General features: G+C 36.7%; 1 protein-coding gene and 2 long non-coding RNA genes across 29 annotated transcripts in view; 1 reads left to right on the plus strand and 2 right to left on the minus strand.

The window, feature by feature from the left end:
- Positions 1–9510, plus strand: part of SOX6 (SRY-box transcription factor 6) — a 380857-nt gene extending 371347 nt beyond the window's left edge. For all 22 annotated transcript variants that reach the window (XM_072039305.1, XM_072039316.1, XM_021273352.4 and 19 more), the window contains 2 exons: positions 1303–1519; positions 9174–9510. In XM_072039305.1, coding sequence (XP_071895406.1) covers positions 1303–1519; positions 9174–9477 — 521 coding nt within the window. In that variant the 3' untranslated portion in view covers positions 9478–9510. The remainder of the gene's footprint in view (positions 1–1302; positions 1520–9173) is intronic.
- Positions 9511–17429: 7919 nt separating this feature from the next.
- LOC110352978 (uncharacterized) lies at positions 17430–20182 on the minus strand. The gene is made up of 2 exons (XR_002402860.4): positions 19018–20182; positions 17430–18722 (listed from the first exon to the last, which is right to left on the minus strand). It is a non-coding gene; the product is annotated as an uncharacterized lncRNA (long non-coding RNA).
- Positions 20183–54890: 34708 nt separating this feature from the next.
- On the minus strand, positions 54891–423400 carry LOC106017560 (uncharacterized). Of its 6 annotated transcripts, none has more exons than XR_011809860.1 (9): positions 406631–406893; positions 402116–402238; positions 364851–364921; positions 247610–247746; positions 195321–195418; positions 154447–154586; positions 95980–96054; positions 70774–70890; positions 54891–60246 (listed from the first exon to the last, which is right to left on the minus strand). It is a non-coding gene; the product is annotated as an uncharacterized lncRNA (long non-coding RNA). The 6 variants fall into 6 exon arrangements; XR_011809856.1 differs by having other exon boundaries at positions 54891–63812; XR_011809858.1 differs by having other exon boundaries at positions 63653–70890.
- Between the last annotated feature and the right edge of the window lie 36314 nt (positions 423401–459714).

Consider the following 459714-nt stretch of genomic DNA (forward strand, 5'->3'; position numbering starts at 1 on the left):
ACAACTTTTCCATTTGTTGATGTATGAAAAATCTTGGTAAAAGAATAGCTTCCACCCACGTTTACCACAGCTGTAATCATTTTATCCATCTAAAAGACACCAAAAAGCTACTTTCTGAGTTTCTTATCCCCTGAAAAAAAAAAAACAAAAAACAAAACAACAACAAAAAAAACCTTCTCTATTCAAGTGTTTAGATAGTTCCTTATAAACAATATGAGAGTTGTGAATACTTTTTCCTCTTCCTGTGTACACTGTATTAATTCTTTTACTTTTTTATTGGTACAGCTTTCAATGAAAGTTTACAGTACCTGAAGTGGGATAGAGAATTACAAATGTGCTTTCCTTTCTTTTTCTTTTCTTTTCCCTTCTTTTTCTTTTCCCTTCTCCTCTCCTCTCCTCTCCTCTCCTCTCCTCTCCTCTCCTCTCCTCTCCTCTCCTCTCCTCTCCTCTCCTCTCCTCTCCTCTCCTCTCCTCTCCTCTCCTCTCCTCTCCTCTCCTCTCCTCTCCTCTCCTCTCCTCTCCTCTCCTCTCCTCTCCTCTCCTCTCCTCTCCTCTCCTCTCCTCTCCTCTCCTCTCCTCTCCTCTCCTCTCCTCTCCTCTCCTCTCATTAAGAAATTTAAATGCAACTTTCTCAGTACAGTGTTGTGCATTTACTACATGAGGTCAGAAGATAATGTACATAATAGTATTTTAAATATGCGAAGGTGCCAATATTATGCCAAGCTTGTATCAAAAGATTAGTAAATTTAAGACACCAGGGACACAAGAGATTTTTCATAATTATATTGAATCTATGAAGTTTTGATATTTTAGCCTGCTAATTAGCAAAATATTAGTTTCTATTAGTAGGAGGATATAATCCCCATCTTCATGAAGCTATTGAAGATTTAACACTAAAAATATTGTTTTAAACCTTACTTAACCATTATATTGTATGTGCTAATACAAAGCTAAGAGCTAGTCATAGATTAATGCTCATATTATTAAAGAAATAAATAATGAAGTCTTTTTTGTTGCATGAGGCTGAGATTTTGATATGTAACTATTGATTTTAAGTACATCTATTTAATAGAGAGAGATTTACATACATTAGGCTTGCAGCAATATCTGAAAGTCAAGGCTCTTTTAAGATGTCTCAAGTTGTACATCCAAATACAAGTGCTGGCTGATGTAAATTCAAATCAGCTTATTTAATTAACTTGTTTAAAATTTGTTTATTATGGCAAGAAGGTGTGTTGAAATGCATTTATGTAAAACCAAACCTGTTTCACTTGAGCACTCACTGATGGTTTGTATTAATAGGATCTCGCTGGAAGTCCATGTCAAATCAAGAGAAACAACCTTATTATGAAGAGCAGGCACGGCTAAGTAAAATCCACCTAGAAAAGTATCCTAATTACAAATACAAACCTCGACCAAAACGTACCTGCATTGTTGATGGAAAGAAATTGCGTATTGGTGAATACAAACAACTGATGAGGTCTCGAAGACAGGAGATGAGGCAGTTTTTTACCGTAGGGTGAGTACTATTGTTCTAATTGTTTTCAGTGCACCACAAAGCAAGACCAGGCTCTTTGAAAACAAATTGACTTATCTATTAAAGTCACTTACCAATGGCGTTTAGAAGGTAAGGATCTAAATCTATAAAATCTTATTATAAACATAAGATATATCACAGAGGATGGAACTATCAGCTGACCACTGAATGCTGATTTTGAGACTATGGAATTCTTCAAAGTCAAAAGAAGTTGTTTCCCATTAGCCTGAAAGGTTTGAATCATGTTTCTTGTAAGCTAGTGGTATGCTATTCCATTCTGGGTTAGTAATGAGCATTTCCTAAATTAAGACAAGAGCAAAAAGGAAACCACAAAAAATTATTCCAGTGTAGAATAAGGAGTCAGAAGAGGTGGAAAATGGTAAAAGGTACAGAAGTAATAATGGTCAGATTAGGAACACACATGGTATCATTACATAAAGGTATGAGGATTTTTGTTACATATAGGACCGTGGCAAACAATCTTTTTTAAAAACACATTGTTTAGGATGAGAGTTTCAAGTAGTGCATAGATTGACTGGATAGGTATACAACGTGGAAAATATAGCTCAGAAAGATCCTGTGTGTTTTTTAACAGTATTAACTCTATTCTTCAGGAGAGAAGGCAGAACTGTTTCATAAGACAGACTAAAGGTAGCAAAAGTCTAGTGAAACAACTGCACCATAACTGATTTCTCTCTCTCTCTTTTTTTTTTTCTTTTTTTTTTTTTTTGTGTGTGTGGTTTTTATGTTTTGTTTTAATGAATTCATCTGTGATGCTCAACGCTCTAACAATGTTTCTGGTGGTTTACAGAGAGTCTAAAAGCTGTCTCCACTGCCAGCCCTTCCAAATTCACAATGTTCTGCTTATTTCTCTAATCACAATACTCTCCTTTTGTTGGGTACTTTACTACCAGATAATTGACCTTGACGTCGATTATGTGCCCTCACTTTTGGCTTGGGATGCAGAACTCCTGTTGCAGTCAATTATTTTGTGGTACAGCCTGCAACAATGTGGGCTCTTTCTTCAATCAGTAAATAGAAGTGTTTTTGATATATTGAAATAACCTTCCAGTCTACAATTTTAACATTGTTTTTTGTTCTTTGCTCTAAGGGAAATTGTTTACTAATAGGCTTCCATCAAAATTGTACTTAGAACCCTAAATAGGAATCTGAATTTATACAGAACATAACAAATTATATTCAGATTGAAGAAATGAAACACTAGTTTATGTCTTCCAAAGCAGATTGACAGACCAAGTCATATCTGTACAAGAAATGCAAAAGAAATGCCAAAACAGCAGTCTGGAAAAACTGAGAATTGTTTGCTAATTCAAAACAGTATTAAGTAGTACCATTTCACGTATCAGGACTGATGGCTAATATGGAGGTGAGTGTGGAGGACAGATTCAATAAAGTTCTAAAGCAAGTCCCTACACAAGAGTGATACTGTGAATTTTCCAAAACAAAAACAAAACAAAACTAACAAAACAAACAAACAAACATAATAAAATCTAATGAAAACAAAACTGCTGGTGCAACCAGAATTTAACATCTTCCTTATATATCAAAATCTTTGCACGCGTACTGTGTTGCAAAGAACTATACTGGAAACAATGTTTTTTAGATTTGAAAGTAATGATAAAAGGTGTTTGAAGTCTGTGTTTGATAAAGGTGAAATGAGATCCATGTTGCAGTTCAGAATAGTTATAAATGTTGATAGTGGGAAAACACACTATGATTTCTAGAAATATTTTCATGCTTTTTTGTGACTTCTCACTAAATTTCTTTTTACCTTAAAGAAACAAATTAAAACAAAATTACTGGAAGATTTGCTTTTTGAACTGAAACATAAAACTTATATGTCATCATTTATTTCAGAATAGTTCACTGAATACTAAGAAGTAGCATTTCATCTGAAGCAGATTAAGTGAAATAAAGTAATTGGGCCCATCAACTTCTTAAACTTACTTTTTCTTGTGTTTACCTTTATATATCACATAAAGCATCAGTTGGAATAGTTTTCCTAGCTGACCTTGTGCACCCATCATTTTTCCACTCTTTTGATGGAACAAACAACATAAACCTTCCTTCAGAACTGTAGCTGTGGGAGCTGAGATGCAGTTTCCTTTTCAGAATGAAATGGGAGACAAATATGTTTTTTAGGATTGAATATACTTTACATTTACAGGAAATATTTCAGCATACAATAGAGAATAAAAGTACGAAATAGACTGTAATGAAATGTGCCAAGTGCTTCATGCTACTTGAAGTCCTACTAGTCCTCCCCCCCTCCCTCCCTCCCTCTTTCTTTTTCTCTTTCTTTCTAGAACATATTGATTAAGGTGGGAGTGGGTATGCTAAAATGGCAAAAACTTATCCTCACAGAATAAAAAACAGGTCAGATGTGAAGAGAAAGATAGAAAGACAGACAGGTATCTAGAAGAATCTACAAATAGCAACAAAAAGTAATTTTTCTTATTTGTGTTTGGTGTTCTCTTACACCAAATGTACATATACTGCTGTAGTAATCCAGTAAGGGCTAATTTCTATCAGATCCCTATGGGTGAACCATTGGCTAGCATACAATAATCCTCCCGTGTGTATAATTAATACACCCCCACAAACAAACAAGAAAAGAGTTTTATGCTGCTTAAACTTTTAAGATGCAAAAAGCTCATGCTGCTGACTTCAGTGAGCCACATTCTTTGATAAATATTTGTAAGATGCAGAAAAATTGTTTAGTGATTCTCAGTATACAAAGCAGATAAACTTTAAAATAAAGTAGAGAAATAAGGTAATGAATAGCAAGGCTCTGGTCACATTTTTTTGAATAAAAACTCTTCCAGAGAATTGAGTGAGAGTGGAGATTTCTTGGAACAAATTGGGCGGGAAATTCATGCTTTGGAGACAGACCAGCAAAACTCTATGTGCTGTCAAATATTTTAAGTAACGGAGAGGAATTGAACACGTGCATAGGCCTTCTATTGCATCCCTACATGAATGAATTTTTTTCCAAATTAGGAAGACAATAAACTTAAATAATTCATATTTATGTGACTTACAATTTATGGTCCATTGTAATTTTTCTAACAAATAATTAAATGTAAAGAAATGGAACATATGTAAGCCTTAAATTCAGACATTTTAAGTCACGAGTTTGTCTTTTGTTGCCTTGTCTTATGAAAAATAATTAATTTCTCAGTCATTTTTAATCTAGTTCATTTTAAATAGGAGTACATGATATATGCATTTCTCTGCAAAATGATGTAAGCAATAACATTTTTGTGTGTTTTACCAGTGTAAGATGTTTAGAATAAAGCCTTTATAGTGTTTATAACTACTGTACACATATGTAGTCTGAATGTTGCTAGACTACAGCTTTGAATAAAGCTGTAATATTATATTCCTGTAGCTTGAACTTAAAGTAAGTACACAATGGGTACTTTTGTGAGATTTACTGTTATTTCATTCCTTACAGAGATGTAAGTTTCAAGGTTGTGTAGCATAGAAGCATTTTCTTTAATGCAATCGATTTTGCTTCAGTCATTTAAACAGCTGTCAGAAAATAGTTGGGAAGGGATCAGAAAATGATGGTAATTTGCCAATTTAAATGTTTAGCTAGTGTTGCAAAATTCAAAAGCAGAATTTTCTCTTAATGCCACAAACTTGTGAGCGGGTCAATTGATCCAAAAATTTTCATGTTACCTTCTCTCTTACACTTACCTAACTATTTTGGGCCAGATCCTTTTTATCTGGGCCCAGATCTATGGCCCCAGACTGGATGGACATGTTAGATGGACACGTCTCTCTGCTGGCAGAGCAGAGAGGCAGGAGACCTGTAGTAATTGGCCATCAGAGGATTTCCTTGGCAAAGAGGAGATGATGGAGACAGGAGTGGTTTGAAGCCAGGGTATGTAACCATGCATCACCATTGCTCACAGATCTGAAGAGATAGGAAGATTACTGTTGGGTTTTGGAAATCTCAGCCGAGCAGAAAACATCCTTGAGCGGACACTGTAACGATGTGCAACTGAGCTGAGCTGTAACCTGTAGCTCTCAGTAAAGCTTGTTTTTATGTCCTCTCTCCAAGATCCTCTGAAAGACAAAACTCCGCCTAGATTCAAGGATTAAACATGTGGATTTTAATGTTATTAAATATACTACAAAAGTGAATGTCTTTAAGAACTACAAAAAAAAAAAATGGCCAGAGTAATAAATTAGAAACTCCAACTCTCCTTTTCAAGAAGGAGTGTGGTTAGACTAAAAATATATGCTCTTTGACTTCTGTGCCCTGACAAACCCTGTAGAACTTAATTAACAAAAATGACAACACTCATCTCTAGTAACATATATAATCCATATCGTTTTTTGTACCTTAAATATGGCTTTCTGGGATGTAATGCAGTGACTTAAGCAGAATTTACATTGACAACGTGATCACCCCTAAATGATAAAGGCTCAAGTTAGAGGTAGGTGCCCAGTTACTGGGCATGTGCGGTAGCCCATGGTTAAGTGCTTGCAAGTGTTCACTAGCAAGTGAGTTCAAGTTTGACATACTTCCCATTTAGGCGGTACAGTTAACACTTGTTTACAGTTCTATAGTGAGATAGAATAATTTCAAGTTCACGGTTATTACCCACTCCGCAGCAGGCATGCATTCTGCATTTGATTTTTGTTTAACATGCTAAAAAGAGCTGTGTTGATGAATGACAAATTCAGTACGCCTTCAACTTTCCTGTTATACCAATCAAGTTCTCTACCAGTTAGATTCACTCTATCATTTGTCATATATTTAGTGCAGTCTTAATTAAAAGGCAGCTCTGTAAATTCTGCTTCATTATGTTAAGATGACCTGCTCCCTTTGAACTTTGAAATAGGTCATACTTAGACAAATGTACCCCATCCCATTGAAATGTGGATATGCAAAACAAGTTTTTCTCACTTGATAAACGTTTATAACTTGATAAACATTGATAAAGAATATATCAATTTCCTAACTCAGTGTAAAGCTTAATTCTGACAACTTATGTATATAAAGACAGTTCACAACCCTGTATTAAACATTATTTTTTCCTTCTTACTACTTATAAAAAAAACATTCTATTGAAAAAAAAAAAGGGGGGGGGGTGGACTTGTTTAATAAGGGGGAGGGGAACTAGGGTTCTGATCCACAGTATCATCTATAACAAAGAGCAGCTTGCACTCGATCATTCTTGAGTATATTCTACGTCTCTAATCCGAAGTGTTGTAAAACCAACTTTTCTCAAAACATCTTTTAGCATTGATCCTGTGGTGTTCTTTGATGAACACCTAAGGATTTCTTCTTTTGCAAATGTATCTACTCTAAGAATTATCAAAACAACTAGCATTTGTTGGACAGACAGATTGAAGAAAATTAAGTGTATGTGGCTCAGGGACAAATATGTAGAATTTTTCTGTTACTATGTGTGGTTTCTTTTTCCTTTGCTTTGTGGAAACAGTCACTAATGTGAAAAATTTCTGGGTCTCAAAGTTTGTGGAGGAGGTACCTGTAGGTTTTTAACAGTAGTAGTTTATATGCCTGACAACATGCAATCTTAAAACAGAAATGTTCCCATGTGAGGTAGGTGTTCAATTTTATGGATAAAGTTTTGAAAGATGTTTGCAGCAAATCACTTGCAAGCAAACGCATTGGCTGAAAATTGTTTTCACAGAACATTTATCAGACCATTTAAAAAGTGAAAATTTAGTGAAAAATCCCTAGCTGTTTGTAAATCATCTGCAAATCATCATTTGCAAACAGGAGTATAATGACTGTGTCAAATGAATTACCACGATGTTTTTGCTCACTGCTAGCCAGGTGTACCATACTTATACAACAGATGTTTGAATTTCTCAAGCTGTGCAGAGGCTTTAAGAGGCAGGCTAGCAGTAGCAGCAATGAAGGTAATACATAATGCTATTTGAATATTCTCTTAAACAAACTGTTCAAGATTTGACTGTCTCTATTGGTTTCTAAACTTTGGTTTCCCAGTAACTCTGTGATATTTACCAAAACTGAAATTTGGTCAATCAATGATAAAGACCTAACATTTAGGGTTTTGTAAATAAAATGTATATTATTTGTGTCTTGATTTAGCTATTGATTAAGGATTTGTGAGAGGCTGGTTTATGCAAAGCGTATTTTTATCTCCTTTTAAATTTTAGCATAGAGTAACACAGTGATCAAGAAGCAAGAGATTTGTTAGACTATTGTAACACATCTGATGCTGTTTCTCTTGATGAAATTGTAAAATACAGAGATCTCTAATACTCGGTCAATATTGCTCTAAAGAAGGTTGGGAGACATTGAAATATAAGATGAAAATAGACATGTACGTCCAATAATCAGTCAATAGTAAAACAGAAATTTCCAGAGCACTGGAGTATTTCTGGTACTGGAATTTGTCATGTCTAAAGTATGACATTGATTCTCTTCCTCTGGACAAGTTACATTCCTTCTTTTTCTCTCACCTTTACTAAAGGTAATGGTCCAAAAATAACAAGAGAATATTTGGAGGTGTCTTTTAAAATAGGAACTGTGTTATTAATTAATCCAGATGTAAAAAGTTGATTTAATTCATGGCCAATAAAGGCTTGACCATGTAAGGAGTTCAGCAACCTGACCTTTACTCAGCAAAGCAGTTGAATATATGTACATCATTGTAAAAAGAGACATTGCATCATTTTTAACAGTTGAACTATGTACATGCTATAATCAAGCTTCTGTTGAATTTCTTGACTGTCAGTCAAATCTAGCCTGTTCTAGTCAAATCGTGGTATGGATCCAGCACGTTAAAAACATTACAGACAAACAAACAAACAAAAAAGAACATTATATGGTACAAAGTTCTACATCAGCAGCTAAGATGTACCAAAAGCGGAGGCAGTGCACCCTTAATTGAGTGAAAGTTAATCAGATCTGCCATGGGATCCTCAGGAATGTTTTGGTTTCTGCAGACTGTTCATTACCATACAAAAAAGAGCACTTGTTCTTTTTCTGAAGTACTTGGCTTCAAAAACTCAGTCCCAAATCCCAAAGAACAAATGTCCGTTCTGATCATGGATTTGAATAAAAATCAAAAGCCAGAAATAAAATATCAAAAGTATTTCTAAGTGATGTAGGAGTCTATCTAGCACTTAAATAGTAAATTACATCCTTACAGATAGAAAGACAATGTTACTTAGTCACCTGTGTGCCATTTAGGCACTTACAAATAATCTAAGGTCCCATCATAACAGACACAAAACAAAAGCTCTTGTCAGGAGTTTGGAGGATGTAGATTTTGAACGCCAGATGTTTGTTGCAGCAGTTAGGTATCACACGGGCATCACAAGTCTTTTGAGGATCTCTGTCCAAGTGCTACTTTGCAGTATGGTTTAAATAAACACACAAAATACATGAACAAATCAAATTCTGGTAGTTACTAAACAGTTTACTCTCCAGTTGCACCTGGGGGGAGCTCAGGTGAAGCAATACCACACAGGACCAGACTGTGAACCCCAGAGGAATGCATGCAGCCCTTGTAGGAAACCACCTCCTTTGAGTTGGACTTGCAAAAAGGCATCACTCCTCCAAACAGAGGTAATCACGTTCCCATCTTGCTTTTCCTTCCAGACAACAACCTCAAATTCCAATCACCACGGGAACGGGGGTTGTCTATCCTGGTGCTATTACCATGGCAACTACCACACCATCACCTCAGATGACATCGGATTGCTCGAGCACCTCTGCCAGCCCTGAGCCCAGCATCCCCGTCATTCAGAGCACTTATGGTATGAAGACGGACAGCGGAAGCCTTGCTGGAAATGAAATGATAAATGGAGAGGATGAAATAGAAATGTACGAGGACTATGAGGATGATCCCAAATCAGACTATAGTAGCGAAAATGAAGCCCATGAGGCAGTCAGTGCCAACTGAGGAGTGTTCACAGAATTAAAGTACTCAGACTCACTTGGGTTTTTTTTTGGAATTTTTTTTTTTTGAACAAAAAGTTCTTAAAGAGCCTGCATGCATGTGTGGCTCCTACAGTTACATCAGCAGAATGGTCTTAAATGTTTCTTAACGTGTGAGACAGATTGTTTCCCTAATTTTTCATGAACTTTTTTGTTTTGTTTTGTTTTTGTTTTATTTTTTTTAATTTAGATGAAGACATATATTAAATATCAGACATCAGGACTTGAAAAGTTATATGAATCGATAGCTGTCTTACAAGTCTTACCTTTTGTCTTTTACCTTTTGGATGCTGATAAAGGTTTAAGTTACTGTTTTAGATGGGGGTTATACATTCTCACTCAGGTATGCTGTGCCAGCCTACAGGTTGTGAATGTGTTTTTATTCTGGATTATTTTAGAAAACAAAATTGCAGTTTTCATATTGTGAAACAGAACAAGTCCGCAAGTGTGCACATCTGTGCATCATAGCTCATCTTTAAAAAATCGTCTCTGAATTCCATTTTTTTCCATATGTATAGCTGAACTTCTGATGTGCCAAACTTTTCATAACTTTTGAATCTTAACATTTAAAAAAAAAAAGTCTTAAAGGAGACACTGTAAAGTCTTAGACAATCCTTTGGCATCTTAAAAATATATATATATAAAACCTAATTTTTTTTCCAGAAAATGGTAAAGTACTCAGGAATCTGGAGACAGGATATTCTTAAGTAGTGAACATGGTTGCCATAGTGCATGTGCCCAATTGCTTTTGCCTCTTGATGCCATTAGTGTGAAATTTTAAGTAAGCACAAAAGAGCGATCACCAGCTATGGACAGGCCTGCCTTAGCAGTGTGAGGCCACCTCTGACTACATTCTTTACCCCTTTGCTTTTAACCCTTGCATTCAGTCTTAACACATTTTCTCTTAAATAATTTATTCATTCCAGAATGTCAAGGGTCCAAATACTTAATATTTATTTTTAAAAGTACTGTTGGTGGCATTACACTTAAAATTCCTTATTGATACTTTTAAGAGTGCTTTCTTTCTCTTCCCCTAAATTACACAGGTATATGAAAATAAAAGTGCACCTGCTACTAAAATAAACATGACATTTATGAATGAGATATTCAGTTGTTTCCATAACACTATATGTTCAAGGAGCACTTGTAAACACTCAGCCTTTTATAATGCAAAATAGAGTACTTATATATGTACATACAGTACAAATACTCCTAAACTTTGTGTTTATAGTTATAAACCTCTATACTTAGAAGGACAGCAAAGGCATATGTAAAATCCAAATTGCACGTAGAGTCCACCATGATGAATTTTTCGGGCCTGTAGAATCCTGCAGTGAATCATGGCTCCATATCTCACGTTCCTATTGTCACCTGAAGGAACTATCTGCTACCTTGAGTATTTATGCAGTGATTTATATGTGAGACTCCTAGTGGGAGGGGAAAGCCACAAAAATATCTGGCTTGCAAAGCTGGGCATAAGGTACATCAAATATATTTATTAAATATTAGTCATGTGGAAATGCGAGCCAGATCTTATTGCACGTTTTTCAAGTGTTTTGGGATCTTTGGATGTAAGGTGCTACACAAACTAAATTTTTTAAAATTTGTATTACTACTGGAAACAATGCAATTGCTAGAGAAAATTCTGGGAAATGTACAAGAGAGAGATTGAAAGGCTGAGAGTTTGTTAATGTTCAGAAATGTCTAAGAAATCGCCTTTATTTTTTTCCCTCACATTTTGCTCATGTTCATAAATACACCGCTGTATGTAATATGCAGATCAAGTGGGCCTAGTGAATACATGTGCTAAAACTCCTCATCTCCCTCAGCTTTTAGTTTGAATTGGATATGTTCAGCAGGTCGATGATAAATTCAGACTCAGGCTGAGAGGTATGAGTGGGCCTAGAGCAGCTCTTCTTGAAATCTATGGGAATCTTCCCACAGAGCCAAACGGGCTTCGTTTAAGGCCCAGACAATGAAGGAAGTAATGCTGGTCATCCTCATGCTGTTGTACTATCTTGCAGAAGTTCATGTGAGGTGCAAGGAGAAGATGCTGTATCGGGAGCTGTCTGTTTCTTCATAGCCCCAGTAATACCTCTTAGAGCAGAGCGAGCCATTGTTGCCCCTGCAGAGATCACATTTAGATGTGCGAAAAGAACCCCCAAAACAAAGAAGATTGTTCAGTTTACAGAACAATTGATAAAGATAATGACATAGAAACACAATGGTCAGGTTCTCTGACCATTTTGTAATTTGGAGCAAGATGCTATATTTTAAATATTTATTTAAATGTGTTCTGAGTCCATGTCTAACAAGCAATAAACTGGTCTAGCCAAGACTTTAAAGGCATATGCTGTGTCGTTAGCTGGTGAGCGCCCTCTTTAAGCTGGCTAAGGTACTGATAGAAAGTGGTTTTTGTTCTTACAGTTGCTTGGTAATTTGAACTGTTTCTAATACATTCAGCTCAGATTGGGGGGAGGGTATCATTATTTCCTTAAAAAGAAAAAAAAAAAAAGGCTATTTATTAATGTCTTACATAATTCTTCTGTTAGAAGTATCTCTCCCTCCCCCCATGTCACTTTTTCTCTCCTGCTCTTTTTTTTTTTTTTTTTTTTGGTTTTGTTGCATCAGTAGAATGCTGTATTGCTAGCATTGTATTTTATGTAATTATTTTTTTGCACAAAGGCAAACATTTAGATTAGTTGGTTAATTTTTTTAAATTTTATGACCATGCCAAAATAATATTCTGCAGGCTTGTGGAGAACAAAGGACTGTTCTTTAGGACTGAAACTTGATTTTGCTTGTAGTACAAAAAAACACACACTCACAGATGTTGTTTCGTAAGTGTTATAAGCACTGGATATAAATGGTATTTTTTATCACTTCTGACTAATGTGAAACTGTTGTACGAAAACTACATGAACAAAAGTCATCTGTTTCGACTCGTGTGGGCCTGCCTCACAGTTGCCGGATTTGAGTCATTTTTTATGTCTTGTTATTTCATTTATTTATGCAAAATACATGTATGTATGAACACTTTGTTTTAGCTCCAGCCCTGCCTCAGTGCTGATGCTCTCTATGTTAAAGCCACATTCTCGAAAATGACTGGCTGTTCAGGAATCGCCAGCTGGTAAAATTGCATTTATTGGCTGGGGAAGTGGGAGGAACATATTTGAATCTGAATTGTGCATATGAGCATTTTATTCTATTTATTAGCCGACATTGGCTCTAAAATGTCAGTAGAAATCAAGGAAGGACAATCATAAGGATAAAAAACACCATTTTTACTTTATTAATCGGAGCTCAAAACAAAGTTTTTGATGAAATTACCATCTCATTTTAGAATTTTTTTAAATTGTGTAAATATAACATAGGAAATAGAATTTTATTTTTTGTTCATGGATACTTAGTGAAGTATAAGTTATGTATTTACTTTTGTTCTATATCAGTGTATGTTGGTCCATATTAAATGCTGACAAGTCACTGTACCTCATGTAGATGCTGAATTTCCACCCGCAGTGTGAGCGCAGTATTGTGGACCTGTAGCTGGGACAGCAAGTTGCCTCACTTGTGCTCTCACTGTTTTTTGATAGCATATCCCACAAACACAGAATACTTTTTCCTTTCTTAGAAAGTTGATACATTAAACATGCCAAGTTTCTGATACAGCTGATAGGAAACAACAGTTTGTTTTCTGAATCCAAGTAAAACTGATTTAATATTTTAATTCTTAACAAGAATGGCATTTGAAAGTCAAAAGCATATTCCTGGAAAGATTGTCATGACTAAGATGGTCCTTGCAATGCAATCAAGACTTTGTAATATCAAACCTTTATTTTCTACGTTAATTAAATCATACTACTGTCATATTAGGCTGTAATACTGGGCAAAAAAGTTCCCACGAAACACAAAGAGGACATATAGAGTTGCTTTTTAACTGTTGTGTTTGAGCCCCCCTTAATAACACTGACTGAAAAAAATACCAACTCCATTCAGGTAATGCAAAAATATAGTAATACTATTTTCTCTGTGAACAAACAGTTTATTTAATTAACAGATACAATATATAGTCTTTTTGGAAAATTAGCAAATACTTATTTTCAAGAGAAGTACACTCCTGAAATAGTCTGATACCAGCTAGAGTAGTTCACTTCATGTTTGATAAAAACAGGGCTCAGGTTTATGTGGAGAAATGACTCAGATGACACGGCCCAGTTCTGGTCGGCACGTGTGCTTGGGCGTCACCATTTAGTTTGTGCAACCGCCTGCTGGGAATACAGAGGATCACAAAGTGCTCCTAAATCAGTGTACTCAGGTGCAGCGTGAGGCAGGGGGAGGGCAAAAATGGGATTGCTCCAGGTTGGGAACGCAAAGCAAACAACGGCATTGCAAAGTGTACAGCAGTCAGCTGAGGACAGTTACTGCTCCGAGCATAAACACAACCACCTCCCAGTGCCATCTGAACCATGGTCCTCTCGTGGGGTTGGCTTTCCGGATTCAGTTTTTGGTCATATCAATGACGTGGCATTTCAAAAATCATTTCCTAGCAAAACATACTAGGGGATTAACACTCCCACCCTCCCCCAGCAAAACACTTACCTACCTGATCACTTTTAAGCACGTTAGTACTTCTGTGGTGGTCACGAGGACCAGGAAAGTGTTGGTGTTCAGCGGGGTAATCTTTGCTGAACTGGTCCACAGTGCAAACAACTGCGCTGGAGATGCGGCCAGCAGGACGTATGATAGAGTTCTTCGTGTTTTTACGAGACGCTGATGAATGGGCTTGGACCCTCTGAGTTTTGCATGCTTTTTTAAGATTCAAGTTGGCACTTAAGCATGTTCTTTTAAAAGAATAATGTTATATGACCTCATCTGATCTTTTAGAAAACACTTAACTTTTTTGCTTTAAAAAACAACTTCCCCCGAACCAATTTTTAAATAACCCATTAATATATGTGATTTTTTCTCAAATCAAACTACATTTTTGATATACTGTAATGTACTACTACAGAAGGAAAAAAAAAAGATATATGTTTATGCAAATACATTTCATTTTAATCCATCGCCCTTTTTTAAGTACCAGATTTGTTGGAAATGGTGACAAAGAAGTATTCTGAGATTTCACACGCTGGGTAAAAAGGGGGTGGGGTGGGGTGAACCAGGCTAAAGGAAAACTTATCAAATTGGTATTTATGGCAATATGAAAGCTATAAAGCAACTTAGTGACATGGCTTGCTTTGTAATTTCCGCTTTCTAAAAACCACAAGTGAGGTCCTTGGTGCTCTTGGAGTATGGGGAATGTGCAAATATTTAACTGTTTGTATGCTGCACATTGCAGACCTGCTAGTGTGCATTCTCCGTTTGTCTTCCTTTGTCATTTGTTTTTTGCTTTCTAGAAAGCAACGTTTTTTTTTATTGTACCCTTCTTCAGCTTGTAGCAAACTAGAATGCTTAGCATTTATGTTCATTCATTATTGTATTTCCCATGTACAAATTTTTTTTATTACATTAAGACAAGCTTATAAGCTGTTACTACATAACTTATCTTACTGTAACTCTTATTTCCTGACATTGTAATTTGTTTGTGATGTATATTGTGAGATTGTACTCTATGTTAATTTAATCAGCACAATTCACTGACATGCTGGACTGACATGCTAGCTGCTGTTTCAAATTGTAAAGTTTGTGTAGAGCTGTTGGGACAACTGAGACTCTCTTGTCAAGGTACTATGCTTTGATTCCTATAGCAACACTGTGGGTGCAGCTCTTGATGGTGAGGGCTGCTTGTTGGGCACCCACTGGCTAATTTAACAGGCAGGTTTTCTTTGTAGAAATTCTATATACAATGCAGGTACCTACCTGGGCCCATGGCCGGTAATTATTTGGGCGTGTAGAGGAAAAACTAGTGTCTATTGCTGCTTTGAATATGTTTTAAAGTCTGAAAATGTAAATAGTTTATCAAAAAAATCTTGTACAGTCCAGTGTAAAGTTTTTAAATGAACTTAAAAGGTTGCCATCACATCTCACACTCTCCTCTAGATACAGGAAGAAAAAAAAAATGAGAAAGAAAAAAGTTTGCTAAGGATATTGAGTGAAAAAAAAAATCTGTTCTCAACAACAACAAAAAAGAGAATAGTTATTCTTAGCTCTGCTTCATTGCATAAACAGACTTCTTGAATTTTGTTGTGCAGTATTGACGTGAGGTAAATTAAATATTAAATAATCTTTCAGTGGTACTTTTAAAAGTCTTCTCCTCCTCTGCCTCAGTTATTAATGGAAAAGACAAAATTGAAAGACACTGTCCATATACAGTATGTTCTGGTGTACGTTGGCACCTTACCTACATGTTTCGGGTGGGGGGGATATTTTTTTTTTTTTTTTTTTTTTTGCACAAGGTGCTTTCCTGATATGTTAAACATGTCATCTTTGGGTGATTCAGTATATGCCATGACAGGGGTTTAGACCCCTCAGGGGAGTGTCTATAAGACTGCCTATTTATGCTCATTTACCTCAAGACTGTCCTCTCTACCCTTAATCTATTCACCATCACTCCATCTTTTGTACTGCTGTTGACACTTACAAATTAAAGATAAATTTTGTTTTATGAGATGTGTGTGTGACTTCTTCTATGCATCCTTTATTGTTCCCTTAAGTTCGCATTAAAGATTGAATATGATGAGCTGATGGAAAGGAAAATGCGACTAGGCCCATTCAGCTAGTCTCCTTTAAGTTCAGCAACTGAAATCTTTCAGCTCTTAGGTTTTCCCCATGCCTTTATATTGTACAAAGGCATTTATCAGCCTCTGACATCCATTAACACCATATGCTGCGAAAGACATGCATGATAACCAACTTAATTTGATAATATTCACTGGGCACCACTGGTTTTGTAAGCAGAAAGTGCTGTTGGTAGCAACATAATCTCAGTAGGATTTTTATTGAGTAGAAATGAGACAAAACTGTTCTCATGTTCCCTCTTTCTTTGCCTTCCCTTTTTCCCCCGCGTATAACATTAAACAAACTAACCAAACTTGACAACAAAAAAACCCTGTAGTTGCCATATTGCCATGTCTGTAAACTGCTACCATTTGTGTATTATGATTGGCTTTTGACATTGTAATTAGTCATGGTTCTCATAGAAAAAGAATAAATTGTGTTGAAGTATACTGTACTATAATGTAACAGAACATTTTGATTGTGCATTACATCAGATTTCAGTCTAGTTTCAGCCATTACACAAACCACCCTGAAACATCTAAGTGGGAAAGAATCCTTACTTCCCCGGAGAGAGCATCATACATGAACTTATTAAAAATGACATACTGCATTATAAATCTGTGTGATGAAATACTTCAGGGTCAAAAGTGGATGGAATGAAGTTGCTGACCAATGTGTTATAATGAATAAATACATAAATATTGACTTGTGCATTTTAAGCTTTGGTTTCTGGTAAGCAGTCAACTAGTTACTCAGTCGAACTGCAACACTAAAGTGCTCTTGAGGGGAAGGCAGCAAAAAATCTGTATTTCTACTAGTTATTATGGAGCAATTTGCACAAGGTGGCAATATCCATGCTGTGTATTTGAAAAGCAGAATTATGGCACTGGACAGCAGTCAGTCCAGCTGAACCTACTAGAGTCAAAGGCAGCTGGAGAAGAAGCACCGTATCATTGTGCCTGGATTTTATTTTGATACTGTAGGCCTGATAGAGGGTCCAATCCTCTGCTATGTATTATATTGCTCCACTGAAGTCAACTTATGCCATCCCCAATTTAGCTTTTTCTCTGTTTTTTCTCCCCCTGCCTTACTTCACTATTTGTCTCCTTTCATTGCTGGAATCCGCAGCTGTGAGTAATGATCAGTCGTCTGGGAAACACCGACTGTGTTCTCCATCAGCTGGGTTGTTACATAGGCGCAATGAAAAGTGAGCTGAGGAATGGCATGCAACGAGTCACTGCTTCCTATAGCAGTAAGAGACAAAATGATTATTTGACAGCTCTAGATGTCAGTCTAAAAAAATACAATCAATTGTACCACACAGGCTGGTGTGCCGTGTCCAGTGTGCAATAGTCTTCTGGTGAAGGTAGCATTGGAGGCCACAGGTGCCCAAGGAGCAGCCTGCCCTTGTGCTGGCACCATGCGGTCTCCTTCCCTCTGAGCGCCTTTGCCATGCCGGGTTCCATGCACCACCCTCGTTAGCAATCCAAAGGGCACGCTGAGGATTCAGGAACATTGCTAACACCATGGTGTGTGCATCAGGTCACCATGAGAGAAAGCTATCACAGTGCCGGCCGAATAATGACAAGGAATCTCAGACCTCAGAGATACACATCAGTTATTCCAGCCGCTGCAGGAAAGCCACGGGACTTCTCTGGCACCGCACAAGTGACAGCGTGCAGCCGAGATGAGAACCGAGGTGCTCCTACTGCCCGGGTCCGTTCTCCTTCCTTCAGACACGGTTCTCCCTCCAGCTGAGCACCCAGACACAGCCTTGGAGCACAACCTCTACTCGCCAGCTGCAGCCACAGCTTCCTCAGGCACCCTTGAGGCTCGCAGCAGCTTGGGGGCTTCAGGACTGCGATGCTGGGCACGGGAGCCTGTCCCCCCGCTGGCTGCCGGGGCTGGGGTTCTGCTGTGGCAATTATTTGCTACTGCAGCAGCCTGACAGCTCGCACAGGATGGGAGTGGGGGGAAACAGTAATTGATTTATTTCTTTAATATATGGTTTACAATAGAAAATATGAGCTCCAGGTTGTGTCTCCAAGCAGTTAATGACCAGCTGGGTTAAGGGCCTTCAAATAGTGCCATTGGTCATTAGCTGCCAGGAAGTATCCTTCCTGTCATCTATTATTGCTTAATTGTATCAAGACCCACTACAGTGAAGGACTGTTAAATCTGCAGATTAATTGGAATCTGACCCTTAGTCATTTTAATAATATCAAGGCCGCTGCAGGTTAGCGTTTGGGTTCTTGACATGACAGTCCATAACAAATTTCTTCAGAGCTGTTCTGCTTTATATTAATGCCTAGTAGATGATTGACACAGTAAAACTTAATTGCCCTGTAGAAATCACTGTGGTCAGTTGTATTATGAACTACTTAGGGCCACTTTAATTTACTTTGACACTGCAGACTTTAAAAGCTTCTCTACTTCTATTAAAACCTACTGAGAGGTCTGGTTGCTGTTGTAGCTCATCAGGAAAGGATCACTCTGCAACAGCAAAAGGTAATTATTAGAGCTTTAAATAATTCTCAAATAGGCAAATTACAAAAGAAATGCATATTGATTATTGGGGTGTTTTTTGCTATGCTTCTGGTTAATTAGTTACTAGCAGGGCATGTAAAGAAGCCAACGCATCATTTTAAATTAGTTTTCAAAAATAGGATGCATGCTCAGAACCTGTAAGCGTGACATGCAGTCAGCCCCCTGACTTTTGCATCACCTCTGCAACATCCAGCTTTAATTTTCTGCATGCAGTGCCTCACACAGAAGACACACAACTAACCTCCTTTTTAAGTCAAGCTGCACAGGGTTGTATTTGGAAATCGGGAAACAAAAATATTATGCTGTGATACACAATCACATAGCAGGACCCTAGTACCATGCAAGCAGCAAATGGAAAGGTATCTCTGCCTCCAAGACCCCCCCACTGGCTACTAACATCTTTATAGCTGCTCTATGCTCACAGCTAATTAGTCACAAGTAACATGTGACTGCAAACACAGCAACTGTCCCACCAGGTGAGATCGGTAGCCCACCTAGCCCAGTAGTTTGGTGTTCCAGGGTGGCAACAGGGTGGCCAACTGAAGCATCTCAGCCTGGCCATTGTTTCTGGCTTGCCCTCTTCTCTCCTTCAGCATCCAGGCATCATGCTGGGCTGCTGAGGGGTAAACCACACTTAGTGGGGAGCACAGGGGGGTGTCTGGGCAAGTAAAGTGACTGTGGGTAAATCAGCAACTAGGTTTGCAGGCTGTCCTAGCAGCGATGGGCCTTGCTGAGGAGTTTTGCAACAGTTCTTAGTTTTTTTTTTTTTTTTTTTTTTGTTTGTTTGTTTGTTTGTTTTTTGTTTTTTAAATGGAGAGCCAAGGCAGTCAGCCTATGTACAGCTGAACCGCCAAGTCCGTCAGGTTAGCTAAAATATTTAGGATGCGAAATTTCTCCCATTTTTGGTAAGACCTGGTTAGACCAACATGCTTATTTCAGAAAATCTGGGGATCAAGGATCTTAATGATCAAATTACTCAATCACAATGAAAGATTTGTTATTCAAACATCAGGAAATCCACCCTTGATGCAAGACTTCAGTCAATTCCCCCTGAATAGCTGCAGCTGCTGGAAAACCAAAAGGGTAAGTGCTATGGAGGCAAAAAAAGAAATCAACCCAAACCACCCAGAACGAAACACTCACTGCCTGCCGCATGTTGAGAGGTCGTGCAGGAATAAAGGCTTTTGGGTGCAAACCACAGTACTCCAGCAGAGTGACTGTAGAGTGCAGCCAGCTCTGAGCTCTAGCAAGTACAAGGCAGGCTGGAAAAGCAGGGGAGAGGTTTGGTAATGGATAACGGTAATGGCCAGCCCCATGCACGTGCCCCAGGCAGGCTCAGCCCAGGACCATTATTAACGGTTGGCTGACTGCCTCTCTCGTGGCTGAGGGGATGGAGGCGCTGGGCTCAACCGTCCCATCCCAGCACCCTGCCAGCACCCCCAGAGTGTTTTTTTCCCTCAGGTTTTGTAGCTGAGGAATCTGCCTGAAATCTCTCTGCCCGCCATCAGCACAGCCCCAGGCTGCAGGTGGTGCGTGACACCTGTGCCTACCCATAGGGCTGTGCTGCACAGGTGGCTCTTGTTGGCTGATGTAAAGGCTCACATGGGCTGGGGGCCCCCACCTGGTGTGGATTTCTGATCTGGGAGAACAAAGCAGGATGAGGAAAGGCTGCGGTTAGGTAAGAGGGTGAAGGGTGGTGGTTTTGTGCTGTTCTCTACTGTCCTTCTTGCAGCCAGGGTAGGAACAAAGGCAGAGGTTTGAGCATGTTCCTTTCTTCAGTGTTTTCTGGAGCTCAATGGCAAAATCAGAAGAGGAATTCTAGTGTAATGGAGCAGCCTCGGTAGGTGCCCCAAGCAGGGTGTTCAAAAAACTGCTAATGTTGTGATGAACAATATGTAAGGACTCATTGGCAATGTCTTTTGATAATTTGTGCAAAGAGAGCAAGAACAGGGTTGCAAAAATACATTGGTCACCACTTCATGGTAAGGAAGAGACTTAATTACTTAAGTCTCTTAATTACTATGGAAGAGAACTAATTACTTAACATATCTCATTGCTCTTTTGTTTTTCAGACAATGGGTTGCTTCTTTGAAGCTCTGAGCACATCCTTCTCTCAGTGGAGCCCTAGGAAATGGGCAGTCAGTGTGGAGCTTGGCTGTAAGTACACCATTTTTTTTGAGGATGCAATTTTAGGATTCATGTTAGATGCTGTGCGCCTCAGACAGTGATTCATAAAGCCACCTTCCTTGAGTTAATCCCTCCCTAAAAATCTTTAGACTGATCATGCTTAAAGACAGTACATACTTATTTTACTATGTTCTGATTTTTATATTGCACAATGCTTGTGATTGAATTGCAAACTAAATAAATCAGGTAGTATGCAATCTTAAGATGCTTATAGGAATCCCAGGTTGTGGGGGACTTCAAATTGGTTCAGTTATTTATTCAGTTTTTAAAGGGATGAAATAATAGATTTCCACAACAATAAGAGCATGCATGGAAGCTGTCTGCCATTCCCTTATTCCCCAAACTTCAAAAACAATGACGTTCTGAAATGAACTTAAAGAGCTCTGAAATAAAGAGAAGAAAAATCTTATTCTTTTTCTCTTTTGAAAGCGTTATTCCCATGTGAAGGATAAAAGTAAACATTAAGTAGCTCTAAAGAGAAATATAAAATCTGCTACATCTTCTCAAAGGTATGTGCAAAACAAGCATCTTAGCTATATTTGGAATTTAATCATATCCAAAGCACCTAAAAGCTTTAAAACTTTGTCTTGATATTTGCTTATCTGCTCTCATACACTTGCTTTTAATGTCTGAATGCTTAAAATTCAGGCATCAGCAATCATACCTTCTGTCTCTCCTCATTTGCCTCCAACAGCTTAACCTGCAATTTGTTGTAAGGATTGAACCTTTAAGTAAAGCAGGATCAGACCTTAATTTGATCTGCTATTTATTCGTTGTGTTAATTGTAGCCACAGGGTTGTATTAAGAAAGTCAAAAAGTACCACTTGTAACTACAAAGTGGTTCTCACCTTTTAAATGGAAAACCACTCATTTTCTATTAAAAAAAAAAAAAAAGAAGAAACAAAGGGGGTGTAAGCTAAATAAAGAAGGCAGAAGGTTTTCTGCTTTTCCATTTTAAATGTAATTAATATCGGGACCAAAATGTAGTTGTCTAGGTACAAGCCTGTTCATAGCTTGTACTACAGCTGGTGGGAGCAGATGCCTGATTTCTCACACTTGTTTGTTTGTTTTAAACTGCACATGGGGTTCTCGTTAGGTTAATGGATGTTGGGATTCTTATCTCATATTAATCAAGAATTTCATCAGCATGTATTTCTGTATAGTGTATTTTTCTTATGTTTTTTTTTTTTTTTTGTCCTAATACAAGAAAGATAATGGTAAGTTACAATACAAATGACTGAAAAACAAAACTGAAAATCTCAAAAATTCCAGTCCTACAACAGTCACCACATTGGTAAATTTCTGCTGATCCTGGAAGATTCTGAATGAAAGATCTGTGTTGTGTCTTGCAGTACCTGCTGCAAAATGGGGCACAAAGCTTGAGAACGGTAAACTTAAAACTGAAAAATCCCACCTTAATTCTCTTTCAGGGCAGACTTAGAAATTGAGGTATTCAAATGCCACCAAAATGTAATGGGCTTAGAAGACCCAACTCTGTTAGGCGCCTTTGAAAATCCCAGTCTTAAGATGTTTGATTATTTTGGGAAATGAACAACAAATACATTCAGTTCTCAACTTCTGGGAGTGGCTTTCCTTTACTTGCAATGTTTCTGCCTCCTGTCACAGAGCACAAAACTGTACTGTGTGCTGAGGTCTGTGGCTGCTCAATGACTTCAGAGTGTCACCTTCAGCCTCATGCTTCCTACATTGCAAAAGCAACAAAAACTGGTAAATAATTAGTATATCAATAAAGGCTTGATGCTACACACTCACAGTGAAATGCGACAGAATACCAAAAATGGGAACGCTTTCTTTTTTCTTTTTCATAAAATGTCACTCTTATCTGTGATTCCTTTTATAGTTTCTTTAAAGATAAACACACCAGCTGATCAGTAGATAGTGTGACTGCTAGAGATGTATCAGGATGAGGACTATTGCTGCTTCTGTCCTCCCACCTGTTAAACGTTGTTTTAGCAGGACTCCACCTTGCATTGCAATGAAGATGGGAATTTTTAGGGCTCTTTATTGTTCTTGTCTCATTCCTAGTTCTAGGTTTTCATTATGAAAACATTGACTGGAATGTTCTGGGGGATGAGTGAGAGAGTGGTTTGGGTCCAAGTCTAGCACCTTGACTTTCCCAAGCAGTGAATGATGGCAAGGATCCTGTCAGTAGTGATTACGAGCAGCATAGTCTTGACTTCCTCTTGCTGTTTCTGGGGTTAGCTTCTTAGTATTGGACTGGCACTACAGACCTAGTATGTTAAAATACAGGTAAGCTCAAGATGTCCTTGGCCCGTTATGCTGACAAAGAGCTCTACAAAAAGAACTGCCTCCCACCCCCATCTGTGTGTGTGTGCTGCCCAGGTGGATGTGAGTGAGGAAGGCAGCACCTGGGGAGTAGAAAGGTTGCTCCATGTGCCTTGAATTTTTGTTTATCCAAGAACCTCCTCTGCTGGAAGACTCCACTCACCCATATCAGAGGGTCACACACAAATACTAAGATGTGTCACCCCACCTCTATAGAAAAAGAGGTAGTGAACTGTGATTTCTGTTTATGTGCGAGGAGGGCTTACATCCGCAAATCTAGAAGGCCTTAATACAAGCACTGCAGAACCTTGCATTATTTCTGAAGCTTGTGGTGTCCCAGGTGAGTTCTATGTCCTGAGTTTGCCCAGTTTATTAGGTATGCTTTGTTAGATGTGCTTTGTATGAAGAAAAGTTATGTAACCTGTTAATATTCTGTCAACCTGATTATTAGAGGTTTTTCTTCCTCCAGTAAACTGGTTTATTTGGTGATCTTGTTCTGCTTCCTTTACAATAGAGCATAATGACATCTGTATCTGTTACTACTCTTTACTTACTAGAAATAAATATGAAAGTAGGGTTTCTTCAAAGTCTTGAAGCGTTTCAAAGTAATTCAGAGCCGAACTTACCCAGCTAAATGCTCCTGTGATTTTTAAATGTGAATGTAATAGTGCTTCTACCATGAGTTTTAGTGGTGAAGGTCAACAAAACTCATAATCAAACCCAGGGGAAATTTGCCTTTGTTATGTGGAAATTTTCCAGTACAGATGTCAGTGTTGGATGGAGTTTGGTGACTAATGACCTCTGAAAACATCCTTTCTGTAGGTTAATGAGCTTAAAAATTATGCGTGTAACGTAAGTTAGAAAAAGAATTTGGTTTGTTCATGTGAGTTGTGAATACTTGCAAGAAAATTTGTGGCTTGTATTCTTCATGTCCAGCTGCCAACTGGACTGGTACTGGTGGCTCTTTTATGGCTAGAAAACAAAGCCTGGGCCACTAATTGCAGCCATGCCAAAATCGCTGCAACACCTGAAATTTGGTAGAAATTCTGAATGGGAACTATGCCCCGAAATGCTGATCCTGACCTGCTGGATGCGTTGTGCAGTTACTTTGCTAGTGCACTGTCTTCCACCCATTCCTTCTCCAGCTGTCATGGTCTTTGGGGTTATGACAAGCCTGTGTATGGCAACTTACGTAAAGTCTAGAGAGACATAGGTGCAGCTAGATTTCCATGTGCCATTGTTACAGGAGAGTAGGTTTTCTGGCATTGAAGCATCCATAAAAAATAAGATTGAGAAAATTGCAAGGGTGTAGGTGACAGCCCACAATAAGTGATCCTGGAAGCCTCTAAGGTTACTTTGACTTGGCCGTTTTGGTTTGTGTGCTGTGAATCTGTAGGATGTTTGAGATAATCACACCTTCCTCATGGTGTCTTGTGCCAAATCGGTATCTTCTGAAGATCTTTGACTCGTCATTGGAATTGTCTTTGGCTTGGAACGTCTTTCCATGCAGAAGGCAATGGAGTTCTTCCTGCTACAGGGTAAGGAGATGCTATTGATACAATTTTATGCTAGTGGCAGCTACAGCAGTACATGATTACTCTGTTTCTCCACTGTGTGTGAAGGTTTCCTAGGCTGAGCAGCAAGTGGAGAGGAGGACTGCAGTTACCATTAGCTTTTATACAAGACTGGATGAAGGGATACATCAGGAATATGTAGTTCCAGGCCCCTGCTGTCAATAGCCAGATGTTAATAACTGTTTTCTACTGTGCTGAATTCTGTACCCCTTCCTGTTGGCCAAGGAAGGCACTGGCATCAAGGATGTGCTATGTCTAGTACTTGCTTTTGAAACTAAGTGCTGAGAAGCCTGTCTGGCACTGTTTTGTATAATACGCTGTTCAGGCTACAGTCAACACAATGTCTGTGTTGTACTTAAGATCCTTGAAAGCATATGTGTGGGTTTTCTTTTTAAATAGCACCTACAGGTATATGCTTTGCTATTTCTGGAGCCATGCTTCTATGTCAGGACATAGAACAGTGCTGCGCTATACAATACAGTGTTGTTTTCTGTATGACAGTGTGGGGTAATTCTTACTCCCCTGCATATGGTTGAGCTGATTGCCTGATTAGAGATCAGAAAGGTATTTTTGGCAAGGGTGTAACAGCAGAAATTTGAAGAAAGTGTGTCTTCTGAGACTGGGGTTTAGCTGAACTCTAACTGTGCTTTATCGGGCTTTTTGGACCTTGTTCTGGCAATGTATTTATTTCTCCAAAAAGGAGAAGAAAAAAGCTTTTATGATGTCCTATATTCTGAGTCACTGTGGTACGAAGGAAGGAGTCTCCACCCGCTGCTGCCCATATATAGAATTTGGGGTCACATTGACATGAAATTACAGTGTGTTAATGAATTGAGTGATGATTAAGAGACACGACTGCGAAGAGGATGCAGACAAAAATTAACGGTTATTTCTCTACTCTGCCTACCCTCTCTATTCCTCACTCAGGTCTGCTGAATGGTTCCATTTGGACTGATGGTTTTTAATGCTTATAGCCCAAAGGTGTCTTTTTGTTTTTTATTCTTTTTTTTTTTTTTCTCCTTAAAGAAGAAAATTGGTTCCGTGTGTTCTGTACATTAAATTTCCTTAACATTTTTTCAACATCCATAAAATTACAGATCTCTAGAGGGAATGAAATACCACATTGCACATTGTAATACCGCACCCAATTGCTTGCTGCTCCTCTCTGCTGCCAAACCTTCCAAAAATCATAACATAGCACTAATACACTTACAGGCACTGGTTTTCCATGCTTGATACAAAGTAAAAATATAACTGAGTAACCAGACATAAAAATAAGTGATGTCAGTTTGTGGTGGATAAATGCAATTCCGGGAAATAAAACTTTGTGCCTTTGCCTTGAGTGTACTGCCTAGAGAGTCAGGGTGGAGGAGAGACTTGATGTGTGAGGACTAATTTTAGCAGTGCCATCCCGTGTGTGACTGGGGAACTACACTGTAGGTTGTAGACAGTGAACTAGCACCCACAAAAATTGAGAAGATGCTATTAAATTTGATAGTTGAAGCAGATTTTTATGAGGATAGTAAATAGCACCTACTATAAACCAAAAGACAGAAAAGATGAGATTCCTAGGTAATAATCACTCTGTGCTGCAAACTTGAAGCACAAAATTGTGTTTGGATACATGAATGCTGGCAAACCAATGAGAAGGACATCAGAACTTTTTCCATAAATGTGTTTTTCACTTTTTACTTGATTTGAATTTCTAAAGTGTAATGCCTTTTTTGAGCCCTACTTGTGGGGCCAACCACGCAAACCCTTTTTCTCTGTTGCTCTAGCACAGTGGAAACATGGTATATTGTATGCTCTGCTCTCTTCCTGACAAGCTGCCCCCAAGGAGGGTGGGATGTGGTTGTGGAGCTTGTCTCCAGCTACATCTGAGGTGAAATGCTGCTCAGTGCACTGAAATGTTGTGCTTTGTGGCTCAGCAAGATGGATCCCAGCTCTGCTCTGAATAAGCCACTTACTCTGTTATTGCACCCTTCCCCCATATTATTCATATTGTTTTTTCCACTCCCATTTATTTATTTTTCTTCATAACCTTTTCCTATTCTCAAGCTCTCTTCCCTTCCATGCCAGCTTCTCATTCTGCATTTGCCTCTCACTGGCAGTACTGAGCTCCACAGGCTCAGGACTTCTTTATGATCCAGGCCTTTGTTTTTTCTTGTCTGTTCTGCTTTTCCCCATTTCTCATCCTTTCCTTCTGTTATTTCCTCTCTCCACCTTTACTTGGCATGGCATGTCAAGTTGGTTTAGCTGGGAGTGTGTGTAGGACATTGGAGAAAACCAGAGGAAAGTAAGGGAAAGAATTCTCTAAATGGTTTAAAAAGGGACCTGTGTTTCCAGTACATTTAATTTAAAAAATAAAAAAAAGGCAGTGAGTACGGAAGTAAAGTATTGAGAACACTGTTGTTCCGGTGAGCTCCTGTTCATTTTGAATCCTGTCAGCAGGGAAGCTTGCTACAATAATGAGAAATCATTAGCTGCCTTGTTTTATATCCATTGAATATGACCCAATTTTTACAGGAAAATCTGTTGGGACTTCTCCCTTCTCCGCCTTCCCCTTGCCACAAAAACAATTTGGAGAAGGGATGGGATACCAAATATTTAAGAAGCCATTTAAAAAGTCCTTCTTTGTTCTTTTCATCAACTCTCTCCCTGTCTTCTTGCCAGCATGTGCAGTAAGTTCCTGTCCCTGAGAGTTTGCACCAAAACCACAGTTTGAACCAGGCTGTGCATAATGGGCGTCTCTGTTAGTTCCCGCCAACTGAAGCTCCCAGCAGTAGATGGAAAATTAGACATACACCACTGCACAATAAATCTTATTGTAATTCACCCAGCTAGCATCACCACGAACAGGCCTTGAAAAATGTGTCGTGTGTGCTTGAAATCATACTTGTGCTCCTGCCATTAAGGAACGAAAAAAAAAACCCTCGTAAAAAAAAAAAAGTTTCATTTACTTTTTTGTTATAAAATACTTTTTACTGGTGCCAGCTGGAAGGAAAATGACCCAGTTAGATCTCAAAATTATGATGTAGCTTTAAGTGCTATGTTTAGATTAACTGCCAAAATGTTAGTATAAAGTGGTAGGTGTTTGTGCTGCAGATAATAACTAATGTACTGTTGGTCAAGATAGGCCACTGTTCTGTTATTATTGTATGGATCTTATGACTAAACATTGGAGCAAGCCTAGTGGAACAACAATATTTTACTGTGCCTGGAATACTAGCTTGTCAGAGCTTAATTGGAGTGCCAAGAATCTAATGAATCAGATGGGGAAGACGTCTTTTTTGTGTGTGTGTGTGCTGATATTTCTGATTTGTATTCCTTACTGTAAAGTGAACTGTATTTGTTGTAGGTGTTTCCTGGTATGTATTGTCTTAAATACACTCAGACCCCTCTGGCTGTCAAATGATTATGGTCTTCCAAAGACACTGAAAACAGTTTTTTCTCCTGATGTTTGGGAGATCGAGTTAAATGTGTTGTATATTTTAAAGGACCAAGCTTACAAGGAAAAATCAAGGTTAAAAGCACTTCAGAACTCAAGTTGTGCTGATGTGTATGACCTTTGGGCCTAGAATTAGCTATTTTTACTCTGTTGATATAAAACATTAACCTCAGTCAAATGTTTCTTGCAAGAAATGAAAACAAAACTGTGATGTTTAAATACACAATCTAGATGTACCTACACCAGTCACCATGAAAAAGTCAACATTTGCTAACAGACACCACATGGTGGATTCTGTGGTACTGCAGTTATTTTTTTGAATAGGAGGGGAAGTACCTGTGGGAGAAGAAACATCTGAAATATCTTGGGTCTGCATGAGCTCCTAACCTGCCTTCTGTTGTCATCAGTCTGTTCTTATTTTCCCAGCCCCTTCCAGTCCCCCAGTGTCCTGTACCCCAGGCAATCACCATTAGATATTATTCAGTAATGTTAGGTACCTGTCTTCTTGCCCCTGCTTATAACTCCTGTGTTACTACAGTGTATAAAAACTCAGTAAATTAGTCATATAAGTCATTATCATGATTGTTACACTTTTTTTTTTTTAATATGAGAGATGAGGTTTAACTGAAACAGGAAATACATCTGTGTTACTGAGCCTAGTTCTGCCATTCCCATCCCCAGCCTAGGACAGTTGAGTCTCAAGTATGGTCCAGATCCGCTGTACTTTCATGTGGGCCTGGACTGGTGTCCCTGAACCTGTCCTATTAGGAAAAGTTATGATGGGGATTGATTTCAATTCCTTTAGAAATCCTTGGTGTGTTAGATCATGGGAACGGACTCAAGCCAGTGTTGTGAAACAATGAACAGGATGGGTGTCTAAGTGTGCTCTCACAGGGGGTAGATGAGGGAACAAGAAGAGGAAAAATAAATTTGTGATTAAGGTCTTAAGCTTGGACTTAGGAGACCTGGCTTCAGTTTCTCCCTTATGCTTAGAGAATGGGCGTACTGGAGTAAAGCTGCCTTTTAAATGCAAGATGAGCAGAATGAATTTGTTTTCCATTTCATGGGTTCTCAGAGAGTCACATTCTTTTATGACTTTGATGCCGGGATTTTGCCACATAAATACTACTTAAATAATAATACAGACACTTTTGAAGATATTTTTATCAGATGCTACTTACACTTAATTTGAGGCATGGTGTTGCCTTTTTCTGACGGTGCCAGTGAATAAAGAAGCTTATGCTGAGGTCAGTGTAACATTTGGGCTTCCTTTTTGATAGCTGATAGGACTTCCACATAAAACTTTGGACTGTTTTTTGGCAGAAGGGGGTCCTGAATAACTTGTAGCTCAGCTAATCCTGAATTAAGGGATGGATATGCTTTTTCCACCTTGCCTAGAGAAGCAGCAGGTTTCTCAGGGGACATGCGAATAGCAGTGCTGACTAGTAACTTGATGAGAATTGCTGTTTTCCAAAGCTTTGTTTTGGAAACCATTTTAAAGGAAAAGGGTATTACCAGCAATATAACCAGGTTAAAACATATGTTCAGAAGGTGCATTAAACTTGCACGTTTTTTTCAGAATTAACTTTCAAGTGATTGTGTTATCTGTGTAAAATCCAGTACAGAAGTTCTGCAGCTATGGTGCACAGTAGAGAGAGGTGATTGACAGGTTAATATTTATGCTATGCTTCAACCGGAGTCAATAAGATTACTTGCTGTTTTAATGTCTGTGGTTTCAGGAACAGACGGGAATAACTGAGGATGTTTCAAACAGTTGTATATGTCAAATAATTGTATTACATTGATCTTGTTATGCTAATGTTTTTCTGAACATTCAAAATGACCAAAAACTTATGCAAAATTCTGTCTGCCAAATTAAAAGAACAGTGGGACTCTTCCTAAAGTTGTATTACTGCGTATTTGGAAGGAGTATATATGAATACAACATAGAATAAAACAAATGTAAGTGTAAAAAAAAATAAAATATACAGGTTAAAACTCCTTATCTTTATTCATAGCTACTGAGATGTCTGTCCTGTGGAGTACTTATGGGTATATTTTGCATTGCTGGAGTACCAACACTATTCGAGGTAACATTTTTTGAATTGGGAATGCTGTGGACAGTGGCATTTTGAATTTACCAAGACACTTAATATTTATCTAATGTGTTTTCCTAATCACCCCAATGTAATATTAAATACACTTCAAGTCTTATTGCAAGTTCTCCTGTTTAAATTCATAAAGTAAAAACTAAGCATCTTAGCCTTTACCGTACCAGGAAGTGATCAGTGGAATGTTTTAGAAAGCAAGCACTGTTTAAGATAATTTGCTACTCTAATTAGTGTTCAAAAAGAAAATACTTTTAATTAAAAATATAGATGCTAAAAATGACGTTGCTCTTTTTCAAACCAAGGTGTTTAAAATAGTACTTTGGAAATATGAAAGTTCTTCCTACTTTGAGAGATGTGGCAGAAATACTTACATAGGTATACAGCAATGACTGACAGGGACAATGTCACCTAAACAGCACGGGATTGAATGGTCAGAGTAAAATGGTGTAAAGGTTTTGAGGCATTTTTTTCTACAGGGGCTTATAGCCAAAGTGGATCTAAAGCAGTCTTTAATGGACCAGCATGGGACTTCTAAATATGCCTTTGAACTATTTCTAGAAACATGATAGAATGTGTTTGGTTCAGAATTGCAGCCTGGCAAACTGTAATAGAAAGTATTCATCCTGAAGGTTAACCTTTAGATGTCCCGGTTTGGTACTGAAGTCCTGTCTACCAAACTGTGAAGCACTATATCCTCCCTGTTTCCACTGACATAGCCTGCCACAACTGGCTAGGAATTGATGCTGGCATACTTCTATCACTACGTTGGGTTTTTGGGTACATGACTTAAATGTTTGTCCAGTCCTAACCGAGGAGTAACTTAACGGTTGAGATTTTGTCGATATTTGTTGTGTTAGGAGCTTTGAGATGAAACAATTAAAATTCCATGCTGCTTGGTATTTGCTTGTTTTTCTTTGTAATGAGAGTCCTTTTTAGGAATTTAAAAGATTAATTTTTGTTGTTGTTGTCACCTGCTATGTAAGTGGTTATGTCAGTACTTCATTTGTCTGTCAATTGTGGTAGTTTGATACCATAGTTTTTCTCAGTGTTGCAGAGGTTGCCAGGCCAAAACCTTGACTATTAATAGCTCTAGGTTTGTTGAGATGGGAATGGCATCCAGTCCTGTCGAGAAACAGCTGAGCATCTGGGAGTTTGACATACGTACCTATTTTTCTTTTCCTTAGTGACTGTGTAGTATTTAAAAGGCAGCATGTGGGATAAGAATGATATGAGTACAGGTACCGCAGTTGGTAAGATTCATGCTCTGATAAATGCTATGTATTCTGCGGAACTCCACTGTAGACAACAAGCAATGTCTCCATTGACTGCAACAGTCTTAATCTGAACCACAAATAACAACACTGTGAACTCATCTCATGCATTCACTGCATATAGGATGACCATGGGGAAAAAGATCACTAATGAAATACTGTATGGAATGATAGCTACAGAAAACTACACCTGTAACTGAATTTCTTTATAGTCTAAGGAGAAAACACGTAGTAACATTGTACTGAAGGTAAATTTATTTCTTAATTACATCCAAGTTTGTCTTTATTTCTGGGCAACATAGACATAGTAGTCCAAACCTGTTTGAGCAGTCCTCAGCTTTAGGATTATTTAAAAGCAAAAGTTGGTTCATATCTGAAATTGCCTCCAGATCTTAACTGCATAGAGTTAACTCATTTCTTGCTCTCATGTTTAGCTTGCTAGCATGTAAATTGTAAAGATAACTTGCATTAATTGCTGGTGTGGTGGTTATCTTCAGATATTCCCCCTAATTTCTATGGAAAAATGAAGTTATGTTTGGGATGGCCAATGATACTATATCAGGTGTCCTTAAAATCAATTACTTATAATTTGATTTGTCTATGCACTGCCTGTGGATGAGTAAGGTGACCATCATGCCACCAGAAGCTGCCTGCCTGCCTGACTGCTCCAGCTACTGGAGGTGTGAAACTTTACAGACTTAATCTGGCATTTTACAAAGCTAGGAGGGTGCTGACCAAAATGAGTGTTTTAATTGTTCTTTTACAGACTTAACAGCCTGCTTTCATCTCCTGTTCTGCCTTTTACTTAGACATATACTGGTGATTCCATTGGGTCCTACCATTAGTTTCAGTTCTAGGTGATGCATGTTGTCACGAGTTGCACGCTGTGCTGATTAAGCTGCATACTTCACTAATCAAGCTGCAAAGTTAAGTAGGTGAAATTTAATACACTCTACTAATCAAGGTGCATTCTTCATTGAGCAAGCTGAATATTTTAAGTGTAGAGTTTTTATGTACTCTAGTAACTGACTTGGAGGCCTCTTTTGCCTACGTGCATGGTTAGCAAAAAGCCACCACTAGCTATTCCATTACTGACAATGGAAGGAATGTGAGCTTTCACTTTGATACTTGCTCCAGTGGAGCTTAGTGAAGAAGTAATCAAAATTAGCTCCGGTAAGCAAATGACGCTGTTTCACTTTGGTAAGTCTCATTGGATTACACTGGAACACATTCCATTCCTACCATAGTGCTTCCTACCAATAGCAAGGGTGTGTGTATTCTGTATGACTTTTGCACCTCGATTTGCTCTGCAGATTTTTCATAAGGTGACTGATCTTTTAAAGATCTCTGATTATGATTTGTCCTTTTTCAAATAATCTTAATTCAATTTTAATTCTCTTACGTGCTTCTCAGTCGCATCTCTTCAAACTAACTGACAAAGGTAGAAGAATGCTCTTTTGGTCTCTTTCTTCCTTGCCAATAAGAAGCAGAATGTATTGAGAAATGCTCAAAACCACAGAGGAAAAAACAGTTGCTGCAGAGAGATTGGAAGCAGTGTTATTGAGCAGTAAGACTGAACACATTACACGGGACCAGCATATCAAAAACCCAACACATTCTAACTGTGCTATGGATTAATGGTAAAGTACAATTAGGAAGACTAAGTTTTTTTTAAGGAGGGTTAGACGAAGCATACAGGTAAGAATTGATGCTGAAGGTGAAAGAGGAAAGATTGAATAGGAAAAACTTCAGTAATTACATGAATTCCTATGCTGTGTCGGCATGTGATAATATGTTTTCGTTGTCTGGCCTTGATGGTCTTCTGGGTCTGATCAATCTGCAAATTCTTCCTCTGTTTGCAAAATGGTGATGAGCTCATTAGCTTGTATGGCAGGGAAGAGCTGATTCCTTGGGTCTGAGTCCAGCTGCCACCACCTCCTATGTTTGCTTCACTCTGGGTTTTAACACAGGGACACCTGTGCTCAGTGGTATGCAGTGGGATTGTTTGCTGAGGAAAGATTTTGGTCTGTGTTTCAGTAGCTTAAAAAATGGCACAAAGAGCAATGTTGCCTCTCTGAAAAAATGTCCGTGATAGCTGCTGTCCATATGGAATCATAGTGAGTGAAGTGAAATGCCCAGCCAAAATAAAGGCTTCCTGAATTTAAAAGGGAAAAAAGGAACTGAGGTTGGTGTGAAAACAGACTTTCTTACAGGGAACTTCAGTGTAGAGTGCTATAGAAAATAACCAGTTCTAACAGAAAGGTTGGGTGCTTGAATTTCCATTCTTCAGAAATGTCTTGCTTTGTGCAGTCTGCGTGGAGTGCAGCCCACTCAGCTTTAATTCACCAGCATGTTTTTTATCACTGTGTTTGTGCCTGCTATTTTTGACTTGTATCCTTTGAATCTGACCACTGGTGTAGTTTCAATCACTGATGGCTTTAAGATTAGTAAGTTGGTGTTGTTTTTGTTTTTTTTTTCTGGTTGCTCTTTGTGGAGCAATGACTGTCACAAGGGGTATAGGGCTGTCATACTCTGGCTTAGAATGATTACTGTACGTAACTTCTTGTCGCCTTTTATTTAGGCTTTATCCTTTTGTTGGAGTGCATGGGGAGAGAAATAAAGGATATGTGCTTGTAAAGGTATAACACCAGCTTCTAAATACCTTGTTAATGTCTGTTGTCAGACTGCTGATTTTTCCGAGCTATCAACATACTACTTTCCATATAGACAAAAGACTGTGGCTCTTCTGTTAACTTGAATGATCTAGATGTCCTCCAGCCTTACAGTGATTCTGTAAGAAGCTGTTTTACACTTAAAACAAATACATAGCATAAATTATTAAAACTAAAGTGGAATTCTCAATAATAAACAGTGTAGTGCAGAGCAGTGACTGTGGTATATTTTTTTGGCTTTGTTCACCAACTGATTTGTCCAAATTAGGATTCCACATTAGTGATCAGTTATACCAGAACTTTAAATTTTTGAGTGGTGAGCAATGCCAAATGCAATGTGCTACTAGCTCTGTATATCAGGGATTTTTTGTTGGTTTGTATAGCACAGGTGTACACAGTAGGGAATCTGATCCAAAACCAAGTTCTTGGATATTCAGCTATTGCTACAAGTGACCAATTGCATAGGAAAGCTAGACATACTGAACTTGCTGAGTCTTGCTGTTTCTCTTTTGATGTAGGAATTTGTTGTGTGGAGTTTTGTTTATATGGCCCAAAATGCCTGTGGGAATTTTTCCTTGAAAGTTATTGAAGGTAAATTTAGATTCTTAGGATGCTTCACGCACACAAACTGCAAGGGATGAAAATGTCCATTATGTACCACACAGTGTCAGTGTAAAGCCTTGAAGAATAAGTAAACTGCAAGATGTAAATTCCACTCAGTAGTGTGCAAGCTGATTACGGCTCAACATTTACATAGGCTCTTTAATTAAGAGTAAAGGTCAATAGGTTAAATAAGTAACTTAATCAGAGAATTATGCAGAAGTGCCACAAATCAAACACATTATACGGCTCTTGAGATCGATATGGTATGCAAATCGATCAGTAAAGTATATACTGTATGACTTCAAGTACTGAAACATGCAGCATGATTTTGCAAACACAATAGTTAATAGAGTTTGTATCAATTGACAGCCCAGCAAATTTTTTTTGTAATCTTTTTAATCAGTTTGACTTTGTCATGCATAGTATCTGATTCCCAGGTAGCTGTTTTACCTTGAGTGCTGTGCAAAGCTGATGTTTGGGTAAGGAAGTAAAAGAGAGGGTTAAAAGCACGCATGCTGTATAGTTGCCAAAGTTGTGTAAGGGGCAAGGAAAGACAAAAAGGCTTCTTTAATAAATTAGGGTGTAGGCCCTCCAAACTATCAAAGGAGCAGGGTCCAGATTCTCTTCTCTGCGGTGGTTTGCTTGGTACTGGGGAAGAGAAGGAGTCTGTTTTTATGGTTCCTACATTCTCATAGCTCATCTGTGCCAACCCTGGCTGCTCCATAGGATAGAGGACTGCTGTCTCTTGTGAGAGCTGAGGTGAGCCAAAGGGCGGTATGTTCCAACCACAAGCCTTCCCTGTCCCTGTTTGTTTGACAGGGCATGAGTGGTTAGGACCAGATGTTCAGCATGTGGGGGTGAATATAACTCCTGGCACCTCAGTGGACCTCTCCCTGGATCCAGCCACCTTCCTTTTCTTCGGGGCTTGCTTTGCTATTTGTTGGAGTCTTATTGTTCTGCCCCTGTTCCCAAATAGGTGACTGCTGTATGTGAGAGCTCAAACCACTGTTATTATCGATGCCATGGTGCCGGAGGAGGGTGGTGCAACAGTTTTGAGGGTCGTCTGGGTTCAGAAGAAACTATGCTGTTCTGAAAGCCTCTTAAAGATTGGAATGCATTCTAGATATTTGCAAGTGCTAGCTTTTTCAACTTGTGAGAATGATTTTTATTATCTGATAGGATGCAATAGGTTATTAGTGCATACCAGTACATTATCAAGTCAGAAAGGCATTGAGATCAAAAGTTCTGCACCTCTTCAGATCAACAGGAGATGCAGGGATTCAGCAATTATGGAAGAAAAAAAAAAAGGCATGGGAATAATTTGCCTGTCTTTACAGCAAATATGAAAATGCAGATTGCATTAGGTTGGAACTGTGTTTACACGATGTTGCTTTCTGACCTCTTGTACGTAGTTTCTGAAAGTAGGTACAGTTGTTACAGGAGTAAGGCAGATGGAAATCCCCTCCCATAATCACAGTGTGATGGGCTACTTGGCAAAAAAGCTAGGATTTCCTGTCCATAAGCACAAATGCAAAAGTCACTGGTACTTAGCAGTGAAAGTGACTCCCTAGTGCCAAGTGGTATTCTATTGTGCCTCTCTTCCCCCCCCCCCCCCCCCCCCCCCCCCTTCTACAAAAGTAGTGAAAAAGAAAAAGCCATGGCTGATTGTATTTCAAATGGCTGTAGTATTGCAAAGGCCCATCATATGAGTAGCTAACTCTGTAATGCATTATTACTGAGGAAGAATATTGGAGGTATTTTTTGTTTTCCCTAATTTATGGAAGTGACATGTTTATGTTTGTCTTTCTGTCATTTTGTCTGTTTCTGTTCTTTCAGTGTTACTTTTGTTTCCAGATGGTGATTATTATGTAGCTACTGTTTATTCTTTATTTTGTTTAAGTAGCTTGACCAGTCTGAATATTTTCTCTATTTTGGCAGGTTCACACTTATCTTTTTCTAGAAATATGATCTTTAAATTTATTTTTAGTTGTAGGATACTGTGTATGTCTTTACATTAAGGTTTCTGCTTAGTAAGTAACTCTGTTATCCCACTGTACTGCTACTGTTGTTTTTGCTGTGGGGTAAGGCTGTATCATTACAGAACTTTTAGTGTGTTTTCATATATCCCAGCCTCTGCGTTTTGAACAAAGCCTTTTCATTTTTTATGCAAAGGTTCAGAATTCCAACACACATCTCTGCTTGCAATCATCTTCTGCAACAGTGGATGGCTTCAATATGTAGGAGTTTGCAAATGCTTATTAGATCTCAACAACTGTACTGTGGCTTGCTAGAAATGTCCACAAACACCACTCATGATCTAGCCTTGTTAACTTGGATGTTTTCTATTTACCAGATAAAGTTTAAAAAAAAAAAAAAATTGTCCTGACTTTCTTCAGTCAGAAAGAAGAGAGTACAGAAAGTATGGGGGGGAGGGGGGGTGAATGAACAGTTCCAAATTACACATGGTAATGAAGTCTTAAGAAATTAATGGAATAGGCTATGTTCAATATATATATATCCAATGTCCTAGCTAAAATGGATTTTAACTTAAAAGGGGGAGAGAGGCAAAAAAAAAAAATCCACAAAACCCTCAAGTACCTATAGCTGTGAAACCAGTGCAGCGCTGAATTTGGTTTGCTAAACCATGGCTGGAATAATGGCTGAATGCTTTCACCATGGCCTATTGTATGTATTCTTGGTGCATTTCTGTCAACATTCAAACCATTTTGTGTGTATGAGTGAACTGCAATTGCACCTTTGCAGGCATTGTATACATAGTGTTGTTTCAGGAAGTATTGTGAAGAACTTGGGTGGGCAAAACAGGCTCTACCATCAGCTGCTACTCCCTCACTTACTGCTTTTCTGAAATTCTCATCATTTCTGGAGGTAAGAAGTGAAGAATTCTTTTTATCCTTGCCATCTCTCTCCCTTTTTACTTTGTCTGTGAATATCTCTAAATGAGATCTGAATGTGAATCCTAGAAAGGATAAAGCGGTAGGTAGAAATTCATCAATATATTTAAAGGCTCATGATTTCTAGTTCAATATCTGAGTCTGATAATGGTCTACCTTAAGATTTCTAAATGTTCATGTTTGGCAGTACTAGAGTCTACAGATATGTTTAAAAAAAAAAAATGTTCCTCCCATGTCTAGCTGCCTGCATATTAAGACACTGGCAAAATGTCTGAGATCATATCTAACAGCACACTCTTGTGACTTGCTACCCAGTCTTGCTTCACTCAAAGATGGGTGTGTGTTCTTCACATCTCTTCTAGCAGATCTGCTCATTAAGAAACTGATTTTCAAGCTTAAAACAGAACTCAAAAGTAGGTAGTTTTATCAAGTTCTGTATTGTTTTGTTGCTTACATTTGGTAGAGTTCAAGTAGTGTTTGGAATTGGCTGGAATGACTTACATATATATATATATATATATGTACAGTAATGGACTTAATCCAAATCTACTCATAGGAGTCACATTCAGAAACTTTCTCCTTCCTCCTCTTCTTCATATAAAAGCTTCTTCGTAAATTGTTTTTTAGTCATATATGTGTTGCCAGACTATTGCCTTGGTTAGTTAAGAAGGATGAGGGAGGAGACCACCACTTGGACATCTTAGCTTATGATGTTTGTTGCTCTGAGGACCCCAGAAATTGACTAATGGAGGAGTAAACTATTCAGGGTTCCTTCTCTTCGCATGTGCACATGCTTGTACAGCTAGTGAGTTTGCACCTGTGGTGTTTATTCACATAAAATAACTTCATTCTTCAACCACTTCAGTTTCTCTAGTTGGTTCTTAACATGCAAATATTTTTGTTTATTGCATAGCCACATTTTAAAGTTATAATATTCTGGCCTTGCTGGAGGTTCCATAGAATTAATTACTTTGTCTTTCGTTATTAATAGAAGGTAGAATCAATAAGTCTCTGACATTTAGTCTACATAAAATTTTATTAGAAAGGTCTGTCTGGAAGGAGCTGCCTCTTTGAGCTGAAAATGTTCTATTTAAAAGGTTGTAGTGGGATGATAAGTAAAACTAATATTTTAATGTGACATCTATATTGTGTAACTAGCGTAACTCATGTTTCTGTTACTAATGTAAATTTTAAGTCCAGCAGAAGACCACAAGTGTGTTGCATTATGTAAATGATGTATAGGGTTCATATTGTCAAGGAAAAAAATGAAATGGATATTGAGTTGTTAGCCCCAAGGCAAGGATTACCAGCTGCCCTTCAGTTCCATAAAGTAGTCACTAACAGGAGCAGTTTCTATGATTCTCAGCACTACTGTCACTTAACTCTTCCAGCGTATGAATCCTTTATTGAATAGAAATGAAAATACTAAATCAATTTTTCAAAGCCTTTTTTCTTTTTTAAAAATAAAATGAAAGTACTTGTGTAAGTCTGTGGGTTTTTGTTTTGTTTTATGGTTATTAAACCAATACACTGTAGGCTATTTAGTCACATTAGTAACTGAAAAATGCAATAGGAACATGAATATGTTGTCACAGCTGATCTGTAATACTTCAGGTGTGTAAGATACTGTGTATCTCATTATTATTTAGCCCCCTGAGGTATACTGAGGTCTTCACAGAAGACACAATCGTTGATAAATAGCAAGTGATAATCATCTCAAGCTCTGGTCCCGCAATTTGCTATAGGAGCAGTACTTCCATCTGTGCTGAGCCTTATCTGCTTCAAGGTTTCAGTCATATAAAGAGCTCTCTGCAGGAGGATGCCTGGCTTCAATAGTTCGTTGTTCTCAGATAGATCCCTATCTTGGTAGAGCTTCTTCCGCACCCAGGGCCTGTGACCGAGCTACAACACAATTGACGAACATTGTTCTGTAAAGGGATGTGGGAGTTTCTGCAGGGAGGTGGGCACATGCACATTCTAGTAGTTGTTTGTGCATCCTCCCTCTCTGCAATGGAGGAGTATTTTGTCACAATAAGCTTGAGTTCCATTTTTTGAAGAAATACTGTGTACTGTGTTTAATGAGGACCCATGTAATCAGGACACCTGCGTTCCCAGTATGTTGCCCAGGGAACCAATTTAGCCTAATGACAGTGAATGACATTTACTGCTGCTTAAACCACTGCTTAATTTAAACAATAGTGCATTAGCAATATTTAACTTAATGGGGATGTATTGGGCTTATGCCAGTGGGTTAAGTAATGTTTAACTAGGTGTTAAATAGGTAATAATAGAATAACACTTTGATATAGTGCCAATACATAGTACCTGAGAATCTGTAAGCGGTAAGGTATTGTATCTTACACTGTGTCTTTTGAAAGGAAGGAGTAGTTTTCCACATTTTCCAGAGAGGCACAGAAATGTTGAATCTGTCAGTTTGTCCTCAGGTTAACATCTAGACCGTGATATATTAATACGGCCTGTGGGTGCAGTTGTGAGTACAGTATGCCTGTTCCTCCATAGGTTGTGCCTGACATAGATTTTTGCCCCCTTACTTAAATACTGTATCTTCAATGTGTTGGATGAAAATCCTCCCTCTTTCAATTAAAAAAAAAAAAAAAAGATGTGAAAGAAATGCTCCTGAAGATGGTATAAATACACAACATGGCTCTGCTCTCCACAGTGAGATCCAGCTGAACACTTTCAAATGTTCATATAATGTTCTATCATGAGAAGAATGATTGGGCATTGTTTACTTTCAAACATAAGAATACAGAGTCCAATGACAACAGCAGACCCCAGGTTGATAAGGGAAGCGTGTTTAGAAGTTAGAGACGATTTATCACTTTCCCATTGTGATCCCCAGATATAGCTGTACCACATACACCATTGTAAAAAATTATCTATTATAACAAGAAGTTGAAGTAACACTATTCACATCTAGGTACCTGCAAAATTCTAGACTGTTTTATACTGGAGACCTGGATTTGTCAGAGATCTGTCTGTAACTCCTGCTGTAAGCTTCTCTGCATGTGTGGTTTAATTGCCTGTATACCAAGGATTCAAGGCCCAGTGTAGCTATTTAATATGGACTGTGGTTGCTGAAGACGACCTGTAATAAAATCTGTACTGACATAAGGTTAAAAAACCACAGGCAGACACACAGGATCCCTGTGAGAAGGTCGTAAGTAGTTTAAGTGTTCCAGAGGATAAAAAGCCAGCAAGGGAATGCGTAGGGCCCTCATGGGAAAAGAAGGGGAGGCTGGCTGGGGCATGCTGGGCAGAGGCTGGGTTGGTGGGGCTGGTAGAAGCTGGCACCACAGCTGTGCTGAGGACACCTTGCAGGAGCTGGGGAGGCAGGTCCTTGACAATAAAGACTCTGCAGCTGCCTTACTGGGGTGGTGAGCAGCGATGCTTACCTTCATAGCATGTTAAATTCTAGCTATGTTTGGTGCACGCAAACCAACAAATAATTGCATTATATTTCTCAGTTACATAGGCTCTGCTTGCAGGGCCTCTTCATGCCTGGTTAACAATGCTCAAACATATGATACTGGCTTCAAAACATCATCCATTAGACTCATTCAATTCAAACCTGGTTTATCTATGCAGGGTTATCCTAGCTGTGTAAAACCTTTTACATGAATGTGAGCATTTGTGCGAAGATGACTTGAGTTCCAGTCTTGTTTTACTCAGATTGACTCTTTAGTGCCTCTATAAATGTTACTGTTATTAGATTACTACGTCAGTACAGTAATTCAATGGAATTAGGGATCTCCCCATACTGGTAGTCTTTTTCTTTCTACTGATATTAATCCAATGGTCTTTGAAGCTAGTATCCTGCCAAAATGATGATCAGAAGTGATTTGGATGCTGCATCTTCTGTATAGTTGTGATATGAATGACATATAATATGGTAAATATGCCATGCTTGCACATGTAATATTTATACCATATATAAAAGCAAATGCGTACATGAAAATGCATAACTACAGAAATGCAAATTAAAATATATATGTACTTAAAATTTTATGTTTTCACCAAGAATATGCATGTGCTAAACTTTTGCAATGTTGAAATATAGCCAACCAGAAATATTTTAGCAACTGTTCTAACTGGCTGCTTGACTGTTAGTAATCTGGCTGGAATGTTACTGCTGGAGTTTTGTAGCATTTCAAATGGAGATAAAGTCTCTGCAGGTATTTACAGTGAAACAGTTAGGATTTGGACTATTTTTTCATAGGAATTATTAAATGAGAGATGCTATAAGGAATTTTCCAAAGCCTTTGCAATGAAGGTATTTATTGTGGTGTAGGAGCTGCTAAGAGAAATGTCGTATGAGGAAAGATCTGAGAGATGAGAAATGGTATTATGTACCTTCAGTGGAAGCCAAGTGTGCCTGAAAACTCGACCTTACTATATTTGTCATATTTTAATGTCACCCCCCTCCCTCCATGATAACATGTGAGAATGGGAGGAGTTGTATCACTTGTTTCATGCTGATTTTAGGTTATTTTCCTTTTTTTGTTGTCTCCATAAATAATCTATACAGGTAGTTCATAACTTACAAATGGTGGCTTCTTGTGTCAGCTAAAGTGTGTTTTCTTGCACTTTAAAGAGTAAATCAATAAGGCATTTTGCCAAGCTTAGTTGTTGTCTTCTACAAAAAAAAAAAAAAGAGCCTTGTGGTGGTGGCAGGCAATATTTAGTCTCGGTGAAAGGACTGACTTTTCCTGGGCAAGAATCCCCTTGTCTTCAGTGAGGGGAACCTGAATTTCCAGACTTTGAAAATGTATTTACATCAAGTTCTGTCTCTGCCCAAGTAAACAGGGTCTGTATAGAGAAACCTGTAGGAACTCAGCAGAAAAAGGATTCCTTCTTTTGAAGGTTCAAGGCCTGTCAGACAATAGCTGCTTCAACAGTTTGTCATCTAGGGTACCATGCTTCTTAAACGAGAGGATAACGGTTGGAACCATAGTTCTTGCAGTGCTGGATCCAAGCCCATTCTCTGTGGTTTCTGTCAAATCAATTCACTAGAATTCACGAGTGGCTGGCAGAGAGTCCACGTTCTTCCACTGGAGGCAGATGCTTCCATTGGTGCTGCGATGCTTATGCACAACTTACAGACAGAAGTCTGGGCAAGAACAGTTACTGCACTCAAACATGACTGGTTCAAATATAGAAGGAGCAGGTTTTAATCTGCATGCAACGTGAAGTTTATTAATGCCTATTTGACATAAATGTACCTAAAGTAAAGGCCAGTTAAGGCCAACTGGGTTGGATTTCTGGTAATTGAAGAGGGTATGAAGACATCAGTAACACCTTTTGATTAAAGTGATGCAGCTACCTCTAGGGGAAAGCAGGCTGTGTTATGGTCCTGACTGAACTTGATGCAAGCATCTGTAGCCTGTTTTTCTGTAGATAGACACACAATGTTTAATATCTATTGACACATATGCATATATAGTACACTTTATATGTATCATGTTTAATATGACTCATGTATGTTAATACTGATAAATGTGGGATATATTTGTATAAAAATATGATGCATAAATATGCATATGTACAGAAATACAAATGAAAACATGTATGTACTTAAAATTGTTTTTCACCAGGAGTGTAAGCACATTATCCTCTTGCAATGTATATATATATATATATATATATATAACACAAAATATATGTAATGTAAGTATTTATGAACAATTGACAGGTCATTTTTTGTATTTGTTCATGAAAATCTTTACAACAAAAATTGTTTACAAACAAAATAGGAAATCTTTGAGGATTACTTTCTCCTTAGATAACTCAAAGCAGGTTTGTTGAAAGCAATAACGCTAGGCACATTAGCGAACTTATTTGCAGTCTGCATGAGTGTATGTAATGGTACTGAATGCAGTTATTCCCTTACCCATTAAAAGGGTTTCTGGGTTTGACCAGAAATAGAACATCTTATCATTCTCCAAAAGTTGTGTTAACTTTCCAATTTAAGGCTGGCATGTGAGGAGTTTGGGCAGGTAAGTTTGCTATGTCAAATCATACATCAGAGCTCAATGAGGTTAAGGGAGTTTGGAGTCACTCACCACACTACTGACAGGTATACTTATGATTTCATAAAACCTTTCAAAACCTTTCTTTTGCTTTTGGATGAAAAGGCTGGATAGTACTGTGGCTGACCTGGTTAACTGATAGTATCGTTGCTGGGGCACAGATCTCAATGGTTACTATGGTAGAGGGTTTTAGATCTTTTGTATTTTCTTTTCATAGTATTTATTGTGAAAATTATTTGCATGTAGTGAAAGAAGGAAAGACCCTTCATATTACAGTATATTATTTAATAAGCCATAGCTTGTTTATGACTTAGGAGAATGTGGGCTCTACAAAATGAACAAGAAGACTTCCATTGCCAGTACAGGACTTTGTGTTGAGGCCTTTGTACTATTTTATAACAGGAAGAGGAGTTCACACATATTAAGCTGTAGTTATAGAGAATATGTATGGGTCCACATAAGAGAGCTATAAGACAGTGTCAGGTTTGTGCTAGTAACAGGAGCAAGCAGAAAGGAGCTGAGTGGAGAAGAGAACAGACGTAGTTAAGCAATGGGATCCCGTTCTTTTATCCTTCTTGGAGCAAAGAGTCAAGAAAGAAAAGACAAAAATGAATAAGGGGCTGCTGTTTGCTCCATTTATGCTAGGTATATTTGTAAACATGCACGGTAATATCCCGGATCTTAACAGGGAGAAGAAAGGCTGTTGGCCTGTCTCAGCTTAGTGAGGTACTAGGAAATGCCTTCTTCCTGGCATAACTTCTTTCCTGGTATCTTAGACTAGCAAGCATTTTTTTCAAACAATTTATAGGCAATTTAAGATGGAAGGTGAAACACTCTTGTTATTCAATGACAGCACATAGAAATTCCTTCTGTTGTCACATGCCACAGATAACTCCTGGTCTTCTACATATATTTCTGGAGTTCATTCAGCCCTGAATCTGTAGACATAAAAACAATGCTTGTTGCCTCTGTTTTGCAGTCATGTCTGCAGCATCACAGCTTCCACTGAAAAATAAATTAACTGAAAAAGTTAAGAAAGAAATCCTAATGTTTACCATAAATACTGAAATCAGAAACCCACCCCTTTAAGGAAATATTTCTTAATTTGTGATTAAAAATCCAGGTAGTTACTGCTGGTTTCAAGCATACCTAATTGAAGATAATGTTAAGGAACAAAATGTCAATGAACATTTAAATCTAAAATCAGCCTAAGACTGTGAGCAGAATCCCTCCCTCCCCACCCTCCTGGAATGCCTGAGAAGAGCAGTCGTGTTCTGGGTCTTGATGCCAGAACTGTATTCAGTTTCCAGGGTCAGTTTGTTCTAGGATGGGATGACCCTGTTTGTTGCATCTGGTCTGCTTTGGGGGTCCCATGGGGCTTTCATCAAACTTTTTGCTCCTTTTTGTTCACTTTTTTTGCCATCGTGACCTTGCCATTCACTCTTTATCTATTCCCTTTGCTTTTCTGTACTAGCTCTCTCTCCTTTGTGTTGCTTTTAAATTTCTTAATTGTGTAGTTTTTTTATATTTTGATACTTGCATCCTTTTTTTATTTAAATCAATAATAATTGGACAGTTACTTTTGGCTCGTGTGGGGAAGATTCTGATGAAAACTTTAAATGAAAAAATACAGTAAAACAAAATGTGAACTTAAATAAAACACCAAAATGCTCTACAAAGGAACTGGAAGAGTCTCAGTTGTCTCAGTGAAGTGACCACTGCAACAGTGACACCTGGGATGTGGTTTCAGGTTCTTACAAGTATCATCATTACACAGTGTCTGTGATTTTTATGAACACCTACCCATTTTTGTGGCTTGTCTTGAGAGCAGCTTGCTCTAGGCCTTAGTAAGTTCATTTTTGCTAAACATTGAAATGTATTTAGCACATGAATACCTACAACAAATGTGTGTCATTTGTTAGGGTTATTTCAGTTGTTTTCCTTCTCTGCTCCACTTGGCTCCAAGCTGCTGAGAGGAATACAGACATCTCCACCTGTACCATGTCTTTTTTCCCCATTGCCAGGGCAGACTTCTTGGACTGTTCTGCTAAATATTTTTACAAAAATAACTGTTTTAGGGATGATAAGGATTTAGTCTTGCCAGGTTCATTTTTGTCCACCCCTTTCCTCACACTTTATTTTTAGGAAGCCTTGGAAGGGATGCATGACAATAGAGATATATAAATAAGCATTTCAAACCCAGGCCTCATCCAATTTTTTTCTGAAGTCAGTGAAATTTTTTCCCTCCCCACCAGTAGGTTTTGGACTGAGATGAAGAGGAGGAAAGAAAATTAATTCAACTAGTTTTTTTTTTTTTTTAAACACCAAGCATATCTGTTTTAATGTAGATCAGATATTTTTCTGATAGGTTCAGGGGTTTGCAAGGGAGTATGTGCACAGGGGACTAATCCAACTAACATACGAAGATTGCCTCATCTACAAATAAACCCTGACAGAAGAGAGGAAAAAATAATGGACAGTAGAAAGAGGGATGAAGTTGATTTTTCCTTATACCATATATTCATTTGCTTCTTGAAAAGCTGAACTTAAGGGAACTTACAGCTGGTATTCATAGTGGAGATTTTTTTGGTTAACAAGATTGACGTTTTAATAAACTGATCTTAATTAACAGTACTTTGAAATTCTGAGTAGTACGCACCCTATCTCAAAACACTAGAACCAGTGGCTTTTTAAATAATTTGCTGCTTGTGGGTGATCTCTTTTTGAAACAAACCCAGACCCTCCAGTCACAATTTATTTTTTATTTCAAAAATGATTTTTACTAGCAAATTTTGCTTTGGTTCAAGAGAATTATAAATCATTATTACACAGCCAGACACTTCAAACATTTTGTAAGAGCTTTGTGCCCAATGAAGCATCAAAGGCAGTGCTGAAATTCATGATTACAGCATGGGTGCACGTCCATTCATTAATACATTAAAGTTCGGGACTCTAATGTTATTAATAGGATTTCCAGATTGTCATGCATTTCTCCCTTAGAAAAGGTGGCTCTTCCTGCCAGACAAAGCAAAAGGATAGTTATTTAATAAAGCCAATTTATAAAAACTTTTTTTGGTAGGCATGTTAGGGCTGTAGAACTTAGAATGAGATTTCTTGGGGGCTTTTCTGCTGTTATTTATTCACCGAAGACAGGCTTATCTTTTGTGTCCCTTCCTTCTCCCACACAGTATTTGTCGTCTTCTCTCTTTTCCTATGCAGATGACAGGCAATTATCAATATATACTTTTTCTAACCCCCTTCATTTCTGATGCTAAATTGTACTGGGGGATCATAAATCTTTGTCTGTCACTCTAATAAGCTCTGAAGAATGGGGAGATGTAATATGGAACAATATGCTTCTCAATGTACTTCAAATGTAAGATAGCTCTGTATTCGGATCTCTTGCATTAAACACCGCACAAATCCATAGTAAGAGTCCCTGTCCTTCAGCATTTACAACCTATGTAAATGACACGAAGAACAGAATAAATGAACTGCTGCCCATTTTTTTTATTTTTTTTTTTTTTTACAGCTGGGGACCTAAGACTCAGAAAGATTAAGTGATTTGTTTAAATCATGCATCATCTGTGCCAGAACTGAGAAATTACTCTCTTCTGTAATCTCACCTGCTTATTTATTTCTTTTCAAAGTAAATGTCCATAAGTGTGAAAAGTAAGAACTGATGGGCCCTGAAATAAGCATGCTCTTAACCTGTTTTGAGTTTTGTGAAATTCCTTGCTAGCTTCTTTTTGGAGTTTTCAGTGGTTTGTGGGATTTGAGTCTATGTAATAGCAGATATGTTAGTTTTATGCCAACACAAAACTGTTATCAGTGACTTTCCTGGGGATCTGGGCACAGTTCTGAAAGTTAGGAGGTGCTATCTCATCACAGCTCAGCATTATCCTTTTGCAGTACTGCTTAATAGGTGCAGGTATTTTCAAAACTAACTTTTCCCTGGTAGCAGGAGCTTCCCTGTGCTTAAAGAGAGGATGTTTCTTTTAAGTTTCAGTTAGTTACCTTCTTTTACCTTCTTTTCCTTTTTGCTTTTGACTAACATCCAAAATGTATTTCCAGGTCTGTTCCTTTCCTGGCCATCCTGTTGCGTAACTACTTCTATCTTTCTGGCAAACCTCAGTAGCTGCTGCAGCTCTGTCCTTTATAAGGAGCAAACGTTGTACGTATAGCTTCCTTTTTTTTCCAAACTATTTAATAGCTGTGTAAGTAGGAGAGAGAAAGGATGGTGCAGAAAGTCAACCAACTTTTTGAATTAGGTGTGTCCATTGTGATCTCCTGCCTACCCTCCTTACTGTGGGGGTGTTACCTACTGTGGGCTCAGAAGCTGTACATCCGTGTGAGTGGGGCCCTCATCCTGTGCCGTGCTAAGGGGCTGCTCCTTGGGAGAGTGGGCATCCCAGCTAAGGCACTCCACTGTGCTAACATGGCTGCCTGACTGCCGGGCAACTCAGACTTTAGGAAAAAAAAATCTTAGGTCCTGGAGGATGCTCCAGGAGCGTTTGTTCTGGAGGCCCTTTTAGACCACCAGAATGCTGAACCTGGAACATTGCAATCCTCCTGCAGGAGAAAAGGCAGTAGCTGGGAAAAGCTGTGACCAGAAATTATTGTGCCAGAACAAATGCTCAATGTGATCGACAAGTTGGAGGTGAAAAGCTTTGGCAGATACAAGGTTGGTTGAAGTTTGTTTTAGCAAGGAGAGAACTCAGGAGATTATGTTTAATAGTGGGTTGTTTCTCTTTTTAAGCATATTTTTCATGTGTATAAGGTGACTAGAGCTGCTTGTTAAGGTAATGAGAGAAGTGGCTTGAAATGTTTGTTGTATTCCTGATACCCTCTTCCTCTCTTGTAGAGCCAGCAGAAGGGGCACTATTTAGACCTCTGCGCTCGATTTCTGAGGCAGTTGTCTGCAAATTAGGGAAAAGCCTGTTACAAAACTATTGCTTAGTAATTCCTGAACATATGCTTTATGCTAACTGAAATATGAAATGAATTCTAATACTCCTCAAGTCCTACAGGAGGCTTGAAATTTACTTGCAGGGTAAGAGGCTTTGATCCACACATTTTCATAAGTATTCATAAAGAGGCAGAATTAGAAACACCCCTTTATTCCGTTTTTCATGTATGCTGGTTTTAAAATACACTTGAAGCTGTGGAATTGATTGAACTTTCAATGAAGCTACTTTGCTGAGATAGGCTAGACTAAAATGCAGGGTATGTCAGGAAGCAAAAACATCCCACAATGCTATACCCCTCCAACCTCAGCTGGAGCAGACCTAATGGGGGATGTTGAGATTTAGACTCCATAATTGCTTTCCTAAACTGCCTAGATAAGTGCGGAAGCTTTCACGTAAGCATTTCAGTGGCCTGGGAATAGCCTCTGAATTGGAAGTGGCCTTGGAATAGTCTCTTCCAGCTAATCTGCACGTGGACAAGGGACTGACTCAACAGGTTTCCAGCCTGTGTGGAATTTATACATCTTCAGAGAGGTGATAGCATAAGACCTCACTCACTGATTGTGTTTTATGATTATTTAACATTAGCTTTTCATACATGCAAAGAAGATGGAAAGCCAAGGCTTTAACTCTGTTACAAATTCTTCCTACAGATAGAATAACAAAGCCTGTACCTGTGGAACAGATGTTCTTAATCTTGTGTGAGATATCAGATTCTTCAAATTTTTTTCTTCCCTATTCAGTTTACAGAACTAGTCAAAAGTATTTGAAAAATGATCACCTAAAATACATCATACCTTTTCAGCTAGCTCTATTTCTAATCTGCATAACTTAATGTGAACACTAGTCATTATTGGAAATAGTTCAAATCTTGGAGTAGTTTTAAGTTCAAATCTTGGAGTAGTTTTAAGTCTAGTACCTAGATTCAAGGAGATTTTGAATCTCAAGGGAAAACATACATGGAAAGAAGGAAGGAATGTCATAAAGACAAAGGAAGTCTGACCACATCAACGTAGAATGTGGCTGACTTGGTTTCTTAAAATAGAATGAATGGGCTATTGTATCTCTAAATTTCTCCCTCAAATATTCTGTGTTTACTGTGCTGGACATCTGGTATTTTCTCATCCTTCTGATATTATTTCTGGGATTAATATCAGTTATATTAACCTGATGCAATAAAATATGGTGTTTTTCAGAATGTTAGTATCTTCTATTTGAGTTTCTTAGTGCTTTGCCAGAAACTCTGGTGACACTCTGTAGATCATTTAGCTTCTTAATGCACCAGTTCTTTTCTGATAGATGGAAGGAATACTCTCTAAATCTCTAGGTTTATTGTGGAGATTGATATGATAGAAACTAAATACCAAAATGCTGAGGGTCAGGCAGGTACTTTGAATAGGACTTTCCTCAGGAATTGTTTCCATTTTCCCGTCTCTGTCTTTCTATGTAGAGGGAAAATAAGACACTGTTTAATGTCACATGTAGCTAATCCATAGCACAGGCAGTGACCCAGCTGATTTCAGCTTGGTTTCATTCTTTCAGGGTCTCTTACCTTTCCATTTCCAGAAGCACAGCAGACTCTCTTGTTTACTTGTTTTCTTTTATTTTGCTTTTTGTCTGAACCAATGAAATATTTAAACACACAAAAAATGTTTATTGGAGGCAAACAGCACCGTAGCTGTGTTTAAAAAAAGAATTACACAAAACAACTGTGAGCAAATGTTACTCCCAGGTGTTTCCATGATGCCAGCCATAAAAGGTGGAAAAGTGTTCATTATAAACTACCGGTTCTGTCAAGATCAAGGAAGATTCTTAGAGAGCAGCACAAAAGGCAAAATAAGAGGATCTCTTCCTCTGTTACAGATAGTTCTACGTATACATATGTATGTGCTGTGCATGTATGTTTGTGCATATGCATGTGTAGGTTTATGTGCAGTCTATGTAAATCAATAGTGCTATCATCTTCTGTTGAAAAGATTCACAAAAGTGTGCTCTTTGAAATGAGAGTATCAAAAGGATTCTTCTTTCTGTTGTGAGATTCCTAGAATAAAACAACTTTAGGAAGAATTTGACCAACCCACCCAAGATAGTGGCCATTGGAACATGCAGCTTTTAATTTCCACTGGGTATACCAAGCTTTTAGTTACTACTCAGGTTCTATTTCTCAAATATGTGATAAAGTATGTGTGTGAGTGCATTGTGGAGGGGCCGGGAAATACTTTCTCCCTCTACCCCCATGAAATTCACTGTGTCATCACTAAGGTGTGCTTGGAAACAGCTGCCGGAGTTAATGGTCAGGGCCACTAAATAACAAGTACTTGCTGTGAGGGCATTTGATTTTATACCCTTCAGCTCTGACCAGACCGTCTTTAATCCTCATCCATTCCAAGGCCTAACAGAGCAGGAATTCATATGAGACAAGGCAGTATTTTCTAGTTTCCTTAACAGGCAGGCTTTGTCTTCACCATTAGAAGTCAAAGTGACTGTCTGGAGTTTTGGAAAACTAGCTTGCCCAGTTCTTGCCACATCAGTCTGCCTCACACTAGCTATCCTGAAAAAGAATAAGCTGTCCTGAAAAAGAATAAGCTGTCTTGTATTTATCACTAAATAATACCTTGTAGATGTGAAGACTCCAGAGGGTTGGTAGGTAAGGGGCAAGATGCTGTGGAGGTGAGATAGCTGGCATTAGAAAAGGATGGGATAAAAGGTCCCGCTTTGGAGATGCGGCAGGGCTGGAGTAGGAGAGGTAAGGGGCTAAAGCAGGAGACAATGTTTGAGTAGCTAGTTCTAAGGGGCTGGGAGTTGTGGCACGGGGGGGCAGTCAAGGGACACACTGAATAGATCCCTAAGGCATGAGGCTGGTAAATTAACTTTCTTAAAGAATAATTTAGGACTTAAGCTTTTTTTACTCACTACGAAACAGTAAAATGAAACCTGTAAGAATGGTTTTTAAATTTGCCATATTTATTTCCAAGAAACTTAATTTCTGTGTTCTGTTTCTCCATCTGCAATTTGAAGGAGGAGTCATGCACTGGGTGGATTAGGGTATTGCTATCAGTTACACAGTCAAGTCAGTGGAGTGGGCTCCAATATTGTCTGGTGTATTTTGATGTAGTATGCAAAGTGTTATAAATGCTAAGTTTGTATGAAAATAAATGTTGTCTTTCTCTTGGAATCCATGCTACTCTTAGCTTCTTTTTGAGGTGTGTGGCAAGTGCAGTTCCTTGATGGGCTTGCTTCAGTGTCAAGACAAACTTCGATTCATGCCCTGGCATTGTTGTGTCTATGCATTGCTGTGTGTGACTGTGCTGTAACCTGGACTGGGGAACTGCCCTCAGTTAGAGAAACAAGATGAGTGTCCCATCAGCTCCCCACCCCAGCTGCTAGAAGCCAGATCTTCTCAATGGAGTCATTTACTAAGCAGTTGTAGTGGTGGCATTGGTAAGGTGATCGCCTTTAACTGAGGGTAAGGGAACAGAGCTTTACTTCACTGTACTGTACTTTACTTTTGTCATCTCGAAAGCAAATGTGATACAGAACAATTTCCTCAGTGCCACATAGAGGCAGCATGCTTGGTGATCTTGTGTGTTTTAGTACCAGACTAGCTCCAGATGCTTTTGCTAATGAGAATGGTGTTTAAAAGCAGGAAGCCTGATTCCTCTGTGCCTTACTTAGATGTTTTCACATGGGCCACAAAGTGGTTGCACAGCAGTGCCATTCTTATCTGAACTAAAAAAAGAATAGGCTTCCCAGTAAGTGTCACAGAACATCATGTTCCTAAAAGCTTCCTAAGATTAAAAAGGCAGAAAAAAAAGTCTAATCTTGCAATAAGGAAAGTATTTGTGAGAACCTAGCTAAATCTCCACCTTACAATCTTCAGCTTATATTGTTTGCCTTACAATACACTATATGGTACACCTCATCATTTCTAGGCTCTTTGTTACTCAGTGCAGTAATTCACGGATACTTGTTCTCATTCAGAATTCAGTAGTTCCAGTCATGTAATTTGGCTTTCGCAGGCTAAGGAGTTTCTTCTAACTGCTTGTGTATGCTTCTAACCCACGGCAATTCTAAGGTAAAAGGTTTTCATTTAGAACATCATGATTCAAGCTAACAACTGTTTTAAAGTAATCTACCTTCCTTTGCAATTGCAATGAATCAGAAGTATGTTGTAGTCAGTTGATGCAGTTCAGCTAGTAAATGGGATTTTGTTAAGTCATGGTAACTCTGTAGCTTGCAGTCGTCTGTCTCAGCACTAGTTTGGCACTTGGACACTCTTTCTGCTTTGCTTCCCCTCATCGGGTCTTGGGAACAATCACTCCCTGCAAAGGAGCACTCAGTTAAGAAATGTTTAAAGAAAGGAGTTTCTAGGCTTGATTTCAGACAGTTACACTATTTATCAGTGTTGGACATTTCAATAGAGAAGAGCTAGCTGCCTGGCAGCATAGTGTAGTAACAGCACAATTCAAACAGATGATTATTACAGTTAAAGTGTTATGATAGCATTTGTGAAAATGTAACCAACCCATCATGGAACATGCAGAATTGAAGTGAACAGTTGCTCTGGCAGGAGAGACTAGTGATCATAAATCATCTCACAACCTAAGTATAGACAAAGCTGAGGATCTGAAAAGCAGCCCAAGTGCATGTGGGAGTCTTCGCTTTCCCTTTCTGCTCTCCTGTCACCTTCTCCATTATTGGCTGCTGTGGAGGTAGAATTCTTCCTCTGGGTTTGTTGTGACAACATCTTAGAGAGTTTACAAAATGATTTTTGGTGTGAATCTTGTCACCTTGCTTGAAAATTTTCTTGCCTCTTTATAATGCTCTGTAGGGTAATGTAAACTATATTTGAGAAGTTCTCACTTTGGAGAACATGTGCCTGAAGGGGTATGTAAATGAAGGAGAAGGGGGGGAAAAAAAAGGAAAAAAAAATAAAGGCACAGCAGCCTGACCGGTGTTGGTGAGTGGGGGAGTCTGCATTACTTTCTTAAATAGTCTTTAGAAATGTCCTGGGAGCTGCTGAACACTGGCAAATGTGTCATTAATGGTGGCATGCAGCAGCAAACAGAATTTCTACAAGCCAATTCATTGCAATTATTCTGTCTAATTTTACTACACTTCAGTGGCTGAAGAAGGAACTAAAAGGAACTTTTGAGACAAGGCAAGTTTTCTCAGTCATCGTAGTTCTATGGGGAATGATGGCACTAAAAAGCAGTTGAGTTGTTCTTGTTTGTACCTCTGCTGTCATTAAGAGATTTTTTGCAATTTTCCCATATACCTGAGCCACCAAGCACTGTTTGAGGCTCTTCTACTGTGGAGACAAACTGCTGTGGATACATAATCTCACATTCTGACTCCATGTCCTAGGTGCTTTGAAGGAAGGTTTTCATCCATAACAATGTGGGAGTCTAAGGAGGAATTTGCATCTCTTTATTTCAGTTAAAAGAGCTGGGGGAGGCATTTGAGAGAATGAAAAGCAGTTAAAAGCAGTAGAAAGCAGTTACTTTGTGAAGGGGCACTGGTAGTTCTGCAAGGAGGACCTAGTGAATACATATTGTAATTATCTTTGAGCAAAACTACAGATACAGTATAAATAGACATTTTTTTTTTTTCCCCATAAGAAATTGGCCAACATAACTTGCAACTCTGCTTGGCAAAGGAGACAGTAATATACTGTTAGAGGAAATGGAAACCCTAGAAGGACTATGATGGTTTAAAATTTATGAAAACCAAAATTCCAAAAGGTTCACTAGGACTAGATCTTATTTTCTGACCTGCATGAGAGTGGGTTGACTTGTACGGTAGTACTTAACTTTCATCTACTTTATTCTTGTTATTCTGTAAAATAAGTCCCTTAAATAAAATCAGAATTCATAGCAATAAAATAGATTGGGAGCTTTTCATCTGTTCACTACAACATACATAAAGTCAACACCTGCCTGTGAAGTTCTGTTTGCAGGTATATCATAGAAGGAAGTTGGACAATGTTATAAGTGAAGTCTCAAGAAAATCTGAATTTAGTAATATTTATAAAAGGAATATTTATAAAAAGCAAGTAAACAGCGCTGGGTGCACGGGGAGTCTATGCTCTACCAACACGCACACATGAACATCGAACCTTCTATCTATACAGAACATTGCTTTTACATACTGAACCCAAGTATGCCTATACATATGTACAATCAGAAAAGGTAACAAACAGTCCTTTAAGTTCTATGACTTAACAGTCTCCATTTTCCATTCCTTTTGAACAATGTCTTGCTTTAAGTTGTCAAGCAATTCGGCCTTCGGGCCTTATGTATCCCATTCTTCCCAGATCAAAGAAAAGCATATCCATCTCCTTTTCAAGGCCAATAGGCCTGGGTCAAAAGGCACATCCAGGTCACCAGGAGGCGGAACAGCAAAAGCCTTCGATGGCTGTAGCAGCAGAGGGGCCAAAGGCATAGCAGTTGGATCAGTAAAGGAGCCTGCAGCTCCCTCACTGTCTGGCAAACCACACATTTCTGACTGTGGTCCCACATGGCTCTTTTAGGCCTCAGAGACTGCTCGCCAGGTGCCGAGCAATCCCGCTGCTACCTTGTCATTTTTAGTTGCAGAGTCCCACACCTTGACCTCAGTTTGGTCCCGTATTTCAGGCTCGTAAACTGTCTGATTGTTAATAAAGAGAACTAGCTGTAAAGTTACCAGGACAGTCTTTGTTCCTAAGGATGTATGATTCCTCATAATGCACAGCTGCTTACCAGCGAGGGGCAGCTGTGTGCTGGGTCTGTTTCTCTCAGCTTGAGCTTCTTCCCAGCTCTGGTGTGCCATTTCCAGCGACTTTCTGTACGAGCTTCTCTGAGCAGTTTGCTGAGTTTGGCTGAGCCTATCTTCAGGAAGCGATCAATGTGCCTGTTCCCATCCTGCTCTTTGTTCTGCTAGCCTGTTCCTTTTCATTCCATCTTTCTACTTCTTTATTGATGACATAATTTCATCGTGTTGCCTTTTTTTTTTTTTTATCTTGAGGGCAGGCTCCCCTCTTATACACTTCTCCCCATAGCAGTCCTTTTCAAAACAACTTTTCATTGGTCAAACAACTTTGCCCAGTAACAGCAAACACCCAGCAACTTCCATGCCTTAATGGCTGGAGAACAAGAAACCCCAGACTGCATGGAGTCTCCTGAATCACCCTTCTTTGTTCCCGCTAAACTCTTTTACATTCCTGATGGCCTCAGTGTTTAGAGTCTTGTTTTGAACTGAAGAATGCTGTATGAGACTACACCTGCATTTTTGGACATACATTTTTTGAGCTGTGGACATACCTGTAGCCTTTCTCCTGCAGCTGGTGGGCAATAGATATCTTTATTCTAAGAGATGTATGTTACAGGCCACGTCCCAGGGCTGAAACTTGTACAGCCATCCCATGTTTACAAACAAAATAAATGAGCTCAATTTAATTATTAGTAATTCTTCTGCACATTCCCCAAATTCTTGTTCTTGTCTAGTATATCAGAAGGGTCATCTCAGCCATAACTTTCTGTCTGTTTGAAGTCTCCATTGTGTTTCATTTACTTTGCTTCAGTCTACCTAAAGTCAAGTAGTCAGGATTTTCTTAGCATTCCGGGCACAATACTCTGGGAACTTGCATGAAGTGGAAAGACTTAATTGGTACCTGTAGACAGAATAACTTTATAGAAGGTAAAATCTTGTAGCAGAAGAATTTTTTATCTGGGACACTTTTCATCTTGATCCTTTTTCTTTGCCATGTAAGTTCCACTTTTAAGTACAAACTGAGTACCTCATATCTAGATGTAAGCAAATAGGCCACTTTTAACACAATTACTTAATTAGTTTAACACAACTAATCAGTTAATTAGTTGTGTTGTTATTTGTTCAGTGTATTTCTAGACTCATATTCTTTAAGAGAAGGAGAGAAGCAAATGATAATGGAGCATCTCCAGAGAAACACAGTGCATTTTCAGTGCTGGCATTGCCTTTGCAAATCCCTGCAAAACCTGGTTTTGGGGAGGTAGTAGGTAGCTCAGAAGTACTCGTTTCCTCCTGCAAGTTCACTGATAATGCTGTGCTGAATTTTATAGTTGTCTAGCAGAGTAAATGTATCAGAATGAAGAGGAGGGGAGTAAATAACACTTGGTGGTGTACTCCTCCACACCAGAAGTAGTTTTCTTGTGGTAGATCGTACCATCCAAAAATCTCACTGCAAAACTGTTTCTGCCTTGCATGTGTATACGCATCTTTTAGAAGATCTAAAGCAGTGTATTGATGCTGCATTTCTGTGTTGCTGTCCTGCTTCCTCTACTTTTCCACCCCCCAATCTCTTAGAAATTCTCAGCGTTTCCCAGGATATGCATCAAGTTTTTAGACTGTGAGATTTACCTTAAACCCTTAAATATTAGGAAGAGTAGAAGATAGCATTGTTATAAAGGACAGAAGGAAGGAATTTTTTTTTTTGGTCTGTGTGTGGAACTATGTGGGACTGCTCATTTGCACTATAATTTTCTCAGAGTGAAACATATTGCTGCTTTCATGACCAAGTATATGGACCTAGCTATCTTATCTTTCATACAGGCAAGCACAAAGCTTTTCTTTTTATTAAGAAAAAGAGAGCTGAAGATGCACAAGTGACTGGGTAAAAATTAAATAACTCCTGGGAAACAAAATGTATAGTTAAAAATAAATTCATTGTGAAAAGTTTTCCAAAAGGATCCTTTCAAGTTTATGGCAGAGAATGAATCTGTATCCTAAAAAAGAATAAAGTCAGCAATTGTATGCACTTTTCATGACTCTCATGTAAAACCTGGCAAACAGATTATTTGTTGGCTTAGTAGATTAGACATGAGGGCTTCTGTAAATTAAAAACAAAAGCAGCTTTGGAATGTATTTCACTGTCTCAGTTGGAAAACAAAGATCTCTTTTCTCCCCGCCCGCCCCTTCTTTTCCTTAGGATAATTAAAAATAAAAAAGTGTGTAGAGCAATATAAATAAAACAAGGGCTGGGATGAAAAAAAAAAAAAAGAAAATCTTCCTTCAAAGAGATGTCAGCAATCATAGTTTTCATTTATCTGTGCCAAGAAATGTGCTTATATGTAGGTCTGAATGTAGTTTATTCTTGACTATTTATGGAAGTTACGCTCTTAGAGACCTTAATATGTAATAAAAAAAAAAGGGGGGGGGAGGAGGGAGAGGAATTCTTAATTACAATCTGTTTTAAATGATGCTTAACTTTAAAAGCTTTAAAATACCCCTCTGAGCATTACACAGTGTTCTAGTATCTTTTTTTTTTTTTTATCAATTCTTACCGGTACAAATACATCAGAGTTTATGCTCTAATCATATAGGATTTTGTTGTAATTCACTTCAAGAAAGTGCGAATAAATTCTTCATGAAGAAAAATATGTTACTTTGAATTTCTGGAAAAAAAAAAATTTGGCTACACAACTGCTCTTCAAGTTTGGAACCTAAAAGAGAGCACAGTCTGTAGTAAAGAACACAGAATATGTTCAAGATATAGTTCAATGAAAAATCATTCAAGAAAGAGGAAAACTTGTGCCATTGCATACAATTATTTACTTTTCTACAAAGTGAAAAAAATTGTAAATTGTTATAACTCTCAATACACATATTCTGATGAGGAGCTACAGAATAACTCCTTAAAGAGTTACTTGCCTAAGTCACGCATATTTCTGATTGTACAGAATACTTCTGTCAATGTTTATTCTGCCCCTTTTATTTTGCAATAGCTTCTTCCTGTGATTCTCCATCACTTTACCTCTGTTCTCATATTTAGTTTTGGGCCAAGTCTTGACAGACTTGGGTTGATAGGAGGATGGCAAATCAAAGGAAATGTAAGGTACCCTGGGTGCAGTCTGCTCAATCATTAAAGCAGCTCAACACTACAGTTCTTTTTCTGAAATGCAGAATTTCCACTGGTGCCCCATTCTACTGGGCTATGTTTAGCTTGTGAAGGGGATGGAGAAGAAAGAATTAGCTGAAGAGTGCTACTGTTCCCTAGAAGCTATTATCTGGTGTAGGTAATCCTAGCCCATGTTTCCATGTTAGAAGCAGTGGTGACAGGGCACGTGTGTTTTCCTTAATTGTCTTTGAGAAGATGCTTCTGCTGGACATCAATCACTGTGCACTACTGTACTGCCTTCTTTACTTTTCTGGTGGTTTGGAGAATTTCCTTGTAGTTTTCAAGATGATCCAGATGAGTTTGAGACTCATTTACTGCTTGTGAAAAGTGGGATGCGAAAGTAGAAAATACTGTCCTCAAAAGGCATGTGGAAACCTTATGAACACAAATGAGCGGTTTGCTGGCATCTATACAGGTTTTATATGTGGCACCATTCATTCCTATTGCTCTTTTAGGACTCTTATAGAGAGTGCAACAAAATATCAAGATTTTAGTATGTATGAGAAATGCAGAATCAGTTTTTGAATCTGCAGTTGGGAAATATCATAGGCAATTTTGGCTAATAATTATCTGGCCAGCTATCAGGCATGTTCTGTTCAAGACTGATTCTCAAGGATTTTCTTGATTTTGATTGAATGTTTTTTATCAGTGAACACTACCGTCTTTATGTAGAAACTAATATTCATTTCCAGTTCTGGGCCAACTGGCAAATCCAAATCCAAATATTACTAATTGGCCACTCATAAGCTTTTCTAGCAATTAATTCAGTTATAAATGATTCAGACCTTTCTGTAACCAAAATAAGATCCGTGCTTGGTTTATTTTTCACAGAACTATTTCATGCTAGACAAAGATGTGTAATAAACCATTACTGAGGGGAGGAGAATCAGATGGTTTATTTGACAGTCCTTGCTACCTCTGCTGCAGTTTGGCAGACAGATAAAATGTAACCTTTCTTGTAAAGCAGTTTATAGATTTTTATACAAACACAAAAAATACAGTTCTTTCTCCATTTCAAACTTTTGCATGGAACATTCTTATGGTTTAACTCCACTGGGCAGATAAGCACCACACAGCCCCTTTCTCGCTCCGTTTCAGCAGGATGGAGAGGGTAAAGGTAAAAGTGAGAAAATTTGTGGGCAGAGCTGAAGACAGTTTAATAGGTAAAGCAAAAGCTGTGCATGCAAGTAAAGCAAAATAAGGAATTTGTTCACTACTTCCTATTGGTACACAGATGTTTAGCCACATCCAGGAAAGCAGAACTTCATCATTCATAATGGCTACTTAGGAAGATAAATGCCATAGCTCTGATCATGCACCCTTTCGTTCTTCTTTTCCCCGGCTTTTATTGCTGAAAATGGTGTCCACGTGTTATGGGACATCCCTTTGGTCATCCAGGGTCATCTGTCTTGGCTGTGTCTCCTTCCAAATTCTTGTGCCTCCTCATCCTCCTCACTGGCAAGACAGTGTGAGAAACAGAAAATATCTTGGCTCTGTGTAAGCACTGGTCAGCAACAACTAAAATGTCAGTGTGTTAACAACACTGTTTTCATCACAGATCCAAAACATAGCACCGTAACAGCTGCTATTAAGAAAATTAACTCTATCCCTTATCCCAGTACAAACTAACACATATTCTGTCAGCAATGTGGAAACTCAAAGAAAGTATGAAGGAAGGCTGCCTGGGGAAGTTGTAAGTTTCTAATCCTGACCATTGGTACAGTGATGAACCAAATATTTAATGAAAATCAGTTATTTCACATAAAATTATGCACCTATTTTGTACATTGATAGTATTTTTGCAGACAAATATTTTGTGATCTAAAGCACTGAAATGAGTGGTTGCAAGCAATTATGCATGCATTTCTTCATGTGTTTCTACATGGTGATATGTGAAACAGGGCCTCTAATGAAACTCTTTCAATGTGGATCCCAAGGCATTCTTTCTAAACACTGAGGTATTTCATCCTGGTATTCCAGCTGGATTTACAAGTGATTACATTTGCTTGTCTAAACTGCCCTGCAGTTGCTGTTGGCACACTGTTCTTTCTCTTTACCAGTTTTAAACTGTTCTCTGTTGCATTAGACAGCTGCATTCCAGCTTTATGACATCTACATTTTGGGGATGGTTAGGCTCTGATCCATACAAGGACCATCAGTTCCTTTTTGGTGTCTGAATGATACTTGATACCTATTTGGCTTCTGTTCCAAAATTCCTGTGTAGTCTCTGTAGCATTGTATCATTGGTCGCTATTTGTTCCTGCTCTTTATTATAGTTCACAGAAGCTGAATGGAAATCACAGCCCATTAATGCTAGGATCATAATAGGCACGTATTGGTTTGCTTATAAATTTCTAACTGTGGTCTCTTGCTCCCTCTCCTTAAAGGAAAAGGGGGCGAACATATAAAAAAGGCTCCTGGCTTGGGGGGAGATCACTCACTAGTTACTATCACAAGCAGACAGCATAGGGAAGTTCATCAAGTTTATTGCCTATTGCTAGTAACAGACAGAGCAGTGAGAAACTAAAAGAAAAAAAAAAATAAAAGGAAAAAAACCTTCCCCCAATTGGTGCAGAGGAACGGGGAATGGGGGTTGTGATCAGTCCATGGTGCTTCATCTCTGCTGCTCCTTCACAGCTACTCTCTGCTCCACCAGGGGCTCCTCCACGGGCTGCATGGAGATCTGCTCCACGTGGGATCCATGGGCTGCAGGGGGACAGCCTGCTGCACCAGGGGCATCTCCACAGGCCACAGGGGAACTGCTGCTGAGTGCCTGGAGCACCTTCTGCACTGATCTTGGTGGCCGCAGGGCTGGTTCTCATGTTTTCTCACTCCTCTCTCTCACAACTACCATTTTGCAGCAGATATTTTTCCCCCCCCCCTTCTGTCTCCTCTCCCAGGGGCCCGACCAACGTCACTCATGGCTCAGCTAGGGCCAGTGGTGGATCCCTTTTGGAGCTTGCAGGAGCTGGCTCTGATCTGACATGGGGCAGCTGCTGGGCTCTGCTCACAGAGCCCACCTGTGCAGCTCCCCTGCTACCAAAACCTTGTCATTGTAAAAAGGCACAGAATTACAACAACAAAAGTAAAGATTCCCATTTCCTGTTTTCTTTAGCCATGCTTCTGTCAGGAATAGCGTAACCAGCAGGACCAGGGAGGTGATCATCCCCTTATATTCTGCTCAAGGCCTCACCTCGAGTACTGTTTTCACTTCTGGGCCGCTCACTACAAGAAGGACACCAAGCTCCTGGAGCATGTCCAGAGAAAGGCTATGAAGTAGGTGAGGAGCCTGGAACACAAGTCCTGTGAGGAGCGGCTGAGGGAACTGGTTATTTATAGTCTGGAGAAGAGGTGGCTCAGGGCAGTCCTTATTGCTCTCTACAACTCCCTGAAAGGAAGGGGGCGGGAGCTGGGTGTCAGCCTCTTCTCACAGATTGCTAGCAGTAGGACTAGAAGGAATGGGCTCAAGTTCTGCCAGGGGAGGTTTAGGTGGGAAATGAGAAGACATTTATTCTTAGAAAGAGCAGTCAGGCATTGAAACGGGTTGCCCGGGGAGATGGTAGCATCACTGTCCCTGGGGGTGTTTAAGGAAGGGTTGGACCTGGTGCTTAGGGACATGGTTTAGTGGGTGATATTGGTGGTAGGGTGATGGTTGGACCAGATGTTCTTGGAGGTCCTTTCCACCCTTAATGATTCTATGATTCTTGCTGTATTTTTGATAAAGGTGTAGCACAACTTCAAGGGCTTGCCCATATCAGTCATTAACAAAAGAGGAATTACTCTATATCTAAATGGCAAGGAATATGCTTGGGTGCTCTGTTTGCATCTGTGAGAATTTCAGAACCCTCAGACTTCTGGTTGCTATTCTAAACAACATAAGAGACATTGAGTGGTTTACAGGTATAGCAGATAAAAACAAAGGGGAAATGTCTCAGCGCATCTGTTCCTCTCAGTACACTTTTCTGATCAACCCAGAACATCTCTTGTTATCCTACATCCTCTGTGTAATTTTGCCTCACTCCTCTTTTCTGTGGCTGAAGAAGAAAAGCAGCTTCTAACAAACAGGTTTAATCTTCCAAGGTGCCAAACAGTATGGCCTTATGCAGTGAAGTGTATATATGGTTGACCTGAGGAACGTGAATAGATTTCCTGATTTCAAAGGTCTTTCCCCAAGCTTCAAGATTCTGTACATTAGGGATGATAATATAAGCTAAGGGTCAGGGATGTATGTTCCCTTGTACAATAATTCATTTCCTCTCAGCTGTGAATGAGGCAAGTGGACAAATGTGCATAGTGTAGGGAGACTAGACATGGAAGGAGAGACAGGCTTAGTTCTTTTGCTGTAAGTGGCCTGCTCATTACTGTCATTAAATAGAGCTAACTTGGTAGTAAACCAGCAGTAGGCACAGGTTTCTGTGCCTTACATATCTTCCACATTCAGTGAGCCCATGAGGCCTTGGATCTCACTCTTGCTGTTTCTTTAGTGAGATTATTTAGTCTTGTGTGTCATTAATAACTTAATATCAGCTGGTTTTACTGCTTATTGTCTCTTGTATACCTTTTATGTTTTGAAGTTCTTCTATTAGGAAGATTACTGTAAACAAAGATTAGCAGACTGAGGACAAGGTGCTGTACTATGTGATTGAGAAGTGAGAGTTCTGCATGGTGTTTTATTTCATTGTGTTGTGTTTTCCCCATGTAATAGCCTGGAAGATAAAAGGGTACTGCGGAAGCAGAATTGACTTCACAAGGCTTGGTGTGGATATGCTGCAGTACCCAGGTGTATATCCGGGTTAAACCAGTGTGAAAACCAAATCAAGACTACGTGCTGTAAATATACAGATAAATCATTGTCACTTACCTTCCTTGTATTTAATTATTTCAAGGATCTTTGCAGGATCAGCTTATCCAATTTATGTCTGTTTCAGAGCTTCTGCTGTCAAGCCTTATTTTGTTTACTAAATTCTCTGAGACAGAATGCCTAGGTCTGATACAGTAGAAATGAGTGTTGATGCATATCTCTGCACAGACGGTTAAAAAAAAAAGTCATTTTTGAGGGTAATAAATTATTATGTCTACCCACAGTTGTGAAATCCCCCTGGAAAATTTGAGAGGAAAATGTTACTGCAATTGTAGAAATCTCAGTAGCTTGACTAGACTGTTTGCTTCTCTTTGGAAATGCTAACAGATAGTAGAGCAGACTATGGACTAATGTCTTGCCAAGGGCTTTTCTTCATGCCAAAACTATTTTTTTCCCAAGATAAAAATCTTTAAAAGCTTTTCAGTGCAACAAACTTATTTTTCTCTTCAGAATTGCATAACTGAACCATTTGTGTTTGTCCAGAAATAGTGAAAGAGATGAGATCTCAAGATACAGCTTAGTTTCAGGTTAGAGAGAATGTTTATGGCTTTATAGTAAGTTTCTACCTCATGAGTGTTTGAAAAGTAAATGCTGGCATAACCCTAACTACCACAGAACAGCAACGTTACAAATCCCTGTGTAGCTCCCCACTGTGCCTTTATTATTGGTCTTTTCACAGATTAAAACAAAATAAAACACAACTGTTTCTAGATTTAGGATTAATCTTTATGGTAACTTTTGCTCACTTACCCAGATTTATAGTGTTCTGTTTAAATTTTTTATATATATATATGTTTTGTTTTTTTTTTCTACAAAGCACAAACATAACCTCCTTAGCTCATAGGTAAAAGCTTTAGCACAGTTTTGTACCTCTTATTTAAACATCATTTTATGGGCTGAACTCTTAAATCCTCATTGTCTGAACTGTCAGGATGGTCCAGGTGATTAGCAAGCTGCTTAGATTGAAAAGTGGCCTATTTTAGGTATACTGGTTCTCTGCCAACATTTTTTTTTTTTTTTTTTTTGGGGGGGAGGGGGGGATGGGAGGAATGGGGGGTGGCCAGGGGGTTGTCTTCATTATTTTGTAAAGGAGGGACCACAGCATTTTACTCTGGCGATTAATGTTATGTCAAATTGCACACAACTGCCCAAATCTTTTGGAATTGATTATTAATAGAGTTTTGGAACAAATAACACCGAGTTAATTAGTGCATCTGTAATCAGCAAATAATCAACTCTATTCATCTATAACAAACATCTTTGCCTGATCACACTGTAATGTAAAGTAAAAGTGGAAACAATTGTATACTAACACAACTGGCATGAGCTCTATTTTTGCATGCATTCAGTACTCGGTGTGATCTTTTTTACTTGCTTCATATGTTTCATCATGTTTCATCATCTGTCTACAAGGCTTGTTGGGTACACAGTCTACTGTAACCTTTACTGCTGTGGCAGAACATCTATAAATCAACAGTGGGTTTATTGATCTGAATCATGGCTCACATCTTTGTCTCATAAATCAGCATATCTCTATTAACCTTATTCATGTGGCTGCATCTTTTGGTGTTTCATGTTCTTATCTGTATGTATTTCTGACATATGAAAATATTTAAATAAATTACATGGTCTGGTATCACAGAACATGTACCAAAATACTGCCTATGTCTCAGGTTCTGTGTAAGATATCCAGGTGCCATGGATGTGTGTTAGCTGGAATCTCTCATAACGAACACAAAGGGTTCTAACAATTGTACACAGATAATTCTTTTTGGTGGTGACTAAAACTCAAAAGTTTCAGAGCTATGATTGTACAGCCAGCCCCTGCTGAGGAACCTTGTAAAACATTATTATAAGAATGACAGCATTAATTTAAGGCTAAGCATCTATCTAACCTAGCATCCTTCAGCCAGCAGTGGTAATAAGCATTAACACAGAATAAAACAAGACGAATACATATTTATAACCCAGCTTTCTCTTAGTCTCATAATACCTGAGCTTCATGTTGTTTGTTTGCCTTTAAAGAAACACAGTGCAAGTTAAACAAAGTGCTGCTATGTTCTTGCCTGGAAAGCATTCAAATGGCCTACCATCCATTGTATGAAGAACCACGTTTTTTTTCTTTTGCCCTTTGTTTTTCTAGCTTTGGTAGTCTCTCATACTAGTATTAGGACAAAGTGAACAAATGATTCTTATCCACTTTTCCATACCACTCGTGAAGTTTATCATACTACCTTTTAGGCTCTTTTGTCTTTTCTTCCTGAAGAGTTCTGATCTATTCAGTCCTTTTCAATACGGAAGGAACTATTTCCAGTTCTAAATTATCTTTTTTGAGATGGGAGTCAAACAGCACACCATAATTGAGGAATAAGTAAATAATAGGTTTATATGGTGGAGTAATGATGCTTACAGTCTGGTTAGTTGTCTTTTACTGATGATACACAGAACAGCAGAAAAACTTTGGTTGGAGGGGACATAAAGAATCATCAAGTCTATACGCCTGCTTGAGGCTGAGCTAACTTCAAAATTTGACTCAGTTGTTCAGGGTCTTATCCAGCTAAGTTGTGAAAATTGCCTGAGATGGAGATTCCAGATACTCTGGGTGCCTGTTCCAGTGCTTAACTGCAGCCAGTACAATTTCCAACATTAATTTCCATTATTGCAATTTAATACTATTGCCTCTTATTCTTTTGCTTTGGGAAGACTTTGTCTCCATCTTCTTTGACCTCCTTTTATGTAATGGAAGACTGCAATTGGATGCCACCCTAGCCTTCTCTTCCGGCTAAATAAATCCTGTTCCCTCTGCCTCAAATATCATTTGCTCCAGCTCCCAACCATCTTACGGGCCTTCTTCTGGACTCAGGAGTTTGTTAATCTCTAATACTGGAGTGTCAAAAACTGGGCATACTACTCTTAAGTGTAGCCTCTCAAGTGCTTCCTTAACCTTCCTTTGATCTACTCACCACACTCCTTCTGATGCAGAGTGGTAGGTGGTTGACCTTGTTTTCCACAAAGACCCATTTAAACTTGAACCCTGTGTCCTTTCCTGCAGAGTTGCAGAATGGTCAAATGGTTCCCAGCCTGTATTTTTGCATGGGTATTTCTTCAAGATTTTGCATTGTCTTTCAATGTCATGAGGCTCGCATTGGCTCATTCGTTAAGCTTTTTGACAGTATATTGAAAGTAGTAGGTCATTCTGGCTAGGTCAAAATAATGTAGTAAATCTTTAGAGGGCTGATTCAATCCAGGAGCTGGAGGAAAAAAATAGCAAACTGTTCTTCATTCTGATTTGAGAATGCTAGAATGTTTGGAAATGCTGGAAAAAAACAATCTGACATTTCTGTGTTCAAAATCCCTTTTTTAAAAAATTGTATTATGACTTTTAATGTTTGTAGGAAATGAAAACTAGTCAGAATTATAAAAAGCTTCTTTAAAATTGCAAGTCTTGTCAATCTCTAAAATTTACTATTTATGGTAAGTAAATTTGGAAAAAAAATCCAATGAGTACCTGGGGAAAGACAATAACATGATCTCATGTAAGGCACAAAGGGTATAATGATATTAATGCAATTACTATCACTCTCCATATAAAACTTGTCATCAGGGCCATCTCATTATTTGGGATATGAGTGTTAAACATGATAAACAAGGTCAATCTGGATAACTTGTTTAGGTAGTCTTTTTTTTTTTAACATGATCAGGTTGTTTTTCTATTAAGCATCAAGAAAGAAATTATCAAGGCTATGAATCTCGCTGTCCGTTGTTTCATTTTTTTTTTTTTTTTTTTTTTTTTTTTTAGAAAAATACTTAGGGATTTATTTCAGGTTTCTGTGGGTTAAATTTTAGATGAGATCTGACATGGGTTGCGTTTGTGAAAGCTGGTGGAAGGAAACTTGAATCCGTGTTGGATCCGTGTTGGATCACCCAGTTATTTTTATAAGCTTCTAAAATTCTGCATATCTTCTCTTGTAAACAAGTATTGAACAAGCCTTGAATCCTGGATTTTATAGGTGAATTGCTACTGAGCAATGTCTTCAGTATCACAGAATGCAGCATTAGCTAGTTCTGGCTTTCAGTCAACCAGCAGAGGAGTAAGCTTTGCACTGAGGTGCAACTGTAAAACATTTATAATTAGTTAACTACCTGCTTACTTTCTTGATTTTGTTGTTATTTTCTTTAAATTGTATTGGGAGAATGCCAAAACATCTGTAAAGTTTTATTTGAACTTGAAAATCTTTATTACTCTGGTGTCAAGGACCTTCTGTACTCACTTTTCTCCAGCACTCAAGCCACTGAGCACTAGTCACGTGAATCCTGATAGAAAGCAAATGTTAACTTTTCATGCTTGAGTACCTACTGACAGCTAACATTGAAGTTGTAAGCACATGTATTTGCACTGGAAGTGGTATCTGCTTTATGAGAAAGAACACTGTGAGGTCCTAAGGTAGTGCTTAACATGGTAAGGTAGTGTTCTTCAGATCTTCTTGCCAGAAATATAAGAATGGATACTATTAAATAAGATTTGAAATGCCCCTTTTATGTCATGACTACTTACATATATAGTGTGATGACCATGATTGTGACAGAAAATCACAGTCTAATACATGCAGTGTTCTCTGTGTATACATATAATACGTATGAAATATGAATGAAAAAAAAGAGACAGTTTCCCTAAAGCCTTTTTGCCAAACTTCCAGCACAGAAGCTGTTAACATAATCTCTGTCAACTGGAATAGCCTTTTACCGGTCTGAGAACTAGGCCCTCTTATCCCTGTGTTCTGTTCCAAGTAGAGCCTATTCTGAAACTGTGACTTAGACCAGATCTTGCTTATTCTACTCTAGTTTATGGGAATTCAGTTCAGCACCCCCTGAAATAACAAAACCTGCATCTTTGCAGAAAGTCCAGAGATTCTGTCACGGTGGAAAACTACTGTAATTTGTTTTCAACATGACACCCACCATCTCCCAGCTGAATAGCCTGACTGCTTTAAACAATCACAGCAAACTCTCAAAATATACATTTTAGTAAGATTTCTCTTTTCCCATGTAAGATGTTTTTATTTCTGTTTTTACCACCAGGGCACTAGTTGTCATTACTGACAGGGGCTAAATACTTTTCTAGTCAGTTTGTTCACTGGATTTTTAGTTTTGCACAGGGGTTACTACAGATTCTTGACACACTGCATTAAGGTTTGGCATTCAGTGTTGATTCATGGTAAATCTTACAAGTCTTCTTAGACAGATTGATGACAGCACACTTGCTTTCTGCTATGGTGCTTACTATTGTTTTTTCATGTTCATGCTCTACCTTTCTGAAGAAGAGGATTTTCCATCTTTGACTTCAAACTTCAAAGCTTAATGGTTTAAAAATAGCATAGACTTACCAAATTCCTATAAGTTTTGCTCTTTTTATCTGGAGTTCAGTGCCTAGATTTTCATCTAATGAACTAGCTTCTCAGTTAAGAAGAGACTTATTTGTTAAGAAGATTCTCAAAATGGATGAGGTGAATCTTTCCTTTTGTGAAGTGAGTTATATTTTAGCTTTCATGTCTTTTGCAGTCATATATTTGTACTTTTCTTAGTCATAGTTACTCTAATATATTAGTGTGACCTGGTATTTCTTTATTTGATATACTTTGTCCAATTTACTTATAATCTTGAGGAATCATTCTGTGCAAATTTCATCAGCTTTCTAATTAAGTATAATATAGCTGAATCTGCTAACTTTGTCTATTGCAAAAAAAAAAAGTGTATATTAAAAATATAAAAATAGTATGTAAAAATAGTATATATGGGAAAAGTGTTGTGAAAGTGGTTTTGGTTGACATTTGGAACATTCTGGATTTTCAGCACAACTGGAGAAAGTAGGATCTTTGTAAATAACATAATAATTTGGGAATGGCATAAGATCCTACGTGTATGTACAACACAGAATTAATATGTTTTATTTCACATTAAGTGTTTAAATGTTTGAATATACTCTTATTTTAACTAAGCTAACAAAAACAAAGTTGTAACAGGATTCATCTTTGTATACATGATGCTATGCTGTCCTCAAGTAAAAAACAAACAAACAAAGAAACACTTTTCTGTATTCTTAGCAGCTGAAACATTATACATGGCACTTAGAATGTCCCAGAATGTGCTGACTTGAGCACAGTTATGTGATGTGATGGCTGTAGGTGTAAGAAAATCCCTGAGACATTGAGATACGTACACAAAACAACCAGAGAACTGCTGTGGTTATGACACATTTGCTGGACAGTGTTGTTCTTTGTGATATTGGCAGTCTAAGCTTCTCTTCTCTGAATCACAAAGAGGAGCTTGCTCTGTTGGCAGGTGACAATCAAGAAGACAAAAGATTTTGTGGTGTTTTCTCATTGTTTGCAGTAAAGCTGTTTCCTGTTAGCTTGCAATTGTTTTTTTTTTCATAATGTCTTGCAGAATGTAATTTATGGATGTGTATCAAATATTCCTACAATAATGTAATGTAATATATCCTATTTAGAGCAGGATTTATGAAGTTAGAACTGATAACAATTAGAAGGAAGTAGCATAATATGGAGGTAAAGGCAAAATAAACAGAGAATAACAGTATAGAAATGGAAACCACCTTAACCAAAATGGAAATAAGATTGGAAAAGCTGGATATGCTTAGACTGGGAGAACTAGATGTGCTTCACAGGAGAACATTGAAAGAAATAAAGCTGCAAGTTGATTTTCAAGGGTTTGTAATACACCTGTGAATGGCTGCAAATGATTGGAGAATAACAAACATAGTGTCTGTATTTAAGATGGTGGTGAAGCTTTGGAGTATGTACAGACCTCTAAGTCTACTCATGCATGAATTTTTAAAGAAAGGTTAGTTAACAATATTAATTGAAATGGGATGGCAACAGACTAGTCTTATGTCCTTCTTTGATAATTACACTAAGTTCCTAAAATATAAAAATACATCTAATTGTACTGGAATTAGTAAAGTTTTTTATGTGGTACAAAATGGAGAACCATTACAGAAATGTGACTATGCGTCATAATTGTGAGATGAGTAGACACCATGTGAAATAATAGAAAATACCAAGTCGTAGGAAAGCCAGAACTACCAGTATGGGTAACCTTACCTCACGCATTCTTTGGACAGTAGGCTCCTTTCCACCCATGTGCAGCCACAGCTCATCAGTGATTCGGGTCCATAAACTTTGTCAGGAGGCAGATTTCCCAACAGTCAACACTTCGTTCTAATTTGGTGTAACAAAGAACATGAAAAGCTAGTTGAATTTCCAGTTTGCTTTGTCTGTCACTCTGTAGCTGAAGGGTCTTCACAGGGGACACAACTGGATAGCTGGAAGACTGATTTCTTCTCTCTTTCTACCACCACTGTCCACTTGACAGCAGGTGCTCAGTTGGAGATGAAGGAGGGGAGAGACCTCAGATCTCTTGAGCTTTCTGGGAACATGTTCCCGTTTTCTGGGAACACAGTTCCAGTCACCTGTGCCTTAGTTGCCAGGGAAGCAAATTCCAGGCATGCAGTCCATAAAGAAGCAGACCAGGACATGACTCCCAGAACATTCCTGCTGTTTATTTCTAGGGTATTCTCAGTCCAGATACATAGTTCGTGTTGCATCCTGAGAAAATGGGGTTTTGTACTAGGCTACATATTGGGAAATTTGTGTTTGATTGCTAACATGAAAAATATGGAGAGATTATTTCTGATTTCAGTAATGGTTTATCAGAATATCATTTATGTGCATTACACAGCTATCATATACCTCGTAAACATACCTTGTAGTCTCTTCAGATCACCAGTGTGGTGCAAAAGGGTAAGAGTGCTAGCCCAAGTCTGCCATTTTTATTCTTTTTCTTTCTTTCCAGACCAATGCCACAAAGGCATTTTGCATACATGCTGTTGTAATAGTTTCACAGATAATTCCACAGAATTTGCTTTGGTGTGTCTAAAAGCTTAGTGACTAAAGGCTTTTCTAGCTGTCACTCAACTAACACTGGGACCACGTGTCAGTAGTTTTTCATGCATGTAACTGTTACAAACACAGCTGCCCTCAACATATCTGTTGGATCATGGCCTTATTATGTAGCCATTTTCTAACTACTGTCAAATTTCGTACTTTCACAGTGGCACTAAGGTTGCTGTTGTCATTTTTTGATGGAATACAGCCCTGTCTTTGGATTTAAAACTGTAGAGAAAAAAAAAGTCTACTGCTGCATGTAAAATATTGCTTCCTAAATCCAAGTGTAGCCAAGTGGACTGTTAAGATATTTAGAAGGTTCTTAAATTATTTCCACTTAACAAATACGTTTATGTATTCCATTTTGGTAACTTCTTAGGTTAATACAAAATTACTTTCCTGGCTTGACGTTGACATAAATGTTCTTTTTTTTTTTTTTTTTCCTTCTTTTTACAGAGGACAGTTAATTTTGTTGCTTGATATTTAGAACAGATACTAGCTTTGAATAGAACATTGTTTCCCAGCCAGATCAGTAGCTACCTCATGTTTTTTTTTCAGTGTTAGCTCAGGACTGGCAAGAATACAGCAGTAAAAGAAATAAAAGTTAGTATGTTCAGAGATATAGATTTATTCAAATAGCAAACATTGTTAATTTCTTTTTTTATAAGACTTCTCCTCGCTCTCCAATAACTATTTGTAGATGTCAGCCTCTAACCTTATTTTAATGAGAATGGCAGCTCTAAATCCCTTCCGATCTCTTTTATTTCTTAATGGTTCTAATTGAGGATGTTCCTAGTGTGTATTAAGCTCACTTGGAGATGTTTAATCAACTGATCTCAAAGAGTCCAAGTCTAATGTTGCCTGCTATCACTTTGGCTCTTCTGCATTTATAGGGTCAACCTGTGTTAGTAAGTCTGCTATTTGCACTAATTCAAACCAAGAAAGTTCTAAATTCAGACTTTTTCCTACAAGACTAGAGAATTTCCTTAATTTCATTTTGTTGAATCCTATCTAAGAGAAGAACAAAAGGAGCAAATATGTCATTTACATATTCATTTAACATGAATGAGACAAATACCTTGATTTCTTTGTTCCCTTTCATATATTTCTTTCTGAAAATTTTAGCATTTTTTTTTTTTTTTTTTTTTTTCCTTCTCTTTTTATCCTTGTTTAAGCTGCCAGGCCAAATGAGGAAACAATTACAGGATGTTGGCTTTAAAAGTGTCTGGCTTTGCCAAATAAGTTTATCTTTTTTTTTTCATTGTGGCTTAAAACATGCTAAATTCAAAGCCAAGTTACTAACCTAAAACTCATGGCAACTTTATTTATTTATTTATTTTTTATTTTTTGCTTTGGGCTTACAATAAACTTGGATAGTTTTTCCACAGTTCCTTTGCCAGTGATTAGTTTGGAAGATAGTATGTTTTGAATTTGCTGAGAGATCTACTGCTCTTAGCTTAGTTTTAGTACTTTTAAAAAGCAATCAATAATGCCCGTTTTGTAATAAGCAAAATTTATGAACTGACAAGCAAAATGTAATTATAGTGGGTATTCCATACAAGAAAAAAGAGGTGATCTTAAAGCCATCTCAGCATTCTGTTTGCACTCATTTTCATTCATATAAATGATTAAGTGGTTATGTGCTGAAACATTTCTCTCTCAAGGCTTAACATGAGTCTGGAAAAGTTGTTGCCAAAGATTTCTATAATGAAGTCAATGACCATTTGCATTAACTTTTCATTGTTACATACAGACTAAAGTTTTCACGGTATTATTTTTATGAGTAAATCCCTAGCTCAGCAGCAACTTTGACACCTTTTATTTTTGATCTGTGGGGACTGTACTCCAAAGATATGTACATTCATGACAAAAGTGGAGCCTCTATCAAAAACTGGGTGAGTTTTGCAATTAATGAAACTGTTTCCTTCTGCCTTTCCTGTGCTGAGAAATGTCTCCTTCCTGAGTGAACCACTATAAGAACATTCCAAAAATAAGATACAGTGAAGAAGAAAAAGAAAATAAAAGATTTTCCTGGTTTTAAATGTTTTTTTCTTATAGGGCCGGATCCAAAACTCAGTGAGGTTTGTGAAAAAACACCCACTGAGTTTAGTAGGCATTGGAAAAATCTCAAAAATAGAGATGTTAATTTAGTTTCCATTTAGATCCAGGTCAAAGCTATGCTTTGTCTATTCTATTTAGCAATGCATTGAAATAATATGAAGTTAAATAAACATTCTGTCTTTTAATAATCAGAAAATACAGTGAATACAGTGAATTTTAGTACAAATTAAGCGGTTCAGGCAGTTAAGGTAAAGCCTATCTAGTTCTGAAATGGACACATTTTGACACAGATCCTAGCTGTTCTTTATACTTTGCTTTTTGCTTGTATTTCTGCATCACCAGTTTTGGCTGTGCAGACTCTTACTAAAGGATGCCCTATTCTAGGTATTAAAAGCAAACAAACAAGCAAACCCAAACCTAAATCACCACCAACAACTACACCCTTGAAGTCTTTGACTCTTAATGTCTTAGTGTATTTAAAGAAATTTGCATTTAACAGTGTTGGTCAAATCATCAGATGGGACCGCCAGCTGTGCCCAATATGTAATGTTAGTCTTTAAACTTGTATGAAGTATTGCTACAGCAGCAACAATTCCATAACTGCAGACACAGAGGACGTTACTTGCAGTGCTGACATGTTTATACCTAAGGTCAGAATAAATTAATTTGCCAGGCCTAAGACTGGAGTAAGTGAAAACCTGCAAGTCTGTAGGACTTACTGGAAAATGTGGATCAACACTTTTAGAGGATAAAAACCCTCACTATTGCCTTTTTCAGTAATAAACTCAAATTGGGAGATTTGTGCATGATCCATAAAAGTCCAGTGACCTTTGTGAGGCAGTATATGGGTGAAGAGATAGTTGGCAAAAATCTTTTCTTAGGACTGGGGCCTAAGACTTACTGTTGGAGAGGATGCAAGGAGAAGATGAAAGGAGAAATCTAAGCCTGCTCTCAGATATGTTTCTCCATGCAGCAAAGTAGCACAATGATATCTATTGTTATGCTAGATGCAAATTCCAGCTACAAACATTACATCAGTTTTCTTACAGGATAAAAAAAAGAAGCCTTCCAGATACCCATATTTCATTTGTGGGAAGTAAAATAATGGTGCTGTTAGCTACTGGGTAGAAGATAATTTATATACTGTGTGTGAAACATTTTTCATTAAATCAGGCCTAGAAGATACTTATGTGGATTTGACTTGTGAGATTAGCAAATAGCCTATATTTTATAGGCTTATTTCATATCAGAGAATGTTATCAATGTTTTCATAACTAGTCGGCAACCAAGTGGATTAGCTGAAATTGGTACTAGTCACCAGATCTCATGTTAAGATTGTTGAGCTTTTTTTTGTGAATAAAAAGAAAAAAAGGACAGAGCTGATCCCTGACTTCACTCACGGTTCAACAGGCTTATCTTGAGTTTGGAGGAGAAAGGTACAAATCAGGGTTCCGTTTCTTGATGAAATGTTATCGCAAGCTGACCAGTATGCCAGCCTCAGTTCAGTAGAAAAGCTTGCTGATTTAAGCCCTGTACATTTATCCATATATTAACATGGACTGCAAATCTAATTGACTAAGACTGTGATGATGGTCTGGATATATGAGCCTTCCTCTCCTTATAGTGGATGTCTGACAAGACACTCGGTTGATCTTCAAAACAGACTAACTGGCAACTCTGCAAACCTTATTTTCTTGTCACAAAAATGATAAATATTTGGAATCCTCCCTATTTTAAACCACTGGGAATTATCCATGCACTTACCTGCTTTTAGTCTCTAGGTGCTCCCCGGGATGTGAACCAAGATAGATCCTACAGTGAAGCTGCAAAGTTTCTGAAGGAGTCACTGTCACTGTCTTGCTCACTCTGTTTGCATAGGGTTAATGCAGAAGGACTCACAGAATCATAGAATAGATTGGGTTGGAAGGGACCGTAAAGATCATCTAGTCCCAATCCCACTGCCATGGGAAGGGATGCCACCCACTAGATCAGGTTGCACAGGGCCTCATCCAACCTGGTCTTGAAACACGTGGACTCTAGCACATGGAAGTTATCCTGAGATACGATAACTTAAGTGCAGCCTCTTTTCAGGCTATGAAAACTCTTTGTGTCAGTGCCAGGAGAGTGATAGGAATAATTGTAATGGACAATTAAGAAATGCAAGACAGACCCACAAATAAGTGTTCACGCTAGAAATTGTTTTGTTTGGTAGAAAGGGGAGGGTAATCAATGTTTCCAGTGAACCCATTTTCCACTCTGTAAATCTGAATTTTGTTCTTTGTGTCTTGAAGCCCATATTTTCTCAGTTAAAAACCTCTGTTTGGTTCTGTATTACTGAGCTTTGTAACATGACTGCAATTAGAAGACACTTAACTGAGGCAGAGGAAACAGTATGCCATTGAAACCTTTTCTTAAGAAAAAAAAAAAAAAAAGGACAATTTTCAACATTTAGGTGATTAGAACCTGTCATTTCATGTTGTTGTTTTCAGGCTGACACAGATGACAGGACAAAGGAGCATACATGGAAATAAAATGAAAATTCAGAACAGATGTCAGGACACATTTTTCATGCTGAATGTGCAGAGTGGCCAACCAGGTAAGGCAAAAGCATTTTCCCATTTAGGAAATAATTAGATGGACCATCATGGACAAAATGGCTTTATCAATTTCCTTTTTCTTTAATTTTCTTACACTCATATTATACTCAAGTTGCTGTTCACTTTTATCTGACTGGAAGCTTCATCATCATCTGGACGTGAATCTAGTCCTTATAGAAATGAATTAACTATTAACTGCTAAGTGAACTAGATATTCTGTCAATATTATATCATGCTGTTATGTTCAAGGTCTAGCAGTGCATCCATTTTGAAGTTCAGAGCGTGTCTGAAAGTTTTTATCACACTTACAAAATGGAGTATAAGAGAAAATCAGAGTGACAGAAGACATTCTGTTTTTATTATCTTGACAAATCTAATTATTTTTAAATGATAAAAATGTTATACAAGAATTAATTTAGGAGATAACTTAGGAAAAAAAAAAAGAACAAACAAAAAAATGAAATGGAGAAAATCAAAACCAAAACAACAACAAAAAGGTGAATGTGATTCTGGGATCTTTGCTTTAGCTGAGGCTTTAGTCCCAAATCTGGTATAGACTTCGTATGTAATCTTGCTACTAGTCTTTTACAATGCCGTGCCTTATCCTTCATGTTCAGAAATACAATAATTTTATTTTCTCAGGTGAATGTGTATGTGAAACTGTAATTATTTGGGGCACTAACATTTGACCTCCACAGGTCATTTCCATAAAGTATTGGTCTATTACAAGTTCGTATGTTAAATCAATTTGAGAGTGATCGATAATCCCCACTGAAGACAATGTGAAGACCAAAACCTAAAAACTCAGTCTTTGGTTTGTAATACATTTTTCTGTGAACTGTTAAGTCTTGCTGAGTGACTACAACAGTAGGCCATGTTTCCACGGTAATGATTTCCACCATGTAAAAAGCAGAGCTGTGTGCGTGCTTCCCACCCTGAGCTCCTATAGTTTCAATGCTAAATGGTGTCAACAGTATTCTCAATGTAAAGCCATTTATGTGATAACTAAACAAAATAATTTGATTTGCATAATTGTGGAAATTGCTCAGTGAGGTTGCATCTGGCTTGCTCCTTACATATGGATTCCAGCATTACTAATAAAAATTGAAAATGTCTTAATTAACAATTACTAATATAGACATGCCTAATTATGGATATTTAATAAAGCTAACAGTGGTGAAAGATAATAGTATTGAGAAGCATTGTTCACTGAAGTTGTTGCACTGAAGAGAAAGATATTTTCAATATTTTGAGGATTTCAGCCTTCGATCAAATAAAATGCCTGAGGAAATAAGGCTAATTTTTAATGAGGCAATGTCAGTCACAAAACAGCAAGTACAATTTTGGTGATTTTGGAATTGGTACAGAACTTTCTTAAGGTACACTGAATTTAAGGATGATATTTTGCCCTTATACCTGGCTTTTCTCCCACTGTAACGCCGTCAGCACTACTTCATTGTGCACACAGTGATGTGAATTAATGCCAGAATAACAATTTTGAACTGGAATTTCCTGGCTATTTGCTGATGTGTGTTACTATGATACCCTGTTTTCCAAGATTAATTCTTTAGTGTGGTAAGCGAAAGAAAGGTGTCCAACAATTCAAATGTGGGTGTATCCTTGTGTCAGCAGAGCTTCCCCATCTAAAAAATTTAGTCACCCATGACTAAATATAAAATTGAAGTTTTTCTGAAATAAAATCATTTTGTGCTGGAATTTTCTGGACTTCAAACATGCATGTGTGTATAAACTTAATACTACTTTATATAAGGGGTGTGTGTTCATGTGAAAGATTGGTATAAGTATATACATGTATGTGAGCCTTTCTTCTGAATATCAGCTTTTTTTGATATGCCTTTTTTATGGGTGGAAGACTTAATGGTACCCTTGTGGTGGCTGAGGTCATTAAAAATGTGCTCAATAACATTAACAATGACCACTACTGTATGACCATAGAAGGAAAGGGCTACAACTTTATTCCTAAATCATAAATGTCTAGTATTATATTGGAAGAAGTAAGAACAAAATTGTGCAAATACAATTACCGAGTCCTGGTTTCCTCTCACATCAAATTTACATGGAATCTATCACAATTCTTCCTAATATATTATGGTTAAGGACAAATTCTGTATGCTCTATTGTTATGCGCCATAAGAAATGTGAATAGAAAGCCAAATTCTTCAGTGCACAATAGATGTTTCACCAACAGTTGAACTGGGCTCTGCAGCCAGTTTTGCAGGGAGAATGCATTGCTCCATTTTCCCCTCCCTTCATGCATACGTAACAGGAAAAAGAAATGACTAGTACCATGTATTTGCACCACATGTATACATACAGTCTTAAAAATTACATTGCATTGCTTTGAAATTCCTTAGAGAATTTCATGCTGCTGTAGGGAGAGAAAAACCTATCATTTTTTTTCATGTCTGCACTACTGAAAATGCCCATTTCTTGCTCTGTCCTGCTCAAGACTTTCTCCCCTGTGCCGTCACACTCAAGGCTATTCTTCACCCACCTTGCACAAGTTTGAGATCGTTAGTAATAACAGATTTGAAATAAGATTCAGCACTCCAGGTATTTGAACCTGAATACCAATAGCATGAGTTTAGAATTGCACATTTTTACTTAAATGGTTTATTTGCATTCCTTTCCAGATGCTTTCTTCATTCTGCAATATTTAATTGACTTTTAATCATGTTTTGAAAGCTGTTTTTGTAACCATGAGGCTATGAACTTTATATTCTTCTTAAAAAAAAAAAAAAAAAGAATTCATATGAAATATGATCAAGAAATTACACTTTTAAAGGAAAGGATTAGGAGGATTCATCTAAATTAGGGGGATTCATCTAAATTGACTAATAAAATACTCTTAATTGGGCTGTACAGTGGAGACAGAAGTATCTCCAGCAAGTTTTACATTTCACAGCAATGTGGACTGAATAGAACATTAGCAGGATCTAAGCAATCTATTTAGTTGTGGACATCTACAGTTAGGTCACAGTATGTCTTCCCAGAAGTTGTGAAGATTTATATACAAGTAAAATTGAGATCTGGCAATGTTGTTTACTAAAATGAATTGTAAACTGTATTTGCACGTGGTGTTTTCAATTTACAGCTTATATTCTTTGGGCTAGAAATTCTCAGTATTTTAACTTTTCTGATTCAGTTTGGGAAAAGGCATTATTCTTAAGCTAAAATAGTACGTTTAGCTTTCCTATTGTCCTTACTATGAATGCATGGTACTACAGTAGAATGCAAAAAGGTTCTGTTTAGTTGTGCTTAGCTCAATTTAGCAAAAAAGTTTCTGGTTTTGATATGCACATTTGTCAAAATCTCGACCAGACAAGAGTCTGCAAATGTCATAGAATAGCTGTAATACTAATGACTTTTTTTTTTGTATTCTTAATGCAATAATATATCATATGAGTATACAACAGATACCAAGATCTTGTAAAATCAAATAACAAAAAACCTATCAAATCAAGTACCAGGAATTTAGCTTAGTGGTATAATTTAATTTGCAGTCAGTAAGCAGGGAAGCCATTTCAAAACAATGTTTCTGTAATATTAGGGAAGACAAAATATCCCCTTAATATGCATGTGGCTACCTTTAAGATACAAAGTCTGTGGACTTGTGTAGCTAAGGTTAATTTCCTGGATATATATTTGTAGGCACAGGGGTATTAATTTGGCAATAATCCATACTGCAGAAGAAAACCTACTGTGGAGGAGAAGGGGCTTGGTGAGAAGGAAAAATTGCATTACATTCAGCATGCAATTGCAAGGCCAATTGTTGAATATTTAAGACTATTTAATTGACTATTTAGAGACTATTTAGAAGACTGACTAGAAAATGAGGGCCACATGAAAATCCATGTCCTGTCATAGATAATTTGTTGGTTTCGCAGGGAATCTAGCATTTCTACACATCACTTTTTCTGTCTCCAAGGGAATGGTCAGGTTAAATTTGTAAATGTATTTCCAAATTCTCAGAGGAAAGGTGCTACATGTGAGTATTATTAGTAATAAGATCACTATGTTGTGTCAATGGGCATAGTGGCATCCTGGAAAATAGTTCTCATATCATTATTAGCCATGACGATTCCAAGAGGAAATGTTAAGTACAATACTACAAAATGGAGTTCTTTTGGGCATATTCTCTTTATTTTTATGGGCTACTGAAAGTAATAACTGCCCCTTTTAGAATGTAAGGCATTATTTCCTTTTCAGTTCCCAGCGCTGAAAACACTGAATGCAAAAAAGTGATTGTGTGGATCATTTCTCTTTTCTTCCACATAATTTGTTAATGTATACAGCAATGGAGAATTTTAAGAGATTCCTTTCATAAAACGTAAGAACAAATTATCTTCATTCAGTCCAATTTATACGTGAGAAGAACTGACTCAAAACAGTCCTGTGATCAATGCTGCTATGACTACCTTAAATATATTCACTGAATATTATCTCTACAGAAAACAGCCATGTAGGATTAATTGTTATGAGTTTTTTTTTTAATTGATTTTTAAAGGTTACAATTTTTAAATGATACTGTCATGTAAATGTAGTGTGAAGGTTTAAGTGCAAATCACTCTAAGGTAACTTTTTTTTTTTAAGAGCGGACTAATGCAGTATTATGTTTTATAGAGCAATAAAATTATGTACTAAAATTATGCTCATAAATGTAAGCAAATGTAAACCAAGCTATTAGTTATGTTTTCTCAGATAAAAGTGATTAGCATAGCTATCAAACTCTTCTCCCATTTGAATAACAGAATTATGTCTGAAATCTAAAGCTTGTTTGCAAAAGCTGAGTCTTAAAAAGAAATGTAAATCCAGCTATCAATGTTGTATTTGAAAGTGAATGCAGTGGCCTGCCCATCATTCTGCTAACAACTAAGAGCAGAGGAACATGACCCAAATTGCAGCTAAACATATCAATATGAAATGTGCCTCAAACACTATTTAAGAAATCATTCTTAGCATTTTATCATGATCTCCTTACTGCTGATCAGACTTACTTAAAAACTATTGTGGTTTGTTTAAACATAAGAATGATGAAAGAGTCGTTTAGCAACAGTCGCCGAGAGACAAAGTTTCATGTATAATTCATGAAGTATGTGGTCATCTACTAGCAAGTTAATTTCCATCTGACAGCTATACTTCTAGTAGTGCCCTCTCAGGAAGGCAATGGTATATAATTAAAATCGGAACAGAACAAATTAATACTGGTTACTTCATAAAGAATGTCAAAGCTTGACTATTGTTTACCTGTCTTTATAGGATTGAAACAGGTATTTTGACAATTTGTATACAGATTAATCTGTTTTCTTGACCCTGTATTCAATTGTTTTCTTACTGCCTAGGAACTGTTGTTAAAATTGCTCCTGGAAAATCCAGTAGTTAAAAATAACAACAACAGCAAAACACACACACAAAACAAAACAGAACAAACAAATAAACAACAACAGAAGGTCAAAGGAAACATTTAGTATTTTAGATGCAAACCACTTCTCAGACAAGTGCAGTATTCTCTTTGCATCCTTCCCACCTCCCTCCCTTACCCTGTTAAGTTAATCAGTCGTTTGGCACATTTAATGGGTGTTTGCCACACTGAGAGACTGTGGATGACCAACTCTGGTATCATAAAGGATTTCTTCTTATTCTTTGCAATACAATTATTACAATAAGAAATAAATAAGTATTATGAGGGTTTACAAGCGGTCATGGAATGAAGGACACTGCAGGAAAGGTTTACACATGATCTTACCGAACAGGATGTTTTTAATGTTTCTAACAACGTTTTGCACTTACATACAATGAGAGGGTGCTGGCAACTTCCAGAGAAAGTCTTAAGATGTTAGCATACGCTAAAGTTTGTCACTGCCTTCCATCTCCCCTCCCTACGCTACTTTGCGGGGCTTTTGGGGCTTTTGTGTGTTTTTGTAATACTTGATGGAAAGTTAGACTTCTGTTGTGATACAAGAACATTTTCTCTATAATGGCACAACATCAGTTATCTATCACATGTATTTCAGTTTATTCCATCCCTCCATGTTCTCTTTTTGGAGAAACTGAAGATGCAATGTATACAAAATGTGCAATATCAGGTTCTTGTACAGCATAAAGATAGTGACAGTAGTCAGTAATGCAGGTCAAGACAATTTACAGAGAAATAAAATTTAATTTGAAGAATCTGAAAAGATGTTTAATATTAAACCTATTCAGACAATAAATGTACACACAACACGGGTGGTGTATGTGATATTATAATGTTGCATTGCTTAAGTAAATTGATGTGTATGAGTATTTCATAAAGGTAAGACTGCTAAGTCAAACAGAGATTTACAAATATTGAGCCTCAGGTAATGTGAACGAAGATTAGTCTAGTACAGTGGCATTTATTAGTAGGTAAAGCAGTTAGTACTGTCCATTCACAGTCTCTTAGTTCTTAGTAATGAATTAACAAAGCTCTTCTTCCACACTTCCTATGGTCACATTTTAGAAAGGTTTCCATGTCAAAAGACTGTACATAGAAAAATACCCATAGAACCTTATCCTCTTTTCCTCTCACGTCTCAGAAGGTCTATAGGATAACACTTGACCTTTCATTTTACCTCTGTAATACGTGTTTTGCTTATAGCTCTGTCCTTCTGTCATGCTTTTCTTACCTGAATTTACTACATGAATGACATTTTGCTATGGCTATAATCACGAACTAATGATTACAGATACTATTTTGGGTATTAGGCAGCCGTAGTTAAAAGAAAAGAATCAGAAAGTTTCAGTTGGAAGGGCTCTATTAAGATCATCTAGTCCACACCCTGTCTCTCCCTTTCCTCTCAAAGCAGGGCCAGCTTTGAAATTAGATCAAGTGGTGCTGCAGCTCTCATCCAGCCAAGTTTTGAAGGAAGAGTTCTGAGGAAACTGATAGTAAAAATTACTTGTCATTTTTTTTTTTTTTTTGGTTTTATGCCTGCCACAAATTGTCTAAAATTAGCTGATGGTAGAGTACTGGATTAGATAGCTCAAACAATTCCTTCAGTTTTGAGGCTTTTAAGAGGAAAATGACTTTGCAGTATCAGTGCTGGGATGTGTTGAATGCTGTTTTGCATGGTATTCTTTCCTTTTCACAGTTCTTTCAATGGGAATTTGTTTTCTGAATTCAAAGGACGGGCTGGTTATGGGGCAGGGAAGAACTGAGTTCTGAAAAATGTGGTAGGTACAAAAAGAGTAATTAGAACTGGCCAGATGTAGCATAAAGTAAACTGTAAACTAAAATGATAGAGAATGTACAGATACAGGGAAAATTTCCGGGTTTAATGAGAGTAAAAAATGAATGAAGACTGCTTGAGGGTGAGAACGTCAACAGTGAGATTAATGGTGAGCAGTGGCAGCAGCTGTCACGTCAATACAGTATTAAGTTTGAAAATGTTTTAAGCATAAAAATTCTATAAGGAGAAACATTCCATGTGGTTAAATTGAGGTTCTTACTATCTGTAATTTTGTAAGACCCACTGGACAACAATTACATCAAGTAAATATTTTCAGATGGCCAAAATGTAAGACATGATGTTACATGTGCTGAAAAAATCTGTCATGCTGCAGTGTTTAACACAAGCTGAAAGAACAGTATAAACTGCCAGTAAATATAAATGAAATGAAAACAAACACTGCAGTGCATGACTTCCTGTGGGATTTGATATTAATCCCCACTTATGAGGAATAGTCTGTACAACATATTTTCCCTAGGGGACTTGTGAGTTATCCAGCTAATCCTTTTTCAAGGCATATGATTTGTATCCGGCAAGAAATCACACAGAATTTTTTCAACCAGCTCCAAATATATAATATTGATAATGAAGTCTGTGTAGGTGGATTTGTGTGTGGGGGGGAAAAAAACAAACAAACAAAAAAAAACAATACACACCTTGGAAAACAATGTGTCTGTTTCGTTATGCTTTGGTCTGCACTATAACTTTCAGATAAAGGTGTGGTTTTTGAGCGGGTTGGGAGGGACCTCGAAAGATCATTGGGTCCACCCCCCCTGCCAAAGCAGGTTCTAAACATCTGATTTTTTTCTTTTAAGTTCTGTTTGGATTCAATTCCTCTCCTTTATGTTTTCAATCATTTTCCTGTTACTACATATGTATTTATTGGATGTAAATCACAGATTAATCGTCCTAATGGTTTTTAGTCTTTTTGTTCTCTCTGTGATGGTTTTGGAGTCTCTTGTGCTTAACAGCATAGCTTTTTTCAGATTCTTCTGTCTGATATGTTCTCAATTCACATCCTAGTGACAGCATCTGTACCCTCCCTGTCCCCTGGAAGGTAAAAGAAGAAAACCTCTCCCTTTGTTTCGATCACAGGTAGAAGGTTGTTTGCAGGATGTCATATCAGAGGATCCTTAAAGACACTCTGGATTAGCACCTTCACAATCTTTTTTAAAGTCTAACCACTCTATTGGATCAAGACTAGACACTTTAAAAGTTATATGTTCCTTTTCCATTTAAATAGAATGTTACTGAATTGCAACTAAAACTAACTTAATTCTGTTAGTATGAATACTAAAACTGTTAGATGGACATTTATGAAGGAAATTATTTCTGTCCCAGTGAGAAAAAATGTGGAGAAGGCCACTGTTCTAAGGGCTTGCTGCCAAAAAGTAGATCAGAAGTGTTTGGATGAAGTATTAGCTGGGGTTCAGTGCTTTCACAAAGTCTAAGGTGGGAGAATGGCCTGTGTTAGCTATTATATCATTTCCTAAGCTAAGCCTGGATGTACTACTATAAGGCATTGTACATTTGTAGTTTGTGAAAAATACCTCATTTACTTCTTATGTTTGGAGACTGAAATAGAAAAATGCCTAATGTTGCATAGTTGTTACTCCTGGTAGTAACATGTATGTGGTACAACGGCAGCAAATATTGCAAAGGATTAATCTTGGCCTGAGATTACATGTATGCTAAGTATAGTAATTACATGGTTCAGCTGTTTATTCTAAGAGTTCAAATTTGTTATATTGCTGCTCATTTAAATAGGCATAACAAGGTGGAAAGGATCTAGGGATATTTAAAGTTTTTCCAAAATGATCTTTCTTTAAGCATGTTTTCCTGTGTAGCTGGTGTCTCTTTAGTTCCAATGAGATGAGAACACTTGGAATAAAATCTTTCTTTGCTGATGGAACATAGGCTGATTTTGTCTTTTTATTTGAAAAAATCAGATTACCATTTTTTTCTTTATTGAATGGTTTTGACAGAGTAAGCATAGATACATAGTGCTGAACAACTTCAGAAAGGATGAGCACCTTGCTCTCAGATGAATACAAAGGCACTTGTGATCTTTTGTGAATCACTTGGGAATGTAGAGATTTTAACTCTTATAGTAGTTTGTTGCAGTTGTTAGTTGCTTAGAGTAATATTCTTGGCTTTTAAAAAAACTTGCTTTGTGTTTGAGTGAGTTGAACTTCATATCTGTTAGTTTCCATGTGTATGTGAAAAATGACACTGGGTCTTGTATCTTTGACTTACTGTATAAGGGTATAGCTTCTTTATTTGGTTTCTGCAGTGCTGAAAAGAGATTTTTTTTACCTTGTAGCCTCTGATTTTCTTTTATATATATATATATATATTTTTTTTTTTTGTATACGTTCTACCAGTGGCAGAGTTTCAGATCCTGAAGCCAGTGGCTTCCCAAGTTAATTCTGGGAATATTCAAGAGAAGCTGTAGATTTTATAAACCTCATTTTCTAATTCTGTTCATAAGGCTTTCGACTGTAATAGCTTTGGCTGTCCCAGTTTTGGGACTTTTAGCTTGATATTTGCTGAGTCGAGAGAAGTACTATTTGCCTGGTCCTTTCTGCTGTTGCATACAATAGTCAGTTCTTCATAGTAATGTCAGTTATTTATTGTCCATGTTTTCCAAAATGGACTTGAAACAACACAGAGATGATCCTGACTTCCTGTTGTTAAATAGGTCAAGTTTTTACTGGGAGCAAAATCCATTTACATTACTTATCAAGCTTCTGTTAACTTGGGTAGACCATGAGCTCAATGTCAGGCCTGTAAGATGTTTCAAGCCTTTAGCAGTTCTGTAAACTTAAGATTCATATTTGGCTCAGGATGTCCATAAATTTAATAAAAAACAGGAAAGAATGTGTATGTCTACCAGTCAGGTTACTATTAGTTGATGGGTTTATTCCCTGACTGCTGGAAATGGAGTGTCATGAAATGCTCTTTGTCTCAGTCCAGGCACTTTCCTTGTATGTTAGACTTTGTTGTAGAAATATCTCAATTTCTATAAGTCATCTTTTACATGTTCTGGTGAAGAAGGACAAGACAAGGAAGTAAAAAGAAGGGCATTCACTATCAATTTTGCATAGTAAACTGCTTCTTGGAGGATTCCAACCTGGAAATTCTGTTGCAGGTAATGAGTTAATCAGTGTAATTTGCAATGTTATTTGCTTTTCCAAGTACATACAGTACTTAGCTAAGAAATGTTTCTTATATATCATGCATTGAAGTCTCAATCCCAGATACTTTTAAAACACTCAATTCTTCGGATGATTTCATAACCTATACAACAGTCAGAATGTCTAGAAGGAGAATCCATTTGTTCTCCACACACCATCTCTCTAACAAAATAGAAACCAGTGGATGAAAACTCTGAGAATATGAAATTCTTGCTAATATGAAGTTGGATTCATAGGATGGTTAACTTGCTGAACACCAGGAACATAAGAAATGCCAAGACTGTTTCCTCTCTTATACCATATAGTCTGTCTCTTTTACTCTTTTACCATATACTCTATCAAAAAAATCAGGGAGCACCTTTTCAATGCTTAAACTTTTGTTATCAATAGATAATCTTATATGATTCTAAGGACATTTTGTGCTCAAAGGTAGGGCTGCCAAATACAAGCTGAAAAAGGGAATGGCCTCTCTGGTATGCTGCCCACCATACACAAATTAAATTACTTAGAAATAAGTATTAAATTTGTAGTGTCAGTTTTTTGACACTGATTTGACTGCAAATGGACAAGTTCACTCCTATGTAACTGTAAGTTTCAGGAGCCTGAGCTATACTTAAAAATGAACTCAACGTACAGTTCCCTAAGGTACAGCTATTGTCATAATCTTTCCCTACTTCATCGGTAGAAACTTGAGCTAAGTAAAGTGTTTATTGTGTGTAAGCCACATAATAAGCACTCACATGTATGGAAGCTACCTATTAGACCCAAATTTAAGAAGCCATATGGGTAATGGATTGTAAAGCAGAAAGCTCTGTACCTCTGCCTAGTCCCAGTGTGTATTTAAATTCTAAAGCTGCAGAGTTGTCTGTTGGCACAGCTTTGTCAAAGTAATGCTGACCACTCTAGTGGAATCCTAACAAATTGAAATCATCTGGATGCACTGACAGAAGCCAAAAGCTGACTTTATATTGCTTTTTCCAACTGAGCAACCAGACCACAACACTGGACCATGTGGGTGGCCTCACCCACTTGCATATATGACACTTCTGGAAGTGAAATGGCTATGAAATCACTAACTGATTTACCCTCTGTATAAAACAGCCAGTTTGTCTTAGTGACTTAAAAGGCTCTGATGAGCCATCTTTATGGCTAAGATTCTCAAAACCAAGATGAGGAAAATTTGACAATTGTACAATTACCTACTTCATGTACAAAGCTTAAGCACTGAAAAACTTAGCTTACAGTTGGATACAGTCTGTGTATAGAGATGGTTTGTGTTTACTTCTTAAAGACTAACTAGCGTACTTGAATTGTGTTTTCCAGAAAAGCAATAATTATTCTGTGTAAAAATTATTTGAGGAATTAGGGTAATCAATTAGATGAGCCTAGTAAATTTCACTTCATAGATTTTCAGGCTGTGTAATGATTTCTGTCACAAAGAGAGGACTAAAGACAAATATCGTTAGTATAAATACAGGACCTTTAAATTTATGTTAAGGCCACTGGAAATGGAATTTGTCCCATTGTCTTAGCTTATTGCTTAAAACCTAAAGAAGAAATTATTTAAAGAATACCTGACAGTTGAAAGAGCATGATTCTGTAGTTGACTGAAAGGTACACAAAATGGTCTCAGAATTCATCAGGAAATTGATCTTGCCTGGTCCCGGAGCTCTGATAGTTTGGGTAAAAATGGAAACTAGATCTTGCCAAACAAAAGCCTGTGGTGCCTGAACGCCTTCTAATGAGAAGGAATGAAATCCTGGTTTCTCTGAATTCAGTAACAAAACTCCCATTGAGTTAAACAGGGAATGGGTGGGGGGGGGGGTGAAGGTGGTGGGAGGGTAGTGATATGGGTTCACCAAGAGTATTTAGCACATGCTTTGAAGAATATATGATGAGTAAGAGCAGCAATTCATCCTGAGTGTTTTTTGAAGGTAACTGTTGTGAGGGGGATGAAATGTTGGTGTTACAAGTAGTGGATAAAATTGAAAATAGATTCCTTCTTCCTGAGCAATTCTAACTAACTTTATATTATAATAACATGGAAGGACTCCAGTGGGGTATGGGAATCTTGAAAGCACTGAGTGAGCATACAGTAGTATGATGTAAAATCTTGAAATCTTGTGTGGTTTTTTTTGTTTGTTTGTTTTTTGTTTTGTTTTGTTTTTTTGTTCTTCATAAGCACCTCATATTATAAATTGCCAAATCTGTGGTATCATTTCTGTTCATCTGTTGACAATGCATTTTTTGGATGCTTGCATTCATGGTTTGAGCTTCTTTCTAATACCTTTTCTACATTATTTGTCCTTTGAAAGTTGATGTTGTCATGCACTTGTCCTGCTTCTGTTGGTATTTATTGTATATATGTGTAACAAGAAGTTGAAGGATACCAGATGCAGCCAGTAACAGCAAAAAGAGGAGGAAAAGGCAGGGTAAAAAGAACTTTTCCACCCTAATAGAAGAATTAAATCATGACTGCCTCAGAAGAGAATTGTTTCTTTCAGTAGCAGTCTAAACTCTGGATTATAGAGCAGCCAAGACATATCCCCAGAAACACAGTGAATGAGCATTGAACAGTGCTATATTTCCTTTATGAAAAACATTCTTCAAAAAGTGTGCATAAACAAGACGCACACATGTTCAACTAAACTATTTTTTGGCTGTCTTGAAGTATTTGTTAACTCATTTGGATTTTTGAATGCATGTAACCTTTTAATTTCCATACTTCTTGAGCTGTAGGCAGGTTTTGATTTTTCTTTCTCAATCATCTGTGCTTCATGGATTTTCAGAATTAGCCTATACAGTAGTTCAGTGGTTGCCATTACGATCTGAATGTGTGATAACTATTCTTGCAATATTCGGATAACTTTGTTAAAAGCTGAATTTTAACAAGATACTGTACATTAATGTGTATGTTAAATCTTGATTAGTATTAGCAATGATAAACTTTTAACATTGTCAGGAGTGAGATTATGACTACAATTAACTTTGCAGCCCTTTACATGCTTAATACCAGCATTAAATTTCCTTGTTTTCTATTGAAAAAATGGGCACAGTTGTGAGTGATTTTTTGTGAAAAGATCATTTCTACATATGAAGAAACTAAGCATCTCTTATTAACTATTGTCACTTGAAGAAGATAATGCTTCATCCTGGGGAATAATCTGGAAGGTGACTGAATTCAGGGAGAACTTTATTTCTACTTTGTTTTGATGAACGCTTTTTAAGGACCTGCCACTTCATCTTTCTCCAAAACCTAGTATTTGCCAGATGTCAACAGCAGCAGCAGGCAAGTATTCAGGAAACGTAGAGCCTGTTCCCAGAACTGCTGGTCATCAGCTTGGTCAGATTCCTTCACTGATTCTATTTTTGGATTTCTTGCTATCCTTTGCTTTCTTTGCCTTGCCAGTTAAATTTCTTCAGATTGGAGTTGCTTTCTAATATGTTTTAAGAAAGTATACATTACAGTTGGGTCCCAGCCACTGTTTGGGCCTTAAAACTTCACTGTTTCAAGTCTTTATTCCTCAAAGTGCTTTGCACGTGTATTTTCAGGAAGAGAATAATAGTGGAAATGAGACCGTTGCGCCTCCATCATGACTCCTTTGCTGTTTTCAAAGTCCTTCTGGAAGATATTGGAAATGTAGTCATGGGGTATATTTCAAGGAATCCCAAGTTAAACAAGGAGAAGCTCTATGAAACCTTTCAATATTGTATACCAATTAAAAAGACATTTGGCTGAGGCTGATCTTCAGTTGCTGAGGTCTGTTTTTAAGTACCTAATCTGTTTTTTTGAAATTTTCCTATTAGAAGCAGTTGTCTAGTTTCAGGGTGCTGCTATGCTTACACAGAAATGCCCATTTTTGATTCTGTTCAGTAATAAATTACAAATTTATTATTTTACACAAAATAACCAGTCTTAAATATTTGGTATCTAAGACACATTCTTGGACACAGTAGTGTAAATTCTGTCAATCTCATAGAATTTATTATGCATATTAATAGTTAGACTTCCTTCCTTGTATTCCAGGTGTGGCAGTTCAAGGTATTAAGCATATTCACTAAAAGACTTCAAGAAGAATAAAAGGATGTTTTCTTGGTTATGGGACAGGACCGTTGTCCTTTACCATAGCAATTTTTTATGTATCTCAGTCAAGTGATGCATTTAGGGAGTTACTTCATTGTCTGTCTTTTCTTTTGGATGACCTAGCTGGAGATACAATGCTTTCATTTGCTGAAGTATATATAGTTGCAACTGATTGATCCATAGAGCTAAATAGTCTGAAGCAGGTACTTTGGACCTGAGATTTAGAACCAAAAGAAAGTAGATGTCTTTAATTCATGTGCCGTTCCTATCTGTAAGAGCTGTTAATATTCCCTTAACACATGGATATGTATTAAGGTAAAACCCCAGGATGTTATAATATGTATTACCAAAAGTCACAGAGGACTTAGTAATTCTGTTTTCAAAACTGGGCTTGGACACTACTTTATAAAGTCAGAGACAGTACACTGAACAATAAAGAGAAAAAGTTTTGAACAGCTGCTACACTAGTATTCCTTTGTATTCTTAGATGCAGGATCTCGTAGAAAATTGACAGATTTTAAGTAAGGAGACTGAATTAAGTTTATTCAGGCAACCTTCATTTTTTTTTTTATTTCTACCTTTGAGGTCTTGAATTTATACTCCTCGTAACATCGCTTTTTTAACAGTTACTTTATATATAATACCCAATAAGAAATTCTATACTTCTGATTATTGTGTTTGCAAAGCATACAATGCATATATATATAATTTATATATATATATATTTGTATATAAATGCACTTTGAATATTTGCAAAGTATACAATGCATGTGCATTCCTGAAGAAATAGACCAGGTATATTTGAGATAATCGAGATTATTTGTTGTTAAAGATTTCTTTTTTCTGTTGCTGACTATATATTCAGTTTGCCAAGGGAATTTATAGAAGTAGAAAAGAATGTCAAAGCCTGAAGTGGCAATTCCAAGTAATGATAGCTGTTTCTAATGTACTATGCTTTTTCTGCTGTACTGTACTGTTATTGATACAACTGAATGTCTGTCCAAATCTCTGTGGATTCAGTGATGCCTCAGGCAATTTTGTATCTCAAATGCAACAATCTGCCACACATACAGCCAAAAAGTTTGAGAACCTGCTCTAAATATCTCTGAGGTTGCAAATTCATGATCCAGGGCCATATGCTGTTGTAAGTTTCAGCATGCTGATGCAGAAGAGTTCAAACGTCCTGCACCTCATTGGCAGTAAACAGTAGACAAAGAGTGACCTGACTGAGGTGACTGCTTAGGGATTAGTGGCCCTACAGATGGTATGATGGAGAGCAATCAGAGGTTCTAGATTCATTGCAGCAGTGGCCAAGAGAGAAAAGTTGTATTCTGCTGACTTCTCCTAAATTTGTTTAAATAGGATAGTTAGTGACATGAAGGTAAATGAAATTACGAATGCAATATTATTGGTACAAGATGAAACTGATATAAATTAGTCATGAATACGTGTAGACTGAAAGTCCTGAAAGAACTCTGAAGAGGAAGCAAAGGTGTTTTAAAATCATGGAAGGGATTTTATGAGAGTGCAACACTTCATCAAAAGTATTTTGCTCTCTTGTTTCATTTAAAAAGCATGACTGTGTAGTCACTATACGCCTTGTTTTGCATTATTTTATAAGTAGCCTATTGATATTCTTGTTTGTCTATAAATGTCTGGGGGAAATATGGAGAATGTTTCATGTGATGGCTGTTCTTATACTCCAGAATAACTAATCGTTTGTGTTTATGTACATTATGGCATTCTGCGTAATGAAATCAGAAACAAGTATTTGATAAATATTTCCATGCAAACTAATATCTTGCCTAGCTCCTGTTTTTATGGTCAGGTTAAGGAAGTTCTATGGGTAGGAATAAATATCTTAAACTGAAATTAAAATAATTCTACACTTGTTTCTGACTTCAAAACAGCGATAACAGAATTTTGTTTCTTGAAAAAGCATTTCTTTTGCTCACACACAGCAAAGCAAACATAGACAGAATAGATGCTCTAATACTGGTCCCCATGTCACTGCTGGTGGTTTCATATTGGCTAAATATGACTAATTTCAGTAGAGCTATTTCCAACTGATTTATAGTGACAGAAGAACAGAACCTGCTCTGTACAGGATTGTAGATACAACCAATACCAAGAAAAAGGATACCACAACATAGAAATTAGATGTCTCCATCTAATAGAAATTAGGCTTCATCTAATAGAATTTAGAGATAGATAATCCAGAATTGCAATGCAGTTCCTGAAAGCTCTTCTCTTTACCTTGTTTCAGGTTTCCTTTTCACTCCATGCAGTAACTCTCCACAATATCGACTGAGACCTATTTGTCCATGTGTGTTCCTAGCATGTCAAACACAGCTACCGTTTTCAAGAGGAGCACTAGGAGTGTGCAGGTCAGTGCATCTTTAGAGTTTTTCAACAAACTGCACTATGGATACAACTTAATAGCTATAGGCAGTTTTCTTAAGCACTTTGATAATATATGACTAAAGAGGTATTCTGGCAATTTTGCTTTTGTTTCTATTTAACTGCAGAAAAAAAAAAAAAAAGGGAAAGAAAAAAATGTTTTGCTGAATTGCATGACCTCATGGGCCGTATTTCATGTTCCTCATTGAAATGTGGTTAAAATAATCTTGTATTTAACCAGATCCAAACCTTCAAACAGCAGCATTTTTTTTTTAATGTCAACTTAAAAGACAGACCATTTCATTTTTTCTTTGGCTGCATCCATCAAATACTTACATACACAAAACATTCATCATTAATTAATACGAGCACTGTAATTCATATAAAACAATTATAGCATTTAGAGGCTTTAGAGGAGCTATTATTGCTGCCTTAGCCCTTTTAAAAAATATATTCCCCGAAGGACAAACTGCAATCCATTAATATGTATGTATTATTACTTTTTTGTAACTCCAAGACTGCTGATGTCTGTGAATATGGAAGCATTTATAGGTTATAGACGGTCTGTTAGTTGACTTGCAGTTCTAAGTGCAGTATTTTCTAAAACCTAAAAAGCAGTATTAATTACCCTCTGTCTGTAGTAAAGAATGTAATATTTTTTCTTCTGGAGATTTCACATTTCCTGTGATGCTGCAATAGCAACATTTGTTAGGTTATTTGGAGTAATTGGCAACATAGGGATAGAAATTTCTGGTTGACTGTTTATTGCACAAATTAATAAAAATCATTCATCTTACATCAGTCTAGCCTTTAAGCAGCTTTCATACTTTTTTAGAATCTCAGTTCTGGGAGATACATTCCAGCAGAAGTTTACCCTCTTGTTGCATTGCAAGTGAAGGGCAGAATCTTTATGTGCAAAGGCTCATAACAGGAAAAGTTGAGCTAATTCAATAATGTATATACTCCTCCCCACCTAAAACAAGGTATTTTTCATTTACTTTCTCTTTTATACTTTTTTCAGCATTATTCCAATGTATCTTGTGTTCTAGCTGTTTAATGGGGTTGATATAAAAGGTTTGTTATGCACGTCTGGAACTGCAGGGAAATGATTGGCTCCTTTTAAAGATATTAAGTGTAGTCAGTTTGGTTTTTATAAATGAAGTAAAAGAACTACTTAAAAAATTTTCAATTCTTCTCCATGATCAGTCTATTGTCACATGCATTTGGCATTCATTATATGCTAGCCCCAGGCGCCTCCAGTCTTGTACTCAGGCCAGCAGTAATTTGGTTTATAGAGATCATATGGCAGGGAAACAGACCTTGAAAGACAGAACTCTAAGAAGCATATTTGATGAATTTCCTATGATTTGAGTCTGGGTTTATTCTTTCCTGTTGTGGAGCAGACACCCTACAGCACACGCGCTGAGGCCCGATGCGCCTGAGCAAGGGGCCAATTAAATGACAATATGCGCACTGTTTTTTCGCACATCTCGGGTTGCATTTCCTATCAGAAAAAGGGAAGGCATGATGGTAGGGGGAGGAGAGGAAGAAAAAGGGGGGTCTTGTAAAGGATCCAAATATGGGCAGGAAACCACACAGAGTGAAGGTTGCCTTTGTCATTAGCAATTAATGTAACCGCGAATACTGGAAAAAAAAAAAAATGCTGCGGCTGCTAGTGGCACTGGCGTAGCCAGAGCAGCATGTCTTCTGTCTGCCCTTCTTCCCAGCAAGGCTGGCATCCGGGTGCAGCCAGCTCCAAGGCCTCTGCTGTTCCAGCAGATGAACCAGCAGTTTCTTAACCCTTATAGCCAGACAGATTCCAGTCCTTATTTGAACGTGCCTAACAGGTTGTGCAAGTGTCAGGACTGGATCTCTGATCTTTCCGTGGCCAAATGTTTTCATATTGTCAGCCTTACTATTGCTCAGCCCATTGAGCGTTGTCAATCTCTTGATATGTGTGCTAGAGTCCCTTGCAGCTTTACGGGCTGTAGTGTGACCTCATGCTCTTGGATGCTGTGGGAAATATCTTCACATATGTCACTGAATGACAAACTAGACTTCAGCTGAGTGGGACTAAGCTGGTGAGGTTGGATTTTGAAACCCTTTCTTACATTCAGCAACATTTTCATCACTGGTATCATCAATGGGATGCTGTAAGGTACTAACCTCAATGAGTGAACAGATGTAAGCGTAGCCAAAAGCATGCAGTTACGCTTCCCTCTCAGGAATCCCTGGCCATTTTGGGTCTTTTCACCCAAGTGTTAGCACAGGCACACGTGCATGCATATAGGGAAAAGTTCACTCTGGGGTTTAAGGCCCTAATTTCTTTGATGGTGTCCAGAGACTATTCAGCTCCTTCTGGGGTTTTTAAAATTGATTTTAATTCCTTTTTCCCTCCTCACTTCTCCTTCCCTTTCTCTTTCTATTCTCTCTCTGCCCTCTTCCCCCCCCCCCCCTCATCTTTTTGTAGTAGTTTATAAACGCCACTTTTCATTAATGTGACCAAAATGTCATCAAGTAGTTTAATGCTCTTTAATGTCCTTGTATCGTTTACGTTTTTTGAACAGCGTGGAAATGAATCCCATCTGTGGGTTTGCTAACATCAAAAAAGTTTGACAGGCTATTTAGACGTGCTACTTCACATTGCATTAGCGTGTACAATGTCAGGGAGGCAGGAGCCAGAGTGAGGCCATACCATGCCACCTCACTCCTGACCCCTCCTATAACTGCTCAGAAAGCGACAGATCACTTACCTCAGAAAATCAAAGTCAATTGTGAAGTATTGTGGCCTGGACAGGAGCCCAGAGGCCTCAGGAAAAGTGTGAAGCCTAAATGAAAAAAAAAAAAAGGCAAAATCATTCCTTTAAAAAAAAAAAAAAAAAGAAGAAAGGAAAAGAAAAAAATCAAACCCATTCTTTCTTCCCTGCTAGAGCAGGGAATGTCATCTGGTTACATTGTTCAGTTGAGGGGGTTGGGGTATTATTGTTTATTTGTTTTTGAATAGTGGACATCTGAAAAATAATGTTCCTAAAATAAGATATACTGTGTCATCTTGTTATTAAGGCCTATTCCTGCTCTCGGAAGGGCTTATCGTGCTTTTTTTTCAACACTTAGACTTTATAAAGTGATATGTAAAGCTTATGTGTAAAGTACCCTATGCAAGTTAATATATATAAGGAAACTATAATTTCATATATTGTCAATCCATATTTGAGTTAATGTCTCATAAACAAAGCTCATGGATTTAACTCATTCTTTAGTATGTGATGGGTGTATTTTAAATTTATCTGGCTTCGTGCCATGAGAGTCCCTTTTTAAGGCATTTACTGTAAAAAGAGATGGGGCTTTTCATTTCAGGAAAACAAAAGCTTCTGTTCTTCCTGAGACACAGGGAACAGCAGAGAGTGCATTTTAACTGTTAATCATTATAGATAAATGGATAATAATTTCTACCTCTGAGTGCTCTAGGATTTACTTGCGAGTTTTTAAACCCTCCCACATAGTGCATTTGCATACACAAATATGATTTAATTTTAAGAAGGAATGTAAATAAATAACCTTGTATAGTGGCATCAAGTTTTCAAAGCCAAGGTAATATTTTATAAGCATAAAATAAAAATGCCTTTAAGGCAATTACTGTGAGTGCACCAGGTCTTTAGTCTTTAAGAACAGGGTTTGTGAGAGGTAACATACAATTCTGTTGCTTGTTGTATTGTGCTGAAAGGTGAAACAAAGTACAAAAACAGTAAATAATAAACCTTATTTTACTTTTAAATTGGTAGCATCAGGATAATTTCACTAAAGCCGGATGAAATCGGCACCATTTCATGCCCTGGTCTAAGTACTGTTTACATGGAGTCAAGATACAAAGATAATGAAGGAAACAATCAAGATTTCATTTGAATTCAGTTAGCAAACACGTGTATTCAAGCTGCAATTCTAATCGTTTGAACTTTTGGTCTTTACACTAGATGTGAATAAGGAGGATAGACTCTTACATTTTTTTCCCCAAAAATGTCAAGCAAAAGAAACATATGGATTTTTCTTAAACATTTCGTAGGAGACATGGAAACAAATCCTTAAGTTTATATTAGAAGCATTTTCCAAGTATCAAAATTGAATATTTTCACTAATGATGACACACATTCTCTTATCCTTTTAAAATCTGAAATAGAGTTTCATGTGTGTTCAATACAGGAAGAGTAAACCAGGTACTCACAAAGCTGTAGTTCTAAAAGAAAGCTGTGAGGCTTCATTGGAAAAGTAGCACACAAATTATGGATTACTATTAGAGTGAGAATTTGTCTTCTTTACGAGCATATATGCACATGCACAGAACTTGTTTAGGGAGAGAGAACAGATTCCTCTAAAAAAATATCCTGGCCATGAAGAAAACTCAAAAGTTGCCATGTAAGCAAAGCTACAGTGCAAGAGCTTAGTGTTGAAGTTGTTCTTAATCACGGTTAGAATGAAGGAAGGGCTTGTGTCTTTCCAAATGTGCTATCAGAACTTTGGAATAATTTAGTTGGGTACTTGCACCTATGTGGGGCAGTAGATGCAAGACCTGACACAGTATGCTGCTTACTTCAAGCTACGTGTGATATTGTACTGGGCCTCACTCACCATTGCTTTGCTTTCTGTTGTTAATTACACCACCTCTAGTGGATATGAAGTGATACCCTCTTGAATACGATGGGGGTTGCAGCCATTAATACTCAGTAAGATCAGAAGGGGTGTTAAATATGTCATTTACTGTGGGCTACATGACAGATCCAGCCTCAAGGTGGGCTTAATTATACCTGAATGGCTTGCTTTAAACCCAGCAAGCCTGGGGATTCTGCAGCAATCATTTATTCAGGTACTAGCCTATCCTTGCTACCGGAGGATTGTGTTCCCTAATGTCCATACTAAAACTTCTTCAGTGCAATTGAAGCCTGCCATTTTGTACCTATAGTGGACAAGAACAAATCATTAGTCCCTACTTTGGAGCCATCTTTTATATATAAGAGTGTGTGTATATATATATATATATATGCATATATATATATATATAAAAATATGAATATTGCCTTCATACCTTCCCCTCACTCTTGTTTTATGTAGACTAAATAATTCTAGTGCTTTAAGTCTTTCTTCACAGACTGTGTTTTCCAGTTCACTCTTGTTTTCCAGGGGGCTAGTGTAGGCAGCTTTCTAATAAAATGTCATGCCCCACTCCACCCAGTTGTGGCAAAACCACATTGTGAAGTGTAGAAATTCTTATGTGACTTTCTGGTGATGGTCTTGTTTATACTTATTCCTGTGTACCGTTTGTTTGTTTGTTTTTCCTTTTGTCCCCAAGAGTGGCACTGCTGACTAAACTTCTGTTTGTGACCCATGACACCTACTTTTTCAATAATTTCTGGGAAAAAATTGCTGCCTCTGGATCTTTTCCAACAGGATTTTAGAACATCAGGTGTTCCCATTTCATATGTTTATTTTTGTGTCATTTTGAATTCTTATTCTGATGCCTGCAGCCTCTCCTAGTTAGTTGGCAGTTGCAAATTTAGTGCATGCTAATTCATTACTAAGGTCATCTTCTTTGTGCTGCGTACAAAACTTTCTAGATTTTCCTGTAATTTCTTCTCTCTGATTTCTTAGAAAGCACTGTCATAGAATTTATGTATTTATTTGTTTATTTTGCAACACAGCACTTTCTTAGCTTGTGTTGTGTTTGGGCCTTAGATAACCAGAGTTGATATGTAAGATCTCAGACTACGTTGGTAGTTTAAAAAAAAAAAAAAAAAAGTTGCAAGGACCTCAAGTAGGTAATAATGAAGATTTTCTGTTTCTGAATTTAAAATGGGATTACACTGGTCATAGGCTACACAGATGAAAATGAGCTATTTACGAAGTTGTATAACTCAGGAGATGAGGCATTTGACTGCATTTTTTTAAATTTTTGTATATGAAACTGAATTGTAAGTGCTAACCTTTGCAATCTATCTGGATTATGTATCTATGAAGATAACAAAAGAGAAAAAGCTTCTATAAAAGTTGGAACATTTTTTTTTCCCCATCATATAACATTTTTATGGAAATGAAGGAAAATAGTATTGTTTTGTAGCATTATTAAACATAACTTTTTGTGATGAATAGGCTTGATGAGACTTGAATGTTTTAGAGAACAGTTAAATTTGCAGATGAAAATGCTCTTCTCATTTAAAGTTTTAAAAATATTCAGTAAGATGACTATTTATTGAAAGGCATTCATTTTTCTAGAGAACATTTGTTTAATCAAAAGCTTCTCATTAGAAAAAGGTTTTGTTGAAACATTCTTGACCAGCTATAATCATGCACAAGGGTTCTACTGCCACAGAGTGCTTGATACTTAAGCCCAGTTCAATTCTATCAAAAATGAAAATGTGAAGACAGGAAGACAACAGATGTATCTTCTTCTTTGCTCTTAGGCTACTGATGGGAGCTTGGTCTCTTGTAAAATCTACAGCAGATTCAGAATAGTTGTACAGGCAAATTAATCTGTACTGGATTAAGAATTAAGAGACTAATGGGAGGGGGCTTTTGAAGTCCAGAAGCATGTTGTCTATATCTCTGATATATGACAAATTTTGAGATGTTAGTGGCAGATGAAAGGGGGATGGGAAAATTGTTTTAAAACCAGTGAAAGCCTAGTAGTACCATCAATAGTACAGGGGAGTGGCAAGAAAGTGGGCATGAAAAACAAGAAACAAGCTCTCCATAGGCTTGTTTCTGAGAACACAAATTGCTTTTGCTTGTGTCAAATGACAATTTTCTTTTTGGTGCAGGATGCAGTTTTTATACCTGTAGTGAATATTTTCATTGAACATGGAATTATTTTTTCTCTTAAACTCTAGCCATAACTCTCTGTTCAGCCAGGCTGGTGGTCTTCTGCACCGGCTTGTCTTTGGGCACATGGGGACAGACCACTCCTGAGCCTTTAAGATTTCCTTCTTGAAGAGTGCCCAGCCTTACTGGACTCCTCTGCCCTTCAGAACTGCCTCCCAAGGGACTCTGCCAACCAGTGTCCTGAACAGCTCAGAGTCTGCCCTCTGGAAGTCCAAGACAGCAGATTTACTGATCCCCCTCCTGACTTCACCAAGAGTAGAGAACTCTACCATTTCTTGGTCACTCTGCCCAAGACAGCTCCCACCACCACAGTGTCTCCTACCAGTCCTCTGTTTGTGAACAGAAGGTCTAGCAGGGCACCTCTCCAGTAGGCCCACTAACCAGCTGCAGCAGGAAACTAAACAGGTTTCCTGATATGTAATGAAATACTGAAATGTATTTCATTACAGAAAATTGTTGAGGAAGAATAGTGTTTTTCATTGTTTTTTCTGCATAATAGTGAATGTGTTTTTGAATATCTCCATTTTACACTTGTCAGTTCTTTTTTCCTTTTTGTTTGTTTCTTTTTTTTTTTTGGCCACAACACCTAAGCATATGATTTATTCCATTTTCATGCACTTATAAAAATATTATGCTAGGTGTGAATGCCCAGTAAAATATATAACGATCAGATTATTTACATGAACTGTAACCCTAGAATAATCAGGATTTATTATGTGAATGAAGAGGTCAGCAACTGCCAGTTTGACCTCAATTCTTTGAACAATGTTGCTTGATGAAAAACCTTGGTTATAAAGCTTGTTAGGCGGCTGATGTGGTAGTAGTTATAACAAGGACAAGACAAGGAGGGCTTGAAGGGTATGTAAATTAAATGCAAGCATGCAGCCCTGTCATCTGCTGTTCCTAACATTTCAGCATAAAAAATAAAAAAAAAAAAGTGCAGTTACTCCATATAGTGTTACAATGTTGCTCCTATTTTGTAAGGTGTGTCTGGTTTTATATATATATATTTATACATATATATATGTGTGTGTGTATATATATATATATACATCAATTAAGCTGTCATGTATCCATATCAAGACATTTGCTTGACAGATAATATAGGGTCAGGCTTGAATATTACTTGCAGCACACTTCACATTTCTGGAAAGTAAAATACAAGTGAAACAATTGGTGAATGATAAGGCAGCTTGGGGCATAAAAGGAGTGGTATTTAATGTCCTATGAGGACATTAAATAGAATAACCTAGTTAAGATGTTTAATCTTTCATGCTTAATAAGGGATTGATTTCACTCCAGTAACATTCTGAGGACTCTCTATTTTATAACAGGGCAAATGAATCAGTGTGGAAAGCAGAACCCCTTCCTCCTTACTAAGACACTAGAGCTTGAGGTAAATTCGGATTTTAAAATGTGATCTATTCTTGTATACTTGGGAGAGCAGATAATCTTTTTTTTTTCTTTTTTTTTTCTTTTTTTTTTTCTTTTTTTTTTTTCTGTGAGGAAATACGAAATGTAATCATTTGTGACATTGTTTTAACAGTACAGTATCTTTCATATTATTTTACACTTTAACTTATCTTCTTTGCTTTAAACTAATTAATTTATATTTATGTAATACTTAATGCTTAATATTCAAGCCTATCATGACATTTGCTTGATAAGCTGAGACAGGTATGAATGGTGGTGATAGAAGCCCATTTCAAAATTACGTTTTTGGCAAATAAAATACACAGAAATAAATAAAAGAAACACAGGCCTAAATGGTGTTATATAGAACATAAAGTCCAGTTCCTCCCCTCTACCTCACAGTTGCAGATGGATATGCAATAAGCACTTGTCTGGAAGTTTCATACAATGCTGTCTTGACACTTGTGTGCCACAAGAATGCCTGTTAGTGCTCTACCAAATAGTTGAGATTACAGTAAAAGATCAAAAGATTTTTAATTCATATATGCATTCACATGCACCATTAAAAGAAAGTAAATCATAAATATCTCTTTAAATCTCTCTCACACGCACTCTCTACAGTTGTAGAAGATTGCTGAGGCAAAATTTCACAATGTTCATAAATGGAACGAAGTACATGTAGAAGATCAGAGATGTATAACATTTTATCTGCATTTATTTTATATAAAGGTCTCATAACACAGAAGTGTCACAGATAGGTAGATTCTTAGATGATCCTGAACACGGTAGTACTTAAAGCTCATAGCAGTCCTGAATGGACAAAAAGCTATTGAAACTCAACATACATTACTGGAGTACTCACAGAAGAAACAACTTTTAGCCCAGCTAATAAAATACTTCATTCTGATGCAAATAAAATGCCTACTGAATTGTATAAAGAAACACCATTGTCTAAGAAGTTCAACAGTATCTTAAAAGGAATTAGATTCATATTGAAAGATACCCTTGAAGTCTTTTAAAATGCATTGGTGCTTATTTTGAGTTATATACTCTAATAAAGCTGTCATCATTCTGGCTTCCCTTTTTAGCAAAACTTTAAGAATCCCTGTGAACTGGTTTGAATTCATTTTGGTTGGAGATTCTCTCTCAATCTCAGCAGGGGTAGTAGGCTATGATTCATAACATACGCTTTAGTTGGAGTCTCCTATTCCTATTTGGACTTGTCAGTTTACCTGAATAGTTTTCTTTCTTGTAAAATGCCATAAAAAGTCACTTGATTTACTGAATTCTTGACAGCATTCCATGGTTAGTATTAGGTTTCCTCTCTAAAACACAAATGTAGTTGTAAAATTGACTGTAGAAGAATTTGCTTATTGTGAACAGCAATGTCTAAGGCACAAAGAGAGCATCAGGAAATGCTCCCCTGAAGCTCAGAGCATTTGATCTGAACTGTACTTTGGTAAGAGGTAGTATGTCTTATTCCTTATCCTCCCTACTCGGGACCCACTGGCTATTCATCTTGAAATCAATGCCAAGAATCCCATTGACTTCAAGGAAAATTAGTCTGGCCCACATTTTATGAAAGAAGCTAACATGCATAGCAGAAACTTGGCCAAATTCTCTATGCTTTAGTAAGGTAAAATTTCCAGTAATTAAATGGGTCCTTCTTCCTGAAAGTTGATAAATCCAAACATCACCACAAATCTCTGCACTTTCAAGAACTGAAATGTCTGTCTTCCCCTTCATTTGTGGCTATTTCCAATGGATAAGACTGTCTCTGAAACTCAGTGATTTATTTCACTTTAGACCACAGCATTTCTGTTTCTCTTAGACCTGTGACTATACAATATGATAGGATTTCAACAGACTTTTCTTTTCCAGTGGTTTCTTTTTTCTTTACTTTTTTTTTTTTTTTAAGAGAGGAAAAAAAGAAGACTACGCATCGCTGTATTACAGAAATAATTACAGCTGCATTATTGAAACTGTAATTTTACTAGCCTTGTGCTACCAGAATGTTAACACTGCTCTAAAAATGTACAGAGATATACATCTGCGCTTGAGTTTAACTGCTTGGAAAACTTTGGAATAAATATGAGGATTTTTTCCCCCCTTCAGGAGCATGATGTGAGTGCTGTTACAGTACTAGTTTTGTTTAAATACAAGACCTGTACTGTAAGCCTTTGGTGGCTGAAAGGTAAATTACATTCATGCAAAACAAAACTGATGAACTACTGAAAGCTGTAGCTGCTGAAATAAATTCCTGTGTGCTAAATTTATGGGAACTATGCACTGTGTACACCACAGTACATTCACTTGCAGATTCAACTTTCAAATGACTTTCATTATGAAAGTAAGTAGCAATATTGTGAGAACAAGGTCCACCAGTGATGAGTAGAAAGGCATAATTTTGTTGTTGGAAATACTGATGCTCATCAGCATATGTTAAACCTTGTGTGGATCAAGGAGCATTGCTTGTGTATTTATTTTCATTTACTTTTCATTGCTGACACGGAGGTAGTAGCAGGGCCTAAAGGCTCAGTTTATGAGGTACCCTACTGTATTAATTTATTTGATGTTGAAATTCAGGGCCTCCAGTGCCAAGGGTTCCTCCTACAGGCTGGCTTTGCTTTGTCTTTTATGAATGTACTTGTTTTCTCGGTGCTGTAACTGCAGTGTCTCCTGTTGCTGTTCTACATGTTTTTATATTTTACAATGACCAGCTTACTGAAAAGGAGAGTAAAGGATGAATATTGTCTTCCTTTCTTTGTACAACATTCTGCAGAGTATAAAATTTTGATACCTAGATAACAGAACAGAAAGATGGTCATTTTATATCTACTCTAGGTTTATGCTAAGTTGTGTAACTGTCTAGCATAAAAGTGTTTAGTATTGATACTTAAGTGTATTTGTTGTACTTCTCACTACAAATCATAGGAAAGACAGCAAGTGTTGGTCTTCTACATGCCACCCAATTCATATAATTGTCTCGTATGCCATTTCCTGTTGCATATTCTAAAATCAGGGAGTCCTTAACAGCTGACAAAGAAACCATGTGTTAAGATGTTATTGTTGAAGAGCAGATAATTCAGACGTGATGTTTGGCATAATTAACTGAAAAAATATATAGACTCTGGGACAGTCAAGACAAGCTTAAATTTGGATCTCTAATCCCTGTTAGGCATAAGGAGGTTCTCCTTACTGATCCACACCCACTAAATGAGCACAATCATTCTTAGTAACACTGCCAGCCCACCAAAAACATTTTTTTTTGATTATTTTTAAAGTTTAATGACAAATCCTTTCTCTTCTTCACATTAAAAAATAAAGGATGTGCTGGAGTCCCATTAAGGGACTGCTTTAGAGCCTGGTTCTCTGAGGCACTTACATTGTTTAAATTTTAATTTCTCATCTGAAATTTTTATTGAAAACACTACTTATAAATAACAACAACAAAAAAATTCTTATAGTCTTTGGCTTTTACTCTTGCAAAACCTTCTAAGCTTTTTACCTGTGAATTCTCTGCCAATTCCCAGAGGCATGTTTTTCCCTTCTTTTGGCCTCCTCTAGTCAGTGCTACAATACTGTGGGAAAGCACTCTACTTAATGTCCTCCCATGATATTTTGACTAGGAATAGAATATATGAAAAGATATGTGACTACATTCACCTTTGGTGTAATGCCATGGAAGATATTTCAAATGGCAGTCAATGAGGTAACATCACATAAATTTGGCTCACACAACACACTGTTTAGAAACGGGAAATTTGTTATGTAGATGCAAAGCAGGGAGAATGGCCTGCAAACAGCACTTTATGAGTCTCCACCCCTCTTCTTGTTGCAAAGTATGATTTTCTTCATAACTATAAATGATTTGCTAAGTAATTTCTTGGTGTGTGGTTTATTCATTGCAAATGTCTAGCCTGTAAAAATGGATGTTTGAGCTGTTTTGCGTAAAGAAATGGGGCAGACATTTCAATCCTGTTTCCTAACTGGATAAAAAAAATCTCAGAACCAAGTTTTTAATGTGAATAAGATACTGCTCAATACAGTGTTACATATAAGTGTAAGGGTGCCTTGAAGGCTACTGTTTCTGGTGTTAGTTGTATCAAACTCCAAGTTCTATGAGTAGGTGAATATTCCCATTGCTTAACTAGTCTGCTATAACGTTTATGAAAATCTCACCAAGAGAACATGAACAAAGCCAAAATAAAATCAGCTACAATATGTATATTGTTAAGGAAAAATTCCTTCCCTTTTAGACTTCATGTTCTGAGTGGCTAGGAAGAATGAATTTATTATTCTCATCTTTGTTTTGCAAAGCTCTTTGAAATCAAAGTTAGATTTACACTCCATAAAGTAGGATTTAAACACAAATTTCATATTGATTTATTGTTAAAGATGAGTTTAGCTGAATGAGGTGAGAGCCTGCCAAAGAACTGGATGCATCTCTCTTAATTCCTCTTCAGATACCTTAATGAAAGCTAGCTCTGATTCTAGCACTCTTCATCAACGGATCTCAAGCCAATGGCGCGACTGTGGCTGCTTTCTGTAGTTGGATGGAGAGGTGTATTGCATATGTAGCATTGCCCCGAAAATACTGTGTTAGAAATAGGTTTCAGGTCTCCTGATTGCTACCTGATAACTCATTCTATAATAAAGACACAGGAGGTGGACCACAGACATTTCTTTTGATCTCTGCTTGCACACTCTTGCTTATTTCTAGTGCCCAAATTTGATGCTGTGAATGAGGAAAAATAAATTGTTTAAGTTATTTCACATGAAGCATGAACCTGCAGTATTCCCCTCTGTTCTTACACAGGGGGTTCTCTAGCCTCAGGGCTTTTAAAATTGCTTTATTTAAGAAACAAATACTAAAACTTATTTGCAAAGGCTTCTTAATTCCTGTTGTTGGTTCAACGCCCTCCACAGTTTAGATACATTTATGGATTTGTTGTCTTGCAAGGAGTCTTTAGAGAATCTGCAGTAAGGAGGGGTAGATTCCTTTCAACAGATACCCTCCTGGATCATAGAATCATTAAGGTTAGAAAAGACCTCCAAGATCATCTGGTCCAACCATTCCCCTACCACCATTATCGCCCACCAAACCATGTCCCTAAGCACCACTTTCCTTATACAACCCCAGGGACTGTGACTGCACCACCTCCCTGGGCAACCCATTCCAATGCCTGACTACTCTTTCTAAGAAAAAATGACTCCCAATTTACAATCTAAACCTCCCCTGGTACAACTTGAGATGTTTGACTTTTTTTTTTTTTTTTTCCCCTTAATTAATTTTAAAAAGGGACCTCTATTAGAGAGATTTTCATGGTTTGTTCTGAAATCTGCAGATGACTGTCTTGCTCATGTTCTTCTATTATGTGACACTGCTTGGTATTGTTTTCATGAATACAGGTAGAATAAGAATTCTTATTGCATTGAAACACCTTATTGTATAATGCTTAGACACTAGGTTAATTTTCACAGGCACTGGGCTGTTCATGAACAGCTCTAAGGAATGTTGCAGTCACAGGGTCAGATTAACATCAAAAAGAGTGAAAGTTACCAAATTAATACAGACTCAAATAAATCTTTGTCATTTTTTCTTTTATGTTTTCAGGTCTAGCACCTGAACGACGTATCACGAACCTGCAACTATCAGTGACACTTAGCACTTGCAATTGCAGGGAAATACATTGTATTTGTTTAAGGATCCCTGAGTGGGCCAACTGCAGGTATGTCCTTGAATTTTGTATGTGGAAGGTAAGTAGGATCAGTGAAAGACTGATCTGGAAGTGGCTGAGACCGTGGTGATCACATGGGCACTGTGCTTTGTGGGCTTTCAATCTGTACATCATCACATTATGACAATGAATATCTATCACATTTTAATAATTTGTCACTTCCTATCTACAGGGGAATACTTCCAAATTAAGCAATGGACTTATTTTGAAACTAGGCATGTATTAGCTGTCTTTGAAAGAACTGTGCTAATGGACAGTACCAATCTCTTGGAAAGGAGCAGAAATGCAGAGATAATCTAGGTTATTACATCTTGATGTTATTTTAGGACTATACCACTATCTATTTTCAGCATATATATATATTAATAAATAAATAAATAAATAAAAACTGTGATGCTCTACTTTTCACTGACCTGTATCCTCTGCTTCTGTTCACTCTAATTGGCACTTACAGGTTTGGGCCCTTACAACTGCCATGAGAATGAATTAATTTGATGTGTTTTAAGCTCATGGTCTTATCACAGTTTAATTACAAGAATAAATTAATTTTGAATATTTTTCTGTCCTTAAAAATATACCTTACTTTAAGAACCAAAAAGGGGTGATCATTCCATTCTCATTATGTCCCCGGGATTGCCATGAGAAATAAAATAATTAATATCCGTGCTTATTCTGTATCATTAGTCTTTGTCCAAAGAATGGATTAATGAGAATATTCAATGAGAATCAGAACATCCTGGCATTCACTTCTGTGAAAACTCATTCTTGTGTCAGAGACTGTAATGAGGACTGAAGGATGAGTACAATTAATTCACAGCAACCTTAAGGTTGTAGTGAGAACAGAAAAGGTACATCATTCCAGACTGATGACCAAGATCATAAGAGAAGATGAAGAATGAGTAAGAGATTGAAGTAAAAACATTTTAAATCTGCATTTTAAAGCCTTTGATAGACAGTGTGCCATTTAAAATCCATGTTAGTTTTTATTGACTACAGTTTTCATTCCATTAGTGGGCTTTTTTCACCTTTCCTTCCCAGATGTTTCTTCAGAACTAAGCAGGTACTTATCAAACTGATTTTTCCCTTTCCCAGGTAAGAGGTTGGCAAGAAACAAAAGAAGACTAAATTACTTTTTTGTATTTCATAACAAAGGCTAAGAAACAACACCATGGAACAAAATGGCCTTTAGAGTAATTTCCTTGGTATCCATGGGCTTGAAACAAACACAGTGATTTTGGCTCAGTATTATATTTCTTCGGTATTCTTTGCTGCAGTGATTAAACGATATCCTACTGACAGGGGTGCTCATTTTCTGAACTACTTACAGTACAAAATAAAACAGCAGCTCACATCAACATGGAGTGTTTGGGTGGGCACAAAGGACATGAACATAGGAAGACAAGAAGATCATACAGCTGATTAGTTCAATGTTTATGTTAGGCCTCGTGTCGTGTGTTGCAGGTATTATGTTTGTTGTGGAGCAGTGTCCTCACAGTTGCGTAAGTGTTGCTGGCTTTAAGTGACAGTTACTGATATAAAATAATACACGGTAGCAAGAAATTAAATGAGTGTGTCTCCTTGAAAAATGCTTAAAAAGGGTGCTTTGCTTTTAATGAATTATTAGCATTGCTTAGTTTCTGTAGGCTTAACAGAATTATTATAACAGCATGCCCACTCCATTATATTTTACGTAGTGTCAGGTTTTCCATTATTAAACCCCGTATTTTTACTCTTAGTTTGCTTGGTAATGTGGCCATAAAAATTGACTCCAGCCATGAACTTGCCAGGAAAAGATCTCAGCTTAGCAGAGTTGTTTTTTTTTTTTTTTTGTTTGTTTGTTTTTAAATAATTCTTAAATACCTCAGCTGTTTGATGGTTTGCAGGGGGAATGGAAGCCAGGGCTAACTCTTCAGAGAGAGCTCTAGTGATGAGAGCATGGTCTTCTTACAGAACACTGTGGCTTATGCCATTTATTTCCTGTCACAGAAATGCTGCTAGAAGTTAAGTGGGGAAACTTGTAGTGAGCAACTTGACAAAGAAAGAGAGGCTTCATACCCTTAATGCCTGATTCAATACTAGAATATATCAGTTCTTCTTTGTGGCTCCTTATATGTGAGTCAGAGCTGAAATTAAATTGAAGTTGAAGGTATAAGAGAAAAAAAAGTACTAGAAAAAAAAAAAGACAGTAGGGCGATAGTGGCTAAATATTAAGAATGTAGCATCCAGTGACAGGATGGGAGGCAGTGAACACAAATTGAAATACAAGAAATTGCACTTACTTAAATACATGAAGCAACATTCAGACTGGTGGTCAAACACTGTAACAGGTTGCCCAGAGAGGCTGTAGAGTCTTAACACTTGGAAGCATTCAAAACCCAAGTGGATGTGGCCCTTGGAACCATGCTTTAAGCAGGTTCATCTCCAAAGGTGCCTCAGCTATTCTGTGCATCTATGAATAATAATAGTAACAAAATGACAGGGAACAAGATTGAGACTTGTGAATGCGTTCTCTCCTTTACATTGCTTGCTGCCTGGTGCAACAGCCTCAGTGAGGGAAAAGGTGTGTGTGGTCAAGCAAGTGGGAGAGGACTGAGCTCAGTTTTGAATCCTACTGATAGAACTCTTAGTGTTGAATATTGCCCTGAGCTGAGTAAGTGGGTTTCCAGAGGGCCACGGTTTAATGCATTCTTTACTGAAATAGTGCTCTTCATGCAGCAGTGCTTATTCTTTCATATTATTCCAGGTACCAAGAAACTAACATCATGCAGAGCCACCAGTCAACATGATGTCAGGTTGCTGAACAGTATTCTCTTTTTGCAACTCAAGGCCTACTTAGTCAGTGGTAGAGAGGCTTAAAACTTGACATTTTGCCAGCATGTTGGCACTCTGAACCAGGAGCTTTACAAAGATCTGTACCTTGACAGCAGCCTAACATGGAAACCTAATTATCTTATGAAGAAAACAAGCCCTGTAAGAAATACTACTCATGCTAGAGATGTATTTAAGAAACTGAACATACTGGCTTATTCTTCAACAGCAGGCCCCCTTGGGGAACCAGACACACAGTGCAGGGGAGGCCAGCCTGCATTCAAAGGCTTGAGAATTTTTTACTACCCCAACAAAATAAGAGAAGAGGTGAACCGTGATGTCACTGCAATCACTGAAAGAGATGGCTCCGGCTATTGAAAATCCCACCTCTGTAACACTTATTACTGGCAGAGAGTAGTGGATGAAAGTAGTCCCTGAGCAATCCTTTGTCCCAAGTCCTTCCTCACTTGCCCAGCTGCAGGTGTTCAGAACATCCTGCAAAACAGCTAGTTGGGCTTAACGATTACCCACCTATTTTCTACAACAGGAGTTCATAAAGGCTCCTGGGAGGTCAGGTCAGTCAGAACATCTTTGGGGCAGTGAAATAGGTTAAATTCCCCAAATGATCCCTGAAGATATATAGTGTCATGGTGTTTAAAACCCCACTGTGCCTGTCTCTAGTGCAAAAACTAGAGCCTTTGAAATTGGGACCCCAGTCCTTACAGAAATAAACCACAGTGCAAGATAACCTTAGAAAACTGTTCCTCTGACCACAACAGAACTAGTGAGTACATTTTGACACAACCGCTTTCTATTTGATTCACCTACATTTTACAAATAAAACTACTGATAAAGCCTCGCTCCCCACACCCCAATTTTTTCTGAAACTCTGTAGTAACACACACAGAGACTGTTGCAAGTAAGGCTTTGTGTGTGCACGCATGCGTGGACACATTAAACTGATACATTTAATTAATGAAGACACCTTGGGGCTTAGGTCTCATCTTGAAATCACAGTATAAAAAATTAAATGCATGTGTAATGTGTGAACAGTTGCCACTGAAATCTGTAACCCATAAAACATCAGCTCTATTCCTACTTAAGAAAGTGTTTTAAATAATTACATAATATTACTGTGATAATACAGTAATAGTGCTATAGTTGCAGCATGACTTTGGAAAAAATAAAGGAGGAGATGTATGTCTTCTTTTTTACTCTGAAGTATGCAGTATCCTTCTCTCGTTGTTTTCCTTGCATGCATACATGAGAAGTTTGTTAAAGTGAGACCAGTTGCACTGTGAGCATGTGCAGTGACTAGAAAAAAAAAGTTGAAAAGTACTTGGGGCATCTGTGCTCTACTTTAAAATATGTACAATTATAAATAGTAATTGACATAGCTAAAAGAAGGCATATTTCAGAAGGTTATCACAGAGGGAATCACATTTGCTTTGTACTACAACAAAGCTTTTTCAGGTGCTTTGGCACCTGGGAGAATTCACATCATGTAGAGAATCCAAAGCTCTCTGTGCACTACAAAGACTAAGTACCATAGAGTAGTATTTGTAAAGATTGATACTTGCATGTGGGAATAAGTAGTGGAACTTGGAGGAAATTGGCCAGAGCATGAAATGTAAAATGATGAGGATGATGATAACACACCTTTATTCCTAGCCCTTAAGTCAGGAGTTCCTAACTGCTGGATTTCACCTGAAGTTAGATACTTCAACTGGAATACAATTTTCTTAGAAAGGCAATGAGGGAACCCTGTTTCCTTATTTGCCAAGAGAAGGCTTTCATTCAGTTTTGCGGAAGTATTTTTTAAGCAAGGGAAAACTGGTGTCTGGTTATGTTTTCTAAATCCCTGACAAAACACCCTAAAAGTGCGGGCAACAGAGTGCACATTCTGTATTTTCTTTAGCTCATTCATTATGTAGTGTGTAGTAAAAATTGCATCTTCACTGTACCATAGTTACCTCGTGGTATATGGAACCAGCTTGTGTGGCAAAATTTGCAATTTTGTCACCAGTGAGTAGGCTGATGATTAGAACAACTTTCAGCTGCTATGCTACTTTCAAGTAGGGAAAACCAAGTGCAGTTTTGGATTGCTCGGGCTGCGTATTTGCCAAGGAAAAAGGTCTCTACCATGCTTTTCTCCCTCCATGGTGTTAATCACATTTTCTTCCATTGTGTGTATGTATATAGATAGAATCACAAAGTGGTTTGGGTTGGAAGGGACCTTTAAAGATCAAATGGGCAGGGGTGTCTTTCCCTAGATCAGGTTGCTCAAAGCCCCATCCCATGTGATTTTGAATACTTCCAATGATATGGCAACTACCACTTCTCTGGGAAATCTGTTTCAATGTCCTACCACACTCAAGATAAAAAAAAAATAATCTTTCTTATATCTGATCTAAATCTACTCTCTTTCAACGTAAAACCATTACCCTTTGTTCAGTTACAACAGGTCCTGGGGAAAAGTTCTCCATCTTTTTTTATAAGCCTCCGATACGTACTGAAATGTTGCAATAGTGTCTGTGGAACTTTCTCCAGGCTGAACAACCCCAACTCTCTCAACTTTTCTTCAAAGGAGATGTGTTCCTCCGCTCATTTTCATGGCTCTCCTCTGGACCATTCTATTAGGTCCATGTCTTTCTTGCACTAGAGACACTAGGGTTGGATGGGGTATTCCAGATGGGGTCTTGCAAGAGTGGAGAATCACATCCCTTGACCTGTTGCCCACACTTCAGCCTAGGGTATGTGTTGCCCACACACACAGCCTAGTGTATGATTGGCTTTCTGGGCTGCAACTGCACATTGCCAGCTCATACCCAATTTTACATCCTATACATCCAACAGTATACCCCAGTCCTTCTCTGCAGGGCTACTCTAAATCAGTTCATCATCCAGACTGTACTGATAATGGGAATTGCCCCAACTTAGGTGCAGAACCTAGGTTGCTTACGGATTGACACTGGAACGCAGGAAGTCACTTATTAAAATTATAGAATCATAGAATCATAGAATATCCTGAGTTGGAAGGGACCCTTAAGGATCATCAAGTCCAACTCTTGACACCGCACAGGTCTACCCAAAAGTTCAGACCATGTGACTAAGTGCACAGTCCAATCTCTTCTTAAATTCAGACAGGCTCGGTGCAGTGACCACTTCCCTGGGGAGCCTGTTCCAGTGTGCAACCACCCTCTCTGTGAAGAACTTCCTCCTGATGTCAAGCCTAAATTTCCCCTGCCTCAGCTTAACCCCATTTCCGCGGGTCCTGTCGCTGGTGTTAATGGAGAAAAGGTCTCCTGCCTCTCGACACCCCCTTACGAGGAAGTTGTAGACTGTGATGAGGTCTCCCCTCAGCCTCCTCTTCTCCAGGCTGAACAGGCCCAGTGCCCTCAGCCATTCCTCGTACGTCTTCCCCTCCAGGCCTTTCACCATCTTCGTAGCCCTCCTCTGGACACTCTCCAACAGTTTCATGTCCTTTTTATACTGTGGTGCCCAGAACTGCACACAGTACTCGAGGTGAGGCCGCACCAGCGCAGAGTAGAGCGGGACAATCACCTCCCTCGACCTACTAGCGATGCCGTGCTTGATGCACCCCAGGACACGGTTGGCCCTCCTGGCTGCCAGGGCACACTGCTGGCTCATATTCAGCTTGCTGTCTACCACGACCCCCAGATCCCTCTCTTCTAGGCTGCTCTCCAGCGTCTCATCGCCCAGTCTGTACGTGCAGCCAGGGTTTCTCCGTCCCAGGTGCAGGACCCGGCACTTGCTCTTATTGAACTTCATGCGGTTGGCGATCGCCCAGCTCTCCAACCTATCCAGATCCCTCTGCAAGGCCTTTCCACCCTCAACAGAGTCCACAACTCCTCCAAGTTTGGTGTCATCAGCAAACTTGCTCAAAATACCTTCTATTCCTACATCCAGATCGTTTATAAAAATATTGAAAAGTACCGGCCCTAAAATGGAGCCTTGAGGGACCCCACTAGTGACCGCCCGCCAGCCTGACACAGCGCCATTCACCATAACCCTCTGGGCCCTGCCCGTTAGCTAATTGCTCACCCATCGTATGATGTTTTTATTTAGCTGTATGGTGGACATTTTGTCCAGTAGGATCCTATGGGAAACCGTGTCAAAAGCCTTGCTGAAGTCCAAAAAAATCACATCAGCTGGTTTCCCTTGGTCCACCATACGGGTGATCTTATCATAAAAGGAAATCAGGTTAGTTAGGCAGGACCTACCCTTCACAAACCCATGCTGGCTGGGACCAATGACTGCTTTGTCCCCCAGGTGCGCCTCAATAAGTTCGAGAACCATCTTCTCCATGATTTTACCAGGCACTGATGTGAGACTGACAGGCCTGTAATTGCTAGGGTCTTCTTTCTGACCCTTCTTGAAAATCGGCACATTTGCCAGCTTCCAGTCTACCGGGACCTCTCCAGATTCCCAGGATCGTTGAAAAATAATTGAGAGAGGTTCCGCGATGACGTCCGCCAGCTCTTTCAGCACCCGGGGATGAATCCCATCCGGACCCATGGACTTGTAGGGATCCAGGTGGAGTAGCAAATCCCGCACACGTTCAGGGTCGGTTGGGAGTTTGTCATCCCCACCGTCCCGGTCCTCCAGCTCAGGGCACCCTGGGTCCCGAAGCCCATCATCGGCATTGAAGACAGAGGCAAAGAAGGCGTTAAGCGTCTCTGCTTTGCCTATGTAATTGTCTGTGAGAAGACCTTCCCTATCAAGGAGCGGCCCTATGTATTCTTTAGTTCTCCTTTTTCCATTCACATATCTAAAAAAACCCTTTTTATTTTCTCTCACAGACAAAGCCAGCTTCAACTCTAGGTGTGCTTTAGCCACACGAATTTTCTTCCTACAAACACGAACAGCATCCCTGTATTCTTTCCAGGACACCTGGCCCTCCTTCCAGTAGCGAAACACTCTCTGTTTCCGCCTAATCTCCATTAGAATGTTCCTGGTCAGCCACGCCGGCCTCCTGCCCCGCCTGCCTGACTTGCGATATTTAGGAATTGCCTGATCTTGTGCTTCTAGGAGGCATCGCTTAAAGAATAACCAGCACTGGTGGACATCGAGGCCTTCAAGAGCAGTTTCCCAGGGGACCTTGCTGACTAGTTCCCTGAGCAGCCTGAAGTCCGCTTTCCCCATATCTAGGGATGAGGTTTTGGTGGCACTTTTCCTTCTGTCACCGTAAATTTTGAACTCAACCACTTCATGTTCGCTATGACCAAGGCGGCCACCAATCACCACATCTCCCACCAGACCCTCTCTGTTTTCTAGCAACAGGTCTAGGAGGGCACCTTTCCTAGTTGGCTCCGTTAGCACCTGCACCAAGAAGTTATCATCTAGGTGCTTCATGAACCTCCTGGACTTGCTCGTGTCAGCCGTGTGGCACTCCCAGTTAACGTCTGGCAAATTTCCTTCCAAAGAAGGAAATTTACCTTGTTTGTAATCTGATAAAGTGAAATAATTGCCATCATAGCTGAGTTTTCCATGTGGTTTAGATACTATTTAGTGCTGTTCTAGTTCTATCCTAGGAAATGAACACAAAGAAGTGTGTAGTTAAAAACAAACAAACACCATGCAGTGTTACTCTTAAAGAAATTCCAAAAAATCTGTGAGAGACACTTTTTTTGATATAACAATAAATTATATGAGTGCGAGCTCTGAGTCTGAATGCATGTGCTAGTTCCACATTGTTCTTTAAAAATCCTTCCCATCATATTTACAAATGACATCCCAGGCATTTCTGACAGAAGTATGGATATCTGAAAAGTGGTCTGAGGAAAACGGTATTGCATGCAAATACCCGTTCCAGTGCCCTTCTGCCCTGGGCTTATTAAGGAAAATTAATAACTTATTTTGTGGAAGGAGAAATATTTTCTACCATCAATTTTCATTGTAGTTTATTGCATTTTCTTCAGTTAGTGGCATTCTGGTGAGTAGGCTGAAAATCTTGCTTTTTAAAAAGTGAATAGTAACTAATATAGGTGAATAGTAACAGGAACTCATTTTTTTTCAAAGTTTTTGGAAGGGTGAATGCTCATACAAACAAATATTTTGGCACAATCTTCAGTGTGAGCACATGAAAATACCAGTTAATACTATCAAAATGTGACATCTAGTTGTTTCTGTTTCTGACAGAGCCTGCCTGTTCTGCAGCTGTTCCTTATTACACAAGCTGACTTGAAGCTAAGTGTAAACATGAGAAGAACAGAATAGTGGTACTATCTTACCTGCTCATTTGATTTTCCAAGTTCCACATATCAACCCTTGCAGTGAGTATAAGTCTTTCTAGTACAAATCTAGCCCAAGAGCAATCCAAGGTAACACTAGCCCTAATAATAGACATAGCAGGCTGATGTTAGTCACAGAAGTCATAAACTATCAGGCGTCTGCTGTTATTGACTGTGGTCATATTGTATGCTAAAACCCATTCAAAATCTTAAATATAAATCTTTCCAAATGTACAAATACATTATTGCCGGAAGTAAAGGGAGAGAGGGAGAGGTGATTAGTTTGTCATCAAAGTTCTTTAAGAATAAGAATTTCTAATGAGAAATTATTACATGCCAATTTACCTTCTTGTGAAGATTTTTATATGGAATTTTGAAGGGCATAAGTTCCCCCCTCTTATCTTGTGATGTAAAACAAAACACCATAGCTCTAGGTGAGAATTAAGTGTTGCCCACAACCCCAACAGCTGGACCATACAAGTGTTGATCCTTATTAGATGAAAATATATAGAACAGTTACCCATGAAGTGGCATTATTTATCACCCTGAAAGTGCATCAGCACCAATTCCTAAGCTTATCAGGCCATGCCACCTGGATGAGAACTATCCTGTTCTTCACATTCACCTGCTCAAAACCCACACTACAGATAGAAATTACTGGGAGTCTTTAGGATAAAATATTAGAAACTCTTGCCTGAGGAAGCAGGAGATATGATGAGCAGGAGGGGGTACCTTGAATGGTTCTTCAGTACAATCTTCGATGTGCAAGTCTGTGGTCTTCAAGACAATATACAGTTCAATATTCTGAAAAGCTAGGTGAAGAACAATTTCCTTTTTCTTTGTTGAAATGAAGATCCTCTGAACTAGTGGCTTACAAAATAAGGGGGAAATGTCTGTACCTTCACAGGCATCACATAATTTTGGAGGTTTCTTCAAATGAACTATTTCTAAAATGATACAGTTCTGGTTCTTACTTTGTAAATCCTCTTCAAAACCACTATCAATGTCAATCAAAGAGCATTCAAATCAAGCTGAAAGTGATCTCAGTTTGCGGTTCTGAGATGTCCATAGTAATTCCAAGTACTGGTCTGTTGGTCTGTTTTTTACTTTACTGTTTCAGTTTGCATTAGGCTAAATGGATGTTTTAGGTATTGTGCTAAGGAGGCAGACACTGGAACTTTAAAATTCCTTTTCTTTCTTTCTGGGAAGACAACATCAAGCTGTGTACTCCAAAATTTTTGAAAAAAATAATGGACAAAGTGATGAAGGGGAAGTTTTTGTTATTCTTAAGAGAAAATTAGATGTGGCTAATGATGTTTCCAGTGGTATCTAGTGATCCAGATGAGACTGGGATTTCATAATTCTGTACACTGATTGTGTATATACTAAGAGACAGTTCCTACTCAGATAGAATCTAAGCAGAGAATAAGACAAAAGGAGAGTGAAACACGATACTAGCCTGAATAATAGCCTGAATTTTAGGACTAAAAATCTCTCAGCAGATTAAGCATGTATCAGACCTGGGAACTGAACTCCACCCAGTGGCTCAGTGTCAAGGCCAACAGCTCTAAATTTAAGAGAAGGAATCTTATGGGTAACCTTCCAGAGCATCAAGTAAGTATCGGATTATAATTCCAACTTTACATTTCTTACCTAAACCAACCCAGAAAACCAAACCTCTTGAGGGTCTCTCAACACTTTTAATGCAGCCATCAGTACATATTCCAAACAGCATGTGTATGCAACAGACAATAGCGATTGTTGTGGGTGGCAAAACACACAGTGGGTTGCAGTAGCAGGGATTTCATCCTGTATCTTTTTAATATAATACATGGCTCAGATTTCAAAAACTACAATTAGAGTGTAAAATATGACTTTGATTAATATTTTCATCCAATCTAATGCCTTAATTTTTTTCCATTGTTTCATTTTAAACAATAGTATGCAAAAGATTCTGATGTTATGTCAGCTGAAGCTTAGCAACCGCTATTATTGATTATAGCCTTAATGGAAACTTCTCAGCAGTTTACAGTATTTTGTTAGGGTATTTGAAGAGACCTAAAGTACAAAAGAAGCAAAGCTAGGTTTGGCAAAGAGCCTTTCTTTTGTCTCTGAAACTTTCTGCAGTAAATTTAGAACAGAAGAGCATTTCTCTGGAGTAAAAATATATGTATTTCTGGCTACAAGTGTATGTTTGCTGCTTCACTATTTTAGAATTAGATGATGGACTTATTTAGTAGATATTGGATAGTAAAAAGTAAACCCCATAATTTAAAACGTTCCACATTACCACATTCCAAGAAAAACATAGACCAGTGAACAAAACCAGCAGTATTGTAATAAGAAAACAACTAGGTGCATTTTTTCCAAAACCTAAACCCAGAAATCGAAATGTATGAGTTACTGGCTAAAAATGCCATTTTCATGTCTCTGCTTCCTCATAAACTGAAAACAAAACAAAACAAAAAACCAACAACAACAACCTAGACTAGAGAAAAATAAAAAAATAAGATCTAAGACTCCAGGTCAAAGCTTAGATCACCACTGTAATTTTATGATAATCCTTTTTGAATCTTAATGTTGCTTTTTAAATTTTATAAACATGCTTTTTTATAGGAGATTTATCATTAGAGCAATTTTGTTTTGTTTTATTTTGATGTAAAAGTAAGATATTTCTGGCGGTGTTTTTTAAGGAATTGTAGTAGTTACAGTGACCAAAGGATTTCTATCATTGTATTTCCTGCACTGGCTTTGTTACTGAGTCTAGGAAAGGGGTCACTCTTGATGTGAGCTACAGAAAACCACTGACATGTAACATGCCTCCATTTCAGCAGGATACGTGAGTCTCTCATTACTTGACATCCATTTCTGATCGTTTCCCATTTCTAAGTATTGATTGTAAGTTATGACTATGCAGTGAAGTGCTTATACTTATGTTCAACTTTAAGCACATGCTAAAATTCCAGTCTAATTCTCTAAAACACTAGCTTAATTTGAGTTTTACTGAATCATAACTGCAGTGGTTTGAAGTGAGAATGGAAGACAGTGGGAAGATTAAAGGAAGAGAACACTTCAGACAGATTTCTTGAATCCATGCTCTTCAGAAGAGTGCTGAAGTAGTTTTGCTTTGGCTTTCTGAACGGTTTTGCAGAGCAAGAGAAAATTTGTACCAGTTCAAGAAAATATGATGGACATACCTTTGCAGGTATTTGTTCAAAATAAAGAAGGTTCCTGAAAATGGAACCAGAAAAAAATCATTATGAGAAAGGTAGGGCATAAACAGTGTAGGTGTAGGGAAGCTGAGATGTGATTTCCTCATCCTGTTAGATGTGAGTATGCTGCTTTGTGTAGTTTACCCTTTGTTGAACTTTCAAGGAAAGATTTTTAATCTGAGGGGAGGATTGGAGATGGATGGATTACAGATATGGATCTCAATAGAATAAGGTATGTCGCAGTCAAGGATTCGGCTGCCTCCACTAGGCTCTACTACTGCCTTCGTGTCTTTGGGAGGAAAACTTTTAACTCTGTGCAAAATCATGCACAAATGACTTACAAGGACTTACAAGGACTTAAATCCTGTAGAAGTCTCATGCCTCTAAATAACTAAACCACCAGGTGTTTTCTGAAGAGCAATTTCTTTTATGTCTAATCTTTCTTGCTTTATGCATGTGGAAGGAATAGAATAAGAGGACTGAAATGCTACTCACTTGTTTGAACATCTATATGAAAATTCTGGTATGTGATGGTCTCTAATATTTCAGTTACTTCCCAGTGATAGCACTGTTCCAGACTTCATATTTATTTATCTTCCAATAGCACACAATATCACTTGGGGGCAGAATATTATTTTTAAATACAATTAATTTAGGTGGAGTGAGGACAAAGAGGATTCCTGGATGCTGGATATGCTCAGCTGTTTGAGCTCTTGATGTTTGTGGATAGCCAAATATTAATCAGAAGGATATAACATGTAAAATAAAAGTACAATCAACTTTGTGATTACATCTTTTATCTCCCTCTTGAAAGCTAGGCAAAAGGCAGGCTCTTAACTATGCTCAGTGTTTTGTATAACTCCATGACGGACCAGAAAATAGCACCAAAATGTGGTGTGTCAAATGCATCTCCCTTAGGAGGCTCAGTGTGACTACTCCATTATGTGCCCTGACCTTCATTGCCTGAAGGACAAGTTGTGTTCTTGAATGTGTTTCTTTCGACCTTTGCTTTGCCCATTTTTCTGCAAGCGTGCCATAAGCAACTGTTGAAATAACTAGGATTATTTTATTCTGTGATGTGCAGAGAGAACACAGAGCTTTTATTAAACGAATAGAAGTACATTTAATGAATTATAGCCCTTTAAGCTAAGGAATATTGCTTGGTGAATTATACCTTCATATATAGAAAATACAAGATCTGATTCCAATTTAAGCCACAGATTTCTTATGTAATAATTGGATTAATCACTAAAACACTTATTATTTAAGCTTGTAATGTGATGTAAGGTTAAAGCGATGCTTTTAAACAGCTTTTGAATCTGTACACCATGTTATCATCTTCACCTGAACATCTACAGACACTTCAGACACTTACCCTGTATATTGGGCTGTAGGGCACTGCTGTGAGCTTTTTGGTATTGGAACTTACCTTTAAGAACATGTAGTATTTATTCAATAAGGTGGTTGGCCCATATGAAAAGTAGGTCACATTTACTGTGATGGACAAGGACAGTTCTTGGAGTCTGAGTTTTTAAACGGGGTACCTAACATCTTAAGGACTGTTAGGAGTTTTAAACAACTTTTTATCTAAAGAAAGTCCATATGTACATTAGGAATATTATCAGTGTTCAGCACCACTGGCTGGCATACATTAAAAAAAAAGTCAATTCATACTTACAGGTTTACTGAATTATTGTTTTTTTCCAATTTTTTCTCTTCTAACCTTTACCCTCTTCTCATCTTTTCTGTTTTCACCTTAATTTATATGTGCTTCATTTGCCTTCCCTTCCTCATTTTCTTTTCACTGGCTTGAAAGCAGAAGATGGAACAGGGTAGGTTGTTTCATTTTGAAGCAAGGTTTTTAATATCTGATGTTCACTTTTTTTGAAATTAGGCAAAATTTGTAACAGCCAAAAAATGGAAGCATCTTTAAATCAGCAGGTTTTTGTTATAAGGACTGCATCTGCAGTTGATATCCTGCTAAGTGATATGATTTTTCAATGCAGTTGATTGGAAAATTGAAGTGTAAAGCACACCCACCAAAAGGCTTAAGGCCCTTGTGCAGTATAAAGTCATTTTGAATTATGTTATAATGAAAAACTACCCTCTAAAGAGACAAAGAAATTCAATTTATGGAGTCCAAATGGGGGGAAAGCCTACAGGAGAAAATTATTAAAAAAAAAAAAAAAAAAAAAAACTGAAGCCAACAAAATACATTTCTGTTTTTGGCCAAAGAAACTCTTTTGCTCATTGTATTACAACTTAACAAAAGAAGAAGCTGGGTTATTGCCTGAATGATAAATCCTTTGTGAGGCGTTGAAGCTCACTGCACATTATTCCTGCTTTTCCCCTCACTTAACTGTGCTGTGGTTTTATGAGTTACAAGCAAAATGTGCACCTCAAGTCAAGCACTCTTAAAAAAACAGCAATATAATCTATTTAGAGAAGGCCTGCAGCATTTTTCAGAACAAGTGCATCATTTTAAATTTTTTTCCATGGGGAATTATTTATAAAAATATGTATCTTTTGGGATTTGTACCAGGATATTTCTTAATTATTGCTGACATGTCGCCCATAACACCATGGGCTCCCTCAAAGGGCAGGAAAAAAGAATGTCTTCCTTAATCACCAAGTATAAACCAAATAAATTTAGCAACTACCTCGTGCTATTGAAGCAACAAATTGATGCCTTCAGAGTTCCCTAATGACTTAAATATTAAAAAAAAAAAAAAAAAACAGGAAAAAAAAACCCTGCATGTTGCCAGGATGGGAACATCAGCTTTTGGGGGGAACTTTTTAGAGCTACCCACTGGCTCAGAGACCTGCAACTCATAAATGACCAAAGATTGTCAAGTCAATCAGCAGAAGCATTGGAATTGTCAAACTAGCTGAAGTGAATTGGAGGTATAATAAATAAAGCCTTCAAGGAATCATGATCGGGGTCCAGTTCTGCACATATTTAATACCTAGAATAGCAATTAATAGCCATTGATTTGTGTTGATTTTTTTTCAGATCTGAATAAACCCAATACACAAAAGAAGTTTTCTGGCATGAGTCTACATTTTTATACATTTGTACTATGATAGCTTTGTGGACACCCAGTGTAACCCAGTGGACACTAAGGTTACATTGTGCTATTTGCTTCATATATTTTTAAACACATAACCATTCCAGGTATACCCTTACTATTAAAGCTGTAGTTAGTTAAGAAAGGCAAAAAATATGACCATGTGCTTCACTTACTATGTATCAAAGCCATCCATCAATACCAGCTCACTTGAATTTTGTCTCTGATTCAAGTTTTATTTTTTGTGGAAGTGATTGGAACCAAATGAGTTACCTAACAAATGCTTCTCACAATGGTAGATGCAGCCATTATGGATTTATTTATTATTTTACTGTGGAGAATATTTATATTATTACAGGATTGGACATTCATTTCCAGTTGAATTATTAAAGTTATATGAGACATGTACCTGACTAGGTCCAATGACCCTTGCATATAGGAATTTACTAAGAGGGAGATACTTGAAATCACTATCAAATTATATACAAGCACTCATGGTTGCACATACTAGTAGGAAATTTGTTCCATGCTTTTACTTCTGTAATTATTTTGTAGTGAATGTAAGAAAAATTAAAGGAATAAAAATTTGTATATCTTTTATGTATGTACTTGTACAGAGACTTACATAAAACAATTATAATCAGTGTGATTATATTAATCCATGATATAAATCCATATTTACTCTTGTACTTTGCTTTAAAGGATTTTTTTTTCTTTTTAATTAGCCAGTACTTCAGAGAAGAGATTAAGTAGGCTGAATGTGTGCACTGTCCTGCTGATATCTCTAATTTTTGCAGCTCAAACTTGTTAATGTTAATGTATGGATGAAAACACAGATTAAGACAGCATAAAATTCCTCTGTATATGTTTGACCCTTCTTGTTTTTGCCTTACCAGTTTCTAGGTGTTGATTAAATAATGTATTTTTTCAGATATGTTCTTTGGAGTGGACCTTAAAGAACTTTAGGGATAGTTTCAAAAAGTTACATACATAATTTCAGCTTCAAAACTCTTCTCAAAAATCTCTGTTTAGCTGCCTGCTAACCCTACAGCCAATTAAGGTTCATAGCTACCAGATAGCTGTCCAGTGAAGTTTCTAAACATATACTGTTAAAATGTTCAGTAATACAGTTACTGTTAAGTAAGGCCTGACAAGACTAAAACCTAAGATACCTTCCTCACTCTCTTTTCCTTTTGATAAGATGAATTAGGTATTAGAATATCCAGCACTTTTTATTGATATCCAACCAATAAAAACAATCAAAAACATACTAATTTGCACATGGGAGGAAGGTGCTTTTGTGATTCTGGGTGTTTGTCTGATGTGGTAGGCTTCTAAATAACCTTGCAAATTCGATAGCTTGCTTCTGAGGATCTCAAACAATGTTAGACACCACCAAGAGACAATGTGAACATGACTGCAAAATTCTTCTCAGATTGCACAATAGTTTGATTTCAGGGTTATGAATTGAATTTGGAAGTTTGAGTTCTAGTTTTCTTTTTCAGGCAATGTGTGTACAGTTTATTCACAAAACAATCATACATACTAAAGAAAAACCACAACAGTATTTTAAACTTTTTTACAAAAAAAAGAAAATAACCTTGTGTCCTCTCTGGAAGACATTTTCTTTTCTTTCTCTCCTTCTCGTTATTAAAGAAGCAACAACTCACAACTGCAAAGTAATTCAAGCCCTTTCTAACACAATAAAAGACAAAAGTAGAAAAAGAGATGTGTTTATCTAACTTTAAATTCTTTCTATTGAATCATAAAACATCACTGTGTCTCATAATGACTCAGAAGTTTGACCAACTTTTAAAACTTTGACTGTCAAAATAGTGTCACCACAGACACCACTGAACTCAAAAGCCTGAACCATTACTAAAAAGTAATTTGAATTAAGAAAACTCACATCTATTACTGAATGCACAATTCTATAGCATATCTTATAAAGTGTCCTGGGCTGTGTTTAAAACAACAGCTGCTCAATAACCAGACCCCAGATCTGTTGGACAGTGATAACAATTGTGTTTTGTCTTATTTGAGCTGACAAGTACAGCCATCACCCACAGAAATGGTGCAGCAAGATAAATAAGCCATCCTTTCAAAACACTGTATAATGCTTAAAGGTTCTTAAGGCAGTGGAAGAAAAAATGTTAGTGCTATTCAGTATTTACGTTCATCTCTAAATTAGCCCATCCAATCTAAAAAAAAAAAAAAAAAAAAAAACAAACACAAAAAAAAACCAGATTTTTATTTTTCTGCAGTCTTTCTACATGCTCTTCAGTGTTACCTATTTTTGTCTAATCTTTTTGTAAATTCACTGTCCTAGTAATTTAATCTCCCACTTGATATCTTGATTTGACAAATTCTTTGTTCACTTCAGTTGTATCTCACTTTTCATTCAAGTACATATGTTTCTAATTAAACAACCTTGTTACATGTTGTCCTGAAACAGATCAGCTGTCCCCTGTGATCCATTCTGGGAATCTTAAGCACCAGCCTTAGGCAGGAATTCTCATTCCTTTACCAGCTTTAGTTGTTCTATTTTTTTTTTCCTAAAAAACATCCTATCTAAACATATTTAATGAAACAAATAATCCTAGAGCCTGTAAAAGGTGCCAGGGCTTATGCTACTGTTTTATATCTTGCAAGGATGTTAGGCCCACTGCCAATGTTAATGCAGTCCATATAAGAAATCTAAAAACCTCTCAGATGATTTAGGCATCCTACCAACAAATACTCAGCCATTCTGTGCTACTTTTTCACTGGGAAAAAGTTTTTGTTTTCTTTTCTTTTCTTTTTTTTTTTAAACTTGTCATTGGTGACTTGAGATTTTTGGTTACAGTGACGCTTCACTAAGGTGGTTACCTGAAGCTGTATTGTTGCCACCTAACTTGCAGTGATTACTACTGAAAAGCTGAAGATCTAATGACAGTCAGAACACCATGTACTTTCTAGAATATGCCACAGTAATTTCCTTTCCTAAGCATGTGGAAATAAACAGACACAACTACTAACTGTTGGCAAATGTCATATGCTGTATTATTTGCAGACAAACTAAAAATAAGTAATGAGCAGTCCATAGGAGGTACTGGTTTTCCTTGCATTGTTACTGGTTTGAAACACCTTATCAGCTTACATACATATATATATATTTATGAAGAATTGAAAATGATGCTAACATTACCACCAAAATACATAGGAAGCAGTGAATTCTGATTTTTTGAAGCTGATAGATTCAAGATGAACAGTAGCTTCTACTGATTTTTAGAATATATAGAAGTAGACATTCTAATTGAAAAATACAAATGGATGGTAACAAATATGAGACAGTCGCTGGTCTGATATCCCTGTTTAGCCTACTACTAGTTCAAATTAGCTACCACACAAAAGTTTTGTTTTTTTTTTTTTAACCTTTCTTTTTTTTTTTTCTTTTTTTTTTTTTTAACAGGAATATCATAGCCTAAACCGTGAAAACACTAAAGAAAGCCAGTCATGGTGTTACAAGCAATTTCATAAGTTTTTCCTCAAATCCTCTTAATGCCAGAGGTGCCCACAAGCTATATGAACTTTCATGATCTACATCATCACCCAAACAACTTTAAAATCTGTTGCCTTTTTTAGATAATGAACACACTAAAAAAAAAAGTTTGTTTTTCTCTGGGTGTCCATTATGGAATCTGTTGCTGTTATCCAATACAACACCTGGGTATAATTTACTTTTGGCTTATCTGGCAGTTTACCGGAATAGAATTTAGACTTACGCATTCTTAAAAGGTGTTGGAAAATAGTTAATGTGAAAGTAATCCTGTAAGTAGAAAGTGTTTGATGTTTTGTCTGAGTTGTGAAGTGCATTTATATGGTAACTGATCAATGGTATAACTTCATACCAGTTCATATCAAAGTGATTTAAATCACAGAGAATGTAATGTGCATTTATACTGCTCTACCCAACCTGTGGGACTCCAACCACTGCTACTGGCCTGGATTGTTCACAGGACAGCAAAATACCACCAGATCATCAATAGTTGCAGTGTTTACCCAGCTATCACCTTAATGGGATAGCACAGAGATTTGGTGAACACTCTGCCCAATCACATAACTGATGTTCCAGTCCTACTCTATCACTGGAGAGATAGTGCCCAGCTATGTTGAATGTTGCACTATGTTGTACTGAGCAGTGTAATGGCTTTGAGTTCTACCGTGTCTTCTAGTAAACGCTGAAAATGTCACTTGTGCATTTCCACAATGACAGCACTATGTTACAGTAACAGTGGTTTAATTTTAACAGATTTTTTAACAGATTTGTATGCGTTTTGCAGGAAAGAATTTACTTTGTTTCTTGCCTGAAAGAATTGACTGTGTCCATGTTAAGACTGGAGTCAGGAGTTGTGAATGGGGTGTTGATGAGTAAGTACATACCAACATCCGCTTGTCCTTCTGTAAATCTAGTCTACAAGTCGGTGCTGTACATGCAGAGCACAACAAAGCTCTTTGGCAGTCTTAAAAACTCTACTCAAAGAGGACTGTGCCAAAAGTGGTGAAAAGCAAGTGCTTTTGCAAGACAATGCGGTCAGTACTTTAGCCACACAGAATCATTTGGGTTGGAAAAGACCTCTAAGATCACAAAGCACACAGATGTACTTTGCTTCCTAGAGTTTCTTTGCCTCCTAGAACTGACCAATGGTATAAATTCATACCAATTCATATCAAACAGATTTAAAACACAGAGAATGTAATGTGCTTCTGGTTGGCACATTCATGGCTGACATGAAGTGCAGCCCTATGAGCCATAAAGAATAATTACCATTTGATTTTTAAGGGCCAAGGCTCAGAAGGTCAAGAGAAAGACTGGCCCATGACTTCTAATTAGCAATGATGGAAAAGATCTGTCCCACTCAAGGCAAGAGATTTAGAAGTTAATTCAACAGAAATACATTATGTTTCTGAATACTAGTGAATAAATATGCCAAAGTATTAGTAAAGCACATTTTGAAAAGACACCCATATGTCTGAAATGAAAATATGTTTATATTTAAAAGATGCTGTAAAACATTTTTGTTTTGTAAAACACACTTCTTATAAAAGGAATATGGCATATAAACACAAACACATACATACACACACATCTGCACATGCATACTTCCCAAACCCATAAGATGTCTGTTTGAAAGATGTCATTTCTTTCAGTGACTTCAAGTTTCTTCAAGGCAGAAAACTATGGAAGATACAATATAGCTGAACATCTGTCTTGTCATGTAGGCAGATATTAGGATTAAATTAACTAGAAATGAATAGAATGATATATGACAGGGTGCAGATGTCCCAGCCACAGTGTGATAATTTCATTGCAAAACTATGTAATGAATTCCATATATTACAGAAATACAAATATACCACTTTAGGTAATTGTGATGAAAAGGTATAATATGGAATGGATAAACAGATGGTGTACCCAAAGGCATTTTTCGTTCACTATTGCTCTTTAGTCATTTTGAAATAACTTTATTTGGTTTACTTTGAGTCTATTATAACATCCTTTCTTTTATTTATATTTTTTTTTTCTTGTAGTTCTTCTGAATCTGGATTGCATGAGGAGCATTAAGGACCATTCTGCACGTCTGCTTTCCTGATAGATTGGTTAGCTCCCATTTTATTTTATATGCTGTACATTGCTATGCTGCATCTAAAGCCAACATTTCCGTGACTTCAGAACAAATTGGATTGATTCTAGAAGCCTTTTGGCTTTATGTAGTTTCTAAATTGGCACATGCTGCATCTGTGCTACTTGAATTAACAGAACTGTTCATATTTTACCACAGATTATTGGCAAATTTTCCTTTATTACTTGCAAATGGGTACTTTGGATAGCATGTGAGATTCAGTCAAGTCCTATCCATTTCTAACAGGTATATTAAAACATGATTATATGAGGCTATATTTTATGATATAAATGATGATTTGACCATCCTGAAAAAGAAAATACCTTTTTTTATATCTGGCAACAGGTGTTTTTAAGTGCTGTATATAGTTAAATGTACAACAGGACTTTACATTACTGTTCTTATTTGGAGTGTGTAGTCAGCCCTTGACCCCCATTTCTGTCCAAAGCCGAACTGCAGGGAGACCAATAACGGGCTACATGTAGAAACTTCATACCTACAAACTGTACCCATATATGACTGTGCTTTCAAACCATGCATATGTACTTGGAGGCTGGACTGAGGCCCGTACCAAAATGCAAACTTACAGTTCTGCCGTTAGCTGTAGATTATTTAGCTAGTATCACATCAACCTAGGAAGTAATAGCAAAACATTTTCAAATGGTGTGATTAAAAAAAAATCTAAAGTAAACTATTATTTTTTTTTCAGTGTTATTTTCTTGATTCTTATTCTAGTATCATAGCAATAATATCTGTAGCATTGGTGTTCACTTGCAATAAAACAGCTTCTGAGGTTATGTGATGCTTCAGCTTCAATTCAGCATTTAATCACCCGCAGAAGATATTTATTGCCTTGCATTCTCTTATGCCATGAACATTACCTCTTAATTATTAACCATTAACTCTAATCTTATGTCTATCTTTTAAGAAAAAAAATCTTTAGTAATAGAAACAAAACATGGGTGTGTTAATTTTATTTCTTTTCTAAAGCAAATCGATGACTAAATACGGCAGTATTTTTGTTAGCAGCAGGACAAATACATGCAAGTACCCCACACATTTCAGTCACTGCTGCAGTGGTTGGTTTTATTGCTAGTTTTAATCGCTTTAATTCAATACAGTTTATATAGTGGTTTGATGAAGGTGCTAGTATCAAGTTCAAGTTCCAGTACATTAAAATGTTAACACACTGGTTACTTAATTTTGACTTAGAATCTCTCCTCATTTCAGTTTCAATGTTGTGGTTATTTTTTTCTATTTCTTAAGCTTTCAAATGAAGTTAATCTACTTAGAGGCATATGTTTTTAAATATGGAGATAGCACAGTTCATTTTCTCATGATGAAAGGCATATTTTAGATAATCATTTTTTTCCAAACAGATGCCCAGTTTATCTCACTTAAATCAACTGTTTCTGACTGGACCAATTCCTGGATGAGTTAATTGAGCATGGCTAAACCCAAAATGCTGGCCTAATCAAGGAAATAGGAAGAGGTGATGACTATGAAGATTCTCAGCTTTCAGTAAAGGTGTTTAGTTGTTTACTTATATTCTCACAACAGAAGGAATGTAACAAACGCAGCCCACTGGAAATAATTCTGGATAATCTCACTCCATTACTTTCGGTGAAATTGAGTCTGCTCGCTCTACCCTAGTGAACCAGCATCTCAGGGAAACACGAAAGTAATATTCATGCAATACAAAATGACAGAAGGAAAGGCAGACCGAAAGCTGTATGTCTTTAGCGTTCAATTTATATTAGTAGTCCACCATTATTGCAAAAACCTCCCAATGCCTATATTCAGCACAAGAAATCCGTGTTATTGGGAATGCTGTTCATTAATACCAAGCAAATGCCCTGCTGTCTTTGCACACATCGCAGCTGTTCACTTGTTCATTTTTCAGACTTGGAAATATCAGTTTGGAGAATGCTGATGTCTTGTTTGACTTTTTATTTTCCTCCTCCTATGGAGTCCTCTTTTGAGAAGCACATACTAAAAGAAAATCAGATTCTTGGATATCTTAGCTATAAAAGAGGGTAAGTTTCTAGTCTCAGTGCTTTGAATATTCTCATCTCACACTTTCTGTGATATAGTTCATAGGCAGACTGCCCATGGGACCATGCATGGAAATCTATCATCATTGCAGTCTTTGTACATATATATATATATATAAAAAGGTAAGATGGCCTCTGGAGCAGGAACTGTATGATGACTATTTTGGCTAATAATTTTGTACACATGTGTAATTATAAAACTGTTGAATTTTGCATTTTAGTATATCTAACTAAGATGATAATAGCTGATTCAGTTATTTCAAGTTACCCATTTTTTTTCCTGAGGTCTTTATTTCCTAAATTGCACATTTGAATTTGGCATTAATTTGAAGTAACTAAAAGGTGTGTCTTGTTCCAGATCTTTTACTAGAGTGACCACCGTTCTGGACAATATCCACCTGCAAGCTAGTAATTTCAGTAGAAATTAACCAGTATCATTGCTGATGTGTCAACGGCAGTGCAGCTGTAGTTAATTTGTACAATATAAGGAAAAAATTTGGTTCTTCTCTAATGAAATAACCAAGTCACGACATTCCAAACTGTTCTGATGCCTGTGACCAAAATGAGAAAATGACAAACCTCTAGCTCAATTAATAGACACAAACACACTTAGAACCTTTGAATGGATCTTTTTGGTCTCCTGCTGGAGGGCTCTGTGATTGCTACATGACACATAATATTATTCCTATCGCTCATCTATTTTGATTTTGCATTTGAAGCACAGTCATAGAGTGATTAGCTATAAAAGTTCACACCTTTCCTTTGCAGTAGCAGGCCTATTGTCAAAAAAAAGTTCAGACTACAGAAGTCAAGCAACTGTCAGCATCTGATAGCTGCTGAAAGTGCAATTTACCTGGGATTATCATAATTTCACCATGCTGTGAAATTTTGATCTGTCTGAAGGTGAGAACTCCATCACTTTGACGTGTTAATATTCAGTTTTTAAAAAAGATATTGTTTTTCTTTCAGAAAATAAAAGTGATGTGAACACTAGCAGTCTATTACTTGTAGACAAGTTAACATAAGCAATACAGCATGTTTCTTTAGAAGAAAAATCTCAAAAACTTCGTTATTTCACAGACCTGCTATGGAGCAAGTACTTCCACTATGGAATGGTTCTGCTGATAGAGAAGTATGTGAACAGATGCATGTCTACAGTGTGCTGGATGGTTTTGAACTACACAAACTGGTATTCTTCCTGTCCACTACCCTCAATTTGTAATTTTGGACTTTCAGCAGATTTTTATTTTTTTTCTTAATTTTAATTTTTAACAAATTACTGAAAAAAAAATAATTAAGAAACAGAAATCCCCAGCCCATTATCCCCACCCCAAAACCCCAGCACTTGTATAAGCAGACATGCAAGGAATGGGCTTACAGCTCATCCAGTCCAGATTGTTGAACAAGGCAGTTCTACTGGGTAAGGAATCAGTAAAGACTTGGCAGATAGGAAGAAGAAAAAAAAAGAGTAATTCTAGGAGATGAGGTTATCAATTAAACAAATTAATGGAATCACACCCCACATGAATCATAGATAATATGCTTATGAACATTTATTCATGTGCAAAGGCAAAAAAAACACTTTTTATTTATTTTTTTTTTTTCTAGTTTGTTATAGCTTGCAGAGACTAAAATATCTGAGCACGCTCCTGAGGCTAATGATAAAAATACTAATAAACCTAGAGGTTTTGTTTTTGAATTTTGCTAATTTCCTGTGTGATTATTTATTATCAGTACTTACTTTCTTGATATTAATGAAGATGAGCTACAAAGTCGACTTGTCACCATGAATGAAAGTAGCACAGCTAGGCCTTAAAAGTGAATTTCTTCTGAACTGTTCCTGAATTAGACTGGTCAGGCTGTTGTATGTTAGCTGCTATTTCTATATATTACTAGTCTGGATGTCTTAATGATCTGCAGCCCGATAATAGTTTTGACTCTGTTCATAGATAATTCATGACTACAAAAAATAGGCAGCAATCATCAAAAGCTTTTGGCAGTGAATTCTTCATACAGCTATACATGATGGTTGTTTGCCTGTGCATAGATGGCAAGTGAGTCCTATTGCTCTGTGAACAAATGAAAACTCCCAAATGAGGAAGGGGTAGGGCACATATTGTTCAAAAGAAAGCATACTTTTCAGTGGTTACTCTAAGTGGTGGTACTCAGAAATAAATATTATCTCAGCTCTATCTGGGTGCTTACAGTAATGAAGACCTAAGACAGGGCTACTGACTGCAATAATATGATTGATTACAGATAAGCACAAAATATATATTTTTGCAATTCTGAAGAAAATGTAATAGTACTATAGTTACCACATTTCTTCATTTCTTCTTTCTCTTCCCCACCCCATTCCCTCCAAATATTCAATCATAAACTTCACACACTTTTTTTTTCAATGAAAACGTTGATGAAATCAGGAAGTTGTCACGCCGTGTATCCCCCCCCCCAAAAAAAAAACAAAAAAACCCCACAACTAAAAAAAAAACAACAAACAAACAAAACAAAATCAGTATTCATTAAATAGCACTGTATGACAACCAGACAGTTTGCATGTTAATCCTTCAATCCTCATTACTGTTGTAGGGTCACCAAGTTTACTATGATAATTTCAATTATTAATTTCATATATAAACTCAAGTCAGAGCAACTGGCTTGTAGTATCTACCCCATATGGCCTGGCTTAGCTGTTATAGGCATTAGTATCTTTGTTGGCTAGCTGTGAGATGAGAGCCCTTTTTCTCCTTAAGAGAGATGTTGCCATACTCTCCAGTAGGATTTGTGGGTGCTCAATAACTCTAAAAAGGTCACTGAATAGTTAATATGCTATTAAAGCCATGGATACATACTTTACCTTTTTCATCAATACAGCAAGGCAGATTTTCTTCTCAATTACTGTATTATAGCAAATTTTGCAGTCATGCTGTGTGTCATTTTGGCAAAACGATAGTAGTAGTGTATGGATGTTTAAACTTTATTTTTGCATCCTTGATTTATTTATGCAAGTGAGCTATCTTTCATGAATTTTAATCTAAAGACTGGGTTTACAAAATACCAGCACATCTGCAATCACCAATAAGGCTGAAGCAACACTATGAAAGGAGCTAATGTCGAATATTTGTAAGCTCTGTTGAGTTTGTGTCTCATCTGAGGCATTGTTGCATAAAATGCATTTCATGTTTTGAGGAAAAAATATGACTAGTCTTTAGTTATTTTTAAGGCAGACTAGGGGGACCATTGGGAATAGTGTGATTTCTAAGTTTTCTGGTAGGAATGCTTCCCAGTATAAGTGGTGAAATGCATACCTATGAGTCTTTATTCATTTAACACATGCAGTTCTCTAAGAAAGAAAAGACTTATCCTATAGTGAAAACATTGATTATATGTAGAGCTAATCACAGATGGCATTTAAATAGTTTGTATGTAAAATTACTTTCGTCTAATGGCACAGTAGTTCAGTTAGCTATATGGCAGATTTACTGGTATTCTGGACACTGAAGAATTATTAAGCTGAAAAAAAAGAATGAAGCAGAGCAGTGACTACATTCTAAGCTTTGCAGTAAATAGATACTCGCAGTTCAGGAGCTAGCTTTAGTTTGGAATGAGTAATTGTGTTTCAGTAGGTGTGTTTATCTTTTTTTTTTTTAAGTACATAGACTGACAGAGGCATAAAAGACCTTCAGTTGAGCCATTAGGTAATTAGGCCTGATCCATGTCAGTGCTATCAAAAGAAGTCTTTCAGCTCATTTTAGGGAGACTTGGATGAGGATCTTAGGATCAGTATCTGAGCTGTGTTTATACAGTAGCTTCCATGTTGTGTGTTTAGTGAAAGGCCTAAGTACACTTCCAGGCGCTTCAAAAATAGTAATTGCTGCACAGAGAGAGAGAGATCACCCTATGGTCAATGATAAAATGTTATTGTAAACAATATTGATACCCTAATGTTACTCAAATTAAAATTCCACTGAGATTAACTGAAATTGCATGGGTCTTTCTTAAAATTTTCCACCCTGGCATCATATTGCTGTGACAAGATAGGAGAAGCTCCCTAACTCTGATGTTTGTTTTTGTTGGTGGTGGTGTTTTTTATTTGAGTTAGTAGAGCTAAGAAGATTTTTCTCCCCCCCTGCAAATACAAAACCTGTACCTGTCTGAAGGCTGTTGAGTTGCTGAGAAATTATGCATCTCTGTGCAAAGGACAAAAATGGAAGGGGCCCATGGGGTAACAGCACCACCACTGAGATCTCCCTTTCATATTAGATTCTTAAAAAATAGATTGCTTGGCTTGCTGCAAAACCAGGGATAAATTCTGAGTAAGGTTTCAGACAGGTCCATCAACACAGATATGCCCCAGGCAAAATGAATGAAGGAAATGACCTACCTTGTATTCACTCATATATCTATGATTTAGTGAGAATGAACTAACTCCTTGAATGAACTAACAATCTCCTTGATTCTTGAAAGAGCAGGAGACATCAGAAACCCAGATGTAAATAGATGATAAATTGAATGTGGACAGTAAGAGGAAATGGAAATTATTCTAGTTAGAAGGAACACAGCTTTTCTGTCAGGTATATGGTGATAAAGAAGAACAAGATGATATAAACAATAACATCCAGAAGCTAGACATGCTGTTTGGTAACAGTGTCCCCTTTAAGACAAGAAAACAGGAGAACAGAGTGAAAAATGATGTAAGAATGGAGCATGGAGTTTGGCGAGACAGGGAGGATAGTGTAGGCAGACTGTCTATTTACTCTGCAGTGATCTTGTAAATTCTAAATATGACATCATAGGAATGAATTACCTGGTTCCTTCCAGCCTGATTTTTCTGTTCTGTTAAAAAAATTTATCATGGTAGAAGTTCTAGAGACAAGAATGCAAGACTCTCCTTCTGTTTCCAGCTTTCCCTGAGTGACCAACACAGTGTGTATTTTCCTCTTCAATTTTCAGGTTCTTTTTGAACCTGTAAACTTCTTCCATTGCAGCAGTAGCTGGTAACGTTTGGGTACAGCTGTCCCTGCTGCGGCAGCAAGCATTAGAAGCCCTTACTCTAATTCTACAGTACCGCTGGGAGCTCAGGGTTCAGGAAAACCACAACAGAATCTGAACAAAACAGCTAGCTCTGAAATGGGAGTGAGATTAAAGATACACCAATGCTACCTGTAATACTAGTAAAACTAGTAGCAGTAGTAAAGATATAACTGTTGAACAATAAGGACACACAAAAGCAGTGGAGTAAAAATGATTCCAGCAAACCATGATCAGTGATAGTCTCACTCTAAAAGTCATTCTAGTCAAGAAATCCAGAACTCTGACTTTTATAAAGACTCCTCTAAGAGCCTGAACTAGTGGTATTCAAACGAGCATTATGTAAGGAAAATCATAACAAGGTTGTGAATTCTAGCACAATTGCAGCTATGGCTGTACCTGAAATATATTTTGCCGTGCAGTTCTGTAGTATTTCAGTAACTTGAAACACATTTTCCAATATACTGCTAATAATCAGTTAATTTAAGCTGAATTCAGAGAGCAAACCCAGAGACTATTCAGTATAGGGGCTCATTCACTCTTCCCACTACCTGTAAACCTGGTGTGTGTTCTTCTCCCATGTATTTTCTCCAGAGAACTATGAAATTTGACTCAGCCTTTTTTATGGTAAAAAAGCTAGAAAAAAGATTTATTTTTTCTTTTTTATTGCAATACACTTCACGTATATCTTTGAGGTCCCTGCACTTCTACCATCACTGCTAGCTTGTAGTAGGCAGCAAAGAAAGGGAGCCAGGAAAGTGGCAGATGCCCATGATCCCTCATTCTATATAATCTTAAAAATGTGCCCTCTTGGCCGTGCAACTGGGACCACACTGCTTGCCCATTCACCCTGTTGCCTCTTAGGATGCTTGCAAGTCCAACAGCGAGGACTTGTAAGCTGGGGAAGTAAGACAGTAGTCTGGAAAGAGCTATGACGAGGAAGCTGTGACAGTAGTGTGGCTTTATAAGCTAATGCATCCTCTCTAAAAAAGTAATTAGTATCTTTTGGCCCAGGCTATCTCTAGGAGCTGGCCACGTGGAACAAAACAAGGCCATTAGAATAACCTGTCTCCAAACTGCTCTCACAGTCTTCCTATGCCAACTCTGGAAATGATGCAGGCAGTAAAGCTAGGAACAGCTATAGAGAATGCTCTGACTTTACTTTCTTTTGCTGATGGATTATAATGAGGGAAGATGGGAAAAAGATTGTGTTATGATGAAAACAACAAAGGTAAAATACTGAAGTACATGCATGACTCAGTGAGGACAATTGTTTATATTCTAAATAATTTCCTGCAATATTGACACGAGGTGCTTCTATTTTTTTTCACTAAAAGTTATGTAAAATCATGTAACCTGTTGCACATGACTTGCTTCTGCCCTTGGGCTAACTCACATACTTTCTCTGTGAACAGGATTCAAGTTTCATTCCCTAGAATATGCATAACTTGCAAACAAGCTGAGACAGAGGCTGTTCTGGCTTTGGCTCATTATATATGTGTGTGCACTTTCATGTGTAAATACATACATTTGTCTTGCACACATATATGTATAAAAGGATTCAAACACTAATGTTGGGAGAAGCAATAAGAAACTTTTAAACAGAGAAGGGGGAGCATCCAAAAAGCATGTTTTAATGCAGACTTTATTCAACAGGTCACTGCAAACCACCTAGCATGCAAATAAAAGATGGTGATTTGATACATACTCCTGGTTCCCTGGCAAAATGCCAATTTGTGACACGGCACCAAAAAATGAGGAACAAGATTAAATATATCATCACTATTTTGTTGTTGTTTTTAGAAGAATAGCATCAACAGCTTTTGAGAACAGGAGGTTGTTTTTCTACTGTGAACCACAGAATCAATTTTGGAAATAATTCTGATAGCAGTAATTTCACTAAGAAATATGAAATTACATCAGCTTCTGTAGAATAAATGTTAACTGAAAAGAGATTATAAACTGTAGTTTATATCTATTTAATCTAGTGTTACTACCTTTATTCTTCATTTAACTAGCAATGCGTAATAGGCACAGGCCCTATACATACACCCTCACATTACGTAACTTGAACAATGCAGATATAATAATGATATATCAGATAGAAATAATTTTTAAACATGTGCATGTATATGAGTATACTCATATATATGCCTATGGGCAGACACATACATGTATACCCACCCGCACACCCACCCCTGCATGTTAATGTGCAGACACACCTGTCAGGTAGCACACTTGTATAGCCATAATAAACATATTATTCTGTCGACTTCAGCTATAAGAAATTTTACTTTGGTCAAGTCTATTAATTTTTACACATCCATACAGTATGTATACATTTCACACTAGCAGTGAAGCTGTTAGCTTCAACAACATGGAGCTGCAACAGGGGAGGTTCAGGCTGGGTGTTAGGAAAAGGTCCTTCACAGAGAGGATGGTCTGAACAGGCTCCCCAGGGCAGTGGTAACAGTACTGAACGTGCCAGAGCTTGAGACATGTTTAGAAAACACTCTCAGACACATGGTCCGATTTTTGGGTGGTCCTATGTGGACCCAGGGTTTGGACTCAGCGATCCTTGTGGGTCCCTTCCAACTTAGGATATTCTATTCTATGAAGACTACTGAAAGTTGTAAGCATCATCAGTGACTGAGAGCCTCAAGAAACACCTCCACAATTATCTTCATGTTACCTTCATTACAAATGTCTTTGCTCCTGAGAGAGATGCCAAAGAATTAAACCAGCCTAAAGAGGGCTGTTCAGCAATGACCTTTAGATAGGAACAGAGAGAGTTGCTATTGTATTCTTTCTTTAAAAAGAAAGAAAACATTTTAGCTTGTACTCCAAGAAGTCCCAATGCCTTTAAGCCACTGGTGATTAATATAAATAAATAAATATCAGAAAATATTTTGTGTTTGGATTCTTGCCTTCACCAGGTTTAGGCTTACTTTCACTCTGTTTCCCGGTTGATAAGTAGGAGAAAATGCCAGCAGTCCAGAAGCAGCAGCAGCTGCAGCAACAAAAAGGTCATGAAAAGTAAGTGCTATGCAAATAAAGGAAATAAAACAAACAGATCATTTAAAGCATAAAAGAAATAGAAGAAACGACCATAAATCAACATCCTTGGGAAAGAAAATTAAAATAAAGGGCAGTTTGAAACAAATCAAAATGTCATCAAAACAAAACAAAAAAAAAAAAAAAAGGCAAAACATAACTAATAAAATGAACAGTAATCGGAAGAAACTGCAAATAAATGAAACTAACAACACCAACAGGTGGAAGAAGCTGTTTTCATTTGCCTTAAAGAACACTTATTTTTTATTTTTATAATTTTTATTTTATTTTATACAAAAGACTGAGTGAAAGCTGAAGCTCTTAGATTTCCCCAAAAGATGGGAATGCTGTTGGACCACTAACCTCACCTTGTGAAGCCATAACAAGAATAGACAAACCCATTTCAAAGTTTTATCCTAACGCATTTGAATTTTCACAGTCTAGATGCAAAGTCGATGCCTGTCTCCTTCATTTCTCTAGTAGGCTACAAAATGAAAAAGAAACACACCAGTCCCACACATTCCACCCTCAAAACCACAAAGTGTTGATTTTAGCACCTCAGAACCTGACAACCAACAAAATCTTTGCATGTTCCTTTGTGAGGGGAAATCAGATTTCAGGTCTGGATGCAGAAGGGAGCTCAGGGCAGAGTGGGCTCTGGGAGCTGTGCACAGCTCAGCTGCCTCTAGGAAGCCCGTGGGGTGCAGGATGGAACACAGGGTTCTGTGGGATAGCCCCTGGGATTGTAACAGAAGCACCATGAAGGGTGCAGGGACAGGAGAAAAGAATCAGCTCATATATGACTGAGTAGGTAGCATTTCACTTGTAACTAGACACCAGTTCCTACAGAGGAGGTCACTGAGTGAATGTGGTGTTTTATTAGTTATGACAAGTGAATGACAAAGAAAACAGCTGTGGCCAAGATTTGTGAAATAAGCTTAAACTAGTAACAGGCCAAAGAAAGGGCCGTGGGCTGGGTGATACACAGGTGGAGGAGAGGGGCTGCTGGTGTGATGGATCTCTCGGTAGTGGCCTAACTCAAACAGCAACGTTCACCAGACAGCAAAGTTGCGTTTGATGTGCTGCCGGCAGCCACCTCAGCACCTGTGTGCTGCCAGCCAGGGGCTGGCCTGCGTGTGGGGGCTACAGGCCCTGCCCCATGGCTGGTGGGGGGCAGCAAGCAGGGCCTGCAGCTCTGGTGAGCTGCCGACTGGAAGTGCCACTGCTGCACCCGCTCTCTGGGCCAAGCTTATAACCCTATCATAGCAGTGTAAAAGACTCAAGCAACGGAGACTCAGGCCTACTTTTCCCCTGAAGTGCTGCTCTGGAGGCCTTTATCTTAACAGCAGAAATGGATGAATAAAGTAGCTGAATAATACGTGCTCATGAAGCCTACTAGAAACCTGATGTCCTGCTTCAGCTGTTTATTTTTCTCTTTTTTTTTTTTTTTCCTTTTCTTTATATACATATATATATTTGTTGTTAAACAGTCCCTAAACCCACGCTGTGCAGTAATTTATATAAATATTCACAGGCAACTCTACACTCAGTATATATAATTTTATTGTTTTGACTTAAAAGTCGCAAGACTGAAATAAAAATGCACGGGTGGCACTTTGCCATACTGCCCCTAGAGAACAAGAGGCTGTCAGCCTGAGCTCCGTGCCAACAGGTTGCTGTGTACTAGACTAAACTGTACAGCAATAAGTCTACACAGCCGAGCTTTGCTGAAAGATGTGATCACACCTCCTAATGTGACTCCATGGCTCTGTTACTTACAGCTAAATTACATTATTATGACTTCATTGTTGAATCCCAATTCTCCTAATTATAGCCTAGAGATCTATTATTTGATTTTGTAACACCAAGTGCTTCTTTTCTAAATCATGTAATCTCTTGTAGCTTATTAATGTCAGGTTTGTGCACACGCAGGGACTTGGTTGTTTGCCAGGCAGAATCAAATTTTCAAATTTTCACTGTGTTATGTTGCAGGGGTTTGCTTGTTACAATCTAATTATATTGGCACTGAAAGCAAATTTATATTATAAAGCACTTTAACTCTTTCACTGAAACGTATTTGCATATGTAAGTGTCTTGCCATTGGTCTATTAGCTTTTTCATTGGGAATTTTTTATGGGATTGTGTGGAAAAGAATAATAATTCTGAAACCATTAACTATTTATTTTCCTTTGAAAATGTGAATGTGTTGTTTTAAAGTGATGTTTTTTGTAATAAATCCATGAGTTAAATGCAAGTAGGTGCCACACATGAAACTGTCTTTAAGCCTTATAATGACAAAACTGGAAAATATAAATTTATTGTTTTATTAAATGACATAAATTTTAAAATGCCATTTGAAATTGAGACCCTATTTCCCCAGTATAAAAACTGTCTGGCAGGTGGTTTTGGTTTTATTTACATTATTCCCAATAATGTCGTGTCTATGTGGTTACAAGTAGAGTATTTTATAGAGTGAGCAAGTTTAGATTTAAAGTCCCAATTCAATGAATGTCATTAGCTTTGGCTGATCAGAGAGTGAGTGAGAGCGAGTGAGTGGGAGACTACAATTTGCAATGGCTGCATTCTCCTTGTTGTATGAGGATGGAAGTCATCAGTGTTTTCAAGCTCTCTAAACTACTTGGCTGTGTAGCGCAGCATGAAGGCTGCAAGGGCCGTGCCCTGGTCTGCTCTTCCCATATCATAAACGAAAGGATAATGTTACACTTTCTCCCTTCTCTGGTGTAGCTGTGAGTGGCTCCTGAAAGGACTGGGTCTAAACCATTCCACTCTCCTGGTAGCTTCCAGCCAACAGGCTTCTATTTCTCTTGCGTCAGTTGAATGATGGTGTAGCTGCTGGGTAAGTCACACAAGCACCAGTTTGGTGATTTTTTTTTTCTCATTCATCCCCTTCACCAGTCCCCACCAATATTCCATCAGGTGACTGATACGGACTTATTAGCTCTGCACTCCATTGCAAGAGACAAGGCAAAGTGCAGCTGGGGCAGGTAGAGAAAGAGAGGGAAGAGCAGGGCTGTCGCTCTCAGCAAGAGCCTGAAGCTATACTGGATGAGGTATGACATTAAACAATCCTAAATTCCACTCAAATTGCCTGTCTCCTCCAACAACTAAGACAGATAAGAAGCTAGCCTATGATGAGCACTCCCTTCCCTGCTTCTCATACCGAGAGGAGAGAAAAGGAACCGATGTTCAGGCATTTTGTTGGTTCTACATTACAGTGAAATTTCTACCATACAGAACAAAATGCTTCTGTCTACTATATGATTTCTCTCTCTGCCATCAGCAAAGCAAGAGAGAGAATCAACATTTAGAGACAAGCTCTAGGGCTGAGTTCTTTGGGGAAAAGTCTGTCATTCAGTATATATTTATAATGGGCTTAGCAGAATGGGGCACCACCTATTGGGCTGTACTGGGACAGATGTGTATATACTAATGTGAATATAGAATCATAATGGAAAAAACATATAGACACAGTTGCCACTAGAAGTTAATGGATTGCAAGATTTACCGCCAAGAGAACAGAATCTGCCCCTAAGGGCCTGGATGTTTAGTCCACAGAATTCAACAGTACTCTTTCCTTTGACTTTGGCTGACTCTATCCCTGTATGCTCCAGGTAGTTTATGTGTGGTATCATAGATAATATTCTTTGAGGACTCTCACCAAGTACTGACTATGATATATGAAATAGGGATGACACATTTCTCAGGAGTAGTTAATGAGTGTTGTATTACTGCTTTATTTCTCCTTTATAGCAAGAATCCTACTCTCCATTTTCTTTCCAGGTGAACATCAAAAGATACTGATACAGTATATTGGAAATTTTGCTAGTAAGCTCATCCTCCTGTCTTTTAAAGATGATCCCAATCTTTAGTTCTATGCTCCTTCTTAGATTTTCTATTTATTTATCCAGTCCATGGTCACCAGACCAAATAGCAGTTGACATCTGTTTATGCAGTTAGTGCTCCTTACTGAATCAAATCCAATGTCAGTTCTACTCAGTGAATAATAAAGTGTAGCTTTCAATGCCTATTAAAAACACCCCATTGGTGGGCTTCCCTGCTGAAGAAATGCGTAAAGTCTGCAGCCGGATTTGATGGGTTGGTTTATAGGTGGATCACCTTATACTGTATGTAAATACTTTTAATATTTTCAAGGATTATCATCTCCATTCCAAGTAAGCATCTGGAAGGAGAGGTGCAGGAACTTTTTCTATATAGAAAGGGGTTTTTCCTTATATTTTAATTCTGCAAAAATATCCAGGATCACTGGCAAAACTGGCATGTATCAACTGAATGATTAGAATAAAAAGAGATTTCTATGAGAAAGTAAGATACTAAGGGGAAAACTGTTATCAAGATACAGTGGAACAAATGTGCATTATGTGTATTAAACAGCAAATGTTAAATTTACTACAGTTACAGGAATTCTGAACTCTTTAAACTGATCCCTTTTAAATCCAGGCATTCTATTAAGGTTTATCTGAACCAGCTAAAATGAGGAGGATATTGCACTTCTAATTGCAATGCAAGTTGCATAAAGCTCTTCTAAGTTTCTCACACTGTAGATTTGTGTGTATAAACAGTACTGTATTACCAAGCAACATAAGCACTATGAAATTTGAAAGAACAACTCTTGTGTCTTTTGTGGCATAAGTATGAGAGATTTGACTGAGCAAAGCAATAGTCCATGATAAAGAAGCGATGAAAAGCAATTACACAGCAAATTACCCTTCTGTAAGGACGTACAGTAAGAAATACTGATCTGTGGCCACTTAATGCAATTTGCAGCAAATCATTGATCAAATGTATGGATACATCTGAGGGTCTCTCCTACTGTGTTGCTGAAGTACCACATTCAATAGTTTTATGTAGCTGTCCAACAAGGAGATGAGGTTTTAACCCAAACAATCTCCTGAGCTTAGATTTTCCTTGGGGTAGATTCATGGGATTGTGACCAAATAACAGATTATGGTATTTCTTGATTACACAGTCATGGAGCAATCATTTGCCATCTTTGCCTGTCTAGTTTCTCTTCCTAAAAATGTCACATCATAATAGAATATTTTGAAACAAATTCAGTGAAACTGATGGAGAAATTGCCATGACATTTTGGATTCTGAACTTCGTATCAGTATCAATCATACTGGCTGCTAACACACCGCTTTTCTTTTACTACAGATATTAATGAACTCAATTTCTTCTTCATTTTTTTTTTTTCTTTTCTTCTCCGTGAGGTGTATATGCCTCCTAGTCTAAGGATATACACTGATACACTTACTTTTTAGAAGTAGCATTAGCAGAGGCTACAGCTTGCTGATGAAACTGCAGATGTTTGACAAACCTTTGAATAGAACTAAGGTCTATTATATAAGAGCTGTGGTTTCATTGTCGCCCTTCTTAACATTTATAAATATGTATTGCATTTCTTTCCGTTAATATTATGTCTCAAAACTGTGCTATTTCAGCTGGATTTAATGCATATGCACATGTGTGTTCATGTATTATTATTTTTTTCCTGGGGAATGTGTTTAATACATAATCAATTATTAAAAAGGAGTGAGCGGGTGTGTGAAGAAATTGAACGTAAAAGGAGACACCCAATTTTTGTTGGCTGCATGACTCATTAATGAACCTTACTCAGTGCTGCTATTGTGCTGAGTGCCTCATAATGAAATATACAGGGTTAATAGCTGCAGTGCAATGGATTTAAGTAAAACCACAGCAGGTGTGTGCCTTAACGAGGTGTTAATGGGGAGACAGGTGCATGTAAATATGGAGTACTAGGGCACAGGAATGGCCGGGAGAGGGTAGAGTAGTGTGACCACTACGTGCTCTAACAGGAGTTACAGAGTCATTTAGGAGCTGATTGTTCTGTGGTCTTTGATACTGACAAGTTAGACCTGAAAGACTTCATCTATAATAAAACATTCCTAACTCAGTTCATTTGGATTGCACACACAGGGATGCATAAGAAGGTCACAGCTCAAGCTGTGCTGTACAGAAAACATTTATATGAAGTTTCTTGAAAGCAAACAAACAAAAAACAAAAACCCAAACCAAACCAAACCAAACAGATATCGATAGCCAAGGTCCCTAAACTCTTGAGTGAGCAAGCAATCAGGCAAATCAGGCAACCTCAACTATCTAGCTTCGTTGCCAGGAAGACGCAAACCTTTCCAGATAAATCCATGTCAAAGTAGGAACTGATTCACATGATCTCAAATGCTAAGTAATAGCATTTTTGGGGGTGCATAATAGCTGAAAGTATAGGAAGCAAATTTCAGGGGTGGCCATACCACAGCGGTTCCAGAACTGGTGGCTGTGCAGGACAAGCTCTTCTTTCCTGAATTTAGAAAGTTGAAAGCCTCCCTCCAGAAAACCAGATTGTTAGTATTTCATGCTAAAATTGTCTATGAACTCTCATATTCCTACCCTAGGGTACCAGTCTCTTACTATCTTTTTTATTTAGTTTTGGAAACTATAATAAGAAAGTGTTATTGTTGATGGTATTGTCATTCTCACATGTTAGCAACTATGGCTGTAAGGGTAGTAGCTCACATGGCAAAACTTCTGTCCAACACTGGCACAAATATCACTTTATATTTCTCCTGAATAACTTATGGTGGAACCATCTATTAAAACCTTATTTTGATTCTAGAGTTAAAGGCTTTCTTTTCCACAATAAAATAAAAAGTAAAGCTCTGATTCTGGGAAATAATGGTCCCCAGACGTATGTTTCCCAGATTCTGTGAAATGCCATCCTGTTGTCTATTCTGCTCTGTGGTACATACTAGCCATCTTTTTGTCAAATCAGAGATTCCTTTTCAAGATGTATGATGAATAAAATCCTTAGTGGAAAAAAATGTTTTTATTAACACTTTCCTATTATTACTCTTTATATTTCTGACAGTTTCATCTTCTTAGTTGTAAAACAGGAGTATATGATAAGTCGGCTCCAAACGTCATCCTCAGGGTATTTCTTTAGGCACCTGACATGAGCGCCATTAGCTCAGATTACTCAATTACCTGCTGGCATTCTGAAGGTGCCTAAAGAAATAATATGAATACATTGCTGGAATTTGCATTAAATGTGAATGGGTAGTAAAAAAAAATAAAAAATGGATGCTTTGACCTCTTTGTGGTTTGTATTAAAAAAGAGCTAACGAGGATCTCTTATGTTAGAACAGCTGCATGCTTTTAAAAGCTTCTAAAAGTTATTTACTTTTAAAAATGTCTTTATTTATAACTTTTCATGGTAGAAAATTAAAATAGTCCATTTCTATTAAATTGCATTGGAAAAATATTAAACTTGAGAAGCAGAAAGTTTAAAGACAGTTTGAATATCATGGAAAAAAGGGAAAAAGATGTTAACCTCTTGCTTGTTACTCTCTACAAGGTAATCTTTTCAGTTGTTCCTTTTTTAAATTTATTTTATAAGGAAAGCTGACAGGCACTTTGGACAACTTATCATGACACTATGTGCCATAAATGCAACACAGTGTTTCATAAATATGACAAAGTACTTCCAAAACAACTGTTGACTTTTAAAGGCATCCGACTTCTTTAGAAGTAGAATATTTACTCTAAGTGCAGATTGTTGAGATTCTCAGCTAATTTGCTACCTGTGCATCTTTAATGTGTTTGTGAATTCATATGAAGTTCATAATTGTAAATGTCTATGAGATTACTGTGTTTTAAACCAGGCTTGACAGCACAATAGAACCCAATAAAAGAAACCATCAGTTGTATGTCTGCTTGTACAGAAGGACATGAATGCAAACAAGATAAAAGATAATTGACAAAGAAACAGAAATATAAAAACCGTGCATATATTTCTGTACTGTGTCCTCTCCACATCACCTTCTTATGAGTCAAACATAAAAAGACTATTGTTACAATAACTGTGGCTCTCATGAAAACAGAATCATTTAGAAGTTAAGCTAAAATAAACCAGCTTCCCATCAGATTGCTACAGTAAATAATCTCAAAAGATGCCATATACTTAAATCTTCCTATGTGCCTAAAAATGATTCCCACTATAAACCATTGGTGTTACATACAGATATTCTTATACTATCATATTGTTGAAATAAATTTCACTTCCAGCATGATGAGCATCTGCAAATTCAGTTTGTTTCTCAGTAGATTGAAAAAAATGCTAACTGAACCCAGCATTACACTGAAAGAGCTCAAGGGATCTTTCTGAATTTAGACACTATCAACTTAATGGCCTCAACAGAAGCATCCCACTGTACTTGTCTGTCATTATCATGATATTCCAAAGGATGCACAGGTAGCATGGTTAGATGAATTTTTTTCATGTGGAAACAAACTATAGCAAAATGAAACTGTGCCTGATTATGGAAATGTAATCACCGCTACAGATGACAACTAAAGAAATGTAAGATCCTTCTGTTTCCATTTAGCCAAAAGTTATTGTCTGTATTATCCAGATATGGCCAAATATAAGATACTACCCTCTAGTAAAACCTCTGGCATCTAGAAACAGAAGTTTCACTGTATTACAATTGCTATCGTCAACTTCAGCTATCATCATAGGAAGAATTTAAACACCTACTTCCTGAAGCACTCATGAAGGCTGCTCTTTTAACTGAGCTTGCTTAAGAAATTGCTATTTCCCTCTTCACTCCATGCTTCCTTGCCACATCACTGGTGTTGTATGAACTACTATGGATAACTGAACCTGAGCACATTAAATTTAGCTGTGTTTATAAAATCTTTATTGAATGATTGCCAGAAGTGACCATCAGAATAAACAGAGAAGGAGAATGCCTTGAGGTACGGATGATAATACCAGGGCTTTACCCTCAACCACAGCAGTGTTCCACAAACTGTCTGCTGTGAAAATCCAGGCAGTTCATCTGAAGGCACTGACTTATTAGGAATTTTTTAAACAAGGCTTGAAATAAGGTGATGGTAAAAGTCCATCTATCACTAAAAATGCAGTGACTCCTAGAGTGAAATATGAGCCATGGGAGACAAAAAAGAGCAACAGGGCAACATGATGAATATGCTTATACACAAAAGCAAAAAGTAATAGGGAATAGACCAAAGTCTTACAGCGTAATGAAATAGTCACTTAACTGGTGAGTTGGAGGCCGGTGAACACAATACAGGGTGACAATACTGATCTAGAATAATACAGTTGCACACAGGAGAAGCAAGGAAGAATAAAAAGCATTTCAATAAATGCCAAGAATTAGTACGCTTTTCCTGCAGTTCTAGAATTAGAGAAGAACAGACATATATCTCTGGATAAAGACAAAACAGAAAAAGAACATGCAAAACTTCACGGTGAATTTGGAATATTTAATCTGAAGAAGGTCAATAACACATCAATAACACAGGGAGAACTATAGAAATGGATGGGCAATAGGGGATAGAGATACATATTAATCACCCAAATATGTGTGGCAAAACAGCAGGGCACAAGCAAGTGATTCTGGTTTGTACTATGCACACGTTTCAGAAGATGGAGAAAGGTTCCAGAGAAGCAATTTAGACTAGATTCCAACCAGTGAGGAGTGCCTAGTCAAAAATCTTAAAATGGATGTAATGGTAAATCTGACGAGTTCAGGAAAAAAAGGTTATGAAAATAAAATTAATAGGACGGCTGTTTTAGGAAACTAGCAAGCAAACAAAAAAAGCAGACCAACTCAGGGATCTGGTAATAGACTCTCGTGAAGAAATTGCATGGTATGGAGAACTTCAGAGAAAGTGGCAGTTATGACATTAAAAATTAAAGACACAGTAGTTGTCTGGCTCAAAGGAGAAGAAACAGAGAAACTGTAACAAAGCAATATGGAAGACTCAGGAACTTTTTAGCATGAGTCAAAAGAAAATAAAAACTAACACAATGGCAACAGTGATAGATGAAGATGGATAATAAGAAATAACCTGGTACACAATGTTCTGATCAATAAGATTGAGGTGCAAAATAATTTATCGGTATCAAAAGAAATAGACAATTCTACGCTCTATCTTCATCATAAAAGTTATTTGCAAAACCAATTGTAATTGAGAGAGAAGCGTAGCATCTGCAAGGGGAAAAGCATGAATTGAAGTGTTTAGATGAGTTAGATGCACTTCTGCCAGCAGGGCCTGCTAGAAAACTCACTTTCAAGTATTTTTACAGTGAGTCAAGGCAATCTCTGAACCAGAAGTGATCATTTTCAAGCATATGGGAAGGCTGGAGGAAATTCTACATAGCTGGAGAAGGCAAACACGGTAACTGTCTTTAAAAGAGGGGGAAAGAAGACTTCAAGTAGACTGGTTTTTAGAAAGGCACTTGTCTCAAAAAGTCCGGAAAGCATAATGCGTCCCAAACTAAATACAAAAATCATTGTTCATTTGCACCTTAAAACTTCTGGATACATGGCAATTTTCTCTCAGCACATTCACAGATGTAATTGTCTAGATTGGTACATTACTATTTGCAAGAATGGTGACCAGCACAACTTAAGAAGCTTGACATGTATTTCCTATCAGTTTGATAAGCCTGGTCCTTATGGCAGATCTAGGAGCCTGGGATTACAGCAGGAGAGCGTGCATGGCCCTTCATCACAGAATCTGAGTCAAGCTGGCACAAGATGATTAACTTTGAGTCTCAGATTGTTTTTATTTTTACATATTTATTTTTCCCTGCCACAAGATACAAACTAGTATGTTTAGTTAGAAAAACATGTTTAATTGTACTCTGTGTAAATTCCCATTTAGAAAGAAAATGTTTTTCAAATAAAGTTCTTTAAATGTTTTGTGAGCCATCTGGACTTTTTTTTTCTTTTTTTTTTTTCTTTTTTTTTTTTTTTTTTATATAAAGGATCTGAAAGGAATTTAGAATCCCAGACTCCTTGTGGTTCTCACATCATCATAAAAAGGCAGCGTATTAGAACGTGTTTGCTGCTGGGAACTGACACTTCACAATTATTAAGGAAGTAAAATATCTCCTACTAAGTACAGATTTGATTCTCTAGTAGCCAGTTTTGCCCAAGGGCCTTTCTCAAGATGACTGTGAAGTGTATGCAAGGAGGGGAAGAGTTCTGAGGGACTGATTCCTCCTCTAGTCACCCAATATCAAGGCTGACCACATTCCTTCCAGTATAGTTTATGTCAGGCTGTATATGCAACAGTCACACTGGGCAGTGGTGACAGACAGGCTTCACTTTCTCCTCATCACCATCAAGACAAATGAAGCATAAGGGAAAAGCTCATACACACAGCACGTTCTTCGTTAAGCTGACTATATTCTCCACAATCTTAAGACGACTTATAAATACAGTATGATTTAGTTTCCTAATTTTATCATCAATCTCAAAATTTATTTGTTGCTTACTTGGAAGATCTGATTTTTAGAGTCGTGTGATAACATAACTTCTTGTTAAAAAGAAAATAAAATAAAAAAAAAAAAGAGAGAGAGCATGTTTTAAACCCCTTAACTTCCAAAGAGAACCTGGAAATCATAAACTTACAAGGAGTAAAAACAAAGAAGACAAAACCAACGGTTTTCTTTTGTTTATAATTTTGTTCAATAATTTGGAGTTACTCTTGCAATTTTTGATGAGCTAGGTCAACTAAAGTATTCTCTTGGACTTTTACTGGAATGCTCTTCTTTTATTCTCTGTGGTTTGAAAATCACAGCTGTTATGAAAAAAGAAAAAAAAAAGTCTAGTCCAGGGCTATAAAAAACCAGAGTCCCAACAGTTTTCAGATGCACTTAAAGAGTTAGGTGCCCACCTCCCATAGAAGGTCAATGGCAGCCAGGTGTTTAACTCATGTAAGCTCTTTTTCAAATCTCACCTGAAATCTGTTATTTTCAGGTAAGTGTCTTACTTGTTGAACTAAAGGACCAGAATTGACTCTTGCGCAGTAGGCTTCTTATAATTACTCACAATGGGAGACTCTACTCACAGCTGACTCTGGGAGGCATTTCTGAGTCTCTGATTTCTAACATTCTTCACTTTCTCACCACACGGTATGAACAGACTGCCTTATTTTGCTGACACTTTATGTTTTCCCCCTAACACCCACCTACGTAACATCTATGTTGAGCATTTACATTTACACTAATAGCCCCTGAGAATCAATTACCATAAGAAGATCGGTTCCTTTACACTTCAACTGATGAATCAGTCATAGGTTAAAACAAGAGGAGGTAAAAAGCCAGCATGTCTGGACTGATTTTTTAAAAACCCTTTAGTTAAAAATACTCTGGATAGAGGTTTGGATTTTTTTTATTATTTATTTATTTATTTATTTATTTTTTGTCTGTTGTATGCATGTTTGATTTTATTTCACCTGCTTTCAAATATTCTTTCATAAACGTATTGAGCAAAACAACCCACTCAGGACTAGATGCATTTTTTATGCACTCCAGTAGTGTTTTGAATTCTCATGCAACAGAATGCAGTCTGTTTGATTGGCACACCCTGGTGGAAGAAAGTATGTCAGCAAGCTGATGCCCAGCTGAAACTGGCTCCAGGCCTGAACTGGCTTTGCAAAGATGGCAGTATGGGGAGTATAAAAATAATCTTCCCAGGTCCCAGACGCCTGTGAGTACTCACAAGCCTTGAGCAGAGTTCTGCCACAGAGGCACTGCCCATCCCTCACAGACAGGGATTTCTGGTCCCTGTGAGCACACTCCCCTCTTTCTGAAAAGCTTTCGGTGATGAAGTTCTGTAAAGATGAGTCCTTTCTACTCCCTTCCAGAGCTTCTGCAGAAGTATGATAAAGCCCAAAGCACCTTACCCAGATTTCTAGAATGGATATTAAATGGCCAAAGTTAACCAATAACTGATTTATAACTGATTCTTTGAAACCTCTTCAAACTGTTGTTTAGAAATGCCTTCTCTTCCTTACAGCTGATCAAACTGACAGCAATATGTTGTTTATTAAAAAAGGCATTTATTTCCCACCAAGTAATCTACATTTTGGTCCATTTGTGGCATTTTTTATATTGGTCTGAGAGTTCTAATGCTAAATTACCATATCAAAATCTGCAGAGCAGTCTGCAGGCAGGAATCAAGAGAGAACCTCTCTTGGGAATGGGTGGCTCTCCAGTGGCCTTTTCTCCACTGTGTGGTTTTCTACAACAAAGGCAAGGCTGAGCCCCAATTTTTTTCATGTAAGTGGTACCTTTCCACAAGAAAAATTACAGATGAACTGTTATCACATCCTCCTGGGAGCAAAGAACTCTGTTCAGAAAGTACTGCAAAGTACCTTGCTATTCATTGACAGTACGGCTCTTCTGAACAAACACTGCCTTTCTAACCTATGATTATATCACTTATATACAATGGTGAAAGAAGCACTGAATGAGCAAAGATAGATATTAACAAATATTGGCAAAATGCTTCCTGAGCACAGACAAAATTAACAAGAAGTCATGTGAAAAACAATTTAAACACCAATCTCAAAGCACTTAAGCTCTTACTAATTCTGAAGTTCACAGTGAGGAATTTATAAAACTACCTAATTATCAAAGGATTTTTTTTTTGAGGAAATACATTTAAATTTAATTAAACATCCTGAAAAAATAATTTGTAGAAGACAAATATTTTAAAGTTAATGCAAACCAACATTGATATGTACAGTTTCCATCTGAGAAGTGTAAAAACCATATGACTGTAGTTCATAGTTACAGTCTCACAGCAATTTCCAAATTATAGCTCCTTATTTTAGACGTGAAAAGACTTCATTTTCAAACCACTTGTCTATTCTCTTTTGCACTGCTACCAGTATTAAAAAAAATAAAATAAAAAAAATAGAAAATGAGAGGATTCATGGTCAACTGTTAGCCTCAGTTTCATGCATATGAGCCTGGTATACTGATAACGTATAGAAGATATATGAATCAAGTGCCTTATTTCAGTGCAACCACAGTTAAACAGAATTTGAGAAATATCTGAGTCACCAAAGTCAGTAACATCTTTGCCTCTGAAAGCACTTGTGGGGCACATCTGCTACGACAGAAGATTACATTTTTATATAAATGCTTTTTGAAATGGGACCAGAATTCAAATAACCCAAATGAAGCAGGGAAACAACCTAACATGAATGAATATTTTGCAGAGCCAAAAGTTTATGACAGCAAGAACCAAACGGCAACTATAAACAGGCTTTCAGACAGCACCATGCGCAGCATTGAGACAGTGTAGGTGTGGCTGGTTTGTTACTTAAGAAACTTTGCAATGCACAGTGTCATCACAGTTTCCTGACAGCTTTCCTGTATTGGTGGAGTACTCTGGGCAGCAGTGTTGTGCTTAGGGACTCATGGAAAAGGTGTATCACTGCAGTTCTGCCCCATTAAGTGAAAGCCTACTTCTAAATCTGTCAGAAGAGAGGACGTGCTATGTTCCTACACAGTGATACAGCAAGATGTTATCCTTCTCTTTGCTGCTAAGTAGCACAGTATTTCAGTTGCAAACACTCAAATAAAGAAACCAATATTGTACTTTTCCTGTTAACTCAATTCTCAAGAGAAAAAGCTTTTGATATTTGTATTTCCACAATAAGCAAACCCTCATATACCTGCCTTTGTCTGGTACCAACAACAGTCTTAATTTGTTCCAGACAAATATCAACTATGTCCCCCCTTGTAAGGATTTAGGCCTCCCCAAATTGCTGTTTTCTCTAACATTCCATGGGCACAGTCCAATATCCATAGAGTCAATTGGACTCAGTTAAGTGTGTTTTGGCTGGGGTCCTGCCTGCCCAGGTTATTTGGCATTCATTGTTAGTAAAATTACATCTCTGCTGTGATTGATGCTTGTACCCAATCTTCCCTTTGCAAAATTATTCATTAATCTTTCCAGTACTTATTTATAGGTATCTTTCGCCTTTCTCATATTGTACATTGAATTAGCTCACATTTAGTGATCACACATGGACATAGCTCACTTGATGTCCTGGTAACACATTAAACTGAAGTAACTTGACCATGTAGCTGAGCCTTGACTTTTTACATGGTTACTCTGTAATTTTATCTTTTCAAAGTTTTGCTTTGTTATGATCATTTGTTTGCTGTGTAGGTCTACTTTTCTTTGACCCCAGCACTCAAAAATGTCTTAGGCAAAAACAAGCAAATTTTGTCTTCAGGGACATTAATTTCCTAGTTTTTCACAAAATACAAGATTAATTTTGGTCCACTTACTGCTTCTTAACCATTCTGTTGAAACCCATATTTAAGGTAATATAGAGTATTTAAAAGTAATAGATAAATGGGAAAACAACACTAAAGCAGTCTAAGTTCTTCTAAGTGGAGTTTAGGAATGGTACAGAACAAATAGAGAAAATATCATATATGTAAATCATTTGTGAAATCGAGTTAAAATTAATGACAAACAAAATTGAGTTCCTTTTGTGGTCGATTTCCATTTAGCTGCACCCAACAATAAAATAGTTATCAAAGAAAGCTACCAATTAGATTTTAATTCAAAACATTTCCAGAAAACAGTTCCCAAATCTCAATTGATATCTCTCCAACAACCTCCTAATTGCAGCAAGTTGGTGGTAAAGAAAAAAAAATGCTTTAAATGAAAAAGATGTATTCCGTCTGCTGGAGGATGCAGTATCCTTTTCTTAATTATTCCCAGAATTTCCCCTATGCATGAGCTTCCGCTGAAGATTATATATAGACAGATAGATGTGTATGTGTGCGTGTCTGTGTGTTTGCACATGCACAGGGATATATGCTGAAAGAGAAAGGAAACATAACTGTATCTAAACCTAAGAAATTTATCTACTATTCTAACTATTTCATGAAATGTACTGTTGGTCAAGGGTTAAAAAGACTACTGAGTTTCAGAATCGAGGAATTTCTTTCATCTCAAGTTTTTTTCAAGTAGGATGTTTTATTGGAAGGAAATATATAATCATGGAGCTTTAAGATCATCAGGAATTCAGAATTACCTGGTCTCTATAGTATCTGCCTGATCTCAAAACCTTCCTCTATCCCACCACAGAATAAAATGTCATCTTGTTTGGCAACAGGATCAAAAGTTTATTCTTTCTCCACTCACCTGCATGATGTAGAGACAGACTTTCACATGATTCTGTCTTCATCTGATGTGAGACAGTACTCTTCTGAATCCACTCAGCCTAGTCCTTGCTGTTTTCCTCTGTGCATGATTGAAGCTTGTTGGCAGCCATCTACACAGTCCTAAAAATCAAGAAAGATGACACTGTGACAACTGAAGCCTGTTCTGCATAGTAAGAATGTGATCCACATGACAGAAGATGGAATAAGTTAAAAAATATTAAGCTGTATGTTTTAACAGGAAACTTTCAAGTAGATTACCACTGATGTCTTTCAGACCTTCAAAATCATCACTGCTATATCTATGAAACAGTACAGATATCCAACCATCTTCCATGCTGAAAGCCCAAAGCACTTTTTTTTCATTTCAGGTAAATAGGCAACAGGCAGCTGCGTACCTTTAGCTTTCCTGTTTGGAAACCCTCTCAAAGTCCTCTAAGATATGAAGCTTTCTGAACCCGATTATAAAACTTCATCTGGCAAATGTGGTTATACTGCATATTCCAGACTGTGTAGTAGACTTTCACTTGAGCTACCAGAGAAAAGGGATAAGCAAACTGAAGATGAGGCAAAGGTTGTAAGAGGACAGTACTGAGCATCCTTTGCAAGGAAGGCCCAGAAGTAGAAATTAGTGTTCAAGGAACATAACAGACATTTGTTAGCTGGTAGAATTCTAAAAGCAGTTTTTTTTTTACACTGTTCATGAAGGCTTTTAAACAATATCAGGCAATGTACCCCCTGGCATTCCTCTCACATAAGACTGGTTCCATTTATGTTTTCAGCAGCTATAGTTTCAGGGAGACCAAGGCTACTGTAGTGGTCCTAATGAGAATGATCTGGTGTTGCTAGAACTTATGGCAGAGGCTAAACTAACCTTAGCACTCAGGATGTATGAGAAAAAAAATGGCTGTGCAGATCCCCCTAGCTCTTTGGGCCAAGACTGCACAGAGGCTTACACCTGGTGTACATGTGGGTTTAAAGGATACTAATATGATCAGATCTTGCATAACATATCTGAAAGAGCACCTGAGGGAAGTTTGAGCCACTATATGTTAGTAGATGAAAGAATTATCTGGGAAGTATAGCATTAAATAAATGTACTTTGGGCATATTGCCTTTACAACAATATACCTGCTCTACTTGTGTCATAAATTTAATCAGTATGAAAATGTCATGGTTTTCTCCAAAACGCATTCACAGAGAATCTGGCGCCTTCAGAACGCATTATATTAACTCAGATTTAGTATAAATATGTGTGCCAATGACAGACCATCTTTGTTTTCTTACTTTGTTTTGCCAATTTATTTTTATTTTTCATAATTAGGAAAGGCCTCTTTAGTCATGCAAAAAAGCAATCATGTGAAAGAACCTTTTTTCCTTTTGTATTTGTTTTCAGAAAAAAAAATCAAGAGAGGAGATCTACAGTCTCTAGCAGACTAATGGAAGAGAATCAAGTGATGTCAGGACATTCTCTAGCACAACAGATTCAATCATTGTATCTGTTCAAAGAAGTTGTAATGCTCTTTTATGTTATGTTCTACCTCCCTGATTTCCTGCATCTTTTACTTGTTCAGATTTGTCCAAAGAAGAGTGCAGATGAATTCTCTTCCATGCGAAAATCAGTTAAACCAGTAGCAAAGGAGCAAAGTTTGTCTCTGCCTTGCAACATCTGCAAAAGCTGCTTTAACAAGGGATACTTGATCCCATTCTAGAGGTAAGGTCGGCACTTAAAGTCCTGGGTTACTTCAGTTTGAATGTTACAATCAGAACTGCCTTTGGTTTTTCAGTAAATGTGATAGATAAGGAGTCAAAGAAACACTTGTGACCTGCTCAGGACAGAAGGATGTTACTTCTCAGTGGAAACAGAAGTATCTGCTATTGTCACAGGCACACATAAAACAAATGAGAGGTGGAGCTCTCTCTAGCAAATACTTTGCATCTTTCGTCAGAGAAGTGTGGGCTGAGTAATTGCTCTGACAAAGACCAGCATCTCTAAGATCAAGATTACAACACATACCAACAGGCGAGAGAGGAAAATATCACAGCTAAAGACCAAACAAAAAAAAATCACTTGTAGCTCTGATTATCAGTAAGCCAGAGAACTACTCCCTGGAAAGCTGCTGAGGGGCACTGTCCCACCCCCATACTATTACATTATATCTACAAGAAAGACACGGAAGTCACACACCAGTACCCACAGACACACACATATGCTGACTTCATTAAAATCATATTGTGCTTTTTGCTGTCAGTTTTTTAACTGTAGAAAAGTGTCCTCTCCCGGATGTTTTCTCCCCCCATTTCCCTTTTTAAGATGCTTAGGACTCTGCCTCCTTCTTCCTGTGGGTAATTGAAAAAAAAAAAAACAACCACAAAAAAGGTCATCGTTCAATCTCTGCTTTGTCTCCTACTATAATAAAATGATCTTCTTTTATATCACACTTTTATATACTTGACAACTATGCTTGACAGTTAGTAATAAAACTCAAGTCATAATCTGCTTTCAGTTAGAAAAGTCATCTTGAAACCCTTTGGTATTCTTGTCAAAAATAATAATTGCTCATTGTCAACATTAACCCCCTTGAGTCTGCAGATCCATCATTCCCATTGCTCAAGTTAACCACCATTACTGCCTACAAAAGTCTGCTGCTGAGGTAATGGACGGAACACTGTTGTTGTTATATCTTACTAGATTCTCTTTCGATAATACTAATAGTTCAAAACAAATTCATTAAAACCTTTTGTTGCAATAAAAAGATGGTCTTTGACTAAATTAAAATAATTCACTAAAACCTGTTTTTGTTAATAAATGCCAAATGTACCTTTAATAAAAGAAAACTATATATATTTTTTTAACATTTTTAACCATAAAGTCAAATTTGAATGTTGCACCACATACATAATTTAGGGCAAATGGGAGAATGGTTGAGATAATCTTTCACAAACTTTTCCATAGAACTTTCCTTGGCAAAAACATCTTAGGTGGTAATTTCTTCAGCTAGGTGTTGTAGGATATCTGTGCTACATGCAGAAAGTTGGAGACATGATGGAAAAGTCTAGTTTGCTTTAAGAAGATATCTTTTTGGAAAACAACAACAACAACAAAACTTTTCAATTAAAAATGAATTAACGAAGCAGTTAGAAATCTAGTTAGATCACCATTTGGATAGGTAAGAAAATAAAATGCGTTTCAAGGTGGAAATTCTGGCACCATTTTAAAAAACAAATGTTATTAATGCTACCTCCACAGAACAACCCAAAAAGATAGTAATTCCATAAAAGAAAAACAAACATGCCAAACTATAAAAGGCCCTCACCAAATTTCAGTCCATCAATTACAGTACAATTTGCTTCCTCATGATTCCATTTCCTTTATACTGGGTAAATGAAAGGGAAAAGGTAGCTGCTGCTGCCCATGCACTTTCATTAGGACCCAAGAAGCAGCTGACTGTAGGAAATATATTTTTCTTAGAGTCGTTTGAGACTTCATGATTTGTCTTGCTACCTATTTCAAACACATCTTGTAGTGTACAGTTACTAGTCATATTTATGGTACTAAATATAAAAACAGCTATCAGGGCTGGGGAACACTGGAATGGGTTACTTAGTGGCTAGGTAGAATCATTCTTGTCCAAATGTTTCTAAGGAAAGGTTGGGCAAATAATAAATACGGAGAGTTGAGCTGTGTATGAACCTACTTCAGTTCAGTGAATTGGACTAAGACTTCTTCTGGTCTCTGAGATTTCAATACTTCTGTGGTTATTGCTGAAATCCATATTGTTCCATCAGTATCCCTGTCTCCCCCCAAAGCCAGGTTCAGGTGGCCACACTCTCATTAATAAAGATTGCACATATTCATGGATGTAATACAGATGCTTTTTCTCTTTATACTTTCAGAAAACGAGCTGCAGGAGTGTCAAAATATTGAAAAATATTCAGTACACAACATCTGCAAAAGGACTAGGTCCAACAACAGCTCTTAGAAAAGCTCTCTGAACTTGAGCTGATGCACAAATAGGTTATGCACCTAAACACAATGTGTATTAAAACTGAACACTATGTTATGTCACGTGAACTACAGGCATTTTACTACAGGCATCTTCAAGCAGCTTCAGGTATCTCTGTGCCTCTTCTACCTCCTACTACGACATCATATCACTCTTCTGTGAATTGGCAATCATAATGAAATCCTCCAGAGATGAACAAATAGTGTAAGCCAACCTCCCAAAATACCAAATGCAAAATTCTGAATGAATTAATATTTAATCATACTTACCTAAGTGAATGTCAAAAACGTATATGTGTAAATACCTACAAAACTGTATTGGTGTTAGTCACTGAGCATATTACTCTCCTATTAGTCTTATTGGCTTTGAGTAAGAAAGAGAGTGAAAGTTAAAAGTTAATGTTGGTTTTGGATCACCAGGAAATGAACTATAACTCTCTTGAACAGTATAAATCATTTTTGCCTAATTATGCTAATGCCTCTAAGGAAATGTGAAGCTCAGTCCATCTGTCAGTCAGAATATTCCGAATCCACACCATTTGCTCCTTTTTAACTGTTTCCTAAGTAGGCTTTTCTATATCCTGTTAGCACTGTATGCATTTCTGCATTGTTTAGCCTTCTCTTTGGATAAATGTGGCACTGTAGGACAATGTAAAATTCTTTGTGCAAGATATTACAATGCATATGGTAACATATAATATTAATTCTAAATGTGGTTATAATTCCACACTGTAATTAGTCCAAAAATATATGTGCTTAGCACAAAAGTGTGAGATTCATAATGGAAATCACAATACTCTTCAATTGTTACTGACCCTCAATAACTATTAAAATATGAGAACTTGATTGGGATTAACATATGAAATTAAATGTTCTGTCTATAATGCTACCAGTGGCACACATAGATCATATTAGTATATTTTGTGTGGTTAGCTTGTATTTTTCTAGCAGAAGTGTCAGAGCAGTGAAAAACACAGTAATTTTGTTGATGACAAACAGTAATCCAAATCTGACGACATCTTAAATGTATCAACAGTTGTTAAAGATGCAGGGTTATTTTATTCTTTCATTGAATATAACAGCAGAAACCTGATCTGAGATGGTGCATTTTAAAACCTCACTTTGATCAAAACAACGTTGCCTCTGAATCAGGTTTGTTGCACCTAGACCATGTATTTTAATCTAGAGAGATATAGAGAGAATTTTAAATGATGATCTCATCAACCCGTTGACTTTACCATGTCCACTGTATCTCCTAAAAATAGTAGGGAGATTTTCTTTTATGTCCACATATGATGCATGAATTTCAACTACTGTGAGCAAAATGACAAGGTGCAGAGTCACACAGTAGCTATGCATGCTTTCTGACCTTGAGGGCATGAAGCAGTGCTGGTCCTGATGCTATCAGACAACTCAACACACAGTACTGCCTATACTAAAAAAATCCTGCACATTCAGGATTTTGTCCACACGCTGTAGTGTGGACAAAAACCTGTCTAACACAGCCAGCTGTACTTGTTTTTTGTGGCTCATCTGACTCATTCCTGTTTGGTTAGAATAAAGGGAGCGATAATCTGTCATTGTTCTTCACATGCTTCAGAAGCTTTTAAGCTTCCAAGTAAGATGTATCATTTTAGTGCTCAATAGATTGTCCAAAAGACTGTGAGTGCACATCGCTGTAATTAAATCACTCTTACACAACGAGTACAGAAATACCACAATATCGTCCTTGGGCAAAACAGATTTCCCACAGCACAATGTTCTCTAATTTGTTGGAAGGGGAAAATAATAATTCTGTGAATGCTAACAGCTAATACTACTATTTGCAAACATTTCAGTCCTCCTGCCTCTGCTATTCTGGGCAAGCAGAGGATTTTTAAGCTTTGTAACTCAAAAGCAGTGTTGGCTGTGGGTGGGATTATTGGTAAACTATTGGCATTACATTGCTTGTAAGGGAAAGGCTGCTGCAGCCTTCACTTCACTTTCTATACCTGTGCAGTTTTCTCTCTTCTGTAAAAAAAGAAACTTGTTGGAATTGCCCTCCCACGGGAAGGTTCTGTGGCTGTGATCCAGCTACCTGCCGGCTAGCCTTTACAATTGACATGCATCATTTTGGTTATTTAAAGATCTGGTCAGCATTAATAGAATTTGACAGGGCAGCTGATCTACAGATTGACTCCCAGGTATGATTAGCTCATGAACTAATGACAGTCAGGAGACCTGCTACCCTGGATACGAGTAGTGGCTTTATTTTATGTCTATATTGTGTTATGTAAAATGCCAGGATTCTAGCTTAAAGGACTGAGCTAAAGCACTGACTTCAGTTTTAAGGAAGCCAGAAACCTTTATATACAGATATTTGCAAAGCTCTTTGCACTGTCTGGAAATACAGAGTAGGTTTAGCTGTACATGAATACATAAACAAAGTTTCCCTCTTCCTTTTTGTGAGGTACTTCTGGCCTGTAAAAATAACAGCTGGAGGTTGTCTTTCACTAGTTGGGGTTCACCACTACTCTGATGAATTACACTACCAGCTGTTCAACAGGTACATTTCTATGTTGCTCCAACTATTTCCTCAATACCTCTTCCGAGGCACCAGTGTAATGTAGTGAAATATGTAATTACAAAGTACCACTCTCTCTAAGGTTGATTTCCAGGGCTTGGGGAGTTTTGTATAAGGTCAGTTACAGATTTTGAGGACATGAAATAGTTATCTTGTTAATCTTACATTCATATTCCAAACATCACAAAAAAGGGCTGTTGCAGCTGCCAAAAAAGTGTAAATTTAGGTGGGCTAAATTAATGGTTTTAATGTACAGTGGTGTTTTTTTTTTTCTTTTTTCTCCTTAATTTTCTGTTTGCTTAGAAGTGGACAGACTAGACACTGTCTTCAGAAGGAACGTCAGAATCACAAAATAGCTTAGAAAACATCAAGACTTGTACTGAGTCTAGCCAAAGGCAAAGTGCCCCAAAAAGAAACTCAAAGAAAGCTGTATTCAGCTACAAAAACACATTCAATCCACTTCACAGAGCATTTAGTGTTGATTTAGTTAGTGCAAATGTGATATTTGCGTCAAATTCTTGTATCTTTAGAGCAGGTAAGAAAAAGGTCAGCCAGGCAGGATTCCCTTACATTATTTTTTTTTTTTCTTAAGGAAGGCTGCATGTACACTATTTTTGTGGAAATAACAGGAAAAAATGAAGTTAGATACTGAAATGATATACAGAATGTCAAGATAAATCTGTACTTGCCTAGGCAATGAATGACTTCAAGTTACTGCAACAACTTACTGCAATTCCAGACAGAGTCCATATTACCATATGTCTGGACCTGGTTAGAGCTTTCGCTTGATTTCTGAACCAAGATCCATCAAACCTTAACGTCGTATGCTCTCCAACCCATACTGCTTATGAATGAGATCTTTCTTATGTTGTTGTTCCTGCTGTTGTTGTGTGCTGACTGCACAGCCCCTTTCCCACCCTCCCATCATGAAAGGTTTTCATCTTTACCTAGGTGAGGGCAAGGGAACTGCTTGCATTTAACCTGTGCTGAACTTTAATAAAGAGCAAGGTTTGTGAGATGTGCTGCTATGCTACATTTTTGCTTTATTCACCTATTATTCTTGCATTTACTTTTAAATATGTAAAGAATTTCTTTGGGGACAGTCTTGAACATAAGCTTGAGGCTTATTATATCTTCTTTCTCTTTTCTGTGTTACTAATAAGTGAGATTGGATAGGCACTGAATTAAATAAAAACATTTATTATTCTCATAATGATACCATGTAGCTAGCCTCTGCAGAAAGATTTAGAAATGCTTAATTTTTCAAAGTGGCTTAAAATGGGAGCCCGCCAGTCCAAGTAAAGGACTTACTTGTTGCCATGTTAATGTTACAGGCATGTGATAAATCAAAAAAAAAAAAAAAAAAAAAAAAGGCCTACTAATATTTTGACTATAGGGGAAAACAGGGATTTCACTGCATCTCTCTGTCTAGCTGGAGGGAGAAAGGCTGGGATGAAAAAAAAAAAGAATTGGTATTGGCCATGCTCACCAGTAGGCTGAGATCATATCTTATGTAGATAATACCTGACCTTCCAGCGTGTATGTGTATATGAGGAGGATCCAAAAAAAACACCAAGACACCAATAATATGAATTTGACACAAATATTTGCTACACTCAGTGTGCTCCCTGATTCCACATTTGCTTCTACAGCTATCAGTTCTGACCCAAAATTAATACACACTGAAAGGTTTTATAAATAATACAGATATATTTTTAACAAAAATATTCATGGTGTCAGAATAATTCTTGTTAGCCATACAAAGTGTATGATTCCAATGACATTTAGAGGAATTATTAAAATATTTTGACTTTGGTGAAATTTGAGGATTTCACATTAGCCTGCTATTTTTAAAACTTCAGGTTATTGCAAGAACCACTTTGTAACAGGCAGGTCTGTCACCCACCAGGGTGCTGATTTTAGGTGTTTTATTACTTCACCTTACACCTGTGACAAAAATCTTGGACACATGGGTTCGGTAGAAATAGTATCTGTGTAGAAATGGAAAAAGTCTTTCTCCCTAAGGATTTTCTTACCTGAATAGTGCCATAATGGAATTACCAATCTTCCTATTTCCAAAATGCTACTTTGTAATCTTTGCAGCGCTGTGTTTTCTTATTTAATTTCCACTGACTCAATTAAGGGCAAGCTATCGACACATATAGTTTATTGCACAACAAAACTACCTACATATATATGAAGAGTTTTCAGAACTTCAGATCACTGAGGAGAATCTAGTCTAATCACAAAAGCTGGCGGTAGCACTTATATGTAAAAACACATGGGAATCAGATGAGTTTTGATTGTTTGTTTGTTTGTTTTTCCCTTGCTGAGTTACCATGCAGTAACTAAGAGCAATAAACTTTCACGACCCTCATCAAGAAAATTTAAACTAAAGCATATTACCTGTTTTTTCTTTACTATAAACTCAAAGTATGCAGCCTACTACAAGATACCTAGTTGAACTGCAGTATCTTGGAGTATCACCCCTGTATTATTTAAGCAACCTGTAGGTTAAGGGTAGTCATAAAGGTTTATAACAGAACTCATGAAAAATATTTAATTAAACTAGGTTTTATGTATCAAAAGAATAGTCTTAAGTAAATATATATATATATATATATTTTTTTTTTCAAAAACATTCATCAAAGACAATTTTCTCAAAACTATCCAGCCAGACCTGGGTAATGTTCAGTAAACAATTTATTATTATTATTATTATGACCACCCTCCCCTAAGATTTTTGGGATTTGTTTCCAAGCAAAATAACAACCAAATGAGTTATTACTTTTCTACTACAGCTTCACAGGAAGAGGATGTTCCCTGTCTAATTTAGCTCATTCATCCTAGAAAGGCAGTAGCCAACTACATACCCTTTCAATTTTGTCTTTCACAGCTCTTTATATTAAGGCAGAGAGCTAGGTGTAACTCTAGCTGTTACCAAACTTTTATCTAATTGTGGATGGAAGAGAGCCTAGGTTGTGTTTTTGAAGAGTGTTAGAGTAGTGTATGACCTCATACAACATGAGGTCAGATCTCTAGCTAGCATTAACTAATAACAATTCTGCTCAAGTCCCTGCTGCTGTTTTGATCCAGGATGTCTGAGGACCCCACCTTGTTGGTCCTCATGGAAAGATGTTTTCCAATCTCTGTCAATACTGGGCAACTCTTTCCTGAAATTTAGAACCAGAAATAACTGGTTTCCATATAACTTGGTTTCCAGAAATAACTTGGATTCCACTTTGTGATAAGTGTTGGCACATGTCAACTTTCTAATGGCAACTGCTGTATGTAGAAATGGCCCTGAGGAGCTTCAAGCAGCCAGAGAAAGTAACTTTTTTTTCATGGCAGAGAAAGAAAGAAGCACCATCAGCACAGTCTGCTCATGCTGCTGCTGTTTCTGATGCTGACACTTTTGATGTCCTAAAAGCTGTTGCCATTGCATCCTTCTCTGTTGATGCCACTGCACATCCTTGGGATGTGAGCCAAACAGCACTTTCTTTGTAGTCTCCTGCCAAGATGTGGAGAAAGATAATTTTAACCCCCTATACTCTCTGAAAATACAGAACCACTGGCTCAAGTTGAGAAGAAATTTCTGTAGAACTCGCAACAAGCAAGGAGAGCACTGATAAAAACATCACGGGAAAAGTAGTAAGATTAATTTAGCTGAAAAGCCCTTGTTCTGCAGTGGGAAAACAAAAACATTGCTTTTCAATTAAGCTGCTGAATGTGTTATCACATCTCTTTAAAATACTTTCACTTCTTTGTTGCATGCCTAGCTTCCTTCCTTACAAATTACTACTGTATATTCACCTGCTTAAGCTAGACATAACAGTAATTTCCATATTATACTTTTTTTTGCAGAAAGTAAGTTGAGGAATTTAGGGTTTTGGCTTTGTGAAACCTCATTGGTAGGATTTCTTTTTTTTTTTTTTTTCTTTTTTGGCAAGCCAAAATCAAACATGGAATTCATGCTAAGGTACTCGTTTTGACTGACTCATTGAAACTAGGACTAGTGGGTTTTGGTGGAATGTTCCATTTCTGACTCATCTCTAATTTTTCTCAGTACAGTCTGAACTTGTGCATCTTTCAGCCTCTCTCCATATTCTAACCCCATTCATTTATGGCCAAATTCTTTTACCCTGTCAGCAGTGTAATACTTGTACTGACTGCCAAAGCACTATTTATTGAACATTGTACTATTTAATGGAAGTGAGGTTGTTTGATTCTCAGGCTGTTACATGTAAAAATCAAACACATTTTAAAATTATATTTGTTTGGACAGGTTTATAAAACACAAAAGCCAGAAACACGGTGATTTTCAAAAGTCTAGAAGTAGCAGTAAAGGTTGGAAAAGATTTGTAAGGATCTGGCATGGAAAACGATGAGTAAATGAAGGTCAAGCCCATTGCCAGAAACAACAGCAACAATAATTTTAGAAATTCCTTTGTTTCAGACTCTGTTGACTATTCTACCAGCACCACTACCCTTAAGTGGGAGTACCATTTCCTTCCTTCTTTCCTTCTTTCCTTCCTTCCTTTCTCTTTCTTTTCCTTCCTTTCTCTTTCTTTTCCTTCCTGTCTCTTTCTTTCTTTCTCTCTCTCTCTCTCTCTCTTCCTTTTTCCCATTTTATCTTCCTTAAGGATTTAAATGAATCTCGACAATCTTAATCTTTTCTAAGTTAAAAAGGATCTGGTTATAACACCAGGAGACATAATATTTTCAAGATCTTATTTTCCCAACTGGGGACTTTGGAGGCAAACTGACTAGGCTTCGAGTTTGCTTGAAGAGCTTGAAGTGGAAACAGAATATCTGCACTCACACAGCTCTTCCATCTGCTTTGAAATTTCTTTTTTAAGTTTAGCTATCTTATTATGTTAAGTGAATGGCTCACAAAAATTCTGTTAAAAGGTTTAGTGGCCAAATGTAGTTTTAAAATCTGGATTTAAATGTGGAAATTCAGTTAATTTTTTTTCTTTCTTTTCTTTTTTTTTCTTCTTTTTAATCTCTTAAACCATATGAAGCAATTGTTTATAATTTAAAGCAAGCAAAACAGCTTTGAAATACTGAAATCCTTATAGTTTGCTTCTCATTATACTGGTCAGTAAAGTCATGGTGAAATTAATGTATCTGTCAGAGAGGAATAATTTCTAAATTGCTGTTCTTTATCAGTGCATAATTTTATACATCACAAAACAAAATGCAATAAATATCCTTTTTGCTGACATGACTTCAGGCAAACTCTTAAAACACTACTTTTGAAACACTGTACACTGGCCTTTGAACACCAGCAGAGAAATTTGAAATCACTGAAATTCATGGAAAGAGCAGCATTTGGTCTGAATTACATCTCTAGTAAGATTGAAATACTGAAGAAAAAGTACTTAAAAAAACTCAGTTGTTTTAATTATTGAAAAAATCTACTGAAAGAGCACTGAACAGATACTTTGAATATGTAATTGAACTTAGTGCCCCAAATAAAAAAAGAAAGGCACTGGGGCTGTTAACATCAAAGCTCATATTCACAATCTAGGCCTTGCAACTGATAAGCTCCTTCTGGATAAAATAAAAATAAAATTAAATTACAAATAAAGATTGGAAAAATCTCCATATTTCAGTGTCATTTGAGTAAAACTGACATGATAAAAGCCAATACGTGAAGAAAGAAAAGGCATTTTCCAGCTCCCAGCAATATTGTACATATCATAAAAAATCTTAAGTAATAAACTTCATTAAACAGTAAATTAAGTATTTCTTAAGCAGGTAAAAATAAGTGTTGGTTTTTTTTTTTTCTTTTTTCTATAGACTCTATTGAAATGTTGCTGCCATAGTACCAAAGCAAGTAAGCAACAGTTATATGGAAAACTACACTATTTGGATAGGTGTTTCTTTGCTGTTCCAAACCCAAATGGTTAACAAAAAAGCCATTTATTTTTTCTAGCAGATGATTTACATTAGTTTTGGGGTTTTATAAAATAATTAATTTTAATGATGATCCACAGAGGACTTCTACTAGCCAAATGATATGTTAAGAATGACTAGAAAGTATTTGCTTGAAAAACATTAATGTTTTTTAGAAAATTTAGAAATTTTGAGAGCAATTTTTGTATTAGACATACAAGAGAAATCTTCTAAGCCCTCCAGCCTTGCCAGAGATACTTAGATGGGCTTTGCCATTCTCAGTGTTTTTGTGGAAATTGATAGTCACTTTCTAACATAAAATGTTTCATATAAGTATAAATGTATATTACAAAATATTTTATAAAACATGTATTAGAAATGCATACATACTTCCTCATATAAATATTCAATTCTCTTATAGACAGATTGATGAATCCATCTCAGATGTGACCTAGATTAAAAATAAACCTGACAGATAATTTAATTTTAGCCTGGATTATTTTAGTGGTTCATGTTTGTGGCACTGTCCTGCAAACAGTTGTACCAGCCCACTGGGAAGGCTGCAAGCTGTACTGGCTGTGGATCCAGGCAGACACCTCTTACAGTGGCTTGCATACGAAAGCCAGTATCATGTAGATCTGCAGTTTCAAGGATACAGATGTAATGCCGATTTCTTGATTCTTTTAAAAGATAGTTTTATATTAGTATTTGTGTGCAATTAAGGAACACCATATTTAGAGATGTTTGTAAGATCATATATATTGCATGAGTGAGCTGGAAATTCTCGACCTCTCACCCTACTCATTTTTGTGCACAAATAACCACAAACTGACCTGACGCAAGCTACTTTAAAATAAATAAATAAATAAATAAATAAAAATGTGATATTCTATAATTATTGCTAGTAGCTCAGGTTAAGTTAACTGAAAGACACACACACACTGTGTTGAGGGAAAAAGCCCTCTAGGACTTTAAGTCAATAAAACAAACTGTGTAACCTGAAATAGGGCTACACATGCACACATACACAAAACAGTACAGAGTAAACCAGCTTCAGTGTTGCTAATAGAATTGTAACTAAAAGAAGTGAATTCCTCTCATCTTTGCAAATACACTTTGGATCATTTTCATTATGAAAAAAAAAAAATCAGAAGGAAGACAATAAACCAGTTAGGCCACTGGACACAGGCACACATGAGAAAGCTTATCCTCACCAAGGACAGTTTTACATTACTTCACAAAAATCATTAAAGCAAAAGCAAGCATCAAAAGCTAGGAGATACTAGAAATAAGGTTGTCTGTGCAATCCTCAGCTGTCTGAGGTACTTTGTAATATACTAGTTTAGTTGCACTACTTATCCCTTTCTATTGGATTCAGGCATTCTTCTTCCTTTTACTTTTCCTGGCTGCTTTGATGTCAGAAAGCACCTGAGAGCACACAAGCGGCCACCCCTTTTCTACTCATTTCTGTGACTGCCACACAGTAAACTCTGGCATGCTAGAGCAAAGAAAGTCCTCTTTAGGTGCTGCACTACTTCTCCTGAAGCATGTTCAAACCAATTGTGAGACTCGGTCAACTCGCTGCTGGATGCATATGAAGTCTTAAAATCTAATGTATTTGGCACAAGTTCTATGTAGAGGGCAAAAGACATTTACCAAAACAACTGTCAATTCAACAGTCCAGATTTAAAGCACAGCAACCTTGATCACATGGAAATAGCTGTAAGAAAATTTAGCCCTGAAAAATATGCTTTCCTAAGTATTTGTTGGCAATAATTTAAACAATGAAAAATAGATCAGTCTGAGGCAGATTTTAACCAACTAAAACGTCTGCCAAAGTAGTTAAAGTATTTCAACTACATATACCACCTATTATGCACAAAATGGACAAATCCCCAGGTACAGAAAGGTATCCCTGAAATGTATGGTCAAAGAACCATGCGGTCTTTCAGGGGGCAGGATCTGAAGAATAAGTCATGAATACACAACTTCCTTGATCTCTGAACAACCAAAAGTCAAGCTGAGTGCATGGCCACAGTCTCCTGTCAACTATGCCCAAGATCATTTCCTGTCTGCACATCCAGCAAATAAATATTCTTCTATATGTCTTGCTGTAAGGCACACAGATCATAATGTGTTTTTGTTTGCTTGTTTGTTTTTTCACAGTTACCAGAAAATTGTCTCAGTTATCATTTTTAATTACCGATTATCTGTGATAATATATCTGTAGTTTTGTGATAGAATCATGTAATGTGAGGAATGCAACTGTTTACAAGCAATGTTTAAATGATATTTCATTGCCTAACAAGTGCGTTTCATTCTCCATCATTTTGTGGAGGCCTATGGTTTTCTGAGACTTGACTGTAGACAGTCTTGTCTTCTGTTTCTTACAAAATATGTTTTGATCTTAAAATCAAAAATATTTTACCCATCAGCTAATCTTTCTGAGGACAAACGCAGAGTATTTCTGATATTGGCTGAAAACAAAGCTCTCTTTATTTCAGTGCAAGTTTTGCCAAAGACTTTAGTAGCATTGTGAAAGTGATGAAACAAACTCCATATATTTAAAATGAACTGCTGGAGGGATATATATATATATATTTATATAGGATATATATATATATTATTTTTTTTATAAGAATAAAAAAAGCACAGTCAAATGGTAGTCCAGTCAACTCCCATTACTGATTCAACAAAAGTTTAAAGTATATAATATATATATAATATATATCTGTGTCTCAAAGCTTGTGCCAATTTTCTGTGGGCTCACAGTCATGTTTCCCATATCTTACTACCACTTTTCAAAGTCTTTGTGTTCTCATGCTATGTGAGAGATCTTGTGAATCTGAGAGAAAATGATTTCTCACAAGGTATATAAAATACAAAAAATACATTGGGAAAGATACAATTTTAAAAATAGTAATTTGAGCACACAATTTTTTTCAGATAGATTTTTTTTCTTTGAGAAAAATTAAGCATGTAGTTTCTACTCCTTTCTAAATTAGTTTTCTTAATATACCATAAATCTTTCCTATTCAATAAAATGTAAGTATGGTTGAAACTTGACATCATTAATATTTTTGCCAATTGGTGCATGAAAAATTTTTGATCAGGATCCGATCCAGCTTCCATTAACTTCACAGACAGCTGGACTGCATGCTAAATATGCAATATGAAAAACAGAATATCATTTCAGGTATAAATGTAATTTAGGTATACATAAATTTAGGTGTAAATAAATGTATAAATTAGGTATTAGAAAACAGATAACTACATATGCCATAGAAGAGATGTGTGCACTACCTGCAATAAACCAGACATGCACCACACAGACAGGTGGACATGGCATGGTGTAGTAACACTGGTGAGTAGGGAAGACAGCCATCTCTAAGACTTCTGTAACTGCACATACCAGACGTTCAAAAGATCCCATACATTTATGGAGGCAATAGTGGCAACAAAGCACCAATATCTAGAGTGCTGTAAATGAAAAAATTAGCAGGGCCTAGTGCTCTAGCACCTTTCTCCTCAGTCTCGTCCTGAGACACCTTCCTCTACAGTGCCACTGCTCTGGATTATGTTAGCTGAGCACAGGACACCTGATGAAACCCTAAGCAAGGTGATTAGCAATGTCATCTTTGCCAGGGATTTCACTTCTCTCGTAGAGCCAGTCTACCCACATTTCCCCTGTACTCCATCAGTTTGTGATTTTACTCATATTTTCATATCAAATACTCGGTTTTGATCTGGAATGGATTAAGAAAATCAAGAGTATTGCAGAGCTACAGAGGGTAAGTAATATAAAAATTGTATAATTAAAGTATAACAAAATATGCTAACGTGCTGTGTAAGCATTGTTTCTGACTCTAGTTCCAATTATTTTTTTTGTTTTCCCCTTAAACGAAGAAGATAACTCAAACACTGAGATACCTATTTACATTTTAGAACAAACAGTTTAAAAAGTATTATACACAGATGTCTAAATATTTTGAAAGTATCTGTTTATTGAAGCAACATGAAACTACCTGTTTAAATTTGGAGAATTTTATTTAAAATCTGCATGTGGAACTGAAATTGCTTGTTAGTTGATACACTGTGGCAAATGAGGCTTATTTCCAGAGTATAACAAGTGCTTAGTTTTCTGGTTGAATTGGGAAAAGCAATACATTTGAATTTTCATTAGACTGCTCCATTTTTACAAAAATGATTCATTGTATAAAAACAGTAGTAAGTGGCTTACTCTCTGTCTTTGTCAACAGACAACTGGCAAATTGCTGGCTGCATAATATTTCTGTTAGACTACTTGTGTATGGAAATCTGACTGCTTTGCAAGCAATTTAATCAACAGTGTAAATAACCTGTGTAAAATAACCAACAGTGTAAATGCCTTTAAATAATCAAGGCTCTTTAATGTACATAAAATAGGCTTTTGTACCTACAATAGACTTGATCTTTATAACCCACGTTTCTTTCTTACCTATTATACCACATTGTGCTCTATGGTAATCAATGCATATAGAAGCTTGCTTCTCAAACCTACTCTTTAGTAGGTATAATTTTTCACCTACAGAGAATCGTGTCCACAATTTCACACTACTAATAAATTGCCAGGAAAAATAAGATAGGATTACAGATATAAAACCTGGAAGCTTGCACTGAAAATTGAACTGTGGTGCATAAATAAAAGTCAATTTACAACAAGAAAAGTCAGTTAATTTGCTAATGCTCGGGATAGACATAACCTTATTTTTAGGCAATGGAATTTCTCTGGGTTTTACAACGTGAAAGAAGTTTGATAACATCAAAATTCAGATGCAGCATAATGTACTTCCAGTTTTTCCCATGTTAATATGGCTATCAGAAAAGAAGTACTGAATATGTGCATGATTTACTTAATTACACAAACACAGGAATATTTCCCTATGTTCCCTGCCAAATGACATCAAACAGTGAGAGGAAAATGAACTGAAGGCCTACCAGGCAGGTAGAAGAAAGACCTTAAAATACTGTTTTAACATTAAAACTATGGCCAGGGAGCAAATGAAAGTGGGTGCAAATATAACTGATGCCCACATAGAGGTTTCTTTAGATTGTCAAAATAATATAAAATTTGAGTATTAAGCTCATTTTGCGTTAAAACATCCATAGCTATTTCATTTGATTATGTTTTTATCATATGCATTTTTAAAGTTTTGTTTTAAAATCTAAGAAAAAAGTATTTTCAGCTTTTGATTACTTTTTCAACATGACAGAAGTTGTACTCCAGGATAACCTAACTCAGTCATGTACTTTAGAGATAGTCAGAAGCAGCTTTTACTAAAAAGAGAATGATCCAATTTGGATAGGTTTAAAAAAAAAAGCATTGAAAGAAATAAACCTTAGTTTTACGCAACCTGAGCAGTGGAGCACAGTAAAGAGAATGAGAAAGCTAAAAAAATAAAATAAATCATTAGATTCATTACAAGTAAATAAGTTACATGAAAGAAAAAACGTTAACAAAACCGCTTGGCTTCCTAATGTACAATATGATCAAGTACATGCTTTGTTCAAGGTGTGAAAAACTACTTAACCTGTAACCAACTTATTTTTGATACCTTTTGATTTTATCTTCACCACACTTTCTATTCGTGAGCACCTGCCAGCAGATAGTTTTGTGCCAAAGTCAGGGGTCAGACAGAAGCTAGTTTTAAATTTTTTGTGAAACTGCAATTCTTTCAATTGTGTTTTGGAAATGGATGATCATTAAAGAAACTGAATAGCTAGAGCATCCCATTGCATTTTCATCTTTGCATTTGCAGTGTGTTTGGTGTGTTTCTTCTCCCCTCCAAAAAACAAACCAGAACAGAACAGAAAAACAAAGAAAAGACTAAACCAAACCAAAGCAAATAACCCCCCAACAACAAACAAGCAAACAAACAAAAACCTCAAAACTAAACAACCACAAGAAAGAGTGAGGCCCAATAAATTTTAAATCTATTAACCTCATACAGATTCAAAATTCATTGTGGTTCACCTGAAGTGCCTGAATATTGGTGCTACCAATTCCTTATGAATTACTGAGGGCAAAATAAACCAAAATTACCATTAAGATTATTCAAAGGTTGTTTTAAGAGTTTCCAACTATACTCTTACCAATCTTCAGTAGGTGAAAGAGTCTCTACTCCAGATGGTCTTTCTGTTTACAATACTTTAAGTAAAAATTTTACAACAGAGAATAAAGGCACACAACAGATACTTATATCTGCCTACAAATACTTTCAGGCATTTCAAACAGGACAATATTAAGCTCTTTTGCATTTCCATCATGGATTGTACCATGATTAGAACATAAAACATCTTTGCATATAGTCAACTTTCAGTACAATCAGTATAGAACATTTCATTTATTGATACTATGGTCACTACGTTTTTTTCAAAGTAGATTACCAACACTTACATTTATCTTCATAATCTTTACTATTAGTCATCCAGTGCTGCTTATGTCAGAAAGAACCTTTCTTCATGTAATTCAGTCTTGTAGCAATCATAGCATTTGCCTGTTGTACACTACTTCTCCAAAATTCATTCACTACATAGCACCAGAAACTTATCTGAGAAATATAATGGAAGGGTAGTCTGAGTAGCTCTAGAGAAAATGACATTCTCAGTTGAACTGGATTCATCTCATCTATATTTAGACATCCACATTAAATACGTCCATTTCTGAGCTAAGGTTTCTAGATTTTCTCGAGAAACAAACCTATATAGGGTGTAGATCACCTCACCTGTTATTTGCTGTCCCTTCGGATGAAATTAACCACCGTCTGAAAATCCTTATTTTTCTTCCACTGACTATGAATTGCATCTAAATGTGTGCTTCAGAGGTAAATGTCTATGTTGTTGCATCCTAAAGTAAAATTCATTCTAACTGCAAATTTTTATCTACATTACATGACCATCCTTTACAACCGCTAATGGGAACTGCACCACAGTAGCTCCTAGCAAATAAACCAGTGTAGCTATGGAGAAAAAAATGTGCAATCTGCCCTCACATTGAGCACTTCCTCTTTCATGAGCAGCCCCTTTCTTGGAATGGAAATTTTGAAGGTGTAATACGCTATTCATCATAAGAGAACAGTAATATTTGAATTGGACTCATAAAGAACAGATGTAAACAAGAGACAAAGCACCTTTCTTGTAGGTGTTAGGACCTCTCTCATTATTTAATAACTGCATTTAATTTTAAATTACTGTGTGAGAAAGGCCTATTTGATTTTTAAATCTGTACTAGATTATTTGATTTAAATACACATTTTAGTATGATCATTGCTAGCACATAACTTCAAAAGAGTTACTATTAAAAATGCAAGCAGGCAATTTGGAACTTTGTATTTAATATGTAGTAATCTGTACTCTTGCTACTTCCCAAAAGTTACAGCTTCGACTTAAACCCTCAAAAAAAGTAATAGAGAAAATGTTTGTTTAAGGTTGACTCTGTCAGAGTAATGTTGGAGTTCCTTTCTTCTCCTAGTGATGCATCCTGACCCTTTATCTGGTCTTCCAACATAAAAATGAGACTGTTGCTGAGACATATGGCAGTTAAACAAACAGTTAATTTTCTGTTATGCTTTAAGGTAGATGCATCCCCTTCTGTAATCTCAATTAGAAGCTCTAATTAAAGGCAAATTCGTGTGTATCCTATTGAGACTTCTACAGGGCTCAGAAATAAAGAGCTCATTGTGATGTTTGTCTGAAGACTGCATACACACACAAGTTTATGGGTGGAGCTTAACAAGCTAGAATAAAAATTATTTTGTTTTAAAGAAAATAGAATATTATCTTCTAGGATCTTGTCCAAGGCTTAGGCTGGTAGCATTAGGGTTAGCCATACCTAGTTAAAGAAGGATGAAGACCCTTGCTAATAATACCAGATATGGTATGTAGCATTTGCATGCTTCTGAAAAAGACTGGAGGGGAAGGTGGGAAAAGAGAGCTGCAGAACAATTTAAAGGATGAAATAAATCTAAATTTTTCTTACTTGGCAAATACCTCAGGAAGAGAATGTGCTTTATCCTTCTTCCATCTCAGTTTCTGTTCAGTCTCTATTCTGTGTCTATCCCCTGCATAAATATTGTCCATGAATAAACAATTTGCACAGCAAACTACTGTCGAAGAGTCAAGAGTGCAGAGCAGCTACATTTTTTTCTGACCAATGACAAATGGTTTAGAGCTCAGTTTGAGTAATAATCTTCCATTTTAGATGTGGTGCTCTATTTTTGTCCTTAATTAGAGAACTGTAAAGACTGTGCCCTATTGCTTTCCATATTTTGTTGGTTTTGCATAGTAAAAGGCAACATTATAATAAAACAACAGCAAAACCCATACAAAACATACTGCAAAATACAAAATATACGACAATATGACATCCTGCTTCTAACTATATTATAAAGTACTTCTCTATTAGTATTTATATTTTATGTGAATACTGGGTTAAAAATATTTTGGTTTGGAGAACCAGGTATTAGCTACCTGAATCTAGTAAATCACATATCACCTACATTTTTTTTCAACTGCAAGGTTTTACAGTAGTTGGATGGTTTATCTTTTTCACATCTCATATTAATCCTTATTACTTGCTTCAAAACTTAAGAGATGTTTCCTCCATTAACTTAAATGTTTACAGATCAAATTTAAAGCTTGTTACTCATCTTTTGAGAGGCTGAGGAGAAGCAAACCCAGCAGAACTCAGAATCAAACTTCACAACAGGAGAAGGAACTGTATCCTAAGTAGAAGTACTTTAAATCTTCTTTCCATTACAGTAAATGATGCTCCATACAGAAAAAGAGGATACATTTTACTAGACAGATTTTCCTTTCTAGTAGGAAGATAATGCTATAGAATAAGGGTAACAACCCTCACTTCTCTACCAACTCATTTAATTCAATGGAATTTAGATATGTACTTATAACAATGGTAAAGGTATTTTTTGGAAAGTTAAGAAGACATTACTGCTGGACATGCAAGAAGTAATGAAACACTCTGGAGGTGATCAACGCACCTTTAAATGCTAACAGAACACTCACATTTTAGAATAAGTGGAAAAGAAATAGAAAAAAAGACTTTTGTATCTAATAGGTATCACGATCAACAACTGAAATGTGTCCTTTGTAAGCCAGTGAGCTTCAGTTTCTGTCATATCACAGACATACAAAATACTTCACCTGGTACATTCTAAGAATTACTTAATAGTGCAGGTATAATTTAAGAGCAATAAACAGTACTTCCTATCTTGCAAGTTTCATAATAAATCTCAAGGTTTTCTGAAAGCATTAGTGTGATGCTGATGACACCAGACCCCAATGAACACAATGATATCATATGTTATTGGTTACCAGGAAGATTAAGATTAAAAAATGCAATATAAGCACAGACACCCTGTTTAGATGTATGCTCAAACAGGGATTTATGTATGCTCAAACAGGGATTTAACCCAAAGCCTTCAGCCAAAAACCCAAAGCGTGCAGAAGCTCTGCCTTTTACAATGTTGCTGTGGAATAAAATCAAGTGCAAATTTCCCATTCAAACCTAAATATTATAAAAAACAGGAGGGCTAAACATAATTTTTTGATTTTTTTTTCTTTTGCTTACTACATAATTGATAACTCAGGAATGGGGAAAAATAAAACCAACAATAACAAACAAACTCTTCCCCATGTTCTATTCATCCCTGAGTCAGTACTTGTGCTCTCACATAGCTCTTCAAATTCATGTTTCAATGAATCTAGTGAAAATTTTGAGTCAGATCCTCTGCGAGTGCAAAATGAAAGAGCTGCACTGCTTCACTTAAGGTGTTTGGAGACAGATTAACAGTGTATGAGAAGTTTGGAATCTATAAGAATTAAGAAATGAAGAATATTTGGCAAAATCTGCACATGGTGAAAGAACCCAGTAAGTCTCTGTGACCAGACCCTTAGGTATTATCCCATTTATCTATGTACAGAAGATAAACACTTATATAAACACTTTTATAAGATCTACTAAGTCTTTTCTGATGCAGTGTTATATAGGACTTCCCCTGATTTCCAGCTTCCAGGTGGTTTTATTAGGTGATCTGGCAATTCGTATCAAACAACTGTTCAGACAGCTTCTGTGCAGAATAAGTAGATCCTATGCAGAACAAATATCAAGAGTAGCTTTTTGGCTGGTGACTGAACCAAGCAGGGATTTGTATAGGAAGGAATAAACAAATATTTTCACAAAGCCTGAAATCTTTGATCAGAGAGGAAGGAAGATTTTTCTGTTTCAGAGCTGGGGATAACTACAAAAGAGAAAGTTGGCATTGGGATGAAATCAGACCAATGTCAAACTTCTCTTTTCCCTCATGAGCTCATTCAGTATTGAGGAAGTATAAACAAAAAACTGCATAAATACTGTGTTTCCAATGACTTTTAAATGAAAACAACATGTAATATGGTGAGATGCCATTAAGAATAAGGATTACGTATTTTGGGGAATCCCAATTAAGCTAAGTTTGAATGCATTTGTCCTTGTACTTAATGCAATTTATAAAGATTCTCTGGATATAATAGGATCTCTACATGACACATGGTTGACCAACCTCCTTGCAATTGCTTCTACTCAGCCACTGGGCAAGATACATTTAGTTTGGTACCTGAGATCTTCCACAGTAGCATACAGTGTACTTTAGGAAATGACAATAGGAATGATTGCCCTTGTTCTTGCAGTTCCAGACTTCAGCCTCTGGCTGAAATATTAGGAAAGGTATGAAATGACAGTCACAGATTTGTTGAAACATCCTGCAAATTCAGCTGTAAAACAATTATGGAAGTCGAATACTAATTTACCTAACTGAAAATTATGGTCAGCATCAAAATTTGAAACAGTCTTTGTGATAGGACTGAAAATAGACCATGCTGAAAGAAGTGGTGTTGTAATTGAAATCTTGTTAAATGTAGAACAAGGTGCTTTTTCAATTCTGTTTTCTGGCCCTCATCTTTACAAGAGTCTGAAAGACTGCCTCTACCTAACATCCTGCTGGGCTCCTATACCTTGCCTACATTGTTTCATTATATGGCTAGATAATTGAGCAGTTTTTGAATAAACAGAAGTACTGCTGACAGTGTTGGAGTTTCTGCCATAGAATGAAAGCAAGTAACTTTGAAATAAGTTATCTTTAAAAGGAACAACTGTATGACTTTCTTTTTTTTAAGTACTATATTCACATTGGGGTTAATGCAATGATCTCACTTGGAAAGGTTTTTATTTCAGCATCAGAAACATGGAATTACACTGTAATTACTTGGAATTAATTAAAAAAAACACAAAACAAAACAAAAAAAACAAACAATAACAACAAAAAATGGGGGGTGGGCAATGGGAGGGTGGACTTAGAAGTCAAAAGACAGAAAGACAATATTGCAAACATGAGACACAAGAAAAGGACAAAACACCTGTCTTGAGTTCTCAGCATATGAAAGATACAAATAACTGAGAAGTATGTGAAGAAATTAAAAATATAAAGATGGAACATGCTTTGGCATGTACATGTGAACCCGTGGATAAAAACATATATAGAATATGAATGAATTCTTCCCTTCTCAAGTCACGACTGTGATACTGGTAACAGAGGAGAAGCATAATGAAGTGACTGTAGAACAGCTGAGTAAATACTTCAGCCTGGAGTTGGGGTTCAGTACTTAAACAATATTAAACTGTCCTTTGAAAATCAGCTTCATAAATTGAGACTGTACTCCATCACCATTACAAAAATTTATAATGGCTCCACTCCTCCACAGCATGTGGCTTCTCCCTGCCTTGTTTCACACTCTCCGTGTGCCTGAACAAGCCTGTTTCAGGTTGAAAAATCATTCAGCCAAGAAAAAAAAAGAATGTAATTTTAAATTGTTTCCATCATGTGGCTCTTCCTAGAGTCACAGAAAAAGGAAACGCTAGCATAAAGAAGTTAATATGAGGATGGTATCAATGGACATTTAATAACACTTCTGTTGACAGCAGTGCCAGTAATGCCGGCTTAAAATTCTCTTCAAATAATGACTTGAATGACTAGAACAATTTCTTGACAATCAAAATCAATGAAATACGGAAACTCAGACTTTGGATGTAGACAGTAACAGAATAACTTTAAGACTAGTGTTTCACAGATCCCTTAAGCTTCTTGGTCCTTCATTATAAAGCTTTCACAGACTTGTGTAGTATAGTGGCACACAGCTGTCTCAAGTTGCAAATGGAAGAAAATAAGTAGCAGCTTAGAGTCTATCAGAAATACACATAGAACAGTGAAACTGTTTACTATCAGTACTCTGTCTAGTACAAGAAGAATAATGTAAATAAAAGAGGTTTAAAATATTTTTTTTCTTTTACGTAGAAAAGGAGAAAGATACATGGAAGCTCAGAATAGTCAAAAATCAGGATGCTTTTGACAGGAACTTTTGTAGGAAATATGGCAGTTACTTATGGCTTGCTTATCTCTCAATTGGAAATTGTTTCCAATATTGGTCATTCATTGTGTATCCAATCATTTTACTGAGCATGAGATGTATGAGTGGCATACTTAGGTCACCTACTATTTCAGGATATGAGACTGCTCTTTTGAAGTCAGTTGGACTGTGGCCACTAACTCTACCTCCACAAGAAAAACCTAACAAATTCTCACTGATTTTACAGAACAAATATCACATGTGATTTGCACTTAATATCAGCGTTCATTTTCTCTCCATCTCTTCCTCTTGTGAAATGCCTTCAAACAGAGATTAAAGGAGGCAAATCTCTTCTATTAGAGATCTCCTATCACTTGTCTGCCCTAGCCCATTCAGGAAGTGTTCTTAATCTTCTGAAACACTTGTTTAAATAAAATTGTTTCTCTTGAAGTTTCTCCCAGGCTGTGTTGGGATTTATAGTGAAATTCCTCTTGGCAGTAACCAGGGCCGCATACTGACCTTGGTTAGACCATGTATGCCACATATCTGAAAAAAATTTGAGGACAAAACAAATGGTGATGGCAAGAACCCACATACAGATTTTATTTTTTCCATCCAGAGAAAAAAGAACAGTATCAGTGTTGGCCTCCTGAGCCCAGTCAATCAGTCCTCACATAACCCTCAAAGACATTTTTATCTTCTGGAGAAAAAGTGGTTTGTAGTTTACTATGGTATGTCAGGTTATCCCAAAACCAAATCCCAGACATTTATGGGAAGGGGATTATATTGCTATGATTATTCCTCACCTAATTTCAGTAGTTTATAACTACATAATATTGCAATGCAATAAAAGATACCTCCAAAGTTTAGTGACACAGGGTTTGTCATTTAGTATTCAGATGTATGACCTAGGTATCAGATTAACAGGCACTTAGACAATTTTGGTTGTCAGTAAATTCCTATTCATAATATTTAACACTTGCATAATTTTTGTGAAAAGTCAGAGCCACGATTACGTCATGGGCAACAGAACTCAATACTGCTTAAGACAAACTAAAAAACAGACTTAGTATTCCCTCTCACACACTTTAAAATTATATTCTTTAGGTCTGATTAACAAGAAAACTTTCACAATAGCAGCATAATATACCTACTTCATTTTTCTTTCTTTTCCTAAGCATGACAGAGAGTCAGGTACAGGAAGGTCTAACATAAAACATGAGCATATGAATAAAAAGATAACTGAGGCAGTATGGAGAACACTTCTCCACCCTTACATATGTGTAGACAGTATCTGTTCTTTTGATCCCTGAGCAGATCAGGAAAAATACACTTATTTATTTATTTATAGTCTTTCAGATACTGCCCAGCCCTTCAAATACTGATGGTTAAGTGCTCCAGGAATATTCTATTTGTTTAGTTTTATAAAACAAGTGTTTACCATAATGGAATATTCTTTTCACCTTTCTTCCATCATCCAAAGAAATAACTGAAAACACTCCTTTTAAAATAGTTTTAAAATAGTTTTTTAGCATTAAACATTTTGAAAATAAATTTTGGAAACATATCAGAAACTTAAGCTATAAAGACAAAGTGGATTTCTTACACTGACATTTTTCAAAACTCATGAATTTTGTACTTAATTGCATCTTCACTGTCACTAGTTACTTACCCAACTGTAGAGGGGTAGTATCGAATGGAATTTTGGGGGTGGGAAGGTGAGGCAGACAGAACATACTTAGGTAACAATGGGTTTAATAAGAGTGTGAAGAATAGGCATTTGTCTCCATGAGAATTATAACCAAAAATAATGATTTCAGCTGTCCACCATACTGTGACATTGAAAAGGTCTGAGGGACTGGTGGGGTGGCCAGTCCATTTCATGGCTACCACTGATGCTGGGGTTCCTTGCACATGCTATATACCCATCTCCTCAAAAGTTAATATTAAGCACAACTCCCCCAACCTGATCTAAACTACTTCTTAAAAACTCAGATATGTCCATCAGAGTTTGCCTGAGCAAAGGGAGGAACATCTTAGAGAAGAGAATAGTGGTCCTTAGATGATAACAAACAGAACACAAGAAATGTGAGGAGAATAGTTTCTAAATAGTGGAAAGGGAAAGGAAAGAGATGATATGTATTGCAAAACAAACAAACATACAAAAACAAACAAGAAAAAAGTAGAAAGTTCATAACAAAATATTTTTTATCCCCCAAGAATGGTATTACTTAACAAATCTTTGGAAATTTTTTCTTTAGACTTCGATTTCTAGATTTGATTGAAACACTGTTGCAGTATGAGATGAGTAGATTGTTCAGCAAGAGGAGTTTACATTAATAAACCCTTTTAGCCCTATCACAGTCATGTACATAGCTGTCTGTCTGTCTAGAACAAAAATTGATGACATTATGAAAAGAACCCAAATAATTTTCTGAAGAAGGAAATTCTTTCTATGATCCCTATGGGACAAGAAGCATCTTTAGCTGTATACATGTAACAGGATTTTGGTTCCAAACTTATCTGACATTACTGCATATCCTCAGCACTGCTGATTCTGTCACAAAAAAAAAAAAAATAAAAAAAAAAAATCACATATATTCTGTGATATATGTGATAATTATTATAGTTCTTAGTTAATAGTTCTGCTTTTATTAAATGCTTCCTATAAAGTTATTCCATCTTATCAGCTACCTTAATAACTAATAATCATCTCCATGCTTGGAAGCATTTACTGTTTTATGTATTGTTTATATATATTCTCAATCACTTTCTATGAATTAGAGAAAAGTCAATTACTTCCTCTTCCCTTGCTTTTTTCCCCGCAGTTATTTAGAAGTCCAGTTCATATATTGTGTCCTACTTTGATAAGAAAGAAATACTATTGATATTTTTTATTTCAGTTTGATAAAAAGCATGTTTGTTTTTGTTCATAGATTTAAAGCCCCAAAATGGACCAGTACCGTAAATAAAACATGCAATCTCATTTTAAAAATTTATTACAAGGAATTTTGTTTATGATTTCATGTTCTCCAGTAATAATTAATTGGAGGTCTTCACTGGTCCCCACAGACTAACTATCATTCAAAATGCACTAAAGGATGATCAACACACAGCAGCACATCTTCAGCAGTGAAAGTAACCATATGTATTTTTGCTACCAGTTTAACATAAATTTTAAAACAAGTCATTTTACAGTGTGTGTTTTGCAAACACTGCCAAGAAAACAGCTAATCTACCACTTTTGAAGAGTTTGAAGTTTTTTGCTTTAGATACAATCTAGGTACTATTTAGATACAAACATTAATATATACTTGAATGACATACTTTGCACTTTTATAGCATCTTTCATAGGGACCTCTGGAAAAGCCTTAATTCTGTTAATTGATTAATTAACAATAATTATTAATAACAAAATATTTAAAATAATTACATTTCTTATTCTGTGTGAGTTTGACAATATTTGAAGCAACAATAGAATACAAGCAAAACTATCAGCACAACAGTTTTATCTCCACCGAATATACAAGAAATTTATTCAGCAAATACACAACCACCACATACTTTCATCCCTCACATTAAATCCCAACATCTCAGAGCAAGGATAGACCTGCCAACACATCCTAATTAAATACCAGTGATCTCCTAGTACGAGGCGATTGTATTATGCCCTCTTCAGCAGGAATGTTCCTGCATTTAGAAGATTATGGACCTTATGAAACTTGGGAAGCACAATACACACTGAGGACTATGATGTACTCACAAATAAGAACTCACTTTGACTATCACACATCATCTATATGCTTATTAATAATTTGAAAAATCTTACTGAAAAATAGAACCCAAACTATCTTAGCATCCTGAGACTCTCTCTTTAGAAGTGAACTATTAATTAATTGAAACAATTATCCTTCCATGAAACTGTATGTTTAACTTTTCATTTCATTATCTCCTATTTTTTGAATTTCCCTGAACTTGGAAAATTATTGAACTTCCCTGAACCAGTCATATAATTCTGTATAAAATTTGTAGATATCAAATCACGTCTTTACTGGCTTGCCTAAAACTTAATTTGGAAATTGTTGATGGATGAAAAACTGAATATGAGCCAACAATATGCGTTTGAAGCCCAGAAAGCCAAGAATATCTTGGGCTGCATCAAAAGAAGTATGTACAGCAGGTCGAAGGAGGTGATTCTCCTCCTCTACTCTGCTCTTGTGAGAAACCATATGGAATACTGTGTTCAGTTCTGGGGTACCCAGCCATAAGAAAGACATGGACAGTAACAGCACAAAGGGTAATTGTTTTAAACTAAAAAAGGTAGATTTATATCAGACATTCTTTAAGAATTCTTTAAAGAAATTCTTCACTATGAGGGCTGTGGAACAAGTTGCCCAGAGAAGCTCTGGACGCCCCATTCCTGGAGGTGTTCAAGGCCAGGCTGGATGGGGCTTTGAACAACCTGATCTAGTGAGAGGTGTCCCTGCCTATGGCAGGGGGTTGGAACTAGATGATCTTTAATGTCTCTTCCAACTCAAACCATTCCATGATTCTGTGATCACTGAGATTTAGTCATGACCAAAGATACTATATGGAGAGCATATGTTTACATCAAAGTCATCTGATTGTGAAGCCTTTGTACGTTTGTAGTACATATGGTGTATCACTAAAGGGTCAGGAAGTTCTTGCACAGATTAAATAACACAGTCTGAAGATGAGCATTTCACTGCTGTAACTAGCTTGCCTACCTGAGTAAAACAAAGATTCAGCAGACAATTTGATGCACTGACAAGAAAGAAAATGAGGTAAAAAGCAGTAAAACATAGGGCACTAGTCTAAAAAGCTCTATATCTTTGGAATATCCTTAATTAGATCACTGAAGGGAGCACTCATCATAGAGCCTTTAATGACCAACTTGTGGAGCAAACTACTACAATTTATTCATGTTAACCACAGTTTTAAACACATGGCATTTACATAACCAATATTAACTGTATTTCCACTGAAGTGCCAACATGAGGAAAACATGTTTTCCTAATGAAACAGTCTAAGAATCCATTGCCATTTTGCTACTGCTTATTAATAATTGTTTTAAACAAACAATCCAAAGACCCTTCCATTATTGCTTGGCTTCATCTTGCAATGTACATAACCCCAAAGATTTCTTAAAGATGGATGTTGTTCATTGATTTAAACAAGACATCTGATTAGTTCAGTATTAGGTAATTTAACCCACTTCAGAAATATAAGTTTCTTCCCAGTATAATGTGCACCTGCCTGGAGCTCCTACCAGGACATCACATTCCATTAATTCCTTATTTTTTATGCTTATACACTTTAAAAGGTAAGCTTTTAGTTGCTAATACTAACACCTCTGAATTATCCCACTAAGAAAAAAGATGCAGCATAACGTGTTTGTATATTCAGTGTCCATTATATGACAATGCCTTTCATGTACATCTTGTGTACTGTGAATTTAAACTGTGTGTTTATGAATGAAAAACTGCCATCTTTGTATGCCTGGCCTATCATTTTAAAACTTATTAATTCTCGTTAGTATCAAACCTTTCTTTAAACCAAGTTTCTCATTAAATAGAAGCAGAAAACTGAGTCATTGACAAATCTATAATTTATCATACTAAAATTAAATGCTTAATACATTATGTAACTTACTGGATAATTTAGTGACTATTGTACAAGATAATAGTGGATTTTTAACATATATGCACCTTTAGAATTAAAACAAATCCTGTAAAACTTAAGGATATCCTGCATGGAGTATATCAACTCTGCTCAGCAATAGATTTTGCTCATTAATGACTAATTACACTCCATTTTAAGAACTCACATAATTTAATTATTTAAGAATCTTGCAATATGTTCACTACAAAGCAGCAATATTCGTAATTCCAATTTTGCATTATCTTTGAAGTGTATGCAGTTAAAAAATATATTACAGTGAAATAAATGAAAATGTATTGCCAAGAAATCTCTACTCACCCCAATCCAAAAAAAACATTTTCCCTCATTAATTTTATTTAGCCTTTCTGCTGCCTGCAGACATGCAGTCAATGTCCAACAAGAAACTATGGATTATAGATGTACATCATGTAGTCTGTCTATTCACTGTGAGATAACAGAATACTTCAATAAGATGAATCTTAAAAATGCATGCACAAATATTAAAAACTCAATTTTCTCATTTCACTTTTGCTGTGCATATGTACGCAAAAACAGTTTTATTAGATTCATTTGCCTTTTTTAATGTTCTGATTTTTTTTTTTTTTTTATACTTGGAATAGACATACAGAAATTTTCTCTTTCTTGTTTTTAGTAATTTTACCTGGCAAGTGATACAATATTGAAGTATCTAGCAGGCTGTCTGAAGACCTCTGTAGGCTATTTTAGGGGTAAGAAAGATGCCGTATTATTCTGCAACATCAAAAGTGAAAAATGCACTGTTCTAGTGATTGACAATGCAGCTAGCATTTTATACAATATTAATCTAAAGTATAGACAGAGTGGCAGCCATTCACTTACTTTTCAAAATGTTAACCACATAATTGTACTTTCTTACACAACAGGAGGGATTCCTGAGGGCATCTTTCCATTTAAAAGTATTTCAATGGATTTAGATGCTTCTGCTTACTCCCTAATGGAAGTCATGCAGGTCACAAAACCATAAAACAGAATTTGGGACTTTAAGTTTAGAGAGGTCCACACACAGCAGAGGAGGTTAGCTACATACTTTTTTTCAGTTCAATAGAAATTTCCACCAACCATGCCACCAAGATCTATGTACTTTTAACCTAAACACCCATATGTATGATCTTTTTTTTTTTTAGTTAAGAGATGCCTTTGCTCTGATCCTTGGAGTTTCTCCCCCTGCGTCTATCAAATATCAAAATGGGAAAAGCTGCCCACATTCCTAATAATTTTTACCTGTTTAACCAGAACAATATTATCTTGTGCTAGAAAAGAGGACATGTCTTCAGACATAAAGGAAAAGACAAATCCACACTACTTTTCCTATCCTGTAATCTTTCCTGCAACAGAACAGCCAGTGATACACAGGATCAATTGACCACTCACACTTTTGGCCAAATATGTAGTGACATATCGAGAATTTACAAAGCTTATTTTAACTTTTATTGGTCATGACTGCCATGCAGATAAGAGAAATGCCATTTCCTTTTGAAGGATATCCAGAATGCATCCTCTATAGCAATGTTTACTCCGTTAACATATTGGCTTCACAAATAACTATTTGCTTATGTTAAGCCCAAGTAGCGCCAATGAGCATGTAGTATCTTGCTGAAGTTGCAGCCAAACTTGTTTCCATTTAAATATAAAAATAAAATAGGCATATATTGAATGGGAGACAGAGATGAATATTTTGGGCATGATTTCCCAGTGATGTTGGCCATAAATGTATCCAGAAATCAAAATGCAGTAAAGAAAGCTAACCTTTGTAAAAAGATCTATCAGTCCTGCTTTTCCACATGTGCCTGTGCTTGCGTCTTATTCCCATATTGCAACAAAGCACTAGCTGCCTCATGAGTCCTTTACTTTAAAGTCTTCACTGTTAAATGACCCTACTCTGAAATAATCGTGTCTATTATATGTAACTTTAAATACTGTCTTTTTAAGTCATGAGTATATCACTTAAATGCCTTTTAAAAAATGTTTATTGCACTGTGCAGATGCATTCATCTTTTCTGCCAATCCCTTACTATCAAATCCTTTTACTGTTCTTTGTCGTTAAACCAAATATAGTGCTACATTGTCTGTCCCTACACACATTACTGCTGGATAAAGCCCTTAGTTCCCTAGACTAAATCTGTGCTGTTCTCTTCCCCGGTTTCTCAATGCTATCTCATTGCAACAGCTCACATTGAAAGCACGTTATTCCCACACCCACCAACACAGCTCTTGGGATAAGAACCACACCATTGATACAGTGTGTATTCTTTTCCATAGGTTCCCACCAGCATGTCGCTAACAATTTCCTGGGCCTTATCAAAAAAAAAAAAAAAAAAAAAAGAAAAAAAAGAGGAAGAAAGGGGAAAGAGCCTTTGAAAAGTGGAAACAAAGAATCAGACTCCATTGTTCTACTTTCACTGCCATAATCTGTGTTTTCCATCATCCTACATGTAGAGACTATAAACATCACTTAATACAGATACCCCAATCAACAATTTACTGTGGACAGTTATTGTTCAGTATCTCTAATCTTTGATCTTAGTCGTGGTTTTCAAATCATCCTTTTCATTTCCTTTCAGCAGCCTGAATTGAGTTGAACCCCATCCCCCTGCCTCCCCCCAAAACCTTTTCCTTTGCCTGTCAGCATGAGAAACAACTGAGTCAGTTTCAAACTTTGGACTTGATTCATGCAAGCGAAACATACAGATCACATGAGTTAGCTACGGAAATTACTCAGAAACAAAGTGTGGAGCATGCCACTTTGATTAAGTGTACAACTGGGATCCCTTACTTCTCAGCATGAGGCTTTTCCCCTGAGCAAAACTGAGGGCTTGTCAACCACACAAGAAAAATACTGGTAATACTGGTAAAGGAAAACCAAAAAAAAAAAAAAAAAGATGATCTTGGCTCTTTTGCAGAAAATTATTTTTAAAAATAAAAATAAAAAGGGGGAAAGGGGGCCTTTTCTTTTCTTTTTTCTTTTTTTTTTTTTTCTTCTTCTTCTTTTCTCTCTCTCTCTCTCTTTTTTTTTTTTTTTTTTTTGAGAAAAGACCTCCTATTAAACATAAGTTCACCCCAGGGGATATTTTGTGGTTCAGTCATCCTTTACAGGCCCTAATTTATTTCATTATTCAATACATTGGTCACACTTAGAACTGAAGTGATATAAAGCAGTAATAACATGCACAGTAGTCCTCTAAGAAACACTGGCCTTTCTTACAAAAACAGTAGTAGGCAATGTGTTTAAGACCAATAATGTCAGTTCTGTTCCTGAGACTGACACTGACTTGCTGTGTAAACATGGCAAGGCAATTTAACCCCCTATGCCTACATTTTCTCATCTACGAACCTCCCTATTAATACATAACAACAACTTGTTTATACAGTTCTTATGAGGGCTATTTAATATATGAGGGATGCTCTGAGATAAAGTGACTGTGATAATGAGCTTCTCCTGTCATGATGTCTGGCCATTCTGCAAGGGAAGTGTACATTTAGACTGGAATATTCAGATAGTTGTATCTCACCATTGAAATCCTAAGTCCTGTAACTGTCAAAATATCTACTGGAACTGTATTAATATGAGAACAACAACAACAAAAAACTTATTTTTATCTTTAAAAATTTGAACTAAAAACATGAATAAATGCTAGATTTTTCAAACAGCAATGGAACTTTTGAATACCAAAATTCTCATACAATTAATGCTCTTTACTTCTTTTGGTAGTTTTGGGAAATCTTCCCCAACAAATTGTTTAAAATAGGTAGGAAAAAAAATACAAATGGTGTTTCTTCTCATAAACTTGTTTTATCATATTTTTTGTGTAGCTCTTCCACTCAGATATAGAGGTGTACACACACACCCTAAACACAGGAATAACTTCTGAACTGTTGGTTGTCCATAATGCCTTAAACTATTTGCTGTTTAGTGTCAATGAGATTTAACAGTCAATGAGTTATGGAGTCAAATGTGTTCTTTTTGTTCAGAGGTATGAAATGTCCGGTGGAAGATGCTAACACCTTGCTAACTTTGTCTTGTGTTTCCACTTTCCTTGACACTATTTTTGAAGGGAAGCCTTAATATTACATCAGGAAGTCAAATGGCACCATTGTTGAAAGGGAATAGGAGATAGGTTTAATGGGGGAAAGATCCAAAATAAAGTTTCTGTTGCTTTCTCTGCATTATATGCTAAAATTTCAAGAAAGACGAGGGAGAATGAAAATGACTCAGATGTAGCTATGATTCCCGTGGACTGCTCTTACCCTACAGAGCAAAGGGTGATAAAAGAAAATTTGTTTCCCATGTTTCAAGCTGGTACAGGAGTACTGAAACCTTTATGTGGCTACTAAGCTCAATCAAATTTAAAAATTACTGAAGACTTTGTCAAAATGTCACAATTGGAAGCTTGGGCAAAATTAATGAACACATTTCAAAATGTATATTTTCACATATCCATAAGGATAGTTCAATTCGGAAAGGTACTCAGCAGTTGCCACCGCGATCTTCAAGTGCTGTCCTGAATGTTCCCCAGCTGTTACAGCCTGTTTTACTGACGGATGTTTAGAAACTTTAGCTAACTGAGCTGGACGAGCTTGTTCCCTCTAAATAAAAATCCATGCTGAGTATCACTTTGATAAAGTTTAGTCCCAGTTCAGACGCACCAGTGCTTTTACATATAAATTGTTTATATTTCTTTGGCAGAAGCCTTATCTAGGTGTAAAAAGTATTAAGTATGCATATAAAGCATGACATTATTATACCAGTAATATAAGGCTGAATAAAAACACATAGTGTAAGAAGGCTTCTGCAGTACTTTTACACTCCATTTCCAATAACAGAATCATCTAAATCTGTTAATTGAAAAACATTATAAAATCCCCACTCAATTCCATATATGTGTTTTGTGTTTGTACGTAACTTCAAACTGAGAATGAAATGATTCATTTGTCTTTGAATCTCAGAGTGACTCATAACAATCACAAGTCACACACTATTGCATATGTATATATTTCCCCATAGCCAAGCTTCTCAACTGTTAAAAGTACAGGCACAGAACTGTACATGCTAGGACATGTGAGCAAAAATAGCATGTTTAGTGGGTCACATAATAGGTGTGCATGTACATGCGTTAAGCAACACAGTCAAGGGTGCTTGTGTGTATGTGTATGCACACTTGTGTGTGTACACGAGTTAGATCAAGTGAGAGGAGAGGACATAGGGTGTAAGGCTACTGAGGAACAAACTTTCTTGCCAGACTTTGTTCTGTGTGCATCTTCCTAGGAGAAACATCCCCCACAGCAGCAGGGCACTGATACCCATGTCTTGCTGGATGTTACATGTAACATGCTCTTAACTGGCACTGACAAATGGATTCTGCAGACACACAGAAATCACCAAGTTTTTCAGGAAGTGTACGTGAGATTGGTGCCAAGAGAAGGAGTGCAAGCCAGAGGACAAGTGAGTGAGTCTCACACTAGAAGCGCGGGACCTGGTGTGCCTATATGGCAGCTGTATGCTGAGCTGGTGCAAACTACTTCTGCGCAGATCATTTCATTTTTCTAAAGATACTGCCCACACATTTCTGTGTCTTCTTCCTGTATTTTCTGCTCTATGTGTTAAACCAAAGTCAGTTTCTGTGCCTTCTCTGATGCAGCAACTAAACTTTCTGTTTAGAAGGATTTTTTAAATCCATCTCTTGCATCTGAGCATTGCTCACTGATCCCTCCCCAGCTCAAAACGCAACATTAGGCTTGAATATTCTTTTCGTTAATTCTGTGCATAATGTGTATTAAGTAAAGCTTACTCTTTTCAGACAGTCATTTTCCTTCCAGCAACACAGAAAATAATGACAGAAAATGCCCTGCTTTAGATGGCTCTTGTAACAAAATATTTCTATAAATGTAACCTATGCAAGCTACAACTTAAAAAACAGCAAAGGCTGCAAAGACTTACTCGTCACTAAACAAATATTTTTAATGTTCAAGTCAACTTGAACACTGAGAAAAAAAAAAAAGCAAACCACACTGAATAATTAATGATTCTAACAATACTCCGTGCCATACTTGGCAATGCTATAATCATTGAAAAAAAATAAAAAACAGATGGAGAAAACCTTAAGAGCATTTCAATTTAGTAAATTGAAGACTAGACTGGACATACAATGCGAACATATTTCAAAGCTAAGTGAAATTTGTAAAGAAATATTACTGAAAGCAAAATTAAGCTCTTGCAATCAAAAATGCTGAATAACAAACAAACTGTGCATTAAAATTCCTGTAGCAAAGGTGACATATGGCAAAACTATAGCTTTACAGCTGGTCCTCTAGGCCCATCAACAAGCATACTCCAGAAATTACAGCGGCAAGCCTCTCAGCTTCCATTTGTTTTATGTGAAGATGCTATGCCCCTGGAATACAGGGCAAAGACACTAGTCACTCCCTTACTTTTTGTATGTGTGTTTTCAGAGGCAGAAGCCTGGCAGAATCTACTTTCACTTCCACACAGACAAATATGTTTAAGGCAGCACTGTGATTGCTTGGATTGCATGCAAACCCAGTGTGCAAAGGGATGTCGCTAAAGTTGCCAAGGTGGGCAACTCAGAGAGCAGGAATTAGAAACAACCACATCTTAGGTAATATTTACTTGACACATTTAGTTGCAACATCTCTGGCCATATAAGGATAAAAATACGCAGAGCTCTATGCTACTGAACCTAAATTGTGTCTGATATAACACTCAGTCATTTGATGCCAACTGTGGGGCACTAATGTATACTATTGCATTGTAAAATGTCAACATATCTTTATAGAAAAGGGAGAGAAAGAGTAGGGTTGAACCACATGTGAAAGTTCAACTTCTGTATTTTGGAACCTTTTGGCCCTGCAGTTACAAATGATGTGTGGATTTCACTAATGATCTACCCTATCATTAACCTAAGGACTGTCTTTCAAGTAAATTCAGGGTGCCTCGAACTGTTCATCAACAGACTTCAGAAGTATTTCGACAGGACTGCCATTGGTTTTCTACCTTTGGAAAATCAAGGTGACATATGCACAATATCATGGTCACTGTAGGAAGTCCAAACAGTTAGGTTCAGACACAAGAAGAAAACAGCTGAAATTGTTTGGCAATTTTCCGAGTCATTACATGAATATTTGAGTAATTGGATGTATGCTTCACGAGTTGCACATGATCAAAATGAGAAGAACTCATCTGATCTGACATTTTTACCATGCTTAATTTACACCAGCATTTTCCATAAGGAGCCACTGGCAAGATTATTTTAGGCCCCAATCATAGAGGTAGAACCATTGTTCACAGCTCCCCCTTACATGTTTCAAGCTTTTTGTGACTTCCTGCAACTAGATGGCTGTGTTTCAGCTGAAAGTCACTAGCCAGTGCATTTATAGCTAGTGAAATGTGTTCAATGAGTACAGCTTTTCCAAGACATGCTATTTCCTCAACCCAAAGCCATTCTTATTCACTTTGTGCTTTTCCTGACACCTTGTCCAACTGTCCTCATCTTTTATCCCCTTCTTATTTATTTCATTTTCAGGGAATCCTTATGTCTTAGATTACAGTGTTATAAGGCAATTGAAAGGGGGAGCAGAATTAGTTCATTTTATGAAGAGTTTCTCTCAATGTTAAAACAGTGGGAATGGCTAAAATACTAAAGCGCTAGATTTATGCTAAATAATTGTACATTAATTTACAATGTTCTATAATGTGATGAAATGGTGTGAAACTAAACTTCCTGATTCAACTCTACTTAATCCAAAAAAGATTTACAAGAATGAAAATGACACCCTATACTTAATTAATTTGAAGTGTTCTGTGCTTAAAAAGCCACAATTAAAAAAAGAAAAGAAGGGGGGGGGACGGGGATGCGGAATTTTTTTTTGATCAGAATACTTAACAGACTCCATAAAGATAAAACATGAGCAAGGTGAAAACCAGTTATGTCTGGAAGCAATAGCTATAGCAGCATATCCACTTCTGAACATAGGAGGAATTTAAAAATTAAAATACGTTGGTATTTGTTACTGTCATAAATGCTGTTGAACTACCCAGTATTTAAATTAATAATTTAAATGTTTGCCTAATGAACTGGACTTGATTACATTACGGCATTCTCAATTTATTCTGACAGATCATCTCCTGAATTAGAATACAGAACCAAAATGGTTTATGGATTCCTGGTCAAAGTGTTTACTGAGTGAATATTTTTTCAACAATTAAAAATAGCTCTGTTCTAAAGCAAAACTGCTTAAAAAGCAATGAGTGAAAAACTTAGGAAAAAAGAAATGTAATAACAAGCAACTTCAGAAAATTCCCCTCTTTACCATCATGTGAGCTCGAAACTGGCAGGGAAAGTAAGTGGCAACAAGAAGTGACAAGTAGTGGAAGAGACATGCTAACTTTGGCAGCTATTAAAAGCAAGTTAAGAGGTTAGAATTGGCTGATATATAACCCTTCATAAAATCATACAGGAAGAAAACTGGAAGCTATGAAAAAAATAGGAAAAAAGAATAAGCTGTAGATCCCTGTCATGCTACTAAGAAATCAATGTACAGCTTTGTTTCAAACCAATAACACAGCGAGACAAAGTGAGCCTCAGCACTGTACCTAAATCTTTATTATTTTATTAGGCTATTCAATCTGTTCTTCACTGCACTGAACTGGGCAGCTTGTTTCTTAGGTGGTTTAAGTATTGGACTAAACACCTTACACTAAAGTGAGGTTTCACTTCACTTCAGAGCAGTTTACAAAAAAAAATCACAAGACCTTGAAAATGCCATGCAGGTCTTTGATTTTATAAAGAAATGAAAAATTTTCACTGATCAGAAATGAATTTTCATAATGTATGTTAACACTGTTTCCATCCTGTTGTCTGTTTTATCTATATAACAGTGTGTTTTTGATCAATCTCTCTCCTTTAAACATTACGTTTTTTTGTTGTTGTTGTTTTTTTTTTTTAAACACATTTAAACATCAAACATGCATACTAGGACTGGGGTGAGGGAAAATTACAAATGGAAAGCAAGGAGATGAGCAACAATTACTCATTAGCCACATTAGTGTTAGGAATGAACAAGCCAGTGCCATGATTGTAGCTAGGAAGGCAATAGTTTTGATTTGAATAGGATAGTTTTGATTTTCAGGAAAATTATTTTTTAAAATAATTCTCCAAATATTTTAGATGCAGGGAGGGTAGCAGTAGGACATAAGTATGCAAATCTAAAATAATGCATAGAGAAAATAATTGCATGAAGAGAAGTCAACCTCATCTCTTGTCTTAACAGTATTTTTTCCCAAGCTTTGTATTTTTTTTCTGTGCTTTTCAGAGGGAACAGCATCCTTATACCTCTGTTAAGAGTTCACAAACTTATGCAACTGTTCACATTAAGTCAAAACAATGAGTTCTCATTAATTCCATCTTCATGATAGTTGGGATCATTAAAAAGAAAAAAGAGGAAAAAAAAGATTACATTCCGATTTTATCCTTTGTGAACTTTTAGGAGAAAAGGAAAAATGGCGCTAATATTGAGCCACAGCTGTCTTTCCACTACCAGACAAGTAGCCATGTATTCTCATACACATTTAAAAACTGAGATTGCGTAGGGAGGTGGGGAAGTATGCTGGAGAACTTTCTGTACAAGAACATGCCACCTCCTACTCACATATTCTGTATCATTCATCATTCCCAGCTCTGAGCTTATTGTGGGTTTGCAAAAAGGAAGCTTTTCTCATCATTATTAATTTTTCTAGATGTTTTCATCTGCATATTTCTGTGTCCTTGAGAAAGAATTCACTCAGAGCACATCTCTGTCAATACCATGCTGTCAATCTGGATAACTATCATTCAGGATCTGCTAAACTGGTGATGGCTACTCAAATATTTCACTACTGCAAGACACAGTAACGACCATTTCATGGAGACAGAGATTAGGCCAAATTTGGCTCTGGTTGCATTTTATCTCACTGGGGAACCTGACACATGGTGTCTTATCTCTGGCAGACCAAGAAAGCACAGCAGAAAGGCACTGAGAAAGAGATTTGGGTACTGAAAATTCCACCGAGATTTCTAAGCGTCAGAGCGGAAGAGTTTCAAAGCATAAAAGGTGCAAAACATTTGTGACTTGCATGAGGCCAATTCATAATTTTTAGGCACTCCCTTACCATTTCTGGGATATTCTCAGGCTTTAACTCTTTCTGCTTGTTAGTGTGTGCGCAAATTAAGTTTACCTTGCCATTAATTCGAGTCTGGAACAGATGTTCTTCTGATGTTCATAGACACTGCAAGCACAATTCATGTGTCTTGAAGAGCTTTTATCTGCAATCATCTGTACAAGCAGAAAGATGGTCGTGGGTTAGCAATAGAACCAAAATTACTTTTCATAGTATAATTTATTTACATTAATTATTAAAAACATATATAATCAATTATGATACATTTTTCCTTGAAAGAACTAAACTACACTGTGTTAAACAGCATCAACTTTTGTCTTCTCCATTACTTGTATTTTGACATATCTCAATATTATACTCAATTCTTTAACTTGCAGCCCAATTCATCACTACAGTATTTTACAAAATCTTCCTAATCACCTCGGAAAGAGTGGATTTTTTTGAACAGTGATTTTTTGGAAATTTTACACAGTGATCAATCTGAGAGAAAAGCAACAGCAAAGAAACAAAAACAAACAAACAAACAAACAAAAACACAACGCTTAACACATAGGGAGAAATGGTTCAGTTAACATTTATTTTAAAGTTAAGAGCTACTTCTGAATGACAAAATTTGTAGCTATTACTGAATGCTGTACAATGATTTTTATTTCCCCCCCTAAGAAACATAATAATTTGGAGACATGTGCGACATTTTCTATGAAAAAATGAGGAACTCTTGGATGCTTAAAAATAGTAACTTCCAGATTTTAAAAATTGCTAAAATTGCTCACAGCAAGAGCAGTCATTTAAGGATTTGTAATGCAGAAACTTCAATGGTAAATCATATGAATAGAAACTAAATATGCATCACTGATAGGTGACCTTTTACTTATAGCAAACAAACAAACAATAAAGAAGTTTAATCAGACAACAAGAATTCAATGTTTTTAAAAGTATAAGAAAAGCCATAAATAGCAACAGAGAAAATGGAAAATCTGGATAATTTTTATAGAGAACTTTGACATGTCTTGGGAACTATTGTTCAGCATGAGTGGAGATTTATCACAGAAATGTTTACTATTCAGTTTGCAAGAGGCCAATGCAGTGTTTATTGCATCCTAATGTAGAAAGGTATCAAGGAATAGGACATGCACATGCGCACATACAGATAATGCATGATTTCAACCTTATGTTAGCACAATTTCATTGCGAGCACTCATTTTATCAGCATAGAACTAGATTAAAGCAAAAGTAAACCAAGAAAGTAATACACCAACCACAGTTTAATACTGTCAATTATTTCCTTTTAGCTTAAACGAAAAATGGGGGTATTTTTTAATGAAAGTACTGTTACTTTGTGGGTCTAACTTTGGAGTCTTTCCTTTACCAAAATACAAAATAAAAGATACCTATTGCTTGCAGGAGTTGACCTTTATTTCTCAATTTCTGGCATATTTTCCACATTAAAAATAAATAAATAAACATTCTAAACAACTCATTATTATTGGTTTTTATCAAAATATTCCTCCTATTTTTAATTGTACAGATAGCTAGCTGATGAATAACTACCATTAGGAGATTACAATAATCTCATTACTACTGAGTCAATGGCAAAACTCCAGCTGACTTTAAATGAGTCAGCATTTTGCCTGTTCCTGCTGATTTGCTGATATCTATTTCTAACACAAACTATTCATTCACACAACAGATAACATCTATTAATCACCGGCTAATCATAAAGGTATGATTAGAGAATTAACATCAACAGCACAACTATTTTATTTAGTTTAATGTTTTCTTACTACTTAACTATACGAATTCTTTGGAGAGAGTTTTGCCACATAATCAAACTAAAAAAAATGCTGTACAGTTTCAATTAGAGTTTTACTTTTGTTAGTTCCAAAGTCCAAGTCCAGCAGTATGTATGACCAGTTTTTTTTTTTAAAACACTGTGTATTCGTTAGCTTCCAGCTCCACACTTAGAAATGCTGGAGATTAAAACAGGAAACAAAACAAAACAAGAGCTTCTTCTAACTACTGGTGAACTCAAGGTATTTGAGATGTGAACTGATGGATGCCCAGCACTTCTAAGAGTCTCAGTCTTTGCATGTGGAGCTCAAAAAAACACTGGCATGGGTTGGTGAAATTTTGTGAATCATTGTGAGTGCTGATTGAGCACTTTTGATAGAAATCAACCAACCCAGGTTTTCAGATAAGCAAGAAACAAGAATCAATAAGAAACTAGGCTTAGAGTGTCAAAAATCTTTGACAGATTTTTTTTTTTCATCCAACTTCATATTCTCTGTACACTCAAGCTCCTATGTTTTAGGTGTGCAAGGAATGCAAAATCAGAGCTCTGCTGTATTCTTTCCTATTTATCCTCCCACAATCAACCTACTGATATTCTGCACTGCCATCATGGTGCTTAAACCCTCTCTCATCCCCCTGTTTTCCATTTCAACAATGACAGAGCTATTTCAAAAGCCAACTCAACATTGAAAGTTAATACAAACAATTTACAAAGACATAGTAAAACTGAAACGTCTGTTTTCTTCTTTTGTTTGTAAACTGCGTTCAGTATATTCTCTTAAAGACACATTGCAGAACCAAAACTTCTCCTTAGTTTAAGCTTTCAATTTAGTTTTCTTTTGTGGACTCCCCATCATACTTAGTTACAGAAATGTATGCTGCACTTGTATCTTCATTTGACTTGATTATCAGTTTAATTTATTTTCATAGCACTTTGCAAAAGCTTCTGCTTAGGCATGACAATTTAGAAATTCTATTTGACAGTTCCTTTCTGTTTGATATATGCATAACTCAAAAGTAGCAAATACTTGGCCATTTTCTAAGCTTCCCTTAAAAATATGATGGCATCAAAACTGTATATTCTTGTATATTCTTCACTACCCACTGCCACCTACTGCAGAATTAGGAGCAATGCAAATAGACCTACTTTTGAGAAACTGAAGTTGAATTGTAAATATAAACCAAAATGCTTAGTGTATAATCTATGCAGATATATGCAGCCATATATATGCATTATGGACTTTTTTAGACCTGAATGGAGTAGAATGGTAAGAATAACGAATGGTTAAGCAGTGTTAACTTAAATGTAAAAGCTAATTTTTTGCTCTGAACAGGTGGCACTTTTTTCCATACATAATTAGTTGTACTGGTTCTAAAACATTTGTATAAATTATTGGGTTTTGTTTTATGTTTATTTTTCAATTTAAAAATCCTTTGAAGTAGTCACCCTTTCTGTGCTTCTTTAGAATTTAATGCATTTGATCTCTAAAATGTAATTGCAAATGTGAAACTACCCCAGCTGAGAGAGAGCGGTACAGCTGCTCAGCCATGTCTCTTCAGCAGCTGAATTACTTTCTAGGACTTAATGTCAAACAGCAGAGGTTACTTTGGCCCCACATACATGTAATTTTAGGTTTATTTTATGTACTCCAAGAAACTAAAACCAAATTTGCTGAGAGTTAAACAGACAGCAATTTTAAATGCATTTTTAGGTTGTCAGTGTTCCAACTTTTTGCTTTCTGAACTGTATCAGTGCAATTAGCATATCTGTCTATTGTAATAAGGAAAGCTTATTTCTCTTATAATTTTTTTGGGGGGGAAGCGAAATGATTTAAAATGAAAACTTAAATTTTGTGGCAAAACGGGTATCCCTAGACTTCAAACCTACAATCTATATTATGTCCAATATTTTCTTACTCTTCAAAAACATGACAAATTATTTCATTTCCAAGTCAGTACTTTTCTGTAGGAGGTGTATTCTGTCAGATAGAAGGACATAAAAGATTTCTGTTTCTAGGCTCTGCGCTGAAATACATAGCCATTTTGACTTTTTGTAAATGGCTTTGTTTTTAACTGCTTCTCCAGCATAGAAATTTTAAAGGAGATTTTATCTTGCATGTTTAAGAAAATGATACGTCTTATTGCTCATAACAGAGTATAGTGATTGTCAATCACATGAAGAGTACCTACATTAAAGCTGCTTCTTGTGTTTAATGACTAATGACTACATCACCAGTATCTCAGGTAAGAAATTGCTGTAGACCATAGCCTCTGACTACAATTTTTTTTTTTTAATCCTTAAATGTGGAAGATAAACTATTTGCTTGCTTACATAAACAACTAGGTCTTTAAATGATACTTGAAGGGATGGAAAGGATACGTTACAAATACCCTTTTTTAATGTTCGTGATTTTATGCTTGTTATGGCTACAGACTCCTACAGGTTAAGAATAATAAAAACATGTATTATATTAAAGATTTAAAAATTATTATCTATAAATTCCAGTTGCAATTTCCTCTCAAACTGAGATTTTTGGTTGGACACAAGAAAAAGGAATTATTTGCATGGTATCATGCATGAGACTACAGTTTTAACTATCAGAATTCTAAGTATGTGGCAGGTACACACTTTTGAGTAAAGAGGTTTTGAACATAAATGTTTCTTCTATTCAACAAAGCAGAACTAGTAAAGACTATTTAATAGATTTGAGTGAGTAATGTTAAGACTACAGTAACTTGAAAGAAACAAGAACATGTACACTAAAGCTTAGTCCCATTGGGCTCAATGAAAACTTTCCTCTTAACATCAAAGAAATCAGGATTTGGCCTTTATGTCAACATTAACCCCTGTGCCTTAGCTTTCCCACTGGACTTTGCACAAAGCAGTAGGTCTGCTGAATGCATGTGGTAACAGTATACATCTTTGTGCTCAACACATCAGAAAATTGTAACTTTTACCTAATTGTAAGGTAATGACCTTGCATAAAGCTGGATTATTTTTTGTTATTGGGGGCATCAAAATAGTCTTGCTTTATATTTTGTATTATTAATTTATCATATTTTTCACAACACTTCATGTAAAGCAGCATATAATGAGCAATACTGAGTCCAAATTCACACAAATACATGATTTACATACTCAGATTCACAAATTTGCCATCAGGAAGAGTGATGGGTTCCCTTCTCTTTCTGGTTAATATCAATGGTAAAGGGTTATACATTCCACATAAACATTCTTGGGGTTGCTCGCTATTCTATTGTCCTTTTTGTGAAATATGACTAGAATGGCCAGACCTCAAGACAATCTCCCTCCTTGTCCTTTCTTTTCACAGTCTTCCACCAGCCACAAGCCCCAGTCCAGATGCTAAGACTTGGCCTGCCCTGGAGACTTTGGCCTGTTCCCAGTGTCCTAACAACCTTTTCACTCCATCTCTTTGATTGTTTTATACAGTGTTGTGGTAACAAAATAACTCCTAAAATAAAGCAAAGCAGCTTGGGATGAAGACTGTTTCTGTGGTGGAGCGCAATTACTGAAGAATTCTTATCCTTACACCTGGAATGGAGCTACTCCAAAGGTACACCTGTGTGAATTACACCTTTCTGAAGATCACAGCAGCTTTTTTGTCTGCTCACTATCAGTAAAAGTAAAATATGATGACTAATTGTTCTTGTGCAGGTTGTTGCCATTGACTAAGCCAAACATTTTACTCATCCTCAATGGTCAATCAGTGGTTGCAAAGACCTAGGGAAACTCACAGAACACCTTTACAAGTGTGGATCAAGGATTCTATCCCTTCCTTTTTAATTTTTCCCTGATGCCATGATTGTTCAGTAGCTCTTAAACCAGCCAATAAGATTCAGATGTATTTCTCATTCCAATGAATATCTACTGTCTGTGGCATACATTTCTGCCAAGTTTGGCTACTTAGTTTATCCATTTCTTCAAACAAATTTCATCTCAGAAAAAAATTACTATACTCTCTCAAAGCTGAACGAATTTTAACAAGTTTGTCTTTTAAATAAAATCTGAATGTGTGTTTTACTGCTTTATAATCATCTATAAATGTTAAAAAAAAAAAAGAAAAAAGAGAGAAGACTTAGAGGGAAGAAAGCCTTATTACATACCAGTTTAATTTAGATTCAAATGAAATAAATTTTGAATTTACAGTAACAACAAGTCTGCATAAGTTTAGCAGAGTTGTTTGAGGATCAAGATAATTACACTATACAGGATAACATGAAATATAATGTGCTGGCATCCTATGTCTATTCAGCTAATCTTCATCCCTTGACAGATGTTCAAACACAGTATTTTCATAAACTGACTTAAAAAAATGTCAATTCACTTAATAGATATAAACAGTATGATAAAGAACTCAAAGCATATATATACGACCATATTAAATCATATTCCATGCAAAATATCCTTATGAATGCAGTACAGTCTCGAATGTTTGTGGATTATACTCACAGGAGATGTTAACTAAGTTAAAGATCCAAGCACAGAGGCAGCAAAACAAAATATTTTATGAAACAAGCTAATAGAAACTACAGTGTCATCTCTAATAACCAAATAACAATGAGTTTCATTACATTTACTCTTGGATCCTTGCTTCCAAAGGCTTTGGCAATCAAACTGAATTTACCTACCACATCATTTTGAGGACTTAATTTTGTATACAACCTTACAGCTCTGGGAAGGAATCTGCTACTGTACATTACCAGGGTATACTATTATTTTGGTGTCTACATTTCAAATAACAGAACAGCAGCTGCTATTCCAGTTGATCCTCTAACACGGAATATCTAGGAATGGTAAAACAGACAATAGGCTTGTCTCCTGGACTTGTCTATGTGAGGCACATACAGAAAGCTGCCTCCTGCACTGCAAGAGAGAAATACATCTTACGTCTCATCTGATGAGCAACTGAGAAGCTGAGCTCAGGTGAAATTGTTTGACAAACATTTTGGACACTTTTACCAAAAAATTATAGTTGAATTCCTATTTCTGAAGTATTGCTTTTCATGCAAAATGCTCTGTTGATCCTAGTTTGTAACTTCAGATATCTTAGTTCTTTCATCTCTCATCTTGGAAGTCATTCTGTTTTTTGTTTTTCTTCTCTATGACAAGGTTAACTGTAGCACCTTATTTAAACAAACAATGCATTTTTCACATTGTTTAACAAGACAAATGTTATTTTAAAAGCATGCACCCAGTTCTGTAGGTGACATATGCTTGAGTATGAAATGCAGTGGTAGGAAACAAAAAAAAGACTTATTACCACTTTTTTTTTTTTTTTTTGCATTTAACATTAATAATCATTAATTTTATTTTAAATTGGCTTTAGCATGGCTCTTGTCACTACATATATACTCAAGCATTCTGAAGGCTGCAGTAATTTCCTTCTGAATTTTTGAAGTTTGCACAGGCTGATGTAGCCATTTTGGTAACCGTGGATCACATTTCAGGGTTGCCTCTTTCTTCTTTGAACACCCCACCAGAGGCTTAATAATAGAGTAACTGAAATTACCAGTCAGAAATTGATTTCTGAAAGTGCAAAGTGAACATAGAACTTTGTACTCCTCATGACCAGGCCATATCATAGCTTACTGCATTTTTCTCGGGAGTTAACTCCCTATAAATAACATTCTGCTTCATGAATTGTGCTACTTGCAATGCCCTGTTCCTTTCCTTCCTCCACTTCAAACTTTGTGCATAATCCTAGACTGACCTGTGCATGAGTTATTTTTTTTTTCTCTCTAGTCTGAAGTTACTGTCATCCATTTATGAGGACTCATTTTAAAAATTTACATCTTCCTCATGACTAAAATTGAGCAAATTCATACAAAATTCCAGACATGTAATTCAGCCAGACATGTAATCAGCCTGCAATAACGGCATTGCCAGAATTTGTCCTCCACTACTGACTGCAACCTAACAAGGATTATTCAATTGCTGCTAAACTAAGGTTTAGATTGAGAACCACAAAATAATTTAAGATGATATCTTCTACCAATTTAATTGGAAAAGAGACACCAAAACAGCTTAAGACCTAAATACCTATGAAGATATGCAGTCAGGTTCCTGAACTGAAATAGAACCTCTTGTTTTAAACTGAGGTAAGCTTCTAAGCAACAAACATAGGGAAAATTTCAAGGATGATTCTGAGTCACGGGCAAGAATTAAGAAGAGATTGGACTGTGCGCTTAGTCACATGGTCTGAACTTTTGGGTAGACCTATGCGGTGTCAAGAGTTGGACTTGATGATCCTTAAGGGTCCCTTCCAACTCAGGATATTCTATGATTCTATGATTCTATAATTAACAAAATTCAGTTACAGCCTAGACATTTTTCTAAGATATGGAGAAAAATTTCTCAGGAACTAAATAGCATAACCCTTGTTTCTGCTGCATATTAATTTTCTTCTTCAATTAGAGAAGAAAGCTTTCCATGTCATAACCTTATAGGAAAATACTACCCATCATTGGTTTAAATCAGTGAAGACTGTTACATATAAATTGTTTGTACACATAAAGACTCAGTTCAGCATCTGTGTAGTTGAATTTCAGGTACGAAATGGAGACAAGATTAGAAAAGGGCAATTAATGTGAGCATAACAGGTAAGCAAGGGCCACTAAATGCTAAAAAAAAAAAAAATAACAACAAAGCAAACCACAAAAACCCAAAACATCTTAGTCTCTGCCACACTGTTGTGGATTTGATCTGATTATCTTTTTAGACTTAATGTAATTATCCAAAAAAAATACTTAATATTACATACCGAATATCTGCTCATCTTAAAAAGGATTTTTCTCAATGGAAATCTGATAATTTTAAAAAGGATTTTTCTCAACAGTCTATGTTAATAATATAGTGGATTTTTTTTTGGTTTTGTTTTTGTTTTTTCCTTGTAAAGCTCTTGTGGTTATTAGATTAAAGTATTTACTATAGCAATACTGAAAGATGCATTTCATGATAACATGAAAAAATAAAAGAAAAGATCTGAGCCATTAAAAAGGCATATAGTTTAGTTCAGGAAAATCAGAAAACTTCTAAAAACTCTTGGATCTACTTTTCATTCTCCAATGAACAGAACACAAATATGCACAGAAGCTCATCTTTAAAGCACTCCCATGTTTGCTCTTTGCCCTAAAATCCACAGTTCCAGTCACCTGTTCACCAAATACTTAGTGTAGCTATTCAAAATATCCCTGCCCTTCCATGTGAGCATCCTGTCTGCTTGTACTGTGGCAGTGGACCAGAGAGTGTGCTTTACTGAGACCTGAGCTTGATGTAAAGTGTTTCTGATCTCAGTTGTTCTAATCAGGTGATAATCTTTTAACAGATGTGAGACTATTTCCCCCAGCTAAAGGATAAAACTAGGTTTAGCTATTTATTGTGGCCAGCTCTAAAAGGAGCTGTCTGCAGAATGAATAATAACAACAATGAAAACTGTAGTTGTTCTTACTTTCCCTTTGAATATTTGTTTACTAAAACACATACCTGAGGGACATGGCATGTTTTTAAAAAGTTGCTTTTCTCAGATGAAAGGGCTAGAGAACTGAAACTAACTCGCAGCTTGCAATCATCATTCATACTGGAATATAAATGTATGGTTGGTGGCTGGCAGTGCTATGCAGTTCAAAATTCAAAACTACAGTAGACTGAGTTGACAATGAAGTAAACATTTCCTGACAACTAAAATCTATAACACCGATGAAGTGCATGTATGGTTGCAACTTACAGAAATAAATGCATTACTTCAGAAACCTTACACAGTTTCTACTAAAACACATTATCAGAGAAGCTACTAGAAAAGCATGGGCCTCATCAGCAAGGCCGTTACACGTTCAGTTTGCCAGTGGATCTTCTTCTGGAGGCAGGTTCAAGCAAACTTGCTTGTTTTCATACTGTTAGTCCTAATTAAAACCTGAAATGCAGAGAACAACTTGAAGGGAAAACGAACGGGGGGAGTGGAGGGAGAACAGGCCTAGTGCTTTCAGAGTTTGGATTGATTTGTACAAATCTCATGGTACCTTTGTAAAGGATTTCTTGCCACTTTCAACCTTCTAGCATGCATATCAGGAGAGACTGAGAAGCCAGCTGGCAGTATGGTGTTCAGGGGTAATTACCGGTCAGGAATCAGTGGCAGCCCTAACAGCCAGCTGTTGATTAAAGACAAAACTCAAGCCCTATACAGAGAGTCTGTGAAAGAACTGTAAGACACTCCAGCTCAAGCCCCAAAAAATTTAACCACGCATTTTTAATGCCAGATATTACCACAGCCATCTCTTGTAAGGCAAACCTCAGACTTTCCAAAAAGATTTTATTTTCTATCAAACTGGCATAAGAACCAACCAGAAATACTTCATAAGTAGTAATATGCACTGAAGCGCATTCCAGACACTGATTGTCAGTATACATACAGAAAACATTTTAATCACAGAATCGTCTAGGTTGGAAGAGACCTCTAAGATCACCTAGTCCAACCTCTGACCTAACACTAACCAGTCCTCCACTAAACCATATCACTAAGCACTACATCTAAACGTCTTTTAAAGACCTCCAGGGATGGTGACTCAACCACTTCCCTGGGCAGCCCGTTCCAATGCCTCATAACCCTCTCAGTAAAGAGGTTTTTCCTAATATCCAACTTAAACCTCCCCTGGTGGTTTTTCCTAATATCCAACTTAAACCTCCCCTGGTGCAACTTCAGCCCATTCTCCCTCATCCTGTTTCCAGGCACGTGGGAGAACAGGCCAACCCCCACCTCACTACAGCCTCCTTTATTGTACCTGTACAGAGCGATAAGGTCGCCCCTGAGCCTCCTCTTCTCCAGGCTGAACAATCCCAGTTCCCTCAGCCACTCCTCGTAGGACTTTTTCTCCAGACCCCTCACCAGCCTCGTTGCCCTTCTCTGGCATCTCTCAAGCACCTCGATGTCCTTCTTGTAGCAAGGGGCCCAAAACTGAACACAGTACTCAAGGTGAGCCTCAGCAGAGCCAAGTACAACCAATACTCCAAGTACAACCAATACTCCCAGGTCCTTCTCTGCCTGGCAGCTCTCCAACCACTCATCTCCCAGCCTGTAGTTCTGCTTGGGGTTGTTTTGCCACAGGTGCAGGACCCGGCACTTGGCCTTGTTGAACTTCATACAGTTGGCCTCAGCCCATCAGTCCAGCCTATCCAGATCCTCCTGCAGAGCCTTCCTACCCTTGAGCAGATCGACACACGCATCTAGGTTGGTGTCATCTGCAAACTTACTGAGGGTGTACTTGATCCCATCATCCAAATCATCAGTAAAGATATTAAAGAGGACTGGCCCCAATTTTAATTTACAGGTTCTTTAATTTGCAGGCTCTTATAAAAGATTTAGGAATCAACCACACATAGTAACAGCAAGGTATACAGGCTGTTTACCGGTCCAGGGATAAAACCATGCATCTGTAACTGATGGACACAAGAACATTCTGCTGAAAACTATATATTAAAGTTTTATGTGCATGAAGCCTGAGAAAGAGGGATAAAACACTGCATTAATGTTATAGATTAACTTGACAAGACAGCTGATCCCATTGTGCTCACATTAAGTGAATACAAGGTTCACTGAGTGTTAATGCAGAGAAGGAATAATTTTCTGCAGAGACTGCTCAGATAAATTCTGGTCAAAGTATTATTACCCTTGTATGTAAAAGTAATCTTCAAAAATTGTGTAAAAATTATATTTTCAATTTTCTTTCCTTTTTTTTTTTTTTTTTTTTTCTGACACTGATCAGATTAACTGGTGTTTAAAGTCTGCTTATATAGGCATTTTAGTGATACTTAATACCATTGCACAGCTAGGAAGTCAAAAGCAGAAAAGAAAATCGTCACAGGTGAGACAAACTAAACGACAGCCTCCAGGGGATCTGGGTACAAGGGTTCACTAAAGAACCAGCAAGATGAGAGATTTTACACTGCTTAATTGTTTGACATGCACATGCTCACTTGCTTACTGTCCCAACCTTATGTTTACTAGTTCTCAATTTCTCCTCCCAGCTGAGAGAGCCCTGCTTGTCCAGGAAAACTGGGCAGAAAGTCATGCTTGTTTGTACTGTGCAGCCACAGAGTTACCAAGGGTAGGTGTTAGTGGCCTGGATCCCTAGACACGCCCCATCTCTAAGATCACCAGGGTCTTCCCACACTTTGCATCTTTCTTCTGGCTGACATCTTCACCTTTTTTTTTTTTTTTTTTCCAGACCACTTTTCCCTTTCAGGATTCTTTCTCTAATGACACCAGACCTTCATTCCACGACCCTAAGCCCCCAGTTTTCCCAGTCTAAATAGCCTATCTGCAAAACCACAGCATATTAGGTGGCACAGCCACCTTTTTAGTGTCAAGTCACTTTGTTAACTGAAGAGTTTGGGACTTCAATTTCAGCCGAACACATACTCAATTATCTGCCACCTATTAGCATTCAAAGTTTAAGCTTTTTATTTTTTTCTTTCTCATAACAATAATATGACTAAATAAACTAGTAAAATAATCATGTGTATTACCAGTAACATTTTAACAGCATACTTGAGAAAATTTCTCTTTCCTACAATGTAGTTACCTGGATTTGTAATAAAATATTGTTTTTATAAAAGGATGGGCTTTTCACCTAAACCCAAAATTCATTATACTGTGTTACTTTTCAGAATTTGTTTTCCATCACAATGAGAAAATAACAAAAATCATCAGTAAAATTAGTTAAGTAAATTAAGTGAGTATAAAACTTTTGAATAGGTCAAACAATAAAGAAAATTCTGACTTTTTTTAGCACATTCTTTTGGTGTTGTCATACACTTATTCACAGAGACACTTTCATAGTAACAATGATGTAAATTAGGTCTTTTTGGATTATCGTCATCTCTTTTGGATATTGAACACGCTTATGCTTAATTTTTTTTGTGTACTCAATCCAACAAGATTACATATGATTGTGCAGTTAGGATTGAGCTGTTTTTGTGGTTACTAATTTATTTTTTTACTAATGCTCCCTCTTGATATTTTGAGAATACAACAGGGAAAAAAAAATCACATACATTTAGAGACAACAAATACTAAAAAAAATAATAATTATAAAATTCTTTCTAAAATTGTTTTCCTGTTATTTTAGTGAGAGTTTGGCATAATTGTGAAGCCTAGAAATTAAAACTGCACTGGAAAGATACAAGAAGAAATTGGGATTTTGAAACTGTAGAGAAGTTAGATTTTAACTCAAACCTGTTTACTGTTCCACTGTTTGTGCTAATTTACAGGGCAATATATTTTCCATAAACTCAACATTAAGTTTTCCCTAAACTTTCCCTGTGGTCAGATCCATGAGTAGTATACTCTGACGAATTGTGCGTAGCCTAACAATGCAAAGTTGTAACACAATTGGATTTCATGGACTTTTCAGGACTGTACTGTAAGCTGACTGCTACTTAAAGAAACAGCATGACCACACTAATAGGTCCCCAGGGTATCTAGTTTTACCCAAGGACTGGGCTAGCTCCAGAAGGGACAGTTCTAAGCAAATCTAAGATTTCATTAGAGTCTAGACAGTAAGTCAGCAATACTGAAGAAGAAAAATGAATGCACTAAACTTGCTTTCTAAAAATGCCTCATTTACTGTAGTGTTGTACTGGCCAGCATGGTACATGTTCCACTTAACTGTGCATGACTTTTGTCATTTTGTGACACAATCTCAACACCCATTCAGTACTTTTGGATATTATATATTGGTCATGTTTTTGTGACCAGACGCTACAAGGACTGGAGGAAAACCAAAAAAAGACTGAAGGAAAGCAAGTGTCATTCCCATCTGCAAGAAGAGCAAGAAGGACCGAGGGAACTACAGTCCAGCAAGACTCACCTTGATCCCTGTCAAGGTTATGGAGCAGATAATCCTGGAAAGCTGGGCACGAGGACAAGAAAATCTTCAGCATGGATTCATGCATGACCAGCTTGATAGCTGTCTATGACAAAAAGACTGGCCTGCTAGATGAGGGGACAGTATCCCATAATACAGAGAAAAGTTGCTGAAACATGGGCTGGATAAGTAGACAGTGACATAAGCTGAAAACTAGCTGAATTGCCATGCCCAGACGGTGGTAATCAGTGGCACAAGTTTAGTTGGGAACCAATAACCAGTAGTGTGCCACAGGGTCAACACCAAGTCCAATCCTATGCAACATCTTCATTAATGATTGGGATGACAGGGCTCAGCAGCACACCCTCAGCAAGTTTGCTCATGAGACAAAAACGGGAGGAGTGGTTAATATACCAGATGGTTGTGCTGCTATCCTGAGGGACCTTGACAGGCTGGAGAAGTGGGTTGACAGGAACCTCACAGAGCTCCACAACCTGTGGAGGAGCAACTACAGGCACCAGTATACACTGGCTGTCATGCAGCTAAAAAGCAGCTCTGCAGAAAGGATCTGGTAATCATGGTGGGCAACAAGCTGAACACAGGCTAGAACTGTGTCCTTGAAGCAAAGAATACTAATGGTATCCTAGGGTGCATTATAAGGAGTATTGCTAGCAGGTTGAGGGAGGTGATTCTTCCCCTCTATTCAGCACTGGCAAGGTAACACCTGGATTAATGTGTCCAGTTCTGGGCTTTTCAGTACAAGAGAAACATGGGTGTACTGGTGAAAGTCCAACGAAGGGCCACAGAGATTATTAAGGGGCTGGAACATTTCTCACATGATGAGAAGCTGAGAAATCTGGGACTGTGTACACTGGAGAAGAGAAGGCTCAGGGGAGAATCTTAACAATGCATATAAAATCCTGAAGGGAAGGTGCAGAGAGGATAGGCTCTTTTCAGTGGTGCCCAGTAACAGGACAAGAGTCTATAGGTGCAAACTGAAACATAGGAGGGTCCATTTGTACATAAGGATACAATTTTCTGTTGTGAGAGTGCCCAAGCACTGGCACAGGTTGCCCAGAGGAGTTGTAGAGTCTCCATCCTTGGAGATACTCAAAAGCCACCTGGATGTGGTCCTGGAAAACTGGCTGTAGGTGTTCCTGCTTGAGCAGAAGAGCTGAACCAAATGACTTCCAAAGGTTCCTTCCAACCTCAACCATTCTGTGATTCCGTGAATGTGTGAGAAAATAAATGAAAACTAATATTGTCATCCTATTGGACACAAAAGGTGAAAATTAAAGTCACCAAGCTCATAGAAATTCACAGATATTTGAGCTATTATAGAGGAAATTCTATATTAGGTTCAATCGAGAACTTTAATTTGAAAGCAAAGATAACATACTGGCCTGAGGCAAAGGATAGTTCAGTTCTGACCCTCAGCAACATGTTTATAGATATAATACTAGATGAAACTTTTAATCATTTAATGTTTCCTTACTGCTTCTTACACACAAAATATAAACAGCAATTCACTGTGTCAGAGGACAATTAGGCTTCATCTTGCATCAATAACTATTTTTATATACATACGCCATACACTTGATCTACTTGAACAGGAGTAGGATAACATCCATTTTGACAATGTAAAAAGTCATGAATATATATGAAATCATCAAGCAGTACAGTGCAGAAGACCACAGAAAATCTAGCAACAACAGTAAAACTCATCTCTCCTTACAAACCAAAATACAGATCCCATTATATTTTTATGTCAAAGACTCGCTACTGGTTTCTCAGTAGTAGCAAAATATTTTTTGATATACAGAACTTGAGGTATTTTTTTTAAAAAGTAGTTCATTCAGTATACACTGATCCAAAATATGAAATTGTGACTTTTTTTTTTGTCTGGCTTGTTGCTCTCTGGTTTTGTATGTCTTTCAGTGGAAATACATTGTATATTTTAATGATGAAAATAATTACTTTTAGTCCACTTCTGGGTTCACAGTATAGCATCACAGTTGTACTGGTACAAAAGAAAGAGAAAGAGAAACGGAATATGTTGTTATCCATGGAAGCTGCTTAATCTGTGACTCTTGACCAAAAAAAAAAAAAAAAAAAAAGTTATGTTCAGGACCCTATAGGTCAAAGTCTGGAAGTACCTATTTCTCTTCTCTGACTATGCTTACACCCAAGAGTGATTAAACCTAATTTATTCAGAGTTCAATATTTAAAGTAGCCATGGTTTAGGTGCTTAGCATTTCCATGAAGAATGTCCAGAATAGTGCTTGCTAAAGAGTTAGGGGTGTTGGGAACAGCATTTCGTTTGCTGCTTTCTGCTCCTGTTTCTCTTGCAATAACCTGTTTGTGTCATTGAGGCAGAAGCACAAAAGAAGCATTTAGGACAAAAAGCAATAAAGCTGTGACATTCTTCCCTACCTTGAGCGGTCTACTTTATGTATCATGGAGTCTTATTTCTATGCAGAATTCAGGTATAATGGATACAAAATCTTAAGAAACTAAAATAATTCCTTCTCAAAGGGGAAATGCCAGTGGGCTCACTAGAAGAGTATTCCAAGAATTTCACATGCAAATGTAAGCAATTTTTCTAGAAAGTAAGGCTGCTGCCAGTTCTCACCTGCACCATGTAACCAGGGTGAAAGAGTGTTTCTAACGCTCCCTTCTTTGAATGTGACTTTGCAGGCTAGGCAAAGACACACCAAGCAGAAACCACAATGGTCTCATCATTAAAGAGGAGGAGGAAACAAGCTGCCATAACCTTTTTATCTGCAGCTACTTATGCTCCCTAGTAGCAGACAACATCTTTCGTTTCATATGGTCAGTTCCATTTCCCTTATTAAAATCTACAGAATAATAAAAAAGATGTGTGGAAAAGAATAGGCACAGAACTTCATGTATAAAAGTATTTGAACGTAAATGAACAAACTCAAGATATATGTTGGATAAAGGTCAAAAATGTGAAGAGAAATGATTTGACATTCATAATAACATAGAATCATAGAATTCTTCAGCCTGGAGAAGAGAAGGCTGCAGGGAGACCTTATAACAACCAGTACATAAAGGGGGCCTACAGGAAAGCTGGGGAAACTTTGTTGGGGAGTGCAGTGATAAGACTAGGAATAATAGCTTTAAACTAAAAACAAAACAAAACAAACAAACAAACAACAAAAAAAAAAAAAACAAGCAAAAAAAAAAACAGATTTATATTAGATATAAGGAAGAAATTTTTTACTCTGTGTGTGGTGAGGCCCTGGAACAGGTTTCCCAGAGAAGCTCTGGATACCCCATCTCTGGAAGTATTCAAGGCCAGGTTGGAGGCCTTTCAACCCAAGCCATTCTATGATTCTCTAAGTATTCTAAACATTAATTATAAATGTGAAAAGGAGGACATCAGCATCACTGGATTCACTTTAAAAAGAAAGAGCAAGCTCTGATCAATTCACTGAAAGAATGATAGATTGTAAGTCACCTATTCTCAGCGAAGATCATACATCATAGACTAACAGAACAACTTGGTTTGGAAGAGACCTTAAAGATCCTAATCCCCCTGCCATGGATGGGGATACCACCCACTAGATCAGGTTGCTCAGGGCCTTGTCCAACCTGGCCTCGAAGACCTCCAGGGATGGGGCATCCACAGCTTCTCTGGGCAAAGATGAAATCTACAAATCTCAAGAGAACTGAAATAATCTGTAAGCCTGTTAGTAACTATTTTACTGACTTGGGGCCCAAAAAAATACAATTTATTTGACGCTCCATGTTTACATTCAATTGTTGCAATTTATTACATTAGTCATTTTTAAACCATGAGTTTTAATTTATAGCATTAATTGTTTATTTAGCCATGCGTTTCAATTATGATATGCCAGCCTTTCTCACTCAGTGTGGGAATACAGGCTGTCTGGCTGTTCTCAAGACATATTTGTGACTTTGGTCAAAGTCAGAGCATTTTATTTTAGATGCCAACACCACTCAGTCATTAAATTAATTTTTAAAAAGTCAGGGCTTTCACTACTGAGATGTAACGATAATTGAGTATAAGGAAGTAGCAGCTTTTGTAATTAAAATATGGAAGGCATCTGCATAAAATGGTAAATTTGCTGCTGCTGTGAGACTCCACTGATTCTGGTGGAGCTATGACTCAAGACACCATCAAAACATTTGGCCTAAAATCTTCATCCTAATTCAATTGTATTTCATTAAACAGAAAAACATTTCAACCTTCCAGGTCACTCTTACAGAGAATTGATGATGGTCTGTGCTTAATTATAGAATAGTCTGACATAAACTGATATCAAATCATTGTATGTCTCTGTTAACTAATGAGATTGAGCAGATACATTTACTTCTCTCTCGATTTTAGTCAGATGTTGGAATGAATTTTTGAAGGAACTGCTAAAGTAAATAAAAGCAAAGAGTTGACTGATAAGGCCATCACTGAAGAAAACCTTTAGGAGTATCAGTGCCAGACTGGGTGGGACATCACTTGCAATTCTTACCCATATTTGGCGTAATAGCTAATCCTTTCCCTCTCTTTGAAAAATTAAGCCCTTATCAATCTACCATGAATTTAATTGAGAAAGGAAAAGGACTTGGTACTATGCAAAGACATAACCTTGTGAAATAGAGATCTTCAGATATAGACATTCACCTGTCAGCAGTGGCAGGGGCTAATTTAGTATGTTCAGTGATTGCTTTTTCTAATTCTAGATTGTTTCAGTTATGTCTTGAGATAAGTGCTAGAACTCTACAGCTTGTGTCATTGCTGCTGTGTTGCTTCAGCAATTCACCAGAATTAACTTGTAGCTAATTATATATATGTAATAGCATCATATATATATATATATATATATATAATAGCATCATTTCTTTGCTTCTGAACAAAAAATGAATGTACTGCACAGTAGCACACTCTCCTATGTATTATGTATTGTGATCTTCCTTTTTTTACGCTGGAGTTCATCTCACTATTTATATTTGAACACTTTGCACCTTGGCATAGTTTTATACAGCAAAATTTAATAGAAATAAATCCATTATAAAGTTTTGGAGTTTTTGTTTGTTTGTTTTTAGTTTGGTTGTTTTTTTTCATCCATAGGAAACAAATATTTTAATAGAAAAGTAACCATGAAAACAGTTTTATTTCCAGAAACATCTGAGAGAAAACGTGTTTATCAGCCCTAGTGTATATTTATAAGTTAAAATAATTAAAATACATTATCAATTAAAGAAACAGATGTAGATGTGGGAAAGGAGTGTAGCATATGTTTAGAATTATGCGAGCATGTTCCTATTTGTGAAAGATACTTTGTCAACATTTTTTCAAATGTAAAGCCAGCATTTCATCCACAATTATTAAATGTGGCACAGTCAGAAAAAGTTACTAGGCAAAAGTCTTATTCGGTAGATCTGTTCTCCATATGTAGTCAGTCCAAATGTACTCACTTAAGTGATAAAAATAAATTGTCACCATTTTTTACTCCTGTTAGCTCTGCGCAACCAAATACAGCAAAAAGGAAGTGAGCTGTATTCTATTTTAACTCATGCACCACCAACAGATGATGTAGTTGTTGAATCTGTATTATTGATGATACCATACAAGCCAGAAAGAACACAGCTTGACTGTGCAGGAAGGCACGATGCAAAGGATGTGGTTTAATCAGGCCGTGGCGTTATTAACTCATCTGGCAACATTACCCAGCAATATGTTATACAGGGCAGGTCATCATTCTTTCCTTGATTGTTCTAACCTATTTTGAAGGTTGTTGTCAACTTTCCTCCTTCCAGACTAATTCCAGATGTTGTTGGGTCTTCTCCTCACATTTACCCTCTCAGGTGTTACCTGCTCTGATGCCATATTTTGAACCCAACCGCCTGGCCTAACTGACTGAGGCCTTTTAAAAATCAGACAGCTTCCAGCACTCAGTCACCCTCACAGTTAAAAAGTGCTTCCTGATATTCAGATGGACTCTCCCGTGTTTCAATTTGTGCCTGTTACCTCTTGTATTACTGTGCACCACTGGAAATAGCCTTGCTCTGGCACAGGTTTTCTTGAGAAGCTGAGGAGTCACTGTCCTAGGAGATATTAAAAAGCTATCTCGACATGGTCCTTTCTGTTCTAGGTGATCATACTTGAAAAGAGGGGTTGGACCATAAAACCTCCAGAGGTCCCTTTCAACCTAAGCCATTCTGTGATTCACAGTTGCAAACATGAATTGGATGTTAAGTGGCAAAATGAGTGCATTTCACAGGTGATCAAAGGATAATACATACATTGCCTCACAGAGAATCTGCCATTCTCATTTTCATGTTTTATCCTTTCCAGTATTGTTGCTTTGCCTAGCATCTGAGAAACTCAAAATTCACACATTCTCATAGCCATTAGGTCCTAAGGAATTGCTAATCCTTTGTACAGATAAAGGAATGCAATTGGCAACTACTTGAGTATCCTGTTGTTATAACTAGCAGCTAGCCTGAAGTAATTTGGCTCAATTAAAGAAAAACAAAAAAAAATAAATCAGAAGTTAGATCTTCTGAATTCCAGTTCTGTCTCAACCTCAAAGCCTTATTTGTTATAGTTGGTAACGATTTTTTCTCCTTTCTGCTGACTATTTACACATAAATACTCTGTATTCTGTTTATATATGAAGAAAATACTATGGGCACTAGTTTAATATTTGAAACTGGTACCTAGAAGCCAACCTTATACACCACATTGCTGTTTTTCTCATGATATATATAAAAACACAGAAGCTACAATATACTTCCACATGGTCAGATTGTTTAACTCCCTGTATTTTCAATGAGGTACATTTAAAAGAGAAGGATGCCTGGCACCACATGCATAATTTTGATTAATAGACAAAACAGTCTCATCTAAAGTATGCTCACTTTATTAAGAAGAGTAATCTAATCTTAGCCTTTATTCTGTTAAATCAGTCATGTGTGACCCATTACTAACCCACTAACATGGAATGTAACTTGAGAGCCAAAGAATTATTCCCACCATATTGCTTATCAGAGAACTGGAAAATAGGTATATACTGTATTTTCTTGTTTAATCATTTTAGGTGGTGATTTATTAACAAAGACACTATATTTGTTCATCTCTCTCAGTCTCTGTCTTCATCTGTTAATTTTAATTATTTTCACTCTATGTTTGCATCATTCACATACCCTATTTGTGTACATATACACAAAAATAGCACAGAAATATAAAAACTTAGTGACTCTCTGAGCAAAGGTATGATATTGGAGGGAAGCCTTGCATTGTTTTCATATGCAAAGCTGAGAAGTGAACATTTTATGTTTTATTGTTAAACAGTCAGTTATCCTGAATTATTGGATAATTTGTCTGAGGCCAACTGAAGTTGTTATAAGAACAGAAGAGCTTGTGATAAGTGTTCTAGATTTCTAGTTTTACTGTGCAAGGAAAAGAGAAACCTAGTCTTGCTAAAAATGGCATTTGCCATTAGAAATTAGAAAGTACTTTGAGATAACCTTAGAAGAGATGTGTAGAATAAAGTATTATAGTTAGAATGGGAAATTGTACTGGTTCTTAGGGAATTACAGAACTGCTATTGTATTTTAGGCTTCCTTTGCGAATTTATTGGTCTAATGTCTGGAAAAAAAGTGCAGATGAATACTCTGGGACAGATATTTAAAACTGTCATTTAGAATGTGCTCTTCAATCCGTAGAAGAGAGATGCTATAGAAAACCCAATTATGACTAATCCAAGTGAAAAATACAAGTACTTATTATTTTTTCAAAACCATATTTAAGAATTTTACCATTGACTCCTCCACTTTCTCCGTCTCTCAAACCATTTAAAAGACATTAATTTGTTTTTGAAGTGTTAGTAGCTTCATCCATGAATTTAGAAATTGCTTTTGATCAGCAACACTGTTTCTTATGAGGAGATACCACGGATCTTCAATTTCTTAAACAGATTTTCACAGAATCACACAGAATCACAGAATCTCTAGGTTGGAAGAGACCTCAAGATCATCGAGTCCAACCTCTGACCTAACACTAACAGTCCCCACTAAACCATATCCCTAAGTTCTACATCTAAACGTCTTTTGAAGACTTCCAGGGATGGTGACTCAACCACCTCCCTGGGCAGCCTGTTCCAATGTCTAACAACCCTTTCAGTAAAGAAATTCTTCCTAACATCTAACCTAAAACTCCCCTGACGCAACTTTAGCCCATTCCCCCTCGTCCTGTCACCAGGCACATGGGAGAACAGGCCAACCCCCATCTCGCTAGAGCCTCCTTTAATATTTTACCACTAAACATCCAGTTTGTATAGAATAAAAGACAGTAAAAATGATTCTCCTAAATGATAACTGTGAATGGATATTCACCAAATCAAACTGAAATGTTTCTCCCTAAATAGGATTTATCTGAAATACTAGTTAAAGAAAAGGTATTCTAACGCAGTATAGCTTATGGAATGCAAGAATCTAAACCAGTATTCACTTCCACCTCCAAGAATGCTACTATGCAGTATAAGTGAAATAAACAGGTTTCTTTGGTTCTTAGAAAGCATAAAAAGAGATGCATTTTATGTTGTAGCGGAATCTTTTTAGCTGTTCTAATCATTAGAGCTATAAGAGACTCAGTTATTTATTCAAAACAACTTAAAGCAACTCTAAAGGTCCCAGTGTGATGTTTTCACTTCTAATTTTCATAAAATGTTGATAAGAGTGGAATCAAACTAGTTAGTTATCAGTCTTGACATTGGCATAATGTGACTGGAAATGTACTATTTGTAATTACTTGAAAGGAAACAAATTACCTTTAAGAGGAAAACCATAGGTAGAAATTGCAGAAATTAGATGTGTTAGGCTGCTCTTATAAAAAAAAAAAAAGTACACATTATTTAACTCGCAGCCTATGAGAAAGAATATGTAAATAAAACAAGGGCAAAAGTAGTATTAGAAGCATGGACTTGATGACCGAGCAGATACTTTTCATCTATAATTTCTATGAAATATGCCAACAGTAAATGACCTTTTTATGGGATTCGTTCCAAGCCTGAGTTCTTGGAAACACAGCAGCAGATGAGGAAGTGACTAATTCTGAACTTTCACTTAAAAACCCTCAAAACCAGAGCTTTGGATTTTAAACTTAGAAACAAAGCTTGTACAAAAAATCTCATAGAAAATCTTAGGTCGCGGATTATTAAGCATATGCATGCTTTCAGTTGACCCTAATCAGTATAGTTAAACTCTAAGCATGTATGTTGATAGGATTGAGATCCTGTGTAAGCACTATAGTAACTGAAAACATACTAAGGTCTGAACTTAAATCTTTTACGAAAATAAACAGCCATTTTGCTGGCCCAGGACAAACGCAATTTTATACAATGCTTTTCCTGGCTGTCTGAAATATTTTTTTGCCTTCCCCCCCCCTCCTTCCCCCCAAGTGCTACTATCCACTTAGCTTATCATAAGATGAGCGCAGAGGATGTTTACTGAAGCGGCAACATCTCAGTCAAGTCAGAGCTGCTACCATGTTTTATACCAGGAGAAAAACCTGCACCACGAATCACTTTCAATAAATTCCAGTCAGTTACCACGCATCTCTAGACTCCAAAGCCAAAAAGGATCACATTGGCAGTTTCATCTGACATCTTTATAAATGAAGAGTAGAATTTTCTCCAAAGTGGAATTAAAATGAATCATTTAGAAATCCAAAGGAGTGGGTTTACTAGCTCCTTTGGTTAACTGTTTTGGTGAACAACCATCATCATTAGAATACTGGGATTTAAATCTAGGCAAAAAACACTGGGACTTCAGTCGATAGACAAGAGATGAAATTCAATCTAACAATCCTGAACCAAGATAGCTACTCTACAAAGTATGGTGCCTTCAGTGCTTTTTTTTTTTTTATTTTTTACCAAGTGGAACAGAAAATGCATAGGAGAGTGTAGGACAAGCTCATTGGATATTTTACTGGATGATAGAAAGGAGGGACCAATACAGCAGCTAAATACAAATGCAGCTAAATACAGCAGTTGTCTTCTAGTCATAACCATCACACTGCTCCAGCAATACACTGGTGATAACAGTACTGCACAGACAGTTTTCATAGGGTAGAAAAGTGTGGAGTTGATGTCATATCGCTCACCTCCCTGTGATGAATTGTTCACTGTGACACTGTTTTTCACCACACATTTCACAAAGTAAAACCAATATATGACCCTTTGCTTTTACTATATGACAAACTGCGACTCAAGAGGACTTGAACTGTGAAACTGTCTCTATTCTATCTCTTATACTTGGCTTATTAATTGGAAAACTAGGTCATTTCAAATCTAAGAAATGAATAAAAAAATAACCATAGCAACATCATAGTCCCAGGACACTTACAAGCAACCAGTTCTTTCTCCATCTAAAAATACAACTGGCCTGCCTTTCATCTCTCTGAGGGACAAAGGGACAAAAATATTGCATTATTCTTACTTTCTTGGTATTTCTGTTTTTGCAGTCTATGGGCCCTGACCCAGACTTCCCCATGGCATTAGTCAGCGAAATTAAGTTTCACTGCCCTTGCAATCTAGAAAGCCAAAAGCATAAAGAAAGGACCATCACCCAGCAGCAACATGCTGTGAAACAGGAAATTCAAAGCCAAATTTCCTCAACCCTGGGCCTGTGCCTAAGCTACAAGGAAGACCTCATCAAGGCAGAAAAAGGTTTAATTAGCTGATAATACTGATCCGCTCACAACAGAACTTATTTCTTTATATAACGTTACTGAGGTGTTCTCATGATGCAGAAGGAACTCTCACGACGTGTTAATTTCAACGCAAGACAACCAGGGCAAAACCCTTTCAGACACAAACTGAAATCCTCTAAATATCAGATTTCCATTTCAGCATTTGGACAACATTAAATACATGCATGAACACATTCATATTTACAGATGGTATGAGTGCTCCTGATAAAAAAGGAGACTAAAATGATCTCTTATCAAAAGTTATTTTGAAGTGCGTGAATGGCCAAGTACCTCTATTAGCATCATGTCAAACTTTGATATTTCTTTTCAGGAAAGTGACCGCTGTCCGGTGACGTTATTTACCTGCATTGTCTATCTAGTCTGGGCAAATCCAGTGGCTACACCAAGCTATTCGAGTTTCTTACTTTCTGATGATAAGGAAGATTCCTTTGTAATGACCAAATTGTCCAAACTTTAATCACTATACCTATTGTTTCTGAGCTTAGTAAGATTTAACATCTGATTGAATGTGTTCACTCATAATCTGCACAGGGAAAACAACATTTTAGCTCCTCAACTGTAATCAGCCGCTAACTGAAAGGAAATTAATTTTTAAAGTTGCATGACATCTTCCAGCTAGGCAGTATAACAAAGGCAGTTTACAGCTGCTGTGGGCTAGATACTCCAGACAGTCTCCAAATAGCCACCTCAAGAGTGGACTTGCTTTTTTTTTTTTTTTATTTGTAGAAATAGACAGCACAAGTATTCCTGTAAAAGTGTGTACATTTTACCAGGCTAATGATTTTACTTTCCAAAAAGAAAAATCAAGGAAAACACGGGCATATCTATGTCTTGAAATTAAGCCCAAAAGGTTGGGCCTAACAGCACTCCTTAACAATGAAATGCCAACAGTGTCTCATGTTCCCACAAGTTAGTCAGCGTCTAGTTAGGCTGCTTGTGCAGACCTACCTGCATTAATACGTTGAATGCTACAGAAGAAAATCATCCATTGTGCTAAAAACAGTGAATTGTCATGGAACAATTTAATCTCATTTATGAGACTAAATTCCTCATTTTATGACTAGCAGTTCCTCATTTTATGACTAGCATTCTCATCCACATTAAAAAAAAAAAAAAAGCTAATCCGGGGAATCCCTCAGTCTGTAGTTATCTGCCTGGAATAAACACAAGACAAAGATATAAAAACTAGAAATAGCAATAATGATGCTATTGCAGATGTTCTGTTCCAGATTAGGTCCTAGAACCAAATACATATCATGTTGAATCTGTGCATATTATTACTATGTATATGTACTGTACACATATGACATCCTTCAACTAGGATGTGATGTGAAAATTGTTGTGGGAACAAAACCAAAACTATTTGCAATTTAGCTGCAGTAAAAACTACATTACAGCCTGAACCGTAAGAATTACTCATGGATATTTCATTGTGTCTTATTATTTAAAGTAGTCAAAATATTTTCAATTTCTGAGAAACAGATTTTGAAAAGGCTGTTTTATCAAAGCTAGACTGCAGACATGCATTTGGTTTAACAAGAAAGTTTTATGTGACAACAAGTGAGAAACGGGTCAGATATCCCAGTCCACTAAAAAACCTTTCTACTTTACTCAATTCCATTTGTGCAAAAAGAACTTCAAGAGATTTGTTTTCATTCCAGCAAAGAAGATAAATTCTGAAAGTTCAGATGTTGCGATAAAAATAGATTTTCATCATCTGGTCAGATATAATTTCTTGCCTTTTGAATCCTTTTCAGCGGCAATTGAAAACAAAAATGTTCATAATTACATGTAAATGTCTCCCCCCACATCCTAGGCCTTCTCTCTGAGGTTTAAAAGAAGAAAACTTAGGGGTGTATTCCTGCTAACCAAGATTCATATGGCTTATACTGCATGACTTCCTGATTTTTTTAGAATGGGAAAATTGGTTGAGACAGTGCCCATAAACATACCATTTCTGAATGAGTGAGTTTCATATTTGAGTTTCATATTTGAGTAGGTTTCTTGAGCAAAAATGATGGCTGATATCCTAAGGAGCTGCTGTCCTTGTGAAGAAAAGACATATATATATAAAATATTCAAAACTGAAGTTCATAAGTGTTTCAAGCAGAGGAAGGATCCACATAACGTTAAATCTATGGAGATGTTAACAATAGTGTAGCTTTCCCTCTGAAATGCATATTAACTTTTATGTCATGGTTTGATGACACAGGGAGTTCAGTAGCAATACTGGTTTAAAGCCTCTGGGCTCTTCCTCTGACTCTTTACAAAGTTTGCCACCAGCCTCACTGTGGTGAGAATTCGTGGAGCTGTGCTGTGAGTGAATCATAGAGTCTGGAAAAATAATGCTCGACCATCTATCTTCCCCTACTTCCCTCACTTAAACTCACAGTTCACAGCCAACACAAGGACTACATGACGGAAGAAGGCAAAAAAGGATGGTATGATGGTATGAGATGAAGAACAGCATGAAGGACAAAAGTAATTTTCTTAGCTGTCCACTAGAGACTGGAGGAGGCAGAGATTCAACCAGCACTACTGGGCACTCAAACACAATAAGCACCATCTTACTTATTCCAAGCACTGGCCCTTGGATCAGCCCTTGAAGAAGCTGTTTTTTCCACACAGAAAGCTCTTTTTGTGAGGAACAACCTCTAACACCTAAGTTTTAAAACTGAACATGCCCATTTGAGCTTACAGCAGAAGGTGAGGATGAGTGAAGAAGTAACAAGACATTGGAATAAGGGAAGAGAGGACAAGAGACTGGGTGATCAGAGATTTCATTGATTCTGTATTTTTCCTTTCAGCTTATATTCTGCCATATGGAATGGTTCATCTTTTACTGAAACATCTTTGTTGACACATTTTAACAAGCTCATGAGTAGACAGCAGTCATACCTAGGAACAGTGTCTCAGCCAGATACAGCTGTACAAATTACTATGATAATAATCTGAACCATAATGGATACATAAAGATATCTGCAGTTTTTTATTTAGTGAGGCTGTCTCAAAAGGGTGCCGTATAAAAAGGTGTATTCTGGCCTGAAAAACTGAAAGTGTCATGCTTTTTGAATATTGTTATAACATGCAATGAATTCTCAAATTAGAGATATGAAATAATAATAATAATAAACCAGTTACACATCTTTCATGAAGACTTTTGTGGTGGACTTGGGAAACTGCTGTGTTAAAAGATCAATAGAGATCTGTTGAGGCCCTTTTTGAGAAGAAAGTTGCAATCCACCTTTGGGTTTTGTATGAGCCTAGACTCAGACAGCTTAGAGCCAAATTCCATGTTCTGAAGCTAGGAAAATTTATACCAACCTATCTGGACACAGCAGGTATAAACTCAGCTGTGGCTGCCTTCAGCCATATTCTTGGTGCACGCTGCAGTGAAGGCATTGCAGGAAATGGTCATGGGGTTATAGCCACAGAAGTACAGATTAAGTCTTCTCTACAGTTTCTGTGTGGAAGAATCACACAAAAATGATCCATGTATATTTGCAGCTAAAGGTTCAAATGAGTTTAACTTAAGGATGCATTTTTTTTTCTTCTTCTTAGACAGTCAATAACAAGTGGAATAAATATTATGGAACTGTCAGGAATCACCTATACTGTGTATACTGGCTACAATTTTACTTGGAGAAAAAAAAAAAAGGAAGTCATTTTGCAAGAGAGTGTCGTTACTACAGAAAGTTTTCTTTTAATTAAAAGTAACTGGCAGCAACTTCAAAGAAGGATAATTATACACAGAGCTATCTGTCAGGAGAACACTACTTATTGGCACACACTGGAAAAAAAAAACCTAAGAACAAAGATAGGCAACTATTATATGTTTCAGAGGGAGGGGTTGTTTTTGTTTTCTTATTTAAGCTGTACACAAATTCTACTTGAAGAGGAAATCTTGAACTGACCACAACATCCACTTACTGAGAACAAAACAAAAAGGTCTAAAAGACAGAACAAAGTATCCATCTTAAATTATAATTTGTAATAGTGAATCCTCTAAGTTTTTTACTACAAACCAATTGTTCTACAATCAGAAATTGAACACTACCTTTATTGTAGATATGCTTCTTCATATCTAAGAGGCAGATTAGTTCCGTCTTTAAATGGAAAAAATAAGCTGTCTGATAATGGAACTGTGAGTAGGACTTATAGGATGCAGTTGAAGGCAGTCATATTAAAGAAGAAAAAAGAAAAAGTTTACTTCGTAGGAACATTTACAGAAGATAACATATATGCCGGGTGATTTATTGCATATGTAAAAAGACCTATTTGTTAAATATGAATGTTAGTCTTAAGAGCTTTCACTTGTCTTGGGCTCTCCTATCTTTCAAAAGATTCTTTCTAGCAAAAAGACAAAGAAAGATGTTTTGACATAAGTGACCTAGCTCATAAATGCTTTAATTAAAGGAATATGATAAATTTAGAACAGTTAGCACACAGAAGCTTAGATTGTTTTATCTCTTGTCCTAAAACGCATTTCTGTAAATACAAAGGTTTTAGTGAGGAAAACACAGCCTGTGTATTTTATTTACTTTGTGTGTTTGACATCTGTTTGGTTTCACTAGATATTCTCTGTATAGCATGGTACAAGTGTGCCCTCCATTTACCTTTTGGTAAAGCCAACAGAGAGAAATGAGAGAAGGCTTTTTTTTTTTTTTCTAAGTAGAAAAATTATCATAAATTGGCAAAACAAGGCACACAGTCTAAAGGGCAAAGAGAGAGTACCTGCTAGTTCTTTTAATGAAGTTGACAGTATACTTTTCATGCTGCAGTAAATTTCAACTAAGATAATGAAACTATTTTTTCTTCCAGCCAGTCTATGAGAAAAATACAGACTAGACTGCTGAAGAATAGTGTCCAGAAACATTTTGTTACCCTTGACCTTGTCTGAAAGCTTAGTTTCCAGAAACCCCTTGTCTTCTGAGAACTTCGTAGCAAAAATGCATTAACAATGAGTTCTGGTCTGTATCATCTTGCAATACCACTCATCTTGCGCAGAAATTAAAACAAAAATGCTTACTTGCATAATCCACAATGCCATTTCCTTTTTGTTCCCATGGTCTTTGGTCTTGGCTAACATGCTTATCAAAAAAACATTGGAATGTCACCAGTTTAGCATAAAATAAGTAATAGAGACTCCTAGAAGAAAATAAAAGACTTTCCAGTTCTCCCATGGTTATTTAACGAGTTATTTAAAAACTGTGTTTTAAGAAATCAACCAACTGAAATCATAACCATCAAATTAACAAGGTGAGGGCTGGAGAAAAGGAGAGGTTTCTTGACAATATTTCACTGCAGGTAAATTTGGCCTCCCAAACTATTTTCTCCTATGATACTTGCTAGAATATGTTCCAAATAAAAGTTCTCTGCAGCCCCAGCCATCAACTACAATCATTTCCATCGGAACATATTCCCTGACCTAAGAGCCTGATCCAGAGCCTTCAACAGCAAGTCTGCTTATAATGGTCAGCCCTATCTTTTGCCACAGACTCCAAACAGTGTTCTTTCAAGGGTAAGGATAAAGTGGAGGCAACAAGCTAATATAAGCAGAACAGTACTCCTCTACTCAGTTCCTTTGTCTGAATGTACTCTCATCCTGAAATCCTTGCTGCCTCCACCACTCCCCCCATCACCAAAGATGACACATCCCTTGGATATTCATCTTTGAAACATAGGCACTATTCTGTTAAGAACACGAAGTTCTCCTAGGAAACTACATTACACACCTTGATCTAATGCGTTTTTTTTCCAAAATGAAAACAAGGAGTCCAAGACACTCCAAAGAATACACTTAAAGAATGGACATTGAAGCAGTCTGCCCTAAACATGCTTTATTGAAGCATGTGCTTTGCTGCTCTACTGGCCTGTCCCAAGGTTAATGTTGATTGTGTGATTTGAACATTAGTGAAGAGAGAGCATTCTTACCCTGCATCCATATTATTGAACTCTAAATGGAGCAATTCTGGATTCTGCTGCTATGGAAGTTGAGGATGTAGTTAGACTTTTCCCCACCCTCAGAGTCCATTCCAGTGTAGCACTTATATCATCCTGTCCAGTAAGGCAGATTTTTCTGGCCTATATTTAAGCAATAAGACATGACAGATTGCTTTTTTTGAAGTGCATTTTCAGAAGATTATTATATGCCTTGGGTGGTGTTATAAGGCAAGAAACCCAAGACATTCCTTTAAGTGTCTCTTTGCTATTATGAAATGGAACTTACAAATCAAAAAAGATGAAGAGAGAGTCAGACTCCTGCACTTAAAGGGCATTATTGACATGGCTATGACATCATTGACAGCCAGTCATGAAGCTCTATGTTCAGACTTTTAAACCCTTTCCATAATTCAAAATAAAAGTAGAGTTTTGCCTTCAAACCTTACATCAACATTGTAGTGATTATCTGCAAAGGACTCTGCCTAATTAATTTTCAAATCTTCTTGTATTCAGATTCATTGATAAAAGTAAGGCTTTGATTATTTTCCCTTTAATATCGTGAAGCAATCAGAGCTGTAATACGATTAAATAAGAGCAGTCTCTACACTCAGAGCTTGATCTGTAGTGGGTCAACTACAATTAAATACCAGGGTAAGAGAATGAGGCATTTAGCAGAGCTTTTGTTGACTCTTCTCAAGACTTGAGCTCACTTTCTGACCTACAAAATCACTGCTAAAAAAACTATCAAGCAGGTTGTTAGACTAATGAATGAATTAATACATATCTGAGCAGCAAAATAAAAGGGAATTTTTTTACCCGTTATTTATTAAAAAAAAAAAAAAGTTGAATTTTCTTTTGCTTACCTGTTTAGCTACATATGCTACTAATCACAGTTGTGTTGTTTTCCAGATACTGTGACTACAAAAGAAAAGCAAGATGCTTTTTTTCTTTTTGTCACTTTTATTCATTAGCAACAATGCATCAAAAGTAAGAGATCCTGAATATAACAAGTTAATTAATTAAATGAAATTATTTGCCTGACAAATTAGAATCTGGGATGCAACACTATCAACATCCACAGATCTGTACCCAGATGGCCTTCTAGCCTTAGTATATCCTAAAAACAGGCGTAGGTTTGTATTATTTGCTCTGTGGAATCAGACCAAAAAAAAAAAAAAATTGCTTCTAATCATGTGTTCTAGTTAATAAATACTCCCATGTAGTTCTCTCACTGCCCTATCTTTCATTAGGAAAGGTCAAATTAAACTGCTCTTTTTGGTTTGTGACATGTAATTTTTCCATTGATATAACCTAAAATTAGGTTTGTAGTCTTCAACCTCATTTAACCAAAACAAACTATACTACAACAAGCCAGTATTTCCATCAGGACTCCCAGCCATTATGTAGGACTCAGCCCACCACAGAGTTAGGCCACGGCAAGTGCTGGCCACAGATATTCTATAAGTTCAGCTTCCACAGAACCCAGCACCACTGTGACTGAAAAAAGTCTTCCTACAGTTAGTAACACTGGCTCTGACATCTGTGAAACCTGCCCTTAGGATGGACATTTGACGTCCTGTTACCAAAAGTAATTGATATAGCTTTACAAAAGTGGTAGCTTAATTTCTTACTATGTTTAAGAAATGTGAGAACATAGAACAACTTGTGACGTTTTGAACTGTACACATACTTTTCTTGAGGAATATAACATTACAAATTCAGCTTATATAGAGCTTTCAGTAAAGCATTAGTGGAGGAGGAGGTGTTTGAAATTCTACATTTCAAAATACAGTATCTGATCTATCTATAGACAGTCCAGAATGCCTGCTAATTTTCAGCTGTCAAAATACTGAAAGGAACGATCTCTTCACCCCTCACAAGTGAGTTCTCAAAGTTATTTCAAGATTTTGTTTTATTTTTTAAAGAAGAAAACTAAAGTTCAAAAACAATTTATGAATTTCTATATTGCTCTAAAATACGTTCATCGCTCTTGAAATTTTGTCACCAATTCAACAGATAACAATCAAACAAAAATCTAAGCAAGTTAAACAAGAGCACTGGTAATTACCTGAAGCATATTTAAACTTTTGAAGTGCTTCAAAAAATTTCTATTACTGTTGTATCTTAACTATTGCCTTCTACAGAACCCAGAAACTAAAGACTTCTCAAAAACTTCAGGAGTTATTACTTATTGATTCTATAACTAAATCTCCCAAGATCTTCCTGTACTAACTGTCTCATTGAACTCAAACTTAGATTAGCTGAACCTAAGATGATTTGGCTTAACCAAAAAACCAACAACTAGCAAACAAAAAACAGCTATGAAAAATTACAGGTCTACAAATATTTTAAAGGGAAGAAGTAATAAATGTAAAATAAATAAATAAATAAAAATAACGTAAGGAGAAGGAGCAATATGGAACAACCAGTAAAACGGTAACAAAGAATGAGACAAAATTAAGACAGGTTTCCTGGATTTTCTACTTCCCCCCCCCAAAACAAAACAAAACAAAACAACACTTTAGGTGTCTCACAACTATATCCTATATAAGAGGGACTTGTATGTTTATTTCTTTAAACAGATATCAAAACCCAGAAGAGATGATCCTGTGCCATATAAAATTACACAGGGTCCAAAAGGATCCCCACCATAATATTCTTCACTCACAGTTTGGTCAGAGAAAGTATATCAGATACTCCTGAATGTAACCAGTCTACGGTTTGCAAAACAAAAGAAAACAATCAGCATGGCTTTGTAAAATGTTCTCATTATCTCACCATTTTGCACAGGATAGTGTGTTTCAGATTCAGTGTGAATTCTGAGACACTGGACCTTGGTATTTTATGCCCAGAGTATAATACACATTATGCACAGTGTTGAGCATCTATTAACATAAAGCTACATACATCAGTTACTACTCGGGTATCTAGGATGTGGATTGATCAGAGTCTTGCTCTTACTTACTTCTTTTCAGACATGAATTTAATGCATTTTCCAAAAAATTTTATTCTACGTGAATAGTATTTAAAGACATCACTGTAACACACATTGTGCATACAAAATAAGAGTCTTAATAGTCTGCAGTACAACGCTTATTAATACTATTTCAGAATTCTGCAACAAATGGGTTTTAATCTTATTTTTAATGTTTCATTAACAGCTGTGGCATGTTTTAGGTGAATTTTATTCCTTAACAGAATACATTACCTTTACCTTGGACAATGCGATGAAGAATTTATTTTTCAGGTTTTTTTACTTGGATGAGAACCAGTGTTCCTATATGAGAGCACTGAGTAATCATGTGCAAAATAGGACCACCCAACATCTGTCTATATTCACTTGGAAGAGTTTTATATTCCTCTGCTATAGGACTTGCAGGAAATTTATGCCGAATACATGGGTGGGGTGGGAGAGAATCCTTCCTCTTTGCTTAATCACATTCAGGGCTGAGCGATGATCCATTTTGTCTGGTTCTCTCCATTACTCTTTCTAAAATTAACTCACATCTGACATTATAACATATGTTAAATATTATGTAAGTGGTCTGTTCTATATTTGGTTTATTCAGTCATAAATCCTGGCATGCATACTAAAAAAAAAAAAAAAAAAAAGTAGCACTGTGGAGAAAAAAAAAACTTTTGCAGACAAAATCGTGTTCGTAAAAGTTGGACTCCCCCACACACCCCAAGTACATAAAAGGAGCTGAAATAATCCACTGTATGAAAGCTAACAAGATTTTATCCGCTAGGGAAAATATTTTGCAGGTGAATATGTTCATTTACTTTGTGGAAATGGAATTTTCACAGTCCAGGGGAGCTTAAGAGCAACAGCTAGATATGCTGAAATAGGTTTCAACCTGGCAAAGCCAAGGTGTCCATAACCATGTGAAAGTGACACATAATGGCTAGAACAAAGGGCTAGGAGCTCCATTCTTACCATTCTTAATGTTCTTGGTTTTCTACTGTTTGGCTGGGGATTCCAAGCGCTCTCTGTAACTTGAAATTATTAACAAACTGTAAACCATGTAAAGGCTTGGCCAGTACTAAACCTTGACTGGTTTTCTGAACCACCAGTCAGTCATCCTGATTTCCCAGCATATTTGTCACAACTGAAATTTCCCTGAAAGCCATGCACCGTTTTGTATAAAATTTCCAATACTGTCTTACACCAGTATTAACTGTCTCATTCAATTTCATTTAGCTGAAATAAAATACAGAGGCACTGAATTATACATAGTACACCATTTTAATTTTAAGGCCACTGACCTCTTCTTTATACCCATTATTTTGAACCAGTAAGTAGCTGAAGAATTTCATACCACAATTGCCTGCATAACTGTAGGGAATTAGGCTTCAACATCTACAACATGGTTTGGGGGTAAGAGATAGCTGATAAGTATATCTTCATATTCACTCCTTAGTTCCCATTTTCTGAAACTAGCTTGACAGCACAAGACGCACACCAAGTTCAATCCTGAAAGAATTTTCTTACTGGTGTGTCCCCCAAAGGACAAATGTAGACTCTTACACAGTTAGGAGACTGCAGCAACACAAAAGTTATGACTGTCAAAGAAACTGAAATCAGCTAACAGTGAGGCGCATAAATATCTTCAGTAGAGGTGTTAGACTGACCAGTCCTTTCACCTCAGGAGTTTCCAGATGCACGTACAACTCAGAAAGTGGGGTATTGTCTGACAAGGGGCTTTTGCCTATGCTGCTCTCAACCAAGTGCCAATTACAGAAACACCAGCTATTCAGTTCTGGAAATCTTTCCTCCCAGCAGCTCAAAAGGCCTCGTTTCACAGAAAGGTGTAATTGACATTTCCTTGTACCAGCTCCAGAAAACAGCATATATATATATTTCTCTGATATTAACGTCAAATCTGTGTTGGTAGAGTAAAGCCTTTCTCCAGTGGTTTCTGATGGTATAGGGGACTGATTCAGGACCATGGAGCCCCCACACTATGGCAACAAGGGCAGAATACAGATCTGTCACTGAAACTTTAGCACATTATTAACAAGCTGTAAAACATACAGAAGTATAGCTCTGTACCACTTAATTCTTCCTATCAGAAGTCATAAACAGAAAGAGCTATTTTAAAAAGCTGAACAAAACAACAGGTAAACAAGATTTTTAATGCAGTGACAGTTATCCAAAAATCTACATTTTTATCTCCTTTATATCAAATTATTTCATAGCCATAATTATATCCTAATTATAATGTTTATTTCTGAATAGAACTAAGTTCAAGCCACATATAATTACTTCTCTCATTGGTCATTGGTGCTTAAGAAACCAACTTTATAGCATTTAAAGCCACAATGAGATTTTCACGTGCCAATATATTCATACAGATACATACCAAAGCACAGTCACAGAAGAGCACTAAAAGGCTTAGTCTGACTCACATAATAGAGCAGCACATTGTGAGTGCCTGACTACTAAGAAAGGATATCTATATTCAGTTGCAGCTGAGTTGCTGAATGGATGGTTCGTATTCCAAACTGATTCTATCAGTTTTAACCATTATAAAATATATAGAAAATGCTGTCGTTGTTTGGAATGAGAAATATTTTGCATTCATGTTAGTAGAATACGACATACGATGGTCTAACATGATGCTCAGAGCAGTGGAGATCAGATTTTAGTCAGCACAGGCTGTAGGAATGGGAGCTGAACATGTAATGGCCTGCTTTATCTTTCTTGACAGACAGCTGGGCCTTCTACAATTGTTATTTTCCTACTAGCACATAGACACTTCAAATACAGCATATGTAGATTTCCCAGCACTGGTGCAGCAGGTTTTTATGAATTGACATCGCTTAGACTATTGCACAAGAACTAAATCTACTCCATAGTTACTGCTGAAGCTAGCTTTCCATTCCCTGGTTACCCCACAATCAGCCGGAGCCGCTTGCACAGGTCTGTTTTCTTGAGTGTGCAAGAATGCTCACAGTTATTAACTGACCTAACACTGATCTAGGCTGTGCTGCAGCCTAGTGGGCTAAGGCGGAGAGAATGGAGCTAACTATCACAGCAGGAGAACAGACATTAGAGAGACAATACTGGAAAAATAATTTGAAGACCAAGAGTCTAAAAGAAAAAGAAAAAAAAAAAAAAGATACCAGGAGAAAGGAAAAAGGAAACTTTAGTTGAAAATAATTTTGCTGCCATAAGAAAACTCCTGTAGCAACTTATCAACACATTTCACAATGTCAGAAAGACTAGGCATTCCAGTCATAAACATAACAATATCCTTCTGGCCCGACAACACAGCACATTATGGGAAAAAAAATAAAGCTCTCAAAAACTTGTAACTTCAAATGCATAGGAAAATATTTCTCTTAAAGCCCCTCAACACACTTTTAATGCACGGTACATACAGTAACAGGGAGAATCCAGAATATTTCCATTACAGAACAAATGAAAGGAACCAAATTAAGACTGGGTGGGTAGTATAAGTAGGGTGGAGTGACAACGATGAAGGATTAGACATGGAAAAAGGAAGTTGACTAGATCCTTAAACAGTTCACATCCAGATGCTTCATTATTTAAATTTCTCACAAAGGTGTGGAAAGTTTTTAGAAAAAATGCAATTTTTTGAAGGAGCAGGATGTAGCAGAGAGCAGGAGGAGGAGGAGAAGCAGTACTTAGGGGAATGTCACCTGAAACTCATTTTTAGCCTTCGAATCTTTTCATTAAAATTGCTTCCCCCACCTCAGCAGGCAATTAAACATATTTGAACACAGACAACGTGCAAATACACACAGAAGACTGTAGAAAGCTGCAGGTCACAGGTGTCATTCCAAAGCACCAGAAGGACCTTACTAAGAGTTCTGTGAGCAAGGTAACAGTGTTGAGAAGCAAAATCATGACTCATTTGTTAGCTGTCACATTCAAAACAACAAAGCCTCCACAGCCACAACAACATAGGATTATAAAAGCACACACGCACAAAAACAACAACAAAAAACATTACGGTTTAATCCACTCCAATGTTTTAGCTGAAACTTCTTTCTGCTGATTTCAGTTGTTACTCCATTTATTAGCTACCCACTTTGAGACACAGTGGGCATTGAACCTGTTTGCCTAAGGCTTCCTCTACACACAAAATGTGTATTGCCTAGTGATTCCGATGTAATAACATGGTGCAAACCCTTCTTCCTCCACATACAGACATACTTCTCCTGTACATATGTACAAATGCTTTTACCAGCCTAGTTTTACATGGGAATGAAAACCTTCTTGTCCGTGGTCTAACTGTATTCACAAGTATGAATTATTTCAGCTACTAAAGAAAACCAATCTGACTGTAATCCTAAAAAGCTACAGGAGAATACAGTGCATAAAGACCACCTTAGTCTACGTGAAAATAAATATAAGTATCTTAAGTCACCAAAACTTCATTTTCCAGCAAAAGGATTAAAAATAAACAATAAGTAATTGTGCTGAAAAAGAACACAGGAAAATCTTAAGACCCATTGTAACTGATTTGTTTACAGAAATCTCCTCAGAAGGAATCATTTCATAGTCAAAAGTCAAAGCACAACTCTAAAGAGATGAATAATGACAATAGTTACGAAATGGGAAATTGCAGATTTCATGAACACACACACAGGAAAAAATATCATATTATGCAGTATTAGCAATGTTCTATTTGGGTAACATATCTCAAAAATCTAATACGATACACAGATGGAACTGTGACTGACAATAGCTCAATACAGTCTTCAGCTAAGTCCAGCAGTCCAGAAAAATATGCAAGCCACATTTTTGCATTTCTCAATTATAATTTCTACCTAATTATTACCTTCTTGGCAGATTTCCTGTTTTCACTTGCACATGATTCTTAGAGTATTGGATTCCTATAACGCAGCATAGCACACATCTTTTCATGTTTGATCTCCCATTCATTCATACAGGAGAGGTTGACTGAAAACAGGATCAAAGATTTCTCAACTTCTTTCCTTTTCTGTTTTCCCTGATGACAATTCCACGCTAGTGGTTCTCTTTTATTGGGCAACAAATTAATTCATGTTAGTCAATACCTGATCTGAATTTGTGTGGCTAATTAGCAGAATGTCTACAGGCATAGAACAAACTAAGCAACGCATTTTTGTTTTCCAAGAATGCTAAAATTCAGGTAAACTTGAGACAAATCACACTCTCAAAGGCAAAGGGATGTGATGTAAATTCATTCTTTTAAATCCTACCCACTGGTATCTGTTGGCATTATTAAAATAAGCTTCATATGCAATAATCACAGAAAATACCAAGTTGAAAGGCACCCACAAGGATCATCAACTCTCACTCCTGAACCCACACAAGAGCATCCAATAATCAAACCATATTTCTGGGAGCATCATCCAAATGCTTCTGAGCTCTTGAAGGCTCAGTGCCGTGACCACTTCCCCGGGGAGCTTGTCCCAGTGCCCGACCACCCTCTCAGTGAAGAACCTTCTCCTAACGTTCAGCCTGACCTTCTCATGTCCCAGCTCCATGCCATTCCCTTGGGTCCTGACACTGTCCCCAGAGAGCAGAGCTCAGCGCCTACCCCTCCGCTCCTTGTGAGGGAGCTGCAGGCCGCCATGAGGCCTCCCCTTGGCCTGCTCTGCTCTGGGCTGAGTAATCTGAATGACCTCAGCTGCCTCTTGTGTGTCTTCCACTCTAGACCCTTCACCATCTTTGCAGCCCTCCTTTGGAAACTCTCTAATAGTTTTACGTCCTTCTTATGTTGTGGCACCCAACTGCACACAATCCGTGAGGTGAGGCCTCAACAGCACAGAGGAGAGCGGAACAGTCCCTTCCCTGGACCAGCTAGCAGTGCTGTGCCTGGTGCACCCCAGGGTACAGCTGGCCCTCATGGCTGCCAGGGCATGCTGCTGGCTCATATTCAACTTGCCATCTACCAGATCCCTTTCCACAGGGCTATTCTCCAGCCTCTGGCTCTCCCATTTGTACGTCTACCCAAGGTGTCCCTGGCTCAGGTGAAGAATGCAGCACTTGCTCTTACTAAATTTCATATGGTTGGTGATTGCCCAGCCCTCTAACTTGTCAAGATCTCTCTGCAAGGTCTCTGTACACCAAGGTATTCAACAGTTGCTCCTAATTTGGTATCATCTACAAACTTAGCATGTGTTCGACCAGATCATTTATAAAAGCATTGAAGAGCACAGGACCTAAAATTGAGTCCTGGAGAAACCCCACTCATGACTGACTGGCTGCCAGCCTGATGCAACCTCATTTACCACAACCTTTTGAGACCAACCTAGCAGCCATTTGTTCACCAATCATATTATGTACCCACCTAGCTGTATATTGGACATTTTGTTCAGAAGGATACTATGAGAGACAATATTGAAAGATTTGCTAAAATAAATAAGTAAAACAAATCTACTGGCTTCCCTTGATCAACTAGATGGGTAACCGTGTCATAAAATAAATTAAGTGATGGTGATAGTTTTCACTAATTCTGTACTGTTTTGTTCTACTTGGCATGCAAAATATGAATGTTAAATGAAGATGGTGGTAAGTGGTTGTTTTATAGTTCTGCAGTCTGTGTTTACTTTTACAGACTTATGCACTCATAATTAAGCTGCAGAAAACCATGGATTTACTGTCTCAGTTAGTAAGCCAGAATATGGAAAACTGATTTGGTTCTGGTCATTTTTCAATAAAGAGAGGTGGTTCTGAATGACTCTTAGAACACAAACAGCTTTGACAGATATTATGCAAGCATAAATAGTCACTGTAAACTGACTCAGATTTAAAGTAAGAATCAGGAAAACTATCGTGGATGTACCTGCTAACACATTTTTAAAAGAGATCACAAGAAAAGCTGCATAGGTTTTAAGGTCCTTTTCAATAGTAACACCGACATCCTTACTGAGCTATAGGATCATGACTATTGGTTGCTTGCTTTCAGCTTTTCTTATGTTTTTCAATGACTAGCATAGTCCTGTAACACTTACCTATCTTGTTCATAACCATACTATTGCTACAAATAGCAAAATATTAAAGAAAAAGAGGGGGAGGGGGGTTAGAAACGTGAATAAAATGCAAACGACATAAAATAATAAATCAAAGACCTAAGCTCTGACATTTGGATTTCTGGTGGTCCATATGTTTTACATATTATGAAACCATCATCATAAACAATTCTTGCTAAAGAATACAATTCACATTCTTCCTAAACCATCCTATCTCATTTGTTTACAGTTTCCTTCTCAAAAGCTTCATTAAATTGAAGACAGCATGAGCAAGTTGAAACAATTCATAAGGAAAAAAAGATCTCTATTAAATAATGTCAACTTCAAAGGCAACAATAAGTAATCTCCTGCAAAGGGAAGGCTGTGAAAGCATCTTTTGAGCTGGTTAAAAACTGGCAATTATCAATTTCATTTTGACATGAATGAGAGGGAGGAATGTTCTGTACATGCTTTAATCTTCTAACATATATTTTATAACAAAATAAAAATTCAAACCACCTTAAGATATTTTCACCGAACATTTAACTAAGTCTGTACTAGCACAAGTAACTACATCACTGAAAGGCATTATGCCTAATGTTTTCTTTATCCTTTAGTTTTTATAGTCCTGTTGGTTTTGGTAGCAATGATCAAGTATTTACCCAAAGAAAAGATATCAGCTGGGCAGCCTTCTCCAAGGCTCAGTATGAGGCGCAGTTGCAAAAGATGTTGTTATGGGAGAGCCAACACTTAGTCAATGGCAGACCTCTTTCCAAAGGGCTCCAGCAATCAAGAGAAATACAGTGGGATACAGAAGTCAGGAGTCTACGTGTAAGATCAAAAGAGGGTAGCACTTGGCTTACTTGGCCCTTTATACACAGTGAAACCACCAGATCAGAAAGCATCAGCCTTTTGCACCAATTAAAGTTTACCAGTGTGCATGTGCAACTCTTCTGTTCATATCACAAAGGGAAAATTCTAGTGCATTGCCCTTCTTTGTCATTATAAGGCCCACTCCTCTTTTAACAATGCAGTCATGACATATCAGCTATAGTAGTTTATTATTCACAAGATGCTCTATTGTAGCAGATTGATCTAGCAAAAAGTCTTTCTGAAAATCTGATGGGATTGCTTCAGAAATTCAGATGTTATCCCAGACACACTTAGCCTATTGGAAATTTAGAGATGGTTTAAGAAAATATGGACACGGATGGGCTCTAAGGTCCCTCCCATTCCAAACTGTTCTGATTCTATGATGTAATCATCTGTCTCTCTCCCTCCTTTTTTTTTTTCCTTTTTTTTTTTTTTTTTTTTTTTGTGAATCTGGAAATGCTTGCAGAAGGAAAAGAACAACCACTTGGCCAATTTGTACCGCAGCTTACAGTGTAGTAGGTGTGTGTATACACATGCCACACATTGTGTGGGGAGGTCAGTCTGAGAAATATATGAATGATCCACAAGCTCTTCTTAATTCAGAAGCTGCTCCGCGATATAAAAACATGATTAACATGACTTAAAAACCTGGTTTTATTTAAATCTGTGACCATTAAGTGATCTAGGTCAAGAATCAGCAGCCACTCAAGGTTGCTTTATAAACATTCATTTTTCAACCATTTTGTCTTTAACTCCCTCTATATAATTACCTCCTTATTTCTATGCACACTAATTGATTCTCTAAGGATCTACATTCCTATTTTATTTTTATCGCATATGCAAGATAAAATGGAAAAATAAAACAAATTCTTAGGTTTTTTCCTAAACCTCCACTTCCTCCTGTATTCAGTGCTACTGTTTTCACAGTTCCAATTACCATTTATAGGTATTATTTTTATTACTATTTCCAGATATTTATATCTTGCAAAGGTTACATGAAGTCGCCTTTCTGTTCTCCACATTAGCCACTTGTGGATCAGGAAGAAATCATTTTAAAAAAACAACACTAAAGACAGCAAAAATGTACTACAGTAGTCACAACATATGGATGACATATCAAATGTTGGCAGGCTTAGAGTAAATAATGATTTTTATTTATTTACTTTAGGTAGCAGCTATCAGATTAAGAGAGTTATTGTCTTCTATTTCCCATGAAGATAGGGAGCGTAAAGTAACTGGATCCTTTAAGCAACAAATTCATCAGTGCCCCCACTTGTTACCAACTCTGATATGTCTAGAACAGACTCCCATTCTCATTTTATTATTATTTATTTTGTGCATAGAGTTTTGTACCTCCTTTACACTGACATAGGCATTTAGGGTAGGTGTAATACTGTGGAAAATATTGATATCACTGAGCTACGTGGCTTATACCAGAAAACAAGTGAAAAATAGGTTAAAGATGGACAAAGATCCACAGTACATACATGTAGCTCTATGCACTCTTAGTTTGAATAAAGACATTTCAGAAATGGACGAAAATGTCTTACAGTATTTATCTATAGTACAGCAGAAGCATTTCAGACTTCCACACTGCTTGGCCAACATGTCTGTTTCTCACTTAGGAGACTAGGAAAGTTCCATCTCTTGGGCTATTTAATCCTCAGCTTCTTTGCCAAGATCGCCGGCAAAGCTATCAATTATCACATCACAAAAAGAGAGCGAACAACCATCCTGCAGGAACTGGCATAAAACCATCAACTCCTTTCACATACCTCTTCATAGCTCTCAGATGGTAGTAGTTTTGGGTTGCTACTGAATAAAATATTTAAAGTACTCGTTTTTTGAGGAAAAAAGAAGAACAAAAAACATTAAAAATGATGTCACAAGGTCTTACAACAAGTCTTACTGAAGCCTATTCCATGACATTATCCAAAGGTCTGATGGTTCCCATATTTAGACATATCAGATTCTCTTGTTGGTGTGGTATCTCAATCCTTCATACTCATTTTTAGGTGGGAGCCCAATGGGTCAGTGCCAGCAAGCTTGCTAATGCTTGTTCACCGGAATCCGTAGTGCTGGCAAACATTTCACTGCAACTCTACTTAAGGGTCTCAAGTGTATTTCAGCACACTCAGGGTATTAGAGCTTTATATCATTTGAAAGAATCCTTTATTTTTAGTGCTAAATCAACAAAGCTGTTAGTGTCATTTTCAGTCAGACTGTCATCTACTGGGAATTCAAAATTACACTCAGCTGCAAACTATTGACACTCCTCTTAACAAAAAAATGTTTTTAATAAATCTTTACATTAGCCTATGAGATTAAAAAAAATCTTTACCATGAAATATACAAGTGTATAAGTGTTTTATGAAAGTTTTATTAACTTTACAAAAGAAGAATTGGCAGTGAACCATGAACATCCTGTACTCCTAACACGTGGTTATAAATTACACGTTCTTTCCAATAACATCTGAAAAAGAGACTGTAATTTAAATTTCAAAACCACTTGGCATACCTACTATATAGTGCTGACATGAAGTACAGGGAGGATCTGGAGAGACTCAAACAAAGAGTGAAAATATAAAGACATCCTTAGCTAAAAAGCTGCTGATGAATACAATTCCTTTCCAGCTGGACAGGGATCAAGTACTTGCTTGTCATATCATTCAATGCACTGTTCAATCAGGGATTCTTCCTTTCAACAGAAAGAAAACTTAAGTGCTGCTAATCATCCCTTGTAGAACTTTATCTTGCAGATACCTTCTTTATGTCAGGATTTCTCAATGACCATTGCCAACAGTAGAAGGATCAAAGTTGTTATTAAACAAAAATGCAAACATGCCTTCACTGATGGGGAAAAGCAGTTATCTTGTATTCTTGCATACAAGATTTGCAGCTACTAGCAGCTTAATGATATTTAGTGAGAAGCAGAAAAATAAGAATAAAAAAAATAATAAAAAACAACACACATGAAGACTATCAATAGAAAACACTTCTACTTTCCATTTCTAAATGAATATTTAGAACCAATATAAGACAACTTGCTTATTTGGATTTCCAGTAAGATATGTCACTTCATCCATTTAAAGTATGTAATTTAAAATCATAAAATATTCAAAACTGATGTTTTTCAAATAGACCTACTGTTTTTCATAACACAAACTATTCTCTGAAATGGTGTAGTACTTTCAAGTCTTATAAATGCCTTTAATAGACAATATATGTTTAGAAGAAAGGTAAATTATTATTATTTTTTTTTTTCTAAGCAGATTGGGTAAGTAACCTCACGCAACTCATCCTCACAATGCTGTCTGGATAAAACTGGTTTTTCTGCCTTCCAGCAGTACGCAAAAACCTGGAGAGAAGTTAGCTGCCAGTGGCTTGAATGGAACGCAAGCCTAAGAAGAGAAAGCCAAGCCGCAAATAATCATGCAACATTCAGAATTCTTAAAGACCAGTCCTTAGCATAATGAAAACAAAAGAGTACTCAGAGAAGAGCAAGTGAGAAGAAAAACAAACAAATAAAAAAATACCAGCTATACAAGAAGTTGAGACAAAAAACTATACACCACTGATGCATAGTTCTTGTGATTAAAATATGTAACAAGATCAACAACATTTTGTAACAGCAGATTTACCAATTTTGCTGAAATTGTAGTAATAAGTAATTGCATGTCTACTTTTGTAAAGGAAAGCAAAAAAAAAAAAAAAAAGATCCAAAATGGTGGGTAAAAAGGACTTCATTTAGAAAACTTAGAACAGCTGTAGCAGGCAACTGTGTCTGAGTAGGATACAGTTACACTTTCTGCAGCCCCATGGTGTGAAGCACTATGTTCTGAGAAATGTGAAACATCATCTGACATTTGAGAAAGTGTTAGGAGACAAAACTCGTTCACTGGACAGTCTGGCTCAGGTAGAAAAACAAATTATTCCTGAGAATTCTTTTGGGAAAAGTGATCAGCGTGTAGTAGCACCCGCCCAGAAGACCTAATCCTTGCTATGGTGCATCAGAAACTATGTTGAGAGCTGTGCCAAAATTCTAATTCATACCTTGGATTTACAACAGCCTGAATAGTAGCTACTGAAAAAACCTGGACAGCAACTGAAAATACTTCATGGGCATTTATTTTTTTTTTTTTCCTAAGCCTGTGTAAGGCTATGGACTTGCAATCCATAGAAAACTCAGAAATATTATTCCTAGCTGACTAGATTCTAATGAGGTAGAAAACTGAAGTGTAATCATCAAAACAGGTCTTGATGTTTATAGCCCAGCCAATAACTGAAATTCATATGCATTACTTATTCTGGAGAAGAAAAAAAACAAACAAACAAACAAAAAAAAAAAAACAGTTCAATTTCAAAGCAGTGTTAGAAATCCATGTTAATGAAAGTTGAAGAGGACTGCATTTTAGTCTGTAATAAATATTTTGTTCAACTTCAAAATACTTTAAATCTGAAACAAAATAATAATTCTGAAGTCTTAAAAGTAGTTTAAAACCAATGTCCATGTTTTTAAAATACTACAACAGACCCAGATCTTTCAAAGAGAACAATAAAATGTTTTGCATAAAAAATATTTTGACTTGATTATTGTTTTGCTAAATGTTTCATAAAATTATCAGGATGGCAAATTTTCATTTACACAAAAGTCTTAGGAACTTGTGATCTCTTTCTCAAATACTCTCATTAAGGCAAGATTTACAGACTGAATATTCAGAAAAAGTGATTCACAGAAGTTGACCTAGTAACAGAAATAGGTTATTCATTTTTTTACACTGAGTTAGAGGTAAAATAGAAATAAAACTGGATGTTAGTGTTGTTTTGATATAGCACCAAAATAATTTGTAATACTGAAAGAAGCATGTTTTCTCTATTTTTATTCAAACATACAGCTTAAAAAAAAAAAGTTGGAATTTTCTCAGGGTACAATTCCTCTAGATTGCTAGTTGCAATGGTAACTGCATTGTTCACCAGTAGTCTGATGACATGGTTTCCCAATGCAAAGCTGATGGCCACAAAACCAACTGAAATGACACCTATGCACAACAGTTGTTATACAACTGTTCCACTTCTGAGTTGTGGTGGTAAAGCTTTCTGTGGACTACTGTGACGTGGTTCAGGAATTCATCTAGATTAGAAAGGGAATGAAAAACAAGGTACTGCAGTAATTGAGAAGAAGGAAGCACTGCTGAAGGTAAATAATTGTACCATGGCTTCAGTCTGTCTGTCATTGTAGCTTTCTCTTTTTAAATCTGTCAAGAACTGCACTGAAACAATCAACACAGTTCAGTGTCTAGAGAGCTTTCATTAGAGAGCAATGACATTTAGGCTCTGCTAAGCTTCAAGGTAACAATTTGCAACTGCTTAAAGATGACACAACATATCAACTTTAATCTTTATTCCTATGATACTTACCACTTTATTTACCCTCACTGGTAATTTTTAAAGAAAAAAAAAAAACAGAATAAAATGGAATAAAACAAAACAAAGCATAACAGTAACGCGTGATCTGAAATCTTTTCAACAAAAAGGGTTTTTATTTTTCAGATGCTAAAAAAAATCTATCCTTGACTTAAGACCTAGGAACCCTTGACCAAATAAATTAATTTTTCCAGTTCTGAATAAGTGATGCTCTCTACAAAGTAGAACTTGCCCTTCTATGAAATGTGTTAAAGGAAAATGTCATCCATACAGTGAGAATGTTGAATTACAAGGGCATGATGTTAATCATAGCAGATATCAGTGCTATGGCATAACAAAAAATAAAAGAAGCAAAGACAAGGAGAAACATGTACCACAACTTAAAAATAGAACTCCTATTCTTACAGCAGGATGACACTAATGTATTAGATGCAAAGAACTTCTGGTAAGTGAAGTCTAACAGTTATTATATAAAACACTATATGGAGTGCTACAAAAGCAAGTTGCTTAGTATAAAAACGAAACCCTATTAGAAATCTGTGGCAGAATGACTACTTTTATAAACAGGCCAGAAAGAACAGCCCTAGCTTGAAACATTTGCATAATCCCACTATATTCAGTTGTGTGTCCTGTAGATGAATGATGATTATAGTAATTGCACTATGTGTTGCTTACACTATCCTTTGACACTGGCAAATAACTGGCATGTAACACAATACTATTTAATGTCTTCAGGGCTCACATTTTAAGAATAGGGGAGGAAGGAAATAAAATGTTCCTGATGCCCTGATGCTACGAACAAGATACAAGTAGGGGGAAAAAAAAAAAAAAAAAAAAAGGAAGCATTATTTATGGCTTGGTGACCTGACTAACAGCTCTACAGCTGGAAATTTAAAAAGAAGAAAAATATCATTGTAGTATTTTTACTTAGAATTCAGGATTTTATTTCAGGTGTTAACTATCAACATCTACAGATAATTCTGTCCTCATTTACATGAAACTTACCTTATGAGATAAAAATCTCATAAAACTTAGCCTCACAGTAAAGGGAAAAGGGAAGTATGAGATATGGTCATAAAAGTCCTTAAGAAAATGCAAGGACTAGAGGGTGTCTATGATCTTTGGTTTCAAATTCAACTCTCAGCAAGAATTCTATCTCAGAGGAAATAATAGATAAATGACAATGGTGTAGCAGTATAAAAAAGCATGATGTCATTACAAAGTTTTGAACCCAGATGATCCAGAAACTTTCTAGCTGTGGAAAATATAATAATAATTTAAATAATCACCATGTTGTATCTCAGAGTAATGACTTCTTCTTTAGAGATATACATTTTATATGTGAACTGAAAGACTGAAAATGATGTGAAAGGAATGACAAGAATCACCTCACAATATGGTTATGAAAACACGGCACAGAAAATTCATGGATACAGAAAATAGAGAATTTACAGTACCACAAGATAAGCTCACTTCCTAAACAACAACTGACTACTATTTATAAGAAATGGATAAGTAAGATTCTTGGGTGGAAATTCCTTATCATGCAAGTTCACAAAAAAGCTGTTAGTGGAAATATTTCCACCTTAGTGGAAATATTCCAAGCATGATTCTTTGCCATTCCTTATTTCTATCTGTCTACGAGGGAAGTGTGACCTGGACTTCACCACGCAAATGGCAGTATCCATGCAATGGATAATTTCAAACTTATAAAATTCTGAAAAAGATTTATATTCCATCTACAAGTAATTTGGGTTAGAAAGTTTTACCACTATGGCCTATAGGGTTCTGAGATGTCATTGACCTGAGAAAAATAATTGTTTCAGAATCCTTGAAGGAAAGACTAAACCTTGGTAGTTTAGAAGTAGGCAACGTTTGTGTTCCAAAAGGAAAATAGGTAAAGAGGGAAACAAGTCAGCTACAGCTGTTGTAAGTGGCCTGACAAAGCTGCTGCATAAACATGCAAGCAAATAGTCTGAAGACTGTTCATGATCATTCTGTAAGGTTAGTCGAGCTCATAACAGTTTCTTGTAGGAAACTGGTTAGCACCTCATGTATCAAAGACTTTTAGCAGCTCTAAAGTACTTGTTCTAAGTAGTAGATCACTCCTAGGTTTCAAAAGGTTGGGAATAAAATCCTACACTTCTACAGCACAAAGTGATAAAAACAAGGATATTTGAAGACACCTCTACCTATTTATGTTTCTGTGTAACTGATTTTATGAGATTATGATAGTAATAAAAATTACCAACCTGAAATTCCAGGCAAGGCTGTACTAGCAAAGCAAATCACAGGCTAAGATTTATTACTCCTGACTATTTTAACACAAATTAATTAAAATTATTTATAGAAGTTCAGTTTTGCTTCCAAGATACTTTTTATTTGTGATCACAATTATGGAGTCACACAGAAAAAAAATCTAACATCTGTTATATACTATCACACAAATACTAGATCTGCTAAAGTTCTGAATAAGCAAGATTTTTTTTTTCAAAGCACTGAGAATAGTTCTTAATATAAAATAGAGAACAATAATATTGTAATTACAACCTCTTCTGATCAGTTAACTGTTTCAGGCTTTCTTTTGTCAACTTTACAATCCATGGTAGGAGCTTTTTATACTATTTTGTCTTACCATCTCTCTTCCAGCTGTACCTAGCATTGTTTAGGCTCCTATCTTGAATATTCACTGCAGCTGTCAGAAGTATTTTTTTCCTTCCTTGTTCTTTCCAGGTGTTTTAAAACATTTTTTGAAAGATACTATTTTTATTTTCAGAACATCAAGAATTTGTAATTTTTTTTGTAATGTTCTATCTCTTCCTCATTTCCTCTGTTTATCCTAATCTTTCCATCTATTATTTCAATAGTAACTCTTGAGCACTCTTGCATATCTGACAGTGCTGAACATTAATAACAGAGTTTTACAAATGTTTTGTATTTCAGCTCAGAAGTACACAGGTCCTTGACATCTATCATATCAAAAGACCAACATTCATCAACAATAAAGGAAAATTTTTCACACAGTTCCACTCTTTTCTTTGCAGAGCAACTCAAAAGACAATGAAGGGAGGAGACAAAACACTCTAAACAAAAGGCAAGTGTGACTGATATGGTTACTTCAAAAATACAGCGATAAAACTTTAAAGCAATTCAGAAATATTCTCGAAGTGTACAGGTAGCTTTGAACCTTAGTGAAAACACTGATCCTGGAACAAAATTCTGTTCTCCCACAGTTTTACTAGAGTAATTTTATTTCAGATGTATTTTGCATATGACATGGAGTAGGTTTTATTCAGTTGAGAATTTTTTGAGTATCATTTAAAAGTAAAATACAAAAATTATTTTTTTTACTACTGTAAAAAATAAAAATGTAATAATACTATGACTAACACTATCAGCTTCTCTTCTCCCTAACCTTAACAAGTTTATACAATTTAACCAAGAATAATCAAACTACTATTTATGTTTATTATAGATCAGATTAATGGTGTTGATTCTACCATATTATTAAAGTATAAGGAATTTTAACCTCATCAGCAAACCCATGTGAGCCACAGTTTGTATTTTATATTCTAGTTCCAGAAAGCTTAGTATACAGAACATCACAAAAGCTGCAACTAACTAGAAGAGTGGGACATTCATTTTAGGAAAGAAAATGTCCATTAAGTTAGAGAGGGGAAACAAACCAAACAAACAAAAACATCAAATAAACCACCAGGCTTGAAAACATTTCTTCTAATGAGAAATATCTGCTACTAATAGGTCTGGAATAGAAACAAAAATGTTTCATCTTGTTTCCCATTATTATCTGGAAACAAACTAGGTTCAGAGCCTAGATAACATTGCCTATGATTTGAGTCAAAAAAAATAAATGAGTTTTATCTTGTTTATGTCTCCTGCTACCATGAGGCTCTTCTGTTCTTGACAGTGTCAGAAAAGGCAAATATGCAGGGCAAGATGTGTCTCAAATCCTACTAAAATTACTATTGGAAGAGTGGAAAACACAGAGAGGAAGATGGTTAAGAAATAAACAGCAAAAGTACTAAATTAAAGCTTAAGGGGATTTTATGTAAGATGTAATCAGCAATTAGTATTTGCAGCTGTACAAATGGTTTGGTACCAGTAGACAAGTGAAACATCTTGATTTTATGTTAATTTTTCTTTGCAAATCTCTGTGCTTTTTTCATAACATTGTGTCATTACTTTAGAAGGTTTTGATTAAACCTGTTTCAATGCATTTTCTCTGTATAAAATGATCTACAAATAATAATTGTTTTAAATTTGCAACGTATTTGCATGTGGTCAAATTCTGAAAATGCATTATTGTGTTCAACACAGCCTCAAGTTTGAACCCAGTGTGTTGAACACAAGTATTTATTGAAGATAAAGAACTTCTGTAATACAATGATTCAGCAACTTAAAATTGAAAAGGCAGATCAATAGTTTCTTAAAGTACTGTTGTTTTTTTCCTTGTAAACAAAAAAATCTGAATTGGGAACTGCTCCAGTAGTAGCTCTACACTTAGAAATACCAGAGACATTTTACATTAAAAATATACCAACTAAGTTTAGACATGCAAGCTTACCAGTAGGAAAAGGGGGTTTTATGTATTCAGTAGTGTGAAATTAGCACTTCAATTTTTTTCTAAGAATTATAAATATAATTGAAAAAGACCTTCCTAAAAACTGCTAGGAATATTGCCAGCTCAAAAGAGTAGCCACTGTTATTAATCTATCTCCTTTTTGAACAGAAAATGTTATTTAATTTTGTTAACTTGCCATTGTTCTTCTTATCAAGGTACAGTTATACTGATAGAAAGGGGAAACAGAAGATCTACATTATATATATGTATGTATGTATGTATTTACCCCCCACTCTTTTATGACATTTACAACAGATTCCTCAGGAGAATATAAAAGAAAATGAGGGAAATATGTAATAAATGAAACAGCATTTTTACTTTAAGTAGGAAGGCAGTCTGAATATGCTTCTGAATATTTGAAGAAGTCTATAGCATACCCCACTGATAAATACTCATTGCTTCAAGAAATCAAATGAATTCTCAAGTCCTCCTGTAAGTTTGCTTTAGTGACCTCTGGAATAAATGCCCTCTCAGAGTGCTTCATCTAACATACCAGTTTCCACTAGCTCCAAAGGAAGAAAAGAATACTTTCCTCAATACTTCCATCATACTATTTTCTAAGATAACAGTACAACTTTGAAATAGAGGGTGTGATGAATTCATTTATTTATTTGCAAAACCTTGAAGCGAGGTCTCAACTGGCAAAAATCATATACTATTTCTTTCCATTAATTCAAACTTGCAAGCAAATCGGTGAAGAAATGTAGAGAGAGAGAAAAAGGCATTAAAAACTTGAAGTAAAACACCCTCTTGTCTTACTTGTGCTGCAAGCTTTAATTCCTGTAGATAGTATTCCCAAAGCCTGCTGGCCAGGGCAACTGACATATGCAGTGTTCTGCAGATGTAGCTGCAGTAACACAGCTGGACATAATGCTCTATGCATCTGGCGCACAGATGTTTGATTGTGTCCTTGGTAGCTAGCCAGATTTTGAATGATCCATTTAGTTCTTGGAGTGAAATTGAAAGAGCAAGAGAACAGTCCACTGGTAGCAGTAATAATCCACATTTCTCTAACTACCTTAACCACTTTCTATATTAGGCTGAGCCACAGTCATTTTCTCTTACCTTTTCAAAATTCAGGATCCGGAAGAGACAACTGAGTTGGAATCAAACAGGCAAAAATCAAAGCTCTGCTGAAGTTCTCTGCTATCCCAGAACTCTTGTTTTCAGCCACTTTTCAATAAGAGCTTGATCCAAAACTCCTTGGGAACAATGAAAAAAAAAAAAATGAGCTTTAGAACCAACCTTGAAGAAAGTCTGAAATGATTACTCAAGCTGAGCAATCTTTGCAGTGCTACCACCACTAAATTCTGTCAGACACAATTCATCTTTCTTTAAAACGTATGCTCATCTCACCATGCAAATTACCAACATTTTACCAAATTCTTCAAAACGGATCATATTTTGATTTCATGCTGTTTTTACCTACATGATATCATTGGGTTTTGTAGTGAGCTAAACACAGCATTCCAGAAATGTGTAGCCACATTAGAACATAAGGAATACTTCTAATCTTTTTGATAAAAGCCATGGTTCTCAATCTTTGAACAGAATTCAAAATCATGTACAATTTTACACCAAGAAGGAGTAAACATACTTTAAAGAGATACACCTGTCTTTCTGGAAAATTTGTGTGTCTCTTAACATCCATTCTTTATGAACTCAGCAAGGCACCTTATCCATGTGACAATGTTACCACTCCAGTTGCAACTATAGTTCATTTATTAAATAATTAGAATGGTAATGGATATAATAATAATATAATGCTAAAAGATATGTATTTTAAAAGATAGGCACATTGAGAGGAAATTCAAAGTGTAAAATCAAAAAGATGCATTCTCCTGAGAATAAAAGTTATTGCTGCACTATCATTATCAAAAGCACTAAGACAATAAATATATATATATTTCTCATAAGCATGTTATTTTTTATTTACCATACTACAAATACTGGGAAAACAGACATTTCTGGACAACACTGATTTCAAAAATATAATTTTGGAAAATAATCGTATTAAATATTTTAAACTATATTTTATTAATACAGCTGGTCTTCTTCCTTACTCCGTAAGCAGTACCAGGATCACTAGTGATATAACAATTACCCTGTTGTTACAAGTTTTTTTCAAGCCTTTGTTTTCTCTTTATATCACATTTCATTGTGTCAAACAAGACAGAAATAAAAGAAACACCATCAAAAAACCTACTCAATAACTAAGTCCTAATGTGAGCTCCATACATTCATGGCTCACCTTGAACACTGCTTCCATTCCTGGCTATTCAGCTACATTGACCAAAAAGAAGAGAAATTTTGTACCTGAAGCAATACAGCTCACACATCTGACCTGTCTTTACTACTTTACTTCATGACCTGTGTGCTGACAGTTGAATGATTAAATTTCGAGTGATCTTGATTTAAAAGACTAGGTGTAGAACTTATCAATATGAGATATATCAGTTTTGATATTCATTCAGCCGTCAGACTTTACAAGCAGCTGAAGAGCATTGTGGTGGTGACTTAAATCCATAAAGTTATATATTTAACAGTCAGGAAAGCAATCCAGATGGGTGCACTGATAAACATACAAGGGGAGTGGGAGTTTGTGCAGAGGCAAATCTTTTCCTTTCCTTCTTGAGAACGTAGGACTGTAGTAATAAACTTATAATTTATTTGAATATATTAAAAACAAACACACAAAAAAAACCTTCAGGCTTTAGGTTAGGTTCTGAAGAAAACATTCCGCCTCTCACAATAAAACTGAACAGATAATTCCATTTGTGCTTCTTTGGTGGCTCTTGCTTAGGTTGCATCATCTAATTCAAACAAATATCTACAGTACAAACTATGAGATACAACATATAAACAAGTGACGACAAGAAAGCTGCAGTAGCACATCAGCAATTTAAATAACCCCCAAGTTTTACCTAACTAATTTGCAAAGATGAAAACTGAAATGTTTTATATACTTCCAGAGTGAGAACTGGCCCCACTGAAACATGCCATTATTTTAACCAGAAAAAGAATTTCACTGCACTAGCAATATAACCCAGTCCACTCGTGGTGCAGAATTCCAGACAATTTTTGCTTTCACCTGTTGCCTACTATTTTGTATTTTTAGTTTACACAAATATTTACATCACAGGTTGTCAACAAGAAAAATTAAAAGTTTCCATACCAGGACAGTATATGCAGGATTTGTTAGTTTGGAAAAAGAGATAGTTGATGATAGAGGTCTATAGAAAAAAGAATTACGTGGAGTACGAGGAGCAAACTATTATTTTCTATTTTATAAAATACGGGAATGAAGGAACGCCCCCAGGAAATAACGGGGATAGCAGATTTAAATTAAGTCAGAACACTTTTCCATGCAGTATATAATCATACTGTGAAACTCATTGCCATCTGAGGTTGTAGAGGTCAAAAGAAGAAACATTCAAAAATGGATTTAACAAGTTCATGGAGTATTAGTAGGTCAGGCAGTACTTCTGGCTCAGGTGTTCCTCGATCACTGATCCTTTTTTTTTGTAGGATTCCACTGTTGGCTGCTCTTGGAGACAGAAGAATGATTAGACAGCCATGAACATAATGCTTTATGGGATTTCTTAGATAATGGTAGAAAGTTATAGGTATATTTTTGATTATTGTTGTCATTTCCTCGGAAGACCAAGAAACCTTTCCCTTTTAGACATAACAAATGCCTAAGAAAAAGAGGATGCCCTGAGAGTATTTCACATTATATATATGTGTGTATATATATTTATATATGTATACGTATATACATATATGTATGTACGTATACATATATATACACACACACATACATTTATAGAACATGATATTGAAAAAATAGTAACAAAAACTTCCTGTAAGTTTTGTCCCACCCCCTCTGCACAAAATATGTCCAATTACTCTAAAATGAGCAACAGCACATTGTTGCAGTCTCCAGATCATTTGAGAGCTTTTCTTTTAAAGGTATGGGAAACCTACCAAAAAACAAAAACAAACAGATTTTCAATCAATACTCTTAACATTCTGGAAGTCTAGAGCATGGAAAGGAAACATCAACTGAATTGTGCTGGAAAATCAGATCTTTTGATTTTCACCATCCACAGTGAACAATACTGACACACAGTAAAAAAAAAAAAAAAAAAAAAAAAAAAAACAGGCCTTTTTTTTTTTAAAAAAAAAAAAAAAAAAAAAGTACAAACCTGTGAAACAAGACCTTCCTCATCTCCCTACCACAAATATGTTCACCAAAAAATAAAAAAGCAACAAAACCAAACAGAAAACTACCCAGCCCCCAAACTCTAATCAAAAAACAGTTTCATTGGAGGTTTTGCCTGAAAATTATAAAATACAATACACCTGATTACTTATTTCTTAGACTGACAAATCCTTAGAGGGGAATGTATTTTGAACTTCTGAAGGTGAAAAGCATTAACTTTTCAGGATTACCTTTGGAGCAGTTCACAAAATATAAGAATAGTGATAGCTAATAATAAATATATGTAAAATATTTTAAATTGCTTGAGAAATCTTGATTTGTATTATTATATAAAACATTTTTGTTAATACTAAACTCCAGCATCATTTAATCATTAGCACTGTATTTTTATGTTGAAGACAAGAAGATTCTATTATACATATTTTAATCTATTATTATAGCATTTAACTACACGATAACCTCTTATGTTTACTAATAGAGGCCATATTGCAGTCTCTGACTTCAGATAGGTCAGCAGATGCTTTTTCAATTTCAGAACACACACTCTTCAAAACATTTCTACATCAAGAATTTAATTCAGATGCTTCTTTACTCCCTGAAACTGTGCCCCATCATGAGCATATATATTCTGTCCTGTAATATTGAAGCATAAGTACTTCAGTCATTTGATACTTTCTTCTTCCATTGATAGCATATCAAATGATATCATGACAGATGTGCCTGAAGCACTAGAAATGTCTTTATTACATCTGCATGTAATCAGTATGGGGAGTAGAAAACATATTTCTCATTCAATACATCAAACATCCAGAAACTGAGGGACAGATGAAGAGCATGGATTTGGTGTGTCTTCTTGCTGTGCCTTTTTTAACCTGTTTGCATTTGAAATCTATGTTATTAGCTTACAGCTGTGTATTGAAGTTGTTCGGCTTTGTTGATTAACAGACTTGAAAACACTGTTGGATGCTCTTAAGATCTCTAGTGAACTTGAGCCTGTGTAAATATATCCTTCTATGTAGGAAGAATATTAGAACTTTTTAAAATAAGTATTTGCTTAATACAGTTATGCATTTGTTTTCTAATTCCCATAGAAGTCTCCAAAATATTTCTGCTTCCTTTGAATTAGCATTTTAGTGTTTTCCAAATTTTTCTTTGAGAGTAGAAACAGGATACTAACTCCTTTCTATTTCCACTCTTTCAGTGGAGTTACTCCAAGGAGCTGTAAGAAGAGTGCAATTGGTGCACAGTGGATTTGGCTCATTTTTTCAACATGTAATCACAATTTCAATACATTTTCATAATTTAAATCTTTAAAATCAGGTTCTTCACTGGCATCCCCTAAACACGCCAGTTGTCTCTAATTTCCTGGTTTTGTTATAACAGTTTTTGTCAGGTACCTTTGAGGCAAGTCTGAAACAGGTTTAACAGAAACGTATAACAATTAGTTAATTACATCTATTTACATTTGCTCTTTAAAAAATGCCTACCATGACAAAACACAACTTGATGACAATTTTTCAGTTAAATTCAGGTTAAATTTCAGTTCTTGCTTCTTATCTTCTTTTATTCTTTGTGGTTCTAGCTTTTTTGTTTTTTATTTTTATTATTTTTTTTTTTTTAAGAAAAAGTCCAAACCATTTTCAAGACAGATTAACAAGTCATCTAAATTCATCAGGCTAACTCAGAACTAGATCTAGAGTGCATAAATATTAAAAAGAAAAAAGTTAGATCCAAAACCAGATTTGGCTATCAAGTTGACACCCCAGTGCCTAAATCCTAGGCCATTTAGTTCCTGTCAACTGTTGCCAAGTGCCTGCGGAGTCAAAAGTCCCTATAATGCCACCACCGTGGCTCTAAATAAGGCCTGTTACTGAGCATATTTATTCTGCCTACACTGTGGCTGTAACGTCTAGGTCTTGTAAGAATTCACCAAGTGGATATTCATCTAGCTACTTGGTTTGTGGGCTTTACTATGTTGGCATTCTCAGAGACTGTCTGTGGTTTTGTAAAGTATATGTAGAGTATTAACTGTACCTGAACAAAGCAGTGTGGTGAATACTTCCTCAGAACATAGGAAACATAGGGTTTCTAAATCAATTACATTCCTATCTCAGAGAATGTAGCTTTATAGTACAAGTCACTGCAGACTGCTCAGACTATGAAGGTACAGTTTACATGATACTTAAATTTCTGATAATTTCTGATTTCCAGTTTTCAATATTAATAGGTGAAAGAAAGAACACTCCATAGTACACTGGTTGGGACAGTAATATTGTACAGGCAGAAGCAGCATGGGTTACATTTTCTGTAATATATCCAAGTATTTTATATTAAATATTCACCAAAGCAGCAGCTAGAGATTCACTCACCTGTCTACACACTAATATCCCACCCACTGGGTCATAAAGTTCCTTCTTGTTTACCTTTTCAGTCCAGTGAATATTTAATTATTTCATGGAAACAGAACATATTCCTCCTTTATAAGCAGATACTTAGGACACTCACATGGGAGTTGCAAAGTTAAACTCTGGCTGGAAGAGGGATATGCACCGCAGCATCACACACATCTCATGTCAGTGCTTCAGCCTGTCCAACCAAATGCTCCCCAAAATTAAAAATGAAATATTTAAGTCTATAAATACTGGGCTAGGGAAAAATGGAAATATTTTTCTAACGAAGAAACAATGCTTTCTCTCTAAAACCCTAGCCAACAAAAAAATGAGAAAGATTATGACATCTAAGAGATAGTTAAATACAAAATAGGCACCAGAGGATACATGAAAAATAAATAGAAGTAATACAGGGTCTTCTAAAATTCAACTACAGGTCCAACTGGAAAACACTCAGGTTCTAGAATACGGAACTAGCCACCCTGAGCTTGTGTGAGTGCATTTGACTGAAATCAGCCATGAGCTGCACTTTGTAACACTAAACTTGCTTATATTGCAGATTAAGGCTAAAGTTAAGAGTTTATGTACACCACAGCCCCAAAATGAACAAGACATTCACCTCTATGGACAACTACTCACAGTTTTCTTGATCAGAAGTTCCAACTATAAGAACTATTTTGGCATTACAGACTCTATCCCTAACCCTATCCTTCCCTAATGGTTGTGAACTGCATGATGTCTGCAACTTAATGAATGGATTTTCATATCCATTGATAACCACTCACACTTTATGACTCTGGATGCTGCTGAAGTTGTCAACAGTACATGCACAGAGTCTGCAGTCTTGCTGAGCTCTAACTACTTAACTAAACTTAACTAAAAATAAAAAATAAAAAATAAAAAATTTCATGCTCTGGCATTTGAAAAAATAAGTGAAAAGTTGTACCTGTTGATGAAGCTTGTTTAGTTTGCCTTCAAAAATTCAAATGTGCCCTTAACCCTCCCTAACTTTAATCCTCTCCACTACCTTCCTAACGGGAATGAAAGAAATCACTGCACTACAATTATGTTTCAGATATGCATATCTGACATCAAGACATCAATTTATTTAATAGAACTCTTCAAATTACTGCAGTAACTCATCTCTGTTCTTTCACTAACAAACGTAAGTTCTATTCTCAAAACTCAGCCTAAGCATCTGCAAAAAAATAACAATGAAGGTTGCAAAAAAATGTTAAAATAAGTTATTTGAATCTTGCTATCTATACACAGTCATACTGAGACACTGCTGAATAATGAGTCCATGTTCTGTAGCCCCAGGCTTTCTTAACCTGAGTCCTTACTGCCAGTTGCAGTCCTTAAATAATTACTAGGCACATCTCTATTCTTTATGAGAGGTTCAAAACCCCTCCTATAACTACCACTGTAACCTGCCAGATCCTCTAAAATACAAATCCCCAAACCCCGTCTTCAACCATGAAGGCATGAGAGAGGGCAATGATCAGGAGATGGTAAGTCCTAAAAGATCAGTGGTTCCACTAGAAAGTAGAACACTGACTTCTATTTTAAGGGCATGTTTACCCTGACCATTTCTCATGAAGATAGACTATTTTGCTCTGTTATCAGCTTGCTTCAAATATGCCTGACACTACATTTGATTAGATAGCCTGGAATTTTTAAGTCCTTTTGAAAAGAAGGATATGAATCTACCCAAAAGAAAACTCATCATCTCTTTTTATAAGTAGTTCTAAAGCTGTTTCAGTGAATTGGCATATCTGACTCAGTTCTTGTATTACATAACTGTGTCCAACACCCTCCCAGTGTGTAGTTACTATAGCTAAGTGTAAAGAGGATCAAATACAGTATAAAACAGACTAGCAGAATGAACTGTACGCTCCATACCAAAATTCAACGTATTATGATACTACCCAGGGGACCCAAATAGACAGTCTAGTGACCAAATCTTTCAGAAATAGACAAGAACCCACAATCCTCCCACTCGCATCACTAATTTTAAACAGACTAGCTAGACAAAGGGTGACAAAAGAAAGCAATACATGTAAGATTAACAGATAGAGTATGGAAACAGAAAGAGACTTATTCAAATGCATCTGTTAAGTTAGTAGCCAAACCTGAGAGTGGATCCATATTTCTTAAGTCTGTGTTTATAATAGAGATGAAATCTAGTTTGATCCAGAAGATGTAACCTAACAACTCTATTGTCCTGTTGCGTTCAGTCAGACTTCACCATCTGTAGTCTGAACAAGGCAGGAGCTAACAAGGGAACTTGGAGTTAAGAGCGCACAGTTCTCTTTCTTTTTTTTCCATAACTGGGAATCAAATTCTGATAACATTGAGAGTTAAGAAAATATTTCTCAGCTCATACTGCAGTTTACTTCACTATAATGGAAGGGAGGAGGTAATCTATAGCTCTGGTCTCAAAGGGGAAGTCATAGCTGTTAGCTGCAACTTCATAGCCAAAACTAAGCAAAACCACAGGACTGCATTCCTCCCTTATGCCTATGGGAGGCAATAGCTAACAACATCCCTTTCCCAGATGTGATGTGAATTTGCCACTTCAGCAATGAAGAAAAGGAGATATGTGCATTTGGCTTTGATTTCAGTGGAGAAGTGGCACCTAATGGCTCAGAAGCAATTAAGAGCATCTCTCAGACGTGACTCTTGGCTGCAGCTCAGCAGCTGTTCAAAGAGTAAAACTGAGCTGAATGAAGTGGACAAAGTTACCACTCACCCTGGGGCTTATGCAGGTAAAAGCTACAATCAGAGCTTTATTAATATGAATACGTGACAAGTTATAGAGTGCAAACCCAGGCTCTGTTGTGTTTAACAAACAGCATAAATAGACTTTAAATCTCAGGTTAGTACCTTAACCAGTTTCCTGCTGCCACATGAATACCTTGCAACACTGGTTACCAATCCCTAAAGAAATTCAGTGTGCCAACTTCATTATTTATCAATGAATCAAAGGCGTTCAGCACCTTACAGGACTTGTGATTGGTAAGAAAGCTTTAGACTCTTTTTGTTATCATGACAAATTAGACTCTACAAAATTACAAAGAAGAAAACAGACCATCAGTCATTCAGTAATTATATAGTAACTTCAAGGCCATTTAGTTACTGTGGGATAAGCGATAGAATGGTTAATAATTTAACCAATTACCATTCATTATAATAGCCAGGTTGGCTTTTGATGATCCACAAGGGTCTCACCTGCCTCTTCACATACACAACATTTAGTGTTTCCATAGTAATGTTGTTCACACCTCTCCAGTTCAACTTCTGTCAGTCTTCAAGTGTAAGCTCCTATTTCTGGAACTATCAAGAAAAAAACTTACAAAATAGGTACAAATTATATAATGGCCCGGCAAATGCCATTTTTATGGCACTTTTCAACTCTGATGCGTATTATTGCCTTATCCATGGTTCCAAAACTTGTTTTCAATGCACTAATTTGACTGAAACATTTACAATACAAATAAGGAGGCATAGCTTTGCTGGCCACAAGACAGAAATCTATTGTGCCTACATTGTGGTGCATTAGAATGACTGAACAAGAATGTTTGCAATGTTACATATCAGCTAACCTGAGCATAATGAGTGTGAGCTTTTTTTTTTTTTAAATAGCTACAGTCATTATAGTCACATCTGGTGGATAAACATCTGCTTTCCTATAGAAAACAGCAGTTGAATTGCATTCAGAATTCTTAGAGTGAATCTATTAATCCTGACATAATACAGAAGTTGTGTTTTGTTCTTAGGAACACAGAAAAAAAAAAAAAAAAGGAAAGAACGTCCGAAATAAAGTATTTGTACCCAAGTACACTGACTCTTTCTATTGACTTTGATGGGCTTAGTATTACACGCACCCAAGAAGAGACTTGTGAGAGATACGCTACAGGCTTGGGACAGAGTGGCTGGAAAGCTGTGCAGAGGAAAAGGATCTGGGGTGCTTGCCTGAACATGAGCTGTCAGCATACCCAGGTGGACAAGTAGCCCAACGTCATCCTGGCTTGAATCAGGAATAGTGTAGCCACCGTGGAAGTGATTGTCCCCCTGTACTCTGCTCTGGTAAAGTAAGGCTGGAAATGGAGTATAGTGTTCAGTTTTGGGCTCCTCACCATAAGAAAGGCATGTTCTGAAGCATGTCCAGAGAAGGGCTACAAAGCTGGTGAAGGGCCTGGAACACAAGTCCTATGAGGAGTGGCTGAGGAACTGGTGATGTTTAGTCTGGAGAACAGGAGGCTCAGGGGAGATGTTATTGCTTTCTATAACTTCCCGAAAGGAAGGTGTGGGGAGCTGGGGGTCAACCTCTTCTATCAGATAACTACTGATACGACTACAGGAAATGGCCTCAAGTTGTGTCAGAGGAGGTTTAGGTTGGAAATGAGGAGACATTTCTTCTCAGAAAGAGTAGGCAGGCATTGGAACGGGTTGCCCAGAGATGGGGTAGAGTCGCCATCCCGGGGGGTGTTCAAGGAAAGGTTGGATGTGCTGCTTAAGGACATGGTTTGGTGGGTGAGTAGTACGGTGATGGTTGGACCAGATGATCTTGGAGGTCTGTTCCAACCTTAATGAATCTATGACCATGCCAAGGCGAAGCCGGATGCTTGAGTTTCCTGCGAAGGAATACAGCTTCTACAAGCTAGTAAAAATACCTCAAGAACAATCAGAACATCTTACATCATTCTTCATATTTGTGTTACACACCACAGCTATTTTGTGATCTTTTGTCTTCAAGATGCCTCAAGAGGCACTGTGGACCTTTACTCACTGTATTCTTTTGTCTGTTCTGATCCAAATTCTTGTAAATTCAGTTCATGCAATCCCTCCAATTTGTATGTGTTGCACAGTATCTTACCTACAAAGTTTAGAACAGCAGCTTGTACTGGAAAACAGTTCTGATACTCAGTAAAGAGCTAAAGCTGGAAAGAAGGCAGTTTGAAAGGGGACTAGTGAATGTGAAGAGAAAGCTGGGAAACAAAACCTTTAACACAGAACAGCACAGGATTTCTCCCCACAAACTTATTTTGGCTTAAGAGATGCTAACAGGTGGCAGATATGTGACTGCGTGGTCATCAGTCAGACCAAAACTTTTCCTAGAGTTCTTTAAATGAAGTGTCTCTCAGAGGAACTACAGAAAGTAATTATGATAGGTACTTAAGCAAATGGACTGTTAATAACCAGATAGAGGTGATAAGCCTCCCAGGCCAGCTGGAGACCTGATAGCAAAATGGAAAAAGAGGAAGGAACAGAGTAGTAGAATAGCTTTTAGTATGAAAAAGAATTCTGTAAAATATTGGCTGATACAGTTTCTACCAAAAATACTGTCATCAACAAGCAATCTCATTGATGATTGTCGGTAGGCTATCTACAGTCTCCTATTTCTAACTTGCTGGCTGAAATAATACATAACTCATTTGTTTTGTTATCCTAGAATGAATGATTAAATTATTTTTAAAGTTGATGCATGGTCTAACTTTCTTTCAAAAATACCTTCTGTTCTCCACAGTATAGCTCTATTCTTTGAAGGACTGTAATTGCCATCAAAGGATATTTACCCAACACACCTTGTGGTGATTTCTCTAATGGAAAAAGGCTTGGAAATATTAAATGTGGAAACACTGGGAAACTTTTTCAGTGCAATCCTTAACAGCAGTGGAGAGGGAAATGTAATGAGATCATAAGATCCAGGCTCACATCATGAAATAGCAAAAATTGGAACTATACTACTACATTGTCTGGACAGTTCTAATGAATTACAAGAACATCCAAGGACTGAATAGGGAATATAAAAATAATTATAATATTTCTTCTTTGTACATGTTACTCTGGACAATGTGATGAAGATTTTGTGGTTCAGTTTCTATTATTATTCAGACTGAGAGAAGTGGGAAACAAAACCAAAAAACCTAACCCTCTCCAACCTCTGACTACAGGAACCTACAGAAGCACCTACTACTGTTCATTGGGCATCCCATAGACAAACTAGAGACCTCAAACACCTTTTTGCACAAAGAAGGCTCCTTCTGTGCTCATTCTGAAGTAGCTAGCTGCAGTCCATGTAAGCCTTCATAACATACTGGCTTCAGACAGTCAGTTCTGCTGTCAACCTGCCAAAACACATTTGAGTAATGCAAAATACTCTACTAACTACTCAACTAAACTACTCAACTACTCTACTAAACTCAAGAAGAGTAAATACAAGTCGAAGCCCACTGTATGAACTTCCAGTTAGTTTTATCTATGTATCTAGTTTCTGCATTTATGCTCCTTACTTATTCTTTTTTTTCATGTCTCACTTTACATTCCATACCCTACTCAGAATGAAACAGATTCCTTTTAAAAAGCTCAGTGTTTCATTCTGCAAGATAATTCAAGGATTAATATATTATTTAGTTACTTTTAATTCTCTTCTTCTCTGTAAGACATAACTGTTACTGAAAGAGCAATTACAAAGCAGTGTTGCTTATTACTGTTGCTCAATTCAATCGCATCCAATGCACATTCTAAGTGGTTTCAGAACAGTAAAATTTATGCAAATACACAATTGGAAGATTGTCAAGATTGTGACCTTATTTTGAATTTCCAGGTCTGCCTCTTACATTAATGCTCTAATATTTGTACACTGCAACATGTAGCATCGTTGATGATTAACTCCCTTTACCTTCAGTTCCTCAATATACAGAGGAAAAACTACATTCAGATATTACTACAGTTAAAAAGTAAACCACTCAAAGATAGAAATGTACAGTACTAAAATATGTTGATTAATAGAAAAGACCAATAGAAATGTTTAATGCTATTGAAACTTTTTTCCCCCTTTTTAAAATTGTCTTTTCTTGAACAGAGTTAAACTCTTTCAGCTGATACTATCAAAACATATTCAACCTGATGCAGGCAACCAATATGCTGAACTGCAAATGAAGAGGCAAATCAAAACTTTTCAAAATTTTAAGCTCCCAAAACATTATCCCATAACAAAGTGTTAGACAGACTTTTGAACAGTCAGAAGTACCAAACAATACAGAAAGATATTCTTTAACCAAGAAAGTAAAATAGTAAGAGAAACACAGATACACAAATTTTCCTTTGATTATCACTGCAGTTTTGAAGTACCTGTTAGAATTATATAGGGTATGGTAAGGTTAATTCCATTAAAAGCAACAAGCAAACAAGAAACATCTAACACTTCTGGACACCATTATTGTTTTTAAATGTTAAGAACAATTCAACTAGTTCCAGCTTTTCCTACATTGTGTATGGGGCTGACTGACACAATGCAACCACAATATGTCACTTTGGAGATGAAGGGATAAAGCTTCTGCCCCCTCATTAAATATGAGTACATATACGTGAATACAGTAGACCAACATCCTTAGAAAGATTACTACAAAACGTTCTAGATCACAACAGCTTGGCGTATGAAGTTGAAGGTCAGAATACCTCCTTTGATATCCAAGTTGAAGAATCAAGATAACAATTTTTAATAATCTATGAATTTCCACATTGCCTACATAATAGGAAAAATAAGGCTGAAAGGGATCACTGGAGGTCATCTGCAAGCAGAGCCAACTTCAAAGTCTCATGGGCTTTACTGGTGTGGGGTTGTTCTGCCCTAGATAGAAGACTTCCATTTGCCTTTTGCAAATTTCAGTAAGGCTTTTGTCAGCCCCTTTCTCCAGCCCAGTAAGGTTCCTCTAAATGGCAGCATTTACTTTCATCATAGCAATCACTCCCTTTAATTTCAGGTCAGCCATGAACTTGACAAGAACACATTCCAGCTGGCTGCGCAGGTTACTGATGAGGTTACTAAAAAGTATCACGCCCCATTATCAGCCCAGATGAAAGCCACCCAGAACCAGCACCAATTAAAACTGAACTGCTGCCCACTAACATTTTACCCTGCCAATCCACAGCAGTTCCTGTCTCTCAGATATGGCTATAAGGATACTGCACAAAAACACGTCAAAAACTTTGATACCATAGTAAGTGATGCACAGTGCTCTTCTGATTTTCTGCAGATTTAATCATCATCTCAGAGAAGGCAGCAAGGTTGGTCAGAAATTACTTACCCCCTGATAAGTCTACAGACTGTTACTAAACACCTTCTTGTCTTCCTTGTGCTTAGCTTCCATAAATACTTTTGGTTTTATTTTCCAGTTTAACCAGCCTCTTGTTTCTCAAATCTTTTTTCTTGCCTGTTTTTGAAAATAAGTCTAAGTCTTGGCTTTCATAATTACATTCCCAAGTCTGCAGGCAGGTTTCTCTTTCACCATCTCTCTCTCTGCTTCCACCTCTCACACACTTCCTTTTTAAATTTCAGCCTGATCAGGAGTTGACTGTTCAATTAAGATGGCTTTCTGCCACACCTGCTGATTTTCCTGTCCACAGGAATAGGCCATTAACGTGCTTTGAGGTGGTTACTCCTGACAATCATTCAAATTCTCTGCCCTGAAGAACAGCCTTGCCTGGGACCTCACATTTCAGTACCTCAAATAAGCTGAAGCACTGGTGAAATACAGGGCTTATTCTGCTAAGTACCTTCGTCACTTCCCTCAGGGTCTTACATTCCACCGTTTCCTGGCTACTGCAGCAGACTGCCACTGACTATATCTCAACTTGTTGTTTATTCATGAGTAGCAACCTAACAGAGCACCTCACCTAGTCAGCCTTCCCAGAAGCTGCATGCAAAAAATTATCCTGTGCATAATTCACTATTTTTCACTTTCTATCTTCCTTTGGACAGTGCTAAGAAAAAAGCTCCTCATTTTGAAAAGAAGTTATTTTGTCAAAACCAGACAGTGCATTTCATATGTACCATAATTTTTTTTTTCCTCCCCCCTTTAATATTGTCAACAAATAAATCTCTGGCTTTCCAGGGAAACATTTCATGAATAAACCTTATTCTTTGGTTTTATTTGCATTTTGAATTGCAGGTGCATTACTTCTTGTTTCCCTCCGAGGTTAGTTCAAAAACTAGTACCTTCAATGGGGCTTACTAGCAGCACAGTAGTAAGTGTCTTTGTCTCTCCCCTCCTCAGGATCTTGGTATAAATGAAATTACAGCTAGAAATGATTTGATGACTCTGACAGAATATTAGTTGTGAAAAAAAATCATTGTTTTATAAATCCAAAAGCAAAAATTAATAAATGTTACTATATACATGGAATGGTTATTGAGGCTTTTTAACGAATTTGCTTGAGCCAAAACATTGCTTTACTGAAGTTAAGTAGTATTAATTCTGTACTGACTACTAAGAAGACTCGAGCATAAACAAGCACACATATGGAAAAGGATCAGGTTTAAGACATCTAAATAAGTGTTCTGATTTCAAATGTATATCGCCTGAAACTCACTTAAGACCTGATCAAGCAACGAGCATCATACCTTAATGTAGACCACACAAGTTCTGTCAAATGACTGAGAAAGTTTAAAATTCACATCTATGACTTTTCAGGGTAAGTCACTGTCAGCACCTTTTTAATTATGTTTTTAGCCAGATTTTGGGGACTGATTTATGATAATCAGACTCTAAATGTTAACCCTGCCTCTAATCCCACCTCTTATATCTTTATATTTTTGCCTTTTCTAGTATGTCTTCTGTTCTAACATTTACAGAGATTTTTTTTCCAAGAAATACAAATTGTTTAACTCAGATTTTAAACAACCAAGTCATAGAAAAAAAGAAAATTGGTCAAAAAACAGTAAATTTGATATGAATCACAGAATCACAGAATTTCTAGGTTGGAAGAGACCTCAAGATTGAGTCCAACCTCTGACCTAACACTAACAGTCCCCACTAAACCATATCCGTAAGCTCTACATCTAAACGTCTTTTAAAGACTTCCAGGGATGGTGACTCCACCACCTCCCTGGGCAGCCTGTTCCAGTGCCTAACAACCCTTTTGGTAAAGAAGTTCTTCCTAACATCCAATCTAAAACTCCCCTGGCGCAACTTAAGCCCATTCCCCCTCAACCTGTCACCAGGCACGTGGGAGAACAGACCAACCCCCACCTCGCTACAGCCTCCTTTGAGGTACCTGTAGAGAGCGATAAGGTCGCCCCTGAGCCTCCTCTTCTCCAGGCTGAACAAGCTCAGCTCCCTCAGCCGCTCCTCGTAGGACTTGTTGTCCAGGCCCCTCACCAGCTTTGTCGCCCTTCTCTGGACCCGCTCAAGCACCTCGATGTCCTTCTTGTAGCGAGGGGCCCAAAACTGAACACAGTACTCGAGGTGCGGCCTCACCAAAGCCAAGTACAGGGGGACGATCACCTCCCTAGCCTTGCTGGTCACACTGTTTCTTATGCAAGCCAGGATGCTGTTGGCCTTCTTGGCCACCTGAGCACACTGCTGGCTCATATTCAGCCGCCTATCAACCATCACTCCCAGGTTCTTCTCTGCCAGGCAGCTCTCCAACCACTCATCTCCCAGCCTGTAGCTCTGCTTGGAGTTATTGTGCCCTAGGTGCAGGACCCGGCACCTGGTCTTGTTGAACTTCATGCAGTTGACCTCAGCCCATCGGTGCAGCCCATCCAGATCCTCCTGCAGAGCTTTCCTACCCTCAAGCAGATCGACACACGCACCTAACTTGGTGTCATCTGCAAACTTCCTGAGGGTGCACTCAATGCCCTCATCCAGATCATCGATGAAGATATTAAAGAGGACCATCCCCAGCACCGAGCCCTGGGGGACGCCACTAGTGACTGGCCTCCAACTGGACTTGACTCCATTTACTACGACTCTTTGGGCCTGGCTATCCAGCCAGTTTCTAACCCAACAAAGCGTGCGCCAGTCCAAGCCAAGAGCAGCCAGTTTCTTGAGGAGAATGCTGTGGGAGATGGTGTCAAAAGCCTTGCTGAAGTCAAGGTAGACGACATCCACAGCCTTTCCCTCATCCACCCAGCGCGTCACTTTGTCATAGAAGGAGATCAGGTTCGTCAAGCAGGACCTACCTTTCATAAACCCATGCTGACAAGTGCTGCATGATGACTCTCAAGAGGATCTGCTCCATGAGCTTCCCTGGTACTGAGGACAAACTGACAGGCCTATAGTTTCCCGGGTCTGCCCTCCGGCCCTTCTTGTAGATGGGCGTCACGTTTGCTAGCCGCCAGTCAACTGGGACCTCCCCCGACAGCCAGGACTGCTGATAAATGATGGATAGGGGCTTGGCCAGCTCCTCTGCCAGTTCTCTCAGTACCCTTGGGTGGATCCCATCTGGCCCCATTGACTTGTGCACATCCAAGTGCCATACCAGGTCACCAACCATTTCTTCATGGATGGTGAGGGCCACATCCTGCTCCCCATCCCCTTCCACCAGCTCAGGGTACTGGGTATCCAGAGAACAACCGGTATTGCTGCTAAAGACTGAGGCAAAGAAGGCATTGAGCACCTCCGCCTTTTCCTCATCTCTTGTAACTAAGTTTCCCCCTGCATCCAGTAGAGGATGGAGATTCTCCCTAGTCCTCCTTTTTGTGTTGATGTATTTATAAAAACGTTTTTTGTTATCTTTAACAGCAGTAGCCAGATGGAGCTCCAGATGAGCTTTGGCCTTCCTAATCTTGTCCCTGCACAGCCTCGCAACATCGTTATAGTCCTCCCTAGTGGCCTGCCCACTTTTCCAAAGATTATAAACCCTCTTTTTTCTCCTAAGCTCAAGCCACAATTCTCTGTTGAGCCAGGCTAGTCTTCTTCCCCGCCAGCTCATCTTTGGGCATGTGGGGACAGACCGTTCCTGAGCCATTAAGATTTCCCTCTTGAAGAGCGCCCAGCCTTCCTGGACTCCTCTGCCCTTCAGAACCGCCTCCCAAGGGACTCTACCAACCAGTGTCCTGAGCAGCTCAAAGTCAGCCCTCCGGAAGTCCAATACAGCAGTTTACTGGTCCCCTTCCTGGCCTTGCCAAGAATAGTGAACTCCACCATTTTGTGGTCACTCTGCCCAAGACAGCTCCCGACAATCACGTCCTCCACCAGTCCTTCTCTGTTTGTGAAGAGAAGGTCTAGCGGGGTGCCACCCCTGGTAGGCTCACTAACCAGCTGCGCCAGGAAGCTATCTTCCACGCTCTCCAGAAACCTCCTAGACTGCTTTCTCTGGGCTGTATTGTGCTTCCAGGATATGTCAGGGAAGTTGAAGTCCCCCACAAGAACAAGCGCTGAAGATTTCGCAACTTCTGTCAGCTGCCTGTAGAACTCCTCATCCGTCTCCTCATCCTGGTTCAGCGGTCTATAACAGACCCCGACCAGGACACTAGCCTTGTTGGCCTCGCCGGTCCTAACCCAAAGGGACTCAACCTTGTCATTCCCAGCCTCTAGTTCTACAACATCGAAAGACTCTCTAATATAGAGAGCCACACCACCACCCTTTCTGTGCTGCCTGTCTCTTCTGAAGAGCTTATAGCCAGGCATTGCAGCACTCCAGTCATGAGATTGGTCCCACCACGTCTCCGTGATGGCAACCAAGTCATAGCCTGCCTGCTGCACGATGGCTTCCGGCTCCTCCTGTTTGTTACCCATGCTGTGTGCATTAGTGTAGATGCACTTCAACTGGGCCATTGCCTTATCCCCCGGCCTTGCTACTGTTCCCTCTGGCACAGCTCCAACAATCCTTGCTTCAGCCCCATCCCCCTTCATACCTAGTTTAAAGCCCTCTCAATGAGCCCTGCCAACTCCTGGCCCAGGATCTGTTTTCCCCTAAAAGATAGGGACCCGTTTGAAGCCATCAGGCTGGGTGCCATGTAATATGCTCCAAAAGTTTATGACCTTTCTGTCCTCCTCAAACCCCAATGGACTTTCTTTCCATTTAAAGGGGAAGAGGCAAATGAAAAAATAAATCATCGTTACACAAGCTGTTTCATCGGTTTTTGGAGTGGACTGAGCTAACAGACTTTGCCATTCAGTAATGATGTTCCCAGAGGTCAGTACTTCTGACACTGCCTTGGTGAACTATCTAATCATTCTGTGCTTTCTGATGTAAAACCACATAGCTGCTTGTGGGAAAACTTAGTCAGATGTTCTAGAATTGTTCTTCCAGGGTATTGTAGATCACTTTGAAAAGTAAAAGCCTGAAAATGCTAGATAATTTCAGAGGCTCAGCACTGGTCTGCTAATATGCCAGGAAGAATGAGCAATTATGATTTTCATCTAAGCAACATATGCTGTTTGCTGTCCTGTTCTGAACAGCTGTAGGTTAGATGCTGTTAAGATTAGGCCCCTTCTCTCCTCCATATTTCAAAATTCAAATTAAACTAAAATAACAGCACCTGCTGAACAAAAACACTATTTCAAAATGTGTACTTGCACACAATTACTATGAAGAGGCTGGCCACCATTGTTACCAGTCTATTCTTTCTGAATGGAAATGGCAGAGAAGTTTTAGATGCAGCTGCAGCTCTTCAATTGTATAACTAGTGCTGGCCCCAAGCCAACCCTCAAGAACTCAAGTGGCACCAAAAGATACTATATTGATTTGCAATCGAACATAATAGGCCATCAGCTTAATTATTACTGAAGTGACAAGGTTCTGGATATTTCATATTTATATTTCTGAGGCCTGTGAAAGATGAATGTAAATCTTTTAAATGCCTGCATTTGCATATCTTCAGAAGGGTTGAGTGCTCTTACTGTATTCATAGCCTGTGAAAGACCAAAAGGACTGGCTATTCAACTCAGGTTGCTAGATCATACAGTCACTTACTTGCATAAGTAAACAAGGCTATAAAACTAAACACATTCCTACAGGAAAATATCCCCAGATCTCTCCTAGACATCAAAAAAAAAAAAAAAAGAAAAAAAGTATTTGATCACTAGTATTATCCTCATTGATCTTTTCCTTTCCCTGCTCTCTGAAAGAAGAGACTGTGACTGTTTGACTGTAAGGCACTGAATCAGCATCATCTAGCACTGTGAGCATTTCCCCAAAATAACTGTTGTACCAAGTTATTTCTTCCCACTGAGTATCACCACAGCTTTATGGCAAAAGCTCTGCAAACAGGACTAAACTGTTTGAAGAGTATATGCTAGGAAGAAGCCAGACCAGTTACTACCAGAGCATGAGACCAAGGCCTAGGATTCCAGTCCCGTCACTGTTCAGGTCTGTCACCCTAGGTTGTCAGCTAGCCTTTTCCTAATGATAAGCTTTTTTGGTTTTGTTAGGAGTATGCATCATTGTGCTCAGATCCCATAATGCTTAATAACACTTTTCTGATTCTAAGTAAGATAGGTTGTTTTCAAGAACCACTTTTACTTTAACGATCCTACAGTCAGTTACCATTTCTCTATCTTCCTTACAGGTTTCTTCATAGGTCACATTTTCACTGAGCTCAACCAGTGACCAAGCACTGGTTTTCTCCCATATTCCTAGCATATGAATTTCAGCTGTCCTCAAAATGTTCTCTTTTCTTACTATTGGTGTTTGCTGTAAATTGCTTTCCACATTTTGAATGTGGGTAGCTGAAAAAGTAATAGTTTCTTCAATTCCTTCGGAGATATAAGATGCAGCTGAAAGCATAGTTATGAATATAAAAAAAATATTTTTTTCTCCCACCCTGAAAAAACAAAAGACATGATGCTGTGTTCATCCTTTATCTCTTGTTAGTAACACAATTCTCAGAGAATTTAGACTTGTATGCTCAGGTATTAATGCCCTCTACTGGAAGGAATATTCCTGAACTGCTGAGAAGAATGATTTTCTAATATTATCCATTTGAAAACTTCTAAGCACTTTGTAAGGACAAGGCCTACTCTTAAACAGATGGCTGACAACCAAGCTGTGTCTCTTTGCATACCTTGTTTGATTACTTCCTCCTAGAGGCATTACAGGAAAGACAGGTCACATCACACTTGCAATCACCGTTTGTTATCGAAAGCATTTAAAACAAATGAAGATGAATTCTCAAATGTGATGCAAGCAAGCAACATTATATGAACAATCTTGTCGTCATGCAAAAATGCATGAGCACAAGCAAGGTATTCCTGTGAATAAGCTTCTATGAAGAGGGACTCAGATATGGAATTAGTTTGAAAAGTTGTATAGCTTTGCCTTGGTACTTTGTGTCTAGCCATCTAAAAAAAATGCTATACACTGTAAAGTATGTGGTTTCCAACTCCTGGAAACAGTACTGTGTTTATATCCTAAAGATGCCAATCATGTTGCACGTTCATGAGAAAGACTACTGCAAGAACAGAAATCACCACGCTGATTAAGCTTGTTCTGAGTCAGGATTGGAGTGCATAGCTAGAAAAAAATGGGGGGTTTGTATTTCTTTGGCAATAGAAGTAATGACTTATTAAATTTACGCATCGAAATATTAATAGAGGATACAGATGTAATTTCACTCATTTATCTTGAAAGCAGAACAATTTCCTAACTGGAAGCATTCCTCGTGTCCTGTTATTTTCCTGAAGGTCATGAAAAAAAAATAGTATTTTGGAATGTGAGAGCTTTTTGACATACAACTGAAAAACACTAGAAGAAGAGAAAGAACAGAGACATTAGTAGAAAGGAGACTCAGAACACAGACCTATTGTGGAAAAATAGCTTTTCAAATTTGGAAGCAAATTCCTACAATTTCATTTGCACACCCACTTGTTTCAGACTTAACTAAATGAAGTATTTTAAACCTGATGCCAAAAAAAGCTGCAGAGAATAGACTGTTCAACTACGTCAAAGGGTCAATCAGACCTACCACAACAAGCACTGAGAACGCTTGTGTGGGATGCTAGCTGTGATCAGCAAGGAATTGATCGTTAAAAGACTTCTGCTAGCACAATTCCTGTGAAGTAGCCTGGTCTAAAACCAGATAGATAATGATCACACACATTACGGTAGTGTAAAGGGAGGAGAGCTGTATAGCCACCACCTGCACAAGCAATTTTGAAATGAAAGGATGTGAGGATGAAAATTGGGCAATTGTTACTAAGTAGCTCAGAATCCAGCTGAGGTTTTTGTTGTTGTTAACAGGAACAACAAAAGCTCACTTAAAATACAGATGGAAAGTATCCAGAAACCATTGAGAAATTATTGATATTAGTTATCTATCCAGTAGGGCCTAATGAGTCATTGTATGTAAAACATGAAATATGACTGATTTCTAATTATAGAACAATAATTGCCTTGAGTAGCACACACACACACACAAAAAAAAAACACACTTAAAAAGCACATACCTACAGTGTGATCACTAAGATTATTTGTTCACTATTTCTCTATTCTCTATTTCTATATAACAGCTGGAATTACGTATAGCTCAGCGCAGTTCATCTACAACGTTTTAGAGTTGTTTTATAACATCAAAAAAATCTCAATCAATATTACTTTGGTGATTTACAATTAAAATATTCACATTTCAAGAATGCAATGAGACTTAAAGATGTTTCTCCTTAAGAAATCAAAAGATGAACTTTGAAAACTGATGTAATGGTTAGAAAAGTTTAAATGTTTTTAATATAAAATCTAAAAGTAAATGGGACATCTCTTAAAGAGCTAATACCATTACTTATCTATCAAAATAGAAAATACAGCCACATTTGATGATCTACTCAAATCTACATAAAATAATATTTTATAATTTATGTAAAAATCATTGGACAGGAGTTAATAGATTGGATGAGACTCCCCAGTATTAAATATCTTGCATAAGAACTCCTATCAGTGCATAGTGAATAGAAAGGGAGAGCAAATTAGGAGGCGTAATCCTTCCACAAGTTTTGTTACAACAGATTTAAATTGCTGCATTGTAAAGAACTGAAAATGATAGGATGTAATGTATTATTACAGAGTTATATCAGTGAAAACAAAGTAGAACAAATTTACATTTTTTGATTGATCATACAGAGTACGTTCATTCTATCTTCAAACTCTGCAGCTTCTGAAACTGGTAGCATCTTTCATCAAATGACCTAAAATACTATGCATCCTCAAAAGCCAAATATGTCCAAGGTATGTTGCTCCGTGGAATAAAAAAAAAAAAAAAAAGTAATTACATTTTTGTAACACGGCCACTGAATTGCACAAATTTTATATGCTGAAATGAATGAAACATAATAAAATTAACTAACATCATAATATGTAGATGTACTTGTAAATGAGAGAAACCAATTGGATGTTACCTTCCCAGTTCTCTCATCCTGCATAAAACACCACCTCCTCAGTGAATGAAGAAAGTCAGCATGCAATATATGATACAGAAGACTGAAGAATGAAAGTTCTTCAACCACCCCTCCAGGATAAAGTATAATTGGGCAATAGGAGCTAATGTGCCACCACTCTTAATCTTTCCTGAGAGAGGAAGGAGTAATGGGTTTTCTTTAACTACCCTCTCGAGTACTGCACCAAAGACCAAAATTATTCCTAAGTTTTTAAAGTATGTACTTAATCTCTTGGGAAACGTGTCTACAGAGGGATGATAATGTAGAATTATAGGTGTACACCAATACACTTAGTTTATAGATCATTCTTAAAGTTATTAAACTTCATATAAAGCTTGTATCCAAATTACAACTTGAACAAACAATGACATGTTAGATCTCTTCTTCTAGTTCAGGCAGATAAAGTATATATGAGGAGTGCATCTGAAGTAATTAATATACAGCAGCAGAAATTCCATTTTCCTTTTTGTTGAAAATACATGCATTTTCAACAAAAGACTAAATGTGCAAAATAATCTGCTGTCACTGTACATAAACGCTGCATGTACAGGGAGTCTTCCCTTGAAAATACTATTCTGAATCAAAACACATCTAAACATGTCTGACATCACATATGACATCAGCCTTCAAAAAAACCTGTGGGGGAAGGATTCAGGTTTCTTTTGATATCCTGATTATTCCTGTCCATCTGAATTGATCAGAATTCTTCAATCCACCTGGAATCAAAGTCCTGGCTCCACTGACGTTTTATTTTGAATCACAGCTTCATGAAAATATGGTGACTAAACGTGTTGTAAGTTCACAGCTTTCTCAATATTCTCAAACTTTTTTCCTCAGCTACGATACCACAGAACAACTCTGGCTTAAGATGTCTTGGCATAAATGAGGGAGTAAATTGAGAAAGGATGTTCTGCCCTCTTCAGATTTTTCACATAAAAGTAACAGTTGGAAACTGCACAGCAAAGAAGACAGCACCACTACATGCCATGAAAGATAAAGCCATTGAGGGCTGCTCTTAAGTTTGGTAGTTTGTAATGGTCTGCAGAGGGATTGGAGATTTCTGGAAAGCAAAGAACTGTGGATAAACCTTGTCATGATTCTCAGCTTGTTCCCTGCACTTGTCCTGACAAGATGAGCTAGGACATACTGAGCAGTTCCATGCACATAGCAGCTAGGTTTCTCTTTGTGGGAGCAACTACTTAAAACTTAGATGGAGAAAAAGTATTTTATCTACATTAATTAAAACAGGAAAGATAATTAAGCTCAATATATGTACAAATATTTAGAAAGAAGATGTAGGCTAGGGATGAGATGTGCTGCATATCGTATTCTGTTTCAGAAATGACATCTTCAATATCTTTATCTGAATCTCCAAATTAGGAATATAGGGACTCTTTAAAAATATCTTGGAGATAGAGATTCTCTATGTGCAAAGTGTTCTAGTTTTACTGATTTCTACCAACTTCAGACTTACTGGTTAAGCTGGTTTTCCTTACAAACCTATCACTAAGTGAACAAAAAGTGCTAATTTGTAAAAGGTATTTTAAGAGTGAACAGCTTTAAATTCAGCACTTGCAAAAGTACACCGAAAATAAGTCAAATAGCAACACAAAGTAGAAAGGACAAGTATGCAAGCAGGCAGAAGAGTAAGAGAAAAACAGTATAGGATTTTTTCCACCCTATTTCTGGACCAATTGCTACTGTAGCTTTCTAATCTTTTTTCTCTCTCTTTTTTTTTTTAAAAAAAACAAACAAAAACAAAACAAAAAAACCGCTTTAAATATTTGACATTTGCCCTGCAAACAGATTGCCTGTTACAATGTATTATGGTGGTATGGTGTTTGTACAATAGAATTACAAGGAAAAAAAAAAAAAAAAGGTTTGGATGCATCAGGACCTTGTGATTAACAGAAACCCCAACAAAAGACCAAACAGAAAATAATTTTTTATGGTCCTCTTCATAGCTACCTGTGATAACTTTGCATATCTATAGTAACTCTTAGCATTCATTCTTTCCACTTAGGAAAAGGAGAAGGTATCCTTTCTGGAAAAATTCTGACAATTTTTCATCATTGTACAAAATTACATAATGTCTCTACTGATGTTGGCAAGTGTAAAAACTAATACACAGAGGTAAATTGCCCAAATTCACCTTATCTGACATGTGAAGAGTAGTCAGTGTTAAGTTTTGCAGAGATTCAAATACATGGGAATGAATACCTTGATCAAAAACAAAAAACAAACAAACAACAACAACGCAACAACAACAACAAAAAAAAAACACAACACCCAACCAAAAAAAAAAAGAAAAGAAAAGAAAAAGCATTTTCTGGATAACATCCCCCCCGTCTTTAAATAAACAGCACAGAAAATAGATCATGTATCACTGCCTTTTAATTTCCTCTCTCTCTAATGCTTTTTTAGCTGTCTTGTGGTTGACTAGAGCAGAGACCAGGCAGCAACATTCTAATCATCTGAATGTATATTTTTCTCAGATGTCAAAAATCATTGAAAAATGTCAGGAAAAGAAAAAGAAAAATTGTGCAAGACAATAACTAGTCAAAAAGAATTCTAAACAGCAGTCTGCAATAATAGGAGTCTTTGTAGATAGATGTCTGTGACTGGATGAGATGTAACACAGTAGTAATTGCCTCTGTAAAAGACAAAACAATATAACAGCATTGTCCACCTAAGCAAACGCATACTTGGATGAATAAAGAGTAAGTCAAATCAACTATTAACAGAAGGTAATTTAACAACCTTCAAAAAAGATAAATCTCTAGAACGATATCCATACAGATTTGGGATGTTAACATGCCAGTGAGAAGAGAATAAAGCTTATTGAATGTCTTGCAGCTTACTGTTTTTAAATATAATATTTAGATTCAAATAGCTGCTCAGATACTGTACAGAACATAGTTTTAACACAATTTAAAATGCAAAGACTAACAAAAAATCAAATCAATTTATCAAGGGTTCATGAATCTCAGCTATTTTTTGAGGGAAATGGAAAATGACACAGAACATCTACATGAACAATTAAAAAAAAGCACAGCTGTGTTGGAACATAATTCATGGATTCCACATCCAAATAAGCCTGACAGTTCAAGTTACTGGAACTTTACCATCCACTTCATTTTTCCATTTTCACAATGATGTACCCACTCCCTGTTTTGTATGAATTCAGAGACATTAATAGTAGAGCAAAATCCAACATACCAGAGTGAGTCCTCAGAATTTAGTCAGCCTAGTTGTGAATACTCCCACGGTACAGGCATGACTAATTATCATGTTCACTAGTTCTGTAATGTGCACAAATCAAAGTTTTGGCAATACCCTGGCAGCTTAAGAAAAAAAAAAAAAAGCAACAAACACTTGGCTTGTCATGTGGCAGGTCATGTTGCATTCTCTGTCATAGGAGAACGTTACCACTCATCACATGATGCATCTACCAACTTTGAGGAAATTTTGTGCTAAAGATGCAATCCTGACTGAAGTCAACAGAATTGAAAGAGAAAATCCAGACTTCTGCAAGCACAACTTTCCTAAAGGGCAATGTTCTTCATTCTCACAGTACTTAAGTTGCTGGAATACATTTGAAGAAGAGCAACAAAGCTGATGAATTGACTAGAAAACAAAACACACGAGGAGCAGCTGTAGGAAGTGGGGTTGTTTAGCCTGGAAAAAAGGATGCTGCAGGGAGACTCCTGGCTCTCTGCAACTACCTGAAAGGACGTCGCAGCAAGATGGGTACTGGTCTCCTTTCTCAGGTGAGAAATGATAGAACATCAAGAAATGGCCTCCAGTTTTGCCAGCACGGGTGTTGACTGTGTATCAAGAATTTCTTCAAAGAAAGGGTGGTTAGGCAGTGGAACAGGTTGTGCAGGGAAGGGGTGGATTTGCCATCCCTGAAGGTATTTAAGAGATGTGTGGAAGTGGCACTTAGGGGCATAGGTTAGTGGTGGACTTGTGTTAGGTTGATTTGAGAAGGTTAATTTGCTGTGCTTCTCAGATCGTTGGCTAGAGTAAAACACCGCTTAAGTCAAATAGGCTATCCTCATCTGTCTTCAAGAGTTGGTCTTTATATTCTTGTATTTCTCAGAACGTTTTTCCTCAGCTGCTGTAAGGTTTTATCTGCTTTTTGTTAAACAAGCTACAGAACAAATACCCATGCTATGACTAAAACTTCAAGCTTAGCTTTGCAACGAACATACAAATGCTTAACATTCAAATTACTGAACCTTCTACAAACAATTTCATGCCTCATTTTCCAGCTCTGAGTTGCTACAATGGATATCTTCACAAAACATGTAGTAAACCTCCAGTGTTAAGTATTCATTATATACAGTCTCCTTCTAAATTTCTTTGACCATCACAATGTTTCTTTGATGTCCCAGCATTTTTACATTTCAAAGACTAAGATAACAATGTGATTTTAAAAAGTCTGGAGGGGAATAAAAACAAAATACACATCTGTAGTGTGTAGCAAAGAAACTGCATTTTCTAAGACAGTTTCAGTACACTGGTTCAATTGTCCTGACTTTTTTGATTTGTACTGGAAGGTTTTTTTGTTTTGTTTTTAAATGGAGTGAAACAGGTCATGGAAATCCCTGCTATTAAAAGTGAAACAGCAATGTTATCATAAAACATCAGTTGTTTTGTTGCTTCTTAATTTTATTTTGGTTTGCTTTGTTTATTTTTTTTTAAATCAATAGGATTGTGACAATATAAAGAAATTACTCACTTCACTTTCAATCCTCCACAGGCATGATGATGAAAGGAATTCTGGTCACACATGGGAGCCTCTTTTTTAGCATACAGTACATAAATGGACTTTACATGGCTGGACTGAAGCCCTCAAGCAAGAAGAGAACAACTGGGAATTGGAAAGATGTGGATACTAATATTGTTCAAAGAAATGTATATATCTTCACTGTGTAGAAATCCACATACATGCATGTTGCATAACGTCTGTGTGACAGATTTGCTTAAAAATTAGGATCTCTAAAAACAGACAGCAATCTTCCATACTGATGTGCAGTTCATTTGTGTGGCTGATTTCCATACAATGGTAGTAAAATAGGTCATATCGGTGACAAAAAATATGCCAAATTATATACTTTATAGTTTGTTAGCACCTTGCTATCTAGTCATGGTCAGTTAATATTCTTGCTTCTTCACTAGCAGATTCCAGAGTTGGAGACATGTAAGTATATGAAAGGCCATATAAAATGCATACATTTGACAATTTAAGAAAAAGCATGTTATTTTAATTACAGATGCTGAAAGAATACAAATCCCAAACTGTCACGTTATTAGTGTGATGATTTTGCCTGCTCAAAATGAATAAATCCATACTCACAAAACACTGTTAGGCCAGTAGCATATTCAATAATCAGATGCTAGATACATGGTGCCAGACAGGTATCATCTTCCAGGTTTTATAATCTAAGGAATTATGATATGTAGTTTTACACATGGCTGATGTTAAGAGGTATTTGACTAGATACATGAGGGGAAAGGCCAAAATACCCTACGTGGCATATCTTAAAACTCTAGAATTATCTTCTAACTAAAATCTTCTAAACCAGTCAAGCAAAGACACACAATATCATTGCTTTTAAAAGCACACTGTAATAAAGTTTGTGTATTTACAGAGATACCATCATGATAAGTTTCTCAACTTCTCCCTGGTTAGCAGTGCATTTAATCTCACAACACTTCATTATATACCTTTTCTTCAACAAGCAGAAAATTAGTTTTTGCTCTCACTCACAGAACCACAGAATTGCTAAGGTTGGAAGGAACCTATGGAGGCCATCTGTTCCAGACCCCCGCCAAGTGACTCCTGTCACTTAAACCAATAAAAAGGTAAACATCAAAGTGAAAAGAATGAATCTGAAGCATCTTTAGATTTCATGCAAGATTTTTTAAAAAAAAAAAAAGACACTTTTTCTCCCTGTTTTAGTTCTTGGTCCTGTTCCATGTCCATCACTCATATTTTGCCACTCCAAGAGCTATGCTAGATCAAGATGCAAATGTTCTAATTCTCCATGCTATGAAAGAAACTGAAACATATATGGATTTATTGATTCAGTTCAGCAAGATCCAGTTACAGTATGATGCTGGTAAGAGAACCTCTCTTTTCAGTTTTAAATCTAAAGACTTAACCCCAAAGCATACTAGTTTCTCCATGATTAAAATGTCCATGGAACTGGACTAATTCTGTAGCAGTACCATGCCAGGGGGATGCAAAACAGGGTCCAGAATTTTAAGATTTTGAGCCAGAGATTCACTCCCTCAGATCCTATGAAATTTGAGCTGAAGACATAATTTAATCTACCAGAACTACATTATGATGACTTCTTGTGGAATCTTGTTTTTTATGTCTATTTCCATTCCCCCATAATTTAAAATAAGGTCTCTTAGGTTAGAAGTCATATTTCATCTTACTGTTTTTTAGTAAAGGCTCTATAGTATCAGGAAAGATTTTCTCTGTACCCCGGGGAAAAGGGGCGTGGTAAGAAGAGGGGCATGTGCTGTATCTAGAATTGATATTCATTTAAGAATGTTGTGACTTTCTCTCTGAAAAATAAAATATTCAGAAATATGTAATTCTAAAATCATACCTTTTCATAGACTTTTTAATCTAATGTAACTCTCTGGAAAGCACTGGAGCCTGAATAATACTTTTAGCAGAAGAAACATAGTTTTAGGCTCTTCCTTCTGGATAGCTCATTTAAATACTAATCTGTATAATCTTCTCACACAGTACCCATTACCTTCAAAAAAAAAAAACACACAAAGCAAACAGAAAAAAAAAGCAAAAAACCAACCAACCAAACAACAACAACAAAAAAAAAACAAGCCCTGAATATTTTTTTCTGATGTCTGTGAGGAAAATGTGTCATTGAGAGGGAGAAAAAATGCATCAGAATTCTCATATTAATTACCTATTAAAACCAGAATTTGGTCCTTTTCATACACAATGTGTATGTTTCTCATGTTGTTTATATCAGAGGAGTATGAAACAGTACATCCACTTAAAACTGTTAGAAATGTTTTTTAAATGTTTTATGTTTGGTAATGTAATTTGAGAATGTTCAGTCTATGAGTTAATTTGTCTATACATTAATTTGTGTTTGATTTATAATATAATATATTAGACTTTCACTTGTGGGCTGCTTGTCTACTGGCAGAAAAACAATATTTTGAGGAAGAACTCCAGAAGATAATACTAATGGCATCAGCAGAGCTAAAGTTTAAGATTTGGAACACTTTTAAAAATTAAATTTGTTTACATGGAAAAACTATATTGGAAGAATGCATCAATCAACAAACAACTCCCAAGATTTCTTTCTGTATCAGTATGTTCCTAGGTGTATTTTACTCAGTGAGGTAGTATACTGCATAGGTACCTGCCTGCACATTGAGAAACTTTTAGAGGAAAACAGTTTGTCTTTACCCTACAATTCAAATAAGCATTTTAATAATAGATTGCAAGTAAAGACACCAGGGAAAAAATGCAAGAGAAGAAATTTGATCAAAGTTTTATTGTGACAAATACTAAAGACAAAAAAGTAGGTATATAACTCAAAGCAATATTCCAAGAGAATAGCTTGTACCAACAATTCTACATTTCTAATGCAAATTATCTCACTCCATAAAGATAGCATCATGGTAGTTCTGTGTAGTAAACTCTTTTCCTTTGAATGTTCATCAGTTTTTGAATGGTTATGGACAGTGTTTCACTTCTGAATTTCTGAACTCCCAGAAACTCTGATGGGAGGTAAGAATAATCAGAGTACAAGATCACTAGGATGCATCTATTCATGGACTTGTTTATGGTTCATAACAAATTAAATTTGATCAAAGGGACATTTTCCTTCTTTTTTCCTGAGTATATTGATATACCAAAAATTCACTTAAAAAAAAAAAACAGCTTCAACACTAGGCTGAGTCAGAACTAGAGACTCAGTTCAAGCTAGGGAATTTATCTGTTACTATTATAGAACTCCTACTTAAGGGGCTTGTGACCTGATGTAACAATTACCTTAAAGACACCTTAACACACCAAAAAACAACACTCATTAACCTTTACACATTTCAAAACATGATAAAAATCCAGAGTCATTTAAATGGTTAACTTATTTATGGTGTTTTTCCTGATTCCCTCATTTGGTGCTATATAAGTCAATACACAGCTGATTACTCTGGCACCAGGTACAAGAAGGGCATACTTCAATAAACCAATAGCACACCTATCAATTTCTTGGTTTGGTAATCATCCTCCTCATTAACAATGGATTAAAATTCGATAACACACAGTATTTTGAGGCATAAGATTTGAGGTCCCTAAAAACAACACAAGCCAACCCAACCCTCCCGAGCACCAAAGCAGCCTGAGAAGTGTAGTATAAGAAACATGTTCCTCATTTCCAACTCTACATAAATATTCCACTCCTAAAACAGTCTGAAGAACTACACATTCAACACCCTCTTCAATCTTTCACTCTGTATGTTGATATTTGCTAGATGTCCTGACTTCGAGTTGGCAGAAGACATTGAAGGTCACAAAAATGACCAAATTAAAATAAACTTACAAAGTTAAACCCTTTTCACCTAGACAGCTCTCTCAACAGCTGCCTCACAATACGAGGGAGCTGCACCTCTTTATTGGTGATTTTCAAAGCAGACAGAGACAGAGATGTTTCTCCAATGAGGAACAAATCTGTCAGTCACATAGTTCAAACAAATTTCAACATAAACAAATGGAAAGCCAAGTACTGTGCATTAGTGTATGCCCTACTCAGTGGCATATCCCAGTATGACCATTTGAGGTCTCTCCATGGATTTAATGATTGTATTTGACTGCAAATCCAACTTTGTTTGAAAGGCTGGTCCTTTCCTTGACATTTTTATTTTTAAAGCTTTTGTCTTGGACTAGAGCACCTAGGAGATATCCTTTGTAGAATTTTTTGACAATAAGAGCTTGTCCGTGCATTCCCTTTGACCCTTTAAAAGTGTTCTTCCTCAACAAACTTGCAATTTTGACTATCTAAAGGGGCGATTTTTGTTTAAAAAAATAATAATCCATGCTTCAGAACATTAATATTGAGCTGCATATGATAAATTGACATTACCAGGACTTAAATTGTCTGGAACTCTATCTTGGTGGTGGTGGTTAGGGATTTCTTCTTTAGAGGATACAAGGGCTTCCTTGCTTCTACAAAGTGATCATAAAGAACTGCTAAAATTATTCATTACTTTTTGTCAAGGTAATGAATTTGCAGATGATGCCAAGTTAGGTGCATGCATCAATCATCAATCTGCTCAAGGGTAGGAAGGCTCCACAGGAGGATCTGGATAGGCTGAGACTAACTGTATGAAGTTCAACAAGGCCAAGCGCCGGGTCCTCCACCTGGGGCACAACAACCCCAAGCAGAGCTACGAGCCGGGAGATGAGTGGTTAGAAAGCTGCCTGGCAGAGAACAGCGTGGGAGTATTGGTTGATAGTCAGCTGAATATGAGCCAGCAGTGTGCTCAGGTGGCCAAGAAGGCCAACAGCATCCTGGCTTGCATAAGAAACCATGTGGCCAGCAGGACTAGGGAGGTGATTGTCCCCGTGTACTCGGCTCTGGTGAGGCCACACCTCAAGTACTGTGCTCAGTTCAGTTTTTCACGTCCTCACTACAAGGACATGGAGGTACTTGAGCGAGTCCAGAGAAGGGTGATGAAGCTGGTGAGGGGTCTGGAGAACAAGTCCTACGAGGAGCGGCTGAGGGAGCTGGGATTGTTCAGCCTGGAGAAAAGACAACTTAGGGGTGACCTTATTGCTCTCTACAGGTACCTCAAAGGAGGCTGTAGCGATGTGGGGGTTGGTCTATTCTCCCACATGCCTGGTGACAGGATGAGGGGGAATGGGTTAAAGTGGTGCCAGGAAAGGTTTAGGTTGGCTATTAGGGAGAACTTCTTTACCAAAAGGGTTGTTATGCATTGGAACAGGCTGCCCAGGGAAGTGGTGGAGTCACCATCCCTTGAAGTCTTTAAAAGACATTTAGATGTAGTGCTTAGGGATATGGTTTAGTGGAGGACTGGTTAGTGTTAGATGAGAGGTTGGACTAGGTGATCTTAGAGGTCTCTTCCAACCTAGATGATTCTATGATTCTGTGCTAGACAAGCCCTATTGATTATTGTTATGCGTAGGAAATCCCTTGGACTTAAAGGTGACTCCGAAATAAAAATTATTTTCATCTTTTTACAGCAAGTACTCAGTTTGAGATATAAGCACTAAACTTTCCATTAAGTAGCATCTATTCATGATTCCTTTAATGATGCATAAGGTTGCATTTTCCACATTTATCTAAACTATAGATAGCTGCACTTCAGCTGACAAGTCATTCTGTTAGGAAACAGAAAACCACACCAAGTTTTAATGGTCTTATGCTGGATTTCTGACTCTAAGACCTGCTTCCCTGTCACCTCCCAACAACCCACAAGTGATGAAGATGTTCAAATGCTTGAAACAAGATCCTCTTAAATATCTTTCTCTCCATAGCCTTCTCACAACATATCAACATTGTTAACAGGTGCTTTCTGTACAATTTGAATAGAATTCTCAAAAAAAAAAAAAAAAAGGAATCATGTCTGAACTTCTTTAATCATTTCACTGGCACATTCACCCAGCTCAACTTGTTAACTGTACTGTAAGTCAACTTTGATATACTTCCTATGTTAAGAAATCCAAACAGCAAGTTTTAATGAACGTTGCAGACAGATCTTGTGGAACCTACAATAGAAGCATGCACTGAATTGCATTGCCAGTCCTTAAACTTGAGTCAGAATTGGTGACATATTCTTAGTCTAGTCTCTGTTTCCTGCAGAAAACACTGACATTTCTTTCTCCTGTCCTGAAACAAATGGACTGTTTAGTACCAACAGATGAAAACCATAAATGCTTTAAAAGGGTGGAATATATTGGGAATGTAAATCTGTTGGAAAAAAAAAAATCCTCTCAGTGGAGTTTAATTCATGACTTCATAGGTACAGTCTGCTAAATATATGCAGACCCTAAAAAAATGCAGGTTTATTTTCTTCTCAGGAATTTGAGCCCATTCTTCCACCCACTCACACACGATTAATTTGAATTAAGATTTTTTTTTTATTAATTTGTACAACCTGTAGTTTTTCCTTCTCATTCCACTTAGGGTTTTGGTACATAAATCCATTCTAAATGTTTTCACAGCTGCTCAGACGGTGTTGATTCTTAGTGTCAACTCATTCACTCAACTTAACATAATCATTCCCTTTTAATGAAACAGTTAACAGGAGACTGACAACTATCATTTTGCTGATGGGGTCCAATAGCTAGAAGAGTGAAAGGTGACAGTGGTGTAATTACCAGGCCTGACATACTTTGTTCACTTTTTTCCCACCTTTTTAGGCAGATGAGGCAGTACTGTGCAATGTCAACAATCAAAATGGAAATGCAGGCAGTGTGAAGACCCGGGTGAGTAATTACCAGGGGCTGCAGACCTGTGACTACTCCTAGTGTGGCAGGGCTGACAAGGTGCAGATTGTTTTTTTATCCCCTAGTGTGAATCTGCCTATCTTGCTGTTGATAGATCCAGGTGGTAGTATTAATTAATACACCAGCAGGAGCTAGTTCAGCTCTTGACAATGCATTATCTTCAAAAAAGAAAAGGCAGACTGTTGTTGAGGAAAAAGTCATTCCTTTTGACTTTTTTTTTTTATTATTATTAAGGTTGAAAAATATAGTACATCTTGAGGAGTTTATCAGCTTGAGAAGAAAGAACAAGAGATGGCTTATAGAAATTGAGTAAAACTAGATCTGTAAGCATCTTTGAAAGTTGGAGGTAAGCAGGTTGGAGGTAATTTTGTGTAACAAAATTACACTCACATGCCAAATCCACTTTAGGTAGATAATATTAAATTGTTCAGCTGACTAGTCCTGTATGCAAGTATGAAGCTTGTCTTGTTCTGTTTAAATTTTTGTATCTATGAACTTCACATCATTGGTTTCCTGACGTTTGATCTGCAAATATATTCCAGTGGCAAACGTTGATGATTACTGCTACTGAACAGCAAGTAACTGTAATGCAGGCTTTGATTGCAGGTATACTTAGCACTCTATGTTATCTAAATGTATAGTAACAGCTGACAGTGTTCTAACCACCTAAAACTATTAGTTGTACTATCACTTAGACCATTTGTTATTTTACATTCAAAGTTTACATAGGAGTATATGTAACTATATAGATTTTATGCCAATTGGATGAGTGACTCTTGTACCAAGACTACTTTTTGTGTGATTATTTGTAGAGCCACTATTGAAAACAGGATTTAGGTCTACCATTTTTAGCAAAAAAAAAAAAAAAAAAAAAAAAAAAAAGGTAGACCTGTAGCAAATCAAAGGCATTTTATGTAACGGACACAGGCAACTCTTCCCTTATAGCTGGGGTACAAGCTTAAGTTGTCATCAATTTAAATGCTCATACAAGCTCCGTTCTCTCTGCTCTAACAGTAGCTTACTCCTGGGAACACTTAGTAACCAGTTTCAGCTAACACGATTCAAGTTGGAAAAACTTATTTAAGCTATTTAAAACATCTCCATTCACTCTTACTTCAATGGTCACGTAATGCTGGCAAGGTGATGAATGCAATGCTGATGACAAACTTCAGAAACATACTTAAGGTGCAGTTAAAAAGACAACACAGCTATGATCTTAAATATGTAAAGTTGTTTTCAAAATCAGGTCACCATCTACTAAGATGCAGTGTGCTTCAGAAAAATGTACATCTTAAGTAAAAACTACTCATATGAAGTTATTTCATCAGTACCATACTTGTAAAGTGAAGTATGGAATTTTAAATTGTTTTTAAATCACATCTGAATAATCTTTTTGCATTCAAATTTCAATGTCCAAGTCAAAAACTTCAAATGTATTAAAAAAAAAAAGCTGTTGAAAATGTTGAAATTTCAAACCTGAAAAATACTACACATAGATCAGTATATACACACCTACAAATGCACACCTTAAGATGATCTTGTGCAAGAACTCACCAAAACCATAAAACAATAACACATACACCCAAGTGGTATTAACCAAAACTGACGTACAAATTTACTGCTGCTATGTCACGTATGCAAAAGTAATCTTATTGCAATAACACACAGAATTAAACTCCATCCCTCAAACTTTTACACTCTATTGAAAGGAAATAATAGTGTTAAAGAAAAGCTAATCCTGTGATCTTTTCACATTTGGCTGCAGATGTTATGCCATTTTCAAGAGAAATATTTGCCTTCCTTCTTACTCACTCAAATAGTTACTGGGCTAGACACACTGCAGTCTTCTTGAATAAAATAAAATACCCTGTTTAATTGAATGCCTGACACTCAGGATTGAACTGCTGAGACAAGCCTGCACACGCATTAGTCAGAAGCAATATTAAAAATAGACTCTACCAGATAGCAGAATAGCAACATACAACAACAAAAGCTGATAATCACTACTGAGAACTTCTGATGATGGATGTGAAAGCATACTGGAAAAAAAATGCAAATGAAATCTATGCAGGAATGCAAAGAAAGAAATAATTTTACACCTACAGGCTATAATAAGATCTCTGATTGTTGGTATCACACCTGTAGACCTCTGAACTAGTATGGTAGAAATACAGGGCCATGACTCATTTACTGTAATAAACAGGTTGCTGACTGATGAGAAACAAAGTAATTTGTACCTCCTTCTACTTAAAACTTCAGTGACATGAAGGGCAGGTAGGCCTTTGCTCTGAGACGGCGGTGTAGTTACTTATGAGTTGGTGACTGTCCACAAACTTGATTTCAACTGAAAAGCTACATTTGCATGGCTACTCTGGATATTTTCCTACACAGATTTTCCTTTGTGTCTTGAAACACCTAGAATAAAAGTATGATTTACCACCATCTTTATTATCATTCGTTCCCTGAACTTAGGGTAAAAAGACACTTAGCAGATTAATTAGGCCCAAAATATTATGGGTGTGAGGAATATACATCAGTAAGCAACAAGCAATGTAAGAAAATTAAAGTCTCTTATCAGTTACACAGACTTGTGAACAAGTATAACCTATTTTACAGACTTTCAGACTTAGCCCTACCCCAGGGTAAATGATAGCAGAAGTAGTTGCTTTAATTCATCATTTGTTATTCAAACTGTAGTTATAACAACAACTGTGAAAAGTTTATTAGACATTTTACTTATCAACTTTCCTGGGTGTTACTTGTATACAGCAATCTCTACTCAGCTACCCTTAGTCATTTCTTGTACCCTTACTAAGGCTAATTAAGGGTATGATCATTGTAGAAAGATAAAATGAGGACTGAGTGCAATCTGTGGTTTACAAACAAGACAGTGCTAACAGCTTCTTCTCTGTACCTTAGCCATCATTTTTCTGTCCTACACATTTCACAATAAATGTGAAATTATACAAGCCACCTAATCTTCCAATAGAAGAGACAGAACTATTGTGCTGTGGGCAAGAATACATGTGTAGGCATTAACTTTGAATGCCTAATGTTCGTTAGCCCACAGAAACTTATCCATGTTAAATGATTCTTTCCACACCCTTCACAAGAGCATCCATCTCTAATGCCCTACTTTCAATTTGTTGTTAGAAATCAAGTAGACAGGTACCTACTTTAAAGCTTATTTTGGCAGTCCATGCAAAGCTATCGTTTCTAAGAACTGCACCACAGAAGTGGTGAAACCATATCGATATCAAGTCTGGCAATTTTGACTCTGATTTACACTCTTTAAAATTACTTTCCAGGAAAGGGATGACTTCCTTTTTTTCTTTTTTTTTTTTGAGATGGGAAACATTTTTCTGCACTACATGACACCTATTTTGCTGGTTTTGACATGAAACCAAAACAATGTTTTCTGCAGCTCTGTTAAAATATGACTTCCTTGGACCCAGCCAAATTGTTTAGTTAGAGGTTCAACTACACATTTTCCTAGCCCTAATACGGATTTAAACAGCACCAACTGCAGGATGAGCAGAATCTAGTTGCCTAAGTTCAGTGTTCACCAGGGTTGGGGAACCACCACAGAACAAAACCCTCTCAAGTCTGGAATGGCTAAGTTTCAAAAAACCATTGCTCTCTGATTTGAGAACACTAGGCTCCGCTTCTCTCACCCACTTCTTGCCTGAGGGATCTAGAAAACTAGGCCTGACTGAAGAGTACAACAGAGCAAATGTCCTCTGAGGTGCCTAATAAAACTGAAAAGGATACCCAGAAAACACATTTGCTGTTAGTATTTTCCTTCCACAACACTAATGAAACTTGAAATTTTGAGTCCTACTCTGATTCTTTCCTATGCACTACATAGAGGAAAAAAAAAAAAAAACAACAAAAAACACTATATATTTATCAGAAGGTTCAAGACTGGGGAGCAAGACACCTGAGTCTTAGCATTGTATTGAGCTTAAAATTAACATCTTAGTAAGTTGGGTTTAAATTATTCATGTAAAAATATAACTTGAATAAGTACATTATAAGCTAACAGGGACTTAATGAGCTTCAGTAATCAATGCCAGGAAATCACTCTGAGAATCCCAAATGAAAAATACACTAGCCTAAATGATAGCAATTGGAGACCTCATAGAAACCTCAGAAGGCATTCATAATGTGACAGGGAAAACCTAGATATAGGGGAGAACGACAGAAAAAACACTGGAAAGAACACTTTTTGGACAAAGTTATCCAAAGATGACCACTAAAATAGGTTAAGGCTAAATTGTGGGTATTACTATTCTTTACACAAGTCTAGTTGTTCAGTTTTTACATCTTCACCGCACCTGGGAGTCTGTAGGAAAGATTCTGACATCCTTTTTGAAAACTTGGATACTGATACGAATTAAACCTATATCTTGCTTTGAGCAAGGGAGAAATCATCCCCCACCAAACTGTTTCTGATGCATCATCATTAGAGTGCACAAACCAGTATAAATCATGATTTATTAGAACTTCTCTGAAATCTGTATTTGCAAAAAGTCTTCAGACTTCACACTCAACTTTCTGATGTAAATGTCAAGTACAAGCTGCAAACATGAAAGACGAAAACAATTTAAAGCATTATGTTAAAGTCAGAAGAAGTTGTCAATGCGAATAACATTCTGGTCACAGTTTCATTTATGCAGTCTTAAAAGTACAGTAATAATGGATTTTTTAACAGTAGAATAAAATTAAATTACTAAGAGACTATGAGTATGTATCACATGATTCAGTAAAACTGTAATTTATGTTCAAGCAAACCTGTCAATCCAAAATATTAGTATAAATATTTCACCCACACTTAATGGATTTTCTTAAATCCTTGTCTCCATACTTCGCTATTCATCTGCACAAAATTCTTCTGAACTGCCAGCACTGTTTGAGAGCTATTATGATTTGTTGATAATCAACTGACTATGAGAAGTGGCAAATAAGGAGACTGCCTAGGCTCAAGCAGGCTCATTCTACTCACAATTTCCTTTCTCCCCTTGAATTTATTTTACAAATACCTTAGAATACAAAAAGACTATATTTCTGTTCCATGTATGTTAACATTAATTACCCACATGTTAGTACCTTCACACAATGACAAAATTACTACCTTGAATATGTTCAAAGAAATTTCTCCTTAAAATATCCCTTAACGAAGCATACTTACCAAATAGCCTAGGATTTAATTTCTGTAAAACTAACACATTTTTCAGCAAAATTGACAAATTATACTCTGACACACACAGTTTTTATGTTGTATATTACATAATAAGTTGTAACTGTTGCACAGTATCATGCAAAATTGAATCACTTTCTCTAAAGAAAAACATAATACAATAGCTGGTGTACATTACTCATCTCTTAATTAGATGCTAATTAATGACTCACTGGCTTTAATCATATCAGTCTGGTAATACTATTTATGCCACACAGAATAATGATCTACTTTACAAGAAATCAACGTGGCACATGTTGACATAGGAACGCATCCAGCCGTAATTCACTCTGTGTAAATATATCCACCCATACTTGGATACTGAACAATTTAGAAAAGAGACATTAACTTAGTTGACGAGCAGAGAGAGAAAGGGAGAAGCTAAGGAATGAAAACAAAGCAAAGTACATTTTTTCCAAAATCTTATTGAACTGTGAGAATGCTAAGTACTTATCAATATATTTTACACTCAAATCATAACTTTATATTTTTTTCATGCTGGTAGTGTTAAAAAGACAGATTCATACATTTAATTTTTATGAAATGTGTTCAAGTACTACAGCAAAAATTATACAGTATATGTATTCTACGCTAGATAACTGACTATAAATGAGGATTTTGAAATTATCATTGTAGTGCAGGGATAACATTTCTAAAAGATCACAGAATATTTCAACTGTACCAAGAGCATAACAAACTTAGAACATCAGGAGGAATCGGGTACAAAGTAATTTTAGCTCTAAAATAACCTATGTTTATCTTAGTTGAGGTTCTGGTTCTAATTATTATTATTGTTTTTAAATGCCCAATAGGTTGTTACTACAGATGTGGTAGCATTTCAGAATGCATACATAAAACCAGAGTTTTTCATTTTGAGTTACAAGTTCACTGTTTTTCTTTGCACAAGGCCTTTGTAAGTATTCATTGCTTATGATACTTCCTGTGGTTTATTTTTGTTATCTAACTTACTCTTGAATATATTCAGAAATTTATTTGAACACTAATTTATAATTTATTTATATAAACATCTTGGTTTATCTTGCAAATAAAATATTAAGAAAAAGACAAGAAGGATCTTTAAAAATCTGCATTCCTAAAATCATTGTGGGTATCATTGTCTATGCTCAATAATGGTCTCACCTGACACTAAGGCCAAGTGATATTTTGAGGGAGTTATGGAAACTAAACCACCAGGAAACATGGGCTATGTTTAAAGAAGTTAAGAAAAAAACTCCTAGCTGTTTAGGAGTATGATTTATTAAACATCAACAGAACTCCTTCTTCCCCGTCATTAAAACATGGTTGAATATCCTATTGTTCCTAATTCTTATAAAAAGGTAGAGCAACAAAAAATATTTTCACCTCTCCTCCCTCAGCTAGCTACAGCTTCCTAGTGATTTAGAACAAATGACATAATTGAGCTAATCAATATAATAATGTAATTTTCACTGTCTTTCTTCTTTTGCAATTGCAATTACAATCATTCATTTAAATGTAGTAAAATGTTACCTCTGCAAAACAAGATTTACTTTTTCCTCACATACTCATGCATGTCTCCAAGTTTCAAGCGATAAACTGAGTTTTAGGCATCATCACTGCTGAAGTCATAATCAGAAGTCATAATTCAGAAGTTACTATGTTGAAAATAGTTTAATGACTGAGTTCCTTGTTTTTACAGGGATCTAAACCACTGAAGGCAGCTTGAATTCTGTCAGAAGAATCCACAGTTTACAGTAAAATAAATTGACCCTTTCTGTTCTTTGTACGCTCCTTGCACAAGTACTTCCCTCTTAATTAGTATATTTATTTCCTATTTGATGGCTGCTCTCTTCTTTGATAAATAGGAACTTTAGAGATTTACCATGAAAGACAGCTGCTTCCAGTATTGGAATGCTACCAATTAACCACTTACACTATTCCTTACTTGGTTTTATCACTCTATTTCTGTTTCATTGTTTTCATTGGATTTTAAATATCAAAATAATAATAAATGAAAAAAATAGACCAACTGAAATTTTGTATTATTTTTCCAGCATTCTGTCCTAAAGGATAAAATGAAATTAGCAGGATTTTGCATAAGCTGAGCATACTTTTTTTTTTTTATGTGATTGAAATATTAGGTCATTCATTCCTAACATTTATAAACATTAGGAACTCTGCAATTTCAGGCTTCTGGGGTAAAAAAATAAAATTTCAGTCACCTTAAAATAAATACTTCTCAATTAAAAATATTGAAGATATTTGTGAATGCAAGCGCACAAGAAGAGAGACTTGGAAGCAGTCTTTTTCACTCACTAGTTCCATTAATTCAGCAGAAAAAAGTTACATTGCAGTGGTATGGGGAACTGATGTTAGGCAAGACGCTAAATGCACAGATGACATAAAACTATCTGTCATAAATACCAAACTGCAAGGTCTTCAAAGTCTCGTTTGGGTTTCTAGCATTTTACAAAGTTACAATACTCTGCAAATTTAATCTGTCCAGTATGCCTGAAGAGAAAATAAAAAAAAAAAAAAAGTGTTCTCTTCATTGTGATAAAAACAACAGGAAGCTTTACTGCTGTAGATGTATCAAGTGAGCGCTGAAGAATTAAAGTTTTCCCTCCTAAAAAAGAATGGGTGCTTTTATATAATTATGACGCAGCATACATAATGTTTTCTTATCTGCTTATGTTGGGTTAGTTCTTACTGCATTATGCTATATTCCTTAACATACCTTAATACATAAAGTGCCTCAGTGATTCACTTTAAAGCAGTGGGCAATTTTAGCTGACTGCCTACACCAGACTTCAATAGAAAAAAACATTTGTCTTTCCTAGTTACGACGCTGGACGAACTGCAAATTTTGAAAGCGCTACTACCAGCCATCTTTAGCTATTGGGTACACTCTTATTTAATTGTCAGTGCAAAGCAGCATAGACTTTATCACCATTAAAAGTAATTTTAGCACTACATACACAGGACCCATTGCCATGCAAATGAATGGACAGTCAACTGCTCACATATTTGCTTCATAACCAAAATCTTAAGTAATTTTTAGTTTTGAAAAACCACAGTAATCACAAACTGTTATATGAAAATACACTTCACATATTAAAATGGGATATTAGAAAATAGTGATGTGTGAGTCATTGTTTTTAATTTCCCTTTCCACTGAAACAGAGAACATAACTGGACTCCAGGAATATGTATTTTTAGATAGACAACTGACTTATGTAGATACACTATATACATTCCCAACAATTTGACCGTGGTTAAAGGGTATTTATATTCTGATGTGGTTAAAATTGAACATGTCAACACTAATGCATTTTTCTAGGAGAATCACTACTTTCACCATAATTTCCATGGAAAATTTGTGTGCACATGCAGTAATAGACACATTTATAACATCAAAAGGATTCAATTTTCTTTTCAATCATACTACAGTATGAATAGCTTTTCCTATTGAATTTAACAATAAGGCACATTACCACAGTCTAAAGGATGGGGTACTTCTGCTTGCTCATATGAAAATATGTCAAACAATATATAATATATCTCACAATAGTTCTGGGTTAACTGCTCCTTTATATAGGTTTCTTTCTCATACATTTGTGTCAGCAGATTTTTATTATTAAGTTTGTAAAATCAGCAGCATTTCAAACTCTGCTTAACTCTCCACAACATTAACAGATTATTTAAATATTTGAAGGTATTGACTGACTTTGTATGAAGAAATCAACAGAAAATCCATACTTAGATGTATAAATTTGTTTTTCTAACACTGATAGTCAGTTTACCCAAGCACATACATCATTGTCTCTGTCACTGCAACATAGCTGTGCTATACCCATGAGGGAGAAAGGGAAGATTTTATGTATGAATCGTCTCAATCCTGCATGCCTTATGCGCAGCAAGAAAGAGTATTAAAAACAGAACAAAAATAACCAAAAGAACATACTGAGCCCTAAAATAAATTGTTTGAATTACACATCTATTTTGCTGTCATGAAAGAGGATTCTTTCAAAACCTTCTCCAGTCAAGGAAAAGATTTAGCCTTGAGAGTACAACTCTTAAAATCCGAACTGCCACAAAACATTATATTGTGCATCAAGAGGTTTTACATGTTCTTGCAAGACCGCATGTTTCTCTAGTAATCAAAGCTAGTAATTGGTGCATTTAATATTCCTGTTTAGGCTTTATTTATTTTTAAGCCATATGAGACAGGACATGGAATAGGACTGTAAATTGCTTAGAAATAAGGCCTCTTACACAGGTGTTAATCATGACAAACAGGTGATTAATATTTAGAAATTGGAGAGCTAAGGAACACATCTTAGCCAAAAAAAATAAGAGGAGAACCAGTGTCCTGATCACAATTCCTCTTTCCATTTCCCTGTATAAGAATAAAAAGCTGACCTGTGTACTATCTGCTGTCTATATCACTGCTGCATTCCTAGCTCTGTTCTAATGGGATTAAGCCAAGCAAAACTGTCAAAAGGCTTGCAACAGCTTGCAGCTGTGAAAAATCCCAAAATTCAGGCATTTAGACAGTTATTCATCTTTATGAACCACAGGATTCTGTGGGATTTTTCGTGCCTGTTTGAAATCATTTTTCAGGCAGTATGAGATCCTTCTTCTGTAGCTTTTTCAGACTGCTATTATCACCTTCCTATAAAGCGGTGACGTTTGACATGAATCTCTTAGCCAAAACCAAATTCCCTTACAGTTAGCCTAGGATATAATAATCTCTCCTAGTCTCTCACCCTGCTTGGAGACTTCAGTTCTATCACTGAACTCTTCCAGTTTTACACTAGGGTAAATCTGATTGAGACGATGGTGAATTGTGCACTTGAATCTTGGGTTGAAAAGGACCTTTGAAAGACCTTTGAGATCTCTTGCAGATATTACTTTTTATTATGGAAAAAGATGTGAACACTTTTTTCCAACAACTACAGAAATGCTGGTGCAATTCTATATTCTCTTCATTCTCAGTGACCCATTTCTTACTACTGTCCTACTAGAATGTTTGTGCATCCACCATATTACAACGTCTTCTTTCACTCCCATGTATCTCAAGATATCATTACAAGCTTTGCACCTTTTGCCAATCATTACTAGAAGGGTGGGTGCAAGCTTGGGGGTAGATCACTATAACATTAAGTCCCTGAACAAATGTTTGCAGACTTAAGGCCTAAGTTGTCTTTGGAGAGAATAACATAAAAAATAATCCCTAAGCGAATGTTTAAATAATTTAAAATATTATTGGCAAGAATGACAGTGGAATAAATTTTTTTGGAAATTAATAATGTGGTTTCCCTAGCAATTTGGAAGGGTGAAATCATACTATTATTGTTGTTACACTTCTGGTTTTGAGATGTGTACAAGCACAATGAAAGGGGCTGTACAATCCTTCAAAAAGTAGATTAGATACTATTTAAATCTTCTAGAGATGTAAAGACTTTGGAAAATGCTCATATATTACTGCTCAGGTAAAGACAACAGTAGAGAACCAATATGAAACTTATATCTTACCAGTACCACACTGAAGAGTCAATAGCTAAAAACCATGGTATAAAAACAAAATAATGCAATAACATTTCCCTGTGCCTGTGTCCCTTTTGTTTGCAGATACTGATGATCAACTTTACAGAGTGAAAAGTTGTTTGTGTTATCTTTAATCCCAAAGGAATTTTTCTTTCGATTTTTTTTTTTATTATTATTATTACAAACTACAATTCCATTTGGATGGAGTTTAGAGTTAACTAAGGAAAATGAACTGCAGTCAACCAATCTCGTAAGATTTTGCACCATATAAGATTCCTTTCTCATTTGTTACTAGAATACAAGAATACCTTCAGTAAATCATCCTCCAAAATAACAGTACTATAACCACTTTTATTGATTATGTGACTGATAACTAAGCATCAATTAGTTATTACACTCTGCCAAGATGATCCTCCAAAAGAGCTGCGTACTCTTTGAAGAGGAAGAAAGAGACCAATAAGGAATTTTGATCATCTGCCAAGCACAGGTCTTCACAACTGTTAAATCCAAAAAAATGTATTCCCCTGTCATTCTTGGCAATAACATTTTAAATTATTTAACCATTCACTTAGGGATTATTTTTTGTGTTATTCTCTCCAAAGACAACATAGGCCTTAAGTCTACAAACATTTGTTTGGGGACATAAATGCAAACATAACAGTATTTTCACTACTGAATTTAGATAAATCACCGCACTGTATGAAATCAGACATATAAATAATGCTTGCATAGTCTGACATCTTAACTCTGTCTCTTTTTATGTACAAGTCCTTTTATATAAAGTCCTATTAAACAGCAAAAGACAGAGATCAACAAGGAGAAGGGAATGGGGAGGGTCTATGTCTTGCCTCCAAACAATTGCATTTACTTCATGTGGAATTGTTAGTGCAGCAGTATTCAGGAACTGTCAATATAGAATACAGATAGGTGACTGCCCACTGTGCAAATCTTGATCTCCTCTAGCTGCAACAAAATAATGACGCTTCACATAGAATTGGCAGACCTGCTTCCTGACGAAGAGGCAAGAGTCAGGAGTATATACATGGGGAGAGAAAGAAGGGCAGAAAGGCAGGAAAACAACTGTTCATCCAAGCTCCCATGAACATACTAAGTGAAGGGTTATTTAGAGACTTTATGCTCCAAAAAAAAAAAAAAAAAATTAAAAAAAATCTGAAGCTCTAAGAAAATAAATTCAGTTTAATGAGACCCTGCAGCAGTCAAAATGCTAAAAATTTTTCTTCAGTTGAAATAAAATACTTCCTGTATCAGATATTTGACAGTGAATGATATTAATCTCCAACTTAACCATCTGTTTTTCCTTGGCTAAAAACAAGGTCACGCTCTCCTGTGTGGATTATGGAGATGATGCAAGCATGCACGTGTACTGGGTCTGGCTGGGATGTTAACTTTCCCTGCAGCAGCCCATACAGTGCTGTGCTCTGCACTTGTAGCTAAAACAGCAGTATTATCACACCAGTGTTGTGTCTGCTGCTGAGTAGTGCTGGCACAGCATCAGGACTCTCTTTAACCCTCCTAGGGGCTAGGCAAAAAAGCAAGAAGAGAAACATCACCAGGGCGACTGACCTAAACCAACCAAAGGGATATTCTATACCATATGATGTCACATTCAGGAATAAAAGGTGGAAAGAGGAAGAAGAGTGGAAGGGGTGGGCTCTCATTGTGAAAACATCGGTCCTCCTCTGAGACTATGTGCATTGAGGCCCTGTTTCAAGGACATGGTCAAGCATCGCTCATTTATGGGAAGTAGAGAGTAATTTCTTTCCTCTCACTTCCACATAGCCTTTATTTGTTTTGTTTATTTTTTCCCTTTTTCCCCTTTCCCTTTTTTCCCCCCTTTCATTAAGTTGTCTAGTTAATAATAATCTTTCCTTAATAACTATTATTTCCTTTTAATTAAATTATCCTTGTCTCAACCTGTGAGTTGTTCTTTACTTTATTTCTTCCCCTCCTCATCTAAGGAGGGGGAGTGAAAGAGCAGTTCTGGTGTTTAGCTGCCTTGCATGGTAAAACCACCACAGCATGTGTATAGTGTTCTTGCTTTGTGTATCTTTCTGTCCTTGAAATAGATCTTTCACCTTAGATTGTGTCCCTCTATGAAAAGTAGAGTAGGGACATAGTCTAGTATATGAGGGGTTTTCTTGTCTTATTTGCATGGAACTCTAAAAAGAAATAGGAAAAAATAAAATTATTTAAATGCATAAGAAAATTTTATTTTCAAAAAGACAGTCATCTTATGGAAAACTAGAAGGAATTAATAGAAAAAAAAATTACAGTTGAGTGGAGCAAGAGGGTTGAGAGACTTATTTGCTTTGAAAGTTCCACTGCAGAGGCATCAGAAAGCTCTGTTTTTAATTTGGAAGTTCTTACAGTATAATCCTAGAAAAGGCCAGTTGCTAGCTGCTGACTCCGCAAGACTCCCCTCACACTACTGGTCAGAGAGTGATCAATGAAAATTGACAAATGACACTGAATGCAGAGTCAGCCCTACAGAGGTTTAGTTTAGTGAAATTTGCACACAGAAGAGTCAAAGCCAGAAAAACAGAAATAAAAACCACTGACACAGTCCTCTATGCAGTAGGAAGGAAAGATCAGAACATGAAGGCAGCAAAGGACACAAAGGGGCAAATGGATGGGTGGAGAAGTTCAAAGCATTTTATTGTCTATAGTTTATGGACTGTTAAAACTATTGAAGCACATGATGACTAGGTTTAGCGCTGAGAGAGGGATTAAGAGGATGGAGGGATAAAACGAAGTATGAAGAGTAAAACTGCTTGCTTGTGGAGTTCTCCTCAAAGGAGTGGTTAAGACAAAGGACATAACAGAGATTCCCCCTGGACAGTTGAGCTGGAAACAGTTTTCTCAAACTTTAAAGCTGGTGGGAGCAGAAGATCTGAGTTCAGACTTTCCCTAAGTGCTGGATACAGAACTTGAACCCAACATTCTCTAAGAATTGAGAGAAATGAGCCCAGTTCTATCCTAGAACTTTGTGCTGATTAACTGAATTTATTTATCAATTTAGGAACCAGAGCTGCTGGTACCGAGGCTGCTAGACTAGACATGACAGAGAAAAAGGAACATCATCATGATTAATCATGGTATCAGTGCTTTGTTTCTCATTACAATATGCAACATACACCAACAAAATCAACAATCTTGCATTTTTACCCTTCTATTCCAAGTAATATTTTCCCCCCTACATTTCATTTAATTATAAAATACTCTGTTGCTCTTTTAATACTTTCTACCTCACCAACTTTTAAAATTTATCCTATCACAGTATGGTACAAATAAAAATCTTAATGTTTCTGCCACCTACTTTTAATACACTTTCATATATGTATATGTATATAAATACAAACTCCAGGTGAGCTATACCCTCTATCATGCTCTGTTTCTCACGTTTGTAGTGGGTTCTGTATGAAGTGCCTACAAAACCACTTAAAACCTATACTGTCTAGTTCTTCCAGTAACTTAGTCTAGAGTACCAGAGATCTCTTTAACATTCATTAGGAAACCACAAGTCTTAAATCTTCTCACATAAAAAATATGTAAAAATTACATAAGGAGATTTTTGGACAATGTAGTTACTAAGTCCCAAGAAACATCTCCTCCAATACTTCAAAAAAAAAAAACAAAAACAAACAACTTCCACAACAGAGCAAAATCTCTTCTCTTTCCATAAAAGAGAGTATTCTGTTCTGCAGAGAGATAACAACTGAAGACAACAAAGACCACTATCTCTCTATATTCCAAGACAACTGAAATTTTAAGTGTGAGAAGACTTTTTTCAGGTAAGCATCCTGTCAATCCCTGAAATGACATTTCCTTACGCCATCCCTTTTATGAGCAATCTCACGCTTTCCTGAGAAGGGCAAAAGCCAGTTTAGTTAGAAAGACACCTAATTTTAAGGAATTACTTCAGTTCAAGTCAGTTTCCACAGCACATAGCTTCACACTCCCCAATACAGCAAACCAAGTTCTTTACCCTGCCTCTAGTGGGCTTTCAGCTCAGCATCATTGTAACTAAGACAGACAGACAGGTCCATCCTAAATAGGTTTTGATGACTAAAAATAATCCTACCACCAAGACTTTTTGTTGTTGTTTTGAAACACAGTTGGCAACACAACTGCAGCATGGTTTTTGATGTTTAGAACAGAAATTTTCAAAAAACAAACCCTAAAGTTTGGGTTGATTGTACTTTCAACCTTATACTATCATTTGTAAAGTGGCCTGTACATTACAAAGAAGGTTTTGAGAAAGAAGTATTGGCACTATCTTTGCAATTTATCTCCTTTTAGGTAAAATATATTTTTGAAAGTAAACCTTAGAAGCTTCTAGAAGCTGCAGACAATGTTTTGGAATTTTAAGTCTTTTAAACTAAGATAACAAATATCAAAAGAAACAGATTGTTGGAACAGATGGAAAGCTTAAATATTTATTTTATACGATATCTTAATCATTCAGCCAGTTACAAAACATTATACCTAGTCTGTTTCTGCCACTGTCCTAGACTGAACAAAATGGAAAACAATATGACAGTGATAGCAACAACAATCTGCTCTTTGAAAGTATACAGAGTACAGTGAAGGAACACAAGTTAGTCAGATGGTAACATCAAGGAAGGTCATAAATGGTTTGTGCTGTGATGACACATTTGAATAGTAACATATTCCAAAGATAGACATCAAAATGGCAAAGTGGCAACCAACAATCCATAAAACAACAAGATGTGATTTGTAGTGCTCTGTGCCAACTTCCGTTTATGATAGCTAGTCTTATGGTCTTGTTCAGACTCTCCTAACACTAGTGCAGCAGCTGAGAAAACTACTTTCAAAGTGGCTTAAGAGCAACAATAAAAAACATTTGTTTTTCAGGATACATTAGCATGTTTGATACAGAGAGAAAAATGATCAGTATTAAGAATTTTCTAATAAGAGATACGTAGAGACTATTCCCCTTGCTAGCTCCACTGTTTTTCCTTAAAACTGTGATGCATGTTGAAATTACAAGATAAGGTGAGATTGAAAATAAATAAATAAAAGATTCACCACACTCTAAACTGTCTGTTCAGAACCCAGGCTTATTAGCAAGGCAACTAAGGAGTTGACTTCAAGCGTTCCGCTCTTCCAATTCTACCCCACTAGGAAAAAGAGTTATCTTAGTCTCATTTTTTCATCGTTCCTTACAGATTTAAAAAAGAAAGATAGAACAAAATATTCAAGAGATTGCACACATGGAAAATTTTCACTAGAGTGAAAAAAAAAATACAATCACTATAATATAATTTACGTAGCTCACTGTGGCTGTTTGTAACTCTTCCCTGTTTTGAAGGTAGTTTTCGTTCCATAACCCAAGACTCATGAGATGGTTTTATTTAAAAAAGGCGAAAAAGTCTTCTAAAATCAAGAAAAAAGTCTGGATACTTACACTGAAGATTGTGTGAAGAAATGTGTATTAAGTTGTGTCCCCAGCAATGTCGAGTCATTGCACTTGATTTTATTAGTGTTCAGTCTCAGGTTGATATGTTTCTGATTAATGAAGCATCTGTTCTGCATCACAAAACAACTGAAGGATACCCTTTTAATGTCAATGAATTGTGTCCAAGAGTTAATTACTATGTGACCTTTGATCATGCTCTTGTTTTAGGACTATAAGTACTCATGTTAAACTTGAAGAAATTTAAAAGTGAGAGAGTGTATTTCACTGAAATTTCACCCATGGCATATTTCGCACTAATACAATACCGTACATTTAAGGGTCTGAGGAAGGAGAAAAATCAAATCACAATGTTTCATCATAACTCTAACATACATGCACATAAGACAGCGAGATCCTACAAAAACTCCATGATGCCAAGATTCAAGGAAGGCTCTGCCGACCAGCTCTTCTATGACCACAACAATCAAAGGAGAGTAAAATAAAGGAATCTTACCACCCAACCCACATAGGATTTTGTCACTGCAGAGAAGCCTAAGTACAGATATAATGGTTAATGAAGTCTGCAAAAGGATAATCCTTCCATATGCAAGGTCTGTCTCTGATTCTAAGTTTCTGAGCTTCGATAACCCAAAGTTGGTCTTAAAAGCTCACAAACAACGTGCAGCCTGCCATGGGCTGTGTTTCCATGGAACTCAGACAGAGCTACATGTCCTTCCTAGGAATACAAAACAACATTGAGACTATAACGCTCAAAAAAGTACATACCAGGAAAAACAATAGAATTTTGTTTTTCCCAGAATAAGCAACAAGATATGTTCTCAGTAAAGCCCTCTTTCTAAGGATATTTGATTGTTGTGCTAGAACTAGGAACATACACATCATCAAGATTGAGCAAGCTTGAAGTGGAGCCTAGCTGAGCTGCAAACATTACAAAAGTTCTCCAGTTCAAGAACTAACATTGCTTAGTTTTGAACTAAACAAATCTTTTGTTATCTCCCAGTACAAAACCCTTTGCAAAACACTTCCCAGAATTTGAAATACCACAGTTGATATATATATTTTTTAAAACAACTTGTTCCTAATGGAACTTGAAACATAAACAATGCCGTTTTGCAATCTGTTACAGTATTCTCTCCTGCAACTGTTCAGCACGTTTCAGCTGATAATACTGGAGAATATGAGGAAAACAGTGAATCTTAGCTTTGAATAACAATGACACAAAATGCAAAACACATAGTAGATTTACTCTGGTAACATTCTCATAAATTTAGAGAGTAATCTACATGTACCAACTCTCAATAGCATTTGATAGAGTACTGAATTAATAGTGTTATCTTAGTGGGGATAATACAGTCTCAGTGCTTACCTACCGATTTTATTCCCCACTTACTCCCTCCCAGCTTATCTATCCATAAAATAGTAACACCATGTGCAGAGCTTTTTTGTAGTTTAGCCATATTTCTGTCAATTGCAGAAGCTTACCTACCACTGCAGAAATCTTACCTAGCAAATAAGTACAGCAAAAACTGTTTTAAACCCTAGGTCAACAAAATATCTATGTCATTGCGCCTCAGCCAGCCCATTCATCACAGCTCTAGCATCATGAGCAGATGGAAAGGATGGGGGTAGAGGACACCAGGGAAAGCAGGGAAATACAATCATGCAAGATACGTGCATGGCATCCTTTGGACTTCTGTTGCCAAAATTCAGGCATAGCCTCAGATTTACCCTTCATCTTGGGGATCACGGGCACAAAGATGAATTTGTAGTTAGTTGCGAAAGGAGGTAGCGTCACATTATTATTACTCTTAATACATGTATATTATACAAAACTGAGAATGTATAAAACAAATGGTTTAACTCCTTGTGCTTCTTTGCTCTGCTACTTTGACATCTTAGAGTAGGATGGTTTGGAAATACTGTAATAAATTGAATGAGACCAATAAATATCCCATGTTTAAATACCACCTGGCCCAATTGTTCTACTTGCACCTAACACACAGAAGTATACTGCTTCTGTTGTTCAGAAACTCATCCAGAAAATAATCTTGGGATAAACAAAGATACAGAAATTCACGTGAAGAACATTAAGTGGTGTTTAATGAGGATATAGTTTACTACTTTCATATATGTCCCTCACTTGGTTTGAAAGCTAGGTCACATTTTCATTACCCATATAACTACAAGCTGCTATCCAGAAGATTTTCAGTGTTCTTGGGGTCAAACCTCAGAAATAATTCTTTTCTTTCTAGTACATTCCACAGTTACAGTTATTCTTCTGTTTATAGTCTGAACCACTCTGTGCTTGTCAACATTTCTATTTCTTTTTAATAGCACAAAGCATAGGTAAAAGTCCTGAGGAGTGACTTAAAAAACTGGGAACAAGGACCGTGGCACAAAGAAGTCCACATGTTCATGGTGTTCATTCTGTTCTACAAAATGCAATGCAAGTGTCCACTCTTCCTTATTTAAAATCACAGCTTTGACTCCTTTTGTCACTCTTGTTTGGTTCACTGTCATCATCCCTGCAAGAGTTTGGCAACCAGAATCTGACAGAAACTGACAGTAATGCAGTCATCCTTTGCTTTTCTTACAGCGGCAGCTGTCAGAAGCTATACCACATTAAGCCAAAGTACTAGTCATCACGAAGCTTTTCCAACATTAAAATTTAAGAATATACCTTTGGAGAGTTTAAAGTAAGTTAGAATTGTCATTCATGATAGATAGAGAGATGGATGGATAAACGAATGGATGAGTAAGACAGAGAACAAGTGTTACAATGTTACATGAACAGGCCATTTAGAAAATCCAGCTTTTGCACTCCTGTTCTACAAGTTCCAGAAACACTGCTAGCATTTCACAGCATAGCATTCCAGGCATCATGCATTGATCATACTAATAATGTTAAGGAATTTTCTTGGCTTCTCAGTAGGTGTCAGATTAAAATTCTGATTTTAACACTTCAGAAATACCCCTACCATCCATGCGAGTGTTATTATACAATGTCTTGTCTTCTGACATTGATTCTGAGACTTGTAATTTTCAGGCCACCTATGCTCTGTACAGGCCACTGTCTCTCTCATAGAGATCTATCAAAATCTGAATTTATAAACATGACCACTTGCAGGTACACATACCTTTCTAAGTGCTAGCTGGAAACAGAACTATGCAACCCGAAAAAGGCAACAAAATTTAGCTGCATAATAATAAAAAAAAAGCCAGTGGAAGGGAGAGGAAAAGAAGGGCGAGGCTTCCAGTTGTGCAAATATATTTTTTTCTACAAAATTCCATCTAGCAGCCTATATATAAAAACAAAAAGCTAAAGAAATTCCATCCACCCAGACTAAAATATAACCATAAGGAAGAAAAAAAAAAAAAGACCAAAATTAGAATAATAATAAAAGGAAGGATAGCAAATAACATAGAGTAACTATCAATATTCACATCATTTATAATACTTAGTATCCACTGTTTATGCAACTGCAGAATGGATATAATGGAAAACAAAATCTGGTCTAATGTGAACATTAAAATACATATGTTTCCATAGAATGTGTATCCTAGAGGCAGGAGTAGCTTATACCTACAGGACGTCTCATTAATATGTAACATAATAGATAAGAAATGATATTTAGTGAAAGAGTTTAATTAAGTTTCCTTGTTCCACAACCCTTGGCCTTTCACTGAGCAGCTGAGAAAGGTCAATCACTGCTAAATTTGAGGATGTGAGTTTCTTAAAAATAGCAAACAAACAAAAACACAAGCTACCCACACCTGAATTAACACCACAAGACAGTTCTAATACTTCACTAAACACAGGAATGTGATTCAGTGAGATCCTATGAGCTACTACCATATGCTTGGTTTTGAGAGAATTAGTGCCACAGAATTAACAGAATTTTCATCACATTGGTACATTTTATGTAGTTTTGTGTCCCAGAATATTATTCTGCTCCTGTAGAATAAAGCAAGGGACAAAATCCAGTCACACAAAGTTAATCCTAAAAAACCTGCTTTTAACCCAAGCACTTCGGGGTACCCAGTAAATCCATTTATCCCAGTGGAGAGGTAAAGTCAGCCAGTGAAAGCTTTGGGGGAAATCCACTTAATGTGAGGTAGATTGAGACAACCAAGCAGTTCAAAACAACGCACGTACTTTTACTGAAGGAATGCTCAGAGGCGTTCCCACACAAAAGCCATTTTTAATTACCTGATAAATTCCAGGTTAGTTCAAGGAGTTACAACTTTCCACAGAGCCACTAACGTGTTAAAAATCCACTAAGGTGAAGAAAACTCATCACGTACTTCGAAAACCTTGACTTAAAGGTCGAGGATCCTCAGCTAGGATGAGGAGGGAAGTCTTAAATTTCAACCCTTTTCCCCCCGCCCTCAGGCACTAACTTTGTTTAACGCCTTATCCCTTACCTGCTCGGCGCCCAGCTCGGGATCAGTAGGGATCAGTAGGAGAGGCGAAGCAGCATCGGGAGGGAGCCCTGTCCCTCTGCTGGCCGACAGGCAGCCGAGCACTATAACCCACCCCGACCCCAGCCGCTACCTGCGGGGCCGCCGGGGTGCTAGGAGGCCCAGGAGGCCTCGCAGCCCTCCCTTTCCCGCCCTGAGGGGCCCAGGTGCCGCTGGTTTTCTCAAGTGTGGCCAGGTGGCTGTGGCCGGGTCACCCCTTGCGCTGCCAGGTGCAGCACATTGCAGTAAGCAGGTCGTTTGCTCCTGGCTGATGGTGCAGATTTTCTGTCCTGAACTCTCACACGCTGCCCCTGCATATATGTATTTAAAAAAAAAAAATGCTGTCATGGTTTCAGACCTTAGACACAGAAGCTGGAAGGGAACGTGCTCCTGCATTGCTAGCTGCGTGCATGCAGCATGCCGGCCTCTGCTGGGGCCCTCTCCCTGCACATAACCCCGAGGAAAGCAGCACACAAAATCAGACACAGCATCCACCACAGCCAGGTTTTACTGTCAGTCTTCATTCTGATATCCTGATTCTCTGCAATCACCTCTGGATTACACCGCTGCTGAGGAGAATTAATACGGCACCTGGGCTCTGCCAATCGTAATTAAGCCAGGGCCAGCTTCTTCTTGTTTAGTTATTAGGTTCAGGAGTAGGGTAGGACCCTGCAAAGCAGGAGCCCCAACGCACCTGTGCAAAGGACAGGTCATGCAGAGCCACACGTTTCCCATATGTAAAAAGTATTGCAAAGAGCAAAGGAATAAACCACTTTTTCCATGGCCATTCTAGGTGAAGTATGTGTCACTGGGTGTAAACTGCAGCAAAAGGGCATTGGGTTAGCCATTAGTGAAAAGTTTCTAGGCAATAAGGGCAAAAATAGAGACTACAACAGTCGCACCGCGAGGCAGCCTATCAAATACTGCATCCAGCTTGTGCTAGGATTGCAGACTTAGCTCCATGACCCCTGGAAACCCTTTCAGCTCTGGTTTTTATGTTCCCATAGGATTATGTCAACTATACCAAGTTTAGGAGCCCCTCTTTTTACAAATGAAAAAATGACAGCATTGTATAAAAGTTTGCAGCCCTGCTTTTGAGACCCATCCTTAAAAAAAAAAAAAAAAACTTTCATAATGTTGCATCTACTGAGAAAGAATTAGACATGAATTTAAATATTTTTTAGTGCAATTAATTCTGAAACAGTTGGGACTACATTTGAACTACTCAGAAATAATAATTTCTCATACATACCAACATTCCCTCTGAATGATTCAGCTGACACTTGTAGAAACAGCTATTAGCTCAGTATAAATAGCACCACTTTTTGGCATTTTACACAATGCTCTGCATTCCAGCTTCTAGAAATTTCCTACAGTTTCTGGATAGCTGTTTTTGCTTATACATAGTTTCTCTCTGCCTAGCTCTTGAAAGCTATTAGGGGGATATCTTCTAATACAGGCAGCATAGAAAAAGCAGAATGTGTTTTTAAAAGGAGAAAATGATTTGAACTACGTAGAACATGAGGTTTTGTCTTTAGGAAAGTATTTTGATAGTGGATAACCTACTTCTAAAAGCTCCGCCATGTAAGCTACAATTTCCTTTTTTTTTTTTTTCCTAAACTTATTCTGTTCTATTAAAAGTACAGCTTTGTGCTGTGGTGTGCTCTACAGTATCCATGCATATCAAGAAATGGTGACAAGATATAGAGGGACAGCAAGACTATTAAATATCCATCATGCCACTCTGGATCAGGCTTAATGCAATCAGAAACACATGACTACATCAACTTATCTCCTTTGATCAAATGTGATTAAGTAAGTCATTAATTTTCAAGACAAATAAAAAATGCAAGATCATTCTATTATAAATGTAAATGCCTGTCTTCTTAAATGATTTTTCTAAAGGAAGCCCTTCTAATACAGAACTTTGTATACTTCAGAGAACAGTTGTTTTAACATTGGTTTTAATTTTAATGAAACATTATGTATTTGTATGCATGTCTTCTTTCCTTTTTTCTCACACTGCTCATGTTGTCAAGCAAAATTTGTGCATCAGCTTGATCAAGATAATTTCATTATACCATTGTTACCATTATGACTTGGGCAATTAGTAGTTTATAAGAATAAATTTATAGCAATCAGTGATTGAGGCACATTTGCAGTAGTCAGGGTGTAATAAAGCCCAATCAATTTCTTTCATTTAATATGTAGGCTGTGACCCTAGTTTTGATGAGAACTCTTAGCTATTTCATCTTTAAATAAAAAAGAATGTCTGCAAGCAATTATAGTGGTGTGTTAATTGGATATTCCTTTTTATCTTTTATACTACAGAATGCATTGCTAACGAAATCCTTGTTTTCCCTCTCATTCCCTTTCTCTCTCCCTCTCTGTAATGAACTGATATTGACTTGGTGTATTTTGCTAAGACAATGGGCCAGATTTTGATTTGCAGTAGCACTGGTGTAAATCTGGAGTGACTTCTCTAAATTAAATAGAATTATTGCAATTTATAAGCATATAACTGAAATCAAACCCTACTCCTCTTTTTCCTTTTTTTTTTTTTTTTTCTGTAAATATCAGAGGACCCGATTCTGCAGCCCTTACAGAAGCTGAATGCTACTTCAAGCTATAATCAGTTATTGTCTTATATACAAACTAAAGTATGAACTAGCACACAGTATTCAAATGGATGATTCATAAGCTTAAAACACAAGGAAGGCTTAGTCTTTGCCTAAGGTACTTCATTGCATTAATTCCATGCTGATTAAAGGTATCGGGTGATAGATGAAAGTAGTACACATTACATGTGTAAGAAATGAGACTGCAGCCCAGATTCAATCAGCATTACGCACGCCAAGTCACACAGCTTCCTGTTCCACCCATGGACCTGAATAGGTCCATCGTTTCAGGAACAAGTTTCTGTACAGGACTAATGTGGGCTAAGAGTTCAGATAAAATGTTTTCTGTCTGGAGTGTGTACATATTGGAATAGTAACCCCAGAATTTTCCTGATATTTATTTTCCTACAGAAGGTATTTAAAACACAGGGTAAAAATTCAGCATTTCCTCTGTTTTGGTTCGGTATTTTGAAGACGCTTATTTCACCATCAAACAATAAGGAAAATGACAAATATTTTAAATCTCTTCAGATATTTAACAATAGTTTTTGTTACTGTTTTCTGCAATAAAATGCTGGAATATTAAACAAAACTTGATTTTTTACATTTTAACAAGGGAATAACTTACTTTGGAAATGTATCATCTATTTTGTATAATATCAATAATTATGCAAGTAAGATATTTTACAAGAAACAAAAATGTTACCATTTTTCATTGCCAATTTTCATGTCCTGTGTCTCTGAAACTGAGCTAAAATTGTTTGTGTAAAATTTCTCATTTTAAACAGAAAGCTAGAAAACCATCAAAGCAATCAATTGCAGCACTATCTGATGAAAGGAAAATACCACTGATGATTCCAGGGTTCATACAAACAACAATTCTTATTTAAGTGTCTCCTGATCTATTCAGAAGCTTTACTGTAGTTCCATGATTTATCAGTGCTTGCGATAGTTTATTACTGCAGGCTTTATTTCTAGCATAATTGCAATAAACATTTTACTTGATGTTTTCTGAGGCTGGGGGGATGGAATCCTGAAATCCTTAGTCCTTAATCGAACAAAAATTCCACTGAAATTAATAGGAACATTACTTGCACAAAAACTCGGTGAAGACTGAAGACACATTGCCTAGCACCTCAGTAAATGTATCCCCCCCATAAGCAAATTTCAATTAATCGAGGGAGGGGGGGGAGATTACTAAATGACAGAAATGAATAAGAGATCCTCAAAGCCTCAAGGCAAATGGTAAAAGTAACCTAGCTCAGACAAATGAAGAGCAAGTAAAAAACACTATCAAAACAAGCAAGCAATGCATTATGGGGGCCTATCTTGTTTATCAGATAGAAATATCGTGCTGGGGTAAGTTTAAGAGTAAGGCAGATGGGTATACATATATATCTATGTATGTAGATATGCACACATCTATGTATCATCTGGTGCTGGTATGTATAGTCTGGTGCTGTATAGTCAAAATGCTGGTATGAAAGAAGTGATCTTTAATGACCAGTGAAAAGAAAGAAGTGATCTTTTTTGACCACATGACAAACCTTGTTCCTTTTGGGGGACTTCATGTTCCAACTACGTTCTGATCATTTTGAAGTGCAAAGAAAACATACATTTTATGGGTTTCATGTAACTTAGAAAGCAGCTTTTCTGACTTTAAAAGTAACCAAAATTCAAATTTTTAATGCTTGAAGATAATCCATGTTGAAATTCACCTGTATCAGGAGTTTCTTACATAGCTACACATGCTTCAGAAGAATACACAATGGCAGTTGCTTGTTTCTAATGGCTGGGAATACTGTGATGAATAATGTTCAGGTTATTTAATTTACAAATTTTGTTACTTTCCTAAGTTATTCACAGTCTAGGGGAGGGCCAGATATAAGGGAAGGACCCCTTTTTAGTAAAGGCAATTGACAAGGTTGTGGAAGAATTCCAACTCTCAGTTCTGACATGGATTTCCTCTCAGAAAATTGCTTAGTTGACGCAGGCCTCAGTTTCTCAACTGCAAAATACCACTCCCTAAGCAAGTACTTCAGGTTTTCCTTGTTAAGAGGTTGTAAATAATTTTTGTAACTACAGCCCTGAATAAAAAGGTACAGCAATATCATTTGGGATAAAGCTGTAAAAAACCTTTAAATGCATCATACTGATAATTAGCAATTTGACAGCATTTTCTCTTGTGCTTCTCTGTAGCTCTCCCATTGCAACAGATTTTAGGACCAAAACCTGTCCTGGCTTTAGGATGGGTTTTGATACCACAACTGGTCAGGCTTTTTCCAGATTGCTAGGGGACATCTGGACTCTGTGTGAATATGAAAAAAAAAAAAAAAAAGGAAAAAAAAAAAAAGAACATAGCACATGTGTGTGTATGTGCATAGATATCTGAGGAAAAATACACGCCTAACAGTATAATTCTATCCCTCTAAAACAGCAGACATATGGAAAAATGCCCAAGAAAACAACTTTTCAGAAATTTACCTGACTCCTGAGGCTTGTGATTAAAAAACAAACAAACAAACAAATAAAGCAGTTGCACCAACTGATTTTAATAAATTAACAGTAAAATACTGTTAAACTTCAGCGATACTCTACTTACTGATTTTGTTTAACTGAAAACATCTAAGACTTATTTGCTACATAGGATTAGCCTAGTCAAATATGATCACAAGTATGAACTCATAGGTAACTACTGAAATACCCAAAGGCTTTGCAGCATACAGCAAATGTTTCAGAAGGTGTGCTGACTTTGCAGGTTTTTTGATATCACATTCGGTTACATGGTAATACTGACAACATATGAAAAGAAAAGAAAAATATTAGTCTTTCTTTTTCTCCCTGTGGGTAAAATATTGCAATTCAATCACACTGTTTGCCATCATATGCCAAAAAAAAAAGTCTTCATTATGACAACAAGTTCACATCACATACGGTAAAACTGCCTGCTTTGAAAAGAAAAATGAAAATATTTATTGGTTTTCTAATTAAGATGCTGCTAAGTGAATGGATTATTTCTATAGAAACTGAACAGGACATTATGAAAATTCCTTGGTTTGAATTAGAATTTTGCATCAGTGTAAGCATTTGGAGATGTGCTTAAAAAATGAATTTAAATAATATCTTCTCTTGGTGTTATCTGGTTGCCAGATTTTATTGATTTGAATGATAGTTGTTTGCAAGATGTGGGCAAGAACAGTCTTCTTGTTGTCACAGTTGTTTTGTGCAGCTATTGATGTGATGAAACAATTTCATTTGTGGAATACTGTAAAGCAGCAGCTGCCTAATGGAAATGAAATACTTTAAGAAATTGCATGCATAAAATCTTCTAGGTGTTTAAACCTCTGGTCAAATGAGACAATTTATAATGTTAACAAACTTAATTCCAGAACAAGTTGTATCACAATTGGACCTGTCACTATACTACAAGTAACTGTCCCTCATGATTCATTATGACCCACCCCAGCTGACATGTGGACTGTGTGCAAACAGAGTGTGGAGAGTGAGTCGGGAGAGGGGAGATAACAGAGATAAATCTAAATTCATTCTGGAAGCAGTCACACTCAATGACATATTCACTGACTTCTTCAACAGCTCATTTGATAATGTTCTTTCTGCACTATTCATTTTTCTGAAAGATGAAAGCTGGCTGAAGATCTCATCTGCTCACTGATGCAGGGAGAAGATTTGAAATTAGCACAAAAATAAAAAAAGGGAGGGGTGGGGTGGTGTGGAAAGCAAGCACTTTCTGATTAACAGTTTCTTGGTCCTGACAGGGAAGGCTAAACACCCTGCCTTTTCAGGTCACCTTTAATTAGATATGCATTATAATTCTACAATATGTCAATGGGCTGGCTCTGCCTGGCAGAATTGTGCTTAGAAGGGGGAAATCATTAATCACAATAATTAATTGCTTGAAGAATGGAAACATTGTTTTCTGTCTCAGCTTGTAACATGATACATATTTGGATAAATTTTTTATTACTGTTCTACAAAAAGCTCAATCTAGGAGGTTAATAACATGAGTAGGAGAAGAGTGCAAAAAGGGTCAGTAATTCTTGGTCTTTTCTAAATTTCTGTTCTGAGATTCCTTTTTTTTTTTTTTTTTTTTTTTTTTAAGTGAGGTAGTAAGGGGAGGAGCAGACAATGCTAATTGCATTAGCCAGCCAGAATGTTATATAGTTCATTACTGGAAATGAGAATTAAAACACCAGCTAACTGCTTTTCTCCACTGGTACTGAAAATACACCACACCTGCCTTCTGCTGATTTGACCGACTTGTTAATTACCCAGAAAAATCTGGGTCAGTGTTTTATGACCAAATTAGTTACCAGTTAAAGATTACAATCGGCTTGACAAAAGGAAATTAAGAAGTGTTGCATTAAGGGGGGTAAAAATAAAAATGTAATACAAAATACTGTAAAAGAGTGTTTTCCCTTAAATCTCCTCTAATTTTGCACTAAGAATTTAAAATGCCTGTTAACATTTCAGAATTGTCGAAAAGTTTACCAGCTCAGAAAACCACTCTAGCCCATCTCTTCATGAACACAAGCAGCCACTGCATGTGTATATGTCATGATGCAAACACTGCATTAGCACTTCTGTATCTACTCTTGAATGGGGAGACAGAAACAAACTTTTGCTAACTCTTTCCTTCACCCCTTTTCACCTTCTTCACTGCAAATCCATGCATGAGCACACAGATTTTTCCACACGCACGTCCATATCAATGTCAGCTCAAAAATTAAGAAGTGGCAGTCCCGCAGAGGACTACATGTTATTTGTACACTATGCCTAACTCTAGGATTAGTTAAATACTCATATACTTATTCAGCACTGCACACTAGGCCACTGTTCAGATGCTTGCCCTTACTGTTCGTATGACTCATTTCTTTTTCCTGATCACATAAACTCTCTTTTACTAATAAATTAATTAGCCATTTCTCCATCCAATAAACTTTCTTTATATTTTTACAAATTCATAATTTCTCTTATCCAACATCCATTTTTTTCACATCCATCAAAGACAGGAAAAGAGAGGAGATAGGAAGGGTGCATTCAGTAAGTTATATACCTACATGTATATGGTAAAGCTACTTCTTGTTTAGATCAGGAGAAAGGACAAAGTATAAACAACTTCAAGAGACTTCACCAGTCTCGTTGACATTTTTAAATGTACTAAACTCCCTTAAGAAAAAAAAAAAAAAAAAAAAAAAGAGAACATGCAAATGTTACTGGTACATATTAAGAGGCTTCCAAAACATTTGTCATTGATACTGCTTGTCTACATTTATGCTCTTTTTTCATCCTAGACAGTTGTTTGTGGATTTTTTTTCTACCCTGAAATCATTAGAGAAATGTGTATATATGTATATATATATATAATAAAACTAGCACTACTCCTTTATCTCAAATGCAAAGGTCAAATAGAATAAATACAATTAAAGATAAAGTGAATTCAGTACATTATACCTTCAGATGGAGTAAGTAATTACACAAGTAAAAAGTATTACTTTTGGGGAAGTTTACATAAGAAAATACCAAAAACAAACAGAGCAGTGTGATCTGTACAATTTTTCCCCTTCAGAAAGAAATATAATTATGTAGAAAAAGAATTAGAAATTAAATACTTTTCTGTCCAAAACCAACAAAATAATATTTTAATTATATTCCTGCTAAGTCCAAAACTTCATAAAACAGACATTCCAACAGTATGGAACATGATTATATTTATATTTTCTCCTCAAAACAGATGACAATAATATATATGAGCAGTATCTATTGCTATTAAACAATGGTTATGTGCAAGATTTAAACCAAATAGTGCCAGTCATTTAAGATTTTTAAAATTAATATAATAAGTTTCCAGTCATATTCAAACAGTTTTTCTTTTAATAAATGTAGAGCTTTTCTTTTTGGTTTGCCTACCACTTTAAGTTGTATTATATTATGTATGGAAAATGAGCCTTAACACTGTCAAATAAATTGCTACTGTTATGTATTCATTTTTATAGATATAAAGACCTTGAAATACGGTGGAGAATCAGAAGTTAGTAGATACTTCAGAAGTCATGACATATTCCCAATGGAATGAGTATGAATATTTTTCATATATGATTGTGAGACAGAATCTGCATTAGTTTGGTCTCCTATGCATTGCTATGAAAGGGAAAATATTTGTGCTGTAAAGAACAGCAAAACATTGAAACAAAATTCCTATTGCAGCAGTTACTTGTTTCAGAAGGAAAAGCTGTCTACAAATGAAGAAGTTTGTTAAAAGGAAATGTCTTCATTAAAAGGAGCAGTGAAAAGGACAACAATTTTAAAGGTGTCAGGAAGACTTTTTATTTAAGCAAAAGCATCGTAGATATTTAAAGAAGAAAAAAAAAAAGAAAAAAGAAAGAAAAATGAAAACTCCTCAAAGCATTTTAAAAGACTACTGAAATTCCTGGAACGGTCAGAGTTAAAGATGAAGCAATGCCTATAAGCTACAAGAATTTTTAAATTCTATTAAAACTATTTAAAATTAATCTGAAACAAAATATTATTAAAGATCCTGTAAGACTTATATATGAGAAGTGTAATAAGAACAGTCAAGGAGTGATAGGATAGAACAGAAAAGTTAAAGTAACTATCTGCACAAAAATGCAAAAGACAGGAGTTGGAGAGGTTGCCCCAGAGCCTTTTCATGAGGAATACATCAGAGGATTTTTTTCTGAAAACGTAAAACCGGTGGAAGAGGTTATAGGAAAAAAAATCATGGAATGAACAATAACACATTGCCACAAACAGACAGAACTCATCCAAGAGTTCTAAAGAAGTGCAAGTATGAATTTGATATATTTTGGTTGTTGACATAAATTAGCTTAAATACAAAAGAAATTAAAGGTATGACATGTGAAGCAAATTCTCCATAAAATTCCAGGAGATTCTAGGGAGCTACAGAGCAATAAATCTGATTTCTACAACAGACATGTTGGTGGAAATACAATAGAGACTAGAATACAAAGGCAAGTTAGTAAATAAGATATAATGGGCAACAGTCAAGACATTTTTGTAAATCAAAGTCAAGCCTCACAAATCTATTAGTTTAATGAAGGAGTCAATGAGCACGTTGATAGCGGTAATCCAGTTGATACATAGTATATACCTGAGTTTCTAACAACCTTATGACAAAGTCTCTCACCAGAGGCTCTTTCTTAAAAGAGTTTCAAAGGAGGAAAGCATCAATAAGCGGCATCGACGTCTATATTTCAGTGAGTGTGAAAACCAGAACTCAATAGTCAGTTTTCATAATGTACAAGAGTTACCAGTGGGAACCTACAGTGATGCATGCTTCTTGATGTGTTCTTAGAAGATTTGTAAAAATAGCAGAGAAGTTAGATATTTTTGATAGCAAAAAAAAAAGTATGATCAAAAGAAAAAGAAGAAAACAAAAAGGTGATCACAAATTGTTGCGTAATATCTCAAAATATGGAATGACTACATGATAAACTGCTTGATAGAATTCAATTTGATAAAGTTCAAAGTTATCTATACAGGGAAAAATAAAAGTCCTAACTATGCTTCCCATGTGATTGATGCTAATTTAGCTATAAACAATCAGGAAAGACATCTTGAAGTCTTTGCACATCTACAATGATACTTCTATAAAAATGACTGCTTTGCCCAGGAGCACCTAAAAAGGCAAATAGAACATTAGGAGTTATTTGAAAAGTATTAAAAGCTTAGAACAGAAAACCTTATATTTAAAAACCTTAATATTATTAAAGAAAAACATGGCATTCATGCAATTCTGTTCCTCCATCTCAAGAATGGTACAATAGAACTAAAGAAGATGTAAGGAGGATAAGAGGATGATCAGAGATCTCAATTTATTTCCATTTAAAAAGAAATTAAATGGACTAGCTCACAAAGAAACAGCTAAGAGATACTATAGAGATACATATAAGTATGAATGATATGCAGAAGGGAATTGGAAATTACTGCTCAATGTAAAGAGTTAGAGGTATTCCATGGAATTTTCAGCTGCAAATTTAAAACAAACACAATTTAGCACTTTTTCTTTATATAACATATAATTAAACTGTGAAACTCATCACCAAAAGATATTGTGGAAGTGGAAAGTATAAATGGTTTTGGAAAGCTATTAGGCAAATTCATGAATTAAGCATTTACTAAAGAGTATTAAATAAAAAGATACACTTATAACACCCAGCTCCACCACAGCCTGCCAAACTCTGGGAGGGAAGAAGTGGGGAGTTATCACCATGCACTTGCTGTGTCCTTACCTGCTGCTATTAAAGCAGCTTCTACTTGTGAGACCACCAAGATCAGAATTAATAGATTTGTTTGATCTGAAGCAATACAATCATCCATCTGAAATAGGTGCCTTTGTCAGAAGCTCTTTCCTGTCCTGCATGTGGTTAATGCTAAACCAATGAAGGAACGGAGAAAATGGAGGAAAAGTAAAATATCATCAAACTATTTTTTCGATGACATACATGCTTTCAGGAGCAATGGGTATCAATCAGAAATGTAAGTTAGAGCAAGACTGAGGAGTCACCTTAAGTATGTCATAAAAGGCCAGGGAATAATGACTCAACCATTCCTAAAACTTTATCCTTCATCTTTTCTTGCATTGATAAGTTACTGATGCAGGAAGATATTGTCACTTTCTGCTCTAAGGGTTCCATCTTCTTGCAAGTAGATGGATGATGAAGCATGAAGGAAAATATGATAGTCATAATCTAAAGTTGCCATGTGATAATAGAGATTCTGCATTAGTAAACCATCTGTAGTGATTTGGGAATGTTACCTGCAAGTACTGTAAGCTTGTGCAAATTAATGCAATTACATGTATGTCTTGATGTACTCTGTTATCAGATTCATAGATGAAGAGAGCTTGGAAAGAAGGAGTGAAAGCAAAGAAGAAAGTAACAATAGAACTCTTCTAACAGTAACATTTTCAGTATAATCTACAATTCAAGCCATGGTCTTTAAAGTGGCTGTAAAAGTAATTCTTCCCTCTTCCGTCATGAGTTCTAACAAAAAAGAAATAATAAGGTAAATTTACCAAACACTTAAGGGCAATGTCTAAATCACCATCAAACATGTAAAACTTTTTTCTCTTCTGCCTCAGATACATACAGCATAACCTGTTATGACTCAAATACTTGAATCCATGAATATATACCAACATGTGCCAAACAAGCTCTGCAGAAGTTTCCTATAGCTTTGAGGTTTGTTGCACAAGGCACTGAGTTTTATTAGCTACAACTGACATGTCCAAGAATATTTCTATTCAAATGAAGAGTCAGTCAAGCTTCGTATTAGACTTAGGCATACTTTTTTTTTGTGCTACACAGGGTTTGGTTATAAATTATAGTATGTACTCAGACTAACAAATAAGAATATTACTTTATTCTCTTTTGGATGATAAGATATTTGTAGAAAAGAGAGTAACAGAAAGTCAACAAACAGAAAGCAACACAACAAACTTACTTGCTCAGATAAACAAGACATAAGACTACAGAAAATTGTTGAGTTTAAAGGCAAAGTTGAGAGCTAACAGCTTGTATCCATTTATCAAAATATGGTACATATTTTGTTTTGTTTTGCTTTGCTTACTTTAAATCTGTCTAACTTCTCAGGAATTTCCAAGAAAATAAAGTGCTGTGAATGGGAGTAAAGTGTCAATGCAAGTTTAAAGAGAAGGAGAAACTGCTAAAAGTCCTTAAGTCCAGGCTCACACACAGAAGCAGCAAACCACTAGCACCCTGGAACCCCATACGCTGGAGCACATCTGCTGGATAACACTGCAGCAGGCATGTCTAAACAGGCTCCTACAGAGCACATCAACTTTACAGACATTTTTTCATTCTCTATACACCTTTTGTGAAGCTCCTCAAGATTTTCTTCTTCCATTCCCAGTGTACATTAAAAAGAGGTAAAAATCTGTTTTAAGAAAAGTACTTCTTCTTCATGGAACAAATAAAGAATATTTATTCTTGATTTATCTAACAGTTATTCTTTATAAATGAACCCTGAAGGATGTGTGCTATTTCTTAAAATCAAAATATAACCAGTTAAGGTTGTTAAAAGATGGTTATAGACATGATACTTAAATATTTACAGTAAGTCAGTAGGAAGGGTTGCAAAATGGAAAACCGAAACATTTTTGAAGTGTCACTAAAGAAAATTTCAGAGTGCTTAAAGGAGTTAGGAACAAAGCTCCCAGTAAAAATACCATTTGTAAATTTCTTTTTTTTTTTTTTCTACTAAAATAAAAACCACCACAGAGGAGCATCTGCACAATACATTTGGCCCAAACATGAAAGTCAAAATTATTCTGAAAAGAATTGTTCACCAATGACTTGCCAACTTTTCCCAACATACCCATCCTCAATATTATACAGCTTCCTCTTCAGTTCATTTTAAAAGGCTCTGCAATTAAGCTTTCCTTAAGATACATACTTTAAATAATAATATATAAATACATTAAAATATATTATATATGTATTGTACTTTAATATAAGTTTGTATAAAGTTCTTTCGTCAGGAAGGAAATTTCAGAGCTGGTTTATGCAACTGTCTGACCTTTTAGCTCTCATTAATATCAAAATAATAATTTAAAGTCTTACTGTTACATACTGAGAACAATCGTTATTTTGATAAATTAGACAGGCAACATTGAGAACAAGATTTTTTTGTTGTTGTTCTAATTCTGATTTAAGCATTCCTACAACAAAGTAGGAAATACCTACTCTCTGCAATACCTTTTAGTCTTTGTTTCTGTCCTGAAGATATTTCCCATCATGTTTCTGTGTCTAAGAGATGAAAGTATTGTTCTGAAATTTATTCTTTAGAATATATAGTTGCACTTTTAAGTGCACATGACAAAAGCAAAGTATTCCCCTCCTTGAAGAATTTAGCAAAAAATCATAATTGATTTGAGTAAATAGCACACATTTCTTGCATACAGTATTTATCTGTGGCATATTTTGAGTGCTGTTAGTACAAAAAATGAATGAAATATAAATATACAGTCTCAGTGCAATACAGACCATAATTACTACTCACTTTTGGCCACTAGTGAAGGAATCACCAGCAAAGAAATATTACCATATGAGGAGGTGGACTGAGGTAGTTCTGCAATTTGCCAATTAAAAACATAAATAAATAAAAACAAACAAACAAACAAAACCCTGCTTTACAGATTTGTTAAGCCACATATTCCTGCTTGCTTATACAAGCAGGAATAAAGTGCAAGAATTGTTTATTCCATCACAATTTCAGATTTCTAGAAAGGAAAATCAGGTTTTGAAGATTACATTTCTGTAGTATCTATTTTCCCCTATTTCCATACATTTTACCCTTCTAATCTGCAAAATAACAGAGAAAAAAAAATCATTTTCCATGTTGCTTAGTGCTACAGATGCTGCTGCTATGGAAACTACCCTTCATATGCCAGAAATAAAGACATACTGTTGATGAGCAGTAACTGCAAAGCAGCATTACTTTTTAATTTTTCCATTAGAAGTCTAATATAAATGTCTAAAACATTGTTTCAATGCATTATACATTCTTCTACTTCCTGTGAACTTTATACCAATTTTGACTACTGAATGTTGCAAGAGATTTCCATGGAGCTGGCAGCTCATTGTTTGAGGCATACAAAAGAACACTGTGTGGTGGAAGTTGGAGGACACAGAACTCTATAATAACCTGTTTGTTTACAAAACAGAAATAACGACACTCATCTAATAACAGCTCTACCTTGAACCTCTGGAGACGTGAAAACTAATGTAATAAATATTAAATGTCGATGTTGGTTCTGATTATAAAGAAATATTCTGGCCCAGTGTGAAGTTCAGGGGTAAAGAGAAAGTGACCCCTCATCCACTGAAATTACGTGTATCACAAATTTACAGTTCATGTTTGTTGGGTCTTTGGACTCCGTTTCTCCTCTACTATCAAGGTGACAGTTAATGTTTCTCCGGTTGTTTCAATCAGTTGTATTTTGTCTAATTCATACTGTGATAAAACTATAAAATAATTCTCTGAATGGCAAAGTCGGCCCTCATCTATGGGTTGTGCAGATTCAAGTGAGAAATGTTTCAGTTCCTACCTAGTACTGCTCAACACTACCACAGTTTTAACTGTTTCAAGCTGAAGCCATGCTCCTGTTCTGTTTCTGCACAGCATCTGCCAAGACCTACAACCTACAGCTGCCTCTTCTATGACCTCGACACATGCGGTGTTCCCCAGTCCTGAACAACCAACTCAATAAAAATCTCAGGATGGATATCCAAAAATGAAAGGGAATTTATTTGTACATACACAGACACACATACATGCCCATTTAGTTATGGATTGCCCTACCTGACTAGCTAATTGCATGCATCAGCACTTTGCTCAATAATGGACACATAATGTCTATGACATGAATCGGGGCCTCTCTTGTCATGATCAAGGCACAGATCATTAAGTGCTAATGAGCGAGGTGGCACTGAACGTATTTCCTTCTTTTTCTGATGAGGTTGTAAATTATACATGGAGTTTAGAACATCCCTGGATCAACGATTCATAATCCTTCATTCCTCAAGGAAGGAGAAAATTAGATTCCTTCCTCACTGTGAAGCAGACAAAAAAATGAAGCCTTCATAACCTTCACACAGAATCACCAAGCTTGGAAAAAGTTTTGTATTCAGTTCAATGTTAGTAGAAATGTGGGCATGTAAGATTGGGCTGCATGTGTCTGCATGTCTGCATGCAAGATGATGGCACAATACACCTCCTTTAATATGGGTGTTTTAGCATGCAGTTATCAGTATAATGTAAGATTGGAATACCCCTTACATATTATTATTTGAAAACTTAGTTATTCTTACTGGTTGTAGAGGTAACATGGGACATCTTCTCTAACTTGACTCCTAAAAATGGCATCATGAGGAAATCGTGTGTTATTTGAATAGCAGGTGAATGATTTTAACACAGAAGTAATGGCAGTTGAAGATGACAAGGACACTGGCTGACTTGGAAGAAAGTGCTAGTGTTATTAGCAGCAGTAGTCATGTACTTGAGTTGGAGATAGGATAACAGAAAGCAGGTGCTGGACAAAACATGAAGTCAAACAAGCTGGGAAAAGTGGTGAGTTTAAGAGTTTTTGCTCACAACAGCACTCCCCCATAACTGTTTCCAATGGTTTTGTATGAAATGAATTTCCAGACTGACTGAAAACATGAGTTAAAAGTAGGATTTTGTTAGGATTTTGTTCAGAGAACTAAGTTGGAAAGGAACAGAGCTTCCCTAGTCCCAGTCATGGAAGGATAAATCTTGTGTCTGGCCTTTCACTGTCGAGGCTGGGATAACAGCAGTAGTCCTCACCCTCCTCCCAGAGCAAGACATCCAAGTGATGAGGGCTTTATAAACACAAACATCAATTTCCTTTTCCACTCTTCAACCACCTTACAGACCAGCCTATGTGTGCCAACCTTTTCAAAACATTACAACCATCATATAAATGTACAGACTTTGGGAAATTATAGTCCAGCATCCTACAACAGTTATTGGGAAACAGAAATAATGAGAATCTCTCAAGAACGAAGCCAGTGAGGATGCATTTACAATTGCCAGCATAATTTTATATCCTATTTGCTCAGTCTCAAGCAGCAACCCAAAAGGAGGAAAGTATCCAATGCAGAGTTTAACTCATACGAAGTAGAAAGCAAAACTTTATTACTACTTGGAACATTTAAAATCAATATTTAGACGTTTAATTATTTAGTTCCTTTTACATTAGTAAAGTCTGATAGAACTATTAGGACTGCCTGTGATTAACATACCTGAATCAGCAAAAGGTGGTAATTAAATAAAAATCTACTTGTTTTTCTGGTCTATCATAAAATTTGCATAATTTAACAATTATTTTATCATTTTGAATATATCTTAAAAGTGGTTTTCTGCTTTTTAATTGTAATCTATATTCTACATATTTTAAGTCTAGCTGCCTTATGAATATATGTTGAATCACATATAAAAATATTTTTGGCTGGCTCAAATTTATGATTTTTTGTTTCTTCTATCTCCAAAACACGCTCATGGTTCAAAGATCATGAAGTGTGATTTGTGATTCACTCATTAAATGCATACTTACAGATTACATTGTAAATTTGAGCTTTTTGGAGGATTATTATTTCTCTGGTAGTTCAAAAAATATTTAGTAAATTTCACAGTATCATACAATGAGACATCTCTCTGTCCACAATTTTATCCCTTTTTACAAAGAGCAAAGCCATGCCAATTATTTATGCTGTACCAATAAATAGTATTTATGATCTAAACAAAATGATATCATTGGAAGTTCACTTCAGATGATTTTGGATCAGAATCATGTATCTGTACTGTGAAATTTAATATCAAAATATGTAGTATATAGTCAGAATAGTGTCCATCACAGTCACGCTATATTTCCTGTCTTTCTTTTCTGCAAAAATATACTTGAAGCCAAAATCAAGATAGTGTACTGAACAAACTCTAACCACGGAACCTTTCTTACATGTTATATTCTGTTCATTAAGGTTGCCACAGCTTCTTATAGCTTTTAGTTTAATCTGCAGTTTACAAAGCGAAAAAAATAATTACAGAAGAAGTTGCATGTAGAGTATAAGAAGCAGTTGTTTATAATAAAGTATTTCTAAGGGCATTTCTATGCCCTTCTATTTGTTACATTTATTGTGGCTTAGAAAATGGATGTCTAAATAGTCACATTTGAGATGAGCCTTATGGTCAAAAGTGAAAGAGTTTTATTCTGGCTACAAAAGCAGTTATGTTCGTATTCATGAGAATTTTAGCAAGAATGGACCAATTTAAAACCAAAATTATCACATCAGCATTAAAAATATAATGATCAAATACACAAACTAACCTACAGGACCTTTTTAGAGGTCAGGAAGAATATGCAATGATTGCAGAATATGCAGTTGCTCAACACACCCACAGTTCCCCCTGTGTATTGGATGTAAGGTTAAACAAGTGCTGAATTCCTTTTGAATGGAGCAAAACCAAAAGGCATCCTGAGCAGCAAATGTTTTATGCTGAAGATGCAGTCCTTCCTGCACTAGAAAAAAAATTAAAAAATAAAAAATCCATGTATAAAGCTGAAACTGTATAAGGTGGTACATAACACTAACTGAATATGCTTTCTTGAAATACCCTTACACAATATACTAAATTCAGTATGCGTTGTTGGAGCTGTTGTTGCAAATATACTCTTAAATTGCCTGGAGGAATAACAAAGGACTACAGTAAATCATACAAAGAATTCCAACAATGTAAACACCTTTTTCCTTGAGCTTTTAAGAGCCACATTGGGCATATTGCACAGGGGAATAACAAGCCATGCTCTGAAGAAGATATTACAAAGAAGAAAGGAGGGGCAAAGATATAATTGCTCTATCCCTCCCACAGATTTATTCATAATTTTTCCAGAAATAAATGTGTAGATAGGAAACACTGATTCATTGGGGTGGGAGGTAGCAGAAAGGAAACCTTGTGATTTGAGTCCACATTGATTTAGTCGTGACTATCATTTGAACGGTGATGGCTTCACTTAATTTACATACCATACCTCCACTTACAAAAAGTCATCTGGGAAACTCCACTGTTGATGACTCAATGGCATAGGATTTTTACCATGCTACTGACCTGACACGCTTCTGTGGGCAGGACTGGGTGTTGTAATGCTTGGCATTTGGTGAAGCAGTTGTGTCCTCTTGGGCTGTGTCCTGCTTCAGAAGTTCTGTTAGTTGGGATTAAATTTTGCAAAAAGGTATAAAACTGGACTTTATTGCCTGAAAGACTCTGAAAGCAATATGTATTTGACTTGCACAGTGATAAATATTCTCAAAAATTAGAATAATTGTTATCACAGAGCCACAGTTGTGTTTAGGTCTGTATCTATGTTTTCAACAACAATAGGTTGATAGCTTGACTGCTGAATAAGCAAGGGTGATGATATATGCATGAATTATAATATTATCTACCTGAAAATAAACATCAGCGCAGTTAAATATTTATGCTGGTGAACCTAGGAAAAAAAATAATAAAAGAAATTAAATTAAAAAAATAAAATAAAATAAAACTGGTAGAGTCACTGATACGAAAATGTGAAATCTTAATGTGGTCAGACAAGAAAGTAGTATAGAAATTCTTAGGAAGAGAAAAATTTCATTGTGTAGAGTAGATGATGACAGGAAAATATAATGTCCACAGACTTATAAAATGATTAGATTTCAGTGAAATATTTGGTGCTAAATTCAAGAGAATCACACAAACATAGCCTGTACCCTGAGAAACCTCACACAAAGAATCGAGGTGACTTCAGTTCCTTCTGGATGCTCTTAGAAGGATTGGGTCAGCTGGAAGCATCTCAGCTTCAAAAATGTTCCACAGACCTGCGTGCTAAACTTATCCAGGGAATACATCCATTTGTCTTTTCAGACGGATGTAGAAACAATTCCAGTGAGTCAGGGAACTTCAGTAATTTGAAAACAGTGAAATTCCTCCAAAATGATGACGCTGCAAAAATGTTTATAAAATACTGTGTTGTAAGAAAACCTGCTATAGGCTGGTCTTGATAATTTGCCACAGTATTCGCTTGCAATGCAAAGATTTTGCATATGCATCACAATCCTAATTGTTCCATTAGAGATGAAAATTTTCAGATGTGGATGGTTATAAATAAACAATTTTTCCCACTGTGTCAAACTAGGAAACTGAGGCTGAAATAGGTCATGGACTCTCCAAAGTAATTATGCCTGAAATCCTGCTAAATAGGATAACATGAAAATTGAACAGTTGCTTTCTGGTTGCCAAAAGTAAAAACAAAACAAACAAAACACAACAACAGCAAACACACACACACACAAATCTTAGGCATATTCTATATGTAGAGAAAAATATAATCCTGAAGATGATCAATTGATGCTACAGACGAGATAGCATCTAAAACTCAGAGGACCATGATTGTGAAACTACAGTTCATTTAAAAAAATAAATAAATAATGAGACTTCATTAGCTTACACTGAAGTGGAGAAACTTAAAAGTCTTCTCTAAGTTAAAAGCTGTAACAAGGAAAGCAGAGGAAGCAAAGAAACAAAGGAGCAAAGGAAACAGAAGAATGTCTTTTGAAATTAAAGTGTTTTTCTTTTTTTTTTTCCTTCCTCCCTGTCTTTGACAACAGAAGAAGTCGATGAAAATGATAGACTGATGTTCAAGAAACATAGCTTGATTATTCTAGCAGCAGCGAGAAGGAAATGCTGCAAATAATTCATCAGAATACCAGAGAATCAAAAAGTAAAGAAAAAAAAAAAAAGGAAAAAAAGAAAAAACCCATGACAATATACTGTATATTCTGGCATGATAAGTTGTTCCACATAGCAGATAATTTATCCAAGCTGTGTGATACATCTCATTAAAAGAGCAACCACCAAAAGTAACTTCTGATTTGCTATGTGCTGCTCAATCTATCAAAAACCAGTCTCTTCATCCTTGTAATGGTGGCACTAAGAAAAGTGTTGAAATATATCACCTTATTTTGAAATACCTTATAGCAAATTAATATATTCTACATTACAAAGTACTTTGTTTACTGAATGACAGTATGTTAACTACAGTCAGTGTAAAATGGTACGGTAAACAAGGTTACTTTCCATTGATTTTTAGTGCACTGTGTGATGGGTGTATGCTAGTCCAATGCTTCTTCTCTGACATGATAGATAAATTGACAAAAAAACTTTAGGATGCCTGATTAATTTGATAGATTAGAAGGTATACTGCAGTGGAGGAATAAGATGCAAAGATACGACTTTACTAGGGTTTAAGCAATGACAGAAGGAAAGGAGATATACGAGTAGATTGATTATAGTATCTATTTCACACAGTCCTACATTTTATTTTCTATTTCTATATTCAAAAGATGAAAGGAAAGAAAAACATTTTGTTTACTCAATCGGTAATGTTTATTTCTTGGAAATAGAACATGTGTCAAGTGACTGCTACCAAACATTTCTGTATGGCCCTGATAAATTTTGATACAAAGTTTGCACAAAACTGTTCATTGGGAAAGTTATTGCCATTCTGAATTTCTCAGAGCTGCATAAAATCATAAAATGTATGTTACTAAGATAGGTACTCAGAATTAAGGAGCTATATACCTTGTGTGCTTATAAAGGACTGACATGAAAAGCAGCACATTGACAGAAGTCTCACTGATGTGTCCAGGTCTTAACGGGTCACAGCCTTATAGTTTTGGAAACAAAAAAAAATCATTACCTCAGTCAAAAGTCATACATGTGCTGCTGTCACAGGTGAAATTTCTTCTTGGGTAAATACAGCAGGTGAGCTAGCTGTAAAGTTATTTGTGTGACCAATAACAAAGTTGCTACAGAACCAGAAATCCTGATGCTGAATAAAACCACGGTAAACCTGTGGTAGGTACTATGTTCCTATGGTTTCCTGGTGTTTGCTGTCTGAACCATGTTTAAAGCTAACCCACGGTTAAAGCTAGCCTTACATGACCTAGGCCAAAGGTTCAGAATTATGATTTAATTTGTTTCCTTGTGAAATTATTGCCTTCAGTCCTTTGGCCTGAAAATGAGCCCATTAAGGTTTGTTCTACTGTTTAAAAAGGAGCCAGCCAGATAAGATGTAATTTAGGAAGAAACTTCTAAAAACCTCTCATCTGTTAATTGCTGCTTCCCAAAAGAGACCAGAGACAAGAGTGTATATGTGTATGAATGTCCCTCCTCCCTTCCATTCCCCAGAAAAAAAAGCTGACACGTATCCCAGCTGGTTAGTTGCCATTGCCAAGAACATCAAAGAGGAAATTCACTTGCACAAACAGCTTAGATGACACCAGAGACAGCTGGGGTTTGGCTCTTCCTTTTCCTTCCTTTCCTGGTAGCTATGCTTACCTCCAAGGAACAGAAGGAGAACTACAGAGGATTTTGTTTCCTTCGATTTTAGCACGTATACGCATCTCCGAAGTTCCTGAGAGGCAGCATCTTATAATACACGTAAGACAGGTATCTTCCACTTGCTATTTGTGCCTGACACACAGCCAGTTGACTTGCCATATGATGTACATGCAGTGATTACATAAACTGTAAGTATGCTTTTGACAGGAGCAGAAGAGCTTTAAAAGTTACTGTGTGGTAGCAAAGTTTATGCCATATTTAGATTGCAAGTGAAGTTGTATTTAAAAAATGAAGCCTCAGGTGAAGTTGCAACAAATCCTGTCATTCCCTGCCAACTTCAGGAACTCTTGTGTCACCCTTTGATTTCTGTCACACTGCTTCCCTCATGACAAAAATGAGGGACCTACCCTTCTTAAAAGTGAGCTTGGATTTCCATAACTACCACCATATCTTCTCCTGTTTACCTCTTCTTTCATCAGGTTGACAGTATCAAAACTCTCCTCAGTTCCACTGTGGATCACCGTGACATCCTCCCTGTAACTCCAGCCAACAGCCAGGACAGATCTCCAGATTCTTCCTACCCCCCACCCACCCCCTTTTTTTTTTTTTTAAGGTCCACCTGTACAAGGAATGAAGGAATGGCTAAATACTTAACATTCTTTTTCTATGGCAGCATGAAGAAAGTGATCTCTAATCCATTGGCAAAGATAAAAATGTTATACTCATCTGTCCTGACTGCAGAGATGCAACTTGCAACATGATTTGAATCCGATTGAGTACAAGGCTGACTAACTCTGTTGCTATCTCCCATCACTGAAATCTTGAAAGTATCTTTATCCTTTTCTGGATTAGAGCAGTAGCAACAATTTAAATTGTGACAGTCATTTCTGGAGTGCTCATCTGAAATGCAGGCAGATATCCCAAAGAACATACTTGCAAACTGATTAGCTCTGGAAGATTTGAGCAGAAGAAATGTCTGATGTATGTTTAGGGACTCTCCACATTACAGAGGCAGCCAAAATTGTGGGATCACAATGTCACTCAGTGAAACAAAAAAGAAAGGATCTTAATTCTGAAACTAAAATCAAGAAACAAAGGGAAACATTTCAAGGTTACCTACATGATAAACAACTTCAGAAGCTGCAGCTGCTAGTAGGGTTGTTAAAACACAGGAATGAAAAAAGGGGAAATTCATGAAAGCTGAAAGACAGAGCTGAGTAGTAAGAGACAATCAAGACAGTGAAGGCAGTAACATGCTGATATACGGAGGGACATTGACAGTCTGGATCAAGGTATTGGCATGGAGAGATAAACCAGACTGAAATCTATCAGATAGACTAAAGGCAAAAGGGAAATCAGTTCTTCAGTAATTGACACATTTTATGAAAATGAGAGTAGCAGGCGGACTGACAGAGTGTAGTGGAATCATACGAAAACTTTTGGAAGAGAACGAGGAACCAATACAGAATCACAGAATCACAATATGTGGTCATGTGAAGAAGATAGGGAGGAAGAAAATCAGAAAAGTGATTTTAGGGACCAGTAAATGACAAGGCTATGAATGTGCCCTTCATTAATGTAAACTTTTAAAAATGTACATATAAGCATTCTTTGCCTCCTTTTCAGATCCCACCTTTCCCTGCACATAAAAAATAAGTATCCTGGAGTGAAGTAGGCACTGATTCCTGTGTTGCTGTGGGGCAGGCAATCCAATGTTCTCAAAAGAACCTGAACCTATAGGAAAGGCTATACTGAATTCATCTGATAAGAATATAGTTTTGTAAAGAGAAAGGATGTCACTTCAGAGAGGGATATTGCTAAGTTACACTGTCAAATTGCCTGAAAACTGAAGTAGGATTCCCTTTTACAACTTGTTTGCAGATTGAAGGTCTAAGAACTTTATCATTTAACTGCTTGATTATTACTAGGCAGCAATTTAAACTATAGACATTATGCTAAGTATTCTTAAATTAATTGAGTTTCAGTAAGTTTTTATAAAATGCTCTGTTCTGCTCAATAACGTTAATTATATATTCTGTGTTTCATAACTGCCTTAATTTTCTTGAACATAACGGCAGCTTCAATTGCATTTTCCTGATAAACTGATGTGGAACGAAAAACCATCTGTATAAGGAAGTAAAGCTGTACACCACACAAACACACCAAGAACATTCCACTTATTATGATACATTAGATGCACAATATATAACATCCATTTCCTTAAAAGAGAAGCAATGTCTTTAAAACACATAACTTGTTATAGAATAAGGTATTCTTACAGATTTTCATTGTTTAATTATTTTCTTAGAAATTATGTATAAACAATGGAAACCTTTGCATCATTAAAAACAAAATAAAACAACAAAAAAAAAAGTGTGTACGTAAGGGGAGGGGGATGGTTAGAATTGTATTGTCATTGACATATATACCAAAATTACTATTTATTTCAACAAGGAAAGGATGTAGTTTAAATAGCGAGTAACAACATTATCAGTTTAAACTGGAATTATAAACCAGAAAGCTGGAGTGAATAACTACAACACTACAAAGAATGTAACATTTGGTCTGCAATAAGTTTATGTTTTTCATTCAATTACATTTGTTTATCTAGATTTGGATATATGCATAAAATTAAGAATGGTTAAGTTAGTATATTTATTGTGTATTATAGCAATGGAGCAATGGGTAGAACAGTTTGTAAACCAATGTTATTTAGATAGCTTTTGATTCAACACTGTTAGGAAAGAGAAAAAAAAAAAAAAAAAAAAAGAAAAGGAAGAAGTTTGTCTCTAACCACAGTCCTTTTTCCAGGAACCCCATGGGAGCAAGATAGTGCATTGTTACTTAGAACGTGGCTTTTAAAATTCACTAAGACTGCTGTATATTATGATTGGCTTGGGCATTTGAACCAGCATACAATGAATACAGTTGTAATTTTTGCAGTCACAGGGCAATGAATGTTCCATGTTATTTTGCTTGTTGCCTATATGTAGAGAGCAATTTACGTGGGGAACATTACTGTATCTGTCATGTTCCATCTAAAAGCACTGATGCAGAACTGCTTGGAGACAGCAGCAGTGTAGTATTGATGCTCATGGCAGAAGAGATTTAGATACCATGAAAAGCTAATGGTGTTAACTAAAGAATTCTTCAGTTCACATCAGCAGAAAGGGAACATTTAAAGGGGATTAGTTTAAGAATAAATGGCAAAAATGCAACACATTGAAATTGTGCAAAGTGCATATTGTAGCAATTATGGAGACTTTTTGATACAGTACTGAAGAGCCAAATTATGGCTGTGCAGTATATTACTGTTTAGCATAGACAACTGCCTTTATATGGGATAACTTTTTCTTTTAGGACTGTTAAAAATTATCTTTGTGCTTTAAACAAACATACTGCACTTGTACACAGGCATATGCACCTGGAAAAACTCCCAGATCCTTTTTCAGCCAACATACTTCTCAGCCCTGCTTAAAAAGTCCCTTTTGCCCCAATGGGTTTTTCTTCTCAATTTCTCCTCTGAGTTGGGTGACAGGGGTAAGGAAGAACTAATTTTGCTTCATCTTTTTTGTCTACAGAGAAATGGCATCAATAAGGAATGACAGTTCTGCGATGAGACTGGTAAAGGCTATCTGGGATCTGGGCAAGGAGTTACTTTAATTTGAGGCTAGAGGAATTTGTCTGAAGTGGTCTGTTAATGGAAGTGTTTTAAAAGCTGATAAAGAAAGGATGGAAATAATCTTTTAGTCTACCCTGCACTGCCAGGGAACCTGACCTTAGGCAGTGAGGACCAGTTAGGAGTGAATGACCAAGTCCACACTGGACTTACTGTACACATTGACCTGCATTCTCTCTTTACGTCAGTCCTAAGAAAAGGAGTTTTGGCTCTTTGTTGAGAGACGAATTGACTGTCATCAATTCATAAATATGTACTGCCTAAGAAAACAGGGTTAAGGATAATTAAGGATTCAGAACTTAAATACTCTATTTCTTAACAAAGCCAACTTAAGATGGAGTTCTTGCTCTGATTTTCTGATGAAATTTGACATAAATGTATGTATGTACAAATGAGCATATACAAAGCTAATCAAAATCTGAATATCACAAAACAAAACAACCACAAAACAGAATAAGAAAATAAAGAGCATTGCCTCTTACCTTGAGACAGAGTACCCTCTCCAAGTTTTAAATTTGAAATACTGATGAGGATGTTTTCTCCCAGCTACATCAGCTAATTCCCGTTAAAGTGAAGCTATCCTCTTTCAAATATAATCATGGGGTTATATGTGAGTTTTTTATTCACTTACAGCCCAAATTTGGTCAGTTTACAAGTGGAAAACTTGAATTCTGGCAGCAGGAGATCTCAGCTTGGGACCCTGAAAACCAATCTGCAATTTATTTATTTTTTCCTTCAGTTGGAACAGTGTTTCTTCAAATCTCTTCTGTTCTTTTCCTGAGATTCATCTTTAAGATAGTCAACAATGGCCCAGCTACTCTAGGGCCAGTTTTTTGTTTGTTTGTTTACATGTACAGTGCAATTTTCAGTCTATTTAATATACTGGATGGTGAGTAACAGTATGCTGAAACAAACTAGGTCTTTTTTTAGGTGTCTCCTCTATTAAGATGATCATCTTAAGTATTTGCATATGAGATTAAAGGCTTACTGTTTGCTTTTAGCTTATCTTTTACAGTTCCTATATTTCTTCCAGAGTCCCCAGTATGACTCCTAAAAATTATTTATTTATCTCCAAAATTTTATTTTACTCTTCTTCTTCTTATGAAATAGAATTGCAGGGTCTTTGGAGACACTACATTTGTATTTCATGTCTGAATAAAACCTAACACAAAGGAACTATGATCTTTGTTTGAAGCATATAAACAAGACAACAGAATATATATGTGAGTACATAAAGCAGATTTTATACCTTTGGAAAAAAGAAGATGGAGGAAAATAATGTTCAAATGTGCTGTGCTGCAGCTACTTCAAGTAATTAGATGATTTAGTGCACCGTGTCTTTGAAAAAAAAAAATAAAAAAACATGAATTTTTGTATCATCTGTCTATTTTTTTTATGACAAATTATCTCTTTGCAAACAGTTTTGAGTATTTATTTGGGATGCTCTAAGCTGATTATTTTTCATTCCATTTGTGCAAAAATCTCAATTAATATTTCATACTTTCTTCTGAGTTTTTACTTCTTTGAACTTATTTTTAGATATTTGCCTATTCTCTTATGTGTCTTCTCAAAAAATTGCATTCAGCAATAATACCTTGTGAACTTGGGCGGAAAACCATGCTCAACCTTATTATATTTCCTATAAAAACACTATTTTATGAACATTTTTTGCAGGTAGTTTTACCACAAAATACCAGCAATGATTGCAATCTGCTACTCCCAACTACAATAACATGAAAAATTTTCAAGGACAGTCAGTATTAGATCAATTTAAGAAAGGCACTCAGGAGGGTGTAAAAGGCAACCACCAGGGGTTGACTATGTAGTACTTTAAGTACTATAGTTGAGTAGGGAGCATTTAAATCTATTTTCTTTTGACCTATAAAGACTTCTAAGTGAAGAAAAAAAACTTTGCAACAGGTACAGTCTTTACACATTAATTTTCTGATGCACCGAGTCTTTCCGGAGGACATCAGGGCAAATGTTTCAAGCTAATGGAGGGCATACTGTGGTGATTTGTATCATCTGTCACACACTGAGGACAAGTAGCCATGGGATAACATTTCCTAGAACCTACTGTAGTTAGACAAAAATATTCAATTTAGCTCTTTTGAAATCCATCACAAAGATGCACAGCAGAATGTATAAATAGCTAGGCTAATAGACAGGCTGGCATAGAAACATCTGTACAGAACACTGTTCCATTTAATAGTAATTTGTCAAGATAATTGTGTCAAATGCTGTATAACCACAGATGAAGCCAATATTAATAAGACTTCAATCTTTGTTATCAGAATATTAGTAGAGTGCCCTTAGACCTTTATTACTTTTATTTCTGAGGCAGAAGAGAACATTTGTGCTTTGTCCTATCCTATTTTAGTATTCTCCTTGAAATTAATATGATAAAACTATCAAATATTGTACTCAGAATTCTTTAAAAGAAAAATGATACCATTCAGCATAACATAAAGAAAATACATTAAAAAACAAAAAAACCCCATCAACTAAAAAGCACATCCTGCTAAAGAAAACTTTGCAGTTTTATTTACTAACCTTTGCAACCAGCTTTATGAAATATTAGAGGTATTCCTGGAACTTTTAACTAGTAAAATCCTAAGAAGAATTGTTCATAGGTACTGTAAGAGTGCTGCACTTGAGGAAATGGTAACTGTTAGCAGTGACTCTTCCCGGGGAGGTAAAATCCCGTACCCTGCAACATGCAATGATCTCCAGAGCTTGGTACTGTTTGCCAGGAGTCAAACAGTGTGCCTTACTTCAACCTGACATGAGTCTAACCAGTCTGACATGACTTGTCCCCTGAACTTCTGCAGTTAGGCATTTTACTGCATCAATGATTTCATTTGATAACAAGATGTAAATGTTGCACTGCTTCATCACAAATGGGACCAGAAACAGAGAGACTTGTGAATCTTTGCAAATATTTGCTTGCACTTAACCTGCTTTTTCAGTAGATAATTAAAATTAAATATTTGTAGGGCTTTGAATTTTATAATAAACATTTCTTTTAGCCTAACTAGGAAAGTAAAACACATCTAAGATGAAAGGCTGATTTTTGCAGTAAAAACTACATCCTTCCGAAGCAGAATTACTCAAAAAGCTAGTATCGGGTCTTTAGAAGGACATTTTACCTATATCATAAACTTCTACAGTGTTTCTACTTACACTTTTTGCTCGTTGTGCTTTTTGTGTGCATTTATGAGACCTAAAATTTAACCTCTTATAGCATTAAAGTATGGGGAGGTTCTTGTAAACATGAATAAACCACTTCTGTTTCTATGATGGTTGTATGATTCTGGCAATCTTTTCTTTTTCTTTACTTCCACAATTTCTTTTTTGTCTCAGCAAGTGAGACAAGAAGCAAATTCATCAGAGAAGCTAGGAGAAAGAAGTGTTATAGGAAAATAAGGATAGTAAAAACTGATTACACTGGGCAAGAAGCAGTTGGTCATAAAATATCATCCCATACCAAGTACTAGAAATTGAGCTAGCAGAGCTCACTGTTTGCATTTTGTCCTGCTATTCTAGGTAAGTCAGTGCTGCAACATATTTTCCAGCACAAATCAAGGTGGAGGAATTAAACGGGACAGAGTATAGCAATACACCTTGTAGGAAACAACCCTGCTAGACCGAAGTATGACAAACACCAAGAAACAGTTTTCCAAGACTGTTATGTAAAGGGTGTCTTGCATTTTTGTCTTGCATCAAATGATTATGAAAAAGCAGTACATCCTTTCTCACGGAAGTTTTAAATGCAGGTATTTAAAAGCTTCACCGAAATGTTTCTGCATCTGCAGATAAATAAAGCTGACATATATTTCTCATATTTGTCTGCTTTTGTTATGTTTATTCAAATGTGTCACCAGATATGGGTGATCAATGCAGATCAATAATTATTCATTCCAACAGACAACACAAAAGTTCTCTCAAACATTCATGAAGTGCAATGATGAAGTGCAGTGCCAACTTTTCACTTTATGGCTTCTCTACATTCTATAGCAGGACATTCAATGCAGTACTTAATCACAAATAAAGAAAAACAAACAACAGCAACAAACAACAGCAACAACAAAAGGTAAGTGGCATTTCAATAACTCAACTAAAGTAGTTCATTATGTATCAGAAACATTACACTGACTTTGGCAGAGAGATCATGTTGACTGTCACTAAAATATGACATAATGGATACTCTTAACCCCCGCTCTTCACCACACATACATAAAGCACTATCACCTTCTTCATTTGGGCAAAACAGAAATGCAGACTGTTAGAATTACAGCAGAAAATCCAAGGCATAAGTCTGTTTGGAGAGCCATATCTGGGTAGCGTAAGTCAAGCTTGCAAAGTCCTGCTGTCACTCTGGGACTCCTGCACTGCCATACCTTGACATCTGATGAGCCCATCACTTAGCATCACATAATAAACATCATGCTCAACAAAAGTCTGTCCCTAAAACAAAAGGAAACTAAAGCTAACTCAGGAGTCAGTCAAACCTGAAGAGCCCAGCCCAAAAGCACAAACAGAAGTAACAATATGAATTGCCAAATTTTGTGAATAATAGTAAAAAATAAACTGCCTTGGGTACATCAAAGCGCAGCTGCAATAGCTAACTTATTAATGTATTTTCATTGGCAACTACATCTAAACAATCTGCCAAAGAAACTTTAACAGCATCTCTTGTCATAAATGATTCAGCTGAAAGATATATAACCTTGTAAGCCAGGTGGTGAGATGTAAAAGAGCCTAGCTCCTGCAAGGGATAGGTGTTTTTTTTTGTGTGTTTTTTTTTTTTTTTTTTTTTTTTACAGGCTATACAGAGAAGCCCATACCATTGGCTGATGTAAATGTTTCCTAAGGGCCTTGAATATATTAAAATAGGAAAAATATTTGTTTCAAACCTACTTGCAAAAGTTTTGTTAAGAAATTCCCTGAAGTACTAAAATTATCAGACAAATTCAAGTATCAGTGAACTTCATATTTTGACTACTTGTGTATTATTAGGCTCATATGGAAAAGATACTTTCCAATGTCCAGCAAATACCTTGAAAAAATCTATAAAATGTACCATTAAAATAAAATTCCTGTCCTGTCTACAGCAGACTCAGAATAGCAGACAAGATGCAAGCAGGTCCAAATAATGGACAAAAAGAAGGATTCTGGTGTTTTTTTCCAGTTAATTTCACCAAAATTCCAATGAGACGAAGAAAAGTACAAGTGAATTAATAGCAGCACAACTATTGCAATATGTTACTCCAGCTAAACTGGTGACAAAAACTAAGTGGGAAGAGATTTATTCCCTATTCTAATTTTACTTACTATGGCAGTGCCTAAGGGCTACTGCTGACTAAATGGTCATCCCAAATATTAAATGCTACTAACAGAGAGAAGCAAAGAGACTGTGCAAAATGCCTGCAGTCTCAATGGGTAAGATCAAATTACAGTTGGGAAAAAGGATAAAACACAGCAGAATGCAAGCCTTATGACAAATAAAATGCTTAATTCCAGGGTGGAAGGCATGTTTGGTTTGCTTTCCATATTTGAGGTTCCTGAGTTGATGTAAGCACAAGAAAAGCTAAAGAAGAAGAGACACTGGAGTAATGAGGAGTGAGAAGAGAGACACTTTTTAGAAGACTTGAGAAATACACTATCCTTTCTTTCTGATATACCATATTCAGACCAATAAAACATAATCTGATTTTAAGGATCTTTAGCCCTGTGGCAGATGGCAGCATTAGGCAAGTACTTTGTTCAGTAGAATTTAAAGTGCATGTTGAAGGAATAATACATATAAAACAAAAGTAGAGAAGAGGAAAAATGACAGTTTATTTAAAATATCTGTTTCATTAAAATACCACTTTTTCTATCATACTCAGTCTTGACTTACAGACTTTTCTGTCTTTGCTGAAACATGTGACTTCACCTTTCTGTGTCCACAGAACATAATAATTTTCCCCTTGGGTACTCTCCACTTGCATTAAGTGAAACAATGCTTACTTTGCTTTCTCTGATGCCTTAATAAACATAAGTATTGTAACAATTATGAATGGTCATGGAATTTAAAATAAACAAACAGTCTGATCTGAAAGATTTCTTGAGCAGAAATGTAAATATAGCAATGACCAAATGGGGAACAACAGCCTTTTGACTAGATAAGCCAATTAACCCATTTGCAACTTTAAGGAAAGGAGTATTCAGCATTTAAAACTCTATCTCTGCTGATCACCATAGGCCAGACAGTACAACCATGGTGGCAGCAGGTTTCCCCATGTTAGCTCTACTACTACGGCTCTACTAGCTCTACAGCCTTTAATCCTAAGAGGATGAAAGAAATAGTGCAGTAGACTCTTGGATGCTATTGTCTAAAAATATATGTCATTTGGAGGACACCCAAATCACACAGTATTTTGGAGTGCCTGACAATGACTCCCTTAAACTCTCTTGCCTTCTTGCTTAGCATAAACAGTACCTGATGTTACTTTTGAAAGACTGATGCTGCAATTCTCACGCCTGCTGTAGACCCTTCCATACAGGTTTGGCCATCATTTCTACAATTTCTGTATTCATTCTGGCACATCAGATAACTCAAGATAGGCTACTGGCTAGTTCTTCTCCCCAGCAGGTAAATAACACCAATGATTTGATTACAAAAGTAAAGTAGCTGGCAAGCAACTAATATAGATTTGCTGTATGCTTCTCTAAATGAGCACAGCCCTCATTGCCAAAGGACTACAAAGGACTATTACAAAAATAGTAAATAAGTCACAGACAGCATGGCTATTAAAAACAAAGTTTTAAAAATTGTCAAGCACAGAAAGAGGCGAAGGTCAACATAGTTACTTAGCTTTCGTTCCCTATTTTTAATGTAATGCAAAATACATCAGAAATAAGGGGTTTCATCACAGTTTGGTAACATTTTACTCATACAGTTAGTATGCATATAGACAACAATAATATCTACAAATAAGCGGAAGATCAGGTTAACCCTTTAATAAACTAAACTGGAAGAAAAGTAGCACTATGGAATATTTTTTCCACATTTTTTAGCTGCATTTTGTCACAAGCCTAAGCCCATTAACCTTTCTTGTGCTGAGTAACAACCATACATATTTTGGACACCCTTGGGCACATTGCCAGAGTACATTAGGGTTGATTCATGGGTTTGGAAGCAACATGGAGTATGTTTTTTGGTGGCTGCATCCAACATGCAGTACAAAGCAGCTCTATCGGATACTTTACTTCTTCTCAGGGAAGAAGTAAAGCAGATGGGGATCTTTCCCTGCCCATGTGCTTGTTCTTTTCTCTCCAGAGGGGACAAAACCTCCAGGGAAACGGTGCTCTCCTGGGTCCTCTTTTCAAAGACAGACCCCATTCAGAAATATGTGCACAAAGGATCATTGGAAAACGCTACAGGTTCTATAGGTCTATTTTTATACTTTATCTATTTCCTACAAATTATTTTATGTTTTCAAGTCTTTTTATCTTAAAGCAAATACACACAAGATAGTAAAGATAAGCTTGACTTGGCTAGTTTTTACCAAAGTCTTACAATACTACATTATTGTAATACTACTAAATGCCTGGTTTATTTTCCAGTGGTATATGCAGGGTAAGAATACATTTTACAATACATCACAGACATCTTAAATCAATGTGACACATTTAAGTTAATTCAGTTCCTTCTATCAACACAGTATCACTAGCTCTAGGTTGCTCTTATTAGCCATTTCCCTATTTCCCGCTTTTGCTCCCCAGGGAAAAATTAACAAACCAGTTTGTTTAAACTCTTCTTGAAATATTAGCTCTCCTGTTAACTCAATTGACTCTGAAAACTCATTTGGAAAACAGAAAACATGGCATACATCTGGATGACTATACACTATTGTAACATACACATATTAGTTACTCCTTCTGTATTGCTTAAGGGACCAAAAGTACATTTATCTTTTATGGAAAGTTCTACCTAGCATTAGGAGTAGCAAAAAATAAATACACTCAACATCATGTAATTCCCAAGGCAAACATTAATCAGTTATGAAAAATATTATGGTACAGGTATTTCAGCTTTCTTTTCCTTGTGGGAGTCATAAAGTAAATAATCTAAGCTGCTGGATTGATTATGGAAAACATTAAACTTATGGTGTCAAGATACTTAAGATTTGTGTAGCCAGATATTAATTCTGCAATACTTTTAACTGATGTGATTAGCTTTTTGCTATCTACACAGAGGTTGAAATGATGGTACCTTTTAAAACTGGAACTTAGCTGCAGTAAGCACTTCAGTGAGTAATGTAAAAATGGTATTTTACTAACTGAGGGCTGTGCCAGAACCATAGCTTTTCCACTGAGCTGTAAGCTACCATTTTTCTTAGCTTCTTAGTTTATTTTAAACATTTTTCTGCATAGAGAATATTCCAAAGCGAACATCCATTGATACTATAAGCATCCAAATATAAGTCACTTCTGACCTAACTATGCGTGGAAAATGTCAGCCAGGAAATTCCACTGATGCCAACTAAAACTTTTTACCCTGATAACATTCTTACAGATGTTGACATGTACTTACATTCCCATACATTTTAGCGATTTTCCCAAGGGAAGCATATTTTATTAGTTTATATTTAATAAAATTTCATTTTCAATGTTTAGAAAGTTTTAGTCTGAAATAGTTAAGCATATGCTATCATGTAAAACTTTTTTCAGTTATCTTTAAAACTTTGCACCCATATATATTAATTAGTGTCAAACTTTTCTAATGCAACACAAGATAAAAGAATCTAAATAGCAAGATGTTTCAATACCATTAAATGAAAAACAGCTGTCCCTAAATGAAATCTAAATATACATGTATGTAGTAATTAATTTAATATTTTTATTCATGCTATATGCCATAAAATATGGTAGGCATAATAAAAGTTGGGCACAACTGAAAAAATACAGAGGGGAAAAAATTATTTTGAAAAAAAAAAATGCAGCTTTTTTTCTAGATGATATCATCATACAATGAAAAGTTCTGAAATATTAAATGTTTAATTTGGCTTTGCTCCAAACCAGAAAAAATAAATAAAGTTTTGTAATGTAAAATAGACAACTCTAAGTTTTATTCACTCCGCTCATTAACTTTTGTTAAATCAGTGTTATTCATTATGGATGGATTTCTTTGTGAATAGAAAATAAAATTAAAAAAAAAAAAAAGTCTGTAACTTCAATCCCCAAATTGTTCAATCCCCAATTGCTCAATTTTGTGAAGAAACATGATTTTTTTTTCTTTTGGAGTTGTTCTTGTTTTACTTTTAGATATCTGCCTACATTCCCTTTTTTCCAGTGGTCATTTTCTTTAATGTTTAGGCTTTACAACACTATTTTAGTAATAGAAAAAAGAAAATTACTATGACTAATTTAGTCATAGAAGTCAGACTTCAACAATTACCCAAGCCCCCGAATGAGCTGTTACCAATTCTTATTTGAACAGAGCATCTTGACTCATAGCTAATTTTGAAACAACAACAACAACAACAAAAAAATTCATTTATTCCTTCATTTCTGGTCACCATTCCTTATTCCCATGCTCTTTTCCTGCACTATCTGAAGATATCATCCTTCCCCATCTTCCCCTCTTCCACTTCTACACCTGACTCCCTAGAAGCAACTCACACAGCGACATCTTCCTTTGCAAAAGATTTTCCACTTTCCACACTTCCAATTTTCATCCAACATACATGAGATTTTGTCCCAGGCACAGTGTTACATGAAAAATCTATTCTAAATCTCTAAAACACAGATAAAGCAGAGCCAGAATAGATTTGTATTTTCAGAAGATCAGTATGTCAAAACAGGACAGTTTCAGTGATGAAAGGTCACAATCAGTAATGGATTATGGACAGTTTGAGATGAAGCTTCTTGAATGAGCAGAAAATATAAGATTAACCTGAACTAAATTTAGTCAACTAATATTTTTAGTTTTGCAACTCTTTAATTTTTATCTTTCGTATTACTTTTATAAAAAACAAGATTACACTTTAAAATGTTCACACATTTCCGATTTTTGTTTACATGGAAATCTTCATATATAGAAGGACAAGTGCATAGGAGAATGTATATCTTAAATGCATAACAACATTGATTTTGAGCCTTTTGCAGGAATTGCAATCAGCAAATAGGCTTTAATGAAGCTATAATGAAAACAGTCAGGCTTTCAAATTCAGCGCATATACTTGGAGGCTGTGTATTCTGTGCTTTATATGCTTACACAAAACCAAATTAACTGCAAAGATTTGAACTCTACATCTTGACACCATACAGCAGTCTTACTAAACTTTGGAATTGTCCCATTTTGGGCAAGTAATGCCAGAAGAAAAAAATAACAAATACCTCGATGTGGAGTAGCATCTGAAGTCTGTTTGCTTCCTGTCCCACCCATAGAGTTTCCGTTTTCTGAATGCTGAGCAGAGTTGTGGTATCCTTTTCTATTGGATTGCTGAAAGTGCTTCATTCTTTATGATAAATTATTTATAAAAATACTGAATGAACTATAAACCCCCCAGATCTTGGGCAATCACTACCTTAAAGTTCAATACTACTACCTTCAGCAATATTACCTTATGATTAGGTCTGCTGTTTCATAAACACAACTTACATACCTGAATTCATAGACAGAAGGTTTTGTGTTCAGATGTGCTTAGCACACACAGTCCAAATGAACCCTCCATAGCAAAAATATTCAGACTAGATCATAAAACAGATTTATTTATGCGATTACTTAATGTTCCATTTCAATCAGCTATGAATTTGACAAGGATATTCTTTCCCAGACTACTTACACAAACCAATAAATCATAATTCACCTTTTCGCCACACAAATCAACTTTAAGCAATAATGATTCCATCCTTACAATTAATGCGTGCATAAAACAATTTGAATCCATTTATTACTTTCTAAACTTTTTTTTTTAAAAAAAGCAGAATTAATACGCTTTTCCAAATTTTAATAATATTGTGTCATAATAATATTCAGAACCATACATATTAGATCACCTCACCTAATACTATCTAAATTCTGTCATTTTTAATACTGTACTGACTGGGACCCAAATGCCCAAGTGCAATGTCAGGTTAATTTTTTAATTGATATATGCTTAACTTTCTCTAATGTTGCTGAACCACATTTACCTCAACGACAACTTCTTTTTACATCTTGGTTATTTTCCATGCAGCCTTGGGCTTTTTGTTCTCCTGATTTTGGTATTTTTCTATTATTTCTTCAACTCATATACTTCATTCATCCGGATTCAAACTGCCTTTTTAACCTTTCATAGTCTCTACACTGATTGTATCCTAGCCATTTCCTTACGGACAGGCAAACTTTTTGCAACAATAGGATGTTATGTAGACCACAAACTAAGAATTTTATACTTCTCAACTTTTTTTTTTTTTTTTTTTGAGAGCTTTAAAAATAATTCCTTCTGTAAATAAATAAATAAGACACTTTGGTTCAGCCACCAAAGTTTAGTTCTTTGCACAATTTTTCTGTCTGTGCCACTGCTTGTTCTCACTGGTATGATGCACCCAGCAGCATTTTTTAATTTTTATCTTTTATTTTTTTTTTAAGAATATGTAACACTGTACTAGGCAACAAGCCTGCTGTGGGAAATATCTGCTCTTGGGCTTTATTATAAATTTGTGTTTTGTTTTGTTTTTCTTAAAAAAAAAAAAAAATCCTTAATATCCTATAAGGAAAAATAGAGAAAAAATAAAAATGCATCATTAGACAATGTGACTACAATCTACAAATTAAGAAATGGTTACAATTTCCAATATTTTCCTGTTAACACCATTTCTTATGTAGAAACAAAGCAAAGCAAAGCAAAACAAGCAAAAAAAAAAAAAAAAAACCACACAGAAAATTATCACAGAGCTTAAAGACAGTCTTCAGGCTTGTATTCTGAACATTTACTTCCAAAGTTTTATTACGATCACTCACATCTTTTTTTTCCCTCACTTACCAAACAAACAAATGAAAGAGATAATTATCAAAAAATAACAGAAAACAAAGCTAATACCAGCCAAAAAAGCAAACCACATCAGTAAGTAGCAGCTCAGCCCACAAAGAGATGATGTGGAGAGACCATGTCATCCAACACTAGAAAGCTGAGCTGCCAAGGGAAAGTCTAAGCTGGGAAAAGTTTCAAACTGGTACTATTAAATACCCTTTTAAAAAATAGAATATGAAATAAGTTCCCAATCTACACTGAAAATTTAAGTGCTTTAAATACTAAATATATGTAAAATTTCACACTGATTAGTTCTAGTTGGCCACCAGTATCAAAGAAAAACAAACCATTTTACAAAAAACTAGTTATTAGAAGTGGTTACTAGGCTTCTTATAAAGACCTCAAGTCTTTACTTCTGTTATACCTGCACAACAGATATAAAAGATCCATTTAATGCCTAAATCCTAGACAGACTATAAACAAGTGTAGAACTTGGCTGAGTGATTGTAATTACTTTTTGAAGCAGAATTGAATTTGAAGCAATTGCCTGAAAGCCATGCTGTAGATGCCAGTTATCAAAATTAATACAAATTCTATAAATATTAAAAAGGTAAATTAACTGTAAATGTAGGGGAGAGAGTTCTAAAAAACTCATCCTGTGCCTAGTTACAGAATGGAACTAGTGAGTTTAGTTTTTACTCTATGTACTTTGTTAATATATTAGTCAGGGAATTCATATTGTTCATTGCAAATGTAAATGCATTTCTTTAAATAAGAAGCTATCCATATACACTCAATATCAGCAGTACTGTGAGCTATAGCATTCACATCAAACCTAGGGCCTGACCCTGCATTACACATAAAGAAGAGGGAAGGGGAAGTAAAATATACCTATAAATAGTAATCATACTTTGCTACGTGCCACTGAAATTAAACCACAGTTTCTGTCGCTTTACTCTTATATGAAAGAAAATCCTTCTACTAAATTGACAGCTGTACACCTGAAGCTTACTTTTGGCATAGAGATTAAAAAGTAGAGGTCAAAAAGATGTTCAGCTACCATCTTCCCATGAATGTTTATCAAAATGATCGGATTGGGCCTTTCTACCTTCTAAGGCAGATAGCTGTGAATATTCCTTATGTTCTGCAGCCTACCATAGAGAAATCAATGTCTCTCACATACCTCTTATCTTCTGATGATCTGGTTCATCAGGCTACTTTAGAGATACTTTCGAACCCACAAATTGCTAGCTGGTTTGAAATTTCCTATAATGAGTTCTCCATCCCTAGTTCAAAGTAAATCCAGTACTCAGGATTAGGGAGGGAGTGATTTGACTAGTGTGTGTGCAAGGTAATTATTTCTTTTCTAAAAGTTTAACCCCAAGCTTTCAATTTCACATTATTTAGATTAAATCCTCATCATTAAATATATGGATATTACAACCTGCCAAATCGTGCAGAGTATAACTTTAGCACTAAAAAATCATGCTGTACTCTGTCAGTCTTTTAGATGCCTAGTACCTATTGTGTGACAGCAAAGAGGCTCTTTGGCATAAAGCAGTGTAGTCAGGACCTTTATCAGGAGCAACTGAAAAACCATGGTGAAATGATCACGGTGTTCTGCTGAAGGAAATTATGAATACCACAGGTAATCATAACTACTGTATACGTGGGTACAGTTGTTGCATAATGCTCCATATTGGCCACCCCAAGGGACACAATGCTAATTTAGTTAGATCTTAGCTTCTGTCTCACCTTAAAACTTTGGTGTCCCTTTAGGTCAGCTAAGGCTATAGATATATAAAACCACTTTTTTTTTTTTCTTTCTTTCTTTTTTCTCTTTTCAGCATCATATCGATGCAGTGAAAACATCTTGAACACCACAGAATGGTTCATACTCAACAGCAGGGTGAATAGAGTAGGCACGACCAACTGCCTGCTTATTCTTGAAGCACAATAGGAGGCATACATTTCTTCTGTGATAAAATATCAATGAACCATGTCATTCTGCATGTAAAGTCAGATAAAACACTGATAACAACTTTTCATGAGCTATTCACTGAAACTTGAAGTATTCATTTCAGATAAGCTCATGCTGCTTTTGTGTTCCCTTCCCCTAATCATTAGAGTGATTTTACCTAATTTAAATGGGACATCACAGCAAAACGTTAGGAGTCTTGAATGCTTGTGTACCTGCATGTCACTGCACATGAAAGGAAACTTAAAGGAGGAAAAACCCTCACTAATAAACCAATATAGAAGTAAATTGAAAGAATCATGCTAAGATCTGACTTCACAGCAGTAAGACAATGCATCTCATCATTCCATGAAAACAAAATGAGGCAATCTTGAACTCCACACACAATTCGTACTTTGAAGGGTGGGCAAACTTACAGGAGTGTCATAGGCAAGAAATACAAGGCCCACAAAGGACAGTGTTTCATATTAGTCTCTGTCTTCATATTTAAAATCTGCTGTCCTTTCTCCTATTCATTTGAGTTTGCAAAGGACTTTTTTATACGTATTAACTGTATTAACTTAGATTTTCCATATAAGTGTCAAATTCAGTGAAAGCTATGATAGACAATGGGAAATAATACGGGCAGTTCAAAGCAAATGCAAGTGGAAAATGTTTGCTATTAGGTCCAGCATCCTTTCAGATACTTTCCGAGAGAGGTAGGAAGGATGGTTAACCCGTAGCATTAGTCTTATGGGAATGTTTGAATATATGTCCTGTTGGTGCCACAGTGTATGTCATACATCAGCTTCATGTACATTAAGATAAGAACGTAGAAAATGAGAGGTTCAAACTCACTAATCACTTTCAGTAATACTGGCTCCGAGTTTATGAAACTGGCCAGTTGTGATGAAATGACATTACTTTGACCCTAATTTGACATCCATTAGTAAAGAACATAGCGTAGAGAGAAAACAGTCTAGTACATCACTGAAAGTCTGCAGACCTCTATTTACAGCCATAATGTCAACATTCCTCCAAATATAATGCTTCCCTCAAAGATATTATCAACATACAAATAAATCATTTCACTTATTGAAAAGGCAAATTCTGTGCTTATATCAAGCAACTACTTCTCTACAGTCCATGAAGAGGAAGGACAGGAAATATGAAAAGTCAACTTCCTTTCCAACATTGCCACACTATGGACTTCTGCTGGCTTACTTGCTCAGCTACAAATGGGGAATGATCCCTCGTGATTTTAAATGGTGGAACCTCAGTGGTACTGAAAGGGTCCATTGGGTTGTGACAGAAATTATGATACCGAACGTAAAAGAAGTATGCATTACTTAGCTGAAATTTAAAGTTAAGCACAGTATACAAATCTCTCCTAATCAAAAACCAACATACTATATTACTTGGCCCTCTCAATGCTCTACCAGGACTACAGAATTAACTCTTCGTATCAGCAACTGTCAATTGTTGTAAGTAATACAAAGAATATGCAGCTATGAAAGAAAGAACCAAAGAACCAACTTCTGTTTTCAGATTATATAATTGATAAAATTCTGTTGCAACACTGAATTATGGCAATGGCAAAGAAAGAAACGATCCTGATTACAGAGCAAGTTTGTTCACCTAGTAGCCCTCTGCCACCTAATTTTACAGGAGAGCCAGCTGTATCTAAATAACAGAGATGCAAGCTACTATGGAGGAGGAGGAGCAGGGTGCTCTGCATACCCTCCAGAGTCCAAGCTCACTCTGATGGTTCCAGCTACTGCAGACGCTGGCATCAACCCATATTATGTACACAACATAAACACTCAGTTATCTGCCCCCACTTCCATAAAATATGAGTCCAGAACTTCACAGAAATACTGTATCTCAGAAGCTAAGCATTTGTGTCTGTTATTGTAAAACCATAGCAGGACCTTCATACTAAATCATGGGAGATAATTAATTTCAATGTTTCCACATAGTGTGGTTGAGTTGAGTAGACAGTCTCTGTTGTCCAAGCATATAATCTCTTTTTTTTTTTTTTTTTCTTACTTGGTACTTTCCTGAATAGAATTTCATTTGACTACAGACTGAAGAACTGGCACAACTTAAAAAATCCCTAGTAATCCCTAGTAATCACTAGTATTATTTTTTGCACTTATATATAGTACATATACCTAGGAGGTAATCCATAGTATAAAACAAAATTTTATTACAATACTACACAAAAGCTGAATAAACATTAGGAGAAAAAAAGACATAGATAGAACTATATATATATATATAGGTATTACTTTGAGCTCAATGTAATACCAATATAATAATTTTCTCACATGAAGTCAATTTTGCAATTATCAGGTTTACTGTTAACTTAGTGACAGCAAGGACATTTTCCTTTATGTATAAATGACACCAATGAGGTTAGCCAGCACAGAACTGCACACAGAGTAGTTGTTGAAGAGATTAAATAATGCAGTAGTAACTCCATTATATTGATTCAGGATTAAAAAAAAAAAAAAAAATTGCTGGGAAAAAAAAAAAAGCTATCTTAATAATGCAATGAAACAAACAAACAAAAAAAAGGAGTAGGATACACATTCTAAAAATATGCACTTTGCCATTCAATTTTCTACATGTAAGGCCAAATTCTTTGTCTTTGGGTTTAATTTTAGCTCCATTCTACTGCAGGTATGTCTTCTGCAAATTCTAGCCTGAGGGTATACTTTTTTTCCTTTGTGTTTAATGCTGTTTGAAGCTGTATGAGTGGAACTTGTGAAATTCCCAGCATCACAAGAGAGGTTTGTGTTTTCCATTTAACCCCTGAGTTCTAACTTCTGCTCACAAATTGTCTGAGCAGTATGCTACATGCAGCATTTTTCCACATGCTGATATGGATGTTGGGTGCCTTTCAAATGAAAGAGGAGCATTTTTATTCAAATGTCAGTTCCACTTAGACATCAATATTTTTGACTATAAAAGCCATATGCGAACGTAATGGAAAGCGTGGAGGATCTAGATAATACTTGAGTACTTTTTTCAGTAAGAAAATAAGATCAATGTTTGTAAGAACAGAGACCAACAAAGGATGTGCCAACAATCATAAGAAGAAAAGATCTAAATTACACGGGCAGATATTTGGCAAAGACTAGGGCAGTTTATTTTTATAGACAAAGTGAAAGCCTTATATAAACAGAGAAGGAACTGGGTGTACTAGCTTTAAGGCTTTATTCAAAGAACTTATACCTGAAGTTAATATATTTTTAGGACTGATAAAACAAATGTAATTTAGAGTGCTCAGTGTGCTAAATCTACTTGGCATGCTCTACAGCTTCCTCTTTGCTGCTGTAAGATTCGCTGCCTATAGCTTTTGGCAGTCCCAACAGAGTTAGCTCTTTCCACTAACAAAATACAAAATGCAAAATTAATAAAAGGACCCTTTGAAACTGACAAAAGTGCCTCAGGCAAACTATCTGCCCAGCAGCTGGTTAAAATTTAATCAGTTATTTCTTTCCAGTCCTGTATATCTTTTGTATGGAGCTCTCCAGACTGAGTGTGGTCAAAGTTTGTTAAAAAGAAATAATAGATAAGTCTCTCTCTTTCAATAAATTAGCTGCAGAGCTAATTTATTTCTTGTTTATATTGACAAACTAATTGTTTTGGTCTCTTAATAGATTTAATTTAAATATAAGAAAATTAATACCTAAAAACTTATTTGGACTGTGATGAAACTGTTACTCTTCAATTCATTTAGTTTACCTACTTAAAGACCTGTAAGTAAAAGGATGCATTTTTTTGAGCCATTGAGTACTTTAATAGTACTCATTATTGAGTACTCAGTATTGAGTACTTTAAAAGTACTTTAATTGAGGACTTGCATATGTAGATCAGTTTCCTTTGTAGTATCAATCTTGTCTTTGAAGCCTTAGGTTAGACCTTCAAAAGTAACAATATGTGAGAAGTGTTTTGCATAGTTTATGTAAACTTTAATTCCAGGAATATATTTCCATGTATAAGACCAAGCATATAGAATTTTAGCTTGGTTTGAATTCTTAAATTACAGAACTTACAGCTGCAAAAACTTGTTGCAGAAAAAAAAATATTTTTAGTAACTTCCAATAAGCCCTTACACTCTATTAGCATCTGATTTGTCAATGTTAGTACTCAGAAATTATGAGTTTAGAAAAGGATTCCTACTGCACATAGTTCATTCCTGCCATCAGAGAGGAAGATTCCCCTGAGAGCTTAAAATAGAGACAGGTATAGGAATGGCGTTCTAGGAAGTAAATAAGTGAATAAGAGAAGCATTGGTCCAAGCAACTGTATAACCTAATTATTTTTAAATGTTATTTTTGACATCATGATAGAGGACAGCTTTTATAAGGGACCTGAAGAATGAAGTGAGATTCAGAATAGATCATCCAAACATTTCATTGCGCCTATTTCCATTGTCTTTTCCTTTTCATCTAGCCTTTATGGGGCTATCTAAAATTGTTTTTCTTTTGTAAAACTCTTGACTTTTCTGCATTTCCATCCACATATTCTATTAGCAGTGTTTACTGCTGTTTACACTATGAGTCTTTATAGGCTTCCAAGGAGCCTCTTAGCTGATTGAATACTCTTGACATCCCCACCAATTTTTTTATGAGTCCACACATCTGTGTCATCCTTCTATAATGCTCAAAAAAAACCTTTATTTGTTCTTATTTATTATAGCTATTCTTATGAATTGTCTTTCTTTGATATCACTTATCATGCCAGAGTAGATACTTAGTGTATGTAAGTATTATTTAATCATTTAAAACAAGAAGAAAAATCAGACTGAAGAAGAATGTAATTGGTACAAAGACTTTCTGTAGGCTCTTTCAGGTTATTGCCTTGACATATTGATAGCCACAGAATACAGAGAGCATATTTTTTGTGTGTGTTGGCTTTTTTTTTTTTTTGCCATATGCTTTGAAGATTTATATATATCTGTGCATTTAAGTATTAGCAAGAGAATAAACTTTAAAGATGAACTTTGGTTATGAAAGATTTTTTATTTTTTTTTAATTCAGTGGTATTATTAAAACATAAAACCAGCCGTAGGAAAGAAGCTACATCTTTTTAATTTGTTTGCCTGAATTACAACTGGAAATGTACCCAAAATAGGGATTTCATGGTAGTTTTTCTTTGGTATACCACCTGCTGGTGAAGCAGACATGGACTTTTATTAACAATTCATAGTATCATGGTGGTGTCAAGTCATATTTACAGAGCAAAGTAAGGAAGTTTATTGTGACCTAAAACTCCAGGGTAGAATGGATTCACTGAAAGCTTATGTCTGACAACCTCTGCAGCTGCATGACATCCCTCCATGCCTGAACAGGTTTCCCTTGATTCATAGGCATCCACGTGTATGTATAAAGTTCATTCCAATACTCATCTTCTGCCATGATCACTCACTTGGTGTTTAATCAGCTTTAAGGATTCTACAAAATTCTGCAATTCCTTATTTTCCCTGAATTTTTATTTCCAGGAATAAAAAATGAATAAGAATGCTCAAGTCTTTCAATCCAGTTGAACAAGTTGGTATTTAATAAATTCATAGCACAGGTAGCTAGCTTATTACAGTCACCTCACTAGTATATGTTTACCCTAATGTTCTTGCAGTAGCAGCTAATAAGTTGTTTCAGTAACACTGTGCTATGTAAGACAGTGCCTCAGGCTCTCCATCGAGCCCAGAAAGCCCAAGGCAGGCCCCAACTACACCTACACATAAACAGATTCAGTTTCAGTTGGAAATGCTTTCAAGCTATTTACCTTGAGCAGATCATATGTCTTTCCCTAAGCAACCAAGATAACATGGCCAATAAAACCTCCAAGCACAGCCTACTTATGGGCAACGATTTTGACAAATGATTTTCTTCATAATCTGAATGTATATTCTTTATTGATATGGCTTTCTACTTAGTTTTAATAAAACCAAATGTCATTAATTGCAAATTGCAAAGTTCCCTCTTCATTCTTCAAATCTAGCAATGTAAAAATAAGAATATGAATACTAAAGCATTACAAGAAGAGCTAAATAAATCTGCATTTAACTAACAGAAATAAACCAAAACTGCAAACTCTACATTTTAGTTGAATATTCATTGAGAGAAATAAATTCCTTTTATCACAACAATTCTGTTGTGTTTATCCATCTCTCCTGGTATGCTCTGTATATGTTTATGCTATAATGTTACTCACTCATCCATTACTACTCAATTATTAATAAAATAAAATGATGTTGCATTACTATCAAGCATCCACCTATGTAATATATAGTCCCTAATGCTTTTGAAGTCTTGAAAATATCTAATTGAGGACAGACTCTGGGTCTGTGCTCCCACAATTGAATGCCCAGACTTCTATACCTTATTTTTGCTTAGCTCAGGAAATTGTGCTATCAGCTCTGATATGAACACCTAACTCCACCTGTGCTTAGGTACACAGTCACAGCACTGCTACTCTATGTATCCTACAAGCTGAGGGGCCGTGTTCAGTAAATCATTCTTGTGCTTCTGTAGCTCTATCAGGGATATTCTGTTGGCTTTCTGGAGTTCAATTATCCAATTTACAATTAAGCATGATCTAGCAGTAATCCAACGCACATATATCACCTTACAGATGCATGTCTCCTTATAAATGACTGGAAAGAGATGTGGAACATTTATAGACAACAATAGCAAGAGTCTGATTTAGGCAGAAGTGCAAAGTAAACAGTCTTATTTAAATCCATAAATAGAGGATCTACAGTTGGGATTACAGTTTCCACATATTTCTCACTATTTATTAACTCTGTCATTCCCCACAAAGCTCCATAGTTCCACAAGAAAATTATGGAACAATCATAAATAAGCAATGCATAAGAACCAAAGGACATATTTAAGGCAAATATGAAATGTATGTATATATACACACATATATACATACATATTTATAAGGCTACTTAAGGGTAAATACAAGCTTAAATACAGTTAGTTTTAGGGTCTTCGACATCTAATGAAATCCACACCATAAAAGAGGGCTCATCAGCATCTAGAAGGGGAAATGGGATAAACTATCCTTAGGAGATACAAAAGGTACATCTTCTTGATATACCAGAGTTTGGAATATTCATCTGACACACAAAGTATTCTGGTTCAAACGCCTTTTTAGATTTTGAGAATTGTCTGGATGGCCATGGAGAGATAAAAGAAATAGGTTAATTTTCCTCTTTACAATTACGAGAAGTATAACAAGTTATAAAGCAGTGAGTAGAAGAAATCCAACTAGAAAATCCTTTTTTAGATTATCTGCAAGCGCAAACTCTTGCATGGGGAGTGCTCTTGAGATAAAAGGGAAGAACCATCATGTTCTTCTCAGATTTGCACTGTGCAAGCCCCAGGTCAGTACGTGTCTTGAATAAATCCTTACCTTAATTGGACCCCTCAGGAAAGACAGGTAGAGGATCACTTTACTGTGAATTGTAATAGGATCTGTGAAAAGATCTATAAGAGATGTTGGCAGTCTTTATGTGTTCCTGATGGCCCACAGAGACCTATCTAACTATTGCAGTTCAGCATTCTATGCTTTTACCAAAGAATGCCTTACCTGCCAAATTGCCTTCCCTAACGCACTTTTAGACTATCCAGAGCTTTGTGGATTCCTTTTTATTTTATTTTTTTTTAGTGCTGTTAGCACTTAGGACGTGCCTAAGGGTATTGTAACTTTACCTCAAAAACACCTTTACAGATCTAGCTATCTGTTCAGAAACCTCAAGAGTTAGAGAAGTTTTAGCATCCCCCAAAACAGACATGCCAGAGAGGAAATACCTACATTGTGGTTCTGAGGATTTATGCTCAGATTTCATCACTACAGTAACTAGCACATCTGTCTGTCACAAGAACTCTTTTATTCTTGCTAAAGAAACTGTATTCCTTGATTCTTGTGTGATATGAGAAGGGCTGCTATAGTGGGCTGCAGCCAAAACAAAAGAGCAGAGCAAGAACCACAGGTTTTTTTTCTGTGGTTTTAACAAAACTTATCTCACATGAGTAGTTCCAAATAATTGAATGAAGATAAAGAAGAAGATTTTTGCTGAATTTTCTGCTCAGAAGTACCCAAACACATTTGTCCTCCAGAAAATCCTTTCCCTTCCCTTTCCTTTACAAAAAGAAGTACAAGTTGTGGGTGGGCAGAAAGTCTCTCCTGGCTGGTGGAGTGACCTCTCTCTTTCTCTGTTCTGAGCTCCAGAGGAAGAAGCTATTCCTACAGCATAAACTGACTCTCTTTAGTCATTTTTTTCATTGCTTTCCAACATGAATGAAGAGGAGGGGGAAAAAAAAAAAAAAAAAAAAAAAAAAAAGAGTTATATGTAGGTCCCTTCAGAGAACAGGAAAGGTACTCTGCAACGTACATGTATCAGAATAGAAGCCAGACTCCCCCTTCAGTTCACTACCAAACAGCACTAACACTTCAAAAAACAATGATGGGGAATCTTCCAAATTAACCAGTCCTCAATAATTATTTGGCACACACTGATCTCTTATTTTAATTATTAAAGATATGTATATGAAGATTCAAGTAAATAGTAGTCAGCATAGAGTCAAAAAAGTGCTAATTACTTATGTTCCGATAGTAAAATAACTCAGCCACATATTGGGGCAGTAGAAAAGTAGAGTTTTCCCCCTGCTCCCATCCATTTTATTTCTTCTGCAAGGTCATCAGGCCTCAGATGTAAAGGACATAATATTCAACTAATAGTTGAATAGATGGAGAAAAATATTATTAAAATGCTTAAAAGTGTAACGATATCCTTGATGACTGAATTATTCTGCACTGTACATGAAAGGTTTAAAACCTGATGGTAAACCTTCTCTCAGATCACCAAGTTTAATTATAAGATAATTAAGATAAAGAGTGTCAGGTTACCAAGTACAATTAATCTGATCTGTGATTAATTTGAGGAGGGTGGAGATTTGAGACACACAGATGAAATATGCTAAATGAGTCTCTGATTAGGAAGAAAATACGTAATAAAGTACTTTCAGAAGAATAAGAATATATCTAAAGACAAAATATATATAGGAATGTGGTGCTAGCAGCAAGTTGGATTATACTGGAAGGTCAATTACAAGTTAGATCAAAACTGAAAGCTCTTGAACTTTTCAGGTGCCTGGAGAGTGCAAGAAGAGCGCAGGCTCAGACTTACTCTCCAACCCTGAATTCAGTAATCCACTATTTTTCTCAAGTACCTTACAGATTGGCGAGAGAATAGCCAGAAGTCAGAGGGAGGGTTTTCTTAAGCACTTTTAGGCATTCCTATTTTAACAAAACCAGCTAGTAAAAAGACAGAAATCCTCACATCTGCACTGTCTGTGAATCTTTATGAAAATTCATTTCCCATTTACAAAGGGTCAGATTCTATCACCATTAATATATATGGAGTTGATTTTTTCCCGGTAATGCTGTTAAAAGTAATAGGTATGTGTAAAGGGCACGAGTCACTTTGAATTTGTGTGGTAAAATCTGAAATTAAAAGAAGAGAGAATTTTAGACACTCATCAACCATCACCTTTAATTAGGGAGATTCTGTAAAGATATGTTTAAAGTCAGTTCTTAAGTTAAATACTTCACAAATCCTATTGACTCCTGTGGAAAATTCTAATATAGAAAAGATACTATATAATACTGAGTTACAGAATTACACAGCCTGTTTGGTATTTTACTTGGATTTCATATTATATGCATAAGTAGCTGAGACATATCTATTAACGTACCAGCTAACATCAGTAATACAGTAACTTAAATGCAGGGTGCATTAAAATAAAAATCAAAGAATACAAAATAGCCTTAATCTTTATACTGTAGGAACTTTATCCCAGCTTGTCTCAGTAGGCACTGTGACAGTGCCTAAGAGGTGTATATAGTACACATAACAAACTACTGGAGCTTTTATTTTGCCAGAAACCACAGACATTTGTTTTTATTAGCATATCTGAGGTATATATATATCCCGCTAGTCACTAACTTTGTGCCTGTAGTGTGAAAAAGACAGGTATTTAAGTAACCATCTAAAAGTATAATTATGGACCATTAGCATATCTTTCATGGTTGTCTCTTCTTTTGTAAAAGGATGTGGCAACAGTGATAGTAGGAATTGCTACACATTTCCCATCTCTGTTTCTGATACTAGGTTTTGAATTATCAAATTGAAAGTGGCCGTGTAGATGTCAGTTACACTTGGGGGGGAAAAAAAAAAAAAAAAAAAGGTGGTGAAAAAGGTGGTGAAGAGGGGTAAGGGCTCTTGAGTTCTAAGTATAGTTTATATCCAGATAACATTATTTCTAAAAGAGGCTCCACATCTGTAAATTTATGGGGAAAAAATATTTTCTTACTGTTGTTCCCCCAAATTCTACCGATTTTCTACTTCTGAACCCATGTCCTGCCCCCTCCATTAATTCAGTCTATTACCCTCAGACTAAGGCACAACACTGTGGATTACAGACAGAGGTCGGTAGGCAGCGCAGTGGCCTATCAGATTCCTGTCTTCTGGCCCACCGTTTTGTTTGCTGCAAAACCTAGGTTCACAAAAACAACCTGTATCTACTTCCACATGTAGCCACTGTCAGGATGAATCTTCCTTTCAGGAATAAATTCCAAAAGCAATGTCTAGGCACTGGGAGAGACTGTGGGACCTTTAGCTGTGGGACATATTCAGCTGTGGTTTTCAGTGTGTATGCTATATACAGCAGTCAGAAGCTAAGAAAGACAGCATTTGAGAACATACGGATGGAGTAATGGCTAGTATTTTCAACATCATCTCAACAATCACTCGAGAGGAAATATATATATATATGGAATTATTCAAATACATTAGAGCAGTATCAGATCATTATATTGGCTGATGGTGCCAGATCAATAATTTTCCTGTCTGAAAACAGAAAACACTGTAGGTGCTCCCCTAAGACCCCAGATCTTTTTCAGATACTATCTTCAGTACAACTTAGCACTGAAAATTTCAGAAAGGGAACAGGATTTATACCAGGATTTTTTTTTCCTTCTTTTTTTGTTGTTTCTTTTGCCGTATTCCAACAAACCAAACTATTTCTATTTACTGAAATCTATTAGTTGCCTACTGTGAGCAGCTTACAAACCTTTTCATATTCTCTACCATATGCACCAGAATTTTTGAGAATGTTATTTATGCACAATTTAGATTATTTTTTAACTTTTCTCTTCAAGCTTAGATGCTACTAGTTTGAACAGGTGTTCATTCTTTCATTGATCATTCATCCTAGGTATCCATCAAAATCTTATTTTGAGACATTTATGGGTAAGTAGATGTTAGAGGATTGGATGGACCACCTATGCTTTTTCATGGAAAGGTATTTATCTTGGTTTACCTGCTTTACACTGCTCTCCAGCATGATAATATAACTAACAAAAACTTGCTTTTCTAATTAAAGAACCTAAGAGAGTCACAAATACATTATCCTGGACAAATGTTACCGGGCTATCATGTCATAGACCAGGTTTCAGAGCCAAGAAAAACTTGAAATCTTTCCTGTAGATGGATATTCTCCACCCTGTTTATCAAATAATGAGCGGGGTAGACTAAAGCTGATTGTCTCCACTTGAATTGGGTAACAAATACCTACTATTTTATTTATCATTCACTTGTATTTTTTATATCCCTGACACCAAAAAACAGAGTTTTAAATTATGAGACTATGTGCAAACAGAGGAAGCCTAGCCCCAGTATGTGCAACTATTGACAACTGCCCTAACAAAATATGGATTTTATTTCTTTTAAAGATGATAAATTAGTGGGTACAATTCAAACACTTCTGTCAGTAGTTTTAAGTACACTCTGTGAGAGGTGTGCTTTAAAGAAAGGGATATTGCTTTGTACACACAAAGATTTTCTAATCTCTTTGTATGTGTTCTTCCAGAGATGGGATTACAGGTCAGTTGTAGCAGCTCTAAAAGATGAAAGCAGTTGATATCATTGTGGTAAATTACAAAACAGAAGGCTCTGCCTCCACTTAAAATTAGTGGTGTGTAAGAATGGTTATCAGATACAACCTCACCTTCTCCTGAATACCTCAAATTTAAATCTTAGTTGAACACAGTTAGCTGCCTGTCTAAATGAAACAGGCAAACACATGCTCTACTCAAAGTCAAAGGCATCCCCCTGAGTTGACCACTGACACATACGCACCAGAACATACTTATGTTTGAGTGAAAATGTGACAAAAACATTTGAAATTTAATTTCACCTTCCAGTTTAGATTACCTATGCCTCAACATTGAGGACTGAAGCTTTGAAACAGGCTTGGAAGCATAATATTCCACCTGTATCAGCTTTCAGTTCAGAAAGCATACAGTTATCATGGCTGGGCTGTGCACGTCTGGTACATTTTGACTAATAGAAAAGAATCCACAAATCTCAGAGCTCAGGAAAATCTTGACTCCTTGACTTGCATTTTTATGACTTCAAAATTAGTACCTTGTGGTTTTTGAAAGGTTGGCCCCGTTTCACCCAAAATATTACAAATATTTTATGAATTCTAAGAAAAGCAGTGAGTTCATTAAAAGTGAAATCAGGAGGAGATGAATGATATGCAGCTTGTGGCAATAGCTTTCCTGATAGGACTGGATTTACAATAAAAGACTTCTATCCATGGTCTGTTAGCATTGTTTAGTATAAGGAAGTGTATCGACATGAAAACTAATTTTGTTTCAGGCAGCTTTCTAAAAATCAGGCACCTATTTTACAGGCAAGTATACTGAGGTATGTTAAGACCAACTGTCGAGTGGCAGAGGATACAGTAATAACAGAGATTAGAATATAGGAGAAGTTTAATTATATGTGTTTGTGCAGATTTCTGAAGAACTGCGTTCTCAGATATAGCACCTGAAGACTTACTCTAGATTTGTCCCCATAAACTGGATTGGTGGATGGGATTTAGAAAAGCAAAAAAGAAATCAGAATGTGCATGGAACTCTCCTTGGACTAAATAAGTGACAAGACATTTGGATATGGCAAGGCTTCCAAATAAAACAGCAAGTGGATATAATCATTCCATTGTATGGCTACTGTATTTTAGAGGTTTTTCGTCCTAGAAATATAACCTCATCTTCTCTGATCTAAACAAGTATATGTTTTATATTGTATATACACATTTACAATATTTAAAACATAATTATATTTATATTAAAGAGGGCACTTTACAAAATGTAAGCATCATTTTTAATAGATCTCGGTGATTTGTAAACCTCAGTTTCACTATGGGTACTTTCCTATGGGATCTCTTGTTTTTCCTCTAGTCTTTGAATCTTTTAAAGCATCTCTCATTATTTTTGTTGTCTGAAGTTGGGCAATAATGTTACTGTGATTAATTAAGCAAAAAGACATGGAAACGGGGGTGTGGTAATCATCAGATAATAAAGCCCTCTGGGTCTTGCAATGCATGAGGTGCAGCCAGGACCCTTTATCCCCAGAGGTCTGATTATCTCCAGGAAAACTACACCTCCCTGTACTTGCTGTATGGCTATTATGAAATATCTTTACATTTTATAGATAAAGTAAATTACTTTAATCACTGAAAATTGCCAGTGTTGTGAGGTTTCAGCTGTGAGGTTCACAGAGCTTAATCTGCCCATTTCAAGTCTGAAATAACCAATAATTGTTCTAATAAAAGCAGCAGTAAATCATTATTTAAATGCTGGGATCATCCCCTCAGAGTGGCAAAGGCACCTTCTGTATGTTTGATGACATGGGGTGCTCGTTTAACTATAACCCTGGAAATGCAAGCCATGAGGGAAATACTTTACCAGGGCTATTTAGTGTGTGTAATCAATGTTTTGTTAGAACATCGAATTATTTTATGTCATTCTACAAAGTCCTAGGTCAGCAAACAATAACATCTGCCCAACATCTGAAAATCTCTTTAAAAAAATTAAAAATGTCCTAAATTTGTCAATTTCCAAACAGACATTTTTTCAGAAAACCTTCAGTGGCTTCTGTTCAGAGACAAAATACATATTTCCATTCCCAATTCATTGAAATGTATATGAAACATGTTTGCTGTTTGCAAATGTGGTGAGAACATCAGTGACAACTCTGTTCTGCCCTCCCCATGATTTGGAATTTTGAACAGGGGGCTCTTGCAGAAGCCACAGTCAATCACGCTTACCACTATCACTCTGATTACTGCCAGCCCCAGGACCACGGGGTTCTCACGCTTACCCTCAATGGGCAAGCACAGAAATTGAAGTTCCAGGATTACATCACAGCTGATGCAAGAATCACTAACTGACAAAAATATCACTTTCTGGAGTGTTCCTCTTGGGAAAGGTATTTCCAGAAACAAAAATAGTTACACTGTTATATCACTTTATTCTTACCTGTCATATAACCATGATTTGTCTGAAATACATTAACTATGTGTAAAGATTTCCAAGCATTTACAGAAGACAATGGATTTTCAACAGTCCCTACTTCCTAGAGGATTTTAGTGAATTAATCCGTTATGAAAAAGATGCTAGAAGACAGACATACAAGAAAAAGGTATTCTTGAATATTTCAGTATTCAGAAAGATAATCTAAATCTGAACTGTGTGAATGGATGAATTAAAAAAGTCCAGTATGTTTTTGCACTGCAATGTTCACGTACACACTAGTTATATTTATCAGACTAATACTAATGTATGGCACAGTTTCAACTGGCAAGTCAAACTGGAGAAGATTTACCTCGTAACAGAAAAACAATGCCCTAAGGAGAGGTGAAAAAACAGAATTAGAAGGCAAAATATGGAATATGGTCCTGATGTTATTGATGTTATTTTTTAAAGAAATGTTAAAAAGTTGTCACACCTCTCATGAAAGGAGAATAATTTTATTTCAGAAGGAAAGAGTATGTTATCAGTGATTCTCAAGAGAAATCTGAGATTATTGTGCCAGAGGCAATTAACCCAGAGTAATAAAAACTTCTAGCAGCCTCAAATGACAACCTGATAGAAGAGGAGATGATATTTTTAAGGGAAAATAGTGACTTACAAACAAGATATCTTTTGCTTCTGTTCTGGCTTTCAACCCAAGCTTTTAAGCTTCCTGCAGTAATTTGTTTACCAAGTTGACTAATGAGAAGAATTAATCAAAAGACTCTTCACAGGAGAAATATGACCAATAATGTGAGCAAGAATCGTATGATACAGAAGACCAGTGTCATCTACTTCTGGAAGAATTCCAAGTTGAAAGATTGAGTTTTGTTGCGTGTTAGAGCAAAGGAAATGAGGAGGAATGCTCTGTAGAAAGATGCACTTGGTAAAACTAGTTGGGGAAAAACAAAAACAAATATGAGAATACCAGTCCTAGCAATGAAGATGAGATAAAGCTTAAAGCTAGACTTGTTTGCTACATAGTTAAAAATTACGTAAAGAACAAACTGATGAATCCAGTGAACAAACTGATGTCAGAAAATCATATGAAAATGAGAAAGAAAAAAGGGTTTTGAATTGTAATCACTAATTTGATAGTGCTAAAAACCTATTACATTTTTGAGATTCAAAGGTACACGTTAAAATCTAGTAGTGGGACGAGAGTCATATGCTTTGGCAAAAAGCAAAGTATTAAACACAAGGAGAATCATGAAGGGAAAGCAGTGCTCACAAGAGAATAACATCCTGAGGAGTAGAGGATCACCTATATCAGAACAACCAGAAATATTTAGAAAGATGAAGGACATATTGAAACTTGCTGCCTACATGGCTTCTATACAATGTAATTGTAAAGCTGAGGGAAAGTAGTAGGAAATCATCTGCATCTTCCATGCAGAGAGGAACACTGTGAATGAACAGGCCCATTCACAGCTGGATAATCCTCAGACTACAGAATATTAAATCGAAGGAATCAAACTAATTCTCAGTGGTTAGAAGTTGTCAGTATCCCACTAAAAACAAACAAACAAAAAACAACACAGAGTGAAGAAGAATTCTTGAATGTTTTCCTGAAAACGTTTTATGAATTTGTTAGTTTTCTCAAGATAAAAAAATAAATTGGATAATTCCTACAAATAAGTTGTGTTTTGTGGTGTGGTTTTTTGTTTGTTTGTTTGTTTTGAATATTTTATGAAGGATTTTGTACTTGTATCAAAACCATCAAAGTACTGTATTGCAGTTTCCTATATTTAAAAATAAGAATTATTGTAGTAAAAAAAAAAAAAAAAAAAAAGCATGTCAAAATATTCCTATCTGGAAATGCTGAATCACTTCCTTAGCTCTTCTGGGAGGGAAGAAGAGTAGTTTTCTTAGGCATATGCACCAAACCTGAAATATTATTAAAACCTGTCGTTTACTCAAAACTGAGACTTTGCTGCTAATGGCACTTGAATCATAATTTCAAACAACAATAAAAACATTAAAAGTGAATTTTCCTGGAAACCCTGAGTCCTATCTGAGAGAAATGATAGGAGATAAATTTACTAACTTAAGAGAAGATAGTTTTGATCATATTCAATAAACACAAAATATACATGAATTATGAGACAAAAATACTACTCCTGCAATAGCAAATAGAGAATTTTTACTTTATCTGTCACAAACTTTGTTGAGGTTAAACTCTAGTGAAGTTCAAGGTTATTCACTCAACATGAAGAACAGCTTTCATATCCTCCCTATCTCATGTGATAGTCTTCATACATCTAACTGGAGAGGAAGCCCCAAAAATTCAAAGCATTTCCAAATGAAAGAGACAGACAAAGTATCTCCAAAATTTCTAGCTACATATATTTTAGCCCACACATCTCACTAGTCAACACAGTTTCAAAAATTAACTTCTGTCTTATAGTTAAGATAGTATGAAGAAAAATGATAAAACAACTACTGTGACAATACAGAAGATATTCAGGTTCTTAGGAGCTGTGTTTGAAGTGATGCTTATTTAATTTTAGGTCAGAAATCAGACATATATTACTTAGGTAGGTCTATTAGAAAAAAGAGCATAGTACTCTCAAAAGTTATCTATACCAAAACTGGATCTTATCTGGTATGCTTTGTGTTCAGTAATTTTCTTATGCAAAGGAAGTGAAAGCATGGTTATCTTACCATACTTCAGTATAACTTTCAGATAACTTTCTTGTGAACAGGCAATGAAAACCAAATTCAACAACGACAAAAAGGAAAAATTACCAAAAGAGGAAAAAAGGGAAAAAAGAGGAATTGGATACTGTCATACTAATTAGAGTAATGTAGAGTAATTCTTAATTAATATGAAAAAGGCTTTCCCATACCTTTTTCTTTTCTTTTCTTTTTTTTTTTTTTGGTTAAATTGAACACGAGGGAACTAAAGCTGCTCCTAAGCATGTCTATAAGTATGTTCTGCTAGTTGGTGCCATAACTTAAAGCTCATGTACAGTTGAGAAAAGCTTCCAAACAGGCCCAGGCATATGTCATACCTGAAATCAAAAACTGAGACCAGACAGAGCCTTGATTATCCAGGAATGGAAGTATTGCAATGTTTGACTGTTGAGTTCCAGCACTATAGCTTGTTCTCAGAAAGTGCCCTGGGACAGCTTGCGGGAGCTGTCTCCTTCTTGCCTGTGGTTAGTGAGGGGAATGGAAGTGTTGAACACTGAGTTACCGTAATAATTAGGTTTAGAAAAGGATTCATGTAGATACTAAGTATAAGGTAAACTCCACACTTAACACAGAAACAGAACTCGTGTAACACTCAGGCAGAAATATTTTATGTAGCTACAGTAAATATGCTCAAAGCCTTTAATTGTAAAACAGGCTGGTGCTTCTTCTGAAGAATTGCAGGTAATAAACAAATACTAAAGCCAACTTAGGAGTTGCCTAAAAAGGTGAACAGCCTTTGAAGTACCAAACTTAAAGCTTCTTGTGCTTCAAAATCTATAGTATTTAGAAATGAAACAGAGCACTTTGAAGGCATGGAAATCCTGGGGCTTCAAGAATATCTTATTTAGGCTGAAGAATATGTTACATAAAATGGGAGAGAGCATTATGAACACAGTCTAATACGGAAACAGAGAGTAATGTCTCAACATGCTTTTTGTTCAAACTTCATAGGAAATTAGATTAATAATGCATGAGTAGCTTTATGGTAAGGTAGTTCACTCACCCACCCCCTCCCTTATTTTCCTTTGCAAAATATTCTCTCCTTTTACATACAAAAATAGATTTTTCACTTTTATTCAACTTGGCTATGGCAAATACAGAGCTCTCAAGTGTGCTTAGGTAAAACCGTTTTTATCAAGCTACACACAGCATCTCTTTACATGTGGGTATGCTTCAGCTTATTGCAAAAAGAAGACAATCTAAAGAGAATCACAATTAAATTATATAATTATTCTTACAGCATCATTAGTCGCATCAAAGATGCTATTAAAGTAACTTATGATAAATTTCAAGCGATACTTATCAGATCTCTGGGGAAAATCAGTGTATGTTTAGAACCAAACCTTTTGCATACTGTGGAGGAGAAGAATAAGATCTGGTCCAGAGGACATTTCCATCATTCTGCCATTCTTTCTTTGTGGAAAGATGATTAGGCTAATAAAAGCCTCTAGTTTTCAGCTAATAATTGGGTAGGGAAAGCTTCACTTCATTCTCATTGTTGAGAAAAACAGGTTGCAAGAACCCAGCTTTTCCTTGAAGCTACCATGCCTCTACCTATTACTCCTACCCATCAACAACAAGATTTAAGCTATATGCAGCTAGTATGCCTTCTCTCTTGAAGCATTTTCTGCATTTCTTCCTTTTAGATACAATTAACTTGAAGGCGGTTAGATGAGACTGAGACATCTACCAGAGTGCAACCACGTATACTGCAGGAAGGAAACATCTTGAGCACAGTCAGTCATCAAGTATCAAAAAGTCAAATATATTCTGTGATGGTTCTTTAAAGTATAAGTCTTCATAAAAAGAAAGCTAGGAAACTGATGTCATCACCTTTGAAATAAGGGAGAAGGACGCAAAAGAGAAAGACAGTAATTCATTTCTCCCTTATAATCACAGAACAAGAACAGCTTTTTTTCCTTAGCCTTTTGTTAATAAGTTCTTGCAATCATTAGGTCAGGCAATTACAGGGATGATAAGGACCTCATTAGATCATTATTACTAATACCATGACCCAGAAGTAGAGTCAACTGTCCTTAAATAAACATTTCCCAGGAAAAGCTACCAGTTCTTTAAAGTTGTAGTCCTTCCTTTAGGGAGAGTGGTGTTTACCTGTTTACTTAGCTTCACAGTGAGATTTATATATTTACTTTTCCCCATATGGCATGGGCCTAAGTTAGGCATGGAAAGGCCACAGTCAAGATTCTTCTTCTTTTCACCATGAGAAAATTAATCCAATTCTTTCAGCTTTTATTCTTAAATCTTAAATTCTTAAAATGGACCATTTTTGATCAAAACACTCAAATCAGGTAAATACAGTATAAATTAATATATCCTTAATGATGCTATATGTATTTTTGTCAAAGGACTTTATCACTTTGTCATTAAAGTTACTGTGAACATTTTTATTGTCTTCACTAGGAATACAGTTTGTCTAAACAAGGGAAACAGAGTGCAATGCCAGCATGAAAATTACGAAAAAGAGCACAGGGAAAAATTAGGGCCAAATCCTTATTTGAAAGACACACACACTCTTTAACTTCAGAGTGAAGTTGCATGTGGGAGATAAGCAGGATTTGACTGTAGAAGCAGTCCCTAATCATGCACACTAATATTTTAAGAGGGCATTATCTGGCACACAGGTGATATTAAGAAAAAAAAATAATAATTCAGGTTTCCTTTGCTTGTAGTTAATATTTCTACTGCCAAAGTTGTCACAAATTGGGAGAGCCAGTGACAAGAATCATTTTCTGTAGGTTATAAAAGTTAATTTCCAATACATTATGTATTATCATTCTTTAATAGCAATATCCAGATGCATTTTTTGTGACTGATCTTAATTTTGCATATGCTTTTAAAGTCTTATTCATTAAAAAGTAATCTCAGTAAATTGATGTCAGGACCATGTTTCATTTCGTCAATCAAATTCCTGAAACCTTTTGAGACAATTTCTTGCACATCACTAACTCTACCTGGGAAATGATTGTTTCACTCTCTCGTAAACTACACCCTGAAACATCAAAAAATATTACTTGTTAAGGTGAGATCCTTCACTTACAGTAAAAATGGAAAATGCTACAATATTGCACTGAGATTTCTATGCTGCCTTTTCCAAAGCCTGACTTCAAGGTGAATCTCCTCATTGGCTGCGCAGAGTCAAAAGAGTCCATGCTTGGTGACAGGACCAGGCTTTCAGGATGGTTCTTAGTGAGGTACCAAACTCACTGACCTTCTCTACATGTATATAAATATTTCTAATTCTTTTCTGATTTCAAGTTAGAGTGAAAAATCAATGATGAGCTGGTTTTGCCTTAATTCACTGTGAATTTCATAATATAATAACATCAGAAGAGTTTATGTACAACTCTATAAGTGAAAGTAGAGCTCTGGGGTTGATGGAGTTCTTTCATCCTTTTCTTCATTACATTGTAGAGAATGAACTTTGAATTTTATATTTTCATCACTTGTAGATTTGTGAGAAAAAAAAAATAAAATCCCATTTTTCCCTCATTCTTGCCACAATGTGATTTGGGGAAAAAAAAGACTTCATTTGGTTGTGTTGCTCCTTCTCCCTCTCTCTTTTCTTTTTCTTTTCTGTTATTCTTTTTAAAAAAAAATATATATATATATATATTTTATTTTTTTTATTATAGCAACTCAGATCAGCTAGTCAGTCTGAATATTTTTCCAGTGTCACAGCTTTCAGGCTGACAGTTATGTTCATATTAATGTGCTTCCCTCTGGCAAATAAAGGAAAGATTTGGAAAATAAAGTACTCAGAAATAAAATGTGTATCTGAGCAGCTGGTTTTATGGAGAATTATTAAAAAGAAAATGTTTTAAAAAAAATAATAGATTTCAAACATTCCAATCAACATTCATTGTAATCAAAATCATAGTTTGTTTTTTGTTTGTTTGTTTGTTTTTCTAACAGGTAGACCCAATGCCTATTGAAATCAAATGAAATAGTAAAAGCTATTTTTCCTCACCAACTGTTAACTGAAGTAAGATGATAAACTTATTCTTCCTTCTACACATATACTAACACGTAAAAAGAGAGTGAAATAAGAGACACTGTATTCCCATTTATGTATTGCAAAGGTGAATTATCTGAGGTTTAATGAGATGCCTGGGAGTACACCTGTACACCAGGTGTGCCTGAGGACACATCACTGCAGTCCTGAGGTATTTTGTATATCTGTTCTTCACACTTTCATACATAAATATGTACAAACATAGGTCTTGCTGAAGAAAAGAATAAGCCTGGAGTAATTAGAAAATACATAACATAACACATCCCAGTTTTAGTTGCACTGTGACAAATTCTCTATGACTGTGATCAGAATATAGCCCAGCATATCCATCTAAGGGTGAAATACAAACAATACTGAAAGAGGCACTCAACACCTCAAGCCTGCATGTGTCCTTACTTTCAGCCTTCATTTACATACACATCCTTCCCAATACTTTCTGCAGGGGGACTAAACCCAGCAACAGAACTGGAGGTAGAACTCTCCTGCTAGGAAACACCTCATATCACCCACAGGTAAATCCAGATAGAAAATATGAGACTCTGAAATTCTGGAAAAACTTCTACTCAAGGGTTAAAGTCAGTAATAAAACTGCAATTACATGAATGATGAAATGATTGGCAGCCCAGTCCGAAAATCAAATGCAAGTATATATAAGGCTCCTGTAACCTTTAACAGTAAACTGAGACCTCTAGCAGCAATGAAGCTATGAAAAGAGATAACTTCCTAGAACAGATAGATACAATGTGGAATCAAGTTTTGTATGTTTTGTCAAGGGGCATGCCTGGGACTAAAGAGCATACCTGGTAAAGGAAAGAAAAGCAAAACTCTTTTAAGCCTAATACATCCTTTTTCTATTAAATATCACCTATTACTTAAGGCAGGGTAGAAAATCAGTCTCCCTCTTTTGAAAAGTCACACACAGAGAAAGCATTTTTTTTCCAACCTGCAAATAACAGACACACACACACACACGTTTTTATTTATATAAAGAAAACAGAATTTGCATAATATGTGTCAATTTTTAAGCATTTCTGCTATGTATAGAGGGAGGAGGGTCATGGAATCTGGTTCCTACTATCTCTACCTACCTTACAGGCAGAAAAGAAAGGGCCCTGAGAAAGCAGTAAGCTACATACTGGCCATTGAGTAAAACTCAAGTTCTGCAGTCCTATATTCCCGGTTTGACCTAAGAGGATAACTGGTCATGTAAGTCACAAAATACTGCAGAAGTTTTCCAGAAAATTACCTGGCCTCATTTAAATCACAAGAGAATCTAACAGGTAATTGCGCCTTTCTTTTTTGTGCTTTATGTTTTGTTTCTTCCTTTTATTTATTTATTTATATTATTTTTAAAGTCACATTCTGAGAGAAACAGTCTAACATCCTGGGAAAGTTTAGCAAATGTTACATTTCTTCCAAGATAGAAAGCATTAAACTCATATATATGTCTTTATAATATATTGTACCAAAGATACACAATTCCTCAGGAAATCCTCTTGACTGAGGTAGAAAAAGAAACCTCTAAAAATTAGATTTGTTGTCTGTTAACACCATATTTTATATTCAATTTTCTTTTGTCACATTCCAAGAAAGCAATTATTTTTGCATGTACAGACACAATGCTCTTTCTGAAGGGTATGGTTTCATATTTTTGTCCAACCCTTTTGATTTATTGCCTCAGTGTCAAGCTAAGATGGCTGTGCCAGCATTCTGAGACTCAAAAAGGGTATTTGCTTGAGAGAACAGAAATGTTATTTAAAAGAAAACCTTTGGTTGCATTTATGCTTTGAGAAAAAAGATTTTAAAATCTTAGAAACCTATCGAAATTAAGTTTGCTAACAGATTTTGAATACAGTTTGTTTTCTAACAGACTCTGTCCAGTTATACGATTTACCTCATTAGCTTCTGAAGGGTGGCAACACAGAGAAATCACCACTGCCGTCTGCAGATCAGTAATGGGTGAATCTAAATATAAGAAAAATATAAAATAAAAAGAGATTATAATTTAGAAAAGCTTCTGACATATAAAAATTTCATCAAAAGTGATGGAAACTATCAAGTATTAGAGCCCACTGGAAGTTCTTTCTGTTCTAGCAGGAATACATTATAGAAGTGATATTGACAGGTGTTTGTAGAAATATAAGAATATTTTTGCAACTCTAAAGCAAAGCTTTTTTTTTTTTTTTTTTTTTTTTTTTTTTAAGTCACCAACTGTTATTAATTTTTACTGAGACAGAATCACACTAGTTTTGCTATTGGAGTGCTAATCTGCTAACAAGCAAACAAGGTTCCCCTCATCAGTTCTGTTTGCTTACCATGTTTATACTTTTTGTTTGTAAACACAGCCATGTGAAAGGAATTTTCCCAAGCTCTGTGCTTAGCTTTTGAAGCCATAAAGAGCTGTTCTGTGAACATGCATGAAAACCTTTTTCTTCTGTTTCTATGGGACTAACATTTATTCATATTGGATACACTAAGAAATTTGAATGAAATATTTCTGTTTTCAGCTGAAGTCCTCTATTACTCTATGTAACAAATTTTCTGAACTAAAAAAAAGCATTAATAAAATAAGATGAATTATTGCAGACTGGCAAGTGCTCTTTAATTCTTCACAAAGGAGAATAACAGCTGTGAATATCAAGCAGAATTCACTCATCAAAAATGCCCCATAATTCACAGAGTTTGCAGTAAAAGGTGCAGAATGAAGGCTATGCTGGGAAGGGGGGAACACTGCTCGAACACTGACCAAATCCAAAAAATGTTTTAGCTTAATGCACCATCTTTCAGTTCTGTGTATGTTACCACTTTAACAAATTATTTTACATACGAATGGGTTTCATCAGTGAAGCACATGGTAAGTTACTGCATTTTAGATTCAATGTGTAAATAACACATCCGTGCACCACACACCCTAGCAATGTAGCCATGCTGAAAACACACAGGATTTGTATTCTTAACCCTGTGATTTGAGAACAATAACTGTTAATGTAACTGAGTTAACTGTATTGCTTTTAATTGAAGATAATCTTGATTACAGCCAAAGGGCACTATTAATACTCTGAAGAAATGACTAAGACTTTAGCATTTGAATATTGTAGAGAAAATAGAACTAATTAGCACTAATTTAATTCCAAGATTAAAGAATATTCATTTTTTAATTTTTAATTTAAGATAAACTATTTTACTCAGAACAAAGAAAGAATAATAAGTAATTTTTCCAACTGAAAGGCATTTTTTACTTTTGCATTATTTCATTAATATGGGAATATGGGAATCATGACCCCATTAAAGATCAAATAATAAGCATTTAATTATTGACAGCAAATAAATTTTTAATAAAGATACAAGGGTTTTGCTGTATAAAAGAAAGAAAACAAAGTACCTCTGACCCAGAAATTCATAGAGGATCTCACACCGCTATATAATCTATAACCTAATTTTAAAAGGATAGGTTCACAAAGGGACATGTCATTTTTCTTTCTTCTGTACCACAGAATGAGGTACTGTAAGTATAACGTCTGTGAAAATGCTCCCCAGAAGTACCCCAGTTCTATCTTAATCATGCACTTAAACTAAATAATACATTGAATATGTCATAACCAAGAGAACAGTCATGATAAAAAGTGATTTAACCCCTTTTTACTCTACAAAATAATACTTTCTTTTCTTTACCTTGGGACTAGTTGTCATTTATAATTTCTGACCATGGGAGACATAATGGATTTACAATGAAACCCTGATGCTTTTCCAAGTAACATGAAGATGCAGAAAATAAGCACCCATTACATTAGCAGACAAAAAGATGTTTTCACTGGAACTCTGAGTCTCATTCTGATGCTGGCAAATAAATGGACTGTTTGCAGGTTCTGAAAGCATAGTTTCTGGCTAATCACAATTCTTGAAGGTAAAAATAAAATGAACTTTTTCTGAACTTCTGATGCATCACATAGAAAAAGATTCAACGTGACTTTTTACAGTTTGTATTCATATTCAGAAGGGGCTCATGTCCAAGAGGCCCAATATCTAATATTCAGGTTAGTTTCCTGAAGTGATAAAGATTAGCTGTGTGACATAAAAAAACATGAAGGAATTGCAAAGTTATTACTGTAAGAAACTCTTCTCCTAACTCCCTACACAAATTACTTCTTTTGCCACCTGTAAGTGTCATCAGAAGGGGGTGGAAAAGGCCCAAAATGTAGAGTAGAAGAAAAAGAAGAGCTGTCAGAAGCCAAAATACTAAATTATGGAATCTACTTAGTCTTTTCATAGTTTAAATGGAATAACATATTCTTGACAGATAAGCAAATTTCAAAAGATTCTGTGTTGTGATTCAGTTAGAATAACCCACATAATAACTGAGTTTTGTGAATCTTTGAAAATGGGTTGAAGTTCTCCCTGCACTGCTTTTCTTCTGATTCCTCAGACTCTCAGAAGTATAAATACAACTAGGGAGAAATAAGAGTCACACAAACATTAAAAAAGTACCTCCTCAACAATTCAGTAAGTTAGTTCATAAAGCACAAGATCTGGGAATTTTCTTAGTTGTCCATCCCCAAAGTGCTGGTAGGAAACTGCCATAAGTCTCATGCATGTAGCACTCATGGAAATATTCTTGATGTTTTTGTCTGGCACAAATATGAAGCAATATCCCTCATTCTGCCCATTCTTGGCAAAGCCAAAGATCAACCACAAAAAGGTATTTTTCATACAATGCATTTCTCATACAGTACAACTACACTTCTGCATGTACAGTGGTGAGGTTTACGGTAGCGAGGCCACGACACACAGGTTCTCCTCCTGCCTGCTAACATAAACACAGAAATAGTGGTGCTACCAATACTTCTCTCAGGGATATCCAAAACATCCATGAGTAAAAGCAAACTTTTTGAAAGGAATGTGACTCCTTGGGAAAATTGGACAGAAAAATGGAAATTGCTTAGCCTAAATCTCCCTATTGCAAAACTCTGACAGTTCCTGTGAAACATCTGGTGAAGGCCACTGCTCAAGGACAGCTTAACTGCTACTCTATGACTTGAACAATTTAAAGACAATTTTTTTTAAGCAGGCTTTCCTAACCTTCTACGCTGGGCAAACTGCAATTCAGAAACATCTGCTTTATTGGGATCAAAATTAAGCCCCTAGTAACCACTTCTCAAAACCTTTTGCAATGCAAATTTTAAAACAGCATTGTTATTGTCTATTAATGTTGTAAAAATCTGTTCAATTCTCATGTTTCTTCTAATATAGTATCAATGTTAATAGTGCAAAAACATAGCACACGGTGCCTTTGGTCGCTTTGTCTTTCATGCTAGTGCGGTCTTTGTGCAACATGATTTTTGTGCAGACAGCTTCTCAGTTCATTTGCCAGGGCAAGCACAGTAACATTGGGATAGCACCTCTGGTGCTAAGGCTTCTAAGTATTATTAGTATTAAGATAAATACTGGATCCAAAGCAGGGCAGCATAAAACCTACGAGTTACTTCAGGCCACTTAAAGCAAATACTCAGGCAATCAAAAGAAGACCTAAGAAAATGTTCTAAGAGAAATCATGTAGCTTGTCTATGATATAGAGGTGGGAAAACAAGCAGATAAAGAGGTGGGAAAACAAGCATACTTATCAAGACTCTCCATGAACAACAAGTACCTTGTTTCCTGCACCATGTATACTGCCTTCAGGAGACACTGAGCCTACTATTTTATACAAAGAGTAAAGTTTTACAGTAAATCAATTCAATATAGGTAGTTCAAAATACATATCACTTAAAATCTTTCTCTATATATGAACCAAGAGCCATTGGGGTGGCTTGTAGAGATAGCAAGCATCTTTGTGTACAAAGATGGTATCAAAGGGTCCAAGTTTCTTCTCAGGCTGTCACATAAGAGCCTTCAGAAAAAAGCATGAGAAAGTGAGATAATACAGCTGGGGAAAAGGAAAATCTCCCTACATGTACATGTGGAATACAACAAAAAAAATGTAAGGAATATGTATGAATTGAACAGCCCACTATACACCAGAGGCACAGCTGCCAGAAGTCTCTCCAAAATACAAAGTGGGTCCTGGCAAACACCAGAGAAGAAGTACTGTCAATATATACACTTCTAAGAGCCACAAGGTGGTGAAACGTTTCACATCATGACCTAGGCACGTTAAAATGCATAGGTTATGGGAATATGGCAGAGATAGCTTCTGTGTTTGATACTAAGCTAATAGCCCTATAAATGAAGGTATCAACCTGGAGAAAAGAATTCCAATTCTAGAAATAACCACTACAGATTTTTAACCATCAATGGGACATTTAAGATTGTTTTTCCCTTAAGGGTTGCGTACGCTTGAGTATACTGACCCAAGGCTATAGTGAGTGCTAATCACGGGAGGACTTTGGTCTGCAATCTATCAGATATGCATTTACTTTAAGACTAAGGACAAGAGAAGCATCAGTCAGGTGTACAACTGTATAAAATAATACTTTTGGAACCAGTCCAGGATTACTTTAGTCATGCCCATTTAGCACCAGTATGGTATTAGAGACTGACTGACCTAAGCGTGAGATGTATTAATATGTTAATATATATGGGGTGGACTTATGCTCCCAAGAATGCACTATGTGTGCACTGTCAGTGTGCTTGTCACTCGTTTAAAAAAATAAAAAATAAATAAAAATGAAAGAAAGGTCCATGTATAAAATATGATCTTGATAAGGTTAACAAGTAAAATAAGTATTTATGTGGGCATTTGACAAAACAAAACAAACAAAAAAAAGTCAAATAAACAATATTAATTTCTTACAAGTAGGGCAAAATTCAGTGACAAAAAAAACAAAAACAAAAAAAAAAAAAACAAAAAAAAAAAAAAAACAGTCCAAAAGGCCTCTTCCAAGTTTAAGCAAGATTTCTCCTCACAACTCTATATAGGCTCCCCTTTGACTCATTTTTTACTGCCGAATTAGCTTCTCAACACCAGTTACTGAATTAATTTTAAATACAAATGAGACCTTATTCTGCTCAGCTATGAAAGCTTCTTGCAGTACAGGAGCCCATCGACAAAACATAGTAGGTAACTTTACTGCCTCAGCTTTTAGTCTACACTCCCTCCAGCACAAATTCTGCTTACCAACAAGGACAAGGATGGTCCGTTTCTCAGAGACCCACCCTCACCTGCCACGTCCACATCACAGCTTTTCTGCATGAGCAGTACAGAATTGTCTGTTCAGTTCAGGCTCATCTGAATTTTCCAACTTGGACAATGGGGAAAAAGGTACCAAAGATGCAAGAAGTACAGTGTCCCACCTGCTCCTTCAACTAGCCTCTGACTCAGGCCAGACCCACATGCTTCCAGAGAAGCCTGGTTATGGATGTATATGACTCAAAAAGAAGTTTTTTTCCAATAGCTAGGTGAACTTCTAGTGTAAACGGAAATTTTGGAGGGGATATAACCTGCAGGTTTTAAATATTTCTCAAAATCAAGAGATCTTTTTTTAAACAAAAGAAAACAAAAAACTTGCTAAATTCTGTAATTCAGTGGCACCTTTTACCAATTCTGCCAGGGAACCAAGTGAAAGTAGTTATTTCTGTCAGTCTTGAGTTTGGCTCCTTTTCATTCAGTCATATATTTTCTTGTTTTAGTGTTAAGAGAAAGCATGAATAGAGTCCCTGATCTACCTTCTCTACACCAGTCATTATTTTTGATCCCTTTATCATATTTCTTCTTATTCCTTCTCAACTGAAATAAAAAGGCTTGGTATTTTCAATCTCTTTTCATATTATTCTTGTTTTCCCTTTCGACACCCTGTTTATTTCTTCTACTTCCTTTTGAAGCTACCATGCAAGTAGAACAGAATATTTATTTTAGAAAAAACAAACAAACCAGATTTTACTTGAAGGTATCGGACTAGGTTTTTTTATTTATCTCCAACCCATTGTTTACACAATCTAATATGATATGCTGCCTGCTGACGAGCATCCTTCAACAACCCAGTGCCTTCTGACACTGCCCTTCAAGAAACTGTGTAAAACAACTTTTTATTGCACTCCAAGCCTGTTCTTTGTGTTGTTTTTGGTTTTTTGTTTTGTTTTGTTTTGTCTTTTTTTGTTGTTGTTGTGTTTTGTTTTAATGATCACAGATCGCAAAATAAAAGTTAACTAGAGCAAGAAAAAAGATTCACCAACATTTTTTGCAAACAATTGATTTTCACGTGTTAGCTTGGACTAGAGTTTGAAGCACAGATACCGACCTTTCATCATAGTCCTATGAATAAGTCCAGGTTTTTTATAAGTATGTTGGAGCTTCTGCAAGCATCAGCCATGACTAAACTTAGCTCTTTCAAGATGGCTGGCATCTAGTTGGGTCGGGGCAGAGTAGAAGACTCTCAGAAAGAGTTTTTTTCCGAAAACAAAAGAATGATTATTTGAGAATGCTAATCTAATAACAAGCTGCACCCCTTGCTTCTGCCTGATGGTTTAATTATTAGTAACTCACAGCAGTTCATTAGGGACCTATTGTGCTGCTGTTGGCAAAACAGAAATGTCACTGCATGTTAAATAATTAAAAGCATTAAAACAAACATTATATTTTGAGTCCTGGATTTATAAATTGCTGTTAAGCGTGCATCCCTTTAATCAATAACTACTTATCTATTTTGTTTTTGTGAATAATGTGTATAAACTCTCTCCTGCCATTCTAATTATGGTTTGATGTTTTCCCAATTTTTCTTATAGTAGCTATAGGTATATATGTATTTTACAAGAGAGTATAAAAGTGAGGAACAGCTTATGCATCCAAGAAGTTCTCCAGCAGTACTAGCCAATGCTTCCTCAAGGTAATTATTACATTTTTTCCATTTCTGGAGGGTCAAGTATTTCTAAGGGACCAAATCCTACATTCCTGATTCAGGTGAAATACCTGCCTGTGCCATGGTTTTGTCCTGCAGTACAAGAACTGGTTCAGAACCAATCCCGAATGAGTTACAACCTTGTAAAATTCAGGGAGAAGCAGTGGTGAAAGGTTATTGAGTAGTGTTACACTGCTTATGGGAAATAATGTGCTGGTCTCACCACACACAGTCCACAACATTTCTGAGAGAATTAACTTCTGATTATTAGTAGTGAGGACTTTGGAGCTAAAATAAGATTGTGGATTCGGACCTTTTTGCCTAGTGCCCCATGCGTGACACCACATATCCTGTATTTTATCACCAACCATTATGATTCTTTAGTCCTGGTACAACGAATAATCCATTTAGAATAATCCATTGTACAGGGAATAATCACAGGAGAGATCATTTTGTAACAGAATATCCTCTGTCTGATTTTTCATCCTTTTGTTACGGCAGTTGTATCAAGAAGTTTTGCTAGCCTCAGTCAGATGCAGACAGAGAGCATCATGAAAAATAAAAAGCAGAACACAGCTAACTTTTTGAAATAGTTACTGCTGACATGAAAGAAACACCAAGGAGAGAATAATGCCTCAGCTTCTGACTTTGTCACAATTTGGGAAAAACTTTCAGAACCACTGAGAGTCACTTTCACATTACAACTTCAAAACAGCTGGGAATGTGTGGGCTGGATTTTAAAAGGAATCAAGCAAATCAATCAGCACATACGCATTTATATTGCTGTTTTGCCAACACTCACATTTTAAAGCCAGAGCTGAAGCACCATCTACCCTTTTCCCTCACAACTGACTTCACGAATTAATCAAAGCCGGCAAAGTGCCACCATCCAACAGCTAATGCCAGTGCAGAATCATTATTCAAATCCTTCAAAACAAGATGCTTAAATTAGCCTGAGAAACATCTGCCTTACCTGTTGGGTCTTGTAGCTGTGCAAAGACAGCCCTTATAATTCAGTTCCCTTTCAGCAGAGGGCAGGTTAACTGTGATAACAAAAGGCAGCTGTGATCACAGTGACATGCAGCATAAGCATGGGAAGAGAAAAAAGCATTTCAGAATCAAATATGAGGGCTAATAAGTGCCTGACCTGACTTGAACAGCTCTCTGTAGAAGAGTGTAGTGGCAGGGGGTAATGAAGAAAAACCCAACAGTATGTAAGGTCTATGGAAGAAAGTGCAGCCTCACTGCACTTATTACACTAAGGACAAAGCAATTTAATACAGCAGAGGGATAACATTTATTTATTTAATAATCTATTGCAAGCTAGTCTTCATAGCTACTTTTACACTTTGTGTTTCTTTGTTGTCCTCTGTTAGGTCCCTTACAACCACCGTCTCTGAATTCGTTTCCTGTTTAGCAGAACCTTCCCTTTACACCAAAGTGTAGTTGCAAGTGGCACAAATAGGTAAAGCTACTACAACAACAGAGGTACTGACCTTAGCTGACTACTGATTTCAGTGCCTTTCATTACACAAGAAACTCTCAGACTAATCAGCTTTGCATTGGCAGTACCTCCACCCCAGCTTGTAATACAATGGTTTTTATGTGTATTACAATCACAGCAAGTGTACACAGGAAGAAACATGTTTCATATTAAAAGGGAAAAACTCAAGTAAAGTCTAAAACCAAACGGCAATTTGGAACATTTCAAACATTTATTTTCCTCATGAGAGAAGACTGCAAGAAGCCAAAAAACCTACAGCCTAACATGCACTAAAGAGCCCATCAAACTTGAGATAGTCCTGGTGAAATGTATTTCAGCATCAGCTCTTACACAATCCTTAAAATGCGTAATAACAGCATAGGTCTTCAGCTATGGCAAAGTAAAAGAGTCATTGCTTATACCTGGTCTTCAACAGGCAACTAAAACTGTCAGATCTCTTCCTCTGTTTTACACAACAGTTCTGTGCATGATAAATGCATCTTGAATCACTTCGTCTTCAAGGCAAAGGCTGTTTTGTTGTTGTTGTTGTTGTTTGTTTGTTTGTTTTGTTTTCTGCTGTTTGTTTCTGTGTAGGTACACCAGCACAGCAAAGAGACCTGAGACCTCCAAATTCTACCAGAAAACAAAGTACACATTTCCAAAAACAAACAGTAAATGGAAAAGAAGAAACATCACAAGAAAGGCAAAATAAGCAAGTTCCCTCCTGCAGGACTCTAAATGAGTGCTGACAGTGGCTTATACAGGTGGGAGATGGGCAAAAAGGAGGAAGAAATTAGATTGAAACCATGTGTCAGCTCCCAAAAACCTCACCAAGCATTAGTTAAAACATTAGCAGAGAGCCAATTATGAAAAAAATATATATATATATTCATATTACATAGGCACTTCATCATTTCTTCAGCATCTTGAAGGCGTATGTTCTTCAGGGCTGGTGCAATCTGTGCATATTTGTAATCGGAATGAACTATTTTTAGAAGACGAACAGGATTGCTGCAGAGTAAACATTAGTTTGGGTCCAAAATCTAAGACAAAGCAATTCACTCACTGTTCACTTGACAGAACACCACAGTGCCAACAGGAGAATCTTATCCTCCTATTTTTCATGTGGGAGTTTTTGACTTTATTCATTTTTTTAGGCAACCATTGGCTCCAGTTGATAGTTCATTCCTTCCTCAACCTTTTCACTCCCTAGACTCAGTGACACTGTCTCCCTGGGTGCACATTATTCCCCACAAATTCCCCTGTTTGTCTTTGCAGATCATGCTGGATCCTTCAGCAAATTGGTTCTTTGCTTTTGGATATTTGCATTTTTCAACATATTTGGTTTGGTGCGAAAGAAGAAGGAGCGGTGGAGAAAAAAGAATCTGCTCAGAGACGGGAATATACCTCTCAGCACGAATAAAGCCAACTACAGATCCAGACACATTTTCAAAGTAATTTCCAATGAAAGTTAAGGAAGAATAGTATTTAGGGGATTTTACACATATATGTGCGCATGTATGTGTGCGCATTTATACACGCATATATAGCACAGTTACTAAGGCCAGAGAATGCAAAGTATAAAACTGTATTTTGTAATTCTTTCAGTTCTAAGGAGTGAAAAGGGCACTGCTCAGCTAACAGGTACCTTAACTTGTCATATCACCTTAACAAAAAGCAGCCATGCAAATTTAAAAATCACCTCACAGACAAGAGCAACTGTTAAAAAGAGCCTCTCATTTCCCTGATATTGATCCTTATGGACCACTGAAGTTCTAAATTATCTAGGAAAATATCTACAGCTCTTGTTTTATTATTTTTTGCCTATGTCACAGCCTTGGAAAACCAGACAGACCTACTGGCCCTGCCCACAAAGGGATGCTGAAGGTGAGTGGGGCAACAGTGCCAACCTGCTTGCAGACAATTTGTGACTATTCTAAAGACAGAAAAAGTCATCTGGATTTTTTTCATGAGCCAGAATAGAAGCTCTTCAGGCACTAACTGATAGATTGCAGATATTTTGGTGATAAGCTCCTGGATTCACAAAAGGACCTTCTTAATTGAGTTGGGGTTTCTCAACCATGACCTCCTAGAATTGCCGGAATTTTACTATCTGTGGTAAACTGTATCCTAACATATGATGCAGTTACTTGTTACTCGAATTACATTCTTTCAAAAACAGTTTATGATAGTCTGTCTCTTCCTCTTTCTTCAAAGAGTATACAGTGTCATTTTGGAGTACAATGGTATTTCCTTAATATACACCGCTTTAAAGGTGGTAGTAATAGTAGTGTCTGGGATATAGAAGACAGCTCTGGACAGTAACGCATTCTCAATTAAGGTGTTATTCTTATGTTAGCATATAGTTACTTCCCTTTAAAAATCTCACAAAAACCACCAACAGATTTAAAAGCTTTTTTTTTTTTCCCCCCACTCTTTTTCTGGACTTAATTAAAATCATAGTTAAGATCCAGATAACAACAAAGCTAAAGACTTAAGAGCAAAGCCCATCGCTGAACATCTCTTTATGGGCAGGTAATCCAAGCTAGCAATATATTTAAGCAGTGAACAGCACTACAAATGAATGCAAGTAAACTACCATGTAAACAGAAAAAAAAGTCTGCAAGGTTATGCTAGATGTAAGCCTATTTTAAAACCACTTCAACCTTCTGGCTTTTCTCTGCACCAGAAATTCTGGCTCTAGTCTTCAGCTTCCAACATTCTTGCTCTATTTTAAACAGCTAGGCACAACTAGTCAAGCCTTTGAGAGGCAAAGTGGAATATGCAACTCCATTTAGCATTAATGGGAGCTGTGTGTTCATACAGCTACACATGCTGCTAAAAATGTGCTTCTTGGCTCACAACTTTAAAAAAAAAAAAAAAAAAAAAAAAGTAAAGGGAAAAAGGCTCACATTTCAGATATTTTCACAGAGCACAAAAGAAGACTATTACAGTGCAGTTGTTAAAGGTAATATAAACTTCTACATAAAAGCAAATCAGGCCTGCAGTAAAAGATTTGAACACCAAATCACAATGATGTGTTAAGTCTCTTACACTGATATATAAAATGAGTCAGGGCATTTGCATGGATAGAATATTGTGGACATAACTCAGCTAAATCTTGAAAGTTGCTACCAGCAATTATTTCCAAAAGTTTCCTGCTCTGCATCATCTAAAGCAAGAGTATCACTCTAAAGAGAGAATCTGAAAACATCTGTTTTTGTTAATTTGGCCTTAAGTGTTAAATTTGCTGTTGCCATCTTGAGCTATGTCAAGACCGTTTAAATAAAAGCTGTGACTTGCTAAATCCTGTCCCTAGCTAATTAAAACCATGATTTTGAAGTATGTTGCTTAATACATTCCCTTTACACACTGTTCACTGTTTACAGACATACTAAAAAGTTGCACAATCTTCAAGGTTGCAAATACTATGGGAAAAGAGAGGAGAATGTGAATTTGAGAGAACCCTTGGAGTACCTAAATAAATAAATAAATAAATATGTTGTAATGCTGTACTCCTGTGATTAAAGGGAAGAGGGACATTATAAAAATGCAGAAAATCCCTTGGTTTTCAAAGAGATATATTTTTAAATGGATAGCGCTTCCTCATAAACATAAATCAGACAAATGCAGGTTATCATCTGAGGGAGATGGCTTATGATAAATTGTTTCCACTGTCCGAATATTGACAAAAAACAACATTTAGAATTAATAACTAAACTGTAAAACCTATTTCAGGAGGAATTCAAAGCACTTATTAAGCACATAGCAGCTTCTTAATCTTGCAAATCTTTTATTTAATTACAGTTTGAGATAACCCAGGAACAGCTCTATGGCTGTGTGCTCCCTTCCATCTCAGATCTATCCATTGTCACCCAGCTGTTTCAGTTACGGGCTGGTTGCATCAGGAACTGCCTTTTATATAGGTAGCAAAACATTTTCCTCATACAGTCAAAAGGAGTTCACCATCATTAACACAACCGGAGTTAAGAATATCAGTTGAGGGATTCCTGCACAGAAACCTCACACACGAGCAACCTCCGATCACTGGTTAAGTTTAAATCTGGAGCCAAACGTCATCATTCTGGTTCCTCTCTGTCCATCAGTCAGCTTTCTCATGCAGCTGTAGCAAATTACAGCTGCAAAAGCATTATCTATCAGTTATTGAAGAATGGCTAATGATTGCACATCACAGTAAAGCTCTTTAAGTCGGAAGAGATAAAAACATATTCTGGCTGCTGTCAGAGTACGCAGCTTTTTGACAGTAACCACATATAACATGCAGATATACGTGCAGAAGGAAAGAAATATACTGGGTTACACCCACATGAGCCAGGAACCTCTTAACGTTAAAATTTTTCACCTCCCTGGAGGCAATGAATTCTTGGCTCATCCAAAATATTTGAGACAATTATCTGTCACAATCCATGTCCCTGAAGCTTTTTCCATAGCAAGAAGCAGCTTGTGCAACCAAGCAGCATTCTACTTCTGTAGCAGATATTAGTCATAGTCGTAAAAGGACTACTTCCTCACATCCTAGGGAAAATGTAGCAGTGCTGTAACTTAGCAATATTTACAAAAGGGCTAGTGATCTCTATCAGTTCTCCACCACTTTTTCTCTCTTTCTCTTTTCCTCTCTCTTTTTTTTTTTTTTTTTCTCTATGCTCCCCTAGTTATTTGTAGACTGCAACGTTCAAAGGCAAGGATGGGTTTTTACTTTGAAGATAGCCTAAGTGCACAAGGACTTGACCACAGTCTCAGCTGTAAAATACGTAAGTAGCAGTACCATTGCTGAGAGCAGTCAAGAAGGGAAAGAAGAGCAGGACTCCAAACTGTAACCTGAAGATCAACAGAATATTTCCCCATCCTGAAAAGGATATCAGGAAGCTCACCGCTTCCACTGAATGGATACAGAGATTGCAAGGACATAGACTTCACTGCCAAACATCCTTTAAAGAAATGTGTTAACTGGGGACCAGCCATCCCGTGGTACCCTGACATGAAGACCACCGTGTCCCTTTCACCACAAAGTGAGTCCAGGCAAGGGGAAAGTCAGTCTGAACATGTGCAAGGAGAAATGTGACAACACAGGAGAGGCTCCTGATGTCCCAGTTCAAGTTTCAGCTGAGTAAGAGATCTGAAGGCATTTTCTGCTTGCATTTTGGTTTTCTACAGTCTAGGCAAGGAAAAGTCTACTCAGGAAAAGTATAAGGGAAATGAGATATTCCAGGGGGAAAAGAATAGAAAAGTTCTGAAAAAAGCTTTTTTTTTTTTTTTTTTTTGAAAAAGTAGAAAAGACTTTGTAAACTTAGAAAAAAATCTCATTTACATAAGACCTGAATTCATTCTGAACTTAATGGAATTACTTCAGTTTCCCATTTGTGTGATCAAGAGTAGGATATGAAGCTCACTGCAGACTAACTAGATTTCTGAGCTTACTCTCAGCCTGAAACCCCCATACATTAGTGTGATACGCAGACACTGTAACACAAAATCTGTTCTTATCTTTTTCAATACGGTACCACGTCTATTATATTCTACAACTTCATTAGCAGGAATAAATTCAATCAATATTTCAGCAAAGAATGAAAGCCGATTGTGCTTCTTATTCATGATCTCCTAAGGAACTCAGTACTATATCAACGACAGCCTCACACAGCATTAGTAAGAAGTGTCTGAAGTAATTATTTGCAGACATACTGGACAATTTTATGTAATTTTTAATGAGGAAATTCCTGAGACAGTGATCCATTTAAGAGTAAAAGAATCACAGTACTTTTACATGTACTGTATTTCTTAGGCTGAATTCAGCACCAGTGTGTCAATGTATATATGTATATGTCCATTGACACTAGCAGAGTTGTGTCCACTTGCAAAAGGGTTAAACTGGAGCCCGTGTAACCCTGATAAGTTAAACATTGCTAAAGTCAGGTTGCTCATAAGGGGAAGAACACAGCCCTTTACTAAGACAGAGATCTTCTGTAGTTTATTTATCATTAACAGAAAGTGTTTTATAGCACTGCATAGAGGTTGCCATAAAACAACGTTTTAAGGCTCTCTCAACCATATTTCAGCCATAAATGTCCTATAGACATAGCAAGTAAAACTACTGAGGTTCAATATTATCATCTTTATTACAGATGACCTCACTATTGTGTTCTCTATAAAGAAAAAATATTAAACCATTAACATAGTCTGAATCCTAAATTAATACAGGTTTACTACTCATATCTAGATCTAAATGGCCTTACTTGCAGAGTAATTATTTTCCTACAAAAATTTTGTTGACAGCCCCATTAATGGTGATCAGACCAGAATAAATGTTACCTCTTCTACTAAAAAAGTGACTTCTGTGGCAGAGTGTACCATATATTAGTACGCATCCATCAGCGATTCAGTTTTCAGTGAAGTTTTATAATGAATGACATATTAAAAGACAAGGCACAAATTTATGAAAATTCGGTCATTTACTATGTGTTACAATGCTTAAATAGCTGACACAGCTATACTGTTTAATCCAGATATTTCTATTCCCCTTATACACTTCTCCTCACTATTTTTCAATATGGTTCCATAAAGCAAAGATATTATTACAAGCTGTATTATTGCAGCTCATAAAGATTTTTATAAAAATCCAAAGGAGACAGTAGAAAAAATAACATTACTTATTGTTTCATTATTTTTTAAAATAAGATGCACATGTTTGATGCTAAAATGTGTTTCTGCTTAATTGCAGCTCTGTGCAGCCTATTTCTGAAAAACGCCAAAGCAATTTCTAATGCCTTCCCTCAGAGTAAGAGCAAGTGTTCTCACTTTTGAGCCTCTTCCATTGCATTATTCTGTGGAACTTCACAGAATTTGTCTAACTCATTCAGATGTTCTCAGATAAACAATACCTGATTTATGAAGACAGTCAGTTTTACTTGAACACAGATTTAAATCACTAACCAGCCTTTCCTATAGTAAAAATAATCCTGTCTGCAAAAGTCATACTTCAGTACAAAGCAGAGTTGCTTTGAAAATGGTTCCCATCATACCCAAAGAACACTTTGCTCATTATGAATAACAATGATTGCATCAGATTGGGTGGGTGAGGTGGGGTGGGGAGGCTGTAACTTTTTTTTTTTAACGATTTGGAAAAAATAAAATTAAAATTAAAAAGAAGCCTTCTTACCAATTTCAATTCCCTCCCCCCAACCCCAGAAGGTAAACACAATTTTTTTTTTTCTTCTAGATTTAACTCTAAAGTACTGCTGGAGATAGGACAATTAGCGTGGCTGCACCAAAACAGAACTGTGAGCACTGGTCTACAATAGCAACATGTCCCCATAAATTTTGCCAATAAACTTCCGGGAATTTGCCTAAAAACCAGAACGTTCCTAAATCTTACTGCTTTAATAGGCCCCAGCTTCTTCTTTCCTTTTCCTTTGGCTGTTACTGTTTCTCAAAAGGATAGCACAGAAACCAATTACAGAAAGTTACATTCTTAGGGTTTTAAGAATGAAAGAGGGCCTAGAGAGATATGCAAGCTTCGTCAACAGTGTGTTCTTATTATTCACCTTGATACAGCTTTTGTACATTGTGCTCATCATAGTTCAATAGTACCTGACAAAACTAATGCTAGTTTTCATCCAACACCAGCTTGTGATGTTAAATAAGAAGCTGTGTGCGTGAACGTGCTTTTAAGCACTACAGTGCACCAAAGAATGAGCTGTTTTCAGCTAACATTGAGCCACTAATGATTTTAATGAGAGTGCCTTCTGGATTCATATTTTTTTCATAAAATACATCACACTAAAACAAAATCAATGAGAAACATTAATTAGGGCCTTTTTAGACGCCTTCTGTGGTGTTGTTTTTCTTTTGAGAAGCACCAGATGAAGAATGCTGTGCTTTATTTAAGCTAAGTTGTTTGACATTTAGATGAGAGAAAAAAGAGAAAAATACTAACAAACACAGGAACAATTTTTGACAGCTCTTTGTCATGCAAGAGAGAAAAAAGGGGACCGACTGTGAGATACTACTTTGAAGCCCTGGAAATTTGTAATGAAAAATTTAAGATACAAGAGAGGAAGAAAGATGAGCTATTCATTTGGTTCTGCATATATTAACACTTGTAATTCAAACTAAAGGTTTGCTATGTGTTTTCATAATTTTGACTCTAATAAATATCTTGGAGAATTGCTTTGATATTCTAAGATCATGCGTGTAGCTTGCATCCATTAAGAAAAATGGGGAACAATCATCATCAGCCCTCTTGGCGCTAATGAGAAGGTCATTGCTCTTTAATTATCATAGACATGAAACTGAAATATTTCAAAGGGTTTGTGGAATACAGTGGCTATAGGCAAAGCTGTGTATCTGTTTATAAGTCTGTCTGTCACAGAGCAAACCAAGTAGGATGTGTATCTTCCATTCTGTAGCCTCTCTGCTTTTGTGTATATTTAATTTTCAAGTTTGTATCGCGGTTTCTTGCACATTGGATTAATCTGGGAAATTTAGACCAGCTATTAGCAGGGGCTGAGTAGGAGGGAGGAGGGCACGGAGAGGAGGAGAAAAAGGGGTAGAGATGTGAGAATAGTAAAATGTTCCTCATCAGGAGGCATTGTGAAATAAGTACTAGTGTGTTGTGTGACCTTATTTCCCACAGTAGGGGTGTTATGAAGAAATAGAAACGATGAGGTGTTGCAGGAAAATATTAGCAAATTAAAAATCTGTGTTTGGCATTGGTTGTGATCTCACTCATATTTCCACCCTTGCAAAGGAAGTGGCTACATGGGGAACAGACACAGTCGAAGCAACAGATAGAGCTGAAGCAAAGCAGGGGGTGGAATCAAATGTAAAAGTGAGTTTTTTTCCTTGCTGAAATTCCCCAAACCAATCTCTCTGTACTCTAGTACAGAAGAAAAATAAGTAATTCCCCTCACACCTAGTATGTTGACACTAAGTATATTTCGGGATTGTATTGGCTGAATAGCAAAATTTTGAATTGCAGTAGAATTGCACAGACAATTTTAACTTTAGGAATAGGTGACCATCCTTGTCTTTCATGCAAGTGAAAGACGAGCAGAAAGAGAAACTTCCTCTCTGAAGACGAGAGAGAGCAAAGATCCAACCTTTGCATACTATGTCCATTTTGTTTGGATTACTACTACTGAACAGCTAACTTCTTTCCTTGTACACATTTCTTTTTCCTTTGGGGGTAGTTACATTCACAAAGAGATGGAAGGAGAGACAAAAAAATTAAAACCAAAATGAAAATAAAAAGGAAGCATTGAAAATGTCAGCAGTTAGCCCTAAATTCAAGCAAAAAAATAGTTTCTAAATCTCAAATTAACAAATATTTCTCAAATTTTAGAAAACTTTTATTTGCCAGATATGGAAGATTGATAATGAAATTTCAATATAAATTGGCTTATAGAACTGTCATTCCCTTTGATTAATTTTCATTACTGAGACATGCTGTTAACTTTTCAATGAAGTAATGCAATGGCAAACCTTTATGACATGAAAAGCTCACCTCTATCCATCAACCCTCATCTGAGAAGCCAGCTTAGGTGGAGTTACATTAAGTAAGGAGGGAGAAATATTGACCTTTCTGTGAAAATAGAAATTAGCTTTCTTTCCCTTGTTCAGACATCAGGCCAGAAAATATTCAAGAAATTACAAAATTTCTTTCGTAAAAAAAAAAAAAAAAAAAAAAAAAAGACTTTTTTTTTTTTTGGTCCATTATAATACTTTACATACAACAAGGGCAGACAAAAGCTTTAGTCCAAAAGGACAATGTAACGCTCAACTCCTTTTGGACAGTAAAGCCAGAACAGACCAGTGTTTGCACAGATCTCATTTTTTCAACTGGCAAGGCAAACCAAAAGAACTGGATGCTGGTAGATAACCCTGAAACCAGGCAAAGTGCCCTTATCCTCAAAGAAGGCAAGTCTCCAGCTAAGTGATTCTGATTTAAAAAAAAAAAAAAAAAAAAAAGGCCTTTTAAATACCAATATAGACATTTTCAGAAGAGTTTTCCCTTGAGATGTACATATGTAATGTGGTACAAAAAGATCAGATTGCCATTGTCAAAGAACTACTTGGATAATCATTTTCAGGTTGACTAAATTGTTATGTTAGAAGAGAGTCAGATCCCTAAATGTACCCCCATCAGAGGGACTCAAAGGAAACTGTGTGCTAATGACAGTCTTGCTCATGAAGAAAGAGGTCCATTGGTTGGATTTCAGAAGTAGATATTCCTGAGAAATAACCATGTCCAAAATTCCATGTGAGAAAGGCCAAACTAGGTAGAGAGAAACGCCACACACAGGGGCTTTAGTTGTTCTCTTCCTTCTGTATGCATGAGAAAATTTGCAAGCATGTACAGAGAAGGCAGACAGGAGGCTTGAATCTTCGTTCTAAATACATTAGAGGTGGAAAAAAAAGATTTTCTAAAATTCTAAAGAAGTTCAAAAGCAAATTATTTAGTTCTTTTGGTCCTTGTGCTCTCTCTTTTTGCTCAACCTTCAGAAAAAATGGTGCTCTGCAGGTTCTAGCTGCTGTTACTGAACAGATGAGAAGCAAAGTAAATGCTTATAGCTGAGTTGGGGCCATTTTATCTCTGAATAAATTAGAGCAAACAGCACTAGGGAACAGTTTTCCTATTTCTAAGTATTAGGCTGCTGGAAATATTTACCATGTTCCTAAATACTTGTCTTTCACAGTATCTTAGAAGCACAAAAACAAGGTGCAACTTGCATTCCTTTTATTTGTCTCTAGTTTTTTGCAGCTCAATATCCAGAAATATAAATGACTTTCTACTTATATAGCTAATTTATTCAAATCATTCCTAATTATACCGCCCTCTTTCTTTAATTTGACTACCCTTTGCTTGTACCTTTAGCATCTTAAATCCTTCTGCCATATGTTTTTCTTGATCATTATGATATCAAGTGAATTAAATTAGTGCTGAAGCTGATCGTTGTGGTACTTCATTTTTCTCCTTGTGCCTTAACTGACTTAACTCACATGTACCTCCTTGCCTTTGCTATCAAAACAATGTTTCAAAACTACCAGTTCAGGTAGTACACTGCCCTGCATGATGTTTGCAAACCTTGCCTGTAAATAGGAAAGGCTTTCATGAAGCATTGTATTAAAATATTCTAAAAGAAAACGAAGGCAGAAGAAATCTCAAAATGTTACAGGACAAAAAACAAACAAACAAACCAAGAGCAAACCAAGAGCAAGTTGAAAGCAGTATCTACAATTGAAAAAGAATAATCTAACTTCTAAGTATTTTCTTTCCTTTGTCAACTCCCCAGTTCACTGTGATTAACAGCACCAAGGACACAAATTTGCCACTGATGGAATGGGAAAGGGGCTGTTCAGTCAGTATCCCTTGCTCCCACAAGAACCAAGTACCTCAATAGACAGGATGTTCATCGAATGCATGGAGTGCTCCCAAAAATGAGCTAGTAGATGAAGAAAACAACTGAATAAAACTCACAGGTACATAGCAACTAAAACTGTCTGGAAGCACACAGAACTGAACAGAAAAGGTCATTTTCAGGAGTTACAGGCTCTGCTTAAATGTACCTGAAAACCTGAACTATGAGATCTCCTCCACCCTCTGGCAACAGCTTTGTGTTGAAGGCAGAGGCTGTTCTGTAGCTACCCACTCCCAGGGTTCACTGGAGCCTGAACTAGACAAACGTGCTAGTTAAAAAAATTTAAACTCTCTTATGGTATCATGAAAAAAACCTACACACACATATTTAGAAATAGAAACACTTGTTAAAACTCATGAAAATAAGACTGCCGGACCTGTAAGGCAATGGAAAACCTGAGCATGAGGCAATGAATTCCTAGACCAACAGGGGCCTAAGGGGCACAACCCCGCACCTATTAATTTCATGCCATTGGCTTCAATAGGGCCATATCCAATAATGACGAGCGATACTCCTGGTGCGGTTGTTTTTATGTCGTGTTAATACAGTGTTAAGCCAGTTGTTTAAAACTGCTTTGCAGTAATTAAGTAATGGCAGTTACTGTTACATGTGTTTATTAGTAAAAAATAGTAAAGAACTGTTGCTGTAAAAAATAGTAAAGAACTGTTCTTTATATGTGGCCTTAGGGACTCTAGCTTTTGTACTCCCCAAAGTGCCCTCTCATTACTGAACTAAACGTGCCAATAAAATACCGCAGGGGATAAAAGAGTTGATATTGTTTTTCAGTGGGGATGGGAGTTGAGCTGAGCCTGAACATCACCAGAACGTCAGCTGCTGACTTCTTAGAATGGGAGCTGCCATGCAGGGAAGGCTTTCTGTGCCACTCTCGATGCAGCATCACCAGGACATGAGAGGTGTGTGGGTGGGTGAGGCTGATGCTGCAGTTTTCCTACTACGTTGTTCCTCTGCAAGAATAATAACAGGGCTGAAGTCAGCAGTAGCTGTTCAAATGAAATGTCAGATATCTGTACCGCAAAAAAACATGGAGTGTTTTTAAGGCAATACTCATATAGGTATTACAGATTTCATGACTGAAAGAAAATATGCTGGCTCCCAGTAAGGTCAAGGGAGTTTTGCCATTAGCTTCTGTGAACTTGGAATTTTACCACTGATACTGCTTCTTTCTTGTTACCAAAACCAGACATGAAACAGAAATGATCAGTATAACAAAACCAAAACCACTAATTAGGCCTAATTTCCCATTGCCATATACTTTAGGTACTCCTTAGCAGGAGTGTGAGATTGGCAATGCTTAAAAGCATTACATTCATTCATCTGACATTTGTTCACGTGACAGGGAAAATATGGAGAAACTGTCTTGGAATGGAACGATAGCCATTAGAGGCATATCTATTGAAGACTGCATCACAGAAACAAAGACACCTTGCACCCCCAAAATGCTAACAACATGCTATGAAACATCCAAGGATCTAAAGAGCAAGGGACTCCTTTTTTTCACTCAAGAAAAGAAGTTCACTCCTCCTATTTGCTGGCTTCTTCTAAATACTTAGCAATAAAAAGTGGAATTCTATCCCAGACAGATTAAGATATCCCAGCCTACAATTAAGATAACATGATCCATATAATCACCTTGTGCCAAGGGAATATTCTTTAAACTTATGTTTATATTCCAAATCTTGTTATGTTTTTCATACACATCTTTATCATGCGCTTCAGTTTTGACGTATCTTGCCATAAAGGAGAACTTTAGCAAGTTCTGCAGAAAAGTCTGGTAAAGAACAGGTAAGCCTAAAGGTAGCATTTCCAAAAAGCTGAGTAGCACGCAATAGTTAGCATACTCGAACATAAGATGATTTCTCGGGTCAAAATTTGCTTTGCACCAATCACTGCTCCAAATACTAGCCACAGCATCTTAAAGACAACTTTGTCATTAATTTTAGTTCCAACACTGCCAATAAGTAACTCCTATGCACATCTGACTAAAAATTTAGGCAGCAATAGTCTTAAAGAAGATTCTTGTTAAACTGTTTTCTTTCTCCTCAACTCCTTATTTGAAGCATATTTTTAATTATGCATCATTGCCCACACATAAATTCATTTATGTATATTAATTTTTGCTCCACTTAGCAGAGTGGTCACTTAATTAAATGTCTTCAGTTGTTTTAATGAAAAGAAAAAAAAAAACAGCTTAAACAGAATGTTGTAACACTATACATTTAAACATACTATTTGTTGCCTTTATTTCAGTCCATTTGTAACACTGATACTAGGACATTTGTGGAACCAATATTAAAAAGTAATATACTTTTCTAAAGCCCTTAGACTGTTTAGCAGATTTTTAAATTGAAATCAAAATTATACAGATTTTTCATTCTGATAATTTTACCAATTCACTAATTCTTTAATCTTTACAGGTCATTGAACAGCTTCACATTAATGAGATGTAGTTAAGAACAAATTTTACAGTTTTTCTTTTTTCTCTCCTTTTTTTTTTTTTTGAAAAATGTTGCATATCATTTGCAAATTAGAAAGAACTTGTTCCATTTATGGTACATTTATTTAAAATAATCGAATGCATGAGAGCCAGCTGAACACTGTGTGCAATGACGCTTTAAAACAAATTACCATTTATTTATAAGGAAGAAATAGACTTTTAAAAAGCACACAGACCGCATTTCATTATTAATGGTGTTCTCCATGCAAAACTGATTTCTTTCAATAAGATACAGAAACAAGAGAAAACTCAAATAAAAGGAAAAAAGCCTATCCTGGGGACAGGCATATTTTGCATATTAGAAATTCATAAAACACAGACAAAAACCGATGGCACCTGAAGAGCATGTACCAGGAATTTCGGTGGCAGCTTCTCTGCAGCTGCTAGACAGTCTCAAACTACACAGTACTGTAGATACCATGTTTAAAAGGAAGTCAAATTACTCAACATAGGCATGTAAAAACTTCCCTTTCTTCCAGTATGTATAATGTATTCAAGAAACATTTCTACCATCAGATGTCTGAAAGAACTGATATTTCTAAATTATTGTAGATTGCAATTTCACACTGTGGAAACAGTGAAAGGTAATTACTTTGGCTTAAGTACGTTAAATTACTATTATTCTTTACCAGATACTACTAAATTGAACAGACTGCTTATCTTTCTAAATGGCAAGTTAGCCACCTACAGCTTCTCAGACCAGGCTCTGTGTGTAGAAGTATGTATACACTACTCATGAAAGTCAACACTCCTTCCTGTCCAACAGGTCGATTGTTATTCAATGAAGGAAAATTGGTTTGCTGAACGACAGCTACATGTCTGAGCTGTATATCGTGACCTCTGTTCAAGCAGATTCTCTAGACTCAATCGGAAAAGCCTGCCAATTGTTCATTGGACTCCTCCAGGACATCATTTGAAAAGCAATTTATATCATTTATAAACAGCTATTTCATTACAGAAGAGCAGCAGTCAGGAACAAAGATATTTTGGTTGGTAGATGGTAGGGGTTTTCTTTTCTCTTTTTAAAGAATAATTAAAATTCCACAAGTATATAACTATTATAATCTCAGCTTGCTCATTCCCTTGCACTTTAGCTCCCTCTTTCATTTAGCAAGAATCTGACCTGTAGCTTCATAGCTCAAAATAAAGAAGTACTACAAATTTCTTGCTTAATTTTAACAGAAGTGTAACATTGAAATATATGCAGATTTTCTTTTGAGGCAGTTTTGGGAAAGGCTCAGAAAAATGCTCTAGATTCAAAGACATGAATTGTTTGGTAATGGTGAATAAGCACATGATAATTCCAGAAAAATTCTTAGGATAGACTGATGATGTGCATAAGGCCTAGAACCACTGTTACTAAAGAGATTGCTGCTAACAAGCAATAGAATTTGTTATCAAGCAACAAGAATTTGTTAAGAGGCAATAAAAATTTGTTTTTCATATTCAATTCATATTGGAATATGAATGCTTGATAACAAATTCTTATCTGGCTGATGACCTGATAACAATTCCAAATTATTCATTAGTGATCACTTTAAGAGGTATTTCGCAAAATCCTCAACTAATACTCTTTTCTCTCACTTAAAAACCTATTTGCATGATCCCTGGAATGTTAAAATTGAATTTTCAATTTCAATGTAGCTGCCAGCTATTGTCATTGAGGAGATATTTTTAATTTTTTTTCTTTTTTCTTTTTTTTTTTTTTTTCCCTCTAATAAGCTTCCTTACACAAGTTCTTAGCAAAGAAAACAGGGAAAGTCAGAGATCCTGGGGGCTCTTTCCAGCAATCAGCTCCTCTGATGACCTTGCTTTCCACCTGTCCTGACGTTTGACTTGTGCAGCCTTGGGGAGCGACATGGGCTCTGCATACGTCCTACTTATTCATTATACTGCCTTTCTGCAGTGAAGGGCTGCTAAGATGTGTTAGCTTCCCTCACCCTTCATTCCCTCATTTTTACTTGACCACCTCACTATCAAATGGGGAGAGAACAACGTGCACAGGGCTAGCCCACTTCACCAAGCCAGACCGTGCTCAGACATTACCGTGTCTGCTAACAGCTGCAAGGACAAAGATCTCCTTCAGGATTCAGAATAGATACTTGGGAGAACTATCTTTCTCTTTATCACTCCTCTCTGCTTCCTCTTCTCTAAACACAGGCAGAAGGCAAAGACGCAACAGAGCTCTGGAGGGAGAGAGGGTAAAAAAGTGAAGACAGAATATACAGGGGGGGAAAAAATAAAACGTGTTCCTGAAATAAGGTTTTGGAAAGTTCTTCTTGGTCACCATCCATTGCTAGCATCCAGACAATGTAAAGAAGAGAGAGGACATGATAGTTTGCCTTCTTCCTTCTCAAAGCTCCAATATAAGGAAAAGACATGTCCACCACCTCAAAAATGATGGTCTTTCTCAAGGACAAGAGTTTCTGAAAGCCATAACACATAACACATTTCTTACTACAGCTTCCACCACAGTTAGGCCATTTACAACACATTGCTTCATTTTTGGTTCACTCATTATGTGATTTGCACCCTTTTCTTCATGCATTACCTAATAGAAAGTGCTTAATCTAACCACTAAAATTAAAGCTTTGTAAAAGAATCTATTTTCAGCTGTGTTGTAGCTGAAATATGTTATATAAGCCTCTGGCCAGCCAGTTTGAATGAATCTGAAGTACATCAGCTTGAATTTAAATAATTTCTGTAGAAGTTCTTTTAAAACATGCTTGGCTTGAGATGATAAACTAATAGAGTTACAATTCATACAGACATGATTTAAATTATTATACCTTTAACATCCAGGCAATATAAATTTTTATATTAGTAGTTTTTGTCCCACATGTTTAAGTATAACACGTACAGCATATCCTCTGGCCAGTAAATCTAATTTCTTCTTCTTCTGAAAATTCAAAACTGGTCTTGCCATATCTTTTTGGAACCAGGCTGACACCTTTTTCCTAAGTCACAGGGATTTTTCCTTGCAAAATTACATTCTCCAAAAAGTCAATGGGAGACCACTAAAGTACTCTTTGATTTAGAAGCAGAAGAATTGTGTGTTATTCTTCAGTTGTGATCTAATGATCGTACCAGTGTTGAAGTTTCACAGACTTGCTGCATGCCTTAGAATGATGGAAGTGCCACTGTCAGGAAGTATACATACTGTGACCACAAGAAAATACGTTGCAGGAGTAAAGGTAGTAACAAGGAAAACCAAAAATCCTTTTTCTGCAGTTCTACCCAGAATTTCAAGCTGCTTCAGATTGTCAAGGCATGAAATCTGGCCTGAATGTGGTCTCTCAGGATCTGACTGAGTGTAATGTTCCAGGTTAATCTCTAGGTAGTTTTTGCCATTTTGCATTTTGTGCCCAGCTCCAGGTTGCTCTCTCTTATTTCAGACAGCAGCCTGCACTCCTCTGAGCACCCAGCTGTTCTTTTGTCTGAAAAAGTTCATCTCCTGTAATTCCCGCTTCAGATGAGCTGGGTGGGTTGAGAACAACCTGGCACAAGTACACATGCCGACACCTTGCCTCTACTCCAAGCTGGGTTGGTTTGCCTGCGTTACTGACATTTCTCTTCATCACAAAAGAGGTGAAGCTCAAGAAGGGTCACAGCCAGAAAAAGGAAGGCTTCTTACAAACTGCTCTTCCCCTGTCAGCACAACCTCACTTCCAGCTTGCTTTCTCTACAGCAGCAAACCCTGCTTGTCCTGGGCCCCAGGCAGATTTCTGTGTCTCCTCAGGCCACTACAGCTCCCTGTAACCTCCTGATAAAGGAGCAGAGCCTGGCCCCTGCCCTCCTAGGCTCTGTCTTCTGGGACCACTGCTAACATGAGCCAAAGGAACACGGCACAACCATGGTCGAACAAGAGCATCCAAACAGCCATGACCTCCTTCCCCTTCCCACGACTTTAGGGAAAGTCAGAGCACATACATGGAAAATAGCTAGAGCTATTGATATCATTATAATTGTAAAAGTTGTAGCAACGCACGACAGTTGAAGAAAAATATTTCACTGTAACACTATCAATGATTTTTTAATGTTTTGTCATGCATCCTCTGAGCTCTCCTAATCAACTCTAAATAAAAGCATCTCATACATGTATGATGTCCACTTCCTACCTCAGCCACATTTTTCCTTGAGCGGTCTCTCTGTTTCTCTCTCAGGATCATGTTCTCAAGGCACTGGCTGTAGTCAAGGATGTTATCAACAAGTGTTTCCCTTCAATTCCTAGTTTTCTATACAAAGTGCTGCCCTCCTGTATTCTCACACCTTTCTGTTTTGTTTTGTTTTTCTCTAGACACTCAGGTGGATGTCCATTAGAATGGGTTTATAACAGATACTGGACCATCTCAGGTAACATCAACCAACAGCCTAGGCCAGGAACGTTTCTGTATTTATAGCAATCCAACAGAAAGTACTTCAATGCTTTAACTGAGATAGCCGAGAAAACTTGCTCGCTCCACATGTACCCATTAGGTGAGAGACAAGCCTTAATTAGTAAACAGAAGGAAGTGGTTGTTGAGGAGCAATTGGAAGCTGAGACTCAGTTAAGTCCATTCACACATTTTTTTCTACAAGCGCTAAACTCTGAAGCAACACGCAAAGCACACAGCTACAAGGTAAGCAGACAGATGAGAAAATGGGATTTTTAGTCTCATATGACAAAAAAGGAGAAAAAAAAATGATAATCAGTTTCACACAGTAAAGAATGGAATATAAGTTACCCAACATCCTTTTTTAGAAGGGGATTAGGGACCACTTGGGCAAGACTAATCAAGACCAGAGAATTTAGACAATGAGTAGAATCAAGGTAAGAACCAGAAGTTACTGACAAGCATCTGTAATGAGGATGCTGTAGTGATTGTAGCATCTAGAAAACAGTTAATTGCACCACAGAAAAAAACATGGTACAAGAAAATAATTTTACTGAAAAGGGTAGCTGACAAATAGTTCAAGCTCCTCAAAACAAATAGTCTATAGCAAAGATTAATCCAGCAGGGGCCTTTTATACTGTGTGTCTTGCATTAATATGTAAAATAATGTATACATTTTCAGACCAGATCTGCATTTTAAAACTTAAAAGTTACTGTAACATTCTTTATTTGCAGAGACTGGTATTAGCAAGTAGTCCTATTATAACACAAAAATGGATAGGTAGTAGAATCATGCAATAATAAGAGACCCCTGGATATCATTTGTTCTAAACATCCCCATAAAAGCAAGGTCAGAGACAACAACGATTTTCTAATATTTTCCTTCTACTGGCAAGCCCCAAACTGGAGACAGCACTTGAGACGTCATCTCCCTTGCACTGAAAAGAAGGCAGCAATCACCTTTCTTGGCTTGCTGGCCGCACTCTCACTGACACGGGAGTAGGTTGTAACCCTTCCTGCCACAAGCCCAAATATTATTCTTGGTTTAACGTTCTAGCTGTAGCTGTAATGTGAAAACTGTATGCATGTCAAACAAGTTCTTAGAATTTACCCCCAAAAGTAAACATTAAAATTGTGATACGTATACATTTTTGTTTTCCTTTAAGAATACATACGTGTATATATATACACGTATAACATCCACATATATAAAGATACATATGGTTTTACAGGTAAAGTTATGGCAGCTTTTTCTTGTGACTTAGGAGAATCACACCACTTTGGCAGACTCTTAAATGACCAAAGTACTTGCACATATTGATTCTTCCTTTATTCCCTACAGATATTAGTTATTGCAGTGTTTTGGGCCAACTGAAAAATATGTTTCCAGTCATTTGCCATTGAAAGCTTATATTTCAGTTTCTAAGACACACTAGTGGCTTTTTTCCTGTAAGGAAAAGCATTAGAGATCTTCCACGTCCCCTTTGTGAAATCTGTGTGCTTCTGCTTCACTTCTCAATCCAACTTCACATGTACATCTGTCCTGTTTTAGCAGCTTAGTAGCCTTAGCAAACACAAAAACTGAGAGTAATAAATTATACTTGGTTTGAAAATGTTAGACATGAATAAAAATCCTTTTTCTTCAAAGCTCAAAAGAGATCCTTTCATAACCACTCCTGACAGACCACAGAGGATGGGATCTAGACTTCTTTTAAACAAGAGGTTGTAGATGCCAACTTTATTTCTCCAGTGGCTAACCAGACATATTAACTCAAATGGAACATGAAAGAAAGATGCCTTCCCTGTCCCAACAAACCTATTATCATGAGGACTGTGAATATTATGTGCTCGATGTTCTATGTGAAAGAACGAACAGTAAAAGCTTTCAAAATGAAGTCAGCTGTAAATGCATACTGGTTTTTTTGAACTTAAGATGTAAACTCCCATGAAAGTTGGCCTTTTAAAAAGTTACAGAACAACATTTGAAAAATGAAGATGTAGCAGATATAAAATTTCTAAATTTAAGAGTGAATTCAAAGATGAATACTTCATTGCCTTGATAAATTATGAGATTTTTCACTATATGTCTAGCTGTACTAATCTGATGTTTACAGATGATGTGTAGAACCTTCCTGCTGTAAATTTTGTGTATTTCAAAAAACAAGCATTCTCACAATTCTAACAATGTTACCTTGAATTTTAAAATGTTTGATTTTTATTTTTTTTTCCAGAATTACATGTTTTGAAATCAGCACTAATTGCAGAAGTTATAAGAAGACAAAATTGTTAGCTTCATGGTTAGAGGGATAGGTTGCAAAACATTACCTGAATATACAGATTAATTTCCAGAATATGTTCCAGGTGAAATAAATGAGTTTTCCACAGTAGTTATTCCAAAACCATGTGTTTTTTGTCTCATGGTAGAGTAGACACAGGGAAGGATAGTCTGTAGCAAATGGCATGCCCTTTTTCCAAAATGTCTTCAGTTCCTTATTCTCACATAGAAGGCCCAGGCCTTCCGGGCTACACCTCAAAATTAAGGAGATATAGCTAGACCTGCATTTCATTATTTTTGCCAGGTCTACTGTTCTTAAGACCATGTCATGACTTCTTAGGGGGTGGAGGGCAATATATCATCAGGGCCAAATCTAGGCCTAAAACTTTTTGTCTGTTTCCTAGCCCTTGCTTGCTTGTCAAAGATGGCCACCGTCCCCAAACTGCCTTGAGTTCTACCAGAGGCCCAGCAAGTCAAGCCTGTGGATTCAGCACTCACTGTCAGAACTCATCAGTCCTCCTCACCACAGAATGCGCATTTGCTGCCCACATCCTTCCTGTCCTGACGAGGAGCAACTAGTCCAGCATTGTAGTGCCCTTGTTCCCCTTCGCAGTCCTTCCCATTCTGTCAGCAGAACTCCCCCCAGCCCTTGGCCTGCACAGTGTCTAAACTCAATTTTTGCTTCATATCCCTGGAGAAGCCGTGAGCTGAAGCTGAGCCCAGTTCATACAATCATAGAATTATAGAATATCCTGAGTTGGAAGGGACCCTTAAGGATCATCAAGTCCAACTCTTGACACCGCACAGGTCTACCCAAAAGTTCAGACCATGTGACTAAGTGCACAGTCCAATCTCTTCTTAAATTCAGACAGGCTCGGTGCAGTGACCACTTCCCTGGGGAGCCTGTTCCAGTGTGCAACCACTCTCTCTGTGAAGAACCCCCTCCTGATGTCAAGCCTAAACTTCCCCTGCCTCAGCTTAACCCCGTTCCCGCGGGTCCTGTCGCTGGTGTTAATGGAGAAAAGGTCTCCTGCCTCTCGACACCCCCTTACGAGGAAGTTGTAGACTGCGATGAGGTCTCCCCTCAGCCTCCTCTTCTCCAGGCTGAACAGGCCCAGTGCCCTCAGCCGTTCCTCATACGTCTTCCCCTCCAGGCCTTTCACCATCTTCGTTCCCTATGTGCAAGCATTTACAGTTCCTGGAAGAGCATTATTGGGCAGCTCTTGTGACGAGGAACCTTCACAACGAGACTCTAGGACTAGTTCAGTCTTGGTGTATCATGTGAATTACTGTACGTTCCTCACTGAGGATAAATAACACGGTTCTTTCTGAAGCAAAACATACTCTTGGTCAAGTTTTCCCTCCTCAGTTATACTGGCAGCCAGGAGTGCATGGAAATATGCCAGAGTCAAAGTGGACTGTAATAAAGTCAATGGCATTTTATCAGATACTGTAGCTAGGGGCAGAATCTGATCCAACATTTACATTTTGAATAGAATTCTTTTAGAAAGCACTTCAGAGAAATAAAACAAAAACAGTTGATTTTCCTTGATAATATTCAATCCATGCAGTACAATTCACAGGAGGCCAATAAATGATTGTTACTGGAAACTTTGAAAAATCATTGCAAAAGAAAACATTTATACAAGTTTATGAAGACTTCTGAAGTATGGTTGATACATTCAGGTCCAAAAGGATTGTAAAGTATCAGGATATTACGCAGAGCAATGCTGATGGTTCTTACACTATTTATGTTGAATGCAGTTTCATTTGCCTTTTGCATATGGGAAAGGTTAATTCGATACCAAACAATGTTTTGATTCCACTCTAGTGAATTTCTTACAGAAACACAAAAGATTACTTGGATTAATAACAAGGGTAATAAAAATAGTTCCCGCTTTATAATACAAAGATAAACATGTATTTGTAACGGAAAACTGTATTTTCTGGAAAAAATAAAAAATTCAGACCTTGGCAAACAGGACCGTAGAAAGTAAAAACAGCTCTGAATGCTCACACCAAACTGTTTTTAGTCCCTATATTTGTTTATAGCAGAAGTACTTTTCTTAGGTCATTTTTAGTTTAAGTTTGCTACTGAAGATAGTTAAATATACCTAATAATTACAGTAGGGTTACAGCTAGATTTTAATCAAAACTTGATGCATTTTAGGGCAGCTTTTCATCAAAATTTGAGCCAACATTTTTAAGTTCATGAACGTTTCAGTAAAGCTGGGTCAGGTCTAGAATGAACCCAGATTGATTTATGGAATTGCATTAAAAAAATTATCTTCAGAAAGTTCAAAAATAAAAATAACCTCAGTAAAATAAATCAATATTATTTACTCCCATTATATAATTTTTTACCTTATGTGTATCCTACCTTGAAAAGAATACAAAGAAAGAAGTGGACAGCTGAGAGGATTCAAAACCAGACAAACATTCATGATCATAATCACAGTAATACATCCATAGAAGGAGAGCTTGTCACACTTGGAATTTTTTATTGTGGAGGAAACAGAGGAAAGAGGAATGGAACACTGAATGCACGATATAAGGGAACTTAGATGCTCCTCCTTCCCCTGCTATTATGTCAGAATAAGAGAACTTTCAGTGAAATTGAGAAAAAGACAAAACAAACGAAAACTCTAAAGTGATAATGAAGTGGCTTTTTTGTTTGTATGTATGTTACTTTAGGTTTAAGCATAAATAAAAAATAACCTGTAGAACTCATTCTTATGATCAAAAAACTGAAGGGAAAATGCAGCAACACCATCCCTAGATCTGAAACTATAAAACATAATGCTTAGCACCAAAGCTGACTAGTTAAAGAGGTTAATCTGACCCATAAGAAGAAACTCCCCTTGTGCATGTTGTCTTTCACACAAATAGGATGAGTTTTTTTAAATCATTTTTTTAACCATTAAAAAAAATATATATATTATTAGTTCTGCATTATAATTTCCCCCTATTAATTAATACTAAATTTCCTTTTTTTTTTTTTCTTCCATTTAAGAGCTACGTTAGTCTTCATGAACAAAGGATTTCTCTGAGATCAACCATCTACAACAATTCTGTGTTCTTTAGTGTATAGACTTCTAAGAAAACAGCTTGCAGAATAGGTAAGACTCTTCATTCATGGCCACTAGACATTCATTCCTCCTTGCTTTTGACCTATCAATAATCTCATCAAAAATAAAGATGATATAACAACTAAGCCTGATAATTCACATCATTCTAGCAATAATCAATCTTTATCACTGCATACCACCAGACCAGTCTGGATACCATTTAGGAGCTTCACTAAAATATTTGTATAAATTATTGCCATGAAGCTCCTCTAGGCATTTGCTAAGTAGCTAAGGTGCAACAAATCTAGTTTGACTGATAGTCAAGGAGACAGCAACTGACACCAATCAGGATGTCTGTACCACTGACTATCAGCCATAACATTTTTGCCAGAAGCCTGGGCAAATTCAAGTAGGGGACATGGAAAGAAACGAGGAGTGTCATAGAGAACTAGGGATATGTTTACTGGAAGTATGTGAAGGGAGCACAGGAGAATGCTGAAACATTATGGAATAACCAGAGGAAACCCAAATTCATGATTTCTGCACTTACTGAAACATTTATTCCTTATTCTCCATTTTCTGACTGATGAGAGATAGACCACAGCCAGAAAGAAAGTATTAGGTAAAGGTGGTCTGCTGTCGGAAAACATGGAATACATATTTTCATAAATAGCTCTAGGTATGAGAATGAGTAAATTACTGTTTCTCTTCTCAGATTCTACATGTTAATCATGCCTTAACCACTTTTCCAGTGCATTTCATTTATATTGGCTATGACATGTTGTCTGTTGGGTATAGAGAATGTGGACACTTAATGCATACTTAGGTTGCATAGCGTGCATGTCCTCCTATTGCCTTCAATGGTGTTACAGTGTAAAAGCCCATGTAGCTTAAGTATGAAGGTTAAAGTATTCACATTTACCAAGAATGATCTTGGAGCAGGCTTCCTATATGATACTTGTCCCATGCCATGTGGCTAATGTTTGCAGTAGCCTTTCACACAACCTAAGACTGTGGTTGTTTCTGCAGCAGGTATTGCCTGCAGGTACGCAAAGCTTGCAAAACTATTTTTCATTCCTCCAAACACAACAGGTATCTACAATAGTCTGAGCTGTAAAAAAAAAATGTCAATTTATTTTATTTTATTTTAGAGATGCTACTTTCTCAGTAGTCTATAAGCCATTTAGGTAAAAGGGAGATGCACACCACACTGGAAGATACAATCAGTGCAGACATTTGCATGCTGTAGGATCATCCCTCCACAACAAAAGGGAAACTTGGCTCACAGCTTGTTATCAGGATGCATCTAGAGAAAGCAAGGGGACCTACAGCACTTCCTACAGGCTGGATTGCAAACAGACAGTCCAGCCCATGGCATTTTGCAAAATTTACAAAACCAGTTCACACCTGTATAAGCAGACTAAGGGACTTGACCGAGAACACTGACTACAAGACCTGGACTTCGACTTTAAAGTCCCTTCATCTCCACCTGGTGTTGACTGCAGTAGTCTGTACTGCTTCAGGGAGAAGCCTGTCCTTGAGAGCACTTCTGATCAGCTCAGGTGAGCCACTGCAGCTGCTATATGGCTGATGAGCCAGCTCATCTGGACAACTGGGAGCTGGCAGAAATGTAGCCATGGCTCAGGATGAAACATATTCAACAACTGAGCTCCATGTGTGATGTGCATGAACCCAGTAACCTGTCCAGCCATGCATGCCTTTGGTAAGCTTTGGGAAGCTGCAGAAGTTGCAACATTCCTTTGAAAAATAAATAAAAAATAAATAAAAACACAGCTATTTCTGTCACCAGCTTCATCTGATAAAGCTATTGTCACGAGAAAAAGAAGCTAGAAAGTTATTTCCCTTCAAAATATTAAATTTAGATGAACCTTGACGTTTCTAGGTGAGAGACCAAAGTCTAGCTCCAGGTAATAGCATATATGCTCTGTGTGTCACTTATGAAATATATACAACAGCTAAGACACATTAGTTAAGAGAGGCCCATTAGTCATTTGTATGTTTACAACACAGTTCCTGCTGCTTGAACATGGTTTCTCTGGCTTGATGAAGTATATACAGAATACTATTGTGATTTTTCTGTGAAACGCTGGCTGGTATCAAGAAAATGCAAATACTGCTTAGTGCTATGAGATCTGGATTCGCGGAGTACTGTTGTAGCTGAATTGTTTGAAAAGACATATGGCATCCCAAGTGTAACAGATAGTTGAATCTCAAGGGGGAACCATTGTTCATTCATCTGGACCAAGTGACATTCTTTATGCAAGAATAATTCCTGATTAAAGGGTGAGTTTTAATAGAAACTAATTAGGCAACCTCTTTAGCCTGGGCATAATGATCAAATGAGCTGTCACACAGTACCTGATACAATGATCTCACTTGGTACAAGATTTTATTCCTTAGCAATTACACTCCCACGTTGCACTGCATGTGTTTATTGCCTGGAGCACACATGTCAAATTAAAGAGCAGCTTATGCACCTGATATTTAATTATTGCCTAGCACTACAGACAACTGGGAAATGTCAAAGCGAGCAGTCCTGCATTGGAGCAACTAAAACTGATATCTTCTTTGGCAAAGAAAAAAATAGAGATAAAATATGTATGGATGATTCAGTTGTCTTACAATTCACAGTTACAAAAAATGGCCTCCCAAACCTTAAATAATTTACCATCATGCTCAATGCAGAGAATTCTGTCAAAGCAGAAGAGTATGTGAAACAGGTTCACCAGCTCACGAGATTATTTGTATTAGATGCATCTTCACACGATTAAAGTGTTTACAAGAAAATGGTGGGACTTGAGCTGCTTTATACCAACTTGAAATACCAAAGGAATCATTTATTTATTCAGGTATGGGCTAATACACAGGTGTTAAAAGAAACATTCATTTCTACAACTCTGTTATCCTGCAGTTAACTTAAAATCATCCTTAGCTGACTGGAAATTTTCCTAAATTCCTTCATAGTCAAATCACCTCCTTAATCCTAGTTGTAATAAGGCTGAAATGAAAAGCGGCAATACTAAAAGAGATGTAAGCAAAATGTTTCCAGCAAATTGAGACATGCTAATCAAAAAGGAAAGTTTTATGGCTGCAACAGAGGTGCTGACAGTAAGGTGAGGAAAAATCCATACCGCCCCAAGTTTTGACTGCAATTTTTAATAAAGAAAAAATGTGCACGATACAAAAGAGTTTCTCTTAGTCATTGATCTGTAATGGAACACCCAAATAGAGATCTGATGGTATCCCGTGGCTAAGAAAGTTGTGTGTGTATCTTGGACCATTCTACTCTAAATAAAGGAATCTAATTACCCGTAATCTTAATTGCACAGTCTAATACTAAAAAGGCTTAATAAGAGTGCTTTTGTATTTACAAAACTGCACAGCTTGTGAAAGAACCCTCAAAACATTTGGCAGGAATCCCAGCCGAGGTATGACTGACTGGAACCTCTAATGACTACAACATGTAAACAAGTGTTTTGTTTCGACTGATAATCATTAACTTCCAGCGTCAGACTTATCCCACAAGGTTTTGTTCACTGCTTCACCAGCCTGCTTTACAAAGGCATCTGGTGCTAAGGGATAGGGAGAAAAAAAAAAAAAGTGCAGAGTGCTATACAGTGTTGTCACTCTTAAACTAAAGTGGCAGTAGGCAAATGAAAGGGTCATGAGGTAAATGCTTCTAACAAGGAGCAAGCTGCTGTGATAATTCCCACCATTCTTTGATGGTCCCTCTTACTGTGTGACTTAGTGACATAATGTGCTAGACCTCCTGGTTATTTTATTTTATTTTTTAATGAAGAAAGGTAATTTGAAACTGAGCATCTCTGAATTATTGTTTCATGCCTTGGTAGCTTTCAACATTAAACATGCACAAAAAAGGAAATTTGGCTTCCCTAACTACTGCAATACTGGAACAATCTGCATCTAAGCGCTGTGTTAAAAAAAAATAACAATACAGGAGTAGTGGAATACACTGCTACAAGGACAAATCTGGCATCCTAGCAGAAGGGAAGGATGTCAGAAGCTCACAATGGTTAGCTCAGCTTTAAAAGGGTGCTCAGCAACAGTCATTTTCAAAGTGAATTTCAAATGGTCAGATCCTCATCTAGGATAACTCTGCAAAAATGCAGACATCATGGAGAAGCCTATGCTCATTTCTGGTCATTGATTTACTTTATTATTAAAGGAGCTACTGTTCAAATCATTTTATATGGAAGCACGGGAGAAGTGACAGATTATGTCTATTACCTAAAGAGTTTGGTAAAACCTTGTAGTCCATAAATGAGAAACTGAATAGCCCATATTTACATTTTCAACATTTTCGTAGTTTGGGAAATAGTGCAAATACTTCCGTAATTTTGACCATGCAATTATAGACAGCCAGTGTTTTTGAGTGTTTAGTAAAAAAAAAAAAGTAGCTTATACACTGCAGATCAGTACTGCTGTGGCTACCTGTAAGTAAAAGGTTATTTGTAAACTCCATTTAGCTACTAATACCTCTGAGACTTAGTTTCAAAGGTTTCCACTTATTTCATGCCCTGCTAGGATCGTGTCTGTGCAATAAGCATTCCTTGATCAGTTTTAGCAGAGCAGTGCAAAGTGTGCTACACACAGCTCTCATGATTGCACGAAGGAATTTATGCATGCAACTCTCAAACAGCTTTGATATAAAACCCCCCAGAATCAGGTAGAAGCTGTGAATCAGCCTGGTTAAATTTATTTAAAAAACACTTGGCAAAGCAAGTTTGCAATTGTTTAATTTTCATTATAACTTCTGCCTCACAAGATAATGAGCCCTCATAACAGTGTTTTATATAAAAGCACATTATGCCTTTACACAGCACACATAAATGGCCAGTGATTATTAACAATGTTAAAATGTCAGTAGAACCAAGCCAGCATAACGGCATACATTTAGCTGCCATAAAAGCTGCAAATGACTGTTACATTGTTTTAAAGGAAGCATCTTAAAAAGGCACTTACAAATAGAGGAAAAGAAATATTTGTTACGAGGAATAGAAATTTAGATGAAATGTCAATCAAATTCGACTTCACAAAAAGCATTAGCCATAAAAATCAGCTAAGCTCATCACTGCTGCTATTAGTATTCTTAGTTTGAGGATTAGAGACAAAATGCTTCATAAATAATTTTTGTTTTTACCTTTTACTTGATTTTTTTTTCTTGCCATCCCAGGATTTCAGTGTTTTGGAATGCTTCAGGAAAATATTCTCAAGGTAAAACTTTGGACAGTCCAAATCTGCACATTTGCCACTGATTTATGATCTGAAAAAAAAAAAAAAGTCCAGCATTTAAATGAAAGTCTAGCAAAAAGTAAAAGGTCTAGACAGGGTAATCACTATATAAATTACTACAAATATTTTAGAGGCTTTTAGCCTCAAAATGTCACTCAGGGCATCATTTTTGACACAATAGGTCTTTCTCCCATTCACTGAGGGGAAAATTAACATGGTAAGAAGTTTGAGTTGCAAAAGATTCATGCTTGCTGTCGTTGGTTATTTACACCAACACTCCAGAATTAATCTTGTGATTTTGAAATTACTCAACTCATTCACAGCTATTTTTAGGTTAGTTATAAACTAAAAAGAAAAAATATATATATATATATTTTAAGCTACCAGTATCTGGGAAAACAACAACAGCAACAAACCACAGTGTCATGAAAGATATTAAACTAAATTTGTCAGAAGAACTACTGTTTTGCTCCAGGTAACTCACAAGCTATACAAACCCATAAAAGTTAAAGAAATCATTTTTAATTTTATCTTACTAAGTTGCAAGGCCACATGCTTCATAGATTAACTAAAGGTGTTCAAGACCAAGTGAGTTTTGAATATAAACTTCCCCCACCTTTCCACATTATGGTTTTACACAGAAATCACCAACCACATTAATAAATATGAATATATAAAGAAATGTGAAAGCAAACATTTTTAGCCTGTCCTAACCCATGCAATCAATTACCAATTATGTTTTTTCATTATTTTTACTCCTAACAATCATAATTTTATTTTACACAAAGATTAAGCTATTCAAATGCAATATACAACAAACATTTGTATGTATCTCCTTCTCATTAACCACAGTCCTAATCTTTTTCTTTTTTTTTTTTTTTTCTTTCCCCTTCTGGTTATTATAAAACAAATATTTTAGAAACTGAGTTAGCTCAAAGAATAAACTGGTACATCTATATCATTGACATAATATACATTTTGAACCAGGTAGACAAGAAATATTTAAAACATGATGTTAAAATATTAATATTTCATTGCTCTCATTGGACACTTAATTGTGAACTGATTTCAGCTGGTAAATTAGTCTTCCTTAAACATGCATTAAGTAGGTACTGTTTTTCTAAAGTTGGAAATCCATCATCTGTCTCCAGTCAGCTTTAGCACCTAGCAGGTTTGTAATAAATACACACACAAGTAACAAAAGCCTGAGCATTAGCAGAGATGTTAAGAGGGCAATTAATTAAGCCACATTAGTACAACGTGATCAAAAACAAGGCATCAGTATCCTTAGGGCAAAAACACATTTCAGGTCAAACTTTACACACACATGCACATATCCATGTATGCATAAACACCTAAATGCATACAGATGCATTAAAAAAATGCATACCAGACCTTTCCTTTATGTTAAGTATATATATATTTAAAAAAAAAAAAAAAAAAAGCATCAGAGTAACTCTTTGCACTTAGTTTATTTGCACTGTAAATTATTTGAGATCAGATTTTAAAGCTCATTTGATTTTTGATATATACAAAAAGAAACCATTGTCTCATATTGTATATACCGATTGCCTAGCACCACCCAATGGCAACCATCAGAAATGCAGATGGTAGTTCTCCAGATGCACAGAGAAAATTTGTCACCAACACTTAAACATAGTGAAAAAAAAAAAAAAAAAAAAAAAAAAGTGGGCGTTTTGTCAAGAATAATAAACAGGTATTCCCTTACAAACTAGATGGTTCCTCTCAATCAGGTTTAATATTGGCTCAAGAGTGGCTCCTGCAAAACATTTTGCTCCATTCAAAATCCATAGCAAAGCAATTTAGTTGGTTAGTGAATACTATATATACATATATATATATATATTTACAAAATAGCATCAAATGATCACATTTGTTATGAAAAGCTCATAACCAGATAAGAAGTATTGTTAAACCTTCTCCAGCCAGGCAGTTCACACAACTTGATCACAAGGCTAGCTTATTCAACGAGAGCCTTTTTCTATCAGAGCCTTTTCCTATCTGAGCCTGTGTGTGACTCCAAATTAAAATTAGAGCAAGCAGAATTAAAAAAAAAAAAAAAAACAAAAAAACAAAAAAACTGTACATCCAATGTAAGGAAGCTTATTCAAGAATCCTTGGAAGTAACTTGGTTTCTTTTTTTTTAAAAAAAAAAAAAAGCTGCTGAAACACAACTTGGTATTGCAACATATTTTCATCACTGTTATACTCTAAGCTATCTTTCACTGGCACACAACTTCCTCTTCGTCACTTTTCTTATGAGGGCTGATTTCTTTATCAAGTGTGATAATCATTTCTAGCTACTCACAGAACACAGCACAAAAAAGGACACAGGATTTAGGCTTGTCTTCTTTTTCTTGTTCAAGCACACAAATGATAAACTTGGAAAAGGATGAATTTGTGAAGCATATTCTTTAATTGACAGATTGCATACTATAGGCTTTCCATGGAACTGAATGTACTGAATATATCAAAATGTAAGGTTTTATAGATTGCAAGTGGTACAAACACACAGCACCGACTGTATTCCACAGAAATGTGGAAAGAATAGTGCTTTCACAGGAGAAATCAAGTCTTGAATGCCATCATCAAATAAAAATTCTGTGGCAGTTTTCTTTAATTTTGGATAAACTGCAACTTTCCAATGTAAAATACAGTGAATGGAATAACACATGAAGTTTTCTTGTTTCTGTGTATACTTCCATTATCTCCGTGTACTTCTGGAGAATGCTTGTAATATTGGATATTCCTATTGCTGTGTACAGGAAAAAAAAAGATGAATACAAATATACATGCATGTTACAGATATTCCTGGGATAATTATCAACTGCTTCATTTACGACAAAACCTGCAATCCTTAGGCTTCACTCTCAGCTTATTTTCAGGGACATTGTTCTGGACATATGAGTGTTAGGAAAGGAAATATTTATACAAATATTTTCAGCACTGAAAACAAAATCACAGATTCTGGAGAACAGCTCCTTATAAGGAGTAGGATTCTGCAGCAGATTCCACCAGAGAAGCACAGGACACCTGCAGTCATGAGAGTAGCACTTTCAATTCTGTAAAAGCTTCCATAGGAGAGTTTCAAAATCCTTCAACAAATTAAGGCATGCAAAACACTCCAGAGCTGAGGAGATATCACTGCGTGCACTTTATAAATAGGATGGAGGTACACAGGGATTTAAGAATCTTCCCTGGATCAGATGACAAGTCTGAAGTATCTTGTGTCTTACTAAAACATCCTTCTTCCCTTTACTTTATTCTCTAGGAAATAACCTAAATGGCAGAGGTTCGCAGAATTCACTGAGAGAATGGAGAAGGCACTGAGTATGTTCACGCGATGGTAGATTTTAACTCAGAAGGAATTATTTGTCAGAAATTCTGTTGCTTCGGCAAGGAAAACTAACAGCAAAGCTTGCAGCACTAAATATAATAGTAGAATTTATATGTTGTTTTCACAAGGATAAGCTGTTTTCTGAGGACAAGACAAAATAATCAACCCTATAGAAACAGCTTGAGTAGTCTAAATATGTCCCAGTTAAAATTGTTAATGAAGCTGCAGAGTGAATGCAAATCTACAAGTCCCAGAGCTGGTGTAGCACCATGTAATTTCTAAGTAACAGTGCCTGAGAAGTCCCCTAGAAGCACACCGCAATCCCTGCTAAAGAACTGAGTACCCTTGTAGCACATTAGTGGTCTACACAGCAGTATTCAGTCAGCTTCTTTAATCTGTGGAGTGCCTTTTTACTTTGTGAGGAATCTAACTCTACTGGGGGAATTTGAACTGGAGGCCCTTGGATCCAAAAACAGCAGCATTACTAACGCAAGCGAAGGCAAATCTCCAGTACCTTTTAGCTGGAGTCTTAAGAGGCTTGTAAAAACAGTGCGAGTCTCTCCCTTGCAGGGATCCTAGTTATAAAGGGTACACCATTCAGCTGGGTTTAACAGAAACGAATGGGGAAAAAAAAAAAAAAAAAATCAAAACCAGGAAAAAGGGATGCGAAATTATAGAGGAACAGTAGCATGTATGTTGTATCCATTCCAGAGTTCATGAGGAATTAAATCCTGGCAGGGCCTGAATGCTTTCAGCTACCACTGGGCCAAATCCTCCCCTTCTTAATGTTTCCTTATGAAATAGCAAAACTGCCAGTCACCTCCCAGATCTTTTTTCCCCTACGTCGAAGATGATCTGAAGTACTAAAAGGAGAGGGAGAGAGGGAGACCCGACAGAGCTATTCTGGATCACAGAGAGAGGTTTCTCAGCGTAAGCTTTCCCCCTCAGAGAAGCAGGAAGATCAGATGCATCAGAGAGAACAAGCTAAGAGGAGAACAAATATTTCTCATGAAGACTAGAGGCGAAAGATGACTTCTTTTCCCCCTTGGTAGTGGGACAACTTGCCTGCTGGTTGGAAGACTTGGAGCCCTTTTTAACATCTTCCTCTGGAAACAGCTGCCCCCACTTTGCCAGCTCCGTGTCCTCTTGCTCGCAGATCCAGGTGAGATCACCAGCTCTGAACCCCAGCACGCTGGGCTGACGGGAAAGCCGAAAGGCTTTCCTGGGGTTTTTGGCTCACGACCTCTAACTTTTTGGGATGGAGCCAAAGTACAGCTCTTTTTGTGCTTGTTGGCTCAGCGGTCCTAACAGACTGAACTAGAGCACAGGTCTCTAAAGGACAATTACTCATTTATGCACAATGAGCATACAGCCTTGTAACAACCAGGACAAATACAGCACTTCAGGGTCAGATTCTGCTTTTGGATAAACATGAAGTGAATAACACGGAGTGCATGTCATTTAGACATTTTTGATCGTCAACAAATGCTTACACAGAAAAGGAAACCTTAGCCCTCACTTGATATAAACCAGCAAGTATTGCTCAGTTGTGCTCTACTCCTGCACTGTGTTTGTTACACCAAATGGGAGAAATGTTCACTGCGACACAGAACTCTCCAAGAGACACTGTTTCAGAGAATTGAGTTCATACACTGACAGACAGCGGGATGGCTCCTCAAAACCCTTCTGGAAAAGCTGCAGGATAAATTGGAAGCACTTGGATCCAAAATTTATGCAGTAATATAAAGTATTAACTCCAGCCAGGATGCACAGCCTTTGCCAAAGCCTGGCTGGTGTTAGGTGATTTTGGCAACGTTGCTTACAAAGATTTCACTGGAAACCTGGGTGACTGGAAATCAAGTGCAAAAGTTATACGAACCAGCATCTACCTTTAAGCCAGTGGGGTGCACAAGAGGCCAACCAGGTAGCTGTTATTCTAAAGGCTGGGAGGCATATTTAAAATCAGCCGTAAAGCTTTACGAAAAGGAAATGCTGATATAGAAGACACCATGAAACCTCACCTGCCCAACAGTTTATTTTAACAAGCAACACCAAAGTAGTGAAAAAAGCCAATGAGCACGGGAATGCGAGGATAAAATATGTAGCGCATCGTTTCAGCTAATTTCTGTGTTTGTTATTCGTTAAGCCTTTTGTCTACATCTACTGATAAAAAGCTTTAATCTCTACACTTCAATTCTAAATCTCTATGAATGACAATTTAAGGCATTTTATTTACCCTGTATTTTTAAAAATGTGGTAATTAAAATAATCTGTTTTACACTTATTAAAAATAAATTATTGCATATTTTAATGTTTTTCCTCCCTGCAACTTTTTCTTAATTAGTTATTTAAACTGCATTGAAAATCCCAAGCCAATACATTTCAATATTCATTTTTCTATTTCAATTTTTCAAACAAGAAGAAAAGTTCCCCTCTTTAAGCTGAAAATTCAATTAAAAAAGCAGATTAAATACTCATTGGTGTTATTTTACATCGTTCACAGAGGGCTTTTTTTCTTTTTTTTTTTTTCCTTCAATATTTATTAATGACGACAATCTTGCATGTACCCATTATCTTACATCTATTAGCGTCTTTCATCTCAAAGGATCTCTGAGAGCTCTAACAAATGGACACTTTTGTAACTAAGATGAGGGACTGATTCCCCACTCAAAACCAAACCTCCCTGGAACAGAAATCCTTCAACTGTTCAGAAGTCCCTAGCAGGGCTATGGAAAGCAGAAGAGAGCCACAGCTAACCTTAGCAGGATGCAGGCCAGAGCGTGGCTCCCCACCCTTGCTCCCATTGGATTGTAAGGGAAAATCCATAAAGCCGTCAACTGTAAGGGCTGATTGGCAAGGTGAATTCCTGCGGCCAAGTGCTACCATATCAGATTTTGTATCCCCAAATAAAGGATTAGTAAACTGCGCGTTCCCAAAGCAGAAGTGGCGGCACGTAACTCACAGAGCTTAGCAGCATGTACTTTGTTATCTTGCCGGTTTACCCTCTGAAGATGGCTGTCGTGGAGCCTTCTAACAAGCTGCCTCAGGATTGCCAAAGAATTACCAAAAGTGTGACCAGAAGCAGACTGCCATACCTCACAAGACGGACTCACAGAATCACACACTGCTTTGGGTTGAAAGGGACCTTACAGCCCAGCCAGTCCCAACCCCCTGAAACAGGCAGGGATGCCTCCCATGAGACCAAGTTGCCCAAAGCCCCTTGAGCACTTCATGGGGCATCCACAGCTTCTCTGGGCAGGCTGTTCCAAGGCCTCACCACCCTCAGAGTGAAGAATTTATTCCCCATATCTAATCTAAACCTACCCTCTTTTAGTTGAAAGCCATCACTCCTTGTCCTGTCACTACAACGCTCCGTAAGCAGGTTTTAGTGGTATGCTGTGCTCACCCAGGTTTCCACTGATGTCTTATAGGACCAGATGCAGAGGCCCAGCGCATTCCCTGATGGTGCCTCTCAGACCATAAACGCAACTGGAAAAATCCACGTGGGTTGAAAAATTCAACTGACCACGCTGCAAAACATCCACAAAGCCCTTTGGGACTTTTTGTTTGGGTAGGTTCTTTTATAGGTCTCGTACGCTTTAAGTCTGGATAGGTGCAACAGAAATGTTTCATTAGCATAGGTGTACAAGTCCACAGGGTTTAAATTGAATTTGAATTATAGATTTTGTTACAGAAGTTCCCGTTGAAGACAGAAGTGTATATTCAGCTTGGCTGGAATGATCACCGCACACAGTGGAACGGTAAGAAGAAGGAACTCAACAGGTTTATGCAGAAAGAAACTCGATGTTTTCAGAAGTCCCTCCACACTCAACAAATATGTTTGCCCATCAACTTTCTGTGACTTTTCACCAGGACACAGCATAAACTCCACTGCTCTGAAGGCAGATGCACACAGCACTGCCTCTGGTGGGGATGGGGTCCATTTCCTTACGCCTAGAGGCATACTTCAACATGCACACTTTCACTACAGCACTCAAAATAAACAGAATTTCCATAATTTCTATTCTTCTATTTAATACGTCTTTAGAATTGCCCCTGTTCCTCGTATCCTCCCTGGGTGCTGCCTGACACATCTCCAGTTCGGCCAGCCTGCCTCCAGGCCTCAGGGGAGATGCCCAGGTGAAGCTCTTGGTTTCTTGCCTTCATCCATTCCAACATTTTTGCCAGCGCGGATGGGTGAACTGCTCATGTCAAAAATAAAGTGGAACACAAGAGCATCACCTTTGCACAGGATGCTTCAAAACTCCAACACCACATTCATTGCTTTTTATTTTTTCTTGGTGCTTTTTTTTCTTCCGCTCTCTTTCCGCCCTCCCCCCCCCCCACACACACACACCTCCTTTAGTGCTTTTTTCTTTTTTCTTTCTCCCAACCAAAGCCCCTGGCATGTTTTTTTCTCCTTTTTTTCTCTCTCTCTCTTTTTTTTTTTTTTTTTAATCCCCCTTGGCACTTTTTATTCATTTTCTTTTTTCCCCTTGGTGCCTTTCTTTTTTTCCCCCCCCCTTGGCACTTCTTTAATTTTTTCTCCCTAGGTGCTTTTTTCTTTTTCTCTTCCTCCCCTCCCACCCCGAGGCACTTCTTCCCCACCAGCACCTTTTTTTCCTCTTCTTTTTCTTCTCCCCCCCACCCCATTGCACTTCTTTTCCTTTTTTTTTCCCCCTTAGCACTGTGTTTTCTTTTTCCTTTTCTTCCCCTCCCCTTGGCACTTTTTTTTACTTTTTCTTTTTTTTTCCCCTTTTGGGGCTTTTAGTCTTTTTTTTTTTTCTTGCATATATTCCTTGATGATTTTTTCTTTTTCACTTTTTCCCCTGCTGATTTTTTTCTTTTTATTTCCTTGATGTTTTTTTCTTTTTTTTTCTTTCCTTCCGTGCCTTTTTTTTCTCCTTTGTGTTTTTTCATTTTCCTTCCCCTTGGTGCTTTTATTTTTTTTTTCCCCTTGATGTTTTTTTTTGTTTTCTTGTTGCTTTTTTTTCTTTCTCTCTTTTTTTCCCTTGCTGCTTTTTCTGTTTTTTCCTTTTCTCTCCTTTTTTGGTGCTTTTTTTTTCCTTTTTTTTTTCTTTTCTTGGCGTTTGATTTTTTTTTTGTGATTTTTCTTTTGTTTTTCCCTTTCTTGGTGTCTTTTTTTTTTTTGTTTTGTTTTTTTTTTTTTTTCTGTCTTGGTGCATTTTCTGTTGTTTTTTTTTTTTGTTTGTTTGTTTGTTTTGTTTTTTCTTGATGCATTTTTGGTTTCTTACTGCTTTTTTTTTTTCCCTTTCTTGGTGCTATTTTATTTTATTTTATTTTATTGTTACCTCTTTGCTTTTCCTTCTTTTATTGATTCTTTTTTTTTATTTATTTATTTTTTCCCTTTTGCATTTTGTTCATTTTGTTTTTTCCACCCCCCCTTTTTTTTTTTGTCTTTTTTTTTCTCCTTTTCTTCAGGTGTTTTTTTTTTCTTTTCATGATGCTTTTCTGTTTTTTTTTGTTTTGTTTTTCTTGGTGCTTTTTTTCCCCCCCTTTTCTGGGTGTCTTTACATGCTGTTTTTTTTTTCCCTCCTATTCCTTGGTGCTTTTGTTTTTTCTTGTTCTTTTTGTTGGTGCATTTCTGTGTTTCTTTTTCTCCTCCTTGGTGCTTTCCTGCTTTTTCTTTTCTTCTCTTAGTGTTTTTTCTTTTCTTTTTCCTTGGTGCCATTTTGCTTTTTCTTTTCTGGGTGCTTTTATGTTTTTCTTTTATTTTCTGGGTGCTTTTATGCTTTTATGTTTTTTCTTTTCTAGGAGCTGTTCTTTTTTTTCCTCTCTTGGTGCCTTTTTTTTTTTTTTTAACGTTTCCTGGTTCTTTTTTTTTTTTTTTTTTTTTTAATCCCAGTGCCTGTTTCTGTTGGCGTTTGTTTGTTTTGTCTTTTCTTTGTGCTTTTTATTTTTCTTGTTGCATTTTTTTTTTCCCCGGTGGCCCTTTTTCTTTTTTTTTCTGGCTTTTTTTAAATATATTTTCTCTGTGCGTGTGCACATGCAGTGGTATTTTTGTTTGTATTGTTTTTTACTTTATATGATGTACATCTGGAAAGCAGGTTTGCAGAAAGGCCCTGGTGGACACCAACTTGAACATAAGCTAGAAATGTGCCCTTGCAGCAAAGGCACCTACCTATTCCGGGCTGCGGTAAGGCACACAGCAGCTCAAGGGAAGTGATCCTTCTTCCCTACACAGCACTGGCAAGGTCCTACCTGGAGTAATGTGGCCAGTTTTAGGCTTTGTAGAAGAAGAGATAGATGGGTCTACTGGAAAGAGTCCAAGAAGAGCCATGAATACGACAAAGGGTGTGGAGCACCTCTTCTGCGAGGAGATGCTGAGAGAGCTGGGACTGTGTAGTATGGAGAAGAGAAGGCTCAGAGGGAATCTTATCAGAGGGAAGGTACAAAGAGGACGGAGCCAGGCTCTCTTCAGTGGTGCCCAGTGCCAGGACAAGAAGCAACCAGCACAAACTGGAACACAGGCAGGTCCAGCTGAACATCAGGGAAGTTCCTTACTGTTCCTTACTGAGCACAGGATGTCCAGAGAGGCTGTGGAGTCTCCATTCTTAGAGATACTCAAAGGCCGTCTGGACATGGTCCTAGGCAACCTGCTCTGGGTGGCCCTATTTAGGCAGTGGTGTTGGACCTCCAGAGGTCCCTTCTGACCTCAGCTGTTCTGAGATTCCGTAAAGACTGAACACGTTAGTCCTACTTTGAAATCTAACGTAACCCCCAATACAATTGCAAATGCCTATCTTGAAAATAGTACTCTGGAAAGAATTGTAACAAAAAAGCTAATCTGCACAGCAAAGATTAAAACTGGATGCAACGTTTCAGCACAATACAAATTAACAGCTGAAGGTCTGAATTTTAAAGCTTCAGTATCTGCACTGTGACCCACTGTACCCTATATTAATCCTAAAATTTGACAGTATCGCATGTGAGCAGAAAACTATGGATCTCCAAGCTAAATCAAAGACAAATATATCACCTATCACCATGATATCTTCATTCCTGAAAATGGGGGGTACATACGCGCACAGATATTTTGCACACTGCATACAAATTCTCGTTCTATATGAGAATTATACCATTGCTAAGAAAGCTCTACACTAAGGCTACATCCCCGTGGGAATACTGCATGAAAAAGCTTTTTATTTTTAAAGACAAATTACTTTTTTTTTTGTGTGTGTATAATTGAGTCATACTTTTCATGTAGCATTCAGCCTAGGGATGTCTGCAGGAGAAAAGAACAATATCTTACTAAATCCCTTTTAGGATCATTAAATTTAGATCACAAAACTCTCACAGGCATGCAATTCTAAACATGTCACAGAAACAAAAGGAACAACAACAAAAAAAATGACAAGCTTCTCTTACATTATTTTCCTTCTTTACAATGATGTTTAAGGTAGCAAAGCGTTAATGAATTCAGTACAATGTATCATGCATTGTGTTAGAACTTTTATATTGTTGAAAAATTGTCATATTTGGTTAGGCAGCTGCATGGAGAAAAAAGCTCTGACAATATCTAATTGAGTCTATTTTTACTGTCTTTCAGATAACATTGTTAGAATTATGTACTGTACATATTTCTTATTTTTAGACTCATACTCCCTCCCTCCTCCCTCTTCACAGCCTTCGCTGCAACAGTATTTTACTACAGCTGATATAAGTCCAGGTCATTTTCACACAAGAAGAGTGAGTCCCGTGCTATGATATTGAAACAGGACTACAAGCCATTATGCAAATCATTACTAATAACAGTATTCAGGACATGTGCCTCTTAAAAGCTGGGCCTTGTTTAGAATGCTGACTGGGACATGAAAGCTTCGAGCTCTGTCCCCTGCTTTATCATTTGCTTCCTGGGCAATGTTGAGCTACGTAGTTTGTCTCTCTCCTACTACTTTCTGTAAATTGGGAATAGTACAAAGATTTTTTTCCTGTCTTTTGAAACAATGAATCCTACAATGGAAATACTCTTTCCTATATATGTGTTGTGTCCAGGATAACCTCTCCCATTCAAACACCACATACAAAATTTCAGATAATTGCACAGGACTCTTGAAGGGCTTTCACCAAAACATCCTCACCTCTCTCACCCTTACCCAGTCAGCTTATTCTCAGTCTTTTCACTCTTTACTTTTGACGAACCTCCCAAATCTTCATAGCTTTGTAGCAAAACCAGGAATATAGATCAGGCAGTCACATTGACAGAATCCTTTTCTCCAAGGCTAGAGATAGCATGCCCCATCTTTTGAAGCAGTCTGGTTCCCTGCTTGAACCGGCTAGGTGAGTGGATGACACTAAGCAGGAGTATCAGGAGTCAAGATTTCAGGCTGTTTTTAAAAAGAATCAGGTGGCCTGGGGATGCATGTGCCAAGCAACACCACCACTGCAAAAGCACAGGTGTGCAAAGTTGCTCTTCTGCACAGACAGACAGTTGGAAAGAAAACCACACCTCCTATTTCTGCAACTGCAGATACTATATTCTGCTTCTGTGCCGAACAGTACACCAAAATAGAGAAAGAAAGCCAGGCAGGTCAAATAGCCCCAAGCCTTTTCTCAGGTGACGGGCGAAAGGATGTGAGAAACAGTCTCAAGTTGCACCAGGAGAGTTTTAGATTCGACATCAGGAAAAATTTCTTTACAGAGAGGGTGGTCAAGCATCAAAGCAGGCTGCCCAGGGAAGTGGTGGAGTCCCCCCGCTCCTGGAGGTATTTAAGAGACATGGAGGTGGCACTTAGGGGCATGGCTTAGTGATGGGACTAGGCTGATAGTTGGACTCAACGGTCTTGAAGGTCTTTTCCAACCTAACTGATTCTATGTCACCACACAGAAACATTTATTTAAACTATTACCAATGTTAATCTCTCTTTAAAAGTACTCCACAATATATAATTTCATAAAAAAGGGAAAAATAATTGTTTAAATATATTTTTGTACCCACAGGATCAAGGCTCCTCAATGAAAACTTTGATTACTCATGACACAGATGAGCAGTTTGCTACACGTATGCTGGGGAAACTGTCAATAGCTAGGCTACACAATGCTTTGGAAGAAATATAATATTGAGAAGAACCAGAATTGTTTCAGAAATAAGACACAGGAGAAGACAGGAAATATAGAGGAGTTTGGCGATGGAAAAGCAAGCCAGCTGACAAAAATTACAAAGATTGCTCAGTTTCTTTATTCTGAGTTTGTAACCTGCCTTGTTAGTCCCTACCAGCTCTATCAAGAATTTTCCATGGAAAAGTCAAGAAAAAATGTCTCCTCTTGCACTTTGATAAATGTATGTAAATAAATGTGTGTAAATTGAAAAATCAAAAACCCAGAAACTGGAACTAGTGCATTAAACTGGGAAAATATTTTTAGTTTTACTTTTTTTCTTCCCCTCCCTACAATAGAAACATTGAGTTTGGAATGAAAAATCAAGACATCGTTTTGCATAAAACTATCAAAGTGAAACACAAATTGTATGCCTCTTCCTTGTCCCTTGCTCTTTTATCACCTCCTGCATGACACCCCACATACTCTTCATACAAACTTAATACTAAAACATTGTTCCAAGCAGCTCAAGCTTGTGTAAGCTTTCTAGTGCCCATGGGGACACAGATTATTAGAATAACAGGAGTGGAAGAAGTGATGAAAACAGAACTTGGAAAGCATGGCAATCTCAGGGAAAAATAGCTGGGATCTAATGAGGAGCTGTACCTGTGTAACCTAATAGCCAGAACAAAATTAGCCATTGAGGGTGACTTACTCAAAATAGTTCTTATAGCAATCTTAACAGCAGAAGTGCTCCAAACCATTATAATGTGCAGCTGTAGATACAAGTAACAAATGCATGAGTTCATAGACTTGCTCCTCTGTTACAGATGCCCAGAGGCTATGGTCAGACATCCAGGATATGAAAATGAATACACCATATAATCAAGACCATAATGCCCACGGCATTCACTTCCATTTAGCCTGCAGGCTTCTGAAAGTACTGGGAAAAAGTCTAGTCGATTATTGGAGCTGGCATTATACATGTATCGCCAAAGAGAGCAAACTTCTCTAATATGATAACACCACTTTTCATTTTTCATGAGTTTCCTGACTAACAGTGCATAATACACTGGTCTGAACAGATGGATTCATGAATCAATTGGCTTGTGAGCAAACTCTCTCCTGTTATTAAAAAAAAAAAAAAAAAAAAAAAAAGTATTATTTGTATGTCTGGATTTAAACAAAGACTAAAAATTATATCTCACCAATTTTCAAGGCTGGACTATAATAACCTTAACACAAATTCTGCCCATGTCTCTCTGACTACTTTAAGTACAGGGGAGAATTGGGTCTCACATGAAAAGTTTTTTTTTGTTGTTTGTTTGTTTTTATAAATTAAATCTGCTTAACTACTACATTTACTGTCTGGTGTTGTAATGCAACTGCATATAAAATAACTGCTGATAAGTTAAAAAGAGAAATACTTAGTAAAGACTCCCACCTTCTGAATGTGAGACGAGCTCTAGCCTCATAGTCATTACCATGACGTTTATTATTAATAGTATATTTTGGGAAATAAAAGAATTTGTCAGGGGTTCTTGTTTGTTTGTGTATTTGGGAGGGGAGGGGGATGGAGGGACATTGTTTTTGTGCAACATAGTCCAACTTTAACTGTCTACTATCGATACACAAGGTTAGGGTTTAACATGCAAAAATAAATACCATCTTACAGTTACTTTATGATCATTTCCAAACCATACACAGGATAACTGGACACACAAGCCCACTGAAGAAACAGAACTTGAGAACTACCTGGACTACCAGCTCCTGGCCTCATAGCTGCACATTTTATATAAGGCCTTTCATGAACAGTTAGGCTTCCATCTTGGAAATGCTAATTTTGGTCCACAGGGTTCATGGAAGGCAGCTCTAGTCTCTCACTGCTGCTTCCAGTTTTTGACCTAAATCTATTCATGACCAATTCATACCACTTGCTCTTGAGTGTTCAGTGTTAACTTGCTCCTTCCCTTCCTCTATATAGTCATCTTCTGCTGTTCAGTCCCCCTCCCTGCCTTCTTTCCTTCCTGTCCCCCATGCTGTCCTTAATTGTTTCTTGGTAAATTACAGTTAGCAACGACATACTTGAGAAAAAATATATATAATTGTTCATTCCCATTTCGCACAATTATGCAAGTAATTTATTTTAGCATCCCATTGAATGTGCGTACATATAACTCACACAATTGTTACTACTAACAATTATTTAATAGCTCAACATAACATAAGCAAAAACAGAGACCACTTGTGTCAATAAGAACACTTACATTCTCTAAAGCAGAAAAATATTTTGGGGCTATTACTGCTGTTTATAGTAAAGTTAGTTTTCAGAGTAGTTCTGCAGGACATTTCCTACCACAGCGGAGTTGCAGAAGCAGGACTTTCTCCAAAATAGCTCTGCTTCTGGCAATTGTCAGAGAAAACACACTGGACTAGACACACTATCCATTTACTGTTTACTGCGTGCCAGCAGTTCTCACAGCTGAGTAGAAATACTGGCCTAACGCTCAGGTTTGTGAACAAATTTCTGCCGTAAGTGTCAGTCCCACAGCATCCTTCATCTCGAGAAATACCCTCAATTAAAATTAGCAGTGACTGATTACACATTCTTCTCTCTCAAGTAAAAGTACACACTGAAAAATCATTGCAAGGAAACAAGGACATCCATGCAGGGGGAAGGCTTCAAAGAAACATATGTACCAGGATGCTACCATCTCCCCATTGTATTGCTTGCTTATAATGCAGAAAGCTTAACAGTAGGAGGTCAAAGATGTACTAGAAAGTAAACACGATTTTAGAACATCAGAAAAAGTTGAATTTCATATGTCAATGCATAATCCATCTTGTGAATGAGGAATAATTAAACCTCCTGTGTGGTTTGAGGCTTTATCAAATTTCCACCCTTACTACTTAAAATTGTGCAATTGCTCCCAGGCCTCCCTCTCTCTCTCTTTTTAACATGAAACTTTACTTTAAAGAGACTGTAATCTTGTGGAGCCAAATCATTTCATAGAATCACCGAATGGTTTGGGTTGGAAGGGACCTTACAGCCCACCCAGTCCCAACCCCCTGCCATGGGCAGGGACACCTCCCACCAGACCAGAATGCCGAAAGGCCCCGTCCAGCCTGACCTTGAGCACTTCCAAGGATGGGGCATCCACAGCTTCTCTAGGCAGGCTGTTCCAGGGCCTCACCAGCCTCTGAGTGAAGAATTCCTTCCTAATCCATGTCTGATGTCATGGATGTCTAATCTAAACCTCCCCTTGTTTAGTTGAAAGCCATTACTCCTTGTCCTATCACTATATTCCCAGATAAAGAATCCCTCCCCAGCTTTCCTTTAGGCCTTCTTTAGGTATTGGAAGGTTGTTACAAGGTCTTCCCAGAGCCTTCTCTTCTCCAGCCTGAACAACCCCAGCTTTCTCAGCCTGAAAGACATTTCCACACACCCTGTTAAAAAATGCTCTTACTGTACAGGTCAACTTCGCTTGCAATACATGCCCATTTTGTAAAGGCTTGTAACTCACATCAGCTAAGACAGTGGATGAACTGCAGTTCAAAGAATAAAAAATAAAATTATCTTGGTTACTTAGGCGAAAGGGGTTCCTCTGGCAGCTCCACACGATTTATAAAACAACAAATTTGCATTTTGAAGCTTCATTTTTCTTCCCCTCTGCATTTCAAAGTCCATTACAAACAAGCAAGTTGCTTTTCTTTGTTGCTGTTGTTGGTTTTTTGTTTTTTGTGTTTTTTTTTCCCTCCCCTCTCTTCACCTTTCTCACATCCCATGTACTCCCCTTCTCCTTGCTCTCTGTACTGCCCACCCTTCTCTTTACCATGCACTATCTGACTAGGGATCCACCTCAATTTCTGCACTTCATCTTCCTCTTAAGGGTGATTCCCACACCACCAAATCCTCTCTCGAGGAGCTTATCATTCCTACTATTTTCTGGAGCACTTTTAACCTGATAGCCACCTTTAATCACACACATGGATCAAACACAGCGACAAACACCCCTACAGGTTGCAGTCTGCTCTCTATACCAGAGCTCTGAATAATCACAACAGTGGGTGCCCCACATTTACGAAGGCAAACAGCAAACCCTTTGCTCCTGCATACCAAGGAGGAGACAGAGTACATCACTGCTGCTTCGAATCACCACAGATTTACTGGACAGGTAGCCAAAAACACACCCCAGTTGTCTTCTCTAACCATGTAATGGGGGTGCCCAACCCTCCCTGCTCAGCAGGAGCTGTGGATAGTTTGTTTTAAAAGCTAGGACTTTTACAAGTAGGATAGCCAAAGAAAGGAAAGAGCAGAAGAAAAAAACAGCCACCTAACCATCAGTCCCCAAACTTTGCTTCCACTGAATTCAGGACAGCCCTCAGGGTTGGGTCATCTAGTTTGAAGCCCCAAAAAAGCATTCAATAAATGCAGCTCATGACTATTTTGCCATTCAGTAATTCCTCTTCTCATATCTTGTCTTCTCACCAAGAGAGAGACTCTGTACTAGAGCAAACCAGGGAGTTTCTAGAGCCCAAGAACATACTTTCTCAGGTAGAAAAAATACGGGGAAGGCAGCAGAACCCTGCCGTACATCACCCATTGTTGTGTACTGGGTAACTGCAATTAAAAAAAAAAAGACAACACAAAAGAGCACATCTGCCCCAAGGCAAGCAAAGGGATAACCATCTGTTTGACCTTTAATCGACGTCAACTCAAATTGCTCCATCATGTCCAGAGCCACACACTGAACCACTTGCAGAAAGGAAGTTATTTATCCCACTGATCCCCTGTAAACTTCACATTTTCTGTGTAATGTGAAAACACTGTCAAAACACCATTTATTTACTCCCTAACTTAGAGGTAGTTAAAAGGGCCTTCCCCGAGCAAAAGAAAAAGCAAAGACGCAACTCTTTTTCTGTCACAGAGCGGGCAAGTTCCTCGCTGCTGGAATGTGAGACCCCGAACTTCTCTGGAATATCTCCTGTGCAGTGACACAAAACAGTACAGGAAGGAATAACTGTTTGACCTCTCCTTTTACTGACAATAAGCACAACAAACATATGGGATGCATCTCTGTAGTGAGAAGAGCAGGCAAATTATTTATTTAATGTTATCAGGGGGCCGGAAGCATTTTATGACTAAGAAGGTCCCCTACAAATTCAGGCTTTCATGAAAATGTTATTTTATCACCATGGAAAGAAATATATTTAGAGATGTGCTGACCTGACGCTTATGAAAAGTATCATGTTGCAATCATCTCCAGGACATTAGAAATCAAACAAAAGGTACCTACAGTTTTAGGAGAGATTCAAAAATTTAACTTTTTCAGAATAAAATTCACTTCAAGATGATGATTATTATTATTTGTAGAGAAGCACACAGACTTTGGTTAGAAATACATATTTCTCTGACAAGTAGCCCAAGGCTCTATGGCAGTAATGCTAGCACATTTGACAACACGCTTTGTCAGCTTTTCATACCATGCCTATTCACTTCAGAGACCTTCACCCATCCTTTTCCAGTAATTGATACTGATCCATCATCAGTAAACATGGGAAATTTTTTCCTGATCTTGGACAGGTACCATGATGATATACCCTATGCTGGGTAGCGTGTCAAATCCATGTATTCTGATGGATAGGTTATCACCCAGAGTCACTTCAAGTCTCTGGCAGTGTTTCTGAATACCCTGCATAGATTTTAGTGATCCCATTCACCCTATTACTTTGAATTTTTCTTTAGGTTTCTTAGGTCTCAAAAAAATTTAACATATGACAATGAAGGTGTGGTGATTTTTTTTGTTCATTTGTTTTTAAGAGATCAAATTCTAGTTTTACCATCTACTCCTAAAGCTACTCATTGTTAACGAAAAACAAATCGTCATCAAAATTCCTTGCATTAGCACCAATATCTTTCATGGATCTTCAGTAGAGATGCTGTTTTTCAACAGAGCCAGATTCAGGCCTAGTTTGTGTTAACAACTTCAGGAAAAGAAAACAGAAACTACTTAAACCTATCCAAGCTTAAGCTTTCTTCCTGACAAGTTGTGACTGTGCAGAAATTCATTTTAATGCTTTGGTGCTACTGCCATAATTAAATATCACAGATATTCACTCAGAGCTACAGCAATAAGTGTAGTTTTCATCATGTCAAAAATACAATGAACATCATACGTCTCACTCTCATCTCATGACTGCAGCATGACCAAAATAAATATATATTTTTATTTTATTTTATTTTTTAAACTAGGCACTGTTTCCTTGGGAAATAACTGGAATTTCAAGCCTTAGCACTATTTATGTATGCTATGATTTCTTATGCATGGCCTCTATCGCATGAAAAGCCTACATCAAATATGACTGCTTTCTGAAGATTGTGTGGGTTTCAAAAAATCGTTTTGCACATTCCAGAACCAGTAGGTACCCACACTGAGTTATGAATAACTCCTAATGTGCCTCAAAGCCAGCAAGCCTCTGGCACTACTTCACAATATGCCTGGCAAGAGACAGTTTTCCCATAACTGTCTCATTAGACACGAGAAGTATTTTGGAAAAAGGTATTCTACCTACTAAGCGATCTCTTTTAAGAAAGGATCACCAAAAACTCTCTTCCTTTATAGATATGCAAACAGATTTCCTCATTAGAAAAGGCTGATTTAATCACATTTATCTGTTTTTCTCCAAAGCTTCCCATATCAGCCACACTTCCAAGTGGAACTAGTACCAACTAGTATTGACTGAAAACAGGCTGTCAATGGCAGGAAAAGCTGCAAGCTTTTACATTTTGCAAGGCTTGTGCACTCAGTGGGCCCCAGAAAAGTTTACACTGGAAAGAGCAAAAGAATTGCCTGCTTCAGGGTAAAGGCAGGAGAGCCTTCCAAGCTATGGAAAAGCACCCAATTTCACTATCAAGCATTATATGTAATTCCACAAAAAGCAGTCTGCCATTGTTCCCATGCTCCTGGAACTACTGGCTTTTACTTTTCATTTGCCTGTTAGTATTCACGTAGCTCAGGAACACTAGAGCTCAAAGACCACAAATATTCTGTTCTGGTTGCACTTGTTCACGTCTATACAGTTTGAAAGCTACTTCACTTATTTTCTATTCCCATTTGGAAAGGGAATCTGCATCAGATTCACCAGCAAACAAGCTGGGGACATATACTGTACACCATCCTCATTCCTTACACAGGCCTCTTGCAAATAACCTACACCTTCATGTCCTTTACACATAAACACTTTCTGAAGATTTATTTTTAACTAACATACCTCAGTGGCACTAACAGTGTGAGGCTCTCTCATTTGAAGTGCTAAAATCAGTATTACTTGACCCTAAAAAGCAAGGTCCAACCCCAATTTTTCAGAGGACAGAGGAACAGAAAGGATCTGTAGTTTTAGTTCACTCTTAAATCTAGTTTACGAGCTCTGAAAGTACATCTATATTTGTGCCGTGTTCTCGTTTGGCAGATAAATGATGAAATCGCTCAGTTTTCTTGATGCCTTCAGCTGATGGTAGGCAGATTTTACATAGCTTTCTTTATCTGATTTCTACTTAAAAAAAAAAAAAAAAAATACATCCAGAAATGAATGAGAGCATTAGCCTCCACACATTCTATACTTTATGCTATTTACTACTGGATAGCCCTGGAATATTTGCAGCTGGCTGTACTGTGTTTTGTACAATGTAGCTCTTTATCACAGTTTTTATCAAAGAACTGTGGTTTAGCACAGAATAAGGCAGTGCTGTATTGAAGTTGTAATGTGGCTCAGGTTACCAGATTGCGTTTTTGATAATTTGGTATTAAAGTGCTCAACACAAAATAAAAATCAATGTTTAAGAACTGAAAGTAAGAAAAGCTCTAGTTAGAGATTGAATAAGCCGTAACATTATGGAGATTTTGCCTTAGTTTCTATATTAAATCGAGTTGCTTTGAATAAATACAAGTGAATCTCCCTATTATTTACTTTCTGAGGCAAGTTTTACACTAAACTTTTGCTAGCAGAAAGTCAGGGGCACGAGGACATGGGATTTGCAACCCACACAGCTGTGTTGGCAAAAGGCCCTAGCGTAGATGTGGTTTTACTGGCAAAATGGAACTTTTGCCAACATAGCTAATTTCTCTCTTGGGAGTTAGTTTTGCCAGTACAGCTGTGTACAGACTGGGGACATTTCAGTGGTGTTACATACTTTTACAGCTCTACTGTCACTGACTTTCAAGCGTAGGCATGCTTTTGCTCTCAACATAACAGTGGTTTGCCAATCTGGGGAGAGCAAGGGGTTGTTGTCTGAGAGCATAGCCATGACCACCTAACAGAAGAAAAAAAAAAAAAAAAGAAAACACAGAGAAATTTACAAATTTACCTAGTCCCTTCAATAGTGCTTCCTGAAGTTCTTCCTGAAGTTAGTACTAGGACTCTTCTTAATACATTCCTTCGCATATCTCACACAACACCTTTTACCACCACAGCTGGTTATTCTGTTTGTTGAAGTGGAGGTGTGTATGTTAGCACATCATTGCAAAGCTTCTCCCTAAAAGATACTACAGATCTTTCCTTTCTTTCTGCTTTGTTCTTTTTGCTACTACCTCCCCCCCATCTCACCTTCTTTCCTTTTTGCAGAAGCCTTCTCTCAACATCTTCACATCTTTTCTGACCTTTCTTCCCCACTCTGATGGCTTACTGAAAGCATATCACAAGACACAAAACCAAACAGGAAGAAGTTGAGCTGCCACTCTGCCTCCCTTCTCTAGTGATTTCAGGTGTGTTACCTTTCCATACTCTCCACCAAACTTTTGAGCATCTGGTCTCTTCTCAGGTTTGCAGCTGATACGCCTGCTAATAATTGCTATCAGCTGCAGTTCCACCCCTCTTTATGGTCTTTGCCCAGCTGCTCGTTGCTCATTCTGAAGGACTTTTTTTAGCATGCTACTTCTGATATACTGCTGAAGTTGCTCTTTAAAGTGTTGAACTACTACCACCTACATCCACTTATCAATTTTTCTGTTTTTCTCAAGTATTATTGCCTCCTGTCTGTAGTTCTCTTTCAAACTGGGATCTCTCCTTTCTGCGTGGGAGACAATTTCTGCTGCTGCACCAGATACCAGACAAGGCTGCTCCCACTGCACATTTAAGAAGCTATTCTGCTCTGGTCAGAGGGCAGCTTCTGTGGTTAGACACTACAGAACACAATTGCATCTCCATCAGTAAAATTTGGACGATATTACTAAAATTCAGTTTATGCAGAGCAGTTTCTTAACTTTCTTTAGTAACTCCTTTGCCCTTAATTCACAATCAAAAACAATAATCAAAAAAAGTGTATGGTACTATTCCTGCTAGTGAGGGAAAAAGACCAAATCAAAGTCAGGGATTCACTTACATCTAAATAAAACAAAAAAGTAGGAACTTTATATTTTCTATCACTGCTGAGACTAGTGTCAAGTGAAAATGGGAAACGTACACAGATAAAACAAAATTTCAGTATCTCAGCAAAGATACTCTGCAAAGTTGAAGTTTATATAATAAAGCAAATTCATTTAAAATATATTTTTATAATTTTTAAATCTATAATAGAGCAAATAAGGGACTGCTTTGTCAGTAGTTTTTCAGCACAGGAAACTAATGCCATGATTACTAACATCTTAAAACAATCAAATGCAACAAATTGCTACCAGGTTTCTTAATAAAGAATAAGTCTTGAGTGAGATTTCTTTCAGAAGTAGATTATGTATATCAGTATATCAACTAATTCATAAAAGGTGATTCAGAAAAAAAAAAAAAATCCTTTTCCTCCTGAAGGTAAAATACGTATGCAGTTGTAGGAGGTAAAATTAAACACCAGAATATCCCATAAAAAGACACATCCTGATAGATGGAGGCTTCCGACCAACCCCTGGGACCTTATACTGGGATGCTAGAAAGCACCCTTCTTTGGTATTCCCTTACTGTCTGCTGCCTGGTAGCTCCCTGCACAGATGACATTTACTTTGAAGATTATTTTTTGAGGTGACTAACTTTCCTTAATCACTATCCAGAAAACATAGATTTAGGGTTACAGATTCTACCTCAAAGATCAGGGACCTGTAGATTTGTTGCTGCCATGAAATTTCAAGTGTCTGGGTCTCTAGTGGATCTTTCCAGTGTCTGTATTATTTGATTTGGGTTTACAATTATTCACATATCTGCCTCTCCCAAATTTCTGACACGTAATCTTGACCTTAGATCTAGTTATTTAATATCCAGACAGAAGCAGTAAACAAATACAAGCAAGCCTGTGATACTGCTAATGATTAAATATTTAGTATTGGTATTGAATCATTTTTATTTCTTATAGAGGACTCTCACTAATTTTCTAAACACATGAGAGGCTCATAAACTGGCCTGGATTTTGGGGCAAACATACAAGACTTCCATACTGTGCAGGTGTGTGTGGTTTTTAAATTGTTAATATGATTCAGTGTAGTGGGTTTTTTTGTTTGTTAGTTTTTGGTTTTGCTTTGTTTTTTGTTTGTTTGTTGTTTTGTGGTTTTTGTTTGTTTGTTTGTTTTTAATTCTATTCAGTGCAAGGAAATTAAGAGATCTAATTGCCAGTGCTTAGAAATTCATTCCTAACTTAAAGAAGGGACACTGTACGCCCAGAGAGGTTATTCTGTTGTTTTTTTTTCTTGTTGTTGTTGTTGTTTTTTTTTGGGGGGGGGTTGTATGAAATAAAAAGTTGAATTACTGCCTCAAGTTCAAAACAAAACCCCAGCATGATTGGAAGACAAATAATTAACACTGCATTTGGTGGCCATATGAAATCCATGCAATGATACACTGCTTCTCATAATGGACCAGGTAACAACAGGACTGGGGCTCCAACAGACAGCTTCCAACAGATTTTGTGATAAAGCTGAGAGCTTTTTATATGTATCTGGGAGAGATTCTCCCTTCCCTCTGGTACCAGCCATACATTTCCTAAATACCCTAAGAGTACAGGCTGCAGATTCAACTTACCCTGAGCTTTGCATTTCTCAGCTATTGTCAATTTGCATCACAAGCATAAAGTTATCTAATGTACAAAAGCTTTAATGCTCCTTCCACATCATATAACAACACATGTTTATCTGAGTGCTAAATAAAAGCTTTCAGAACTTTAAAGTGACTTTATGAATTGTATGTACCATAAAATAAACATTAGAGTATAATAATATTCTATGATTTGGAAAAAGCAACAAAAACAGTAGAAGACAAAAGAACAAATGCCTGAATCATCTGCTGCATGTCAGAAACATTAAATTAATTTATGCAATAATGTAAGCACAGTGATGTTAAGGTAATATGAAGGACATAAATTATACATTATTATTGTCAGTTCTAGCACTTATCCTTGTGGTATGTCAAAATAAATCCTGATATGTTAATATTTATAGAAATGAACAACAAGTGTTACAGCTCAGGGATTCATCTGTGATATTTTTATATATAATTTGCATTTGCACATATGGTCGTCATTGTCTTTTCTGTAATTTGAGAGGTAAGCATCATGCAATTCATTTCTAATGCATTTTACATTACCATGAAAGCACATTATGCTTCCTCCACTAACGCTTTTCAAATAGATGGCCTGCAATGATTTAGAGATCGCACAAAACGACTCAGCAAATGGTTGACAATTTACCTGCAAAATCGGCAGTAACAATAGGTTACTGGTGAGTGAAGTACGTACTTTGCTAGGGACAGATTTTCTCCACAGAGTAAGTACATGCAGAAGTTCCCGCAGTGACGTGTTTCTTGAGGATTAACACCCCCAGAGAATATACATTTTCATTCTTTACATTTTCACAAGGGAAGGGAAGGGAATAACTCATCCTCCTTCCCCTAAAAACTAAGGATTTACCTCCTTTTACCATCCCTGTTTTCATACAAAAAAACAGTTTCTGCTGAAGGTAACTGAATGTGACTTGACTTAGTATTTGAAGCTGATGGGAGCAATTTCCAGAAAAGCAATTCAAGAGAGGGTTCCCCCAAAGGATTAAGTACACTCAGAGCTGCTGCTACCTCAGAAGCAAGAGGCAGACATTCTTCCTTCAACAAGAGACCATAATTTCTCCCCTGAGTAAGGGTGGGTTTGGGATTTTGGCCTTGGGCCATGTCTTCTGGGGTCTGGGAACCATGCTTTGGATAAAAAGGTAGCTACAGAGTTTATATATTGCTGAGTCTACAAGTAAGGCTACTGTTTCTAATTACCCAAAATCATATTGTTTTTTTCCAGAAAAGAAGTGTGAAAATACTTATACTCCCTGAGTCAGCAGTAAAAGACAACCTAAGCCTTACATTTGTGTTCTGCTTATGGAAGGACTGCCATGTCAAAATGATTTGGCTGTGTCTGATGATCCTTTTCCAACTGTCTTGTTCACAGCTGAAGTTTGTTGCCCCCAAGTTCATCTGTCAGGATTTCCAGTGTGGAAGAATCTAAGTTCAAATTTTTGTATCTTTATTAATGCAGATGCCTTTTTTTTTTTTTTTTTTCCCAAAAAACTCAGCAGCCCTCACTAATACCAACTTTTACCTTTGTCACATTTTCTGGAAGGGCTCATCTGGAAAATAGCTTCGTAACTTTTGGTTTCGCCCCCAAAGTATTTCTGGGTTTGCTCGTATGTCTACAAAAATCAACCTAAATATTAATCTTGATGTTACCATAGGCCCTGAATGCCCAGAGGACAATTAGTAGAGAAAGTTAGAAGATAAGCCATGAAGAACATCGACAGTTTTGCATTGTGCTACAAAACACAGTGAAACTCCATTTAGAATTGCATAAGCATACAAGGAGTTGCAAGAGAACACACAGGGAATTATCACAGAGCAGTTTCTGATCAGCATACTCTAAAATCAGCCTAACACTTGTAAGAAAAGGGGCTGCACCGGCAAAAATTGACAGTTTATATAGTTCTGTAAGCCCTTTGTCAGATGTGACAACATGGAACAAAAATCCTGCTTGATTTCATATTTCAACAAGGGGGGAAAAAACAAACAAACAAACAAAACAACCAAAAAAAAAAAAACCCACCAACCCAACAGCCACATTTTAATAGAATCCGTGTACAATTCTGTAGAGTGAAGAATGGCACAAGGGAATACAATCTCTTCACAGAGCAAAGGCATACTTGAAAGAATTCCATACCAGTACAAGCAGCAAACCATATATATATAAAGTATATATGTGTTTATATATATATATGTATATAAAAGTAAAACATAGTATGTGGGTCTGATTTATCACTTGCCTTTTGTTTATAACTTTCTATGCTTCACAGAAGTATAGGATTCTCTTCCATCATTGAAATGAAACTGCTGTCATCGCTGCAGTGAAATGAAATACTATAAAAGGCTGCTTGAACGTTCTGGGAACAAAGAGGAAATAGCCTTGGTGTAAGTTCGGAAAAAGCTTCTAAGCATGCAACTTTACAACAGCGTTTAGTCCCTTTGGAATAGGTCTTCAGCTACCATAAATGTTATCACTTCCCTGAAATCAGTGGAAAAATAGCAATTGATATCAACTACAGATTTGTTCTACCGACTTCAAAGGACCTACTTACACTGCACACATTTAAAGCAAGTGTATAAATCTTTCCAACACTGGGGACTTTAATGCAAGCACACCAAATCCTGATGTCCTTACTTAATATTTTACACTATTCTTCTTTAGAAATCTCTCTTTGGAATCAATCAGGACAAGTACTGAACATAGTACTACAAGGTGTTTTCAGACCGCAATGATACATCTGAGAGTCTGACATGTCAAGGCTGTTGGGAAATACTCCTTAGCCAAATAAAGTTTTTAGTTTCATGTACATTTGTATTCTGGAACTGAAAACTTTTTCATTTCTTGGGCTTAGGATAGAAGAGACTAATTTTTATTTATTTATTTTTTCTCAATTGTAACTTTCCCAATTTAGATAAAACAGAGAAGAGAGAGTGAAAAATGGAGGGAGGTTGGAAAAAAGCACATGTAGATATTATAGATTTAAACTGATTCAGTACCAACAGGGAAAAATAAGAAAGGTGAGGAAAGAAAAAAAAAAAAAGATTTCTAAAATAGTGAATGTGTTTTGCAAACTTTTTTTTTTTTCAGCTTTATCAAACAGAAACTATGTCAAATATTTTAAAGTTTTCTATAAATTGTTTTTCCATTTTCCAGCCAGTTCTCATACACGTAGCCTCTTATGTTTTATGTATTCTTTGAGTAGAATTTTAGGAAAATATAAGATAATGTTAAAGGCGTTTACTGTGGGCCCATCCTTCTTGAGCACTCATAAATCTTGATTAGGGGAATGGGAGTTTAAAGTATAAAAGCACACTGTGTATTCCTTCCAATTTCTCCCTCACTTGGTTTCATCTAGACTTCTATTGTATATATTTGTATAAATTGTTCAAAATTACTGGAAAATTCCAATAATGGGTATACAGAAAAACAGAGTAAATGGCACTTGCCAGCTAGAAAGGAGGTAAAGGTGCAAATTTATAGTGCATTGATAGGGCTAAAGTTGCCTCTACTCTCCTGGATATAAAGGACCATTTACAAAATGGTCAATAGTGCAAAAGTACTTTCAAGAGATACTTGATCTGGGCTACCTAGTGAGAGCCAGGAATTTCTGGGGTTTAAGTGGAAGTCTGATGTTTGTTTCTCTGTTTTCTTTTGAGTTTGCCATCACGGTCTTAAAATGTATTTTTGGGGTCAATTTTTGTTTTCTCCCCATTGCAACATTTCTAGTTGTTTTCTCAGTGCTGCTTAATAATGGTTTCCTTGTTCCCTCTAGTCCCATCCATCACATTCCTTCCCTATTTTATCTTCCTTATCTTTCTAACCTCTTTTGTTGTTGTTGTTGTTGTTGTTTATTTAATTTTATGAGTTTCTCACGCATGTCCTTTCTTCTTGTCTTTCACTCATAGTGTTCTTCCCTCAGCTAACCCACAGTCTCCAGCAGCATTCTCACCCAAAAGATAGCAGGACACACCCTCATATTTTAGACAGAAAACCAGCAGGCCCCCAGGTAATCCTTCTGCATGGAGAAAATCCTTAACTGGCACTGAGCCACTAAATCAACATATATGGCATAGTTTTTTCTTGCCCGTGGAATACAGGCTATGTCTGGAAACTAAATGTCCTCACTGGATGATCCTAGTGCAGTATCAGCTGCACTGAACAACCTTGCAGACAGCAAACCAGCCATGAGTTAGCACACTCCTGATGTTAACCTAAATTATACTGGCCATCAGGAAACAGCTAGGGGATTTAGAATGGGTAAGCATGCATAAATATACTGTCTTCAGAATCTTCTGTCATTTCTTTCTTTCTCCCTGCACCATGGCATTCACTGGTCAGGTACCTGACCTCTACTCCCTAGAAAAAGTTCTGCTCCTCTTTCTGTCCATGACATAAACTGGCAGGATATTTTGTTATTGAGCACAATTTCCAGGAAATCACCTATCAGGTCAAGGTTTCCTGATTCTACTGAGCTCTTGTTTAGACAGAAGTCAAGTCTACAATATCCCCAGCATGGCAGAGAAGCAGCATGTATGTGGCTCCAGTGAAGGAACTGAAGTCAGAGAGAACCAAAAAAGGTCTAATACCCAGCAACAAATCAAGCTGTCCTATACACAGACAGGATCTATTGTACTTAGTGAGTCCTAAAGTGACATATCCACATATCCCTTTGTAAGGGAGAGCAACAAGAACAAATTTCTGAATTTTCAGGATCTATTTATACTTTTCTACAACATTCACCACTCTCACCTGGGATTATGTTAAGTCAAATCAGCTTGCTACTATACTGCTTCACAGTCTCATACTTCTTTTTCTTTTTTTGATCTCTCAGGCATAAATACGAAGCATTCCTAATGCCACTGGTAAAAAATAAAAATAAAAAAATGTAAATCTAAAAATAAAATAGAAATACAAGTTCACACTGAGATAATTTTATTCCAGCTAGAGAACCAATACACCGAGTCATGTGGCATGCACCTGTAGCTCACTCTCTTTCCTGTCTTTTACAGATATTAGGCTTTGGTAGTAAACACACATCCCACACTTTCTCAGGGTGGTATGGGGGTGAAATAGCCTGTGGGTATTGACAGCAGCCAGGCAGGGATGTGCATGTCAGCACCAGCTGTTCTCTACAAAGAATGCGTGTTATCATGCTAAACAGGATGCATCTTTTCCACATTAGGCTGGTAAAGCTTTGCAACTTTGTCAACCTTTTTAACATTCAACAAATTCTTTTAAACATATGACTTTTAGTAAGTTAATCCATTCATTGTCTGGAACTGTGCAAAGTGACATAAAAGCACAATGAAGCCTAATTAAACTTGTTCTGTGAAAGCTAATTTGTCAAACCCAGCAGCATAGTTCATAGATAAATGCTAATATTTGAAAGTCAAATTAAAGTTGAAAAGGTTTGTAATAACAGTTAATTAACTCTTGTTTTGTTTTCCTCTCACAAACTTGAACCAGCTGAAATATTGCTCAGTTCATCTTTAACATTTTGGACCACAAAGATAAAATTCAAAGCTTTGAGATAAGCCTTTGATGTTGGTATTCTCTACAGATTATATATTATTTTAAGATCTCTTTGTTTAAAAATTCATTTTTATTATCCCTGCATGAAATGCATGGCAATTCCCCAAATAACTAACCATCAGGGCAATTAACATCTTCGATCGACACCATATTCCTGATAATTAATACAGACTTTGTACCTCCCCTGTGATAGCTGCAAGGGTTTGATTTTTCAGAGCAACTGTTCATTTACAGAATCAGTTTCATCCTAATGAAAATGGATTGTGAAACTTTAATGAACAAGACTTTGCTGTCATAATAATAAAGACTTTGAAAAAACATGAAGACCTACATAACAAGCATCTCATGATACTGGTGTTGCTACACTATCAAACCAATTAAGCCATACAATGAATATTAACACCAGTGTTTTTCTAAACTATATGACACTAGATAAACTCATAAAAGTGAGCGTAATTCTGCTTTGACAACTTTTGACATTATAGCTTAATAAACTAGCATCTGTAGAGCAAGATGGCTTGATGGGCCCTCCTCCCTTTGGCTTAGCAAAGGTAATTTGCTAATTACCTTTAGCAAAAATCTGGAAATCCAATTTACGTACAGTGCCAGTATGTTTGCTACAGAAGGCAATGGATTGCCCTCTATCTCTGTGTGCCTCTGCCATGGGAGGAAGTTTTTGTAAAAGCAAATGAGTACAAAATAGATCTGCCAAGAATACAGTCTCTGGTATGCAGTTAAGCACCTACATGCCACTATCTTGCGAGATAATTCATCTATTAACAGGTGGGCGATCTTGAGGAAAGCTTTGCTGTTTCAAAATTAATCTAGGGTGGCCTTGCCACGAGTCTCCTGTCAACAAAGAGTTGAGGACTTTTTGGTCAAATAAATAAAAAAGGGTGGGCTGGCAGGGCAGGGCAGGGCAGGGCCAGGAAGGGGCAGGCCCTCAGAGGGCACCTCCTGCCCTGCCTCCCCTCACCACAGGGAGCCACTCCAGCCCACCCCGGTGTCGGGGCTGCCTCCAGCCTAGCTCGGCTGGGCCTTGACTGGTGCTTGTCTGAGCACACCTCGTACCTATCGCTACGGACCCGGCTGGTCCGTGGGGCTGTGCTGGGCCCTGCCCTCCCTGTTGGGCCAGCGAGGCCTCCTGGCCCGGCAGCGCCACGCTCCCGCCTCACCAAAAGGGTTGTGCCAGGGTTTGCCTGGCACAAACCCTTTGGAGAGCACGCCCTTCAGGGGCTCGTTTGGCTTCAAAAAGAGCAAACGAGCAGAACAATAACAAAAAGAAGCTAACTCAATGAAAAAGAAAATCATTTCGAGGAGGGAGCATTACATTGTTCATCTGCTAAACCAAGCTGTTAGTGTTTTCACACTGCCCCATCTTAAGCGCTACGCAGGGTTCCCTGGAAAGTTCAGAAAGGAATTCTGCTCCACTTTTAGTGCCTGGATGAAAAGTCTTTCGAAGTTGTAACGCAAGCTGCAATGCACTCTTAGCTGTCATTTGGCTAAATCCCCTCTAACAGGGAAATGGCTGATAGTTCCCACTAAAAAAAAAAAAAAATGGTGCATGGGAGGGAGGGGATAGAATCATTAGTAAATAAATGAATGGGATGATTTTTAAAAAGAATAATTTGCTCAATCAAGAATAATTTGAACAGCATCTAAGTAGTCATGGAAAATCATAAACTATTACCCTATATAGTGCTCTGTTGACTATTAAATGTCTCCTTTTTCACACCACTGGCCTGAATGAATAACTTGGCAGCACAAAATTAGCCAGGTGGCAAAATGTGCTTGTGTCAGCTATTGGCCAAACAAAACAGCAAACAGCAAAGCTCCTTTTGCAATGTCACATTAACCCCCTCAACACCAGGGTGTGTGTTTTTCTATCTGCTATGTAGAAGCACCTGGGAGCAGGCCAAAAGGGACCTGTTTGCTCTGTGCAGCCCAGAAGCCCCTGCTCTTGCTCTGCTTGTCCCAGCGCAATTTGAGGGATCGTAGAATCATTAAGTTTGGAAAAAAACCTCCAAGATCATCTGGTCCTACCTCAAAGTCATCACCACACTACCAATGTCACCCACTAAACCATGCCCCTAGGCACCAGGTCCGGCCTTTCCTTGAAGACCCCCAGGGACAGTGATGCAACCACTTCCCTGGGCAACCTGTCTGAGTGCCTGACTACTCTTTCTGAGAAGAAACATCTCCTCATTTCTAAGTTAAACCTCCTCTAGTGCTTCTCGAGGCCATTCCCTCTAGTCCTATTACTAGTTACCTGTGAGAAGAGGCCAACCCCCATCTCCCCACAACTTCCTTTCAGGTGGTCGTAGAGAACAACCCCAGTTCCCTCAGCCGCCCCTCACAGGACTCGTGTTCCAGGCCCTTCACCAGCTTCGTAGCCCTTCTCTGGACATGTTCCAGGGCCTCAATGTCCTTCTGTACAAGAAGGAGGGGCCCAAAACTGAACACAGTACTCAAGATGCAGCCTCACCAGAGCATAGCACAGGGGAATGATCACCTCCCTGGTCCTGCTGGCTACACTATCCCTGATACAAGCCAGGGTGCCCTTGGCCTTCTTGGCCACCTGGGCACACTGCCAGCTCATGTTCAGGCAAGCATCAGTCAGCACACCCAGATCCTTTTCCACTGCACAGCTTTCAAGCCACTCTCCCCGAGTCCTGTAGCACTTCATGGGGTCGTTGTGGCCAAAGTGCAGGATCCAACACTTAGCCATGTTGAACCTCATCCCATTGGCCTCTGCCCATCAACCCATCCTGTCCAGATCCCTCTACATGGTCTTCCTACCCTCTGGCAGATCAACACTTCCCCCCAGCTTGGTGTCATCTGCAAATTTGCTGAGGGTGCTCTCAATCCCCTCATTCAAATCATCAATAAAGATATTAAAGAGGGTGGGCCCCAACAACGACCCTTAGGGTACACCACTGGTGACCAGTTGTCAGCTGGATTTCACTCTGTTCAATACTACTTCCTGGGCTTGGCCGTCCAGCCAGTTTTTAACCCAGCAAAGAGTGTTAGTGGCTATGGTTGTTTCCATACATGACATCTGGTATTATATGGAACAAGCTGTTCTTTAACATCTGTTCAGAAAAAAACATTTTCAGATATTCCTTAACAGAGGGGATTTTATGCACAACATCCCTTTACCTTATTACAGTCGTCTCTTCATGTTATCAGAGTACTTACAATTTTTTCTGTTTTCATATTCCCGTTATCTCATGTTTATCTTCAGCTTCCAAGAGACCTTTGGGAAAGGGATGTAAAGAACGTGAAGCAGGAAGCCAAATGTTAGAGAACTAAACCTAACTGTATTATGATCCTAGTAGCTTAGAGAAGATTACTTCAGGAATTAATCTGGAGTTTTAGTTACATAGCATTACTAACATTTTATATATGGCAAAAGGCTGCTCATCTCATTGATATCAGTGGGATCCTTTTGATGGATTTCACAGAACTTAGCAAGAGCAACCAATGACCTTTTTCATTGGACCCGAGGTTAATACAGGGGAACAAAATATATTTTTATAATTAGCAGCCTTTCCCAGCTATAGAAACTCACCTTCCCATTGCACAGTTAATAGTAGATCCCCTTAAGTTAAGACCAGGCCTGTTTTTTGTTAACAGAGCATTTATTTAACCTTAGTCTGCAATATTTCCCTGAAGTACTGTGGAATTTTATTAAGAAAATAAAGGTGGTATTTCATAATTAAGTTGCTGGTTTAATATTTTTTTACATGAGACACGTTTTACTGATAAAACTGACCATGTCATTCAGTGTAAACTTAAAGCAGAAAGGGGTCGGTTATTGGCAGCTGTACTTTATACAAAGGCCATTTATAGTTTTTTTTGGTCCATAACATATATACCTCATAATTCAGATTCACTCTGCTTCCGAAAATGATAAACACATTGTACCTAGCCAAGGATGATGTCCTGTTCTTATCCAAGCAGCCTCTTTTTCACAGAATTGTTTCACATGCCCTAGGCAAAAGACATGGGTGAATATTTTCCATTAAAAACAGCAGTGGTAGGAGGAGGGAATCACCAGTACTGTAAGTTAATGAGATGGGGGGCTTTAAATACACTTAATAAACAGTCACTTAGGCTGAGCATAATAAGTCATGGAAATTTATAAACTATTACCCACTATAGTACTTCATTGACTATTAAACATCTATTTTTCACACCACAAGCCTGAATGAATAGCTTGGCAGGAAAAAAAATTGGCCAGGTGGCAAAACGTGCTCAGTACAGCCCATGTCAGATATTGGCCAAACAAAATAGTCCAATAGAAGCTGATTTTGAAAAGTCTCTTTAACCCTTGATAGCATATGGTGAAGTTTTCAGATCGAACATGCTAATACTCCTTGGAAGAGTAATATGCATTAACACTACACATGCGTATTAATGTTTATAAATACCTTAAGTGTGGGAGACAAAGGGATTTGTACAACCTCTGTTTAGTGGTTTGTGGGGAGAGGACAAGGGGCAACAGCCACAAAATGGATCACAGGAAGTTCCACACCAACATGCGAAAGAACTTCTTCACGGTGAGGGTGACAGAGCACTGGGACAGGCTGCTCAGCGAGGTTGTGGAGTCTCCTTCTCTGGAGATATTCAAGACCCTTCTGGATGCCTACCTGGGCAACCTGCTCTAGGGAACCTGCTTTGGCAGGGGGGTTGGACCCGATGATCTCTTGAGGTCCCTTCCAACCCCTACAATTCCGTGATTCTGTGTGATTCCATATTTTCTTAAATATGGTGTTTCTGTTTATCCCACACACCTGTCCTCTCTAAAACACATATCAGTGATCACCATTTCTGCTGCTGGTCACAGACCAGGGACAGAAAATCTGTTTCTCACCTGAGGTGATGTTACGCAGTTCCTTACAGACTTTTAATACTGGATTTTGGGCCATGCACTAATTTGGGAGCCTTGGTCACCCTTAATTAAAAACAAACAAACATACAAAAAAAAAAAAAAAAAAAGGAAAGAAAAAAAAAAAAAAAACACCACTGGGGACAACTGAGGGAAGTTCCAGACCAGTTAAATACAGTGTTAGCTAATGTCTTTTTGATGAGGGAAAGGACTTGTTTTTATCTTCATTCTGGTGTAGAGGTACGGGTTTATCCTTGGATTAAAAGCTGTGGCATGTCTGGAGTTACATAAGACAATGAATGGCTGCGAGAAAATTTTGGTTGCTTGGCCTCATATTAACTCCTGCTAATCTCTGTGGTAGACAAAAAAGAAAAAAAAAAAAAGGAAAAAAAAAAAAGCAAATGTCTGGTAGCTTCAGAAATCCTCAGGCTGTTCAGGCATCCCAGGGTATCTCATGCTTGGCTGAAGAGCCTCTATAACAGAGGGTAGACAAGCTAAAACTGGGAGCAGATACCATGTTGGAAACTATTCAAAATCTAGATGAAAATTTAGACTTTGCACTGTATCTGACCTTTCATCATCCTTTGTGGTTTAAGTTAGACACAACGGCACAAGGACAGTAACCTTGTTTTCCATTATGTCCTCATATCTGTCAGAGTAAAGGATGTATCATTTTGATTCATCTCCTTTTCCCAGCCTCACTTGTTTTTTCCTTTCTCCCATCCAATATTGTAATTCTGTCTTCAGTATACTCATCCCCTCTCTTTCTGGGGAATTTTGGAGGCATTTTACCAGGTTACACAAAGAGAATTATCCCTACCTGTTGCTGATACCATCCATCACTAAAAATTCAACAGCGCACCACATAGCAGGTAACACCTCCTGCCACAAGCTGACTTGACCGTGCTCCCGTGTGCCACAACAGGGCCGATAATCATTGTTAGAAGGAAGATCTAGCCTCGAGCTTCTAGCTTTTCTGTAATATCTGATTCAACCAACTTTTTGGGTCCCTACTGAATACTCCCATCTAGAAATGTCCCCCTGCCTTCTACTGCTGGAGAGGTGGTACAGATATACAACTGAAAGCACATCTGGTGCAGCTGTCTCAAGCATTAATGATGTGCTTGAAACAAAGGGCTGTATGGGTGGGAAAGAAGGGTTTACAGTTGTGTTAGTGCCTGTTCGCATCAGTCTAACTGGCATAAAGGGGGCCAATGGGGCAACATTGAATTGAGCCCAACATACATAGCCAAATGAAACTGCTGAAGGAATGTGTGTAGGTAGAAAAAAAAAAAATCCAATTACCACAGCTGGAATTAGGCCAGAACACCTTCACTAACACCTCTATTCATGAAAAAAATAAAATAAAAAAAAAAATCCTTAATGACCACAAAATGATCACAGACTGTTTTACATCTCTTACAAAAGCCAGCATATTCAGAAGCATTACATTCCCCAGAGCTAGATGGATAAAGAGGGAAATATGTCATTGATTCCCCCCCCCCCCCCCCCCCCAAGAAATTCATGATAGCGTTTGTGTAATTTCAACAGTACAGAGATTTTCAAAAAGAGAATCACGCCTGTTGTTTAACCTGGAAGCTAATAGTATTAAAATGCTAAGGTGTCTCACTCACTGCTTTCTTTTGCAGAGGCAATCAGGATCTGCTTCTTTTCAACTAGTACACATAAAAAGCCTCTTAACTGTGTAGACTGTTATCCAAAGCAGAATGGAAACAATGAGCCTCTCTGAAGGTACCTTGTAACTTCATTGCAAAGGGGCAATTACTGGTCTGTCCCAAAGCCCACTGAAGTCAATGGAAAGACTTCTGTGGGTCTCACTACCATGTTTTACAGCAAGGTATGGACACACATATAGAAGACATGGCATTTTTCCTTTCCACTTATGAAGAACAATCAGTTTATATGAATGCAAACTGCTTTTAAGGGTCGTGTCTTAATATATATAGTTTTTTTCTGATACATATCCATCTCAATATGTCCTGTTTTATACATGAACCATGCAACCTATTCATCTACCAATTATGCTTAATGAAAACTTTGTTCTCCATTATTGACTACCATCTCTTATTAAACTTTTTTGTTCTGCAGTCAACTCTCTTGGTTTTCCAGGAGAGACTCACACTCAGAATACTTGAATTACACAGAAACTCCATGCTTACAGAATTGACAATAGCTCATGATGTACAAACCACAATAGAGTAGCTAGCCACTGGATACTTAGCACTACATCATATATGAATATAAGACATCAAAAGTGTGCTAAGCTCTCTTTGGTATACATGTACATTTTCCCTACCGCATGGCACATTCATCATAGTACCTTCTAATTTTGTGTGAACAAAAGGGCATGATTAATGGCAGCAGGTGGCACAACTGAAGGAGGTCTGAAGGAAATGGATATTTAGTTCTGTCTGTTGATGGGAGAGGTGGATTTCACCACAATGTTAAATGTTTTCTGAGAGAACAAGGAAAGGATGTCTTTTTCAAGTAGGGAACAAAATCCACGTGGAGTTCTGTAACTGCATGCCTACATAACACTTAAAAAGTCAACCTCAAGATATATCTCATTATTTCAATTAATAGGATCATTGAAATCTACCTCTTCAAGACAGATTTTCTATTCATAGTTGAAGAAGACAGAAAGACTTTGCTATATTTGCAAGGAGAAAAAAATATTTTGTGAGGAAGAGGGAGCATAAAATTTACCTCTTGCTACCAAGTAGCATATGCTGCACCTTTATTCATCTTTTCTTTTTCTTTTCTTTTTAACTTTTTTTTTTTTTTTTAACCAAACTGTATGGTTTACTTATTAAGCAATGCAAAACTGAGGTTTAAAATATAAGTATCTAGGGTCAGATTGTGATATGGATTAGACAGAAGTCTGTATTTACCTTCTCTTATTCATGCACAAAAACAGATATATATATTATCCCTTTCTCTATATTCCTACTTATTTGGTCCCCTGTCCCGTGAAGTTTGGATACACAGGAGTAAGAAGGACTAACTTGCCTTTACTTACCCATCCTCTCCTCAACTGGCAAAGGAAGAGGGTTGAAGAGTTAGGAGATCCTCTTTTCCCCTCACACACTTGTTGAATCCTAATGAGAAGCGATGACCAACATCTTGGTATGGTATATTCTTTTTCCCCAATAGTAGGCTCATGACTTTGCCTACTATAATCTCACCTTTACTTCATGTGAAAATTACCAAGTTGAAACTAAGAGAACAGCTCACATAGATCTACATATAGTCCTCCAATTATTTGTTCAAAGAGACAGATATATTTCTTCTGTCAAACTTACAGTTGGCTTAACATAACTTAGAGCCTCTAGTATTGCTCCAAAGTGCACTACCAATGAAGTTTGCTCTTTCCAAAATGTTATTTTTCACTGCCAAAGCACACACCAATCCTGTGCTCAGCTATGGAAACTTAATGAATGAATAGGGGCTGAAGAATGTATTTTGTATTCTCTTCTATATTGGCCACTACTCTGAAACACTTCTACCACTTATACAGGCAATAAAAAATGACCCAAATTATTGCTGTCCGTAGACCCTGCGGTGCTTAAATAAAACAAAGCAATATTGCAGCCTACATGTTGAGAAGGAACACATAACCCTGCTTCCCTTCCAAAGACAACTAGTATTTGTGCTTATGGTTTTTGGAGAGGAAGAGGGTTGTCATACCGTGACATCATAAGGTTTATCATTAGGGTTACAGAACCTGTTTTCATTTCTAGACCTGTTGGGAAGAAAATCCAATGTTTAACACCCTAGACTGACAGGAGAAGTAAGAAGCTCAAGGGTTTGTTATTTAACTGCTAGCAGGGTAGCATCTTGCCACTGCTCTGCTGGGGCCCCTATGATGTATCTGAGCAAAGTAGTGGTGAATTTTTAAAGCAAAGCACCATTTAATCCCCTTTAGCCAAGAAAAGGTGCTCTGAAATGGAGGTTGTGCTTCATATTTATCTACTACTATGCCATGTTTTCTTACAGGGCAATTCTTATAGGGCAATTCTTCTTATTTTCATTGCTAGCACTGACCAGATATTGTTGGCTCTGGTAACATGATCTTTCTTATCCTTGATTTACTATAATCCTACAACCCTCTGAATTTGTAATTTCATCTCACAAAAATTTAGAGGCTTTATTCAAGAGCTTCTTGAAGATGTTTCTGGTGTTGCTTTTTTTCCTTATCATATGCCATTCATTGCATCTTGTGACCTTGCTCTTTCAGCTATAGAGCAGATCAATAAGATACCACTGTAGATGCAAACCATGTACCCAAATGAGTTGATTTTGGCACCCAGACTGCTGATGAAATTTATGCTTCATTAACAAATGCCTAATGTATATAATACACATATTTTAGAATTGACCTCAACCTAGCCAGGGAGGCTGGCTGACCCCATGAAAATACAATTACCTAATGAGAGATTAGAGATTTTTCCTTATTGTATTTAGTATTTCTAGGAAATTATTTTGTGTCTGTGTAGCTGTGTCAGCCTTCTTGTTTAAACTATGTTTTAATGTTATTAGAGCTTGCAAGCTAAACTAGTGGAAAGGCAGGGAAAGGCAGCACAATTTCCTTTTAGATCAGAGCCAATGTTTCTCCAAAACCCTAGCAGGCTGGCTTTGCAATAAGATCAATGCAGCTGAACACTCCACCTGCAGAATGAGCTCACTGTCTGTGCATTACACTAGCCCTCTGCCAGTCCAAGTAGTAAGACTCCTGGGGTTGGTCTTGAACCTGCTACTCCCCACACTGGAGTGCTAAGCTTAGCTGCCAAGACACCAGGCCAGGTATTAAATGCATTCTTGTTTCTGGTACTTTCCAGCACTCAGAGGACCACATTAGAAAGCCCAGAAAACTTAATTGGAAAGCAAGGAGATTGCAGAATGCTTAAAGACCTTTTGCAGACAGGAATATTTATGAAAATAATAAAAATATTAGAAAAAGATTTAAAAATTCACCTTACCTTGTCTTTATAGAGGCATCAAAACAATTGTTCCTATTTGAAACAAGTAAAGAAATGAACCAGGAATGAGTAAGCTCATCTTTGTCCTTGTACCCCTGTATTAAATTCTATATGGCCTGCTCTCTTTGGCATTGTAAGGCTTTCATCTTCTGGAGAAGGGAACTTCACAAAACGCCATAGTTCAAACCCCCAGGTGCAGAAGCCCTGGGGTATGAATCCACCAAGGACCTCTGTTTTGATCTCACTCAGGACTTTGGATGGGGCATGAGCCCTTCTGTCAATACTTTGGAAACCACAGCTAAGGGCATGAGCACTGCTTTTAATTAATTGGAGTAAAACTAGTGAACAGGAAAGCGAGGTTCCCATAAAAGCAATTTGGCAGGAGAGTTTACCTCAGGTTTTATAGCTCTTGCAAGGGAAAAATGAAAAGCCCATTTGTGGTTTTCTAGTTGCGATTATTGGTAATAAAAACTCAAGCACCCCATGTTTGTCATTGTATAGATTGCATGCACTGGAAATAACACACAGTAGAACTCAACCACTGTATTGAGCCTCTCACAAGTTTCCCTAAAATGAAGATAGCAACAGGAAGCAACTGAAAGATTTTGAGACGCAGCAAGGAACTCAGAAGCACATAGGCACTAGGACACATTTTTGCAACACAACTGATCGATAAAAGCAATTAGAAATTTACTACTTTCTCAATCAGAGTTAAATTCCAGTCTTTCATTTTTTCACAAGACTTCTACTTTTAACTATTTATTAGTTCTATTACAAGGCACTTCCTTATTAGGCTCCTTACATTTTGCTAACCAAACTTGACAACAACAACAAACAAACAAAAAAAACACCACCACCACCAACAACAACAAAAAAACACCTTCCATTTGTAGTTGATATATTAAGAGAAATATCTTTATGCTATTTTAAGATATGCTAAACATGACACTGCCTTCAAGCCACTCGTATTAATCAGGAAGAATAAATAGCAGTCACATAAATTTGTATAACTTCACAGTTTACATTGGAACTTCATTGATTTCTCTCTTATGAGATTTTTAAAACTTGTGTTGTTGGGTATGTAGGTAGAGACTTCCAGTAAAAAAAGATTTAGCGTGTAAATAGTGAACACTTGAAAAATCCATAACCCCTCACAAACTACACCTACTACTGTAAACAGGAGTTCCAAGGTGTTTTTTGTTTTTGTTTTTGTTTTTTTTTATGTGTGTGCTTTAATTTGGAAGATTTCTCTGTCTTGAACAAAATGTTAATGAACAACAATTAATCTGATGGTTTCAATAGCTGCTGGTTTTGTTGCACTTTGATATACCCAGTCACAATTTTCTTGGTGGTGGTTTCACAGTAAGGGAATTGATCTGAATCCAGACAAAGCCAAATGTGTCTCTGCACAGTCCTGCAATGTCAGTCCTCAATGCAGAGGGCAGCAGGAACTTAGTCTGTTTAGGGTACTTGAAAGAATATGCACATTAATAAAGTTTTGCTATTAGCCCTACCATTCATCAGTTCTCATGTGTTAAAGAACAACAAATTTGCTTTCCTGCTGATTTGGGGAATGCAATGCCAAAGCTAGTAGTGTTTGCATATCATTTCAAGTAGTGGGTGATAAGTTGCTAAGTAATAACAAGCAAGGTCATTTACACAGTTTGGTCTGGAGCACCTGGTAAACCAAACTCATTTGACCAACAATAGATGATCCTAAAAGAAAAAGAAAAAGAAAAAGAAAAAAGAAAAAAGAAAAAAAAGGAAGTTATAAAAATCAAGAGCAACAGTCATACAATGAGAAATACTGGAAGCTTTACCTGAGCAATTCAAAAGTCTTGATCCTGTCATACTTGCACAGAGAAAGGAAAAGTCTCTGCTGAGACAAAGTTCTTTGATGTAGCACAAGAAGATCCCATAACTGAAGATTAACTTTTCAGTTAAAAGAAACACACATTAGAAATGCAATTATTTATTTATTTTTTTTATTCATATGTTTATTTATTTGGTAAAGCAATCAATTTATTGCTATCTCTAGAACTACATGTCAGTTCAAGATTTCCAGTCCAACTGGGATGGTCTCTCACTACAACTGTATACTCACTCAGGAGCTATAGGATAGATGCAAGCTCACTTATTGCCTTCAAGTAGCAAGCCAGACAAGATCATCCCAAAGCATCCCTCCAAAAACCGTGACATAATGCAAGAAAAAATCAGTTTAAATCAGCAGAGCTGATGTAGATGACACCCTTTAAAAATGAGGGGAATAAAAAAAAAAAAGTCACTAGTTTTGGCTGCTGGAAGATTAATGATTATTTGTGAAAAGAGACATAGAAAAAAAATCCTAGGGCTATATGCTAGGCGAGGCACCTCCCATCTTATTCTGAGTATAATAGTGTTTGGATGCTGACAAATAAATTACATTAATTGCATTCATTCTAGCAACCACTTAAACACCATTAGAGCTTATGCATACAATAACTGTGCCATTAGTCAAATCTGGATACCTCACTGCTGGTAATCAACATTCTGTCTTCTAGTATAACTATCTTAATTTCTTTTTTGCAAGCCTCCTTCAGCACCATTCAGCTTCTTTGCATAAAATTGAGGGCATTATAATTTTGCCTAATAACATTACATGGTGTTCTGTCAGAGTCTACTGGGTTACTTGCAAAGAGAAACTGGGAAGATTTTCTGCCTATGCTACTCTTTTTTTTTTTTTTTTTTCTCCATGCTGCAACCACCTGCTGCAATACCACCATCGTATTACTGCTATAATTATTTTGCTTCTTTCTTAGTCTGGGGGAAAGCAAGACTCCTTTTCTCTCGTTTCCCTCTCCCAGGAGACTGACAACCTAGGGCTGGAGGGACATGGAACACGAGATACAGAGGAGTAACAATGGGAAAAGTTGTGTCTCCCTTGTATCCACTTTGCAATAGGAGAAAGTGGAGTGGATAGCTTCTTGAAATCTGTTTTCCATCCTTGTCCTCCAGCTGGCTATAGGAACTGCCACCAAGCCTACAGAGTCTTTATTAGAAACCTGATTGCTTGCCAAAGTTAGCTGTGCTCTCCCAGGAGCTGATCCAGCTGTAGGGGCCTGTGCTCCCAGTTCCCCAGAACACCATTCCCTGGGAATCCCCAACTTTGTCAGCACTATAGCTTCTGCACGTGAGTGGCAAGGGACTATGAGCTTCTTTTAAAAGTAGCTTGAAAACATTCTTGGAATTCCACCAGTCCTGCATCAGTCCAAGATCACAACAGTGAGGTAATTTAGTTTTCATATAGAGACAAACCCTTAGCTATGCACCAAGGAGATATTCCTTGATCAGAGTCAGAGAACTGCTGTATATAATTGGGAAAAAAAAAAGAAAGAAAAAAAAATGGGGGGGGGGGGGGCAGGGCAGAAATTTTTAAAACTGATTATTTAGGCAACAGAGATCTCTATTTTTGTCATTTTTGTCATTTCATTAGCATTTGGTTTTGTTTGATCAAGGCAATAAAGAAAGGGATGAATATGCTCAGCGTGGTATTTTGCAACTTTGGAAGTGTGGTTTGTGCACAGTTTAAAATGAAACTCAATAATAAATTGGCAGACCTGAAAAGATGAATTTTAGGAGCAACATCTCAGCATTAATTTGAACTCTTCATTTCACAGACAACACCTGGACAGCGTTTTTGAATTCAACATTAACACTGCATTCTCCTAAATGTAACAATCGTTCATTAAAATCAAGGTCTTTCATTTATGTTCATCCTCCCCCCTCTTGTGGTTCATTATAAAATCACAATTGTTACTTTCAGAAGTGTTCTATAGTTGGGCTTTCAATTCAGAAAGAGTAGAAAAGGAGCCACCAGATCTAAACAGACTGTGATAGTAATAAGCTTAAAAATGCAAATATAATAAATAATTAGCTTGTTATTCAGGCTAATTCTCACTGCTAATTCAAACGTTCTCTGTAATCTCTGATTGAAAGCAAGTCTTGCCACAAACGATATGGAATACATTTCAGGCATATATACTCTAACTATTAATTGGTTATCTTGAGCTATTGTCTGGGGAAGATTTTAGTATTTGCACTCCCTATCATTTCTTGTCTTATTAGTTTAACATACAGTATTGTAGCTATAATGCCTTGAGGCAGATTTACAGCTTGTGTAAATTGATGCAGCATTGAATGCTGTGAACTTTTGCCAGATGGTGTGTCAGCTTCTTTGTACAGGCAACTCCTTGCATTTCTTACAAAGGTATTCATGGTGTTTTCAAAGGTCTGCAGTAAGGTTAGCTTTTAGCCATTAAAATTATTAGAAATGGACATGGATATGCATAGAGACTCAAGGAACCTCCATTAAATTAAAAGTATGTGTGATTTGTGTCATGATAAATCTAGAGAAGCTTGGAAGTGGAAGATCAGCTAAAAAAGATTGATGGATTGATAGGAATCTGTCAGTCTAGCAAATCAGACAATGCAGCAAAGTCAAGATGAACTAACAAAATTAGTTTGGAGGATTACAACTGTTAATGAAGTCAGAAAACTGTCATGTCAAAGTTTATCACTGTAATGCTGACAACCAAACAGTTCTAGTTTAGCAGGTAAGGTAGACTATCACAATCCTTTAGCCACTATCATAACAAAAACACAGTGCTGAAATTAAACAACTCTGATTACTAGAAAAACTTCTGTGGCTGTCAGTCTACTTTTCTTCAGAGGACTCAACTGAAGGCTGCAGGAATAGGATATCAGAACTGGTTCTGTGTTCACAGGTGCAAAAGTCAAAATTAAACCTTCACACACCTGCAGTGTTTGGACTCAAAATTAAAACTGGTGGCAGATTTGCATTTTGATGAATGACAGCAGATGGTTTCCTTTTGTTATACCATAACAATAAATCTCCTGAACAGTAGAAAATCCATAAGGATAGCTTGGTGGAAAGCCTTACAGAAAGTTTCCCACAGATCAGATAATTTTTATTGAAAAAGATATGGGTTAAAACAAAAACAAAACACAAACAAACAAACAAAACAGATATCATAAGGTGAACCAGCCATATGTGGTATTTGAAGTTGTTCAGAGAAAAAAGGAAAAATGGTGATGGGACTTCAAGGAGCATCATTCTCTATTTTCCTATTGTGCCTGTTACTCTCAATATTGCAGAAAAATATCAAAGTGTTGTAGGGCCTAGCAATGTTTATCTTTTCCAAGATGAAGATGAGTTTGACCCCAGTAGATAATTGTGAATCAGAACAATTCTTTAACCATGTTACTCACCAGAAATCACACAATCCCGTGCATTGTATGCAAAGACTAAAAACAGAAAGCGTGTTGCCCACCAGGTAGAAGAGAGTGAACCAATGGAAATACTTTGTTTTTGCTTTTAGTTTGAGGAGAGCCAAAAACCTCCTACCCCTCACTTTCTAAGATTTTTTATTGCATGATGCAATCACATCATACAGTTAGGCCAAAAACATTGGAGGTTGATAAGGTCTGTGGATTTTAAGGATTTAACAGTGCCATTAGGCATAGACTGAAAAATAAGAGAGAGGTAAATTACTACAGCACACAGATAATGTCAGAAAACGTGCCTCAAGGCGTATATCAAAGGCCATTGTATTGCCTAAATTCTTTGTCACTGAGGGAATTATTTGTTACTGGTTTGGAGTAGCAAAATTTTGGGAAGTGCTTGAGCCTCTACAGCCTATCCCAGTAAGTAAGACAGCATTTTTTTGTGCCTAGAGGGATTGCTTCATCTTCTGCAATCCCACCTCCCTTTCCTCCCCTCTGTAGAGAGGGGAGAGAAGAAGCAGATATATAAACCTGCTGCTCCTACACTCCCAGTCCCAAAGTCCAAGTAACCTACATTGGGATGCAAGAAAAGCCTTCTCTGTCTTATTGGACATTCAGTACCCATCACAATCAAGCCCCAAGAAATCAAGAGATTAAAGTTAGAACATGGTTTAAGTGGATCTGAGTGAATAATTTTTAATGAATGTATTTAATGATGGATGAGTTTCCTTCCTTCTTTCCATGAAATGTGGTGAGCAGTTTGCAATTTGCTTCACACATTTCTTCCTCTTTCAAAATAACTCATTGAATTTTTTAATTTCTTTTAAACTAAGGGGTCGCTACTCCAAGCACAAACTTCCTGTTCAATTGCAGTTGGTCCCATAAATCACTTGATATTGTTTCCATCCTCCAGTCTAATGAACGTGGCTCACAGAATCAGCTTTTTGATGCATAGTCTCACAGAAAACACATTTCAAATTCACTTTTCATAGTATTCCTGTGTGAGCTTAACATTTATTTTCTGCCAACAGTCATACAATTAAAGTTTAATAACTCTATGAGCGTGTGCAGGAAATGACACCAAAAGCAACCCCAAGATGGCTGAAGATTTGCTTCCACATTTGCCCAAATATCAGTAGAAAGTGTTTCTGCATTATTCATCCAACTCTAGACCTAAACCAAATACATCTTTCTAGCAGCCTTGGAAACATGATGAAGTGTTTTAAAATTCCAGTAGATGTCACCACTTCTCCCCCAGCAAGTCTTTATGTACATCTAAAAGACGTTTTTAAAAGCTTAGTTTGCACTATATCATGAGATAATAAAGCTGAGAGGCTCGTTTTGCTTTGGGTTACATCTATGTGTTTTGACAAAAAAAAAAAAAAAAAAGCACTTTTTCTAATCTGTGTCAGTGAATTAATGAGTTTATAGAACTCACATCACTATTGTAAACCAAACTAGATACAAGTTAGCTGTCAATTGCAAAGAAAGTGATGTCACTAATACAAGTGTCTAGTGTTGTATTAATTTTTCCCAAGTGATTTGATGCTTTATAAACAAAGTTTCCAGTAATACATTAATTACTATTATAGCCCTGTAATTATAATTATAGCTCTGGTTGTGATTAAGATGGGTTTTCTAGCTCATATCCATTCCCTGCAATGTTCTTTTGCTTTTATTTCCAAATTTTATAAACCCCCAAAGTAGGGGTTTATACAAAGTCTCCTGCCTCAAAACTTGGGTTCTTCTAATTTTCACTCATTATCCACCTATCTCATGAAAATGCAATCAGGTTTAAGTTACCCTGGTTTTCATGATTAATTTTTTCTCCACACACACTGGGAACAAGTGACTCACAAGTCATAGAATCACAGAAACATAGAACAGCTTGGGTAGGAAGAGACCTTAAATCCCATTCAGTTCCAATGCCCCTGCCATAGGCAGGGATACCACCCACTAGATCAGGTTGCCCAGGCCTTGTCCAGCCTGACCTTGAACACCTCCAGGGATGGGGCATCCACAGCTTCTCTGGGAAACCTGGTCCTCACCACCCTCTGAGTGAAAACTTTCCTCCTAACCTCTAATCTAATCTCCCCTCTTTTAGTTTAAACCCATTCCTCCTGCATTCACTGTATGCCTGAGCAAGGAGTTCCATCTTTTTTTATAAGCCCTCTTTAAGTATTGAAAACCTGCAATGAAGTTTCCCCAGAGCCTTTTCTTCTTCAGGCTGAATATCCCCAGCTCTCTCAGCCTTTCTTCATAGAACAGTCCTAGAGCTCCTACCTTATAGAAGAGGTCATGCTCTTTCTAGACAGCTGTACTCAGATCAAGATACTTTCTACTTTCCTTTTCCATTTGCACACCAAGCCTCCATGGAATCATAAATTATTTAATAAGTATCAAATTAAACTCAAGAGCAGCTAAAATCTGGATCTTTGATTAATGCCACACCACATTAACAAATATTCATTTGCTTATACTGACCTTCACTCCTTGCATCTGACAGATGTAGCATCTTTCATTGTTTTCTATAAAATGAACAACTTTTCATCACTTTATCTGCATCATGGAGTAAAACAGAAAGTCACTTACTTTGCTCTTTTAAAAGAAACACGTCTACAGAACATAACTGCAAATGTAAATATATATGTCTATTTGTGTGTGTATACATGCACGTATGTACACACACACACACGTATATCAGCATATGTAAAAGCACCCTATGAAAAAGCTTATCCTGATACAGGATTCTGTAGTCTAAACCCCATTTTCTGGATAACTTCAGAACATTCATTTTTTCTATAGAGACAGTTTTTACATTTATTTTTAAGAAAATGTGAGAAGACAAAGTTAATCCTCAAAAATTCCCAGAAAATATTTTGTGTGAATTTTTTCATATGACCAGATGGCCCCCCAGAGAAGTTGGCTTTCTGACCACATTCATCCCTTAAGACTTTAAAGAGAATTTGGATGACTAACACTACATAATGATGATATATTTCTGATTTGTTCAACAATATTTCTGAGACTTCAGGAAAGTTCGTTTGCAGGTGTGTAGATATCTTATTAAGGTTTTGCCTAGATTAAAATAGTCAAACTCTGACTAAAGACATTTCAAATGTAAGGAAAATTTGCTCTTAAATTTTTTAGGCAGTGCAATAAGATTTAAGTACATCACTAAGGCTTTTAAAAATATCCTTATTTATATGACTGTGCCACTTGAATGGGTTAAAAACCATCAAGCTTTTTTTAGGAATATTTAAAACATTATTTCAATTCCTCTCCCACCCTCTAAAGGGGCCTCTAGATTACTGTATTGTCAATGGGATTTGTAGAATAGCAGCCAGAACTAACATGAAACTGAACAATGGCAAGATTGTACTTCTCAAGAAAAAAGCCTGCAACCTCTGGTAAATCCTTTGGCTGCTATATGAAGATTGATCCCTTTTACAAAATTCTTCTGAATGCTTTTTTTTTTTTTTTTGTCAAACCTTCATGTTAAACTTTTAAAATTGTCTTTTTTTTTTCTTTTAATTAGGTTAAAATTGAAAAAGAATTTTACTTGAACTATTAAAAGCAGTTTATCAACTTAACTAAAAGCGTATGACTGTATGAGAATATGAGCAACTGTCCTGGAAGAAAAACTGTTTATTATCAATATTAAGGAATTCAGTAAGGTGCTTCAGTGTTACTAATGCTGTCTCTGCACGGAGAAATATTAGTTAGGTGGTGAGTTTAATTGCTGTCTTCTAGTTTTCAGAAAAGTTTGTCATAAGCAAACAAATGTTCAAAAAGATGGCTCTTGAGCAGGCAAGAGTCCCAAATAAAGCAGAAAAAAAGAGGTATGCAGACAAAATCAGAATTATCCACAGGGCTGCAGCTCTCAGCTGTTTTGATGAGAATGGAGAGAAGGCACCTCTCAAGAAGTTTTGGAAAAAATAAACAAGTCCACAGGATACTGAATATAGGCAACAGACACCCAAATGTAATAGAAACCATGGAGCAATCTCCAAGTGAAGACAACATGGTTCAATCTTCAACAGGAGAAAGCACTTTCAGTGGGACCTTTGCTCTTGCATGTACTTCAGGCACTTCCTGGCTCTTGGCATCCTACATGAAACAGACCTTCAGTGTGAAAGGAAGGACTGAAAAACTGCTGCAAATAGCCATGGGACATCTGCTCGCTTGCCTGTGACAACAAAATTATTCAGAGTAAAACTAGAATTTCTTTTGTCCATTGAGACTGGATTCAGACTAAATGGGAACACACCACCTCTGTGAAATGTCCTGGTGCCCTGGGAAAGGGGGTAAACAAAAGCAAAAGAAGAAAACAAAACAAAACAATAACAACAAAAAATGATGCCCTGTTTGGTAAATTCTTATGCAGAGGCAAACTACTGAAACTGCTGGAAATTACTGGACAGTGAAGAGGCATTTCAGGACCTTGGGACAGTTTGTAACTGACTAGGAATACTTCATACTTCTAAAATTTCTACTTATCAGCAGCCATATATTATTCTGTTGTTCACAGCTGAGATCTAGAAATAGATCTATTGTAAGTAGCCTTAGAATCTTAATGAGATATATAGTTTGTCTATTGACACTCACCAGTGAATGACCTGGTGTATTTATTCATATTCAGCAAGACCCTAGAAAACAAGGTAATGATTAAAGAATTTTTAACTGATTTTTATCAAGACTTTTCTCCAAACTAAAGAAATTTTTGACTTTGAATAGCTTTTTAAAATAACAGTTCGTGTCTATTTGTGTTTAATTACAATACATATATATGGCTAGAACAAAAATAGAATTCTTATAATAAGATAGGTAAATTTTTACAAAATCCCTTCATTAAAAAACATTGCCTGTTTAAGATTTTTTTAATGAAAAGTATATCTATATTTCTTAAGTGAAAGATGCTCTACCTAAAAAATCTGAAAAAGTGAAATCCTGATGTCAACAAAAGCTCTTCACCAAAAACATGTTTTAATTATTAAATTTTCAGAAACCATTTCAATTATTAGTCCTACCTCCATCACCTCAATTACAACCTTCAAACCAAAATTAAAACAGCAACAAGCTTTTTTTTTTTTTTTCCATCCCTCTTTTGGAGGTTGGGAGCAAAATTAATGGAGTTAAAATAAAATAATGGAGGTGCCATTCTCCAAATAAAATTAGAGGTTTTTCTGATTTAGGCAATTCCATACCCAGTATTTCAGGTATGCTATACTCTTGATGCTACACTCCCAAGATCCTAGAAAGGGACTTTGCTTCCTTCACCAGGAACATTTTGCCTTCCTTTCAAAGTAACTCTTCTTTCTCCTCTCCATTATTAAGAAATTCATGGTGCATTAATATCCTCCTTCTGCCCACCAAGATTGCAGTGCATATGTTCGGTTTTCATGTTTAATAGGATAAACCATACTTAGTGTATCATTAATATACAGTCCATTTAACGCTTCACAGGTCAGTCAAAATTAATCATTGACAACTGCAAGAACACACAGATGAGATAAAGTTCTAAACTAATAAGGGAAAAGTTCAGTGTATTTTTGACCCTTCAAACAAACAAACAAAAAAAAAGAAATCTGCTCTACATAGTGCAATGAAGTAAAAGAGAACTAATCCAATTAGAAAGGCATTAGACATATAAAGAACACTACCTGGAAAATCCTAAATTTCTAATTTACATTATTTCAGTTATGCCAGCAGACAACAAGGCTAAGCTGCACTGCCAGCATGTGAGATTTGCTCTGAAGGCTTTAGTGGGACTTCTGTAGAAACTGGACCTGAAATTAGTAGGTAGATTTGACCAAAGAAAGATCTTTTATACACTTAACAAGCCAGTCCTTAAACATATACTTACAATGAATACAAATCATAAAAATACCTCTGATTCAGGATGTTTTCTTATTGATATAGACAATGTTAAAAGTCAGCAAACTATCCAAGGTGATCAATGAAGAAGTCAGGACTTTCAGAGGATAAGAGAAGCAGTGAATGTATGCTGCCCAGAGCAGGAGGGTTGAAACTAGATGATCTTTAAGGTCCTTTTCAACCCAGGCCATTCTGTGGTTACATGGAAGGGGCACTTGAATGAACTTGCCAATAGAAAATGGAAAAAATGTTTGAACGGGGCTCTTTTTTTTTTTTTGCATGAATGCTGCAGCTGAAGATTTGCTTGGACATGAAAGGAAACCATCTCAGTTAAAACCATGTCAGATTAGTAACTGCATAACAATCTACTGAGACATTTTCAACACATGACAAATATCACAGGTACACAAAGAATATATTGATATATCTTAAAGCTTGTCTATTTAAAAATAACATATAACAAATAAATATTAATAAGTGGCCTCAAATGAAATGAGAGGTGTTAGGGAACTTAGTACCATACAAAAAAGATGGAAAGGAACACTCTACCCCTGTAACTTTTAGATTACATAGAAAAGAGACATAAAAGAAGAATATAAACAGTTATGCACATTCATCTGATCTTTGGCAGTACAACCCAGAAATTCAATTTGAGTGTAGTGGCCAGCATTTTGGTATCTAAGTAAAATGTTTCAAAAACAGAAAAATAGACAGGATTTGAGTATTTGAGGATAAATATTTGACAGATGGTGATATGGTGATAACCGTGCAAATGAGAAAACACGATCTCATTTTGGTTAATCTCATAACACCAAGCTTCTTGGTGTTATGCCTTGATACAGACATAACAGAGCAATGAGACAGTATCAGCAAACACATTGTAAAACATGCCAGTCTTAGGGTTCAGATGTTGGATTTTATATTTCAGTTGTTTTCCCTGATATTGATCCATGCAAATCCAGCATCTCTGATTCACTCTAAAGGCAAGCATTAATCAGTTGTTAACATTAGGTAGCAAGACACAGAGAAAACTAGTAACACAGTTGTGAAGCACCACACATATGTCATCTGCAGTGTTGTTGGAAAGTATATTCTTAATATGTTGAGAAGCATATTCTTACGTGAAGTATATTCTTATATGTTGTGAAGCACCACACATAATGTCATCTGCAGTGTTGTTGGAAAGTATATTCTTAATTCAAGAAAGGGTTGCTCATAGCATGTCACTGTGGCTTCCAATACCAGCCTGAACTACCTAGAAATAGACTTCACTAATCAGCCTGTTACCTGTGATGCTGCTAGGTCCCAGCCTGTGCCTGTAATGAAGGTCCTTCCTTACTGTTATTCTGTGATCCAAGTCTGGTAGCTGTCTGGTCAAGTGCAGAAATTCCAAACACAAATGTTGACAAAGTTCTTTGTAGCTATTGAAATGCTGTCGACTATCCATACTCTTTTTCCTTATGACACTAATCGTGTGGAGGGAAAAAAAAAAAAAAAAAAGGCAGTAAAGAAACTTAGAGCAGTCCAGCAAAGATATATCCAGTAGATTCTGTCAGTCTGGCCTACACTTGGCCTGAAGTGATAGCACCTATGAAGTGGTACATTAATGGATACTGCATTTAAAATGTTCCTATATTACTCTTGTGGTATTAATTTATAAAAGCCTCACTTCATCATCTCAAACAGCTAAGTGAAAAGCTCCTGAATATACCATTTCTGAAGTTCTCTTGACCTTTAAGAGCTAGTAATATCAGATTTGCCTATAACCATAACAAAGTTTTTTATGACTTTGAAGAGGAACATCTTCACACATTTTTTCAGTTCTTTCCTTCCTTAAGAAGCTGTTTAATCACACTCTTGTTTTAATGTGTCTTTATGCAGGAATGCATTTCCAAAGAGAAATCTCTAGAAGTCTTACTAACTTCAATTTTGTATCTGTTTAGCATCTATTTTTTTTTATTTTTTATTTTTTTTCCTTTTCATCTCTTTTTATCTAATACTCTCTTTAGAGCTAAACATTCTGAGTTCAGGGAAAATATTTATTACTATAGCAGTAATTATCATGAGATATTTAACACTGCTTTGAAGCCAAAGCAGACAAATTTTCCACATGGAGACAGGACAATAACACAATAGCAGTACAAGACTACTCTAAATCAAAGTTGAAAATGTAAGAGGAATTTTTTCTTCTTGAAGCTCAGCTTATTACTTTTGGGGCAATAGGGGATGCTGGTTTGAGAGTGAGTTTGTTTGCTTATTTTATTTTACTTTTTCCTGGTGAGCAGTAGCTTTCCTGGTGTACACAATGTTTTGCATTAGCTCAACAATATTTCACGTATTGTCAAGGATAGCTCACTTTGGAGACTATTCTGAGTTAGTGTCCTATCACCTGCTTCCATTCTCCCTCTCTTTATATGCATTTTTTTCTCCCTCTGATAAGTAACATGTTATAATCTTATAATGGTCTGAGCTTGATGAGTTGGTCCAGGTATTCCTTGTTTTACAACACCAGCAAACAGGAGGAGTCATCTGGTACACATCAAACAAGAAGATAAAGTCTCACTAATTTCAAAGGGAGAGTCTGATGTTGCACAAATTTCTTTTTTGATGACAATTGTATTTGCTACATAAACAGCACACAGAATATCAGCTGAAAAAGTGTCTTAGTTTTGTCATCAGACTAAATCTGGAATTCATCTCTCAGGACCTGAACTAATAGTTAGATGTTGAGCTGTTCAGGCATCTCCTCTAAAAAAATCATCAGGACTTTTTTTTCCATAACCACTGGAAAAAAAAAAAAAGCAGCTCCAGTGGCGTTATGTATACTCTGTCTTGGGCATTCATTCTCAAAGAAGAAGAATGGCCCACTTCTTTCTGTAGTCTACAGAAATTACTGGCTACCTAAAACTCACTACTGGCTTCTGTAGTCTACCTAAATTACTGGCCTAGACTACACTTAAAAAATTAAACTTTAAAGTAGATAAGAATCCCTCTAGAGTAAAGAACACTACTTCTACTCCAGATTTTCTAAACCGTTAACTAGTCTATGTCATTCCACGAAGTTTGTGTACTTTCAAGAACAAGACAATCCTGGAAATGATCAGCTGTGCTTCAGGGTACCTAGTAATTTTCCTGTTTATCCATCTTTAAAGATAGGGTGAATGTTTGAAAACACTAATTCGTATTATTGCTACTCCGAATACGAGTACGAGAGATGGCCTTTATTAAGCAATACAAGAGTAAAGAGCCATTACAAAGGGCATTTCATCTTGCTTTGGAAGTGGAAGCAAGCCTATGTAAACAAGTACATTGCTTACGATGAAAAGCATACTTCTTAAACTTTCATGTTTACCGCATAATCTTCGAAGGATTTTTGTTTTGATTTTTAAAAATTTTATTCTTATTGTGAGGTGGTATTTATGTGTATTTATGCACTACAACTCTAGCGTTCTAATTTTAGCAAAAACAAACCTGGAGGTTAGCTCTGGCACACTGGCATATAGCTTCAAAGAAGACTTCCCTAGTTGATTTGACCCATTCTATTATTATTCTTCCAATGCAGGTGAAAATGCACATGGCAGTTCTTGGATCTTTTTAGAAGTCTCTTCCTGATTTATTACAAACTTTCCCTAATCTAATGAGCATACATAATGGACATATCTTGTTAGGTATATCCTTCCAAAACTACTCAAAAGATTTGTACATGATGTGACTAAAAAATTGAGTGAGCTGTCCTGTACACTGGAAATTAATAAGTTACTTTGAAGATATGTGCATTGTTAGGTGACATTCTAAAGGCTATAGAGGACATTGATGAAACCTAGTTAAAAACTGGTAATATCTAGAAAGCTTGAAGAGAAGGGTACAAGCAGTAAACCTTTCAGTTAGACATTAATGACTCAGGTGTTCTCAATGGTAATAGAAAAGGTACTGCATTAGACACATCACCACCCCTTTTTAGCTTTTAGATCCATTTTAATTTCTCTCTAAAGCAAATTAGTGGTATTAGGTCAATCACATTTGTTTTTGCACTACTGTTCCATACGTACCCTTGGGCTCTAAGCTCACTAGAAATATTAAAACTAAAAGTCACTCATTGACTGTTGAGATTAAAAACAAAAAAACTTGCCAGTGTTTTGTGTCTGTATTTCTTCTGTTGGTTTCCCCTTTTTACTTTGATTCAGTGATTATTTAGCATGGGGCAGAGCAATTCATAAACTCTTAGTTACGAAGTCTGCTTGTAAAAGTATCAATACCTGAAGTAGGCTATTTTACATGTTTTCTCCCAAGTTTTCTGGAGAATATCCCCATTCTTCTCCTTGTGTGTAAAATAAGCATAACTTTTGGTTGCAAGTGATCAACAATATGCTTATTTAAGAAGCTATTTTTATTACTTAGTTTCTTAAAAATAAAATAAATTAAAAAATAATCAGCAAATAATTAACAGGACCAGAAACTGGAATTTAACTCTTCTATTATAACTAGCAATTAATACAAATAACACTCCCATGCAGCAGAAGTTTGTCACAGCTAAATAAAAGAGAGACTTAGGCCCAAGAAGAAGCTAGAAAGTAAAGTGAAGGATTTCTGCAAAGCATACATTTCTAAAATACATAACCATGTGTTATTTTTGTTCCTGTTTCTTTATCTGTCAAGGACTGAAACTATTCACCCACTTCACCACCAGACAAGTACTTCCAACTCAGATGAACAAATTCACTCTTCATGTAAGTAACTCATCCAATTTACCAAGACATTATCTTGTCCCTTGTAGATACAAATATTATAAACAGAACAGGTCAGACAAATAACATCCCATATAAATGATTCATGTACTAAACACACAAAAAATTAGAAAAAAATTTATTCTATGAATAAAATGCCTGGGCTGCATACATCTGTAAACAGTTCAAACTAAAGCCAAGATTTGAACACATTGTCCAAAGTCATTGGAATGTAAATCAGTTACAAATAATCCTGCAGTTCACTGCATGTTTGTTTATCATTTCTAAAAAAAAATACAAAACATTAAACTTACAGAACAATTTAAATGAAATTATATTTCTGACAAGCATAACATTCAGTTTCCAGAATGACTATGCTAATATTTAATTTACATGCACTCTCTATAGGTAAATGAGTCCACAGATACTGACCTATACAGATAGATGTTACAGACACCCTCTACCTTACTCTACAAACTACATAGTAATTAGTATATTAGTCCTAATTTTGATCCACACTGCATGCTTTAGCAAAAATCTTGATGTGAAATATCTTGTTTCATACTATGCTGATATTAAACATGATTATTCTGCCTTAAACTATTCCATTTTCAATTTAAAAATTGAAAGGTCACTTTTAAAGCAAACACTGTTGATTCAGAATTCAACCAACAATAATAAAATAATATTTAAGTGTTTTTAATTACTTTTAAATTCCTAATGAATGAAGGGGAAAGGAAGAGGGATGAGTATTTTCTCATAAATCTTATCATATATAAAATAAAGTGCGTAACTTTAAGTGAAATATTCATGCCTAGCAAAAATGGTTTCAATGACACTTAAGTGATAGCAGTTCCGAACCAGGTCTTTCAATACCTATTTTTCTGCTACAAACATGAGATCCATATAAATGTATATTGCTTCTGTAAACAGCCATATTTATAATACGAACACATATAAACACACAATACGGGCTACGTACTTACAGGTTAAGAGTATCTGTAGTCAAATCAATTAATCTGGATTCACATCTCTGTGTCTGAGAGCAAATTAGACTCCTTCATTGCTACTGGCCTGCTCACTGAATATTTAACCTGTTTAAAATGGCTTTAAAATGTTATGGGTCATAATGGCATTTTCTTAACAGCTACTTTAATTTACTTTACATGTGTGGACACTAAATTGTATGATACACTAATGCTGAAAAAAAAATCATGCTTTTTTGTTGTAGCACTTTATCTTAGAAAAAAAGTCAAAATAGGCTGTTATAAAATATCTATGACTATTTCTTTTCATTAATTTCTAATTCAACTTTCAGTGGAGCAAGTGTTTGTTGGAGAAAGGACACAATCAAGAACAGTGCTACTATGTTCACTATTAACATCAGCAAAAGCCAGGTGTCACAAGAACAATAACCAGGTTGCTGCAAAGCTGTTAGACCCTCTTTTCAGACTGCAGGATAGATTAGCATGAGAATTGGTACTGTGCCTATGCCTAGTGCATTCATTTTGTTTTTCTGTTTTTAAAGACTTTGAAATTACTAAGAGAAATATTTACTGAAAAATAGTGTTATGATTTCCAATGGCAGCCGCATTATACTTTCCTGCTACACTTGATTGTACTCTGAAATTATTTTTATGAGTATGAATAAATATATAAACAACACTTTTATAACAATCCCCCCTACTAAAAAAAAATGGGACTAAAAATTGGGATAAATATACATATATATATTATATAAATATACATACAAGTGTGTGTGTGTATATATATATTTAATCTTGCTACCATCTCATGGTTGAGCTGCACTTCTAAAGGACAAGGAATTAGTCTTTTTGCCTTGGGTGGGCTGTAATTTCCCTGTTTTTACATATGTTTCTGATCTATGAGCAACAGACCAATTCACTGCTCCCTTTCCACAAGACAGACAGTTCCATTTGTGCCAGCATAACACATCTGTAGTCCACTGCCACTTTCCTAAATATCAAGTAAATTGTTATTTGGATCCCCTAATTTTACTATACAACTATATTTTAGTGCTCATAAAGCAATTCCATTGTCTTGATGATATCATCTCTGCCTTTTTTTCTGAATGTACATGCCCAAAACTATATATTTTTTCTTTTTAATGAGATTTTAACATCACTTTTATGGGATAATATGGGATAAACTCTACCCTGTCTACAAATAAATTGTTTCTGGTGTTTGTTGAAGCTAGCAGAATAAGGTCCAGCCCGGCATATTCAGCAACATAATTTGATGTGTTGTATTCTGTTAGGGATTATCAGCATGAAAACAACAGGACCTTATTAAGTTCATTTCTTATGAGTTTTGACTTGTTTACATCAAGAATGTTGATTTTACAGTTTAAAGCATGCATGGTTCATACATGCATTTCTGCTTAGTGAATAAAGTGTTAATGTTGGTGCTTGTGTAATATTTTGAAAGCTGTACAGTGTAATACATCTTTACAATTTCATACATTTAAGGAGCTGTCTCAAAGTACGCAAACAAAGCAGAATTATCTCTGCTCTTACTAGGAAATCACATCTGTGAAACATCTGATTCAATGCTTATCTTTGAGTAGTTGCTTATGACAGAGGTCACTGTATGTTTTCTAATGTTTTTAAAACTTCAGTTAAGTTAAAGTTCATTAAATGAAAAGATCACTAGGAAGAAATGTTAAGACAGATTTCTTAACCCATATACTCAAGGGGAGAAAAAAAGTAGTCACCATTTATCACTGCTTGAAGCAGGAC

The sequence above is a fragment of the Anas platyrhynchos genome, chromosome 5, assembly GCF_047663525.1.
Source record: "Anas platyrhynchos isolate ZD024472 breed Pekin duck chromosome 5, IASCAAS_PekinDuck_T2T, whole genome shotgun sequence".
NCBI lineage: Eukaryota > Metazoa > Chordata > Aves > Anseriformes > Anatidae > Anas > Anas platyrhynchos.